The sequence below is a fragment of the Pelmatolapia mariae genome, linkage group LG22 (assembly GCF_036321145.2).
Source record: "Pelmatolapia mariae isolate MD_Pm_ZW linkage group LG22, Pm_UMD_F_2, whole genome shotgun sequence".
Taxonomy (NCBI): domain Eukaryota; kingdom Metazoa; phylum Chordata; class Actinopteri; order Cichliformes; family Cichlidae; genus Pelmatolapia; species Pelmatolapia mariae.
The window spans coordinates 15,868,353-16,439,401 of NC_086245.2; the positions used below are offsets into that span (position 1 = coordinate 15,868,353).

The 571,049-nt window shown below is 39.0% G+C and overlaps 3 protein-coding genes across 7 annotated transcripts; all 3 read left to right on the plus strand.

Annotated features, from left to right (window-relative positions):
- The first annotated feature begins 48,127 nt into the window (after positions 1-48,127).
- On the plus strand, positions 48,128-440,755 carry csmd3b (CUB and Sushi multiple domains 3b). 4 transcript variants are annotated; one of them, XM_065470768.1, is made up of 72 exons: positions 48,128-48,484; positions 132,901-133,123; positions 172,309-172,421; positions 204,398-204,595; positions 254,097-254,304; positions 278,286-278,398; positions 293,257-293,334; positions 297,292-297,379; positions 297,517-297,641; positions 308,344-308,465; positions 317,581-317,684; positions 318,622-318,734; positions 330,462-330,644; positions 330,948-331,274; positions 333,761-333,955; positions 336,331-336,469; positions 336,858-337,045; positions 337,479-337,667; positions 341,829-341,945; positions 342,318-342,533; positions 345,516-345,704; positions 349,774-349,874; positions 350,056-350,124; positions 350,261-350,417; positions 352,159-352,350; positions 354,537-354,663; positions 354,806-355,008; positions 355,334-355,525; positions 355,866-356,004; positions 356,592-356,779; positions 358,652-358,770; positions 358,977-359,052; positions 359,156-359,272; positions 362,585-362,698; positions 362,793-362,888; positions 363,191-363,394; positions 363,720-363,844; positions 364,393-364,489; positions 386,906-387,010; positions 387,088-387,206; positions 387,651-387,720; positions 388,281-388,397; positions 388,612-388,821; positions 390,379-390,567; positions 391,317-391,494; positions 394,585-394,730; positions 398,477-398,557; positions 399,965-400,078; positions 400,205-400,393; positions 400,601-400,759; positions 402,937-403,125; positions 403,844-404,029; positions 404,197-404,391; positions 405,205-405,378; positions 407,135-407,308; positions 414,479-414,664; positions 415,439-415,624; positions 415,931-416,104; positions 420,338-420,520; positions 420,694-420,870; positions 422,509-422,688; positions 424,204-424,377; positions 424,543-424,716; positions 428,823-428,896; positions 429,866-429,977; positions 430,074-430,253; positions 431,525-431,584; positions 432,501-432,659; positions 433,689-433,825; positions 434,324-434,411; positions 434,899-435,034; positions 435,673-440,755. In XM_065470768.1, the coding sequence occupies exons 1-72, from the start codon at positions 48,235-48,237 to the stop codon at positions 435,830-435,832; spliced, it is 10,929 nt and encodes a 3,642-aa protein (XP_065326840.1). In that variant the 5' UTR covers positions 48,128-48,234; the 3' UTR covers positions 435,833-440,755. The 4 variants fall into 4 exon arrangements, with proteins under 4 accessions (XP_065326840.1, XP_065326841.1, XP_065326842.1 ...); XM_065470769.1 differs by having other exon boundaries at positions 414,479-414,652; XM_065470770.1 differs by having other exon boundaries at positions 400,601-400,747.
- Positions 368,876-371,973, plus strand: LOC134637166 (uncharacterized). The gene is made up of 6 exons (XM_065470017.1): positions 368,876-369,007; positions 369,183-369,254; positions 369,637-369,708; positions 370,022-370,102; positions 371,204-371,635; positions 371,893-371,973. Exons 1-6 carry the CDS (start codon positions 368,876-368,878, stop codon positions 371,971-371,973), a joined length of 870 nt encoding a protein of 289 aa, XP_065326089.1.
- On the plus strand, positions 372,467-380,784 carry LOC134637865 (uncharacterized). 2 transcript variants are annotated; one of them, XM_063488407.2, is made up of 5 exons: positions 372,467-378,863; positions 378,975-379,065; positions 379,294-379,766; positions 379,881-379,971; positions 380,351-380,784. In XM_063488407.2, exon 1 carries the CDS (start codon positions 373,124-373,126, stop codon positions 378,659-378,661), a length of 5,538 nt encoding a protein of 1,845 aa, XP_063344477.2. In that variant the 5' UTR covers positions 372,467-373,123; the 3' UTR covers positions 378,662-378,863; positions 378,975-379,065; positions 379,294-379,766; positions 379,881-379,971; positions 380,351-380,784. The 2 variants fall into 2 exon arrangements, with proteins under 2 accessions (XP_063344477.2, XP_063344478.2); XM_063488408.2 differs by having other exon boundaries at positions 378,990-379,065.
- Positions 440,756-571,049: the final 130,294 nt, after the last annotated feature.

Sequence of the window (571,049 nt, forward strand, 5' to 3'; positions counted from 1 at the left end):
CAGCAGGCAGAAATGTTGCACACTGGAGTACATTGCCAAACAATTTGCTTGTCATTTCACAGTCCCCTTTTTTCCCTGCAGTGTGTCACAAATTGCTCAGCGTTGGGTTCAGCTACACCAGATAACACCAGTCAAGCCAGTTTCTCTTTATGTAGTGGAAGGCAGTAGTAGTGTCTGTTGAGTTGTTTGGTATGGTCCTGTTTTTGGTGCCTTTCCCTCATCCACAGCAACTGTTTGCTTAGCTCTTGTCGTGTTGCAAGCTGTGTTTTGTTGTTTTGTATTGGTTGTCTTGCTGACTCATATATAAAGAAACTTTTACCTTTGCCCAGCATCCTTGTCATCTCTGAAATTGGGCACAACCTACACAAAGTTGCAGCATGCTCTTTTTCCAACCAGAGCCCCGTTTCACAGTCGCTCTAATGTTCAAAGCAGACATTCAGTAATGCCAGCAGGCAAAAAGCCAAACCAATGAGTGATTGAGTGAACACTAGCTGAAGCTTGGATGACATCTATAAACAAGAAACCTCATAGTCTCATTACTGGATTCCCAGTGACTTATACTCTTCCTCCTCGACAGCTATAGTTGTCTCCCACATGCTTCTAAGAAGAACTAATCATGCGAGAAGGAGACGAAAAATAAATGACTCCCTCCTGTTCTTTTCCTTTTCCTCAACATAGATAAGAGGCCATCCTCCACCCTCCTTTTTGTGTCTTCAGGGAAGGTTTTACATGCCCTTTGCATAGGAGTTAAATCACTCTGCCTGGTGTAACCGGGATTTATCTGAAGAATTTTGAATATAGCAGGTTTAATTAAAAAAAATGTCTTCACAGGAGCACCAAATTATTGTGACTTAATTGTAGCAATAGAAGAAAAGAGAAGGAGAAATGAAAGAAGCAGGAGCATGAAATATTGAAGTCAGCACACTCACTGCAGTAAATATGCTTAACACTAAAAGTGAAATTACATATTGTTCTAAACTAATTCACTGGTTGTAAATTTTAAAAACTCTTAGCTGGCTAAAACTAATTGGTCTTTTCTTTTTTTAATTTTAGTTTGTGGCGAATTACATTAACTGGCACTGACCATTTAATACAGCAGATATAATAAAACAAGTGTTTTACTCTTTCTAAATGAAAGCTTATGCATTTTTGTCAGCAAGTAGGCTGTTGGAGCCGAAGTAAACCTTTAACAGATGTTAAATGTTGATAATTAAACATATTTGTAGTTTGAATTTAAAGTGATTGTTTTTAGCAGTGGTTATTTTGTGCAAGGAAATGTATGATTCATGGCTAAGAAAAATCTATCTTTAATCTAAAAATCGAAATGCTGTGTTCTATCTATTCTAAAGTGAAATATAAACATTCTTCTTAAAGTAGAAATAGATAGTGCAAATGGAAGAAAAAAAATAATTAGATTTATTTATAACACTGTAAATAAGGTAAATTGGAAACTTGTGGTAAAAACTTCAGAATTGAAATTAAGTTGGCCCAATTTTATTAAAGCTTTTAAAGGTCAAGGCAACATGTATTTGACTGCTTTAATTATAAAAAAGTGTATGCAAGTGTAGGAGTTACTTAAAAAGATAAATACAAATTGAATTTTTAAGTTCATCCAATGTATTCTTTTAATGCAAAAGTAGCATGACATGACATTCAGTGCACTTACTCAGATCAACTATTTGTATTGATTAGAAAAACAGCTCGAGGCTAAAACCTCCTCGTGAACCTTGAGCTTTAAGTAATACTCCTAGAGTACGAATTACTGGCATGCAGGCAGGGAAATCGCTATTTGACCAGCATGCCCTGGTCTTTCCAGAATAATACGGATCAGTGCAGTCATGAGCACAGTCTGATTAGAGTAGCTGTCAAAGGTGTGGTGCACCCATGCTGGAATCACTCCTTAGCCACGTGTATAATGGGCCTAATTTAAGAAGATATCTGTGGTAGGACAAAATATCCGTAGAAGGATAAGCTCTCTTTATAACCTCACTGACATTACTGGAACCAAACTATTTGAGCACATCTGCTACACATATGCACAGGCCAGAAGTTACTGTGCAAATGCCCCAGCTAGCTTCCATCTGTTACTAAATTTACGTCCATCTGCATGACCAGTAGGTATACATCCTCCAGTGCAGATTTTCACAGCATAGACTGTAAACATTTTGTTTGAAGAGTAGGTCACAAACACTTGTAATGTTGTTCACTGACTTGGAAAGTGTATGCCCGGTTCGTGACAATTCCTTTCTACCCTGGCAGAGCTATTATTGATCTACAGTTTAGTATGTATCAACGAAAAAACTGTGATCTTGTCACTGCTTCTGTTTACCCAGCTCTGACTCTCAATCATTTATAGAGCTGGCGTTTATTAAATTGTGCATGGTGTTGTCTGTAAGACTATTACATTACCCTTTTGGTAATGAATCAGTGTCTAGGACTTTCCGCAGGCCAGTTTAACCCGGAGGAAAGGAGTGGTTGTTATTGTGACTGGAACTGTAGATAACTGTTTAAATCATAACAAAAGCTCTTCTTTTGATCAGTCACAAGGCCAGTCAAAGTGTCTGCCCTTTTTGATGAGCATGTCACATTGTTTCCAGCAATGTTGTTTCTTTTCTTTTAAAAGAAAATAAATAAATGAATAAAATAATAAATAAAATCAAACTTGATGATTTTTGCATTGGATGTGCTCACTTTCTCAGCCCATATGCATTAAACCTATCTAAATCTTGATCTTCTTCATCAGTCTGTGTGCATCTAAGTTTACGTAGGTATATGTTATGCAGTGAGAACAAACTTTAGGTAATTGTGATTCCAAAACTGTTCCAGCCCAATTTTAAGCCCCAAATCCTATAGTGTTATGGAAAGCTTCAGTTTACTGCAGCATGGTTTCCTCTCCTTGGGTCTAAGACCAAAAAAAAAGTTGAAGAGGATCTTGTCTCACATTTTGCTCCTCTAACAGAATGATAACCATACACACACTCACATACACAAACACATGCGCATGCACACACCAAAAGCCGAGTTAGAACAATATACTGACAGCAAGACTGTGTCCTCTGTGTGTGTGCGGCACAGCAAGTGTGTGTCTGAGGTATTACTGCAGACATGCTTGGGAGGTTTTCATCTGCTGAAGTCTGTTCCCTAAATCCTGCAGAGAGATAGGGAAGGGGAGAAAACAAGAAGGTGAAGCGGAGAAACCCGACAATAGAGAAAGTGAAGAAGAGAGTGCTGGAGAGAGGTGTTTTTAGTGGAATTAGATTGTTCCTGAGTGTGAGTCAGGCTCTCCGCTTCAGCCTAATGGTGATGGATGGTCCACCACTTTGAGACAATGGGACACACACAAATGTACAGCGCACTGAGACATACACACACTTACAATGCATAGTTTCAAAAACCTGCACGTTTTGGCACTGGGTTGATGGTACTTGATAAGGGTCTTAGCATTGGTTCTTTCTTCAGAATTTCAATACAAATGAGTCAAAATGAAAAAAGTGAAGACATAAAATAAGTCATTTTAGGAAAATTTGATGAAAGGAAAATCCTGGAATTCTGGATAACACCTTAGTGAATTATTAAGGAACAAAACATACTGGCTCAAACTCAATTTGTAATAGTTATTGGATTAGTACAAGAAACGCTGATATTTCAAAAAAGAAAGGGGGGAAAAGTTGAATCTAGTGCTGAAAAACAGTGATAGTGACTGAGGTTAGTGGTAGTCAGTGGGTTTTTCTTAGGAACCACATATATACTGAGGGAGAATGCGAGAGAAAGACCACATACAGGAGTAAAATATTAAAAGTGAAAAGCTCACAAAATATAGAAAAGAAATTCAGATCTATAAATTAACAACAACACAAGTTATACTGAAATAACCCACATCCTCTCTCTAAACCTCACCATAGTTAGCATTAGGAACACGTCAGATGCCAACGTTGCATCACCTAAAGCTAACCTGAATACCAATGGACTGGGAGATTTTCCCCTACGCACTTTGAAATGTGTTTTGTAAGACATAAATGTCTGCAGTTTGTGTTTTCTTTTCTTTTAACCATCAGCATTAATCAATATAGTTGAGTCACAAGGAGTCAGTGTACATATCAGGACATCAGGGAACTGAATATAAATAACACAATACTTCAGGCATCTACATTTACTCTGAAAAACAATGAATAAATGAAAATGTAAAAATACAGTACAAAATACTTTTTTCTGTACTTTTTAATTTTATCATTTAACATTTAAAGAAAAGGGCAAAGATTTCCACTGAAAACAAACAAACAAATAAAACATTATATACTGGCAGAAAATAATGAGGACATTGTAAAAAAAATTTTTACAGTACATAGTCAACGATCAAAGAAATGAAATGTTCAAAAAAATGCAAATAAAGCACACAAATGCTCATATGCTATTTTTTATACCAAGCTGGCTGCACAGGAATCAAGTGATCATCTGGAAATGTTAGTGTACAGTAGAATGAATGAGATATACTAAAAAGCTTCATGCTGCTTTTTAGTATTACTCACAGTATACTATGTGTCACAGACTTTGCTATGTGTCATATACTGTTAATGAGGAGAAATGTTCCACAGCCTGGCTGATAAAGAACCTTTGATTGATGCACTGAAATGACAAGATTTCCACATTGCATGAATAAAAAAAGAGACAGAAATATAATGCTTGCCACTGTTGCCACTGGGAATGGTAATTATAGTATTCAATTACAAAATTATAAAATAGCATGCGTCGTATATTACTGCAGGGAAATGTAAACAGATGTCTGCTAATTGTAATAGCCCACTATGCAGATGATATTCCCTATGCAGATAATTATATTAACTATGTATAACTGTATATAATTTAAATCCTATAGTTCCTATGGCTAAAATTAAATATTATATCAATGGATTATCACAGCGGTTGGGGTAAGACTTTTAAAAATGTTACTTCATGGTAAATAAAACTTTTAGTGTACTTATATTGATGTAGCATTATTTTATCTATCTGTGCATTAAATTGCAGAAGCATTTTTAGGTATGACTGAATCTGAATCTTCTTTTTTTTGCATAAATACGAAATGTTATACTAGGCTTATCCTTTCTCAGTCGATAATTGCACATAACAATAAACCACACTTTCATTCATTTCAATTTCTTTCCAAATGTTTAGTAAAAATATAAACTTCAAAGGGAATTTTGATATTTCATAGAGATCCATTCCTAAAGAATTAATCATTTTTCCACTCCCTGAGGCAAGCGTACGTGAGTAAAGTGACTTGGGTCATATCTCTTTGCTGTCTGCAACGGACATTGTTTAAAAACCTTCAATGTTAGCGTCTCTCTGTAAAGACGTTACATATAGTATGTCACATCACGTCTCAGCCCTTTGACATTGTTCGCTTGTTGGCAAAATGGAAAATAAAGTTCAGGCAAGACCATTAAAGTAAAGACAGTTTTTTTCTAAATGCAGTATTTTGAATTTAAAGTATGACCCTCTTTAGGGACCTTCCCATCCATTTATGTGCATATGTGGAAAGTATGAGGAAATCAGAGCAACAGCAACACCCTCTTACAGAACAGAGCAGTCACAAAGGACAACGGATATGACACTGATTAACTCAGACACAGCATGAACTGAGGAACAGGGGGATGGAGATGGGTTGCAAAACAGCTTACAGATTCTGTAGGCAGGGTAAAGAAACTTCATTAGTGCACATCAAATTATATGAGATTTGCCAGAAGGGAATCAGGTGATGTGGGTTATCTTTTTGTTTTTTATGTAACTTACACATTAGTTACACTGATTATACTGACACAGTCAGTGGTTCTGGTCTTCAGCCTGCACAGTTCTAGTATGCAGCCTGCACTTTCGTGTTGTGATTAGTAGGACCTAATTGCTCCTTTTACTTTCTAATAAAGCCTAAATGGTCATTTTGATGCAGACAGTAGGCTTGGCAGCTGTCTTGAATTTTGGTTGATGTTAAGAACGATAAATAGTCCAGCAAAGGATCTTTCTCACAGTATAAAAAGTTCAAAGTTGTTTTTTGGTGGTTTTTTTTGTTTTTTTGTTATTTAAACTTTTGAGTTTGAGTATTCCTAATGATGGAAAAGCTAGAGTGAAGAATACAAAAAGAGCCCTTACTAGCTTTGAAAGTATTTTGAAAATGTTCCAGTATCATGGCAAAAGCTGAGTTTGTAAGTATATGTTTTCAGTCCTTCAGTCAATTTAGGGCATGACAATCACTTCTTAATCACATTGATCAAAAAGCTTTTGTAGCGCTGGAGTGAGCATCAGAGCAAAAGTGTTGGCAGTTTCAGAGCAAGAAGCTAAAAATGTGGTCACTTCAGGGTATGACAAGGAAGAAACAGAAAAAGGGTGACCATAATCTGAGTCATGTCGCTACTGTGGGAGTGGGAGATTTAAATTACTAGAAGCAGTTGACTTATGGCTGGGCCTCTGTGGTTCTCGAATTAATATTGATTTATTCCATTTTCTTAGGAGGGATCTTTGTAACTAGAGTGATTGAATTTTTTTCAGTAGCATGGAGGTTTGTGAATACGTAAACAGCTCTATAGTCCCTTTTCTTCTTGGTTCTGGGAAACTTGCAGGAAAAGTAACAGTAGCTGATTTTCATCCAAAAGAATCAGGAGACATAACTTTCTGTTCTCAAGAAAGTTCTGTCTCTCTTCTACACGTGATGGAATTTGGAAATTAAATATACTCTATAGAGCTTCACAACCATTTGCACGGTATGTCTTTTCTATGTTTTCTTTTTCTTCCAGGTTTTTCCTACATCCATATGCTGTATATACCCTCTAAGTGTATTCCTTTTTTCCGTCCCACTGTCGCCAAAATGCTTGCTCATAGGGGGTCATATGATTGTTGGGTTTTTCTCTGTATCTATTATTGTATAATCTACTGTACAATATAAAGCGCCTTGAGGCGACTGCTGTTGTGATTTGGCGCTATATAAATAAAAATGAATTGAATTGAATTGAATATGTGTCTGTGTTTTCTCCTTCCCAGCAATAAAGCAGTTCTAGATGACTGTGGATCAATCTCATATCTTCCACAGACGTTAGCGCTGGCTGACGTCCTATCTGACATTATGTTTCTACCTGGCAGTAGATTCAAGAGCTGTCCTGGCTTCTGTAGATGTTGGCTCACATTCACATTTTTTTTTTTTATTGTCATTGCCTAATGTGTCTGTACTGCTATTTTGCAACTACCACATACAGTGTAAAGTTTACTTGGGATTTTTTTCACAAATCAACATAAAGCAACTTTTTCTGTCTCACTCCTGCTAATTTAATCTGCTATTTCTGATGACATGATTTTATCTCAAGTCCACCCCTACATCCCTGTTAAGAAAGCTTTAATCTAAGCGCGCCTCAAGCAGGCCATCCAAGATTTAAAGTAGACTTGTCTCTTTGCTACAGTACCATGTCTAAATAAAGGCACAGCGGTAATACACCCTCCAGCTAAATACAGTCTCTTAAGAGGTTGTCATGTTCAGTACACATTGATTGCTAATTTTACGTCTTCCTCTTATTTGCAGCTTTCCTCTTTTGGCTTCTGTGTGCTGTTTGTCCCCTGATCACTTGTTTATTGATCTAGCCTGACCGTTGGGTCTGCTAAATAGATACTCACTCTGTCACTCACAGAATACGATGCACGTGATATATTAAACACACACACATGCACGCACACACAATGTCCCAGAAACAGATAACATGCACATTGGTCTTTCAATGAGTCATTTTGCCAGGGGCTATGTAATGTGCCACCTGCATGCATGTGTCTTTGTGTTTGTTTGTCTGTTTGTGTATGCGTTGGAGTGTGTAAATGTGTGCGCCCCATGCAAATGTATGTCTGATGATTAATTCCTGTCATTCACACCCATATTCCTCAAACCCTTTCTCTGCATTTGGCTTTTTATCTCCCTCTCTGTCGCTCTCTCTCTATTTCTCTCTATTTCATACTCATTTGCTCTCATCAGTGCTTCAGATTCTCCCTGACATTTTTCCCATAATCCTTCAGTACCAGGAAGTTAAGCCCTACAGGGGCCACGCTGACATTTAGGAACTGCTCGTTAAGCAGTATAGCTCAAATGAGGCCCTTTATAAAGGGAGAGTCACTGTACATTAATGCGTACAGCCACACTTGAAGTTACATATAGAAAGCTGTTTTCATACATAAGCCTTCCACAGTGCATGTGCACACACAAGACAAAGCAAAAACAACTTCAGTATCCATTTATTTGTATTCATTGACCACTGAAACCCTTTTCCTGATAGAAACAACTGAATATGTTAGTCTTTGTATTCATTTGATGCATTTCTTCTACTTCAAAAATGACACATCTACTAACATTTTTATGTCAAGTGCAGAAACCCAAAATTTAGGGATTCATATAAAGCAAAGATAATACCTTGATTAAAAATGGCCAATTCTCCCTTCAGTATCATCTTCACATTCCTCTCTAAGCCTCTCTAAGTACTTAGTTGCTTTATTTTTCAGACCACTCAATCAAAGTCTAGCACTTGTGCATCTCTTTATAGTTGTTTATAAAATGAGAATTGACTCTTCTAATTTCTAAAGCTTTTGAAGCAGGCTTTATTGAGTTGGATTTTCCTTTGCATCCTGCTCTTGTTCTCTGAAACCTTTGTACCCTCTCTCTTTTTGTCAGTCTATTCATTCATCCATCCCTCCGAAATCCCCTCAGCTTTTTAGTTTTACCCTTAAAGCCTTATTAGAGCTCCTCCTGTGTGTATACACGTTCAGCTGTCTGTCTCTCATGCTCTCTATCTTGTCTCCTCTCTTCCCTCATCCCTCACTATCTCCCTTCTATCCTCACACCCCACACCCCCAAAAGCAGCCTCTGGCCATGAAAAGTTTTACAGATGTGAGTTGGCAGACCTTGTGTGGTTGGCTTTCAGTGTGTTTGTGCGCATGTGTGTGTGTGTGTGTGTGTGAGTGTGTGTGTATGTTGGCAGACCTTGAGACCTGTCAGTGTCTCACTGTGTCAAACAAGGGTGCTGGCATCCTGCCGACCCCTCATCTCCCCTCTCTCTCTCTCTCTCTCTCTCTCTCACCCACTCACACACACACACACCACAAATGCACACATACACTAACTTAGAGACAGTTGAGAAATCCCAGTTTAGAAACCTAAACTGGGCACAGATCAGAATGCTGCAAAGTAGTTGCTAACTACCCTGCAGACACTGTCCTATCAGACAGGCAGAGTTGGCCCTAAAAAGCAATTTTGCTGCCTGGCACTTGATTGGATGCACCATGCATGTCTGCCATATCTGCCTGGAATACATGCCAGTTCACCACCAACAAGTTAACTTGTTGGCCATGTTATGCATTTTGGCCTATTTAAATAGCTGCTGCTTTCTAATTTGGCCCGAAAGGTACGTTTCAGTTTGTGGCATTTCCTGTAACCACTGTATGAGTCACAGCTGTTGAGCAACCTAAAGGTTTCAAAATGCTTAGACCAAAGCACATGTTTGAGTGTTTGTGTCTGAAAACCTTTCCACCCACACCTGGGGACTTTTTCTGACTTACTGATCTCGCTTGCATTTTAATTCATGCGCTCAGTGACACACATACTTACTCATAGTTTGCCTGTCGTTCCCGAGGATGCACCAGTAGGTACGGTAATATTCACAGAAAATACCTTCTGTCACCTGCTTTTTCTGTCACAAATAGATACACATCTATATCGATCTCTTCTTTTCAGTTTAGTACATTATTTCATTTCAGTATATACAGTGCTCAACAAATTAATTAAAATATCACCTGGTGTAAGGTTTTTGCACAGCTGCCCCAAATTAACAGTATTGGAAATTGATTCTGCAATGGTTAATCCACCAGTATATGAAAGTTCTTTAATCAAAATTTTATTTTAGGGATAAAATATAACTGTTGCTTTGCATGAATTTTCAAATTAGAAGTAGTCAAACAGATTATTATTTTTGGACTAAGATACCAAATTACAGCTGCTTACTTGAATTCGTAAATAGCTGTAATTTATAAATTGCTAAAGAAAAACTTTTTAGTGGTTGAATATTAAGCTGGATTAATTTCTAACTTTATAGATCAGTCCAGTGTGCTTTAACTTGGATATGAAAAACATTTTAAAAAATTTAACTTTTTAAACCCCAAAAAAGCAATTTTTGTTTAAATTGAATTTACTGGTGATGTTTCAGAGCTTTGTGTTTCACGCTGTTAAGAAATCATACAACAACAAGCAATTCACCCTTTGCATCCTTAGACTTGAACATGTCTTGTATTGGATGTCCACTCTCTTCTTCCTTCTGATATTCTTTCAACTAAGACGTGCTTTTTTCCAACTTTAAATTAAAGTCTAATTTACATGATATTTATTTAAACACACTCATCCCCAAATTCTAAGCTCTTAAAGAAAAAGAAAAAAAAACTACAAATAGGTGGACAGACCTCCATATTTGATTTGTTACCATCCTCGGGGAAACAAGATGAGTGAATGAGTGCATTAGCTTGTGACCCCTTGAGGCCAGGTTTGTCTTCTCCCTAGCCACTTGCATAGAATGCAGAGGTGTTAACAGCTACATCATGAAGCCAGATATATCCATATACTGCTAATAAAATCCTGACAGTCCTTTTTTTAAATACCAAAGAGTATTCACCTTTTCTTAACTAACCGAGATCAAACTTACTGCCTCTTACAATCTGTTAAAAAAATTTAAAAAAAGAAAAGGAAGAAAACAGAGGTAAATGCAATATTTTAAAAAGGAATAGAATAGAGGGCTGTATTGAAGCTGAGATCTAAATTATACAAACTCCTTTAAATGTTTTTTGGAACAATAAGACAGAGAAATCAGGTGTTTCTCGCTGTCATGTGAAGCTCTGCTTTAAATGCCAAGTGAGAAAAGCCACAGGTGGAGACCAAAATGTGCTTTCACAGCTGCTCTAGTGGGGCTTTACTAATATTTGATATGTGGCCCACACCTCACTGCCACAAAGAAAGACGTACTTCATCAACGTTCAATATTATTAACCTTTCCCCCGTTTGATGCATTTCCAGAATTATCTGCCATCTATTTTGGACTCATACGTCTGTACATTACATCAGGCTGTAAGCTGACTGTATTTTGAATTACTGACCTTAATAACTCTGGTGTGCCTCTTCAGTTTTTCAGGTTGTGGATCAAACATTATGTTTCTGTGCATGTAATTAAGCTATGGCTATATGAGGAATAATGTGAAAAATAAGTACTGGAAACCACCAACAGTTTCTGCTACAATGTAACAGTTATATATAGTATAAAGCTGCAGGCTGATGCTTTTGTGAAAAATCTGTTTATGTGAAAATGGTGAATAAATTGTGATAAATGGTAAAGAGTGATGAACTCTTATGTATCTCGGTTAGTAGAAATGGAGCGAACCCTTTGTTGAGCTATACTTTCTGAATTTAGCAGATGTTTTCACTGGCTCTTTTTTAAATATGCCATATACGGTAGAAGTCAAATTCTTCATAGCACCCACTCACACAAACTTTTAACGTCATATGACATCTTGACAGTGATGTGACCTTCCAATATGACACACACAGCTGCCACAGGAAAAATACATTAATAGTCATTAAGTTTCATTTACATCAATTTCTCCTTCTGCTGTTGTGTGCTGGGGTTTTTTTTTTTACTCTTCTTTCTCTCTTGAGCATCTCTTTTCTCAACCCTTTTCTTTGTGTCCCTTAGTTTATCTAAGTCTGTCTTTGCTTTTCTTGATCTGGTTGCAGGCTGGCAGTGGTCCACAACTTAGTTAAGTGGCTGACTTTAACGAAAATGGGCATATACAGAGAAAGAAAGAAACACCAAGAAAGTTGAAGATTAAGAGAAAAAAAACAGATAAAAGCAGAAAGTCATCAATAGAGAACTTCAATCTCAATCTCATCCACTACATTTTAGATAAGGATGGTTGCATGAACCTAACATGCCCTAATACCTGAAAAACAAAACAGATAAAATGTTAGTGTCATATATGTTTTATTTTTAGTTTCCTTTAAGGCTGTGTATATAAATAGTGATGAAGCAAAAAATAGATGTGCAGTCTTAGTTTTGTAACACTCGAACATGCCAGTGCAACAAAACTGGAGTCCTAAGGTGTTATAAACAAGCAGCAACATTAAGAGCTGAAAAATGAAACCAATAAGGAAGTACAAAATGAAAAAAAAATAAAATAAAAAAAACCCTGCAGTTTCTCTAACAGTCATTTGAGACTGGCTTCAAAAGCTAGTCAATCCCCATATGTTAAAATGTTCGACTTTACAGCATGAGAAAGCATGTTTACATCCTGGTACAAACAAGCTGTTTTGCCCTCTATGGATAGTTTGCCTCATCATAACAACTGTGTGTTGGGTTTTTTTTTTCTTTTCTTTCTTTTTTGTTGTTGTTGTTATATAACTTATTTATTTGGAGTTAGGGGCACACTTGATTGACAGGTGTCCAGACACAAACAGCTATAGCCAGTAGGTTTCTGCTGGGATTCCCATCCACTAATTAGAGTCCCCAAACTGGACCTCTCCACAATGGTAGCACACCATGTGTAGAGCATTTTTAATGGACTTATCTTGACAAAATATAATGGCTTGCTGTGTGGCACAGCCCATTCAATAAATCTACTTTGTTAGCCCCAATTACAGATAACATTAAATAAGATAAGATGTGCTGAATTTATGCCAGTTAGGAAATTCCTTAGTTACACTAATTCATTTAAACATGACAAACATCTTACTGTGTCCTACTATATTTTCTGTCTGCCTGCCTGTGTGTCTGTGATCCTCTCTTACCAGTTCAGGAGTTCACACTGCGGACACCTTTTTACAGCAGTTGCTTGTGTTTCATTGTGGACAAAAATTATAAGGGGACAATTTTTAAAAAAAAATAAATCATATAAAAAAGAGCAAAACTGTTTCTCAGGTGCAAGAGCGGTCTTTCAAATGTTTTTTTTTTCCACGAATTTCATGCTGTTCTCATACCTGATCATTTTCAGAGGAATGTTTTTATTTGTTAATCCACTTTACCCTCACCTATGACCAGTGTTGGGTAAGCTACTTTAAATTAGTAACTTAGTTACATTACTAGTTACTTCTATCAAAAGTAACTCAGTTACTTCACGTTACTTGTTACTTTCAAAGTAACTAGTTACTAGGGAAAGTAACTTTGGTTTTACTCAGAATTCTCTTGTTAATGTGTTGCTTCCCTAACTGGATACCCAGCAATGATGCCAGTCTTCTAGCTTGCTCACATGTTAGCACTATCCTGCCACAAGTGCACTGTGCCACCTAATGGCCTGAACCTAAAATGGCAGTGTAGTAGTATGAGAGCAAGTTAATTATGAAATAAATGAAACTAAATTAGAAATTAACAATGTTTGTTTTATGTGTCACTTTTTTATCTGTCTGTTTTAATCTATTTCTGTTGTTTCAATCCTCTATAAATGCAAACACATCATTTTGGGGTTGATGCAGCAGTGTTATAAATCTAATCATTGTACATAGTATCACTACGAAGAAGCAGTGGATCACAAAATAAACAAAACTGGACCATCATCGACTGCCGCCATGATTCTAGCCTACGTCACAGCGTCACGTGCACTTTTTCCGTCCAACACGGAAACTGCTGTCGTGGTGCTTTCGAATGTCATCGGAACTCGGAAATTCTGCCTTCCGAGTAGGAAGAAGTAGGTAACTCCAGACTGCAGATGAGCTCCATATGTGTTTAGTAGTAATTTGTTTTTGTAGAGGGCTAGCAAAACAACCGTTTTCAAGGGCGTCGCCATATTGGAATCCTGACTTCTCTGACGAGGCTAACCAGAACACTCGAGTGTGACATCATTCCCAGGTGAGTGTTCCGATTTCCGAGGTAAGTCGAACGCAACACACGAAGTAACGAATAACGACTAGGGATGGGTACCGGTGTCCGGTGCCATGATGGCACCGGTTCTGACATAAACGGTAGTAACCAGACCGAAAAGCAGCGCACATTTCGGTGCTTTATTTCGGTGCTTTTTTTTTCCTGAGCCAATTCTAGCCAATCATTTTACGTTTCCGAGGATAGTTGGCGGGTCCAGGTACGTAGGTTCTTTTAGAGCAGAGCTACAGATTAAAAATGCCCAAGGCGAAGCGGTCAAAGTCTGGCTGTACTTCACAGCAAAAGATGCAAACTCAGCAGCCTGCAACAAGTGCTTTAAGCTGGTACTGTGATACTGTCAAAGGAGGTAACACCTCAAATCCGATGAAACACCTGGCGACGCATAGCGGTTTTTTTTAAAGCCGAGAAATGCGCTGTGTTTGATAGCTTGCTGTGAGACCTCACACCGGCACATCTACTGCGGGTGTGGTGCCTGTTATCGGACCCGGAGTTAGCAACATCCCCCAAAAACCCGAAGCGTAGAGTCCTGGCCGCTAGCCCTGCCAGTGCAGCAGAAATGATGAGGATGATGATGTCAGCAGCAGCCGTTCTTCTCTGGGTCAGTAGCTTAATGTTGTTCGTGTGTAAATTAATGCATGTAAGGTGAAATAGCAAACACCGTAGTAGTTACATGCGGCTGTCTTCTTGTTTGATGGCAGATACTCCCTTCACCCTGGCCAAAAAGGCAAAATGACCAAAGAAAAAGTGGAAAACAGCTAAACATGAGAGGTTTTTGGACAAAGTTTGTTTTTCCATTGTTTAAGCACTGCTTCCAGCCAAGAGTGATACCATATATGCCCTATAGCTGCAGAAAAGGCTAAAATTGTTATCTTTTTACAAAAAAACAGCTGAACATGAGAGGTTTTTGGACAAAGTTTGTGTTTTTTCCATTGTTTAAGCACTGCTTCCAGCCAAGAGTGATACCATATATGCCCTATAGCTGAAGAAAAGGCTTACATTGTTATCTTTTTACAAAAAAAACCCCCAAAAAAACAGCTGAACATGAGAGGTTTTTGGACCAATTTTGTGTTCTCCATTCTTTAAGCACCGGCACCGTTTCAAAAGTACCGGTTTGGCACCGGTATCGGATAAAACCTAAACGATACCCATCCCTAATAACGACCCTATCTAAATCCCAGTAACGATAAACGCGTTTCTGATTTTGGCATAATAACTAGTTACCGTGCTCGTTACCACAATAATAACGTAGTTACTGTAATGCGTTACTTAATAACGCGTTAGATCCTACACTGCCTATGACTCAGTCAAGCATAAAAAAGGCACCTAACACAAGGGATGAACCAGGTTTGTGTCGACACATAATAGACGACATAGATAAAATAAAAAACATAATAATAAAAATAATGATAATATATGGTGGTAGTTAATTTTAAAGATGTGTATTTTATTTTTCTAAGACAGCCAGATGAATGGATGTCACTTATGTCTTTGTCACAGGGCTTTAAGTTGCTCAACTTTTAATTTCTGTTTGTTAAATATTTTCTGTTTGGCATGCTTATTATTTCTATTTTTTATCTGTATGCATTTGATTTTTAATCTCTGTTAGTTGTAGTTGCTGCTCGTCCTTGATTTTTTTAGTTTCTTTTGAAATTCCACCCATGCCATCCTTCTGTGTCCTGCTTTATTTTGACAGTTATTTGTCTCCTTTGTTTTGTATTTAATTTGGGTTCCTTTTTTCTTGATTAGTTTCAGCTGTTGCTTGTCGTCTTCCTTTGCCCTCAGTGTGTCTTTAAGCATAAATAGTACCAGCCTTGTGTTTTTGTCCTATGTTAGCATGCCATTTAAACTTATCCTGTGGTTAACTTCGTTTTGTTAGCGAGCTTCTGCTGTTAGTTTTCTGTTATGGTTTTCTAATTTACTTCAAATTTCCACTTAATGAAAGGGGGAATTTCTGCTTTTGCATGTTGATCTGCGAGTCCTGTAATTTGGGTCCTTCTTGCCCACATGTGACACTTATTCTGTCAACAGCTATATATATCAGAATGGTCCATTTTATTTGGTTGAATAAAACATTGAACAACACCATGTAGTGATATAAATTCAAATACCGCTGTTTCATAAAAATATTAGGTGACAAGTTTAGAAGAATGAAGGGCACGAAGGTAAAAATGGATACGAAAAATAAACAATGGTGACAAATAGAAACAGATATTGAATGTGAACTTTTAAATCTTAACCACTAAGAAACCTTCAGCCAGTATATAAATCAACTGATATAACTAAAGAAAAACACCACACATACTCCCACACACTGAGATATTTACATAATACAAATCTTAATGTGTGGCCATTAGAAGCAGACAATAAAAGAACTGGAAAAGACGGGAAAGAATGTGACTATGATGGAAATACAATCTCCTTATCTCCTCATTTCCTCTCCCTTCCATCTTTTTACTATCAATTTCCTCTTTTCAGGCTGTTTTCGCTTTGTCTGTCTCACATCTTAAATCCCTTTTCGCTTCTTTTTTTGTCACCCATTTTCTTTCTATTAATCTGTTTCCATCTCATCTCCTTCACCCATAAACCAAACTTCGATTGCCTTTTCAGCATTTTTTTTTCTACTGTATACAAAATAATGATGTTTGTTTGTGTCTAAATCTCTTGCTGGAAAATGGGATTTCAGGTGCTAAAACTCTCTCTGTCTCCACCTTGAGCACAGTTAAAGGGAAGTTTTAAGAACTAGAAAAGCTTGTCTTCTCAAAATAAGAAAGAGAAAATGTTCAACAGATTAAAAGAAGCTACTCTAAATGCCTTTCAAACAAAATTTTGGCAACCGTTTTTTAATGATCACTCAAACTGATTGGTCAGTGACCTCCTGGTAATTCATTTTTCTCTAGGGAAAATTTGTATTCCTGACCTATGGGCAAACACTTGCGGGAGGTTGCTAACTATCTGTAAAATTGTCTGCTTAAGCCCCGTACACACAGGCCTAGAGATTGGTCAGTGTTCCCCTGGCAAGCACAGGCCTCAAGGAAAAAATGCATATACCCATATGCGTGGTTGTTCATTTTGACAGGAAGGTTTTTTGTATAATACCCTCTATGATTCCCCCTCACAACAGGGAACAACCTCCAGCCACAACCCATTGGAGAAAACAGGGAATATTTTCCCCTAGCAACTGTAAGTTGCCAAGTGCGTCACCAACCACTCCCTAGGCTTGTACAACTGAGGGCTTGCACTTTCAGAAGCTTTCACAAGATCATTATTTAACAATCTCATACCTTGTTTTGGAAACATTTTGCTGATCATTGAAGTGTTCTCATTTACTATAAACTCATCTACCCAAAATAATCTCGAGCTTGTTCATGCAACAGAAAAACAATTCAAACCCAATCTCCTGAATGATGAATTAATCTCCTATATTCTACGCTTTCACTTTGAAATTACTCTACATTTGAGACCACATGAGTAAAACTTCATGTAATGCAGTAATAAAATGATAATGTTACAAAATTGACATCAGTGCTCATAGTGTACCTGTTTTACTGTCTGTTTCATTGTTTATATGACAGCAATGGATAAAACAGTGGCTATATAAAGGGGGAGGCTGTGAGTTAGATTTGGATTCATAATATCTCTGAACACCATCCCAGTTGGCAATAGCTACTGCTGATGATGTTTTCGCCTTGGGAGGAGGGTTTGTTGGTAGCTGGCATACTGTGCACCTGCCGGGTTCTCTGGCATAGCATGTCAAGTGAGTGACTGAAGGTCCTTTACTAGACTGATAGCATGTCATGGAGAGGGGTGGAGGTCATTGGCCATTATATCACAGAGTTTTGCTAACATCCTTTCCTCTAACAGTGCCAGTAAGCCCAGGCTCAGAGCTACTGAAGCCTTTTGCAGACCTCCTGTCCCCTGAGTTGATGTTGCCAACCCTGCATATTAGACAATAGCACAAAAAGGACACTGGCTGCAGCAATGTGATAGAAAATGCACAACAATATATTTTAGAAGTTGAAACAAAAGAATGTCCTAAAGGAGATGAGCCTATTTGCTGTTTTAATCTATTTGTTGTATAAATGAAACTCTCTTTCAAACATTCCCACCTTAAACTTTTACACTTTGCTTTTTTGTGCTTTTTTTGTAATTTTAGTCATTTACATAAAATCTCTAAGACAAGTATACACAGTGTCCAGTGAAATTGCTCTCAGCTGGGGGAAGCTTTTTCCCAAAGATATCAATGTGAAGACGGTTGGAAAATCGAGAAATCTTATTTTAAGTCACAATATATGTGCTCCATTTCAAACTCTAATATTAGTTTTATTACCTCGTCTGCCTAAACCCTGCGAGACAGGAGATGAAGTAAATGAAACTCCATGGGTGACACTAATGTCCTTGATGACTCCAGTGTTAAGGTACAGAAACAAATACCTAGTGTTTCACCTTTTACAATAGAAATTTATTTACAGCTAAACTGAACAGTCTTTGTGGTATATGATAGATTTTTTAAAAAAGTAGTTTATGGGAATTGTTAGCATCTTCTATGTCCTCTTTCTTCTTTTTAATGTAACTGTCAGGGATGGTGAGGGTTAAGCCACGCTGACCACAGCAAGCGCAAACGATGGCTTGTTGGGGCACACAACTGGTAGGCAGTGGCTCACTGAGGCCAAGGCTCTGCTTCCCAATTGAAACAAAATTCTGGGTAGACCTTGTGCTGTAGTCTGCCTCAATCCATCTCGTGCACTTCACTGAGCTTAAAGTGCTCTTGGAGGAAGGCTTATGAGGAAAAAAGGAGGTAAGATGGGGAATCCACTGCCTGTCAGTGCATTTTCTTTGTTCATTCATTTATTACATGTAGGATTAAAAAGAAAAAATGGTGTTCATTCAAAAGACATCAAATGGGAATATATGTATTGACCTTGTAGGTTTGACCCGACTGGCCTTGTGTGCTCATAGACATGGGACATGTAGGTTCTCACTGCAATTAGCCAAGGAGTAGAGAGGAGTGAGTGTAAAGTATTAAATCTTAAAATTATGAATAACCAAATGCTTGTTAATAAATCATGAATGCATGTTTTAGTAATTACCTTAAAAATGTTCCTCCCTGGTTTGCATCAGATTCTGCTAATAACTTCAATTGTTTTTTCAAAGAAATAATGTGGATAAATTATTAGAGAGACACTCAAAGTATTTTCATGACATAATTAAATACCATCAGTCATCAATCAATTATAAGAGTAAGGTGCTGTTTAATCAAATGACACGTTTTCATCCTTACAGCAAAGTAAATTAAAATGTCTGGATGACTGTATGTTCACAAGAATCGATTAATCAATCAGTTTATCAATAAGGACATTTACAAATAACACAGGTTGACAGGAGTGCTGCACCAAGTAAAAAATTCAAAATGTATATATGATGAATATATGATGGATGGAATGCAGAATTAAATTAGAATGGCTATGTGGAGGAATGTGATCATCAAAATCAACCTTATCTAGTGATGAAATATCTGCCTTGATCCTATATCAAGGCAGTGTGATACGTGTGGTTTTTGTATGTATCATATGCTTTCACATGCTATTTATAGTGTAGAAGTGCTTTGTACAACTGGGTGGACATCTCACAACCTTCAGGGCACAAATAAATTATTAAATTGTGGAACGGATGGTATGAGAGACAGCCGGTGAAAGTGCAAGAGACAAAAACAGCATAGGAGATGTTTAAGATTGTAGCGAGTCTCAATCTTCAGCAAATTCAGCTATTGGAAGAGATTTGGCTTTTTCAGCAAAAATGAAAGCTACCAGGTTTTTTGTTTGGTTTTTAGTCTACAGCGTTTAGTTTGGACAGATGGTGGTTGCTGCTCACCACAGTCTTTATATAGACTATTTTCACTGTTTTCATGGTTTTTTTATTTGATGTTTTTATCAAACTTTATTTTTATTGTGCATTTCATTGTATGTATATTTTATATTTATAGTGTTTTTAACGATTTTGTGTATTTTGAATTGCATGTACAACCATTTGATCAACCGAAGTTGTTTTTAATGTGCTATAGAAATTAATTTTGACTTCTTGTTTCTCTAAATGAGGTCTCTTCCATACAGCTGTGTTTCATCAAGTTTAGCTCCTGCCTGCTCTTTTCTTTTCCTTTCTTTTCTTTTCTTTTCTTTTCTTTTCTGATTTAAGGTGCTTTAAAAACAGAGATGGAACTGCAGTTATGGTGAAAAAAACAACAGGAAGTACACTCACATTCTTGATGCATGCTCAGTCATCCAGGTAAGGGAATCCCAGAAAGTTAATTCAGTTCATCTGGGCATATTCAGTGGGAGAAACTTGGGTAAGAGCCACTGAAAACGCTACGTACAGACAAACTGAGACAACTTTCTGGGAGACAATCTATTTCAGTTCTGAGGATTTATGCATCAGGCCATAATAATAAAATTATCTGGTCTTACCATTACTTAAATATTGTACAACCGTAGATGAACAACAATATATGAGATATTAAACTGTCATTATTTATTTTTAAAAAACGCTAAGCTAAAAAAGATAAAAATGTCAAAGCACTGCATGGGAAAATTTTCCATTCTTACTGTTTCCATAGAGGGTACATTCCAGCCGGGTGCTGAGTATTAAATGCACTTAGCTGATCATCAACAAGTGTGAGCCCCTCTATATAGCAAAAGTTTTGGCCTTTGCTTGGCATTCTTGCTGCTTTTCAGTCAGGGAAGGGTTATAAGATCCATCATTCTACAGTGAGAAACCACAAACCACAAGACTTCTGGAACAATGTCTTTTGGACGACAAGTGAAGTGGAGATGTTTGGTCATAATGTACAGCGCCATCTTTGCCAAAAAACAAACAGAGCATATCCTTGCCAACTGTCAAGAAAAAGAATCAAGGTGTTGCATTGGCCCAGTCAAAATCTAGACCTTAACCTAGTTGAAATTTTGTAGACCTTAAGATAGTTGTGCATATACAAATCTCTGCAGACATCATTGAACTGAAGCCACTCTTTAAACAAGAGTGGAACAAATTTGTCCACAATGATGTCAGAGACCGATAAAGTCATATAGAAAACAATTACTTCAAGGTATTGCTACTGAGGTGTACTTAGTTTTTCACATACTGCTTCTGCATTTTGGCTCAGTTTTTTGACAATTAAATAGTGTCACATTGTCATATGTCATGTTTTGTTGTTCATCTGACATTATATTGAAATCATTTTTGAAGCTCATGAAGATCAGATAATTTTTTATGTCCTGATTTTTAAAAAAGAAAATCTAGCACAAAGTTACACTCATAAAAATGCACATTCTTGAAAATTAAGCTTTGTTTTAATGATTGCAAAATTAGTAAAATAGTCTTATCCACCTCCCTCCACTCAGGAGAAAATGTTACATTCAACCAGAGCCATGAAGTAACTGCACCAGGAAAGAGCATACTTACTTGTAGGGGGTATCACTGGTCTTTCAACAGTTTTTAAATGTTTAAAAAGTGTAGATGCCATGCCAAACACGTAATTCTTGGACACATGCATAGGTCCCTTGGTTTGACATAATAGCTGATATGCTAGGTCACGTTCAGAAGCCACTCTGAGTATGTGTGTTTGTATGTGAATGTGTGTTTGTGTGCGATAACAAGTAGAGGACATGCAGCCTGGAGCAATGAATTCCAATAGATTTGTACCCAAAGGATACACACATACACACCCCTGAAGCCACACATACACATTATTCAAACCGTCACACAAAACTTTGCAGCTTTTATACAAGCTGGGACCTAAGCAATGTTTTATTCAAAACAATACAGGAGCCTAAAGGAAATGCTAATGACCAACTTGTGGATTTCTTACATCCTTCAAACGCAGAGATGGATTGATTGTTATGTGAGTTTGTAATGTAATGTTTTGTGGAGGGTGGATTCCCACAGATCATTGCATTGCATTATTCAAAACTAAGCCGCAAACACAAATAATGCATAATATTCAGAATCCTTGAGTACAAATCCATGACATTACATGGTAGGGCTTTAGCATTGTTACAATAGTCAGGTTGTGCTATGTTTAAGGACACACCTTTTTTGTTCTTAACCTGTGTCACTCTGCTGCTGTCATCCCTCATAAATATAGTAACAGCAAAATCAAAAACGATCCATCTTAATCTTATCAAATGGAGAGAAAGGCATGTCAGCCAGCATGTCAGTTGACATTTTCCCCAAGTGAAAGAATATTCATTCAGTATTTGGAGTATGATCATTGTTAGCCTCACTTAATGTGAGCTTCCTGACCTCCCTTACAATTCTTTATGTTCTTTTCTGTTTTAATATCTTTTATTAGTCTACAAACATAAAAATGGGAACAGAAACAGACATTTCAGATTGTACTTATGGAGATGTGAAATAAAATGTTGTGGAGAGGAAAAGTTAAAGAGAAATTCTGCTTTTATATTATATATATTATATGCTTAACTGTGCTCTTTTAGCTGTTGTTTTCATGAAGATAATTTGTGCTTTTGAAGATATTTTTGAAAATGATTCGTAGATTGAGGCAATGTTTTAGCATTAAGGTCAGAAGGTCAGTAAAATTACGCTCATGACTGAGGTTAGGTCATGACTGAGTTTAGGCTGGGTTAGGGTTAAGCTTTGTTAGTCAGAGTCAGGGTTGTCACATTACTAGAATTTCAGACTTGATACTGATACTCTGGGGAAAAAAAATGCTCAGTGGCTAGTGGATCTGAGGGCTGACCACAGCAACCTCCCTGAACAGGGTCCAGTAACCATCACAGTGGCAGACATCCAAGAAAGGGTCTCCAATATGAAGAGTTGGACAGCACCAGGCCCCAACATGATTCACGCCTACTGGCTAAAGAAGCTGACTGCACTCCACAAGCGTCTGGCAGCACAAATGAACCAGCTGCTAGTTGACGAGAGACACCCAGAATGGCTGACCGAAGGCTGGACAGTCCTGATCCTCAAGGACCCCCAGAAAGGACCGGTCCCCTCCAACTACCGACCAGTAACCTGCCTCAGCACCACGTTGAAGCTCCTATAAGGCATCTTAGCAGCAAAGATGAACAGGCACATGGCTCAATACATGAGTGGGGCACAGAAAGGGATGGGCAAGAATACCAGAGGTGCAAAACACCAGCTACTGGTAGACCGAACAACCGAGACTGCAAGACCAGACTGACCAACCTGTGCACTGCCTGGATTGATTACAAGAAGGCCTATGACTCAATGCCCCACACCTGGATCCTGGAATGCCTAGAACTATACAAGATCAACAGGACACTAAGAGCCTTCATCAGGAACTCAATAGGGATGTGGCGTACAACACCAGAGGCCAACTTCAAACCCATAGCACAAGTCACCATCAAGTGCAGGATCTACCAAGGAGATGCTCTGTCCCCACTGCTGTTCTGCATAGGCCTGAATCCCCTCAGTGAGATCATTGACAAGACTGGCTACGGATACCGACTACGGAATGGAACAGTTGTCAGCCACCTCTTGTACATGGATGACATCAAGCTGTATGCCAAGAGTGAACAAGACATCGATTCACTGATCCACACCACCAGGGTATACAGCAATGCTATCGGAATGTCATTAGGACTGGATAAGTGTAGTCGGATGGTAACAATTGAACAATGGTCACGATTGAACTACCAGAAGGCAACATTGCAGACATAGAGGACAGCTACAAGTACCTGGGCATCCCACAGGCAAATGGGAATCATGAAGAGGTCGCTAGAAAAGCTGCAACCACCAAGTACCTGCAGAGGATCAGGCAAGTCCTGAGGAGTCAGCTGAACGGTAAGAACAAGATCCGGCCTATCAACACCTACACCCTGCCCGTGATCAGGTACCTGGATGGGATAATAAGCTGGCCAAAGGAGGAGATAGAAGCCACTGATATCAAGACAAGAAAGCTCCTGACCATGCATGGAGGGTTTCACCCCAAGTCCAGCACCCTGAGGCTGTACCCTAAGCGGAAGGAAGGAGGTCAGGGACTAGTGAGTGTCAGCACCACGGTCCAGGATGAGACAACGAACATCCACGAATACTTCACGAAGATGGCCCCAACTGACAGCGTGCTCAGTGAATACCTCAGGCAGCAGAAACCCAAGAAAGAGGAGGAAGGTGAGGAACCATCATGGAAGGACAGGCCCCTGCACGGTATGTACCACCGGCAGATAGCGGAGGTGGCTGATACCCAGAAATCCTACCAGTGGCTGGACAAAGCTGGACTGAAAGACAGCACAGAGGCACTAATCATGGCAGCACAGGAACAAGCTCTGAGCACAAGATCCATAGAGGCTGGGGTCTATCACACCAGGCAAGACCCCAGGTGCAGGCTGTGTAAAGATGCCACTGAGACAATCCAGCACATAACAGCAGGGTGCAAGATGCTAGCAGGGAAGGCATACCTGGAACGCCATAACCAAGTGGCCGGCAGAGTGTACAGGAACATCTGTGGCGAGTATAACCTGGAAGTCCCGAGGTCAAAATGGGAGATGCCTCCAAGGGTGGTGGAGAATGACCCAGCTAAAATCCTGTGGGACTTCCAGATACAGATGGACAAAATGGTGATGGCTAACCAACCGGACATAGTGGTGGTAGACAAACAGAAGAAGACGGCTGTAGTGATCGATGTAGCGGTTCCGAATGACAGCAATATCAGGAAGAAGGAACACGAGAAGCTGGAGAAATACCAAGGGCTCAGAGAAGAGCTCGAGAGGATGTGGAGGGTGAAGGTAACGGTGGTCCCCGTGGTAATCGGAGCACTAGGTGCGGTGACTCCCAAGCTAGGCGAGTGGCTCCAGCAGATCCCGGGAATAACATCGGAGATCTCTGTCCAGAAGAGCGCAGTCCTGGGAACAGCTAAGATACTGCGCAGGACCCTCAAGCTCCCAGGCCTCTGGTAGAGGACCCGAGCTTGAAGGATAAACCGCCCGTAGGGGCGTGCTGGGTGTTTTTTTTTTTATATATATATATATAGACGCCCCCAAGGGTGGTGGAGAATGACCGGGCTAAGATCCTGTGGGACTTCCAGATACAGACGGACAAAATGGTGGTGGCTAACCAACCGGACATAGTGGTGGTGGACAAACAGAAGAAGACGGCCGTAGTGATTGATGTAGCGGTTCCGAATGACAGCAACATCAGAAAGAAGGAACATAAGAAGCTGGAGAAATACCAAGGGCTCAGAGAAGAGCTCGAGAGGATGTGGAGGGTGAAGGTAACGGTGGTCCCCGTGGTAATCGGAGCACTAGGTGCGGTGACTCCCAAGCTAGGCGAGTGGCTCCAGCAGATCCCGGGAACAACATGGGAGATCTCTGTCCAGAAGAGCGCAGTCCTGGGAACAGCTAAGATACTGCGCAGGACCCTCAAGCTCCCAGGCCTCTGGTAGAGGGCCCGAGCTTGAAGGATAAACCGCCCGCAGGGGCGAGATGGGTGTTTTTTTTTTTTTTATACATATATGTATATATATGTATATATATATATATATATATATATACATACATATATATATATATATATCTACAGAAGTCTTTTTCTAAACCACAGCTATCGCCATCTGGTGGCCTTCAGATTAAATGCAGATTTAAGTTTAGTAAGTTGTTTAAGTGTTAATGGAGGCCGGTAAGCAACAGGCCTGTGTGAAGCTAGATGTGGCATTGATGGTATATATGCTGATGCAAATGAGCATCTAATTTGAGACATTTTTAGCAGTGATTAATATCTGCGACCAGTCACAGTTGCTGGCTAGTGAATATACCATAAGGGATTAGGGACCTTGCACACTGCAGAGGCAAGTCTATATCAATAATCTAGTTCAGAATCTAAGGAGTAATCATGTAACATTTCAATTTTCCATCTCTGTGCTGTCTCATTCAGATACTTTCACTCGGATATATATACACCTAGTTAAAAAAGCAAGTAAAAGTGACATTGTTTCTCATCGTCAGGTTGTGATCTTAATGTTTTTATTCCAATTTGCTTGGCCCACAAGCTTGCCGTTAGCGGCGCCTGCAGCTGTGTGCCTTTGATTTGGATGAGACATGATCCTAATGCCAAGAGGCCATTTCAGGCAAAGTGAAATGTATAATTTTTTCATGCCAATAAATGACAAAAATTCTTTCGGTTTCTGCTCCAGACACATTTGGGGTGTCCCACTGCAACCTGCACAAATGACTCTGTGTAAACGTGTGTGCGCTTTTCTTCTCCGTAGTCACTTTCTATTCACTGACAAAGAAAGCATAATAATCTCAAGAGCTACTTGTTCACCACAGCATAGATACATGAATGGCTAATAATGGACCATTATATGAAATTCAGCAGATATTTAATCAAAAATATATATATTAATGAGCTAGAAGATCCATTATACCACACACTGGAAAAACATAAAGCTGATATTTGCTTCTGTAATTTTACATGTTTTTGTTCTCTCTCTTTGTGTGTGGAGACGAACTGAACATCAAACTGCATGCAGTGCTACAAATAAGGGTTATGTAATATTTTATATCTATTCTAGTACATGTGGCCTATCTAAGATGTACCTTAGCCTTTTGCCCTATGACAGCTGGGAAAAGCATTCCCCCCACATCCATGAATTGGATAAAAGGGAAAAAAGGCTGATGAATGGGTGGTTATAGTTCTTCTGCCCATCTGTTTACATGGATGTTGTGTTAAAAAAAAAGAAACTCTGAAAACAGCAATAGGAAGCTATAGTCAATAATATTCCCCGGTGGATCACTTGTCTCTTACACAGGCCTTATAAAAGCTTTCTGCGCACTCTGTGGCAAACATCTGCCACTGATCAGAAACCTCAAGGCACTGTAGTGAAGTTTTTGACCACTGCAGCAAACAAATCTTCACGCCCTTCAGGCTTTGTTTCTTCCAGATCAGTATCAGACACACTTTTTAGTCATCTGTCTGAAGAGAAATGCTTTCTTTTTATGATGCAGTCTGCACCAGCGCTGCGCAGGGTTGAGCTTTACCTCCACCAATCACACATTAGCACAACCTCAACTTCTGTTTTTATTTCATACGTTTTCTTAAGGCTTTTGTTGACTACTTCAGAGTTTTGTATAGCTAATTTATAAAATTAAAAATATTTCAATAGGCCATGGAGAGAGCAAGTGAGCAAACTCAACTGGATGAATATATCACAAATATCACCACTCGTGTACTGGACTGACACTTTGTGATGCGATGCCTTAATCTGTTTAGGTTTTATTTGTGGAAAATAACAGTACAGTAGCATTTTTGAGTTTCCCCTATAAAGGGCTTGGTGTGATTTCCTTATGTGACTGAACTTTCAAAGCATCTTTGAAGTATTCAAGCATGCAATGAGCAATATAAAGCTACATTTGTAAAATTGCCACCTTGAGCAAAATATGCCACAAACACTGGAAGCAGATAATATTTGTTGCAAACTCCAGGCCAAAAGTGAGCACATCTTTTACTAGTGAGAGGAAAGAGGTCATGAATCAGAAGATGGCTGGAGAAAGATCAAGGAGGCAATTTACAACCAATGCCAAAAGCCAGCCTTGAACAGAGATTGGGGTTATGAAAGCTAGCAACTGAACCTTCCAGCTCAGGATTCTATAGCATGTAAGGGTTTTAGCAAAGCAGCATGTGTCACAATTGAGTTCTATTTTGTCAGTTTTTATATATGGCAACTCGTCCGTACAAAGAGACAGTATAAAAAAAATCATTTATTGTGTTAGTCCAACACTCTTTTCATGCAATGAGTAGGTGTTGTACTGTATCTTCGGAATATGTGGGATTCTTGGACAAAACTTACATTTGGAGAAGAATTAGAAGAAAAAGTTATTGGGATTTGTTAGTCAATTCTTCATGCCCTCATAATCTAAGAGATATTTTACTTGTTTAATGTGAGTGACAAGGTTTGTATATTGTGCATATATCTCTAAACCATAAAAATGCCTCAGTAAAAACAACAAAACAAAAGACAACAAAAAGAAGAAAAAAGATGATTAGTTTATCGTAGAATGATGTGGTGTGACAACAAATTAAAATTAGTAAATCTGTCTGAAAATCAAATGTTTTTGGCAGTCTAATTAAAAATAATAGGTAGACTACCAATAATATGCCAAATACGAACATTATTGAATGTTTTACTATATCTACAACTGCTTTAAAGCACTGTTCCTTTTCAATCATTGTCAGACACTTTCTGACATTGCAGTAAGGCTGTCTGGAATATAATAGTCAGTTGCATTGTCTCCGGTGCACCAACCTTTGGCCTGACACATGTGTTGGCAGGTGTAATGCTGCTTTGTTAAATCAGTGCTGCCTCTTTTAGAGGTTTTCTCTGATGGCTTTGCAGTAGAGTACTAGTTTAAAACAGCCAGCTGGTACCATAATTATTATGCTGCCAGATTATTAATAGTATTCACCTATCCCCTCTATAGCATCATGGGAACCAGTCACTTCTATTGTGTTAGAAATTCAACAACAATGAGAATTTTTTTTCTAAATCCAGGAAAGACACATACCCTTTTCTGTTTTTTTTCCACAGTAGAACAGCTGGTATATCTGTGTTCTGTTCATTTTCATGTGCCTTTACCTGGCCATTCATCCTTTTTGCTGTACCACACCTAAACAGTTCTGGTAAGTCATCTAGCGCCCAGAGACCTGTTGGCGACTAGCCAAACCAGTTCCAAGTAGTTCCTGAAAGTAGCTGTCAGTCACTGTGAAATAGCTTGCTAAAGCCTCATTCACCCAGGCCTAGAAATCATACAGTGACCCCCTCTGATAACCACCAGTCAACTCGTAAAAGTGCATATTCTGCAACCAGTTGGCAAGTGGTTGCTGGAGGTTGCTGGCAGTCTCTAGTGTGAAAATGGTCATAAAGAGGTATTTGCTGCTGCACCAAAAACCTTGCTGACATCAAAACTAGTTTGCAACGAAGACACTGACTTGACTGCAAACATTTGCAAACTACTTTCCAAGCGGTAGTCAAACTGACAGTGTGATGTGGAAATGGAGATTGTTCAGCTTCAAAGTAAAAGTCGCACTTTACATTCCAAAACAATTATTTTGTACAATGATTTTAAGATATATATGGGGACTGAGAGGTAGCCAGTTCAAGTAAGCATTGCAGATACAGAATTCTGAACTAGTTGTAATTGATTAAAGTATTTTAGGACAAAAGAGTTGCTGGCATCATTGGGGCAATGATGGCAGCTTGGTATAAAATGTGCATTAGTTTCTCTTTGTAAAAAAAGAAATCCAAGTCAATTTCATGTTTGGTGCCTTGTAGTTAGTATAAGGGAATTTCAACAATCCAGATATTAAGCTATTATTTGCTTTTTAGATATTCTACAAGCTTTCATTTTCAGATGAAGTTCTTTGATTTCTGACCTAGAGAAAAAAAGATGGAGACTGTTGTGTAGATAGAAAAATGAGATAATAGTAAAGCCAATCATTTCCTTTAATTAACAGTGGCACTCTAAATGTAAAGCAGTTCAAATTTAGATGTGTACCAGTTCTGCATTCAAATGACTAGTAGAAAGCCTGCTGTTTATCAGTGTCTACACTTTATCGTATTTATTGCTCCACGTTTAAGGAAAAGAAAGCACCCGATGTAATGACACAGATAATTTGCTCTTATTTCTATATTCTCAGACCCCAAGAAATTTTGTCTTGCTACTATGATGGTTAAAATATGATTTCTCTGATTTGACTAAATTATCCTAACTATAACTGAGAAGTTTTCCTTATTAAATAAGCCTTAAAAGTGGTTCTTGCTGTGCAACACATTACTGCTCTGCTTGCCAGGTAGGATATCTAATATGTGTCCTTAACATTAGCATGCCCTCTAGTTCTGTAGTGAGACATCAAACACTCTTTCTTGCACATTTAGCCATATTTGATTACTATTGGAGGCTGCATTTAACACAGACACATTTTAAATAAGAAGCCTCTCTCGGCATAGATATGTGAGCAAGCACAAAGTTTAAAGAGGGAAAAGAAAGTGAACTAGTAAATCCTTATAGCCTCACCTAAGGGTTACCTCTTTTTTGACATATTCAGGATTGAATTGCTCTGTTCTGTTAAAAACGAACTGCCTGTTTTGCTAAGGTATTTTTTTATTTTAGTTCACACTTTTAGATTAAACCTGTATTTTGTATGTTCTTGACCTTTTTACTTCTATAATAAAAGTTGTCCCTGATTTTAATTTTGACAAAGTATACTGTCATGTATACTGTCATGTTTACCGTTGATGAACTTGAACTGAGTAAGGAGCCTGATATTCAGTGTCTACCTCAAGGACCATTTGACATGATACATGGTTGCTGATAGACAGACAGTGGCTTTTTCTGTGATCAAACCTGTGACCTTTAAGTAATTGGATGGTATCTCAAACCACTAGGTCACCTTGCCCATGCGATTGTCTTACTCATTGAAACTTTAGACCTCTGTCTCGTGCCTTGAGATCTCCTTTGCTAAATAATATGTACTGAACTACAGGATAAAATATCAGTGATAGATTTTTATCTGGTCAGTTTCCTCTTTAGCTTCTTTTGACTTTGACCTTGATATTTAAGGTATTTGCAAACACTGTAGAAGAGTGGCTTAGGGCTTCTCAACCTGGTTCCCAGGAGTGTCGTCACGAACAGACAGAGTTTTAAAATGCACATATCTAAAATTGAACTTAAATTATTATGCATGTGATTATTGTTCTTAATCTTTGGCTGTAGCACAACACTGGCAGGTGGTGACTTCAAAGTTTCAAGAAAATAGACTGTAAACGATGTCTTACAAGATTAAAACAAACAAAAAACAAAAAAACAGGGAAGCAAATCTGAAAAATCTCACTCACTCACACACTAATCTCAGCTTTTACTGTTTAAATATGTCCAAAGTGACTTTAAAGTGACGACCGCAACAAGTCTGCCATATAATTGTCAACAGGTAGAAATGAAGGCCACAATGTTACAAGCCTGATTGGCCATCTTTTTTTTTTTTTTGTTACCTTTTGATAATTAGGCTCTGGCTGCTGAGCTGGGGTCTGCATGCACTCAGCTTTCATTTCTCAACATGACTCTGGGTTTTTAGCTAGATTTGCATTAGCATGCTGTCTGCGCAGATGCTTGTTATAATAATAGTATGCAGTTATTTCTGTCCTGGATCCAGTTTGCATGTTATCATCAGACTTAGGATCTTTTGTGGAAACAGAATAAAAGCCCAGATCCCCAATCCTCAAAAGCTGAAGACCCCTCAGCTAATTTCCTTCTTCATTCACACAAAACAAAATCAACTGATTGTAGTGCAAGACAGACATGTTTTATGTGGGGATTTTTTTTTTTTTTTGCTCCATCCACCTGGTGTGCAAATAAATGAAGAACGTTTGTCATGCAAGTAACAAATTTAAATGTGATGTGAACATTTGATACACTAACTCATTGCATTACTGTGTTAATGAAAAATGCAATGTCATTAATGTGTTAATTTGGAAGTTATTGCACGAAGACATTCTTAAGAATGGGAAACAGAGAGAAAACCCTGAGGTTGAACTTCCACAGGAACTGTAATGAAACTCAAGAGCAGGTCTTAAGTAGTGATGAATTTAAATATGAATTTTTGGTTCAAATCATCAATATATACAGAGGAATTCAAGAGAGTTTCAAAACTGAGTGCCTACAGCATCTCCAAAACACTGTGAAGGATATATCATGTTTAGGGTTCCATTTCAGCCAGTGGTGTTGGGGAGCTTGTCAAAATTAATGAAATTATGTGATAGAAAAACATACAATGGAACACACAATGGAGGCCAATTCAGTGGTGAATTGACAGAAAATGGAACAAAAGACAGCCAATATCTAATAAAGAGCTTTGAATGTCCTTCAAGGAGCCTGGACAACTTTCTTGAAGACTACTTAAAGAAATTACAAAAAAGGGTTGTTTAGAAGACTTCAGGCTATTTTCCTAAGTGTTGGCTCAAAACATTTGCACAACATACTAAAAAACAAAAACCCTAAAAACTAAAAAAAAAAATTAATTAATCAATGTACAGGTCCTTCTCAAAAAATTAGCATATTGTGATAAAGTTCATTATTTCCTGTAATGTACTGATAAACATTAGACTTTCATATATTTTAGATTCATTACACACAACTGAAGTAGTTCAAGCCTTTCATTGTTTTAATATTGATGATTTTGGCATACATAACTCATGAAAACACAAAATTCCTATCTCAAAAAATTAGCATATCATGAAAAGGTTCTCTAAACGAGCTATTAACCTAACCATCTGAATCAATGAATTAACTCTAAACACCTGCAAAAGATTCCTGAGGCTTTTAAAAACTCCCAGCCTGGTTCATTACTCAAAACCGCAATCATGGGTAAGATTGCCGACCTGACTGCTGTCCAGAAGGCCATCATTGATACCCTCAAGCAAGAGGGTAAGACACAGAAAGAAATTTCTGAACGAATAGGCTGTTCCCAGAGTGCTGTATCAAGGCACCTCAGTGGGAAGTCTGTGGGAAGGAAAAAGTGTGGCAGAAAACGCTGCACAACGAGAAGAGGTGACCGGACCCCGAGGAAGATTGTGGAGAAGAACCGATTCCAGACCTTGGGGGACCTGTGGAAGAAGTGGACTGAGTCTGGAGTAGAAACATCCAGAGCCACCGTGTACAGGCGTGTGCAGGAAATGGGCTACAGGTGCCGCATTCCCCAGGTCAAGCCACTTTTGAACCAGAAACAGCGGCAGAAGCGCCTGACCTGGGCTACAGAGAAGCAGCACTGGACTGTTGCTCAGTGGTCCAAAGTACTTTTTTCGGATGAAAGCAACTTTTGCATGTCATTCGGAAATCAAGGTGCCAGAGTCTGGAGGAAGACTGGGGAGAGGGAAATGCCAAAATGCCTGAAGTCCAGTGTCAAGTACCCACAGTCAGTGATGGTCTGGGGTGCCATGTCAGCTGCCGGTGTTGGTCCACTGTGTTTTATCAAGGGCAGGGTCAATGCAGCTAGCTATCAGGAGATTTTGGAGCACTTCATGCTTCCATCTGCTTAAAAGCTTTATGGAGATGAAGATTTCATTTTTCAGCACGACCTGGCACCTGCTCACAGTGCCAAAACCACTGGTAAATGCTTTACTGACCATGGTATTACTGTGCTCAATTGGCCTGTCAACTCTCCTGACTTGAACCCCATAGAGAATCTGTGGGATATTGTGAAGAGAAAGTTGAGAGACGCAAGACCCAACACTCTGGATGAGCTTAAGGCCACTATCGAAGCATCCTGGGCTTCCATAACACCACAGCAGTGCCACAGGCTGATTGCCTCCATGCCACGCCGCATTGAAGCAGTCATTTCTGCAAAAGGATTCCCGAGCAAGTATTGAGTGCATAACTGAACATAATTATTTGAAGGTTGACTTTTTTTGTATTAAAAACACTTTTCTTTTATTGGTCGGATGAAATATGCTAATTTTTTGAGATAGGAATTTTGGGTTTTCATGAGTTATGTATGCCAAAATCATCAATATTAAAACAATGAAAGGCTTGAACTACTTCAGTTGTGTGTAATGAATCTAAAATATATGAAAATCTAATGTTTATCAGTACATTACAGGAAATAATGAACTTTATCACAATATGCTAATTTTTTGAGAAGGACCTGTACATTTTCTGCCCATGGGACAATTCTCCCAATTTTACATAATGGGAGATTATTTTCTGTTGTTGTATTTAGTCTTCCAAGAGAAAAATAGAAATAAAACCTCAATGTCTGGTTTAAATGTTGTGAGATATGTAAGGGTAGAGAAATTCAAACAATGTGTCATTCATATTAGGATCCAGTCCTGTGTGATAAGATGTCAGGCAACCATGCACCAACATAGTTCTACCATCTGGGTCCAGCCAAGACAGCTACAACACCAAAACAGCAAGGCAGTGCTTTTCCTTCTATTCTCTGGTTGAACCTGTCATTCCTACCTAACAGTTTTTTCTGAGTTCATTAAAAGTCCCTTTGACAGCAAGTGAAGAGTTGCAAAGATACAATAGTATATTAAAAAAGCACAGATTAATAAAGATAAATCATTTTGATTCTGCTGAAAATTGGTAATTGCATGGTAATAACTTAGAAATTACCACATTATTATGCTCTTGTTTCCCCTTGTTACCCTCCTATTACCCCTTTATTACTGAGCTGTAATAGAAAGTGCTACCCAGATATTTTTTTATTTCATTTCCATTCAGAAACAACACAAATAGAAATTTGTTTATGAAAGCATTTGTTTACATACAGAAAAAGCAGGGACATTAGATCAGATTCACCAAGTGCTCACCTAAGATGCACAGAGAGACACAGCCTAATGACGAACAATGTTGAAACAACGGAATTATAGTTGCCCTTTACTGCCAAGCATTTGCCAAGTCATTTGTTACATCATAATGAGAAAAAATACCAAGGTAAAAAACATAAAAGCAGAAAAGGAAAGTTGCAATGCTCAAATGAAACATTCTCTATCTTACACTCGGATTCAGTGCAACCGAGTGTAGTTTATGTAGTGTCTGAAAAAAGCTGTTTTAGCTCATCACCCTTGCTTGACCGGCTACCCCGCACAAACATAAGGTTCGAGAAGCATGTGTGTGAGGCTTCTGTGCTTACGGCTGGACTGGCGTACCTGAAATAACTATTGGGAACTGACATACTTAAAGGTGTCCACATGTCTACTTCAAATTATCTAAGAGACATATTAATACCTGCTGTGAAAAGGGACCTTTGTCTCCATCATGACAGCACATGAGCAGACAACCCAACACTGCATCAGACTTTTTTATGGTCTCTCACTGACTTTATTTCTCTTTTGCCTGGCTGTTCCTTTTATGTCTATCACAATGTTACTTCACCACTTCTTCTTTTCTCTCTCTCTCTCCAGATAATTCTCATAAGTCCCTGACTCAGACACTCAAACACAGCATTCATTAATGAAGAACAATTTCAAGCCTGCCATCCTTCAAATGATGATGCATTTTCCAAGAATACAAAACATGGAATAAAATGCAATCTGTGTATATGGAGGTAGATTTCAAAGCATCGCTTCATTAAAGTAAATACCTAAATTTAATTCTTTTAGAAGAATTTTGACTTTGCCTAAAATGACCAGAAATAAACAAAAAGTTTAATATTGTAGCAATTTATGGAGTTCAACTACAAGAGCTACAAATTTTTGTACCTTGAAGCAGTTCTGGGTCAAATTCGATCTGTATTTTTTTTAGATAAATTTTGGTTTCCGCCAGTGTGAATCAAATCAAAGACAATCGTGGTTTTAGGGAATTCTAAAATTGTGAAACTGTACATGCCGTCTCCATGTGCTTTTATTATGGTGGTGTGATAGAGGTCAACGGGAACTTTGACATTGTTATGAGCACTGTCTGGGTTTCCATCACATTTGCCCAGGTTCCCGCAGAGAGACATTTGCTGGTCTTTGAAAGATCATGGGGGAATCTTTGAACTGTGAAAAAGTAAAACAGCAAAGTAGTGATCAAATATGGCACACATAAAGAACAGAGGTCATGTGGAGGTCAGAGGATGTCTTGAGAGATGGTGCCATGACATAGAAACAAGATCTGAAATAGAGTGGCACAGTAGTGGGGTAGTTAACATTGTTTCCTCACAATAAAAACACTCCAATCCCGGCCAGGCCAAATCCTGATTGGAGCCTTTCTGTGTGAGGTTTCCATAAAATCTAGAGTGGGCATCCTCCCACAGTCCCAAGACATACATGTTAGGTTAATTGGTGATGCTAAATGGGCCATGTATGTGAGGCAGGGAAAGTCCTTGAAGTATATAGAACAAAGCACTGTAACAAACATGTCTGTAACACACACAAGGTTTCCTACCACTGTTTTGAATGACTTGTTTGGAATAAACAAGTGTTCTAATTGTTAATTAATAGCGAGTTAATGTTGCTAAATATGAATGGTAGCTATGAGGATTTCTTATGAGAAATCAGGAACTACAGAATGCTGGTGGCATTTTCACTCTCAGTGAAATATGTTTAAATCATTTATGACTGTTTTGTGTTCATGTGTAACATAAATAAGAACACAATCTTGTGTGATAATAAATGTTTTTCTCCAAAAAATGTGTGTTGTAAAATCTAAACATATTCCCTCCTTACTTTCTGAAACATTAATTAAGGATTAATTAGCCAAACTTATTTGGCTAGGCTATTTTGCAATTCCAAATTCAACTGTGGTTCAACATTTGTTATGGACAATTATTATAATTGGTTCATAGACCATGCAGGTATGAAATATGAATTAGTTGAACTTTAACTTTGTGCATCAGTAGTGTCTTACCAAATACATGTAATATGTTCACTGGCCTGATACGCATACTGTACAACTTATACTATGCAAAAGATAACTATAAAACCTTTTTTTCTGAATTATTGGGTCTAAAAAAAAAGAAGAAGAAAAAAACGGGGACCCATCTGGCAAACTCTGTGACTCAATCCACACCCAAGCTGTTGATAAAGTGTTTCCAGTTGTCATTAGCTGCACTTTGATTCTAACTTTCACCATGGCTGTTGCTAGGTAACTTCTTGTCCTTTGCCTGTTGCTCTTTCAAATGCAGGTCATCTCTACATGGTGATGTCCTTGAGATTGTTGCTACATGCTCAGAAAGATAGCTTCTTGGGAGAACAGAATGGATATTTGTTTCCAGTAGCACAATGAGCCTAATTTACAGATCTGCTGCAGGACTCATTCAAGGACGCCAAAGCAAATAAACCTACTGCTGATTAGTTTCCGAGCACCTATAATAATCTTCCTCAGTCTACAGGTAGTTTGATATATATTCATATGTATGGAACTGGGTCAGTTTAAACCATGCTGAGTTTTTCTGTTGAAGCAAAGTATTGTGATCATAAGCCTGTAACATGCACATACATTTGGCTTTTGAGACTGCTGTGAGTCAACAAGCACAAAGTAGACCCAGAGTCCGAATCAGCATTTATTGCCAAGTATGTTCCAAGTAGTTTGGAGCATAACAGTGACATAGAAGGGTAAAACAGTGCATGAGCAAATAATTCAAGAAACAAAAGTTTCCCCCCACCCCCAGAAATGCTGGCCAAAAACACATCTGCATGATTCTAATACATGTCTCTCTCAGTGACCTGTCACCAAGGGTTACACAAAGAAAACTCATATTTCCAGCATAGCCATCTATCTGGGACACGGACAGATGCATCCTCCCCTGAGGGACCAACTTTTACTTAAATACTATAACAAACCAAAGAACTGAGATAGGTCATCACCAAACCAACACAAAGCACCATGCAGTAAGAGCAAAAACAACCAACACTCGTGGCACAGAATGCAAATATACTTCCATTTGCATGAAGAGCAAGGAGAAAAAATGTTTTTCTTCATTTTTTTTGTCATGATTTTGTCTTGAAAGGAGAACTAATTTGGACTCTAGCAGAGGAGCTTTGCATCTCTTGCAGTTCAAAACAATCCATATTTATCTCATAAGCCTTTGAACCCGATTTTGCTTTCTTTTACTCACATCTCAGTTACTTAACCTGAACATGGATGATGTCTCAAACAGCAAAAAGGATTAGTGGAAAATATTGACACTGCATGAAATTATAATCTTTTTTGAACAACACTAAGTCTCTGACCTCTCTTTTTTGGCCAGAATGAAGGTTTATTTGTGTTATTACTGTGATGTGAATACTTTTTCATGACAGCTAATTCTTTATTGTACGTGAATTCTATGATTTTATTTTATTTTTTTAACAAATTCGATCTGACTCAAGTAAATCAGAATCCTTCATTTGAGCATAACAAATCCCTACACCAGGCTGGCTTAATATTTAAAGTAATAAAAACAAAAAAACATGTGAGCAGAAGGGATTTTCTCAACTAATTCTTGGCAAGAAATCGACTCATTTCCCAATACGTTAAGCTATTTCTCTAACTGGCATGCATGTGGCACGTTTTGATTGCTTCCACTGCAGGGGTGTTCCAGAAAACCTACACATTCGCACATTGGCGACATAGATTATCCACTTCATTCCAATCAAGAAAACACTGATGTCCATCTTCTTGTTGTGCTTCAAGTAAATTTCAGATTTATTTTCTTCCATTAGATATGTAATAATATATTCTGCAGAAGCATGACACAGAGTGAAATGTAAAGCACAAGCAGTACATAAACAAAAGTCAGTGAATGCAGCTTAGTAAGACATTTATGGAGACACATAGGGGAGAAGAAGAAGAGGTCACAAACCTAAACGCAGCATGGAACAGGCTGTGCTGGTTCATTATCATAATACTGTGACTGGTCTTGTTTTTCATTAAAAATAATTTGCTTCTCAATAGTTTGAGTAATTCCTCTTAGGTTTGACCTCACCGGGAAAACAGCAGCATCATTTACTCAAATCTGTGTTAAACAAAGGACTCCTTGGACCTTGAGAACAAAAGTACCATAAGAGCACCACATAGGAGATTGGGCTGAATGGATGTGTCAATAAATTTACCTAACTTTTCAATTAACAAAATCACTAATTAATTCCTGTAATTTGGACATATCATTGCACACTGAGTCTTTCTATCCAGTCCTATATATTTAAAAGCTCCTGCAAATTCTGATGCAACTGCAAATCTGCAGCTGAGTCACTTACACCTCTTGTCTAGCTCCAGAACAAGCTCTCTTAACTTATAATGTGTACAGTGCCTGCTTTCAAAATCACTGCAATGTGAAAAATGAAGAATCATTTAATGGAAACTCTCATCAGTAAATCTGAAAATGTAGACTCTTCTATATATGCTTTACACCAATCATCACTGCAAACCCTCAATAAACATGATTACACGCAGCTGAAATACATAAAATCAAAGTTTAATTTGTTTAAAAAATAATAATCATTAAGGAAAATTTGCTTTTTTTTCCTTCTTCTAACAGTTTTTAATTCAATTGAGGGAATTTTTAATGGAGATAAACAGAAAGATTGGATTACTGCATTTTTTTTGACAGGTCTGAAAACCACTGTACTCCACTTTCTCTCTTTTGATGATATTTCTAAATGTGACCTCATTGTTTACTTCATTAGACTGAAAGCTGTAAATTCAATTTTTCTCATCCCAAACACACACAGTTTGCATAGTGACACACGCGCACACTCCCAATTGCTCCTTATTTATCTGGTGTGGCTAGTGACAGCTTCTCGGTTGGTGCTGGATTTACAACTCTAAAATGCCCTGCCTGTGTGTGCAAGTTTCTGTGATTGAGGATGTGGTTGTGTCCTGCTCTGATAGTGTAGAGAGGAAAGACGTAGTGAAAAGAGGGAATGAGATGTAGATAAATAACCACTTCAGAAGATTTCTCCTTTCCTGCAGGCAGTGTGTGAGACTGAAGAAAGGGTAAAGTAGTGTGTGTGTGTGTGTGTGTGTGTGTGTGTGTGTGTGTGTGTGTGAGAGAGAGAGAGAGAGAGACACAGAGAGGTAGATACAGATTGAAAGAGGGAGTATAAAAGCAGGCACTACAATACTTAGATTCAGTCCATCTCACTCAAAATGGCTCCAGACCACAATCTATCACTGCTTTATTAGAGAATACACACAAACACATAGACACACACGGCTCAGTTGAGTGCAGTAGATTTCATCCAAATCACTGCCATCTGAAAGTAATGGGAGCCGGTGGCTGAGGACCATGTCCAGTACACCCCTTAAAAACCAGACGGCATTTCAATATCTTATTTCAGGGCGCAATAATACTAAGAGGATTGCTCTCAGACTCGTTTAAAGTTTTGTTTTATCAGCTGAAAGACTTGAAGATAAATGCTGCTTGACGGAGATGCCAGTGTGCATAAACAGCCGTAAAGTGGGTGTTATCTTTCAGAGCAAAAGAACATTTTTACCATGGGGTAAAATCATAGACTGTATAGAAAAGATGGGCAAAGTGAAAAGTGACGCTCATGTGCCTTAAACCTGCATTCTTTCTAATGGCCAGCAGAAGGCATCTCCCCTGTTTGCAAAAATAAGTCTGATTGCATAGCAGGCTATACGAACATAATATACTTATTATATATAAATATAAAATATTATATTAACAAATAGTTTAATGATGAATTCATGATCTCAGTCACTGTTTTCAAGTCTTACAACCGTAGAAAAAAGTACTTGGATAATAACACAATTTTTCTCACATTGCCTTTGTACATTATTTTACAATTACAACCATTTTTTAAACACAGTCCCTCATTTTCACAGGCTCAGAAGTAATTGGACAGCGTAATAGTCACACAGCACCTGCTCCCTCAGTATTTCATGACAAATTAAGCAGATAAATGATCTGGAGCTGATTCCAAGTGTTCAACTTTAAATTGTTACCCATTCACTGGAAGTCTAAATACGAGGTGTAGAGAGATTGCAATAGAAATGAAGAAAGCCACCATTCGAATAAAAAAAACAAAGTGTGAGTCACGTCTGCTTTCAAAAACTCAAAATTGGGTCAAAAATTATGATCAGAAAGAAGCTATTGAACAGGAAGTGGCTCTGTCCATCTTTTATATCCAGTCTATGTTTAAATTCTATAGGTAGCTTCCTTTTTATGTAAGAATGTACACTGTCTCTAATGTATTGAAAATGCTTGAATGCCTAAACAAAACAATGCTTTTGTGCAGTAGCCATATGTTTTACTCAATTTCTGTTTTCACATCCCAGGATGCCACTTTCCATGTGGGTGGGTGGACAGTTGTGAAATTACCAAAGTCAACTTTTCAAGAATACAAAGAAACTGGGTCGTATTTATATCTATACTCTAGTCACTGGACTTACTCAGCAAACAGCATTATGATAGCCTTCAACTCTGCGTGAACACAATAAACAAAAAATCAGGGTGTCTGTGAAACCTCATACGAACAGTGACTGAATGTTGCACATACGAGGTTTCTGCTAAACACTGACAGTAATACTATTCCTTCCCGCTTACTTTTTTCAATCAGATGGCATCTGTATCTGTCCTCCCAATAACCAGGGGTAACACTCTTGATATTGTCTGCCATGTGTGAAACTAATCAGAGCCAAAACCTGGTGTTTGTATGTGTGTGTGTGTGTGTGTGTGTGTGTGTGTGTGTGTGTGTGTGTGTGTGTGTGTGTGTGTGTGTGTGTGTGTGTGTGTGTGTGTCTGCTTGCAATAGCCACTGGCACCTTGTTGTAAAGTCAATGATGCTGCTTCTTGTTGTACACTGCCCCGTTGCACACAGACAGACACACACACACACACACATTCACACACTCTCATACAATCTGGCTCCCTCCATACACACCCCACGAGCAACATTGCTTGTATACAGGCAGCTGGTGATGAACAAATATTCTCTCTGTTGTGGGGTGTGTGGGCATTATTGCCTGCATAACTGTGCATGTGTGTGTGTGTGTGTGTGTGTGTGTGTGTGTGTGTGTGTGTGTGTGTGTGTGTGTGTGTGTGTGTGTTTGCAAAACGGGAATAACTCGATCGTGTCGACAGCAGCCGCCTTCCCGCCCTCCGGCACTGTGGCTCCTGATTGGATATCTCGTTAGTCAATTACCTCATTAGTGCATGTCCCATTGAGGGATCATGCTCCAGTGACAAAAATAAATAAATAAATAAATAAATCCATCCTTTTCTTTTGCTTGGATGCTTTTCTTCACAAGATTCCTTACATATGGGATTCCTATATCCCACATTTGCAGTTAAGCCGTCTGCTCATTTACTGACATGACCGGTTTTTGCTAGTCCCACAAGGGCTCAAGTCAAATAGTCAGAATGCACATCTGGCAGCATACTGCTCCTAGCACCGGGGCGTCCTGCTGTTCTTGAGCATATCAATTACATTCAGTGAGATTCCTCTCCATATTAAAGACATTTAAATCAAACCTGTCACTGCTACATGACTGTCAGGCTCAGTCTAGTCATTATACAGTTTATCCGTCTCTTGGGTAGGGTCAATGAATAGAAAAGACAAATAAACAAAGATGATTTTTCAACACCTGTGTGAATGTACAGATGAAAGGATCTGGTAATAGGGAACCCGGTGTTGTTTACCGCTCATCTGTTGGCTTTAATACTTTAGTGTTAAAAGGACAATTGATCTTTGAAATAGCAAATTATTGCTGAATCTGTGCTCAGGCTAAAAGAATTTGTATAACCTGACACTTGAAGTTTAGTGATTTTCTGAATCACCATATTGAGTACACTTTTATAGCATATTTCAATTTTACAGCATGGAACAACCATATACCACGCTGACACTTTCCTTTACTGTGAAAATGAGAGACACAAACAGTTAGAATGTAGTCAAAATGCAGAGTTTGGGCCATGTATGTGAGTTTGAAAATGATTATTGCATGAGAACAGAAGGACAGTGGTGTGGTCTCTCCCAGGTTACTAATGAATTGCCTTTTTTTCAGCTTTACTTGCTTCTATGTGCTATTGCTTCAGGATAATTCAGACATGACAAACACAATACAACATAATTTGCATAAAAAGGGCTGTTTAAAAAAAAAAAACCTAGGATGTTCCATTGTCCTATTCACAATTCCCATAATAAGGCCTGTAAACAGAGAAGAAAATTGACAATTGATTTAATCTGATGCCAGCTGTTGGCTTCTGGATCCAAATAGACTGGATGTGTCGCCTCTAATCATCAAAAACAAACTTTGACTGTTTACAACAATAGCAAAGTAATGGATACAAACAAATAGGATTTTGAAATGCAGCAGTGATATATGCCACATCATTTGAACCATTGGTACCACTCTGTAGGAAAGCCTACAGAGATAAATCAGGTTCAGGTCTGTCAACAACGTTGCTTTGAACAAGACAGTGATGCCTCTACCTGCTCGCAATATATAAGCTCTTCTGGATAAAGCTCAGTATGCAGCAGAATAAGTAAAGTATGTAATGTGAATCTTAGTATCTTGGGTTTCTAGGACATGCTGGAATACATTACATCTGTCTGCTGTGTATGTCTACTTTTTGGGGCAATTGCAAAGAACCACTGTGAATAGTGAATTACTCATGAAAGTCTCTCTAGCATTCTCCCCCTCCATGCCCCCCCCCCCCCCCCCCCCTCCCCAACCCATTTTATTCGTTAGCCACAGGACCTCCTTCCATCCCCCTCTTGTCTCCCTGCTTCCCTGGACTTTTTCTGCATTTCTCTAACCTGAGTGTTTTTTACCGTAATTTTTTGTCTTGCCTTCCTGTCTTCTTCCTTTTTGCCTTTTCACCCACTTTCCTTTTCTCATTTCTTCTCCTCTGCTCCTTTTGGCTCTTCTTTTGTTGTACAGCCTTCTTTTACCTCTTTGCATCTTTTAGTGCATTCTTGCCTTCTGCTTCTCTCCTTTTCACACCCCTACATATCTCCCACCTAACACCTTTCCCTCCATTCTCTCCCTTTTTACATCCCACTCTTACTAACATTCTACTCTCCTTTTCTTTATCTACCTTTCTCTCTCTTTCTCTCTCCAGACATGAACCTCACGCATGCCTTATTGATTTCTGAAAGCAACAGACAGCTAATGTAGGGCCCAGAAATTGTGCACACGGAGGATTCAAGACATCCATGCACATGCATATGGACTAGATACGCACGCAGACTCCAAGAAACAGCGGTTTTGCACTGAATATTGAAATGATGCCAAAATGATTAACACAAGTTTTTGTTTGGGAGAAAGCGAGAGAGAAGAAGGGGGAGAGAATGTGCCTGTAGATGGCAGAAGAGTGCTTCAAGGGAGCATTTGGGAGCAGGTTTCACAAACACACACGCACACACACACACACACACACACACACACACATACATTCAGGCATGCAAGCCAGTTCGCTGTCACATATTCCTGCTAACTCTCACATAGGTGCATGTACACAATTTCACCAGTGTTGGATATTCCTCCACCACATAAACGTTTCTTAAAATCATTTCAGAACAGAAAAGCACACATGCCCTGTTTACTCGCCTGTTCGCCGCACACTCAGATGCTGTAAATTACACCAGAGCTGCACTCAAACTGAGAATCAATGATCAGGAAATCAAAAGCACCGTTACTAATTTAATACTATTAATTACCTACTGAGAGAGAATGGCTTGTATTGTTTTTTTCTATTTGTGTGTGTATGTGTTTGTGCCAAACACCAACAGTAGCAGGAATGAATCCCACGTAGATGGGTGGATATACTGCATGATTGCAATGCACAGATATGATCATGGCAGGATTAACTTACAGAAAAGTAGTTTAGATTACAATGAAGGCTGAGTTTGAAGATGGGTGTGGTCTAACACTGTGGTACTGAGTAAGTGGTGACAGAAGTGCACGTCCCACATGCTCGTTTTAACTCCCTATTGACAGACAGGCAGATGTAGTAGTCGTGACTAACATAAACCCATTGCAAGATGGTCTCTACTAATGACATGGGAGTAAAACAGACCAAAAATAATGGCTTTCCAAATGGGGGTAGCATATTAGCACTTGAGCCTCTATATAATAACACTAAATGAACTAAATTTATTGATATTTTATATATTTTAAGAGTAGTGCCATCTAGGAAGTGTAAGTGTTAAATATTGTCTGGCAAAGGATAATTGTTTTTGCAGTTAGATGCTTTGAAAGCCTTTTTGAGCCCTGGATTGGATGTGTGTGCATATCTCAGCTTGGAGTTGTTGCAACTAAGTTTTACTGGATCTAATAACATTTGATTATCAGATAAAGATAAACAACATAAAAAATGAAGATAAGGAAAAGAAAATTTAAGATAAGGAGTATGTCAGAAGACTAACTGACACAAAAGTTAACAGAAAACAGAACTCTGGATTGGAGATTGGGTTTGGTAGCTTTTACTGCTCATATTCAGCAACTTCTAGTGTTGTTTTTCATCGATACTTTATATTGTAAAGGGTGGGGTGATTAACATTTCATTTTTGGTAGTTATCTAAGTAAGTAACCCCATCTACAGTACATACAGCTACGCTCAACCATTCAAAAAACTTCAGCTACAAGCTCAAATTCTGTCAGCTGGTATGGCTTCAAGAGCTAGATCTCACAGAAATCTCAAGTCTGAACACAACTCATTCATAACCTTGAAGGGAAACCATGAGGTAACGGGTGATCAGAGATCAGTTCTGATGCAATTCCTTCCTCTAAAGGGTGAATAAAAAATGGATGTACGTGAAAAATGGATAGCCACAGAGTACACTTGGTCGTTAAAATCAATTTTAGAACAACTTTTACATCAGATGTCATGATTTAATGTAGAATCACTGATGTCAGTATACAATTTTCTGTCTCTTTGTTTGTGTTTTGAATACAAATCAACTTACACAAACTTTTAAGCTGGATAATTGGCTGACAGAATTCATTTAATGAAGCCAGTATCAATTTCCCAACTTGTTTGCACAAATGTTTTGTACATTTGAATATTTGTACCACATTTTAAATGTAGAATTTTTGTTAGTTTGGCATCAACAACAATTTGACTATTGGGATTTGTTACACAGTGAATGTTGACTAACAAGAGTGGACAACAAGCCAACATATACTCTTCTTCTCTTTTTGTGCTGCCTGCAAATTTCAACTGAATAAAGACAAAAAAGTTTAATCCAAGAAATTTTGAGGATTGCTGGAAAGTTGTGATATTAAAAGTGACAACACAAACTGTTTTTTTTTTTTAAAAAAAACACTGCATAATTATCCATTTTCTTCTCCTCGTGCAATTCAGGGTTGCAGATGCCTGTCACAGCTGTCACCACTTAACCAAACACTATGGCTTCGACTACTGGGGCAAGCTGGAGTACCCACTGTGGACACTTGCAAGATCATGCAAATTCCACACAGACATGCTTGGATACCTGGATTCTAACCCAGGACCTTCTTGCTGTGAGTAAGTTGGAAATATTATAATTCCTTATGGAAATAATCAGCTTGGTATCTTGTCTTAAATCAAACCATTACATGAAAGTGAAAAACCCAAAAATGCACAGATGGGAATTTAACCTAACACAGACTAATGGAAATGAACTTTTTGCAGAAATTTAAATTCCCCATTATGTCCAACAGTGGGTTAACAACACTCAATGGGATTAACCTTCCTCTCAGTGAAATGGACAATGCTTGTTAATTGGAAGGTGGAGAAATTGGATTCTTTTAATATAGACAGCAGGCTTAAAGATTATTTGGATTCGGTGTCAATGGAGCAAGCAGCATTGGCTCATCAAGATCTTCATCCACCCACATAGCCTCTTTAAGCCTGCTAAGTATGAACATAAGGCTGTAACAGAAATCATAGAACCATATGTAGACTTTTTTTCTTTTTTGGACATTTCTGATTTTAATCCAGGCTTTAACAGATAAAAGTCATGACACAGTGATGTGTTTTTTCCTATGCCAATTGTTTCCCTTCAACATATAAAAAAGCAAGAAATGAATCTAAATAAATAAATACAAACTCTAAAACTGCACACTGGAGGGACCTGACCTGTTGGGTGTTTAGTCACGGTCATCTCTTTGCCTTGCCTCCATGTTACTTTGTATGTAGTCCATTATTGCTTACCCTTCTTTCCTACCCTTTTTGTTGGGAGGAAAAACAAAAAAAGATACATTTACTGCATAGATATGGTAAGCTAAATGTGCCTGAAGTGGCATGCTATTTATACCCACTCGCAAACTATTATGAGGTTATCATTCTTTGGTAATGACTTAGTGCATTTACACATTTCCCCTGTGGACTTTGTTAATATAAAGTGGAGGCAAGGAGCTCTGCAAATATACCAAAATAGGGCATTGCCTCTAAACATATTCAAGGCATTAGCTTAAAGTCTTTCAGATGCCTTCAAGGGCTCAACAGTGCACTTCAGTCGGCATTAGATACACTCAAATATTTCCGTCTACCATTTACCGCCAAATGCCCACGTTTTCCTCCTTGTATTGATTTTATTTCAAAAGACAAATGAAGTAATTGAGTGATGACTGTTAGTTGATCATTAGTAGGTCCATGTTACTAATTATGAGTTTAATTACCATTTGCTTTAAGATGTACGTTTTGAGTATATTTATTATTTTTTCCCCCGTTTAGAATAAATTTTGACTAGACGTTCAGTTTTGGTAAGAAACCATTCCCTGACACCGGTGTGAACCAATGAACACTGTCCTTTTCACAGAGCTGCAGTGGCAAAGAGTGACACAGAGTCAATTTTAGGCTATTATTTCCGACCAAACGCACGTGAATAGAAGCGGGAGCTTACGATGAGCTCTTGAAAGCAGCATCCCTGTACCAGCGCAGAGGGAAGAGACGCACCAACCAGTACACCAGGAGAGAAGACCACAGCACACCGAGCAGAGGGAACGATGCACGTCTCCTACGGGTTCTGACAAGAGGGATTTTCACTATCCTTTCCTCGTTTGGTTTTCCCAAGAGAACTTAAGGACTGGCTCAACATCACGAGCGAGCTCCGGTTTGACTTGTTTGGTGAGGATAATGAGACGCAGTGACTGTGACGCTTTTTTGAAAAGAAGTCAAATGAATGAGAAGCGGTGAGATCAATTTCTCTTATTTGGGGAGGTAAAGATAATTTTTTCAGCGCAATTGTTTGTGAAGAAAGAACGAAATTAAGAAAGATAGAAAGAAAGAGAAAGGAGGTGCAGAGAAGGGAAAGAAAAAGAAGCTTTGACACACGCACAGAAGAGAGGAAAATTTTCCGAACAGATACCCTATAAAAAATAGATATCCCTGTTCATTTTTGAGATATTCAGCGGTAAAAAAAAAAAAAAGTCAAGGGGATATACATATTTTTTAAAAGACAGAACAAGAGGAGACGCACAGTATACACAAGAGCACAGGAGGAGAGGCATATAAGAAGGGAAAACGCCACAGAGCCTAATATTTTCAGACTGAAGAGGAGATGCAGCTGAGGGGAAGTGTGGATTTGAAGCTCTCCCTCCCTCTCTATCACTTTTCTGCAATGGAACGGGACGGAATAGAGAGATACTGACGACAAGCACCGCTAAAACCTAGCGGAGAGTGGATTTAAAGACAGAGAGGCAACCTGTGCGCCCGTCCCTTCCACCCCTCTGCTTCTCTGGGGTTTTTTTCTCTCCCTCTGTGGATGTTGACTGAATTTATTAGATTTTTTTTCGGATATGAAGGATTAATCTAGTCTATGTTAGAAGGAGGCGGCAAAGAAAACGCACGCGTCTCCCGTTTCTCTCCCCCTCTCTCTTTCTCTCTCTCTCTCCCTCTCTTTCTCTCTCCCTCCGTTTTCTGGATGTGAAGCAGCATGCGGCCCGGTGAGAGCTTAGAGGGCTCGAGCTCGGCTCACGGAAGATGTATTGATGCTAATAATATTACTAATAGCGGCACGGAACGCTGTCTCGCGCACCTCTCGTCGGCTACGAGGAGGATGAAGAGGGTGACGACGAAGAGGAGGATGAGGGGGACGAACGAGAGGATGAGGGACGGAGGAATGACGGCGATGCGCTGTTTTCTGTGGAGTCTCGTTCTCTGCTCGCTCTCATCGCGCGCCCAAGGTAAGGGGATGCGACACCCGCAAACACACAGACACACGCGCGCACACACACAGACAGTTAATAAGCGAACCCACACGCAGTCACACGGTTTGAGTGAGAATGGCCGGTAGTACATTTTTTTTGCTTCTTCTTCTTTTAATTTTTTCTTCTTTTTCTTTACTGATGCAGTCAAGCGCGCGCGCGTTTGTAAAGAGGAAAGTGTGGGTGTGCTTCTGCTAGTGTGCGAGAGGTGTCTGCGTGCGCGCGAGGATGTCTGCGAGGTGTCGGTGCAAGAATGTGAGTGAGAAGGGGTTTTTTTTTGGGGGGGGGGGGGTCGTGCGCGCGTGGATGTATGGTGTGTTGCGGGGCAAAGCAGAGAAATAGGAATTGGCATACAGGTAGGATGAAGGGAAAGAGGGAGAGATGAGTGGAACAGGCAACAGCTTCTCTCCCTCTTTCCTCGTTTTCTGGTTGCTTCAGTTTCCTCTCTCTCTCTCTCTCTCTCTCTCTCTCATCCTTCTCTTCAATACAGCCATTGAGCTGGTAGCCAATAAATATTCTTGCGGTAGCTCTTGGGCTGTGGCAGCGAACGTGAGTTGCTTATACCAAAGTGTGTGCGGGAGTGTGTTTGTCTGTGTGTGTGTGTGTGTGTGTGTGTGTGTGTGTGTGTGTGTGTGTGGGTGGGTGTGCGGGTGTGTGCATGAGTGTGAACGTGAGTTGCTTCTAGTGATGAGGCCCAAGCCTTACACAGCATTTTATTCCCAAACCTCCTCCACCATGACCATTTCTTCTTCTTCTTTTTTTCTTTTTTTTCTGAAACTGCATTTCAGTCAAAAGATGTTATATAATTCTGGTGTCCCCCCCACCACCTCTTTTTCTTTTCTATCTTAGACACTTTCTGTCCTTGTCCTTGCTCTTTCTCTTCCCCCTCCCTCTCTCCTCCTTGTTTCACTTGCTCCCACTCTTTCCTTTCTTGAGTGAAATAAAATGTTAAAATATTCACAGCGTGGCACCCCCTCTCCTGCCTTCTTTGTCTGTCTTTCCCTGCTTTCCATTTTTAGTCCTGTCTTTCTGATCCTTTTCAAAAATGCCGTATGAACGCGCACATGTGAGTGAGCTCACACACCCAGGCAAACGCAGTCACTGCTGCGTCAGGTGAGGCTTTTGTGGTGTTTAGCGTAACCGAGTCTTAATCATCGCATCTAGAGGAAAGGATGGTGTAGAAGAGGGAAGAGATGGATAGAGAAGAAGTAGAGGAAGTAGGGATGTGGGAAGAGGGAAGGTGAGCTGAGTGACAGAGAGAGGGAGAAATAGCACGATAGGAAGAAGACAGAACAAGTTTAGAGACTCGAGCAGGACCAGGTTTCTAACTAAGCCTGCCCCCTCTCTGGGCTTCTGATAACACCCAGCCAAGGTAGATTCATAAGAAAATATGGCTTCATAAGGGGATAGACTAAGCCTGAAAATTGCACAAGAAGGAAAAGGAAACCTCAAAAATCCAGCTCCAGTGGAAGCTACTGAGAACCGTTTGTCATTGTCATTGCAAAGTCTGTATCATCCTCCAGTGCGGGGAGATTGTGTGTAGGCTGACTGAACAGAAATACTATGGATTTCTACAGCGATTAAGCGAATCGACACAGGGACGGTCTAGACGCGCAGTTTTGCACCATCACAGCACGCAGTGTTGTAGTTTAACGCTAAAAAAATAACACCCAGGAAACTCCAGACTTTTTTTGTTGCCGATTTCAAAAAGACTTTTTTTTTGTTATGGTTCACTTTGATGGACAGATGAGAGATTGTGATTTGTAGGGTGCCAACTGAACAAAGGCAAGAAAGGTAGGATTTCCTCAGGCGCAGAAGATCTAATTTTAAACCCTCGGGGGCACAGATCCTGGCACTGATCTCCTCGCAGCTGTCAAGCCTGTGATAGACCTCATAGCAGCAGATATTTTTAAAAATACTTCTTGGGATAGCTGTTTTATTTAAAGCAGTCTAAAGAGTATCTTTAGAGAAATGCTAATTCTTATTAGGATCAATCGAATGTCAAAGGTATAGAAGCTGGCAAAGCAAGCGGGCAAATAAAGCCTTGTTTAAACGTACAGAGGCTGGAATAAAAAGTAAATAAATGTGTAATTAAATGTCCCCTTGATCCATGCTGACATTTTCAGGACCAAGGCTTTAAAAAGAAGCTGGAAAATTAAAAGCAGCCACCAGCCAAACGCTGTTACATTTTGGCTGTGGCTGGCAAATTAGTCTACTCCACCGGCCATTGGCAGGTAACCAATCATTGTATGGACCTGCAATTCTATTCTAAAAAGCAATCTGGAAGGTAAAGTAATGAACAAGGCGGTAATGGATTCACACGCTGCTGTAGCCAGTGGACAAAAACATTAATTTCTCAACTTGCTTAACACATTTGACACAAAGATACAGTGCCATTTCTAGAGAAGTAGCATCTTTTGTCATGATGCGGGACTTTAATTGAGGAGTCGGTGTTCCTCAAAGTCTTTGTGCAATGAAAGGACTTTAAAGAGGTCATTCATGGAGAGAGCTGATGAAAGGTTTCAATACTCCTGATTTCTTTGGACTCTATGTATCTGAGAGGTGATTATAACACTGCTACTCTTTCGTTATGTTTAAAATTAAGTTTTTCTTAACAGTATATCTTGAAAAAATTGCTGTACTCGTACTCTGCGCTTGTTCTCGCCACTTGTCCTTTCCCCATTTCATCTGTTCAGCTCTCCTCCTCCTCCCTGCTGCTCTGCTCTCCTCAGCTCATCTCTACCTCTCCTCTCACCCCTTCTCCTGTCGCCTGCTCCTCTATTTTTCTCTCCTCCGCTCAGCATTTCTTCTGTGCTCTCAGCTCTCCTCTAGGCTCCCTCTCTTCATTTCATCTGTCAGATTTGTCCTGTGGCTCCAGAGGCTTAATTTACTCACCAAACATACTAAATTGCACATGTGCACATGCACGCAAGGAAAAACCCACACACATTTTTCACCGTCTCCCAGACCTAAATGTAATCTGGGCTACATTCAACTTGTCAGAATCAAAACGAGAGCTGTGTCCAACCTCTCAACCTGCATGTGCGCAGCAAATTTGGATTTGAGCTGTTTTTCAGCAGTGCCACCAGAGATATAACCTTAGAGATTTTTTTAATGACACTATAGATCTCATCAGCACCCAATTTAAAGGACCAACGCTGACTAGTTGAATACGACCAATTATCAATTAGACAGTCGGGTCATTGTCTTCCAGTCATCAGTAGGGTGTAGAATTGCAAACTGTTTCTGCTGATAGCTAGACTCAGGCATGTGACCATGCAATTAACCCATAAGGCTAAAAATAGCTAATTTAATTTATATTGATTAGCCATGTAGTACTTTGTTCTTGCAACATGAAGAAATTGAAATTTATCAGTCATCCTCTGGTAGCATCTAGTAATTTAATGCTGGTCATCAGTGTTAAATTGCAAAGGCTCTAAGGCACGGGGAAACGGTCCACCACCCAGGCTTTATAGCTCATCTCTTCATATCAGAGAATGATTGGAGCAGTCCACAACCCTGATGCTGATTATAAGTCATTGATTGATGTTGTCTATTATTATGCCCCAACTGATCATTTATCTGTGTTAGTTAGGGGGCAAAAATCACTTGATATTCTATCTACAATTGATACTGTGTCTTATTGCTGAAACTCACAGAAGGAACTTTTTGTCTCTGCTAGACACATTGTACATTTGGACTATTAGAACACTGTGTTCATAATGAGCCAGAGCAGCATGCTCACACAGCACAGACTTTCTAACACACATTTAATCCTGTGGCTCATGGTTGGTTTCTCAGGGCGGAAGATGTGTCTGTCATAGAGTCAGCCTCTTGATCGTATAAATACTTTTGGCTTGCAGAGACAGAGGAAGGAGAAGATGAGGCGAGGTTCAGTGGTAAGCATGTAAGGCAATTACCAATTTCGGTTTCTTTAACAAAAACCTGGGCTCAGATTTTGGACATTGTCTCACTTCTTATCTCACCCTTTACTACTGTTTAATCTTGATCATTCTCAACCTTTGTGCTGGTGTCTTTTGCATCCTTTACTACTTCTAACCACCTTTTTTTTTAACTGTTGTGCTTATTGTTTCTTCATCTGTTTGAGCCTTACCTATAGAAATATTTCAGTGCCTAGTTTGAAACATGACTAAACGTAAAGCACCAAAGAAGTAAGTGACATGGAGCTTGAAACGTTTCAGTTTTAATAATTAAAACATCCAAAATCCAGTTTTTGTTAACGATCCTGTGGGAATCTAGTTTGACAAAATGAAAAAACAAAATGTGCTCAGTATAGTGTAGACCTCCACCAAGCAGGTAGAGAGTCATTTGTACCCAGTCTACTTTAATGCACTTGTGTGCAGGCTAATAATCCTCACTTGATTTTTTTTATTGCCCTGAAGTGCCAGACGTGCTGTCATTGCCATTTATGCTTGCTTTATTTCATGCCCAGTAACCCTCTTATTTATGTTCTATTAAGTGTTTTTTGCTGATGCCACCTACACCTGAATTTATGTGATTTCTTTCATAGTTAACTCTAAATTTGAAGTAGTTCTCACTTATTAAACGGCGGTAGGACTCCGTACATCTCCTTGGCAGAGGTTTGTGTTCTACTGGGTGCAAAGATGTATAGGTAGTATAAATGTGCAGGTGGTTTTCAAGATCTGCATTTTTCGAACACGTGATTTGCAGCAGCTTTCCATTTATAGTAGTAAGTTAACATTACTAGTGTAAATGTTGGGTTTGCATATTGAGATGTTTGCCAGTCAAACTGAAAGATGAATCCAAATGAGTGTCATTGCTCTTAGATGACTGCTTTTCCGATGCTTTGCCAAGTTTTTTGTGTTAAAGAACGGACTCGTAGTGTCTCCTGGCTGTCCGTCACTGTCGACTATGAAAGAAAATTACTCCATACGTCTGTCTTTTTTGCTGTTGACAGTTGACATAGGTACTTGTACTTTCAGCCACGTCTTGTCAATTCAAAGGTACAGAAAACATGGGAGAGAAAATGACAAAATGCTGACATGCACACTGTGCCTTCAGGGTGTGGAACACTGGCCTTCACCATTTTTAACACCAAAGTATCATAATGTTTTGCTGTTATCGGTATATCATCCAGCTTTAAGGTGCTAAATGTGTTGCGAACATTCTCTTGAGATTTTCTTCATTATGTTATACCTGATGGTGAAACAGGTAGCATTGATTTTCCCAGAAAGCTTATTTTTATAATGCAAGTTACTTTCTCATGAATGTAATCTTGTGATAACTGTCACCCCTAAACCCATGAACATATGTGAGCTTTGTGCACCTTTGATATTTTACCTTTGATAACATTAGAGGGGATTGAACTTTCAGTTAGAGGTATCACTTTTCGCTACTTTTGATGTAAATTGTGCTCTCGCCTGTTCTCTTTCCCCTCCTATTCCTTTACAACCTGCATACTTTTATGTTATCACCATAGCTAAGGCTGTCTAAAAACAGTTTGGCACCCATGTGGATGTAACTCTATTCTGAAGAATTTTGAATTGTAACCAAAAATCATGACCCAATTGAAGTCAAAAAACAAAACAAACAAACTAGATCTGTAGGCAGTATTACATTTAAGTTAAACATTTCTTACATTTTTAATTCAGCAACAGCAAATTTAGTTGTCCCTTTTAGTTAATTTTGTAGCATTTACTGAAAACTATATACTTCCCTGGCTTATGCGTACTTCTGAATAAACCAGTTTAGTGAAACCTACTTTTTGAGTGGTCACCAAGAACATTTTTTCTCTATACTGACTGATCCATATTCAATTGCATTTTTCTCTCCATCCAAACCCTGCCTTTCCTGCTAACCCATTATTCCTTCCTCCTGCATCCTCCTACTGACCTCCACCCATGCTGAATTTGTAATGGCCACCTTTCTTTCATCTCCCACATCTGGCATCTCTCCTCTTACCTCCTTCATCCCCTTTCGTTCTCTTTTCTCTTGTCCATTCATCTTACCTATTCTCTTCTCCTTTTTCCCCCTCCTACCTGAACCTCTGTTCTTTTTGAATTTGTTATAAGTGTTGATTATATTATCTGGGTACGCACATGGTACAGCTGTGTTAATCTCTTGCATTTTTTCCTTCTAGCTGGGAACACGTTTTATTCCCTGCAACACAAATTGCCACCCAAATGTTGTGTTTTCTTTTAATTGCTGGAGCCAAATCTGTTCATGTATTTCAGATCTCTGCCTGGTATGCTTTTAAAAATGTCAGATTGCACATATTGAGCTGTCTCTGCTATCAACAGGCTTGTTAAATTGAAAGAAGTGATAATTTTGCCATGCAAATTGGAATAAAAAGGGAGACTGCACTCTGGTTAGCTGTTCCAGCTATTTTAAGGTCTTGTGGATCCTTAACAGCTTTATATATACAATTCCTGTTTTCCTCCAAGGTCTGTTATGAATACTCATTGACAGAATGGTGACACAAGTGTAACAAGTTCAATCATAATTCACTGTAATTAAACTGAAAGGTATGGCAGCTTCCTATAGAAGTGAATATAATGTTAACAAACCATCAGAACCATCAGAAAAAATAGTCTAGGAAGTGTGTTTTTAATTTACCTGAGAGTTTTACTTTTTTTCAAATTAGAAAAAAAAACTACGATTAAAGGGCAATCAAATTGGAGAAATCTCTGCTTCTCTAATAATTAACGGAGGAGGTTCAGAAGATATGAGATTTCCACACAAACCTGGCACAGACACAAACACTGCAGCCTCTTCATTATTTCAAAGATGACTCGAAGTAGACATGACATGAACATGTTGAGCAGACTAGAGCAGGCACGCATACACACATACACAGGAACTTATAAATACACAAAAAAATATTGGGCACACCGAGATAGCATGTGTTACCCTAAGGGTGTGACTGCAAACACACAAGCGCGCACACGCAGGGACACGCAGGCATAGGAGGTAGACACATGCACACACACACACACACACACACACACACACTCTGATGCGTTACGAGAAAGGCAGATGAGAAATTAACAAAGACAGACAGTCTCAGATCCAGCTGGTGCTCCTTCTTGGTGTGTGTGTGTGTGTGTCTGTGTGATCTGCTTTAATCTATGTAAAGAAACATGCAATATTGGTATGGTAGGAGGACATATTTCGTTAAAGATGGATGCTTGAAGGAACATGGGAAATGGCATTGGAGAAGGATAGACGTGTGGATGCATAAACAGCAAAGTCGGTCAAAGGTTCAGTCCTTGGTGACAGCCAGAGTGTGTCCCTCTCAGACAGTCCTTGAGGAGGAAACTGATTCCCTTAATGACTGTTCTCTCTGTGGAAAGTACATACAATAGCTGACATGAAATTTCAACAAGAAAAAATAGTCAGTTTTGTTTCTGTCTTCACAGATATTGCATCTGCTTTAACTAATTTCCATAGATGGGGAGATTTTAATTTTCTCTGCTAATCACTAATATTGTATCTTTAAAAAAATGGAATACTGTGAAAAAAATTCATGACATGTAAAGTGAAATATTTATTGAGTATAGAAATTCAGTATCTCAAATTATTCGTTTTTTAATATGTTGATATAACCAGTACTGATTGGGACTACTTTCAGCAGTAAAGCACTGCTGAGGTGATATTAAAGCCCAAGTTGCTTTGATAATGGCTTTAAGCTCATTTGTATTTTTGGATTGGGTGTCTCTGATCTTCCTCTTGATGATAGTTGTGGGATTTAGGTCAGACAAGTTGGATGGCCAATCAAACACAGTAATAACATGGTCAGCAAACTATTTGGTAGTCCTTTTGGCACTGTGGGCAGTTGCTAAGTCCTGCTGGAAAAGAAAGTCGGCATCTCCATAAAGCTTGTCAGCAGATGGAAACATGAAGAACTCTAAAGTCTCCCGGTAGAAGGTTTCTGACTTTGGACTTGATACAACACAGTAACCAACTATCACCAACACCAGCCAATGACATGGCACACCAAATCATCACAGGCTGTGGAAACTTCACACTGTACTTCAAACAACTTGGATTCTATTCCTTTCCTCTTTTCTGTCAGACTCTAGGACCTTGATTTCCAAATGAAATGCACAATTTACTTTCATCTGAAAAGAGGACTTCGGGCCACTGAGCAACAGTCCAGTTCTTTTTCTCCTTAGCCCAGGTGAGAAACTTCTGATGTTGTCTCTGCTCAGGAGTGGCTGATATTAGGAATGCAACAGTTGTAGCCCCTTTTCTGCTTTTGATGCACTGACACCTGCCTCAGTATACTCCTTGTGAAGTTCTTCAAGTTCTTGAATCAACTTTTTTGGCAATCATCTCAAGGCTGCAGTCTTCCTTGTTGCTTGTCTACCTTTTCCCATCAATATTTTTCTTTCTAGTCAACCTTCCATTGATATGCTTAGATAATACAATACTCTGTGAATAGCCACCCTTTTCATTAATGACTTTCTGTTGCTAACCCTCATCATCTGGACAAATGCTGAATCAGCAGTCTTGATGTAAGTTGCATGTATTGAAACAAGTTTTATACTGTTTAAACAGTAACTTGCTCAAACTTGAAATGAAATATTCTAATAATTTAAGATACTGGATTTTGATTTTCATGAGCTACAATGAGCTGTTACCAAAAATAAAACAAAAAAAAGTCCTGAAAGGTTTTCACTGTGCATGTAGTGGATATACAATAAATGAACATTTACTTTTTAAAATTAAGTTATTAAAAAAATAACTTTATACGTTGTTGTGTATATTGCTAGAATCTAAAATCTACATCTAATAAACTTTAATTTGACACTGATGTGTAGCCATGCCAACATATTGGTTGTCTTAAGGTTTTAAGGGTAAAGAAAAGACATTTTTGCATGCTCCTGCATTTGTTGTACAGTAGTCATGTTTCATAGGTACCAAAAACATGTAAGCACCGGCTGTTTAAAACACCCCTGTCATAACACATCGCTTACAGTGGTTGTCAGAGGCATTAATCTCGCTGATGGCACTGATTGGCTAATCGTTAGGCTTCCTGGGGCACTTATTAGACTTATGCCATGAAATGTTACTATGTCAATGAGTCAATTTGGTGGAGTGGACACATTTGAATGTCTGGACCCAGGCAACCATAACAATGAAGAACTGAAAAGACACAAGTGGGATGGTTGTTCATTACTGTTTAGAAAGAAGCTCTGCAGTCTTCTTCACAGGCTTGTAGGTTGCTTATCTTCCAGGTAAAAATGATGGGGGCGATCAAGCAAACAGAATCTCTTTTTTTCTGTCAAAGAGCCTTAAAATCTACTAGAAAATCCTTGTAAGAAGATAATAAACTTGAATGCAATTTTGATTAAGAATTTATCATTCATCATATTTTATGGTATATCTTCAGCTGAAGCAGGCCTGTCATAGTAGTTTCATGAGGTCACCAAAGCCTGTGTTTCAACAACATTAAAGTTTTAAATTGTAACCTGACTGGTGCACACACTAATGTTAGCTGTATAACTATTAGCAATTACCCAGCGGCCACATTAGCTGTCTGTTAAATTATCATTAAGGTAGCAGCTAGCAGCTATTGCTAATTAATAAAACAATAATGTAATTTTGGAGCTAGGCAGCAAACGATATCAGTCTTGCTTGTTAATATACAGTGTTAATATAACAGGATAACACAATTATTTGTGTCTAAAAATGTTTCTCTTAAAGTCTCAGGTTAAAGCAGAGAAAAGTCAGCAACTTGGCAGAAACAGTGACAGCCAACTTACAAACTCTGTTTATCAGAAGAGATGGTACCAGATCACCAGAAGCACAGGAAATAAACAGGGCGGTGTCAAATACATGTGCAGAATTGTTCTGTGATATTGAGTATGGTATTGAGTGTTAAATATTTTCTTGAGTATTGGCATTGAGTTTGAAATTCTAGTATCGTGACAAGCCCAGTGTCTAGTTGCTAAGCTTCTCGTTTTGCTCCGGAGGTAAATGGAGCTATTTTTAATAAATGCAAATACAGAAATGTTCAACATAACTTGTTCCAGTTTAGGTGTGAGAAAACTTAACAATTGACTTGGATGTTTACCAATTATCACCTTAACTTAGTGCCTTAAAGAACTTGGTACTAAACAATTACTGCAGTTGTCTTTCTTTTGTTATTCCGACTGTAAAATATGTACAGTCAGATTATAGAACACTCAATCAATTTAATTGATTATTTTTTAAATCAATTTTTAACCCAATAAATATTATTTTAATCTAAATTATTGGTATTAAAAAAGTGAAATTGCAAATTGATGAGTGTACAGCAGACAAAGAAGTCGTCTGTGAACCCAGCTACATTTGTTGCCCTAAATTGGAGCTAATCCAACCCTTCAATATTTCATGCAAGTTTTACATTTATTTCTTTTTTTTAAAGACAGAAAGTGTTGCACTTAGCTTAATTGATTCTGTGGGAAGCATTTGATAATTATCATATAAAAGAATACTTTTATCTTGTATTAAAAATATATAAATGGATACACGTGGGAAATTGGAGACAGAGAATGGAAATGAATGGCTTTTTTCCCATTTAGGCCTGGCATGTGATGACAGTGCTCATAGAAGCAGGCTGTCAGTAAAGATCATACACACAAACCTTATCTAAACAAGTACACAATCTCCCTCCCTCAACACCTCATACTGTTATGCTCATGAAGATTGTGTTTTTAGTATAGAATTATGGTTATTATCTCCTCTGTTCTTAAATAATCCTACAGGATTTTGTATCCTGATGCAACATTGCACAAAATGAGCAAGAAATATAGCTCATGGATTATTATCTTTATTATCATCATTAAGCTGCATTTGCATGCGTTAGCACTATCACCTTATCCTGCAGTCTTTTAAGCTAGGAGTCTCAGACCTCTGCAGGTGATGCATTTCTTCTTGAGTGATGATGTATTTCCTGTCTGAGTCTTGCGCCTTGGGAGCCTTTTTGTACTCTTGTTCATTCTGTCTATGTATGTGTATTTTCCCCTGTGCACAGGAGTCCTTTGTATGTGCGTGTGCATGCATGTTTGTGTGTGTGTGTGTGTGTGTGTGTGTGTGTGTGTGTGTGTGTGTGTGTGTGTGCGCAAACGCAAGTGTGTGCTTGTCGGATTTATTCCCAGAGAAGACTCATTTCCCCAGCAGGCCCTGTCAGGCTGTTTCTGGGCGCACTCGGTTCACAGCTGGAGGCAACTGCTGTCACCTGCTTACCTAACATCTCTCCTCTCCTCTCCTCTCCTCTCCTCTCCTCAGTTTTTTATTACTTACCCTCATGTCAGTCATAATATCAGTGAACTATGCATCCCCATGCAACACTCAGATTCATTGTGGTGCAACTTTTTACAAAGCAGCTAAATTGAAGGTAATTTGGTCCCTTAAAATAGGCAATAAAATTACTCCAAAGAGACTGCAAACCCTAATGTTTGCACTGTGAGTCCAGAAGTTGTATTTTTAGAGCAGTATTTAGTGCAAGCCTATTCTAAAATAGCTTTCTGTAGAGACAGAAACCAAAAAAAGCTTCACTTGCTGCTCATGTGTGTCAATACTCCACAGGGACATACATGAGCCATATATACTGTACATGCATGAAACCTTAACTTCTAAACTTCTGACATCTGTCTAATCAAGAGCAAAATCAGCTAAATTAAGGTGTATGCACAGCGAGCTTTTGTCCAGACAAAAGCTTAGCAGGGTGTTGAAGTGGAGAGCAGTAAATGATTTGAACTTTGACCCTTGCCGTCTGTTTCTTTTTCTTCCTAACCCTACCCCTCTCTCTGTCTCACTGTCTTCCTCCTGCTTTCTTTCAGGGTTACTGGGTCAGACAGAGAACAGATGCTTAACTGCATGACCACAACCAAACCTGACACCGCACCACGCTTACTCCCATTCTGGCACCTGTCTGTGTTAAATGTATGTGACTCCCTGAAAGTTTTTTTTCACCTATGTCTTTGTCCCTTTTTTGAATTTGCAGTCAAACAAATAGGAAGGAAAACTAGTTGGATTAAGCACAGTATAGTGCAATTTGATTGTGCTCACAGGACTTGGTTGTGGTTGGTAAGCTCATGATCTGCTTTAGTGAAAGGAAAAATCATGGGAACTTGAGACACGGTGCATTTATTCACTTTTGCAAAACGATTTTATATTTCTAAACTTAGCAAACAATATAAAACACATATCGTGTCTTGTAGGTTTTATAAATGTGGAACTCCTGTTAGAATTACTTTCCACATAAACATCGATAATTCTTTGTATAATTTCAATTTTTGCATTGGTTTTGGAAAAGACAGGCTCGTGTAACACTACAGCATACAGCAAGTGCTATAGATATTCAATAAGCTAAAAATGTCTTTTTTTCTTTGGCAAGCTTCCTGTGATACACTTTGTTGCTGTTGTATTTGCTGCCAATGTTCCTCTAGATTTTATGTGGTTTTACAAAAAATGAGGATGTAGTTAAGTGCCTCCTTGGCTTGAAAGTCATAGAAAGCAATTTAATCACAATTTTGTTGCTAATAGAAAACAATAACCATAATTTTGGTTGAAACATCATACCTCTCCTTTATCAAAAAGTGTGTTCTTCATAACACATTCGGGTTTCTTTGCACTATGACATTTTTGAGCACATTGTTTTTATACCAATTCTGAAAAAATGCACTGTGTAAAATATAAATATAAATATAAAATATAAAAAAGAATGCAGTCATTTTCAACACTCATAAACTCACATTTTATTCATAACTGAAGACAGAAAATCTATAAAATGTTTAAACTGAGGTATTTTATTATTTTAATGAAAGTTGGAAACACAGCAATAGTTTGCTAGAAACAGCTTCAGGAACATCTGAAAACTAATCAGGTTTATGTGAAAAACATCAATAATTTGAGTATGGATATAAATGTTTTTTGATGTTATGGTTGGTGGAGGTTCACAACTCTGAATCAAGAAATTGTGGAACTAAGGAAAAAATGGTTTCTCAACATGAAACTGCGAGGACTTTGAACATTTCATCATCTACAGTGCATAAAATCATCACAAGATTCTGTGAATCTGAAAATATTTGTGCGCTAGATATAAGGACAAAAATCATTATTGTATGCCCATGATGGTCCTGCAGCACTGCGTTAAAAACCGAGTCTGTCCTGGAAATCACTGGAACCCTTACAGAAATCACAGAATTCACTGTGCCATCAAAAATGCAGGTTAAAGGTCTTTCATTCAAAAAAGAAGCCACATGATCCACAGCCATCTTTCCTGGACCAAAGCTCATTTAAAATGGACTGAGGCAAATGTAAAACTCTTCTGTGACTAGACAAATAAAAATTTGGATTGTTTTTTTTTTGGAAAACATGGAAACTGGATCCTCTGGACTAAAGAGTACATGACCCATCTGTTTTGTTGTCAGTGCTCAGTACAAAATCTTGCCTCTCTGATTGTATGGGTGTGCATTAGTGCCTATGGAATTAGTTACTTGCACATCTGATACTATTCTCCCATCAGACAACATGCTTTGCCTTGTATAATTTAGCATACTGCACCTATTATAACAGCATCTCTTCATAATAGAAAGGTCTGGGTGCTAAACTGGCCAGCATTCAGACTTTTCCTCAACTGAAAACATTTGATGGATCATGACAAGGAAGATCCAGGACTGCTGAACAACTACAATCCTGTATCAGACAAGAGTGGAACATTCTTCTCCAAACAGTCTAACAGCTGGTCTCCTTGCCTCCTAGACGTTTACAGACTGTTTCTAAAAGAAGACAGGATGCTACATGGTGGTAAACATGGTCCCATACCAACTATTTTGAGACATTGCCACTTTTTAGTTAAAGTGGTACATGTTGTATCCTGAACAAAATGTGGATTTTGTAAGATTTGCAAAACACTGCATTATGTCTTTATTTACACTTACATTTGAAGAAACGTGTATGCACAAAAAAGTCTAAAGGTAAATACTGGCAACTACATATTGCAAAATTATTTTATCTATTATGTGCTAATAAATGTTTTAACTTAAGAAAATAATCGAATAATATGGCAACAGATGATATGATTTAATCTTGTTTTAAAGACCCTTCAATGTGGACTTAAGCAATTACTTAACATAACAATATATTTAAAAGATAAAGCAAAACTCACTAGTACTAGTAATTTGGCCTCACAGCAACTCTCTGCCTTTCCATAAAGTCTATCTGAGGTAATTTACTGTATATCTTCCAGCAAACAAAGGAAGGAAAAGGCTATTTTAAGGAGTAGTCTATGTCCAAATGCCTGGTAGAGGTTGAGCTGAAATTAGTTTCTGAGATCAAAAGAAATAGTACGATAAAAGGATAAAAGGGTTTGAAAGATAAAAGGAATTGAGTCACTGGATCAGGATCACACCTTTGTAGAACTGAAATCAACAGAATTAAAATCCATTCGACCACAAGGAACGTTGGACTCCACATATGTCATGGAGGTCAGCGTGTTCAAAAGATGTTTCTCTCTACTTCACACAACTGATCAGGTTCAGTTTCACCAAAATTTCTTTTTTTTCCCCGGCCATGCCACAGAAGTAATCAAAGCCTGACTCCACAAAGGATCTCTGCTCAGTTTTATATCTGAAGTAAAAGTGTTTGCCATGTGTATAGTTTGCCACTTATTTCATGATTTATTTTTCTGTTGAAGTTAACCGAGATAATGGGAAAAGAGGTGATGACACCGGGATACAAAACCAGCTCAAAGGTTGTTGGAATTTCTTTTATGTTCCTTATCTGTTCATTTATTATTTATGAGACTAGGTTGTATGGACTACTTGTTATGCATGCTGGCTGACATCAAGGTTTGGAGGCAACGTTTGCTAAAAGTCAAACGTGAGTAAATCCTGCCTGCATGGGAAACAAGCCAGCTGAGCAGTTTGTTCTGATCTCAAAGCCACTTTAACTGTAAATTAAAGGAGTAAACACACTAAATAAAAGCTCCATTTACTTTTATTTGCAATTTTCAAGCATTTTGCAGTAGATATTGCAGTGTCACAAAATAAAACAAAAGACGCTCTGATTAAGTGTTCAGATACTTAAAATGTAAAGAAAACCATAGAAAAGTTTATTTAATATAATTAATTTGATGCCCTTTGCATGTGCATGTAGTGTTTCACTTAAATGACTGTTCCCTTAAGCCTTCATGCTAGTCTGGTTAAGCCATTAACCTTACTCTGCAGTTCATTTTATGTTTTCAATTATGGTTGAATATACAAGCCAGTTGTTTCACCACATAATGAAATTGAATAGGATTATGGATTATATGGATTACATCCATTAATTTGTTCATTTGTCCTACAGATGTGTGTAAGACATTCTTAATTGGAGTTTGATGAATTTTGGAAGCACGATAGGCCTCACCGTTTAGACAAGCCGATCTAATAGAAAAGCTACGGATCAAACCAAAGTCACATTTGTTACTGGTGCTCTGTCATTTGTAATGGGTGACATTTGGACTGATAACGTGTTTTAGATGCAAAAAGAAATTATTTTTATTCATACAGTGAATAAGAGGTCTGGTCTTGCTATAAAAAGGCAATATGTGGATTTATGTGTTGGCCATGTAGTTCTCACTAATCTGCCCATTATGGTCATGAGGGGCAGTAACTCAAATTAATGATGTAAATATTACCTTGAGAGAGTTCTAAGGATTTGTATAGAGTAGTGCAGTTTCAGATTTTATCATACTTGTGTCTCCTATCATACCGTATTTTCTGCACTAGATATTTTAACATGTTAATATATGTTTAAAACTATAGCTGTTTTATATTTTTTAATTTTTTTTTATTGTGTAAAATGAGTTTTTTAACAGAGTGAAAGAAACAATATAGACACCAAATTGCTGCTCCAGTCTGCATGCCAAATATCCTTGGGCGAGATACTAACCCCAAGCTGCTCTCCGATGCATCCATTGGAGAGTGAATGTGTGTGAATGTTAGATAGAAAGCAGTTACATGGAAAAAGCATAGCAAAAAGTGTGTGTATGACTGCCTTTGAATGGGGGAATTAGTCAAGTTGTGTAAAGCGTCTTAAGTGCTCAGAGTAGAGAAGCGCTACGTAAGAACCCCTCCATTTGCCATTACAGTTGGTTCTGGATTTAAAGGAGTATGAAAATGATACTCGAATGAACGCAATTTAATCATGGCGCACATTAAAAATGTGTTCATTTAACATGTATGTGTTGTGTTTATACTTTTAAATCATTATTTCTTGTTAGTTTTACATAAATGTGTTCATTTGAAATTATAAAGAATGAGTTATTGTATTTAATTTAATTATGTGGAAATGTGTGCCATGGTTAAATTGTGCTAAACCAAGAGAGTTGTTGAAGAAAACATGTGGTTGTACCAAACACTGACTTTCAAGTGTGTTAGAATTATAGAAATTCTGTTTTTGCTCTATGTACTTCCGTCTATATTTGCATGTTTCAATAATATGCTGCACCTATTTCCCATTTTCCTAGAAAAATATAAATGAGGAGTGGCCCCAAAACTTTTGCACAGGCAGTGAGTACCAAATCTAATGAACTTTTTTATGGAGGGTGAGGACTTCCAAAATGAAATAAATAATTAAATCCACCATTAAATAATTAATTAATTTTTATTTTTTGATGTTCAGATGTGTCATACGTGTTAGTTATAACAGCTTTTATTCAATAAAACGAACATTAAAAATATGATGAAGAAAGTGAGACCATTTTCATCAGTAGCAGAATTATCTGGACCGGCATCCTGATGCTGTTTGTGCGTATGCTCCAGAGATGATCAAATTATGTGTTTTAGATTATTATGTTTGTTATTGTTATTATTAATATGTGTTTTAAACAGCAGCTGTCTGTCAAAAGTTTTGGAAGTCGCCTAAAATAACAGTACAGTTTATTATTACCTGGACAATATAATATAAATAACATAATAGAGCCCACATTAAACATATCAGCATATTAAATACACCTTGTATCGCCTTCTTCTGCTCTGCAAAATCTCAGACAAATATTATTAGCAGTTACTAGCAGTCCCTTGAATAGAGAGTACAGGCCATGTCTTCTGCCTATGGAAATTAGACAAAGGGGAAACAGGACAGATGCAAAATCCTGCAGAGATGTTGGTATTCACAGCAAAGGTGACAGGCTCAGGTATTATAAAAGCACTACAACTTCTGAAGTACTGGCTTTTAAAGGATACGGGGCCTCACAGACACTTGCATCACTATTGTCACGTAACTTTGCTCAAGTTTAGTGATTTTTAAGATTATTATAACAGTTAAATTACTAGAGTGAAGAAAAAACCCAGTACATCTTGTTAAAGTTTATTCCTCAGCTGCTTTACTTGGGCTCTACCAACACTGGTGTGCGATGAATCTTGGCACAGGGTGGGCTGGGAAGAATCCACCCAGTGCTTTGTTCATATTCCAGGTAAACCAAATCCTAGAATGCATTTGTGGGCCATGTTTGGAGGAACCTACTTATGATATAATAAACCTTTAAATGCGGCCTTTGAAGGGTGCAAGCCCTGAATTGGAACACAAATTGTGTACCTGGTGTTGAGGACCAGCTACTGAAAGAATAGACTCCAGAACAAAGCAATGGTTTTGACTATGTCAGCGTTAGCCTTGCTGCGTTCGATGGGTGAGGTTAACAGACAGAATAAATTCATAATGCACTGCAGCACAGGAACTGTGGAATAAGTAATTATTAGTGGAATTAGTAATTAATGTGAAAATTCAGTGATGTCAGCAACAATTTTGAGAATGGAATGATCATTTTTTATGAGGAATTTAAAAACTGAGTGAACTTGGTCTTAGAGATGGCATTTTGAAAGGCTGTCTTATTGTCTTGTGGGCCTTGAGCAATAGTGGGAACCAGCTGTCACATTTGGTTTTACAGAGAAGGTGTTTTTTATTGCTTTTGGAAATGTTATGTTGCTGTGGATGTGCGGTCACTCTGCTTAATGCACAATGATGGAGTGTCAAGTGAGCTTGAGCTCTGGACTATCTCTGCTTGAACTGCAAACGTCTGAGAATCTGTTGGCAAACACGACATTTTTTATCATCGTGCTGGACAGGTTACAACACACAGAAAAATGATCGGCCTTAATTTAGTACCTCATAAAAAGTGTAATCTCGTTTAGAATTCTGATTGACAACCATATCCACAGTAGATGAGGCGCAGGTATATCTTCTTCACTATTTCAGAACATGCTATGCATGCTTATTATTCTCCTGGAATACTGAGAATGAAACAGTAAATCACAGGTAGTTTTTCATAAAACCAACTACATTTTTAGTCCTCTATTTTTAGTCCATTAAAGTGAAAGAAGCTCACACATAGCCTTTTTAATGAATGTCTTCCACTGATGTTTTAGTTGATTGAGTGATAATACACTTTTGTTTTTGTTTTGATTGGAAATTGTGTGAAGCCCCACAGAAATAACTCAGAATTTCTGAAATCCGCTCTGAGATTGTTCTATATACAGCACATTCTTACCTATATTGTTCTTACCTACGGTATTTGCTTATTGCTTAGCACAACTATTAAAACCAGATATCACATGAGTACATATGTACACGAAAAGTCTAAATCATGCAAAAGCGGAAATGTAAACATGTTGATTGCAGAGGTACGGGTAGATGAAACTTTAATATCATTTTACAAAAGCTTATAATAATTTTGCGAATGTCATTTTAAGATTTCAGTGAAAAGAAAAGAAGTGAATGGATAGTACTTCCTGTTTGTTGATAGCTGTAGCATTCGCCACTCTTATTTGGTCTGGATTGAAGTAAACTGACTCTTGCCAGTGTGTTGTTGTTTGTGCCCTTGGAGGCAAGAGTTATGAAAAGGAACACCGGGGGAAATAGGTGTAGGAAGTACTTAGTACTGATGTAACTACGGTGGAAACAGTGGGAAGCTGAAATTATAATCGCACCTCCTCTTCACAGCTCAGTGGGCTTTCAGGAACCTGCAAAGATCACATTTAATACACACACATAGACAGAGACTTTTAGAAACTCAAACACCCATGTAGAAAGCAGCTGATAGTCAGTCTGTATAAATACACACACACACACACACACACACACACACACACACACACACACACACACACACACACACACACACACACACACAAACAAACACAAGCACAGAGGTCCTAATAAAGCGATATAACTGTTCAGTTTGTAGACCTTAATCAAGTGTCTTTTGCAGTTTGATTCCATATTGCAAATGGAAGTCAACATGTTATACTTTTTAATGTTATTTAGCATTGCAGAAGGAAATTCATTTTATTTATGCAATAATACAGCTGTTGCCAAAATTTCCTAGACTTCTGTAAGCACATGCATGCATGCATTAAGTCTAATAGTAATTTCTGTCTTCTCACTGTCTGAACCACCATTTGTAACCAAATCATATTTTCAAGGATGTAAAGCCTTGTCCATCCATCAGAAAAATGTAGAAGACAATGGCTAGATCTTTGGCTCTCCAATCAACAACAGACATATGGTTTAAAATCACTGCCATTTACAGTTACAGCCACCTCTAAGTATTTAGTATTTGTTTATGTTTTGTTTTCTGCACTTATTTTCACCAGAAATAGAAACAGTTCTTTTTATCCCAAAGATTTCTTTGGCCCACAGTTTCAGTCTGCTGAGAAGGATCTTCAACATCACTTTCTTTGTGTGGCCGATAAGACTTATGGTGCTGTAATGTCCACACTGTAGGAGGTTCCCTTTCTTACGCAGAGTAATGATGATGGACTGAGTCCAGGATGTCGGCTATTCTCCTATCTGCCAGATTTTATTGCACACAACAGTGAGAATGTTAATCACTGCTTCTCCTCCATTTCTTAAAAGTTCTGCTGGAACATTGCCAAAACCTGCAGTTGTCCCCTTTTACAGCATTCTCATTGGTGTCTCAACTTCTTGTAATATTGGGAAGTCATCTCCTTTTGTGAATTCTTGCCTACCCAGTACTTTTGGATCCCTAGTAATGTGGAAGTTGTAGAACTCTGCACAGTGTTAAATCTACCTTTTCCAGACATCTTCTTACTCTGTCAGTCTCTTCACACTTTGGCCTTCAAGTCACCTTTGACAATTAGGACATCAGCTTGTCTGGTCTGTTGATGATAGCTTAAACTGGGCTATAAAACTTGATCAACATCACAGTCTGACGTTGGGTAGTATGCTTGGATCACCTTGGCTCACACACAGTCAGTCATCATTGTACTGGATTACTAAATACATTTGTTAATGAAAAGATATGTACATTAACCATTAAAATCTGTTGTATTAATTGCGGAAGACCTACATATTGATTCTACTCTAGTTGAAAATGCCTAAAAGCAAAAGAAAAACAAATCTATACAAAAGTTTAGGTTTTCTTTAGGTTTTGTACATTTTAATCATTATTATTTTTTTATTTGGAAAAAATCATGCAGCTTAAATGATTAAAGACTGAAAAATGAACTCAGTAGTACTAGTTGTTACTCTGTCACCCCTAATGTGGTGGGTGCCAAAGACAGAGTTTAGTATTGATTTTCTGTAAAAGTTGAGTGTGTGGCCACTTGTGAATGTGTATGTGCTACATGCGTTTGTGTGAACGTGTGGATATCTGTTTGTGTGTGTCAGTCAGGTGGTTTATCTCAGCTTTGTGAGAGAGGCAGCAAATCTCCCTGTAATTACAATCTGAACAGCCCTGACATTTTACCAAGACTCCCCCAGGTGTGCGCATGAGCTAGTGTCTATGTCTGTGTGTGCATGTGTGTTTGAGTATGTGCTGAAGGCCTTTTGTCTTGTGGGGCTGAAACAGCTGGGTGCTCCTCGCTAATTAACGAGGAACCTCATAATTACTGTTAACTGGCCTACTATAGCTGACAGTGAGTGTGTGTGAGAAAGAGAGAGAGGGAGAGAGACAGAAAGATAGAAACCTTGAGGAGGATCGTTTACATAGGCAAATATTTCTTCAGTGTCAGCTCACTTAAAGAGCTGTCACAGTGTGCTCGAGTAGGAACACGGTGAAAAAATACTAGCTACAAAAATTACTTTCATTAATTCTCTGGATATAAAACTTTAAACTAGTGTGGTGCACAAGGTATTAGCTGAATACTGCTGCCATTCCTGGGATGGTTATCATGACCTTAAGCCCCCTCTTGTTTAAATGTTCTTCTGCCTAAAAGTCTTGCAGCGTTTGCATAAGAAAAATGTTGTACAGTGATTTCCCCTCAAGCACTATAGGAGAGCAGTCATGTTTTTTCAACATCAACATTAGTAAAATATAATCCAGGCTGTATACAGCTATCATTTTCGTTTTAAGTAGACTAACACGGATAGAGTATACAGATATATCCCATATAAATCTGCACAGATACAGTTTCTATCCTAATGAAAATGTGCTTGGTTCTTTGTTCATGTAGCTACCCACAGTTTCCTTTTTTCTGCAGTCTGCTGTTTTAAGAACAGTGAAATGATTGACTGAGAAAATGGGAAATTTAAGAGATTCAATCATGATTGCATCCAATGAGTATTTTTATGATGGTAAACTATCCAGTTAAGTGCAGTTATACAAGTGTGCCTAGAATCAAAATACACTGATATAAAAAAAAAAGGCAAATAGACAAGAGCAGTGGTAGGATAGATAGAAGAAGAAAACAGAGGTGCTTCAAATACAGAGGAAAACCTGTATGAACATAGATTATTGTTGTTACTCCCTCAGTTAAATGTCAGTGCTGCCACATTGTTTTCATCACTCAGAAAATATTGCTAGCTTTCATTGTGTATGTATGTGTGTTTTTATATAAGGTTGTGATGAACATATAATGCCATGTTTTATGTCTCACTGGCTCTATTTGCGTGCTGGAGAAAGAGTTTTAAACGCTACCTTGAAAGGTCAAGTAGATCAGTTAAGACACACACACACACACACACACACACACACACACACACACACACACACACACACACACACACACACACACAGATTACTGACCTGGAAAACGAGAGACCATCTTGCAGTAAGCAAATCTCACATGTGGAAACTCGTATGCATGCACTCATGTAGTTAATATTACAGTATTACATGACTAAGTCTCACTCATGTGTCCTCAGATTGGTTCATCTTGATCTGATCGACACACCTGTCACATTTCAGTGACAGCATATTGCACAGTAATGCAATCTCTTGTTCACAAAAGCAAACTTTTTCTTAAAAGAGTGACATCCTTTTCTTGTCTGACTTTTTCATGAATTTCAAATGACTCTTGGGTTTTCACTGATATAAAATTTATATACTTATATATAGAAAATACATATGTCAAAAGGCTGCATCTTACATAAAGATTTCAGTGCCTAGGTTAACTTAACAGTCATGATCTGCCTGCACATGTGTGGTTTCTGTAAATTGGTGATCAGTGATGTCATGTATGCTGGATATGTCTGTGTTGATTTTTTTTTCCAAATGATTTGCTTGAGGTCTAAGCAGTCGGCTATTGATCTGTGTGTATGTGAGTGTGTGTGTGTGCATAATGGTCATGTCACGCTATGTTGATTTTCATGTCAGACAGCAGCGTTCTCTTCTCACTCCATTACTTCCCATTCTGTTGCTGTTTGTGTATGTATGCTTGTGTGTGTGTCTGTCTGTGGCTGCGATTTCTCGCCCAGAACAGTTCTTGTACTCTTTTTTTTTTTTGGTTGTTTTTGTTCTTCCAGGCTTACAGCTGTTTAATTGTTCCTTTACCCGAGCTTGCAGATATCAACACGCATAAACAGTGAGGTAAATGAAACGCCAAAAATCCTCCTCCACACCATTTTGCAAGCGGACTCTGCACTGTCACAAGAGAGTTGCAGAAACTACCGAATTAAGACGGTTCCAAAACAAAAATGAGCAACCGTGTTCAAAACTTTGCAGTCATGTAAGTAATGACAGATGGAATCTGTCACACTCTGTTGTAGCCATTTAAGCACGTAATGTGGCCTTTTCTTTCTTAAACAACTTAAACTTTATTTGTTAAAACAATTCCCTTAAGAGAAGCCATCTAGGTGAATTCAGGGAAAAGATAAACAGATTCATTCAGACCATAAAAAGGTTACAACAAAAAATATCAAGGTCTGCTTTAACCCTGTGAGGTCAAATGCCTGATTTAGACTTGTCCAGGAAATACATTGTAACTTATGAGATGACTGAAACCCCTTTTAATCCTTCGACATAGCTTTCCACGTATGTGCACCTCCCAAGGAAAGTAAATAAACGTGGGATCAATGCAGCCCTGCTACGTGGCAGGAATAAAAGGAGTTTCCGGCTAAATCACAAGTGAAGTCATTTAAGCCTAAATCAGCCATAAGCCATGCCATGACCAATGAAATGATCACCATTAGTTATGGAAAATCCAACATAGCAACAAACAGCAACAAACTGTGCAGAACAGTTTCCAGTCTTCTGATAATGTGCATAAGTTTCCAAGTACAGTCTTAGTTTTTATTTAGTTTTTGTGTGTGAAATCTCTGCGGTGAGCACGACTGTGCTGTTATGCATGCTGAGCACACTGTAGACTCTGTGGTGGCTGCCACTCACACTCTTTACCGGTCAGCTCACCAGACGTATCTTCTACACCTGCGCATATGGACTGAAATATTGTAAATATGCAGTCTGGAAATGGAGCCAGTGACAGCTTTTGCATAATCATTACACTACATATGCTCATTATGAGTCCTAATCATTATGCAGGCCAAGATCACCATAAAAAAAAAACCCTCAAATGAACAAATAGTGTTCACCTATCAAAGTTGTGCCATACCACTGAATATAGCGATCACGTTTTAAAGTACATCACTCTCCGGCTTATGTTGTCCTGTTTCCAGTGAAAGGTGGTTGTAGGAGCTACTCCGTCACTGCAAAGTAGTAGGACTTGATCTGCTGTCACAGAGTCCAATGAGTTGATCCTCTGCTCATTGTCTCTAAGGATGACATCCCCGGCGCCACCAGTCTCCTACTTTTGTACTTCCAGTGCATTTCAGGAGTTCTTATATGATGAAATGTTGTAATTTACTTTCACGGGAACCTTCTTTCCTTTTGCCAGTCTCGACTACTTTCGCTTCGCTTAGTGACTGACTACACAGAATGCCTTTCAGCAGTCCCTAGACAATAGGAGTGAACTTCTTCTGCTCAGCTGAGCGTTATACCTGTAGGTGGAGAGAGCTGTAGCAACAGACTGAAAGACTTTTTTTTTGTCTCTGGTCAAGACAAAGAGTACCACAGCTTACAACTTACTGTCTCAGCAGAATTACCTTCACATCTGAGAATTTTAATATCAACAGATTAATAGTTCAAGTGCTTCCATTTGTGTGATTGGTGAGCATCAACGAAAACCTAAAATTCTGAAAGGACTGACAACAAAATCTTATGCTAATCCCATGTCTTCAGTGGCTCATATACATTATTCTCACCTCTCTTTATACTTAATTGGAAATGTCAATCTGTAATATATAAGGTGTGGCCAAAAGCTTTTGAGAACAGGTGCATACAGCCTTATGTAATTTGGGTGATTCCACATTCAAGGTCATTGTTTCATTCACCTCTGGACTGTTTTCAGTGTTGCTGCTATTTTTAGATCTCTTCGTGGAAGTCCAGTTTTGTCCCCTTAAATATGAGCCTATGTGATGCGCACTGATTCTCCTCCAGTGTCTCAAAACAGTGCTCCTTCAACTTGATTTTTATTTTTGGTAAATGCAGTGAGCTGGCACACTGGCATGTACCGCAACTTTGATTTTTTCCTCTGAATGTTTTCCATCAGAAGGATATTACATAGAAGTCCACATTGACGTCACGCCCTGGAAAACAGTTCACAGTCTATAATCTGGTAAATCGTGGAAAAAAAATAACACGAATGCTTCAAGTTTGTCTCCTCAAACTGTCGGCTCTTCAGCTGATATAGAACTATATCACAGCTCTAATGCTCAGCAATGATCCGTCACATGCTTTTCATTTAAAAGAAAAGGTGAAGTTTAAGGTCCATGGTAAAAATTTGGTGGCACACACAAGAAGTTGTTGGCACTTCCAAGGAGTGGTTTAAAAATAAGAGCTGTGGAAGCTATCCAGAGATGGCCAAAAAGATGGCCATCCATATGAGATCGGGTAAATTTTACTAAAGTAAGGGTTTTTTTACTGTCATGGTTCTGTTCGTGGTTCAAGAAGTTTTTCATCGCAAGCCATATTAATCTCCAAATTTCTGGCTTCCAATAATCTAGACTCTGTGGACACTGGACTGCTTTTCACTCAGCTTTCTTTCCTTTACTTTCATTTTTTGATACCAGACAAACTGCAAATGCAGTAAAAGCATACCTAGATAAAAGAACACACACTGGAACACTTTCAGTCATGGACTGGCCTCAGAACCTGTACCTCAGCATTATTGATGTGGGATCATTTTGACAAAAGGCATCCAACATCCAAAGAAGAGCTTTGGGATTTAGTTATTTAATTGTACTGTTGACACTGTGGTTCACTTAGCTAGTTAGAATCTAGCATACTATAAAAACTGAGGTGGTCAGCCTTTAGTCAAAGGAAATAAGAATATAGCACATTTAATTGTAAGTGTACAACTTCTGCTTGTTGATTAAATGTAAGTCAAGAAAAAGTAAACTCGCTTAAAATTGATGACGATTGCTTCACAACTTCTTATAATCTGCCTAAAAGCTGCAGCTAAAGTATGGTCATAGACTAAACATCTATTGCTGTCTTCATTCATTGGCTTTCTGACAGCAGTAAAGGGATCCAAAGGACCTATCCTGGTATCTATACAAAAAGCACTGCTAATATATAGTGATCCCTACACTAAGCCCTTTATCGCAGCAATTAGCCGGATGTCTTTTAACGGCCAGAGCAGAAAAGGGCTTTAGAGGGGGCAGTACAGGTGTGAGGGAGCAGCGTGAATGCAGAGAGGATTCCTTAAATTATTCATTTACTGACTGAATGAGTCAGTGGATTACTGAGTGAATGAGCGACATACAAGCTTTTTACCTGCTGGCTGACCAACTGGCTGAGTGTTGCAGTAGAGGACTGGCTGGAAGTAAAACAAAGCAGCTTGCTGATTGTCTAGCTGAATGTGTTTCATGGAGGATGTTTGTGATGCATAAAAGATGGCTTCTTCCTTCTTTGTGTTTCTTTGTGGCGAATTTTATCTCAGTGTTGGCGTGTTTGATGAGGTGTGTGTCTGATATCAAAACAGCTACAAGGGAAGCTGTTTTCCGAGTGAAAGTATCCATAAGTGCTTAGGGAAACATATGCACGTAAATCCAAAAAGTCATTTGGTATACCAGGGGACTATATTTAATCAAGAGACAAACAGTGTTTTCTAAATGTGTGTGTTTCTAAATGTGACAACACATCGCTGTTTCTGTGTGTCTGTGTGTTTTCATTGTTGCAGACACCTGATGTTTAAAGAGCTCTAATGCTCTTTTTCCAATCTGACAACAGCATCAATGTAAATTGTCCTGGGAGACACATACTTATAAACACACATGCACACAAAAAACCCAGCTTGGGGATTTGAAGTGATTTGTTTTCACTCTGCTTCTTGAACACAGGCAGACACACAAACAACCACCCTGAATGAAACACTGGCACTTTAACCGACACACGCACACACACACACAGAGACACAAAAGCACTCGGCGAGTAAGACAAACGGACACGGAGAAAATAGATAACTTTAACTTAAAAGAGAGACACAAAGTGGAAGAAAGCAAGACAGACACAGAGGTGTGTACGTGTGTCATTAAAGCAGCGAGACAGAAGGTTATATTTGTGTGATGGCTGTGAAGCTGCTCAGGAGATACAAACACCAAACACAGCAGATAAGAATGCAGGTTGACTGGTTATCAGTGAGGAGAAAACAATCTGAGGCAAAGAAAGCGAGTGTGTAGTCACTCTGACATCTGAATTTTCCTTCAAGTTCATATTTAGTATTATAAAAAATAAAAAAAATATGGTTTTACGCTGGCCCTCTATTTAATCACTTCCAACGATTCATGTGGAAAACAGGATTAATTAAATAGTCTGATTTGGATGGAAAATGGTTTGTTTTAAACCTAATCCACAGAGATTTCCTTTAGGTATTCCCATATCTCAGACTCCTTTTTAATTCCCTTAATATAGTCTCTTTTTTTGCAATGCCAGTTGCAGTAGCAGGGAAATCATTCAAACTTTCTATAATTTTAGCTTACGGCTGAACATTAAGCAAAAACTGTATATAATTGTGCTTTTAGTTGTTTTTTTAATTTATGTATTATTTTTACTTTATCAGATTATCAGAGAATTATCCTGTAATTTCAAACCTGGAAGTGCCACTTCACCTGGAATGCAAAAGTACAGGAAAACCCACAGTGGTGTTCATTTAGGCCAGGTTACTCTGCACAGCGCCGTGGAGAAAATGACTAAAAAAACTATAAACTACATTTTTTTTCTCCTGTTCTGATGTCTTTACTGAGATGAATCTGTACCCAGCCAAGAATCATGGCTGTCATGGATGATCAGATCAAGAAGACATTCTGGAAAAATACTAACTGTCAAAGAAAATTATTTTAACTACTTCCAAGAGTCTGATAGGAGAGAGTGTGAACTTGTGTGATGGAAAGTCCATGTGTGGGTTGCACATATTACTGCATTTCATGTTTCATTAGAGGCATAGAAAAGGCCTTCAGTAATGAGAGCTCTCTTGCCATCATTGAAAGTCTTATCTCAGAGAAACTTTGTTAACAGCAGCAGTTTGAAAGTCTTTTCTAGTCTTTCCTCTCAAAAAAGCCTTTTTCCTTCAAAAGTATGGCTGTGCCATATCATGTCTTCTGGGATAATATTGATATTTTAAAAATGTTTACGTCATGCAAAACTGTCACAATGCAATAAAATTATGACAATGCACTTACATTAAGAGCGATCAACTTCTGATGATACTTCAAAAGGGAACTACTTTAACAACCCCTGTAAAAATACAACATTTGGCAAAAAAATGCAACCCCCCCCCCCCCCCCCCCAAAAAAAACAAAAAACAAAAAACAAAAAAACAAAACAAAAACCTGTTACCATTAAATATGGAAGCAATAAACCTCACCACTTAAATGAAATTGTGGATGGAAACTACTATTATGGTTACATGGTAGAAAACCAAGGCTTTACCAGCTGGTTAAAAAGCTCGACTCCAGATAAAACTTCCCAGTTAGAAAATATTTTATGTATGTTCTATGACAATGTTACGCAGGTTACTTTTAAAATAAAGTGTTGAGTTTTGTTACACTTAAACTTAAATTTTCCATGGCAAGCACTGCCTAGGCTACTTTTGTGCTCACATTTAATTTATGCTGGGTCACTGTGTATAATGCTGGGTCACTACTTTTGCACTATAATGCTGCTGTTGGCAGCCTGATGCAATATACTACACTGCAAATGAGGTAGTATGTCATATAAATACCCCTCATTCACACACACTTATGAATGTTGCTGCCCGAAAGCTGCAAGCATCAGTAAAACATTTTGTATGTTGTCATAAATATAATTATATACAATTATAATTATAATTTCAAATTGTATTGAAATATTGTGGTATAATTTTAAGGCTATGTCCCTCACCCTTATGCAGAAGCAGGTGTTCATGAAATGTGCTACTGCTTTTGGCTTTGAATTATGAATTCTAATCTCATCTTTGCAGGAGAGGGTCTTGTTACGCAAATGTTAATGTGTTAATGTTTATGCTAGAGCCAAGGAATTCAGGTGTGATCCAACACCAGTTAAAGCACATCAGATATATAAGTATATACAAGTTTGATGCTTGTCAATGCATTGCTTTTCTAAATCGGTTGATGTTATGCAACATGCATGGAATTTTCAATGTCACCTCTAACGGACTTCAAATTAGGAAAAACAAACAGACAAACAAAAAGCTAGCAAGGATCCCTGACACCACTGGCACTCGCACAATTATTCTGGAGCACATACTGATCTAAACTGTACAATGGCTTTCTAGACAACGCAACTTTGAACCCATATTAAACCTTTAAACGTAGCAAAGCTAATGCCAGAGCAACAGCCCCAGGACCATCAAGCAGACTACAGACAAAAAGGCACCATCTGGGTCAGGTTCAGATTCCAGACGGTCTTGCTGTGAGGCAATGGTGAGCTATCCTCTGAGCCACCATGAATAATATGATTTGATCTGTTGTTTAATAATTTAAAGCTGATGGAGGGAGAGAGAGAGAGAGAGACAGCAGTTTGAAATAGAAATAGAGCCTCATATTTAAATGCCACGAAAACAACCTTTAAAATACTGTCACTCTTCTCCCAGCTTTGTTTACCTTTTGACTGATTGGATTGTCTTTAAATCGATTGTCTCATTTGACGCAGGGAACAACAGGAAAGTCTTTTGAGAGTGGTTCTCATTGATTTTGAGGCAGTGTAACCTCTGACTTTGTCAAGTTTCTTACCTCTGGAGTAAAACAGACATCTATTTTGAATGTTGAATCACTGCAAGCCCACTGAATGGTATTATTAAATATTTCAAGAGGGATTATAAATATATCTAAGATTTATGCTGCATAATCTTGAATATTCTAATTAAGCAGAGCCATAAATACACAGTTCATGTTCCTGTTTTTCTCACTGTCCATCTGTCGACTGGACTTTCCAGTTTGTAACTTGACCAAAGTCACTTCAATAACACAAACACGCACACACATACTCACACACAGACTCCCCAGTTACATCTTATGCCTCCTGCAATACACTGATAAGGCCGTCTCTGTCTCACTCTCCATGTCTCTCTGATTTTCTTTGTCTCTCTTGCTTTTCTCTGTCTTTTTCCATTCTGTGCTGTTTTGGTTCATCTGGTTCTCCTATTCTTTGTCTTGTCTTTCCATATTTATATGCCTTGCTTCCCACTATTTTCACCTTCTACTTCAAATCATGCTGGTTATTTGCCAGTTTACTCGGTATCCTGGTCCTTCATTGCTCACAAGAAAACACATTATTACCTGTTAGTATTACATTTATACAAAGTACTGTGCAAAACTCTTGCAGGTTCTCTCCGGGTACTCCGGCTTCCTACCACTGTCCAAAGACATGCAATTAGTGGGGTTAGGTTAATTGGTGATTCTAAATTGTGTGAATGAGAGTGTGAATGGTTGTCTGTCTCTATGTCTTAGCTCTGCGACCTGTCCAGAGTGTACCCAGCCTCTCGCCCTATGGTAGCTGGGATTTGTCAACATATCCTGAACTCTCTTGAAGGACATTCAAAGCTCTTCTTTAAATGTTGGCTGCCTTTTATTCTGTTCTCTGTCAAGGTGATCTCACACTAAATCAATAATGTTTGATCTGGGCTCTGGGGAAGCCAATCCATGAATGATAGCATTCCACTTTGTGTTTTTCTGTCAGGTAGGGTTTGAGGTCATCGTCATATTGAAAAATGAAGTTTCCAGATTGCAGTTTGAATCAAATTCTGACAGCACTTTTCTGCATTCATCAATTTTGGCAAGATATTAACACCACTGGCTGAAACACAGCCCCAAATGATCACAGAGCCCCACCAGATTTTACAGTTGGCTGAGACACTGAATGTAGCTCACTCTTGACCTCCTCTGTACATATTAACAATGATGTGAATCAAGCTTTCAAATTTGGTTTCATCACTTCATAAAACCTGTTAGTTCTAATTTTCAGTCCAGTTCTTGTGTAATTTGGCATGCCTCAGCCGTTTCTTCCTGTTTTCATTCCATTGTACTGAGACAATTGCTGATGAGGCTTTTAATATTAAATATTATTTTATGCTGTCAAACTGTGTTATCTTTTCATAGATTCCATTAAAGAAACTGAAATAAAGGAAGTGTTGTATAACAAAGTACCAAAAGATTCCGTTTAAAATTGCTTTTGCTAAGTTGTCTCTAAGCGTAGAAACAACATCGGCTCAGTCTTTGGGTTAAGTTCATTTTTATGCTTAAATGATTCGCTGGTCAGTGTTAAATGACTTACCAAAAAAACATTCTTCTAAAAAAATGAAATGAGTAGTAGTTTAAAACTTTTGCAAAATACTGTATTTGATGTTTTCCCTGATTTCAGTACGGTGGATGTCTAGAATCCATCCTTTGAAATTGATTTTGACTTGTGGCAGCTTTAAGCTCCATAACAACATATTTCAAAAATTATCTAAGTTATGTTTCTAGTTGAATTCTTTGCTTTATTAGATTTATTAGATTGCTCCAAAGCAAAGCATTTTAATGTATTGTTACACCAAAACTGGAGAATAACAGCAATGTAGCTGATGGTCATACAGTATTCAGAGTATTTAGAAAAGAGAAGAAGAGTCTTCTGAAGATGTAAAGAAAACACTTTTCTTGTACTTTAGAGAAACTATGATAAAGCAAACTATTGCATCAAGATCAAGTTCACATATCAAAGTGTGGATGAATATTTACACTGTGCGTTGTTTTTTTGTCAGAGGTACCATTATTTCCAGACTTTGGTAGTGTCAGCAATTTCAAAATCAGCTTGCAAATAAGGGTTGATTTATCATTTGAAGTAACTTTAGTTCAGTAATATACTGATGTACCATATTTTTAAAGGTTTGGGTAGGGGGTTGGTAAGGTGAGGGTGCAATGGGGAACAGGGAGGGCATGTATACATGCCAGTATACTCCAAACTGTAAGACCATCAACTTTAAAATGTCCATGAGATGGGACTGGGACACTGATAAATACAATATAGGCAACCCTTGTCGCAGTAAATACGACTATAACAATCGATGTATATATATTCAGCTAGATTTCAGACAACTTTGTTTGAAGAAGACAAGTTTGAAAAATTTCATGCATTTCTTTCTCAGCATCCAAGTACAAAAAGCATCATTTACTGAATAACTTGCCTCAAAAATGACTCAATTTATGTTGACTGTGATAATTTCGTCTGTGGGTAGAAAATTGCTGGATCAAATCAAGCCTGCAGCGGGACAATCAGCAGCTTGTCAGTGTGATCACTACCACAATTCAAATGATGCATCTTTCTTACTATGTGAAGATTGTAACTGTTCTAGTTAATCTTGACTGTGTCTCAGCCAAATGTGTACCTCTCCAAACTCCTGAAGATCACTCTACTGATGGCTGAATTTTTGTGCTTTGTGTCTGTTATACTTGAATGACAGAGTTGGTAAGTCTAATCAGTTAGTTTAAATTACTGTAAAGCCACCTGCTGTAGAACAGGGAAAAATTTATGGTTGCATAGTGTGTGTCTTAGAATTCTTGGACAGCACAGCACTCTTTGAAATCCTATTCAGTTTTGTAATATGAGATAAAAACTCATTAGATTGAGAGCAAAATAGCTTATACAAGCAACTGCTAATGGCGCTCTGAAAATGTAATGCTACCATTAAACTGTAGATATACTGGCATCAGTTGTGAAACAAAGAAGCAAAGAAAAATCTCAGATAGATGGAGTTTCAAGGATGAAGATAGTGTACATATTTTAGTAGAGTATCATTTGTTCCACTTGGCTTATTTTAACATAAGGATATGGGGTTGCATTGATACAAATACTGGTATCACATCAGGATCTTATAATAAATATAAAAAAAAACATTAATATTGGAAAATTTCAGAGAAGTGAAATCAGACAGTCATGTAACAACATGTGGGGAAAAGGACTGGATCTAATTTTCTACCTTCTATTTGCAAATGCCATCCACTATAATTTAATTGTTAAAAATGAGAAATAGATTTTCTTTTTTGTTGTATTTTCAGACTATTGATATAAATCTTTGTGAACCAAAGAAAAAAAAAATCCTCCAAGCAAAGAACAGACCAACAGTTACCTATCTAAATGGCTGTGAAACAGATTGAAATTGTCATTGACTAAATTTGAAAATTCATCACACAAATGGCAGAGAAAAACTAGAACATTTAAAGTACATCATCTCATCCATGTCTGCCTTCACTTCACCCACCCTACAGCGCTCCTCAGCTCTGCTCCTCAGGCCTGAAGCCGATCTGATTTGGGTGCTCTGGTCTGGATTTCATTCTTTATTTGCTCAGATGAGTTCTCCACACTATGGACTCTGCTCAGCTCAACCACGATTACCCATTTGGTTGGTTTGCTCTGCACAGCCAGCAACCCACCCAGTTCTCCACACATCACACATGCCCAGCATCCCATTGGTGAACTGTTCAATGCTGCAGTAATTGTTCTTCTTTTAACGGTGCCTTAAATAATATATCAGTCACATTTAGCTACCTCTGTTTCGTGTTATAATTCATATCAAAATACTCAGATACTGTAAACAATAAACGTGACTTGGCAGTCAGGCATGGTGTGAATGCTCAACAAGATTTCTGTGGGACTGATTTGTGATTATAGATATGAGTGCTTGTTTTTTCTTTTTATCCCACACATCCCAAAATTCATTATATGATGAATAAATCCATTTTAAGATGAGTCATGAAATATTAGATGATGGGGTTTTGTTTTAACAGAGTGATATGATTTTTTTAAATGCCTCCCTTTGCAAATAATTATGTAAGGTGAAAAATAACTGCTGATGGGTTGAGCAGTAATGATAAACTGCTATCGCACTCTTGTTTCCCATAGACCACATTGATTACACCGATCATTGTTATGTGAACATCCCAGGTTACATATGTTTGTCTCCATATTATCGCCTGCCTCTGTTCATTCTAGAGAGCCCATTTGGTTTTAACACATGAAGTTTATTCCACTGTCAGTTCTCATTGGCTATTTGTGCTCTTTTAAACGGTAGCGCCAGCCAATAGAGTTTACTCAAGGTTACCATGTCATAGCAGGTGTTTCCTGAAGAGACGGAGTAAATTAAAATGGGCCAGATGACTCAGCAATCCTCAGCAACCTGACGCACACCTACGCGCACATGCTCATGTGTCTTCACACCCACACAAACGATGCACAAAAACAAGACACAGACGCATAAATATTTTCAGCGTGTTACTCTACAAACTTTCAGACATCCTCCCCCTCTTGCTCCTTCTCTTTGTCTCTCTCTCCCACACAAACACACTCGAGTGCACGCACGCGCATACACATACACACGCACACATACACATTTCTTCCTTTTTCCACACACAATATGGCTCATGGCACACAGAACAATGAATAGTGCAATGAGTGGCATGTACAGCTTAACTTGGGCTTTGGTGTGTGCGCGTCTTTGTGTCTGAGCGTATTTGATGTCAGCAGGGTTGATTCACACTCACTTACCCCCCGACAACTGGAATCATACCACCCGCCTCTTGACGAGCTCACATCAATACACACACACACACACACGCACACACACACAAAGCTAATTAGGAGTCTTCATTATTGTTGGATTATGCTGTTCAGCTCCAGAGCTACAGGCTTTTCTTTATGGGTGCAAAGGAGCTAAGGACTCTTAAGTACATTTAGCAGACTGCTAGTTTGACTTAAATAATGGATTTGTGCACAAAACTATCTAATAAAGGAGTGTAGCATTACACACGTTGAATTCTTACCTTAAAATTGATGTTTTGGATGACAAGCTGCGATGTTAGTAGTCTAAGTAAAAGGCAAATGGCTCCATCTGTAGAAAGAGAAATTTGACAGTAATTATGATAGTAGCACTCAAGCCTCCCTTGGGGATGAAAACCACAAACCCTGTGGTTGAGTCAACCTTCCTCCTAAACCACTATACGACGCCCGAACGTCTCTATCCCCAGATGTGTCCTCCAGCTCTTTCCAAGGCAACCTAAAGCATCCCCAAGCCAAATTAGACACAGTATTTGGAATAAGCCCTCCACTGTGTTTTAAGTCCACCTGAGGGAAATAGTCAGGAAGTTATTACCATATCTGGTCCACGTCGTTTCACTACTTTGAATGTTAAAGATCACTAATTTGTCCTAGTTCTCTACCCATGTTCTGAAGTAAGCAGTCATCTGCGAAAGAAAAATTTTTCAGCTATGTCCAAACGTAGCGGTTTTAAAGCATTTTTAAAAAATACTTTATTTACAGCCTCTGCAATCAGTGCTTTTATTTTTTTGTCTAATTTTTTCTGTATGCCCCAAACTTGGACATAACCTACGTAGTATGACCATAATCTAACAGACGAAAGACAACACCGTGAACATATTGAGTTTATATTGAGTGTCCATGTGCTTATATCAAATTGGCACACACTATATGGAAACTGGTGCTACGTGTCACTGCTCAAGGGCACTTTGGTAATACTGGGAACTGAACCTTTTCATTATGTTGGCTCTTCTATCCAATCTGCCACACTCAACTGACGCTCTCATGGCTCTCCTTCCCCTCTTTAAACCACCCTGCTCCACTTTGCTTCTCTCATAAAAATCATGAAGTAAAATGTTTTGCGTTTTATGATGACAGCGTATGTGTGTCTATTTATGTGTGCACACGTGACAGTACATATTAGTGCAGATGTGTTTGCCTCTGCTTGTGGCTGCCTGGCTGTGTATTTGCGTGGGTTTGTTTGTGTGTGTTTTCCAAGTGTATTTTCTTGTGTATGTATTACACTTAGTCACGACTCTTCACTTGGCTGGCTGGTTGCTGCCTCCTTACATCATCAGTCCAAAAGATCTTTAAAACTCTGCAGCTGCTTTTGATTAAAAAGTGCAATCGCATTTAGCGAATATTGGTTACTCCAGATTTTTACTTAGCAAGGGAATTTTTTAAATAAAATTCTTTATAACTTCTTTTTTTCAGGAAAAAAGAAGTTATAATACAGGGACAAAAGGTGGTTAGTTCAATCAGTGTTCCAGCTGTGAACAGCAGGTCGGGCTGGTTTCTATTTATTATTATTTTCCTTCTTTGTATACTCCAGTTCACAACAAGTCTTCTCAAGGCCTTTATATAATAGGGTACAGACGAAACAATATTAAAGAGAGAACCCCGATGATCCAAACATCCCCCAATGGCCTGTATTTGACAACAGTGGGGAGAAAAAAAGCACGCTTACACCAGTAATAATACTTTTTTTAGAATCAGGTTCAGGGAGGGCAGCCATCTGCCTCAATCTGTTGGCAGGTGAGGGCAAAATGAAGAGTAAAGGATGAGCATAGATGATTGCAAACAAAATAACACACAACTCTGGGTAAAATCATGGTAAAAAGGAAGTACACCAGTTATAATTCTAAGATTTTACCAATTAGGACATGATAAAAAAAAATAATGGTTGTTAACATGGTTGTAAAATTAGTTAATTTAACAAAAATTCAGCCAAAATCCAAACGCAATATGTGGAAAACTGAGTACACATTTACTGTTTCCACAGGAATTAGGAAGGTAAGTAGCAGCCAGGTGCTGATAGTAAGTGTGAACACCTCTATGAAAGCAGAGGTTTTACCAGTTTGCTGATCTGTAGCATTCAGGTAGGTGTTGACACAATGCCAAGAATGAAAGATACCAGCAATGATCTTCAAAGAAGCAATTGTTGCTGTCTTTCAATCTAATTCACAAGTGGGACATTCAAGAGCGATCTTCCCAGGAATTGATGTCAAAGCAAATTCGATGCTCATAAAAAAAGCGCTACATCTCAGACTCTACAGACCTCAGTTGTTAAATGTTAGAGTTCATGACAGCACAATTAGAAAGAGACTGAGCAAGTATGGCTTGTTTGGACATTTGCCAGGAGGAAGCCTCTTCTCTCTAAAAAGAACATGGCAGCATAGCTGAGGTTTGCAAAGTTGCATCTGAACCAACCACAAGAGTTCTGGAACAATGTCCTTTGGATAGACAATTCAGAAGTGGAGATGCTGGAATCACATTTGGTGAAAGCCAAATATGATTTGGGCTTATTTTGCAGCCACAAGACCTTAGCATGTTGCAGTCATTGAGTTCACCGTGTCCTCCTCTATATACCAAAGTATGCTAAAATCAAATATGAGGTCATTTGTCTGACAGCTAAAGCTTGGCTGAAACTGGGTCATGCAACAGAAAAATGATCTCAAGCGCAGCAGCAAGTCTACAATAGAACTAAGCCAAACTTTTTGGCTTTATGTTCTGATATGGGAAACCTTAGAGCAGATGACATAGTTTGAACTTTCTGAGTATCGTGACTGCATATTTATTCCAAACTGCCTTCTAAAGGACGTCAGAGCTTTCTAAAATGGCACCGTGTGACTTTTCTTTCCAATATAGAGCTCTCCAAACTAGCCCATTATGCAAAACAGTGTTTTTATGTATGAAGCAGCCATAAAAAGTAAACAGCACCTAGAAAGTCCTGGCTTTATGTAACTGCATGACTAACAGTGCGACAAACTGCAGACAGCTACTTCAGTTTGACAGTGGCTATGATGACGATCAAACTGTGCATGACAGCCATGCTCTACAATGTCCAGCATGACTATGAAGTTACTGGCAAAACCAGCATTAAGGGCAGGGGTAATATCGAGTTTGCTAAAAGTATTAACTTGCTGCAGGGGGCTGCTGTGTATGGTTTTATGTGGGTGTCTTTAACATAAATTCATTGTTGTCATTTCAGTGAGTGAACTGATGAGTAGCTGATTATGCCAGATTCTAAATTGTTTTAATGTTAGAACATCCCCAACTCCCTGCTCAGTACTAATACCAAATGTATGAAGTTTGGAATCCAAGTAACAACACATGTTTGCTTTATTTAGCAACAGCAGCAAACTCATATGGTGTTTTGCTTGTTTATAAAAGACACTGCTCAAAAACTCCATCTGTGATGCTGAGTGAAATGCGTTGCACGGTTTCTTGTATGATGTACTGATCGCTCATTTAGCCGAGGACTTTATAAGGTATAGATGAGTGACTGGCACAGATTAAAATGTCCACATTTGCTTTAAACTTGTGGAGAAATCCAAATAAGCACAGAAAAACATGCAAAAGCTATTTGCTATATGTACATATGACATGTGGAGTGCAGGAGAATATCGAATCCCAAAGTCAACATTACAAATTAAAGCTCTGGAAAAGGAACAAATCATCACCCTGCAAGTATACGTATGCATGTGTGTGTGTGTGTGTGTGTGTGTGTGTCAGTGTTAAAGCCCCAGGTATTAGCTAGCCTAGTTTAAGGTGTCATGTGAACACACACAAACATTGAGATAGCATCATTCCTGAGGGCCAAAGTTGTGCTGACCAGATGAGTTGTTTTCCTTTCATCTAATATGTGTGCATGCCTGAGTTTTAAGTTTTGGTTGTGTCTTGGGGTTTGCAAGTATGATTCTTTTTTTACTCTGTGTGCATGTTTGGTTTGTGGTTGATGGGTCCTATAGGGTCACGGCACTGACTCAGCACTTTAAGAACTTTCAGGAGGACTTTGCACCTTTGTAAAAGTGAGGAGGACAGGTGCTGCTAGGCTTTCTTAAGACGTGACAGGGAAGAGGTATTTCATTTCACAAACAGCACCTAATAAGTGAAAGTGCTCCTCTTCTGTCTTATTTAACTTTAGCTGAACTCGTTTTTCAATAAGCCCTCCTTCACATTTCTGTCTCTTATAATCTGTTGGAAACAGTGAATAATATTTTTTCATTCTCAGAGGCAAGTTTGCTAATGAATGGAGACTGAAGAGTTCTACTAATTTTCCATTTCATTGTAATCAAATTCTTTTTTGCCAGAACGGCAAGAATCAAATGTGCCTTTATTGCCAAGTGCGCGTGATTCCTTAGTTTCAATGCAGCTCCTATTTTTTTGCTGTGAATTTTTTATGAGTCATTAAATTGTAATATTTTCCTAGAAAATGGTGTAGTATTAAAATGATTCCATCTAACTTTATTGTTCTTTTGCTATTCCGAGTTCACTTTAGCTAAGGGAAATGTTTAAAGCTGTTTGTAATGTAGAGCTGTACAGTGAAGTGTTTTTTTGAAATCTTTAAAATTATTTTTAGCACATTTTCTTAAAAAAAAAAAAAAATCAAGGATTTGAAATTTTGATCCATGTCTTTTGTATGTAAGTCCCTGTGTGTGCACAGTATTTGTGTGTATGCGCTGGTGTTTGTGTGTATTTCCCTTTCAGGGTTTTTGAAAACTGCAGCTGTGATGAAAGTAGAAAAGAGATGGAAGAGAAATATTCATCTAGCTCTGTCTCCCACAATCCCTCTGTATGTTTCAGGCCCATTGCCAGCCTTCTTTCTGTCTGTTTCACTATGTTCCCCCTCTTTGTGTCTTCAAGGTAAAAAGCTGCTCCCTCATTATGCATGTTTGTGCATCTGAGCACTAGAGAGAAAGCAAGGAAGGAAGTTTGAGCTTTGGATTTGCAGACCTGCATGCCGTTATGCTTTTTTTTTTTCCACTGTGGTCCTTTACATAATGAAATGCATTTTTATTTATAAAGCAAGTATGTAAGAGTGCAGAGTAAACTTCACCATGACAGATACAAGTGAGGGGTTTACGATGTAATTATGCTCAATAAATAAACCAAAGCAAAAGGAAGGAATAAGAGAAGCAAGCTGTGGGCACTCCTGGCTGAGAGAGACTGGAGAAGACTGGGAGAAAGACAAACAGCGAGCAGATCACAGTGCAGTGTACTCGAGACAGAGGAGGAAAATATGGAGGTACAAAAGGGAGACCACAGTACGGTACACTCATGAGAATGAGACAGTGGGGAAGAAAATGAGGAAGTGAGATGAATTGCTCTGTTTTACACATTTAAACATTAATAATAATCTTCAGGGGGAAAACCATCAAGGTGCTGTCAACATGTCTCAGAGAGTCAAGAGAAGATCTTGCAACATTGCCTTCTGTTTCCATGACTTAGTCTCCAGCGACTCAACAGAGATTCCACACAGGAAATCAAGTTAAACTCAATACCTAGAGGCTAAACGATTGATAATAACGGCTCCGTGTATATTAAAAGCTAGTACCAGTATTCATAGAGGCTCTATTGGAACATTGGCATTGCAAAGAATGGGAGAAGAGGGGATGAGCAAAGAGAAAACATGGTGATGGGATGCTCCCGGGATGTTACACTTGCATTCATTCATATGTATGCTTACATATGCTCACACATCAGGGCACTGACACAATGATTTTTAAGTGAAACAATTCAGGTCATCGGTAAATTATAAATCACTGGCTTTGAATTGCTTGTGTTATCCAAAGATTTGAAGTTGTTTTCTGTTGTGTGATTCCAGTTTCTGTTAGACAACATGGAAATCTTTTATCCCATTATTCTGCATCTCACTTCTGTCCTTTTATACTGCTTTTGAGAATAGACTCTTAATTTTTTTGACACTCTGCTCTCTTACGCCTCCGACATTCTTGCGCAAAACTTTGATCCCACTCCTGTCAGTGTGACTGCACACAGAACATTTTTGGTTGTGCAAGGAGTTTTTTTTTTTAAAGCATCTTTAGTTGTTTGTGAGCTTTTTTTTTAACTTTTGTTTCTCTAGCTCTCTGAATGCTTTCTCATTATCTTCACTTCACAACATTATCATGACCAACCGATATTTTGCTTTTCTTCTAAGCATCTATTTGGCTGCATAACATTTTTCAGTTGTTCCCAGCAGCATTTTTTGCTAGAAATCTACCTTCTACCTTTGAAGAAGCTTTACTGCATTTGCCTCCTTTCCCTCCCCCCTCTTCCCCATGCTGCAAAGTTCCCGTGCACCATCACTGCTCCTTAACTTGTTCTACCCCCTATTGTCATTACCTGTGTCTCTCTCTGCATGACCTCAATTCACAGGCAAGCTCACATCTATTGCCTCTCTGTGTCTCTATCTCTGTCTCTTGCCAGGTGTAGCTGTGCTGAGCTTCAGGCTAATGTGTGTGAGCGGCAGTGTCTGTGTGTGTGTGTGTGTGTGTGCGTGTGTGCTTTATGAAGCATGTTTTTAGTATGTGTGTTTGTTTCTCTCTCCTCCTCTCTGGCCTCAATTTCCTGGCAGCCATTCCTTTTCTTTTTCCTCTCCCTCTTCTTTTTCTCTTTTATTTTCACCACATGCATGTTTCTCTCTCACCAGGTATATTTTGTTTTCAGCTTTAGGCTAATGTATGTGTGCAAGAGACAGCGATAAAGAGAGAGAGTGAGCGAGAGGGAGGGTGCCCTAGTTCTTGCAGTAAAACTGGAGGGGAAATAAAATAAACTGCAATCAAGGCAATAACAGTAAAATCCTTACATCGTAAAGAAATGTAACAAAAATAAAATAAAAACATACCTCGTCTGTGTGTGTGTGCTAAGAGGGTCTCTGTCTGTACTTATGATCTTAATTGTGAAGGAGATGTGGACCACTCCTTCCCTGCTGTCCTTGCTCCTTCAGAAATACTCACTGGCAACTAGCACCCTAGTGATGCAAAAGAAAATGTAAAAAAAAAAGAAGAAAAAGAAAAAAACTGATTGCGTTAATCAAATGATCTCCTTCCTGGTTTTATTTGGCCTAGTATGGGAGGTTCTTGTGCTCAATTTCCCTCCATATCTTAAGAGATTCCCTCGGGCAGACACATCAAACACAGCAAAGACTTGTGAGAAGGGAATGTAATGGAGTCTATTGATGGAAAAGAAAATTAGTACTGAGGCTCCAAGTAAGTCTGTGGAATGGTGCCCCAATGGCTGCAATCATAATTCATTTATTCAGTGTGATATGTAAAAGGGAAATTCCTCATAGGTTATGTTAGACTTGCGGGACAGAAAAAAAATCCACTTGTGATTGGACAGTTTCCAGTCATCAGATGTGTCATTTGGCTTTGACAATTGGATTATGAATCCAGGGATTTTGAAAGATATTTTCATTCAAATTGCGTATGTCCCTTCACATCACATTTTAACACGGCATATATTCCTACTAGAAGACACACACCCAAAGTCACACAACCTAACACCAGGAAACAGACGTTTGAGTGTAATCAGGGAATGCTGCTCATGCTGGACAAACTTCTTTACTTTACTTTTTGACTTTTACTTTTCTGTCGCTGTTTGGTTAGGTTTAAGCACCAAAACTATCTAGTTTGGATTAAGTCAGTCAATTCACAATATTATACAGGTGTTACAACTCACACCAAGCTTGCTTTTCTTGGTAACCACAGTTATGCATTTCTCAACAGTGACAATACTAGCAGAGCACATTTACCCGAAGTCTCATTTAATCTTTTCAGACACAGTGACCTGATGAAGTCTTTCCAACTACATCACACTTGGAAAAAAACTGTTTTAAATTATCCAACCAGCATATGTCGCAAGTTGGGAGTGAGAATGGGTGTCGTAGTGGCACAGTAGTTAGCAATGTCGCTTTGCCAGGTTTAAATATCCTGACCTTTCTTTGTGAAGTTTGCATGTTTTAAGATAAGATAAGATAGAACTTTATTAATCCCTCGGGTGGTTTCCTCTGGGAAATTCGGTTTTTGCTACAGTGGTGTGATTTTCCTTTGGGAACTCTGGATACATGTTATATTAACTGGTTATTCCAAATTGGTTATGAATAAGAGAAGTGTGTAGAATAAAGCACTGTGTGAATACATGGTTAAATATGGCTTGTAGTCTAAAGTGCTCTCAGTAAAGCTCTATATACATCCTGGTACATCACAGCACAGTGTTATGGCTTCCTTTTTTGCTTTCAAAAATATCAAATCAAATCAAATCACTTTTATTGTCACATCACATGTGCAGGTACACTGGTACAGTACATGTGAGTGAAATTCTTGTGTGCGAGCTTCACAAGCAACAGAGTTGTGCAAAATACAATAATGTAAAACAAGCAAAATATAAAAATGGCTAATCTAAAAAGTAATAAATATATGTACAATATATAAAGGTATATACATTACTGAATGTGTATACTAAATATGTTTTTCTACGTGTGTGTGTTTGAGTGTGTATATAGTATGTATATACATGTTTTACAAATGAAATAAAGTAAACAATAAAATAAGATATATAAAATATACAGAGGTTGGTATGTGCAAAACAGTGTATCAAATATCTATACTGAAAATGGCTAAATGTATATCTGACAGTTACTAAGGTAACCACCAAGCATCCATGCTGAAAAAAGGCACTAGCGATGCTAGTAGACAAGGTTTATATTCATGGAGGGTGAAAAAGTAGAATTGGAAGAGAAAAGAAGGAATATACCAAAGATTACGTGACTGAACATATAGCATAAAAATGGTTATCACTACACTAGCTTTAAAGCACAGATGCAAGAATTGCAGCTTTCTTGGCTGTGGCCTGCCAATACCAATTTTTTTCTGTAAATATGCTAGCACAGACAAAACAAAAATCATTATTTTTTAATACAAAATATCATAAATAGAATAAATAATTAAGCTTTAAAGCTCTCTTAATGAATGTTCTCTAAATGAAAGTCTCTAAACAACTGAAAATAAAGTGCTCTGCTGCTCAAAAGAGCTACAGATAATCAAACTAATATGAGCTGCATTTAACTTACCAACCAAAAGCAGGTTCAACAGATTTATATAACAAATCAAATGTCAGTTACTTAATAATTTCCCAATGTGTTTATGAATTCACAATGTAAATTCATGACATAACAAGTTATCCACATTTATTCGTCCATAATTTTCCTCCTAACTGCTTTGGTTCTTTTGTTTATACAGAGTTGTGGCTGGCTCTGAACTATGCATAGCTTTAGCAGCTTTACCTTTGTTGACTCCTTTTAAAAGTTCAACACATTAAATTGGGTGATGGGGGAAGTGTCTGATTAGTTACAAACATTTTCATGATGGTCCCCCAGTGTTTACTTTGATGGGCTTTGTGTCTTCATTCCCAGTTAAGAGCTTCCATGCTAAAGGCATGTTAGCATGTGGTTGTGAGTGTGCATGTGTTAGCATGCAATTTTAAATCTTAAATATACTCAGTATATTTATGCAAGGGTATTTATTTGTAAAAGAACAATCCGTCATCTGTCATTTTTATAAATTTTCATAATTAAGATAAGTATGTAAGATAAGATAAACAGTGTTGGTGACTATGGTTACCAAATAAAGTAATTCACTAAATATTTGTACTCAGGTATTTCATTGGATGGTGGAAAGCAAGGGCCACTGAGATTAATTGGTTTTCCCTTGGCAAGGGGTTAATGCACATTCACCACTGGGCTGACAGGGGGGCATTGTAAATGATGTAACCCAGAGAAATATCAGCAATCTGGGAAAGCTGCTGTCTCTTCCTCCCCCTCTTTCCTATCTTATCATCTTCTTGTTTCTCCCTCCCCTCTGTGCCTCTCAAGGCTCTCAGTCCCTTTTCTCTCCTCCCCATCATTTCCCCCTTCTCTTAGTCCTCATCACATCTGTTTATCCTCAAATACACTCTCTTCTATCATTTTAAACTTATTCTGCTTAGTCGGTCCTTTTTGCATTCATCTTCTTTTGTTCTTTCATCTCTTACTTCATGAAGCTTTTCTATTTCTCACTACTTTCTCCCCTTTCCTTACACGTTGCTTTACTTCTCTCCCTGTCTCTCCTGGAAATGCAGGGGAGAGGTAGAGCGATTGAAGGCAATATGAGATTGAAAAGAGAATAGAAACCTGAAAAGGATGGATTGAAGGGGGGACGGGGCAGTGAAGAAGAGTGGGAGGGAAAAGCAAGGAGACGATCAAAGAAAAAGGAGACTCCAGAGAGAGTTCCTGAATTAAATAGAAGATTAAATTGAATTAATATTGAATTGAGAGATAGAAAGAAGGCGGGAGATTGAAGCAGAGGCAGGTGGATGCTAAGAAACTGGCCCACATAACAACTATCAGAGTAACTAGTTAATAAATATATGTTCCCAGCAAAAGGGTCTACAATGCATTTTGTTTTGTGGGAAGATTAATTTACTTCTCTCAGTTTCGTGCCATAATGACGTGAGAATAAAAATATGCAGCCTGATAAAAACTTTATACACAGAAAATAATGTGTAAGCCATTATAACCTCCTTTCACAGGCACTATTTTCATTCCCAAACAGAAAATCTGCAGATGATGCAAGCCACAAAATTGCCTCAGCATAGTAAGAAAGAAATAGTAATTACCTACTTCGCTACATATAGAGGTGACAGAACTGGGTACTGCTAGCTTATTCACTGAATATGTGTGATTGGAGTCAGAGCTGCCATCCCTAATGGAATCGTATGCTTTGGTTGCTCTAATTAGATAAAAAGTTGATACTTTATGTTGTAAAGTCATTTAAAGATCTTCCTGCTGATGTAGTGAAAGCTCCTTCAATTAATTCAGAAAGAAACTTGTATTTTTTGTATAATTTCATGAAAGCTTTTGATTTATTTTAAATTAGTGTTAAACATGCTTGCATATTTGTAGTAATTGGAACGCCTTGTTTGGAGGATGGTAGTCTTAGGCTGAAAATATTTAACAAATTTAAAATCAATTTTAGGCACTGCATTGTGAGCGTAGTGACTGATTGCTAAAATGCTTTGGCAACTTTTAGGCATTTACTAGCCAAGTTGACACGTCTGCCAGATTTTGGTAGTCTCAATGCTGTGTTAAACTCAAATTTAACCCTGCAGTTTACATGCACAATTTAACTAGACATTGAGGGAACTTGACATAAAATTTGAAGTTTTCCACTATATCCGTGATCTAGGCAATGAACCTGGGCCGAAGTAAAGTCTTCTAATATTTAAAGAGCATCTTAAAGGGAACAGATCTCCGTGACTTGAAAGGAGCTCCCCTCAGCCCTGCAAAGCATTTCAGCATCATTTAGCATTCACCTTAGGATTGCTTTGGTATTTAAGTAGCAGGAAGCAGCTCTTTTAAAAAAAAAAAACAAACTCTTAAGCCCTTAGCCCTCATTTAGCAAAACAGGCAACAACCAATACTTGTCAGGGTCCAAAACCACCATAAGAATATACACAAGAGTACTACTCTAACTTTTGCATGTACAAAACATAGGAAATATGTTTTACTGAGAACTTCAATGCATCAGTTGTAAAGTTAATGAGGGTTTTAAGTCATACGGACAATTTGATGTGAACAGGTTTTGTGGGTAGGTCCAGGAGTGAATAGATTTGATTTTGTTTGAGATTTCATTTTTGAGCAACATAGCCAGTTAACTGCCTGCACAACACATCTGCCAGAGCCGCTAGCAATGACTAATCAGGCCTTTCCAAGGACAATGAACCACATTAGTGGCAGTAGATTTGAGGTTAGAGAAAGAGCTTCATCATCTGGAAGTTCGGTTTTATTGCCAGACTGGTTAGAACAAAGTGAAACTTGTTTATAATGGTTTCTATGTAAAAGGAAACTTCCCCAAGCTGAGTCCTCAACAGCCAACTGAAAAATACCATCTTTTGTACTTAGCATTTCCCAGGAGTGGGCATGTGTAACTTTCAGTGAAAACATTTCCGTACCCTTCAAAGCTTCTTGCAGGGCAATTCCCACAATGTCTTAGTTGTCAATCTCAAAGCGATTTGGAATTTTTAAGTCCTTCACAATCAGCCACGTTGTAAAGTCTTGATTGACAGCAGACAAACCCTTGAGATGTCAACCTGCCTTGAATAATGGTCTTTATTTTCTGCTTGCCTAACTTGCTCCTCTCTTTCACACACAAAAATCAGGCACGTAGCTTCCACTCCATTTTTTTTCTATTTTGCTGTGTATCTAACATAATTGAGCACCTTTCTTTGATCCTGTCTGTGCTCTCTTCTATCCGTTTGTTGTTCATTTCCATCTTTCTCAGCCCCAACTTTCTTGATGACTTTGGGGAGCACCGTTAGCATTGGCCATCAGATAACAATGTCCTTGATCAATATATTCTCGTTGTGCATGAGAGTACACACAAGAATGTGTCTGTGTGCAAGTCAGCCATTTGTCTGCATGCCCTAAAGTGTGTACACAGCCTTTTAAGGCATATCTCTTTAGGATCAGCATGTGGCTGAGCACTGAGCTTTTAATACCCTTGCTAAAGCTATAGGGGCCGACATTCCTCGCCTATCGTCCTCACTCCCTTCCTAATTAAGTTTTTAATACAACTTAAAAACCGTAGAAGGCAACATTACTATTCATAGAAAGAAAGAGGGGAACTAGGTGAAGGAAAGGGGGAGGAAGGAGGAGAGCAGAGAAAAACAAGCAGAGCTGAGAGCTACTGAAAATGAAAAAAGGGTAGAAAATGGAATTACAGAAATAAGAAATGGAAATAAGAAATACTGATTTAAAGGAGAAGAGTATTTTCAAAAAATGCTGACAGTCTTTAAATGCCAAATTAGCTGAGAAAATGTCACAAGGTCTTAAAGGATTGCCTCAATGGAGATATCAGATAGAAATTTTGAATACATTTCACTAAAGCCCAATAACTGACTAACTGGCGAGGCTTTGAAATGTCAGTTTATCACATGGGACATTTATATAAAAAAAAAAAAAAGTATATGGGAAAATTTATTACAGGTATATAATATAATATGTTCCCATGGACTCTGAAATGTAGTTGGAAAACGACACAGCAATTAAAACCATCTTTGCTAGTTAATAATTTTCACATCTGCATCTTTAGTTTAGGCTCTCATTTGTAAACTGAATTATATTGAATTGAACTGCATTGATTTGTGACAGATTGCTATAAAAGATGATTAAAACAGTTAATAAAGCGACCAGCCAACTTAGTACGCAGCATAATAGTGCGCATTGCCCTGCTGAACTTACCGACTAGCCCTAACAAATACCATTGCATCAAACTGCAACAATATTCAGCTATGTATCAAAGTCTCCTCCACATGCCAAGACCTGAGGTTACCCAGCAGAATATTCCCCCTGAGCATTGCCTCTGCTGGCTGTCCAGTCTATCCAGCTGCCATCTCTTCCCCAGTTAAATGAGGCACACATATCTGGTTGTCCACATCGCATTACAGAAAACACAATTCGTCACACCAAACCACCTTCTTCCGCTGCCCTGTGAATTGGTTGTGGATAAAGGTTATGTACTCTATCTGGTCTCTGCTTAGTCCCCATAAGCAGCAAGCTGGGATGCACATGAGTTCTGACATCTTTCTGTCATAGCCAGTGTTTTTTTGAGCAGTTTATGCCACAGTAGTTCTTCTGTGCAGGTGGACCACATAGCCCATTATACGTGCATCAGTGAGTTTCTGGCACCAGTGACCCTGTTGATGGTTCACTGGTTGTAAGTTCTTAGACCATTTTTGGAAGGTACTATCTACTGCATTCTGAGAACATGGCATACAATGATCTGACTTGATGGGCTTTTCATAGTCTCTTGAGTTATATGCCTATTATTCCTGCTACCACCTCATGAACAGAAGAATGGACTGCTCCATTGCTACAAAAACATAGCTTTCCACATCATGTGCCATTTCAAGAAAATGGCTTTTATTTCTTTGACTAGCTATTTGTAGCTTGTGGAAAGTATTGCCTGTGTTTCAGTGACTAAGTGCAATGCAGGGAAGTTATTTTTTGTAAAAAAAAAAAAAAATCATAGTGTAATTAATGGATTTGCTAAAAATTCAAACAGAGGGAAAAGTAGAGAAACTATATTTTGTTTGGCAAACTTGGCAAATGCTTTGATTGAACATTTTACAGACAGTGAGTTTACAGATAGTGCCTCAGGATTTACTTATAGCAACCACAACAAACATCAAACATCACATACATAGATCAAAAAACGTGTTCCACAGTAGGACCTCACCTACAATGCAAGTTAAAACACAGAATAAGAGATAGGGGGTACTATTTTTCTATTAGCTAATTTTTACATCAACAAAGTTGAAGATTAATCACAACTCAAGGCTGTTTGATCAACATATTCAGCAGGTTTTTTGTTTTTTTCTCTCTGAGTGACATCAAAGAATATAAGTGTTTCTTTCTTTGTCTTTGTGTTTGTGGATCTTTGATACACAGTGGTAATCAAAGCCCTATAGAAAACGGATAAAACACCTGATGAAAGTAAAGAAGAAAACAAAGATGTGAGTGAACTTTTGTAAGATTCAGTCACTAAGGAAGAATACTAAATCACAACGTAACCGTGAAATTAGTTTGTAACCCTGTTGGCTAAATCCAAGGCATATTTATTTATAGGCTACCACATATGGCACTATAATATTTACCAATTCAACAAACAAAAAATAGGTATTCTCCAACATATTTATGATAAATTTATCAGATAAAATGGTGGAAATTGCTTTCACAATTATTTTCAATTGACATTTTTTTAAGTACTCTGTGAATTAGGGTTAGATAAAGAAAGACTACATTGCTCTTTGTTATCCCTTTGCCTGGCTGAGCTTTATTTAAAACTTTAAAGACCCTTCCTGCTTTCACAAAAATCAAAACTACATAAAAAGCAAATGTCCTTTGGTCACTTAATTCATTTTTGGAAAGAAAAACTCAAGATTAACAAACAAATAATATTTGTGTCTGTTGGTATACAGTAAATTTCTGGTTTCTCCAGTTTTCTTTGATTCTTTTTTTTACCGCTCATTATGATTATACAGTAAATAATAATGGATGATGAGCAGAGCGGGAAGTAAAATAATTATTATAAGTCATCCTGTTTCCAGCGGTTGTTCATGAACTGACCTTATATTGAATGAGGTTGACAATGAGCATTTGCAGTCTTTTTTCTTGTAATTTTGTTGCTTATTTATGAATTGAACATAATTAGACAGACTTTGGACACGAGTTCCAATGAAAACATTTTCTAGGAAGAGTGCAAATGGCAGGGCTTTGTATCACAACGATGTAGGTGACCAGTTCAGTTCCCATTAAGAAAAAAGTGCCCGGGTATTTGCAAAACCATGCAATTTTTCTCAATTATGACTTTGAAGAGCTCTGAGTTATAAATAAACCCAATTCACTTTTGATTCATACAATAATTTCATATAATCTTAAAATGGAAAGGTACCTGACCTTAAGGTTAAACTTAACTTGGTAGTTAAGCTTACAACTATTGGTAGACAATAGTTGAAACAACATTATGAGACCAATAATTTACTTGCTCTTCTTTCTTCTGGCTCTCCTCTCTGCTCTCTCCTATCTTGTCCCTTTTGTCTTACTTCTCTCTATCACCTTTTCTATCCCTTTGAAGAAGTGAGGCTCCATAATGCTAAAGAGGTAAGTATTATTTCTCAGTTGCAGTGTATAAATAGGAGAAAATAAACTGTAAAAGACTAAACAGAAGAAAGGAGAAGAGAAATAAAAAATTAACATAAACCAGTGACCCTGGCAGGGCCTCCTAGGATGAGGGTGTCTAGTGATAATGGCCGAAACACCCGATGAATCCAAGGTCCACTAGTGCCGATGTGTCCCAAATCTTAATATGATAATCCAGATCAGATGTCTAATCCCAAAAAAAATGGCAGATTAGCTTGGGTAAAAGACCGAAAGCTGAGGCACACAACGATGTGTGCTGCTGGTAAAGTTTCTGGGCTGCCTTTCCTCATAACAGCCATCCTTCAAGATTCTCTCCATTTAAAGCAATGCAATATCATGGACTATAAAATCTAGTCCTTTTACTGAATAAGTAATGCAAATTCAAAACAGTTTTTTAAAACAGTCAAATATTATTACTACTACTGCTAGGCTAGGGATGGGAATCGATAACCGGTTCTTGTAGAAAACTGGTTCCTGTGAACTGGTTGTTCATTTCCTTGGAATTGTAAGTCTGCCTGCCTGTTGATCCCACTTATCGGTTCTTGTACTCGCACTACAATCAGCAGTGTAAAGCTTGGATATGGATATTTATTTTTATTGCACAAAAGAGTGGGATTAATGGTCAAGTGAAAAACTGCATCCAGGACAGAAACAACTGCATTATTCTGCTAACACAACTTTGGTTCTTTGCAAGCATCTGCACAGACAGTATGCTCACGCTAAGCTAGCCAGACAGCTACTAACACTAAGCTAGCCAAGAACCCAGAGGAAAAGCTGACTTAATGCGGACCCCAGCAGCCAGACCCTTAACTTTAACAGGCAACAAGCGGATTAGCAGTCAGGCTGCATCATTCCTTCTACCTCTTCACATTTCTAAAACAGAATCACTGTGGCAATTACGTCAGCTTTGCATTAAGAGAAAGATCTTAGAGTTGTTTGTCCTCATTAGCGATTTGTGTTGGTTTGTGGGGTTGTAGCCTCAGGTTTATATTGTTAAATGGTGATTATGAGACAGTGTGTTTAAGCTATTTCATAGAGTAAAATGAAAGTAATGTAACAGGTAGTATAAGGAGTTACTTTATCTTTGGAGGAATAAAGTAACGTATTGCATTATGTTTAGGAAAAGTGTTCTGTGTAATACATGTAATAATGACTTTGAGTAATGACTCCAACACTGATCACAAAATATGAAGGGAAATACTTCAATAAACATCCACAAACATTTAACCCGCAGCATGCAACTAATTTGCATGAAGGGAATTTCTTTATTGCTGCTTAGGAACGGAGGTTAGTCTCAAAACAGAGCAAATGTGAACCCAGATCGATAAGAGAATCAATAATGGAATCTGAATCACTAATAAACCACTAATAAGAATAATCTAACAGTATTGTACTGTTCACTTATCTACTTTCTTTTTTTTTGTGACTTAGGATCTAAAATCATTGCTGAATAGAGCTGCAAGCTTTGGACAACTCTTAAGACATTGACTTTATACTAACCCTTGACATTTATCTGTAAGAGTGAGTCACAGTAAACACACACACTCACACACACAAACACACACACATGCACACACACTTGGTCTTTTTAAGGCCTTGTGGTCTAATGTGAGCTGTCAGCTCTGGCACATTGTTTTGACTTGTTGGGGATGGTCCTGCAGGGTATAGGAAATTATGTGTGTTTTCTCTTATGTGTAAATATTTGCATGTGTACATATTTTTTTTCCTGGCATATCGCCAATTTTTTCTGTGAAATCCCAGGAAATGATATATGACAAAAACATCTATCTCAGAGTACTCGGGGAGTAACCCCCAAACCAGGCAAGTGGCTCCAGTAGATCCCAAGAATGACATCCTGGAGGAGGAGCAGTACTAGGAAAGATACTGTGCAGGACCCTCAAGGTCCCAGGCTGAGTTTGGACCTGAGCTTTAAGGATACAGACCAACTGTTTGTGTGTGTGTGTGTGTGTGTGTGTGTGTGTGTGTGTGTGTGTGTGTGTGTGTGTCCAGCATCAACTAAAGATTATCTTACCATTTTAATCCAATTTTTTTTCAATAAACATATTTGACATGCCCCCACATACAACCACAATAGTGGGATTTATACAGTGCATACACCCCCACACAAACAGACTCTTGCATGCCTTTAAGGCAGATCATATGAGATTGTTGATGATTGTTTCAGCAAGAACATAAGTCAGTCATTCCTCGCAATCTGCAGAAGAAATGGCACGCACTCTCTCTCTCCCTTTTTTCGAGTATCACATCTTTTACATATTGCATAGTACATGAGCAATCACCTCCTATCAGCATTGTGTTAATTGTGTATTCTGATGAATTAATGTGTAGGTGGAGAAGCCTTAAGTTAGATGTATGCATCTTATAGATGTTGTTACACGTTAATGTTATAATCTTGCAGTGAAATGGTCATTAAGGGCCATTTAAGACTACTTTCAGTTTAATTATTAACAACACTTCATATTTGTAACAATAATCAAGCAAATTAAATTTGAGAATAAAGAAAAATGCATTCGAATGATACAATACATGTAAACCATGCTCCGATATCACAGGGTGTGTATGTGTGTGGGAGTGGTGAGTGGGTTCAACAGACAGTGAGGAAATATGTGTCAAATCTCAAGGAAGGTGGTAAAATCAGTATGTGAAAAGTGCCGGTAAGACACTTCCCCCTCCCAGCCCCCCCAAACAACTACCTTCAATTTGCCCGTAAGCAGAACACTTTACCACCAAACGCTTCAGTGAAAGTTTGCAATGCACACCAATTACAAGTGTGGAAAACTGGTGGTTCTACTGGGCAACCCCCAGGTCTGAATATGTTTAGCCATATTAAAACGAAGCAGGGATTTGCTGTGTAAGGGCACGCGTGTTGAGCCTTATAAGTTTCACTTTAAAAGAAACTGTGAAATTGAGGTCAGAGAATAAAGTGATACCTGGGTGCAAGGAAAAGTTAACAGCTGTGATTTTGATTTTGCCCTTAGAATACATATTGACTTTTAAGATAGAGGTAGAAGTAGAGTCTTTATCTCTTACTGTCACTTCTTTTAGTCTGTCTCTTGCTGTCTCTTTGGTAGTCTCATCATAGCAGACTCACCCTTTGCTATCTCAGCAGCTATCTGTAATGGGCACAACATTCAAAGTGCAGCATTGGTGTTTGTGTCTAGGTGTTAAGTGTCTCGGCATGCCTGGCTGTGTGCGCATGTGTGTCCATGTAAAATGTCTTTTTCATGGCCTCTCTCTCTCTCTTGCCTTCTCTTTCGTCTTCTCTCTCAGCCCTCCAGAGTCGAAGCTTCCTTCCAGTCAATTGAAGCTGTTTTCATGTCTGGCACCCTGCGCTGCTGCAGGCGATGTTCATGTGTGTCTGTATTTGGGGCTAAGGAAGAGTGCATTTTTGTGTGCAAGTTCATGCATTTGTGGGCATAGGCTGCAGCTTCTTTGACAACATGATGCCTAGACAGGATAGGAGGGAAAGACTTTTTAATTTTTATAAATCAACACCAGCACAATTGGTGTGTATATGTGCCAGCAACAGTTAAATTATCCAGTGCAGTATGTTTAGCTTGTTAAGCTGATCATGTGAATCCTTATCTACAGAACATAATTATAGTGTATTACTGTGTATTTAAATAAGCATAATTTAGGGTGTCTGTGGCTCAGGAAATAGAATTGGTCATCTACCAACCAAAAGGTCAAGATAAGAACTCAAAAACTGGTTATGATGTAACGTGTGCAATATAAAAAATGCTGCAATGATAGAATAAAGGGCAATATGAGCCTGTGTGTGAATATGTGAATGTGCCCGTGGTTGATAAGACATGGTAGTAACAGGTTAAAACACAATCAAAGTATCGCATAAACCTAACAGTGCAGATTAGACAAAGATAAGAAGGATTTTTAAGGTTAATATCGATACCTACTATTTTTTTTTCTTTTAGACACCTAAAAATTCGAACAGATTTCCCTGGCATTTGTTATATGTAGTTATTTTTGAGTTCTTACTAAGCTAATATGACCATTCAGTTTCAAAAATGTGTTTTATTGTTACAACTGATTGTTTAAAACCTGATGTGCTCAGGTGTTTGTGGCGTTCAAAAAACATGTGCTGCTAACAGGGAAATTGCAGAGTGCCCCCTAGTAGACCAGCCAAATTGTATGATTTTGGTGGTGTAGGCTAAAGTACAAAATTTGTGTCATCATCCAAAGACTTTTGGACCAAAGTGTTACTCTTAATTCAACTCAATTCAATTCAATTTTATTTATCCAGCGCCAAATCACAACAACAGTCTTCTCAAGATGCTTTATATTGTAAGGTAGACCCTACAATATTACACACGGAGAAAAACCCAACAATCATATGACCCCCTATGAGCAAGCACTTTGGTGACAGTGGGAAGGAAAAACTCCCTTTTAACAGGAAGAAACCTCCAGCAGAGCCAGGCTCAGGAAGGGGCGGCCATCTGCTGCGACCGGTTGGGGTGAGAGATGGAAGACAGGTTAAAGGCATGCTGTGAAAGAGAGCCAGAGATTAATAGAATTAATCAGAATAGAAATTTTACCCAGGCCAGTGTGGCCTCTGGTAGGTAGTGGTTCTGTCACCAATAACACAGGACTGACTGAATATTTATACTGATCGAGTTATTTCTATAACCTAGTTAAACAAGCATATTTTCTACAAAATTAGCTTATCTTACCTTTTTTTGTTGTTCTGTTTAATGTTGTACCTGTGCAGTTGATGTAATATGCATGCACTCATCCTTTATAACCGACCCGCCTTGTGTACATTGTTAAGCAGGCACCAAAGAGTTACCATATTTATGGTGGCCTCAGAGCTTATTTGAAAACAGTTGTCTTCATTAACTTTATTCTCTTAAAAAAATGTTTTGTTCAGCATGTTTAGTGTCAGGAGGTGCAAAAACCAATGTGGTGTAATTCATTAGTATTAGTTTCACTGTGATGCATGAATTTCTTATTATGGAATTATATAATTAATATTGGAATCGATAAAAAAAAGTGTTTTGCTGTTTTATAAACATGTCTCTAAGTGAAGGCCTTAGTAACAGATATTCTAGCACGAGCGCTATTTGAAAGAATTTCATTAGGATTCTTTTTAATGGGGAGTTTTACTTTGTGTAAATGCTGCATTTAATTGCTTCGACTGTAGTGGCTTCAGAGGGGCATTTAGGCATTAAATGAACAACTGAAAATTACAACCAGTCAACAGCTACTCATTTGTGGCAGCGTGTGTGTGTTTTTAATATTATTTTTTTTAATATTAATTCTATTTTGTTTCCTAATTCTAATTTCCTAATGTTGTCTTTCCCATAGCAAACCATTTTGAAACGACTGGGTTGTATGCATTCAGACACAGTTTCCATCCACCTGGTATCCTGTTACCTGTTTTGATTGACTAATATAATTACCTAAGTACTGAATTTTACTCCACTAAGATGTTATAATTAAAATGCTGTTTCAGCAGCTTTTCCTGTACAGGCAGTGTGTCTGGGGCAGGATGCTGGATGTACTCCAGGCAGGTGTTTTCCACACAGGTGTAGTTTGTGACTTAATGAAGTTAATTACATTAATTGGTTAATGAAACAATCAATTATCCCATCATCCCCTCCCACATGCCATTACCTTCATTGCACTTTGCTCGGCCTCTGTCCAAATCCTCCTTGGTTTCAAATGATTTGAATGAATGCATCTGTCTCCTGGATGCATGAATGGATGGATCAATTATTAAATAAAATGAAGGGTAGAATGATGGATGCGTGTAGAGACAGCAATGTTAAACTCTTGGATGGAGAGATGAAGGAATGAAGAGATGAATAAAACAGAGGGAGGGGTTAACTTTTCATGAAAGCCAGAAATCCTGGGCCTGTTCACTGAAATATTCCATGTGCACATCAGCAAGCAGATTTCCTAACCTTTACTCTCTTTTGATGTCACATCTCCCATTCTCTGCCATTTTTAGGTTAATTAAAATGCCCCTGGCTTTGTGAACATCAACTGTAGTGACTCTGAAAATTATCCCACCCTCCACTTCCCAAGATGACTAAAAATGGTTCAAATAGCAGTTTTCTGTCCAAGTTTTTATAGTGAAGCCAACAGAGACATAAAAAACAGAGCACAGCAAGCGTCAAAAAAGCCTGTTTGACCCATAGACCATTAGCCATCCAGTACAGTCACAAGCAGTGTTTTTAATGCTTCAGCTTGGCTTGTATGACGTACACACACACACACACACACACACACACACACACACACACACACACACACACACACACACACACACACACAGAAACACCAATTCATCCATCCTTCTCTGAGTCATATAAACAGCTAATGTCAAACCAAAAATCACACACTCACATTTTATCCTCTTCCTCTCTCTCTTTCTCGACTTTATAGATGCCATACCATCCACAAACACAGAATACATGGATCCTCAGGTACACACAGGGGTTGTAATGTCAGGCACTTTGGTTTATCAGTCACATCAACAACAAGCTTTACAATATGGTAATTACCTATAAGCTTTTTGTATTGCACATCAGTGCTCAGAAAAAAGCGCACACTCTCACTGAGGGTCAAAGAGGAAATTAATCCCTGCATTCATATCGCTCAGATGTTGCCCCTTTAAGAAAAAACCCAACTTCTTTCTTTATGCTTCTGTCAACAAAGTGTCTATACTTTTTTTTATCCACTATATCTCTCTCTCACACACACATGCATATGCGCTGTCTTACACACTGTTTTCTTGCTCTCACTTTCTCTCTTTCTCTAATACCATTATTTGAACCATCAGCCAGAGTGGTGGCATTTACTGGCCCCGATGCTTCCAGACACAGACACACACAAACACGCAAGTGCGCACGCGTACACACACACACACAGTGTCTATCCGGGCAGGCTGCCCACTGCATGCTAAGCTAATGAGATTGGCAAAGTGCCACGTTACCAATATCAGCGGCAACCTTCTTCTTTTACGGAACTCACACACATAAAGGGGGATAGACACACACACACGGAAGACTCACAATCTGAATCAAACATATGCAGAGGCACCGACAGACATAGATGATGATCACAAAAGAAAAGAAACTCAACCAAGGGCGCAAAAGTTATGCCCAGAAAAAGATTTCTGCAGTTAAATATGGAACTGATGGAGATTAAGATGTGAGGGACACAATTAGCTAGCAGACTTTTATGTTGGAGGGATGACAAAAATCAGGATTGCATATATTTTGGCTTTTTCTTTGTTTATGAAATATTATCAAAGAAATTATGCCCCTTCCTCCTCAAACACGCACAATTCCCTGGTTTATATGCCTCTCACTGCTGATAGCTTAAAAAGTTCTAATCTTACCATGAGTTGTAGACTTAGGGTAATCATTTTTCAAATAAATGTCTTTGACTTGCACTGTGAAAAATACCGATGGTTCTTGAAATGTCCTATTCTCCATCCATCCATTTCCTTCCAGCTGAGCTTGTCCCAGCTCTCACAGGGCAAGAAACAGGGTGCACTCTACACAGGTCGGCAGTCTATTGCAGGCCTAACATAAACCGACAACCATTCATCATCACATTCACACCTACAGCCAATTTAGAGTCACCGGTTAACCTAATAAGCCCGTATTTGGACTGTAGCAGGCACAGGAAGAACATGCACACAGACCACACAAAAAAGGGCCCCAGCTGGTGGATGTCATATTCTTTGCCATGCAATTATTACTTAAAAGTGGATCCCTGCAATGTGGAAGGCATTAAATCATTTATGTTACTATCTTCTCATTTTTTCTGCAGCACCTGCCCTTTTGTGTGTGTGTGTGTGTGTGTGTGTGTGTGTGTGTGTGTGTGTGTGTGTGTGTGTGTGTGTGTGTGTGTGTGTGTGTGTGTGTGCGTGTGTGTGCGTGTGTGTGTGTGTACGTGTGTAAGTGCATCCATGCATTTTTCTAGTTTTTGCATACTTCTACCTTCAAAATAGTGGTTAGAAATGTCAGAAAGAATCTGACTGAACTTGGAATATGGTGCTATTGTTGGAACCTCCCGTCCACAAACAACACCAAAAGCAGATAGAAATCACTTTGCATTTGCTTCATTGTGCATGAAAGCACTGCCATGAAATTTTCATGATGTGGTGTCCCAAAAACTATAAAAGTTTAATTCTAAATGATACACTTGTTATGGATACAAAGTGCATTCCAGCTGAGAACAAGAAAACCAATGAGAGAAAACACTGGAAACTTTTTGTCCGTTCATTTGTTGTCTGTATCTTCTAAGGACCCATGTGAAGTGAGTACAGAAGAGGAAAGAGTGCATGGTGGAGAAATGCTTAACTTGGACTCCTGGCAAACAGAGCCACGTCGGTATTATAGCTTAATAAGAGCAAAAAGAATTATTGCTTCAGTTTATAGAATGCTGCCACCCCCAATGTCTTTGAAAAAGCTACCGGGTATGGCGAGCTGTTAAATATTTAGAGCTTCTTTCTGCCAAGATTTTGTCAGTTTTTGTCTTAAATGGAAACATTGTAATTTTGGAAATTGAATTGAAAATCCAATGTTAAATAAGATTGGACCAAAATGTGTATTAATGTAATAAACAGGATTTCAAAGTCAAATTTACAAGGAATCCCGTACTTGTAAAATTGCGTTACTGGCAGAACCAAATTATAAATCGTGTGTGTGTGTGTTTGTGTGTGTGTGTGTGAGGGAGAGAGAGAGAGCTTCAACAGCTTTACCAAGGCTTTTTGCTAGTGTCTGTGATGTCTGTCACTCTTTGGCCAGACTAACAATGCTTTCAGTCAGGCTATTTCTTCAAGTCATTCATCATTTACAGAATAAAATAAATGTTTTACTGGGGTCCTGAAAAAAAGAAACAGTGGAATATTGTTTCATTTGGGCCAAGAGCTGAGTGAAAGTGTACCTGCACTGGAAAATTTGCATAACGTGATTAGAGATACACAAGCACTTCAAGGAAATGTTCAATAGCTTAAGCACACTTTTTATTTATATATAGCCTGGATTAAAGTAAACGTCACATATTAATTACAAATGAGGTGAAATTACCATTGGAAAGTAAAACTAATTGAAAAAGACAAGAAAACAAACAAACAAACAAAAAATATTAAAGATCCTCAACAGGACATGAACCTCCTGCCTTCTTCTTTGGCCTCTGTAGCTCTTCCAGATCCCTCAGGTCATCTGGATCCGGTTTTTTATCAGTTCCCAGAGTCAGAACCAGACACAGAGAAGCTGCATTCAGCTTTTATGCTCCATATATCTGCAACAAACTCCCAGAAAGCCTCAGATCAGCTGAAACACTCAGTTTATTTAAATCCAGGTTGAAGACTCACCTGTTCTCAGCTGCATTTGAATAAAGCACCAAATCCACACTTTTAAGCTTAAATTTCAAAACTTACATTTTAACTACTAATTTTATCTACTGTTCCTTCCCCCTTTTTTTTTCAATTTTAAATCATGCTTTTTATTTGTTTTTGTTTTTTAATGTCTCTGTAAAGCACTTTGAATCACCTTGTTGTTGAATTGTGCTATATAAATAAACTTGCCTTTCAAACAAGGCTGGTTTTTCTTAATCGTTTCTGACAAAATGGCAGCATTTGATGCATTTGGATGAGAACCTATTGGACCAATCAGCAGGAGTTCGGTGCAGTCTGTGTTAAATGTCAACAGGTATAAGATGTTGTGTGACCCTTGCACACTTGACTATTGACCTACGGTCTTTCTCAAACCTTACTCTGATACTCCTGCATGATGTCTTTTATAGTTTCTTGTTTATTGTCTATTACCCCCCCCCCCCCCCCCCCCCCCACACACACACACACACACACACAAACTCAATTCTTCCCCAAGTGTTTGCATCGCTTAGCTTTCTTTGCACTCCTATTGGCAGCCCACCTCTCTGCCAGTTGCTAAGGTTACCAGACAGTAAGGAGGGAGGTAAAGTACGCAAGGAAACTTGGAAGAAGAGAGAGTGATGAGAGACACTATGTATGTGTGTGTGTGTGCGCGCGTGTGTTCTGTGTGTGAACTGAAGAGGGTGATATGGAACTGATGTCACAGCGTGGGCTCATTCTTTCTATTTAGATTAAACAATCATGACAGTTAAGTTTGAGAGTTTGTTACTTTAACTGTTTTAGAAAAGACACTGAGCCATCAACTTTAGTTTAAAAGAATAGAGAGAGTTCACTGTGCCCTGAATAAACTTTAATGCGTTCATTTGCTTAGCTTTTTTAGATTCCTGTCTTTGTGGTTTTTCCTTTCTTGAGCAAACGGTAAAACCGCATCATTAAATAGAAGTCCAGTTGAGTTGTTTTCTTTCTGTATATTGCTGAAAAGTTGCCAAAACAGCATTAGTGGATTTTTTGTAGTGGGCAGTAAAAGAAGTAATACTGCTAACTAGGGGATGGTTGCTGTCCAAGGTCCTGAATTTGTTCTTCACAATCGCTTGATTTGTTCAATTAATTAAGTGTCAAGCAGGATCCCTTTTTTTTGTTATCACGTTTTAGCTTTGGAATTAGAGGAGATAAAACCCACAAATACCTGGCATCTTTGCTCTAAAAGACCTGAATTTATTAGACCACCACCCAATACAGGTTTAAAGCTGTCCTAAATTAACAATATTGGCGATTACCACAGTAATTTTTCTATGTTTCTGTTATGGTTAATCCACTAGCATGCCCAAGCTTGTTAATTGAAATTATATTTTTAATGCTGCAATATCATTATTGTTGAAATCCATGAACTTTCAAATTTTCTGTTTTGCAAAAAAGCAGACAAGAACTGCAAAGCACATGATTTTTTTTTCATTAAGAAGCCAGTTATTGTTACAGTTATTTACTTGCATTTCTCAACAGAACAATTAGTTTCAGTGGTTGAATGCTCTGGTTGATTAATTACTGATTTCTCACAGAAATCCAGTGTGTTGGCTCAAATTTGGGTATAAAAACATGAAGCTTAATTTATTATCTGCCTAATATTTAGCAATATCATTTTTAGTTACAAACAAGGTTTTGACAGATTTCTAAACTATTTGTGTTTTCTTGTTTTTAATGCATTAATGCATTTGTTAAATTTGTTAAGCACTGTAAATGGTGTATTCATTTTCTCTCAGCCAAATATCACCTAATTGTTTTAGCTCTTTCCATGTTTCAATGTACACTATATACAGGTTTGGCATTTGTGTTTCCTTGTTTTTATTTGTATGCAGACAATTCTGTGTTATATAAGCAATGTTTGGTTTGACTCAGGCTCAGCAGAGGAATAGACTTTAGTATACTTCAACCTCAAAACTATCAGCTCAGTGACAGTTATAGAAAAGTCTATCCACAAAGTAGAAAACTCCTTTACTTTAAAACACCTGTTCAATCATTTTAAACATGATGCTCCCCTTACGAGTGAGCCTGTTAAAAATGGCTAAAACGATGTTTTGTTTTGTTTTTAAATTATTGATTATTGAATTAAATTGATAGGGGCTATTTCACACTGAGATCAGTGACTACAAATAGTAAGATAAAGCCTGTGTTTGCAGGGCAGAATAGGTTTAATGAAAGACCGTAATAGGTATGTGAAATCTAGGATCATTTTTAAACCTCCCATTCTTAAAAATGAAGGTATCTTTCCCCCTGATACTACAGTGTGAACCATTCTTAATTGAAGTGCACTGACAAATCCTTGGATTAGCACTTTAAAGCGAGCATGCAACGTCGAAACTTTCCATAGTCCTCAGGTGTTTGGGGCAGCACTGATGTGAATCTTGAGTTCAAAATAACTGAACTGGTTAGCATTGCTCCCTGAATGCATCTATTTTTCCACACCGGAGGGTTTGAAGTAAATACATAATTTCCCAACAGAGATCAATATTGTCGAATACTTCTCTGAGTTCGTAATGAGCTTCCCAAGGCAGAGGTTCCTGAGGTAACTAAATTTGATCCACACCGCTGAATTGTTCATTTTGTGTCACTGCACTCTACTCATTAACCATATCACTGTGACAGCACAGCCCCAGCTGTTGATGGGGTTCAGTCCTGTGAATTAATCATTGCCTGAAACAATCAATTTTAAGTCTCGACTGCTTTTGATCAATCAGAGTTGCAGTGACTTGGTTTACCCATGTACAGTATGTGACTGGTTCTGATGCAGTCTTAACAGATGGCCCCCTCTAATTAAAAGTACTCTTGCTGTCTGGAACCAGAGCTCAGTTCTCATCTCGTTAGCCCAAAGAAGTGATTTATAGAAATGTAGGCTTCAAGTATAAGGTCAGTATGTCAGCTGTTAGAGTACAGTAGGGATGTACTTAAAAAAGATTGGCAGGACTGAATTTGTGCCTCAGAGATCACAGTGAAGATTTCTATGTTAAACCCATAATGGACAAGAACTGATGTATTTTTATGTTTATTACTGAATATTTTTATAGCCTACCTGCTTTATTAGTTTAGATAAAATAATCAGGCAGAAAAAAGAGAGAGAAAATGATAAAATTGGGTTAAATTTGTGCTCAGAGAGCTATTATGACATTCAAACTGAAAGCCGCTTTTTAATTTTTTTTAAACTGTGTTAATCCGAGAAGTCTTCAAAATGTCATAATTGTGCTTCTTTCCAACATGGCAATCCTGCTGGAAATACTTTCACAAATTTGGAAACCTCCAGCATTCTTTTTAGGGCTTTCAGATCGTTGCCAGGTTTGAGCATGAACACCAAATATAAACCCCGAGGGTGGGAAAAAAAAAAAAAAAAGAAATAGATTACGGAAAGCAGTAATGTGGCCTAATTACACTTTTAAATTGCCAAGAAAGATTACTCAGAAATAGACCCAAATATTAGAAGATAATGGAAATGTCTGTCTCAAAAAGCAACTGCTGGAAAGAGGTTGAGGATTACAAAAAAATATTTTCCTCCATATTCCTGGAATCGAGGCAGATTTTAGGTATGGCAGGGATTTATATCTCAGTTAGAGCATCCATGGACCCTGCTGAAGCTCCCTGTAGAGCAACACTGGCTCCTTATTCCTGACTGCTTAGTTTCACTTCAATGCCAGCTTCATATAACACACTGTGGCTGTAGATGTGTATGCCTTTTCTCCTCCCTACAAGACAATCTAAGAAGTAATTGGACAATAGTTACATTACAAAGGATCATGTCTGTCAGAAACACTCTTGTATCATTTGCTGCAGTGTTTTTTAATGGCAGCAGATGTTCACTGTTGTTAGTTTGGCATCAAATGTCTTTGTTAAGTACAAAGTGAAGAGTTTCCTAACCTCAGTCTTCTACCAGTGTTCTGTATGCAAAGATATGTTACTGTCCCTGATTTTTGATGATGTTTGTTGATTTTTTTTATTTTTAGCATTTTTGCAGCTCACTCACATCCATACTCTCCCATTGTTATGTTAACGAGGGCTTTTTAATTTAAATAGATAAAAGCAAATTACATTAGTAGGAGGCACACATTAGTTGTGTTGAATCTTCTGTCATTGTTTATTAATTTGCAGTATTTTATTTTATTCAGATGCAACACGCTGGTTAAAGTGTCAGTCAGATGTCTTATTTCTGTAGTATTTTACAGCATACTTGAATTTGTGAGTTTCTTCTTAAGCTGAACAGTGGGTTCAGGATGTGGAGATGATGCCAACCACAGATAAATGGTTAAAGAAACTCGTCCACAGAGAGTAGATAATGATATGTCCCGAGACACTGTCACGGCACTAGTTGTAATTATACCACACTTATGAGAAGACGTCTAAGCTGTAAGCCCTACAGATGAACTTATTTGGTTGTGATCCTTCGAGTTATAAAATATAAATATTGTGAGCCCACAAAGACATGACATTGGACCAACAACTCAGATACAGTACCTGGCAGTAATGTTCCACTGCAAAAGAACTTGGAATAGTAAAAATAGCATTTTCTTAATTAAAACAAACCAACAAATTTTATCTGAAGTTTTGCTTCAAATGAACGTTGTGGAATAATGACATCATTTAGACTGGTTTGTTATAGGCATTGCCTTCATTTTGCAATTCTGTCAGCCAGCGGGTACAAAATTGCCTGAGGATGGGGGGAAAAAAGACGCTTGCTATGGGACATTTTTTCTGTCAGTGGCACCAGAGAGGGTGATGACATACACTCTTCATTAGTTACACCGTGCTGGTACAGGGTGTAACTAATGAAGTGGCCAGTGAGCACCTCTTTTGTCTACAGAACTGCCTTAATTATTCATGGCACAGATTCAACAAAGTGCTGGAAACATTCCTCAGAGACTTTGTCAATATTGACATGATAGCATCACACAGTTGCTACAGATTTGTCAGCTGCACATCCATATTGACAACCTTCTACTGGATTGAAATCTGCTAACTATGGCTGCAGTCAACTCACTGGCTTGTTCAAGAAACCAGTTGGAGATGACTTGAATTTTATGATATGGTGCGTTATCCTACTGAAAGCAGCAACCATCAGAAGATGTGTACACTGTTCTCAAAAAATAGGTTGGACATAGTCAGCAACAGTACGCAGGTAGCTTGTGGTGTTTAAATGATGCTTTGGGCATTTAAGGGGTCAAAGTGTGTCAAAAATATCTTGTAGACTACCACTAAACCAACACCAGCAGCCTGAAGTCTTGATAAAAGGTGAGACTCATGATTTCATGTTATTTAGACTAAACTCTGATGCAACAGCACTTGAGACTCATCAGAATATGGATATTTTGTCATTTTTGGACCATTCTGAAATGACTATGCGGGAAAATTCCTGTAGATCAGCAGTTTCTGAAATACTCAGACCAGCCCATCTGTCGCCAACACCCATGCCATGTTAAAGGTCACCTTTCTTCAACCTTCTGATGCTTAGTTGACCTTCAGCAATTTCTCTCGACCATGTCTACATGCTTAAATGCATTGAACTGCTGTCATGGAATGATGGTAAGGATTTTTGTCTGTCCATTCATATTTAAAAGAACAATTATCTACATACTTGAATCCTTGTATTTACTTGTTTGCCTAACATCCAAGACATATTGTTACACCATACTGTATGTAACTCTTAATTGAGCATACCCTTAGTTTTTCCAAAGTAGTGTGCATTGTTTCAAGCACAGGATTATTGGTAGTTGCTAGTCTAACTAGCATCTGAACAGTTATTAACTAGAATGGTATTAACTGAAAAGTTAAATTGGATACGGTAAAAAATGAACATATTCTCCAGCCTCCTTCAGTACATATTTTGCTGACTGCAATCAGCGTGTTTGCAAATAAGACTGCACTCACTAATGACACAGCTAGTTATAAGTCTCCTGGCACGTGAGATTGGGAGGTGCCCTGTGAATTTTATGGACACTGCCTGGAAGAAGTGAAGTATGCCCCTCAAATGCTAGTCGACATGCTTTAGCACTTCCAAGTATGCATTAAACATTATGTTGAGCCACTATTCCCTGTCTCCCGATTCTATTAAAATGGCACAATGCACAGGATTTATATTAACTCTAGATTCTACACTACTTTTGCCTCACTTAAATGCATGACAGTTGAAGAATACATTTAGCATCTCTGCAGAATTAAAAGGGAGCTACTCTTTCCTTCCTTCATCTTTTCAACGTATGACTTAAAAGTTTTAGTGGTTGAACGAGATTCCATGTCTTGCCATGGCCGTATTAGACTTTAATATTTTACTAAAGAAATCTGAGGTAGCACATATTGGCAATGGGAACACGGATGCTTTTACTTTAAAGAATGTATTAATGTCTAGACAATGCTATCCTCTGAACATAGCCTAATCGTGCCTATATAAAGGAATTTTTCTGTTTTCTGAAATAAATATTATAGCCTGAAAGATGTCAAATATTACATATTTTGACTAAGTTATGTCTATTGCGTATACTCATACAAGCATTTCTGCTTGTGTGAGTTGAGTTAGCCCACTTAGGTTTTGAAAAACTCTTATAACTGCAATTTGTGTCAATCATTTAAACATCTGAAGAAAAGACTGTAAAAACATATCTAATAAAAGGTCACAGTAAACAGTTTATTATATAACTCTTGTGTTGAGATCAAAACAGATGACACAATTCAATAATCTGATAATATGAAAAAATAGCACAAGGGCATATAATAAGGCACTGTACACTTAAGCACATAAAATACAAGATTGACTTTATGGCTGTTTTAAATTTTTGAAAACTTTTATTTTAGGGTTTCCAGTTCTGGTATTGAACTCTTTTATTGATTGATCCTAAAAAAAGAGAGAAGCTGGGTTGTTACTAACCAATCAGCAAAATCTTAGGGTTGTAAATCTATGTTATCAGAACACCAAAAAATAAAATATATGCCTCCTTAACAATGTCAATAACTCAACAAGCGCTGAAACAGCAGATAGAACAGGTATAAACAGGCAGAAATGTTCTTATTGGCCTCAATCCACAACATGTCCCATGATGCTGGCATCATTAAAAATCAGGAATCATGAAGTTGGTATACTATGTGCTTGCCCCAGGATGGACTATAAAAGATTCTAACTACTACACAACAAAACAAAAACAGGAACAGATGAGTAAAGGCATGTGTGTAGCACTTGTGCCCTGTCACTCCGTACTCTGTTGTTGTATGTGATAATTTGTTTACACATTTACTTTTCTTCTAATGCTCATAATGAGACCTAACTTATTGAATCCTCAGTTAGTTGTCAACAGCCCCCCCACCACCACACACACATTTAATAAAAAAAAAAAAGAAAAAAAAAAAAGAAAAATCACAAGCCCTCATTTTGATAAGAGGTGTTTGCTGAATATTCATGGGAATAAGTCCTTGCTGTGATTTGTGATGCACTTTTGCTGTTGAGAGTTGACTGGGTGAATCCAAATGGTATTGCTTGAAGTAGCAGTCTCATATAAGTCAAGTTTTAGCCTGACTGTACAGCACACCAGCCTTTTAAATGACCTTTCTAACTCATTGTATGTACCTTAAGTTTGTTACATTTAACACTACATTCACACATCAGTCCTGTGTTAAATGTATGCATGAACTTCCTCGCTTATATAACTGATGATTACTCAACTACAAATTGAGCCTCTTTTCACTTAGCAATGCTTTTTTTCACAACAGCATAGTGAGAACGATAAGTATGCGTGTGAATGAGAGTGTGAGGAAAACAGTGTGAATTTAACCCCAGATTGCCAGTCTCAACAACTCCAGCCTTCATGTGAACAGAACTGTGTCAACCCTCTCATTGTCTTGGAGTGAACACTACCCTACTCTGGAGGGTAACTGCAGACATGGGAGGGTCTTCAGAAGCTGGCCCATGTGTTAACTTTATCGTTGTCTTCTATAAGCCTAGCATAAATCTTAGAATATACACCTGTGATACAGGTGACATTCACCGTCTACATTATTGTTTTTTACCAAACTGCACTCAACATATACAACCTCAGGTCCAAAGAAGTCAGGGCACTGTGTAAAATGTTGATAAACACAGAATGCAATCATTCGCAAATCTCAAAAATCCATTATTAGTTTACAATAGAACACAGAAAACATATCAAATGTTTAAACAGAGACATTTCAGTATTTCATGAAAAAAATATTGTCTCATTTTTAATTTTATGGTGGTAAGTTGTTTACCACCCCATTTTCTTTTATCAGCAGTCTGTAACTGTCTGGGAATGGAAGAAACCAGTTGTTGGACTTTTGGGAGAGGGATGTTGTCCCACTCAAGTCTGATATATGATTCTCACTGCCACACAGACCTGGCTCTCTTGGGTCCTGTTGAATTTTTCATTTCATTTCATGTTTTCCCCTTGGTAAAAGATGTGGACTGCAGGCAAGCCAGTACAGCACCCATATTTTTCATTTTGTCACTTACGCTCAGAGATTTCTCCAGATTCTCTGAATCTTTTGATATGTTTGTACTATAGATGATGATACATTCCACAAGAAGTCCTACCATGTCTCAAATTTCCACTATAATTTAGAGTCTAATTACCTCTTGAAATGTCATGAACTGTGTGGCAGGCAGGAATGTAAGACCCAATATGCAGACTCCAGGAGGCAAAGATAAACTCAAAAACTCTCAGCTTTATCGCTGGCAGCGAGGAAATACAAAAATTAACTGGAGATATACATTAAATTAAACAGGTTGCTAAGCAGACAGCACACACAGCAAGAGGTGAGGGAGCTCACAACACAGACCAAGGACAATACAGGGCTTAAATACTCAGAGGGATAATGAGAAGATGGGCAACAGGTGGTAACACAGCCTGGAGAAATCAGAGCTAACGAGACACAGGAAGCAAAGCAGACCATGCTGACAAAGGACAAGGACTATCAAAGTAAAACAAGAAACACACAAACTGAACTCAAGACACGTGAGCTTAACACTAGGGATGGAGGAATGAAAACAGAGACAAGATTCACAAAATACAAGACATTGCTAGACACAGAGGTAAAACATAATCACTAACAGCAAGAAATAAACAACCTAACACTACTCAGAGAACCTAAACTTGGAATATTCCTTTAACCCACTAGACAAAGAAAACTAGAACATAATGAAATAAACAAAATCAAAGAGCCAAAAACACAAAACATTGGGTCGATGACCCAGGCACCCTAACGTGAAGTAACTGCTATCATACATTCATAGTAAAATTACACTGTCAAAAGCTACAGTTGCAGAGCATGTGACACACCAGAAAAACCCTCTGTGTTAGTTGAATTGCATAGAAGAAAATCAGGCTAATGTTTACCTGATAAGGAAGTCATATGCACAGAAACAAAGATGAGAGTAATCATTTTTAATGACTATTTTCCTCATGACCATATGTTTATGTTTGTAACAAATCCCACAAAGAGGGAGGCTGATAGCTGTGTTTCTGACTGAGTTGTGTATTGAACTTGTTTTCGCTATTTGAAGCAAAGTTTGTCAGCAGTTATTCTACTTTTTTTTTCCTTTTTACAAATATATACTTTTAGTTATATGCAGTACAAGATGCTAAGGTATAATATAGGAGGAGTGTGGTTTTGCTATAAGCAGTAAACTTATAATAATTTTCTTGTTTTTTTTGTATGTTTTATATCAAATGTAAAATAAATAAGAATTATATGAGGAAAATAAATAGAATAGTGAGAAATGTTTGACCTGCTGCCATGTTTGCCCATTCTGCTTCGCCTCTCTGTATACTCAAAATTTATGGACAACTGAAAATGAAATCATAATCCTGGGAGTGAATCCCCTAAGTGGCCCCTAAGCCCCTTTCAGACATGCACTCCTTTCCATTATTGTGATGGCATCTGAATGTGCCATCTTCATGTCTGCAAAAGCAAGCTGTTCACACTACACTTTAGTTGATGCTGAAACTGTTGGTTGCTACCAGAGCTACTAGTTTTTCAGCATATGGCTGTGAAAATATTTGAAAAAGGATTTGCAAAAAAGTTGTTATGAAAGTATGAATATCATCCGTAAAGCCATCAGTGTTATGTATTGTATGTCTGAAAATGGCTGTTGTGACTCCAGCAGTAGCTTCATGTTAATTTTTCAGCTGTTGGTGTATGGAAGATGATGGAGGGAAAAAATTCTGTTGATTTATTTTTGAAATGTTTTCAGGAACTTCAGCAACTTTGTATTAAGAAGGAAGTGTGGGAGAGAAGACTGTACTCTTAGTGTGGGTTTGCATTGGCGACCTCATTAGTCACATTGGAGGTGATGACACTTAGCAGACACAAATCAATAGTAAACCCCTAAGACAGCCTTTCATCCCCATTTCTTTCTGTCTCATTAATTCTTTATGCTTTTATCTACCTACCTTTCAGTAAAGGTTTTATGAAAGCCCATAATATGATGTCTGTATGTTTGCATTTCTCTACATGCATGCAGTAGGGTCAATAGAACAGCTGACTGCTGTAATCAGCAGTCAGTAATTTAGATTCTCCAGTAGTACTACCATTTTTCTCCTTCAACTTTTTTTCAGATTTTTAAAACACAGGGACTAACTCAATAAGTACAGTATTAATCTTTACAGGGGCAAAGCCAAGTAGTCATTCAGTGTCTCGCTGCCTTACTCCCTCCCTGCCTCACTGCTCAGAAGCACACACTCAAGGTTGTATTTACCAAAAACTCTTCTTTGCTTAAAATTCTTTCCCTGTTCTCTTTGACCCACTTTCTTAGAAAGCAGTTTTTTCTTAATTTATCAGGGAATGTGAGTGTTTGCGTATTCCCACCACCTCCTGTCCTCACTGCTTACTGTGCCTTTCCCCTTCCCTTACCCCAGAGTGCCAGAGTGTCTCTAAGCTGCTATTTCGCCAGCCGCCATAAAAGTCGGCATGCCTCAGTCAGAAACATACCCTTCAAATATCGTGGCTTATCACTGTGCTTTTGCATAATACTAATGTTCATTTCCAGTGCACAGCTGTAATTTCTTTTCATAGAATACAGTAGAATAGAATAAAACAGAATTGATATTCCTATTCACAGTTGTTACAAATTTTACTTGATTTTACTTTTACTTAGATTCTGATGTTACGAAAAAGAGAGATGACAGTCAAGGAATCATAAATTGAAATAGGTGAATTTGCAAAATAATGGTAGTAGTATAACTTCCAGGCTGAGAAAAAAGCTTTTTAAAAGCTTGTTTAAAGGCAGTGAAAAACGTTTTAAGCTGTTTTTGTGTGTGTGTGTGTGTGGGGGGGGGGGGGGGTTATTGGTCATTCTAAACCATAAATAATATAAAAGATGGCTGTAGCTATCATTACATGACCAATTTGGTCTTTGGGTTCCTGTTTTGAAGCATCACAATGGGTGTTTTCCCCATCGCTATCTTGATGTTTTGAAACCATATGTGATTTGCAAGCAGTGGATTTGACTGTGAAACCTATTATCCTGTGTAACTCTCCTGCCTGACACATAAATTGCCAAATGGAGTTAATGTTTTATTTGGTACACTGGTAACAGAGACCATAAACTGATTGGGAAAGTCCTTACAGAGTTCTAGTGGCGTTTTTCATATAGACTTCTGTAGGAAAAGAACCCACAAGTATTTCCCCCTGATGGCCATTAAAAAGAATGCAGCTTTTTAGGTACTTAACTGGAAGGTTGAAATGGTTTGGGCATGTGCAGAGGAGGTATAGTGCATATATCGCATAAAGGATGCTGAATATGGTGCTGCCAGGCAGGAGGAAAATCACAGAGAAGAGTCATGGATGAGTGAGAGAGTTCATGCAGAGGATGTCAGGGATAGGATGAAATGGAGGCAGAATATCCACTGTAGCGACCCCTAAAAGCACCAGCTGAAAAAAGAAGAGGGTCAGATTTGCTTCTAGAAGGACTTTGACTATATTCAGCATAACATTTTAAGAAAACACCACTGAAAGTTTGTACATTTCCGCTTTCGAAAAAAGTCTGTTGTACAGTCTGTGAGGTAGCATAACATAAGCAGCATGGAAAGTGATAGGGAGACAGCATCTGCAGATTGTTCAAGTTTCTTTTAAGTGTTCTTTATTTTCTGGTGTCGCCTTTCAACCGTTATTTCACAAAACAGAAGAACCTGGCAGTGAAAATCTCACCTGCTTTAAACAGAATTCCATTCACATCTCAACCTCATTAACCTCTACCATTGAGAAAACAGGGTAGACTAAATAACACAGTCTAGACAAAGAAACAGGAATATAATCATTCTTCCACTTAACAAACTCATTCACCCAACTAAACGGTTTGAAAAGTCAATCTCTTCACAAAATCTGACTCAAGAGGTTATTTTAAAGGAAATAAACAATTTTACACAAAAGAAACACCCCTTCATTTGGTTACACCCAATTGACATGCTCAATGACATCATATCCTATAAAAACAGGAAGTACTGGGTGGCCCTTCCCATATACCTGTTTCACATATAGGACCTGCACAAAGGAACACACAATGGTAAGTATAACCAAACCACATAAACAAATGAAAGATTCAAATCAACTAATGATGAAGTGACATTTAGCTTTAAGAACATTTGCACAGATGTAATAAATGGAACCAATGCTACCACAAACAGACCCGGGATAGTATGAGCAGGCAAGGTTACTTGTGCTGTGTTTACATTAAAGCATTATGATTGACTATAAGATAACAGAACACAAAATAACAATATATGCAAGTAACAAATGGTAAATGAATTCAGTCCTAGCTACTTTGTCACACAGTCGCTGGAGCAATTTGAAACAAATGCAACAAATGAATCAGCTCCAGTAGAAGATGTGCAAAAAAACCTGCATGATATTTTCATGTCAGGAGACCTGACACTGATTTATAATTTAAAATTCTTAATGATGATGTTTTCCTGGCATGAGTTTTCACACCAGTGAAAACTGTTTAGCTAATGTAGGAACTACAAAAAGGTGATAGAAGCAATCAAAACCCAACCCTGCATCACTTAACTACTTCAGGACTATGTTGGGGATTTTCAATCCCTCCACTAGTATGTTAAAAACATGCTGTCATTAGCCATCAACATTCAGAAGATGTGGAAGACACCTTAAAGGAACAAGTCAGCTGTGAAGATGCATTTTGACCATGGAAGGCTAATCACATTCCAAATGTAAAAGCATAAAGATGAAAAGGTATTAAGATGAAAGTAACAATGAATTGAGATGGTGTTGGATTATTTATTGCACTTACATATAATCTTCTAGGAGGGCATAAAAGCCCTTCACAGTTCTAAATGGCCTCAACAGTAAATCTGTGTTTCTACAAGTCACCAACAGCATGGAATACTAATGGTTTCCATTCAATTTGAATACATTTGCACTCTACAGAAATCTCATTTGGCCAGTTTTGAGTCTGATAAAGATTGGCTTTCTTGAGCTCAATGTTGTAAAGTAGGCTATAGGATTGCTGAAGATGTCTTGATTGACAGGTGAAGCTTTTTAATACATTCGAGAAATATTCAACATTCATTCTGTATTTTTCTGGTTTATTTCAGATTTTCATTCTGCTTTGATTTTTTTATATATAATAACCATTGCAAAGTGCTTCCTTTATCACTACAAAGGGAGTGATGTAACCATACTTTGTGCTTTTAAACTACAATGGGCGCCCACACACTGCAGCAAGCTGGTTTTAAGTTTTAGTCCAAATAGGTGAGCGGAAATATGTTTTACACTATCTTAGAAAGTCCCTGTTTTGTTGAAAATTTTAACCACCCACAAAGATCAGCGGTATATCGTGGCCTGATCTCGTCTTCTGTCTCATCTTCTGTCCCTTCCACCGCCCTGGCGTCACACCTGCACACAGGCTTTTGCTTAACTCACATCTCACCAGACAGTGCTCATCCTCAAAATAACTCTAGACAACAAAAGCCACATGGGACAGCAGACTTGTTAGGTTTCACACCATTTTACCTTATACCAAGGCAATGATGGAAGGGCTGACCCTGCTGAATAAATCATACCTCAGTTTTCTTCATTTCTTCAGTAACCTATATTGACGATCTTAAAATATGATTTACCGGTAGTTTAGTGCAGCTTTGCCTCACGCTTCCTTACAAACGCTTACAGCAGTTTTACAGGACCTTAGTCTGATAATTTCTGCTGTCATTTAATGTTTAAACCTTGGTTCTGGTTGAAGTTGTTGCTCTAGTGGGGAGACAGTAAAACTGCTCATCTCTGGACTCTTAGTAATTTCTAATACTTGCGTATGTTATGGACAAGTTGGGATAATAAAAATGTCTCCTTTAATATCTTCTGTTTAAAGTAACAGAATGCAGTGTTGTGTAATGAATTTAGTGGTAACAAGCCAGAGTTTTAGATGTTTTTGGATCAGATAGATAATTATAACGACATTATCAAAATTTATCACCAGGAAATAGCTAAACAAATGTGTGCTGACTCTGCAGTCACAGCATTCAAGTGCTGTTTTCCTTTTTTTTTGGAACAGTAGTGATTAAATTATCTTAGGCTGATTATGTCCCCACAGCGCTGTATTATATAAAGAGGTTCTGCCTCCTGAAGTGGCTGCATAAAAGCAGAGTAGCACGCGTATGTATATTTCTCCGTGTACGTCTCCTCTTTACCGCTTCATCATCTCTTTCTTTCTGATTCCCTTAACGCAGCAAGAGTCCCCTCTGTTCTCATCTTTTCTCCATCAGTCCCATTTGTTTACTGTTCTCTCAAATCTTGTCTTTGTCTTTTCCTTTTATGTGTGTCCCTCTGTCTCATTCTTGTTGTTCTCTTTTTCTCTCTCTTTATCTCTATTCCATCGCCCCCCTCCTTCCCCTGACTGACAGTGTTATAAATTGATTTTCAGCCCGGTGTGTTCCTTCTGTCTCTCTCTAGGCATTTCCCTTATTTAGCCTCTACCACTCCAGGGTATAGTCTAGACCGCAGGCCGACTGTCAGTCAGTGGCAGTGTGGAGCAGTCTAATTCTTGGCTGACAAGCATTCCTGACAGCAGGAACCAATGGGACGTTTCAAACATGCTTACTCTCTCTCTGGCTATGTCTCTCTCTGTTGCAATATTTTTTCTTTGCTATCTCTCATTTTCCTCACATTTTCCCTTCCTGTACACTCCACTCTTCATTCTGTCATCGTTTTTTTTTCTCAGTTTATCTACCTTTCTGCCACCGCTCCTTAATTTTCTTCATCTTTCTTTCACTCAATCATCCCAAACCAACACAAGAAAATTACAGATACAATCATTTTCCAGAGCCATGCACAGCTCATTTAAATTAACTAACGTTGGACTCATGCACACATGTGCACACCAATACATGCATTTCATTTTGTCCTCTGGCGCTTTGAGTGCAGTTGTGATCTGAATACTCACCGAATGATTGGTATGTCTGCAAGGATTTTCTTTTTTTTTTTTTTTTTTGGTCAGTTTGCTCCATTGGGAAATCCATTCTTTAATCATAAATGAGTGTGTGTGAGATTAGACGAAGTATCCCTTTAAGCGAATCTGGTACCACAGAGGTCCTGAGAGACATGAAGGGAGAAAGAGAGAGAAAGAGATCAATAAGAAGGAGAAGGAGAGACAGACAAACACAAAGAGGGAGACGGAGCACGGCATAGAGGTGGAAAGGAATTTAAACTTTAAAAAAAAAATTTCTTCAGGGATGGATTTGTGTAATTTCACTGCACTGCTCAGGATATGGCTAATATTTTATTTTACAGGATATGTGCACACCCACACAGATATGTCTCATATGGAGACATTGCTGCCACCCCCTAGCAGGAAATGGGGACGCCCAAAAACCTTAAGGGGGTAGTGCAGATTGCATTCAAATGAAAAATAGGATAATTTCACATTTTCTTCATTTAGCAGTCAGAACCATGTGGAAATAGCTATAGTGATCATAGGGTTCCCTTTGCAAAATGACAAGCCTAGTAATTGATTTCACCCCTTCAGAATCATCAAGCTTATTTCAGGACGTGTAAAGTCAAATTATCTTACTGAATGGCAATGGCAGATTTTTATTAATTTATATATTCAGTTTGACTAATATCATTTCCCTAGCTTCATGATGATGCTTTTCTCACTGACTTTAAAGGCTTAAGGAGTCTTTCAGCCTGCGCTAGTTTTCCGGACCAGGGCGTGTGTGGGTGTTGCTACTGATACTCTTGAGAAAATAAAGTGCGAAGCAGAAGTCTATTTTGCAAGCTCAAAGACGCCACAGTCAAGTGTACAATCATTTGAGGCATTATTTTTCAATTTTGAATGTCTTAGTGACTGCACAAATTTACTCTTCCATCACAAATCATTGCTCAGTGGTACATGGTCCAACCTATTATGAACCTAGAAGTTTTCCACACCACAGATTAATCTTGCAACAACATAAGAGTGTCAACAAAGCTTTTGAGCCTAAAAAACTGAAACAGAATTTCTGCCCAATGCAATTTGGGAAATATCTTTAACATCAGAGGGTGCATGCACGCAGACAATCGTATTCACATTCACTGGCTATTCAGAACAATTTTATTTTTGAAAAGAAATAGAGCACTTTGCTCTCAGACTACTGGCTCAGACTTAAAATCTTTGGTAAAGCGTATAGTTATGGCTGGATCACTTTACCCTAAACACTGCCTTGGTTATGTTGAATAGGACTAGGCTGCTGGGGGCTTCCCGTGATGGTGTGTTTTTTTTTTTTCTTCTTCACCTCTTTTCACTTTCTGTGTGTTTACTTTGCAAACAGTTTGCATTTAATCATTAGTTAAATCAGACCTTCCCAAAGTGTGTGGCCCACCCCCTAGGGGGGGCGCAGAGCCATTGCAGGGGGTGCGCGGTATGAAAAGGGGGGAAAAAACCCCCCAACAATGCTTGGACACTGCTAGCATGGGGCGCCTACACAAACGCAAAGCAGGAGATGAAGCATAGCTGAATATGTTTCCAAACCAACTTCATTCTAAGCCAAAGACTAGAAAATATGGTGAAGCATATCTGCCTTTTGGTTTCACCTGCACAAGTGCCAAGGTAGGTCTCCCCTGCAGAATTGGTGTTCCCTTCGTCAGGAGCACGCGTTGGGCTCTCCAAATCACGGACAAACAGTATCCCACATTAGGGATGGGTATCGATAAGATTTTCACGATTCCGATTCCATTTTCGATTCTGTATAATGATTCAATTCTTTATCGATTCCTTTTTTTAAAAAAAGGAGAACACTAAGGTCGATTAGCTTAGAACTTTGTTTTATATCTTCTCTTTGAACAAGATAGAAATTTAGGAGTAACATGGCCTTACAAACCCAATAGTGAGATCTTAAGAGATCCAGCCTATGGCTCTTCAATGGGGTGTCACAGGGTCCCCAGGGAAAAAATTGTAAATGTAAAATAAAATAAACATTCTTCTGTAGCAATAACAAAGTATAACATAAATTATTCTGTAGCAATTACACAAGAATATCCAGTAATCTCCCTGCCTACAATTAAACACATTCACTTACCGAAAATCGGGGGCATCTGGTCTGACAAATGCCTTTTACCACAAACTTAGTCACTGCTCGGTGACATTCTGGCCTGAAAGGAGACGCTACTGGTAGACTGCAGCGAGAACTGCCAGCATCTGAGCCAGCCAGACTCATGGTCACCTAAATGCACAGTAATGGCAGGTTTTGTAATAAGGCAGATCGCGCTAACATCATATGCACTGTTAGTTGATTATTTACCTGCTGCATTAACGGGAGAGGACGTGCAAACGTTACCGCTGCTGCTGGGTTGAGATTCACGAGTCCGGAGCGGAATTAAAAACACGACATTCATTTAAGGTTATCGCGTGTTTTGTGAGCAAATGCTTTTGCATATTCGTAGTGTTTCTTCCCTTAAATGAAATATCTGCTTTGCAAGTATTGCAAGTTGCCCTGTTGTCATCCGTTCTCGTAAAGTATGACCAAACTTTTTAGCGTTTGAGCCGCCATGTTTCCTGCCAGGTAAATGACGCTCCGCAACGCGGTGACGTCATTCGGGGCGACTGGAATCGATAAGGGAATCGTTTGCAAAAATGGCAAACAATTCCAAGGAATTGAAACAGTGGGAACCGGTTCTCAACAAGAACCGGTTTTCGATACCCATCCCTATCCCACATTCTTGATTTTTAGTTCACAAACACTTGTTGTAATGACTAACTACTCCTGACATTTTGGAGATGTTAGCTCTTTATACAGTAAAGTTACAGTGGGATACAAATAATATCAGGCTGATCCTGCCACAATTTGTTCCCCCTGTCTAAATCATGGGCAAACAGTATCCCACAGTTGTTTATGTTTCCAAACCCATTTTGCACAGAGAGGCATTTTTTGAAAAATGTATTGATAGCAATGTTGAATATTATTACACAGGAAAAAAACAACTACATGTAAAATAATTACACCGTGACGCCTCTGCCTTTCTAAATGGAGGGACAGTAACTGCGTGTGTGTATGTAAGTGTGTAAAACCTGAAGATATACTGTTAATCTGACTATCTGCCATTCTGCAATTTATCTCACGTAAACAATAACGTGGCGCACAGTGTGACGTGAAAAAAGGCACATACCTTTGACGTTGCGTGATGAACTCTGTATTCCTCGTCTACACATAAACGCAAAAAAGGAGTTTTAAAAAATCTCCGTTTTCGGTGATTCGAAACGCCGTTTACGTGTGGACGAAACAGCTGCGTTTTCAAAAATACCCGTGTAGGTGCCGACGTAGCGCAAAAGAGTTAGTAGTTTATTTTCTTACTACCTGTAATTTATTGCAGATTACTTGTATTTGCTTAATTGTTTACCAAATGTTCGAGGTGTGAAATAAACCGCAATGGAGCAAAATATGGGTGTGTGTGGTTGGAGGATGTGTTTGTGTGTGCGTTCGTGTGCGCGGGGGGGGCAAACATTTTCTTGTAAAACAAAGGGGGGCCTAGCAAAAAGGTTTGGGAACCACTGAGTTAAATCATTTAACCCCCCCTGAGAAACGTTCTCCTGGAGGTTTCTTCCTATTAAATGGGAGTTTTTCTTTTCCCCACTGTCGCCAAATACTTTCTCACATGGGGTCGTCTGAATTTTGGGGTCTCTGTGTTATTGTGGGGCTGAGTTGAATTGAACAGAACTGAATTGAATTAGAGTTCTCAAAATATTTGCTGATATGCTATTTAAAGTCCAAAATTTACACTATATCTTTAATTAGCTGTCCATAAAACTGGACTTCTCTAACAATGGTGTGACAAGTGCTGGGGTAAGTCACTTGTTAATCTCATATTTCCTTTTTTTTCCTGGAGTGTATTATCTTAGACATTCAAGATGAGATATTGCTTTGAGAAAAGAGATCAAGCTTATATTGTAGACCAGGGTTCATTAAATCCACTCAATTCACGAAGCAGATTTTCTTCTTTGTCTTTAAGCTTTCTTTATCCAGGGAAGGTTTTGCTGAGCACGCATGCTCTTTTCCAGCTAAACCCTGTTCCTCATTAGCACCAGCACAGATACTCACACCTGGGAGCTACCCAGTCCAGCCACAAATCTTTTACTGTTTGCCAATTAGCATCTCGTTTTAAGTCTTCAGGGGGATATGTGTTCCTTTAAATGAATTCCTACTCAAAATCCCTTTAAGAATTAAACACACCTGGCCTGTATTTGACTATAAGCAAAGTTTGCATGTGCTATATTGTTTGTGGAGGGCAGTGTCACTCCACAGGCATGGTTATATTGGATATAATGACTTTGCACAACAAGTAGGTCCAGTTGTGACACACTTTCAAGGCAAAAAATACACTTCATCTTCACAGTGTTTGCCAAAATCTGACTCAATTCGGTGTGTCTCGCTACTTCTTTTAACCTCCTCTGCTATGGGTCAAAATCAGCCTAATCGTGTGCCAGTTTCGCTCACTGGGTTAAGTAGGCGACCCATACGCCGCAAGGCCACTGCAGAGGCCCGGGTTTCATTCTGCCCCGAGCCATTTCCTTTGTGTCATTCCCCCTGCTTTCTTTCCCTCCTTTCCTGTCTGCTTCACCGACTTATCCAGCAATAAGTCTGCTATAAACAAAAACAAACTTGGCCTGATCTTGCTATGGGAGTACATAAACCCAATATAGTTACTAAAACCAAACAGACAATTAGTCAGATAAGCATAAATGCTACTTCAGGATTTCATTATAGATAATGTGTGTGGTTAACTAGCAAGGTTAGGGTTTGAGAGGACGCTTTATGTGTGCTGTGTGTGAGGGGAGTAGGGGGCAAGAGGGGAGTAGGCTAAGAATTGTGAACAAAGTAAATGGAATAACATGTAAAAGGTTTAAATGGCAAGCATATTCAATAAACTGTGTGAATGATGCATGGATTTGTGTGTTTATCCCTCGGAACTGCCCCGTGCATGTGAAGCTATGTGTTCACGTGTGTGTTCATGTATGCTTGTCTGTCTGTGACCCTATGCCTGCATCTGCGTGCATGTGTGTAGAGGGGCTGTCAGTTTCGGTCTGGTAGTCACCATAATTAGAAGTCTCTCTTTTACCCCTGTCTCCTGCTTGCTTTTCCCTTTCTCTCACTCTCTCTCTCTCCTCCGCTGAGTCTAGCCTTCTTTTCCTTTTACTTCTCCCTTTTCTCTGTTTCGATATTTTCAATTCTTTCTCTACCTCTTTCCTCCTCCTACACTCTCTCGCACCCTCTGAGTGATGAGTTTTAAATCATCCTTTCATTCTTGCGCAGTGATGAACGAGGGGGAAATCTGTCCTTTTCTCTTTGTTTATTCAGCTCTCCATCTCTGTCCCTCTGTCTCTTTTTCGCTCTTTATTCACCCCACCTTGTGTCCTCTGTGTTCTGTATAATGAAGTTGCCTAATCTAGGCAAAGATACCCTTAGATTTGTAAGTACACACAGAATTGTAAGTCATATTTGCATATTGTGATGACTTCACATACTCCAGTTGTACATGCCATTTCCTTTTCCTGTGTGGGAGGCAGTTCGGAGTGTTAGAGGATGAGCCACACCTGAATCATCTCCCCTTGATTGTTGTGTAGAGGGCTGGTTATGTCAGCCTCCCCAGAAAGTAGATTTTTTTAGGGATGCATTGACCACTTCTTTTTAACCGCTTGCATACATTACACTTCCTTGCTTTCGTGCACTCGCCGTGAATGTGGCTCAGGAGGTAGAGCAGGTCACATACTAATCAGGTTGGTGGTTTGATCCCTGTCTGCTCCAGTCTGTGTGCCGAATATCCTTGGGCAAGATGCGAACCCCAAGTTGCTCTCTGATGCATCCATTGGAGTATGTCCGTGTTAGATAGAAAGCACTTACATAGAAAAAGGGTTTGTATGAATGAGTCAATGAGGCAAGTTGTATAAAATGCTTTGAGTGTTAGAGTAGAAAAGCGCTTTATAAGAACCAGTCTATTTACCATTGTAACAATGGAGAAAATTGATCCAAGTTACTTAATTGTTTAGTTTAATAGATTTGCTTGAGAATGAAACATTTTCTTTATTCTCTGCATTGTCTTCACTGTAAGCTGGTTTATGGCACTACAACAAGTCAATTCCTGTTTGATCTACAGGATGTAATGTTCAATTTTGTTTAGAAACAAAAGCAAGATAAGCTACACCAAGCAAATAAGTCTAAAAAACAGACAAATCCAAATTCAAGTACTATCCAAAAGTCATTTGAATCAGTTATCACTTGATTAGACTCAAAGAAATCAAAGACATTTGCTCTTTGTATTTGTGTTCATATCTTTTCCCTTTATGAATTGTGGCTTCTGTTAAACTGCCCTTGGAACATTTCATTGTATGCTGGTTAAGAACCACATGGGCCTTCTAGTTTTGAACTGGGAAAATGGCAGATAAGTATGTTGTTTTCTTGCTGTACCTTGCAAAATCTTCTTTATTGTTGTTGTTTTCTTCTCTTTTCTTCTTCACTCCTTTGACCTCATTAAAAATATGTAGACAGGGTGACCAGCGGCATGTTAGGTTTGTAGGTACGTGTGTTTGTGCACAGGTATCCCCTCATATGGCTTAGCTTGTCCCTCCCGGTTGCCCAACATCTCATCTCTGATTGGTTGTGAAGGGATAGAGATACCAGCCCTTAATTGGAGCCAAGGCTGCCATTGGTGATTACATCTGTCACTGTGATAGCCTTGGAATAGTCTGGGTAAATGAGGGTTGGACAAACACCACACACGCACAGACATCAGCACACACAGATGCGCACACAAACACACACATGCACAGACAGACACACATCATTTTGGTTGGGATGCTGTCTTGGATAATTGGTTCGAAAAGCATCCAGCGGGATCGTCCCTGCTGTCCCTGTGGCCCTGGCTGCCATGGTAAATAACAAGGCTCATAAACATGAAAGTCAGGGGGATGATCATCCTGATTTGAGCTTTGCACTCAGATGAGATTGATGAAAGCCTAGAAGTTTAAAGGACTTTGAACATCCAATAATAGCATTTTTCAGCAAAACACTTTCATTTATAGCTAAAACAGCACAGCAAAGCCAAACAGCTGTGGCATTAAAGGCTCTTGAAAGCTATTTTAAGGCTTTTTTTCTCTTTATTCTGTTCATTTGAATGTTTGCTGATTGTGTATGGTTAAAAAAAACCAACTAACAACACCTTTATAGGTGAATGGGAAAATAAATAAAACAGGCATAAATGTTTAGCAATTTGTAATATTTTTTCTTGGCAAGAGGACACGCATTTATAACAGCAAGCGTCTTTGCTGTAGTGTCCTTCAACAGAATAATGTTAAATCCTTACCAGGTACAATGGTTTCTCCTCTGTGAGCTTACTCTGCAATCTCACCTCCCTGTGAAGTACAAGAAGTGAACAGTTTCTCCATCGGGGATCGATAGAGCATTGCAAACAGTAGCCTGGACCGACTTCAGTCCTGGACACTCCAAGGTTTTCATCTAGCACCTGTAGTGTATTTGATATAAAAGGATCATTAAGATCAAAGGGAGAAGATAATGATACTGATGTGAACTGTAAAGTCCAAGGAGATCAATTACATTTACATTTTATAATTTAGGCATTTAGCAGGTGCTTTAACCCGGAGAGATTTAAAATAAGTACAGCAGCAGGATTAGCTTCACTTCTAATTTATCAGTACATGAACCTTATAAAAGAAAGTGCAAAGGATCACTGTTGCTGTATTAAACTTTTCTTTCAACTTATCGCCATATCATTAGAAAATGTCCGCAGGAAGTACACTTTTCGTAGTTTTACTGTTTTAGTAGAATACCACAAGCAGTACTTAGCAACAACGCGTCATCCTTTATGACTACTTAACTCACGGATTACGACTCTAAACCTGAACTTTAGTAACGTCTAACAAATAGAGTTCTGAATGACTGACCATAGTTTAAGTCTAATAATGCACTAATATCATTCACAATTGCTTGATTATCCAGTGCTTTACTCACAGGGAAAAAAGCATTGGCAAGCAAGAAAAGCATATTTACTGTTGTCACAAAAAATATAGATTTTTTGTTGTAGTTGATGTTAGAAGTTAGTTTTGCACCCGTCCCTCTGGACCCATATTTTGCACCCATATGTTGTGCTGTAGTTGATTTAGATTTCAGCTTTGGACCCCTCCACCCCCCTAAACCCACTTTCTTTGTCTCCTCCTTCTACCAGCCTGCCACCACATAAACAAAGTCATTTAAAGAGCCTATAGGAGCTCATTAAGATCAAGTAGTATTTATCTTCTCCATCCCTGAAGAATTCATTAACTGTTTTTGATGTTACATGGTGCAAGCAAGAGCGTAATCGGTGTCGTTTTTCATTTTCAGTTGTTGTAGATGGATGTCTCAACAAAACAAAGCAAATGGTTATTCTGTACAGCTATAAATTGCCGAGTCATGTTCAAAGGCACTGCCGCTGACTGACACACCCCTTTGCTTGTTGTGCATTTTGACATGTCAGTAATTGATTAGCAGCAAACAAAGGAATTGCCAGCTTTTGATCTTGCAGATGCCCATAGGATGAATCCAGGAGAATGCACCGGTCTCTCATTGATTTCACCTTTTAAGTGAGCTGGAAAGGTTGCTCAGTGGCAACAGAGTTTCCAGTCACTCGGGGGACCCGAGTTCAAGCACCCCATGCTGAATGTGAATACCACTTCCTGGGGTGCTGTTCTGAAGTCCTGCCCCATGCCCTCACTGTGAAAGAGTGCATCACAAACTATAGATAAGCAGTGCTACCCTAGAAGAAGTTCTGGGAAGTACTTACTTCTATGATCTAGGAATAACCTCTTCATATATTTCTATTAATACATAATCATAGCTCAGCATCAAAGACCAGGATATATCAAAACGAAGCTGACCTACTTAATATCACTCATGCTGACTCGTGGCTTCTTAGTTCATTCATTAAAAGCAATGATTTGTATATTTTTTTTCTTTTGACTTTTTAGTGGTCTTACATAAAATAATAATGAATAATTGACCGTCACTTCTGATGGTTGTGTTTAAAAAAGGCAGTAATAAGTACTTATTAGTGTGCGTATGTGTGGTTTTGTGTACAGTATAAATGTGCTATGCAGTTACTACTCTGTCATAATGACAACTGAACCAGCTTTAATACACTGGCAGTTACACACTGATGCTGTTGCAACTGCATGTGCTGAGGAAGACTCACGGCTGCACTTACAATAAATAGTTGTGCGACAGTTACGAAATCCTTTTGTCACAATGTGCAGACATACAGAGGTGTAACTTCTAGCATCATCACTCTTTCATGTTTTAAAATATTGAATAATGAACATTAAACATTTTGAGAGTTCAATTATCTTGATTTATTATAATGTCTTAAGGTCACAACTTCAGTTTGACACCTTTATGTTTTCTCCCTCTAACTGAAGATGTGCTCAAATCTCTTTTCTCTTTCAGGTTTTATCTACACATGCGGGGGTACACTGAAAGGTCGAAATGGCAGTATAGAATCTCCTGGCTTTCCCTATGGCTACCCAAATGGAGCAAACTGCACCTGGGTCATTGTTGGAGAGGAAGGAAGTAGAATCCAGCTCATCTTCCTGTCATTTGCCATAGAAGAAGAATATGACTTCCTGTCGTTGTACGACGGACATCCCCACCCTGCTAACTTCAGGACCAGGTAGGGCAGTTTTTATGTGTTATTCTTTTCAATTTTTCTTTTTTTTTTTTAAGCAAGTGTTCATTTTGTCAGAGGAGACCCAAAACGGTTCAAAAATATGAAAACATTTAAAGCTTCAAACTGTTCTCATCCTATAATCTCATTAAAAATGAAGCATTGAATAAACCAAAAAATGCAGAGATCCATCTCACATTTTGAGTTTTAATATCAATACAAATTGTTTAAGTAAAAGAAAATGTCCTTCTAACAGATACTGACACTACGGATGTTGCCCGAATTCTTTTAAGCAATGTTTATGTGGTGTTAAATGACCTTTGATATCAACAGGGTGATCCACAATTGCTTTGCGACAGCAAAGCAATTGTGGATGCTCAATTACTGCCACTGAGGCTTCCTTTAGTTATTGAATTAGTTTATTGAGCTCTTCTTGCAAGAAACACAATACCCTGAAAGAATCTTGTTTTAGATAAGCTATTAAACTCTACTTGTATGATTTTATCAGTCAATCAGTGGAGCTTAATAGCATCTGTCTGTGACTCTATTCACATTCAACATGTTCCTTTAACCCTGAAATGAATTTTTTTTGTTATTTTATTAATTGTGAAATGTGAAAACACTGTCTGTTTAAATGTTTAAATGTCACTGCAGACTGTACAAAGTGTTTAGGATGTTGGTTCACAAAAAGTAACTCAATTATATAAATGCAAAGTGATTTTTTTTGTGGTTCATTCACACAAAATCATCCATTAAAGATGGACTTATTGTTATAAGCCAGCTAATCAATAACATCTCACGTCCAAATCTGGTGAGTAAAAATAATCAAAGTAATAACAGACAACAAACATTGCAACCAATTTAGTATTGGAAGAAAGACATTGTTTATAGAGCATAGCTGTTATTAACTGTTTTGTTTGATGCTTCACTAAGTTTTCTATGTCTTGGTCACATCAGTTATTCACATTAAATAAACAAGCAAAAATAGAAACCAACTGTGACTCAGAAAGTGAATTTTACTTTATTTTTTTGTGTGGATTTGGTCATCCACATGGGATGATTTTTTTTTTTTCAATGAAGACTATCCAAGCCAAAGCAAGGTAAGCAACTGCACGACAGAAAATTCCCAAGATTTCATTCTTTCTTTGTGTTTTTGTCTTCACTTTGTAGTGGATTTGAAGTTGGCTAAGCTTGGTTTCTAAAAGGCTTATAGTGAAGTCTGATCGAACCACACATCCCCACAGTCCCAACAAAGCAGTTTCTAGTTTTCGTTTAAATCAGATAATCCGTATATCACATAATATAAGGTCTGATGTCACAACCTCGTTTTGCATATCTCATCGGACAAATTACGAACAGAAGCTTCCACTGTTGATAAAAAGATTTCTTTAATTACATCAGGCATGTGTGAGGCAACTACCAACAGTATAGTGCCAGGAGAGAAAATCTGGTTTGGTTCAGTTGAGGAAAAAGGATTTGGGTCATGTAGAAATTAAATGAGTCGCCTTGATACTTGTCATGGGGAATGAACCGTTTTCATTTGCTTCAACAGGCATAATTTCTAATCAGCGAGCTGCACTAATCAACCTTTCTCGGACGTGGCGTTTAGGGCTCAAATTGCCATACAGAGTTAATTAAACAAGAGAGGAAAAGAATGGAACAAAACAGAATAGAATACAAAAGGAAATAAGGTGACTAGGTGATTTTTGCCAGGTTATATAAAATTCTTGTTTCCACAAAGACAAAGAGACTTTCTCCCGATTCCAGTCTAAAGAAATTGGAGCTGGGAGAAAGTCAGAGATGCCCTCTGTGCTCTTATTGGCTGATTAGGATTCTTTGCTTATCTAAGATAACAGAAGATAATGTGTTGTGTGAGTGTTGTGTGAATGCATTCATGTCCATAGGTTTGTCTGTGCTTGTCTGGGTGTGTATGTGTGTAAGTGTGTGTGCGCTCATGCCTGTGGGGAAGATTTATGGCGTGCATAATTCCAGTCGCCTTGCTACGTAAGCCAAACCTGTGGCTTATTCTCATGCAGTCTCTATATCACTCTTTCAAAACTTAAAACAGACATAGACACATAGCAACGAATTGTAATTTCATTGTCAACATAATACAAATTTAAGTGATTAAATACACTGGAGAAGACTGCACGATACGCTGCAAGTCATTTGTTCCCACTCACACACATGCAAATATTTGACCTTGCTCAGTAAAAACATATTTTATGGGGTGGCGCAGTGGTGCAGTAGTTATCACTGTCTCCTCACAGTAAGGTCCTCCAGCTGACTGAGGCCTTTCTGTGTGGCGGTCTCTCCTGGTGCTCTGGCTTCCGTCCATAGACATGCTTGTTAAGTTAATTGGTGATTCTAAATTGGCTGTGAGTGTGAAAGGTTGTCTGTCTCTCTGTGTTAGCCCTGTAATAGACAGCCAACCAGTAAAGGGTGTGTCCTGCCTCTCACCCTGTGACACAGTTTAGGCTCCTGCGACCCTAAATTGGATAGAAAAATATTCGATGAGCTTAGAAAAAGACACATTTCTCTATTCCTTCTTTTTGTTTTTTTCATATTTTTTCCACATCCTTTACAATTTGAGAACTGCAAAAAAAAGGAAAATGCCCTGCACTGCATCTCAGCTATATAGGTGTCACAATTGATACATAAAATATAAGAAGAATTTGTGTTATTGAAAATATGAATATTAAAATATTCCACTTTTTAATAGTTTTTAGCCTAAAAGCAGTTTTTTCAGAAAGTTATTTTGGATTTCATGGTTCAAGCTTGACCTCCGCTGTTGCTGTAAAAGTAATCTTTTTTTTAAAAATGCATTAAAACTGTCACCGTTCTTTTTTTTTTTTTTTTTTTTTTTCAGTTAAAAAGCCTTAAATTCTTGGGTTTCTTTGTGGTAAAGTTGAAATGACATTTTTACATTTTTGTCACCACCTGTCTCACCTTGACTAGTATCTGAAAGTAAAAGCATTTTTTTAAGAGTAAATGTCTGTTCTTTTTAAATAACTATTATTATTGACAACATCAAAGGTGATGCTGTCTATCAACTGGAAATTAAATCTATTTGTGAATTTCTTCTAGAATCACATTAATCAAGGTATAAAAATATTTTTCCCACTGCAAGTTGCCATCAGTGAGTAAAGGTCACCTTCCCTGATTTCTGCATGATAAAAAAAGCCCCAGCGCAACTTTGAAATAACAGTTCCTCTCTGCCCCAGTCGATTATTTATTGACTCTAGCTGGAAGTTAAAATTATTGACTGTGATAAACTAGGTTTTGAACTTTGGGATGGTCTCACCTGCCTGTTCTCTTCTTGATCTTGGTGCAACAAATAGATATGATGAATGGAGTTCATATAAGCCAGGAAACATCTGGGGATCACACACTGTGACTAGCACATTCAAGACATTTTTATGCGATTAGTAACTGGCTCAAATCAGGCTTTCAGGCTGGAATTTCTGCATATCTTATTAAAGAAATTGACAAATGATCCACAGTGTCTTGACAAAGTGAAGTAGTATTATTGCAAAGCAAAACCATTTAGGAAACACAGCAACTCAGCCATAAAGTTACAGACCATGTAAATTTACAGAGTGGGGTCACTGAGTGCTGAGGTGTAGGTGTCACTGTACTTTCGTCCATATAGTCTTTTTCTGGTAGAGAAACTGTGACGTTTTCTAATACACTATGAATCATGTTATTTCTCTGAAAAAAACGTGTGAGGGTTTTGTTGTTTGTTTTCTTTTTTGTTTTTTACATGACTACCTACAACTTCATGGGCAGTCAGTGGAAACAGTACTTTAACATGTTTCTCAGTTTTAGTTGGCCCGTGTTTTGATTTCTTTCAAGGAATGCTGCATGAACAACACAGTACTCCAATTATTCATGCAACATGCAGTTCATGCCAAATACCCTTGGTTTTCAGACTTTCTAGGCCAGATAATCAAATAAACCAAAGTCAAAAGTCTGCTTTACTTAATGCAACTAAGAGCAGTGGGTCATCATCAAGAGCAACATGGGTCATGCTCAACATTCCTTCCAAATGCTTCCCTTTGAATCTGCTCAGCTGAACAATACATTTAAAGCACTGGACAGTGCACAGACAGGGCAGAGCCTTCTGAGCAGTGGCCACCCATGGTGCATGTTGTTAACATCTCTGTCATTGAGGACGTGGGTTAGCACAATATTTGTATACCAGTTTTTCCACTGTGCATAGCTTTGGATACTGGGTCATAAGTTTGAAATGAAATGGCCAGCTTTCTGTGACTGACTTTTTTTTTTTTTTTTTTTTTGTGAATTGAAACCATGGTAAGGTATCAGGTGGCACATAAACTGTTGGAGTAGAAGACGTGACTGGGACTTCAGAGACTTTACCAGCTGTCTGAAAATTAATCATGTGTGAGCGCCAAGAGAGCATCTGAGAGTTTTTGGCCATGCATGGATAGATGGATAAAATACAAGTATTAAATGATGGAAGACACAGTAAGGGGTTTTCTTCACCAGACTTTCAGGATTAAAATGCGAAATTACCAGATTTAGGATTTGATCGCTGTGGTGTGACTACATGTTCCTTACAGTTACTCAGATTTAATGTAAACGTATACATTATACATGAATTCTTCTGTGACTCATTTTTAAATTGTTTGATTTTTTCCCCCTCTTCGTGTTATCCTTTCTTCATCCGAATGTCCAGGCAAAACTGTTGATGTGTGTATATTTTATCTGTAGGATCCTGACAGATGACTTAGTGGCCTTCATTCAACTCGCTTGGACTTTTGTCCTGGTTCAGATACCATGGTAGCTTTACATGTGCAAAATGCAGATACAATTGTGTTTTCCATCGAGTAAGTGCACAGTCATGTTCACAAAATGAAAAAAGAAATGTGGGGTTGTAGCAGGTCACTGCATGAATATTTGATCAGTGCAATCTGTCAGTCTGTCCATTTCATCCTGTGGCTAGATTTGTTATGTGCAAGCAAATCTGTTTTCAAGCCGTTTACTCAAGTAAACTAGGTTTGTGCAGATGCATTTCAACAATAAAAGCCACAGGAGGAAACCTAAACGTAGTATTTGTGATATCAGACAGATTCAGTGGCAGACTATCAGCAACAGCTTGAAAATATTAATAGTCTTTATGGACCTTGAATCTATAACATTTCTGATCAAAGTCACGTATGCGTTACCATTAGTTTTTTGCATTCTCATTCAACCCTTATTACACTGGATTTCAAATTTCTAAAAACACTTGGAAAAATGTTTCACATTTTTAATTTTTAATTGAAAATTTCAAATTGAGAGAAAGAAGACTTTCATTTTGAATTTAGTAAATGTGTAATTTTTCCTCTGGTGGTAATTAATGACCTGGTAACCCAGGTTATTAATTAATGACCTGGTAACCCAGGTTATTAATTAATGACCTGGTAACCCAGGTTACTGACTGTCTTGCTCTGAAATAAAAAACGGGGAGGAGGTTGTGTAATGAGTGTCATTCGTTTTATTATTGATGCCAAATTTTTACTCATTTTCAGTCCAGACCTTGGACTTACTGCTGACCATTTTTAGGAATTTTTGTTTGTTTGATTGTTAAGCCATTTAACACTGACCTATGAATCACTCAAGCATAAAAAAGCCACTTAGCTCAAGGGATGGACCAGTGTTATATCTACACTCAACACACCGCTTACAGTAGCTTCATTTTTCAGCCAGACAATGATCCCACACACATGCCAAATGCAGTAAAACTATACCTGAGTAGAAAAGCACTAAATGGAGCACTAACAGGCCTTAACATTATTAAAGCAATGTGGGATCATCTTGACAGAGAACAGAACAAAAGGCAGCCAACATCCAAAGAAGAGCTTTAAATGTCCTTCAAGAAACCTGGTGAATTATTCCTGAGATTTAAAGAAAATGCAAGGAAGCTTGCCTAAAAGAGTTCAGGCTGTGTTGAAAAATAATTGAATTTTAAGCTACTTAAAACTACAGAAACTCTGTTTTTTCCTTATATATAGTATTTCTCTTATCTTTGCATGTTTAATCTCTGACTCACTTCCACAGTGTGTATTTATCCTGTCTTCCTCCCCTCACCCAGATGGACACTCCTCCCTGAGCCTGGTTCTGCTGGAGGTTTCTTCCTGTTAAAAGGGAGTTTTTCCTTCCCACTGTTGCCTTTATTTGCTCATGTTAGTGTACCTTGGCACATACAAATGCAGACATGCAGCAGATTAACTAGTAGCAGTGCTGTAGCCCAAATACAGAGCACAAAAAAAATGTTTTTATTATGATGGTCATCTGATCACGTAACTCCCAAATATATTTGATCTCATTTCTTGAGCAAGAACTGATGTTGACATTGCAAAATATATACATGAATCTGTGATGTAATGTGACGTATGCTTGGAGCCACATTACCATGACACACACAGAAAAAAAACATTGCTGAATGTCACGAGAGGAAAAGCTTGGATGTGTCTGTTAACTCTATTTTTACCCCTTTTGGGTTGCCATATACTGGCTACTTTATTCCCTGCTTCCTATTCCTACTCTGACCCAGTTTACAGTGGCTTGCAAAAGTATTCGGCCCCCTTGAACTTTTCCACATTTTGTCACATTACAGCCACAAACATGAATCAATTTTATTGGAATTCCACGTGAAAGACCAATACAAAGTGGTGTACACGTGAGAAGTGGAACGAAAATCATACATGATTCCAAACATTTTTTACAAATAAATAACTGAAAAGTGGGGTGTGCGTAATTATTCAGCCCCCTGAGTCAATACTTTGTAGAACCACCTTTTGCTGCAATTACAGTTGCCAGTCTTTTAGGATATGTCTCTACCAGCTTTGCACATCTACAGACTGAAATTCTTGCCCATTCTTCTTTGCAAAACAGCTCCACAACTGCCCTGTGACGGCTTCAGAGGTTGTCTAAGAGAATATTGGGAGCAACAACACCATGAAGTCCAAAGAACACACCAGACAGGTCAGGGATAAAGTTACTGAGAAATTTAAAGCAGGCTTAGGCTACAAAAAGATTTCCCAAGCCTTGAACATCCCACGGAGCACTGTTCAAGCCATCATTCAGAAATGGAAGGAGTATGGCACAACTGTAAACCTACCAAGACAAGGCCGTCCACCTAAACTCACAGGCCGAACAAGGAGAGCGCTGATCAGAAATGCAGCCAAGAGGCCCATGGTGACTCTGGACGAGCTGCAGAGATCTACAGCTCAGGTGGGGGAATCTGTCCATAGGACAACTATTAGTGGTGCACTGCACAAAGTTGGCCTTTATGGAAGAGTGGCAAGAAGAAAGCCATTGTTAACAGAAAACCATAAGAAGTCCCGTTTGCAGTTTGCCACAAGCCATGTGGGGGACACAGCAAACATGTGGAAGAAGGTGCTCTGGTCACATGAGACCAAAATGGAACTTTTTGGCCAAAATGCAAAACGCTATGTGTGGCGATAAACTAACACTGCACATCACTCTGAACACACCATCCCCACTGTCAAATATGGTGGTGGCAGCATCATGCTCTGGGGGTGCTTCTCTTCAGCAGGGACAGGGAAGCTGGTCAGAGTTGATGGGAAGATGGATGGAGCCAAATACAGGGCAATCTTGGAAGAAAACCTCTTGGCGTCTGCAAAAGACTTGAGACTGGGGCGGAGGTTCACCTTCCAGCAGGACAACGACCCTAAACATAAAGCCAGGGCAACAATGGAATGGTTTCAACCAAAACATATCCATGTGTTAGAATGGCCCAGTCAAAGTCCAGATCTAAATCCAATCCAGAATCTGTGGCAAGATCTGAAAACTGCTGTTCACAAACGCTGTCCATCTAATCTGACTGAGCTGGAGCTGTTTTGCAAAGAAGAATGGGCAAGGATTTCAGTCTGTAGATGTGCAAAGCTGGTAGAGACATACCCTAAAAGACTGGCAGCTGGAATTGCAGCAAAAGGTGGTTCTACAAAGTATTGACTCAGGGGGCTGAATAATTACGCACACCCCACTTTGCAGTTATTTATTTGTAAAAAATGTTTGGAATCATGTATGATTTTCGTTCCGCTTCTCACGTGTACACCACTTTGTATTTATCTTTCACGTGGAATTCCAATAACATTGATTCATGTTTGTGGCTGTAATGTGACAAAATGTGGAAAAGTTCAAGGGGGCCGAATACTTTTGCAAGCCACTGTATATCTTCAATCCTTTACAGCACCAATTTTACACCTGGCTAAGTCACACCCACCCACTCCCTACACACACACAGGACACATCCACGGAAACTGAGAGACACATGATCGCTGCCACAAAGTAAATGTACACAGGCAACGTAAATACACAGCCATACAGCAAGACATGCACCTGCTGCACACAGGCGCGGAAGGCAAACAAACACAAAGGCCATGGGAAACAGCAATGTGTGATTGGTGTGAAAATAAACAAATACGGCCTTTGATGTCGGGACAATATTCCTGAGCAAAACCAAGTTCACTTTTTTTGGGGGGGGGAAGACAGCGAGAAGTGTATATGTAGATGCACAGGTGTGTGTGTGTGTGTGTGTGTGTGTGTGTGTGTGCTTTAGCATGTGAGTGAGTGAGAGGTTTTGTGTGAGTGTGAACTGAGGTGTGTTTACCCCTGAGGTAGTGGTATTTCATCTCTTCCTGCATCAGTTCTGCCCTGTAGGGGGTAAGAGGTGTGTGTGTGTGCGTGTGTGTGTGTGTTAGAAGATCCAAATAGCTTTGCTCAGGTTAAAAAGACAGGAAGGAACAGAAAAGGAAGTCTTTTTCTTAGCATGTCTTTTTTTTGCCAAGGTTGTTCTCCCTGCATGCCCTTGTGTATGGCACTTTTTGTTGCCTGAAAATTTGAATTGGTTCATTGTTGCCAGCCTGCTGTTTGACAGAGATTGTTGAGGATTTAAACATGAAAAACTAACTTAAACAAGAACACAGCAGGACCTCTGTATGGTCACTACAGGAGGCTGTAGTGGCAAACATGCAATACTAAAGGGATTTTGTGCAGAAGAAATTCTTCTGTATTCTTCTAAATGAACACATAGGAATAATAGCCACAGTCTCAACAGCGAGAGTCTCTTTAGACAAACCAAAACTTGCAACAAAACAAATAAACCTTTTCAGGAAAACTGTTCCAACTTTTACTGCAGTAAACAACATTTTGGCACTGTGGGTGTCCATCAGGTAGCCAATTTGGGGTAAACGATCACTGCAAGAAAACTTGAGCAAAACTGTTGTGTGACCTTGCTTTGATTTGTGCATAATTGCTGGGCCTTGCACAATGTGCAGGAAAACACTTTTTGGTGTGAGTGCGTTTGTGCTTCATCGAGGGATCCTTTCATTAAAAGTTACACAGATTTCAGAAATCGGAAACATTTCTGTTTGAAGCAATTACATCACTGCATATTTACATCTGTGCCTCTTACTTTTTTGTTAATTTCTCTCATTTATTTTTGCAAAGTATGATTCAAAAAGTTTTTTTTATAGTTTTACATGACAAAATTTACTGTTATACAAAGAAAACTCAGGGAAAGAAGGATGTCCCAAGTCCATTAAAATACACATTAAGCTATACTTTACCTCAACAATCAATATGTTTTTACTTAAAATTGATATAATTCCAAGCATTTCTCATTTTTACTTCATATCAGTGACTGTCTGTCTCTGAACTCCTCTCTTGATATACCTTCACTTCTATCTTTTCTCATTCTCACAATCTGTCTCTGTCTTAAGCCTGCCTTTTATTGAATAGATGTAATTCACTACTTCATCTCTCTTTTACTTAATATCTGTTTCTAAACTGTCCTCTGTGTCTCTCTCTTTTCACAATTCTACTCCACCACTCCCCACCTAATCTGTTTCTCTCTCAATTCTTCCAATAAATGTCATTAATTCGGCACTGATAACCAGCTCTGTTCTTTCAGCTCAGTCTGGCACATATTATAATTAGAATCATTACAGTAACGTTAACAGTGCAATACAATATTCAGGAGTCAAATCCCCTGGTGATTGAGCTCTCTTGAGTCTTTGGAGCTCCTGTTCTTTGTGTCATCCTGTGGACACTGTAGTCTGTTGAGATTATTACACCTGGGGTTGGTGTTAATTGATTCCTCCCCGTCCTTTTCTGAATGGTGTGTTCGGTCTTATTAGAGAAAATAGGTGCGGTTTCATCAGTCATGTGCAATAAAATCTCCATTACAATAACTACATTTAAATACTAACAAGGCTACCTGCCAGTGCTTGATGAGGGCAGTACTTCAGAAACTGCCAGATCAGTGACCTGTGTGCTTATTCACATCTGGTTCTTTTATTGTAGAGCTTATTAAAATCATAATTTAAAACATTAACAAAAACATATCCACCACAACTCTTACCAGAGCCTTTAAATCTTAACGTCCTAAAAGGGTGACCGAACAAATAGAAACGTGGATCGATATGCATACCTGAATGATTGAAATAACCGATAGAATAATGTAAGTGAGTAATGTGTGTCTATTGCATACTTTGTACCAGCTCTCACTGGATGAACTTTACATTTCTATAGCCTGATGTCAGGTTGCCTTTTCTTGACAGTTTGATCAGTTACGTGAAAGAAGAACAATTAGAACTTACAGCCATAAAAAGTCATAGGAGTCTTTAAATACAATCAGCACTTTAAAAACATGTTTGCCTGACAATGCAAATGTGAGTGTTTCAATACTCAGAGCAATGCAAATTTGTTTACTTGGAAGTATTTTTGGAAGCTTTCTCAGCAGTGGCAACACAATAAACGCATTTGTGCAGTATGGTTTTATTGTATGTCTAAATTTTACAGATTTGGCTTATTTTTCTCGTTTTTTCAGCTGCTCCCTTTTACACAAGGGGTGGCCACAGCAGATGGATCCACATGTTTGATTTGGCAGATTTTTAACTCGGATACTCAGCCACTTAAATCCTAAATCTTGTGTCTTAGACCATGGATTTTATGCATGTTAGGCAAATGTGGTAACCACTATACTTTAGAGTGACAGACTTTTTGTCATTATTGCATTAGTTTATTCCATCCATGAGACTGATACTGCCCATGGACAACTCAAACTCAAAATAAATTGATTTTTATTCTGTGTGCTAAACCTGTTGAGCTGTTCAAGGTCCTGGTGAAACCCATTTTGCCTTGGTCATGGTTCAGTCCTCTTAACTTTGTTTGATTTGGATGGCAAACCAATGAGAACCAAGGCTATGAAACAACTCAGCCTGTCTGATAATATTGACTGTCTTGTGTGCTTGAGTGCTTGGTCACACATGTGCGTGCATGTCTTTTCTGTTTATGTGCTCGAGTCTTACTCATGTTTTGGGACTTAGATGTTGGGATGTGTCTTTACCATGGAGAAGGGACAGGGAGTATCATATAGTATCTCATATGGTAAATCAGTTTAGCCTGATAAGGAAGGTACAGTAGTACTTATGGTTAAGGTTAGATTTCCAGGAAATAGATGGAAGTCAGTGTAATGGCTTCAGAATACATGACTGTTTTGTCTGTGCATGTGTGCGTGCCCGTATGTGTGTGTGTGTGTGTGTGTGTGTGTGTGTGTGTGTGTGTGTGTGTGTGTGTGCATGAAGTTCCAGTAATCCCAGTGGCTAAGCTGGTAATCCCCTCAAGCTGCCCATTAGCCCCTTGACACAGACATATACAGACACACACGCCCACAGACACACACAGACAGACTCTACCTCCGGGGTAGTCACCCAGGTGTCAGACAGACTATTCCTCAGGGAGGGATCACTATGATCAGCCACAGAGCTGGCCCACTGCCCCTGGAGAAGGAATGGAGACAGTGGCTGGCAATACATACAGATTAAAGAGAGGGAGACAAAAGGTGAGCAAGAGATGAAGAGAGAGACAGAAAAGGGGATGTCAGAGGGAAATCAGATTTAGATGATTGACAAAGGGAACAAGCAAAGACAAAGAATTAAAAGGAAAAGTTTTTTTTCTGTGTGTTTCTGCTCACTGAACTGGCCTCTGCATCAAATGTTATCTTATCTAGAGATTTTGAAGCTTTGAAATACTCCCCCCTCCGCTATCAGGACAAGAACACCAGATTTCTGTTATGGCTGGATTTTTTTTGTCTTGTGTAGAGCATTTCTTTTCCATTTTTGTGTTTGCCCTGATGTTGTTTCTATCTCTGAAATGACATCAGGTGATCTCTACAGCAACATTTCCTTTGAGTTAGTATCCTCAAACCGGTGGTTCACCTACGCCACAAATGGACTTTTTGAAAAGCATAATGCCTTTGTGGATACACTGTCTTTGCTCTATCAATCCATCTTTTCCTCCCACAGGAGCTTGTGATAATCAGTGTGTGGACACTCATGGCCCTTGGAATCTGTAAAAAGAAACAAACAAAAAAACAACTCACAGTTTTACCTGTGTGCTTGTCATTGATAAAGCAAGACAACTTGTGCATTTCGGGAAACTTTTTTATAGGTATGCGACATATGGTGAGAAAACACTGCCTTGATGGAATCCCATAGCCACCCACCATCTCTTTGGAGTTCAGCACTGAACCATGTGGGCAGGAAGAAGCATGTTTCTCTCATTAAAGCTCTACTATTATGAGTCATTCAGTTTGAACGCTGAACATATCACTAGTCCACGCTGATGTGGGACGACAGAAGAATTGTTCCCTTTAGTATGTCACATAACAGAAACAGTAGGACACAGGAGCTAAGACTCACAAAGCAGGGATGCTGTTTCTGTTTGCACTCCTGTCTCCAACATCATTTCTAGACAAAATCTTAGAAGTGGTGTTCTCACTTGGCTCAGCATTGCCTAATTTGAATTTCCTCTCTGTTTAGTTAGGGCTTCTGTGTCTGTAGTATTTCCTCGTTTCCTTCTTTTAACATACACTAATAAGCCAAAACATTTTGACCGTCTGCCTAATATTTTCCTCCTTGTGTCATAAAAATAGCTCCTACTCGATAATTTGTGGTCACCAGGATACTAGCAGTTTCAATAAAATGAAATATGGATTTTCTAAATTGTATTTCTGTCTGTTACTTCTTAATAAATGGTTATGCATTTTTACGGAATTTTAGTATAAAGGTTCTTTTCTTTATTTTGGATTATTCGTCCTGCACTCACAATCCAATTACATAAACCCATTTCACTACAGCATGGGGTGAATAGTACAACATATAAAACAGTGCTTGGCCCCTAACAGCTTTCCTCTAGAGTAGAGTTATAGTGTTTGTGTGTAGACACTGATTGAGATTTTCTTTATTTAGTCATCCTTAGTCGTCCTGCAACTGGTCTAGTCCAGACACTCAGCTTCAATTGGGGTTTGGTGAAATTACTGAAGACAAAGATGTTTGCAGTTGTTCCATTGAGTTGAGATCTGTGGAATTTGGAGACCAAACCACCGTTTTAAATATTTTGTCAGTTCCTCAGTTTCCTTCCACTGAGGACACTGTGTGCAGTGTGGTAGGACACATTATTCTGTTGAAAGAGGCCATGCTGTGATGCTTAGTGAATTTCACATGAATGCTTAGACTTTGAGTTAGCACTGTTGCTAGGTGCACCCATCACCGCTGACTAGATTGCACCATTACACTTGGCACTGCAGGGGTAGTTGGGGTCCTCTGAGCCAATCATCTGGCCATAATCATTAGACACACATTGATTTCAAGATCTCGCATGCACTACATTTTGAGACAATCATCATAATTCACTGTATAACTACAGTCAGTGGTCTTAATGTTTTGGATCATTAATTTTCATAGCAGGTTCATAAGATGAACAAAAAGGCCTCAAAAAAACCAAGTTGGCAGTCAGTGAATCAAAAAAGCTGTGAACTACTAAAGAAATAACAGAAAAAGCTGCACAGTGCTGACAGGAAAACGACTAAGTTGGAAAACACTAAACAAACCAAATGCACAGGAACTAAGTGGAGAAATAAAAGATCAAACAATGACGTGCGCCACACACACACACACACACACACACACACACACACACACACACACACACACACAGACACACACACACACACAGACAAAGTATAGATAGACTAAATAAAGACAACAACAAGGGCATGAAAAAAGGAAAGAGTAAGAAAGTGGAAATATAAAATCTGCATAAATATCTAACCTTCAAAATCAGGAAGTAACTATAATACTATAACTATAAAAACAACTCACTAAGTCAACGAGGGACACAGAAATAAGGAGACAAAGGAGCAAGCACGGAAAACTCTAGTGCAGAGTATACTGGAAATTAAGAATTGTAACAGAGACCATGAATCCACATAAATACCATAACCGTACTCACATCGCTTTATATCTCTGCTTTTGGTGCACCATTTTCAATTTGGTAAAAAGGAAGCACACCATGTTTCAGTTCTAAGGTAAATAAGGGTAAGGGTAAATGGCTAAGAAGTGTGAAACTAGATTTATTGATCATCAGGGTGACTTCTTCTGTAACATCAGAAATTTTTGCAGTTTTGATGTTGGTCTGGGGTATTTGGCTGTGTGTTGACAAAATGACATGGAGGAGAGACATAAAGCAGTGATCACAGACAGACAGCAGCTGCTGCTGCCCATCAATCTGAGAAGGCTTAGCAAATTCCTGGCAAATTCACAGCAAGATCAGAGATGCCGTGCTCACAGAAGACGAAAGTAACGCAAGAGCTACAACTCAGATTCTATAGGTTTTGTTTAGCATATTAAATGTTAAATTTCATGACATTACAGTTAGATAAACACTGAAAAAGTATGGCTTGTTTGGAAGGAATTACAGTACAAAGCTTCTTCTTTCTAAAATAATGATAGCTACACAGCCTAGGTTTGCAAAGTTGCTTCTGAACAACAATTATGTCCTAATACCTAAAACCTAAGAATTTAAAGAGGTGTTACTTTATTTTCACAATGACTGTATTTTCTGTGTTACAGGAGCAGACTTCTAAGGACCAAATCATTCTTGTGCTACAATAATGAATAAATAGTTATGGAACATTATTCCACCTACTTATACATTGTTTTTTGCACAGGGCTACGTAGCCACTTGAGAGTTTCTATGCTAATAAAAGACCCAAGCAAAGTAAGTAATTTCACTTATAAAGCATTCAGTTGGAAATTAACTTATTAAGCTCTTAGGTGAAATTTGACTTTATCGTTCCTATGATTGAAGCAAATGAGCTAAATACCATAAAGTTAATTACACTGTGCCATAGAAGCCAAACATTTGTTTGGAAAATAGGAATCCAATTATGTTGCAGCAGACACACTGTATATCAGCTGTCCACGACAGCATCACGTTACCTCAGTCTCGGTGTTTGCTGAAAGGTAAACGGTAGTCTCTTTCTCATTTTCTATCCTTGCCATTGTTTCCTTCTGTCATTTCCTTTGATCTTTATGATGTGACATAATAATCAATATCGAACTCAAGCAAAAGCAAAACGCATACAAAGGAAAATCAATCTTTTTTTTTTTTTTTCCCCAAAGAGATTCATTACTTCTTTCCTTGGGGTGTCTGAGTGTCTCAGACTGACCATTTCATAAAGGTGATGATTTTTCTATACATCAATAAGCAGACATGTCCATGGTTGCCTGGTCCCTAAAGCTGCATGTACAGTATCTTTTTAAGTTGATTTAACAGAATACTTATGAAACTGCACCACCTTGGGTACACTTTCCTTTTAATTTGAAGTTATCAGTGTTTCATCAGTTATTCTTTATCAGCAAAAACCCACCCTATGAGCATTTTTTTGCCAGGCCTGCTTCCTTGTTTTGCTTCACTCATTTATGGCACTGACATGTACAGTTAATTTATCTTTTTGATATGTGAGCGAAACACAAATGGATAACGTAACATTGCACTTGCAAGGGAATGGTGAAATTAACACATTAAAATATTAATATATTAATATTAACATTAACATATATAAAACTCAAAGGAATTGGAAAACATAGATATTAATAATTGCTGACCTCCCCCATGGCCATTCATACTACACAAAAATAATTAAGTAGTTAATAAAGAAATGACATGAAAGCTATTCTCTCTTTTAATATCTGTCATAGAAACAGTTAAAGAAAAAAAATCTGTGAATTAAGAAAAACTTTCTGTTTTGTAATTCATCACAGTCTGGACAATGAGCTACAAGAAATTCTGTAATTTTATACATTTATTTCTTAGAATTTGTGCCCAGATTCATGGTTATTCTTTGAGCATCTCTCTCACTCTTTGGTTGTCCTTCATTTGTTACGGCAGCATTTCTTTATCATACAGAAAAACTAATATATACTGTTGAAATTGCACTTGTCTTGTTTTATTTTATATCTCAGGTATTAAATGTGTATTTAAATTTCTTTACTCTGACAGAAAGGGGAGTTTCACTGGTTCTGCTCACGTAAGATCAAAATGGGCTGTAAAGCCCCTTTTCCATTAGTGCCTACTTGGATCGACTCAGCATTTTTCGCCACAGTCTTTTAGGGTTTTCCATTAGGTAATAGTACCTGGTACTGGATACTTTTTTAGTACCTACTTGCCCGGGGTTCCAAGGGATAAAAGCAGGTTTTAAAATGTGATGTCATCAGACTGCAGGCCACCAATTGGCTGGTCAATAGAGTCACTCAATGAGTCATGGGAGCCTGTCACTCACAAAAATCTAAACCACCATTTTTGTTTCCCAAGTCGGACCAAAAGCCACAGATCGAATAGCAGGTATATTGTCGCTTTGATGTCCACCTTTGTTGTATAGCATTCCTGTTGCATATTAATTATGTCATGGGACGCGCAGATGCATTGCTATGATGACAAGCACGCATACAAGGTAGTACTGGGTTGTAATGAAAAACCAGTCGATCCGAGTTGAGTTGTGGCGAGTCGATCTGAGTAGGTACTAATGGAAAAGTGGCCTATGTGGCTTACAATGCAAAATGAGTTCGACATTTCCAGTCAACACTATATGCACTGAAACCAGTTTGACATTTTATTTAGTTCTTTGTTTAATTGCTTGTATGCATACATGGACATGTAGTAGGACATGTTTAAAGCTTACAAATAATGTTCTGGTAATAATTTCAATCTCCACCCCAGAGAGGGGATTGGAGAATAGATGAGAGACAGGCAGATATAAGGATACATAAACGCCCAGACACTGAAAGGCTGAGAACAATGCTTTTCTGTCTGCTCTGCTGCGCTCTCCATTATCCTTCAAGACAGAAATACAAGAATTCAATTAAAAGACCATGTACTGACCTTAACACACACACACACACACATGCGTGAACACACATAGTGTTGATGTATCAATTAATCACTGTCTGTCACCTGACTATTATAGACTATGTATCCTCACTAGGCCATGAGAATTTTATATATATCTACACCGTTTGTGTGTGCGCATGTATGTCCATGTGTGTAAGATGTCCTTCCACTCTATAATGACCATTGTTATTCCCAACCCTTAAAATAATGTTTGCGCCAACAGGCCCTTTAATAGGATTTTTGTGTGTGTGTGTGTGTGTGTTTGTGCGTGTGTGTGTATGTGTGTTCGATTCATTAGTATGCAGTGCTGTTCTGTACTTGCCTTATGTTATTAGGCATTGAAATGAAATGACTGAATATGGCCTGAGTCCTGGGGCTCAAACTAACACAAAAGCTAAACATTAAACTGACACAATCAGAGACACACAAACACATTCACACCGTCAACCCTGAAGACATATGCTCTCAGTGTCTATTTCAATTTCCATCGAAGGCTAAAGTCATTTTATAGTGGATTCTTAAAATTGCTATTTTGACTGAAGAACGTTATTTATTTTCACACTGCTGTGAATTAAAGTCACAGACTCTGGTTGGCCCATTGCTATTGATGTCATGGTCTGCACAGGACCTGAAGACATTCACTGGCTTTGCTCCAGATACCCATTCCACTTTTGTGAGGATAAATTAAATAAACAGTCTCATTTATTTAGCATGCTACACTGAATGCAAATGCTTTTATTCACATTTTATGTTTAATAGATTATACCTATGCCCACATTTATGCTGTAAATCTTAATGAATTTATTAAGCCCTGTAACAGCGATATTTATACTTGTCCAAAACTCTACCAAAACTAATGAGACTGTACGGTTTAGAGCAGCCAAGGGGGATTTTTATGGACAGAAGCTACATTTTCTGATTCACAACCCTTCCGAAAAAGAAAGTGCATTTGGATATTAAAACTAACTGATGACCCATCTGTCACAAGTACTGAGGTGGGAGCTGAGCAAGAAGTTGAGCCAAGTTGTTGATATGTGAAATTTAACATTGCACTCAAAGGTTTGCTGTATCAATTCTGCACTTCAACCTGCAAATTTAGATGGGTCTTGTGTAAGTTAGGCATCTAATTTAGTGTTTCTTTTTCCCTTGTTACTTCTACAACAAAGTTAAGCAACTATTTCTGTATATAAGTAGTACACTATATGAACGAAAGTACTGGGCCACCTACACATTACACCCACAGGAGCTGCTTAACCATGGAAACTCATTCCATTAAACACATAGTTTTTGTGCTGATGTTAATGCCAGAGGAGTTTTGGATCTCTGCTGTTATTGAGTCAGCAAAGTGTTGGTGACTTTTATGCACTATGTGCCCGAGGATTTTTGCAACCTCACTCCTTGCTCTACCTGTTATACAGCTGTTGCAATTTAACCGAAAGCACCTGAATTCAAAGATTAGAAAGATAAGCCCCAATACCTTTGTTGATATGCTATATATTAAAAAGAGAAAAATGGTTGCTCATTGTTGTGGAAGTTTTTCCACTTAAATAAAGCCTGCAGACGAGCGGTGAGCGGTAGCTAACATTCTTTAATCCGGACACACAAAGACAACGGACAACCAAGCTTGTTGGAGAGCCTGCATGTCCGCGGGACAGACGGTCAGCAGAGTTCTCACTGCGCCTAGCATGGCTCTCAGTTTAAATACCTTCTTCAGGAACAAAAGGCAGTACACAGCTGTTTCACACTCCCTTGCTACCTCCCAGAGTCCTTGAAGAGACAAAAGACTCTTCCTGTGGAGTGGTCTGCTCCCCCCCAACTTCCCTCTTACAGTATGGGTGTCAGACATGGCATTATACAATAAAATAATGTGATTAGTACATAAGTGAAAGAAATTCCATTACAATCCCACCCTTTGATTCTTAAATCAAGAATCACATTAATACCGGAATTTCTTTCCTGACATTCTGTATATCACATCAACATTATTGTACACTTAAAGGAGTTTCACACTGTGTATCCTCACTTCACCATTCTCCCACCACCCTTTGTTCATCTTTAATCTTCCCCACAATCTAAGCTCTCACATGTAAATGGCAGCAACAATGATACAGAGGAAAGGTCTTCTCCAGAGTGTCAAAGTACTTTGCATGGCAAAGTGAAACAGTATTAGGTGGTCATTCGGTCATGGCTCCTGGTGTCTGTGCCATTTACAGAGTCATAATTCCAACGCTGATCTCCCTCTGCGCTGTCACTTTTGGAGCTTGGCACGCTCTCTTCATCCCTCGATTTCTGTTCCAACGCGGCTGTAGATTTAAGGCAGAGCACGTCGTACACCTTAGTTGTCTTCCTCAACGTCAACGGCGAAACTCTTTCATTTTATTTTAAGATTTTGCTGTTCAAAATCTCCTCGTGACAATCCTTTGGAAGCCCAGTGGTGCAGCCCACTGTCGTTTGTCTGCTGTCTTGCAGATGGTCCCTGCTTCTTACTGGTCCTGTTGAAGTCTTCTTTTCTGGTCATGGTCTGTATCTGCGTCAATCCTTCCATATCCCTCATGTCACGGTCTCTGCAATTTGAAAATGAAAGCTTCCACGGAAAACCCTTTTTTGCCCTATGTCAGCTTAGCACAATTAAGATAAGATAAGATAAGATAAGATGACCTTTATTAGTCCCACACGTGGGAAATTTGTTGTGTCACAGCAGGAAGTGGACAGTGCAAAAGTTATGAAGGACAATTAGAATAAAATAAAATAAGAATAAATACAGTACACAACTGTACAGAATAGAATAAAAATAGAATACTATATACAGTAGAATAAAATAGAATAAAATATACAATAGGATAAAAATAGAATACAAATGCTATATACAACAGAGTGAAAAATACAACGGTGCCAGAAAGATTATTGCACATTTGTGTTATTGCACATTTGTGGATGTGTGTGTATGATCAGTTAAAGTCTTTGTTGTGGAGTCTGACAGCAGTGGGGAGGAAAGACCTGCGAAATCTCTCCGTCCCACACCGTGGGTGCCGCAGTCTCCCACTGAAGGAGCTGCTCAGTGCTGTCACAGTCTCATGCATGGGGTGGGAGATGTTGTCCAGCAGGGATGACAGCTTAGCCACCATTCTCCTGTCACTCACAACCTCCACTGGGTCCAGAGGGCATCCTAGAACAGAGCTGGCCCTTCGGATCAGCCTGTTCAGTCTCTTCCTGTCCCCAGCAGAGATGCTGCCACCCCAGCAGACCACACCATAAAAGATGGCTGAGGCCACCACAGAGTCATAGAAGGTCTTCAGGAGTGGGCCCTCCACTCCAAACGACCTGAGTCTCCGCAGCAGGTACAGCCTGCTCTGCCCTTTCCTGTAGAGGGCGTCTGAGTTATGAGTCCAGTCCAGTTTGTTGTTCAGATGAACACCAAGGTACCTGTAGCTGTCCACAGTCTCAATGTCCATACCTTGGATGTTCAGTGGTTGCAGTGGAGGATGTTTGTGCCTGCGGAAGTCTACCACCAGCTCCTTGGTTTTACTGGCATTGATCTGGAGGTAGTTCAGCTGGCACCAGTCCACAAAGTCCTGAGTCAGTCCTCTGTACTCCTTGTCGTCCCCATCAGTGATGAGGCCGACTATAGCAGAGTCATCAGAGAACTTCTGCAGGAAGCACTGGGTGGAGTTGTGGGAGAAGTCTGCAGTGTAGATGGTGAAGAGGAACGGAGCCAGAACCGTTCCCTGTGGGGCCCCCGTACTGCAGACGACCCTGTCCGACACACAGCCCTGAGTCCTCACATACTGTGGTCGGTCGGTGAGGTAGTCCAAATTCCAGGTAGTGAGGTGATGGTCCACTCCAGAGTTCTCCAGCTTGTCCTTCAGAACCGAGGGAAGAATAGTGTTGAAGGCACTGGAGAAATCAAAGAACATGATTCTCACAGTGCTTCCAGCGGTCTCCAGGTGAGCGAGGGAGCGATGTAGGAGGTGAATGACGGCATCATCCGCTCCAATGCCAGGCTGGTAGGCAAACTGAAGTGGGTCCAGTGATGAGCTCACAAGGCGCCGAAGCTGAGCCAGGACCAGCCGCTCCAGGGTCTTCATCAGGTGGGATGTCAGAGCCACCGGCCTGTAGCTGTTGAGGTCCTTGGGGCGTGAAGTCTTTGGCACTGGTACAACACAGGAGGTTTTCCAGAGCTGTGGGACTCTTCCTAGCCTCAGGCTCAGGTTGAAGAGGTGCTCAATCACACCACACAGTTGGTCCGCGCAGGACCTGACGACCCTCGAGCTGATGCCATCTGGACCCGCTGCCTTCTTGCCATTAATCCTCCTCAGTTCCCTCCTAACCTGGGTGGTTGAGAGAGACAGTCTGGAGCCTTGTGTTGATTGTGTATTGGATGCTGTTGTTGGGGGTGGGGAGGAGTGAGCAGGGTGAATAGAGGAGGTGTGAAGTGTCTGAGGTGTCAGAGGTGGAACAGCAGCAGTGGGGGTGGTTGAGTCTGCAGCCGATGTTGGAGACTGCCTCATGGCTGAATCAAATCTGTTGAAGAAATGATTCAGTTCATTTGCCCACCTCACATCCCTCCCAGGCAGAGAGTTCTGATGTTTGTGGTCCGAGATGGTTCTGAGGCCTCTCCAGACTTCACCAACGTTATTTTGCTGAAGCTGGTTCTCCATCTTCTGCCTGTAGCTATCCTTCCCATTCCTTATCAGTCCCCTCAACTCTCTCTGCACCCTTTTCAACTCCTCTTTGTCTTTGGATTTGAAGGCCCTCCTCTTCTGCTTGAGGACAGCTTTAATTTCCGGGGTAATCCAAGGTTTGTTGTTGGAGAAACACCGTACAGTCCTGGTAGGTACAGTGTTATCCACACAGAAATTAATATAGTCCGTAATGCATGTAGTAAGGCTGTCGATGTCCTCTCCGTGGTCGTCACAGATCACCTCCCACACAGTCGACTCAAAACAATCCTTAAGAGCCTCCTCGCTCTCCTGCGACCATCTCTGTACTGTGCGGGTGGCTGGTGGCTCCCTGCGCACTAAGGGCTCATACACAGGGACAAGGTGCACCAGGTTGTGATCAGATCTGCCCAGTGGAGGGAGAGGTGATGAACTGTATGCCTCTTCAGCATTGGCATACAGTAAGTCCAGTGTTTTATTGTCTCTGGTTGGGCAGGTCACATACTGGGTGAAGGTGGGCAGTGTGGAGTCCAGTGAGGCATGATTAAAGTCCCCTGATATTATGAGGAGGGCTCTCGGAGATTGTGTTTGCAGTCTGCTGACCACTGAGTGGAGAGTGTCACAGGCTGCATCCGCGTTGGCCGAGGGGGGGACATACGCTGTTATCGCGATAACATGCGAGAATTCCCGGGGCAGGTAGTACGGACGCATGCTAACGGCTAACAGCTCAATGTCTCTGCTGCAGAGTTGTTCTTTTACAGTGATGTGCCCAGGGTTACACCATCTGTCATTCACAAACACTGCCAGTCCCCCTCCTTTCCTCTTACCGCTGTCTCTTGTCCTGTCCGCTCGAAGCAGCTGGAATCCCGGTAGTGTCACACTCGTGTCCGGAGTTAGCGGTGTTAGCCACGACTCCGTTAGCATCATGATGCTACATTGCCGGTACTCCCTCTGTGACCAGGTTAGCGACGTGAGCTCATCCAATTTATTGTGCAAAGACCGTACATTTCCAATAATTACAGAAGGAAGAGATGGTCGATAACGTCTCCTTCTCGGGCGACGGCGCTCCTTCCCAGCACGACACCCCCCGTCTTTTCCTCCTCAGCTCGCTGGGAATGTCGGGTCTGTCCGCCGGCAGTACTGTTGTGGGACGCAGCGCTAACAGCTGATCCTTACTGTAAACAAAGGATCCCTGCTCTGGGTCCCCACACACGGGTGAAAAAAGTAGAAAAAAACTAAGAAAAACGACCAGAACTAGCACAAAACGGTAGAACATGGTTGCAGAGTCTAATTACTAATACGTTAGTTATAGAAAAATTACGAGAAGAAAAGATAAGAAAGAAAGAAACTCGGAATGAGCAGAGCTGCTGTAACAGGCTGCCGCACACGGGGGGCGCCGGAAGTGAAAAAAAAAAAAAAAAAAAGAATTAGACATGCACAATGAAGTTGTGCATTGTCTCTTAAAAATTCCCAGGGATTCTCCCCTGGAGTAGTTTCACTCCAGGCCCTGTCGTACGAAAACATTAGCCAGTGGTGTGTCCTGCTGTAAATCATGTGATTAGATCATATGATTAGCCCTCTGCTGTGGAAAAATAGATGTTAGCGCAGCGCATCTGTATGCACACTTTCTCACAGTGACCTCTGCACTGTAAACAATACAAGGTCATGAATAACACCACTGGTAAATTCAAAGACACAGAAAGTGGCAGTTAAAAGGTTAAGTCAGCACGGCCCAAAAGCCCCTACAACCTGTTGCTGTCACCTTTCTGCTCCTGTAAAAAAGAAACATACGTACATCCACCCTTTTGTCAGGTCAAGGTGGAGGTGCAATCTTGCATACTGGTGTCAAGTCAGTCAAGCTTTTGTCAGTCCAGTCAGTCCCCATTTTTTATTTGCTGACAGTAGAACCTCTCGTGACGCAATAAGTTTCTACTGCCTGCAATGACGTCATTTCAAAAAAAGAAAAAAGAATTTAGACTGGATTACCTGGCGGAATCCTTTTTGGCAGGGACTTGTTTTCTGATTGTCCCAAATAAGTGGCTTTCTCCCGAGCCCATTTAAATTTTTGGAGAAACTCACTTGCGATTGTTCAACATGTTGTGTAGCGCTTCCGATCCCGATATTGCAGGCCTGCTTCAAAAGAGAAAATTGCCAAACAAAAATCTCAGTGCACTGTTAAAATCAAAAAAAAATATGAAGGCCTCATTTTAGAAGTTGTCTAAGCATACTCTCTTAGAATGATAGATCAAAACAAAACTAATTGGCAGTTTCAAAGTGGTACCAAAAGAAAATGCATCAGCCAAGTAAATCCCCAAAACTTTCATCCACCAGTCACACACCTCACACAACAATATTCTATTAGATAATGAGTTTTGTCTTCTCCCATGTGCCCAGATGTGTGTTATGATAAGACCTCCCCCACACATCAGAAACAAGAAACTCAATAATCTATTAGTCCCCACTCATCTGACCCCCCTGCAGCATTCTGTTCACCCCTGCAATGATTCAATCATCCTTCCCCAAAATAATACTAGTTCACTAGTCTATGTATCACTTCTTAACCCACTAAGTGAACCGGACAAGATGATGGTAACAGCAATGCATGCTTAAAATACTATTTGGTCTTCATGAGCTTCATTGTGTGTGTGTTTGTGTTAGTAGGATTAATGCATTTTTCTGTTTGTGTAATTTTTGTGTACCTCTCCTCTTTGCGGTGCTCCAGACACTTTTCAATTCTCCACGCAAGGCAGTCGTTTTTTCTTCCCAGTTTCCTAAACCCAAGTTTCATTTCCCACACTTAAACAGCCTTCCTCCATGTCCTCCCCTGCTCCTTCCACTGTGGTCTCATCTCCTCTCTCCCCCCTTGCAGCAGTCCAGTGAGAGTCAGTTGTCTTTCAGCTTTGTCCTGTGTTGTCCACTGTCTCATCTTGCCATTTTGCTCCAAAGGTGGCAAATGTCCAACTCAGACAGTCTTTTCAAAAGTCCATTCACACACAGTGAAGTTGCAGCTCGTTGGAAATGCACATCCATCCATCCAGTCATGATGATGCCATTTTTCTCCTTGCTGTCGCTGTCTTGCACAGCTGTTGCTGCTGCTGCTGGACCTTTTCTTCACTGCTCAGGACACTGCTGTGAGCTCTTGAGATCCACCTCGTTGTTCTGGAACTGCATTTCTTGTCTTCAGGGAGAGATTCTTGGAGCTTGTGTTCTCAGGGTGACAAAGACATGGAAGTTAAGCTGTAAAACAATTCAGCCAAAACTTGGCTTGAGTGTTTCTAATGGTGTTGACCTATAATTTTTCCCGACTGCTGAACGTGGAAAATTGATCCGGGTCTGCTCTTCACCTGCAAGTGACACACTGAGACATTTTGATCATTGTTCTCACTGCTTAAAACAACACGTCTCCTCTCTCTTGATTCTGAACTCCCCTTTCTTAAAAACCCAGAGAGATTGTAGTTGTTCTACATTGAAAACCACCAAACCCTCTTCCTATTTTATTACTTATTTTCATCAACAATTCTGCTAATTTTTGTGTGTCCACCCTAGGGGAGCTGGTGGTCTGCAGTACCACCCTCTCCCGCTAGTTGGAAACAACTTTTGCACACATTTCTACACTCCTCTCTTTTTTTTCTCTTTTTTTTTCTTGTTTTCCTTGTTTTTGTTCCCCATTTTCAACATTTTTTTTAACCCCATTTTCACTGTTTTTACACACACAATCTTTTCCCACACAACCATTCTCTGCAATCTTACACACCACACATTTACTCAGTTCTTACCATACAGTCACGCATTGAGTTTTGTCCCTGGCCGCCCGGTGGAACGTCTGCCGCAGTCGCCTCTCAAGCCGCTAATCCGGCTCCGCTGACTGCCCCTGGAATCTAGATTCTCTATTACTGCACGAGGCGTCCCCCGTGAGGTTCCTTGCCTTCTACGGACCAAGGAACGAACACCGCCACCCCCAGTCTCCTTCGAAGAAGTTAGGATCTTTTAGAAGACGCTAGAGATGTCACTCCGTGATTCTACACGAAGACTCTCCGTGATTCTACACGAAGACTCCCTCGGAGCTCTTGCCCTGGAAGGTCATAACACACCTTCTTGGGCTCCCCGAAGGCTGCAACACGCTCACCTCCTCGGCCAGACACAAAACTCTCGTGACTTGTTACAAGTTAGCTATCACTCACCCATCTGCAGGAGTCCCCTCAAAGTCGATGGTCTCGGTGGTTGCTGAAACACACGGCTCCGTGACTCCTCCATTTCCTTTGCTTCAACAGCTGGTAGGACAAAGGTACCTTTTTCCTCAGGGGTGATCAGCCCATCCACGGAACCGTTGTTCAGCGACCACACGGACCACCCTGCTCGCAGCACCATTCTGTTGTGGAAGTTTTTCCACTTAAATAAAGCCTGCAGACGAGCGGTGAGCGGTAGCTAACATTCTTTAATCCAGACACACAAAGACAACGGACAACCAAGCTTGTTGGAGAGCCTGCATGTCCGCGAGACAGACGGTCAGCAGAGTTCTCACTGAGCCTAGCATGGCTCTCAGTTTAAATACCTTCTTCAGGAACAAAAGGCAGTACACAGCTGTTTCACACTCCCTTGCTACCTCCCAGAGTCCTTGAAGAGACAAAAGACTCTTCCTGTGGAGTGGTCTGCTCCCCCCCAACTTCCCTCTTACAGTATGGGTGTCAGACATGGCATTATACAATAAAATAATGTGATTAGTACATAAGTGAAAGAAATTCCATTACACTCATATTACAGGTTATTGCTCAAGTCGTACTAATGCAGTAAAAACGCAGCTGGCCCACTGATACATTTATATTTACATACTTACACTTAGTGGACTCACAAGTATAGAAATTTAACCACTGGGTAAACTTTTAACATGATTTTTCAATATGTCTGGAATAAGCTTCAGTATTGTGTGTTTGGTGGTTGAGACATCTCAAAAAGTATAATAAAGCGATACTTATAAGCCACAGCCTACAGTAAAAGACATCCGAAAAACCAGCACGGTGGCCTCATACTTAAACCAAGGTACCTTATGTAGTACTTTAAACTTAAAATGTATTGGAAAAATGAAACACACAAACTCAAGCAGGTTTGCTTTCATTATTATTGCACTTTTTAAATTTGGAATTTTTATAAAAGTTCTTATAATCAACCAAAAAGGGCCAAAAGTCTTCAGGCAAGAAGCTGCTATAACAATGAACCCCTCATCATTAGACACATGTACATCCAAGTGTTTGCCAAGTGTGTGTGTTAATTTTTTTTTTTTTTTATTGTGTGTCCACTGCGTAGGATGACTGTTTGAATTTGTGACACTCTGTGTTGTGTGGCTTTTTGTTGTCTCCAACAAGTGAAAAAGATAGTTATTACCACAGGCAAGGTTATACACCTCAGTACAGACAGACCACACACAAAGGAATACGAGGCTGTTTGTTGCAGTGAAACCTGAAAAATTGCTAAGATAACCATAAGCTGGCCTGTACAATCCAACACTAAAAAAAAAAGCCAAACACATTTTATTATCTCAGTTATTTCCAGCTGAAATGCCTCTTTTGCACTCTCTTTGTGTGGTTTTTTTCCCCCATATCTTCTAACGTGCCAATTTATTTTGTTGTGATTCATTATCAACTAGATCCATATTTGCTTGAAATGACAATTTCATTTAAGACGGAGTGATTTATGTAAGTCTGGGATGGTATGTGTTAACAGCCGCTCATAGATCCTACCTGCCGGATCTTCTTTTCTTTGATATTGCTGTTATGACTGATGAGGCCGAGCTGGTGAGTTTCTGTGTTGACTAAATAACGTGTTAAAGCTATAAATATGACTATTACCGAACTGTGCTGTCGTTAATAGGGTTGCTTTGTTAATGTTGTATGGTTGTTTTATTTTGTGTCTTTCAGTTGATTACCTGGCTTCTGGTAAAGCCACGGTTACTGTACTGGTGTTAGCTTATGCTTGCGCAATAAAACTTGTAAAAGGCAGTAATCAGATGTCCGAGCCTGAGTACGACACAGTTTCATCAGTTAAAACACACCCATACGGTGGGAGTTTACTAAGTTAAAGGTAGTTAGCTTAGTAAAAACCGTACACTCTTTTTAGTTTAGTGTAATTTAAGAATTGTGGATTCACATTGCTGCACAATTATTGTGTTAGTAAGCAAGCTTTGCAATCAAAAGCAGAGCGAGAGGAGATAATAATTTATCTGATAGGATGGCATGATTGTCAAAACTGAATAAAAGTATCTGCATGCGGACCCAACAGTTGCAATAGAAATACAAATATAGATAGCTAAATTTTACCCATTAGCAGCGAGTGAGCTAATGATCTGATATTGTTGCCGATCAGGAATTTTACAGATTTTGTCATTAATGGAACTAAATTTAAGTATTTCATTCTGAAACCAACCAACCTAGCCTCTCCTGTCCCATCTCGTTTTTCCCTACGTGCACCTACATTGAGTAACTATTTTTGATATTCAGCTGCCTTTCCCATGAGTCTTCTGTCCCATTATAGACCTCACTGCAGCAGCGGGTTGGAAGACCGATGCTACCAGAACTTGACTGGAAGGTGGTTCACATACTACACCTTATCAAACTCACTAAGGCTGCATAGCAGAAGAAGGAAGCCATAACACTATTCCATCTGTCTCTACAAGATGTGGGATTGGAGTGGAGTAGACTTACTGGAAAAAAACAGCTCGATGGCATCAAGGCAGCAAACCAGCATCAAAGTGATTGAAGATGTTAATCACCACTTTTACCCTTAAAAACTAAGTTATTATGTTAGGTTACGGTAGTAAAAAGATTCAGCCTAAGTTTATATTTAGTTTAACGTTAGGACTAGCTTGAGTGGTTATGCTTTAAAGTTAGTGGAAATGAATTTACAAGTCCACTGAAGAATGTTATGTACACGTGTTTCCTCTGCCGTCATATTTCTTCTTCTACATTCCCTCTCTCTCTCTCACATCCCATCTCATCCTGTCTTTCCTTTTTGTCTCCCTCCCTCCATATATCTCTCTAACGACTGTCCCTTTAAGGTGCTGTCAGTCATGACACCTCCCCTTTAAATGCCAGCAGACACCTGCAATCTGTCTCTACCTATCTACAAAATACAGGTGTATGCATTTGCAAGCACACAAACTCTTTGTGTGTGTGTGTTAATGTGTGCCCCTTCCATTATGTGCATTCATGTGTTTGTTTGCCCTTTTCTGTGTATGCGAGTCAGGTTTAATGGTAAGCGATGGTGTAGCCAGCAGCCTAAACAAGCTTTAGCTCACGGGGGCAGCACTCACTATCTATCTAGCTGTCTGAAAAAGAGAAAGAATGAGGCAAACAGAGGAAATATTTGTGTGTGTGAGGAGGTGAGAAGTGTGTGTGGTGGGTGGAGCTTTATCATTTAATAGTGGAAGCAGCATCTCCTTTGAAACTTTGTAACACTGCAAGGATGCTGTTTACTGTTAGGGAAAGGACTCGTGAGGGAAACTAAGACTTTTCAGTGTAAGTAATTGTAAGCAATTTCTCTTTAAAAGCCCTTGTTCTTTCTGCTTAGTACTAGGGTGGCAAGTGAATATCCTTTGCATATGTTATCTATTGTATCACGACAGTACTCTACTGGCATTATTTCTAAAAGCAGTTCTTAAACAGAGCCTTAAATTATGCAAGCAAAATGTTTTTCATTTTCCCCCTTTCTCTTAGTTATTTCTGTTTGTCTGTTGGCAAGTTTATGCAAAAACTGCTAGGGTGAATTTGATTAAACTTGCTAGAGAGGTGAAACATGTGCAAAAGAAGAACAAAATAAAAGTGCAGATCACTTTTCTTAAAATTGTGAGATAGGGCCTTGGCAGGAGATTGCACTCGGAGTGCCCTTCCAGTTAAATCAATTTGGAGAAGTAGGAGCACAAAGCCAATAAGAATAAGTTTAAGTTTAAGATGTTGCAATGCTGTTATGAAATTCTAATTATTAGCCAGCCATTCTACACTCAACATGCACGAAATACTGACACTCATAAAAAAATTAAAAAAATTATTAAACAGCTAGAGGAAGCAGATTTCCACTTTACAATTATTATCAGTGTGAGTCTCAGCATGTTTGTCTAGGAACCTCCGGCGCTGACAGGAAGGTTAATCCACTATTCAACCCCAGTCAGAGTGTCTTTCCTTGGGGTGCACACAGAGCGCTGATGGCCCCTGTCACCTCCAAAGACGAGAACCCCCTGCCTCTGCAACACAAAAGGATTTATCATCCCAGGACATCACTGCAATGCTGGAAGAGAATGGAAAGAGTGAATGTTTGCACTGCTGGATGCCAATAAATGTGACAAAGAGAGTCTCACAGATGTGATGAGATACGCATGAGCAGACACATGGAGGTGGCATGACAGAAGATAAAAATGAGAGACTGTACATGCAGGTTTTTGCCTGTTTTTAGCTTTAAGTGATGTGTATTAGTGAGCATGAACATAGACCGTGGGCACAGTACAGCCTGAGGTCCAGAACTACCCTGTGAACCATTGTAAAAGGAGCCATGTTTGGTTTAGTTATGTAATTATTGTCTAGGCTGTCACACAAGGAAAACAGAGAAAATAAATGAATGTTTTTTTGCGTGTATTTGTAAACGGCAATTAGCCAAAGCTTTCTTCATTCAGTGATGCAGGTTTGTACTGCAATGTCATTAAAATTTTAACAGTGACCTTTGGTGAATATTAGACTACTGGCAAATGCTAAGTCAGTTTAAAGTTTGCTTTAAAAGAGAAGTTATCAAAATATTGAAGAGAAAGTCCTTGTTAGTCGGAAAAGGTTAACAAGGTTTATTATTTTTATTCACGGGTTTGCAGATTAACTCAGAGGATACCTTTCTGTATGCTGACAACTCTCTTTCACTGCATCCTTTCTCTTCCCTTTCTCTTTGTGATGAATGGAAACGGTCAAACGTAAACTGACCAGGGGGGACTTTACTATATGCTTTTGTGTGTGTGGTTGTCCATGCGTGAACTTACTTATATGAGGCTAATTTTATTGGCTTGCATAATCAGCCTGCAAATACACAATCAAACAGGTACACCGAAATGCACACACAGTTCAGGGCGGGTAGAGGATGACTGATTTACAAGACACACCAGCAACTATTGACCACATGTACTCTAACCTGAAAAATGGCTGTGTGTGTGTCACAAAGGCAAGTGTTGCTAATCAATCACTCACTACAGACCCTGAACTTTGAACACTAGTAAAAGAAATAAATCTACTAGACATGAAGTGGAAGGGTGGGGAATGATGATGGTGGTGGTGATGGGGGGGGGGTATTACAGATATATTTTTGTGATTTGTTTAGTTTTGCTTTTTGTTTTACAAGAAGAGGCTGATTTTGTCATTTAGGTGACAAGGTTATTCATTTTTCCAAAATAACTTTGTAGGTCGTTCTTTTAAGTCACAACAGCAAATCATACATTTTTATCTCTAGTGTTCAAAAATGTAAGTTTAACAGTAACTTTCTATAAACTAAAATTACAAATTCCCCTCAAATGTGAAAAAAAGATGATAAAAAGCTTGTAATACCAAATCATTAGAGTTCTTAACAATGGATCAGTATGGTCAGCTTTGTACATATTTTCATTTTTTTGTAATTAAACACTGAATTTATTGTAATCTTTCAGTTTATATACATTATTTTACTGTACTGAGCTGCATTTCCTCAGGTTTATCTCATTAAAAGAGCAGAAAAGTGCAGTGCAAAGCATGACAGTGCTTAAAATTAAAACATCCAATAAAATGATATCAACATAAATACATTATTTAAAAAAATATGATATACTGGCACTACTATTAATTAAAATGCAAATATATTTTCAACTTAAAACCTTGATAAATGTTCTAGGTTCAAAATAGCAGAAATAAATATTACAAAAATGTGATGTACTGTCTCCATTTCAGGTTATTGAAAGGTTATTTAAATTCAATGTGTTAATCTCATTAGGGACAGGGATAGCTCAGTAGGGAGAGTGTCTGCCCCATGATCGGAAGGTCAGGGGTTCGATTCCACTGAACGGCTACCCTGAGGTACCCCTGAGCAAGGTACCGTCCCTACACACTGCTCCCCGGGCGCTGCATTGGTGGCTGCCCACTGCTTCACTGGGTGAATGGGTTAAATGCAGAGGAGTAATTTCCCTTCGGGGACTAACACAACACACTTTTTACACTTTACTTTTACTTTTACTTGTATCGTGTCTCACATTCTGATCATTAAAATAATTTGTTTAATGGTTAAAGTTTGTAATTTCTCTCTTTGTTCTTTCAGTTTCCCTCTAACTTTTGTCTTTCTCACATATTTCCTCACTTGTCTTTGTTCCTGCCAGACTCTCTTTTTTCTCCACATAATCAGGCTTTGCAGTCATTCTTTGTGTTCAGTTTTATCTTGTTTAGGTTTTTATTTCTCTTCTGTATTTTTTGTTCCTACCTGTTTCAAATTGTTCCCTAGTATATACCTGTATGCCTATTTGATTAGGCTTTTCTTGTCTCCACAGTTGGCTATAGAAAATATATGTGTAAATAGAATTTAAAAAAAAAAAAAAACTTTCATAAAATAATATACTTTTAATGGACTGAATACGCTTCATAAGTACTAGACCTTTGTGTGCATTTGTGTAAGAGAGCGAGCTTGTGTGATGATCACATAAATATCAACTAAAGCCTGCATGATGAAACAACACTGAAATACAGAAACCGATCTTCAAGGAATAAAGTAAATACGCCCATCAAAAACAATACTGGAGAGGTTTGATTAAAGTCATTTTTCCCCTAAAATCTTGTTCCACTAGTCTGCCCTAAGTATGATCTGATATAGAACCCAGTGTCATTTGGCTGACCGGTCAGGTCTATGACATATACTGTATATATGAATTTGCCTTGGACTTATCAGTCCAGGTTTCCACTGTCCTGTAAACCATTGTGTTTTATTTTCATCCCACTGGGCTCCTCTGCAGGTCTATTTCACTCTTTTTTAGCTTCTGGTTTGATGCTTGGGTTGCCAGAAGGCAAATAAGTGTCTTTGACCCATAAAATTAGGTTACTGATTGGGCGATGTTGTTGTGATGTTTATGCTTAGCTAGTCAGATGAGAATCTGCTGAGATAATGTTGATGTGCCATTGTGTAACAAAAAAAGCATCAAAACAAACTGTAAACATAACTAACACCTCAATCAGTCTTGCACTGTGGTCCGCAAGTGATATTTACCCGCGAGATGATGTACAGCAACCCTTTTTATTATCCCTCAACTGTAACAGGCTGACCGGGTATTGTCATCATCCATGGCAACGTGGACACCCAAGTTTATGAATGCAATAACTCAAGAACAAAGTAATGTAGGAGTTTCAAACTGATACCATACTACTAAAAATCTCAGACAAATTTGAATCTCAGTGCCCTTGAGCTTAAGAACAGAATTCAAGGTCTTTTAAAAAAATTCATATGTATGGGATAACTTGAAAAGAAGGCGACATTTTTAAATTCACATAAGGTGCATCTAGTAGGAGGCTGAGGCGTACCACTGGTTGTTGCTATGTGAATCTCTACCCATGATAGATATCAGATAAGTTATTGATATGATGAATGGTGACATTTACATCATTAATGACTTTATCTCAGAAACAATTTCACACAACACAAAATTTTAGCTGACTATTACTTACTCCATCAAGCCCTTTTTGTTTTAATATTTACAGTTTTTCTTTTCCATTTTCTCTCTTTTCTTCATGGCCGTGATGGTAATTAAACGGGTAACGGGAAGAGGGAGTCTGCCAATCACATTAGCCATACTGCGTTGTTGCTTCTTTTTCAGAAACTAAAGCAAACGTTGTGCGTGTCTGTGTGTGTTTTCTCTTATGCATTGCCCCTTCTGTCTTTGTATTTGTGTGTGACAGCACAGAGAAGGCACTCTGCTGATATTAGCTTCATTCACTCACTTGCTAATGTGATTTCGCTACACACAAAACACACACACTCATGGGCATACACTACTACACATGGCCCCATGGGAATAGACCTTGAGCGCCAGTCGCCCACTGCTCCATCTTTCGTTCAGTTTCTGTAAGAGAATTTTGGTTTTACCTCATAAATCTGAGAACACATAAATGCTGCTGCTGTGCTGTCCCGCATATTGAAAGATACAGCTGAGGACGGGGGGTGGGTGGGTGGAAAACAGGGCAGGGGATGCACCTTCAATAATCTGAGAGCCAGATTTGGTAGTCTGCTTTGTAAGTATGCAGGTCACATTCTCCAGATGGCAAAGCTATTACTTACATGTTTTCAGGTGATTTGGCTTATAGTTTTCTCTGGAACCAGAACTCTCAATTTGTGCTCCATACAATACAGTCCAAAGGTTATGAGCAACCACTGTGTTCTTTAAATTAGGAAGGAGACAGATTGTCTTATATATTTTTTAGGACTCTTGAGCAGTAGTTCTCCAGGCTTTCTGAAGGTCATTCAAAGTGTTTCTTTAGGCTTCTTTTTCACTCATTTTCAGTCTAGCCCTTTTACCTGGTAAATGGACTGGTTCTTATATAGCACTTATCTACTCTTTCTGAGCTTTACACAACTTGCCTCATTCACACAAACACTTTTTCCATGCAAGGGCTTTCTATCTAACATTCATACTCCGATGGCTGCATCAGAGAGCAACTTGGGGTTAGTATCTTGCCCGAGGATATTTGGCATGCAGACTGGAGCAGCCAGGGATCGAACCACCTACCTCCTGAGCTACAGCCACCCCCCCGATTATTTTTGGTTCGCTAAGCCACTTAACACTGACCTATGAATCATTCGAGTATAAGACAGGTACCTAACTCAAGGGATGAATCAGTGTTGTGTCTACACATAACAGTCAACTTGGCAAAGAACCAGTTTTAAATAGTAACTTTCTGCAATTTGTTAGCAGCAGTCTGTTGTATAATTTTCCCCGTTTTTTTTTTTTTTTTTTTTTTTTTTTTTTTTAACTGAATCTGTGAAAAGATATGCTTAAGAAAACAGTCTCTCAGCTATAAATCTATCTATGGCTAAGATGCCGTTCATAAGGATGGGAAACAGCAAGAAAAGGCTGAGGTTTACACAGGTACTGGACTGAAAATCAGTGACAACAGGTCTTTTGGAATGAATAAATAATAAGAAAAAAAGTAATGGCAACTTTAGACTTTGATGTAATTAACATTATATTTTAATATAACAGTCAGGAACAAGACCAAGGCAGTGTTTGTTTGCACTTTCAGCTGTTATGTTTTATCCATCATGTTAAGGAAGAATACAGTAGCCACAGTTAATAAACTTGCGCCAACAACCATCGTGCTCTAAACAGATGCAGTCAATATGCTAACCAAGAGTGATGCATGGATATTCTTTGCTCAGTTACATGTTTCCTAAATTGGCAGATCTGAGAGAATTTTTTCCGCATCACCTTTGCTAATTTTTTCAACTTATTCATAATAATCGACTTTTTAATCATTTTCCTGTTGTGATCTCTTATAACTGTCACATGGCCAAACTCTGTAACTCTCAGCACTATGAGCACTGGTACTGTAAGATGACGCACCAAAGTATCAGCCACATCACAAATGAATAATCTCATATTTTAAAAGCCAGGCTTTTTTTTGTTTTTGTGTGTGTGTTTGTACTGATTTGTATTTATTACCATGACATTTGGTTCAGCTATGGAGTCCAGATATTACTTTTGTCATAAAATAAAATAGAGTACTGGGGGTATATGTGTATTGATGGCTTGTTTCTGCAAGATGTAATGCATTACAAGTAAGATATTAGAAGCCTAGAAATGGGATGGAGGAGGAGGAGTGGTCAGAGATTTTATTTTCTTTGTCTCAAGAGCATATAAAATGTTGTTATTCTTGTAGTGTAGAATTCCTTCTGTAATAGCAGATTGTGTTAAACTGAAATATGGCTTTAAGGTGCTTCATCCAGGGAAACAGTTATTATTCATATTTTTTTTTAAAAAGAAACCACACACACAGATAATGCAAAGGGGGGGCATCTGTGGATTAGGGGGTAGAGCGGGTTGTTAGCTGATCATAAGGCCAGTGGTTCAATTACAGCACCTCTAGTTTCTGTGTGAAAGTGTCCCTGGTCAAGATACTGATCCTCAAATTACCTCCATTAGTGTGTAATGGAGGTAATTTAATGCCAAGAATAAAGCATTGTGTGGATGGATGAATGTGGTTTATAGTGTAAAGTGCACTTTGAGTGACAAGTAACAGTAGAAAAACCATTAAGTGCTGAGCTACTTGGACATTTTGTGCTTAAAAAACAGTTAATTATACAAGATGCTAATTAATCAACTGAATCATATATATTGTTTACTAGAGTGATAAAAAAACAAAACAAATGTCATGTGTGCACTCAGCATGCACTCAGTTTGCTAATGATATGTTGATTGTTGCACAGTAATCCCAAAAAGTTGATTCTGTTCATCTGGACGTAGCGTTTTCAGTGGGAGAAACGTTTCGTCACTTGGAGAAAGACGTCACTCAGATGACATCTAGACTAACAGAATCACGTTACACAGTAATAACTTGATATTACTAAGGTTCCTGTGACTACTGCCTAAACTTTGTGTTTTACGGCTTTTTCCTTTTACAAACTTTGCATGCACACATGCATAAACAGCATTGCGTTTCATTGCTATATTGTTTACAGCGGCATTACAAATAAGTCTGAATGCGAATGTGCAGAAAGCATTTCCTTTTGAGTCCAAACACAGTGACACACTGTGCATCATTATGCACACATCATGCTAATGTTCTTACCACAATAAAAGAAACACTGTAAAGACAGATAAAATGGAGAGGGAAGTGAGGCCAAAAAAGGGCAGTTTAATAATGCTGAGAAGAAAAAAACAAAACAAATAGAAGAAGAACTGAGAGAGAGGAAGACAGAGATTTACTGACTGGAGATGAGATCAGAAAAAGCCCAAAAATAGAAATGAAGCTGAGGCAGAAATGCATAGATGAGAAATAGATTAGGAATGGAGAGGAAGATTAAAGAGATGGTTGGGTACTTTTAAGAAGGTGGCCATTTGCACTTTGAGTGGTTTTGGATTAGAAGCGAGAGAACAAAGAAATAGAAAGGGAGTAAGTCAGTTGAGAAATGAGAATCAACATGTGAGCCTGGACGAGTTAAAACGATTCGGGGGGTGGGGGACGAACAGCAATGGAAAGCAAGCTGACGGAGGAGATGGAAGCTGTGCAGGACAGTCGGATTGAGCAGAAAGAAGTGTAGGGAGAATGATTAGTGAAGAGTGAATTTACAGAAGGGGAACAAATCTGAACTAACAACTGAAAAAAGTGGAGCATTGGGGATTAAAACGGGGGGAAAATGGAGGTGAGATGGAGGTAAAGAAAGATGAGAAGAAAGCAGAGGAGACAGAGACAATGAATAAATATGACAAGGAGGATGTGAGAGGGTAAAAGAAATAGGATAGGGAGATTAAAAGATGAGGTAAAAATAAAAAGCAGACTCATAATGGAGCATAAAAGCAAGATAGGTGGCAGAAGAAGAAAATGAAAGAAGGGCAGAGAGGAAGAATAGATTGAGGGAAGGATTCTAGACTTAACTGTGGTTGTTTTTGCTGATAGAAAGCTTAATAAATTAATATGTGGAGACAGAAAGAAAAACGGGAAGACATATTGAGAAGAAGGATGAGTGCAGGGATGTAGCAGGAGAATACAAAATTAAAGCAAGTCTCTGCGTGGTGTGAATGTTTTAAAAATTTAAAAGCACTTTGTCATAACTGGGGAAGTGTGTTATGCTAAAGTCTCAATACTAGTTAGAGGTCACAGTCAGACATCGTTTCTCTTGTTGCAGTAACATGAAGAAGATTACTCTGAACAGCTCACAGGTACAAAAGTGGCTACACTGAACTTGTCTTCTGTGTTATAGCAGGTGTATTCTGACATGCTTCAAGTGCCGTGTTTATGTGTGCAGAAAGAGTGGGGAAGAACAAAACACAGTTAAGTAATAAGCTGTGTCCTGATTGTTAGGAAGGGGAGAGAGTAAGTGGTAAGTATGGCTAAAGGAAATATAGATACAAAGGAAAGATTATATTTTAAAAAAAAAAAAGAATGTGAAACAAAAGAGAGGGTCTATATCTATATACAAAAGAAGGCCAGGAAAAAGAGATTAGCAGAACTGAAGAGGAAGGGTAACAAAAGAGATTTAGGTGGATAAATGCCACAGAAGGAAGTGGATGGAGGAGATGAGAAACTACATAGGGAGGGGAGTGAAGGCAAAAGGCAAAAAAATATGAGTTTGGTGACTTAATGCTAGAGGAGAGGATGGTATGAGTAGATGTAGGCAAGGGGAAGAGAAGGAGGAGGCGAAGGAAAGAGGAAGGGAGGAAATGGAAGGAAGAATGGTAGCTGCAGGACACGAGAAAAATGTGTCGCAGTGGCAGCAAAGCGGTTTGGCTCTTTTCCCTACCTGAAAAAGCGCTGGCCTTCCATTCCTCCTCTTCGCTTCCTCCCTGTTTATTTCAAGGAATTCTGAGAGCTAAAGGCCCACCTACGAGCGGTAGTGTGTAAGCGTATTTTTCGAGGTCAGACTCAAACATGTTGAGTGCACATTAAAGGGGGCCTTGGCTTCCTACTTGACTCCTTTTTTATTGTTTACTGATCTGCACACACATCCATTTCAGTATTACTAGCTGGCTGACCAGATTTCATAGCACACTTTGATCTGATGCTTTGACTTATTTGAAAGCCCCCATTAAAGTAGATGTTTTTTAGAGGAAAATGGAGAGGGTTTTTGTGCTCTGTCTAAGAAGCTCGATGCCAGGCAGTGGTGTTGGTGAGGACTGAGAAGAGGTTTTATACTGTCTTTACTGTTTTCCATTTGTCTTCTCTGTCACTGTGGTACTGACTTCAGCAAAATGAATTCCTCTTTCTGAATCCTAAAAAACATCTATCAACGTACTTAAACACAGAGTGCATGAAAAGTTTTTTATTACATAAAAGCCATTCATTGCTAAATGGGCAACGGTCAAGGCTGTTAAAAATGTTTTTTCCTCTCTCCTGTAAGCACAAGATGGGTTTTTGTTAATCTTCTGCTGATTTATGTATTCCCTGATATTTTCCTTGTCACTGCAGGTTACTATCACCAAGGCTTTTATTTATTCCACAAAAGCAAGTGGCTTGTTTTTCTCATACTTTAAAATGCCAGTAATGTGTTGATCATGTCAATATATTATCTTCTCTGTTTCTACAGGTTAACAGGTTTCCAGGTTCCACCTCCGGTCACCAGCACAGGAAATGTCTTCTCGTTGAGACTGACCAGTGACTTTGCGGTTTCTGCACATGGCTTCAAACTCAACTATGAAGGTCAGAAAGTGTCTGTGTTTGTTTGCGTGTCTGGCTGGTATGTAAAGCATAAATATGCTATGCTTCACTGCTGACCTTTATATATCTGGTAAATTAATAGCATAAGCCGAGACCCACTCTGAGTACTAAATATCAGGTTAAATTCCATAGGACACATCTCGTTGTGGGTATGTACTGAGGCGTGTAGGAAAGATGGACACTCGCAACAAACACTCGACCTTGAGTGAGCCCTTGTTTTTCAATCAAGAAGTAAATGATGTGGTCCACTGTGTGTTGTCTACCCCAAGCAATCCCTGTTTATTTGTTAGACATAGTGTACTCTTAAAATACCACACGTAAGGTTTTTACGTCCTCGTGTCTTCACTCAGTACATGATTTTAAGTCAGTCGCACTGAGAGCCATCCAGATGCAGAAAGTTTCCAAGAAGGACTGCTATGCCCTGAATTCAATACGAATTTTCTGACTCCCTCCCACTCAGCACAGGAAGAGACTCCCTAGTGGGTGACAAGTTCACACCTTTTTAAAAAAGTTGGCTGTTATGAGAGAGAGGAAAGCATAGATAAACAAAAATGACAAAAATGTGAGCTTACTAAAGAGTATATAATGTAGATGTGGAAGAGCAGAGCCCAGATGTTTGGGCACTAAAATCTTTCTCATACATTTATGTTTTTTAACTTAAACAAAAACAGACAAGTCAATCTGTCCTTGAAACAGTTTTTTTTTTTTTAACATAACCACTTTAATATGGTGGAAGAATTTACCAGTTGAAAAATGCAGCGTTCTGATCATGCTGTGGAGGAGTGGAGTCAAAAGTTGGCCCATCGTGAGGGGAGCTGCTTTTGCCCCCTTCCCTTAGGGCCCAAATAAACACCGTGGTGCCATAGTCATACATAAGGAGAGGTAAAAGTTTGCTTGCTAGTTAAATTTAGCGCTCACTGTGAATCAACACCATATGCTGGGAGCATTAAAGATTTGAGATGAGATTCAGATAAGAAAAACTTTGATGTCCTCAACAATTCAGTGAGTAACAAAGCATAAAGCATCAAACTGAGGCAATCACATTACACTAGGAAAACTAGCAACACTTATTACTTGAGTCTTATTGACTGAATAGTTTCTTGACATGCTAACAGATTGCATGGCAACACTATAGTCTCAATATGTAACCCCAAATGCCCTCTAAAAGATCATCGATGCAAGGTGTCGATTAGGTAGACATAAATTAGACACGAGTCGGTAACATAATCATTTGCAATGTATCAGTTAACAATGCAAAAATACTGTATGCTGTATCAAATTGGTCATGTAAAGCAGAATTTATATAATGGTTCTGTTGCAGAATTAACATGGATTTAATATGGATTAGTATCATGCAGAAAGCACTGTATGTAGTGCTGAAGTTGGGTTTTCAAGAAACAAAAACCAGAGAAGAGAATGTGAGAAGAAGGTGTTTAACATAATTCAAGAACAATTAACATAATTTACAATTAAACCTGTTGTCTTTATCATAATGTGTTTGTTATAGGTGGTGATGGTGCACAACACTTGGGCAAAAATGCAGCTATACCTTTGAATGAGCTTCTTTGTTGTATGTTATACCTCTGCTTTCTTTTCCACCATTTATCACAAAGTGGCTACAAATGTTCAGTGAAAGTAAAATGCCAAAAACATTATATAGAGTGTAAGTTATAGTCATTCACACTACTTTTTAATACTATTTAGTGTGAATATAGCCTCTGAAGAAATGCTGTGCTGTCCTTACAACAGCAAGTCTTACAAATTAGTTCCTGAAATAGTGGTGGTTGTGATTAATGGCAATTTGGATACTATTTCATAGGAACAGGTAAAAATAATAACATGGTTAATGTTGCATGAATTCCATCTATCTGATTCTATGTCTGAATGCTGTCTCCCCAAATCCCTCTGAAACCTGGAGTGTTATTAAAAAAGCACTTTGGTCAGATTAAAATACCTGCTTTTACTTTTTGTTCTATGAAGCTATTTATAAATGACTTGGAATATTTAGGATACTTTCTAATAGTATTCTCAGTGTTACTAAAGATGGGACCTCGTGTAGTCAGACAGACACTGCATTTAGTTCATGCATGAAAAGCATGAAGCAGGTGTGGGCAATGAATTTTAAAATTTGTTGTCCACACCTGGCATAAAGGATTGACATAGGTTTGAAAGTGAAGCCAACACGGAAGTGCCTCAAGCCAGTATTTCTTTAATGGCCACTGAGGGCAATTGCTGCAGTGTCAAAAATAGAAGTCTCTTTGAAAGCGGCCCTCACATTTGGCCTCAGTAAACACTCCCTGGATGCCTTTATGGGCTCAGTCACACATTTAACTCATAGTGAATAAAACACTGATTAATTAGTACGTTTTTGTCGTTATACGTTTCAGAAAGGATGAATATCCAGGATATGCTCATTAGGAGATTGACAAGTTGTTAGTGGGTGACATCACAACAGCAACATCCATATTTGACACCATCTATGGGTTCATATTGTCATATCAACATGCATATGAGCCTACAGAGAGGGGACATTTGTCTTGTTTTTCCCACAAAAAACAAAACAAAAAAACAGCAACTCGGAGAGTAATTTTTAAACACAAGGGCCGCAGCTGGTAAATTTAATTTACAAAAGGACCTGTGAATAATCTGAAAAACAGGAGGTAATTTCAGCTGTTTTATTACTCGAAACAAGGTTAAAAAATGGCCTACATATGTGCTCCAAAATGGATTAAAGTCACTTACTAGAGGGAAAAAAAAGACCCCCCCACCAACTCCATGATTCACCATGCCTCTGTCCAGTAGCCACACAGGCAGTGTTACCTGTAAACCTTTAACTTGTCATTCTAAACTACATGTTTGTGTAAATCTGTACATGCACCTCAAACACCTTATTATGATCATCAAATACCTAGCTCCTTGTCATAAGCTTGACACACCCAAATAATGGCCTGTTTTTATCTAGATCTAACCTTTAGTCCAACCTAAACCACTAACCGAAACTCAAGCCTTAACTCCCAGTCCGCTGGAAAGTACGTCCTGTGGTGGACCACTAGAGGGCTCCACTCACATCCAGTGTTGAGGAAGTGTGTCCCTCTGTTTTGTGGCGCGATATGTTCAGTTGATGTTGGAGACGAATAAAGAAGGAGTGAGAACTGAGAGCACTGTGTCGTTGATGCTTACCTCCACATTGGTGACCCCTGACTCGAGCATGCAACGGGCCGCAGATAACGCAGACTCCGCTATGGAGGCATCAGCGGCCGCCGGACCTCCGCCTCCTGTTGCAGCTACGTTCGCTGTGGCGCTGAAACTGCCGGACTTTTGGCTCCATGACCCCCCGTCGTGGTTCGTACACGTGGAGGCTCAGTTCGCCCTTCGCGGCATCTCGGCTGACGACACGAAGTATCACCATGTGGTGGCCTCGCTCGACCCGCTGGCCACCCGTCGCGCGATGGCGCTCGTCCGGGACCCACCCGCCCAAGGGAAATACGCCGCCCTTAAAGAGCTGCTTCTTCGGCGCTATGCCCTCTCCGACGCTGAACGAGCCAAAAAGCTCCTCAACTTGTCAGGCTTGGGTGGCGGTACCGCGCTCGAGCTCATGGAGAACATGCTATCGTTGCTCGGGCCGGATGACGGGGGATTCCTCTTCGCCCACCTCTTCCTCCGCCAGCTACCGGCCGCCGTGAGAGCTGTCCTCGCAAACTCCCCGCTTCTGCCGGCGAAGGATTATCGCTCCCTGGCTGAAAAAGCGGATCGCATTCTCCTGGCTAGCCGCACTTTCAACGTTCACGCCCTGGCTACGGACTCGCCGGCGGCGCCTTCCACTGCTCCACCTGCCTCCCCTGGAGCATCCGCCCCCTTGCTGACGGCAGGGATTGCTACACGCCGGCACCGCGGAAAGAACATCTGTTTCTACCATCAGCGTTTTGGCGACAGAGCGCGTCGCTGCCTGCCGCCTTGCGCTTTCACGGCCCAGGGAAACGGACCCGCCAGCGCGCCGTAGCAGCCGCGACCGCTGGCGACACAGAAAGGCTGCTCTTCATAGAGGACTCGCGCTCCGGGAGACGTTTTCTCGTGGACTCCGGCTCCCAGAAGAGCCTCCTTCCCCCTACCGCTGCCGACGGACTAGCAGCGAACTGTGGGCCGCAGCTCATGGCAGCTAATGGCTCTCCCATCAAAACGTTTGGGGAAAGGTTGGTGACTGTTTGTTTTCACGGCCGGGATTTCCAGTGGAACTTTGTTGTTGCCGCTAGCTCTGTACCTATTTTAGGTGCTGATTTTCTGTGCGCTCATGGACTGCTTGTCGATGTTGCTAACAGATGTTTAATTGATGCTCTCTCGTTTTCTTCCCTACCGTGTTTTACTCGGGCCGCCGAACCCGTAATTCGGGCTAATGTAGTGACCTCCGGGGATGCTTTTCAGCGTTTGCTTTCAGAGTTTCCATCGCTGTCTGTCCCTGATTTCTCTGGCACGGTAACGAAGCATGGGGTTGAGCATTATATTCCCACGGTCGGGCCCCCGGTGTTCGCGCGCGCGCGTCGCCTCGACCCTGCGAAACTGTCCGTCGCTCGGGAAGAGTTTGCTGCCATGGAGCGCCTTGGCATTGTACAGCGTTCGAACAGTGCATGGGCCTCTCCGCTTCACATGGTGCCCAAATCGGACGGTCAGTGGCGGCCGTGCGGAGATTTCCGCCGTTTAAATAATGCCACGGAGAATGACCGTTACCCCATCCCCCACATTCAGGATTTTTCTGCCAATCTCGCCGGAACGTCGATTTTTTCTAAAATTGACTTGGTGCGGGGTATCACCAAGTTCCCGTGCGCTCCGAAGACGTTCCTAAGACCGCTGTCATTACCCCGTTCGGCTTGTTCGAGTTTTTGCGCGTGCCGTTTGGCCTGAAAGGTGCCGCCCAGACCTTTCAGCGGCTTATGGACTCAGTTTTGCGTGGGCTGCCGTTCGTTTCTGTTTATCTGGACGATATATTGGTGGCCAGCTGCTCGGCGAGCCAGCACGAGTCCCATCTGCGCCAGGTTTTCCAGCGTTTGGCAGCGCACGGCCTGATCATCAACCCTTCCAAGTGCCAGTTTGGGTTGCCTGTTCTGGATTTCCTCGGGCACCGCATTTCCGCTGAAGGTGTGGTTCCGTTGCCCGACAGAGTCCAGGCCGTTTCAGCTTTTCCGCGCCCCACGTCGGTTAAAGCGTTGCAGGAGTTCTTGGGGATGATAAATTTTTACAACTGCTTTCTCCCCAGAGCTGCCCACCTGTTACAGCCACTCTATGCTGCCTTAAAAGGTAAGACAGCCAAAGATCCGGTTGACTGGCTGCCAGAACGCCTCCATGCTTTTTCCGCAGCCAAGTCTGCGCTGGCTGACGCCGCCCTGCTGGCACACCCGCTTCCGTCGGCAGAGATCGCGTTGACCACCGACGCGTCCGACGTGGCAGTGGGTGGGGTGTTGGAACAGCGGGTTTCAGGTCTCTGGCAACCGCTCGCCTTTTTCAGTCGTACGCTACGGGATGCCGAACGCAAGTACAGTGTTTTTGACAGGGAGTTGCTGGCCCTGCACCTCGCGACACGACATTTTCGTTTTTTCCTCGAGGGTCGCAACTTTACTGCATACGTTGACCACAAACCTTTAACGTTTGCGATGTCCAAGGTCTCTGACCCATGGAGCGCACGCCAGCAGCGCCAGTTGGCGGCCATTTCGGAGTTTACCACAGACATTCAGCACGTAGCTGGTAAGTCCAATCACGTCGCTGACTGTCTGTCACGTGTGTTGGTTTCTCCGGTGTATGTCGGCGTCGACTACGCTGCTATGGCCGCCGAGCAACGTGCTGACCCGGACATCCTGGCCCTTCAGTCAACGAAAACGGGCCTCGTGCTGGAGGACACCCCGGTGTGGGACAGCGGTCCGCGCCTTCTTTGCGACGTTTCCACCGGCCGCCCCCGCCCGGTGGTTCCCCTTTCGTGGCGTCGTCGTGTTTTTGACTCGGTGCATGCCCTCTCTCATCCCGGCGTCCGGGCCTCGGTCAAGCTGGTCAGCGCCAGGTTCGTTTGGCCGGGCCTTCGCAAGACTGTGAAAGAATGGGCGGCGGTTTGTATCCCATGCCAACGCTCGAAAATCCACCGGCACACGCAGGCACCCCTCGAACCTTTCCGTATCCCCGGTAGGCGTTTCGATCATGTTCATGTGGACCTGGTTGGTCCCTTGCCGCAGTCACAGGGTTTCACGCACCTTTTGACTGTGGTGGACCGCACGACCAGGTGGCCGGAGGCGGTACCCCTGGCGTCCACGACAGCGGCGACGGTGGCCAGAGCATTTTTGTCGACGTGGGTTTCCCGTTTCGGTCCCCCTGCTGACATTACCTCAGACAGGGGCCCCCAGTTTGTTTCTGAGCTTTGGTCTGCTATGGCTGACGGCCTGGGGGTCAAGGTCCACCGCACCACAGCATACCACCCGCAAGCTAACGGGATGTGCGAACGGTTTCACCGGTCTCTTAAGGCCGCGCTCCGGGCTTCCTTAACAGGTGGCGACTGGGTCGACCGTCTTCCGTGGGTTTTGCTGGGATTGCGTAGCGCGGTTAAAGAAGACCTCGGGGTTTCCCCGGCTGAACTGGTCCTCGGCCAGCCCCTCCGGGTCCCCGGGGAATTCTTGCCTGAGAGCCCTCCCCCATGTTTTGATGCCTCTTTGTTGCCTTTTCGCCCCCCGAGAGACTCATTTCCTGTTCCCGGTCCTGTGCACCACTGCCTGCCTGACACTTTTGTTCCGAGTTCGTTGGACTCTGCTCGTTTCGTTTTCGTCAGGCACGATGCCCATAGGACTCCGCTGCGTCCACCATATGACGGGCCATACAGGGTTCTTAAACCAGGCAGCAAACATTTCATTTTGGACTTTGGCGGTCGGCAGGAGGTTGTCTCTGTTGACAGACTTAAGCCTGCACATGTTATGCAAGAGGATCAGGTGGTCCCGGCCCAGGCCCCTCGCCGCGGCCGCCCACCTGCCACCGGGCTGATGGATTCTGTTTTTTCCCCCAGGAGCGACGCGCAATCAACGGAGTCCGAGTCGCCTGCAGCTTTTTCTGACCGCCAGTGCCAGCCTCGCTTCCGGGCTGGGTTGCCCTCTGTCAGTTCCCCACCCCCCCGGTTCAGCCGTTCCGGCCGTTTGCTTAAGCCCCGGGTCCTGGACTAGTTCTGCTGGGTGTTCGGGGGGGGCATGTGTGGTGGACCACTAGAGGGCTCCACTCACACCCAGTGTTGAGGAAGTGTGTTCCTCTGTTTTGTGGCGCGATATGTTCAGTTGATGTTGGAGACGAATAAAGGAGTGAGAACTGAGAGCACTGTGTCGTTGATGCTTACCTCCACAGTCCCAACATAAAACCATCCAGATGTCCTCCCCACTTTCCAAAAAATATCCTCTTCCAAGGTCTAAACTGGTTCTCACAAATATAGATGGCTAAATGCATGAATATGTTTGTCACAGCTGTTTGCTGTTCAGAAGTATACACTCCTCAACTGCCTATGCTCGTCTTTGTCCATTCTTTTGTGGGCCTTCCGTGATATTCTCTGTGTAGGTACAAAAGCTGATTGGCGTATATCTTATTTATATGTGTGTCTGGTGTGCTGCAAGATGACAATATCACTGATTGCAAAGTGTCTGGATCTAAATCTCCACACATGCTGTGTGCGTGTTTATGTGTGTGCCGGTGCCACTTGTGTGTCGAAGCAGTTGTCCCAGATTTATTCACTGGCACAAATTTTTACTTGCTACTTGGCCCGCGTTCATCCTGCGTGATAGTGTGTTTCTGTGTTGATGTTTATGCGGGCATGTGTGTGTAGCTGTGATACAGAAGGAGTTTGCTCTCAGTGAGAGCATCCATGGGACTTAGCTGAAGAGCCCCTGCTGTTGATACATTCAGATGTTTGACTTGCTCTGTGTGAATAAGGGGGGTTTTAACAGCAGACCACACAGACCACATTGCAATATTAAACTTACTTCTGGTCGCTCTTCCATTGAATTTGAACTTTTTAGACTGTCCACAGCAGACACGTAGGCTGTATATTTATACAGCAAGTAGAAGATTTTCTCTGAAGGAATTATCCACCCAAGTTTGGACAGTTTTTGGCAAGTCATTCACAGTCCATGTAATCCTTCCGCCTAATCTGTTTCTGGAGCTATCACAGAGTTTTGATTTTTGCAGGTACTGACTTTATGCTTACAGAAAAACAATGAGCAAAAAATACCTGCTCATTATCTTATTACAAGCCATGAAAGTGAGTTCATCATGGCAGTATCATCCTGAAGCAGGCACTTCACAGAGGCAGATTTGAATAATTTGGCAGGTGTTTAAAAATAGGCTGTTTGTGAATGCATTTTTGTCAACACTATAGCATGACAGATGCATTTTCAAAACGTTACAGGTGCACAGTTCAGATCAACACGAAGACGAGTTTGAAGATGGTCCCAGAACTCAATGGTTTCACAGCTGATGTGATCCAACAAGACTGTTTTTAGTTGGTTGAAATATTGATTGTTTCCTTCAGGGATTCAAAATGCCTTGGAACTCTTCAATCAGGTGTGCAAGAGAAATTGGAGAATGCATATGATGACAAGAATGTCTGAACTTAACTGCCCTGCCTGTTGCTTCAGTGTATTGTGGATACGTGTGAATGGATAATATTGAATTGATAGATCAGTTAATATACTGTGTAACTGTGTATCTATGACATAAATTGTAATAAAGCAGCATGCATTATGCCCACTTTATAAAGCAAATTGCTGTATAGGACGAATTTTGCGTTCGGCATGGCAAAGGTACAGTAGGGCTGCTTTAGCCTTGGCAGCCTGCCTGCTTGGTGGGGTACACTTTGATGTGATTGTTGGACTCCTTGAACATTTCTTCCTCTTCCTCTGAAGGCTGTCAGGTCATAACTAATTCATGCTTTAGCACATACCATACAGTGTGTATATGTGCGCGTGCAAGACAGAGAGAAAGACAGTGATGTATTATTTAGCATGATGTCGGAGGCAGTTTGATATTGTGCTGATGAGATGGAATCACAGATTATCAGAGCACTTAGACACGCACATACGCAGACTTACACCCTGTTCTTTCCCAGCATGATCAGTGTTGAAATCATTTTATTCCCTCATATTCTTATTTCTCCATCGTCTACTGAGCCACCTTATGCGTTTTCATCCTCTGTCACCCATTTTAATTCCTCTTTTGACCTCTCAAGACCGTGTGGTCTCATATGGGGGCATTAAATCTAGGCTTTTCTGCACCTTAAACCTTATTTTGCTCACTAAAGTATTTTATAGGTTTTTTGTTTGTTTGTTTGTTTTTTTACACAATGGGGACTTTATTGTGTTATTGCATAAAATAAACTCTTGCTAAACTAGTGCTCATACACTTCCATAAATCTTTTGGTACTTTTAAAAAACTTTTTGGTCAAGAATAACAGTTTTTATACTTACAAAAACACATAAAACATATAAATCCTGAATAGTTACAAAAAGATTAAAACTGTATTTTAAACAAGTGCTGGTGTCTTGTGAGGTTAATATATTTAGATTTGTTTTTTGCTTTTCATATTACCTTTCATATTAAGGTAGGGAGAAATTAGTAGGAACAATTGAAACACAAAGGGTAAAAAATATAATACAATAACATAAAATGAAGAATAAATATCAACCCTAAGCAATGAGTTTTATTAAAACATAGAATACAATCCAGCCATACTTTTCTGCTTGTTCTTATCAGGATTATGGGGGGGGCTTTAGCTAGATATATATATCCCCCTTGTGATTTTTGTAAATCTTTCTGATAAATCTTTTTAATCCTTTGATTTGTGGGCCTTTCTATGAAATGATATCATATCATATTTCACCACTAATAAACCTTTGTCATATGCCAAAAAAAAAAAAATTATTATTATTTTGACTGAAAACTCCAAAAGAAAATCTGAGGAAAACTCACCTAACTCTAAACACAGTTCCCTGATGTAATCATTGTTTTGAGAACATGGGATAGAGAGCATGTTTTTTGTCCTAGAACATGCTACTATGCAGCTAATAAGTCAGCAGAGATTTCATTTCACTCCCGTCTTCGCTGACCTCTCTTTACTACTGCTGTTTTCTCCTCAAAGCTTTTGCTTTATCGTGTCTACACTGCTTGTGTTTTAACTTACTAAGATGTAACGTATTTCTTATACCTTCACCTTTTACCTTTACCTCAGAGAGAATAGATACGGTCACGAACTAAAGGGATGATATTCAGTTGGTAATTTACTAACAGGAAAGGCTCTGCTTGGTAATTTAACGTGCACGTTGAATGTGCACCTATGGTGGCAGTCTGGTGAAGAGAGTCATTATAATAGAAACAGCCTTCATTAATCGAGTCTCTGAGTTGGACTTTAAGCCGTATAAAATTAATTTTACATTGCTTTTTGTAGCATTTTTGGATTAAGACAAGTTACATCTCTTCAAGGGATAAAACCAACCAAAAATGCCTGAATGACAAAAGTTTCTATAACCTTTGACTGGCGTTGTTAACTATAGCACCACAATTTTCCAATGCTGGTTTTTATTTGTATTTTTTAAAAACTAAAATATTTACATACCACAAAACATTAAATAGTTCAGAAACATCAGATCATAAAATGATTTTATTTCAGGCAGACTCAGAAAGTTATCCAAGAAGTCCAGTATCAGAGTAATATCAGTTAAACAGCTATATCAGGCTAAATTATTTTGTAAGATGACAATTATTTTTTATTCGAGAAAAGAAGAGAGCCCCCCACCTGGACAGTTGGTGCCAGGTGGTTAGGTACTTTGGGAGCTCTAACTGGCCAGATGTCAGTAGCATCAATGAGCCCATCTGGGCATTTATCCATCAGTTCCACATTGCTACCATAGGTCTGCTGCCAACTGACTGACCCTCTGGTCATGCACTAATTTTCTGGACCTACTGTTCCGTCATCATGACGTATGACCCAGGATTCACATTTTTTTTTAGAAGAAGAGCTTACTAAAGCTTCCTCATTTAGTATGTATTGTTTAGCAAATGCTTGGTGTACATTGCAAGGGTTTGAAAAAGAAACAGATTTTTGTGACAAACTAAAAATGAATGCAGCTTTTTCATATTGACTACTCTGGCTTTTTACTATATGAAATGTGTGACTTTGATTTCAGAGCTGCTAATTGGATTCATTTGTACTGTGTGCTTTTTGATAGCTTCTGACTGTTCAGTGTGACATCGATTTAGGAAAAAAGATTACACTTATTGTGAACAGACTTTTTCACATTTTTAATTACCTTTGAGTGAGTATTTCAGTCAGATCAAAGCCTCAAACTAATAAGTGCAGACACAAATACAAACACTTAATATAAGTGGGAAATAAAATGAATTGGATGAACACATTTTCTAAACTATTTGGATCTTTTTGTTCTATTCTAGACTGACTCCTGTGATTAAAAGTCTGTCATAAATGTGGCTGACTTAACTGTTTAAATTATACAGTTTATACTCACTTATTTGAATGTAAATTACATCCAAAATGCAACATTCAAGAATTTCTATACTTTTAATGTATTAAATGACCTCTATGAGATAATGAGCTTTCAGATAATCAAAGCGTGCAACCCTTTTCTGCAGTTGGAGTGTCTCAACCTATAACGAAAGCACTCATTTTCAACAGTGTTGTACTGTATGGGAATCGTCGTTACATTTGGAGGTACTTGGAGGTAAGTCAGTCAAACTAGACGTGTCCAGTGCTGGCTGCTTTGTCAGTTAATCTAAGTTAGGGTTAACTTTGCTGTCATTGGCTAACATTACCGCAAGAAGTTTGTGCGTCAGATGATCCCTTATGTTTGTAACATTCCCCAAATGTTTTACTTTCATATGACACTCCTTGCAAATTCCACATGTCAAATCAATCTTTTTACCATCCTTGGTAAAAATCCCAAATGTCTCTATTTTTAATTTAAATGTGAATGGAGCTTTTCAGATTTCTTCTTGTCTGTAACTTCCTTCTGCCATTTTACCATTTTATCTAGTACTAAAAAACAATTCAATTTATATTTGCAATTTTTATAATATAATATCGACATTGAGTGTCGCTGGATCAATACAATATTAGTATCGCAATATTATGTTGCATCAATTTTTTCCTCCTTTAGTTATTAGGATGTCAATATTCTCCATTTGTTTACTCAAGATGAATACATTTTTATCACCGGATTTAAAGGGATATATAGTCTCATGCAAGGGGGGAGCGGTGTTGTCCATAATGGGCATAAGCTTGGCTAACATCCTCATCTTGCCTGTCTTGGCCAATCACAGAACTGGTCTTCTTCACCAGTCTATCAAGCCGTTTCTTGTTCTTCTCTGTGCCACCTTCCCAGCAGAAAACAGCTTTAAAAGATAAAACCTCTATCTCTTTCATCTTACTGGTGTTGATGTTGACTTTAGACCATGACGATAAAGTCAGTGATGGCCTTCCCATTTTTCCAGATCATTCCCTTATGAGATGCACATCCAACAATGGCTCTATCATCAGAAAACATCTGGAGGTGACAGTTAGGGGTGTTGAATCTGAAAACCGATATGTAGAGCGGAAGGGTAACGGAGAGAGCACTGTCCTGCGATGGGCCACATTATGCATACCACATTACAGCTTCTTCCTCAGCAGTGTGGGTTGAACTGTACTGAAAGCACTGGAGAAGTCAAAAACAAATGACCCTCACAGACCTTCTCCAGGTGTGACAGTGATTGGTGGAGGAGATAAATGGTGGCATCACCTTTCCCAATAACAGGACAGTAAGCAAAGTGCAGAGGTTCCAGTAGTGTGCTACCAGGGGTTGCAGGTTGTTGATGATTATTCTCATCAGGGTGTTCTTCAGGTTTTAAGTTAGTAGTTAAGACCATAGGTCCGAAGTGTTTAACCTCCCTGAGCTGTACAGAATTTGGCACTGGAACCACACAGGAAGACTTCCACAGGATAAGGACCTTCCCCAGACTAAGGCTCAGATTACAATTGTGCATGACCACCACACACAGAGCTGATCTGCAGAGCCTCTGAGCAGTCTAGATCTGATATCATCTAGGCCTGTTGCTTTTCTGGTCTCAATCTTATTTAGCTCATTCCTCCCTGCATGAAATTTTAGTTAGAACATCATCTAATTGTTTCCCACATTATAATTCAGTGATCAAAAACATCTTTGATTGAGTCACATTTACAAAATGTTTCATCTCCCGCATCAGTAATATCTTAGCATTTATAACTATTTACCATTCACAGCAGTAAGCCCAAGCCAATAACATTCAGTTAGCAGACTGATGAGTCTGATCAGACTGCCGGATGCACTACCACTGAAACCAGATCCTCAGATGCAACCCCTTAAATATGAAATATGAATTTTTGATGATTGTCCAACTTGTGGATAAAGTTCTAGTAAAACCTAAACACTGGAAAGTCACTTCAAATTTTTGTTAAAACCATTTGCATCCATGTTTAGAGGCGCCGGCTTATGGAACATTCTACCATTTGTTCCTCTCAGTCTTTGATCCCTTATCAGCACTTGATTGATTGATTTTGACTCCAGCCTCTTTAACTTGAACATGATCTGAGTGTAGAAGTCAAATACAAGTGTGTGTGTTTGGTTTGTGTTTGAGTGAGAGGGTGAATTAATAGTGTATCTTCCAGAAATGTGATTAGTGTTCATGTTTTTTGGTGTGTGTGTGTGTGTGCGCGCGTGTGCACGCACGCATGCATGCGTATGTGATTGAGGTTCTGGCTGTGGCTGCTCTGATCTTTATCAAAGAGACCTGAGGGGACTGACAATACCCACTCCTCTATCTATCATCCCTCCATCTGCCTGTCTCTTTGCCTTCTCATTTTTTGTCATTCAGTCTTTTGCTCTCTTCATTCATTTTATTTCAATTCAGTTCAACTCAATTCATTGAATCCAGGTCAGGTAATAGCATCATGGAAAGGAGAAGGTGACCCTAGCAGTGGAGGTTGATTGAAGGCGTGACACCTTCACCTATGAATGTGTCAAAAGATGAATGCAGCTTGTAATGTAAAGCCCTTCGAGTGATTGGTAAAATATAAAGTCAGTATATAATTTCCACCTTAGCAATATGTTAAACTTTTTAAACTGTATTTTAATTTACAGATACTTTACAAATACAAAAAAATCCCAGATGTAATTTTTTTATGAAGCAACAGGAGGGGAGCTTGGACTCCTTCTTCTGCACTCCCCTGGAGTGGTTTCCTGTGAACACCTGTGGGGCTTTTTTTTTTGTTATTTTTTTTGTCCTGATGCTGCCAAAGCAGCTCAGACCCATCATTGGTTGGGAGGTTTAGCTTGCCAGATCAACCTCTTCACCCTGCAGAGCACATTGTCCTGCTGGGAGAGTGTGCTTGGTCTGAAACATCCAGACTAGGAGTAAAGGCTATAGACAGCACCTGTCACTGACTTAAATTCTAGCTAATCACAATATGAATAGTCACTACTCAACCATCCTTTTGCCTTTCTTTCATTTTCTTACTCTCTCTCTGCATGTTCTTATATTTTAGTGATTTTCTCCCACAGATCGTGCATGGTTTAACACATATTTAACACACATTGCACACAAGTAAGCATGTGGGTGTGCCCGAATTTGTACACAACTGTGGCTCAGTTCATACATTTAAAATGAGAACCAATATATCAGCTGAGTCCCATGAAAAAAAAAAATGTTTCATAGTCATGTACTGAGGTACGCTGTATTTGTGTGTCTTAGTACATGCATGTGTATATGTGAGTACAATGTACAGTGTAAGTGTCCTACATATTCCCATAGCAGCGAGTTGTTGTTTATACAAGGGGTGACAAAAGGAGTAAGATGAATGAGGACCATGCAACATGTAAGAGTACCAAAAGGCAGAGTGGAAGGAATGGAAAACTGAAATAATGAAACTGAAGAAAAGGGGGAAAAAAACTGGGAGAAAAAATGAGAGAAGAATAAAATGAGAAAAGCAAATATGTACCTTGAGATCGGAAAAAGCGAAATAGAGAGGCTACAGGGAAGGAAGAGGAGCTCAGTCTAACAATGTAATGTGCTCTATGCTTTCTAGGTGAACAGGAGAAATCAATGTTTTCTGTGTGTGTCTTTGTGTTCACCATCTAGAGTGTGCATTCAGCTCCTCACTGTTACAACTTCTGCAAGGTCATCTTCAGTAAAGTGGCATCAGCTGAGACAATCACACATACCCACTTACGTAAACGTACAGTGATGGCAGATGTGGAGACCAGATTGTGTGAAACGAAGTTTAATATATATATATATATATATATATATATATATATATATATGGCTTCTCTTTTATCCATGCCAATGACTACGTGTATTCCAAAGCAGTTGAGAAATTCTTTTGTGACCAATGCCATCCGTATGTTTTGCAACAACAAGGTTGCAAAGGTTTTAATAGAGCTCACTGGTTTTATCTGTCATTAATATATAGATTTATGTAAGAAGTAGTACTCGTCATATCATTGTTAAAATCAAGTGGTATTAGGTCATTATCTTGATTACTGCATGTAATTATATAATGGTATAGTACAAAATAACTTTCAAATCTCTCAGTGTCAAGCCTTCACTGAATTTCCACACAATGTATCAGTTTGATGTCTGGATGATATAATTACATTAAATTGCTGCTAGACATCTCACTTTCAGGAAATATACTGTAGGTTCCTCTAATTATCAAAGTCCAGAAAGTGACAATTTAATGTGATACCTGGATAAAACTAATTCTGTGATGTATTTATATTAAGAAGGTTCCAAGTGTTTTATTGCATAGAAAGGATAGATGTCTATCATCAAAGCTTGTCCACAAACGAGCCATTACTGTGACATCTGATTAATACTATTAAATAAAAGTCTTTCAGCACTTGAATTGGCAAGGAAGAGGTTTCTCACTAAAAGAAGTCCAGCAAATGATATATTGACCTCATATCTGAATTATATTAAACACCTTTATGATGAAAATATATGGAATAGCTGCCAAACCCCTCTGTGCTGGGACAGGATAGAAATTACATCGAATGATATATTGATTTGATATTCAGGTCTGTCAGACAACCACTGGCCACCTGACTAAAATATATCCTGGTACAGAGTTAATATAGGTGTGCAATTCTGTGTGTCTGTGTGTGCGTGTGTGGTTTGATAATAATATGGCCACCTGGCCAATGTCAGTCCATCATTCAGCTTTATATGAGCCAACCAATCAAACGGCCTCCCTTCAGGGTCTCCACCTCGGCCCATCCAATCAGCTCCTTCTGCCAAGCAAGAAGGAATGTCACCTGATTAGCATAACGGCAAAAATGAACAGGGTCATGCTGACAGAGCAGTTCTCGATGCCGTGAGTTAGACAGAACTCAGAGGCAGCATTTACACAAAAAACACATCCCTTAATGCTGTCAGCCAGTTAGGATTTTCACCAAATGTATCACCATCCCAAAAAATGTGATAAGGAACATCAGCAGACTGGTCTCTAACCTCTTTCAGTGGCCTCTCATCAGCAGATTTCATTATTTAAGGGCATTCCACTGGGTTTTTCACTCAATATTTAATCATCCAATTAATTGCTAAAATGACTATCAGCCCTGTATTCTCCAGCCACTGTGCTCTGCTTTTTGTTCAGCAGATTTTGTTATTTAACTACCCCACTGCTTTTAATATCTCAACTACTGTTTCTTAATAAAGTGAACAGCAGTATTACAGTGGAAAGTATAGCAACACAGCACTCCTAGTTTAGTGTGAGAACATCTGCAGCATTGAGTTTTGGCTTTTTCCCCACTAAAACTGATGCCTGAGTATTTGATTCTTTTGGTAATTAGCAGCTTAGGAAAGTCTTTTCAGGGAAAATGTTAACATTAGCAATATAATGGACCTTGTAATAAAGAACACAGGATTGCTGATCAAACCATTTCTACTTATTTGACTACTTGCTGTGAAGTATGGGCCAATTTAGTCAACAAACATTCCTGCTAAAAGCTTTCAAGATAAAATGAAGGGTTAAAAATAGTCGTCAGTATAAGAGAAACTCTGACTTAAAGGTCTTGATCTCATTTCAAACTGATTTCTCTATCAGTATACTGTCAGTATTGAGATTAATACAAATAGATACACTCACTTTCAATTCAATCTCATTTATACAGAACCAAATCACAACAACAGTCACCTCAAGGCACTTTATGTTGTAAGGTAGACCCTACAATAATGCATACAGGGGAAAACCCAACAATCATATGACCCCTTATGAGCAAGCACTTTGGCGACAGTGGGAAGGAAAAACTCCCTTTTAACAGGAAGAAACCTCCGGCAGAACCAGGCTCAGGGAGGGGCTGTCTCCTGCCGTGACTCACCTGCTGCTTTATTAGGTATATCTGTTCAACTGCTTGTTAAAACAAATTGCTGGTTAACGCTAATCAGCCAATCACATGGCAGCCACCCAGTGTATTTAGGCAATGGGGAGAAAAAGTGATTTAAGTGATTTTGAATGTGGTATAGCCACTCGTAGTACAGGGGCTATACCAGTGTACTGCACCTACCAGATTCTGCAGGTGGTGGTCTAATAGTGTGGAGGATATTTTCTTAGCACACTTTGGGCCCTTTACTACCAAATTAGAATTGTTTAGCAGCCTACCTGAGTATTGGTGCTGTATGCCAAGTTTCTCATGGCTGTTTCCTGCAAGATAATGCACAATGTATACAAGCCTGAGATGTGCAGCTGACACATCTGCAGTTACAGTACTGTGTGGTGCTGTCATATCAATATGGACGAACATCACTGAGGAATGTTTCCAGCACCTTTTTGAATCCATGCCATGAAGGATTAAGGTAGCTCTGAAAGGAAAAAGGTGTCCAATTTCATACCAGTAGGTGTATGTAATAAACCAGTCATTTAGTGTACATCTATATATTTATGTTTTTAACTCAATAAAATAAGTCCTTCACTCAGAGACAAAGTTTCTGTCATAGCAGATAGTATCTGTAATAATTTAGGTTCTGTTTTGTGATGAAAATAACTTTTATTCCTTGATTGATTCCTTGGTGATATTGCACACCAGAGACAAATTACGCACACACAAACATGAATATGTTTCCATCATGTACTGGCAGGGAAAATATTTAACTTACACAAGGACCACTTGTTGGGTTGTGTTTGGTGTTAGACGATACTACACAATTGTTAAAAAGACTAGTGACAGAGGAGAGTATTATGGCGAGAAGAGAGATGAAAGGAGAGGAGATTAAAAGGGACAACACTGATGCAGGTTGAAAGAACTTTAATGTTGAGGTGTTGTGAAGTGCACTTCAAAATAAAGGCTGGCACCATACTACACATTCTGATATCACTTCATCGGTAATAGCTTTAAAAGCCAATATGAATGCATCCATTGGTAAGTTTCTGGATCAGGACTTACGTCTGGTGTGTAAACCATTCAATGAAAACTGCATTAGTAGCTTGTCATATAAAAATATGGCTTGTAGTCCATGAATCCATGTTTTTGTGGAGCCTTAGGCAAACATTTTTTTTTCTGCAGGGTACAACCTGTTGATTTTCCCAGAAGCAGTCATTAACAGTAATAGTTTAAATTCAATAACAAGCCAGATGTGTGCCTTGTGGTACCATCGATTTGGTAATAATATGGCTTTTTGTTTGCTCGTTTTCTGGAATTGTGTATTTATGACATTCTTTAAGCTTTTATTGTAACTGCAGAAGAAAAGTGAAAAACTACTTAACATCAAAAGACCACCTCGAAGGGATATACGATGTATGCAGTGTTATTAATGCGTGTGTGTCGTGGGTGGGCTTTGTAGTTCAACTTTTTGGAAGTTACCATTCCACTGAATGTCTGTTAGCATATGAAATTATTACATCATATATCGTATATTGCCATTAGTTCAAATCCTCCACCGACCAGTAAGTTTACTGCGCATTTATCAACCCATATTATGTTGTGTGTATTGTATTGCTGAGCCCACATCATTTTCCAATTGTCTACTTGAAAACAAAAAAAAAATATGGAGGAATGGAGGAAGTCTGTTTAGTTTGAGGCACCAGACCTAATTAAATACTAAAAAATAAAAATATTTTTACAATGTTAACAATAGCAAGTTAGAGCAGAGATATACTTAAAGACACAACCACTATAGAGGTATTCTGAGTCATTTTTAATTAATCACTGATTTCACTACTGGCAGGCTTGTAGGTACAGGAGGGTGACTCCTTGTTGTATCCATGGGAGCTAACAACTCAAAGCAACTTTTCAGTGAGACTGTACACCTACTAAATGATGCACAGTTAAGGTGAGATTTGTTTACATTTGTGCGTGGGTACATGTGTCCTAGTATCTCTCAATCACTTCCAGGGTGTCTTAAGATGTTAAATTTAATATGTTATACTTTAGTAACCACGTCTACTAGATATCACACAAAAGATAGTTAGCTAGGCTGTCTCAACTGAGCAGAAACGCACATACAGATTTGATCAGCACAGGAATGATAATTTCTCACGTACATACACATACAAATTGGTAATATTTGCCTCTGCAGGCAACAGTTTGTGTTTGCTATACCATTTAACAGCATTACCCCTGCATACCTCTAATTTGCTGTCTTCTCACATATTGCTTTTTTGTTTGTGGACAAGTGAAAGGTTTGTCTGACAGAATTAAATATATACTGTCTCAGTGACAAGTGACAACATGGTTAGTGACCCCTGGAGACAGCAAACTTCACTGCATCGCATTTTCATCTAGTAGCACAGCCACCAGAAATATCGCTAACCGGATGATTTCTGAGGATCTTAAATTTAAATCAGATTTCAGAGCAAGAATACCAGTTGATAAATCCAGTGGCAAAAAGTCATTTAGTGTATAGCATGAAGTAGTGCTTACACCGTTAAATCTAAGGCTCTGTCTCAGCTTCAGCTTGTGAAGCTGTACAAAGAGTAGAGGTAGAAGGTGTTGAAGAGGACAGTTTAATATAAAAACAAGCTTATATTGTGGAAATGTGACAGTGGATGTTACTTGGGGCATGAAGGTGTCAGTGTACTAGGCAAGTTGGTTTGAAATGGCAAATTGAGCTGACTGTCTGCTATCTTTATCCCATCAGGGAAGCCACCAGTCCTGTACAGTTCATCAAATACTATCCTCGTCTCTTTTCTTGTCTTTTTTAAAAAATATCAACAAAATGTATTTATATGTATATAAGGCACATAAAAGGGTTTAGTACAAAAAATAATACTGAAAGATGCATATTGAGATTTGCAAAGAAAGAGAAAGCAGTAGTGTCATAAATGCCATAGAGACAAAGGTTGCTGTGGTATTGATCAGTACAAAAAGGCCTTCTGAGATGATCCGCTCTATGTAGTTCCTCCCAATGTTGGCTTTGCATCTATTTTGTTTCTGAAAATCTTCTCTCTCATGCTATCTCTTGTTTTCCTTAATAGATATTGATTTTGTTTTGGGTACATGCTGCAATTTTTTTCTTTGCTTATATTTTGTGCCAATTTGCTTCTTCTGTTCAGATAACAGCTTCTGTTTCTTTACTCTCGCTCTTTTCTCTCTGTCACAATGTTTGAAGTAAACCTATCCTTCCAGATGACACCAGTGCAAGTGCAAATCTCTGTGTGCAAGTGCAGACGTACATGTCTGCGTATGCATGGTGTCACTGTGCAAGTTTAGCAGAGTGACAGTGATGTCAGACACATAATGATTTCCTATTGGCTGGCAGCCCCTGAGGCCTAACGACCCGTTATTGATCTGACCAATTAGCATTCACACCTTTAATTAATACTGAAGCCTGATGTTTGCACACAAGCAAACTCACACACACACACACACACACACAGATGCAGACTTTTAATTAATAGTAAGAAGAGGGGTGGCTGTGAGAAGAGATAAGAGAGGAAGAAAGGAACAGAGGCAGAAGTGAAAGATGAATGTGTGAAACAGAGAAGAAAACTACAGGAAGTAGAAAGCTGATCAGTACTCTTACTAAAATCAGTGCAGGACTCTGACATAAGAGCTAAGGCTAAGACGGAGCTTAATGGTTTACTGGTTTTTAATAATACACACAAGCTTTTCTTCATGCACTGAGAAAATTGTTATTACTTTTGCTTCTCTGTGTTTACTATTTTGAACTGTATCAAGCAACACACAGTCTGTGTAACATACATATTTCTTTTAACTGCAGTGAAGTAAATAATCACTGTGCTGGACACGAAGATAATCCACCAGCTATACTTCTCAGCAAAAAGCATATCAAAGAAATCCCCATAACACACAGTGTGTTCCTTTAGCAATGTATCACCATCATCTACAGTAAGTCACTTCAATAAAAGAAAACGTGTCCGTTTCTTGTGTTGCCTGTATCACTGGACGTTTACTATTTTGTTTGATCAAGTCTGCTCGAGCATATTTGTTCTAGTCTTGAGAAAGTCAGCGTCAGCCCTTTCAGGTCAGATCAAATGATAGCTGATACTGCAGAGTACTGCTTTAGTAAAAGAAAAAAGAAAAAAAAGAAGCAAACGCAAACATACTAGCCCTTGATTATGTTCATTTCCGACGCCCACAGCCTGTTAAAACAGGATAAATTTTGAGGTAACAGGTGTGTGTGTGGCATGTTTTGTTTTTCTTTATATGTATGTGTGTCAGTCTAATGAAGTTCTGTTGGCAGGATGTCTTTAGGGAGATATCTAATGGTTTATTGAACCAAACCTCAGAGAAACATTGATCACAGCATCAAGGAGTTACACCCACATGGATTCAAAATACACACACCAGTCCTTGTATATGCACGTGCGGTGACATGCACGCAAGAGGCCCACACACAAACACTCACACTAGAGTGCACGTGAACGACCACACACACACACACACACACACACACACACACACACACACACACACACACACACACACACACACACACACACACACACACACACCGGTGAAGTGGAGGTAAAGAGCTTATAATTGACATCCCCATGTTTCTTTGTGAGCAGTCAGACTGCTGTCATTATCTGCTCATTCAATTACATACAGGGAAATTGCAAGCCTGGAAAAAAACCTAAGCACATCTTTTCAACTAACATTTTTAGATGGATACTCCATCCACAAAAATGAGGTAATTGTGTTGGACAGGGTTATTGTCTACCCTCAAAATGAATAACTTGTTTTACCCTGCCACATTAAATTGCATCCTCACTTGGATGCGTCTAATTCTGGCATATGGAAATTTGTAGTCAGCTGCAATATATTTCAAAGGAAAACCAGGCTACTCACTATATCTGCTTATTATGAATGCGGGTTCTTCTTAGTAATGTTGATTAAATATTATGTGCAATAATTGCATCTACAGCAGCCCCTTTAGTGATATATATGTGTTATTTACTGAGCAGTATCGTAAAAAGTAGACGAAGAAGGGGGCATTAATTTAAGCCTAACTACTGGAGAAACCAAAGTTTTCACACCGCCACCCGCTCCAGTAATATATCATCATTACTGTGATATTTTAATTGCCAAATAAGCAGGTTATGGTAAATTCTGTAGCAGAACAGCATTTATGCAGGCCAGTATATGCAACATTTATGGTCAGACAGTATACACTGACACTGGCTGCTGGAAGCTACTTCATGATCTCAATGAACACAGATAATTATTGTTCAGCCTGAACATCAAGGCACCACTATCACAACCCTCACAGCAGCTTTTACCTTTAGGGAGAGTGGGGTGTGTGCTTGATTGTTTGTGTTCTGGGGTGTAATAAACCCAGAGAGACATTAGTGGTCTGTTGCTCTGAGTCCATAATGTCTGATCTACACTAGAAGTTACAATCATTAGCAACACAGTTGTGTGTATTAACTGATCTTCACAGCTGCCAGATGAGCTAAAGCTTTGAACAACTGTTAGTTTATCTGAGAGCTCTCCCTTTTTCCCACTTTAACTCTGCCTCACAATCTCTCTGTCTCCCTCTGACATACGCACACACACACACACCTTCTGCTACCACTTAGTCCTTCGCCCCACAATAAATGTTTTCAGAAGTAATCAAACTTGGGCTATTTTACACATTTGTTGTGAAGTGCACTCACACAACCAAAAAGTGAATTTAAAATGAAAAGAAAATCTTAGCTTTTTAAAAAGATCTTACTATTATCTATTGAAGTAATATTTGAGATAGCAGCAGGCCTAGTACATTTATGAAGTCATTATTTGTAGGACGCTTTCAATTGAAAGATGACTATCCTGAACCCTAAGCCCTATATTTCGTCAATTCAGTTCGTAGAGCCATTCATTTTCTTCACTACTTAAGCCATTAGTGTTATGTATTAGATAAGAATTATGTAATGTGATGGGGTTTGAGTACTAGCTGAAATGATTAAAGCGTGACTTGGATTGTATATTTTAGACCATTATTAGGCTGTACAAATAGAATAAAAAAAAGGTTACATTGAAAACATATAGAAAAGAAAAGAGGTAGCATGTGTATCCCCAGGCAGCATGCATTTTGCAATCTTGTCATCTGTTCTATACAATTTGTGAAATGAAGCATAGTGTTGACAGCGCTGGTGCAATAAAGCCCTTAGCACAAATTGTGTGTGTGTGTGTGTGTGTGTGTGTGTGTGTGTGTGTGTGTGTGTGTGTGTGTATTTTTTCCTTATACTGTACACTCAAATTACACAATGTATGTCAGTAAAGCTTTTCAACTTGAATCTTCAAGATCTGATGTGTAACTTAAGTGCTGTCTTGCTTTTTTTAGCGTTGTAACTCATAGTTTGGAAGACCATTGTGGCCATCTCATCACCCAGTTAAAACCAAGCAGTTCATCTTTTAACACACATGACCTGCCTTAAAGCTTGCTAGTGCCCTAGTCTTCTCTATTATATGCAACAGTGACATTACAGAAGACAGTTAAATGATTTGTTAACACATATTTTTTCTTATTCTTACTCTTTATGACATAATATCAACCATGTTAGTTACTAACAATATTAGAACAACTAAGTAATTATCCTGTGTATTGTGTCTGTTTTAATTGTTAGAGTACAATGAAAGAGTATGTAGGGCATCTACTGAAATGTAGCCTTTTTTATTTCATACTTGGCTTATATACTTGCCCTCTGTTTCATTAAGTATATCTGTTCAACTTTTCTATAAAGCAAACAGCTAATCAGTCAACCATATGGCAGCAGCTTAGTGCTTTTAGGCATGTAGGCTTCGTGACATCACCTGCTGAAGTTCAAAACAAACATACTTGGGGAAGAAAGGTGATTCAAGTGACTTTAAATGCAGCGTTGTTGTTGGTGACAGACAGCTTGGTCTTCAGGAGCTGTTGATCTACAGGGATTTTTCATCGCTAGGATTTATAGAGAATGGTCTGAAAAATATTCAGTAAGCAGTGCTTACTCAGTAAGTGAAAGGAAAAAAATGAAATGAAAATGCCTTTTTGATGCCAAGGGTCAGAGGAGAATGGCCAGGCTGCTTGGAGCTGATAGGGAGGTCAGAATAACTCATCCATTTGTTAGTGCCAAGGTGGGCAGAAGTGTAGTTATGAATACACAGCACCTCAGTTTCAATTAAATTCAATTTTGTTTGATTTATACAGCGCAAACAGTAGTCGCCTCAAGGTGCTTTATATTGTAAGGTAAGGATCCTACAATAATACAAAAGAAAAGAAACAACAACCAGATGACCCCCTATGAGCAAGCACTTGGGAACAGTGGGAAGGAAAAACTCTCTCTTAACAGGAAGAAACCTTCAGCAGAACAAGGCTCAGAGTAGATCTGAATCCAGTAGAGCACTTTTGGGATACAATGGAATGGGACATATGCATCATGGATGTGCAGCTGACAAATCTGGAGCAGGTTTGTGCTACTCTGTCATGTATGGACAAAAATCAAGGTGTCACCATCTTGTTGAATTTAAGCCATGAAGGATTAGGAAAGTTCTGAAGGCAAAAACCGGGACTACCTAACAAAATGGCTGATTCGCAGATACAATGGAGATATAAACCAAATTTGCTCTCTATTTTATAAGTATTTGCATGCCAGGCTGGCGTTTGATATCAGTGCACATTCAAACTGCCAAAATGCCAGTTCTGGCTCAGAAAACTCTGTCGGGTACTGAACTGCTCATGTTAGAGAGAAACCACAAATGCAGGTCTCTGGTGTAAAGTCTAATGGGCTACCCATACAAAACATTAAAGAAAATCTTTCTAGCTCTTTCTCAGTTGTATTTTCAATTTTGCTGGATTGCTTTCCAAACATGGCTCTGTCTTAGTCCCTTAGGAGGCAATTAAGCTACCAATGTACTTTTGCAACATGATTAGAACAGACAAATAGTGCCAACATCATCAGGTTGTCAGTTTCACCAAATGCAGAGCTGCGGAGTACTTATGACACTTTCAATATTAAGTGGTCATGTAATCACAACTCAAGTGGATGATTGCTGCAGGACAGGGACGTCATAAAAGACAGCAGCCCCTGAGGCTTTATCTGTTATAATCGATAAAGGTGAAAATGGCCATTACCTTTACACAAACACTGCAGAGCTAGACTCCAGTTCCTATTACTGAGAGGTTTAAAACATATATAATTCTGATTTCTTTTATTAAATTACCAAAATATAAGCGAATATGTGACTAAAAGTAAACAATAATGATAATTAAAAAAAAAAATAATAATCTGCCATAGACTTGCTGGTCAATTTTAAATGGCTGTATCTGTAGATGGCATCGCTTACCACCACACATACTTCTCTGAATGTAAAATGTATGTTTTTATTAAGGTCTAGGTCATCATCAACCCCAAACCCTAAGCCTATTTATTTTGACACCGTCAAATTGCTTTCTTTGTCACCTTATTGCCAAGACTGTGGCGAACAGTTTTAAACAAAAATAAAAATTACATATTTTTATGACATCATTTTAGGGTTAGGGTTATCACCAATGATGAGTTGGACCTGAGAGGGTTCAAACAATCTAGTCTCACAGCTTGTCATTTTGACCAGGAAGTGAATGAATGTGAAAATGAATGGCTCGTTATGTTGCTAGTGGTTCGCCACCGAGAGTCAGTTTGAGGCTGAAAAGGGAATTTGTCTGGAAAAGATCTTAGTCCTACCCCCTGCTGTTCCTCATTTTGGACTGTGGCTGGTAATAGCTGAAGGAGGCCAGAACTGCTGATACTTGTTGTTCCATTTCCATTATCATATATCATGTCAATTCTCTTCTCTGCGCCATCAAAGGCGTTATATAGAAGTAAGTGTGTGTGTGTGTGTGGGGGGAGGGGGGGGGGGGGGGGGGTTACCTTAACTACTCTTTTAAAGCAGTGCCCAGCTGTGAACTTCACTTTAGCTCCTTTTGTTTATCACACGCTGTAAGATTTTATTACAAGGAGCTACATAGCAGTTCCAATGTTCTTCTTTAACTGCTGATTCCTGTCACACACACACACATATACACTGTATAGAAATAAATGTAGTTGATACCTACATATACATATAGTCACATAAACAGAAAAGTTTTCTTCTTGGTGTATAACCACATCAAGGAGAAAACTTTTACCATTCATCCCATCACTCCTTGTATTTGCTCAGCTTCTGCTCAGCACGATTCTTTTAACTGCTTTTTTTTTTTTTTTTTTTTTCATTCTTTTAATGCTTTTATAGAGAAAGGTGTCACATTTTTCAAATGGTGGATATCTCATCTTGGCATTAATCTTTTCATATTAAAAAGCACAAAGCCATGTAGAATAATTTCATATTATCCCATTCGTGATTGTTAAGCTGTCATAGTTAGAATTTCAGAAAATAACTCGAATCCTAGTATGACAGTTACTTGACAGCTCTGCAGCAACTTTCTAACAATACAGGGATTGTTTGGGGGGAAAAGTTCCACTGTCAATGTTATAAATATATGGATGTACTATGTTTGAACAAAATGGGCAAAAACACGTCTGACATTTTTCAACCACAACATTGGAGTATTTCCAAAACTACCACATAACCCCTTAAAGTTTTTGTTTGTACAATCAAGGACGCATTAACAATTTCGATCACATACCTGCTTGCGACTCTGATGCATGCTACCACAAGCAGCATTTTATTTTAGAATCAAGATTATAATCTTTTAATTAATCCAGATAGATGTACATGGAGTACTGTCAAAAGTCTTGAGCGACACGTCATTTCTATATAAAGTGCAGCAATTTATGAAAACATAGTGTGTACACAGCCTGATCTCTATTAAGCAAGGTTTCTTGCAATCTGTTTGAGCTTTAGGAATAGTTCTCCAGGCTTCTTGGAGAACATACAAAGTTCTAAAAGGATGTTTTGGATGTTGGCTGCCTCTTGTTCCATTCTCTGTCAAGATGATCCTACTCTGCTTCAGTAATGTTGAGGTCCAAGCTCTGTCGAGGTCAGTCCATTGAGAGTTTCCCATTGTGCGCTTTTTAAAATTTTTGTCCAGGTACACTTTTATTGCATTGGCACTGTGTTTGGGATAAATGTTGAAAAATGAAGCTGTTGCCAATTAGATGCTTTTCAGATGGTATTACATTAAAATCTAACCGTACGTTTCTGTGTTCATAATTCCATAATTTTGACAAGATCCCCAACACCATTTGCTGAAATACAGCACCGAACCTTGACAGAGCCTCCGCTGTGTTTTACAGATGACTGTATCACTGATGTACCTCTCTACTGGCCTCCTCTGTACATACTGACAATGATTATGTGGATCAAATATACAAAAACGAGGGATGACTCATGATCTTTGCATGCTATTGTAGATTATAAAATAATCTAAAATTGAATGGATAACAAGTGTAGTATAATATGACATAATTTTTTATTTTTTTAATTTTATTTTCAAATCCTCTTCCTTCAGTAGTAAGGGCAGTTTCACAGAAGTGTTATCTTGAAATCTTTTTTCCCCCAACTGGTTTACATCTAATCTGAAATGACATTTAACTCCAGCAATTCTAAACCCATCTCATTTATTTGGTAATGGCAACCTATTGCTGCAGACAGGAAACTGCCAATCACATTTTGCCAAGCTGTATCAGAATGCTAATGTCGGCCTCACGTGCACATGTTACAGAAAATTTGACATGAAGAAAAGGATGTATTCAGAACGTCACCTTGTGCAAAATAAAGGTTTGGAAAATAAATGTGCAAAACATTCACCCTGATCTTTAAAAGTAGTAACAACATGTATATTCTGGGCCTGTTATATAAAACTATTTTCTTATGGTTTTTTTTTATTTATTTAAGATGACTTAATAGTGCCTCTGCTTAGATTAGAGAAATAGATTAAACAGAAAATATGTTTGTTGTGTAAAATGGCAGTATGATTACACTGTCAAGAGAGGCACACTGTATCATACAGTATGGTTTATGATGTACAACTAAGGCTGTAAAGTGGTGTTAACTTATTAGACAAAAAGTGTTTTATGATACAAGTCCTTCACAAGTCTATAAAAAGAGTTGGTCACAGAGATAAATGAATCAAGCTGACAGGCAACTGACTCGGAAGTTGACAGGCGGTAAATCTAAGTGCCCCAGAAGAGACACCTGATTGTTACAGAACTCCCTAAAAACTTTAAATCTTTTTGTGTTAAACATGTTAAAAAGTAACTTCAAAATCCCTTTTTTGGTTTATTTTTTTATTTTTTGCCCTTTATTCTATGTATATGATTTCTTACCGCATATTCTGTTTTGTATTCAAGCATTTTACCTTCTACTGTACTCTGTTCAGGTCTGAAACTCATCTTGTAAAAAAATTACTGCTGACTGAGGTGTAAAACCTCTGAACTCCATGAATCATCCCCCCCCCCCGTCTCTGTGCCTCTGTTTTCCTGTCTTGCTCTCTGTCCCCCTCGCCCACTTCACTGTCCTTCACTCCCCCTCGCCAGTCTTCCAGTCTGCAGTGCCATTTGTCTCACTAAAAAGTCTAAAAGCATGGCAGCATTCTCTCGTGCTTTTTACCCTCTGCTCAGTTCTTTCCTCCCCACCTCTTCCCCTCTTTCTTGTGCTCTCTGTACTTGGACTCGGCTGTAATTGCTTATCTAGGGAGAAATAAAAGCTAGGTAAATGGTTACATGTGTGAGAATGTGTGTGTATGTGTGGTAGAAAGAGAGAAACTGTATAGTCCTTTACATGCAGGCCTTTGAGTGTGTGTGTGTGTGTGTGTGAATGTGTGTGTGTGTGTGTGTATGTATGTGTGACAAATGCAGATAGTTCTACAGATGGCCCATAAAAGCAGCAGCTTGTAATGAAGCAACTGAGACTGAAATCATGGTTATGGTAAACTGGGGAGAGACTGAGATAGCGAAAGAGAGGCTGAGATAGATAAAGAGAGAGAAATGAGAGGAAGAAGAAGTGTGGGTATGAGAGAATAAATAAGAGAGGGCAGGCAGCAATAAACCACGGCGAAGAGCGTGGCATAGCTGCTGGCTACTGAATAAACTAGTGTAATGAAAGTATGTGATGTTCACAATAAACTAGGTAGGAAAGAATGAAAGGAGGAACAGAGAGATGGACATAAGGGTTGATATATTAGTATGGATAAAACAAGGGAGAAATAGAAAGGAGGGAGGTGTTGTCAAAGGTTTTTTGTTGAGGATAAGGTAGTAAGGGAAGAGAAGGGGGGAATCGGTGGATGGAGGTGCAGAGAAGGAGAGGGGTAAAAACACCAGAAGTGGGAATAAAAGCCTAACAAGGCAGCAGAAACAGATGGAGTAAAGAAGCCGGACAGAAAATAGTAATAGTGAAAATGAAAAAGGGGGAAACAGTGCAAAAAGATAGATAAATGGAAAAAGTGATGGAGACACAAGTCAAGCTCCAAGTGGCTAAAATGGGAAACTGTTGGTTAGCATGTGCCCTGGATTGCACTCTGGACCACCAATGTTAATGTTTGTGTTTGTGTGTTTGGATGAGAGTAAATGTGTGCCTGATAGGATGCTCAACAACAACAAACATCCTGACACCAAGTGGGGCCACGCTGACTGGTAAAATCGATAGGCCAACGGGTCGCAACACTAGGCCAACCTGACATCCAATCACAGTACAGCACAGGGGTTCGCCACAGTGATGGATGACCATGGTTGTGTGTGTGTGTGCGCATGTGCGCTAATGTCCAAGTGTGTCTTGTCAGTGTGTGTTTCCCTGTCACTGTGTGTGTGGAGATAAGGAGAATGGCAATTAGAGGTGTGTGTGTCGGGGGGCTGGGCACAAGACTTAATGACATATACACATGCATATACACATTTAAGAGATATGATAATAACAAAAAGAAAGCTGACAGGTTTATTTTAAAGGAAAATGAAAATACAGGTTGATTGTGGCCACATAAAAATTCCAAATATAAATGTTCACATAATCACCCGCACTGTGGCTAAAGGGGAAGGAATGGGATGTAATTGAAAAGGTATGACAGTAAAGTCATTTTATAAATGAATCTATCAGCCGGCCAATTTAAGAGTCATATCATCCGTTCATTTACTGACATTAAATCTTCTCTACCTGCTTTGTGAATAGTAATTACAAATTATTGCAGTTAGTATGACAGAGAGCTCCCTGCAGCTCTACTAGAGCTTTTTACAAACTTATTCTGTATATTTTTGCAGTTCGAGGAGTAAAGTGAAAGATTTCCAGAGTTTCTCGTGACATTTAAAGAATATGTGTTGCTATACCGCCACCTCTCATTTGGGAGCATACTCTTCCTCACCACCACTGTTGATTTCTGTTTTTCTAATCTTTTCTCTCTTCCTTTAACATTTTCCTTTCTTACCTCTTTTGCTCTCCGTGTCTTAGTAGTTTCATAGTTCTATCTATCATGCTGGGCATCCTGCTCCTTTCCCTCTCTGCCCCACCACCCTCACCAATCCACAGTTCCCTCTCGCCCCTATGTGTCTAGTTCCTGCTCCCCCTCCCTAACCCCGCATCTGTCTGAACTGTTTCATAGTTGTATCAATCAAGTTCAAACAATAAGACCAGAGTTGCTCCCTGTGCGCCCATCTACTTCCTGTTTTATGGCTTGTAATACCCCTTCTCCCCCTGTCTCGCTCTCTCACTCCCTCTCGCGCTTGTTTGTGCGTCTGTGTTGGCGGATGTTTATAAGTCTACAATTGTGCATACGTCTTTGGCACAGAACTGCAAATTAATCTAGCGGGAAGAGGGGGGATTGAAAAGAAACTTTTGCATTTCCGCTTTTTCTCCGAGGCTGAATTTTCTCTTCTTTGACTGCAAAGGCAATCCAACTGCCCATTTACAGCCATCACGCTCAGCAGTATGTATTTGTAAAGACCAGTAGGCTCCCAGCTATGTCTGCGCTTGGAGCAATACTCTGGAATAGGCTGTAATGGAGGTATTTAAACTGCATCACCACAATGCAAGTGTCTTGCTTTTCTGACCCCAGAACTGTTTTTAATGACAGACGCAATGGGACCGGGCTGTAACACCATGTCTACACAGAAGACACAGTGTGAGCCACACATTAGCAGAGCAGCAGCAGCTCTGATTCAGTCACAGTATTGAGCTGTGGGTCACCTGTGTTTTGAAAGCCCTCAGAGCACAACACAAAATAAAATAAGCATTGGTGAGACCTTGTGTGTGTAATATACAGGAACACAGACTAGAAGCAGAAGAAACCTGTTTGGATTATGGGGGTAAGCATAACTAAAAGGTTCACCCGGATTGATTGAAATTGATCGTCTGTTTAGTTAGATGTGTGTGTGATCTGACAGACTGAATTTCATGGATCACTATAAAAAAGGGGCTGAGCATATTATCTGAATGATGGCTGAGATAGAAAAATGGATATTTTAATATTTTAATCAAATTAATCCGAAAACAAAACTGATAAAAGCCTTCATCTTTCTCTTTTTCTGTCGTCTTTTGCAGAACTGCACAGTTCATCTTGTGGAAACCCTGGTGTCCCACCCAAAGCGGTGCTAAGTGGTGGAGGAAGATTTGCAGTGGGAGACAGTGTGCGGTACAGCTGTGTCCCTGGTTATGTCTTAGATGGTCATGCGACACTCACATGCATCACCAATGCTGGAAATGCCGCCGTCTGGGACTTTCCCGCTCCCATTTGTCGAGGTACGGACTCCACGTGTTTTTGTGTTGTGCGTGTGCAGGCGCGTGTTTATGTGTGTGCATGACTAGATGTGAAGAGTTTTTGTCCAATTTGAAAATAAATTCAAAATCAACCTCTATTTTTGAGATCTTTACTACTGTACATGTGTCAAATGAGAAAAAAAATGCTGAAAATTTTCAAAAAGACTCAAGCAATCTTCAAGATATCAGAAAGGTTGACCTCTATGTGGAATTTTATGGAAAAAAAAAACTCTTCATATATTTATGTGTACTGTGTTTAAGTGTCCCTGAGAGAAACAGGAAGACAGACAGGCTGCATGTGGGCAGAACAAGGCTTGTGTGCATGCATGTGTGCAGGCACAGAGCGATGCAGGCAAGGGTGTGTAAAGTGCGTGTGTGTCAGATATGTGTGTGGAACAGAAGCAAAAGTTTACTAAAGTTTGGTACTTTCTATTTTTAAAATGTTTTAATTATTGCTGTATGCCACACTGCAGCATTTATGTGAATTTATAGCAGACATGCACAGTTTGCTTTAAACATAAAAAATTAAGGGAACAACTGGAAAAATCTTAGTTTGGAGTTTAGGTGTGATTTTGAATGCAATCCTCTTAGGGTTGATGACTTTGGTTGACTCAAGAAATGACGCAATGCATGTCCAAAAAAGATTTTGAATATTTCCTTTAAGGTCCAATTTATAATTAAACATCTAAGATTGTTTTAAACTTGATCAAATCATATAGGGAGGTAATAATTTCTATTTCTGCCGGGGATTCCAGGAAGAGCATGTTTGGCTACATCTGGCACATTAACATGATCCAGGTTTTTATGTTTCTCAGTGTTCTTTGTCCCTTCTTAAAATGTACAGTGGACACTGTTGCTGTAAATTGTGTAGAATCTGCAGATCCCTAGCTGCTGACAGCTCATTATTTTACTTTGCCAATCAATGTTGTTGAGTCCCAACGGCTCTTGTTGTCCCTCATTTATAAAACTTTGTGTTGAAAGTTCATGGAAAAGGCAACATAGACAGTGGCAGTTTGAAGAACTAAGGCAATAGTATATCTGAGGTACAATTGACAGTTCAAAGATGTTTCCATATATGTGCGTCCTTAGGGGACCTGAATCAAAAGCACTCCGTTTGTGTCATTTATTGCTGGAGTTATCTACTGAGTTCATGTTTGCCGTTGGTCCTAATTAAAAATATCACACACCATCATTGAGGTAGGGGGAATCTGTCACTCATTTTAAAGGACCCAGGCACAGGCATGCCAATACACAGTGAGCATAGCATGAGCTAAATTGGGTGTTATAACTTCTTGTGGTTTATGGTGTTCATGGCTCTATATAAAAATGTTTTTCAAATTTAAAAAGTTATTCAGTCTTTATTTTGATAGGGGACTGAAGCTAAGTTCTGTTATCTATATAATATTTAGATATTGGTTAATTGGGTACATGAATACGTAAGTATAAGTACAAAAGTAAGTATAAGGCCACTTACTTTTGTGAGGGCGTTGCGGTGTGGAAAGAGAACCCAAACGCAGGACTCGCAGGCCTCGCAGGCAGATTGAGGATGTGGATGGAATTTATTATAAATGTAGGATGAACATAACATAAGACGGATGGATAGCCTGAAGTGAACTGAAATGAAAAACTCACACACACAACTGACAATGACAAGACAGTGAACTGAGAGAAACAGGGGCCGTTTATCAATGCCCAAGTACGCGAGTACGTACTCGCGTTCTCGGTGAGTACGTACCCGCCGAGAACGCACGGGAGTACGTACCCGCCGAGAACGCGAGCACGGACTCGTGGGCCGTTTCTCAATTCTCAAGTACGCGAGCACGGACTCGTATTTGTACAGTCGGAACACCAGCGTACGTGATGATGTCACAGGTCCGGAGTTTTTACTGCCGTCCCCTCTTAATTTAACTGTAAGTAACATGTTATGAAGCTTAACTTTAATCACAGCCAAACCGGTTTACTCAGGAACAAATAAAACACTGAAATAAACCAAACATTAACATTTAGATGTGATCTAAGTGACTTATATATCATTGTTAACCTCAGTAGTGAAACCTCTATTAATAAAAATAGTGTACATGTACATACGTGTACATACCTTAATAAAAACAAGCAGGTGAGATGTTAGAACGCTTTTATTTCTATTCTAGTGGACACTCAATACTATAGACAGCTGCTGGGGTTTCTTTAACCTGAGTAGTGAGACGTCCGCGAGCGGTTTGGGGGGGGGGGGTTGGAAACGATGTGCCGGGAGTCTGCTGTTGAGTTTTGGACGAAATGCATTCTGGGATATTTAGCTGTCCCAAGTCTACACCGATGCATGCTCGATAAAACGGGCGGATCGAGAACACATCCGGGACTTTTTCGCGTTCTCTGCGTGATGCGTACTTCGAATTGGAACAGTGCTTGGTCTCCGACTGATGACGTATCACGAGTACACGAGAACGCAAGTACGCACAAGTACGCATATTGATAAACGCCCAGGGTTTAAATACACTGGCTAATGATGATGATAAGAGACAGGTGAGAACACAGCTGAACTGAATCTGGCTAATCACACACAGGAAGTGGAACAGAACATAATGCACACAGACCGAGGCTAACATAATAAAGCAGGAAACGTGAAAACTAAACTGTGACAAAGTAAGAACTGAAAACACTGGGTCAACAACCCAGAAACCCTGACAACGTTTTAATAAAAAATACATTATTTGGAAGTTGAACATCAGGGTAATGTAGGCACGACAGTAACTCACTGCAGTAAAAGTCACTCCACCTTTCATTACTGAGATTAAAATCTATTATTTGTTTATTTTCAAACTCTATATAGGCCCCTATATTTTCAGTGACAGATATAATCCCCATCCAGAAAGACCTGTCATTTTTCAGGGATTTAGCTGCACAGGAGGAGTTATATTTCGCTATATATTTCAAATTTTTTTGCATTCACACAGCCCAACATCATCACACTTTCTCTTTCCTTCACTGTTGAAAGTATGCATTCACTGTGGTACTACTACTAATATTGGTTTTATCCAATCAGATAATATATCTCCAGTTTTCATCAGGCTTCTTTTTTAAAAAAAAAGAAAATGATTACAATTATACAGTTTTTATTTTGATAGACAACTGACAGATATAATCCTCAATCAAGGGCTTATGGCCTGTATTTTCCATATAGTCCAGTCTTAATGTCATGCTTTTTTGATTATTCATGAGAGGAAACATTCAGTTTGTCAACTTAATTATAGGGAGATAATACCATTATAATTATTTGACATTTAAGTCATATTGTACATTGTTGTACCTTACAATGTAGCCTTATGTGTATGGTTAATTTGTCAGAGGAAAGTTATATTTTTAAAAAATTAATGCTTTTGAAATAAATGTCTTTTCAATTGGCAAGAACACCCAGTAGATGCAATCAATGCAGCCAACCCCCTGCGACTGAATTTTAAAAACAATCCAGGAAATGTCAGCATTATCTTACTGTAAAGAACAAATCTGCTCTGTTTTAGTCTAGCTCTGACTTCCTTAGACCAATTACACATTAAAAATTTTAGTCACTGTTAAACATTTAAAGGCTTAGATTTTGGTTTGGTTTTGTGTCCTTTGACTAGTTCAGTTCTGTCTGTTTATGAATCAGTTAGTTGCCTTAGCTTGCCTGTAGTGGTTCAAAGTGCAGCAGAAACACCCTTCACTAGTAGTGCAGGGAAGACATGCCCTCCCATGTTACTGGGTTCAATTCTGCTAATATACAGAGATAATTTTAAGGTTCTTTTGTATTATTTTTTAAGGTGCTCGGAAAACTAGCAGCAGGTGACATCTCTGAAATGATCCATTATTCCACTTTTACATCTATTACTTGTGCTGACTAGTCACTCTTCTCCACTGTTAACATCCAGGAGGGTTTTTTTTACGTTTTTTTCCCCCCCTTTCTAATAATCCTCATAAATATATCAGAGAGAGCATTTTATTTAATGACTTTTTCTTTTTTCTTTTTAGTCTGTGCATTTATGTATGTTTATGTTGCAATTTTATCTACTTATTTACTGCTTTTATTGATATTGTTTCTCTCATTATGCCATTGTTTTATTTGGTCATTGCATTATTTTGACTAGTTTAAGTGTCTTCCAATTATCTGGCTCTGTAAAGCAGTTTTGCTTTCCAGCCTTTGCCACTTTTAAATTAACTGTATAAATAAATTTCACTTTGATATACACAGAGATAGTACAGGGATTTCCCCATAAATACAGCTCTACCATGAACTTAAATTTTTAAAAAGTAAAGTTCATTTCAGTTCATTTCAAGCTGTTTAATCATTGACTCTTTACACCTTCTGTGTTCAATCTAGTCCAATAATACTCATGACTGCCAAGTGACATCGGTGACCTGAACTTCCACAGGCACAAACTTAATTATAAAACTGAACTTTGCTGTTCCACCTGAATGCTTTCTGGTTGTAGATCTGATAAGCAATACAGAGTCAGTCATCCATAAGAAGAAACCATAGGAGAAATCGCTTACACTTCTCATGAAGGACCCAGACATCATCATCCTCCCATGAGAAAGTGGGTAGGTTCACCGTGTTCAGCACAAATAACTATCAGTTCATGGTAAAAGATCTCTTTAGAAATGCAGCCACAATACAAACTAGGTGAGATAAAGGTTGTACCACCATGCACTACAAGGAAAGAAGGCAAGTAGTTACTTAGAAGCACTAAAAGAACAGAAGGTATACCATTATCAAGGTATGGGATTTGTCAGGTTTGGAGCCTGGATCAATCCATGCTATTATATGATATGTAAACATTCTCCAAAAACATAATTAAAAATGTATTTCCTTATATGGCATTGTTGGACAAAGACACAACTTCTGTAGTTTTTACTTTGTACACCGCTACAGTGCATTTTAAGTAATCTGTTAAGATGTCATTGAAGTGTGGGATTTAAGCTTTCAGTGAAGTAATGCCAGTAAAAATCTACAATCTGGTACATCTGATACAGTATACACTGGCCAGCTCAGAAACACCAAAAACCCTGAAAGACCACAGAAGACTACTGAAGTGGATGATCACAGAATTATTTCTATGATTAAGAGAGTTCATTTTCTAACATCTAACCAAGAACACTCTCAACGAGGTAGGTGTATCATTGTCTACATGTCTTTAATTAACTGGCACCTTTATGAATTAATGGAAAGGGTTTAAAAGAAGGTGCTAACTTCTGATTACACTCATGAACAAGAAGGCTAGGTGGCCAGATAACATCTTAAAGAGGCTGCACAATTCTGAAGACAATTCGTTTGGAATATGAAACCAAGATGAGCTTGTACTAGAACGATGGGAAGAAAAAAGCATAGAAAAACAGAGACGCAGGTCAGGATCGGGACATCTACCACATAATAGAGGCAACATTATGGCAGGGGCATGCGTGGCTACAAGTGGAACTGGGTCACTAGTGTTTACTGATGATGATGCTTGATACAGTTGGTGACTGCTAATAGGTGTAGCATGATGAATTCTACTCAGATTAAGCCAAATGGTGCAAAACAGATCTGACAGCAGTTCACTGTCCACATAGATAATGACCGTAAACGTACTACAAAAGCAACCATAAAGTTTCTCAAGGCGAAGAAATTTAATATTCTTCAATCACCAAGTCGGTCACCTGATCTCAAGCCAACATAACATGATGTTTAGCTACTGAAGCTAAGTCAAAACTGAAAACAGAAATATGAACACATATTTTGTTTGTGGGTTCTAGACTTCAGGGACTCATGAAGTAGAAAATGATTTAATAATAATAATAAGTTGATTATGCAGGTATTGTAGGTTTGTGCATTTGCAAAAGTAAACATATTCTTTGAAAAGGGATGATAGGATAGAAAAGTTGAGTTTTATTAAATTTTAATCAACACATATACTGAAGGAATAAAACATTCCTTACAACAGGTTTACATGCTATTTTTTTTTTTTACAGCAGAAACATTTAAGAAACCCATTAAAAAGACTAACAGAGTAATTACCATCAAGTAAAGCAGAAACGAAGCACTGTCAGACTATATTTACACCAGCTACAAGAAACATGCCGCCTTTCCAGCTCTGAGACGATTCATTATAATAAGAACATGGTGGTCTTTAATTACTTTCATAAGATTGCTATTGAATGATTATATGACAATTTAGTTGGCTTCATTCTTAAACTTTTAATGCCCAACGTCTGTATTTATGATATAATGGAAAGAAAATAAATAAATAAACATTTACCATCCGTTTAAGAATGGAGCATTGCAAAGATGTGTCATGTTTGTGCAGTTTTCCAGATTAGCACTGCCTTTGTGCTCTAGCCACCATCAAAGCAAGTCAAATACATCCAACAATGTGCTGAATTGCTGCGCAACATACCTTAGTGCACAGTAAACTATGATTTGAGTCTTGGGGAAGAAGGAAGCATAGACAGGAAGGGAGTGAGAGGGAAGCAGGGGAAATAGTAACTTGTCATTGCTGGATTAGTAATGTCTCTGTCACTCTGTCAGTGAGGCTAAGAGGAGCTAAGCTATTAATATGTTCACACCAAGTTTGAAGCACACAGATACACAACTATACAGCTCTGCTTTTAGCTTATACTTCTCTACCTCTCTCTCTCACACACACACATACATACATGCCTACACCCCCCTGCCAACCCCTCCAAACCACACATCATAGCAGGTCTCACTACCATCTTGTAAACCTTCCCTTTCACTATTGTTGCTATCATTCTGTCACAAATCCCCCCCACACTCTTTCTCTTTCTTTCATTCATCTTCTCTGGTGCATACCTCCACCTCTCCAGACTTTCTTCCACCTGTTCCCACTCACTCTACAGATCATCAATGTCATCTTCAAGCATCATAGTTCACAGAGACGCCAGCTTGACCTCATCTGTCGACCTGTCCATCACCACGATTGCCTTTGCCAATGTATTCCTTTGAATACTTTGCTATGCATTCTCATTTCACCACCAAGTCATCGACCTGGTCGAGATATATATATATATATATATATATATATATATATATATATATATATATATATATATATATATATATATATATATATATATATAACTAAGATTGAGCCCCTGCACAGTACATGCTATCAACAACACACAGAGGAAGTGGTTAATATCAAGAAATACTACCTGTGGCTCGAAAAGACCAGGCTGAACGACAGCTCAGAGGCTCTGATCATGGGAGCATAAAATCAGGCCCTAAGCACCAGATCCATAGAAGCAGGAGTCTACAACTATTGACAGAATCCAAGTTGTAAACTTTGCAAAGGTGCCCCGGAGATAGTCCAGCACATTATAACAAGATGCAATGTGCAAGTTAGGACAGTCTACACTGACAGGTACAACCAAGTGGTTGGCATAGTGTACAGGAACATCTGTGCTGCATATGGATTAGAAGTCCCCAAGTCCCAACAGGTGATACTTACGAAGGCGGTTTAGAACAAGAGGGTTAAGGTCCTTTGGGAATTCAAGTTCCAGACAGACAAACGACATTCAGAAGTCATAAATACTTAAAATAACACCAGATCTCATCCATCCATCTCCTTCCACTGTACTATTAAAGGCTGTAGCCAAACAACAACCACAACAAACTGTAAACACACACTGTAAAGGGTGGGCCATTTATATGGATACACCGTAATAAAATGGGAATGGTTGGTGATATTAAAGTCCTGTTTGTGGCACATTAGTATATGTGAGGGGGCAAACTCCTCAAGATGGGTGGTGACCATGGTGGCCATTTAGAAGTCGGCCATCTTGGATACAACTTTTGTTTTTTCAATAGGAAGAGGGCCATGTGACACATCAAACTTATTGGTAATGTCACAAGAAAAACAATGGTGTGCTTGGTTTCAACGTAACTTTATTCTTTCATGAGTTATTTACAAGTTTCTGACCACTTATAAAATGTGTTCAATGTGCTGCCCATTGTGTTGGATTGTCAATGCAACCCTCTTCTCCCACTCTTCACACATTGATAGCAACACCGCAGGAGAAATGCCAGCACAGGCATCCAGTATCCGTAGTTTCAGGTGCTGCACATCTCGTATCTTCACACCATAGACAATTGCCTTCAGATGACCCCAAAGATAAAAGTCTAAGGGGGTCAGATCGGGAGACCTTGGGGGCCATTCAACTGGCCCATGATGACCAATCCACTTTCCAGGAAACTGTTCCTCTAGGAATGCTCAGACCTGGCACCCATAATGTGGTGGTGCACCATCTTGCTGGAAAAACTCAGGGAACGTGCCAGCTTCAGTGCATAAAGAGCGAAACACATCATCATGTAGCAATTTCAAATATCCAGGGGCCTTGAGGTTTCCATTGATTAAGAATGGACCCACTATCGTTGTACCCCATATACCACACCAAACCATCACTTTTGTTGTTCCAACAGTCTTGTGACATTACCAATAAGTTTGATGTGTCACATGGCCCTCTTCCTATTGAAAAAACAAAAGTTGTATCCAAGATGGCCAACTTCTAAATGGCCACCATGGTCACCACCCATCTTGAGGAGTTTGCCCCCTCACATATACTAATGTGCCACAAACAGGACTTTAATATCACCAACCATTCCCATTTTATTACGGTGTATCCATATAAATGGCCCACCCTGTAGAACAGCATGTAAGGTTATATTCTATGTGTGCTATTGCAAGTGTTGGGGCATTTGAGTTCATATGTGCATTTATGCTTTGTCAGTATGCATGCTTTGTTTGTGTAGAATTATTTAGAGGACAGAAGCATCCATGGGCATCCAAGGCATACACCTTCACACAAACACACACATATACACATGAGCAAAGCTGCCCTTGAGAAAATTTAATCATGATCTCACAGTAAAAAAAAGAAAATGTGTATGAATATTCACGTTTTGGGAGATTGCTTGTCTCTTGTGGGGGTGGTTTAAGTGAAAGATCATCAGTGAGAAGAGGGTACACCTCTATGTTACAAAGATTCTCTGTGGTTAAAATGTGGGAATTTAAGAGAAATTGGTCCTGTGCATGTTTGCCATGATGGTGCAATATCTCCAAGTATAACTTAAACACACATGTACACACACACACACACACAGACACAGAGAGTGAGAGAGAGAGACAGAGAGGGCAAAGCAGAAGGGAAGAGCCAGAAGGAACGGAAGTAGGGGGTTGTTGTTGGAATTGAAAAAGTAATAATGTGACAAAACTTGAAATTAGACTGGCTGAGAAACGGAAATGAAATGAGTGTGTGGGGGGGAGTGTGTTTGTTTGTGAGTGTGTGCAGTCAGCATAACGAGACTTATGCTGCTAGTGCTGCTGCTGCTGCTGTTGCTACAGCTTGTGTCCATGTTTTGTGTTCTAACAGGAGAGCACTGATTACTGGTTGAGCTCATAGTAGTAATTCTGCTGAAGTCTGATCAGGTAGTTGTTCTTCCTTGTGGAGGGAAATAAAAATGAATCTTCACCAAGGAAAATGAATTCAGTGGTTAGGCTTTAGCTTTACTCTGTGCCTCAATGGTGTGTTCAGACACAATCTAAAGGTTATTTATGAGGTTGCACTGGTCCAGGTATTTCATTTTGATGCCTAATGGCAGTCTATACCAGCCTTTAAAGGTCTCTGTATTCTTCCCCAGACCATCACTGACCCACCGCCAAACCAGTTATGCTGAACAATGTTGCAGGCAGCATAACGGCTTCTCCAGACCCTTTCATGTCTATCACATATGCCCAGGGTGAACCTACTCTCATCTGTGAAAAGCACAGGGCACCAGTGGTGGACCTGCCAATTCTGGTATTCTATGGCAAATGCCAATTTGGCTCTCTGATGCTAAGCAATGAGCACAGGGCCCACTAGAGGACTTTCGGCCCTTGGGCCACCCTCATGAAGTCTGTTTCTGATTGTTTGGTCAGAGACTTTCACAATAGTGGACTGTTGGTCATTTTGTAGCTCTAGCAGTGTTTATCCTGCTCCTCCTTGCACAAAGGACCAAATACTGGCCCTGGTGATGGGTTAAGGACCTTCTACAGCCCTGTCCAACTCTCCTAGAGTAACTGTCTCCTATAATATTCCTCTGTACTCCTGAGACTGTGCTGAGGAGGCACAGTAAATCTTCTGGCAATAGAACATGCTGATGTGCCATCCTGGAGGATACCTGTGCAACCTCTCTAAGGTCCAGGTCCAGGTAGGTTCCTACCCTAGACAAATACAAAACTACTGAAAAAACAGTGGCCTAAACCTGTAAAACTACTCCTGTTTTGGGGGCTGTCTTGTTGTTGCACCTCTAGTGCACCTGTTGTTAATTTCATTGATAACAAAGCAGCAAAAAACCTGATTAACAACCCCTTCTGTTACTTAACTGACCAGATCAATACCCCAGTGGTTTAACTGAGATGATGTTATACTCTGTTTAAAAGTGTTTCTTTACTTTCTTTACTTTATGCTGGCAGTGCAACAAAGACTAAACCACACATAATGATATAGTAACGTGTCTGCTGGGTGTATTTTTTCGTTAACATAATGGTTTTCCAGCTGAATTAGAGGTTTAGTGCAGAGCAGCATTTTAAGTGAGAGAAGAAGAACAAACCCTTTAGCTTTTCTTTGACACTGGAGTGTTTTTAATGACAAAAGCTCTGCAAATGAGACTACTGATGATGAGGAATTAGTTTTGTGCCATTCAGGAATCAGATCATTTAAAAGCAGAACTAGAAAATGGCATAGTGATTCAAAGCAAAACAACCTCAACAACCTCCTTTACATACACAAGTAGTTTTTCAGGCCTCATTTCCAATTTGGAAAGCCAGAAGATCTCGACAGTGTGCATTGTCCTGGAAAATATTGTAATATTTTGGCCATGGTTAGAGAAAAAGAAAGACGTGCAGTGACTCCCAAAAGCTGATAGATTCTCAACATATTATTAGTTTAGAGTGTTGCTTTGCGTTGTAGACATGTTGCTCTAACCAGCATTTGAACTGAAATGGTGTTTTACAGGGTTTTTTTGTTTTCTATGGGTTTTTTGGGTCTGTATTTTTAGTCATTTTAGGCATTTTGGTGAAAATTACACAGATTTCTTTGTGGTGTTGTTGTTTTGCTAGATTGATATGGGAATTTTACAGTCATATTTGCAAAAAAAAATAGCCTGTAGTTTCAAAGATAGTGCTCAAGCAACAGCAATCACTGAAGTACTTACTGTGGCCTCAAACTGGACAACAGAAGCACAGGGGAGAAATTTCAATTTGACCCACAGAATCATGGTCTTAAAGCATAAAATGAAACCAATAGATCAAACCAAAAGCATCACATGAAAGCTACAGTCTACTACTCAGCTATAGTTATAAAACCTCTAGATATATTACTGACATAAACAGTCAGCAGAATACCAGGCCTAAAAGACCACGACAAGGACATCAGGTGTGATAACACTGGCCATCATTTAACATGTGTCTGGGAGAGAATGAGGGTTTGCAAGTTAAAAAGAAATCAGCAACATAACATAATTCTTTCTGAAGTTGCTGAAATTCTAGGTGGGTTAGTTTCCATATGTACAGATAGACACAACACCTAGACACAAAATTAGCTAAACAAGTCTCACAATGTTTACTGCACAGATGAATTACAGAATTAAACTCTGCTGAAGTTGGTTGTTTGACTTCCACATAAACTTTCTCTGACTTTCAGTGTGGTGGCTTGTGTCAGAGTGGGACAAAGTGTGACTGCTTCCCACAGTGTGCATCTCAGTGTTTGTGCTATTGAGTGTATACTGTCTGCGTGTGTGCGTGCTTTGCTCAAGGCTTACTAGAATTGTTGTTAAGTGGTTACGCTGTCACAGTAGTACTGCCATCTTCATTACAGTGTTAGCTCCTAGGTAGCATGTTTTTATGCTTTCTCCCTCTTTTTTCGTTTTCTTTCTTTTTCTTGCTCTTTCTCTTCTTATTTAGTTTCTCTTCGTGCCACATAGCAGTCTGACACAAATCCTGAGCTTAGCAATGTGAATTGGCTTTGTTATCCAGCGATGTAATAGATGAAATGCTTTCAAGTACGGTTTATTGTATAGATCGAAGACTTAGACTCGGATTGGTTGGAAATATAACATATCTGTTAAAGGGTAAAAGAAATGTAACTGTATTATATAGATATAGCTGGATAAATAATTGTGTTGATGATTTATTCATTGTTCTAATATTTAAGAAAATTTACTTTTCTCTTAAACCTTTGCTGTTTGTCTTTGTTTCCACCTGTAAAAAATTACATCTCAGACCAAGTTCAAGTGAGTGCTGACAGATTACAGTGTTTACACAGGTAGTTTTCTTCAGCCTAAGACACAGATTTAAATTCACTCGGGCACATTCAGACTCCCCCTTCCAGCACAGAAGCTTCAAGCTGAGCTGTCATATGGATTCAAACATACGCACACACTCACTGAGACGTATTGCATTCTGCACACTGGTGTTTGTGTGTGTATAATTGTGCTACATCTCTATACTGTGGAATATCTAAAAGTTCTAAGACTTTCAAGTTTACTTTGACAAATTTACACTAGAAATGTCGCTTTCCCTAACGAGTTGAACTTCCACAAACTTTAAAGAAAGAACATGTGGTTTTCCCTACTAAGAACCAGTAAAGTGGCAAAAAAAGACATTGTGGTGAACATAACCAATGACAAGGAGAAGGTTTCAGCTGAAAAAGCAATAGTCAAAGTATAAAACCCGATATAATTAAGATAATCAAATCTAATACTAATTCTAGCTCTAATTAGCTCAAATTAAAACCACAGACATGATTAACCTAATCGATAATCTTGTTACATAAGTGGTCTTTTGGGAAACTTTGGATCCTAATATTCATGTTGGTGCTAATTTCACACTCCCGCCCCCACCTCCATGGCAATAGCTCTTTCCAATATCAGAGGCCTCCCCTGTTAGGACAGTGCAGCCTGCCACTCTGCAGACTCTGCTCAGCAACAACTTGAGGAACATGAAAAGAGCTCGAGGCATTCAGCCAGCCTCCTAACTCCCTACATTCCAATTCAAACAAGCATTCCTGGGATGTACTGGATCAGGCCTGATCCACAGAGGCCAAACACTGTGGCCCACAGGGCCCTAAGCATCTGCTGCCAACATATTGTGCCAGACACCACAGGACAGAGGTCCCATGCCCATGCCCCAATAGGTTAGAGCTCTTCTGGCTACATAAGAGAGACTTAGAGAAATTATCAGAGCAATGGTTTCCATGTTACAGCCGGATCAGTGTCTGTTAAGCGTCTGGTCATCATTCTTGTCACTCCAGCTAGTTATTTCAAAGCACACTTATTTATACGTGCATTGAAACATAAATTAGAATTTATGAAGCCAGTTGCATGTTGCATGCTGGAAGGTGAGGCGATATAACACTGAAAATAAATGACTATCCTAGAGGTGGGTATAGATGAGTTTGCATATAAGTCCCAAATTAAAGACATTATCTTTCCAAAAATTAAGAAATCAAATAAAAAAGCAGTGACCAAGAGACAGTATCTGAAGAAATAAAGGCGTATTTAACCTTTTCATGCAGATTCTTTCACACATCCTGACACAGTTTAGTTTTGACTGTGACAACAACTCTAATGGCTAACTAAGCAGGATAAAACAAACCTGGAAAAAATCCTTTGCTCACGATGTTTACATCATTGACTTGGAACATGTTTGTTTCTCCTTCTTCCTGTCTCTCTGTCCCTTTCTTTCACACTCATATACCCATGCACACGCACACACACACACACACACACACACACACACACACACACACCTCTTCCAGCTTCTCCATGGTCTCATTATTATCTTGCTAATGGTTCCCTGTGGATGTAAAGCTCTGCTGATCCAAGCAGCTGGAGACACACTCACTCACACACACACACACACACACACACACACACACACACACACATATATGCCAAACAGACACACATGCCCATTGTATATTGTGCATGCCTAGGTAGAGAGTAAGTTAATCCAGGACCATATGTACCCAGCAGTGCAAAAAATGTGACACATTTAATAATTTAATGCCCTTCCTTACCTCTCACCACACACAAACGCAGATTCATTTTGACCATACTGCTAATCCATCTCTGTGGAAGTACGGGGATTTAATTCTGTAATATGTCCTGTACTGATACTGTATATCCTAAAGTACTGAAACAGCAATTTATAGACTAATAAATTGGCCTAAACTCTGTGGGCATATTTTACATTTAATTTCTTAAAACTTAAGTAGAGTGCCCCATAGCTAGTTTAGGGTTTTTTTTTCTTCAAAAAAAGTTCAGTCAGGACTATTTTAATCAAAAAGAAAAAGTTCATTTCATTTGCAGCCATGGCAGTCTGGTTTTGTTCTCTGGACCTACCCACCCAGCAGCATCCAGACCCCCAATACAGATCAGAGCAGACATCACTGACTACAGAGATGACAATGATTGAATCAGAAACATGAAAAACATGAAAAAGAACATGAAAAGCTTGGAAGTCTGTTGCAAAACACTTTGCAGACACAGCAGGATCTTAAGCACTGAAGGGCATTCATTTCTCAAAATGTATTGCCATTTTCTACATCCCAATATGCAACAATTTCCAAACTTTTTAATTAATTACAGTCGTCCTGGTTATGATACCCACTTAACTACATGTTGTTATTTACAGTTTCTAAAAGTTGCAACTTGAAACCACAAATTGTTCAGGAAAATTCAAGTAATCTCTTTAAAGATTTCTTATGCACTAAGGAAAGGGTTGTTGGAGACACCAAAATGACATGCTTTTACTGTATATAGGAATATAACCAGAATACAACCAGCTGTCTGAGCCAGTTCCTCTTTTGCAAAGAGATGCGTTGCTCCCATCTGTGCAAATTGACTCCAATTGATTGCAGTGCGTTGGCAATCTGTCTCCATTTAAGTTTTTGCAAACCTTCATCATTGGACCACGATTTTTTGGGGACAGGCTGCTTCCCACTATGTGACTCCCATATGCAGTCACCTTGCGATTGAAAGTGGACATCTAGAGATTGAGGGTATTGTACATTTACGATCTCAGAGACCAGTTGGTCACAAAAACTAGTCACCAGTCAGTAAAGATAGATGGATAGATAGCCCGAGATGCAATAAGAAGACATGAATAACACTGACTAATAGGGCTGGGTATCGTCACTGATTTCTAGAATCGATTCGTTTCCGATTCACAAGGTCCCGAATCGATTCGATCCACGATTCGATTCAATTCGATTCGATTCAATTAAATTCGATTTGAATCTGGGAAATTTTGACAGTCAGAAATATTATAATTCAGATCAGTACATTTACATATTTTTGTATCTATAAAAAGGAAGCTGACACACGCAAGACTTTATCAAAGGTGTAAGCGTCACAGCAGACGCCTTTGTGTCAAAGTAGCTGAAGATAAAACACAGAAAAACATGAAGGTGGTTTTCCTGGCCTGGGATTTTATAAAAATATTCTGCAGTACATCAAAAACGAAAGAAAACCATTAATCAGCATATGAACGTTACCTCTGACGTTACAGCGGTTTTATTAGACACACGGCTAAGCGTTTTGCATTTTGCATAATTTTAAAAAGTTTAAATTTGTTCAGTAGCCTGTTGAACGGCAGAAATTAGGTTTTCTTTTCGGAAGTATGTAAAACGAAGAAAAAAAACAGCGGCCGACAGCGCTGTAAACAACAGTAGACTTGTGTGTAACAAGCAAGCGAATAATGCAGAAAACAGATTTTTAGACGGGAAACTGTTCTTGAAATACAGAGAGAGAGAGAGAGCTGTGCATGAAGTGTGATTTTATCGTGGGTGAAGCAAAACAGTAAAAGTCAGAGTGATTTCATGACGATGTTTATGTGAAGCGTAGTTTGGATCTTCTTTTGTTGCTGGTTCGGTCAATATTGTTTGGAGAGAGATAAAACTAACAGCTTTAGAATCAGTGCAAAAAGGGCGTGAACACAAAGCGCGGACCCGCCGAAACATCAGAATCAGTGAGCTGTCGGCTTTCAGCCCCGACCGTGTCCGTGCTGCTGTTGTGCCAGAAAGTGATTGCCGTCCGCGGGAGTGGTCCGTCGGGTGAGAAAGGCGACATCTCACTGATTCTGATCCGCGGGTCGCGCTGTGTGTTTACATCTTTGTGCAGAATCCGTGCCTGCTCTCATTTACTGTCTTAGCTGTTTGGTGGTTGTTGAAATGTTGTGAGGTTTCACCTGAGATTCTGGCGTTTCGGGCAAAATAAATTTATATTAAAAAATCGATTTAGGATTTTAATGAATCGATTTCACGTTATCCAAGCTAGAATCGATTTTAATCGATGAATCGATTATTAAAACCCACCCCTACTGACTAATTTCAAACCTCCCACCTCTGAGTACATGTTTTATTTCACCATCCCAAGCCGTGTTTTCCTCAAAAAAGGTGGTTGCAAAGGATATTTGAGGTTTCTGCAAAATTGCAGGAATTTCCTTAAACATTTATTAGTTAGGTTCTAAGGAAAAATCAGAGAACGACTGAGGCCGCTAATTTTCAACTGCGGCTTTGCGAGGGTATACTGTATAAAACTGCTTGCTTTTGCTTTTTTTATATGCAACGAAATGTTGCCAAACATGTAGTAGACAGACTTACACAAACTTACCAAATGTGTACAGTATGGATATGTACTTTGAATATAAAAGATTTGATCTGAACAATGGATGTGCGAACAATTACTCTAATAACAAACATGCAGCAGAGGAAAACAGCACATTTGTTTTGTGATGGAAGGAGAGTCTTGTTAAAATATAATTTCTGAGTGTGAGGCTGTAAGACTTCATGTCACTTGCGGGGTTCTTTTTAAGTGGGCAGAGTGAAATTTATCGCCTGGAGTGCCATATGTGAGTGTAAAGCAGCATTTTTTTTTTTGGGGGGGGGGGGGGGGGGTTGCAAAAACTGTAATTAGAAAATAAGTGTAAACCAGAAAACATGCATTCAGTTCGCCGGACTTGGTAAGTGAACTGGCTTTAAATGCCACCTGTGGTTACCATTAATCATCACAAGTGCATCACACAGAAAATGTGTTTCCTTCATAAGAGCCCGTTTACAGTTCTTTGCAGAGGAAATGAGATCTACAAATTGCATCTAACTAGGTGAAAACTGTTTAAGGTTTTGCCAAAAGAGTGATTGATTTTAAAAATTGGTTCTGGACGCACGCGGAGCGTTTGGCTCACAGAATTTAATTTAGTTTTTTAGAAGTTCATTTTTGCTCATTTTCAAGACTTTTCACTTCGGGCCAGACATTAAGGCCGATGATTTCTAGAAGCCACAAAATGCAGATTATGAAGAAATATAGACTCTTGGTATATTAACATTTTTATGTTGCAAGTAGTTAAAGGTCTGTTTTATTTATGGCATCATATTTTGACATTTGAAATTATATTCAAAACACTGTTCGCAGCAATAAAACTCTCCCTCTGCACTGCTCTGCTTCTCTCTCACAGATCAATGTACCAGTCTTGTAGTGACACTTGAAGTACTCTTATCTCTCCTCTGCAGACCTACTCAGTTCTTGGTACCTCTCTTCACCCCTCCACTTCTCTCTCTCCCCCCCCCCCTCTTTTTCCTCCCTGCCCCCTTCTTTTTGCTTTGCACAGACTGCATCTCTCCTCTCCCCTTCTATTCCTTTCCTCTGCACTTCCCTCCTCTCATTGATGCTGATGATGGGTGCTACCTAAACTTGGGTTAACAATGACATATGAGCCCTCTCTTGCAGGTCATCTGCAAGTACTCTGCTTTGCTGACATTTTCACAAGCAAGACTGCAGTGAGTGCAGTGTCTCCTTTGCTTTCTGTCACGTACTTTTTCCTCTTTGTGTTTTTAATCTTTCTATTATGCAAGTTCTCTTCCACATACTGTACATGTGACATATTTTGTGTGTTTGATCACTAGTTTTTACATTTGACCACACTTAACTACCCCAACTTAACCTTATCAAAAAAATCACAAAAACCTGCAGCTTCAGCAGAAAACAATTTCACTGACACACTCCTGATTTATTAATACAACCTGGTAATTTATTCATCAGGACGCTCATGTAAGCATCAGTGCTGTAAACATCATATCGCTGTGTGGATATGTAATGTGCAGAAATAACGGGTATTTATTTAACCATAAGGCACTACAGATGCTTTTAGAACAATGACACTCCTGCACAATACCTTAGCTGTAAAAGCATTTAAATTTAGCTGGAGGAAAATTATGTCATTGCCTAAAAGGTACAAAGTAGCTGATCTCTGAACAAATGTGAGCATTATAAAAAAAAACAAAAAAAAACAAAACAAAACATGCAATGGAGAAACATAATTTATGCATGATCAAATATGCCTTCACATTTTCTTCTCAACAAAAGAAATATGCGGGTGCCAGTTTAGCTCACTGGATTGAGAAGGTGACCTAAATGGTGTAAGGATAATGCAGAGGCCTGGATTTGAATCTGCCCTAAAGCCCTTCACTGCGTGTCTTCCCTCTGGTCTTTCTCTGAGCTTTCCTGTGTTCTCTCCACTATATTATCGCAGTAGAGGCTATAAAAGCCCAAAAATTACATTAAAAAGTCTGTGCACCAGTCACAGCAATTATTCACTAATGATCTAAATGTAATACGATCTTGCATTTAGAAATTTAGTCTTCCTAAAGTCCTGTCATGCTTTTCTTCCAGATTTCCCAGTTGCTCTAATAATGAACAGAAGCCAAAGTGTAAAAGTAATGCCAGACTCCAGTGCACATGGCCTGAAATCTCAGCAAAAACAATTATGCCATCCAGTGCAACAGTATCTTACTCCAATACATGAAATATCAGGAGTTGAGCAACCAAACTTGGCCCAGGGGTACATGTGAGATCCATGTAGGATCATAGTGTTGCCTAGCAAACATTTACCAAACACCTTTGGTCTGTTAAAATTGCCTGTTTTTAGCATTTAAGCACCTGCAACACTTTTTAAAAGCATACTGTCATGAATTATGCATCACATAATTCAACTACCTAGCAATCAAGAGGTCAAAAATGACTTGTCTTTAGCATATAAACTTTTTTTCAATTTTTCAAACAGCACAGTAAAATGGACATGTACTAGTAACACTGGTTTACCATTATATTACTTTTTGATAAGAATGTAAGAATGGTTAGCAACAACAGTCAGTGTTTTAGCAAGTAAGGAATAATGAATTTGCAACTTTGAAAGCACTTTTGCTCCACACCTCCAGACAGCTTTGATTTAACAGTCAGTTGTGGTTGCTAGCATGTGAACCCATATAGGAATCTCCTGGATTTTCTTTTACTGTTTTTTTTTCCTCAAAGAAGTTGGCTACAGCAATTGTGAGTATTTTGATCAGCTTCTTCACTGCACCTTCAGTATTGGCTTTGTTTGCTACAGAATATATCTCTTTATTGGCTAAAAGGGTTACGCAACATGCAATTGCTAACATTTCTTTTCAAATTAAAGACAGTTTCATTTGCTTGTTTTGTTTATAATCCCAGATATATTCATACCTAATATTTAGCAGCCAACTACAGACAGTATAAAAGATGGACAAACCTTCCGGGACAGAAAAATCAAGCCAGTGCTGAAGTGACGTAAACCTGTTTTTTCATCTGAAGGCCACCAGTGGGCGATAGCTCTTCGTGGTTCAGTATTTGCAGATTCCCCTATTCGCGGATTTTTCTGTGGAACTTAACTCCAGATTATTCATGGAAAATTTGTCTATACACCAGTTTTTTCATAGAGCACATCTAAAATATTTGCTAATTATTTTCATTTTATTTTCATGACTAAATGCATTTTTTATGATTAAATGGGGAAAATTGCATTGAAAGACAAGGAAGTGTCCGCAAAAAATCCTGAGACCTTCAAGAGAGACCTGTTGTAAGATGACTTTGAAAAGATATTAAAGTGTTTTAGGATGATAATTTAATGTATATTTGGTGTTTCAACTATTAAAATAGGCAGTTATAAACATTTTTAGAGGGGGTCTCAAGTATTTGTGGATTTCAGCTATTTGCAGGCAGGTGTGGTCCTTAACCCTCATGAATACTGGTGGTCGACTGTACAAGTTTTTGGAAAAATGGTTTTCTCTCTTGACCCCTGTAAGTCATGTGGATTGTTTTTTTTGTTTGTTTTTTTTTTTAAAAAAACGGTCTACTTTGCAAATCTCCTCCATATTATGTTTTCTAATAGAAGACTATCCATGTTATGCTCATTGGCTAATGACTTGTTATTGTCACATAAATTTTTTTGGAAACTAAGTAGGACTGCAAATACACTAATTTTGAGGCTTTAAAAAATAATTTAGAAACCAGGGGATGATGATGTAACTATGGCCACCTTTTACATGTTTATGCAGCCAGCAGAACGTTTATGTCAGTTACTCCAATAACTCTAATGTGATTGGTTTAAAATATATATTTATCGTGATGGCTTTTCCCCTGTTAGTCTGCTGACACTATAACAGATACTGCACACTACAAGCAACCAAACACGCATATGCATGTTCATTCAGTCAAGGTGCAAACACACACACAGAAGCAGACACACAAACACAGTGCTGTAGTCAGCAGGGGCTCATTTAGCCACTAAACGATTCAGGATCTTCACATTGTCTAAGTGTGAGTGTGTGGATGTGTGCGTCTGCATGTGCCGTGTGTGAAGGCTTGTGGCAAACAGTGACATAGATTTTCAGGACAGCATGTTTCTCTTCTTGTTTTCAACCCAGTACTGGTTGACTTTCCAACAACCTTATCGTTACCATAGTTCTCTTTAAAGAAAAAACAACGCAAAAACACTCCTTACCAACATCAGCATTTCAGTTTAGCAATCTCAAGAGGACAAAAAGCTATCATAAACTTTTCTCCTGGGGTTTTTAGTGATTTTGTGAAAGTGGTATCAGATTAGACACAATGATTTACCTGTCATATGTTAAGCAATATCATATCAGCAGGATGCAAGAAAAAAATTGCAAGGAAGCCCACCCTGTTAGAAGCTCTCATTTCTTAAACCTACTGGTCTACTAATGTAGCCCTCACCACACAGGCCTTAGAGTCTGGAGCTTGTTATCATCCAAATGATTTTCCACATCTTAGCACACCAACAGTACCTGTGCTTGAATTTTTCACAGCTGTTGCAGTGTTGCAACTGGCTGCAATGGACGAACATACATGGTTATTGATATTTGAATGAATTTCCTTTGTTATAGGGTTCTGCAGTGTCAGTTTGTCCTGTAATCAGGGTATTTGTAGAATTGTTTCATGAAAAAGTAGTCTGTGTTTAGTCTTTTTGGTTTAAAGCGACGCAAATAATGGTAGCTGACATTTTTGGAGTGTGTGGATGTGTCGACCCAAATGCAGGCCCAGGACGTCCAAGTAAGATAAACAAAACTGAAATTTAAACTAGGGAAGGGCTAGGGGCAACCAGGAAAACCAGTTACACAAGGAAACAGAGAAACAGTATGACATTACAACAAACAGAGATAAGCTGAGGGTTTAAATCCATGAGGTACCAAGGGAAAGGGAAACAAGTGGGGAAGCCAACACAGCTGAATCCAAAGGCACAAATAAGAAAAAGATTAAAGCCAATAGAAATAGTTTGACAATAACAAAACTCATAGACACAAGGAAATAAAAAATAACACTATTAACAGAAAACTGAAAGTAATACCAAACTTGAACATAAACTGCTTCTCAAAACCTCAAAGAACAAAAACTCTCAGAAAAACTCAAGCCAGAGGGTCCGACATCCGAGGTCCTCGAGAGTCGCAGTATTTCTGTTCTATAGTAAATGTGTGTTAGGTTATGGATGAACCTGTGTGTATATACTTCAGTGATGGTTAAAGAGAATTAAGATTAGTCATGGCTGCTTTGTAAGATACATAACATACTCATGGCTGCTGTGACAAGCGAAACAGTCTCTTTGCACGGACAATAGGACAATAATCACGGTTGTCACAGTGACACAAAAAAGCTGCTGTTTATACTGGCATTTTCAGAGATTTTATTGTCACGACAGGAGAGATTTGCTGGAGCCATTCAATAATTTAAAAAAAGGACATTTAATGAAATATGGCAAATTCTGCCTATATATTTATATATATTAGTGGTCTTTTTGTAGTATAACATTGATATGAATCTACGATGAACCTAACCGTGAGACAGGAGCGGGTAGAAGAGTCTCTAATCTTTTAGGTAAAGTTTCCCTGATAATTTTAATTGACCCAAGGAAGACAGAAAGGGAGAGAAAGCATGTCAGTAAAACCTGAAAACATGAAAAACAGTAATACAAAAATCTATTTGTCACATTCACATTTTCTCCTCTCAGGCTTTGAAAGTGATCAGAATAGTTTTTTAAGACACTGACACATGATAGCCGTATTTCTTGGCTTTTCATATTTTCTCTCATTTCTGCTATTGTATGACAGTGAAAGATGCTATTAACTCATTCTCAGTAATTATGAATTGGTACAATTCTAGAGAAATTGAAAGGTTTAACTAAGCTTAATTTTCCAGGGGAAAAAGTTGCCTAATATTCTGGACAACTTGTTGTCCTGGTGCATTACTTAATTATAATAATTGTAGGAAGTATTTATTTTCAAACTACATGGAGGTCTGCATTGTAGACGACCAAGCCCTTTTGTGTATGTTTAGTAGTTTGTGTGTGAGACAGAATACAGACCTTCGCTATCAAGCAACATGTAAAGTTCTGGATCTGCTGACCAAATTCCCACTTCTTTCCCCTTCCCCCCCTCTCTCCGTCACTACCCTCCCCATCTTTTTCTTTGTTGCTTTTTTTTTCTCCTTCTGTCTCTTGATACTTTGACAGGTTAATGCTCAGCTAGCATATCTGGCTTATGCGCGCACACACATGCACGCACACAGCCTGAGGTGATGTGTAACAGGGGATTTCAAGGGGGACAGCGGGATAGACAGTTTAATCTGAGAGGGAAGGGCGGTTGGTGAGAAAGCAAGAGGGAGAGGGAGATGCTGACAGATAGGGTGAGCAGAAGAGAGACAAAGGGGGTAAAGGTTATGGTCAGGACATCTTTGTGAGAAACATGGAGGGAGTGGGGAAAAAGAGAAAATGAGTGTCAAGAAGTCAGAAAAAGTTTTGCTTCTGTCGGCATTTTATTTGGAGCGTAATTCACAAATTAGGGTTATGTGGTCATATTGTATAGTCTAAGTACTACAGTGCATCCAGAATGCATTCACTTGTTCCACTTTTTTTTTTTTTTATCTCAACTTTTGATGACAGATAGGGATGAGGAATTGATAAGAATTTAGTGATAAAGATTCCTTGTTGATTCTCTTATCGATTTTCATTGAGTAACCACCATTGCTAAGCAGCAATAAAGAAATTCTATTCATGCAAATTAATTGCATGCTGTGGGTCAAATGTTTGTGTATGTTTGTTAAGGCATTTCCCCTCTGTTGCAATCAGTGTTGGAGTCGTTACTCAACAAGCTCATTATTACACATATGATGCAGAACACCTTTCTTAAAAGTAATGCAGTATGTTACTAAATTCCTCCCGGGAAAAGTAATTTGCTATACTACTTGTTATATTATTGTCATGTTACTTTGTAAAACAGTAGAAACACACTCTTTCGTAATCACCATTACAACAATAATAACAGGCTACAAACCCACACACTGACACAAATCCCTGATGAGGACACGCATCTCTAAGATCTTTCTCTTAGTAAAATAGAAAGCTGACCACACACAGCGAAGATGAAAACCAGCACGAAGAAGCAACAGCCACAGTGATTCTGCTTTAGAAATGTGAACATGTTGAAAGGAAAGCTGTGCCCTGAGTTCTCATCTGCTTGTTAAGTTAAGGGTCTGACTGCTGAGGTCGGCATTGTCTCAGTTTTCACTCTGGATTCCTGGCTAGCTTAGCGTTAGCGTGCTGTCTTTGCAGATGTTTGCAAAGAACCAGCGTAATTCCACCATTTAGCTCGTCCTTTTGTGCAATTAAAAATCAGTGTCCTTATTCATGCTCGAGACTGTCTCACTATTTTCCTCCTCTTATGAGCCAATTGTAGCGTGAGTGCAACAACCGCTAAGCAGAATCGATAGGCAGGCAGACTAACAATTCCAAGGAATTGGACCACTGGGAAACATAGTTTTCTACAAGAACCGGTTCTTGAATATCATCCCTAATGACAGACTGTTTGCTCGAAATTCTCGCAAATGTATTAAATTTAAAATATATATATAATGTATACATACTGTAAATATTCAAAGCCTTGGCATGATAATTTGTTGAAGCATTGCTTGCTTCATTCATCTTATCCTTGATTCTGACTTATCTCTGAAGAACATCCCCACAGCATGATGCTGCCACTACCATGCTTCACTGGAGGGATGGTATTGGCAGAAAACTTTGTTTCTCATGTCATATTTTTGTTTGAACTTTATTAAATTGGCAACAATTTCACACAAACTTTTTTTTTACTTTGTCCTTATGGGGTACTGTGTGTATATTTTTGGGGTGAAAAATTAATTTAACACATTTTGGAATAAGACTGAAAGATGGCAAAACGTGGAATAATTGAAGTGCTGTAAATACTTTCCAAATGTACTCGATGTGGAACCAGGTAAATAATCATGCACTCAGCTTAGAAAGTTAGAAGAATGTTAGGTTTAATATAACGTGCATGCTCTTTGACTGTGAGTATGTCCCTGTCTTTGTTTTTTAAGCCATCTGCTCAGGGGACATCTGGTGGTAAAAGGCCCTTGTACACCAGCCTGCTTTATGTCAGTTTATGATGGATCTGCCCATGCCCAGATTTATTATCTGTGTGTGTGACAATGTGTGAGCGTGTGCACAAAGTTGTGTATAATCTCACAGCTCATCGAGTGTGATGGTAAATACCCAGACAACATAGATCCTATGTGTATATGTGCGTCATTCCGGGGGCATTTGTCTGCGCGTGCATGTCTGCAGGTGTGTTTGTTCACCTGTATTTGTCTGTGCAGATGTGGGTGCGTAGGCTTATCCCAGCTCCCCTTGGGACAGTGCAGTGCTGACTGACAGTTCTATCCGTGGTTGTCATGGTGATGATGATGGATGTGTTTTGGGTTACCACGGAGACCACTGTTTAGGCGGTCTATCTGCATGCATAATATAGTTTTAGCATGAAGAGATGCTGTAGCTGACAGAAAGATAGAGAACAGGCACTGTGGTAACCAGAAATAACTTAACTTTTTGCTCCTTGTAGCTGGTGTAACACATACGCTGTAAACATTTACAATCACAGCTTTCTCAAGGATTACACAATAAATGGGAATAGGGGTTTTTGGGCTGGATGAAGCCTATTTGCAGATAGAGAGATAACATGGGCTGACAGGGAGATGGGCGAGTCGGTGTTAAAAACAGTTCACGTCCTCTGATAAAGATGAAAGAGTTTGTACTATGGAATTATACAACTCTAACTATCCTGCACCTGCAGTGCTGAATTTTTAACACCTTCATCTGCAGAAGTTCTGTCACAAAGTTTTTACTTTTACAGTGAAAGCATAGAAAAAGATCCGACCCTTGGTGGGTTCAGAGGCATGAGATGTGTTGGAATGTGTCCCCCCCCCAAAAAAAAAAACTTACAAGCACTTCTCAGGGCTATGCTTATGGCTTATTAAAAACAGAACCATTGTTCCTTCTCTATCAGATTATTTAAAGTATGAGTGAGGTTCTTTTTTTTTTTAGTTATGGGTACACAGTGTGCATTTGTAGAATATCACAAAAACCTACAAATTATATATATTGTGAGGTGAATGATGTTGTTTCATTATGTTTTGCTCCAAAAGCACTCTTTATTCCCAGCTACACATGTGAATTATCTACTAGTACTAGTACATGACCTCTTGTGGTTATGTGAGTAACTGCATGTAAAATGTGGCTGTGTCACCACAGACTTAGCAGGATTCACCGTGGCATGAGAAAACTGGAGAAAGTTTGGCTCGTAAAGCCGTACTTATTATCCCAAATTTGTGTTCATTTTCTCGCTTCATTGTCGCTCTGCAGAGAGAGCGATAATGGGAACTCAACCACTGCAGGAGCTACGGAAGCACTTCTGTGCTGCCCTCAAAAAAAGTTATTATTATGACTCTATTTGTCGGTCAAAAAGAGCAGGAAGATCCTCTGTGGTTCACTGAGGAGCGGATACACAGAGGGGAAAATGTCAGCGATCAAAAAAGCATGAATAAGAAGCACAGACAATAGCTGCAGTGGGCAGTTTAATTGCTTTTAACATCGTTTCACTTTTCTATAATAAAGCTCTTTGTGTATGTTAACAAGTTCTGTTTTCTCAGGGTCAGACAGAGAAGGCTAAAGAACATGCATTCTTCATTTAAGCAGAAGTATAGATATCCTCTGATTAAGTTGACCTGTTGATGCAACTTCTTTAAAAGAATGTACTAAGAATACAAAAGTCTTTGGATGACATTCAGCCATAGTAGCCCCATTAAAATAACAATAAAATAACATAAATAAATGGGAATGCCAGCTTCATTTCAACCTAAATTCTAACTTTATCAGTGTACTCAGCTCGAACATCTGTTTTGCAAAACAAACGCAGAGGAAAAACAAAGGGAATGAAAAACAAAAGCAAAAAAATAGCTGTATTAGCTGTTGTCTACATTGCAGATGGGTGACTATACCTCCACGAATAAGTAGAAAATGGGTGTAATAAGGGGTTGAAGTGGGGTTTGGTAGGTAGGAGCCCTGAGATTGGTTGTAGCGGTACTGTGTGGGGAGAAAGAAAGTTCATCGAAATATAATCTGATGTTAGATGAGCTGTCATGGATGATTTCCAACAGCTAGACAGCATAAAACTAGTATAAAGATGGAATTCAGGGAGTGAATCTAATCAGTATCATCAGTTTAAATTTAACTTGATGTTTGCTATGTTTTCTTTATGTAACCGATAACATTGTATATTGTTCCAAAAACTACTAAAAAGAAACTCTCTAAAATGAATGAGGACATTATATGTAAGCTTTAAGTTTCCAATTTATCCTTCTCTGTCTTTCTTACATCTCCTGCAGTCTGTGAGTGAAGTTATCTCACACTCTTTCCTCTCCCTGGAAAGTACAGCAGCTGTACATTTTGCTAGCTGACACACACTGTGACATAAACAATTTGTGTGTTTGCTGGTATTTACTGAGCACATAGAAACGTTACATTTGAAATCATATGTCACTTTAAAAATCTCAACCTCAATCTCTTCTGTAGTCTCGGTTATATGTTAAAATACCATGAACAGGACAACTTATGGACAATTTACGATTACCAAAAAAGCGCATTTTAGTCCTTCACTGTAGTGCTATAAATGATGAATAAATTGTTGTGTTTTTGGGGGGGTTTTTTCCTCTGTGATCTCTTCATGTATGTTAAGCACCAGTGATGGATGCACCAATAGGATTGCTTTTTATATGTTATTGTTCCTCCATTTAAGTCAGAATCGGTTTAATATCGGGAAGTCAGGCAATGAATTAAAATAACTACGTCCCTCAAATGTTCTAAACCTAAAGTAACAAGGCTGTTTTGTCGGGTGTAACAGTAAAAACCTACCATAAAAAGAAGCACTGAATTAAAGACCATATATCTGAAAGTTATACATAATATTGTTACGTCTCACCTCCTGGGTCAGGTGCCAAGTTAAAAGACCAACAGCAACTCAAATGTAAGCCCAAGTAGGCAATATCACTGGTTGTTTAATATTTAGACAAAATCAAAGCAATTGTAGATAAAAGTTTAAAAAAATAATCCAAAGTGATCTACATCTAAAAGCAGTTTTTCTAACATAGGATATCAAGCTCCATCTGTTGGTTTAAACGTGGTCTTGTACTACCTTACTGGAGGCTCATTGGCAGTTGACCTATTCTGCCAATTAGGTATGAATGTGCTGCATATAGATCACACAGAAAAATAACACCTAGGGATATGCTACTATGGGGAGCTGTGGCTCTGTGTCAAACTGTCTTTGGGCCAAACACTGAACTGCACATTCATTCTCGAGAATCTTTGTGTGTGGGTAAATGTGGTTTGCAGTGTAAAAAGCACTTTCAGTGGTCGTTAAGACTGTCTATTTACTATACATTCAATATTTTCTTATTTAGTGTACCTTCAAGACAACTACCAGGCACATCAGCATCTGCTTACTATGTGGTCTGTGCAGGTGTTACCAAAAGTATTAAAATGACCAGGCAGCATTTCTGAACCTTTACCATTTTTTTTTTAAAACACAATCAATTCTCCTAGCTGCATTTATGCACAGTTTTCAAGAGATTTGGCAGGTTGGTTGTTTGTAAGTATCTTGGCAATCTTGCCTTAGATCTTGGACTCAGGGTGTTTCAGTTGCTTCAGTCACTTTATGTACATAAATCCCAGATTGACTCCATGATGTCAAAATCGTGGCTCTAGAGGGGGCCATACCATCTGCTGCAAAACTCTGTGTTCTTGTTGTCCCTAAAGATAGAGCTCTGGTTGTATGTTTGGGAGACATATGCATGCAGTATTTTGGACCAATCAGATGCCTTCCCAGTGGTATTCTGTGATGGAGAGGAATTTAAACAACCATAATGCCTGCAACTTTTCTACAGTCCTGTTTATACTCACAAAAATGTGGTAGATATGCACAATCATGCTGTTACACAAAAACACGCATTTGCGTGCCTGTGCAAGAGCATATAAGCATACAGTTACTGCTGTATGTCTCTTAGATATATACACACAACTGCACACTGGGTTCAGGTATTCTATCAGTAGTCAACATGCATGACTGGCTCATTCTCAATCAGGCTGTTCACCTATGCATGACTCTGAGATACACGCCCTCTGTCACACACACATTATTTTCCATACAAATACAGCTGTGTGTTTATAAAACAAAGTCACAATCGCAGCCGCACTCATGCTCGCAGAAATGCAATTTAATGCACACAAATGCTCGCAACTGCCCGTGTTTATGAAAAGGACATCGGATCAAATAATTGCACGCATACAAATAAAACAATGCTACGCAGACGAGGCTAGATGAAACACATGGTTAACACTATCCCGGCCAATGATGAAATATTCCAGCAATCAGTGCTTTCATATCATGCAATAGTGTTAAAAGTCTATCTTTCTGCTCTTTCTTTTGAACAAAACAAAAATATTCTGGTAGATCTTTAAAAAAAACTAGTGATTCATTAGTCGCTGGTAAGTTCAAAACAGCACTCTGGCAGGGAAAGTGTTAAGAATGCTTACATCAGGATTGCCTTGCCACCTGTCTCTGTTTATTCATTTACCTTTTGCTATGTTTTGTTGTAGTGCCAACAATATATATAGCTCTTCTTTATGGCTTGCAACTCCATAAACAGTAAACTGCTTCTCGGTATTTCATAGATTTTATTTTTTAATGCTGTTAATCATGTTTACTAGGTCATTATCTGACCAGATAAACTCCAGTACCGACGTGGATATAGATACAGACAGCAGACGCATGATTCTTTTATATTACATATGAATGGATAATTCTCGGCTACTGAGAAGCTGAGAGCGAGAACACCTGGTGTGAGGCCAGGGGGTATTATAAAGGGGGTCAGGGTAGGGCTGTGCGATATGACCAAAATCTCATATCCCGATATAAGACATCTACCGTGCCGATAACGATATAAATCACAAAATTTAACATTTTCTGTAAATTCTGTGAATCTCGGGCAGCTCGACTTGCGTGAAGTGTTTCCAGCTGGGCGTCGTGTACCTGGAGTCCAGTGTTTTAACCGATGCATGAAACTATACATTTTTAGACATAAGTTGTAACGGCCACCGTTTTCTTTGTGAGTATTTATTACATGGCGTGCTGTGGGGAAAAGCCTGTTCTAACGTTTGAGTCTAAGGTTTATTTTTTAGCACCTGGCGGCTCTATTTTGCTTCTCATCCATAAACAATCTACATACTCTTTCACGTAATTCAGTTTATTTTGAAAAGTCTGAACAGGATCTTGAGCTTTATTGCGAAAGGTTTATGTGGAAAATAAACAAGCGGACACGCCATGGTTTTACCGTCGTTGTTGCTAACGACAACGCATAAAAACAGTCGCTTATCCATCCGTAGTGTGGTTATATTAAATATAAGAGAAAGAGAGAACTTTAAGAAATTAATATAGCCACTACAGTGACCATCAAAACGATGAAAAAATATTGCCATAAACAGTTTATTTTGCAACACCACGAAACAAACAATAGTGTAAAATGAAACGATAGATGTTTTTATATCATCATCAGATATATATCGTTATATCGAACAGCCCTAGGTCAGGGAACCTGTGTCCTTGAAGGAACTGATCTGTGTTAAACAGATGTGGTGGTAGTAGAACTTCTGTAATTCGTCTCAATAGAAGGCACCTTCCATAGTGAGATACTTCACTGTGTTTTCAGAAAACGGGGGTTACGCTAGTAACCAAACATACGGGCAAGTGATTCTTTCTATATAACATAGAATGTCACATATATCGTTGAAATTGAATTAATAGCTGTACTTAACATTTAGCAGTGAATGGCACTAATGCATGCATTGCACCTGAAGTTGCTTATGTATGTGCAGCACTGCAAATGATAGACTGAGTTCATATGCTGACACATATATGTAGCAGTGGGCTATATGCTGGTTATATCAAGTGTCTGTATTCTTTATCTCTCTTACTGGAGGGGTTGAAAACGTGAACTTCCTGAGGCAATGTATGTTTTAAACACAGACAGACATGTTGTGAATAAGATATTAGAAGCATGTTGCATTGCATTTCTCCCAGAGGAGAACTTTAGCCTCATAAATAATTCACAATAACACAGTCTCTCATGAATGCACACTACCCACTAACAGCACAGATGACTTGCCCATGCAGGGTTTTGCGTGCACACACCCACACACACACATACACACACAAACAAAATGCACTTCCTGTATTGATCACTGGTTATTTAAACTGCTTGAAATGTATTGTTCCTGTAAGAGGATGCATTAGTAATCAACGGTTGGAAAAAAGTGGTAGAGACAGAAAACAAAAGGAGGAGTGAGCAGAAAAGGTTGTAAAGTAGAAAGGCAAACTTGCAATATTCGTGTGAGAAACTACACTGATTCAGGGTAAAATTCATGGTCAGAGAAGGCAAAAACAGGGAGGAAAAACAAAACCACGAAAAGTCATGGGAAATCAGAAAAACAAGATGCTTCAGGCAGCTGTAGAAAGAAGGCTTCCAGCACTTTGTTCTCCCTCCTTCCATTAAACATTGAAGAGAGACAGAATGAGACAAAACCACAAGTGAGGAAGATTTCAAAATGGGGTATCAACCAGATACACACATGCACAAATGCATACAGAGGCAGACCTACAATTTCACACACTTAATCCTTGGTTTTCCATTATATATGCTCCTCTTCATTTTTGAATGCTAATGCCGCATTCTGTCACAAATTTTGCAGCTGTGTCAGTTATTTTCGGTAAGTGATATCATTATTCCCTAGACAAAAACTTCCTTCTTAGCAAAGTAAGCACTGGAAGAATGTCCCCAGTTTTAAGGTTTCCTTTAAGCTCTATCCTTGAAAGACATTTCCTCATCTTTCAGTCCTTAAAAGCTCCCTGCCCACATCCATCACTAACACACAGTAACACTCAAATCTCTCTATGTCTCCCAGTAATGTAATCAAAAATTCTTATTCTTATAAATCATTCTCTGTGTCGATCATTTTTCCTCCTTTCCTGACTCTGTCTGCTTAACAGTTTTGTCTTTCTGCACATCTCTACCTCCGTCTTTGGCCATTATCTGTATTCATATTTCTCTATCTTTCTGCTTATCTCACCATTGTTCTCACTAATGCTCTCAACCGTTGTCTTGATCCATCTCTTCTATCCAATATTCATCTATCTTTCTTTCTTTCCATCTCTTTCTCCTGCACCCAGTGCTCATGTCGTGTCTTCTAATTGGTTTTCTTTCCTTCCAGCCAGTCAGTTCTTCATTAAATAATCTGTCATCATCATGGTTATGTCTGCGATCTGTCTTTCCCTCAGCTAACATCTCTCTCTCTCTCTATCTGGCTATCACACTCACCCTCTGCCTCTCACGCCTTTATCGAGACTCATCAGAATTTCATGACAGCTGTTTGATAGATACTACATCTCAAATGTAACTTAATGCATCTATATGGATTTGTCTGTCCTGAAAAAGCTCTATTGTTTCTTCTGTAGTATCTGGTGATGCGGATAGATGAGAATGTTGTTACTCTTTAACTCCATTAGAGAACTCTCCAACTCTCTTATGGCATACTCTGTTCTTATCAGGGCCTCATATTTCTTAAATTGTTTTATTTACATCACTCCAACAGTTGTTTCAGTGTGTTTAAACATACATCCCGCTGTAACACACAAAATCAGTCTGTCTGCCAACTGCTCCTACACGATTAGGAGTTGAGGTTCAGGTCCATTTTAGGCCCCTTGAAGTTCCTACAGGTATCTGTATCAGATATGTCAATGTCATCTTGTTGCAACCACCTACCAATGAGCTCAAGTTACCAATTTCTATCATATATACACCTAAAGCACCTTATCAATGCATTGTATCATTTGAACTTAATGACAGCCACATCAACAATAACAATTTCTAACCACAAAATCTGAATTATGCATGACATATTAAGACTTCATCATGTTCGGTAGCAAGTAAAAACTCAAGACCAGCTTCTGGACCTTTTGGAGAAGAATGTTTCCCCCTTCTTGTCTGATATAAGCTTCCAACTTCTTCATTTCATGATACACCAAATGTTTTTAGTTGGCGAAGGGTCTGGACGGGAGCCAGGTCAGTTCGGTACCCAGACTCTTCTACTTTGAAGCTATGCTGCTGTAATAGATGCAATATGTGGGTTCTTACAAGGCCTTCCCTCAAAAAGATGGGAGCATATGTTGCTTTAACATTTGTCTCCACTGTTCAGCTTTGATGGCGCCTTTTCAGATATGCAAGCTTCCAGTTCCATAAAAACTGATGCACCTCCATAATAACAGAGATCCAAGCTTTTGAACAAGCTCAATCATCCTTCAGCTCTTTTGTCCGCAGGACCGCTGTCCATATTTTCAATAACAAATTTCAAGTTCTATTTTGTCTCACAACAAAAGAGCTTTCCATTTCACTTCAATCACTTTTAAATGAGCTTTGGTCATGAGAACCCTAGTGATGTTATTATATGGCTTTTCTTTATATGTTAGAGCTTTGACTTTCATTTGTGGATGGCACAGTGAATTGTGTCCACAGTGATTTCTGTAAGTGTTCCTCAGCCCATGTAGTGATTTCCATAACAGGTTCATGCCTGTTTTTGATTCGCCGATGCCTAAGGTCCTGAAGATCCCAAGCAACCAATATTGATTTTCATCATTGTCCATTGTGCACAGAGATGTCTTCAGTAATGGAGAATATTTAGATCAAATTATATACCATGTATGTCTTCAGAAATCTTTGTTTTTTTCAAATAGGTGAACCTCTGACCATCTTTTCAGAAACCGTGCCACTCCAAGATGCTCATTGTATAACTAATCATTTTACTGCCCTGTTGCCAGTCAACCTAATTAGTTGTAACATGTTTCTCCAGCTGTTTCTTTTTATTACCACTTACTTTTCCAGCCTTTGGTTGCCCCTGTCCTAATGGTTTTGCCATGAAATTCACTTTCAGTTTCTGTATTTTATTTTGAATAAAATATGTGTGTCAGGCAGTGTGTGACCCAGTGCAGGGCTCAGAAGACCAGGAGTACAACTCAAAAAAATGCCCTATTGCTAAACTCCAACAAACATACGAAGATAAGCTGGACCAGAGAAAAAAAAATCCAAAACAGTAACTATTCACAGAAGAGACATAACTAGAAGGGACAAAGCTAAGAGGGAGGACACAATACAGGGCAAGGGAAGACTGAGACAACATATACACAGAGGATAATGAGGGAACAGGCAACAGGTACAAGGATAGCTGAAACTAATCACAGATAATTAGGTAGGGGAAAGCACAGGCGACAAGAGGTCACCAAAATAAAACAGGAAATGACTAACACTGACTTGGACTAACATACTTGACACAGAGAGTAGGCTGCCTATCTCAGAGACAAGATAGACTTAACACTAAGGACAAAACACAGACAAGACTGAGATAGACTGGACACTGACGGGAATTAACATCATCTTACCAAGAACTACAACCAAAGATAACAGACTTAGAAACACTAAGAAATACAATCATCCCAAGAGGACTAAATATAGGACTTGAACAGAAATTGTACCTTAAATCGAAAAAAATACATCATGAGTCCACAACAAAAACTCCAAACCGTGGGTTAACGACTCATCACATTATTATAAATTTATATAAATCAAATCAAATCATAATGTGTGTATTTGCCGTTTGAGTTTCTTCCTAGTGGTTCTGGTTAAATAAACTGAGTTCCTGAAACTGAATAAAGAGCTTTATGATATGAAACCAAATAAATACATAAATGCATGTAAAAGCTAAACGTTCACAGACAAACCACAGGGATTTCATTCCATTTATACCAGTCAAATATTTACTGAGTGAAAATGTCAAAGCTTAGATGCTAGACTTTTCACTCTCCTCTTGTCTTTGCTTCCTATCTTTGTCTATCTTTATCTCTTCTGATCAGTCTTTGACCTTTCTCTAGTTTCTTCTTTTTCTTTTTCTTTTTGATGAAACACTTGATGTTTCTTGTGTGGAAGGCTTTTTTCACTCTCACAAACACACACACACACACACACACACACACACACACACACACACACACACACACACACACACACACACACACACACACAAACAACTGCAGTCTTTCAAAATCTCACCAATTGGAAATTTATGGTTATATCTTTTTTTTCATTAGTTGGATAGAAAAGGTGAAGTATAAACCATCATGCTGATTGCATGTATCAGATACCATACTGGTTGCTGTAATACAATACAGTATGATAATACTGTGTAACACAGCCTATGGGTTCACAAGCTCAACAAGTGGGAGTTTGAAAAGGCAGGTGAGTGAAGGATAGCTCTCACTAGTCATAATAATTGAACAGAAACAAAAAGAGCTTACATTTTGTGTGGTAGGTCAGTATTTCTGTAATGAGTAAGATCCATTAGCAGTGAACCAAAAAAGGTCAGAAACACATTGAGAATTACTGATGTGATTTACTGGTAGTCCTTACATATGACGAGTGTATGTATTGATTACATAGGGCTAAGTATCAACTAAAGTATCAACTTTAGAGTAGTCCGCTGAGCCTTTATGGATGTAATAGACCTATGAAAGGACATGTTGCAGTCACCTTTTCATTAAAGCCTGTTTAGACTATAGATTGACTGTCAGAAACTATTTGGAAGTGGCCATTTGAGGTTTTGTCTCATAAGCATTTTTGAGAGACTGTCAACACTAGAGACATGTGGCATTTTGCTATCAAATTCTTTGTGACAGTACCTTATTACAGTGACTATAGTTGGTGACAGTAATCTAATAAGTCCTTTTAGAAAGACACATCACTTTTCATAGTTTGTCATTTTTATTTCATTTTATGGTTTTATGTGTTTCATACTTGTATATGTCCTCTCTAATCCATCTATTATCTTAGAGACCATTTTTGTTCACCCACTGAAAGTTTAAGGGTAACCTATAAAGTTATCTTGTATGAATCCAAGCACATTCATGCAAGTGGGTCAATTCTAAATGTGATGCCAGGCAGCTTATTGCCAAACTGCAACCCTTCCTGATATTATTATTTAATTAAGCTGTAATGATTGCATTTGTTTCTACATTGATTGAGCCCACAATAATATGTTTTCATCAATTATAATGTTTTTGATGCAACTTTGGCTAAAGTACTGTACACATTTGCATTATTGTCCTCCTTCTCAGTGCAAAGAAACTTGCATCAAATCTCTCTCTGTGTATCCTATATAAAGCTGAACAACGACACTCGATGACAGCGTTCACGACACTGAATAACAAGTTTTGCGAGAACCTTTTAGCATGACGCTAAAGCAAGAAGCACCCTTGGCTTACCATACATTTTCAGCACGACTGTTAAACTGCTAATCATCAATACATATGAGTCATTTAGTCATAATTAGGCTGTGTATTTAACTGTGTTTAAAAAAAAAAACAATAGATAAAAGAAACTCCCTCACTGGCCTCCTAAAATCAGGAAAGGCTATAAGAGGAAAAAGGGACATGAGGAGGGAAGCGAATATGATTGGAGCGAAGAGACTGAAAAGCCCAAATGTATATCGTCAGGGCTGTGATGCGTTAAATTCTCCATATACAGCTATTTGTTTAAGATGTCAGGAATGACATTTAACACTCACCAACACCTACTCACCAGGGTCTCTCCTGCATACATGGATGAAGGCACATTCAAACAGTCGAGCACATGAACCAGAGACAGGTGAATATAGTCTTCCACACTTTCTAACATGCATAGAAAAACTTTGACATATTCACACTCAATAAAAGAGCGAAAGAAATAGGATGTGAATGATTGAGTGGTAATACCGAATACGTCAAAACTTTAGGAGTTTGTCATTACAGTTAATAATTTATAAACTCTGTTTAATTACCGGATGAGAAAATGGATAAGACGGATTCATCCATCTCAATACTGCTGTGAAGTATCATCCAGTCTCACTCTTTTTGTTCACCCACGCTGTTGTCATTTACTTCAACAAATCTTTAACTTCTGTGACCTTGCATTTTGCTTTTATTCAGACTTCTAAGCTCCCAAAAGTCCTCGTGAAGCGTTCCTCAATAAAACACTGAAATTTAGGCGATCCTGTAATTTATCATTGTCATTTTGTCGGAATATAATTTTAACTTCATCTGCTTGGTTCTTGGAGTGAAAAATGCTCACGTATATTCAGCAAAAGCCAAGTTATGCGATATCATCAATCTGAGGTAGAAGCTAAGTGGGGTAAGTAACAGGGGTCAAAGAGTAACATTTACAGGAGGAGGTAATCACAAAATAATGAGTTAACTTGCTATTTGTTACCAGGACTCCAAATATGATTCAGTAAGTCAGGGTCACACGACCACTGTAAGAATGATAATTATGATAGCAATCTATCTATCAATCTGTGCCGTCTCTCTTTATGTTTCAATCTGTTGATTTACCGTTTTATCACTCTTCTGCCCTAATTGGTCTAAATGTCAGGGTGTTAGTTGAGTGACAGACAGCATCTGTTCTCTGATTTGTGGACAGATGGTGGGAGGAGTTGAAGGTCAGCGTGGTTACTAGTTGTGTGTGTGTGGGTGTGCGACCTAATCGCTGTAACTGTTCATCGAAAATGTAATGCTGCCAAGAAGAGCACAGCAACCAATATGTTTACAACAAGTTTTTAAAGGGTTACAGAAAAATATGACAGACATAAGCGGGTGTAAAAAGGAGTAGTGGAACCCACACATACAAAGGACTGAATCTGAAGTTACTAAAGCCAAGTTACAAAGAGAGCTGCTTGCTATGAGTCATACAAAGCTGAATGTAGACATAAACATAATTTTACCTGAGTGCTTTAACCTCCTAGGACCTGGCGTCCACATATGTGAACATCACATTTTGGGTTGTCTAGACCAAAATACTAAATTTTGCTCTACAGGGGCCTGATATCCTCTTACGAGGACATTATACTGCCTCTGTTTTATCAAAATTTAAAACAAATGTCTTCATATGTGGCACTCATTTTTCTTAGAAACAAAAATCGGATTAAAAAAAAAATCTGGTGATTCTTTGTTTTTACATTGATCGGGTCCCAATATGCCCAAATATCAAAGAGAAATTAAAAATGCATGCCATGGAAGAGTTCGGGTCTTAGGAGGTTAAAGAAACTCCTGCACCTCGTGGTCACAAGCTTCAACTTATACAGAATCAAACAGAATTAAAGCAAGATAAATGTAAATCCCCAAAAACCTCTCCTAGAACATAAGTAAAGAAATGATTCAACATCTTAGTGACCGTCTCAAAAGCAAAGCTGGTGTTTCTATGACACAGTGGTAGATTCTAGGTGTGAGCAGGATAAATTCTCTAAATAAGAAAAAAAAAACAGTCTTTTATCCAGGATGGTTTGCATTTGACAAAAATAAAATGACTTTAGTCCACATGTTTGCTGCATTGCAGAATAGCTGCCAAATAACATGTGGCCAGATGGTGCAAACGCTGTTCTTTTTTTTATGCATCACTTTCCATATGTACTTACAAATCAACGCAAACATAATTTACTCAAAGAGTACATTAAGACAGGCATTGTTCCTGGAAGTTTAAAAGGTTAATATCTAGTTCCTTTGTGCTTCAGTGAACTGAAGGTTACCCTTTAAGAATAATCCCGTATCCTATTACACATGCTGCAATGCTGAAGCATCATCAAAGGCAAATGATGGTCATATTTCTTGTCGAGAGAAAAGAAAATAAGAATAAAACAAAAAGTGCAAACATAGAACATCTGCTCCGTTTGTAGGTAAGCCTGAAAAATAATCAGCTCTGTTATGTGAAATGAACAAATGGTTAAGATCCTGCAACAGGTAAACACAGAAAATCAAACATAAGCAAATTTGTGGCACTGTCCTTGTTAACCTTTTTTGCACTGGAAGTCATATTCCCTTGAGTTGTATCACTTCTACTGAAGCACATATTCAAATAGCACTTAGATAGATTAGATCTACTGAAGAATTATAAAGTTAATCAGCTTGCAGCCATTGTTCATTGTTAAATTTGGCTGTTCCCCAGGTTTCCGCAGAACATTACTTAAAAAGTAGGACGAGAAATTAAAACGTCAGAAGTCACATGTTACATTAATTATAGACTGTCTGCTAAACTAAAGGATTTTAAGAGGTATATGTCAGCGGAATCACTGGATCAGTTGTATCCCAAGCATGTTCAGGCAAGCGAAATTGGGCAGTTAAAGCAGTACAATCAATCTATTTAATCAATAAATGGAGATAAAAAAGCAACTTTCTCACAGAGGATTTGCTAAGTAAGTAATACAGGACTGCAATCAGCAAAGCTTTTGTCTAAAGAAGGCTGTAAGTAAAGGGGCAATGATCTCTAAACCACTTAACCTGGGAGAGGGGGACAAGGCCAGTCATTTGAGGTGGACTGAGACACACTGGCTTTTCTAAGTAGATGAACAATAGTCCTGTTTACTGATTGATCCAAAACATGGTTTGTTGAGGGTGCTAAGGGTGTAAGGAAAAGAGGGAGGAAATGTGATACTGCATCAAACCCACAAATGGTGGTTATAATAATGCCACCTGTACATCCTTCTCACTTTGATGGAGTTTCCTCTACAGACACCTGACCTCAACCTTTTCAAAATACTATTTTTAGACCATCCTTAGCTAATTTAGTTATGTATAGATTATAAAACTGTTTTATCTTTGCAACGGCAATTTGTGATGGATTTAGGTGGAAAACTGAATGTGGGACTTAGTGCTTAAAATAAAGGCAGGAGGCAAGTTGCATTTTATTTGTAGATCCTCGGTAAAAATAGGTTGCATTGGAATGTTTTTTTTTATTATTATTTCCAAATGAGATTGTATGAGTTTAAAGTTGCATTTATGTATTTATTTTCATTGCAAAGCTTATATGCACATTGATGCTGGACTCTATCCAAAAGCTAAGTTGAATTCCGTTCACAATGCCAAAGTTTCCCTTAGTTTGGCAGATGCAATGGCATTGCCTGTGAGGTCTTATTCTTATACATCCATATCCACTTAACGGGCTCTGGCATGACTGAATTGTGAAAGTGACATTGAGACCGCAAGTGAAATTGCGTCCTCTGTATAGTTAGGCAACAGGGCACACAGAGTACAGCTGTGTGATGAAGATCATGTGGTAATGTTTCAGAGCAGAGGCTAATTACTTATACATAACTACCTAACCCTAACCCATTTATGTGGACGTCTTCCTGTATATTTCATGTGTATTCGGTCATTGATAGTAGGTAAGCTTAGGTATGGAAGGTATAGTAGGGGTGGTGAGAGAGAAAGAGGGGTGGCAATATATATTCAACTTTACAGTACAAGGGTGGGGGCAAGAGGTTGATGGATGGGTGGATGGATGTAGATAAGAGAGCAGAAGGGATGGATGGATACAGCCTGAAGACAGAGGGGAAGAGAGGATGATGTAGATGGCCCATAATCCTTAGAGGCTGACAGCACACGGGGTCTTCTGTGATTGAAGTCTGTGTGTGTGTGTGTGTGTGTGTGTGTGTGTAGGTGTGTGTGTGTGTGTGTCTGTGTGTCTGTGTCTGTGCGCAAATCTGATGGTGATAGTGATCTGCCTATCAAAGTGATGCAGGAAAGGAGATGGAGTTATGGGACAGAAGGAAGGAAAGGGGGTGGAGGGGTTGCGGGGGGTGGGGGAGGTGGGACAGACAGTGAAAGGAGAGGAGAGAAAGAGATGAGGCCAGAAAAGCCATTAAACGTAAAATCAATCAGCAGAAAGACAGCGCGAGAGAGTAAGAGATGGAGAGTGAAATGCAAAGAGAGTAAGATCTTAAAGAAAGACAGAGGGAGACAGAGAGGGATAAAGAAGGAATCCTCAGATGACTGCGATATTGATGACAGCACAGTAGGGAAGACGGGATGAACGGATGGGAGAGAGGGAAGCAGGATAAGGAGGCTAAGAACGAGTGATCAAAGCACCCCGGGCCATGTGAGAGAAGGAGCGAGAGAGAGAGTGAGATGGAGAGTTGGGGGGTGAGGGGGATGATGAGGAAGGAGATGGTAGAGTGAGTGGGGATGAATTTGAAAAAGAGAATGAAGTATAAAGTGTGTGTGTGCGTGTGTCGGGGTTGGTGGGTGGGGGGCTTAAGCTGTTTTCACATATGAACTGGAAAATCAGGTTGGGACATTGTCTGAAAATGTCCTTTCTCACAAACCCTTCTGATGTGTTACTGTACTGGTTTGGTCCTCGAAGGACACAGACTGAACACTCGCTAGCTGTAAATTCATCGGACATTACTTGTGCTGTTCTCACATGGACACTATTGGACATCACACTAGAGAGCTAGACGGTTAAAGACTGTTGAATATCTGATCTGACTGCGTTAGACATTTGTGTTCTCACATGCACTGCTGATGTATAATGTCTGGACAAGTTTGGGACTGCAGCGCGTGGGAGAAACAGCTTAAATGAGCGGAGGGCAGTGGAGGACATGCACTGTTTTACTACGAAAAAAAATCTTCATGCAGCAAAGGGAAGAGGAGGGGTGTAGCAAGCGGAGACCAGTAAGGAAGAAAAGAGAGATGGTGTTACAACAACAACCAGAGAGGGAGCGAGAGGCGGAAAGGCAAAGAAAAGGCCAGCACCAACTCACTGATGTGATAAGAAATGAAGGCAACATGGCAAACACTACCTCTCTTTCCCTCTCACACGCTAACACATAAAGCACCCTCTTCCATACACACACGCACACTTTCCCTCCTCCTGTGGGTCAGTGCACTGGGGCATGAGTATGTGTTGTGCCTCCCCAGGTTACTGTCTGAAATAAAAGCGTAGAAGAGATCACAGCAGTGCACACAGACAGCGAAGCAGTCTCTGCCTATAGATTTATTTAGGTTGATCCTCCGTGATGGGATCATAAGACATTTCTTCATGGTTCTTTGTGAATCTCCCACCTGTAGTTTGTCATTTGAAACAAAGTTCACCAGCAAGTGTTAATTAATCAAACATCAGATGTCTAAAAAACACAACAGGCTAAAATATGCACCCAACCATAATCTTGGGGCCTTACTGTTGCACATCACACTACTTGTATTTTACAGTGTTAGCACAGGTTAATGGATTTGATGATTTTATGTGGATATTGTTTCTACCCTCATTTATTTTGGCTTGAATTGGTACTCTGCAGTTTTTTGGAAGTCCATGGGTCTGAATTTTGTAGTGTACACATCACCTAAAACAAAACCAGTGTCATGATTTGCTCGTGATGTGCAAAGTGCATCAAATTAAATACTTATTGCTAATTATTAGCTATATGCAGATCTATTCATGGATGTTGATTCATCCATTTATTTTTCTTTAGGTAAGTGAGCAGCATGGTGGCACAGTCTTAAATGTGTACTTATATGGTGCTTATGTACTTTAGATGAGCACTCAAAACACTTTTTACTACAATCCTCATTTGCACACTCACACACACATTCACTTTTTTTATATACATAAGCCTTTTGTCTAACATTCACACGCACACTAATTGATTGGAGGCAACTCGGGGTTCAGGATCTTGCCCGAGGATACTTCGACATGCAGACTGGAGAACCTGGAGAATTGATCCACTAACCCATACTACCTCCTGAGCCACAGCTGTCCCCACAGTAGTTACTGCTGTTGCCTCACAGCAAGGGGTTCAAATCCAGCCTGGGGTCTTTCTGCGTGGAATGTGCATGTTCACCCATGTCTCTGCGCAGTTTCTCTCCGGGTTCTCCAGCTTCCTGCCACAGTCCAGACATGCAGTTAGATTTGTTGGTGATTCTAAATTGACCATAGGTGTGAAAGTGAGCGTGAATGGCTATTTGTCTATGTTAACCCTGCAACAGACTGATGACCTGTCCAGGGTGTACTCTACCCCTCGCCCCATGACAGCTGGAATAGGCTCCTGTGACCCTGGTTTGGATAAGCAGAAGAAAATGGATGGATAGATAAGATATGATCTGGAAATAACCATAGTTCTTGATATAATAGCTTTAGGCTGACCGTTACAGACAGTTGTTGGTTCAATCTTAACAGCGTTTTTAATTGATATTTAAAAAATAATCATTATCAGTCACTTATACTAATAATGTAATAATCAACCACATTTATTTTTGTGTGTTCAATTGAGCTTATGTGTTGCCTGTAGGTGCAGCAATCTCTGTGTTCCTTCATTATCAGGCAAATATTAAATTAAAAGCTTAACTGATTTACAATCTTGATCAGACTCATTTGTAATAAAATTCTATTTTCGATCTCACTGAAGTTGTGGTCTCAAAATGAAATAATAAAGCTAGTTAGTTTTGAGCATTGTACAGAACAGAGTTGCCTAAACAGAACATATGGCCCTTTATCACTGGTGATTGATGACACAGCCGCTTGTATCATCAACTGGCGCGAAGGTCAAGAACATTTTTTGACAATTTCGCAGCAGTACAATAGAGGCGATGAGTAACTTTTAACTGCAGTAAGCCAAGGCAAATGCAAACGGAGGAGAGACACTCTGGCAGCTAATAATGAGATCCCAAGTGGTGTCTGGTGTAGTCACCCTAAGGTGTTGTTCCAAGGCATCTTTTGTCTTGGTCAGTGTTGGAGGATTGATGTGCTAGATTGCATCACATAATCCTGAAGTACAACCTTTAAGGCTTAACATTCTCAAGAGAGCTGTTTGATGAGGGAAATGGAAACGTTTGATAACGTTTCATGACAAAGTGTTGAGCCTGCAAGTATAGGAAAAAATGTGATTGAATGATGTTAAACTTTTTTTGACCGGGGTATTGAAAGGGATAAATGAATCATTGCAGGTCTTTGAAGAACATTATGTAATTTCTGAAAGTGAAAATAATTATATGCAACCTTTATCTGGGAAGACGTGATAAAGGAGTTTGGGAGTTTTGTGCTTGTTTATAATTAAGGAAATACAGTTTGAGCCAGTGTCTCACTATAATCTGGACAACAGGATTGTTGAGCTACTGTTGGAGCTTAAAGGGAAATAAGGAGAGCAGGCCAAGACATCTCAATGGGTAAAGCAGACTAATGAATCAGGCATTTTTTTTAGTCAATTAAAGGGTTAAAATTAGAAAAACTTACATTAATTATGCTGCATTCCTTTTATACTGCAGCTGAGACAGACCAGGGAGCAGTAGGAGATGTAAGGTTAGGCACGGTAATATTTAACACTGTCACACAGATGTGTCATTATGATTGATCAGGCAGGAGCAAGCAGTATCCAAAATTAGCAGGTGCAACAAGGAAATCTGACTAGTTTCATGCCATGTCTGCTGCACACTAACAGAAGGTAATCAGAGTTGGCTATAGGTATCACACCCTCCCCTGTGAACACGCAACAAATGTCTCTTTTTATTAGAGCAGCTGCTCCTGAAGCGGTCTCTGACCAGGCCTGCCATTACTAGATGACACACAACAGAATTAGTGAGGATCCTAATTGCATCATGTGTCAGCTAAAATGATGGCTTTCATAATGAGTTACAGGCTCCATATTTTCATACAATAATGATAAATTTGTAAAAAGGCTTTTGTCAAAGCATGAAACAGCAAGCTTTGACAATAAACAATATTATATTCATAAAATATACAGTGCTCTGAAAAATGTGTTTGCTCCTCTCTGATTTCTTATTTGTCACACTTACATGTTTCAGATCATCAAAAGAATGATATTAGACAAAGATGTGCAGTTTTTCTATTCAAACCTACCTGGTTCTGTGTGAAAAAGTAATTGTCCTTGGTTGTTCAATCATGAATTAACTGTGATGAGACACATTTTTTGAAAAAACTGAGTCCAGCATCATGAGCCACTCCCAGGTCTGATTACTGCCAGACCTGTTTAATCAAGAAACCACTTAAACAGAAACTGTCTGACAAAGTGAAGTAGCCTAAAAGAGCTCAAAAAGGAACACATAATGCACTATCTAAAGAAACAGATGAGACATCTATCAGTCTGTAAAGGGCTCCAGAGCAATTTCTAAGGCTTTGGGACTCTACTGAATCACACTGAGAGGCATTATTCACAAATGGAGGAAACTGGTGAACCTTCCCAGGAGCGGCCAGCCTTGCAAAATTACTCCAACAGTGAATCAATGGCTCATCCAAGATGTCCCAAAAGACCCCAGAACAACATCTAAAGAACTTTAGGCCTCACTTGCCTCAGTTAAGGTCAGAGTTCACGGTTCAACAATAAGAAAGAGACTCGGCATAAATGGCATCCATGGGAGAGTTGGACCAAAAAGAACACAAAGGGTTGTCTCACATTTGGCAAAAAACATCTCGATGATCTCCAAGACATTTGGAAAAAATATTATGTGAACTGACAGGAAAAAGGTTGAACTTTTTAGAAGTTTTGAGTCCCGTTTCACCTGATGTGAAACTAACACAGCATTTCATAAAACGAACATTATATTAACAGTCAAACATGATGGTGGATGTGTGAAGGTCTGGGGCCGCTTTACTGCCTTAGGACCTGGACAACTTGCTGTAGCTGATTAAACCATTAATTCTCTACCAAAAACTCCTGAAGGAGAATTTGCAGCCATCAGTTTGTGTCCTAAAGCTCAGGCTCACTTGAGTTATGCAGCAAGGCAATGATCTGAAACACATCAGCAACTCTACCTTTGAGTGTTTTAAAATAAACAAAATGAAGGTTTTGAAGTGTCGTACTCAAAATCCAGAATTAAATCAGATCAAGATGGTTTGGTATGACTTTAAACAGTTCGGCCATGCTTGAAAACCCTCCAGTGTGGCTTAATTATAACAATTCTGCAAAGAAGAGTGGGACAAAAATTCTCCACAACAATGTGAAAGACGTATTGCCAGTTACCACAGACGCTTGATTGCAGTTCTTCCAGCCAAGTGTAGCACAACCAGTCATTAGGTTTAAGGGGCAATTACTTTTTTACATTGGGCCAGTTAGGTTTGGATAACCGTTTCCCATCTGAGAAATCATAATTTACAAATTGCAATTTGTATTTACTCTGGTTATCTTTGTTCAATATGAAAATTAGTTGCTTGGATGATCTGAAATGTGAAAATATACAGAAAATGCACCACAGCACTGTATGAAATAACACTGTCTTTTGTTATATGTAGTCAATAATACTATAGTTTTTCGTTCGGATGCTAACTGGCAGACAGCTTCCAGCTCTTTTAAATCACTTTCTTGTCTGTGGTTTGTGAAGTGCTGCAGCAGCAAAACTTTATTTGATGTGAGCTGCTGCCTCCAATCATCACACAGCACACTGCTGGGATGTTTTTCACGGAGTGCTGCAAACTCATCAATTCTAGATTCAGTTTAATTTGTCTGAATCCTGCGTTTTTAACATCTCTATATGGACACATGTTCTTGCAAATAAGATAACTTATGGTTCTGGTTATTGCGTTTGACTCTGTGGAGTTATCAGCTCATGTGCTCTGGAGACTAGCGTTGTTGTTACTGGTCTTAAATTGACTGCTTGTGCACCTTCCTTTACTGTGACTGTGAGTGCCATTTATCTTTGTTTTGACAAGGTGTCGCTTTTAAAAGTGAGTTATAAAGTTTTCGCTATTTCTAGTATACAGGGGTGTGGGATATGTTTTGCAAACTGTAGATGTTTGATGTATCTTACATTGCTTTGGTACTGAAACTAGCCAGCGAGCTACTTCTGGATGCCTAATAATAAGCTCAGGAGATACTAATAAGGGAGGCTGTGCGACTCATACACAGGGGACACAAACAGGAAAATGCTGTTTTGCTATCTTAAAACAATTGTTCTTTAAAATCCACATTTTTATTATTTTTAAGGAAGTCAGACACATCGGACAAATATAGTTGATACATCCTAGTTTAGTAACATTTACTGCATTCATTTAAATCGAGCATTTATATTAAAGCACACAATTTTGTATTCTGCAGATCAATGCAAGCTTTTTTTTTTCCTTTTACAAGTTAATTTCCTTTTGCTCAATAAAACACACATCAGTGCACCTTGAGGATATTCCACCTGTCTGTCAGCCGTCACATCACTAAGCTGGAGGGCTGGTGAAGGTGTGTGCATGGGCGTGCACGTCTGCCTGTATGTGTGCGTGGCTGCAGGTGTGTGTCCACTGGTGCTTGTGGACGCCCTGCTGTTGTCATGATAAACCAGTGACAGCTGTCATCCTGCAAGCAGCTCATTCCCATGGTGTGGACACAGGCACACGCACACACACACACACATACAATCACACAAGCATACGCATACACAAACAGACCACTGTTCATTGCACTCCTGCAAATGTGATGGGGTCTCAGCAGGTCTTGGTTCGGTGTGTTGGGTCATTTACACAAATCTCCTTACCTGTCGAGCTGAGGAATGAGAGTCTGCCTGGATAACTGAATGGTCTGTCTGTCAGTGCCTGCCCTGCCTGCCTGCCTGCCTGCTTGTCTGTCTGTCTGTCTGTCTGTCTATTTGTATGACTGACAGGTTCAAGGGCCTGTGTGAATTGTGTTAAATTAATAAATTGTTAACAAATTAATAATGCATGTCTGTGTTTCATTGTCAGCACATCAGCACCTGTAGTTCGGGACAATGCACAACATTTTTTTTCCATCTCAGCAAATGTGGAACACCGCTTAATGTTTTGACACAGGCACCATTACTAATGACACAGAATCAGTGGAAATGTGTATTATTCCTAACTTCATACTCTGATCTATTAAAAAAAGGAGTCTTGGTCTATTTTAAAATTCATTTTAAACCACTTATTTGATTCATTCTGTTTCTCATTTCCTATCTGGTGCTGTTTGCACCAACACTGCCTAATTCAATCTGATCTCTATTTTTTGTTTGCTTGTTTGTTTCACTATATTTCTGTTTGTCTCTATTTGTTCCTATCTATTTATGTTCCCGTTAGCCTCTTTGTATTTCCTGTCTCTACTCAGTGTTCTGTCCGATTTCTAGTATCTTTTAGTAAAGTTTCTATTCATTTCTATGGGTCACCATCTGTTGCTAGAGTCTGTGAGTCTTTGACCAAAGCTATTCTCTTCACCCATCCTGTGGGTGGAGCGTGGTTTGGTCCCTACCTTATCTCTGTCATCTGTACATGCATCCCCCCGGGGCAGCACTGCCTGGATGAGCCAGAAAAAGCGTGCATGTATACCTGACAGTGCCTGTCTACACTCTTGTAAAGGATATGTCTTTTTCACTATATCAGTGAGTGCAGTTTAAGGGACGCGCATTTGGTATTCCTCTGTCGTGTCTCAAACTGAATTATGTCAACATGGGAATTCCATTTAATTGAGTGTCATCCCAAATTGCACTTGCTGGTGTGTACGAAAACGCATGTCTGCTTTAAGAGTGTGCTACATGCAGTATTGCCTCTTTTATGTATATAACTATAAATTATACAGGTATAATTTATACCATGTTTAAAGTTGGACGCTCTCCGAAAAAAAGGTTCAACATTGTATCTTTTCTCACTGTGATACTGGCAAGGCTCAATTTGCTTTTGATAAATACTGTTTAAAATGCAAAAAATAAGCATTTTCTTTTTAATATCCAGAAATGAATTGGCTATTTAAAACATATGTGTAGATAAAAGTATTTTGAAAAAGTGAATTGAGCACACTCCTCTGAAATAACCTCCCATACAGCCAATGTCCCAGTGACACAACAAGGTCCAATGTAGTATGTTTTTTTCTCACTGAGTGTATCTGTATAAATTATATGTGTATAATTTATGCCGTGTGCACAGCGCAATCCATGTGTCTTTATCTGTTATACAATAATCAGTACTACTGTCAGTTTGACAATGCTCGAAATCAGATGTGATCACCAATTAAAGAAAATCAGGCAAATCGATTTTCACATCTGTTCCATATGTTTTGAACCAAATCAAGGTTTAATTGAAAGATTAACTTTAAAAAAGCCAATTGGGAAACATTTGAATCTAAAGTTCCTAGGTGGTGATTGGAGGAGACGAGAGCGGAGCTCAGGAATTGGAGAAACTGGAAACTTACCCTATTATTGGAGGAGAGGACAGCAGCTCTGGGTGTGACAGGAACTGCAGCCTAACCCTTAAACCCCACTTCTAATTCTAACTGGCTAAAAAAAAGCAATAATTTTCTATGACATGTACAGACTTAAAGGCAGATAACTTATAGTCCATAAAGGGCTGTTCAGAGTATCTACTGTACGTGCTAATTTTCATATCTGAAATGCTATGTGAGAGCTCCATATTTCCAAAATATGGTTTTAACATGACTTTACAGTTGATGTGTCATGAGAAAGTTATCCATCTCTAACAATCAAGACACAGCATAACAATCACACTGTAGAGAAAAGAGTGAACCTGTAAGACTAAAAATTACAGTAACTGAGAAAAATCACTTCTTAGAGGGAGAGAGTTGGGGAGTTGGGCTGGCTGAACTTTAATCTTTAAGAGTGATTAAGAAATAATGTTAGCTATATTGAGAATGAGATCTTAATTGCTAATTTGGTAAACAGACAGAATCTATTATACTAAATTGTCGATTGACTCACCCAGTCTAATATAGCTGTGAAAATTAAAACAATTTATTCCAAAAGCAAGAAATTCAATTTAAAAAAAAAAAAAAAAAAGTCCGCCCCTCGGTCCCTCCTCCTCTCCCTAATCCAGGTTTTCTATTTGTCACTCTGATTTAATTGACAGCTGAGGACACATGTGGGGGCACTGTGAGGGGCGGCAGTGGGGTGGTGACCAGTCCCGGTTACCCCGGCAACTATGGTAACCAAGCCGACTGTACTTGGATCCTATTGGCCGAACCTGGAGACACCATCTCTGTCATCTTTACAGACTTCCAGACAGAGGAAAAGTATGACTACCTGGAAGTGGAGGGATCTGAACCACCAACCATTTGGTGAGTCGTTGTATTTACTTTGCCATGCATATGTTTATGTCCCCATCAAGGTATTGCTGGGAAAAAGAAATGCTGACTTCTTACGTTGCAGTCGTTAATTGCAGAATGAAAACGACCTACAATTTAGTGTTAAATTCGGAGAAAAAGAGATGCATGCAATCAGTCCTGTGATCAAAATGAAAGCAAGCTGTAGATGATCTTATTGCAAAAAATGCCTTTTATGACCAGTAAATGGTGGCTCAAACACTTACCAGTAGAGCTTTATAGAACCTGCAGCTGGCCAGTAAAATAAAGAGTATAGCGGTTACAAGTTCCTGGTATATTTGTTGTCTTGTGTGAAAAGTGGTGCTGGTTAAAAATTGAACTTTTAAAAAAAAAAGATTTGGTTGACATTTGAGATCTGACATTTCTGCAAAAGCAGGTGTAGACACGTAGTTGCTGAGTTTATGGTTCAATTCAACCACACTTGGAGTACGGTAATAAAAAGTTAGAATGGGTAATAAAAATAAGTTAGAACTCAAGTAAGAACAGGTAATAAAAAGAAAACATTATTATAGATATAGAAGTACAGTTTTTATTGCTTGTTTTGGAGGTATAACAGTTTTGACCTGTGACCTGTGTAAGTGTGTGGGCAACAGTTTCATGTACAGTATTTCTGCATGATTCTTGTGTACCTCACAGGAATTAACCGATCTGTGGTAGTTTTATAACCCCATGTTTTCAGATGGTTCACTCATAACAATATTTTATCGCTCTGGCTGTTTATTGATTGTTGTTAAATTGGAGTATTGATCAACCATTGCCTTTGCTGTAACCAATTTGAATCTAATCATGGCTTCGGATTGGAGTGTAGGCATGCCTGTGTTGTTGGAAGGAAGTAATAATAGCCAGCTACCTGCTTTTAGGAAAGTGTAGGTGTATCTAGACAGGTGCTCACTTGTGTGATACTTGGAATTATGTTAAATGAAGTCAAGCTATGCTGGTCGCATTTCACACATATCCCAAATTGTGATAGTCGCTATATATAACTTTTAAGATGGCACATTAAAACAATATTTACATATTTAAAATAAGTGAAAAAATAACCGTTGGATGGTATAACTACGCGTTACAGTAGATTTAAGAATGCATTAAAAGCAAAAGAACGACATACAAATATTAGCCAGTAAAAACTGGCTTTACAAAAGCCAGAAGAAGTGTTCTGCCAGTTTACTTTCTTGTACTATAGAATGAAATATGCATTGATGTACTTATGTTATCATGCCCGATGGCCACAAATTCACAGTGAGGGAAAAAAAAGAACACTAATATTTTCAAATACAATTAAATAATTTGTAACAAATTTTCAGCAAGCATAAAGCCATTTAGGTAATTTGTATCTTGCTTTCACTTTGAACCAGAGGCAAATACAGAACCCTACTGCTGTAAAAACTCACCTTCTTAGGAATATTTACAACCAATATTTATGGCTCAGTTAGCTTGTTGGCCTTTGGGGGAAAATGTGGTGCTGGCTGGTAGTGTGTGATTTAGTCTGACTGCTGTCTTGGCTCATGTAATATATTACTGTTTAGTTATTTACTTGCTGAATTAACTCTGGAGTCACATACAGCATACTAAGGTCACTGTATAGGTTGATTTTCTCATATCATGGGTCTTCTCTGGCAGTCAGGTTGGTCATGCAGTTATAGTTTTCTACTGAGAGGAAAACAGAGACAATCTGGTGTACAGCCTGGAACAAAACTGTTACCAACCTGTCCCGATGCCAATAGAAGCACCTGCTAAACATTTACAGTTGAGGTTTTCTTTGAGGTCAGTGTTTTCTGACAGCCCAATAAGTTTTGATGCATTACATTTAGCACATGTTTAAAAATATCTGTCAGTCCAGTGGATAAATGTATAGCTGAAAACCATGAGGGACTTAGCATGTCGGTTCTAGGTCTGCATTTCAAACAAAGTATCATACATTGCTGTGCAAAGGTCTTGAGGCACCCCTCATTTCTTTATTTTTTGCCTTGAAAATGGGAAACAGGTGCAGCACATTTATTTATTTTATTTATTCTTCAGCACAGCCGGAACTCTCTTAGGCAGCTTTCTTGTAATTTCTTGAAGTAGTCCTCAGGAATAGTTCTCCAAGCTTCTTGGAGGACATTTCAATTCTCTTTGGATGTTGGCGTCTCTGGGGGAGGCCAATTGTGTGTTTTTCTATCCAGTATACTTTTAGTGCATTGGTGATGTGTTTGGGATCATTGTCATGCTAAAAAAAAAAAAAAAAAAAACTATTGCAACCTTTTCTCCCTGGTTTCCTTCCTTATGAATGGCTTCTTGAGAGCCACCCTTCCACTGAGACCGTTTCTGATAAGGCTTCAGTGAACAGTAGATGGATCAACTGAAAGGGCAGATGCATCTCCCAGGATTTTGACATTGCTTTCAGCTTCTGTTCATCTGCTTTAGATTATTTTTTAGGCCTTCCACGTCTTCTTTTGTTCTTTACTTGTGTTCTCTTTTTTAGGACACATTAGATAGAGCAGTGTTTCCTGACCTTTTGGAGCCACGGCACATATTTCACATTAGGAAAAATCACACGGCACACCACCAAACACAAATGTCACAAAAAGCATATTGATCATTTTCCCCCCGCACACCACGCATAGCGAAATTGGCTCGGTTTGTTCCCAGTATACCAGTTTTGCTTTCTTCTGACCACTACTCATGCTAGGGCCTTTATCTGGATCCGAATTTTCTCCAGGACCCAGGTCAGACTGACAACTTTTTCTTTTCAAATATTTATCGATTGCTATTACACGCTGTGTTGTCTCACTCGCAGCATGACTATTATGTAATTTCTTTGTCTTTGTCTTCTTCTGCTTTACTTTCAGTTGGCAACCCATTTAATTAGAGCGGGTAGTTGTACTGCCCTCTAGTGGAAGAAAATGTAATTGTTCTTCCTGTTACTCAGGCCGGTCACTTAGTGTACTAATCAGGTGGAACCAGATAATCTTCCACGGCAAACCTGACCATTTCTCACAGCACACCTATGTGCCGCGGCACACTGGTTGGGAAACGGTGAGATAGACCATGCTGATAAATGCTAATTTTGTGACGAATAGCTCTTTGGGAATCATTTTATTGTTGCAAAAATATTATTTTAAGCCTGTCAATCTGTGTTGTATTTTATTTTCCATAGATTCAGCTCTAGAAATTTTATTGTGTGTTTTGGTGACAGACTGCTAGTAACAAAGAGCCTAAAGATACAGTGAAAATTGTCAGGTACAAGGACTGGAGTGAACATGAGTCAAAAAGCAACCAATGTCCAAAGAAAACCTCTGAAAGACCTTCAAAGAGCACTTAAAAGGCAGGAAAGTATTCCTCTTGGAAGCACAATACAAAGAATTAATTGGTGATTCAAGACTTTTGCAGAATACTATACGTATAAGTCTTCCCGTCTAACATTGATTGCCTCGTGGCTTGACAAAATAACAATTTCACTTTGTCACTTTGCTCTCTTTTTTAAAGTTTAAAGTTATTTTTCCAATAAGTTATTGAGCCCAAACAAATTAGATTTTCCAGTTAGCTTCAATTCAAAGAACAGATACAAATCACATCCATTCATGTGTTTGTGTTTTGTTTTTTGTTTAAGTATCCATGCTGGTTTGCATGTGAGTAGATTATTTTTTCATTGACTGTCTCTGTAGAACAGAGTCCTCTCTGTCCTCATAGAAATTCTTGAAACTTGATATTGACAAAAAGTCACTCTGTCAACAACACTGTTCCCATGCCCCCACTCTGTAAACACTGTCTTATCAGAATGATTATAATTATGGAAGGGAGGAACACATTAAAATAACATTAAAACAGCTGAGCAGGTAGCATGCTTTATATTTGAAGTCAGCAACACCTAAAGGCAATTTATGTTATAAGAGATTTCTGTTTATGCACTGCATTAGGAGTCCAAAGAAGCCGATCTTATCAGAGCATTTGTGGGAACGGATTACACAGACATTCTTTTGAAGTGATCTTGACAATGTGAATGCCATTAGCACCGTTAACATTCAGCAGAAGGAAAATCAGGCCAGCTGTTTCTGGTTAAATTGACAGGAGCCTGTTGACAGTTGTTTTTTCTTTGTAAATGGTGTTTTCCCAAAGCCTATTTGAGGTAAGACATCCAGATTGCAAAACATGCCCAGATGCTTTGTAAAAATAAAAAAAGGCATTACTTTTGCTTGCTTTTGAATTCATACAGCAGTGGTTAAAGCCAGTGACAAAAATTTATTAGATTTTGTTTCTCTGAAGAGGTTTGTATTATCACTCACTGTATTACTGCTATTTGGATCTGAAAGAGTTTCTTTTTTCATGTGTGTATATATATAATGGCATACAGAGAAATCTTAACAAAGAAGCTCTACAGAGAGATTGAGCTTGCTGTTCAACCCCAAGCTGGTAGAGGGAGCTCTTTATTAAACTTGCTGGTGCTACAATGTGCTTCAAGGGTCAATAACAGCATAACAGAACTCACTTATGGTACTGCATTCTTTCTATAAAACAATAACTGTCAGTGACTTTGTACCGTAGTACAAACACAACATTAAAGATAACAGTTAAAAGTAACGTAACCATAAACAATAAAACAAGAACATCTAAACAGCAGCACATGTCCCAAGGCATGATGGGAGAGAACTAGCTGCTCCTCCAACACGCCACAATATATCTATCTATCTATATATATATATATATATATACATACCCGTGTTGAAAAAAAGGTTGCAGTCCCTTTAAGAGCTGACCTATTATATGTAATTGGCTCTTGGAGCTGTTACAAATAGACAGGCTTGGATGGACGTGTCCTATTTTCTAGGACTGTGTTTCTATGTGCACATTTCACATTTGTTTCATAGCTGAAATGCACCTTTTGCTTCCTTTTTCTTCAATTCTTGGAATCACCATTATTGTTATTACCATTGCTTTAAAAAGAAAAAAAAATAGATTTCTAATAATCCAGGCCTATCCTTTTCTTCAATTTGAGTTTTTGTTCAGCTATAGTGCTTTTTTGTTATTATGATACACCGAGTGAATTTAATGTCACATCGTACAACCATAACACAGTTCTATGATGAAACAATTTAAGACTGGTAAATATCCAGAAGCCAAGTTACAGATACATTGGAAGGTGTCTTAACTAATCAGAGTGTCCCTGGGAAGTCCCGGGACTCATAACAGCATTATAGCTTATGTGGAAGGGTGCAAATGAGATCCTTATTATTTACTCTGGGCAAAATAAACAACCAGCTGATTTGACATCAAAGGGAGCGTGCTTTTAAAATAGGTTCAAACAATATTTGGGTATCTAACAGATATCAGTAACAGTGTAGGTGTTTTTGCATCCCTAAACTGGTAAAAAAATTATCATCAAAGTTGGCTTGATAGGTGCTACTTTTTCTCTAGAAGTTATTAAATAAACATTTGGCATGTACAAGCAAAGGCGTAGTTCACTTTAAATGACATCATTAGCAGTGGCAGAATGTAAGCCATTGACTCTTTTGCTGCATGATAGTTCTTATAAATGCCAGCCCTTGACACCTGATTTCCTCAAAAATTGACTCACAACACCAAGTACTAATACACTAATTTCCATAGACAATTTAGGCAAGAAGCTAATAGCTAAAATGCTAATTTTCATTGCAATTAGAACAGAAAGCTAATGGCTAATTTTCCAGTAATAGTGAGCGCTTGGAATAATTTGCTATGTGTTTATCAGTTGCTTTGGGGCTATCAGCAGCGTTTTCACACTCACACCGCCGTACTCAGATACAGCCTACATCCACGTTCATACACACTGTCACTTCTCACACACATTCGCAAACGTGCACATCCACCGAGACCCTCTCCTTTTCAGACACTTGTGTCTAATCAGTATGCAGAGAGGTTTGCTTGTGCCTATGAGAGAAGTATATCACTGCAAACTAAATGCCTGTAATCCTAGCCTAACACTACACAATCTAATACACACTCATACACACAAGCACACACTTATTATTTTTTGTTGTTTCAGAGTCAGTTGCCCTTGAAACCAAGTAGAGCATCTTAAATAGAAGGATCTCTTTCTCTCTCTCTCTGCCTTGCTTCTTCTTTCTCTCTCTGTCTCTCTCTTTCTGTCACTCCATTCTTTCATATCTGTCTACCTGACTACAGAAAATAGCACACTGTTTAGTGCACTTAGGTACACCTACTTGACAGCTCGTCACAAAATCCATGGTAATGGTGGATTCGGCTATTCAAACTCTGTCATTTATCAATTCCCTGCTTGTCTAGAAACACTTTTTAGGGCCACTAAAACTTAATTTTTGTCAGCTTCGAGATGGAGTCGAAACCCTGTTGCCAAGTGCTTGGCGTCATATCACTGCAGGCAGGTTGATTTAACAGACAGTTAATTGTGCTCTGACACCACAGTATGATACAGATATTCTCATACAGCCATTATACAATATGCCTAATATTCATTTTGCAATTCACACACACAGTATACAGATGTACAAAAAACAGCTAAAGCTGCTCCACATCACTATGCAAATTCACAATACTTTCTGTTATAGAAGCTTTCATTTCAGTGTGTGCTTTTTTTTTGAACAGCTAACACTATGACATTAAAAAACAAACTTCAGTTTACAGTCAGCCCTCATAACCCGATGTAACAGTACTGTGTGCCCTATCATCACATCTGAAACAGCAACACATTTAATGGGGCAGTATGCATTCAACATCACAACTGCAAAAGCAGACCTTAGTGATTGTCTGTAAAGTCAGAGCATCTCAGAAGTGCATGATGTGCCCACTAGATTATAGGGGTGTTAGGTGAAAATCACCAAAGTAAACATTGTTTTCTTGTTCTTGTTCTCATTAGTCACTTGTTTTGCCTATATTGGAATACAGTTCATTTTTTCTTTATAACGTTTGAAGTTATACATGTCGTTGTTGCATATTTTAATAGTTAATAGTTGCATATTATAAATATTTAACTTTACATATTTAGATCAACAAGGCCGACATCAGCTTTGCTCGCTGATAACAAAAGCCTTTAAAGCCATATACATCCAAGATCCACACACCATAACTCAGGAGTTTATAACATGCTTGTTATGCTTCTTTGTTGCCTGTGATGACATTTTTTTAATATAACAGAAATAGCTTTTACAGGCTTTACTCTGGCAAATAGGGCCAACCTGCTGACAATGTTTGATTTAATGGAGAGTAACAGCTAAGTACTGTGTGACTGGAACAAGTCCAGGTTAGTCACAGAGATATGAAGCACGTTTCTCCCACATCATCAATCAAAATTTACTCATTCTGTACAGTGGTGAAATTACTCTGTTCTTCTACATGGCTCGGCCTTATATCGTTCTGTCTGTTCGTAGTCATCATAGCACATCACATGTTACAGGAGGGGTCTGCTGTTCTCATAGCATTAGCATTCGTTTGAAATATAGAAAAAGAAGCTCTGTGAGAATGTGTGTGTGTGTGAGTGTGTGTGAGTGTGTGAGTGATGTTATGCTTGCCGAGTGCTAATCAATGCTCCTGGCAGAGAGGATGCTGGGATAGCGGCAGCATCCCGAATCGGAAATGGAACAGTGACCTTGAACACAAACACACACCTTCTCTGTTTTTCTCACACACTCAGCAAACAAACACACATATCAGATCTTTCCAAATATGTATCTAAAGATGCAGGAACACACAAGCATATCAATACAGAGGAACAGCGAGCCATGCTAGTCTGGTTCCAGGTGTTTGAATCAAATTCCCCAAGCCTGTGTTGACAGAGCTCAGTATTTCAGATTAGCCCCGTGCTGTCTGTAATGACTATGACTCCAAAACCAAGATGCATTTGTAATGTGAAAAAAATAACAACAAAACAAAATAAAATCATGGGGGGAAAAAATTAAATAAAAAGTTAAAAAAGAAAATTGGTGCATCTCCATATTGGTTTGGGGGTTTTTTTTCTTGCCCAAAATGATCTGAAATCAAATCAGCAACTTATTTTAAAGAGTCCATTATCAGCCAAATTCATGCACCAAAATTACTCTCTCGGAGAGCTGGTAAACAAGTTCATGATGCAGACTATTTTCCACTGAATCTATTTGCAACAGGGCTTATAGGTTATAGTAGTGACCTTCACACTCTTCCTCTGAGGGCATCAATTTTTAAATCCAATTTCTGGTGGCCCAAAGCATAATTTAGGTCTTCAAGGCTATTGTCTAGGCATGTCAAGGCAAATTCACTCCATTATTAACCCACACCTTTGATGGGCTTTGAAACAAATTACCGAAATCTTTTGGGAAAACACCATCTTATTTGTTGGACCCGCACAGAAGGAGAATAGAGGAGATGCAAATAAAAAAAAACAGAGTAGAGTGAGGGACTTGTCATGGTGTTTTAGTGAGGCGGTGTCAGGTCACGTAGAAGAAGACAAGAAAGGAAAAGAGACAGGAGACAAGAGACGAATTGGTAGAAAAGAGGAGTCAAAAAGGGCAATTGGGGTGACATGAAGAGCCAGGAGAGAAGGAGTGGAGATGAAAGGTAAGAAGGTGAGGTAGAGAGGAGACAAAAGCATAGGTGCAGAATCAGGGACAAGGAGTGGGGAGATGAGAGTTGACAGGAGAAGAGAGGTGGAAAGAAGAATAAGAGGAATGGAGGGGGAGACACAGGAAGATAAAGCCATCAGAGGGGCTCATGGGGGAGGAAAGAGGTTGTAGCCAGAAAGAGATGGACACCAAGCGGGGCTGAGAGAGACAGAAAAGGACAGATGGAGGAAGACGTGTAAAAACTAAATTCATATGACAGTTGCTGCCTGTACATAAAGCCAAATATGATCATGAGAGTAGTGCAATTTAACTAAGGCTAACAAAACAAGAGTCGCTGGTTTCTTTGACTTGGGTCATGTGCAGCAGGTTCACCGTGGGATTAAAATGTGTGTGGAGCTGTGAAATTAATTTCATTATAGGAAGATTGTTCAGAGACGTAAACACCATACGCCGACTAAATCTGTCCATCTGAGTTCTGCCAATCTGTGCAGTGTGCAGACTATATGGAGGCATTAATTTTTAGAGCTGCTGTCTTTTTTTTCATAGTGTCTCAAAATCGGGACAAACTGCAGGACTCTTATATAGTAGCTGGAGAAAAAGCCAGCCAATGAGACATACATTTGCCATTTTGTGAGGGCAGTTTGTGAATTTCTGAAAGTTGACAAGGGAAAACTAATTCAGTCAAGAGACACTATGCAAGATTGCATTAAGATGGATATATTAAGATAAATCTTCCTCTGCTGTGCATGTAAACAGCTTAATCAAATTACTCTTAGAATCAAAGTAAGGTCTATAATTAGATTAGTGTATGATAATTAGATTATCGTGTTTATGCAAACAAAGTCACGTTATACACATTCACGCAGGATTAAAAAACACTCAAAATAGGTCATTTCCTCTCCAGGGCTCTGAGGCATCTTCAACTTTCACACTTTGTTATACAGAACATCATGACAGATCCAAATGTTTCTGTTTGGATTTATTTTATTATTTATAACAAGCATTTTACAGCTATGCTAAAAAGTAATGAAGAAGTAATGGATTGATTTAACAACACATATAACATATATATCTGCTGGGTTGTACTCCCTTTGACCTCAGAATGTCATTAGTTCTTCGTGTCATATATTCAATAATGTACTGGAAAAGTTATTCAGAGATTTTGGTCTATTTTGACATGATAACGTCACACAGTTGCTGCGGATTTGTCAGCTGCTCATCCGTGATGTGAATCCCCCGTTCCACCACATCCCAAACGTGCTCTGTTGGATTGAGATCTACTGACTGTGGAGGCCATTTGAGCACAGTGAACTCACTGTCATGTTCAAGATATAAGTCTGAGATGATTTGAGCGTGATCCATGCTGTAATGTTATTCATGCCAAATTCTGACCCTGATAGCTGAATGTTTCAGCAGAAATTGAGACTTATAAGACCACTCAGCATTCTTCCAACTTTACTGAGCTTTTATGAACTGTAGCTTCAGTTTTCTGGTTTGACCTGAGAGGAGTAGCAGCTGGTGTGGTCTTCTGCTGCTATAGGCCATCTAATTAAAGGTTAGGGTTTTGATTGCCCATTCAGCAATACTCTTCTGGCTACCTTGGTTGTAATGAGTGATTATTGGTGTTGTTTTGTCAGTTGCTTTATATGCAGCTCAGAGAAATGCAGCTGCTGTCCTCTTTCTGCCCTCTTTCTGCCCAATTTGAACCTCAGCAGGTCATCGTGGCAATATCTACATGCCAGGAGCTGCGTGTGACTGGCTTATTAGTTATTTGTGTTAATGAACAGTTGAACGGGTGTACCTAACAAAGTGGCTGGTGAGTGTATTTTTTATATGCAATTGAAGGCATTGTGCGTCATGATAGGTATTAGGTCATAGTAGAAAATTACACAGGGAAAAATTGCAAGCAGTATCAGTAGAGCTTCTAGAGAACTGACAATACTGAAATACAGCATCAAGCACACAGCTACACTGATCCTATATACCGTCCACAGGAGCAACACAAGGTCACATCATATTTGCTGGCCATTAGTTCCTGCTGCCTGGGTTTATAAGCCACCACCACTGGCACAAACTGTACTTTGGGATTCAGGTACTGTTTTACTCACAGAGTCAAGGGAGATTCACTGCTCATATCGCCTGATTAACTAATTGCCACCCACATGGATTACCTACAGTTTGGCACATTTCTCTGTCCATTGGCTGTCTAATATGTTTCTTAAGATTGCTTGGTACAAGTTTAACTTAAACAATGCTTTGGTGTTTTTTTCCCAGTCATCCTTCAGGTATTGCCTATAGCTGGCAGATATTTGAAAATACACTTCTGTGGAGAAACAGCTGAACCCTTCCGATGTTCTTGGTTACTTTTTCATTCAGTTTTTAATATTAAAATATAAAAAATGCACAAAATAGAGTGCTGTGTTTAATTTTTTTAATGCATCTAGCTTCATCTGCCTTTGGTAACTCTAGCAAAGAAAAGGCTAACGTTGCAGCTCACCCTTGTCCTTGAGCGCAGCTTCATTTGCACCACAAAATAAGAAATGAAGTTAGTATTAAAAATTGGTCGGACATTAATTACAACAAACATGTGTCATCAGAACAGGGACAGTTTTTTGTTTTTGTTTTTGTTTTTTTTCAACAATACTAGCCGGTGAATGCCTGACATTTACCATTTCCACAGCAAATAACCTTTTCAGGTATTGTGAAGCCAAACCCAAGGGAGCAGACCAGAGGTCGAGGACCACTGGAGCGTGATGTATAACTGGGCCAGGACACTGCAAATTAATTCTATCATAAATACTTTTTAATTCTACCATCATCAGCACAGTCTGCCAGTCTGTGCTGATTAGAACATATTTATGTCCTTACTTGATTGGTATAACATAAAACCCATCTGCTTAATAATAGCTGTGATTCTTTGGGGCATGGCCACGAGACATCTGTCCTGTTATGCTGTCAGACTATTTGACTCTTTTGGTTTGCAGGAGTTGGGATCCTATATGAATTAGGCTTCTTCTGGATTCTCAATTAGATTGGCATCTCTGGATTTGAAACTTAGGTCAGTGCTTTGAGGTCTTTGTTGAGGTTTTCTAGATGCTCTTGAGTAGTTTCTGTTGTGTTTCAAGACATTATGTGGAAGATTGTTACTATGGAGAGGTGTGATTAGCCCACAGTAATGCTTAATTTTGTAGTTTGCAGTCAAAAAACATCCAGATTAGCGCTGGGTATCGTCACTGATTTCTAGAATCGATTCGATTACGATTCACAAGGTCCCGAATCGATTCAATCCACGATTCGATTCGAATCGGGGAAATTTTGCCTCAGTCAGAAATATTATAATTCTGATCATATATCAGTACATTTCCATTTTTTTATATCTATAAAAAGAAAGCTGACACTTGCGAGACTTTATCAAAAGTGTAAACATCACAGCAGATGCCTTTGTGTCAAAGTAACTGAGGATAAAACACAGAAAAACATGAAGGCGACTTTCCTTGCCTGGGATTTTATAGCAGATAACCTCAAAAATATTCTGCAGCAATGTTCCCTCTAATTTTTCATGTGTCTGAGCGAACACACAAACCTCCTGAGCGACCCCTTGGACCACTGTGAGCGACATTAGACGTGTGCACTGTGGTCACGCCAGCGTCGAATCCATCCAAGTTACATGATTTATTAAAATAATCAAATTACAGCATTTACATTTATGTTAGACTACTTTTAATTAACTGCTTTAGCCCACTTACAATGAAAATTAAAAAAAAAAAAATCTTGTTCATGGCCTGTGTAGTATGTTAACACTATTGGAAGTAAAAATAACTTGAACTCCAATGTTGAAAACACAACTTTCTCAGACCACAGTCTGAGTCTGTGGTCTGGGAGAGAGGCCTGTAACTCTCTGTCTGCAAAATACAGGATATAATGACCAATGTTGGGCAATTAATTATATAGTTACTTCTTCAAAAAAGTAACTGAGTAATGCAAACAACAAAGTTTTTTGCAGCTGTTTACCTAAAAATGCAGCTAAGGCGATTTTTTAAATAAACATTTCAAACTATTTACAGAACAATCAGCTGTTCTGCATCAAATTTGATGCCACACAAATTATTTGTGCTACTCCAAAAAATAATTTCTGTCCACTATGAGATAAAGGAGAACAACAGGTGTTACTCCTGTAACACCTGTAACATTCAGTAGTCGCCTCATTGTTCTGACACACACAACAAAACTATTGACTACACAACACACTAACTACACAAGATTTGCGCTAAACGTTGCAAATCTCTCACATCTCAAAACATCGCCGTCACTCCTAAAACTTCTTCCCGTTTCTTAACAACTAAATGCCATGTTTTGATTGGTCGATATGGTACATTTTTCGACCAATAGGAAAGGGTGGGGTGTTTTGGTTTCGTCTTTGCTCACAGGCTTTCCAGCGTTTTCCTTATAAAACGCCGTTTTTACCGTTTCTCCCCGCAGTAAATATAAACAACGATAGTATTCAGGAAGAAAACCAAACATTGCATTTTTTTTTATCATAAGTCTGGTTTTACGTGGCCTATCAACACAGTTTAAAAACTGGTATAAAGTCCACACTTTTTCCGTCAATTGTTCCGTCTGTCCTGCTCACATCTCCAATGGTTGTACACCTTGTCATTAACGTGGTTTCACTCCACATCAGCCACACCGCTTTGCTAGCTAAAACACCGGTGTCGGCACATATTTACTTTAATTTCAATTCAGGTTAAAATTCTTTTTGTGTGCGCAACACAGATTTTCTCTGCGCAGAGACCGTGCCAACAGTGCGCAATTGTGCACGTGCGCAGCTTAGAGGGAACATTGTTCTGCAGTAGATCAAAAACGAAAGAAAGTCATTAATCAACATCTGAACATTACCTGATGCTGCTGAAGTGAGGCAGAGCAAAGTTACAGAGGTTTTAGAGACACAGCTAAGTGTTTTGCAATTTTGCATAATTTTAAAAAGTTTAAATTTGTTCAGTAGCCTGTTGAACAGCAGAAATGAGGTTTTCTTTTCGGAAGTAAGTAAAAGGGAAAAAACAGCGGCCGACAGCGCTGTAAACAACGGTAGACTTGTGCGTAATAAGTAAGCGAACAATGCAGAAAAAAGATTTTTAGATGCGAAACTGTTCTTGAAGTACAGAGAGCGAGAGACAGCGAGCTCTGCATGAAGTGTGATTTTATCGTGGTGGAAGCAAAACAGCAAAACTAAGAGTGAATTCATGACGATGTTTATGTGAAGCGAAATGTGAAGCGTAGTTTGGATCTTCTTTTGCTGCTGGTTCAGTCAATATTGTTTGGAGAGAGATAAAACCTGCAGCTTCAGAATCTAGCGCAAAATGGGCGTAAACACAAAGCGCGGACCCACCGACGGATCAGAATCAGCGAGCTGTCGGCTTTCAGCCCCGACCGTGTCCGTGCCGTTGGGTGAGAAAGCCTGTGTTTGTGCAGAATCCGTGTACCTGCTCTCATTTACTGTTTTAGCTGTTTGGTGGTTGTTGAAATTTTGTGAGGTTTAACCTGAGATTCTGGCGTTTCGGGCAAAATAAAATTACATTTAAAAATCGATTCAGGATTTTAATTAATCGATTTTACGTTATCCAAGGTAGAATCGATTTGAATCGATAATCAAAACCCACCCCTAATCCAGATGAATGTCATTTCAAGAAGACGTGATCAATGTTATTCATTGCTGCAGCTTGGCGTGTGCATCTGGAAGTGCCGTGCGCTGGATAGTCAGCGGCTGAATAGCCACTAGTAGTTTCAGAGCTAAAATTATAATGAGATAATGACACCAACTCCTTGTCTCTGTCCCCCTTTTTTCTCATTGTGTGTCTCTGCTCTGATTACTGTGGTGTCCTGGAGGCTACACACACACACACACACACACACACACACACGCACACACACACAGAGTTTGAAAAGAGGCAGCAGCCCAAGATTGCAATGGCCTCTGGGAAAAGTCTGGGCTTAAAGAAAGGAGGGAACACACAAAATGACACAAACTCTGGCGAGAACAAGAGGAAGAAAAGAGACGAGGGACAGAAGAGCAGAGGGTAGAAGGAGGGGGATGATAAAGAAATTAATTTTATTTAATTTAATGGGTATTCCGGGCTTTTCATCCATTTCCTTGTTGTCCTTTTAAAATGCCTGGTGGATTCAGTTTTTAAGTTGTAGATACAAGGGCTACATATCCAACATGGTAAGACAAACAGAGGGGGGAAAAAATAGATGAGGTGATCATGTTTTTAAAAAAAACGGCAGACGGCAGTTACACAGAACAAAAAACAACAAAAAACCCCAAATCTTCGATAAGATGCCTCACTCATTTTATTTGGGGTAGGACTGTGTTTGACTGTGTGTTTTAAACCACATCAACAAACAAAAGAAGCTACCTAGATTTGCAGCCTGCTCACCCTGCCAACACAGGCATAAATTACCCGGCAGATGGCATAAACTATTTTACACCCTGCGCTTTACTCTAAACAAATCTCAGCTGTTTGTGCCAACAAAGATATCATTGTTTAGGTAAGATTATATGTAGTTAGCAGTCAGGTGGTTATCAACTGTTATAAGTGGCTCTGTCAGTTGCTAAATATAATTATTTACATAATTTTGAGAAGTACAAAGACATTTGTTTGTGTATTTAGGGGTACTTTTGAGGTGCAGTACATGACGGAAGCGTGTCGACACATGGATACCGGCCCTATATTTGAAAATTTTATAGTCATTAATCTGTTATTACACCACTTTCGGGAAGGCTTTTCACAAGATTTATGAGCCTGGCTGCAAGAAAGTGCTGCTGCTGCTTTTGAGTGCTGACACGTGGCTTGTCATCGATGTTCCGGTTTATCCAAAATGGGCTTGATGGAGCTAAGGTCGGGGCTTTTCCTCAGCTCCAAAGTCGGTGCTGACTGAAGTGGCTCACTCAAATTGGTGGCACAAATTTGGAGCATAATAATTATATGCTGCTGTATTAAAAATCCCTCTATCAGGAGATAAGGGGCATAAACCAAGCAATGAAACCATCCTCAAAAGTGTTCTCAACAAGTGATTTTATCACTTTAACACTCTCGCAGTTTAGCTCCTACTTGCTAAATGGATAAATAATTAAACTAACAGTGGATTTTGCAATATGGTGCAGAGCCACCCACTCTCTTTTTTTTCAGCCCTCCACTCTTTACTTGAACGAGCCAATTTAACAAACACCTTGCTGCTCCGTGAAGTGGGGAGCAAGGAGGAGGAGAAAAATTTAGATGAGATAAAGGAAAGGGAGGGAGAGACAGAGCAGGGTCCTGTTGTGAACACTGATTACTCTCTGCCCACTTGAAATTGATGGAGAGCGACACAGCAGGCGTGCTCACGCAAGCACGAACCCCTACACACCCACACACGCGCATGCACAGAAGCATAAATACACAATGTATATAAACAATCTTGTGCACAACGAGAACTTCTCTGCGTCTGTGCACTGATTGATGATGGCTTCGCCAAAACTGCATCCATCCCCAAATTTCTGCATTATATGTGTGAAAGTGCATTTTCACTCTCCCAGAAAGCTCATATGTATTTGAGATTTCGTGTGTCCTAATTGGGGGAGCCTATTGAGACGGCTAGTCTGCTTAAGTAGCACTCCTCTTCTATCTGATCAATAATCACACTCACATGGGTACAAGCACATATATTATATATGAAAACACAAACTGTATGGCCAATGATCTTTCAATGTGTGTTAGTTACATCACACATTAAGGTGCCAATATATATATATATATATATATATATATATATATATATATAAAACTCAATTCTGTCCCAGAGTAGCTGAAATAAACCCTACAGTGAAAGGTTCCATTAATTAAGGATTAATTTTATTTCAATCTATTAAAATCTTATCTCCATATTAAACTTTATGTGTCAGTACAGTACATCACAACAGGTAGCAACAAAGTAGCTCAACTTATTGCCTGTAACAGTGTATTTGAAAGAAAATGAATAAAAGAAAGGTCTTAGGATTAAATTCTTATGATTCAGCATGGGAAATATGTGCAAATGAAAACAATGTTGCTTTATTTTGCACTTCACACTTTTTTGGGTAGTTTGAAAACAGGTTCACTTAGTGTAGATTAGTAGCTGCAGTTTCCAAAATGAACCTCTGAAGTGCAGAAGTATCCCACTCTTTATTTGATTAAAATGTGTGTTTAACACGGCAGAAAAATAAGTATTTTATATTATTTATAATATTAGTAACAAGTAAGTATTTGTTGTATTTGTATTTTTTATTCGTTTTCTGTTTTATTCTACATTACCCTTATAACCTGCTCTACATAAACTCTTTTTTTTTCATTTGTGATTACCTTTAAATGTGAAGATGAATCATTTTAAATCTAACATCATTCATTTGTGAGCCTGTGGGTTCCTTCTCCCTCTCCTCCCTTCTTCTATTGTTCTCGCTGTCTCCCTCTCTCTCTGACTCACTGTCTTTCTGTCTTTCGGCCATCGATCTTAGCCTCTTTCCGCCCTCTTTCCACCCAGTGCTTCTTTATTTCCTCCCTCTCCCTCTCTTTCATTGCCATACTGTGAGCTGAATAGCTGGTTTGTGTTTTTGTTGAGGAAGGAGGCACAGAGGATGGATGGGACGATGGTAGACCCTGAGATGTAGAGAGGGAGAGATGCTCTTTTGGTCTAGTGTATTTAATCAATTATGTTCTCTCGCTCCCTCTGGTAACTCTCCACTTGATATTTTCTCTCTTGCAGACACACACACACACAAAACTGCATAAGTGGTCACATACTGACTCTTACTATCCCAGTATATTTTTTCTTTTTAAAAAATTTGGACCTACAGTGATTAGAGCTCAAACACAAACATGTGTCCTATTTTTTTAGTATGCCTACTTGATCACTTTCAAAATCAAATATAGTTAGTGCCATATTTTTTGGGTTACATAGTTTTGCTACCACAGTGGATTTTAAATTATACAATCAACCATATACATCAGTTGTCCACTGATGTATATGGAGTGTCCAAGTGGACATGTAAAAAACTCTTTGAAAAGTACATGTTTAAAAAAAATTAAGTTCAAATATTTTTTTTTTCATGCCTAAAGATGAATAAAAATACTTAAGAAAAAAATCCTGATTGAGGTTTTCATAATTCATGAAAGGGTTAACTGTGATTTAATGAATGGAACTAGAGAGGGTTTACAACGAGGTGCAAACCACTCATTACGCTCAAGAACATGATTAGAATTTACTGGAAGACGTAAAAATAGCTTGCACACTTAAACACACCAACAAATTTTTGTGTGACTGCTGATAGAACAGTGCAAATGGATAATGACCCCAACAACTGTATACTGCCAAAGCAACATATACTCTTAAGTTTATCAAGGTAAAGACATGAGATATCAACAAATTATACGCATAATTATATTATGTTTTTGACCAATAATATATAGGACTAATTGTAAAACATGCTGCTACATTTTTGATCTGTTATTGCTTACACAGAAATGTCATACATGAATAAAATACTACTAGCAGGCAGAAGGAGTAATTCTTTTAAGTTACCAATTTTCTTTCACAGAAGACGTGATTTCAGAGCAGAAACAAGGGGCTATCTCACACTTACTCTTTGAGTTTAACATCCAGTGTTTGGAAACATTTGTCACAGTGATCTACGTTCAGACCTTTATACAATAGCGAGTGTGCGGGTTTAGACTTCTCTAACTGTGTTTCTATACATCTGCTGTTTCATAAATGAAAAGATTTGGTGATGCCTTTTGATCTTTATGCAACTTAAAATGTTATCACACTACTACTCTTATGCTTTTGAAAATGGCAGTAGACCTTTGTAACAAGCCTGTATTTATCCTGTGGATTTTACTCCCACATCACTGTCAAATCACTGACTGGGATACCCTGTCAGACCGCGATATTTAAAGAAGATGGTCTATAATAACTCAGGGCTGCTCTGAAGTACTTTTATAGCAGATATCTTGGGAGAACACTTAATAGTCACAGACATAATCCATCTCGATAGATGAATGGTTTAATAATGCATTACAAATTGTCCACATGGGGAAGATCAGATCAGCTAGCTTCTCAGCTGACGTGTTTCATATATTTATTTATTCATGTATTAGGCTTTTGCTACAAGCTATGTCTTAACCTTTAATTATGCATGTAAGTAGTTGGTGAGCACACATGGTCGTTTTTCATTTTTCACATAGTCATGCTCGGGACCTATGGAGCAGCAGTAATGCATCTCAAAAGCACTGGTAGGAGGAGGTGCTTCCTGCTGTTGTGAGGATACAATGACCTTTTTAAGATCCCATTCACTGCTGCAGAAAGAGTTTTTCTAATTATGGCTTAATCTCAGCTTGGAGTTGTTAAGTGACTCTTGAGCATTTGATTAAATGGTTTAATGTCACACACATGGGCTTGCTCTAATTCAATTCCTGTTTTAATATGAAAAAATGAGAATACACACACTGTGCTATGATGTCATGGGAACAAGAGACCGAAAAGCTGTAAACAGCTGTAAACATGAAGAGGACACATAGAGTAGTGTGAAGAGTTCTCATGACCAAATAACCATATTTATTTAATAGATAATAACTAATAATACATACAAGTATTATTTATTAATAATAATAAATAACCTATATGCTGTAATGCTTTCAATAATATTAACTCTCCAACCACTATTAGGATATAAGCTTTAAAGAAGAATTACTGATTAACAAAAAGTCCTAATTTATACTACAGCACATAGGTATCCTCCTCTGGTTTTATGGATAAAAGCTAAAAAAGTCTCATAGTGCACAATTCCACTACAAGATACCACGTCAGGCACCAAAAGTGAGGTTTTGTCTGTAAAATTTAACCCAAGCCACACTTCCTTCCCAAAGCCTAACTAAGTTAACCTACCCATTCAGATTAAAAGACAAATATTTAAACTGATCAGTCTAAATATAAATCTGAGTCTCCTGAGGATCAGGGATATTAGTTGCCACCAATCTTACCACTGCTTAACTGATACTTTATATCTATTTCTAGAAACCTTAATATATGCATGAGTTATGCCAGCACAACTATTTAATGAGGTGGTAACAACCTACTAAGGGCATGTCTGTATGTCTTGTCAGAGATTCTGAAAGGATACCACGAGTAACCATTAGTTGCAGTGGCGGCTCTTAGAGGAGTCGATGTACACACCTCACAAATCTTTGCAGCTGACTAGGATGCATGTACAGTTGCAGAAAAGAATCAAATAAAAGCACGAGTTATACGATTCAGCAAGTGTAAAACAGATGCATCCAAGCAAAGTCCTTACATGCATAGTTTAAATGACGTGCAGTAGTAGCAGGAGTTAGTTTTCCCTGAAGTGAAGTCCATTTAGCTGCGGACATATTAAACATTACTGTCTAAATGTGCTACTAAATGTAAAGTGAGGTTGCATTCGAAAGAAAAAAAAATAAAAATCCATCTACCCACACGATCACACAGGGTCTGGAGACTATCCCACACCTCAGAGGTTACAGTCTGAACAGGCTGCTTTTAACTTGGTCCAAGTGGGTTTAACCTTTAGCTGCTCTTCTAGTCATCTAAGGCCAGACTAAATCAGGGATGTGTGGATCAGAGCTATGTAAGGGTCACACCACATGTTGATGATGAAATCTAAAGACGAGTCGTGGGTTTTGTGATGGTTTTGACTTTTCGGTGAAACATTTGTGTAGGGCTTGATTATCTGGAGGACTGTGACCACTGTTAACAACCTCCTCAGCTCTGTTACTGTATCGTTGTAGCGGCATGCATGAAAATCTGGTACTTCACATGTGGCTTTGTAGACCACTTTTTTGTGTGTATGTGACTAATAGCCGACATCATGGAATCCTACTGATCTAGGGCACAAGGTGACCCTCTCTTTGTTAACACATGCACAGATACACACACACACACACACAAACAGATACACCTTCTAAAACACCTGCTCAGCATTCTTGTGCTCCACTTTTTACCACTGTTATTACAGTGTATTGGCACTGGATAATAGTGCATACAATATAATGCTCCTATCCATGCCTTTGTGCGTGTGTGTGTTGACATTAATGGAGTGCGTCGGTTTCCAGAAGGGGACGAGTGAACATGAGAGAGGACGGTCCACTTCTCTTTAAAGACCATTCGTGTGTGTGTGTGTGTGTGTGTGTGTGTGTGTGTGTGTGTGTACCTGTGTCTTAAATCTAACAGCCAAGGTGATAGTACTAAAAATATCTCAAAAAATGAAAATGCAATGAAAGAAAGACAGCACCTGTTGCTTGACACTACAAGATGAAAGCGCCATAAATCAAAGAACTGGTGCATCGAAGGTGGTTAATTGCCAGCAGAGATTTTATTTGAGGTTTAGATATTTAAAGCCATACAGAAGCAAGGTTGTTTTATTCTGAACTGCAAAAGCAGTCAGTTCCTCTAATGCAGTAGTGACCTAACACACTTCACTTTGCCAACCACAAGAGCCTTCTTCACCTTCTCAACCAATTAAGTGGTCTTATTCTCACCACTCGATGAAAGTGTTGCAAATTGGCTCCTATCTGGTAGCGCTATGTACCCTGAAAGGCTTGATTCAGCTTGCCTAAATGCAAAAAAGCTAATATTTTTAAAAGTGGTTCATTGAAGTCTGACATTTGACGATATAAATTTGCATATACTATGAGTCAGTTAGGTAGACTGTATATAAATCCTAGGAGGGAAAAAAAGACAAATAATTGCCATCATTATAGCAATCAATGTGCAGATAATGTGAACCAGTACAACAGCAACAACTACCAACTTCAGTTTCAGGAAGTGTCGTGATGACTGACTTTTTGAATCACATTCTCACCCTTTATTTATATTTTGCTAAAAAATCGGAAACAGGTGCAATCATTTAATAAAACCTGTACATGCATAGATGGAAACAAAGTGTATTAGGCAAAAACAACATTTGTTCCACTCTAACAAGCAACAAGTCTGTACTTGCTATGCTTGCTTCTACACAGCCTGAACTCTCCTGTTTAAGTTTTCTTACTATTTCTTTAAGCAGTCCTTATGAATAATCCTTCAGGCTTCTTGAAGGACGTTCCAAGCTCTTCTTTGGATGTTGGCTGACTTTATTCCATTTTTTGTCACTGCTTCAATAATGTTGAGGTTCGGGCTCTGCGGAGGCCGGTCCATAACTGATAGCATTTCCATTGTGAGTTTCCTCTAACCAGGCATGCTTTTGCTGCACTGACAGTGTGTTTGGGAAGCTGTTGCCAATCAGACACTTTCAAGATATCGCAGGGCGGGATCAAAATCTGATCTATTCATAATTTCATCCATTTTGACAAGATCACCAACACCACTGTTTGAAATGCAGCCCCAAACCATGACAGAGCCTTCATCGTCTTTCACAGATGGCTGTAGACACTCACTGTTGCCTCACTGACTTCATCTGTACATATGGATGACAGTTTAAAGCGAAAACTTTAAATTTGGATTCATCACTCCATGAGCCACTTGTGATAACTCTGTTGTCTTTGTACATTTTTATACATTTTATACATATTGAATGAACGAAATGAGAACAAATGACGTGTTTTTGAACAGGCTGCTGTTAACGTAGTGCAAAAAATATCATATAAATTGTATATTGAGTTTTTTAAGCTGAATGATGATTTATAGGCCAGTGTTAAGCTGACTTAACGAGCAACATGAAATATTCTTCTGAAAACGGTCAGCTACAAGGACTGAACTGAAAATTAGTGAAAAAGCAGCCAATGTCCAAAGAAAGAAAAGACCTTCAGAAAGCCTGGAGAACTATTGCTCAGGACCACTTATGCAAGAAAATACAAGAACGTCTGCATCCTTGGAAGCAAAATATAAAACATGATTCAAGACTTTCATACATTATATCCACCAGCTACCTCCTGGGAATTAAACAGTGAACAGTTAATTAAGAGCGAGTGAGGTACCCTTAAAATTCTGCAAGAGACTGTGTGTAATTCATTCTGCATCATTACACTCACCATAGGCTTTGTTCTCATTTAATCCAAGACAACAGCAACACATACACGACCTTTATAAACACTGAATGAATTTTAAAATATCTGTGATCCTGTGGAAGTGCAGTCTCAAGCACTGATCCTTCAGTTATTATCTAATTGTTAATTTACTAAAAATGTTTAGTTTTCTAAATTGTTATGTGAAGGTTTTACAGCCTTCTGAAACTATCATCAGTCTGGTTTTGGATCAGCTTTGGGTGTGCAGCAGTGTTTATTTGGAGATCAGAGCTCCATCCTCTCAGTTGAGATTTTCTATTTTGGAGCTGACTGGCCATCCAGCTTCCATTCACTGCAACTGAAGTTGCAGGCTGCATGCATTTTCTGTTCCCTTAATATTATACTAGAAACATAATATTTGGAGTGAAATGCCTCATATTATCGCATTCAACCACTCACAATATAACCACATCTTAAAAGCTTTATTCTTAAGGCAAACGATCTTTCTTTAACAAAATGAGAAGTTGTAAAGCTTTGATGTAGAGTGCCATTTCCAATAATGTGTCATCCGCCCAAGTTTATTGTGTTTAAACTCGTTGAATAGCAACATAACGCTACATTTCCACTAATTGCCATAATCAGTATCAGATAAATGCAGCAAATATATGCATGCATTTACAGAAAAAGAAAAGAAAAGAAAGCTGGTGGAAGCAGCTATTCGTGTTATTGGACTAAACAGAAATCACAGTGATCTCTGTTTCTCAGGTATGCTCTGTTTCCAGGTTTTTACAGGGGACTGTACACAATTACAGGTTCTTTCAGATGAGCGAGTATATAGCTCACTAAGTCCAGCATCAAGCTGATCTGATCTTCTGCATAAGCTGTGTTTGGTGTTAGTGCCTGGAGAATGGGGAGGAGAAGGGCTGTGTTTTCAAATCCGCTCCAACAGTGGACTAGACTTGGCAAATATTAGGTTTCGTACCCTACAGCTGTGGCCAGACATTTGTCCTTTTCTTAAAGCCAAGCACTGGTATTACAGTTATACTGCAGCAAAATATGGGGGCAGAAAGCTAAACCAGGTGAGCATGGTGTTTAACCTATAGCAGGCGTGGCTCAGGTGATAAAGTGGGTTTTCCACTGACCGCAGGCTTAGAGGTTTGATCCTAGTCTACTCCTGTGTAGAGTGCATGCACTGCTAAGCACGTGTCTGCACTTCTTCCCTAAAAAAAAATGACCATTTAAATTTCAGTCATACAATCACTCTGTGTATTATAGGATTAGGTGAAGGCTAAGGTATTATAAATGTGTCTTTGTATGGATCCATGTTTTATTTCATTAAGCATTTTCATTTTGTCTTCCTTTTTAGGTTGTCGGGCACTAACGTCCCTTCTCCTATCGTCAGCAACAAAAACTGGCTTCGGCTGCATTTCGTGACTGATGGCAACCACCGTTACCGTGGCTTCAGCGCACATTATCAAGGTAAGACGGGTGAAATCTGATTATCTTCACGGAGATGATCATTTAAATGCACGCTTGCACGCACGCACACACGCACGCACATGGAGATACAGTATATGCACAGCGTGTTCATTTCTGAAAAATGAAATGGGATGTACAGTGTGTGCATATCTCTGCCTTTAATAACAGCTATTTTCAAGGTTCTGAGTTCGCCTCTTTTGCCTTTTTTTTGGCATTTTTGTGTTTGTGTTTCTCTCTGACAGTTGGTCCCCATCATCCCTCCCTCAGATTCCCTCTAATTACGTTTGTTGACTCCAAACGTCTCGCCTTTTCTCTGTTACATTTTCTCTCACTGTCTCAATCTTACTGCCTTTCTCTCACTCATCCCTGTATAGCTTGCTCTTTTCTGTTTTTTTCCCCTCTTGGGTAACTATTCAAGTTAAGTGCACAGCTAGATTTCTTTGACACAAAATCCCTAACGGGTGGAAAACACTTGGAAATTCATTTGGCATAGTCCATGTCCCCCAACAGTGATAATGAGAGTCGAATGTGTGGAACAACTGCACACATAGGTTGGAGGAGATGGTGTTTTTTCTTTTCTTTTTCTAAATTTAAAATTGCTTTCCTTACTTTCCAGCCCTCTGTTGTAGTCTTGGATTGCTTCTACTACTTTTACAAAAAAAAAAAAAAGGTGTTTTGTGCATTCAGATTGCTAGTCCATTTTCAAAAGAGTCCATTGGACATCGAAAAATACACTGACTTTGGTATTTTATCATTTTTTTTGTGCACATGTGGCACAAGTACAAAGCAATACTTGTTTCAGTTTGGTTTGAATTTAATCCTAATGCATTTCAACCATAATGTTGAGAAACGTAATTATATTTTGTGATATTTACATATTTTATTCTATTTACATGTTTTATATGCAAAGTTTAACTACTTTAAGCTAATCACACGGTGGCATTATAGTTTGTCCGTGCGTCACTGCCCTGATCTGAGTGGGCAGCCAGCACACGCATAAATCTTGGTCATGCTTGACACTGGATTATTACTGACACACTGCCTACTCGCGTCTTTCCTCAGCACAAGTTGAGAACAAGCCCCCAAAATACCAAGCACACTCAGGCAAGAAAAGAGAAGGTGTGAGCCTAACCAAAATGCCAGCTCTCAGGAGTAGCGCTTGCTCCATGTACTAACTGGATCGTGTTTGTAGAGTTTGTTTGTCGAGGAGAAACTGTGTTTACGATCATGCCGCGAGAAGTAACAAAAAAACAATCAGCATGTGTCTGAAATGACACACTCGTACGCACTCAGTGACGCAATGCGAATGTGTTTCACGGAACTTCTTTGTGTCTACCTCGCTCCCCTCCCACTAATTTTGTCACCGTTTTTCCACAGTCAACTGTGTTATTTTTCAGACACACTGATAAACACAGCGGTTTCTCTGAATAGCAGTCCCGGTGACCTTCTGAATGCTTTTGAACGAGTATTTGTCTGTCTTTGGATAATGTAGAGTTTGTTCTGCTCTCCCTGTGCACGCTTCCTGGCATGACGTTTAGCAAAGTGTTTGGAGAGTGGCATAAGCCAGCCCAGTGTAGCACTCTTGGTTAAAAGGTTGTAATGTTACATTAATCAAATCAGCTCAAAGCATGATTAATATAAAGTAGATGCATATCTGTGCATACAGGTGGCTGCTGAATGGATCTTACTGTGTTTTCTTCAAAATTAGTATAGGATTGTAATTCATTTTAGCTTTTAATGCCAAGGGATTGAATAATTTACTACTTTACTTTTGGACATTAAATCTAAGAAAACAAATGTTTTTAAATTTCTGACAACCGCATGAATTTTGTAGTGCAGTGATTCCCAAAGTGTGGGATGGGGCCCCCTGGTGGGCTATAACAGTACTGCAGCTGTGTCGCAGTAATTAAGTAAGTAGTTCAGTTTGAAATAACTCACATCTATTTTAAGTGAGATATTGGTATACATTATTTATTTATATAAAAAATGTAGTAACATTTATAATAGGAGGTGGTTATTTTGTGATATTACACATTACTATTGCTCATTATGAAGTTATTATTACATAACTAGCCATTTATAGCCAACAGCTTGTGTTGTTTGTGTTTATTTTAATGCAATTTTCAAAGAAAATCCATCACTTTCTCTTATGTTTTGATTAGAGTGAAGATTTAATTTAGGATTGAGGGGGCCCCATGGGAGTTTCTGGTTTTTAAGGGGACTGCAGCACCTTTGACTTGAATGGAATGGAATGGCTGATGTAGTGTATTGGTCACTTGCAAGATTTGCAAGACCCAACTAACAGCTGGCCAACTAAACCGAGTAAAGTGAAACTGAATTTTCAATTAATCCGCAATCTGTGGGTATGATGAGCTCATTAAGCTGCATATGACCCCAGATGATACTTTACTGCAAATGTGGCTTGTATTTGAGTTTTAAAATGGTTAAATACTGTGGGACAGAGGTGGGGGCATGTTTGTGATTTTGTACAAACTGTGGGTCATCGTGGTTATCCCCCGACCCCCCACCCCTCCTCTCAGTCAAAAATCCAAACATGGTTAAATGCCAAAAAGTGAAAAGACGATGGTATATTTAAACAGACATTAAGATTTAACTAAAAATTCTTAAATTACAAAAGTATTGTATAACAAGGTATTAAATGGAGTAAGTACAAGTGATTATCACCCCTTTCTTGAATATGTCTCTGTAAAACATCTCTTTTGCCACGTTTCTTCCTGAATCTTCTCTTCTCTTTCCGTTCTTAACCATCGGTTTTCTTTCCATATTACTTGACTGACTGATTGACAACCTGACCACTCCACTTGAGATTTACCTATAATTGGTTTAATTGATCCTAATTAGTTGAAAAGGTTAATCAACATGTTAATGAGGGGTGTCAGTGTGATAAGTGAGTTGATTAATTAGTGGACTTTTTAACAAGATTATGATTGATTGGCTACTCTCTGTCAGCTGCCAGTCATACCCATTACTTTGTTGCTTCTAACATATTAGCAGAAGGACGGGTTGGGTGGCTGAAAATGTTAAGTCACCTAAAGTCACGCAATGTTCCTAAAGCACTGGCAGATTTACTTCACAGGCTGTCTACATGAGGTGGCTTTTCTTTCTTTGAAATAGAGCATAGTATTTCTCCATGTAGAAAGAAATGATAAAGCATTGATCATATTATTTACTTTGTATGTTAAATTTGTTTTGCTGTTCCCTAGAAAATGAAGATAGGCCAATACTGAGAATGCAACATTGCCAAAGGCAACGATTGGCAATGCTACAATAGTGATGACCTCCAGTTGGATTACAGTCTTGTGGAAGCACTTGCAAAAATATTTATGTACATCACTGCAATAATTGATTGTAGATTATCTGATTCAGCAATTTTGTTTTGTTTCTTGTGTAGTGTAGGTTTTTTTCCTGTTTTTTCCTGCATTTATTTTTCTCTGCTGCTGTTAAATTTACTCCTGGGGTGGTTACCAACTCATATTTTTATGCTATTGTATTTTTTGTCTTTTTACTTAACTCTGCAGAGCGTTCCAAATTAGATGTTTTTCAGGTCTACAAAAATCAGCTTTTCTCCTGGAGAATACATTATGAGACCCTTGGGCAGGGTTAGTTTAGTGTAGTGGCAAACACAGGATGAAAGCAGTTCAACATTACACTAAACGACTTAATCAACAAATATGCTTTTGCAGGGTTTTGTTTAGTTTACAAGACACTGCTATGAGACCTCAGAGGTCCTCATTTGCCTCTGGGTGCCGCCAGCCAGTTGGACAGAATGTTTGTGTGTCTGTAAGGTCAGAAACTCTGCTCATAGAAGCATTCTCCTTCTGCTGCGGCCAAATTATGAGGTTCTGAATTAATAATAATCTCCTAATGATTTATATCCAACTTTGCAGAAAAGGGGCAGAAGGGTTAGAGAGGCAGCAACAACAACAGACATTACAAAGGAAGAAAAGAGGAAGTCAGAGAGTGAGGATGGTAAAACAGTAAGGAAATCCAGAGATGTTATTAAAACAAATTGGGAGGTAGAAGAGAAACAGAGCCATGGGGAATCGGAGGTTTAAGGGGAAAAGTCTGGAATTACAGTGGGGCTAAATATCAAATATGTATAAATATTAAAATTAAGAATATTTTATATCATAATGCCATAACTGGCTATTGTAGACCACTTCAGAGGGAGGAAGTACGTGTGAGTGCATGTGTGCTTGATTGTGTGTGTGTGTGTGTGTGTGTGTGGATCGCTTTGTTCATGCTTCTTGGACAATGGAAAAGCCCATTCATAAATTAGTGTATTTAGAGACGCAAAGCCTGCAGCTCCAGTGCATGGCTTAACCAAATGCACCAAGTTAATTACCCATTTAAATGCTTAATTGATGCTTCAGAATGATTCACAGTGGCAAGGTTTTGAAACATGCCATAGGCTTTATTTTGATAGACCTAAATTAAAGGAATGAACCATTTCAATTCACATATCTCACAGAAGAGAGTCTTCGTGTTAAAGGGAAAAATCACTTCTATTAAAATTATTTGCATTTTTTTTTTATTGGTTCTTACTTTAATATATTTTTTTCATTCTCTTTAGTATTTACACATTTACACATTTGGGATATCACTTGCAGTTGTCCTTGTGATGTAGCTCAAAGCAGGAAATACTTGGAAATACTAAATAAAGTACTTTAAGATTTGGGCCTTGGAAAAGCACGAATGAGGTACAACACACGGCATCAACTTCTACCTGTTAGTTCAGCTCACCTGTTCTCGCTTGCAGTCTAAAGACGAGGTAATATCCAACCAAATTTAGTCTAAATTTCTGCTCAGTCATACAGTTATATTCTGTACTGTCAGGAAGAGTTCATAGCTGCATGTGCCTGAGTGAAAACAGCTTATGTCATGGTTTATCTGTGTGCTCCTTACTGTCTCCTTCACAGCTAAATACAAGCACATTAAGTATCCATTAGCATGTTTAATTGAACTTTGGTAATTATTCAGCTATGACAGCGTCCCTGGGTAAATGTGAATGCAATTCACCTGAGGAACAAACTGCATTTAGAGATTTAGTTCCCCTAATAAAGAAAACTAATTTGTGATTTTGGCATTAGTTTTAAACATGCTGTATAATCCGAATGTAGGACTTTTGTACTGTAGAAGACGACACAAAATTTAATGTTTTTTTCCCCATGATGGGAAGTGCATCCAACATCATGTCACATGTCATCTTGGGACTCAAGCTATGTACAGTAAGTGTCTTAATCTGAGTTGTTGGCAGACTAAAGTGTCCAACTTTGATACTTATGGCCTTTGATCCACTGTGTTTGTCCCATTGCTACTGATTTAGATTCAAACCAGCATGATTATAAGGGTCTTGTAGTTGGTCTGTAAATAACTGGTTCTATTTACATTTATGAAATCACAGTATGCAATACACCAATACCCAATGTCCAGAATATGGAAACAGCAAATATTTTACATTTTAGTAATCAAAACTTATTTGTGTTTAATTTACCTTCAAGACAATGGGTGATATGTGAGGTGAAACCATAATAGATGGCGATAATATGGGAGGAGATTTGCTAAATTCTGCAATTACAATTTCAAATCTTAAGACAGTTACAGTGAACAAAGTAATCAAGGTGGAGTTTTTTAAGGAGATTTTAAGTAGCGTTACTATTAAATTGCAGTGTCTCATTTATTCCCCATATATAGCATATTTAATTAATTAAAAAGCAAAAAACAACAATATCTAGAAACTGGCAAAGACAAACATTCACATCCCTGGACATCCCTCCATTGCAGGGGTCTCATAGCCTACTCCCAAACCCCCAGACCTTCTTGCTTAACCAGATTGCTGATGCAGTGCCAACCACTGTGCCAACTCTATGACAACAAAACGCTCAAATTCACACAAGAAATAATAAATAGGAGAACTCTTTTTTTCTTCTTTGAAAATAGACTACTGCTGAGAGGAAGAGTAACCAGGTTTGCATGAGTGACTAAGTCGAAGAAGTTTTCTGAAACCCAGCTGTTCCACTGTTATGTATTGTGACTATGGTTGAACATGCCATCTTCTAGATGTGACTGAGTGCATTACAGTATGTTCTTACCCCCTAGAAATACACCCGAGGCTAAAGCTGAAAATAGGAAGTTCAAAGTCATCTTCCCTGTTAAATAAAAAAAGAACATGAGCAGCTCTTCTCCCTCGAAGCTAGAAACGAGTGGATCAGGTTGTCAATTAAACCCTCAGTTGTCAGTGGCCAAAGAGAAATTGCAACAACCAAACAGCGTTACAGGGAATTTAGGCTTTAAATAGATTAACTTTCAGAATTTTCAGGACCACGTGTTTTGAAGAAAAACATTCACAGTATAATAAGGTAAAAAAAAATGGGGACATCTTGTGAGCCAGATGCCACATATGGTTTCAGTCAACCAGTGAGTCACATTTCTACTCAGCAATGCAGCCACTAAGGTACAGTCAGTCAGCCACAAACAAATGCATCAAATACAAAAATATGGAGCTTATAATAACTGCTTAGTTAAGACAGTGCTCAAAGAGTTTGTCAAAGACAGCAGCTAGTGCTACCTTTTTACGTGTCTGTAGACATAAAGTGTTAGGTCTAACAAGTTCTATATTTAAATAACAATAACGATGACAATGCTGCCCTTTAATTTCTAACATCTACATTTATGAACTAGTGAGGATGTTGTTGTTCTCCAAGTATATACAAATTTAATATATTCCAAGTTTTGTACTTGATTGCAATTTGAAAGAAAAGCTGGGAAAAGTCATGGTGTTAACTTACTGTGAAGCAAATGGTCTTGTCATCTAAAACTTATTACTGCACAATATAATGTAATGAATGAAGAGTGACCAGCAGGGACTAGTTTGGACTGTACCACAGTAACAGGGCTTAGTAACATGATGACTCTCCACTCAGCTAACAGATTAGTCCACTTCATATTTCCTTGCCACTTGGTGAATTTAAGTTAAAAAGTTTTTCCTCTACCCAAATATGAAAAATTTGAGCCCTGTTTCTCGCAAAGTTGTCTTTTTTAAATGTTGCATTTTCTCAGCAGGCTTGCTTACCTTAACCACAGGTGCATGTTTGGTCTGAAGTCGCCTACCTTATTTTAAAGAACATACAGTAGAAGGGCGTTAGTATTTCTGGTGACATTTGTGTATCGAGCCTAGCACATTTGCTAAAATAATTAACTGTAATTACTCAAAACTGTACATCTGCCTAATTTCTGCACAAGTAAAAAAAATATAAGCAAGGGAGTTGACATGGGTGTTGAGGATTTCAGGCCGAAACGGGGCTTAAAATCCAGCTGACAGAGTTATTAACATTGTCCAATAAACCTGTGTGATTAATGTGTTATAATAACAGTCACTCATTGCACACCTCTACATCAACCTTTACATCTTTCATAATTTTATTATACTTTCCTGTTTGTATTCCTGTATGCAGTCTACCAACTCACCATGGCATAGACAAGCCAAGATTTTTTGTTTGGTTTTTTTGCTTCTTTTATTTTTATTTTGTTTTCTTTATTTCTTGCTAATATGCAAAATAGGCACCATAATGACTTTGTGCCATTTCAGCCACTGAGAGGCTAAGCTAGGGGACTGCGCAGTTGGCTCACTCCTAGAAAAACAAATGATCCAGCTTCCAGGTACAGCTGCATTTGATCATTTATTTACATGCTTCAGTAATCCATTCAAACGATTGCCTTGGAGTACCGAGCTACTCCAAGGCAATCTATACAAAGCAAGGGAGTTGACATGCAAGAAAAGGAAAGCAGGCAGCAAAACAGTGCAGACTCCTGACTCACCCACTCTTCATAAACAGGTGAATGTATTTTGTCTTCATTCATTCAAAAGCCATCTGTGTGACAAGTGTGACAGACACATTAAGGAAACGAAGGAAAGTAGGCTACCTATTGTTACTGGCTTTGCAGCCAAAGAAGTTCTGTTTAGTTACTCTATTTTCAGGACATTTACTCTCATTCAACATTTTTATGATTTTATAATTTCATCTTAATAAATTCCAACAGCAGCAAGAACTTATAAAACATTTAAGAGTCCTGGGAGCCCTTCAGTTAGCCCATTGAAACAAATTATTATATTATATTTCCACAATATAGAAACTAGCTAGATTCAAGTAGACTAATTGTCATTCACAAAGTTATCCATATCCAGTTAATCATATTTTTAATATTGTCGGCGGTCAGCCAATCACAAGCCCGTCGGCAAGCCATCGAGTGAATTGAATACTTGCCAGGGTTTAATTTACTATACAAATTTCAGTCTGAACAGTGAGAAGTAATGCCTGACTCTTATTAATGAGCATTAACGTTTTAGAAAGCGAGGGTGGAGGAATCCTGACAATGCTGCAGTATCTCCCGTTTTAAAATATTTTAAACATATAAGAGAATGTGTTCACTATATTAGGAAAATGGGTAGGTACACACAAAACATAAGCGAAGCTAATTATTACTAAAATGGTCTGATTCACGGGGAAGGTGATCTGAGAGTCCATACCATCGTTTCTAAATGTGCTGCATACATGAATTTTCATTTTTCCTGCTAATTTTGCTTTGACATGCTCGCACCTGCCCCAATTCTGAATTTAAGTCTTTTTTCCCCTCTTTTCATCATTGCACATGGTACTTTCTGTTTTGCCAGAATAAAATTGACTATGAGTCCAGGGGTATCACACTGTTAATTGGTGCATTTTCAAATTTTTGTAATGACAGATTCCAAACAATCATAAAAAGGCTTCCAGACAACCTGGCTTTCCATACACTTCTGCCAAAATATGGCTAGGTGTGTTTATTCTCTTTGTTCCTCGAGATGCTCTGTTAGTAATGAGACGAATGAAAATGCCTAACCAAGACTAGAGATATTTGTTGGAGGCAAACCATGATGCCACAATAAAGTCTGTAGAAGGTTAATTTGGTTTAGAAGCTCTAATCAGCTCAAATTCTGAACTTGTGCAGCTTTCAGTAACAGTAAGACCCCTATATTCATGGCAAGACACAAGAGACTACCCCACTTTGTAGTCTGCAGGAAATGTTGTGCCTAAGTTTTGGGGAATTAGTCAGTTTAGCTTGTTTAAGGTATAACGTGAGTAATCCATAAAGATGAATCCTCAAGACATAACGGAGGGAGAGTGTTTGCGTGACTGCTCTCTTTGACCTTCCCTGGTCATGCTGTTTGAATTCTAGGTAGCACCTCTAAATCAATAGGCTGATTCTGCATCCAAAATTTTAATGTTTAGAAAGCATTTTTAACTCCTGCATCAGCATAATGAAAATGTCACACAATCTTCCCGTTTCTGCATTTTACTGAGATTTTATGTCCAACCCCAACCTGTGACAGGTTTTTTTTTAGTACAAAAAATTAAAGAAAGGCTATCCATTTTAGCAGGATCCCTCTTGAATTGAAATGTAATTGTAACCCAGTTCAATTCCAATTAAATCTGAGAAAACTCTGCAAAGGTGCATCTACCATAGTTATTTATTTGGTTTCTTGCGATTAGCCTGTCTGCCCCCTGTCGGCCTGTTAAAGTGAATGAGGAATTTTGAGCTACTCTGCCTCCTCCTGCATGTACTGTGCTGTAGAGAGATTGTGTCTGTGTACTTGCTTAGAAACAGCACCGTAATTCCAATATACTGTGGCAAGGCATACACTTGATTGGCTTTTTGCTTACTGGAAATGTTTAATTTTGTTGTTGGAGCACAAGATGTGCGCTATTTTACCCGCATTTCCCCTCCATTATTTGCTGTTGTTTTATAACTCTTTATGATCCTGTGTTCAGTCTTTCTATATTAAAGCTGTCCCAATCCAATAGGGAAAGTAAGGCCTCAAGCATAGTTGATGTTTAACAAATATTGAAGTGTTACATTATTAATTAAGTATTCGGTTGACATTCTTCTCTGCATGGCTCTGTGCTTTAATGCCTAACCTTACACCTTCAACACCTGGCTGAGAATATGTGTGTCACTGTGTGTGTGCTAAGAGTATAAATGTGCGTCTGGTTTCTGCGTGTGCATGTGTGTGTGTGTGTGGATTCTCGCCATTTCTGTTGTCCTCTGCTCTGTATACAATTCTTTGGATTTACCAGTGTGCATTCCTGTTTGTACAAGTGTCCAGCTTAAGCTGACAGATCTGTCTGTTGTATGACGATGTCTTGTGGCAGTTTGCGCGTCTGCTTAGATTTAAGCATATGTTTGTGTGCACGCCTGTTTGCCCGTTGTCTATGCACGTGTCAGGTACGAGCAATCTGTTTCCTTCCCCACGGCACAGCCCACCAATCACATCCCCCCATCATCTCTCTTCATTACGTATTCATGAGTTTCTGTGTCTGCAGGGCTGTGATTGGCCCTTAATGAACAACTGACGGCATTATCAGTCAACTAGTGCTATGACAACAAAATAAGTCAATCAGTACAAAAGAAACTCCAGTCAACCCGTGGTGCAGAAACATTAGTCAACTCTAGCAGTGAAACAGTATACCCCTCAGGGAGGTTGACATATTTGATATTGTTGACTGCATGGTACCTTTGATATGACTCTTGCAGTGTCTCAAACCTGCTCGTGATCAAGTGCACACATCTTGAAATTCTAAGTGCTCTGCATAATTACAGCCAAGGAAGAGGAGAGCATTTAGCACATGTAAAGCGTACAATTTGGTTTTTGTGTAAATAAATCCCCAAATCCTTTTTCTTGTCAGCCTTAGCTTAAGAACCATTAGTCAAACTGAGTACAGAGACACTGCTGGCCTCAGGGGGATCATATGAGCTCATAAATCTATGAACTACTCCTTAATCATCTTTTATATTATTGTGGGAGCTTGCATTTTACCAGTGCTGGCTTTCATTATTGAGTTGGTGTTCTGCTGTTCCTGTATCAAAAGGGCTGTTAGCACTGGGGTCATTACTGTAAGGCTAGCTAGGAATGTACTTTGTTGAATTAATGTCAGTTGTTTGCGTAGACACACTCTGGTGATGTTATAATATTGCTCATCTGTGGTTACAAAATAGCAATTCTACAGTACTAATAATTATTCACGTCTTCTAATTACGCTCCCTAATTGAGCATATTCAAATTATTATTAACTAGGTGTAGGGAGAAGAATATAATCACCATTACCAACCAACTCTGCCAAATCAATATTTCTATTATTTCCTTGTGCCCAGCTAATACAGGCAAACACGCAGGCCACCTATTTTACTTACTGTGCAATTGCTATTGCTATTAAACATATGAATTCAAAAATGTTCTTCACATATATGAAAATGCAGCACTTAAAAATCTTATAAAGTGCATCATTAAATCTAACAATTTCTAATTACAATAGGTACTACTTCAATCTGTCTTGCACCATAAAGTTTATTTGCTGTGCTTTTCACAAGCGCAAAGCTCTGTACAGCAACACAGAATAACAAAGGGTAATATTATAACTTAAAAATATACTTAATAGCAACACAAATGCAAGATACAGAAAAGAAAACAACAAAGTTTTATTAAAAAAAATATTTTCACTGCTTTTTAAAGGAGTCCTCAGAGTCAGCAAAGCGTAGTTGGAGTTGGAGACTATTCCAAAGCCTTGGCGCTAAAGACTGAAAGGCTCTGCCTACCCGGTCTTTTTTATTTATTAGTCATTTGTACATGTCAGCTACATCACCTATTTGACTTTTTATTCAGTGAGTTTTATTAACCATGGGAACGTTTGAGTAAAGAAACAAGCACAGATACATCTATGTTATAAATCATAGCTTTCAGTCTAGACAACGTTAAACGTTTGCTTTCCCGTGCAGGTACATTAAAATACCTGAGATGAGCATCTAGTCCAAAAGCTGGTAAATTCAATCAAAGTGCTCGATGCCTGTCTGTCTGAATCATTGGCACAGAGACTCTCTCTGCTCCACACTACCAGTTTTAAGAACTACTGTATGAAAAACAAACAGTGTTGTAGGTAACAGACTGGTAATGTTAAAAAAAATGGTGACTCATTGATCTGGATTCTGCACAAGGTAGCTGTAGCTTTTGGTATTTATTTTTGTTGTGCTCAAGGAATAAAAAAAAAGATTTTAACTTGGGTCTGAAAAGCATCAGGCCTACATCACACCCACACAACATGGTTCAGTTGATTTTTTTCCTTCTCTTTTATGTATATGTAGCTTCAGCATCTGATTTATTGCTGTGCAACTTAAGCTGAGCTCTTGGTTGTGCTTTTGCTTGTTGAATATAGTTTTCTTAATATGAAATACTTTACTTCATAAATATGGTTTACATAAATGCATCTGCCCCTTCCATCTGTTGTTTGCAGTAGAGCTGCTGCTTTTAGGCTAGAATATTAACATGGGCGTATTTAACTTTGATACATAGTCACACAGGACAGGTTTTATGATGCATATTAACAGGGCTTGATACACTGAATGAATCTGCACAGGCAAAAACAAATTTGACTTTTAACTATTTTTGGCCCAGACTCCCATATTCGGCTGCCAAACCGAAGAGGATGCATTTCAAGCCTGATTGTAAGACTTTGATCTGTTTTGCAACTTCCCCAGTTGTCAAAAGCAGCACGAGTTTGCCAGTTAATGTTCTTAATTTATGACAATCAGGACATTTTCAAACATCAGTTTTATATGAAGGCAGTAATACCAACTCTGCACTTTTATTGTTTCTTATCCCTTTTGTGTTTTATACTGTTTATATGACTTTTCTACATCAAATAAGCCACCCAATGTCAGAAAAAGTCATTAAATCTTTGATGTCATGTCTGTATGCAGTGGAATGGAAAATGTATTCACTTCACTCTCATCATGGCTTCTTGCTAGCCTCGTTTTAAAATACAGCTGTTGTTCCAGAATATTTATAAAAAATAATGACTTTGAAATATTAGGAAGAGCGGGGGTTTCATGGAAACACTGCTGATTATATTATATAAATAAAAACTATAAAATCTGCTTTTTATCTAAGTGATAACTGCTATTATATCAGATATCAAGCACCCCCACCCCCACCCCCATCTTAAATAGCTATGAATCTGCTGTCAGGAATAATAAATGAAACTCTTTGTGTAGGTGGATTGCTGTGAAGTCAGTGTTTTTGCATTTATGTATGTGCGGTGCACAGAGGCAGCCCTAAGCAGCTCTGAGACATCATTTGCTTGGAGAAGTCTCATTAATGAGAGAATTTATGGCACAAATTGTTCTAAAATGTAAGGGAAAATGGACATTTGTTCGTGATCAGTTTGACATATTGATACATAATTTAAAAGTCTGTCCTCCAGCAACCTCTTGCCAACCAGTTGCCAACTACATACTTTTCTCTAGCAACCAGTGGTTACATGGGGATCCCTGACTGGTCTTAAGGCCTGTGTGTTGCCTGTGTGCTGATGTTTAAGTTAAGCAACTATTTTAAACCATTTCATCTATCCCATATTTTTGTCTGCTGGTGTTTAGACTTAGAGTAATAATCTGTTAATGTGATAACGGCATGAATACAGTATTATTTTTGCCCTGCTTAGAGAATGTATTGACCATATTATCCATATTTTAAGATTAAGTAAGTGCTTAGCATTGATTGTAAATAAGGATTGATATCTCTGACTCTTGGCGTGGATACAACACTATCATTTGGAGCACTTGAAATTGACCTGCTGGTAAGGTAACACAATATTACACCCCTGAAGCATTAATCAGTATAGACAACACAGACATGTATCACTAACGCATGATATGTTCATGTATCTACATAGAGAATAACGTTGGGGTTATTGCTGACATAAAATACACATGATGTAATAGAACTGCTTTTAATATAATAGCAGTGATGTATGTGCGTATGTGTAATCGTTGTACAGTATAGCATTCGGATAATTGTTGAACATTAACTCATTCGCCATTTGTCATCCTTCAGTGGATTAGTCAAGTCTTAATGACAGCAATATCTGTCAGCCGCTCTATCAGACATTCATTAAAGTGATTTGTCACTGTACTTTGTCATTCAGGACAAGATATATTTGTGTTTTCATTATTTATGTTGATAATGTGTTCATTTATTTTAACAAAGTGGAACAGGAAAGAAAAAAAATCACATCTGAAAGTAGTCAAAATTAGATTAGCGTAATGTTTTCATTTTTTTACTATTTTATAAAATCACTTATTAACCCATTAATTTTGCTTCTATACCTTGTAATCATATGTTCTAAACTGTACTAATGCACACACACAACATCGCCAACCTTGCAATCGAATGATGTCACCAGTGTTAGAAAACAGAGCTTATGCCGACAGGGATCCCTCAGTTTGTTCCTTCTTGTCTGGGAGTTACTCTGATTAAAGGAACCATCTATTTTGTAACGTGCCATTATCGGAATGCTTTGATTACAGAGCTGCATCATTGTCCTTTTGATTAAAGCTGCAATTTTCCTTTACCAGCTTTTGTTCAAAATATGATGGGGCTTCCGGCAAAAACAACCTCACTTCTGATGTATGTGTCTGAGTGACAGAGAGAGAGAAAGATTAAGCTTCTTATGAACAAAAAATCCTGAATGGTGCTTTTGTTGAACCCATTTCTCCAACTTTCTTTCCCCTTTCGGCTTCTTGCCTTCTCTGTGCCCCCTTAGCTGTCTGTTTCCACCATTTTTTCAAGTTTACTTTGCATTTGTAACTTTCTTTTCTGCTCTGCTCTTCTCTCTCTCAGTTTTGTGAGGGAGAAGAATCTGCCATTTAAAAGAAAGAAAAAAATCCTTTTTTTAGGTCAAAAAAATTTTCCCCACTTTATCCAATCTGTTCTGATTTTCCTTCTCTTTTCTGTATTCTGTTCTCCTCTGCAGTGAAGCGATCAGTAGATTTTAAATCGCGGGGCGTTAAATTATTCCCTGGCAAAGACTCCAGCAACAAGTTTTCAATATGTGAGTTCACATCTTAATGTCCCTTTGGCTAATGAACTAACTTGCAATGGCTTGGTTAGCTTGGACTGGCTTTTTTATGTTTGTTTTTTAATTTGGTTTTACTTTTGTTAAGTTTGTCTCTTAATAAGGGCTATTATGTTCAACACATTTGTGCTTCTTATTAATAGTAATACAAAATTAATGTTGTCTCTTATCTATTAAAAGACATTTAATTGCAACAATTTACAAAAGCATAATGCTGAAATTGACTGCTGATGTGAAAATGAGATCTTTTTAAACTCACAAATGTGTTGGAAAGCCTTTAAGAGAGCCATGCTTTTGTGTTCTGCTTGACTGCTGCGTGTTTTTGTTGTTTGATATTTTGTATATGCATTTTGGTCATGCTGTCCCACTTCTTCATTGCTTGCTTTGAAATAGTTAATCATTGCTTGTTCTGATAAGTTTAATCATGGTTTGTTTTGGTCTTGCTTTAGGCTCAAGGAATGTGAATCAGCTGTAGTTAATATTGTTTACCGCCCACTCCTGCCTCTTCTTCTCTTCTCTTCTCTTCTCTTCTCTTCTCTTCTCTTCTCTTCTCTTCTCTTCTCTTCTCTTCTCTTCTCTTCTCTCACAGCCTGCAAAGCTTTATAAATGAATCATTGAGGTCTCAAACCCATTGTTGGGTTTATAAAAAATCTCCCAAGACAATTTCATGTATTTCTGCACTATAAAATGTATTATGTCATGAAGTGTGATGACTTATTACCTTTTACATTTGGTAGAAAGGTAAACTGCCATTACATATTTCAGTCTATATCTAGAACCTTTCCAAAATAACAAGGATGCACTCATAATAAGTATAAGAGCTTCTCTGTTAATGTAGTGCACTTTTTGGTGGGCAACCACAGTTCCTTCTGACTTGAAATACCCACATATAAGAATAAGTCACTTTGGAAACTAACACAATAGGCATCCTGAAGGGAACTATGGTTCCTTTGTCATTTCATCCATTGTAATACCAATTTGGCCATATGGATTACATTTTTCTCTACAATTATAACTTTCAACATTCTATGAATATGCACAAAAAGCAGAGCTATTACCAGCAAATAGAGCTCAGTAACTATGTTTCACTTTTCAACATTTAACTTGATACATAGATTTATTTTTTATGTAAGTCCAACTTTCTTTCACACTTCTTTACTATAGCGTCTCTATTCGGTCTTCTCATCTCACATCACACATGTACGCACAGACATTATGCAACTCTTTGACGATTAGTTATCTGTGTGCTATAATGGTGTTGATGGTTATATGCTTTTATGTTTGCCACCTAGTTTAAACACCCCACATGTACTCACAAATATGCAGATGAAGGTTCAAAGTCATGCATTTTTTTGCACACTATAAGGACATGAGAAGATAAGTGCACATAAGTGTTAATACGAGAGCGAGAGACTAATACCGTACGTGCAAATACACCAAGATGATGGTCTTGCTTCTTGTTAATTAGTTTGCATGATTGGTAATTATGAATTTTTAAACATCACTGATTTTTTTTGCTCGTTTTCCTTATTTGCTTGCGTTTATGTGATTGTATGTTTGTGTGTAATTGCCTTAAATACTGTATGAGCTGATGGGGAGGCGATGTTCTGAGCTCGGCACATCGCAGATCCATCAGTTTCCTTGACAGGTTGGAGAGCCATGGTCGAGGTTTGATTCTACACATATGAATGTGTGCTGTATGTTAATTAGTCTGGCTCTGACTGGTTCAGATGCTAATTTGTTCTTCTCTAACTGGTTTAACTCGTCAGTGAAGCATTAAGCCTGTCTGTGTGTCAGTCTGTGCCCATGTACACATGCGTGTGCGCTTAGATGTGGTTCTGTATATGTGCATGTATGTATATGTTTGTGGGTTCACTTTTGTGGGCTTTGTGTGTTTGTCTGTGTGTACACAGAACTGATACTGTAACCAGTCCCTCTGTTGTACTGTTAATAGTCCAGATGGTCAAATTAGCCGCTCCAACAAAGCAACAAAGTATCTACTCTAACAAATCCACACACACAGAGCCGCACACCAACCACCTGCTGGGTTTGTTGATACAGACTACACATGTACATACATGTTAGCCAGATAGCCCAGACAGCCTGGGTGGGAAGGTGTTTATGTGAAAACAGAAATGGGCAGTATTATCACTTGGCCAGTGTTTGTCACACCTAATTGGGTTGTCTGGCTTTTGCGGGGGGGTTAAGATAAGAGAAAAGTTTTGTTTTTGTTTTTTTTTATCAGTTTTCACCAGCAATTGTCTTACAACAAGAGTCAGTGCAGAACACTAAAAAAAACAGAAAGTATCTTAAACAACGCGGTAAGGGAGTTTTAATTCCAAAACAGTGAGACTAGTCAACTTTGTAAGCGTTCTTGAATAAAAAAGCTTGTTTAAATTTCTTGCAAATTCAGGAAATTTTCTTTTTTTTAACCTGTGTTCATTGCAAAGAGCCTTTCTTTAGATGAGGGGAACGCTGACTAATTAGAGCAGCAAAGCCTATACACATATACACACAAGACCACATAAATAAAAAACAAAACCAAAACATGAAAAGTTAAAAAAAGATAATCATTTTGATATTATATTCATCATCCAAATAACTATAATTATATTCTTCCACTCGTAATTTAATCATCCTAATGAAATTAGTAATCAAGAGAACAGTGCCGCACTGTTGTCTACTCGATGCTTTAAAAATAAGCTGATTATTATACCACACTAAACTATTATTCCCTCTAAATTGAATATCAGTCCTTGCATTTGAATATCAAAATACACCACGGGCTGTTTTATTTGCTCTATAGCCGAAATAAATAAGCACACCAGGCTGATTTCTGCCTCTAGTAATATTCTGCTGACACTAGACATTAGGAAAGGATGACAGACTGGGAAGAAGAAGAAGAAAAAAAATGCACTCAAAAATCCTCAGAGGGGCCTAATTCTGTATTCACTGGTCTGAATGAAAAACTGCGAGAAACTCAAGGGTAATTTAAATAAGTTTACCCTCACCCTGATCTCATTAAGGAAATATCCTCTCACGTGGGTCGAAATAGAACATCAATGGAATGCAGCTCATTAAGATACCGTATTACTACTAATACTTTTTGTTTTGTTGCGATGTACCAGAAACAGCTCCATGGCACGTGATGCGTCCCTTATTTTGGGACAAAAAAAGCAGCAGTGTTTCATTAAAAAAAGTAAAACTTTTGCTGCACAAAGAAGAAGGTCTAAACGGTCTGCTTTGAGCTTATTTTATTCATAGATGGGGGCAAAGGGGACAGACTGAAAGACAAAAGGAAAATGATTAAAAAACAGAAAAAAATCAGTACAACAGCAGTTTTGTAATTAAAGAGAGATACTGAGTAAAGATGCATCCTGTCAGATCCACGTTTGTCCTGATGTTGCAGTCTGAAAGTGTTTGTGCAGTCCTGTCTGTTGTCTCTGTTCTACCTCTGTGATGTTTGGAGGGTTACTGTCAAGATTAGCTCGTCTGTGAGAGAATTAAGATCGTGTCTGGAGTGCTGCGTCATCCTTTTCAGCCCACCCCACCATCTAGCCTGTCTGTTAGGCTATCTCCTGGTCGAACCTTTTTTTGTCTTTCACTGCTGATTGTAAAGCGAATGAGTGATAAGACAGGCAGATTTCCGAAGCTAAAACTAAAGGCACCCTCGCATCTGTCATTCCTCTGAATGACAGATGCGAGGGCGCACTGAAGCAGTACCATGTTGATTTGATGGTAAATTTCGAATTACAATGTATTTATGTGAGCATAAAAATGAAAGAGTTTCATAATGTATAGCAGTCAGAAAACTGAACCTTTACTTCAGAGAAAGATTGCTCGTGGAATCCAGCTAACCAAATACTTCTTTACTGTCTGTCTTTATCTAAAGCGTGTGTTCTTGGCTCTCCACCTGTCTGTCTCTCTGTGTAGTAAATGAAGGCGGTGTGAGACAGGCTTCTAATTCCTGCCCAGACCCAGGAGAGCCAGAGAATGGAAAACGCCATGGCAATGACTTCAGGTACAATTTAAAAACACCGGTGGAGTTGCTTTTTAACAGAAATGCACATCTGTACAGAATCTTTGCAGTGTTTTGTGTTTTTCTTACACTATGTTATGTGTGTGTGTGGTTTGTTTGTTTTTTTTCATTTTGCATAGCATTGGGAGTGTGGTGCACTTTAGTTGTGGAGAAGACTATGTTCTACAGGGCAGCAAAAGTATCAGCTGCCAAAGAGTGGCAGAAGTGTTTGCGGCATGGAGTGACCACAGACCTGTCTGCAAAGGTAAGAAATACCTTCCTCGTGTACCAACACCAGCATATACATCATAGGTACACATATAAAAATCTGCTGTAATCACAAATCTGAAATAAGAAACCTGCTAACTGTCCATGGGTGACTCCATGTGCATGTGCAACTGTGGTCAGTGAGTTACCTTGGCTTATCATCAGTTTGAGTTGAACAGGGCTGAGTTTACAGTGGAACGAAAATCCCATTACTGTTTCAAGCCGTTAGCTATAAAATTATGAAACAAAACAAAAGTATAATCCAATGTTTGCAGTGTAGCAACTCAGTAACATGCTACGGCTGTATGCTTTCATCAGGGGAGCTATGATAGTGATTGTTCAGGACCTCAAATGAAGTAAACACAGTAGGGTGTAAACACTCCTCTACACAAGCACCAGATTTACTCTTAATTAAAATAGCACACAAATAAAAAAAACCACAATTACCACTACAATTTATTTTTAGGTGACACAAGTTATGCAATCACTCTGCATATGGTTACATAAGTGACTACAGACTTTAATCATTGACCTGATTGAGAATTTACTATATTTTTTTCTGGATTTTTTTTTTAAACATTTGCTACTGTTATAGATTCATACTTACAACACACACACACACACACACACACACACACACACACACAAAGACGGAAAGAGGGAGACAGAGAGAGAGGGCGTCTGTCATGTTAAATGCCAAAGTCGTTTGTCATGTCTTCCTTCACTTGGCTTCTGTCCGTGGCTGGAGACACATACTTTAACATAAAAACCAATATTCACTGGGCATGGGTCCGTGTGTGTGTGCGGGTGTGCGTGGGCATGCATGTGTGTGTGAGAGTGGAATATTCGAACCTCTAACTAATAATCACTAACATACAGACACAAAAGGAACTAAGAAGTGGGGGCAGAGAAATCGAAAAAGTGGAGAAAGAGGGTAGAGAAAAGCTGGAAAATGTCACATCTACTTTAGGCTGAAATCACAGTCTCGCTGGAATGAAAACTTACTGAATCCAACGTGAGCAGCACGGTGGTTAGCACTGTTGCCGCACAGCAAGAAGGTCCTGAGTTCAATCCCACCATCAGGCCAGGGTCTTTCTGTGTGGAGTTTGCATGTTCTCCCCGTGTTTGCGTGGGTTCCCTCCGGGTACTCCGGCTTCCTCCCACCGTCCAAAGACATGCAGCTTGTGGGGATAGGTTAATTGATCAATCCAAATTGCCCATAGGTGTGAATGCGTGAGTAACTGTGAGCGCGAATGGTTGTCTGTCTCTGTGTGTTAGCCCTGTGACAGACTAGCGACCTGTCAAGGGTGTACCCTGCCTCTCGCCCTATGACAGCTGGGATAGGCTCCAGCACCCCCCGCGACCCTGAAAAGGATAAGCGTAAGCGAATGGATGGATGGATGAATCCAACATAAAAAGCAGCATATAAACAGTTACATTTTGGGCAAAAGGTGAGTTGCACCGTAGCGTTCAGGAGGGATGAGGTGTCTTGCTCAGAGATACCTGAGCAGGACCTCCAGGTGTTAGCCAGCTTTTGGTTGTGGTCTCTTGCTCGCTGGTTAAAGGACACCATCTGACCTCGTGCCTCGACTTTAGCCTCAGGTTTCTCTTGTGAACCAAATACGGGAAATGACCATCATTAAGGTTTTTGTTACTGTGTGAGCACAGATCCTTTTTAAGCAGACAGAATATATCATGTATAACTTGTTGGTTCCCACCAATCAGCCTTATTACCATCTAACCCATTTTTAGAGATATTACAGTGCTAATACCTTTTGATTGGCTCTTTATAATCGTTAATAGCTAACAGGGAGTCATTATCACTAAATACTTTATAATGAGCAATTAAATACAGCTACTGACATTAAGCCAATCAAGCCTTACATTTACCTGCATGTGATGATGGGCTAAAGTCTCCCCAAAGGATGACTGCCAATGACATTTAAGTCACTGGTGTTGTCCCTCAGAGCAGTGAGTGGTTAAAAGGGATGACCTCTATCACTGGGAAACAGAGCCATTCGTCAGCAGGGATATTTGCAGGAAAAGCGTGTGGGCAGAGTGAGACGTTTCCGCAGAGCTGCTGTAACTTCAGAGCAGCAGGTGTGCATTGTTAAAGCTCTGGTGGATATAATACATAGTAAAAAAAAAAAAGAAGAAGAAAAGAAATACAGAAAAAAAACAACTATGAACAACTTTTTGACAAAGCCGTGACAGAGTGCACCATCCTGTTTCGTGGCTGTTGCTAAGTAACTAGTCATTTTTTTGCCAGTTGCTCTTTGTTGTTTTAAGTGTTTCACAATGGAGGGCACTGTTACTCCAACATTGTCCCCACCTATGAGCTGTTTAAAAGCAGTTCTTGCCACCTTATGTTCAGAGGCAAACAATAGGAACAGTTAGTTGATTGTCACCATTCTGTACATTATGTCTGACAAATGTACCTTTAATCACAGGTGATACTGAATGACCCACTACGAGTGCTGATTGTGACTGTAATATTGTTAAAAATGGGTGGCAGAACTTTTTTGTGGCACTACTCCTCCCAGTACTGCTGTGCGTAACTGTTATCCAGCGTGTGTCTCTCCGGCATTGCTGAAGCGGTGAAACGGAAAGGCGTCCATCTTCAAAAGTTCTGTAAATCCGAGAAAACCCACAGTGAGGTTGTTTGAAGGACAATGTGCGTGTAATACGAGAATCACATCTTTCTGACAACAATGCTGAGGCTTATTTTGAGCTATATGCCAGGATCACAAGAAATAAAAACCAGAAAACACTAACCACAATACTCTGCAACTGTAAACATGGTACATATACATTAAAAGCTTGAAATAGGGTATTTTGATGGCTTAGCTGAAAAGCAGGCAGAAGAATGTAGAGACTTCTGCTCCATCTATAAAGCTATTCAAAAAGAATCCCTCACAGACGAAAATCTAATATTGAAATTCTGAACCTTTCTCGCTTGCCTTAAAGGCGAAGGCAGGTTCATCTTGAGCTAATAGACTGAGAGCAGAATCACCTTTTCTGTTGTCTAGAAGTGGTCTGTTACTATCATCATTATTTGATACCTTTTTATTTTCTACCTTTGGCAGACTCTTTTTTTAACAGTCGGTAGCAGTGCAGCAGTAGGTGCTATATCAAAGAATATGGGGATTCTTCGGGCCTGTTACACTGAATACAAGTTCATGTGTGACTGCTTCATTTTGGTTCAGTTTTAGTTCTAGTGGAGATGTTTTCTCCCTGTCTTCACCTCCAACCAGTTGCGGCACATGGCTGCTCCTATCTAAACCTGTTTCTTCCTGAGGTTTCTTCCTCTTAAAAGGGAATTTTTTCTTCCCACTGCTGCCAATGACTTCATAGGTGGACATATGATTGTTGGGGTTTTCTCTGTGTTATTGTAGGGTCTTACCTCACAATACAAAGCACCTTGAGGCAGCTGTTGTTGGTGCTATATAAATTAAAAAGTGGCAAGAGGATCAGGAGGAGGAGCTCGAGTGGGTCTGCATTGTTAATAAAAGGGCTAATATGACAACAGCTGTAGTGATGATGTGTTTTTTAGGTGATGGTTGTCAAGGACAATCGGCTTACTTTATTTTGTGTATCATTTGTTTCTAATCGTAATTGAAATTCTTTATCCTTCGTGGTGAGAAAAAAATTGTTACAATGTTACAACTTCAGTAACATTATACAATGAACAATTTTTTTTATTGCAGCCAATTAAATTGAGGATAGTATGGGCTGGCCACAAAGTCAAGCACAGTCCAGCTGATTACAGCTGATTTCACCGCCTGTGGCATTAGCAAGCCACTTTGCAACCCACATCCACCAGAGCCACTCCTTTCAGTCTTGAATCTGTCTTAATGAGTGTCACATCTGCTCTGTTACGGACCAGGAGATCTTTCTGCTGCTCTCGCTGCATCCAGCTTTGTACATATGTGCATGGAATGGCAAGGAGGTCCCAGAACAGAGCCATCCAGCTAAATATAAACTACTGCAGATGGAAATAACAATCTTGTTTTGACTACAGTGCTCCTAAGTGGACTATATTTCTCTGTAATAAAGTAAACTCTAAACAACTGTGTAAACATGCAATTTGTGTGAGTTACAACTCCAACAGAATATCATCGAAAATTTAGTTCATATTCTGATAAACAAATTAATCTGTTAGGTTACCAACAGTGTTTGAAGAGATTCTCTGAGGTGGTGGAAATTCCAATTAAATTTTATTAAAAAATGCACCAGCCAACCAAAAAATCAGGCTCCAAATATATAAACACCACCCTGCACTGCTCTCCACTTTGGCGCCAGTGCATTCATTTTAAGCCACGCAATTATGAAACAGATGCAGGCGCAAAAATTTGTACTTGATCCCAATGAAAATGGCCCTATGCCTCTGTTTGCACCTCTGCTGGCAAAGGAGAGTTCAACAGGTACGCAAGTAAACATTTGAACCTCACGGAGAAAAGTGTCCCTCTTTAGGTTACTTTATTTCATCGTGTTGAACAAAATGGTGTGAGATAAGGGCCGTGTTTAACTGAACACAGCTCAGATTTGACCTTTACAGCCAACCAGCCAATAGCTAAAGTGGAAACTCATGAATAACATTGAGAGAGGCAATCTGTCAGGAAGCATCAAGCCAGCTGACTTATTAAAGGGTCACTCCTGTCAAACACTTAAATACAGCTAAATGTCTCTTTTGGAACATTATGTGGAAAATAAAGTGGTTGCAGAAATCTGCTCTCAGTATACCAACAGTATAACCACCAGAAAGAGGTTGATAGATATATATTTAAAAAAAAAAAAACAACAACAACTGCAAGATGGACACAGAACAGTAATCAGTTTATTAGATACAAAAGAACAAATACAAAACCAAATAAAAAAAAGTATAAAATAAGCCATCAAACTGCAATGTCCCTCTGTCCACCACTTTATGAGAGAAAGAGAGAGAAAGACTGAGAGAAAGAGGGAGTCAGTCCATGTGGCACCTTGATTAATGGACAGATGGCAAGGCCACTGAGCCAACTCTTTCTCTCTGTCTCTGTGTGTGTGAACTCCAGGGGTGTTCAGTTGATCTGCCTGAATATACTGACTCAATGAAGGGTGCTATATATCAGCTGGATAGACACAGACTCACATGCGCATATGTTGATTTCCAATAATAGAGAAGAAAAGGGGAAAAACCGTAATGCGCAGGCATTGCTCTGTATGTGTGTGTGTTTTTTTCTGTGTGCGTTAGTGTCTGTGTGTCTACCCAATTTTTTGTGTGTGTACCCATTAAAGCTCCAACCAGAACGAGGGCCTGTGGAACACTGCGTTCCAGCTTAATGATGTCATCAATCATTGTCTGTGTCCATTGGTCAATCTATCTGCTCCTGTAGGCAGCCTGTTAAAAGAGACAGTTTGACCATCCTGCAGAAACTTCTGATCTCTAATCTGACACAAACCTGATACAGATACAGCTTTTAAAAAATCGAATTTATACTCAAACTTGATAGATTTCTTAGTTGAGTAAAAACACTCCCAAATTGAAGTTTTTCCCTTTTTTCAATAAGAAAATGGCCCTGATTCTTTCCATGAAAAACAATTGAGAAGTCTGTTTTAGATTACCTGTGTCCTTGGTCAACTATGTCAACAATTAATCAAGTCACATTTATTTTACTAAGAAATTAGCTTTAGTCAGGATGTTTCCTCAGTTATCATAATCTAATTTGTAATCTTTATCTCATTATTAGGAAGAATTGAACTGTCTTGAATCTTTTCAGCTTTTCTTAACATGCTTAGCTCAGTATCAAATACTGGCACTGGTAATTTGGATTTTAGGCCTAGATAACAGTCAATGACCTTGGACAAATGTGTATTGTCCATTTGGTTGGCAAATGGTTGTTGGAGGTTGCTGGCTGCCGATATGTGAAACTGATCGCAAGAGTGCAATGCACCAAAAACTACCATGCCGTTGCTTTGGACACTAACAGATTCCTGCAGTTATGTTTTGTCATGTTTTGCATGGAAGATACCAACTTGTCAGTAAAGATTCGCTAACTACTTGATGAGCATTAGTGAATCCTGAAAAAGTGTTACACGAACCAGTTCACTTTCATAGTAAAAGTTGTGCCTTACCGCTGCAACCAGCATGTTTCAAAATCTCTGTTTCGCACTAGTTATAGTTTTAATGTCTCTCCACAACCATTGGCATGTGTTTACAGACAGGTAGATATCTTTCATGTAAACTACATGCAACCATATAAATCTGCCAGCAACCAAAATAATCACAAGTTTTTCAGTATTACCTCTTTGTGACCACTCTTTGCATTCTTTGCTTGTCGAGATTAAAGGGACCCACAAAGACTGAGAACAGCATCCCAACCTTCACTTAATGACTTGTTAAATGTTTAATGCTGCAGGCAGCTGATGTCATGGGGATACTGTCTTTTTACTGACAACAAGTCTTGAGGCAGCTGCAATAGCTCACAGGTAGAACACAGGTAAGACGCTTGTAAGCAATTTATGATGGACAGTGACTGGTTCCCGAGATCAAAGCTCAGTGTTCTTTGGTACTCCATAGTAAAAAGTTTACTTTAAACTGCCTGTGCACAATATGTAAGCCAAACTAATAGAAATTTAATGGTAAAGGTATAATTGTAAAAAAAAATCTGATTTGATATCTGATTTGGTTGTATTTTTTGTGTGACTTCTCTCTCATCCACTGCTCTTTATGCTGTCTTGCTGAGGCGCAGTGAGGTAGAGGGCCAGGCGGATAATTTGGAACTCTTAAGGGTTAAGTGTCCTTGGTATGCTTCAGCAGGTATAGCAGTATGGATGATTGAAGCTAAGCTTCCACTGTGGGGACGACTCACTAACCACAAAGGCCACCCTGCTGAGAAAGCAGAGTTATAGACCTCGAGTGTAAGGCAAATCAGTCTGGAGGAAGCTCTTTTGAGCCAAAATATTGTGAAGCTAAACAGTATTAAAATTCGAAAACATTCTCAGAGCAATGTTCCCAGTGCTTATGGGGTGCGTCAGTTATGCTCTGAATCCATAAAACAAAACTTTGGAGAGATGTTTGCAAGGGCGTTGGAGCTACACTATAGACTTTGGCAATGTGTTTCTTGCCTGGAACACCATTTAATTTTGGTTCACATCCCAATGGTTTATGTGGGTAAGCGTGTTTGTCTAAGTGTGATAGAGTGAGAGACAGAAAAAGAGAGGGAGAGTCCTGGGGGATTCTGCTTGATCTGAAAATATAAAAACAAAGTGTATATGTTGTTACACACACACACGTGCACACACACACACACTCCGTACTATTCCTGCCTAAAGCATTTACTTAACCACGCTCTTGATTTCAGCAATATGCATTTATCATCACTTTTTTCTTCTTTTTAATTTGATCTGCAGTTCATTATCGCTTCAATGATAGTGTGGCTCTTTTGGCTTTAAACCCTGTATACTGTGTGCCAGCATAAATAATTATGAGAGGAAGAGAAAGCGATACAGAGAAACACAGAGACAGACGTTCAACTTGCACACACTGACAGACATTACAATTGTGCTATTATAAATACATGTCAAATGTCTTCAATCCAGCATACTGTGTGTATGTTAACAGTGGGTCAAATGACAAATATGTTTTCTAAATAATGAAACATTTGAAATTAAAAACCCAGATATCTCTAGAAACCAGTTTTGTAATTTCACGAGGTTTTAGCTACCTTAAGCTCAGACACACTGGCAGGTGATATGGTTTCTGGTTGCCAATAATTTAATTAGATTTCTGATGGCTTGGTAAAACTGTTTTGCATAAAAATATATGAATATGTATAAATAGAAATTTGTATTTAAAATAAAATAATTTTTTCATACCTATATTCTACAAAACTGACTCCAGATCCGAAAGCTAAGATGCCAACCTCATACACACATATGCTGCAATGGTTTCCACCACCCATTTCTCACCTGTGGATCCCAAAACTCTGGGTGCAGACCTACTTCAAAGCAGCCATTCTGGCACAAAATAGCAGGTAAACACAGGTGTTAGTAATTGTAATAACGAAAGGTCATTTGTATTGTGGTACACAGTTTTAATTAATGTCATTAGCAACATCTGTGTTTACCTACTATTCCATGCAAAAATGGCTGCTTTAAAACAGGCTTATCAGATTGATTTTTATGGACTTTCGGTTCTGTCACACAGACTTTACGGCAAAGAAAGAACCATATCTTTCTCAGGTGTTAGGGAAGTACGAGGAAGAGAGCAAACACAGTTAAGATCATCGAAATTCAGGATTGTGTTGATGTGCAAGCGCAGTTAAGTAACAGTTTGCTGAGTTAGTATGTTAAATGTACAGGAATTTTCTTAATTGAGATATTGTGAAGAAATTATTATGTCAAATATCAATTTTAGTTGTTTAAAATATACAGTAAGTGAGTTTTTGTGAGTAACACTATGGGTTTGTTGTTGTAGCGAGTTAAAAATGGGGGGTGGAGGTGTAATTTTAGTTGCTTTAAGCTCAACACTGGAAAATAGTTTTATCTACAACAACATGTAAAATGTATATGATCATCATATGGGTCATATTTCAATTATTTACTAGGAACTTAAAACATGATGAGACCTTTACAAGAGTTTAGTGCAGTAGAAAATATAACAATTGGCTCTGACAAGTAGTACAAAGTAGTATTAAATGGAAATATATATCAGCACAGCGCCCCACTGCTAGGTGAAACGTCCAAAAGACACAGGAAGAGAAAGCAAGAAATATAGGTATGAAAGGTAATGAAGAGACACTGAGAACAAATGATAGAGCATTATGTAAATCATGAGCTACATTCAATGGCTCATAAAGGGACTAAGACATGAAAATAAAAGACCTGGAGAGACAGACCGAGAGAAAGACAGACAGATGCAGGCTGAGAGACAGATGGAGTTCAGCGTAAGTTATGCGATGTTAGCTCCTCTGGTAATTCTGGTGATAAGTCTCTCTGTGCGCTATTGCTATAGCAACATCATGCCCGTTTTGCTGTGGGCACGGTGATGGGCTGGCCATTCGTTCAGGACACGCTGATTGAGCTGTCAGTGCACTCGCAAACACGAACTTACACACAAGTCACGAGACATTCAGATAAATCATTTCTCACGCGCAACCCTAGCGTGCACACACGTTCACAAACACACTTTATCTCTACATATCTATCAGTGTATAAACTGCTGTGAGCTAAACACTAGAGCAGGTCAGCTGAGGATGCTATGAGAATTAGAGAAACACGAAACAACTGGGTATGGTCATGCGGGACTCTTGCAAAGATCTCGTCGACAGTAAGACACAGAAACATAGAAACAGAAAAGAACTATATAAGGTTGTCTCTAAGGGGTGTTGTACTTGTTCTGACACTCTCCTACAGCACTTCACGGTTACAGTCCATTACACACACACAAAAGCACAAAAAGACCCGTAGACAAACATGTTGTGGCTCTTATTCTTTTATTTGTCCCTTTCCTTCATTCTGACCACCGAGTTACAGTTGGGAGTGGGCTTTTGTCTGAGAGTATTTGAAAGTTTCCATTTGTAAGGATCTATATTAACTCAATTATTTTGCAATGCTAGGTGCATTTGTCTCTTGTGCAGTGCGTGTCAATATAAGCTCGGCTGAATACGTACATTTGTCGCCCGCTTCTAAAATGAGACCGTCGCGTTTAAGCGTTGATGCTTATTCTTTTGTTTTAGGGGTTTGTGAGCACGTGTGTGTGTGTGTGTGTTTGTGTTTGTGCGGCTGTTAACTGTACGTATTCTTATGGCCTGCCACTGAACAAACTAATTAAGGAACAAACGGTGCTTCAAACCAACCAGAAAATTACCTCCCAACTCTAACAGGACGACCCAAGGACAGACAAGCAGGTTCTCTATCACATCTAGTCAGAACACAAAGCCTAATAAAGGCTTAGTGGGTTTATCGAACACCTAGCATGTGTCATTTTCAACACTTCACTAAGTGTAACTTCAGCATTAGTGTTCGAGTTTGTAAGGGGTTCCAGCACAGGCACTGACTAAAATAAGTAGTAAATTTCTTTGGCTCAGCAGAGAGAATCTCCACTTTACACTTTCATACCTCTGGTTGACTTTTTTCACCTCTTTTTTTTTAGTTTCTTTTTTTTTTAAGACAGACTGTAATTATAACACCTGTAGTAAAGCGAAGTTGTTGACTTTCAGCAAATTGCAGGTGAATGTATCTGTCACTCAATACTACAGTTCTAGCTAATCCTGTGGTATTTCACACCCAATAGCTTCCAATTAAGCACTGTTATCCAGGGAGATGTTGCTGGCAATATCAATACCATCTATGTGACCTTCTGTTCCTCTTTCTGTACCTGTCTGCACTTGACTCATTTCTTCTTTCCCCTTTCTGCTCTTCTCTTTCCTTTCTGTCACAGTACTTCTTCCTTGCATCTCTCAGCTGTGCTAAATTCACTTTAATTGTTCTCTTCTAAACTTCAGCTGTTACCCACAGTTGTTACACTTTTGCTGCAGGCTGTATCCTGAGTATGTCTGGCTAAACATCACCTAAATGGTTTAATTATAAAGCTAATTGTCACTCTTTTGTTGTGTGGTGACTCAACAGCCTACAATTACTGTTGCTAATACCAATATTAATGCTTCAGTTGCTTTTAAAACAATGACATTATGTTTTGTTTTGTTTTCTCTCCACAGTCAAGACTTGTGGCAGTAATCTTCAGGGGCCATCAGGAACCTTTACATCTCCCAACTTCCCAATTCAATATGAGAACAACGCACAGTGTGTGTGGATAATTACTGCCTCAAATCCCAATAAGGTAAGTCTTCATTTTGAATCTATCGCTGTCAAATTCTCAAATTCAAATTTAGTCTGAAGAGAGATCAATTAATTCCAAAACACATATATCAAAGTGCATCACTGGTAGTACACAAACTCACTTTAACCATAGAGACATATTGCCTGTACATGTAGTTAGAGAAAAAGTAATAAGTAAAATAGTTCCTACTTTCTAATTGTAGAGTTCATTATAAAGCAATTTAAGTCAGCAAGCACACTTGGAATACATTATTATTATGTGAAGAAGCAATACTTAGTATTGATGCTGTTTTTCTCTCTGCATACCCAAGCTAAATTTGGGGAAAACCCAGAGGTTTCAAGTTACAAAAGTGGAACTTGAAACCTCCAGGTTATAGGTTTGGTGTAATGGGGGCTTATGAAATGTTAAACAAGCAACAGCAGCACCAACGCAGCCAGGAGTGAGAAGTGCATGCGAGCTGAAATTCTGCCTTACTGTAAAGAATTAGTGCTATGCAGAAGTATGTGGAGTATTGCAGCCTAACAGCACAGCCCAAGTTTCCTTCCTGAACCAGCTTGAAGGTTTCGCTCCATTTGAATTTCATGCATTCGCTTTAATTTTAATTGATATAAATCAGCAGTTCTTACAAGCATTTACAAAGTTGGTTTAGAAGCATTTTTGCATAATTGAAATGGGTTGATGATAATTCACGTAGGAGGTGTTGTAAATTATATGCCAGTCAAAGCATGTCCGTATTTGATTCTGTGTGATTGGTTAATCCCGCAAAGGGGCAGACGATAGGTTGGAGGTTAGATGGATATCTGCCATTGGCCGCTTTATGTCCCACGAGAAATCTGATTGGTATTCAGACACACATCCTTATTCGACTCGGGGCTCTGTTGTGACCACTCTGTCGTCAATGGCAACACCTGCGTCAGCACAATAGGGACGAACAAACACATACACGCATGCACACACACACTTACATATATAACTGCTCAAACACACACTGCATATTGTTTTTGAGACGGGAACACACACACATACACACACACACACACACACAGTCACTTTGTTGGTGCTCAGAACCTTTCTGTCTCTCTCTCTCTCCCCCCTGCTCTCACACACAGTGCTCTCTGTCACTGCCCAAGGCCTCTGGTTTATGGTCTAAAGCAATACATTCTCTGTTGAAGGCTATACTGTGTAGGTGACAGTTGAAGGCTACAACACTAAGGCCATTTGGACCCTTTGTGTTTCAGGTGTGTGTGTAAATGTGCGACACATGTTAGAGGTGTGAAAATTACTGTATATCTATTGTATGATAAATGATAATGGATATTGCCAAACACGTAAACCTAAATGAAGACGAGATGAAGTAAAGCAGAAAAACATTTTATAGCCCTTTATCTCAAAGGACTTTACAGGCCGTGCCTCGTAATGTATTGTAGTGTTCCACGCCACATCACGTACAAGCCATGCACCATCCTAAATATATATAACGTCTTTTATCCCACTACATCATATATGCTATATGCCATACTGAATCACAGACCACACAGCACCACATGGTACACATGTTTTTTTTATGACACTACATCACACCAGAGGTCTTCAGGGGATTATATATTTATACAGTACGTGCCATGAAGAGACAGACATCCATTCAGAACAAACCCAATGTTTGTGCATCGAGACGTATACCACACAGACCACATTCCTGGTAAAAAAAAAAAAATGTTTTCCTTTTGCCCAAGGAATATTAAACATTATAGGTAAATACTGTATAACAATACTGCATAGCAGAGCAATTTAAATGATTCTAAAGCTGAAGAGCCTTCAAAGTCAGTACAACAGAGTGGGTTAGATCGTAGTACAAACTGCTGGTATCTCATCCCAAAAACAACTTTAAAACATGAACTAAGCCTGAAATTGACTTCCTCATATTGCAGTCTACCAGTTATCCATAGTTTTTGAAATCTAAGGTTTAAACTAGAACCTGTGGTTATATTTCTTTATATATATATTTCTTTATACAACCACAGGTCCTACCTGTCTTTGAATTTGTCTAATACAGTACATACAGTAGAGACTTGTTAGGTCCAGATAGCAAAGCAAGAGAGAAAGAATCGGCCTGGCAAAGACTGACAAATCCTTGTCTGCCCACAACTCTTCTCTCGCCTTCATTTATTTTTCATCTGCCTTGGTGAATTGTGTGGACATGTAAAGCTAATAGGATTCAAATTATTAATATGAAAAAAAAAACTCGGTTGTGGATTAATATCTTGTCAGACTTTTTAAATGCTATCAGATAACTGTCATTGCTTTTCATTGTCACCGCTCTGAAGTATGTTTTGAAAATAAAAACAAAAATAATAGTGTTGGTTAATCTGGCAGATCAATTTCAAAGGCATTTAGATTTTTTTTAAAAAATACAACAAGGTCTAGAAGATTTTTTTTTTTGCCAAATAAAAGCAAATAATGAAAATGTGATTTAAGTGCAGGCTTCAATTTAAGGGTTCTTACAAAATTAGACATTGCCCCCTATTTTCAGAGGCTCAAAATTAATTGGAGAAACTAGCAAAATTTAAAATATAAGGATTATTTTGATACTTGGATTAAAATCCTTTGCAGTCAGTGGCTGTGTGAAGCCTACAGCCGATGAACATCACCAAATGTGATGTTTCCTCCTGTAAGATGCTCTGCTAGACCTTTACTGCAGCAATCTTCCACTGCTGCTTATGGTTTATGGGGCTTGTGGGTCTCTCTGCCTTCAGTTTTGTATTTAAGAACCGAAAAGCATGCTTTATCGGGTTGAGATCAGCCCAAGAGCTTCTGCCTTGAAAGCTCTTGAGTCAGTACTGTGGAACGCTGTCTGGTCCGTTTTGCAGATTTTGGCTGAATCAGAGTAGAGAGTGTAGCATGTATCATTAGCAGCTATGCAAGCCCATACTATAATGTAGCCTCCACCATGTTTGACATGTATTTTTGTGTGGTTTCTGTAATTAGCATTTTCATTCCTTCTCCACCATTTTTTTCTTTTTATAATCATAGATGCAGTTTACAGAGTGATCTTGGTTTCACATGTCTAAAGTTGTTTTTGGGGGGAGGTGGTTTCAGCCCAGGACAGGCTTAGAGAATTCTACAGTCATCGACTTTAGTTGCCTTCTGTGGTCTTTCAGGGATTTGAATGTTGCTGAGTGGGCAGGTGCACTTCTTCTTTGTAGAAATGTACTAGATTGTTAATTTGGCCACTTCTTACATTTTTTTCCTTTGTCTCTGATGGGTTTGTTTGTCTTATTCAACCCAATGTTAGCTCCAAATCTCTTTGGACCTCGTTCGAAGAATTCCAGTGTAAAGCTACAGATACAAGTTCAACTTCAGATCTTTTACCTGCTTAATTTGTCATGGAATAATAATAATAATTATTATTATTATATCATTTGGCCATTAAAGCTGAAAGTCTCTGCTTCAATCACATCTTGACTATTGGATTTAGATATTATAATATAATGTTTTGGTATTTCACAAAAAAAGGGTGTATACTGTATCTCACTGTCAAGAAAGTTGGTAATAATCTACTTTAAACGTTATGTTAAAAAATAAAATAAATAAGTAAAACACACTACCACACTGCCCAGGATATTGATCTGCAATTACTGCAGTCACTTTCTCTAGTTAAGGCTGCGCTCACAGTTGGTGTTGAGCACATTTCAGTTAGTGTTTGTAAGTTCCCGTTGGTTTAGGAATTCACATTCTGCATGCTTCAGATGTTTAGTGACAACAGGAAATTGCAGATCCAGAGAAGCATCTCGTCGAGTAAAAGGTAATTTACCAGTCCAAAAGCAGGCTTACATATGTCGGGCAGGTGGCAGAGGCAAGCACACAGTTGGGAACTGGCAGGTAAACAACAGGTAATGGGCAAAAATGACTGTGACAGAATGGGAGCAGTGATGATCTGGTGTACTGGCAGTAAAAATCTGTTCTCAATTAGGGAGCTGATGTGGCAACGAGGGGCAACTTAGCAAACAGGACAGTAGTAGGTTGATCTCAGTGTGAGGGAAGGCAACAACAGAACCCCAAACTCCTTAAAAGAGAGGCAGTCTGAGACTCACAAGAGCAAGAGGGTGTAGCCAACATAACACGTTCCAAACAAGGGAATAGTCCTGTCTCTACAGCAAGTAGAATATCTCTTTTTTTTTATTACTTCTACACATCTCTGCCTGTTTCAACTTGTACTCTTTCTCTCATTCGTCCTGCCTCTTCCTTCTCTTTGTCTCTTTTTTACACTGCCCACTCTCCTCCTCCTTAACTCCCAGAGGCACTGTCCTCAGAATTACCCAGATTCTTCATTAAAGAGCTCAAGCTGAAACCATCAAATTACTACTGAGAAAGAGAGAATACAGCGAGTGAGGAGGGCACTTGAGGGGAAAAATCTGTTTTTCACTGTTTCCCTCCTATCTCTTTCTCCATTGCGCAAATTCACACAGATTCTCACAGAGGTGCCTTCTCATACTCTGAAGGTAAAGAGACATAGTTTCCAAAGCTCTCCCACTCTTCTTCTCTCCCGATCTTTGCAAGCCCCATTCCCTCCATCCTTCTCCTTCTCTGCCTATACACCACCCTCTCCCTCTCAGGTTAAGTGTTAATGGGGTTCTATAGCTCTCTGATGTTATTGCTTCATTTAGTTTTGGCAGAATGAGCCTTTAGAGCCAATTCATTCTCTCCTGTTCTCATTTAACCTTGGGGATGGTAGGACAGCATGCCCATTACTAGACTTCTCTTCTCTTCTCTTCTCTTCTCTTCTCTTCTCTTCTCTTCTCTTCTCTTCTCTTCTGTATTTTCTCCATCATTTGGTTTCTCCTCCTCCTTGAATTTCCATATCCTTCCAAATGATAGTAGGAAAGAAGTGTTTTGATTTGCTCATATCGCAAATCAAAACACTTCTTTCTTACTATCATGTGGTCATGATGCAGGAGATTGGATAAAACTCTTCACATACTGTAGGTGCTTAGCTATCTTTTAGTCTTTTCACGATAGCTGGACACATACCTAAAACAGAAGCCGTTTACATTATAAAGTGTGTGCTGGGTTTCTGTGGCCCGATTCACATTTGCATGCACAGTCTAATGCATAACACATGGATACAAGATGACTACTGCAGTGCTGCGATGATGAATATTTAGTTAGCACCCCTATGATAAACACAAAGGAAGTGCATGCAAGGGCATTCAATTCAAAGACAGGAAGGAATTGTTTTAGGTAGATTTTCCATTAATAGTGTAGGCATTAAATTCAAAAATGCCCTGCAGGCTTAAAAAAAATCAGACATACACTGAAGCTAGTAGGCAAAGAGAAAAAAACACTCCACTCATTTTCTGTCATTAAAATGGTATGCTTCTGCATCTTCCTGACGGGATGAACAGCATAGCACTTTTAAGGGCTCAGGTTAAAAATGTTAAACATTTATCATAGGAGAACTGTGATTCTAATGCTTTCTATAGTTCAGTAGTTGCATAGCAACAGTAAGGGGCAGGCACAGCCTTTCCCACTAGTTCCTGTTCAGAGTTGGTATCTGGAAAGGATGCACCTGGCAGTCCAAGCTGAAAAAAGTATAAGTAAGGGGCAAAACACTGAGTAGTCTCGGACTTTAACCATCAGTCTTCATCAGCTGCATCCCAGGTCTCATCACAATGGCACGATTTATACTGGAGAAGCACATTCAAGGGGAGCGTGTTGATCAGGGTTTATGGTAATGCTGTCACAGACAATCTTTTATTCCCCAGCCCTGTCAATGCCCGCTTTACATCACCGGCTGAGTCACTCACCAGGTGTTTCACATATTCCTAGTGTAACTATATCTTCAAAGTATCTTAAGATCTTTTATGGTATAAGTAGGGAGGAGCTTCGCTCACCTCATTGTCTCCACGACAACCAAAGGAAGTGCTTTATCAAGCAGAAATCCAATTCTGTCGCCTCATTGGCTAAAGGCCATAGACGGATAGAAGGAAGACATGCAGCAGCCAATTAGAGAGAGATAGAGAGGGCGGTAGAGAGAGAGAGAAAGAGAAAAGCGGGAGAGATAGCTAGTGAAAAAAGAGCGACAGAGAGATGGATGTTTGCATGAACACCAACCAATTAGAAGAGAGGGGAAATATGTGGAGTTTTCAGCTTCATCTATCATAAACACAAACTGAGCACACTAAAAGTAAAAAGGAACACACACATAAACACTGACCCTCACATTCCCACTAATGAGGTTCCAGTCGAAGCCGACTTCAGTGCAGCATTCATAGATGCATAAACGTAAGTGCATGCATGGATTCAGTGCAATGTGCTTATGGCTTAGCTGTTTAATGCTGTGTGAACTGTGCTGATGTGTCATTAGGGCATTCTGTAAAGGACATATACAACAAGACAGAACAACTTTAATGGAACACTCCTTATACAGTACATTTCGGAATGAGGTATTTTCTGAAGCAAAGCTTTGTTACCTACAGCAAACTAAGCAAAAGGCGTTATTTGTAGCATTTCTGCTAATCGATGCCGTTGTTGCCCTCAGCCTTCAAACTTTTTGTATCTGCTTGTTGGCCTGATTCATAGTTATTTCACCTACTTGGGATAGAAGGATTGTTTAAACCCACTCACTATACCAATTATTTGGTAGTATACTCTCATCATTCACTTTTTTTGACTGTAAGCACTATAAAAATTGGAGGCACACACACACAGAAATATAGCGTGAAAGACAATACAGTAATGACAGCTCCCAGCTTACTTCATGAGCTATCAATCTGTGAATGTTGTGTGTGGAGCACTGCAACTACGATTTCATTTTCACTTGTCTCTGGCATGCACTGAACAAGTGAAACCCACTCACTTTGAATTCTCTATGCACATTTGGATGTGTTTCTTTGCTGTGCCTAGTAAGTTTCAAGATTTTTCCTTTTTATCTGAAACCTGCTGTGGAAAGCTTTTGGTAATCTCTGATCATTTAACTCAAAATCAAAATATATCTATAAAGCACTCCCATTATTTTTCCACCATTTGCATTTGATAGACCCGTACTTGTTGCTGTCAAATTAATCGTCTCCAGTGCCCAGTACCACATCGTCTATACTTTCAACACTGCACTAGAATGGCATCCACACATTATTGCAGGTGCAAAAGAAAAAGGAAAAAAAACTTTTCCCATAAAGTTTGTAAGCTCTTGAACAGTGTTTCACTTATGGAAAGTCATTCAGCTATGTCAGCAACCATTTGCGATGTTAAAAGTGCACAACATGACTTTTAAGTATTGTGATCATCATGATTATCCTTGTAAAAGCACGATCTGATGTTGTCTTTCTATAAAATCTGTACAAACAGTCACATAAATGCGGCTGTTACTTCTCAGATTTGCTGCTGTGCTGAGAACCTGCTTTGAGTTCATGAGAATACGGCGATAAGTGTGTGTGAATATGGCGACTGTGTAATCAGAGCAATAGATACAGTAATCTCCACAAAGCCTGTGCCTGTCTGTTTCTGTGTGTCTGTGTACATGCTTTCCAGAGAGATTTTAACAGGTTTGTAGGTAATGCTTTAATCCAATCTGCTGCCTCACATACTGATAAGACTGAGTCAGCACCTTGAGCAGTGGGCAGATTGTTGCTTCATCTTTGTATACACTCTTGCTTATTTCATTTCCGGTGAAATCGGGTGATGGTGCTGTTAGGCTTTCCCAGTTTTTTTTGGTATATTTTGGTATGTCTATATTAGTTGTTGTCAGTCAAAAGATAACTTTACTTGCTTGTGGCAGAAGAAGTAAAGCAAGTATTAAATGGCAAAAAAATGAACCCCATAAACTAAAACAAATCAGGTGACACCAAAGGGCTAGCCACTATTTATGCTCTCTCCCTTTTCATAAATTCGTAGGCTAAAGTTGCATAAAGAATGAACTGTTTCCATTCAGCATGCACAGTAGTGGTGTCATGTTTCTGGTGTTTAAATTGTGTAGTGAAGGGAAAAAGAGAACTGTATTGACGTCTTACCTAAACGTAATAAATATACAGAGTTGTTGAGCGTGCCGATATGCATGCAAATATGCTTAGTGCTAACATACCAGCATACAGGAAAATAAGACCTGCGCGATGCATTTGGTTGCCTTTGAAGTGCTCCAGCAGAATATTCATTCTGGAAATCTGGAAATTCCTCACAAGGAGAGAAAAAGAGCAGGGCTGAGGTTTCAGTCTTCCCCTGAGGGTCAAGTCAGAATTTTAGTTTGAAATATTCCACCACTGTACTTTGCTAGCATCAAAGATGTGCTCATTATTACCCCCATTTCCTCTCTTCCTCTGTCCTCTCCTCTTCCATCTGCCTCCATCTTCTTCATTCTCTCTATCAACCCTCCCCCCATTCTCTCTTCTCTTTTGCCAAATGTGCTTCTCTCTGGTCTTAGATGAAACAGAAAGTGTTGGTTTAATAATTCCTGATCAGAGTTTTGAGCTGTGTGCTGCTACTCACTGCTTCAAGTGTACAGCAGAGGTGTTACTTGCGTCTTCCCTCCTCATCGTGCGATACTGAATGAAATCATGCCTCATTGTGTGATGCATGAATGAATTCTAATGATTCATGTACAGTATGCTCAGGTATAACTCAGAGACAGAGATGACTTTAATGTCATCACAGGTAGTCTTAACATGGTCTTAACAAGTCTTAACATGGCAAGATACAATATGTAACCTTTTGCAGCATGATTTAGCTCACGCTAGTTTTAGGACAGCTACAAAAGTGTAGATTAAAATTTTTAATGCAATTTGTCAAAAAATGCAATTATAACCAGATCAAGATCAAATCCACCATTTTCAAAATGATTGTGGAATTTTTTGAGCCAAAGGTTTTACTGGTATAAAACTGAAATTTTAGGAAACACAGCTCAGTGCGATGACCTCCAAACCGATTCTTGTTTAGCCGGAATCAATAACCACGTTCCTTACTGGGTGCTGAGATTTCTGAACTTTGCTTCTTTTTCTTCTTATTATTGTTGATTAAGTAGCCCTGATTTAAAAAAATAAAGTTATATATTACTGCTTGACTTGTGTTGGAATAATAACTCACATGTATGTGAATATGCTTGTTTTTTCATGCATGTCAACTTTAGGTCATCCAGATCAACTTTGAAGAGTTTGACTTAGAGATTGCCTATGATACTCTAACTATTGGAGATGGAGGGGAGGTAGGAGATCCTACGACTATTCTACAGGTGTAAGTATTATACTATAAACTGACATACTTTTGCACTTGCTTTCGACATATCCAGAGATCAGTGTATATTACAGTACTTTTTTGTAATTTTAAGTGAAGAATGGTTGTCCAGGCTTTCTGAAGCTATCCCTGAAGAAATTACATGAAAGCTTGGCTAAGAGAGTTCAGGCTTTGCAGAGCAATAAAGTTGCTCATGCCAAATATTTGGTTTCTGTTTGTACCTTGTGTACTGCATTCCCATGTATGTTTGCACATGTTTCAATAAATCACTGCACCTAGTTGCCATTTTACTAGTAAAATATAAAAAATGAAGGGTTACTTGAAATCTTTCCACAATATATCTATATTATAAGTAAATATCACTGATATGTAGCGATACAGAGACCAGCTGTGCAAATAAGCAGCAGTGCTCTATGAGAATAATCAATGAGAAAGGTACTTTTTGTCTTTTGCTTTGTCATTTTTTATTCTGGGCTTGATGCAAAGCGTCAGCGTCCACCTAAGTCAGAAATGTCTATCTCTTTGGCATAAAATAATTTGATCATAAAACAGAAATCAGCATTGTCTACCACTGTTCTTGAATTTGTAAAATGTAGTGCCCACAAAGATAACAGTGCCAGACCTTTTACAAAGTGGGTGATTATGGTTCACTTTGTAGATGGCCACTGTTAGCTTTTGATTATAAACGGGACTGGCACTCTGAAAAAAGGTTGCATAGCATTAGAGTCCTCAAAGCAGTTTGCCATACTCAGGCAGGATTCTGCAAAACCAAAGCAAAGCACTGAACTCCAGTGCAGTATGTTCCAGCAATTTGTTCACACTCAGAGAATCACTTGAGAATTTGATTATAGCTATGATTGCAGTGATGAAAATGATACTTTTTTATAGTAGTAATTATGGTGACAGTGATTTAATAGCAGTGCGTTTTGTGCTCCAGCCTATCAGGTAGCTTTGTTCCTGACCTGATAGTCAGCATGACCCACCAGATGTGGCTCCACCTACAGTCAGACGAGAGTGTCGGATCTATCGGCTTTAAAATCAACTATAAAGGTAAGTAATGAGCATGTGTTTGTTTTTGTAGGAGAGAAAAAGAGAAGGAAACTGTGTGAATTAGATGCATTTAAATAACTTGTAAAGACATTTTCAAACTTGTCAGACTATGTGTTTGTATACCAAGGATGAGATGGCAAAAAAACCTCAGTTTTTACCTGTTTATTTTATATTGGTAATGTTGAGCACACCTGCTCCACATCAAACAGTAAAACACAGGGTGGCACCATCTTTAATCACATGTTGTTGCTTACATGAAAAAAAAATATGAAGATGATATCAAGTTGATAAACTAGTAACCATTATAAGTCTGTGGGTTGTACATTTTGCCCTGGCATTGCTCTTTTTATGGCTCAATAACATTTTGCATTGGATATGTTGCATGTAACACAGTGTGACTTTGCAAGTAATTTTGATATCTCATCACTTGCATCGACTCTATCACTGTTAGATATTACCTGTCTATATCTGTCTTATTCTACTTATTTGATATACACATCTAATGTACTTGGATTTTGTTCTTATAGGTTTCCACTTAATTTTAAATGCATTTCATTTTTGCCTTTCTAGGCACTAACTAATGGTTCTTATGTGTTCAGTCTTGACTTGTATGACTGAACAAAGGAATAACAGTTTATTTTGCAATTGAAATTTAAATTCATTGGCAATAAATCATAGAATTTCTCACTAATTCAGTACACCCAGGGGTTTTACTGCTCAGCAGCTTATGTTTTGATAAACTAACAAATACTAATGAGCGGATCTTAAATCAGTCGACAGATGACTTGTGTCTTTGTGGATGGCTTCAAAAGTAGTCTGAGTGCGTCTTAGCTCTCAACATTATCATCCAGGTTTTGAGGGTATTATAGTCTGAGGATGATCCCGATGCTTCAAACATCCCGGGATGATATCAGGTTAGAGTTCTGTGGGAGTTTTGTCTTCATTTTTCACTACGCTGTGCAGTGGAAATTTTATTTCTGTCAAAATTCCAAAAAACTTGAAAAGTTTGGCTTCTTGAGATCTCTCATTGTTAATCCCTTTAAGCAATGACTTATCTTGATCAAACAGAACAACTTTGTAGATGCATTGGTCTGCTTTAAAAATAAATGCTTGTCTAGCAACGCATGACCTTCTTCTTAATATCAGTTAAGAACAAAGTGTTTTTCTGTTCTGTCGAATCAGCTCCTGCCAAACTAAAAATATTAACCTTTCCAAAGTTTCCTGTGTGATGGATGTAGTTTTCATTTGATCACAGTACATGAAACATAGAGAGGGGAGCTTTGCTGCGGAAATGAACTTTGTGTACCTCATTTGGATGTCATCATCTGCGGATTTATTGTCATAATGAGGTCACAGTGCTGAGTCTGGTAATGCAGCAAGTTCCAAAAGGGGTGTGACAATGACACTTGTTTTGATATATCTCTGCCCTTTATGCTCCTTGAGTTTCATTGTGAAGTTCAAATGATATACTGAAAACACAGTGATTAAAAAGACATAACATCAAAATGATTAAAATAGAAAATAATGAAATACTGCAGATTTGTCTTTCTTAAAGTAACTCTGCAAATAACAAATGTATTGGTGGCAATTTTTTAAGCAAATAATACAATGCGCAGGCAATGTTAAAAAGTTTAAAAACTAACTTGAAATCATATCACTTTTATGAAGGACATAAGGTTCCTGTCTCAATGATAATTGTGCATATACCCATTCATTTCTCCTGAGTGATTTCACCATAGAGATCAATAGAAAAGCTAATGGAGAGAGCCACCATCTAAATGCACCCATGCTTATAATATTGCTTCATTGCATTGGCATGAGAGCTGGGTTTTCTTTCTTAATCTGTACCCAGTAGTACACAGCAAGTTTATTCTGCACAATACGTGGAAGACCAATGCAGTGTTGTTAGAGCGTATTCACTGTCAAAAGCCATACATTTGTATTTAGATGTTATAAGGTTTTGTTATTTTCTGTCACAATGAGCTTATCACAGCTATGTTGGCTTTTATGTTCTTTGAAAAGCAATAAGAGACTGTGTGCGCTGTGGGGACCTTACCACCGGTGTAAGGTTTATGCCACTGCTACTCCAAATTAAAAGTCCTCATAATTATCAAAATCATTTTTATGTTTCTGTATTGGCTAATTCACCAGTGTGCACAAGCTCTTTAATCAATTTAGTATTTTTAATGCTAAAATATAATTAATGCTGTTATCCATGAAGTTTCAAATTTACTGTTTTATTAAAAAGCTGAAAAAAATAATGAAGCTCGTTATTATTTCTTTGATTGAGATGCCAAATTACAGTTATTTACTTGCATTCCTTAACACAAAAATTGGTTGTAGTGGTTGAATGTTATGCTTGATTAATTTCAGACTTCTCATTGAAGTCCAGTGTGTGAGCTCAAATTTGGGTATAAAACACAAATTCAGTTTGTTATTTGCCTAATAAATGATATAATTTTTAGTTTGAAGGATTTTTTTTAAATATTTGAGGGTCGTTTTTTCTTTTTTTTGGGGGGGGTCTTTGTTAAACACTATATATGTAGCTATTTAGTCACTTTGTTTGCTTACCAGGGAGTGATGCCAAGTTTACTTTTTATAGTTCAGCTTAAAAAAATAGCATAAATGTACAATTTAAGGAATCCTCAGCATATTATGTAAAAAAGGACTGCTTGCTGCTCAACATCTACTGTACTGTTATTAGACTTTTAAGTGTGCCCCCTTTAATTACATCTACATCATACTTATATAAATGTGTTTGACATTCTTAGATTGTCAAAACCTACAAAAAAGTACTTTAAATATTACTTTTTTTTTTTTTTTTTGCTCAAACCCCGAAACCATGAAAAGTGCCAATTCTCAGTACAAGATAAATGTGTTTGTCTCAGAGTGCCGGCTCCATCACCCACAAGATTTAATATAAAGGTGGGTACTTGCCTGAGATGTATGTGTGTTTTATTTATCTATTTTTATTTTTTGAGGAAGAAAAAAAAAAGGGGCACACTGTGTGTGTGTTTGTAGAGTACATAGACATATCCCGTAGACCTTGGCTATGAAATATAAACATTATCAGTAACTCCAGCCTTTCTGTAAAGCCACACTAACAATGCATGTATGTGGGTGTGGGTTTCTGTTAGTGTGTATGTGTGTGTGTCAGACAGGTCCTCCATCAGTAAGCCAACGAAGCTCTACCAGCAAGTCACTCACCCCTCTCGCTCCTCACATTCTCCCTCTCTTCCCCTTCTCCCTCTGTCTCATTTTTCCTTATTAGCCATCTATCTATCCACCATCCTCTCATTCCCTTCTTTCTGAAATCACAACATTTTCTCTGTCAGTTGTTCTCTAATGCACTGTTGTTTAGTTTCCCTGCTTTTCCTCCTTTCTGCTCTTTTTGCTTCTCCCATTTCCTGTATCAGACACCCCTTCTCTGCTCTGTTGTCTGTCAAATGACCAGCCCTGCATCTTTTTTTCTTTTGCACTCATTCCCTCCCTGTCTGTCTCTGTGTTTCTGCTTTTCTCTTTCTCGTGGTCTCTGCCTGTGTCCCTCTCTTTTTCTTGTCACCATTCATCTATTATTAAAGCCAAGGTCACCGACCTGGGAACACTTTGACTCCACTCCTACTGCAGAGCATACAAATCACACACACGTACAAACTCACACACACAGCTGAGTTCCCATCACTTCACACCACTATTGGACATTGTATTTACTTACATAAACCCCTGGAGACTGACACTAACCATTACTCCAGTTTACTATACTCTAACCTTAAACCAAGTGTTCAACCTAAAATTTTATGATTTACCTAACCTCACCTTGCTTTTTGTGAGTCCTTGCAGCATGACAGTGAGAACGTAGTTATGTCCCCCACATTTAGAAGTTAAGCCTGACTTTACACCAGTCTTTCAGTCAATTATAAACTATGGCATGTCACAGCTATTGACTTTCTAACTTCCAAACAAGCCATGTTTGTTCAGTCTTTTTTTAATTGTTCTCTCACGAACTTTAAGATTTACCATCCTAGGCCTGTAAAGTCTGAGATGCTTTACATTTTTGGCAATTTCTCTGAGTGCTGCACAATCTGACCTTGGGGTGAATTTGCTGGGACATTCACTCCCAAGAAGATTGGCAATTATCTGCAATGTTTTCTACTTCTCAGTAATCTTTCTCATTGTGGAATGATAGACTTCAAATCATTTGGAAATACCCTCATAACCCTTCCTAGTTTGATTGGCAGAAAAAGTTGCTTCTGAAAGATCAATGTGCCTCAAACATTCCTCTTTTCCATTTTGCTCCAGAATACCAAACTGCCAAACTTCAGCTCTTGTAGAGGTTCACATACTTGCTTATGATCAGTTAATTGCGTTATTAATGTCTACACATCCAAGTTGGAGAGAGTTGTGTCTGAAACATATCTGGAATTCATAGTTCGAACATATAAACCTGCTACAGTAATGCTATAAAGTCAGTAAATATGATTATCATACACATTGGAAGCTATTTTTAGAATTCTTTATGTATTCACTTACTATATTCACCTGCAGAAATTGCCAAAAGTATTCAGTCACCCATGCAAATCATTGAATTGAGTTGTTCCAATCACTTCCATGGCCACAGGTGTGTAAAATCAAGCACCTGCTCATGCAGACTGCTTCTACAAACATTTGTGAAAGACTAGGCCGCTCTCAGGAGCTCAATGAATTCCACTGTGGTACCATGATAGGATACCACCTGTGCAACAAGTCCAGTCATGAAATTTCCTCACTACTAACTATTCCAAAGTCAACTGTTAGTGGCTTATAACAAAGTCAAATCAACTGGAAACAACAGCAAGTCAGCCACAAAGCTGTAGGCTAGGTAAAATCACAGAGTGGGAGCAGATGCGCATAGATCTCCAAACTTCACAAGCTCAAGAACATTGCGTAGAGAGCTTCATTGAATGGGTTTCCATGGCCGAGGAGCTGCATCTAAGCTGTACATCATCAAGCACAATGCAAAGCATTGGATTCAGGCTCTTAGTTCCAGTTAAAGGAACTCTTAATGTGGCCTTAATGCTTCAGCATTAAGACATTTTGAACTATTTCATGCTCCCAATTTTGTGGGAACAGTTGGCCCTTTTTCTCTTGCAACATGATTGTATCAGTGCAAAAAGCAAGGTCCATAAAGACATGGATGAGTGAGTTTGGTGTGGAAGAACTTGACTGGCTTGCGCAGAGTCCTGACCTCAACATGACAGAACATCTTTTGATGAATTAGAGCACAGATTGCAAGCCAGGCCTTTTGCCAACATCAGTGTCTAGCCTCAATAATATACCTTTGGAAAAATGGTCAAAAGTTCCCATAAATACAGTCCTACACCTTGTGAAAATCCATGAGTTGAAGATGTTATACCTGCAAAGGGTGGGGCAAAATCACATTAAACCTTAAACTCTATGGATTAAAAATTGAATGTCACTGAAGTTCATTACTTTCGGCAGTGTACTTGCTGTTGTTTAGCGTTGATGATTTTCTTCTTTTTGGTGGATAAGACTGATGAATAAATCATATTGTTTCAACTGTCTGACTAATATTGAAAATATGAATATGTGTTTTTTTCCAAATTGAATTACTACAACACAGAAGAAAAAACTGTACTGAATTTTCTTCTTGGCTTTATGAGATGGAGTTTTTGAATAAAGTCCATCTTTACTATCCAATTGTTTTAGCAAAAACAGCGGAAAAAAACCAAAAAGAAAAGACAGTTTTGGTGTGAGTCTATGGGTATCAGTGTGGGGGAATTAAACTAATAATTTTGGCTGCAAAGCCTTTTAAGATTCTTTGTATGACTGCAGAGGGGCTTCACCATTCAGGCATCACCACCACTTCATCTTAGTTTTGAGCTTTTAAGTACTGAGTGAGATTTGAGAGTACCAGCATTGCTTTCTATAATTTAAACCCACCAGCTGCCAATTGGATTGATGCAGCAGTCAGCACTCCACACAGAGGATACCCTCTGGTCCGCTTTGGAGTACTCGCTGATTCTTACCATTTGAAAAAAGGTATTGGCTCTTGCTTGCCTTCAAATCACTAAAGGAGTGTTTTGATAAGGAATGTGACTATTAAATTGATTACCAGGTGTGTTATGCCTTTGTAATTGCCAGTATTCACTTCTAACAATGAATTCTGAGCCAGGAAAAACTCTGATTTGGACTGTGTATTAATTTTGAGCAAGTAATCTGTATTACCAGTTTTGTCATATAGTATGTGTCCGTAAACACAGTACAGAAATCTGTGTGTATGGATTTTTTTTAATGTATGGTAGCCTTAAAAGAACAAAAAGTGCAAATATTTGAATCATTTTACTGACTTTTTCATACAAACACATCTGAATGGTGATTTTGAGAATTAGTTTCCAGCGATGAGTCATTCCCCCCAGCTCCAGCTTTTTTAAATGCATCATTCTCGCATTATCCCATCATCCTGTGTTATATAATGCCGATCTAGCAGACTTGAGAAGTGCAGCATAAACATCAAGTGCCTGCTTCGTGGCCAGCTGAAAAAAGGGTGAAATGGTGTTAATCTCATGACAAATGTTTTGGTTTTTTTCCCTCTACTGTAGTTAGGTGTTGCCAGGTTTATCGCAGTGCGCTATTAGCTTATCTGCTAATACTGCACAGGAAAGACTAAAAACATCATCTTACACGCTGATATTCCCATACTTGACTTTGAATGTACAGGCTGCTGTTTTTCTGCTCTATTCTGCCTTAAACACGATCCCATCACTGAGCCATAATGTCAGCTGTTACTTTTGAGATTTTATTTTAGCTTTTTCATCTGCTCTTTATGGTTTTTAATATGTGATGTGCTTTATTGGAGGGAAGGGTGTCAAGGTGGATTTTTATGGCACAATGACCCTTGATTCCTCGGATCCTTAATGTATGTGTGTGCTGAGAGAGACAGAGAGACAGCAATGTATGGCTGTCAGTGATGAATTCATCTCTGTCTGTCTTTGTGCTTCCATGCATTTTTAAGTGTGACAGCAGGTTTGTCTAATACACTACTCTTTACCTCTATCTATAATACATTTCCTGTGTTAACCCTGCCATGCTTTGTCTATCATTTGTCCAGTCCTCTTCATGTTTTTCTCTTCAGCTTGGAGCAGTCTGGGGTTTTTTTTCTATGCAACCTGGATAGATGCATGAGAATTGTTTATGGACTAATCAGATTGCACGGTTATTCTAAATGGAGAGTGAGAAAGAGGGAGGGACTTTGCAATGATGTCTGACAGATAAACTGAATTATCTTATGGATATTATTTGCTGGTGGACACAGTATTTCTAAGAATAACAAAAGCCACACTGGATCTTGCAGAGCCTGTGGTATTTCAATTCCACTGTACATAGTTCAGGTATTGAGAAGGACCCTCTTGATCATACCGGATGAAACAGCATTCATTGAGAGCGGCAGAGGGACCATAAAATACAAATTCATGAAATATTTATTCGCAACATAACCAGAAATGTGGTTCAATTTTACAGTCAGTAAGCTGAGTATTGGGGTAGTGAGTCAAAGCTAGATGCATTTTTACTTTTTTCTTTTTTGTAAGCGTATGCGTTCCCGAGGTAACTCGTGAAGGGCAGGGCTTACCTAATCACAACTCTGTAAAGCGTATTTCATTTTCTATTCATGAATTATTGACTCATGTAATCTTCAGTCCAAGCAGTGGCTTTGAAATGCTATATATGCTGATCGTTCCATCCAAATTTACAAGGCATTTAATTGTTTCTCACATTAAGACTTAATAAATTATATATATTTCAAATTAGGCATGGCATTGGGTAACTGAGCAGGCACAATGAGTGAAGAGTTGTTTTGCTCGATGGTGGTTTCAGATGTCAGTTTCCCAGTCCACGGGATTCTCTAAATGCTAAGTTAGAATAAACAGACACAGACTGATTTCGCAATGTTTACTTACAAGATGTAATTTTGGCCCTCGCTGGTCATGAAGTAACTGATTGAGGAGGAGCTCCAGATGGTTTTTAGAGCTCATTAAGCTCTTTGCTTTTACTTTAAACAGAAGCGAGATTTAGAAAACGGTGCTTTAACTTTACTTAAGTATACACTCGGCAGCCTTGGTTTGCACTTCTGGTTTGATTTGATACTGTGTACTTGACGGCTGTTGCGCGTTCACTTTTATTTTAGTTGTTCAGATTTGTTCTTTTAGACGTTGTGGGATGATGTTTCCAGATGGAGAGAAGTAACCTAAACATCTCTAAAGTATTATTGACAAAAATGCCTATGCAATATGTGCAACATGTGTCTCGTTCTGTGGTCTGTATTTTTTTTTCTACATAGATGATTGCAGGAGTCTTTCTGAAGCTCACTGATGATCATTACAAGGTCATGAGGCAGGATGTGGGTGGGTTGCCGAGGCGTTTTTACAGCGGGCTGAAGTGATACATTTCTGCACCATAATGTGTTAAGATCAAAGAATGCACCCCAGTTGTTATTTGTCATCCTGAAGTCCAATTTAGTGAGATTTGCTGGTATTTGAAAGTTACACAATTGAATAGGAAACATTTTGTGCACGTTGTGTAACAAGCGCTGACATAGATTGTGTGTTTTAATGAGAACAGAAAATTGATGTCTTTCTTATACACATCTCCCATCGAATCAATCCTCAAAAGCTCCTCGGTGGCCTGGTTTGGAACCTGAGAGAGGCAGAAAAGAATGTCAGTATTGTGAGTGTAATAAATGAGATCATTTTTATTCAACAGAGCATCCTCGCTGATGTCTACAGTGTGAACAAGTCAATTTGAGCCACTCCCTTTAGGTCACAGAATCAGACAAGTACAAGCTAATTAGACGGGCTGAATTTCTCATTTCTTCTTCACATTGCAAACCTGTTTGAGAGTACTAATAGACTTTCCACTCAATACCTCTTTTTTCCGTTGCTATAAGAGCTGCCTTAGATTATTATTTGTTGTGGTTTAATGGGTTTAATGCTCTTATTTTGTGACCTCTGTTATAGCAGAACAGCGGCAGCCTCCAGTTGAAAGAAACAGTTTGCAGCATATAGCAGAGATTAGACTATGCATATGATACATTACGCATTCATTCATTATTAGCAACAAAGCCTTAAAGCACATTTTACAGTTGTCACAAAAGAGAAACAGCCAATAAAGTTTTTCCCTCAGTCTCATTATCCCTTCCAAAATCTATTACCTTATTCTTTCAGATATGGAATAGGTAGTGTATTTTGCACACTACCCTTTTATGTGTGCCTGTGTGTCTGTACGTGCCTGTATTTACCAAAGAAGATGAAAACCACCTGCTTAATACTGTGTAGGTCATACTTGTCACACCAAAATTACTCTGACCCACAAGGTCATGGATACAGGACCTCTAGGGATGGGTCTCGTGTTCTTACAGAACCTGGGTAACACCTATGGATCTTTTTTATGGTGTTTTGCTGGCTGCAGGCATGTGTTTAGATGGAAGTTACTTGTACAGTTAACATCAACCTACAGTAAATGCCTGGACACAAGGTTTGATCACTGTTATTCACTCTTTTTTTGCCACTGGTTTTATTGTTGTACCTCATCAGGGTATGTATTCTTGTGGACAATATGGTGTGAATTGGAATTTAGCTAAATGTGCAATCCAGACATAATGTAGAAGTTACATATTCACTCACACTCTTAGATACTCTTTGAGGAGTCTAATCCCCTTTGTGAATCTGTCAGCCTTGTTGTTACAAACACAATAGGATTATATATGTGTGTGTGTGTGGATGCATCAGTGTGTATGATGCAAAGGAAGACACTGACTGCATATGGGTGATTGGGTTTGTTTAAGTCTGTGTGTTGCATGCATGTACTGTACTGTGTGTGTGTGTGCGTGTGTGCATGTGAGGAAGAAAAGCAGTAGCAATACAGGAATGTTCCGACAGCGTGCCGCTTTCTCTCCAAAGTAATTTGTTCTCAATTCCTTCGCTATGTGTCTGTGCATCTGTGTGTGTGTGTTCATGTGCAAGCAAGTGTGTTAGGCAGGCTGTGATTGGTTGAGTCTGTGGGTCTCATAAAGACGATGTCATGATGGAAATTAATGCAATACATCACGAACACGCACTCAAGCACGCACACCGAGACACACATTCGCAGCAACAGTGAAACACACAGAAACGCGCACATACTCAAAAAGACACACACACACCTTTGCTTCGTGCCATGGGCCACTCCTGTAAATAATGCTGAAAACAGGAAAGCAGAGCAGGGGATTAAAGGAGAGGAAGGTTGGGAAAATAGAAAGTATGTTTCCTGATATCCCGTATACAACATATTATAAAGAGTTATAGTGACACAGTGGCGCCTTTATGTAGAATCAGAAGAAGGATCTGTCCAACCTTATGGTCAGAGTCAATGTTAAAAAAAAGATGTGTCATGAATACTTGCAAACTCAGGGGAAGGAGGAAACAGAAAGAGAGGGATACAAAATTTGCTCCAGGCTACATGAACTGAGAAGCAGACGCATTTCAGAAATTCGCCTGACTCAGCGAAACAAGAGCCAATCACCTTCAAGTAAGACTAGATTCAGTTGGCAGTGTGTTTCTGTTCAAAATGGATGATGAGCTCTTGTAGCATGACATAGTGTTGCACAACACAGTAAGATAACCACGGAGGATTTGAGACTGATAGCACTGCATGGTTGCACAAATGTTGTTAAGGCCAGACTCTGGGAAGAAACACTCGGTGTGCTGGCTGTCAAAAACAGTTAATTTATAATTTAGCTAAAGTGACAAAACTGAAGTAACAGGTGTAAAGCTGAGTTGCAGATATAAGGTTTACAGTGTCTTGTCACCCTTGAGTTTCTTCATAACACCAAAAACTACTTCAAAAGTACCGTCCACGTGACCCAAGGTGTCCTCTACTGCAGCGGTCCCTAACCTTTTTTGTGCCACGGACCGGTTTATGTCCGACAATATTTTCATTGACTGGCCTTTAAGGTGTCACGGATAAATACAACAAAATAAAACCAGTACCAGTGCCAAAAAAAGATGATTTATTCATAACACACGGGAAAAGACCCAGGGAAACTGAGTTAACAATAAAAACAATTTAAAAATAACGATAAAAAACGATAAAAACCCCGAAAACCATAAATTTCACGCCCAAGCCTCATCTCTCACAGCCCAGTACCAACCGCTGCTCTACTGCTGTCAAATTGTACAGTCATGGGTTACAGGCAAGATCTTGTAAAAAAAACAAATGATGATAGAAGTATTACAAAAGTGATGTAAATAATGCAAATAAGAATCAAGTAATGATTGTAAACAAGTAGCTAGTTTCACTAAATTTTCCCAACACTTAGACCAAGTTTGGCAACCTCTGTGACTGCAGTACTCACAAATTGTCTCCGTAAAGTTGTTTTCTATTGCTGGGCTGTATGTAGTGAGCACTTTATGTCAGTCCTAGCTCTTTCTTCAGTTTTCCTTTGGTATGTGCTACTCTTTTTCTTCTTTTCATGCTGAATGATCAAATTACTTTATGTTTCATCTACTTGGCAGCTGGATTTTTTTGCCATTTTTCATGTTATCTTTTTATCGGTTATCTTTTCAGAGTGACTGAAGTATATAGCATATGATCTTAATGGTTTAGGTTAGGATTCCTGTCAACATGGACTGTTTATAGCTGTCTTTGGGGACCATGCTGCTGTTCATGTCTTCCTTTGAATCTGTGTCATTCCAGAAATAGACAAAGAGAGTTGTGGAGACCCTGGAACTCCTCTCTATGGAATAAGAGAAGGTGACAACTTTTCAAATGGAGGAATCCTGAGATTTGAATGCCAGTTTGGGTTTGAGCTGATTGGAGAAAAAACTATCTCCTGCCAAGACAACAATCAATGGTCTGCAAATATCCCTATATGCATATGTAAGTGTTAAAATGATTTGTAATTGATTTTCAGGTATATGACAGCATTGGATTGAACTAAAAAAAATGTGGCATGTGCACTGCTGTGATGTTGATAAATTTCAGTCTGACCTGTCACTGAGGCGACAGTACAGAGTTTATTATGGCCTGGGGCGCATGATGACCGATGACGCTGTGGAGATGAATATTTAACAGAAAATTTCTCTCCCTGTATGCCTTTCCCCTCCCTCATATGCTTTCTGAAAATTGTCTGTCTCTCTGTCTGTTACTGTCTGTGATTTTGTAATTCTCTTCCTCCCACAGTCCCCTGCATGTCCAACTTCACTGCTCCCTCAGGAACCGTCCTCTCACCGGATTACCCAGAAGGCTATGGGAACAACATGAACTGTGTTTGGCTCATCCAATCAGATCCGGGCTCCAGAATACACTTGGCATTTAATGACTTTGACCTTGAGGCACCTTATGATTCCCTAACAGTGAAAGATGGCGAGACAAATGATGCCACCGTCATTGGGAGGTTCTCTGGAGCTGAGAGTCCCTCCCATCTGACGTCTAATACCAACACACTGAGGCTGGAGTTTCAGGCTGATCACTCTATGTCAGGAAGAGGATTTAATATCACATACAGTAGTATGTATTCCATCCTCTTTTTTTGGCCTAAATCTAGGCAAATGAGCAACTTTGTTTTCTCTGCTAAAAATAGAATTATCATAAAATGCTTTACATGAACAAAATCCAAGTTAAGCTTGAAATCTGAAATTTAGTCTTTTTTTTTTTTTTTAATTTGCAAAGATAGAACCCCAAAAACACTGAAATAAAGGCACTGTTAATTTTGAAGCAATATAGTGTTTTTTATATATATATATATATATATATATATATATATATATATATATATATATATATATATATATATATATATATATATATATGATTGCACTTTACACAGTACTCTGCAGAACTCTTGAGCCACCACTCATTTCATTATATTTTGCTTCCAAGGAGTCAGACTTTCTTGTAAAGTGATCTTTTAAAGTAATCTTGAGCATTAGTTCTCCAGGCTTTCTGAAGGTCTTTCAAGGTTTTCCTTTGGACAATAGGCTGTGTTTCTTTCATTCATTTTCACTCCCGTCCTTGTACTTATCAGAGGAAAGTTACTTGAGACTGACCGATAAATAATTCAAGCATAAAAAAGCACTAACTCAAATGATAAACCGACGTAACGCAAACCTCATGGTTTGGGGCTTCATTTCATCCAGTGATGTTGGGGATCTTATCAAAATTGATGGTATTATGAATGCAGAAAAGCACCATCACCATGCAGTACCATTTGGAAATAATCTGAACACCTGTAACAGCTTCATTTTTTACCATGACAATGATCCCAAATACAATCCCAATGCAGTAAAACAATACCTGGAAAAAAAACAGACAGTGGAACTCTATCAGTCATGGATCAGCCTCCCCAGAGACCTGACCTAAAAATTGTTGAAGCATTGTGGCATCATCTTGACAGAGAACAGAACAATAAGCAGCCAACATCCAAAGAAGAGCCTTGAATGTCCTTCAAGAAGCCTAGAAAACTATTTTGCAGACTACTTAAAGAAATAAGAAGAAAACAGAATTGTGTTGGTGATCATACCAAATTTTGACTTCCAGGCCCATTAGGACTGTACAAACAAGTGTGGTTTTGCTTTATATGCTACATTTGGATGTATGTTTGCACTTTTCAGTAAATCGTTGTACATATTCCCTATTTTCCTAGCAACATAAATGACAGGTGGCTCAAGGCATCTGCAAAGAGCTCCGTGTAAAACTTGGCATAACTTCTAACCAAGATGCTGAAAACCATGTAGTAAATATTTCAGTTTGATTTAGATAAAGCTCTTTTAATTCACTCCCAACTAGAAGTTTCAGTATCGCTGAAGACAACGGGTTATAGAAGAGAGGTCCTGTGATTATTATAGCAGCTAAGAATAGAGGTGTAGGTTGCAGAACAAAGTAGTAGCAAAGGCAAGAGAAGCTTTAAAGGAACAATTTTAGGCAATTTTTTGCTTGTTTGTTGTCAAACATAGACTCAGATGACAAGATAGATACCATTTTCATCTCTGTGCGTCCAGTACATGGAGAGGTCCAGGATGTATTTAGGCTTGAAAGACTTGAAACAAGAGGAAACAGTTAGCCTATTTCCGTCAGAAGTGAAAAAAAATTCATCTTCCAAAAATTCATAACTGGTCTTTTTTTAAACATCATATCGTGCCTCTTTAACCTGCATTAGAATAGACATTAGAATTTTACCCGCAGTTAGAAGCTCCGTCTCCCTTACATTGTTGTCATCTGTGCAAATCTTTGGAACTGATCAAAATCTACGTGATGCGTTGTTGACTAGCTTATAAGACATCAGGATACAGCATGTACACCAAAAAAGATCTTGCCCCCGCTTGCAGTCTTTGAGCTAATTTAGGCAAAACACGTCTGGATACCGGGCAACAGAAATGGAAATTGATATTGATCTTTGCATCAGACTGGGTTTGACGGCAAACATATTTGCCAAAGTGTTCTGTCCACGAGTTTTGTCACACTCTATCTGTGATATCATCTCACATCATTTTGTGTATATGACTTTATTTTTTTTCTATGACTGCGTCTTTAATTCTTTATCAACTAAAAACACTAGACTGCTTCAACTGGCAAAACATGAGCATTCATAGGCTGGACTTTGCACAGGCTTCTAATATGATGAGCTGGACCCTTATAGTTTTATCAGGAGCAGATGCATACAAAGCATCAAACAAACATACTGTATTATGAGCAATGATCATATGTGCAAACAACATGACGGGAGCATAAAACAGACAAGAGATTTTTTTAGATATTTTGCTGGCAAGGACCGAACAGCAGAAGACTTCAAGTAGCAGCATATAGATCTGTATCATCACTTCTGAAATATTTCATCAAAATGATGAGCAAATCATAGCCTGTGAATGGCTGTAAAGTATAGGTCTCATATTCTTTAATAACATTTCTCGTGTGTGTGTCTGTCTCTCTATGTGAAGCGCTAGTCTCCAATATCTCCCTCATCATATCTGTGTCTCCTTGTAACTTTTTTACCGCAGCATTTGGCCATAATGAGTGCCCAGACCCTGGCATTCCCATCAACGCTCGCCGCTTTGGAGATAGCTTCCAGCTTGGCAGCTCCATCTCTGTGGTTTGTGAGGACGGTTTTATCAAAACCCAAGGAACTGAGACCATCTCCTGTCAGTTAGAAAGAGGAAAAGTCATGTGGAGTGGGCCTATTCCTAAATGTGAAGGTAAATATTGGCTGGATTGCTGCTTAAACTATTAACTAGGGAACAATATGCTATCCAAGATCTCATCATTAATGCTGTAAAAACTCTGTGGAGGCAGAAATTATATCCTGTCAGTTCAACAGAAGGAAAAAATATGGAGGTGGCCAGTTAACCTAAACACCCAGGGAAATAACTGTTAATAAACTGCTGCCACACACATAGCTAATAGCTTACCAATATTCTGTCTGTAGTAGTACTTGGCAATTTAAAATCCTCTCTGTGTGGAAGGAGTGCAGCAGAGATGACCGGTAACTCAATGTGAAAGTAAAGACACTGGGCACTATGTGAATGTGTTAAACAGAACTGTGACAAAGTTCTTTAAATGTCAAGTAAAGTCGTGGCGCAGCACTTTGCCTTAAGTTATTTATATTATTCGATTATATTATTACCTTAAAGTAAAGTCGCATAAGTTCACAGTGTAATCAACAGCTTATGTAAAAGTTGTTGAGTACAGAAAAGTAAAATGCGAATTTGACCTGCGATTCTCAAACGGAATGAAGAGATGTTCGCTAGAGCACAAGTGCTTTTGAAATTGCTCCAGTGGTAAATATAATTAGCTCAAGATATTTTCAACACAGCTATTGGTGACAGAGCCTTTGATAGTACAAAGAAGGGTTGTGTTAATTATGCTCCAGGTCATTTAAAGTCCCAAGATCCATTGTATCTAATGTGTGTCTATAACCACTTGGATAGAAAATCCACTTACTTGTATTCAGGAGGTACAGACTAGAACAAATTGACTTGAGACACTTAGTTAAAGTTTAAATAAATTTGGAAAAAAAAGACTGCAGCAGAATGGCTCTAGGCTAATACTACATTGTAATAACTGTTGAGTGATTGTTCATGTTCCTTTTAAGTGTTCGTGTATATTTACATAATATGAATATTTTATGTTAGCCTTGCATCATGTACTGTAGACATATTTCTGAGCACACAATTTATCTTTATTTTTATTAAATATTCAAAGCTGTGGGTTGCTTCATCAGAATCTCTGTCAAGGGCAAGAATCTGAATCTGTTGCATGTTTTTTGGAGTATTTAAATGGTAATTAAACCTACAGTATGCTATGTATATCAAATGCCCATGTCTAGTGTGGAAAATGTTAATCGCACTGACAAGTTAACTTATATGCATAAAACTGTTCTCTTCTCTTTCCCTCATTTGTAATAAATATTTTAGCAGATTTTTCATTTTTCAGCTTGCTGTCAGCCAAAAGCCAACAGTGTTAGTGTCCAGCTGGTGAACATAATAGAACTTTTTTGCAGCTAAAAGAAAAAAGAAGTGTGGAAATCGTGTTTCCTTTTGACCCAAAATTATGAAGTCCACAGAAGTCCACTGTCTTCAAAGTAAACTGTAAAATTCAAGTTATGAGCTTGCTTTTGCACAACTCCAATGTAAAAAAGAAAAACCATAAAAATGTAAATATAAATATAAAAATACTTATTAGTAGCAGGTGGGCCTGATTTGCTAAACTCGACTAAATATACAGTACTGTGCAACACTCACCCATCATTTATTAATTGAATCTAAAAAAAAAAATTAAAGACAACACAACTGACCAGCATAAAATAGCATTTTGGCATCATCGAGATGATTCAAGAGCACTATTAGCTAAAAACTTGGCATAGCATGGTGTACAGTCTGTCCTTAAAAAAACTGAGGAAACTGGACAAGTGGAGGACAAAAACTGAAGTGGCTAAAAATGATCTACATTAGATGATTTAAAGTCATGTCCTGAAGAAATAGGAAATAAAATCCAATAAAGACCTGAAACAGGACTTGAATGACGCATCTGGCCCTTCAGTTGATCTATTTACTGTTCGCGGAGGTGCTTAGGAGTGATGAATCCAATGTTTGTAGTGTCTGATTCAAATTGTCATCAATATGTACCGAGGAGGTCAGATGAAAGTGTCACGCCCACAGTGGAGGCTCTGTCATGGTTTAGGGCTGCATGTCAGTATCAGTCATGGATTGGTCTCCCCAGATCCTGGACCTCAACATTATTCAAGCAGTGTGGGGTTGAATGTCTACTTCTAAATGACTACTGTAAGAAATTACAAGAAAGCTTGACTAAGTCAGTTCAGGTTGTGCTGATGAATGAAGATGGTCATACCAAATATTGACTTTCTAGTTTATTAGAATTGTACACACTCTGTTTTTGCCTTATACAATGGACTTCTATCATTTACATGTTTCAGTGTATTACTGCAAGTGAGCAGAGACTCAAATCTTTTGCACAGTATTGTAATTTCTTTCGTTACACATTAATTTGCACTTGGATACATTGGGTGTCCTGTACTTCTTCTCTCACTTGCCTCTTTATTCTCCCCTCACAGCCCCATGTGGAGGCCACTATTCGGCTCCAAGTGGAGTGATATTATCTCCTGGGTGGCCTGGTTATTACAAAGACTCCCTTAACTGTGAGTGGGTGATTGAAGCAGAACCTGGACGTGCCATCAAAATCACATTTGACAGGTGGGTGGCATACAGTAACTCTTTGATTCTGAATATTAGAAAGAGCTTTGAATGGGTAACAAGCAACAGTGAAGATTTACAAGATTTAAAGTTTATGGAGATTCGCCTACAATATCACATGACTCATAATTCTCTAGGCTATAAATTTTTGACAAAGCTGTCTTTTGACTAGGAAGGCAGGCAATATTTTTGTTCAAATTATATGTTCTCTGGGCTGTGAACCGCTGGTAAAGACGAGATATAGACTGTTGTTTACGAATCGTAAAGTGTATTTATGGTGAAAAAATTGTAAATGGTGTGAAACCTTTAAAGAACTTTTCATTATCTCATCAGTGTTTTTAAATCACAATCAGCTATAATATAATGTCCTGACATTTTATCTTCACAGGTTCCAGACAGAACTGGGTTATGACTTCTTGGAGATCCATGATGGTCCAAACCTCCTGTCTCCTCTGGTTGGCTCCTTCAATGGCACCCAAGTCCCCCAGTTCCTTTTCAGCAGCAGCAACTTTCTTTATCTGCTGTTTACCACTGATAACAGCCGGTCAAATGCTGGCTTCAGAATACTCTATGAAAGTAAGTTAGATGCATACACTATATATGTATGCACATATAGTATTTGCACATGTGCATATGTGTTTATAGCTGCAAATGTTACACAAGTGAATGCTTGTGTAACATTTGCATTCACTTGTGTAACAAGTGAATGCAATTCACTCAGTACTAATGGCGTAGACCGCCAGTATCTTCAAACTCCACCTTCATTTTTATCTGAAGTGTATGTTCAATTTGACAGCAGATGGCATGTAAACACTTGAGAAGGTAAACAAAACCACTTCTGTTGTGGTTCTCACCTCAGTGGCTGTCACCAGGACTACCATGATGATAATCAAATAACAAACAGTCTACCTTGCACTGCATATTTTTGTATTTTTGTTTATGTAATGTAACATTTAATGTTCAAATTTAGGGTGATTTTCGAATCAAACAAAATGACTCTTTTTGTCAGGCGTCACAGTGGACAGCTACTCGTGTCTGGACCCTGGCATCCCTGTCAATGGGATTCGGTACGGACAGGATTTTTCCATCGGATCCACGGTGTCGTTTGGTTGTGACTCTGGTTATAGACTCAGTCATGAGGAGCCGCTAGTGTGCGAGAAGAACCACTGGTGGAGCCACCCCTTACCTACATGTGATGGTAAATATTTCAAAAGAGCTTCTAATTCAGAACGGAGTGTACTGTGGAAAATGTTACACCACATGCAAGTATGTTAAATGTTCTTCTCCATTAGCGTGAAAGCTGATTCTTTGGTCACTCAGAAAAAGAAGATGGTTTCCTTTTATTTGGTATCGATGGTATTGGTATCTTATGTAGAAATGGGCAGCCATTCCCTGCTAGATACACTTAAAGGATAAAATGATTTGCTTTGTTTTATTGTGCATTATTATTATAACAGCACTATATTTTACATCCAATTCAATAATAAGGTTCATTAAATAAAAGGGAAGCATTTGTCTTAATGCTGGACATAGCGTTATATAGACACTGGACAATATGCGCAGTCTGCTCTGTGGTAGCACATTCACTGTGCACAAAGCACAAGGTCAGCTTTGCTGCTGTCCTGGTAAGGATATTTTACAGTATAAGTATCCACTGCTCATGAATGATCAGACAGTCCACCGAAATCATAATCACTTCTATAGACCAAAACATTTTTCAGACAAAAGCAGATTATCTGCCTTATCCATTACAAAAGACACAAAGTGGATGAGGTGTGTGTAAAAGGGGAGAAGTTGAGCCACCATCGCTGGCTGAGTCACAGCACTGGTTGATCACATAGACACACACACACGCAGGAACAATTTGCAGTGAAGGCTGCTGTGGCTGATAGGAGATGATTTGAGGAGAAGATTAGAGATCTGTGGGCAAGTACTGTGCATGTGTACGTGTCTGTGTGCGCACGCATGTGCACTGTGTACGTGCGTGTGCGCTTGTGTGTGTGTGTGCGCGGCGCTTTTATCCATGTGCCTCCTGTCACCTCCTCTCCTGTGTGAACCACGAACACAGGAATGTTTGAGGTAAGGTTGACGAGAGCCTGTGTTGGCTGTCACATCCTCTCTCTTCTCTCTCAAATGAATTGGGAGGGGTGAGGTTGGTGGGGGTGGGGTTAGGTAGGGAGAGTAAAGAAACCTGTCTCTTTCTCTTTCTCGCCCTCTTTCTCAGTGACTGTCTCACTCTTTCTCGTATTCCGATCATGGTGGAGCAGGAGGGGTGGGTGAAGAGAAAGATGCAACACTGCTGCATCGGTTATGCGTTGGCTCGCTTGGTTCGGCTTATTGGCTCATTCACTTGTGAACCACATTTGAATTGCACTGTTCCTGGGACTGGCAGCAGTTTCCTCCTAGGAGGCAGTTTGAGCATACAAACATCAAGCAGGCTGCCTGGAATTTGCAGACTGAATGCCATTAGACGGTGTTTACACAATATGTGCCCATACAAGTGTACGAACTATTTGCTTTTGCAGTTGGTAAGAAATGGGATAGAGTGATGACTGACAACTAGTGCACATTAAATTCAAGCAAGACATCACCAAAGGCAGCCGACTCAGCCTTGAAAGCTTTTCGAGAAACCAAATGTTCATCATACTCTACATTTGAAGAGATGAGGGCAAGTAAGTATATAATGTAATACGAAAGACATAACAGTAATATCACCCCAGCCAGCCGAGCACAATGGCTTAGTTTTTGAAGCAAACATATATGTGCTATTTATACTTGAATAGGACCTATTATGCCCATTTCCAGGTCCGTGTTTTTTATTCTTAGGGTCTATTGGAGTAGTTTTACACGATTCACAGTTCAAATAATTTATTTCAGACAAGACCTTTGTAAAGTCTCTGAGCCTGCGTTACTGATAAAAGCCATTACTGCCCCTCTGCCCTTCTCTTTGAGCCAGCTTTCTTCTAAATGGCTGCTGAAGAAAACAAGAAAAATATTTCTGTATGCATTCACAGTGAGAGCAGTGCATTTGACATGACTGTTATAATCATATCATACCGAGATTAGAAGCAGAAAAAAAACTTTCTTAAACTGAGCATTTTGAGAATTCTGAAGGTAGGCTTTGGGGTCACAGAGGTTACTTGTAAATATGTTAACCTTATTAGCTGAAAGATTTGTTTGATGCAAGTATTCACCATTGCAGACCACTGCAGCATTGCAGTACATACTGTATTTGGCCAGGCATTTGAAGGCAGATCTAAAAGGCAGAGGGCGAAAGAATGAAGTGAATGGGGAAAAAGAAAAATGTGATGCGGTGTTTCAAATTTCTCATACAGGCCAGCCTTCAAAATAAAGAACTTGTGGCAGAAAATGTTAATAATTAATAGCGCTCTATGTGTGTGTGTGAGTGCATGCGTGAATCTATGTGTTTGTTTAGTTTGGAAATATTCTCAACCCTGACTTCTCATTCCTCTTGTTTTCGGTGCTGGTGTTAAAACCACAGTGGTTCAGTGTAAAGTTAGTGATCCCCTGTTGTGATTTGAGCACATTTTCAATTCCTGATATGTTGTAGCGGTTGTAGCCAGAGTCAGCAAGAAAGGAAGCAAAGGAAGGGTTTGTACAGATTTGAGCTGGGGTGTAGTTGTCAGATTTGGTGGTTTTCTGCTCCACACTACAATTCCTGGTAAAATGTCACAGAAATTTCAGCAGAACTTTCAGGATTGACCCTCGGCCTGCTTCTTTTACTCCTTTTTACAGCATTTTATAGTTGCATTGTGAAAGAAAATGACTGTTCGGCCAGGCCAGTGTAAGATGAAGCAAGTAGAGCAACAAAAAATTGAGCACCTGGCAACATACTGTCTGCGTGCATTAGTATGCATAGAGTGAGCTACGGCCATTTCCAATCTTTTCTGGACCTGGTCTGAACTCTGCATCTCGGCACAAGCATGGGTCATAGTGTGGCCATGCTCTGAGATTCTGAATGTTTTAAGTAGTCTCCAGGAAACATTTGTCCTGCTTCACTGCATCGAATACCACTGACTTGAATCACTTGGAATAAAACTCAACCGAAAAAATATTTCAGACAAAGGACATTTTACAGTTCTTGCACACTATTACGCAGCATTAATGTTGTGGAAACGTAACATAAAAATTATTCCAGCCTTGTTTTTCTTCGGCTTATGTCTCAGTTTCCTGACACTGCATTGCAAAGCGACAAAATCTTGCAAATACATTTCAGATTTCTCCTCCACACAGTTATTGTCCAGATGGCCAATGATGTATGTAATATTCAGCAAAACTAGTCTGAACATCTGAACTTGTCTTTGCAAAAAGGCAATGAAACACAGTATGATTGTGAGGTTGTGATTAATACCGCAACAATATCAAGTTAGCCATATGGATCTTGAAGCTGGAGGTTGTTACTGAACAAAATGGCTCATGTGCATTTGCTGTTCTGCTAGAAATAACTATCATTTAGTGCATAAAAACTACAGACACACAAGTGGACCTGCATGTGAGCATGTCGAGGTCCATAGAAAGCCTGTCTGAATCCAGGCTACCAAGAATCCTCCCATATTTATGCAAGAACTGCTACAGTCTGGTGAGCATGCCACTTTTTGTACTATGCAGAGCATTGTGGTCACAGTCACCGTACCTGGCAGACAATCTACAAATTGAAGAGATCACCAAATTTGCATAAATGGCATACAGTTCAACTCACCATTTCTGTAAACAGGAAAAAAAAAACCACATAGCTTTTGTCACTGGTGTTATTCACCTTTTTAAGGAATAACAGTCATCGGTGTCGCTAATCATTGTTAGGCGTTGGTTTGTTTCAAGCACATTAAAATATACCACAAAAACAACAAATGATGCATTATTTATCATTCCAGTGCAGTGTGTGGCAGATTTTACATTATTTATGTCATTATTTTATGTCTGTGCAACAGTGGGAGGAATAAATCTGAAAAATATGACTTCAACATTTAAAGGAAAGTTGTAAGGGAATACACAGTGAAACAGTGTTTTCCTATTCCCCAACGTGTGAAAGCACACACGTTTGGAGCTCACACTGCATGCAGACCTTGCTACCCACTTCTGAGAAAATGTCTCTGTCTCTCTTTCATGCTCCCTCTCTCCCCTTTGCTCCGTCTTCCTCTGCCCCTCTTGCAGCATTTGCGTGTGGGTATGCTTGTGTGTACGTACTATAGAAGTGGTATTAAAGGTCCACAGGGAAACATTATCTGTTTTAGCTATCAACAATCTGATGCTAACCTTCTCTCTGCCTCCATCCCCTGTCTCTGCTCATCTCCCTCCCTCTGCCTCTCTCTCCCCACTCTGTCTCTCTCAATCTATCCAGCTCTATGTGGTGGGGATGTTAGAGGTCCCTGGGGCACCATCCTTAGTCCCGGCTATCCAGACAGCTACCCTTCATCTCTCAACTGTACCTGGACTGTTGAAGTCAGCCACGGGAAAGGCAAGAGACACACATACACAGAGATCCACACTCCTTAATAGAGACAGACAGTGTGAGACAGTACAGCAAGCTCAGTGGTTCAGTTGCTGCTATGCTACATCCACAAACTTACATTGTTTTCTGTGGCTTATAAAATATTCAGGCGCCATATGGAGGCAATTTGGTGAAAGCAATGTCAAAAGTAAAATGTTGCCAAAATAAAGTCAAATAAAATAATGATCCCAAAAATAAATCGTCACCGATTAAAGTTTGAATATGCTGCTGTCCCAGTATAATGACTCATACATATTATAAGTCGAGGTGCATGAACCATCTGATGATAAAGCAAACTTTGTCTGTCTTCTGACTCGTCTCTGCTTGTGTCTCAAACAGGAGTCCAGTTTCAGTTCAGTTCTTTTCACCTGGAGGACCAACATGACTACCTCTTGGTTACGGAGAATGGGAGTTTCCTGCAACCTCTGGCTCGTCTGACCGGCAACGAGTTGCCTAGCAACATCAATGCTGGTCTCTATGGCAACTTCAAAGCCCAGTTGCGATTCATCTCTGACTTTTCCATTTCATATGAGGGCTTCAACATAACTTTCTCGGGTAACTTTCTTGACTGGAGTTTTTCATTTTAATCCAGCGAGTCTACATTCAGTTTTACCCTCAGTTTAGTCACTTCAAGGGTTTCTGTTTGTCTTAATTTGCTCACAGGAACAATGCTGTAATGTTGCAAATGTTGAAATGTTTGAGATTATAAAACATAACTGAATGCAAAACAGTCAAGTAACAGCTTGCTGTGTGAATTGTGCCAGTAAAATAAAATAAAATAGTCAAGCTGGACTTTAGCCAGGTTCACCCTAGAAATTCATACAGACATAAGACACCACTGTGAAATTATGGCTTCTCTTTAAAGAGAAGTGAACAGAGCAACATTTATACCAAAAAAGACAATTACTGCCTCTTAAAATGAATGTTGTAAATTCATTCGCAGCCTTACGCCAGGTTGTAAAGTCACTAAAGAAATGCCATTAAGTTCATTTATGTGGCAACTTATCACAGACTGCTTCTAAATAATAAAAATGGATATTCAGTGTTCATAGGATCGAATTTCTGACATACTCACAGCCACAAAAGCACAAACGTCTTTAGTTTAAAGCTTAAGATTAAGTGTGAGTGCTGGATATTTTATATGTTATGAATGAATGTGATCATTACCTAATTGTAAAGACTGCATGTGCTACTCCAGCCCATGTCAAACATTGTACCATGCTTTGTCTGGCCACAAGTTTAATACTGAGAATAATGAGCCTTCTTTTATCAGTGGTTCAACCCACATAGTACCTTTAAACTACAGACTACATATAAAAGATGGGCATGGTTACCATGACTACATGCAGTAGCTGAGAAGACCCAGTTAATTAGTGCTAAGTAATCTACAAATAAAATCCTACAAAATGATTTACCAAAGAGCACAAACATCTTAGAAAAACTGACGATAAAACGCACATAAAGCCTCGTTATTTATACGCTAATTATTTTTGAATGCTTCACACCAACACCACAGTTAGTAGAGGTATCAAACTCGCATTTATGTCTGGTGTAAAATTCAACATTTTACAATAGGAGTCTTTGGAGTCAAGTGACCTTCAAGGAAATGCAGTTTTATGGCAGTTGCATTGTTGCATTGGCTTCATATCTCACAACCTTGCTTTAAAACCACTGAACCAACTTACTATTTAGTGGCTAGTTCAGATATGCTTTTGCTCCAAAGTGTCGATTTACTTAGCTCTAAAGATCTTGTGAAGAAGAAACAAAACGGGATTCAAACTGAACCTTGCAGATCTCTACAAGTCATAATCATAGAAAAAGAAGCAAGGCTGACCTGGACATGTTCACCCACTGCCTACATAATACATAATTCTCTACAGTGACGAAGCATAATCCATGTATAATCATCTACAACAACAGAATGAAAATTGCCAAAAATAACAGATGTATCAAAAATTCTAAACAACTTCTTTTATAAACTTTGGTTTTAAAAACTGTTTTAGAAATTGGCCTCCAGAATACTTTGGGGGCTGAAAAAGTTTCTTTTTTTTTCTGTTTTCCCACAAGTAGATAAACAGATACATTTTTTTTCGTGCCAGCTTTTTACATCTTAACATTCAGCTGTGTCTTCTGCTGTTATTGACTTTTTTAAAAAATGTGTCTTCTTGGGCCACACGTGAATAACTCTACCAAAGGAACTGGTGTGCTCAACTCTAAATTACTTAAGAGTGCGATAGGTGCTGAGCTACAAAACACAGAATATTATGAATAATACAAAAAACAGTTTTGCTGTACTCTGTTGTTGTTGTTGTTCTGATGTTTTTTTTTAGTTTTCACTATCTAAACTGACATCTTACTCCATGAATTGAGGACTACCTCTGTAATCTTATAAATTACTACAGAAAAAAGCAGATGGCTACACAATATTAATTTGAGAGCAATCCACTATTAAATGATGGTATGTGAGGAAAGGGAAAGAACAAGATGAAGACAGAAGCCCCTCACCTCATCAGAGGTCAGAAACATGCTGTTTTAGCTCTTTTCTCTTTAATGCCACCCTTCAATCATGCTGTCTTCTGATTTGCTGTTGCTCAGTGGCAAAGAGAAGGTTTGAAGAGCAGCTGGGTGGGGCTTTTATGCCCACAGTACCTATAATGATCATATTAGGAACATCCTACATCAATGATATCATACAGAACCAGAAGTAGATAAAAAAAGGATTGGGTCTTGTGCCTAACTGTCCTTTCAGTACCCTCTCACTGACTCTGGAATAAAGGAGCAGTGGCCTGACTACACTGAGTGATATTTTACTGCCACCCAGATGGCATAAGCTGACTCTCAGAGTGTAACACATGGGATGTGTCATGAGAGATTTGACTTGGCAGTGTTAAAATTCTCAACACGCAGTTTCTTTCAGCGGAACACCCTAAAAAACACATCACATCATCAGTCTTAACCAACTGAAAATAGCTTTGAGTCTCTACCTTGCTAAACACAAACTCAACAAGTTCAGCTCAGGGCGTGCTGGAGTCGACTCAGATCGAGAAATTGTGCCCTTCTTTTTCATTCCTGCAGTCATGCAAGGATTATATTTTAATAGACTACATATTCAAGAGTTTCACAAGAATTACTGAATTAATTAAAAGGGCTTGTCCAGTGAGAGGGAGAGTCTTCATGCCCATGAATGTATGCATGCATTCATCCTTTGGCTAATCCGAAATTGTTATTTAAGATTAGCCCAAGATCTTGGCCTCATTGTAAGTATTTACATTATTAGCTTAGCTAATTCTTTCATATTGCTTGCGTAATCACAAATATTATCATGCACTTGTTCCAGAATTCTATAAATAACGTTAACATTTTATGTATTTACATGCAGAAATTATGTCATATCTCCTACAGATAGTATGTGTAATACATGTGTCTGGTTCTGGCTTTTTAGTCAGAAGTAAAGAAAAGTTATTTTACCTTTTGACCTGCTGTCTGTTAGTTTATAGTAATGTGTTCAGCATCATTCAATTCTTTATTTTTCTGCAGAATATACTTTGGAGCCATGTGAGGACCCCGGCATGCCTCGTTTTGGCAGGAGAAATGGCTACAGTTTTGGTGTTGGAGACACTTTGTCTTTTTCCTGTAATATGGGATATCGCCTGGAGGGTTCACCAGAGTTAATCTGTCTGGGAGGCGGGCGAAGAATGTGGAGCTCTCCTTTACCTAGATGTGTCGGTACGTGTTTAATTGTTACTGGTCAGGTGTTGTGGGTGTCTAGTTGTTTGTTTGTGGGTCTCTAGTTGTTTCAAATATCATAAATAAATAAAAGTAAAAACCAAACACACATATATATGTATCTAATACATAAGATCCAGTAATAAAAAAGTAGCAGTGAACAGTTAAGTCCAGTGGTGCTTAAAATAAAACAAAAACAAGTCATGTCTTTATATAGTTTTATAAAATGTCTCAATAATTACATAAATTCAAACTCTCAAACCGATGGAAATAAAATAGAAATAACTAGCAGAACACCCACTGTGAGATCAGGGGAGCAAGGGACCAAGTAACCCTTCCCATAACAGGGTAACTTGTGCCCACCCTGGAGCCAAGCCTAGGGCTTGAAGGGAAGTGCTTGGTGCTTTGGTCTTAACCCTTGGGGCTATGCTGTACCCAGTCTGAAAGATCCATATGACCTTTCTACCCACAAGAGGGGATATAGAGTACTGGAAAGATGAGTCTGACTGCTAGTCAAGCCTCAGGTTCAGGAGTTCATGAAACATCAGTCAGCTCTTTACATTCTTAAGGATATGTGAGAGTTGGCCGAATGTGTCAGAAAGAGCATACAGCCACGTCCCTCATGCTGCCCTGTGGGGAGTGCATCAATAATCAGGGATGTCTGGCTCATTCCTGCAAACTATTCAGTCTCTCTATAGCTGTAGCAAGAGTAGGATTTCCATTGTCAGCTGTAATTCAGCAACCAAATTAACATTTCTACAAGAACCTTACCCAGTCAGAAGCAGCTCAGAGCAGAGCCACTATACCTCATTGAGATGGTTTGGGTGTCTGACTAGGATGACCCATGGGTGAGGCATCCTAAGCTTGGGGTATGTCCCACTGAAAGGATGCCCTGGGGAAGATCTAGAAGGTGATAGAGAGACTGTGTCTCTTAGCTGTCTTGGGAATATCTTAGTGTCCCCCCCAGGACGGATGAGGTCCGGGCAGGACTGATGGATGGATAGATGAAGAAGTAAATAGTGATTACAGTTAAAAAGTAACTCAGCTTCCCTTGATATAATCAATATCATTTATTTCCTTACCCATAAACCAACACAAGTAAGACTGACGGACTGATGAGCTCAGGTCTTTTGAAAAGGTGTTGAATTGTTACACTGATGAAGTCTTGAAGTTGGAATAAACAGAAACACTTACACACTTTGGTCACAGTCAAAGGTTCATGTTTTAGATGACATAGTTAACTAACACACATGAGTAGAATGTGTGGTCTTTGTTCTTCCACCTTTGAAGTGAAAATTATAATTGACCTCTGGCTGTAGCTACAGAAACATCCTTTATGTTCAACTGTTCCAAAAAATATATATTAAACGGTCAGTCCAAACTTAATGGTACTTCAGAGAACAGCGTTTGTATCAGCCAATTTCCAATTAGTGGATGAGCAGAAAATGCCAGAGATATTTCTCCAAGAGTCCCTAGCAGGCTGACATTTATGTCCTGTTCACATTCCTTTATCACCTTTTATAATTTTGAAATTTACTGGAAAGGACATTATCTGAAATAATACAGATTTTTTTTTTTATACCGGAAAAAGTTGTAATTTTTCCCCCGATACTTTAATACTTGTTCAATAAACTGAAGTCATAAAGGTAGACAGAAAACAATATTAAGATATACACACTATATAAAATCTTTGAGACAAGAGATTTGAGACAAACAACTTCGAAGTCAGAACACAGACTGAGAAAGGCTTTTACGATGTGATAAACATGCAATCAGATTTACAGTAGGTTTATGCACCATATTGAACACTAATCCAACTCAGTGTAACTGTAGCACTATGCCAGTAACACACACAGCAAACAAAAAGTAGCATATACTACAATGTGAAGTAAAAGCCCACTGTTTGAATGCATGAAAAAAGGATGGTGGTTTTATTATTAAAATGTATACTCAGAGTGGAACAGATTGCACTAAAAATATGCCTATTCGAATAAAAAGTCCTTCACCTGTGGACTGGAAAATGTGTTTCTACGCAAGGCTGTATAATTTTTTTTAATAATTAATCAATGCACAAATGAGCAATTGGTTTAAAGGGCAAAAAAATAACTTCCTCACTAGGTTTTAAAAACAGAATATACAATAAAAACAAGCAGTTCATATCTTGGATGTCACACATACACATTTTTTGTCAAGGAAAATGCATTTAAATCTAATTTGTTTGGGCTAATAATGGAAGATGAAAGCAATCACACTGATTAAAAAGAAGAAGAAATACCGAAATATCGTGCTTTTTGCCTGCGTCTGTGTTGGTTTTGAGCTATTCTGGGTGTATAAGGAATACTCAGGAGATTGTCTTTGATCAAGGCACTTTCCTCTCAATTGCTACCTTTCCTCCAGAGAATTACTACTGCCTGCTCTTAAATAGATAGGATAAGTCTAATTTAAAGCACAAGTTTATCAGTGGGAATCATTATCATGTACAGTTAACCTCAGGGAATTCAGGCGAGAAGTGTGTAAAGTAAGATTTGATTTGGGTACAGTTAGTAGTATCTACAAGTGACAGCAGTAAAAGCACATAGCGAAAGAGACTACATTTCTGCACTTGCTCATAGAATTAGTTATCTTACACATAATATTTTTGAGAAATTACAAAGAAAGCCAGACCAGTCCAATTCTAGTAAAAAGCAGCAACACTATACGACTTTTTAATTTTAGGCTACGTGTGAGTAGATTTTACTCTCCAATCGAATTTTCAGCTTTGCATGATGTTCTCAGCGCCATTGTACACGGCTTTGGTTCCTTCGTTCTTTCATCAGCGTGACAAGACTTATAATGCAGAAAGGTGGGAGTGATGTTGCGTGCCGCTGTTCTGGGATGTAGTGCAGTTTGCTATATTTAGTTTCTGCGTATTGTGTTGCATTGCTGCATGATGGTACACATCACAGGTGAAGAACGGAGGAAGAAGGAAAGATTAGAGGACCAACAATAGGCTTTTTCTTATGTTTTGGCTATAAAATAACTTTTTCTTGTTTGCTTTTACTAAGCACACAATAGTTAGGGTGGGTTTTTTTGTTATTTTAATTAACTGAGAGATATGCTGTGCAGGCATACAATATAACTTTGGTGGTCTGTTTGTGTGGTTTTATGAGTGGCTCTTTTTAATTCTTTACAGCATTTTTTTTTCCCCCATGAAAGAGTTGGAGAGCTTCCAGAGATGTTTCTTTGCAGTTTGAGAAATCCAATGTTCTTTTGTCTTGTTTTTTTTTTTTTCTACTTTTTTATTATTTTTGGATGCCATCAGAAGCGGGAGGAAAAAATAAAAAGAGGAAACAAGAGATGGAAGAGAATGAAAACTCAGGAGAAGTGGAAAAGGAAAGTTGATTGAAGTAAAGGGGAGCAAAGGAGGCACTATTCATAGAGTAGAGAGAGCGCAAGAGGGAGGAAGTTAAAGAGGAAAGAGAGAGAGGGGGTGAAGAGGTAATTTTCTAAATGGAAACTATAGCGGTGTGATTTATTGACGATATGGCAGCTGTAATACGACCATTACACCAGTGGAGACACAGAGAGGGGGAGAACGTTAGGGAGAGGGAATGAAAAAGAGAGGAAAGGGACATAGAGACAGTACATGGAGGGCACGCGTAAGAAGTGCAAAGAATAGGTAACTTCAGGTGAAGTTTGCAATCTTATCATTCACATTAACTGATATAAGGGGATTTTTTAAAAATTCCTACAGCCTTTAGTTAAAATATTTTTTCATTTATATTAAGAAGAAAGGAATTTGACTGATTATTACTCTGAGCACAGCCTGCGTTCCCCCTAGCTGCACAGAAAATGGGCAAAAACTTTTATCTGGTAGGACCAAACGGCTTTAAAAAGCCACAAGCCTCTTTAGTAAGCTGCAAAACATAGCTTTTGTTTATCATTAAAGCTTTAAATGCAGGTCAATTTGTGGCACAACAAAAGCTTGTTCACATGACCACTCCACATCATTATAAGCCTCTTAAGAATTAAACCAATGTCTCAATATTGTGTATTTTTTAATTGTCTCCTTTCTGTCCTCTGTCTTCAGCGGAGTGTGGTTCTTCAGTCATAAATAATGAAGGGATACTGCTCTCTCCAAACTACCCAATGAACTACGATAACAACCACGAGTGCATCTACAGCATCCAGGTCACAGATCTTAACGTTTCAGAATATACATGACATGAGTTTTTATTGAGAAAAATAATGGTATTGATCATTGCATGTGTTTAAGAGATGTCAAATGTATTACCAGTCTCCAGCCTCTATGAGGGTTTGTCACCTGCTATGTGGGTCATTAGTGCTCATTTTGATTTGATGTTGACCTCAGGTTCAAGCTGGGAAAGGAATCAACATCTCTGCAAGAACCTTTCATCTTGCCCAGGGCGATATACTCAAAGTAAACTCACTCACACATACGCATATGTGGTCATTGCTCTTGCCAGATATCAGTGTCAAACACAGCAAAAATAAATGAATTAAATTAGTTCATGCTGCATGTGATGCATCCGGTGTGCATTTTGCTGTTGTTACAGATTTATGACGGTAAAGACAACACAGCCCATGTTCTCGGAGCATTTACTGGATCATCCATGTTGGGGTTGACGCTCATTTCCACTTCAAACCACCTCTGGTTGGAATTCTACAGCGATGCGGAAAACACAGGAGAAGGATTCAAATTGGTGTACTCAAGTAAGTTAGGAGTGAACACCACTGTTTAGTATAGAGCTAAGGCCTAATCTGTTTCTCCAAGACGTCTTTGAAGATTCATTCAGGAGGTGACAAAAGAACCCAAAAGAACAACATGTAAAAAACTTCAGGTTCCACTTGCCTCAGTTAAGGTCAGAGTTCATGAAATGGGAGTTTTAGAGTGGCATAAGACTTAAGTCAGATTGAGATTCTTTGACATGACCTTAAACAGGCTGTTCATGCTTGTATCTGAATTAAAACAATTCTGCAAAGAGGAGTGGGACAAAGTTTCAAGGCTCACTGCCAGTTATCACAAATGCCTTATTGTACGTGATGCTGCCAAAGGTGATATAACCAGTTATTAACTTATTAGGTTTAGCAGACAATTACATTTTCACACAGGGCCAGGCAGGTTTGGAAATTTGTGCTTAATAAATAAATTAATCATCATCTAAAAAGCACATTTTGTATTGACTCTGCCAGTATCTTTGTCTAATCTTTGATTTTTTTGGATTATCTTGGGCAGATGTAAATACATTTTAGCAGTATGTCTCAAATTATTAACCAGTTAGATGCCTCATGACAACTGCTGATTTCTGATAAATCTAACAGGCTCACTAGAACAGTTTAACTCTAAATGGATGGATCACAGAAGTAAATATGAATTTTTCCACTGAAACGATCAGAAGAAACATGTCACGTTTGATTAACAAAGCTTTCAGCGTAGGACGAAGTGGTAAAGGTGTGTTTTGATGTTCACCAAAGCACACCCACATTTGGCAGTGCCCTCTTAGACGCACAGTTGGAATTCTAATTGTTTAAATGGTGTCATGAAGGGTGATAGCTCAGTATTATTCGCTTTGAAGTTGTGTTGTCTCTGTACTGTGTTGGCGCAGAGGATTGCTTACTTAGACCTTTGCTGTTTTCATACTTTTCCAGGTAAAAGTTATTTTGCCATATAAAACAAAGCACATTAGCAGCAGCAGCAATTTTGAGATTGTAGTACTTTGCCTCTGTTTGTTTAGTGTTACATTTGATATAGAGGCTGTAATTCAATAAAACTCCCGAGATGTGGTCGAATGAATAATGCATGGTGGTTTGCTTCCTTATACATATCTAACAAAGAGAGAACAATTTTAGATGGGAAAACTGTTCACACTTGATGTCAGGATGATGACAAATGTGCTATTGTTGCTCAATAGTAAGTATAGCTTTCCAAATAGCCATTTTTTTAAGGATTTAGACATGCACCTACAGCAGTCTGCCAGGAGATAACTCAAATCCCGGTGCACCTCGTCTTCCAGGTAATGCCGTAGATCAAATCCTGGTTATGGTCTTATAAGGATAAGCTATTTATATACCTATTCATATCTCGCTCTCCAAAACTGCGAACAAATTTTCCGAATATTACCATGGAAACTGAGCTTACACTGACTGTGAAAAACAACATTAAATTGGATAAGGTGTATACACGCTCCAGTATCATTCCTAATAATGGTATGTCTCATGTATCTTTTTCAGTTTTGTTATTAAAACAGGATGAGAGCTTAACAGGATCTGTGATATCAGCATGGTCATAAACAGAATCCTTGAGTGGGCCAGATATTAAGGGAATATTGCTGCACATCTAAGCATCTAAATAAAACTAATTCTGTTTCTCTTGTGGGCCTTGGATTTCCCTTAGTGAGTATTTTAAAAAGTACATACTGTGAAGCTCTTTTGTCTTTTTTATGACTCTTTCTAGGTTTTGAGTTGTCTCATTGTGAAGACCCAGGCGTGCCTCAGTTTGGCTTCAAGGTCAACGACCAAGGTCATTTTTCTGGGAGCAGCATCACATATAGATGTGAGCCTGGTTACACTCTACATGGGGCTTCTACGCTGAAGTGTATGACGGGTGAAAGGAGAGCCTGGGATAACCCTCTGCCTTCTTGTATAGGTACGTCCTTTAGTATCTGAAGCCAATAACACTCTGAAAGAAGGTCTGATGAAAACACACAAACACACACAGAGATTTTTGAAGGCACGCAGAGTCCTGCACAGATGCATTGTGTTTCCGACCTTGAATAACATTCTTTAATAAGCTTGGGAGGGAGAGGTAATTTTATTTCTTAGATTTAAATTGATCTTGTTGCATTTAATGCTGTGTAGTGTGCGTTCCGCAGCACTTACTTGAATAGATTCAGAGTTACGCGATAGCTGAAAAGTGTGTTGGTATCATTTCAATAAAAAATCAGAGCAGAATCTTTCCAGTGAATGAACGTCAATGTAATTATAAAAGTCTTTACGTCTGTGTATTGTGTTCTTTAGCTGGAATGGCTATTTATCTAGAATTCAGCTAACACACACACACACACCTTTAGGTATCAGGAAGCATTATTATACCAGGTTTGTTCTGTAATAGATTAGAAAGTGACTTGCAGCTTTATGCTACATTTGATTGCAGGATGTTAATTCAGTTATCTGGAAGGAAAACAGATGGGGGCCAATTTCCTGTAGAATCACCTTTCTTGATTTTCCCTGGATATCACACGCTGTTGTAGTTTTAAAGTCCCAATGAAAAGCCTATTTATTCGGCATTATACCACCTGGAATCCCTCGGCCCAACTGATGCACTACCTCTTCTGCAGTGGCAGATTTTCTTTCCGTTCCTGGCGGCTGCCCTTATATTCTCCCAGTGCTGTGTTATGTACTCAGACATGCCCCGACATAAAGCACACATAACCTCCACGCTACTCTGGGCACATGAAGGGCTAAGCGACAAACACGCTGTTGAGAATTTCTTCATAAACTCATTTTATTCAATTTGATTTGGCTTTGTTTAAAAGCATTCTGTGGAGGAAACTCCCCACTTAGTATCGACACATTGCTTAATACTCAATTATGCCATCGTCGCCTTTTTAATTCATTTTCCAAGGTTTCAAACTGATGCAAAACGACAGTCCGAAGTATTGATATCGAGAAGTCGACCGTAGTCTTTCACTGGCTATGCAGTTTTGGGCTTCTCTCGCTTGAAAAATAAACACACACTCACATATTTATCAGTGTACTGGAATGTAATACCTAAAACGCTGTGATTTGAATATTATTTGGACTTAATTCGGATATGTTGTTATTCCTTCCAGTTAGCACATGGTTGAATGATTGCATCCTCTAATTAAACCCAAACAAATGTTAGGCTTATTTAAAGTGACAAATAGAATGGCTGCTGTTGCTGCTTTGCATGGGAGCTATAAGCATAACAGCCAGTCCAGTGTTTTAGGACCATTTTTTTCCCTTCACTGCTGCCTCTGAACTTTCTGATTTTGGATTCAGACTAATAAGTCTCCCTCCTTCACACTATCAATAATGAAAGACTCATAAAACTACTGGCTGAAATGCTCTGACTTTATATTTTAACAGTGACACGCTGTGACCTCATCTAACCTCCAGTCTTAATATTATATTTCTTCTTCTTATTACTCACAGGTTTTCCTTCTTTACCCCCTTGGTTCTCTCCTTTTCTCTCCCTCTTTCCCTCTCCCTCTCTCTTTCTCCGTCTTTTCTCCTTCCAAACTCTTAATATCGCTCAGATTACCCGAGATAATATATTCCAGTGATGAAGGGAGGAGAGCCTGAGGGAGGGGGAACATGGAGAGGGAGGAAAAGCAGAGAGGGGATGAAGATTGTGAAAATATATAACCGAGAGAGACAAAGAGAGAAGGGGGAATTATTTTCTGTTATATAATGTGCTGTGATTTCTTTAGGGAGGAATGCAGGATCAGCACTTTGTGTCTTCTTCCTCCTCTTTTCTCCTCTTCTCTTCATCTCCTGCGCGTGATATAGAGTGAGAAAGACAGAGAGACTCAGCGGATAAGAGTTAGCTTCTTTCTTCATCCATTTGTCTCCTTGGTGATCGTTTAATCAGTGGCCTCTGAGGTGCACCTACTGGATCTGATTGCCTTGACAAACAATTGCCACAGACAGATAAATGGTTGGCTTGTCACAGCGCACATACACACACATCAACTGGCCATCGGTTGGGCTGCGGTGATAGGTTTGTAATGTTGTCACAAAGGTGCTAATCAAAGAGATGTTTACAGTTTGTTTTAAAATAAGTGTGTGTGACGTTATGTATCCCTGTAGCGGAGTGTGGGGGTCGTTTTAAGGGTGAGTCGTCAGGGAGGATCCTTTCCCCCGGATACCCTTTCCCATACGACAATAACCTTCGCTGCACCTGGACCATCGAGGTGGACTCGGGAAATATTGTGAGGTACAGATGATCTCATTAAGGCTTTTGATCGATACGTTAAGCATAGTGTAAACTCATGTGTGAAGTGAAATCAGTTTGTATAAAAATGATTTTGATGAACATATTCTTGCTTTAATTAAACTTTATTCTTATTATTTTACAGCCTCCAGTTTCTGGCCTTTGACACTGAAGCCAGCCATGACATGCTGAAGGTTTGGGATGGGCCACCTGAGAATGAAATGTCTTTGGCAGAGCTCAGTGGGTCTCTGCTCCCTGAAGGAATCCACTCGACACTGAACACAGTCACGGTTCAGTTTGAGACTGACTTTTACATCAGCAAGTCTGGATTTGCCATACAGTTTTCTAGTAAGTGATGAAATTAAATCTAACTAGAAAGATATAAAATATAACAGATAGGTTTCATTTAGACTACTGTTGTTGTGTCTGTGCTCTTCAATGGGTAGTTCCATTAATAATAAAGGGAATAAAAAGCTATATAATTATGCTGCTTCAAAGACCTTCACCTAACTGGAACAAAATTAACTTACGTAGGACCCATTAGTTAGTTGAAGTGGTGCTGTTTTTATGCATTGGATTAAAGCATTAGATACCTGGTGTGACACAGTTTTCTGTAATTGCTCCCCTCTTTCTCCTCTATTCCCTGCTTTGTTTCTATCCCCTATCTGTCCAGGCTCAGTAGCTACAGCCTGCAGGGACCCAGGAGTACCGATGAATGGCAGTCGTAGTGGAGATGGCCGTGAGCCGGGGGATTCAGTGTCCTTTCAGTGTGACCCAGGATACGAGCTCCAGGGGGACGACAAAATAACCTGTATACAAGTGGATAACAGATACTACTGGCAGCCCAGCCCACCTGTCTGCATAGGTGAACACTCCAACTTTCATATATTCTATAGGGACGCACAATAAATGTACTGCATATACAGCTGGAGGTATTGTCTCACTCAAGGACACATGTGTCTTTGACTTAAAGGAGAGCTGTATAAAAAAGGGCACGCTTTATTCTATTCACATATTTTCATTCTTCTGCTTTTTAATGAAGCTTTTCATTCAGTAGCAGTTTTCTCCACACTCTGTTGCATGGTACACAAAGGTTTTTTTTTTTTTTATTCTGTATGGTTAAGCTTGAGAGAATATTTAAATGTTATGACATTTCAAGGCTTTGTCAAAATGGATGTCAATCTTGACCTGTGTTCCCACTTTAGCTCCTTGTGGAGGAAATCTAACAGGCTCCAATGGATTTATACTCTCTCCTAACTACCCGCATCCTTACCCTCACTCAAAAGATTGTGACTGGCTCATTGCTGTCAACCCAGACTACGTCCTGTCACTGGCCTTCATCAGGTAACCTACAATGCTACTTTCCAGTTCAGCTCGATTGAGCTTTTTAAAACGTCTTTACTAGACAAACGCTACTGCCGAGTGAAATGTGAAATGGAATGACAGTAGACTAAAAGCCTGTCCAAGCTGAACTGGCTCCATTTGAAGACTGAAAATCTGGATATCCTTTTTTGCTGGCAGTAAGTTCTAATACTAAATTTTCTGGCAATCATTTCAATTTGGACAAAGTGTTGGAGCAACAGACCAAAAGACTCTTTTGTTTTAGCTTGGTGAAAATTACAATTTCTAGGGTATTTTTCCTGCAGGTAAACGAGAGTAAAATGAAATAATCAACCTTGTTTTTGCTTTGTGCAAGATTGAAAACCATGTAAAATTATGACTTTTTTTTCAAGAAGTGGGAACTTCTGCCTTTAAGTGCTTTGAAAATCTATTGAGCTTTCACCGCTTTCAAAAGCCGTGCTTGCTTTGTGGTACGAATCACAAACAAAACAACTCTAAAAACCACTGAATTCATGGTGGATACTTTGGCCTTGAATTTTTGTTGACTTTCTTTCTCTTCCTTGTTTGTCTCTGTCTTCCTCTACCTTTAGTTTCAACATTGAGCCAAACTATGATTTCCTGTACATCTACGACGGTCCGGATAGCAACAGTCCTCTCATTGGTAGCTTCCAGGACAGCAAACTCCCAGAGCGGATAGAGAGCAGTTCAAATACAATGCTTTTAGCGTTCCGTAGTGATGGATCGGTTTCTTACACTGGATTTCACCTGGAATACAAAGGTATAATGGTCTGCTAACAGTACCACATCTCTCATTTAAATTGAATTCTTACTGAATCAGGCAGCACCTAAAACTACACTTTGCATTCTCACAGAGGTCATATTAATAACACAGGCAAATTTTGATAAAGTGTAATAGGCAAAGAAATTTGAAGTATAATCACATTTAAAGAAGAGAAAGGAGTGGATTTTTTTCCTGCAACATTTAATAGATTAAAAGTTTACAATACTGTGCAATAGTCTTGGGTCACCTCTCATTTCTTTGTATTTTACTTTTATTTAGGTAAATCTATGAAAAATGCCAAAGATAACATAGTTTGACAGGCATAAAATAGTATTTTTGCACCAGCTAGGTAATTCTCAAAGGGCTGTTAGATGAAAACTTGACATGTCTTGTAGTGTGTCCTTCAAAATTGAGGAAAGTGGACAAAAGCCTGAAACAGAACCTGAGAGATGCATCTGGCCCTTCAGTCCGTCTCCTACTGGCCAAAGCATGATCAGAAATGGTCTCAGTGGATGGGTGGCTGTCAAGCGTATGTCAGACCTGGACTGAAAATCAGTGGCAACAGGTCTTATTGTGAATTTTTGATTTGCATCATTGTCAATGTGTGTTGACAAGCTAAGAAGAAAGATACAACAGTGAGTGCCTAGAGTCATCTGTAAAACACAGTGGAGGTTCTGTCATGGTTTGGAGCTGCATTTCAGCCATGGGTTGGCCTCCCCAGAGCCCAGACCTCAACAATATTGAAGCAGAGTGGGAAAATCTTGGAGAGAACAAAAGTTAGACAACACCTGCAGAAGGCAGGTGTCTTTCAAGAGTACTATTCCTCAGAACAACTCAAAGAAATTACAAGAAAGCTTCCCTAAGAGAGTTTTGGGGCTGTGTTGAAGAATAGTTGGGGTAACGTCAAAATTTGACTTTCAAGCTTGTTAGAATCGTACAAACCATGTTTCCATGTTTGTATGCTCCAATAAATCCTGCACCAATATCCAATTTTCATAGAAAAATATACAAAAATGGAAGTGGCTTAAGACTTTTGCACACTACAGTACATTTACCTAACTATATACCACTTTTAAATATGGCCACTACATATAGAGTCAGTCTTAAGTTATTATGTTCTTTTCTGTTTTAAGGATGCAAACAAGGAAAGTTGAAACATTTCAACCACTAGTTTTTTTATAGCCATTTTTTTTATTATTGATTGTTGAAAAATAATTTTGAATCTTTAAATCACCTCTGCTTGATGTTGTTTTCTGTCATTTGTGTTTTTCATAAAGAAAGCCATTTAAGAAATTACTCCAAGATTTCCACAGTAAACATAATAGAAACTGATGATGACACAATTTCAGCAGAATATAACGACAATATTTTCTTTTACCTCACACTAAGACCACTCACACTTTGGTGTATATACATGTGTACCATGCTAAATTCAGGATGAAAGAGAATTATTGCTCTCTGCATAAAGTGCCCGTTGAATCAGTGTCTGTTGAAATAGTCTGTCAAGGAGGTGTGAGTTTGATTCATTTGCACAAAAGAGTCAACACTGACTTTGCATGGACTGAGAAATTAAGTCTTAAGTTGATGCGGGTGGCCACTAATCTTTTGGGAGGGGGGCCAAGGCCATAATTTACAAGGTTCATGTAGCACACAAAAGCCGGGGGATGAAGTTATCGTTCTTGCTCCATCTTGGCAAAGACAGCTAAGTCAAACAGACTGTTACAAAGGCCAACGGAATGCCTGCCTCATTTGATTATTGCAAGAGACTTAGTTATTATTAATTTGCCCTATTATTCATGTGTGCCTGTCACTTTTCCTTTGCCTCATGTTCTCTCTAAGTCACACTTTTTTTTCCTTTACTCCATCTAGCCAAGCTGAGGGAATCTTGTTTCGACCCAGGTGTGGTTCTGAATGGGACCAGGCTGGGATCTGATTATAAGCTGGGTTCGACGGTCACCTTCTACTGTGAAGCAGGATATGTACTGCAGGTACAACCACTTGGATGACTGAGAGGCTGACTGAATTTGGGATTTTGGTATTTGAGTAGCTGTTTCTTAGGTTGCTGGATGGATTGCTCATTGGTTTGTTGAATGGCTGGGCGGGTGGAAATTTATCAAACAGGGTGTTGGTTGGCTGGGTAATTAGTTACGTGGACTGGTTTTCCTACAACATTTTCTTTTTTGTCTGTTTACAGGGCTATTCTACTCTGACATGCAGTATGGGTGATGATGGCAGACCTGGATGGAACAGGGCATTACCTAGCTGTCAAGGTAAAAAAAACCCACATATGTCACTCACTCTATTTAAGTAGAATTTACTTGTATGGCATTCATTGTCACTGCTATCTGTTTGTGCACACATCTGAATCTCCAGCCCCGTGCGGAAGTCGTTCTACGGGATCAGAAGGGACTGTTTTATCTCCAAATTTCCCGAGAAACTACACCTCCGGACAGACCTGCATCTACTCTATATCCGTACCAAGAGAGTTTGGTGAGCTCAACAACCTATGCAGTACATCGTAGTACAGACATAAGAATAAGAATAACTTTATTTATCCCGAGGGAAATTCTTTTGTCATGTACATGCTGAAAGCAGCAGGAGAGACAGAGGAACAGATGAATAAGATATACAATATATACAATAAGAATAGTGTACAGTAATGCAGCTGTGTTCAGCTTTGAAAGTTAAACATGTGGCCACAAGTTTCTTTTCAAATAATTATTATATTGCTTTTTTTTACACTGAAAAAAGAGCAGCATTAAATCTTTTCAGATTTATTGCGGGAATCTCGTGGTGCCCTCTGAAAAGCTTCCTCAGTGTTTTGAAAACACGCAGAAACATCAGTTATATTACAAGTGATAAAAAATATGCTTTCTAGCCATTAATTTGTCTCCAGGCCTGAGTTTCATAATTGTAGTGACATTTAGAGATGAGACTGTCACATTTGACTGGTGGTCTCAAAGCCAGACATAAATAAGGATATGAATATTATAGCAGATTCTTCATGTTACAGTGAGGCTGTGCTGAGAGGGTGATCATTAGAGGGGGGGGGGGTTAAAAGGCTTCTGCTGGGAAATAATCTGTAAATAATTCCTTACTGTTGCCACAGCTGTTAAGAGTTTTGTCTGGAATATTAAATATCGGTATATTCATATCACTCAAAATTCAAGCTGAATACAGAATTGCATTTTAATGTATTCTAGTGCGACTCTAATCTACACGTGTCAATGGAGCATCACTGTATTTAACAGCTCTGGAGAGAGCCTGCAAGTGGACACCAAGTTAGATTTGTGTTGTCAAAGTAAGAATGCCATCAATGTGGAGATGGGCAACTTATATTTGTGCCTACAATATCAGTTTACAACATCATAAATGACCAACATTGTTGACTGATTATTAGAACTATTTGCTCATTGAATGTGAATTAAGCTTTAATAAACAATCAGTAATTGGTGGATTATGTCCAATTATGCCCTGTGGTGTTATGAATAAATCTCAGCTCTCCCTAAGGCCATGGATGGTTGATGTCTCATTATATTTGCGCTTTTGGATTTTCGCCTCCGTGTAGAAATCCTGACTGTGAGGAGCTAACATTTGGTTGGTCTGCGTGTTGTATAAGACACACAGAGAGAGCCTTCCCAAAACTCCCACACAGAGTGAAAAGACAGATTGTTTTGTTAAGTTGCAGCGCTGCCCATAATTTTTAAGCAGCTGTCATTCTTGTGTAAAATATCTTGTTTTTAATTACAGCAATTGAATGGTCCAGGCTGGAGGTTGCAGCAGCCCTGCTGTTTGAACTGCCAGGCGATCAGAGATGTAGGAATCGAAAAAAAGTCGGCTGGTTAATGGTCGATGATGTTTCTCCCTTCGTGCAAATGCCTCTTTCAGTTTTACCAGCACGTAGGGAAAACCCGGGGCATATGTCCTGTTGGAGATGCTATACCTCCTGTTGGATGATTACGTGGCAGAGGACACCCACTCAGGCAACTCATCAGTAGGCACGGGAGCTCCACAGGGATCAGCGCCCAGTTTTCTCTCCAACTGATGTTAGGAAGTAAAGAGACCTTTCAAATAAACAGTCAAACATTTAAAATCACCTGATTCTAAATTCAGTGGATCAGTTCTTTGGTGGACTCTAATAACTAGATGGCTGACCCGATCTCTAGGGTGTATATGATTTTACATGCAGAGGCGTTTCTCTAACAGAGAGCGATGAGGTTAACATAGCAAAGGACAACACTGCTGTGATCATTAATTCCTTTGTGTCTGTGAATGTCTGTGACTTTGTGTGGGCTTTTTTATTAGTACCGCTGAGGTGTGTTAGCTATTCCCTGTGTGCCATCATACTTTATGAATTCATGAATCTGTGTGCAAATGTTGACGAATGTGTCCTGTATTTTGAAACAGTTTCAGGTGTGAACTCCTCCGCCTGCTGTGCAGTATGTCAATATCACAGCAAGGAATGAGGGAAACTCTAATCGCTCTGATTTCCTAAAAATCCTTACATAGTGGGCAGCGATGTCTGCAGGCAGGCAGAAACCGTGACAGGCCAATAAAACATGACAAAAAGAGGGTAGTTTACCATATAAAGCTAAACGCTTTCTTAATGATTTGTTTTAATCCCCTTTTTGACTGTGTGAAAAATTCGGTGGCGAATGAAAATCCATCGTTTCTGTCCTGCTTTGCTTGTCAATAAAATAACATGAGAATTTTCATGAAAGCACAGAGGATCGTTTGTGAGCCAGAGCTATGTTTCCGCAAAATGTGACTCAAACCTTAAAGGAGATCCTCAGAGAGAGGCAGCCTTGTATAAATTGACCAGTGACCTTCTTATACCAGCATATCCTTGGCAATGTTCAGATTTAATCCTTAACACCTCAGCCTTTGGGGCCAAAGTGAGAGCAAGGCGGGGTGTGGAGGTGATATATATGTGCATGTGTGCAGTGAGTGGAAGAGAAAGCTCCAAATAGGTGTAATTTATCCCAGAGGACATTTTTTTAGACAGGACATGTGCTTCGAACAATAAAACTACACCTACCAATTTGCATCTTCAGGTTACTAATGATTGGTTTGATGGTACAGTGATCATTCGAGACAGAGCAAATTGTACCTGTTTGAGAAAATACTGAACCTCAGCCCTCCGGGTACTGTCTAATGCTACCTGCCGGTACAGCTGCACTCTGAAATTTAATCTTTTGTTACTGTATGGAAGTATTGGGTGTGTTTCCTTCCTCCTTCCCTACACATCTGTCTTCCAGCGGTAGCATGTCATTAATTGCCAAGTCCCTGCAGGTGTTCTTCTCAAGGAAACGTGATTGGATCAGTTTCAGTAAGCTGTGTGAGTGGCACTTCAGAGTTGACAAGTTACCGCCTTTGTTATATGGCTTTCACTCAAACTTGCAATACAGAAGAAAGGACAGAAAAGCGTCTTGCTCTGCTAGCGTACTTTACCAAATCCAAGTCGGTCTTTGCAAGATTAGCATCTCCCGCTAGCTGACAACACTGATACACTGTTGCCAATTGATGAGGAGAAGGGTGTGGGTGGCGGGGTGGTGGTGTTGACTGCTTCATGATGAAGGCAAGGTAGCGTTTTGACTAATAAGTGTTATATAATTTTGTACCAATAGTTGGCCTCAAATAGAAGGTGACACTGCAGCTTAATAACATTTAAATTAGGTATTACAGGTTAATTTTATCATTGGAAGGTCAGCAGCAGACAGTGGCATGGAATAATAATTTGCTACCATTCAGTTGCGGTTAATTCATCTCTTTCTCTCTTTTCTCCCCCATTTTTACCTCCAGTTCTCTTCGGCCAGTTTGTGTTGTTCCAGACGTCTCTTAATGACGTGGTGGAGATCTATGACGGACCCACTCAACAAAACACGCTCTTGTCTTCTCTCTCTGGGTCACACTCTGGTAAGGATGGTTGATTTTAATTGTGGATAGTTGAACAGATGACAGTCACTCAGCCTCAGCCTCATAACGTGTTGTTGCTTCCACTTCATCCTAGGTGAATCTCTCCCTCTGAGTTCAGGAAACCAGATTACAATAAAGTTCACCACAGTTGGACCAGAAACCGCTAAGGGATTTCATTTTGTCTACCAAGGTCATTATTGATATTATTATTGCCATTTCTATTATAATGATGAGCAATTTTTTATTACTATGCATTTATTACCATGCATTACTGCATTGTTTGCTACTTTTTCAGTTAAACAGAACATTTATATACTAGATTACTAGTACTAACAAATTTATTGTACACATCATCTTGAGTATGCGTTTTCTCGCCCTTTGTTACATTTATTTAAAGAAATTTTAGATATGTTTCCCAAAAGTGTCTAAATATGCAGTGACAGTGATACACTTCAGTTTATTCACTGGGGCACTTTCTGTTTTTTCCTTTAGCTGTACCCCGGACTAGCTCCACCCAGTGCAGTTCAGTCCCCGAGCCACGCTTCGGGAAACGTCTCGGTAATGACTTTGCAGTCGGCGCCTTGGTGCAATTTGAGTGCAACCCCGGTTACACATTGCATGGCTCTACTGCCATTCGCTGTGAGAGTGTACCGGACAACCTGGCGCAATGGAATGACACTTTGCCAACATGTATAGGTAAATATGAATCTGAAAATCAGACACAGGACAGAAGGGTTTGTTTATCTATTTCTGAATGCAGTATTAGCATGATTGCACAGTAGACGCTCATAACTGAAAAACAATTTAAAACAAATACAAACAACTGCAATCCATATGCACTCTAGTTATATATGTTATCCAGATAGGCTCTTTGGTATCTCTTTCTGTAACGGGCATGGTTGCCATGGCTCACTTTCTCTTGCTTTCCTGTAATTTGTCTACAAAGTGTTGTTTTAACCTCTGTTTTTTTCTCTCCTTTCTCCTCTACTATGCTCTGTGCACTCACTCCTCTCTCTCCCAGTTCCCTGTGGGGGCGTATTGACCTCTCGCCGCGGGACTATCCTGTCACCTGGCTACCCAGAGCCATATGACAACAACCAGAATTGTGTTTGGAAGGTCTCTGTCCCAGAAGGAGCTGGAATACAGGTAGTAACTGTCACATGCTGCTTCCTGGCTGACCTATGTATCATTGGCTTAAAAGCTGAGCAGGCAGGATCTCAGGGAAGATAAGATATTATTAGAAGGATGAATGGATGGATGGTTTCTGAGAGAGGGGCCATCCAGAGATAACTAGATAGGATCTAATCATGAAAGATAAGACCTGATTGCATGTAAGCTAAACTGCTATCACGGACAAATACAAAGGCAAAGATGCCTTTTACACAAGGTGCAGTCCCTTGAAATGACAGGCACCTCAAAGTGTTTGTAAATTCCTTTGATTCCTTTCCTTAGAGCCTTTGATTTAAAAGTAGAATGATAATTGTTTTTGAAGCTGCTCCGTCTCAATAGATTGTTTTGTGAAACATTTAGATTAAAAACAGTATGTGTGGGTTTTAATTCTGTCAATTTAAACGTAATAAACTGTTGAACATTGTACCAAATGCAGTTTCATAGCAATCTGGGGAATTTTACTAAAGACAGTTTAAAAAAAATCTAAGAATCACTTCTGTTTTCTTTTTTTTCTCTCTCTCCAGATACAAGTTGTGAGTTTTGCCACTGAGCATAACTGGGACTCTTTGGATTTTTACGACGGTGCTGACAACCATGCACCAAGACTGGGAAGCTACTCTGGTACTTTTTTCCATCATTTTTTTATGGTGTTACTCAAGTAGAACTCTATAGTGCTGGGAATAGTTCAATATTAAATGCACTAGAAGTGACATACTCGAAGAAAATATGGGAATTTAAGATTGCAATAATGTACAAAGTACATGCATGAGAGCCCACAGTTATGCTATTTAGTCTAAAAGGAGTGCAGTCCATCTTGTGTGAGATTTATTGAATTTTTATATATTTAGTGGATAACAATACTGCCTTTTCTAGCACAGTACACCAGTAACCATCAAACAACCTATTTCTGATTCCCAGTTTTGCATCATTGAAGATTTATAGTGGGCTGGGAAATGGTTACTAAGGCATTATATATTAAGGTTTATAGTGCTCTTATGGAAGTAAGTCTGATACCAAGCAATTGAGTTTTCAATTAGAGATTGTTATGCTGTTTATCAAATGCTTCAGATAATTGGAGGAAGCTTTTCATTCCACCGATAACGAAACAATAAGAAGTGGATTGTATTTTAGGCTGATCACAGCCACTCTTGACAGTTAAAGAAATAAAATTTGAAATCTGCTCATGTGGCTCCCTGCAATTTTAGTTAAGCTGGATGCATTTAGCGTCTCAGCAGGAGCTGAGTTACATTCCCAGTAAGGCCTGTGTCAAAATCTCCTTTGAAAGATATGTAAAAAATATCTTTTGCAAAACTAATTGATCCTCTTACAGCCAAATTTCCCGCTAGGAGTAAAGATGATCTGTCAAACTCAGTATTAATGGAATTATTATGTGTGCCTATGCCAAGAGGCACACATATTACTATTCGTCGGATTTATTATGTGTGCCTATGCCAAGAGGCACACATATTACTATTCGTCGGATTTATTATTATTATTATTATTATTATTATTATTCTTCAGTTTCCGCCTGAAATTTTGCAGCGAAACTCGCCCCGCATTTTTGACACAAACTTCATTTATGTTACCTCATTTTGTGCGGCTGGATGTGGAATGATGTGCTATGACTTTTGGTGTTTATGACTATTATAGTTTTTTAAATATTAATATTTTAGTGAAAATTTTCCCGCGCTTCTCTGCCTAACAGTTTTGACAATAGGGTTACATATGTTAGATCATTTTGTGCAGCTGGAGCTGGACTAGTATGGTATGACTTTTGGTGTTCATGACTTTTATAGTTTTTTAAATATTAATATTTTAGTGCAAATTTAGAAAGATTCTTCTTTTGGCGCCATAGAAACAGACTTCATTTGTGGTGTGTTGGCTCCATCTTTTGGTCCCACTGAAACAAATTTCAAACTTCATTTGTGGTGTGTTGGCTCTCTCTAGTGGTATGCCCGGAGTGGTACGGCCTGTCTACCCTTATTTGGATTAACGCAATGACGACACTACGCAATGACGACACTATCGTATCTTCGCCCCTCCTATCCTATCTTTGAAATTGACCGTAAACCTGCTTTTCTAAGACAGCGTGGCTATCTTTTCAGTGGTAACGCGTCATTTCCCCCCTCCTCCGCTTTGGAATTGAACTTACTGGGATTTTCTGAAGTGTTTACTAAGTTCCCCGTAAGCTTTTACAAGGTAAGTGTATCTGCTTCCCTCTGCTTTGAAATGTAGGTTTGAAAGAGATTTTTCCCTGTGTTTGTCGGTGAGCTCTTTGTCTGGATTTCGACACTCTGCTAAAGCTAGCTAGCGGATTTGAGCATAGCTAAGCCTCTTTGGCCCTCGTTTGACATTGACTTTGAAAGGAATTTTCGATGTTTTGACGGTAATATGTACAAAATGACTGTGGTTAAGCGTATCTGCGTCCCTCTGCTTTGCAATGTAGGTTTGAAAGAGATTTTTCCGTGTGTTTGTGGGTGAGCTCTTTGTCTGGATTTCGACACTCTGCTAAAGCTAGCTAGCGGATATTGAGCATAGCTAAGCCTCTTTGGCCCTCGTTTGACATTGACTTTGAAAGGAATTTTCGCTGTTTTGACGGTAATATGTACAAAATGACTGTGGTTAGACGCTAATCAGCTACTTTAAGCGTATCTGCGTCCCTCTGCTTTGAAATGTAGGTTTGAAAGAGATTTTTCCGTGTGTTTGTAGGTGAGCTCTTTGTCTGGATTTCGACACTCTGCTAAAGCTAGCTAGCGGATATTGAGCATAGCTAAGCCTCTTTGGCCCTCGTTTGACATTGACTTTGAAAGGAATTTTCGCTGTTTTGACGGTAATATGTACAAAATGACTGTGGTTAGACGCTAATCAGCTACTTTAAGCGTATCTGCGTCCCTCTGCTTTGAAATGTAGGTTTGAAAGAGATTTTTCCGTGTGTTTGTGGGTGAGCTCATTGTCTGGATTTCGACACTCTGCTAAAGCTAGCTAGCGGATTTGAGCATAGCTAAGCCTCTTTGGCCCTCGTTTGACATTGACTTTGAAAGGAATTTTCGATGTTTTGACGGTAATATGTACAAAATGACTGTGGTTAAGCGTATCTGCGTCCCTCTGCTTTGAAATGTAGGTTTGAAAGAGATTTTTCCGTGTGTTTGTGGGTGAGCTCTTTGTCTGGATTTCGACACTCTGCTAAAGCTAGCTAGCGGATTTGAGCATAGCTAAGCCCCTTTGGCCCTCGTTTGACATTGACTTTGAAAGGAATTTTCGATGTTTTGACGGTAATATGTACAAAATGACTGTGGTTAAGCGTATCTGCGTCCCTCTGCTTTGAAATGTAGGTTTGAAAGAGATTTTTCCGTGTGTTTGTGGGTGAGCTCTTTGTCTGGATTTCGACACTCTGCTAAAGCTAGCTAGCGGATTTGAGCATAGCTAAGCCCCTTTGGCCCTCGTTTGACATTGACTTTGAAAGGAATTTTCGATGTTTTGACGGTAATATGTACAAAATGACTGTGGTTAAGCGTATCTGCGTCCCTCTGCTTTGAAATGTGGGTTTGAAATAGATTTTTCCGTGTGTTTGTGGGTGAGCTCTTTGTCTGGATTTCGACACTCTGCTAAAGCTAGCTAGCGGATTTGAGCATAGCTAAGCCCCTTTGGCCCTCGTTTGACATTGACTTTGAAAGGAATTTTCGATGTTTTGACGGTAATATGTACAAAATGACTGTGGTTAGACGCTAATTGGCTATTTTAAGCGTATCTGCGTCCCTCTGCTTTGAAATGTAGGTTTGAAAGAGATTTTTTCATGTGTATCTGGGCGAGCTCTGTCTATCGCTGGTGTATTTCGTGTATACTCTGCTAAAGCTAGCTAGCCAAAACGTCGGCTGCATCCTTCGGAGGACTCGGCCTTCGCGGTCTACGTGGGGCCGGTCCTTCGACAGCCTTCGTCGCCTGGCTGTGACGTAATCGGCCTTCAAATGCGGCCTCCGGAGGATGCAGCCGACGTTTTGGGACACAGCTTTCGACTTTATTCCAGCGGTATCGTTTGTAATTAAAACTTTTAAGAGGCGACTGTCGCGTCCGAATCAATAGCTTCGTTGTACCCGCGTTTCACTCCTCTCTTTTTCTGTCTTCATAAGGCGTTAACTACAGCAGTCTTTAATACCTCAACTCTTGCTTCTGCCAAGGTAAGTGTCCCCCTTATATTTTCTGTGTGTGTTCAGGTGATATCTAGAAAATAGAGCTGTTGTTTGTAATTAAAACTTTTAAGATTAGATGGTACAGTGTTTTTACTCCCTTCCAAACAGTAAAGTTCCTCTTTGTCTCTCAGTAGGAAATTTAAGCCAGACAGTACAAGGCTACATTTCAGCGTTACAAGCCAATCAGTTTGCTAATTGTTCTGTGAGATTTGTTTGCAAAGTTTAAGGTGTTAAAGCAGGACCTGGCATTCTGCCAGAGCCTCAGCAACAAGACCGCCTCCCAGCAACGAGACTGCCTGTCAGGCTTGCAAGGTACCCAATTTTCCAAATACTCTATAACAAAACTGTTGTGGGCAACAAGACTGTCTCCTAGGTTTGCAAGCCAATCACTTTGCCAAATGTTCTTGTAAGATTTGTTTGAAAAGTTTGAGGTGGTAACTGTGAGCTGTGAACATCTGGGTTTGCTTGCTGTTGGCATTCGACCAGCGTCTCAGCAACAACACTGCCTCTCAACTTTGCAAGGTAATTACTTTCCCAATTACTGTACACCAAAACGAAGTAACTGTCGTGGTCAACAAATCTGCCTCCCAACTTTCAAGGTAATCACTTTCTCAATTACAATATACAAACTGTTATGGAACTTTACTTAACAAAGCCTTAAGACCGGGTAGTGACACTATCAATATGTGTATTTAAACAAAAGAGAGATTTTTTTTGTTCTTGTAGTCATCTTGTCTGTCAATGTATCAGAGGGTTAAAATAACAAATTGCTTGAAATGCCAATAATTAATACTCTGTTTTTATGCTGACATTCTACCAGATGCCGAGAAAAAATAAAAGATCCCAGGCACAAAAGAAGCGCTGGAAACCATTTGACCTGGTCGATCCTGCTGTCCCAATGCTCACTGGCCACAACCAAGATGAGGCAGTCAATAGTTTTCCATCTGACCAGGTAATGAGGATATGGTAGTGATCACAGACAGTTGAACAGTTTTCAAAACACGTTTGAGACGGTTAAGAACACTATGTCACACAACTCGCATAACAGTGCATGGTATACAGAATATTTAAATGAAATGAATGTGTCAGGTTACTTAATGTCTTCTATACCCTTTTTCCTGGGTTAGCAGACGGCACCAGCCGGGTTATCTTTGGAAACACAGGATAGACCCACCTCCTTATGTTCCCCAGGTACCAAGGTAAATATCAAAAAATATTCCTCTATTAAGAAATTACAAGGTATGCCAACCCATAGGGCTGCTCGATTATGGCAAAAGTGATATTCACAATTATTGTCACTGAAATCTAGATCTCCAGTATTTGACAATATTTATTTAACAATAACAATGTATTGAATAATGGCTTTAAAACATGTATGTTTAGTGAACTTTACATTGTTGCTCCGTGGTGCAGCTACGACATTGTAGCAAAGTTTACACTTACCCATACAGTTGACTATTTCTATCTTGTAATGTTACCCAACTGGGATAACAGTTCATGCCATGCATTGCATTGTAAAGTGAAATTAAAGTGTCAGGTCACTTAATGTCTTAACATTATATTCTTTTTTGCCTGGGTTAGCAGACAGCACCAGCCAGCTTGTCCTTGGAAACGGAGAATAGACCCACCTCCTTATGTCCTCCAGGCAGCAAGGTAAATTTAAAACGGTATTCCTCCATTAAGGATTTAGTGGACAGTTACATTACCATTAAATGTTAAAGACATATGGTTACATGTTAACCTTATGCAAACAGTAAGAATTTTGTTGTCTCGCTTCTGTTAGTTTTGTTTAAAGTTACACTAACCTTCAAATTTCTTAGTAGTTAAGCAAACAGCTGGAATTTTTTTTATTGCTTTGTAAGTTTAGTAACCGCTACTGTTTCATGTTTTCTTTAAAGTATCCAGTGTTACACTCTATTTCAAATCTGTTAGTAGGTTTTCTAATTTTGATTAACTGTATTATCAGAGTTCAGAAACTCGTCCACCAGCAAAACGAGTCTGGGCAACCGATGATTTCCACACGGCATCAAATTCTCCACCTAAAAGGGTATGTCCACAAATGTCTCTAACCAATTAGTATACATGTGATGTTTGCTGTATAATCACCGGGATTGATATTTAGTCTTTCACCTTAAGTGTGCTTGCTAACTTGTACTAAATATACTAAAATGTTAGACTAAACATGTACATTTGTCAATTTCTTTCATCAGATTCCTAAAATGCAGACATCTCAACAGCTATTTCTGTCTGTCTGTTTAGCTATTTCTATATCTATTGTTCTGAAATAACTTTTATACCATTTTATACTTAAAGCTTCAGATAAATTGACATCCACAGTGAAAAGCAGTGCAAATAAATACAAACATGATTTTGTGACACTCACTTTTTCTCAAGATGGATGTCAGTGTATTCTGTTTCAATCACATTTAACCTGTAACTGAATTTTGTGTCATTTCTTTACAAAACGTAACACAACTATGAAACGTGTTTTTATGGCACATGTACAGAACCATCTGGTTTAATCTGAAATCAGTGAATGAATTACATCTAATTTAAGAGCATCTGAGATCCTCTTACGATTAATACGTAAACAGGATTTCCTTTGATATATTTGTATTTAGGCTGCAATTTAGTTGATGTTTGAAGGCCCGCAGCAACCTAAAATGTGTTATACTGAAAGAAATTAACTGCTTTGAAAATATGAGGAGCAGAAGGTACAGGTATGACCTTTGTAAAAGGTCATTAAAAAAACAGCACTAAAGCAAATTACAGATATCTAAAATATTTGTCATTTTTACTTCCCACCTCTGCTCTCTCCCACTCTCTCACTCTCTCACTGTTCCTGTCACTGTCTTTCTGCCTGTCTCTTTCTGGCTTATCTGATGCTGCGTATCTTTAGATTATGCTGTAATATGATTGAGGAGTGATGTAATTTGGCTTCATTTGCCTGAATATTGTTTCATTATTTTACCATAGTTAAATGTTAATGTTTTTACTTTACAAGAAAATCTAAATTTATACAACTCTTGCCACTTAAAAATGTCTTACATCATTGTACCAAGAGTTACATATGTTTTTACTCAACGTGAAATGCATATCATTAAATACTAAACAATAACATGTGTCACCTTTACCATTCCTTGATCAGCCTTTCCACAACACAAATGAAGAACTACTGACAGAGGAGCTACAGAGCAATGCAGTTCAGCACTTCTGGTGTGTCAGTGCAACTCATTGTCAAAGTGATAAAAGGTACACAAAATTCTCCCGAAATCATCAGTGCACATGTAATGCCCTCACATTCCTGGCCTACCTTAATGAGGAACACCAGTTCAACACAGCCCGACTTGATAAGGTGCTTGAACAGGGAGATGCACTCTACTGTAGGATTAAAACAAATCTTCAGCAGGAGAGGCGTTATACACAAGATCATCTGACCATGGAGGACCTGCCCAAAGAAGTTCATGCTGACATAAATGTCTACAGTGTGAAAATGGACAACATAAGGTATGGATACCTGAAAGCAGCAGACAAAACCTATCAAAGAAAAGGGTGGTGGTTGCCTCTTGCTAGTCGCCTTGTATGTCTGTCAACAGATGTGAACTATGCTTTGCTCATGGTTTCGCCTCAGTGCATTGCAGTTTTCCGTGACAAATCTGGGAGGTATGGATTATTTGATTCACATTCAAGAAGTGCAGCAGGTTTACCCCAGCCAAATGGAACAGCAGTCATGCTCACTTTCACTCATGTGAATGACCTGATCACCCACCTGCATAATCTTTTTCAAAATCAAGGCAGGTATGCAAGATATGAGTTTGTGCCTGTTTCTTTCAAAAGAGTCAGCACTCACAACGAACAGCCTGCACAGTCAACTCAAGCAACACCAGGAGCAACAGCTACATCATCACCACGAAATGAACCACAAATCACAAATCCCACTGTGCAAGTGCCTCAACTAGAATCAGCCCAAACCTACATGACAATGTTAGAAAGTGCTTTAAACCCACAACAAGACAAAATGGCTTCAAATCAAATTTGTGAACATCAACTTGAAACATCTGTTGATCCAACAAGCAACATCCAAACAGAACAACAAGAAAATCTTGAACTCAATAATGAAAGAGATAAAGTCATAGATAACCCCCCCCAAAAAGCAAGAAATGTGTGCAGATTAAATAAACAACGACGTGGGAAATCTATTCGTCAAGCTCAAAGTCACAAGCAGCATGTAAAAGCTAAAGAAAAATCTTCATCTGAAGACTTGGCAAAGAAGATAAACAAAAAAAGACACGAAAAGGAACGATATGCCTGCTTTCCTGAATTTCGAATGAAAAAATTACAGGCTGTGAAAACTCAATATGCTCAAAACTGTCATCGCCATAAACAAAAGCTGTTATCAGCCAAAGATTATTATGCAAATCCTCATATTCAAGAGAAGATAAAAGCCCACAATGTGAAGAGATACCAAAATGATCCTCATTTTCAACAAAAAAAGAGAGACTACATTATCAGAAGATATACCACAGATGCCAGCTTTCGAACCAGACAGAAACAATATGTGTTCCGAAGATACAACACGGATGCTGACTTTCAAAGCAGACAGAAGCAATATCTGGTCCAAAGGTACAACACGGATGCTGACTTTCAAAGCAGACAGAAGCAATATCTGGTCCAAAGGTACAACACGGATGCTGACTTTCAAAGCAGACAGAAGCAATATCTGGTCCAAAGGTACAACACGGATGCTGACTTTCAAAGCAGACAGAAGCAATATCTGGTCCAAAGGTACAACACGGATGCTGACTTTCAAAGCAGACAGAAGCAATATCTGGTCCAAAGGTACAACACGGATGCCAGCTTTCGAACCAGACAGAAACAATATCTGGTCCAAAGGTACAACACGGATGCTGACTTTCAAAGCAGACAGAAAAAATACATAAGAACAAAATATGCATCGGATCCAAACTACAGGCACAAACAAAAAAAATCAATTCATGCCAGGTATCATAATGACTCACAATTCAGACTGCACCATATACAGCGCTGTGCAGAGTACCAGAGACACAAAATGGCTACCACTGCATCTTTCGCCATTTATAAAAGGTTGCGTGCACAGAGAATAAAGATGAAATACAGACGACTAGTAACACAATTCCAGCAAGGTCCACAGTCTGAAGCACAGCCCCAGCTTGAAGTGAACAGTGTGATGCAAGCAGCCACATTAGCTTTCCGTGAAACAATTAAGTTAGGACCCACCCATGTCTGTACAGTGTGCCACAGAACTCTGTTTCCTAATCAAGTAAAACACTGCAAAAGATCAAAGTATGTTAAAAATACTCACATTGTTGACACCTGCTTGACAGGAAAATTTGTCCATGTTTGTGATAGTGAATGTACAGCTAATTGTACCTTTCCAAAACAAAGAATGCAAGAGTGGATTTGCTACAACTGTGACAGCCACCTACAACGAGGAAAGATCTCTTCCATCGCAGTGGCAAACAATTTAGCACTAGCACCCATTCCAATTGAACTGGGTCAATTAAATGTACTAGAACGACAACTGATTGCTAAAATTCTCCCGTTTGCCAAAATCATTGCATTACCAAAAGGACAGCAAAGAGCCGTACATGGGGCTGTTGTTTGTGTACCGTCGGACGTGGAAACCACAGTAAACTGTCTTCCCAGACCTAGCAATGAAGCCCAGCTCCTGCAGGTACAACTGAAAAGACACATCAGATTCAAAGGATACCAACACTTCTACACTGTGAACATGAAGAATGTGTTAGCAGGCTTATCAAAGCTAAAAGAGATGCATTCAGAATACAAAGATGTGTCTATTGATGATGACGCAACTTTTGCTGATCCCACAAATAATCAGATAATCGAGACGGAACATAACACTGCTCATGCAGATATTCAAGATGCACTGCCCAGAAACTTCGACAACCAAATTGTACCAGAAAGAAGAACCACTGAGGATACAACAGCTGGAATACTTGAGCCATGTCATGATGTAAACGAACTATTGGAGCCTGAACAGTCAAATGGAGAGCCCTTACAAGATACGGAGAAAGAAAAGGAAGAACTTCGCCCTGGTCTTGTTCTAGACACCTGTATGCAACCACCAGATATAGCACAGGACATTTTATCATATGGTGAAGGAATATTTAGCATTGCACCCGCCCAAGGAAATAGACCTGTTGGCTTCTTCTCTATTCCTAAACTTGAAGCCATGGCCTTTCCTGTGCAGTTCCCAACTGGACAGAACACATTAGATGAAGCCAGACAAGTCAAATTGTCCCCAAGCATGTATTTTAATACACGGCTGTTCTCTGCAGATACACGCTTTGCAACTGACCAAAGCTACCTATTCTTTGCACAGTTTGTAACAGAAACACACATGGCTACAAACAGCATGTCCATCCAATTGCGCAAAGGTAAGGCAATCACAAAGGATGGCCGTAGAATTTGTAACAGAATGCTTCAAAATAAAGACGAAGTGGAGAGACTGATAAATAACAAAGATGCAACACGCTTCATGAAACCTCTGAGAGGTACTCCAGCCTATTGGGAAAAGGCACTGAAAGATCTGCATGCTATGGTCAGACAGTTAGGAAAGCCAACTTTTTTCCTGACATTTTCAGCTGCTGAAATGAGATGGCCTGAAGTTGTTGAGGTCATAAAAACTCAACAAGGTGAACAAGTGGATTTTTCACAACTTGACTGGAACACAAAGTGTGAAATTCTCCGAAGCAACCCTGTGACTGTGATGCGATTGTTTGAAAAAAGAGTCGATGCACTAATGACAACACTGATCCTGTCCCCGGCACAGCCCATCGGTGAAGTAGAAGATTACTTTTATCGAGTGGAGTTTCAGGCCAGAGGTAGCCCTCATATCCATTTACTGGTTTGGGTCAAAGATGCACCTAAATTTGGAAGCGACCTTGAAGACCACGTGTACAAATTTATTGACAAGTACATAACATGTAAGATGCCTGACCAAAAAGCCGATCCTGAACTTCACAAAATTGTGTCTGAGGTTCAAGTCCACAGCAGAAATCACTCCAGATCCTGTAAAAAAGGTAATGTGTCATGTAGGTTTGGGTTCCCCAAACTACCCGTAGACCACACAATGATCACTTTCCCAAGCCCAGATGATGACGACGATCACAATGATAAGCGGCATAGCACAAGTAAGGAGAAAGGCACAAATGAAAAACAAAAGCAAAAAAACAGACGAATGGCTCTCGCAAAAAAACAGAAAGAGGCCAAAGAAAAACTCCAGCCATTGAGAGATTTGCTCTGTGACCCAAGTTCCTCGTTTGAAGACTTGTCTGAGCTGCTTCACAAATGCAAATTAACTTATGAACAATACTTGGATTGTGTCTTCAATTTAAGCAATGGCCATGTCATCCTCTTAAAGCGTGAACCTAATGACTGCTGGGTGAATGCATACAATGCAGATCTGCTGAGGGCCTGGAATGCCAACATGGACATCCAATATGTCATTGATGACTACAGCTGCCTGATGTACATGATGTCTTACGTCTCTAAACCTGAATTTGAGATGACACAATTTCTTAATGGAGTCATCCAGGAGGTAAAAAAGTCCAATGTCAATGAAAGAGATGAAATGAAACAGATAATGCAGGCATATGCTAAACACAGAGAAGTCAGTGCCCAGGAATCCGTGGCAAGGACGTGCAGCCTGCCACTAAAAAAGTGTTCACGCAGTGTGGTGTTCATACAGACTGATGATGATGCCCTGAAAATGAGTCTCCCGATGAGCAGGTTGCAAAGCATGGCACCAGATGATGAAAATGTGTGGATGTCTGGATTGCCAGAAAAATATGCAAACAGACCCAGAACACCTGAGTTCGAAAGAATGTGTTTGGCTGAATTTGCTTCAGAGTACAGGATTCTCTACAGCCGTCAAAGAGAGTCAAAAAATGCCATCCTTCTTTTGAATAACATGGGCTATATTCAAAAGAGAACAAGAGGGAAACCTGCAATAATCAGATATCCTCGCTTCTCAGAAAAGAAACAACCAGAAAAGTTTTATAGCAGACTACTAAAACTTTATTTTCCACATCGATCAAATGATGACCTTAAAAACACAGAACACGCCACACCCGAACAGTTCTACAAAAGTGGACGAAAACATGGTTTTGCAGTACGGCCAATTGTTACCTTTAACAAAAAGCGTTATGAAAGCCATGGCAAAACAATGGAAAGGGCACTGGAACAGATTGAGCAACAAGGCCCACTTATCAATGCATGGAACACCTTTGCACCTGAGGTTGAAGTCGATCGTTTAGAGTGTGTGGCCCAACGACAATCCAGACATGACACTGACGAAAATGAAATGGACATTGTTCCAGACTACCAAGTCAGTGGTAGCAGCAGTGGAGCCATGCCAGCAATCATAGCACCAAAGCTGAGCCCAGACTTTGTCAGAAAAATGTACCAAAGTCTGAATGAAACCCAAGCATCCATATTCTACGCAGTGCGTGAGTGGTGTTTCAAACTTGTGTGGGGTCACTGTCCTGAGCAGTTCTTTTATTTTGTCTCTGGAGGAGCTGGCTGTGGAAAATCACATGTTATCAAGTGCATATATGAGGAGGCAACAAAGATTTTGCACCAACTCCCCAGATTCCGTGACCAAGCAGACATGTCCTACCCTGCAGTACTGCTGACTGCATTTACTGGCACTGCAGCTTTTAACATATCCGGGAAAACACTGCACTCTCTGCTAAAACTGCCAAAATCTTTAAAACCGCCGTATCAGGGACTGGGGAATGCACTGGATGAAGTGAGAGCTTCACTTTCAAATGCAGAGATTCTGGTCATTGATGAGATATCTATGGTTTCTAAAGACCTTTTTGCCTACATCCACTGGAGACTTCAGCAGATCAAAGGAAACAAGAAGCCTTTTGGTGGGATGTCTATCCTTGCAGTAGGAGACTTTTACCAGCTGCCACCCCTTGGAAAGGCCAAACCACTCTGTGTGTACGAGGACAATGTCCTTGATCTCTGGAAAGACTATTTCCACATGGTCAACCTGACAGAAATCATGCGACAGAAAGATGATCATTCTTTTGCTGAAGTTCTGAACAGGATAAGAGTGAAGCAAAAAACAGATTCTCTTGAAGCCAATGATAAAGCCTTGCTCACACAGGCTATCCATGACATAAAAGACTGTCCATCTAATGTATTACACATTTATGCTACAAACAAGGAGGTCGACAAACACAATTCAGCAACTGTAACTGCTCTTCATTCTGATATCATAAATATTCAGGCCGAAGACTACAGAAAAGACCCACGAACGGGTGAGATGGTCCTCCTGGCAGATATGATGAAAGGCAACAAAAGAGATTTACCTGATAACATACAAACTGCGCCTGGAGTGCGTGTTATGATTATTAGAAACTTGGATGTTGAAGATGGTGTTGTTAATGGGACATTTGGAACAATCACGAACATTGTGACAACCACACAGGATGGACCAAAAACTGTGAATCTCATTGGACTTACGCTGGACAATCAAAATTCTGGGCAAAAATTTCGCAGAAAAATACAAGGATCCACAGACAACCTCGTATATATTGAGAAATGTGAAGAATCTACAAGTAAAAAAGGAGTTCTTCGCAGGCAATTTCCAATGAAGTTGGCCTTTGCATGTACAGCTCACAAAGTACAAGGCATGACAATGGAGTCAGCAGTAGTATGTTTGAAGCGTGTTTTTGAGCCTGGAATGGCCTATGTTGCACTCAGCCGCACAACCTCACTTAAAGGACTGTACATCACAGACTTTGATGAAAGGAAAATCTATGCTGATCCTGCCATCACAGATGCACTCAAAAATATGAGACATGCATCATTTGAGAATGCAAGACCACTGTTGCAATTCTTAAAATCAGTTGTTCCCACAGTTCCCACGTTGACAATTATCCATCACAATGCACAAGGTCTCCCAACTCACATGGAGGACATGAGATGCCACCATGAACTCAGCCTTGCTGATGTTTTATGCATAACAGAAACTCACTTGTCTGGATCATCAGTTTCTCCCCGTTTCCAGCTGGAACAGTACAACATGGCCACACGCAACAGACACGTCTCTTACACAAACCATACAGACATGGCAAAGGTAAATGGCGGTGGAGTTGCAATGTACTACAAAACAGTTCTTATTGCAGAGTCTCGAAAATACCTGCAAAATGTGACTGACCTTGAATTTGTTGTTATCAAGGTTGAATCGCCAGTCACAGCTTTGATAGCAACTGTATACAGGCCACCAAATTACAGCCACATGAGGTTTTTACCACAAATGCAGTATCTTTTGGACTCATTGGAAATGATGAATTGCCAGCCAATTATTGTTTGTGGAGATTTCAATGAGGACCTTATGAGCACAGGAAAAAAACCCATCCAAGAACTGTTTCAGTCAAGAGGATATGCACAACTTATTACTGCTGCAACTACCGAAAAACACACATTGATTGATCACCTTTACATATCACAGCCATACGCCTGCCTCCAATCAGGTGTTCTGAATACATATCACAGTTATCACAACCCCATTTATTGTGTAATTCACTAACACAAAATGACTGCAAGGTTGTGAGGGATATGGACTTACCAAGTGATCTTAGTGTCTTTGCAACTGAGCACACTCTACCAGCAACACTGACAGCTCACCAGTGGGAGCTGATACATAAGACTGCTCTCATCCATTGAAGAGCTGACCAGAAACGTGAACAGAGAGACTGCAACTGCACCTGATGGGATCCCTGCCATAACAGGTCATTGTATTTTTGTTTCTTACAATATAAAGTAACATTTATTGATATTGTTTGAAACAAACTATAATCTCATTCATTCATTAAGTCATCCATTCATTCATAACTCCTCAGATGTGTTCTGTCCAGTGAAGGCAGTGGAGAAGCCCTACACTGATCTTGAAACTGTGCCACGCTAGTAGAGACCGGCTACAAGGATGGGCAGGTATAGTGAAATTAAAATGCACCATCCAAAGACACCAGTATTAAGCCAATTTCTTTTTTTACTTCATTTTTAATATAGTTTTGGGTCATTTAGTTCTAAAGTTAGATTTGTTTTTTCAATTATTTTTTAGAACTTCATTACTTGCCATTTCGCTAACTGAAGAGCTGCGCTTTGTGATGTCTCTTGTTTTATTGTTTTAAATTGTGTTTTCCTTTTATCTGTTTCTAGCTGTTTTCGTAAAGTCAGCCAACCACTTGCTTCCAAATGACCCTTATCCAGAAGTATCCGTGAGTGCCTCATCAACACAAACTAAAGTGGAGACCTACCTCTCAGAGAAAAACGCACACATAAGAAAAGCTGACCCACTTCAGTACTGGGAAGAACATCCTAATCTGTTTCCCTCTATGGCTGCTGTTGCGATCCCAGTGTGCCCCCTGTAGCTCTGTGGACAGTTTTGGATTGGTTTACATCTCACCCAACCGCTCACAGCAGATGGCTGCACCTCTCTAAGCCTGGTTCTGCTGGAGGTTTCTTCCTGTTAAAAGGGAGTTTTTCTGAACACACTCTACCACCAACAAGGACAGCTCACCAGTGGGAACTGATAGATAAGACTGCTGATGTGCTCTCATCCATTGAAGAGCTGACCAGAAACGTGAACAGAAAGACTGCAACTGCACCTGATGGGATCCCTGCCATAACAGGTCATTTGTATTTTTTTGTTTCTTGCTTTATATTCTAACATTTATTGATATTGTTTGAAACAAACTATAATCTCATCCAATCATTAAGTCATCCATCCATTCATAACTCCTCAGATGTGTTCTGTCCAGTGAAGGCAGTGGAGAAGCCCTACACTGATCTTGAAACTGTGCCACGCTAGTAGAGACCGGCTACAAGGATGGGCAGGTATAGTGAAATTAAAATGCACCTTTTGTTCAACAGGTTTATATATACAGTCAAGTGATCAAAAGACACCAGTATGAAACCCATTTAAACCAACTACATGCTTGGATTGGAACTGTATACAGGCCACCAAATTACAGCCAGGTGTGGTTTTTACCTCACATAGCAACTTACCCCATCCAAAGACACCAGTATTAAGCCAATTTCTTTTTTTACTTCATTTTTAATATAGTTTTGGGTCATTTAGTTCTAAAGTTAGATTTGTTTTTCCAATTATTTTTTAGAACTTCATTACTTGCCATTTCGCTAAGTGAAGAGCTGCGCTTTGTGATGTCTCTTGTTTTATTGTTTTAAATTGTGTTTTCCTTTTATCTGTTTCTAGCTGTTTTCGCAAAGTCAGCCAACCACTTGCTTCCAAATGACCCTTATCCAGAAGTATCCGTGAGTGCCTAATCAACACAAACTAAAGTGGCGACCTACCTCTCAGAGAAAAACGCACACATAAGAAAAGCTGACCCACTTCAGTACTGGGAAGAACATCCTAATCTGTTTCCCTCTATGGCTGCTGTTGCGATCCCAGTGTGCCCCCTGTAGCTCTGTGGACAGTTTTGGATTTGTTTACATCTCACCCCAACCGGTCGCGGCAGATGGCCGCCCCTCCCTGAGCCTGGTTCTGCCGGAGGTTTCTTCCTGTCAAAAGGGAGTTTTTCCTTCCCACTGTCGCCAAAGTGCTTGCTCATAGGGGGTCATATGATTGTTGGGTTTATCTATATACATTAATGCTTGTATGCTTTTCATTTACACTTTTGCCTTACTCTTCAGTTCATAATATAAAGTTACTTGAATGGTTTCCTTTTCCTTTTTTATTTTATATTGCTTTGCTATTTACCACAATCTAAATATCATGTTTAAATGTCATAGATTATTGTAAATGGTATCTGTACAAAATATTGTTTGAATAACATGATACATTTATTAGTCCCACAAGGGGAAATTTCATAATTTGCATATGGTATTTTCCCCTTTCACATTAAAATACCTTTGAAATACAAATTGAATACCGCTTAATGGACTTTTTTCCACCACTTTAAATGACTGAAAACTGTAAAATCTAAATTGTAACTTCTCTTGAACACCTGACACTAAAGCATAATTTATTTTATTTCTTTTATATCTATTAACTTATTTTGTAATCATGTAACTGGAGCATCTTTCTCTCATCTCTGTATGCCGCATATAACAGATCACAATACAGCTTACTTTGCTTTAAGTTGAAAATCAGCTGTATTCCATTTCAATTCAATTTTCTTTATATAGTGCCAAATCACAAGAAAAGTCGCCTCAAGGCGCTTTATATTGTACAGTAGATAGCACAATAATAAATTCCCCTCCTTCTTGTGGTATAAATAGCAAACTATGCTCATGTTGCATCTTGCTCCCTCTAGTGTTATAAATGGCAACCGGCACTAATTGAACCACATTAAAGGCAAACTACACTGATTAGCAGCGGCATAGGCACACTTAAAATTTCTTCTGAAATTTTCGCTTTCTAGTTATTATTATTATTCTTCAGTTTCCGCCTGAAATTTTGCAGCGAATCTCGCCTCGCAGTTTTGAGACAAGATTCATATATGTTACCTCATTTTGTGCGGCTGGATCAGGAATGGTGTGCTATGACTTTTGGTGTTTATGACTCTTATAGTTTTTTTAATATTAATATTTTAGTGAAAATTTTCCCGCGCTCCTCTGCCAAACAGTTTTGACATTAGGGTTACATATGTTACATCATTTTGTGCGGCTGAAGCTGGACTAGTATGGTGTGACTTTTGGTGTTTATGACTTTTATAGTTTTTGAAATATTTAGATTTTAGTGCAAATTTAGGCCAATTCATCTTTTGGCGCCAAATAAACAGACTTCATTTGTGGTGTGTTGGCTCCATCTTTTGGTCCCACTGATACAAATTTCAAACTTCATTTGTGGTGTGTTGGCTCTCTCTAGTGGTATGCCGGGAGTAGTACGGCCTGTCTACCCTTATTTGGATTACCGTAATGATGACAATATCAACGGTGCGCACAGCGTCGCTGCTTTCAGGAGCCATTGGAATTTTTAAGGTTGCGCAAATCATTCAATAGTTACGGTAATGCTTGGTGGAAAACTCAATATCCCACAATTCATAGCACGCCTCTGCCGAGTCAAACAATGGCGGCCATCACTTAGTTTTTATTTTCCTCTTAATACTGTTTCTAGGTCACAAAATAAACTTTTAAGATATTTTCAGGCGAGAATATAGGTGTGTAAACTTCAAATATCTGCTCGTTTTGTCAAAACATCCCATATTAGCGACAATGTTCTGACGATGTCGTTTCTGCTTGAGGCTAGCTGGCTAGTGTGGCTAGCGCGGCTTTGCTAACAAGCTACAGCCGGCCTGGATGACAGTGAGAGCGGCTTACTCTGGTTTCACACCCGGTCCTTCGTAAAGTCTCGTGGTCACAGCTGGACTTATTTTAAATAAATAAATGATTTATTTATTTATTCATTTTAGTAACGGTATAAACAGTGAAAGGTGGTGGATTGGCCAGATGTAAACTTCAAATATCTGCTTGTGTTACCAAGACATCCCATATTAGCTCTGATGGTTTCGGTGCCTGCAAAGAGCTAGACAGCTAGCTAGCTAACTGGCTGTCTTTTTGACTCAGGGTCATAGCTGGACTTATTTTTCGTTTTTATGAGCTGATGAGGGGTTTTTTTTAGTAACGGTACAAACAGTGAAAGGCGGTGGATTGTCCAGATGCTGGTCGATGTGGAAAAAATAACTGAGTTGTTTGGTGGTCGCTGACACGGAGCTACAACCGAGGGCAGCTATCCACCGGTGTGTGTCAGACAGAGCATGCAGGGAACGAGACATAAGAGGCGGCGAGGCGACCGCCGATCGACCGGTGGTAGATCGTGGATCAGGGAAACCGAAGGCAGGAGAAGCAGGCGGCTGCCGGTCAGAGCGTGAGGTGAACTGAATTTCAGGTAAGAAGTTATGAACTGCACTCTATTTGGGTCAGATATAAACCGAGTTTAGGTGTAGTTTATTTTCGTTGTGCTGACTTTTTACAATCAGTTATAATAACTGGTACTGCTAGCACGACGGAGTTTCTATACAGCTGTGTGCGCGCTAAGTTACTGATGTTGAACTTTATGACAGCCTCCCCTGTCATTCTCTCGCCTGTTCAAACTTCAGTCATGAAACTGATCAATGATCGGCTTTTCTCTCTTGTTTGTTTATTGCGCTAAACAACAGCAGCACGTTTAAGCTTGATCAGCTGTTGTTAGAATTCATTTGATTTTAATTTCTAGTATCAGCTGATGTTTGCTGGAGCCACAGCTGTAGAAGCGGCTGGTGGAAACCAGGAGATGACCTTACCGAATCATCAGAGCTGAACTGGTGATGGAGAAACAGGTTTACCTTTTTTTTAGGTGACATGAATGAGTTGAAGGGAAGTTATGAACTGTTTCTGAGAGAAATAAACACCAAGCTCCTTTTTTATTTAGCTGACAGCTGGTAACTGTGCAGGGGCGGATCTAGCAAAGCTTTTGCCAGGGGGCCAGGTAGGGCATCTTACAACCAAAGTTTGTATAATAATACACAAGATTGGCTGTAGACCATTGTTAATCATTCAGAACACTGTGTAAAAATAACAAAAAACAAAAAGTGAATGCAAAAGTGCATAAATATTTATTTTACGTGATTGATGTGTGTGGCGGGGCGTGGTCTGCAGTGCCGCTGCAGGGGAGGTGGACCCACCTGAGCGGCATCTGCAATCACGCCTCTCTGGCGTAGTCTGTGCTCTCTCGGCTGTTTTTTGGGTGTGTGTCAGGCTGTGAGTTGAAAAGCTACAGCCGGCTGTGTGGGTACACCAACCATGTGTGAAAAGTGGTCCATAACGTAATGCTTCAAAGCGTGTTCATGCAAACATTGTCGGGTCTGCCGTGGTACAATGGGACTTCTGCTCATGAAACTATGTGCACAGCGTCTGCAAATCGGGGCTGTACAAAGTCACTTCATCTTTACCCAAAACTGTAAGCTGTCATCTGTGAGGTGCGAGCGGTGTTTGTTTTTACCATAGTTCATGGTGGAGAATGGCTGCTCTGCTAAGTTTTGCTCTCTGTAGCTGTATGAATGGCAAACTACATTGATTACCAGCGGCATAGGCACACTTAAAATTTCTTCTGAAATTTTCGCTTTCTAGTTCATATTTGTTATTGGTCCCAAAATTTACTGCACTGTGTTGTTAGCGAAAACTTTAAGAGAACTTTTCTGCACTAATGATTTTCTTATCTTGTCTAAATGATGATATATGTTTTTCTGCGTCAGTCAAAAGCGACAGTGTTATGTGAGTCATAAATCTGTTTTTGGGGCTTGCAGAACTCCTCTGTATTGGACATTTGTTTTTGGTCTATATCTTTTGACTTATTTGAGCTGCTACTAAGTCCTGATGTGCTAAATAGAGGACACGCTGGGCTTTCCATTGATATCTCATGTGTTTGGGTGGCTTCTTTTAGCTGCAAAGAGGAAGGAAATCACACAAGAAGTTCAATGGGAAAATTCCCTTTTCCTCAGTTCTCAGGAGGATATACAAACTTAATGCTCTCAATATTTGCGTTTTATACAAAATTGTAGATTTTCACTTGTACCTGCCATATAATTATCTGAAACAGTAAGCGGTTCCAATGCAGCTGCTCTACATTGCCTCATGCTACATGCATACCAGAGGAAACTGTGGCTAGAGACTGCAAAACGTCAAATTATTCTGTGTCCAATGAACTTGCGATCTTGTTGCTTTTAAAATGGCTGCTTTAAACACGGGGACCAGATCTGCGACCACTTGCTGTCAGTTGTGTCAAAATGGACAGAAAGACAAGAAAGCGATTAGCTGTGTAAATTATTCGCAGACATCCTGCGTTAAAAACAAATTCCCAGTCACTGCTTACATTCAGGGTCCTGACAGAACCTCATAGTTTCAAAACAGAAATTCAGAAATTGCCCCACAAATAGTGACGCAGTTGCTGGAGGACAGCGATTTAACTGCAGAATGACACAGGTGCACAACAACCCGCATTTTATTCAGTTCATTTCAATTTATATTTACTTATATAGCGCCAAATCACAACAACAGTTGCCTCAAGGCATGTTTTAAGGTAAAGACCCTTCAATAATAAAGAGAAAACAGAGGCAACTCCAATAATCAGATGACCCCTATGAGCAAGTGCTTTGGTGAGAGTGGGAAGGAAAAACTCCCTTTTAACTGGAAGAAACCTTTGGAATAACCAAGCTCAGAGAGAGGCACTGGTTAGAGGTGAGGGGAGGAAGACAAGACAAAGTTAGGGTGTGGAGGAGAGCCAGAGATTAAGAATAACAATGATTAAATCCAGAGTGACATTTATATAGGAACATAAGCAGAATACAACCAGTTAGCACGCAGCTGAGTTGAGACTTCTGTAACAAACAGATAAATGGCATCTGAGTCAGACCACACAGGTTGCGCTCCACCAGATGACCTGTGCAATCAGAAGTGGTCACCAAGTTTTAGATGCAACATTCTCAAACTCTGGGTGGCCGATTCTTTGAAGGAACCACTTGCAAGTGCAAAGAAATGCATTTTCAGTGCAATCCCTGGGCAAGTACCAGTTTTTCCTAGCTGCAAGAAGGTTGCTGTCCTATTTTCACTCTAGTGTGACTAAGCCATAAAATGGAAATTCCCTCCAATTTCCTAGCACCTCATGTTCAACCAAAAAGTCTGTTCAGTTTGGATTTAACCTGTATTCCAGATTTACTTTTTCATATAATTCAGACCACTGCCCAAAGGAGAAGTCATAATCTCCTCAGGAAACCTATACTGCTTTTAGGGAAGCAAAGTCATCTGGGTACCTCCTAGTTGTATTAAATAATCTATGAGAAGACTTGACATCTTTATAGTAAGCTAACTTAGAGATTATATGGCATGCAATTAAAATAACATTATTCTATTTGGATTTCATGTAAAAATATAATTAATGAATAAATCTTTGTAGGGAAAAGATGGACCTTTTTTATTAGGGCTAATTACAACTCTTAATTAATACCATTATCCATCCTCAAATAACTTTGATAGTTAAATCAATGCAGTTAATTATTTTGGCATCAATCAGGAATTATTATTATGGGAAAAAAGCACTTTTTATTTTCTGTCATGATAATGAATGATAATGTAAAAACAACAACAGGGGGGCTGCAGACTATTCAGCAATGTGCTAATTATTTTCCCTCACAACAGGCAACCAATAACATCTACTGACCCGTTTCACTGCTGATCTGTCTCTGTTTCTAAGTCTTTCTGGCACACCTGCCAGCGAGCACAACACAATGCAAATCAAGCCTTTTTTTATTCTGAAGTGGCGATTGCAAAATATAAATCCACAAGTAGCTTATATCAGGAAATGTTGTTACCACTGTTGCATCTTGAAGCGTGCCAAGAAAAATAAATGGCATTTCTGCTAATAAGGAGACTGGAGTATGCTCATATTCCTTTGCATAAAAGATCATCTAATATGTTATTTTGAAGGGCCGTGATTATACTGACGTGCTGTGCCAGCTTTGCTTCAGTATTGCATCCCCATTTTCTTTTTTAACTTTGTACTCTCCCCTGCCACACTAAGTAGGTCAAACCAACATTTGAAAAGTGGTTTCAAATAAAACAGATGTCTCAAATAAAAGTAATTCCCTTCTCCCTCCTTCGAGAGCACTTCACTAACAAAAAAAAAGTAAAAATGTAGGTTTGGGAGGCCTTTGTTGTTTCCTTTGCTGTCAGATAACTAAGATCATGTGCTTTAAAGGCCTTAGTTGAAAAATGAGGAAAAAAATGTGATCATGGCCCTCTGTTCCTCTTCTCCTTTTCTCCCTGCTTTCAGGCACTACTATTCCCCCCCTCCTGAATAGTACATCTAACAACCTCTATCTCAGCTTCAGCTCTGATATTAGTGTCTCAGCTGCTGGATTTCACCTGGAATATACAGGTACATCTATATCTTTAAAGCATTTTTATCAGAGGCATGCGGTATTTCCAAATAATCATGTTATTTTTTCTTATTAGCTATTGGTCTGGAGTCATGTCCAGAACCTCAGACTCCAAACTATGGAATTAGACAAGGAGACAGGTTCATGGTGGGGGATGTTGTGCAATTTTCGTGCGAACAGGGATACTCTCTTCAGGTAAAAAATCCACATGTTGGCAGATAAACATAAATCACACATACTGCTAGTTGTTTAATGCAAACTGATTTCCACATATCATTAAAGCATGTTCAGCTTTGCCACCATTCATTCTTTTTATCCACTGGCTGCATAAACCAAAAAATATTTAAAAGAGTCAAAAGGAAACCCCACTCTCAAGTGGTTTACACAGCTCTTGCTAAACATACAACTCTGATGTGGTTTGCATAACTCCTGAATAATGTATGTCTCTGGTGTGGTCTGCCCAATTTTTGTACAGTATTCTGTCAAGTTCTGCTTAATATACAGATCTGTACTATTAATGTAAATGCACAGTGATTAATGGAAAAAATGTAAAACAGCATGTTTAAATCAGTGCAGTCACTGGCAGGGATTTCTTTTCTCGTTTCTAAGAAAAGATTGTGGTTGCTTTTATCATTTTAGGGCAATGCCCATATAACCTGTATGCCCGGACCTGTTAGGAGATGGAACTATCCTGTACCGCTGTGTATCGGTAGGTGTTTCCTCAACATTACACCCATCCACACACACATACACGTATGCATTCAAGCGTGGACGTGCTGGGAAACATGCAAAACTTCAGAGCTGCAGAAATGATGCAATCAGCCTCCACCGCCTTCACTGGCTCTCTGGAAAATAAGCTGTTTGATCAATTTACTCTCCTGTGATGAGCTGATTATTTGGTATTCTGTGCAGAATACTACTGACCCAAAGCTAAATCAGACCCTGCCATAAACATGCAGAGCGAACCAAAGCGTCAACATGCACAGAGGCAAAGTCTGCACAAACAAACCCTGGACACATTTCAGCTCAAACAACGCTAACATGTTTAGGGTGTGCATTAGTTAAAGTCAACGTTTTATTTAAACTTGCAAAATATCAGGTTATAGATATAAAATCTCGAGTCAGTAGCGGTGTCTTTTGAAAAGAGAAGCATGTCTGCTTCCTCCTGTGAGGTCAGCCTCCTGCTTTTGATGTGCTGCTTTCAACACTGAAACACTTTTCCTTTTTTCCTTCTTTCTGTGTTATTTATGTGTGTGTTTGGGTGTATAGCCCATTGTGGTGGGTCTATGACAGATGTAAGTGGAGTGATTCTAAGTCCTGGTTACCCCGGCAACTACCCCAGTGGATTAGACTGCACATGGACGGTGAACTTACCTGTCGGCTTTGGTAAGAAACACTGTCAACTTTTGAGTAGAGTTTAAAACAAGTGTTTTCTTTGAGTTTGTTTGAGAATCTGTTTTCTCTGTCTGTAGCACTTCTTTCTTGTTTCTCTGTTTGCTTTTGGTTTTGGTGAGCCCTGTTGATGAGATAAAGTGCAAGTATTTTTCAGGAGACTTTATTCGTCTAACGTCATGCGCCGTATTGCTTTTTTCTTTCCCAGGCATCCATCTCCAGTTTTTGAACTTCTCCACAGAAGCAATCCACGATTACTTGGAGATCCGTAGTGGAACACTGGAGACGGGCTCTGTCATTGACCGATTCAGCGGCCCAGTCATGCCCAAACCTCTGTTCAGCACCACCCACCAAACCAGCTTTTTTTTCCACAGTGACTATTCACAGAACAAACCCGGGTTCCACATCACGTATCAAGGTAAACGTTGCTTCTAAAAGCACCTCTCCAACATCTTGTTTACAGCGATCATTTCCTAAGAGAGACAACAAGAGCAGACCGCGACTGTTGCCGATGTGGAAACAACTGTCTCACTGTGACTTGATTTCTCAGGAGCGATTACCGTAACAACAAATTCATCTACTGGGATAAAAATGTTTCTTGACTACAGAAGCAGCTTGCCAAAAAGATTACTGGGTGCATGCAGGTCCTCAATTTGGATTAATTTCAATGACGAGATGAGTTTTATATTTATTCTGTCTGGCACTAAAATGGTTTGAGTAGTCTTATATTTATTATGACAAATCTTGTAGATAGCCTAAATATGTTTCGCCTAATTCCATTAATGTGAAAATTACAGTGGCTGATGAATAATACCTTTTATCTCTTGACAGCAGCACTGCCACTGTGTTTTAAAACGGGGAAAATATGAATACCCTCAATTTAATTTTTCCCATTACCATTATTTCTCCCAGTGTTTGTCTGTCTCAGTGACATGTTTTCCTTCCAAGCCCTGGCTATTGTAGCACCGGCTGCGGACAATTATGCAACAATTATGTTTTAACTTCAAGCTGGTGGATGTGATTTGAGAATATTTTGGCATCATGTTAAAAACGAGAACTATCTTCTTTGATGCAGGATGGCCGCATCTTTCTTTTTTTTTTCCGTGACAATTTTAAATTCTAGCTGAAGATTGCAGATTTTTTTAAGCAAGCCAGAGGAATACAGAGTTACAGTAGTCATTTTTTTCTTTTAAATTAACTTATCCTTTAATTACAAAGTAAAGATCATTTAGCATTTGTCTCCACAAACAGCCTATGAAGCTCATCGCCGTGCAAAAATCACCCTCAGCTCTAAGCTTTATTCCCTCGCGATGCTCACACTGACACGCTTAGGTGGAAATAGTTTAACATGGAGAAAAGTAGTGCTCTCGCCAGTGTCGCTTTCTTGTCTCTCATTAACCAACCAGAATCAAGGAGAGGCGGGACTGATCGTATCGAAGCTGTCAATCATAACAGATGAGACGCTTACCCTGGCTGTCACTGACATGCCTGTTAATAATGACCTGACAGCAAAACAAGTCAGAAAGATGATGAGTATTTTTTAACTAACTCTTTGGACAAGCAGCTTTTAAATAGGATAATTAAGATTTTTTCCTTTTTTTTAACACATTCAGGATACTTTAGGATACTCAGATTACACTATTAAAATGTAATCTGAAATGTATACAATTTACCAGCAACACTAACTGAGAGTAATTCTCCTTTGAGCTTTGTATGGTTGTATGGTTGGATGTATCCTGTTCCACTTTTTTATGTGCTGACCGATGATTCATTATGCAGAGTTAGAAAGGATAGATTTGTTGTATATATTTATTTTGCTTGATTTTAGTTTTTCAACCAACTGACTGTTCACAGTTGAAGCTGCAGTTCATGCTGTGGCTTGTAGTCATGAGTTGCACATTACAGGAGTAAATTAACAAATCGTTTCTGCCTCGTTGCTATTTTTCTTGAATAATTTATGTTATTATCTCTGCAGCCTACCAGCTCCAGAGTTGCCCAGACCCTCGACCGTTTCGAAATGGCATCGTGATTGGCACAGATTTCAGTGTTGGGATGACGGTGTCGTTTGAGTGTCTGCCCGGATACTCTCTGATTGGAGAAGCCTCGCTCACATGTTTGCACGGAATTAGCAGGAACTGGAACCACCCGTTACCACGATGTGAAGGTAAATTACATGATTATTCTGATGCCTACTCATCTTTTTCTTTGATCAAAGGTGATTGATCATTTTAGCTGGATTTCAGTTGAGTCTCCTGCATCTTTTTGCTGTCCTCTCATACAGGCTTACAGGGCACTTAATAATAATGTATCTCCACATAATAAATCATAATGCACGGGTTTACAAATTCCAAAAGAAGTATGAAGAAGTTACTCTATGAATTCTTTTTATAATGAATTCCTTAATTTGTTAGACATACATGTGCTTTCATAAACTTTCACTCTCAAAGATGACTTTTTTGGAGGATATGTGGTGCTATCATAACAATATAGTCTCTTAATGATATAAACACAATATACATATATATAGAGACAGATATTATTACTGTTGTAAAGATTAATAATCTCACTCTCACTATAAATGATCTTACTCTTATTGTTTTGGTGTACTCCACACATGAAAAAAGGCCCAATATTTGTTCTTGACAGTCGTTCTAATTTCAAGATGATAACATTTCATATTAAGCCATATTGTTCTAACATCAGCACAGCTGAGAGTCAGCTGAGCTGTGGGACAGAAATAAAAATGTAATGACAATTTATTAAAGGTGTTAAGGTGTTATCCAGTGGTCATTACATGAGTGATAGAGACATTTTCTTTCACAGCGATCCCGACAATTATTGAAGCTTCACAATGGCAGTTCTAATTTGCGGGTAATTTATTAAGGGCAATTCTGTTAATATTCTCACTTGCAGCACTCTGTGGTGGTAACATCACGTCTTTAAACGGAACCATTTACTCTCCCGGTCATCCTGAGGAATACCCAAATTTCCAGGACTGTGTGTGGAGCGTTCGAGTTCCTCCTGGACATGGGATTTATATCAACTTTACTGTACTGAGCACAGAGCCCATATATGACTACATTACTGTCTGGTAGGTGCTATTTTCTTTTCAATTAGCATGTTTTATATTTGCTCTACTTCTTAACTGACAGTATTCATGCTCATTATGTGCTATTATTATAATGCTATCCCTTCTTCTCTCTGCTTCATTAAAGTGAGTTTAAGTAAGAAATGTTTTATTTGACTGAATAACCATTTAATTTGTACCACATAACTTTCTGTTCACACACACACACACACACACACACTTTCTTTTCTCTCTCTCTCTAGCCGGATGCTACGCTCTTTAAAATCTTTTCAGAGCTAACCACTAATTGGCTAAATTCCTGCAAGGTTACTATGACTGCAGACACCTTGCCATGCATATAAAGTCACTCTGATATAATTTTCTTCTTGTCACGGTTTACCCATTTTTGTTTTTATCCATAGGTCTTTCTCTTCTTTGGCCTGTCCCTTACACTATCTTTAATGCTCGGCCAGCCTTATATGTTATATACAATACATCATTCTCTTCCCAGCTAACCAGCCTTGACTTCTCTCTTCATTATTCTTCTTGAGGAAAACAGCCATTGGCAACACCAGACATTTTGTCAATGCAGGTGCTTAAATGGTGCTTAGATACCACGCTACATAGATATCTGCAGGTACAAGGTGGTAGCAGAACCATAAATAGATTGCATCGTTTATTGCTACGGGTGCCACGATGCTGCCCCTTTCTCCAGAGTCCCTCCACTAAATCCTGTTTCCTATAAATAGACAACAGGGTGCGATGTAGCCTGGCACATAGGCATTTGAGGCAGGGCTGAGCAAAAAGAACACAACAACAGCAGGACAAGACGTGGTTTGCTGCTGATACATTTCCTTGCAAATCGTGTATTTTTAGACCAGCACAGAAGGACCGAATGTCTGGCTTGTTCTTTTGTTATCCTGTCTTTCTATAAGCACTGCCAACCTTCCAGATGTCCAGGTCTGGCTGTTTCTTTAGCCACACGGAAACTGTAAAATTGTTCTAAGAAACTTTCTCTCCTCTTTAGAAAGTCTGAGAACTCTAAACTTTTTAGGTCAGTAGAAAATATAATGAAAATTTAGCTCAGAATTAAATATAAAGGGTATTTTTCCCACAACATTCACCACCTGATATTCCAAGATGCCTTTATTGTCTGTAGAAGTCATGAAATTATAGATATGATTAGCGCCGCGCTTGCCATGCTGTCAAAACTGCTTTTACAGTTCCGTTTTTCCTCAGACTTGAGAAGAAGCCTCACAGGATTGCAACTCTGTCAACTGTTTCTCACTCCAATATCAAATATAACTCGTTAACCTAACTTTCTAGGAATAAATCAAGTTTTCAAGCTCAGTTGGTGATTTGATTTGGCTGTAAAATGTCAGAAAAGCAGGAATAAGACACTACAAAAATGGTATAATTTAGGAATAGAAAAACAGCAGTTCCTTGACTGTAATGTTTAACTGGTTAGCAAAATTGCTGCAGCTTACTAATTCATTTGATTCATTGCTTCACTCCTCAGAGTGCTACAGGATGGTGTATAGCTCAGTTATATCAAGCAAATCTGTAATTTCACACTTACTGCTTTATGGTATTGTCTGGCTTCTACACAAACATGACATTGCAGACCTTCTTCTTTAGCAGCTATCCACTAAAAAAAGCAGCTTGTTTTCTTCAGCAGTTGGTGTGTGATTTGTTTAGCTCTAACCTTTAGTCTATAGTTGTGCGATATCCAGCCTGTCTTTCCCACACCACAACACAGTTGAAGCATGTGCCGCCCACCCACAGCTGATTGTGTGAATTCCATGAATTGGTCGCACAGCGTGTTTCTGATCCTTTGGTCTGTCAAAAAAGTGGACAGACTGAAGCAAAGACGGCACAAGAACGCGGTAAAAACTCCCGATCTTAGTCACGCAATCATAATGCTGGCTCCCCGTAGAGAGCACGGTGTCAGTGGTAGAGGTGTGATTTTCACAGCGGTCTCTTCAGTCCAGAGCCAGCCGACCTGACAGTCGCTTAGTCTGCTAATTGGTCTCAAACTGGGAGGCTTACTACAGCGTTCCACTGCAAAGGTTTCCATATATGTCACAGATGTTTCTATATATTGTGCAACCTTATCTTTAAAGCCTATTCTGTACTGAACGTGTTGCGTTGACATACTAATAAATGTTAGCGAGCGACTGCATCAGCTGTAATCAAGCAGTGGAAGGCAATAAGTGCAACTGCTCTGATGACTCTGAGCCACCCAATGCGAATCAGAGAAGGGGATGATTCCGTTCATAACCTGGCAGGTATAATTAGTCTCTTCCAAAAACACTTAACAGCAGGAAATAATCATTTAATTTAACTTCATGATTATGCTTTTTAATCACAGATAATGAGTCTGCTATTGGTTAGTTCCAGTCTGACAGCTGGTGCTGTCATTAAAGGTGAAATATGTTCACTGAGAGCATGACCTGCCATTTGATGGATAACCTCCTGCCTGCCTTCTCGGGTAATTGTGTGACTTTTCACGAATGCCAGGCCCATATTAGTGGGAACAGTGAAGCCAAGCCTACACCAGGACTAACATTTGTTATTCTTATGATCTGACAACAGTTCAGTCAATATTTATGAACTCATCCTCAAGCAAGAACAAGAGAGCCATAGATTTGTGGGTTGTGGTGTTATCAAGAGCTGTTACTTTGTCAGAGAATTTGAATCTAAATTTCAGAGCATTTTTTATCTAAATGAGCTTTTTGACATTGTGGTTTGTATTGTTTTGAGAAGGAAGATGAGCCCATAGCCATACACAATCGCTGTTGGAGCCAGCACTTTGTCACACAATGTCCATCTGCATTTGCAGTTAATGGAGCAGGTCTCATAAAAAATCGTCAAGTCTCTTCTGTCTTTGTTTCTAGCCTTGGAGCAACCATTTCCTGAACATAAATAGCCATCTAACTGTCACCGATGACTGCAATAACTTATTCAAATTATATCTTAGGTGGACGTTCAAGCCCATTGTTCTATAAAGAAAGATCAAGTCCACTCGTTTATGAGCCTTTAGTCTCTCGCGGTCTTCTTGGTAACACAGGTTTTCTTTATGTTTTGTGTGTTTCATTCTGTTTTTTACCACAGGGATGGTCCAGATCAGTCTTCTCCTCAGATTGGACAGTTCAGCGGAAACACAGCTTTGGAGTCTGTCTATTCAACGTCCAACATCATACTCATCAAATTCCACTCGGACTTCTCTGGAGCCGGCTTTTTTGTCTTAAGTTATCATGGTAAGAGAGAGACCACATTATCACAGAGATAAGGATAATATCAGCCTGCCGTAGAAGAGGAGCATGTCACTTGATTGTCTGCGCAGTTACAGATGATGCTCTCATTAGCGCTTTTCTCTGTAGTTGTCTTTGTTGTCCTGAGGTATGGCAACAGTGTAGCGCAATCATTAGTTCTAGCTCTAATAGTTTTTTGTTGAACTGAACTCTCTTTAACTTCACAGTCAGATCTACTTCCTTTGACTCATTCTGACTCATGGAAATTGATCTTCCTCTCTTTGCCACATCCTATCACAGTGATTCGTCATAATTTTGCTATTAATATTCTTAATGTTATGAACCGAGTTGATAATAGCAACACTGCAGAAACATTCTCTTTGAAATGACTAGATTCGTCATTTTCAAGCTTTCGTCTTTCTGACTTTATCTTTGAGTGCGGACTACTGAGGAGTTTCACTATACCACTATCCCGCCCACTGTTACTACCCAGTTATTTTTAAATGATGCTTAAAAATGACTCAAAAAAATGTTAATACAAAGTTTGTGATGTGTGATTCACTTTGGGGCGACACTGAAAAGCTTTTGAGGTCTCGGCTGCTTGAAGAAGAGATTATTAAACCAGTTGGTAACATTTCCAAATGTGTTAAAAAAAAAAAAAACACTTGGTAATGCTTTATGATAATTTATTTTTAGAATGATCTTACCATAAATAAACAATACGATCTGTATTTTTGTTTGTTTGTCCATGAAACAACCAAACTTCAAGCACAGGTACATCTTTACTTATCTATAGATATTATGACATCATCATGTTGCCTGGCAAAATGACCCCACTTGCTGCTCATTATAAAAGTATACTATTTTAATTTTTCAACATTAACTTCTGTGTTAGAAAACGGTGAATATACTCAAATAATTGTATAAAACTAATGAAGGAAATGGGATTTTAAGGCATAGTTGTGTGTGTATATATATATATATATATATATGTATGTATGTATGTATATATAAAAAGTATGTGTGTGTGTGTGTGTGTGTGTGTGTGTGTGTGTGTGTGTGTGTGATGTAGATATTAGTAAATGCACCATTAACTAATAAATGTCTAATAAAGTAGTGCTAATCTTAATACAGGAATAAGATTGCTTATTAGAGGTTTCACGTAGCCTAATAGGCTTGTTTGTTTGATGCTGTTTACTGTGGTTCTACTAAAGGTAGCACTGCAAGGGATGGAACTTTTTTAGCAACTGAAAAGCTCATTAATCTTGTTTTTGTTAAACTTCCAATTAAATGATGGTTTCCTGTGTTCTGAGACGCTGTCAGATTAAAAGCACGTTGATAGCTTTATCTCTTACATACAGTAGAAAAAAAACAAAGTAAGCAGCAAACCTGCAATTTACTCATGAAAATGTGTGTTGCATTGCTTAAAAAAAAATCAGCTATTGAGTGTTTGCCTTTTGCACCCTGTCAGTAGTAAGAAGTGTTTTGTATCTGTCTTACACCTTAAAAAAACAGTCATTTTCCCTTCACAGACTTTTGGAGTATTTTTCCTGGTCCTCAGCTGCTCTTTCTCCATGCCTGGACTGTCTGTGCCATTTAGGTTTTCATCGCACCTTAATCTTTGTGCTGTGGTCCTTCGGTGCCTCTGTATTTCTTTTTGTTTTCAAATACTGCTGAAAGTGAAAACCACTCCATTCATCTAAAGATTCCTACACATAGCATACTGTATGTCAAAGTACATAAGAAATCATCAAAATGTTTAGAAGCAGGGAAATGCAAAACTCTTTTTTTTATATTACATAAAATTAGCATCTATTGTCTTTTTAAATTTCATTTAATGGGTGAATCTATATTTTTACTGACTAATGTTTCTGGTATGTGTCATTATGTCACAAACGTTAATTCCACAATGGTTTTACTTTAACTAAAAGATGACAGGCTTTTTTAAAGATGACAAAATAATGTTTAAAGAACCTCATGAGCTCTTGACAGCCGTCATAATGAATTGTCATCAAGCTGAAGATGATGCTATTTTTCAAAATAAAACCTAATATTTTGGAATAACAAGAACATCACTACACTGTAAAGATGGCTGCTTATTTTTTTTATGTCAGGATAGTTTGGTTCCTGAAAAACTGCCCTTTTTGGTGTAGTTCTAATTTGACAGCTTCAAATGAGTCACTTTTTTGCACTCGTTTCATCCGTCACAACACAGTTTCTCATTGGTTCTCCCGCATTCTCTCTCACAGATGTACCCACGCCTCTTTTTTCCCCCCCGAAGCCTGTTTCCTACTTCTCAAAAGTTTCTGTTCAGTGCTCTTTAGTGAAAATATGTCAAGTTGTTTTTGAACAGGCTTCCCTTTTTCAGACAGATGACACGTTGTTAATGAATTTTTGTTGGCAGGTTTTAACTGTCAGTTGTCACACTCACACAGGAACAGCACCATCTGATGGATTCAAGTTTACTTTCAATTTCTGCTTTATTGGACGATGAACAGCAAAAAGTGACAGGGAAGATGGATAAAATGGAAAGGGGGTGACATGTATGGCAGTAGTAGTTAGCATTATTTTGTCGCGTCTCTTTTCGAGACAATATTAGAAGAAAACAAGAAAGACAGCGAGAATGAAAGAAAGATGAGAGCAGAGCAGCCTATTTGATCATCTGTACAGGATTTAAATTGTTGGGTAATAATTACCAAAAGAATGGGAACCTTTCATGATTCGCAGCACTGACGTTTTCTTAAGCAGGAACTTGTCACTGTAAAGTATTGTTTTCTTTTGAGTGTCCTTCAGTGACCTGTAAAGAAATTCAGAATGCCCTAGTTTGAATCTGAGACAGCTACTAAAGAGCAAATTTAGTTTGAAATGCCAAATAAACACCAAAAGAAGGATCAATCCACCATTTGAGGATATTCATTGTTCGTCATTGCTTGGATTACATACTTGTTATTCTTCATTTTCATCAGTCAACTCAGTGGAGTGGTTGAATTCAAAGGTGTGGAGCTTCCATACACAGATGAGGGCCACGCACGGGTGAATAGCATCATGAACACGAGGCTGAGAGAGCCAGTGTATGTGACATGCATGTGGAAGTAGCTATAAAAATGGTCTCAGAGCTAAGCGAAATCGATGACTGCTAACAGTGATCCTTTCATCACGCGCAGAAGCAGAGATTGCTGCACACACAAACATAGACATGCACTTGCTCAAACATTTACACACATCCTGGCGCACACTCATAGACCACAGGGCTTTGATATGCATTAGAGCATCAGAAACTATTGGCAGGTCTCATTTTCATAGTCAGTTTCATCTTGACTTACAGCCCTTAGCCCTCTCTCCTTCCCTCTCTTCTTGTCCTCCCTTTTTCCTGTCTGTGTCTGCCTCTATTCTCTAACTTGCTCTCTCTTTTCACTCTCTTTCTCTCTCTCTCTGTGTTAGCAAGTGATCTACAGTCATGCAGTAATATTGATTACAGCCTTCAGCTCAGTGGCTGCGAAGTTAGTTCCTCTTTATGATTCAAGACAGTGCTGTGTCTGTGTAGCTGATCTGTTCTTGATTCCATACTTTGCCCACCATTTGAACTTAAAAAGTTCAGTTAAACCGATGCGACCGAGATTGAATGTCACACTATTCTGTCCTTTCATTGCACTTGGAAAAAAATTTAATTTAAATTTTAACACGGGTTCCTTGAACACATTTTTTATACATCGTCCCTTTTTCTGTCTCCTCTCCGTTTCTGTATCTCCCAGCCTACCAATTAAGGGTTTGCCAGCCTCCTCCAGAAGTTCCCAATGCTGACATGCTGATGGAAGATGGCGAGCTTGAGATAGGTGAGCTGTCTGTCTGCCTGCCATGCTCACAGATGTGTCACTTTGATGGATAAAAAGCACGAATGAAGACTTCAATCAAGGATGATTGGTGTTATATTCTGTATATTCTGTATTCTGTAATTCATTTTATATTGCTTTAAGACATGCTCCAATCCAATCTTATACACTCACTGGCCTCTTCATTAGGTACACCTGTTCAGTTGTGCATTAAGACAAATATCTAATTTGCCAGTCACATTTGCAATAACTAAATGCATTTAGGCATTGAGGCATTAGGACAACCTGCTGGACTTTAAACCAAGCATCAGGATGGCAGATTTTGCAATACAACCACATGTAGGATCTAGAGAAAATATCCAGTGAGGAGCGGTTTGCTTCGTGACAAGGTCTTGGTGATGCCAGAGGTCAGTGAAGTAGGATGGCCGGACTGCTTCAAATTGATAGGAAAACAACAGTAACTCAAATAACTGCTCTTTACTACCAAGGTATCCACAAGAGCATGTCACACAACACATCAAACCTTGAAGCAGATGGGCTACAACAGCAAAAGATCATACCAGGTGCCACTTTTGACAGCTAGGAACAGCAAACTGAGGCTACAGTTCACACAAGCTCACTCAAATTGGACAATAGTAGATTTGAAAAATGTCATCTGATCTGATGGGGTTTTTTTGCTGCAATATTCAGAACAGGGTAAAAAAAATGACGTAAACAAAATAAAAACATGGATCCACCCTGCCTTGATTCAGTGATTTAAGCTGGTGATGGTGTTGTTTTCTTGGATCACAAATCTCAGATCATCTCAAACGGGTTTCTTGAACATGACAATGGGTTCACTGTACTCAAATGGCCTCCACAGTCATCAGAACTCTATCCCGTAGAGCACATTTGGAATGTGCTGGAACAACAATGGATGCCCAGCTGACAAATCTGCAGCAACAGTTTGATGCTATCATGTCAGCATGGACCAAACTCTCTGAGGGATGTTTCCAGCACCTTGTTGAATCTATACCACGAAGAATTAAGAAGGTTCTGAAGACAAAACAAGGTCAAATTCAGTAATAACATACTATAACCAATAAAGTGGCGCGTGGGTGTACTGTGTATACAAATAAAAGTCCTGTACTGAAAATGTGGCTCGAGTAAAAATTGCCCCTGGCATGTGATAATATTTCATGTTTTTATTGTCAATCATCAAGCTGAAGTTTATATGAGTTAGATTTGTAGCAATGTATAACAATTCATCATCTCAACAAGTTGATAACATACTTTCTATTGAAACTTTTAATTCTAAAGTAAAGTCATTAGAGTATATATCAAGCACTCAAATGTACTTAGAGTTTACCACTCTAAGCTATGCTAGCACCAGCTCTGTTTTCTATAGACACACTGATTTTGTGTCTCCAGGCGACATCATCAGGTACAGATGCCATCCTGGATTTTCACTGGTTGGCAGTGAGATTCTTACCTGTCGCTTAGGAGAGAGGCTGCAGATGGATTCACCACCCCCAACATGCCAAGGTCAGTGGATGCCAGTACAAAACCAGTTTAAGTTACTATTTTCAGCTTCACACCGTCAAAACAAACATCAAGCTGTGTAGTCATTCAATATAACAATTGGCTTTGCTATTTATTTTTTACTTACAGTTCAGTGCCCTGCACATGATGTGCGATACGACTCCTCAGGTGTCATCTTAAGCCCTGGCTGGCCAGAAAGCTACCCTAACCTCCAAATGTGTTCGTGGAGTGTTACAGTGGAGAAAGGATACAATGTCACAATAACCTTTGAAAGTTTTCACACCGAGAGAGAGTTTGACGTGTTGGAGATTTTTGATGGTAAAAAACACAGAAATGAACGCAGATTTCAACATCAGAGAGCCACACATCACACTCATAGACACATTTTTGAAAGAATACACACTGCTGTATTAGACCAAATGTCACTGTATTCTCATGTCTCATTCCTTCTATTATTACTGTCTTTCTTTCCCTGTCTCTCTCTCCATTATCCCATCTCTTTCACTTTATCTTAATCCCTGTAAGGTCCCACATCCAACAGCCCCACCTTGGCGACACTTAGCGGTGACCTGCCAACACCCTTCAACCTCACAACCTCTGGCCACCAGTTCCTAGTCCGCTGGTCTTCAGACCATGGCACAAACAAGAAAGGCTTCAAAATTCGCTATGTTGGTGAGTACCAAAGTATGTATCCCAACTTTATTTTACTACTACTTTTAATATAATGCATGGAATAAGGACAACAGCAGACAGAGGCAGACAGAAGAAGCTGTTTGTACAATTTAATTTGCACAATAAATATTTAAAGATGTGAAAGTTTGAGAGCTTATGGGAAGAGTTCATGAAAAAAAATCACAATATCTCGCTGTGCCTTATTTCTTTATCTTTAACATATTTTTCTAGCAAACTTCTGTCTGCCTCCTAAAGCACTTTATTGAAATGCCTTGTAGGTTAGTTCTTAAGTTTTATCTGTGTGAAGACATCTTGATGAGCACAGATGCTGTTTTACAGCAAGCTTTGCATTTAGGCAATCTCGCACCTGGGCCTGCTGAGTAGCTTTAGACTGTTGGGTAATGAGGCTTGAGTGCCTTATTCAAGGACATTTTTGACAGTTAAAGGGGAGGAGACAATTTTACCAGTTTAGTTTGCTTATTCACTCCATATCCTCTAGCCAGGAGGTTGTTTCTTTAACCTTTGAAACACCACTGCACTGTATGATGAATTATGCGCTGAAGAATAACAGGAAAAAAAAAACCCAAACGCGCTCACGCTCGGTAACCTTCTTTGGTGGCGGTGATTAATGTGAGCATCTGCAAGAAATGTTAAACATATGCTGTAAGCCTACTAATACCAGGGTTCAACTTTGGCAATGTTTTTAACTTGGAAAATCAAGCCAGTGCATGACGGTGAGTGTACTTCCTCCTTTGAGAAAACATAATGTACTGAAATTTTAATTACTATGAGAAAATTTTGTCCTCTTGTCAGGTAGTAAAGTAAAATTTTCTCAACATATTATTGTCATTATAAAAAAACGTCCATGTGAGATTAAAATCAGCAGTTTAATGCCATCAATCTTAAAACTAGTACAGGGGAAGAACCATCTGATGAGATATTGTCAACTGGCTGCTTTGCTATATACTGATTAAACTTTCAGTGCTTTTAGAAATAAACTGTGTCAGACAGGCTTAATTAGAAATCACTGTACAAAACTTCCCTGGCACTGATTCTACCCCAAGAAAAAAGGGGGGAACAAAAAACCCTCACAACTCTTAAGTGGTCTCAGACTATTTTGGTTCAAAACCCAACCACACAGATACTGGGGCAGTAGTATACTAGAGGGACATACAAAACAGGCTTATCACTAATACATAAGGCAAGTTAAGATGTTGCTGTGGGGTCCTTGCCCAGTTTGGAGAATTACAGACTATGCACCATGGACCAAAGTCTGGGTAATATTAATATAATATGACCAAGAATAGTATATATATACTGTATATACACTGTATATATATATATATGTATAGATATATATAAAAGATGTGTGAATGATGTAAAGATACTTACTGAAAGTGGAGGTGGAAATGAGCCTAATAGGTCCACTTAAACTTGACAGGTTTTTGGCAGTTGCAGCACGACTCCCTCCAGATGCCATTATTGTCTGTCGTAAAGAATTAATGTTTCCCTTTATTGAGAATATTTAATAAAGTTACCTATAGCGATCAATGACTTTGCGGGCGGTGTGTCCAGTAATGTCTTATGTCCGTTGTAACTCCACTCGCTGGTTGTTCAGTGAGAAGACTCTGCCAAGAGGGATTATGTGTAATTATAATTGACATTCATATAGTTGTCACATGGCTCCTAATTGGGTGAAAAACTTTCTTTTAAGATCGCCTGGAAAGGTATGAGACCTCTTATGAACATGACCATCAATATCTTTAATTAGACTCCTTTCTCTAATTCATGGCTCATTGAGGAAAAGCATCGAGCTCTTCAAACCACAAAGCACGTCTTGTACATGATAATTTTGGAAAAATCAAAGTCCATTAGTCTTCTTTTGCTCGACATCCTGTTGTATTATAAATAAGCAGTGACTCACATTGATACAAGTTTCAGGAAATTATCTCAATCTTTGTAATTTCATAATAGCAGACATGTGAAAATCTCTGCTAGTGGATCTATTATTACTGCTAACCTTTATAATGGTGTATACCTGCATGCGGATATAGTGCAGCACTATCTACTGAAATGAGCTTTACTTCCTTTGTGTTTATTGTGCAGGTTTCTTTGTTGATGACAGTAACCCTCCCGGTCTGTAGCAATTTCAAATCCTTGTTTTTCAAATGTGCTTTTTTCCACTGCAGCTCTGTACTGCTCCACCCCAGACTCCCCACTCCACGGCTCCATCTCCTCACAGAGCGGCGGTCACGTTAACAGCGTGGTGAGGTGGGCTTGCGACCGTGGATACCGTCTCATAGGCAACGCCACAGCAACCTGCCGCCGCACATCACTTGGCTACCATGCGTGGGATTCTCCTGTACCTGCGTGCCAAGGTGTGTTTGTCTCTGTGAGGAAAGTGCGCAGAAATGATAAAAACTGTGCTGAAGAATTTAGTGTCTGGAATAAAAGCATTAGTAAATTCCATTTTTGAAATGGATACACAAAAATAATGCAAAAATCCTGAAATAGTCTATTTGTTTTGACTCTGATCCATACCCATATTACACTGAAACACAGCTATTGCACTTGCACAGTTGCACAGCTAATCATATTTTTTTTACTTTCTTTTTCTCTCGTTTTTGTTTGTATTCTCAGCATTTACTAAACCATATTAAAAAATTGGTGCCATCTTTGTTTCCAGTGATGTTGTAGACAGTATCATCATGCTTCAAACAATAATTGGAAGGCACAGCTCCAAGCTGCCATCAATAGAGAGTCAAATGAAGGATGTATAGCATATTGTGGAGTAATGTCACAGTGCTCTACAAAATGGTGTATTTAAAGCCACGATATGGAAAGTTCTGCAAGATAGATGTTTGGTGAAAATTAATTCGATTATTATTTTTTTATTTTTACTTTAATAACTTAACTAAAGTACATCTTGGAGCTGATTTACAGATATACAAAACATTTGCTGTTTTTTGATTCCCCATAAACATTTCAAAGGTACACATCAAACCTGCCTATATGACAGGCATAACTGTGCATTTGAGTTTTTCTGTGCCTGTGTGCTTGTTGTCATCTTACAAGTGTGCATCCATCCTCCCTTAGCTGTCTCATGCGGGGTACCCAAGGCTCCTATAAACGGCGGCGTTTTAACATCTGACTACTCCGTCGGAACAAGAGTTTCCTATTTTTGTAACGATGGGTACAGACTCTCCAGTAAAGAACTGACGTCAGCCATCTGTCAGCCTGATGGAACATGGAGCAACCACAACAAGATGCCGCGATGTTCTGGTTAGTAACACCCACGTACCGGCGGAATATCAACAAAATGAATGCCAAATCTGAGTAGCATCACAAATGTAAGCATATATGAATATAGCAAACCGACAGAAGAACTGTGTTCTTCATTCAGATTTCATGATGGTTTATTTTTCTCTTCACACCGTCTGACTCTGCAGTTGTAGTATGTCCCAGCATCGGGTCGTTCTCTCTAGAGCATGGCCGCTGGAGGATTGTCAATGGGTCACACTACGAATACAAGACACGTATTGTGTTCACCTGTGATCCGGGATACTACAGGCTAGGCCCCGCCCACATCGAGTGCTTATCCAACGGAGTTTGGAGCTGGAGGAATGAAAGGCCGCACTGTCAGGGTAAGCGACAAGGATAATCAAGGAGGGAAGAAATTTCACAAACTGACCTGTAGCAATGGGTCTGAAAACACCTGAATTCAAACAAGAAGAGGTATGAACCCAGTACTTTAGTCTATATTGGCAGCCTCAAAGCACCGCCTTTGTGAACAGTCTGGATAACAGACTGACGTAAAGCAAGGAAAAATAGACCAGAAAGTTAATGTAACATACAAATAAATGTCATTTTGTAAGTTTAAAGTGGAAACTATGACAACAGTAGCTAGCTTTGTGATAGAAAGTTAGTGAAGGCCAAAACTCGAGTGACGCTTTTGCAGCTTGTTTTGACGATTTTGTTCAAAATTTCTGCCAAGAACAGAGCTGTTTTACAAAGTTTAAATGGATTTAAAATATATTTTAATGTCTTATTTCTACTAATGTGACGACAGTTATTTACAAAGAAAACTTGTATGCTTTGAATTTGTTATCTAACTCAGAAGAGTCACAGTGACATTTCTAAACTGACATCTATTATTTCTTCTGTGGGGATTCTGTGACATTTTGAGTCAATGTCATTTTCCTTTAAAGAATTCTGTGACATTCTGAGATTTGCTATTATTTTCCTTGCCAGGCCTTTCGATGTGTGAGGACGAAAAGGAAAAAAAAAAAGAAGAGAGAAAAACACTATTGGCACCAAATTTACCTGATAAACAGCTTGCCAGCATTGGTAGCATTTCTCACTGAAGCCAATGAGCTCTAGCAGCTACACAAATTAACTTGGTGCTAAACTGGTGCACAACTGCTTTTAAATTGCTTGTGCCTGACCGTGTGTTTCAGTTATCTCCTGCGGTGAGCTGCCATCCCCGCCCAATGGAAAGAAGATTGGTACTCAGACAACATTCGGTGCTACAGCCATTTTTACCTGCGATGCTGGCTTCATGCTGGTGGGGTCAGCTGTCAGAGAGTGCCTGTCATCTGGGCTTTGGAGTGGAACAGAAACACGATGTTTAGGTATGTACCAACAGCTCCAGGAGTGTGCTGAAAGATATACTATAATATAAATTATAGTATATCTAGACACTAATATTCAGCCTTGGGCTTACAGAATACACTACATACATACTCGCACACACAATGAAGCACCTCCAGTAGAGACGGAGCTGCAAAGATGTGATTTTTCAAGTCAGTCTAATGAGAGCAGGTATCGACTGTAGGTATGTGCCTTCCTCCTCATGTGTGGCTGCACAGCTGCTTCTCTCTGACCTCGTCCACCTCACAGGCAAAACTATCAGGAGCAAGCTGCTGCTGTGCACTCACTATAAATTCATTTTGAATTTTCTGTTTTTATATAATCCAGAGAAAAAAAGCCAACCCCGCAGCTTTCTTCTGTCAGCGTGCCAGCCAGAGGTAACAGATGTTACCACACGATGTTGTCACTTCTTCGTGAAACCTCAGTAGAGGCAGCGCTTCCCAGAATACTTCACAGGCTGAGGGGGGATATGAGATGCAATTTATAAAGGAATGGTTCAATGAAACTTAACCTAAACTGATGAGGAGGCATGATTCTGTCAAGAAATAAATAAACCAAGTCCTGAAAAGTGCTATAAACAGCATTTTCCTTCAATGACTTTTCTTATTAGCCTTGATTTGCCTTCACTGTGCATATTTTGCAAATTAAAAATGCACAACTGTAGTTATTTATGCCATTTTTAGTAGTCAAGGCTAAAAAGCAAAAAATGTGAACTTTATTTCCTTCCCATAATCCCCCCCACACCAAAAAACCCACATTTAAGCTGCCTTCTTTTTTAGGTGTGTTGTTGTGTCATACATTACTTGAAATGAAATGATTTTCTGTCTGCTCTTTGCAATTTTGTTTGTAAATTTAAACTGATTTCCTATTTGTCAACACACAGTTTTCAGCAACATAGTCAAGAAAGTAAAACGTGTAACCCGCTTGAATAATGCCCTTTAACCTCTGTAATCTACACCTCAAACAGAATTTGAAATGGCAAGTTATTATCAGGCAGCCCGTTCATTTCTCCTCTGTTCCACTTCCCTGGCTGTGTTTAAATCGTTGGCATTTGCTGACACCAGGGACACGGTGCAGGTTTTATCTACTGTAAAGAACAAAATCAATACTCAATCCAAAATCCCTGAGAGCAGAAAATACACATTCTCTTTTAACTTTGTGAAACGCCTTTTAAAGCATCTTGGGGTAGCTCCGTGCATCAATCAGACCTCTGTGAATGAATCTGATCAAGGAGAAAAGAGGGCCCCACACGCCGCTTGTTAAGTTTTTACCAAGTTTGATTGTTTAAAAGCACAAAGATGCCTTCATTTGAACACTGAAAGTGTTAGAAAGGGCAGTAATACAGTTGTGAAAATGTTGAAGTGGGAACAGAGCAGCTGAGCCTTGATCATAGCGCAGAAACTGATCCAATTTGCTGTGTTTGCTTAGAATCACACAATGAAACTGATTCGGTGTGCAAGCCCTTAAGCCAAGTTGTTATATAACCCCAAGAGACATTTTATGGATGAAATAAAACTGGTATATTAAATTTTTAACTATCTGAATATCTGCAGAACAGCCACCCACTATAGCACCTGCTCACAACAACAATAAGTAAATACAATGCAATAAAAGACAAAAGACACATTTATTGAAACGTTGACAACCAGGAATCAAATTTTAGATACTAAAAGTGCAAATGAATGAAGTTGTTTCAGTGTGTGCAGTCTGACCCCTCCAACAATCTCTCTCTTGCAGCTGGTCACTGTGGAATCCCAGAAGGCATTGTGAACGGCCAGGTTATCGGGGAAAACTTTGGTTACCGTGATACGGTCGTTTATCAGTGTCTCCCTGGGTTCCGACTAATAGGCTCATCAGTCCGTATCTGTCTCCAAGACAACCAGTGGTCTGGACAGCTACCCATCTGCATACGTAAGAAAAACACACGAGCTCACGCTCACCTCTGAAAAAGATTCTGACACGTATTTGTCACGCATACACCAAGGTATTTAGACGTTAGTGGTTACCGTGGTTATTACTTTAACTCCTTATAAAAACCTTTTTTTTCTAGCACCGAGGCATGATCAGGAAAATTATGACAAATTTGGCTGTTTGCTACTACAGATAACAAAAAAAAAAACTGAAGTCAAATAGAAGCAATTTAGAGGAAGGGTTTGATAAAGAGCTCAGCAGTTCATTTAAATTTTGGATGTTTTGCTTGCCTGTGGAGTTGAAGAATCAATATCATACATCTTAGAAATCACTTTGGAGGCATACCAATGAAAAAGGCCTCATGTTTGACAAATTAAGATCTTCTATGTGAGACAACATTTGCAAGGTGTTGCAGTAGAACGCCAAAGCAAAATTGCAAATTGTCTTGGTAAATGTGATGTATGATCTATCTGTTTCTAGATTATGATTGATATTTCTCTTGGGTCATCAATGCAACTGATCAATTTTGATGTCATACCTTAGCGATTCCGTGAAACTGACTGGAAAAGACTGGTTTTAAGAAGTCAGGCAAGGTAGTCCAAAAGGGAAGCAAACACAGGATTTTTATGGGGATGTGTCCCATGTGAAAGTAAAAACTACTGATGACATAATTTTATATCATGATGATCTCATTTTCATTATTATAATTGAACCTACTGTACCCTGGAGAGGTTTCCAGTCCAGACAACCATTTGCACTCAGATTCACACCTATCTTAACCCCACTTCTTGTACCTATGCAGACATTGGGAGAACATGCATTTCCACACAGAAAGACCCTGACCACATGGTGTATTCAGACTCAGGACTCTCTTGTTGTGAGGCAACAGTGCTAACAGCCGGACCACCATGTGGAATTTTATACTCAGACGACCCAATTTTGGATTTTTGTCATACAGATCTTATAAGAATTATATATGAAACATAAACTTACTTACATACACTTTACTGCTTGGGGGTAATGTCAGTACTCCTGGTTAAAAACACCCAAAATGAACAAAATTCTCCATCTTTTCAGAAAGCACTGAAGGCAAACGTATCTCATCATCATAGTTTTTCAGTGTTATTCTTCTGAGCTGCAAACTTATGACAGCATAAAAGGGAAGCTGATGAGTTGCAGTTAAGGACCTGAAGTATTAGTTAACATTAGTTGTGATGATGTGGGAGCAATCCCAATACGGCGAAATCCAGATCACCAAGTAAATCATTCAAATTTTAAGTAAGTGAAATTTGGTCGAATCAGACTTTTCCTTTTTTGAAATATAGTTTGAGATCTTTTTCTTTGTTTTCAGATGAAACACATTTACCTCAAATTTAAGCTCTTTAAATTTGCCCTTAAAGCAGCAGAGCAGAAACGGCTATCACTACTGACAAAAGCTGAACGAGCAAGACTCAGTCAATTGTAAATATCAAAGGAGGTCGGGGGTCTAGATCTGGATATTATCTGATATAGTTCATCGTTTAAAAAACAGCTCCAAACATATCCTTCATGGTTCAGTGAATATTTAAATAAAAACTGTTATGTTGTTATAAAAATTTCAGTAGTGTATTCACGTCATGCAATAGTCTCAAAAAATCTAAAGTTCAGGTCTTTTTTTTAGGCAAAGAATATAAAAGAAATGTTCTGGGGGCCTTGAATGATTAGTGATTCATGAGTCACTGATAAGTGCTAAGTAGAAAAAGTCAAGAGAAAGAAGTAGATTCACTTTTTGGACTTTGTGATTGAGATCTGAAAACGAAAAGTTATACATCAAGGCAGGGTTCCTGCTCATAATTGACAGCGGAAGACGAATAGAGTTAAGAATGAAGCCTTAATGCTGAAAACAACTGTAGGTTTTGTTCAGTGGGAAAGATGAAGAAGAACATTATGCACAGGATTAAACTCACTTTTGTCCTAACTATCAGAGGGAGTCTTATTCTGTAAAGCTTCAGATCCTAAAAAGAAGATAAAAGGAACATTTTTTAATCAGCATATAGCATGAAGTCAGTAAAACTTCAGGGATATTGATCTAGTCAGTTAAGTAGCAGAGGGGCTTGTTAACAATGAGACAACCCCCAAAACAGGAATAGTTTTACAGGTGGAGGCCACTGATATTTTTCCCACCTCTTTTTCCTGACTGTTTTATCACCAGTTTAGCATTTGGATAGGGTCAGTGTGAAGACTACTAACATAAGGCAATACCTAGACCCTACAGAAGCCACACAGGTAATCCAGCTCCTCGAGGATGGCACATTATTACTTGCCATTGCCAGAAGGTTTGCAGTCCCCAGTGGGAGCAGTATCTGCTCCTCTGTGCAGGGAGGAACAGGATGAGCACTGCCAGAGCTACAAAATGACCTCTAGCAGGCCAATGGTGTGGATGTTGCTGACCAAACAGTCAGAAACAGACTTCATGAGGGTGGTCTGAGAGAACGATGTTATCTAGTAGGCCCTGTGCTCAAGGCCCGGCACCATGGAGCCCAGTTGGCAGTTACCACTGGCACCCTATGCTTTTCACAGATGAGAGCAGGTTCACCCTGAGCATATATGACAGACATGAAAGGGTCTGGAGAAGCCCTCGAGAACATTATGCTATTTGGTTGTGGGTCAGTGATGGGGAGGTATGTCTATGAAAAGATGCACAGACCTTTATCTTTCCTGACTGCCAGGTATCGGGTAGAAGTGTCGGGATGAAATCCTCAGACCCACTGTGCTGGTGGAGTGCGTCTCAGGTTCCTCCTGGTGCACGACAATGCATGTCCTCTTGGTCTATGTGGACAGTTCCTGGAGGATGTTTGCCTGACTTAAATTCAACACAACATCTCTGGGACATTATGTTTCAGTCCATCCGAAGGTGCCAGGTTGCACCTCAGACTGTCCAGGAGCTCAGTGGTGCCCCGATGCTGATCTCGGGGGAGATCCTCCAGGACACCTTCCATCATCTCATTAGGAGGCCCAACATTGTCAGGCAAGCCTACAAGAACTTGGGCCCCATACAAACCACTGGGTTTGTAGTGTACTTCACATCATATTTTGACTTTAATTTTTGGGGTGTCTTTAAATTCAGTCATTTGTAGGTTGATAATTTTCATTTCTTTCAAACAAGGTGGCATCCTTTTTTTCCCCAGATATTACCCAGTCTATATCAGTATAGATATCCAGCATTATTTTTTCCCATTGAGATTTGATGTGTTTTCTAAGTGTTCTTTTAATTTATCTGAGCAGTATATTTGTCAACTTAAGAAACTGTACTGTAGTTCCAAACAGTATATGCATGTTTGAGTTAAAGATGGCGTAAAAGCAAAATGAATATTTCAGTAATCATAACCAGCAGTGGCATTACGTCTAACACTGTGTATGAATGCACCACCAAAGTCTCCAGTAGTAGTGTGGATAAGCCAATCTAGTTTTTGTCAGTAAGATCAAATTTTAAAAAGAAATATAGATATTTGGGACTTTTTTTTTATTTTTATTTTTACTACAGCCAGTACATAAATATTGTTTGAGAGCTATCCTCATTTGAAGTATTCACACAATAGACTTGAGTAACTGTGGCTTCTCACCAGAAATCTTATAGGGCCAGAGGATTAAAAATGCTGGTATGCCTTGAATGAGATAAGTAGTTGGGTTTAAGGATAAAACAGAGTGGCCTAACTTGCCCAGGCTACTGTGAAAATCTAAAATTGGTTACTTGCTGTGAGCATAGTGAATGTTTTTAGGCATCACACAGGGCACATTTGAGGTGGTGATGATGAAGCCAATTAAGGGCACCTTTTCCTGAAAGAGGCAGCCCATTTGCTCCCTAAATTAAGACCGTCTTTAAAAAACAGAGGTGGTGTCACAGTGTTGATGATTCGAGAGTAGACGGAGCATTTGTTTTTTCATTATTACTCATAAAACAACAAACAATGTACAAAATAGGGCCTTTATTATATGCTTTTCTTTGCGTTCATCTGTGTCTATGTGGTCCAGATAGTGTCTGTATCATTCTGCATATCTCGGAGTGCTATGCTGTTTTTATTGAGGTTATTCATGCAGGAGTTATTGAGGGAAATCATTTTACAGCCAAATTATACTGTAATTATGGAGATGAGAGGCTCTTGTTTAGAGACACAAAAACAGAATGGTAATGAGACTATGGTGTGTGTGTGTGTGTGTGTGTGTGTGTGTGTGTGTGTGTGTGTGTGTGTGTGTGTGTGTGTGTGTGTGTGTGTGTGTGTGTGTGTGTAGCTGCAGGGCATGCTGATGGTGTCAGATAAATTTGTATCTTAGGCATGCAAACAAACTTCTGATTCTTCCTGATCAAGTGCTTTGCCTCCTGCCTCTCTCGTCTACTCTTGTCTTCATTATTTCTTCTCTCCTCTCCTCACCTTAGCTGTTCTTTCTCCCTGTTGTCTTCTCATCCTATAGTGTCCTCTTACTCTCTGTTCCCTGACTTTCTCCTCCACCATGTTTTACCACCAACTCCTTTTCTTTTACGTCGGTTAGACTCCTCTCCTCTCCAAATAATTTAAAGGTTTGTAGTTTGCGAGGTAGATAAGAGAGTGACTGGCAGTAACACTAAAGTGCCTGTTTACGCAAACATCACATGAACGCCAAGAAGGCTCAGTGAATGAAACAAGATGAACAATTATGATGCACGATTGCAAACAGTGCACACTCAGTTCTGACACAGAAGATGGCGAGACCTAATATCTCCAAAATAATGACCCTAAATTAGGATCCCAGCTTTGCCTTCTCAGTCATCTGACATTTTCATAAATATTTATGAATGACTGTAGGAAAGGCATACATATTTGGCCCAAATCTGCACTTGATGTGGTTTTCGAGCCAGAAATACAAAGCTTCTGATCTTCATGTCTGGTTTAGATTATATCTTTCTGTAGCTTTCATGTCTAAAAGTACATTTTACATGATTGGAGTTTTGCAATTTAATAAGAGAATGACACACAAGTGGTATGAAATGGTTTTGCAGTATAAAGTTATGTATGTGAATGGCATTAGTGGGTAAGCTACAGTTGGGTTGTATTAACTGCACTGCCAGATATGACAATAGAAACATCCTCCTAGCAAACAGAAACAAAGAAATTGCAGCCACACCTTTAAAAGATCTTCTACATGTTAACATTACTGCATCAGTATATACATAAATATATACAGTACTGTGAAGAAGTCTTGAGCCACTCCTCATGTCTCCTAGGCGCCAGAGTTTCTTTCAGCTTTTTAAAGTGGTCTAGAGCAAAAGTGCTCCAGGCCTTGTGAAAGTCTTTCAAAGTTTCTCTTTTTCAGTTTCTCATTTTCAGTCCTGTCATTATGTCTGATGAGTTTTGGATGACAGTTGGTGATTTTGGGCAGGTGGGGTGGGGGTGGGGTGTCTGTTTGTTAAAAGGTGAAGAAAGAAATTTCAAACTTTTGTTTAAATCGTCATCAGTATTTATGGAGTAGGTCAGGAGAAAATTACAGCAGTATCTGTAAACCATGGTTGAGGCTATGTCATGGTTTGGGGTTGTATTTTAGTCAGTGATGTTTGAGAACTTGTCAAAACTGATGTAATTATGAACAATGAAAAACACCGTCAAATTTTGATCCACCATCCAATGTCATCTGAAAAGAGTCTGTTAGCAACAGCTTCATTTTTCAGAAGGGCAATGATCTCATTCTGAAAAAGTGATGAAAGTTTGCCTAAGAGAGTCTAAGGAGCTTGGGGAAAAAAAGCATCTAGACTTCTTTAAGTTTCCTTGAAGACTTTTCATCTCTCATCCGAGAAGCTTTTTCAGTTCTAAGAGCAATTGGTGGAGAGTCCCAGATTTTAAGCCCTATGGGAGTGTCATGGACCCCCTATTGATCCTCTACCTAATCACACGAGCCGAGGTGTGAAAACGGGTGTGGGTCATAATCAGCCAAGGTTTCGGGTGAACCCATTGTGAAACCTAGCCCCACCCTATCGTGTGATGTACTGAGGTCAAATGGCCCAGGATTGGCATTGGGAGTCACTGCACCTAGTGCTCCGATTACCACTGGGACCACTGGTACCTTTACTCTCCACATCTTCTCGAGCTCTTCTCTGAGCCTTTGGTACTTCTCCAGCTTTTGGTGTTCCTTCTTACTGATGTTGCTGTCATTCAGTATCACTATGTCTGTCACTATGGCCGTCTTCCTCTGCCTTTCCATCACTACAAAGTCTGGTTGGTTAGCCATCACCAGTTTATCTGGCTGTATCTGGAAGTCCCACAGGAAATTAGCTCAGTCACCCTAGGGGGGCATCTCCCATTTTGACTTAAGGACTTCCAGGCCATGCTCAGCACAGATGTTGCTATAAACTATGCCGGCTGCTTGGTTATGGTGTTCCATGTATGCCCTGCCTGCTAGCATCTTGCACCCTGCCGTTATGTGCAAGATTGTCTCAGGGGCGTCTTTACACAGCCTGCACCTGGGGTCTTACGTGGTGTGGTAGACCCCAGCCTCTATGGATCTTGAACTTACAGCATGTTCCTGTGCTGCCATGATTAGTGCCCCTGTGCTGTCTTTCAGTTCAGCTTTGTCTACCACTGGTGTAATTTCTGGATGTCAGCCACTTCCTCTATCTGCCTGTGGTACATACTGTGTACATACTGTCCTTCCATGATGGTTCTTCTCCTTCCTCCTCTTTCTTGGGTTTCTGCTGCTTGAGCTATTCACTAAGCATATAGTCGGTTGTGGCCATCTTGCTGATATCCGTCATCTCATTGTGGACAGTGGCTCTGACACTAACTAGTCCTCAGCCTCCTTCTTTTCTCATAGCATACAATGACTCAATGAACAAGATGAAAAATTAACAAAACAGTCATCGGTGTTACTGGCACAGCTGTAAGTACGCTAAATGTGGCTTATCAAGAGTGAAGACAGTCCCAAGCAAATGCACTGACTACTTCTGTTCAATAATTGCTTGCTACAAACTAAATATTTCAGCTATTTTAGTAAATAACACCAAATCATAGATCTCAGCATATGTTTTTTTAAGGATTTAATTATCTCATTGAAAAAAACCTATCATGGGATTACACATCAACATGAAAACAACAGAATGGTGTCACTCTGTAGAAACAAATCTGTTCAAATAAATGTGTTCTTGTCTTACACTTTTCCCCTTAGCGATCAGCTGCGGCCATCCAGGAAGCCCCATATATGGCCGCACGTTGGGAAACGGCTTCAATCTCAACGATGTGGTCAGCTTTGTTTGTAATCGGGGTTATGAAATGGAGGGGCCTGCACGTGCTCAGTGCCAGGCTAACCGCCAATGGAGCCACCCACCCCCAACGTGTAAAGGTGGGGAGAAAAGTTAAGTGTATTCACCCCTAACCTTATTTATCCCCAACCTTTAATACCACCTTAGTCTCTTTCTTTATTTACAGTTAGTGCCTTCTCCAGTAGCAACCATCCTCATTTACCCCCATCATTTGTATCCACCTCAACTCTACCTCTAACTTTGTTCAGCTTAATCTCCTCTATTATTACCATAATAACAGAAAACTTAAATTTCTTGGTAAAAATACATCTTTTTTCCCTTAATTTCGATGAAGTTTTGAGGTAGATTTAGAGCTCAACATATGTCTAACCAGTTCATGGCTCCAGTCTCAAGAATAAAAACTTGATTTCAGTAAGCCATAAATCTCACACCCTGATTGTCCAAATAACAGTCAGAGCAACTCGAATAGCTTCACTCACACGAGTTTGTACACAAGCTATCGGCCTTCTGCCCAGTTTACAGAATGAAGTGCCAATGAATTGGGTAAAATTATAATGCAGCACATTGATAACAAGCCATAACCCTGCTTGAGTTCTGGATCCATTACAGACAAACCTGCCTGACCACCCTCTTGTCCCTTAACATCTACTGCATTAACCCTCCTAAACTCCACCTCTGATATTTTGTTCCTTCTTCACCATGTCCTCCTTGGTCTGCCTTATACTACTCTGCAAAACCGCTTTCCAAATAGGGAAAATGAAGAGGGGGAAGAGATATTGCCCTCTCTGGTTCATGCCAAATAACACATGCTTTTCTGTCTCTGTGTCTGTTTGTGCTTGTGTGTCTCTGTGTGTCTCTGTGTATAGTGGTCAACTGCTCTGATCCAGGTATCCCAGCCAACTCAATCCGGCAGAGCAAAATAGAGCATGGCAACTTTACCTTTGGCACAGTGGTTTTCTATGACTGCAATCCGGGGTATTACCTGTTTGGATCACCTGTATTGACCTGTCAACCTACTGGACAATGGGACAAACCACTACCTGAATGCATAGGTTAGTATCGTTCTCTCTTCCTCACAATCTTTGGAAAGACAGTATTTTAGCAAGACTGGTTTTGGAATTTATTGAAATGATTCTTGCATTTTTTTCATTTTGTTGCTTTTTATATGTTACTCTTAAGATTCCCTTAAAGCCTAGCAAGCAGTGTCATGTCAGCTTTTTAATCCTTAATCCTTGCATATATTTTTAATCTGTCCTTAGTTCTTGACAGAAGTAGCTGCACCTCCTCTCACAGAGCTTTGCTGAGTCAAAATGAGCCATCCATTGTTTTCTTCATTTCTCTCCTCTGTGGCTCTCTAGTCGTAGACTGTGGTCATCCCGGCTCTCCCCCAAACGGTGTGCTGAGCGGAGATAAGTTTACATTTGGTTCAACGGTTCGGTATTCTTGTCTGGGCGGAAGACAGCTGAAAGGAGAATCATCCCGGACTTGTCAGCTCAATGGGATGTGGAGTGCCCCCATGCCATTCTGCTCTGGTAACCATTTTAACCTCTGTTGAATATACAGACTTTAACGTCCATTCTATCAGAAGGACGAATATATAGATAAGAGTTGTAGATGAACATCGAGACGTCTAAACATGCAGACTGAAGTGCAGAGAGCTTCATGCTTTTATATCCAGCAGACACTCTTTCCTGAACCTTTCAGTCAGGGATAATGGAAGGGATGGGTGAACATATGGAAGGAAGGCTTGGCACTAGAAAAGAGTATATCAGTATCTGTCTGTTAAAAGGGCTCCGGAGATTAACTTTACCCCACACTTACAGTCACCTCAGTCGTGGAGTCTTAACCATGTGCATTTCTCTTCTGGTCAACTAACCATGAGCCGGTTTCACTGTGTTTCAGAAATGTTTAACCTGTTTTCATGAGTGATTCTATGATATGATCAATACAGTGTAGTAAAGCAAGTAGGTTCTTAAAGTACATGTTCAAATACTGAAATATTTCAGCTTATTTGTAGTTTTGCATTTTCTCAAGTATTAGCTGTGTTTCCTTTTCTACAGTGAGTGGATTTTATTACAACGTTGTGGAGTGTAGCTGCAACACTCTCATTGTTCTGTAAAGTGCTTTACACAAGCCTTCAGTCCCTGCTGTATTTGCTGTATATGCATATCTCACTACTCACTGGGCTAGACCGTCTCTCCAGACAGAAAGCCTCCTTACCTTCCCTCATGTGTAAACAAACCATCTAAGTTATGTGACACTCAGTTGGCCTGCTGGGGGCATGATTGTGGCTCTCCAGACTGAGAGGCTCCCAGCTGCCGCTTATATAACAAACTGAGTGAAAATGCATTCCAGACGAGTTGACTAAGAATACATTGTTATTTACAGCAATTGCCCAGGGAGACTTGGGGGGTGAGGCAGGGTAATAGTTTAAGAAGCAGTGATTCATGTTTTCACCTGGCAGGTCCATACCAAAGAACTGCAGACATGAGAGTTCAGTCCAACAGCAGCACAGCTTGTTCTGTTATTCTGCCTGATGATAGCTGATGAGATAACGCATATATGAAGTGATGCTGTTTGTGTGAGCGTAGAGCTACTTGAGACTTGGCTCTCTAAGATCTTAGATTTGCAAATTCAATTCACAAGCCGACCTTGCCACTTATCTTGAATATTTATTTATTAGGCCTATGAAATGAAAGACCTTGGCTTTTGCCATGCTGAAAATAACAAGTTGTCATGCCACAGCTTCTAACAAAAGTATTCAAACAGCCTATGGTATTCTAATAATCAGCATGGCAGGAAGAGTTTCAGCCTGCTTGGAATTTATTTATTAACAGTTCAGAGTTGGCTGAATTTGTATAATTGGGTTTCATTCTGAGCCAAACTGTAGTTGTCTACCATCTGCAGAACCTTTAAGCAATACCTGAACATCTTAGGATTTTTACACTTACATCCTCTCAGGCTGAGAGCTAGAGGAGATTTTTTAAACCACTCACAGGTTTGTCCATTAAAAATGAAGCTATAACTGGGAAGGCTGGTGAAACAGCTTTTCTCCCTTCAAAGGTTAAACAAGCCTCTAACCTCCAAAACCTAAAAAACTCAGTTATGAATATGCCCTCTACTGTTTGCTTGATCCAAACAAAAACCTCAAGTAAAAGAAAGGTGTGACTTCACAGGGCACTGAGTGTGCCACTTCAGTAGGTCACAAATAGTCACTTTTACTCTTAAATCCTTTTTCAGATTGAACAAATGAAATACTGAAATGCTGTATTAATTCCTCTTTAAAGGCACTGGATGGATTTCATTACATTTGGCCAGAGCCAGGCCAATGTTTATCCTGTGTATCCGGAGTCCTAATACTAAGGTATTAGCTGAAAGCTGTAAAGAAGAGTGCAAAGCAAAAAAATACATTTCCCAAAATGTTGAGCTATTCCTTAATCTGTGCTTACTGGAAAACTAAGTACCTTCATCCATCCATCCAACAATTCATCCATCCAGCTATCTATCTTCTGCCAGTTATGCAGCGCCAGGTCATGTGGGACCAGACCTCCCTCTCCCTAGGCAACTCCTCCAGGGGAACACCTAGGCTTCCCAAACTAGCCAAGAGTTATAATCTATCCACCGTGTCCTGAGTCTAACCCTGAGCATTCCTCCCAGTAGGACATGCCCAGAATATCTCACCCAAGAGGTGCCCAGCAGCAATCCTAGTCAGATGAACGAACCACACTTTTTGATGTGGAGGAATAGCAGCTCTACTCCGAGTCCCTCCAGAACGACTGAACTTTTCACCCTATATCTAAACGCTTCTTTTGCTCTATTGTATCCGCAGTCTCATTCTTTTGGTCACTATCCAGAGCTTGGTACCATAGGTCAGGAAGGGGATGTAGATTGACTGGTAAACCACAACTGACCAGTATAGCATCCACATGACTGCACATGTGGCCCGTTTCAATCTCCTGCTTCCCTGACTTGTGAACAAGACCTTGAGTGTGCAAGCTACCCTTTTTCCAGCTGTGAACCACGGTCTCAGACTTCGAGGTGCTAGTTCTCCAGCTGCTTTACACTTACCTGCGAACCACTCCAATGTGACCTACCATCTGATGAAGCCAAGAGAACCACAACATCTGCAACAGCAGAGATGGCTCCACCTAGAAATTCTCTTCTTAACCCTTTAAAGCAGGGGTGGGCAACTCCAGGCCTCAAGGGCCGGTGTCCTGCAGGTTTTAGATATCACCCTGTGTCAACATACCTGAATCAAATGATTAGTTCATTACCAGGCCACTGGAGAACTTCAAGACATGTTGAGGAGGTAATTTAGCCATTTAAATCAGATGTGTTGGATCAAGGACACATCTAAAACCTGCAGGAGGCCTGGAGTTGCCCACCCCTGCTTTAAAGGGTAAATTAGGTTGGAGTTTAAAGGGTTAAAGATTATAAAAAGATGAATTTTAATTAAACCTTTTTTGGTTTCATTTGTTCAGGTTAGTAGGGTAAGTTTATGCAGATGTATAAGAGCAGTGATTGACATTTTAAGGTCACCTGAGGGTCTAAGAGAGAAGTTTTCCAGAACCTGTATCCCCCCCCCCAAACAAACAAACAAACAAACAAAAAGAACGTACACACACGTGCACACAGCCTCTGTAAACCTGTACCACATTGGTTGTGAGACCTCACACTTTGGACCCACATCTGTTGGTGTGTGAGTGTCCACTGGAAGTTGTATAGATGGGAGTGCAGTGTCTCTGATGTGTGTACTGTAAATGTAGGAATTCCCTTCTTTTCCCTCCTGTTTTTACATTCTTACCTGCTATTTTGTCAAGTTTCTGAGGCAAATAACAGAGTTATTGAGTAGAATATTATTTATTTACATCTGAGAAACCGAGTTTAAAATCCTAAGGCATTACAAAAGATGTTATATCATCAAATGTTGTGTCTCTGCTACGTGTAAGCTCAATTTAGCAGCAAGCCTCTAGATATTTGTACTATAATACAAACAGAGCCAATGTGAATTGAGGTTATTTTTTTTTTCAGAAGTATGAGTCAAAAACACAAAAACACCGCAGATACTTGTACACTTTGAATTAATTGTCAACAATAAATGTGAATGGAGGCAACAAATTGAAAATGTAATTAGCAATCCAAATCTAACAAACATGAATCAAGTTATGATATTATTCACACTCGCACATAATCCGGTGCAATTTTTAGACCGTTAACAAAATAGGCAGTACTGATCCGAAATGTTTGAGCAGAAATATATTAGTTCAGGCCTTGGTATTTGTGTGATGATGTGAGCTTTTGTGTGTGAAAGTGTGTGTTCCCAGGAGTGTGCTCTGCTTGTCAGACACAATTTGCTGACCAGGCAGCTCTAGAAGGACAGAGCTAGGATCTCTCGCACACACTCACAAAGACAAACACATGCGCCGCTGCCTATTTACTCATCAGCGCACATGCACACACATGTATATGCACAATCTGTATGCACCCCGTTGATATTTAGAAGCAGCCATTGGATATTTCTTTTAAAATCCTTTGTCCAGTTTGCAGTTTTGTTTTCCTCACCCTACAAATAATGAACCAAAGTTGTTTATTTCTCCATTTCTTTGCTTTGATAAGTTGGAGTCATTTTTGAAACAGAGCTCATTATACAGACAGTGTGTACTGACTCAAGGATTAGCATCTTTTATTGTAATCCTTAATTCGGTACAAACCAGTAAGGAACCTGTGAGGGACCTAAGTCTGCATCCTTTTTTGTTTCCATGTAGGTGACACTACTGGTTCGTGTGGTGACCCTGGCATTCCCTCTCATGGTTCAAGAGAACAAACAGATTTCAGGATCCGTTCTAAGGTCTACTTTTCCTGCTCAGAGGGATATGAACTTATAGGTTCTTCAGAGAGGATGTGTTTCCCGAACGGGACCTGGTCGGGCACGCAACCCTTTTGTAAACGTACGGGGATATTTCTAATTGATTTAAATCTACCCTGAAATGGCACCTTGTCAATTATTCAATTATTATGAACCCACACGTGTTTCAGTGTTTCCATTGTCTTAGAGTTGACACTTGCTGAGGTCCACAGGATTTTCTCTGTCTTATTCCTTTTCCATTTCTCTGTCCTGCAGCTGTTCAGTGTGGTAACCCTGGCACTCCCAGTAATGGCAAAGTATTTCGCTTGGATGGAACAACATTTTCTCACTCTGTCATCTACTCGTGCATGGATGGCTATCTGCTCACTGGTCCCACCACCAGGCAGTGTCAAGCCAATGGTACCTGGTCAGGCACACAGCCCAACTGTACCAGTAAGTTATCTGCTTTGATTTGACTAATAGGCTGATACATACATAAGTACTGTTTAGTACATTTGTTGGTGTATTTTCAATATTTTGTCCATGCAATCATGAGGTGACTTTGAAGAGTTTTCAACTGTATGCAATAATTACACTCTATATATGTAATTGGTGTATTAAATCTCTTGCAATACCCTGAAAGTTTGCAACCAATAAATATCACCAAATTCTGGGTGTGAGATTAGAAAGCACAGGCGACGCTGTTTTATGTCCTCTTTTAAATTATTATGCCACAGTATAGGAGTAAAGAAATAAGTCTCAAATCTTTATATTTTTACTGCAGACAACAGAGTGACTTATATAACCTTGATCGTCGTTTACTTGAGTTCATTTGCTTATTGAATCTGTGGGAAAAATCGTAAATAGCCATAAAACGTAACCTTCTGTTCCCATATGAGATAAGCAAAGTCATAGTTGAGCAAGTGGAATGTACTTAACAGATAAGTTGTTTTTTAAGTTTATTTGAATAATTTGTCTTATTTCAATTAAATACTGTGCACTCCAAAAAATGCTTTGGAGGTTTACTTTAAAAAGTTATGTCAAGTGGTTCCACCCAACGGTGGTAAGTAACTTCTAAGAAATTGACTGTTTTACTCTAAAATGTTGAAGACTCAACAAAAAGCCACTGAGTTAATTTGCAAAAAGACAGTATTTTGCTGAAATGTAAAAAATGACTCAAAAAATAGTAAAAAACAATAATGTATTAAAAGAAAATGCCTCTAACATATATCTATATACTGTGTCCAAAAGTACTTCTTGATAATGGGACATCACAGAGAATTCCCAGATTATATTAATGCTTTCCAGTATCCAGATATGCAGTAGCATGAAAAAAAAGCTTAAATCAGAAATGCTATAAATTCTTAGATATCGGTTCCCAGATTGAAAAAGTATATAAGAATACCTGATTTAAAGGAAATGGCTTTTACAGTAGACTACTCCACATCTATTAACAGGCATGACACTATCTGGGGTGGGTTTAGAAGCATTTAAGCTGCCTATTAGACTATGAAGGACAGTGCCTAAAAAGTACAGTCTGGGGAATCCTAATGCTCCTTAAAAGAGTCCCAGGACAACCTCGGCCATTTTTAATATCACTGTTGTTTCATTCATGAGAAGTGAAACCCACACAGAAATGTGATGAGATCACACAGTCTGATCAGGAATTTGCTATCGACTGCAAACCCACCATTTTCAAGAGAAGAAGCCTTATTGGAGATAATTACTTAATGTTAGTCCCTCTACTCTAATATAGCAGTTTTAAAACTAAGATTCCTGAGGCATCATTTTCTGATATTTTCATCTAGATTTAATCTGATCTGTACTTTAGGGCCTGAATATTTTTCACACTTCACCTTCTTTGCGCCCTAACTTACCTTTCCTCTTTCTTTATCTATTAGTTTATTATATCTGTCACCTTTGGTGTCCTCTTTCTTTCACTTTTTATTATTAAATTACCTGTATGGATAGAGTCTAGATTAATGAATAGAAACAAAATTAAATTTACCTTGTGCCATAGTATGACCTATAAAGTCATTTTGATCTCTATCTCATGTTGTCCACTCTAACCCCACTTGTCCGTCTCCATAGTGATAAACTGTGGCGATCCTGGCGTGCCAGCTAATGGCCTTCGTTATGGAGAAGACTTCACTATTGGTCAGAATGTTTCATTCCAGTGCCAACCGGGATATAGAATGGAGGAGGATGGGTCGCCTGTGAGGATGTGCACCCAAAATGGGACTTGGAATGGAAATATGCCAATATGTACAGGTAAATTATAAATTCCAACTCTTAACTCTGTTCAACCCTTAAACAGTACTTATGCTGCTATTACACAGTAGCAAAACAGACCCTTTAAATTGCTCTGTTCCACTTCAGATACTCCCATTACTACACATCCTACTATCTCTGTTCTCTGTCCCATTACTATATATGTACATTTTATATAGTACATGTAGCATATTACTGGCATGTTACAAATACTACATGTTTAATTGTGTCGTGCATAAATATTGTTGAATGTCTCACTGTAAATTTTAATCACATACAAAATACAAATTGGCAAACAAATACACACATGCAGAACCTAATAATATCAATACATAAAGCTAGCTCGCTAGCTAGCATTGGCATTGCTATAAAGGCTAAAGTATATAAAAATTGTTTGGTGGTCCCTTCATTTGTGCTTTGAGTGAACACACTGATGCAATTTAATACATCTTTATGTTGTTTTTATTATTTTATTCTTATTTAAATCCAACAGATTTGTTCATCATTATACGACATATGTTTGTTTAATAGCAGTGGACAGATGCAAAAGTTGTGCTTTACTGTATACCCGCTGTTAGATCTATTTTACTGTCAAACAAATGTTAAAACAGTCATATTGTTGAAGGCCTCAGTTTCTCAGGCCTGGAGACTGGTCAGTAGGTGCTCGGCAACCTGCAGTCAATAAGGAAAAACTTGTATTCCCCGCTGGATGGTGAGTGGTTACTAAATGTTTCAAAGATGATATCTCTCCTTGTAATTGCTTTGGTTGCTAAAAAATTGCAGGGTTTGTAGTTTGTATAGAAGACAATGCCTTTTTCGCAAACACTTGCTATTTACTCACCAAGCTGTAGTTAAACTTGGATAAGTTCCACTCATCAAGTGGTAGTGAAGCTGTAAAAAGTTTTACGCAAAGCAGAAACAGGGATGTTTGCAGTGCAGCACCATATACTAATTTCATGCTAGTGACTGTCAGCCACCACTTGCCAACCAGTCACAGCATAGACTTACATACAGATTACAGTGTAGCAAACAGTGGTTATCAGACAATCACTCACCAGGCCCTAAACAGTATGACTGTTTTATCATTTGTTGATGGTACCATAGACCTGTGGTCAGGCTCTACTGACAGCAGATTTAGCTAACTTTGTAGTTAATGCCTCTAGAAAAAGAAATAACAAATGCAAGCAGTCACATCACTGTCACCTCTAATACAGCTGTTAATGTACACAAGTCTCATACATTTAAACTGAATTGAATGTAAGCAGTTACTGGATGTAACTGGAAGTCTGGGAAGTCCAAGATAAGAAGATGTTTACGTTCACTTTTTACTAAAACTATAAACTTATTTTTAAATCAGTAGTTAATCGACTACTAAAACCAAAAGTCTTATTTTCTCACGTGATTTTACAGTGCAGTCATGTAAACTAAAAAAGAGCATCAACTGCAGCTGTTCTAAACACAACACTTTTCCCGCCTCACTCTCTTTCCTAACCCTTCCCCCCCTTTTTCCCCCAGCTGTGACCTGCTCGGCTCCACCTGCCATCAGTAATGGGGTACTGCAGGGCAATGACTTTGAATGGGGCAGCAGCGTGAGCTATAGTTGTTCACCTGGATATGAGCTCTCATTTCCAGCTGTTCTGACCTGTGTCGCCAATGGCACCTGGAGCGGCATGCTCCCGCAGTGCTTACGTAAGCATCACATTGAACTTTGGTTGTAAGAACACATCAATTACACCAATCACAAATAGAGCAAAATCTACTTTTGTCCTTGAACTTCCAAAACATTGAGCACATTCACCATTTCTAGCACCACAATTGAAATGGGACCTTGTGTGTTTGTCTCTGTGTTTGCAGCCAAATTTTGTGGTGACCCGGGGACTCCAGTAGGTGGTTTCAGAGAGGGACGAAGTTTCATCTATCAATCAGAAGTGTCCTTCAGCTGTGCTCTGCCTCTCATACTGGTCGGCACAGCAACTAGACTTTGTGAAAGCGATGGCACCTGGAGTGGAACGCAGCCGCGCTGTATCGGTAATCCATTCGTATTCACTTGACAACCATACAAAACATTCAGATCATTGAAAAATGGTAATTAGGAAGACATTAGCTCATGAGAAGACATGGTGCTTTTACACAAATGCATTCTAGCTCTGAACTTTTCTAGACATCACTCGGCAGAGCTGTAGAAGGCCCGTTCAGTCAGACAACGAACGGTCTTTAACCTGCCAGCTTCCTCATACAGAGTCTGTGTGACATCCAATTGTGTGCACATGAGAACAGAAAATTTGATAGATTTCACAGCAAGAGAGCGGTCGTCATCTGTGCTACCTCCTCCTGCTCTAACAAGGCAGCTCTCTGGCCAAAAACAAACAGTATTTTCAGTAGTGAGAAGTCAGCGACATGTTTAACTCCTTTTCTGAGCTACATGTGGCAAAGAGTGGCTTCAGGCAATGTCCTGACCTGACATTTCCTGGAATCCATCTGCTCTTGTTAATTATTTTAGTTTAGAGAAATTTATAGGCCTGCTAAACTTCATGCACTTGGCTGATATGTGAACTCTATAACAGGGCGTTAAATATTTACTTTTATGCTCCTTTGATTTTCCATAATAATGTGATCACTCAGTTTTAATTGCCGCAAGGTAGCAAAATGACTTTAGGTCTTGGTTAGAACTGGCTGTTGTTAGATTATAGCCTCTAATTGGCACAATTTTGCTTTTAAATAAAGATCAACCTTATGAATGAGTAAGTAAACAGGGAGGCTAGGAAAACCACTTCTGCTTTAAGGTTTTAATATTTAAACTGAGACTTGGTCTCAGGTCTACAGATAAATGCAATACTGAGACCCATAGAATGCTCTACTCTGTGTTTCTGAATAAATTTACAAGTTCATAAAAAAATCACCAGTGTTACTGTGCCAACTAAGTCTTCAACATGTTTAAAATACAATACCAAGGCCTATAACCTCTGCCAGAAGTTTATATAAGATTTTACTGATTGCTTTTTAACAGTTCCTGACTTCATCATCAATCATTTATCCCCACATGAGCTGGAGTACAGCCTAGCATCCCCAGGCAGGGGTGTCTTACCCACTTCAAAGTCAGGGTTAAAATTAAAAGGCGGTGTTGGTTTAGCCAACAGAGCTTCCAAACTTCTGAGTGAGATTTCTCAAGAGGTCACTCTAGTAAAATGCATATCGTCTTTTTAAATAACATATCAAAGTGTAATATTACAGATTTGTTTTTAATGTGGCCCCTTTGCGGTACATATGTTTCCTTTTTGATTAATAATGATCATTAATACAATGACTTGATGTTACTTTTTTTCATTTGCTGGCTATTCTAGTGTTTGTCTGATAGCCCCCTGCCTAATGATCATGACAGTTAATGACCCATCATTATGAACCTGACAGCCTCATTTTTGTTTACTCATGAGTATGCTGTGCCGAGCAACTGCTGTTCTTTAAAAGTTAGTGTTACATCAACTTATTTGAATAGCAATGAATAGTGACTCATTTGAGACGATCTTAATAAATGGAAGGGCAAGAGTACCTTAAAGGAGAAATTGGATATAAGTGAAAATATTGTTCTTTCCAGTGGACTCTCTCCCAAAGGCCATTTGCAAGCATGCCATGCAAACATATTGCCATATTTTTTCTCTGTTGGACTGTAACAATGAAAACTCATTTATATTGCAAAACTACAGCACTGTGCAAAAGTCTCGAGCCACCTCTCATTTCTTTATATTTTCCTGGAAATGGGTGCAGTGTTTTATTGAAATATTTACAAGAATACTGGGAAGTAAAGTTTATGTGTCAAAACAGAGACTGAACAGTTCTGATAAGCTTGAAAGTCAATATTTGGTATGACCACCTTTTTATTCTTCAACACAACCTGACCTCTCTTAGACAAGCTTCCTTGTCATTTCTTTAAATAGTCTTCAGGAATAGTTTTCCAGGCTTCTTGAAGGACATTCAAAGCTCTTTTTTGGATGTTGGCTGCCTTCTGTTCCAGGACAGAGCATCCACTTTATTCTATAGACATTGTAGACACTCACTATATAAGACCTGTTTTCCACTCATACATCAGCCTTGAGTGTCACCCTTCCACTGAGACCATTTGTGATGAGGCTTCAGTGAACATTAGATGGACCAGCTGAAAGTGCTCTTCAGTTCCGCTCAGGTCTTGGCTGTATTTCTTTTTCTATTTCATAAGGACATGACTTGCAGATGTTGTTCATCTGCTGTAGATTTTTTCCTCAAAAAAAAAAAAAAAAAAAAGTTTCCTCAAACTTTTTAGGAGCACTCTGCACACCATGGAGTGTCCCAAGCTTTTGGCTAATAGCTCTTTGGGAATTAGTTTGTGCAAAAACACTGTTTTATTCCTGTCAAATTGTGTTATCTTTTAAATTTTTCATAGATTCAACCAAAGAAAGTGAAACAAATTATGTGTGTTTTGCGATCGGCTGATCATAACAAAGAGCCTAAAGACACAAGTGGTTCTTTAGTTTTTTGTTACATGTAGACACAGCACTGGTTTATCCCCTTGAGTTAAGAGTCTTTTTATGCTATAACTATCCATGGGTCAGTGTTAAGGGAGTTTAAGTGAGTGACTTCCTTATGCTTTAAAAATTATAAGAAAGTTTTGCTCTGTGGAAGCAAAATCTAAAAATGAGGGGTGGCTTGAGACTTTTGCACAGTATTGTATGCCGTGTGTATTATACTAGACATAAAGTAAACTTTAAAAATCTTGCCTTGGTTTCCTCTCTGTTGGGATAGAACAAGTACAAGTTGAAATATATGAATAAATGATGTAATACTATATATTGCATATATTGAATATCGAATTCCTTGTCTCTGAGATCTGATTGCTAGTGGTCAAAGTTCAATTAGCAACATATTAGATAAAATTCAGAATTTAAAAGTAGGGCTATAAGACCTGTTTTGGAACTTACAGCAAAAGTGCTGGCTCAGAAGTTGAGTTAACACCGGCACATGCTGTAACTTACAGTATTTAGTAAAAGCCTTCAAGAAGCAGACATCCACATCCAACTTCAAACAAACGGCTGCTATCCGGGGATTAAGAAGAAAATGAGAAGGGATATTCAGCACACTTTACAAATGGTCCCTGTGAGTCAATTTACCAGCCCATGCAATGTTTAGAGCAACACTTTGCGTGTCTGATTCAGAGCAGGTGCATGTAATGAATTTTAATAAATGAGAGCTATTGTAAATGCGAGCAAAGACCTTTGCAGCACTCAATAAAGGATACAGCCACTACTTTTACAGCTGATCAAATGGGAAACAGACTATCTGAAAACAACGGGCTGCCTTTAAATTGTTACCCCATCTGATATAAAGACTTCATCTATAACTGCTGGAATAAGAACTAGTTTCAGTTTGCTGCTGCTGCCGCTGAAGGGAGATCTTTCTGTTCTGTATCATAATTGCTTTTGTAGACTGAGACTGTTAAACACACTCAACCACAAAGTGACTCTTGGTGTGTTTTTATGGGCAAAGTGATCTGAAGTGTGTGTGTGTTTTGGTTGATTTATTAGTTTGTGATTTCAGCTGTATGTTAGTGTGTGATGTGTATTACTATGTGACTGAAACAGAATGAGTTTTGACCTAAAGCAGCCTGCTCTTTAAATAAGACAGATGAGGGAAGAAGCGGTTGGCAAACGGAGGTCTGGTGACATGGAAAGACAGAAAAAGAGGGGGAAAGAGCAGTTGTACAGCGAGGTAGAAGAAGACAACAGTGAAAGAGAGGAAGAGGACAGACAGATAGGTACAGGAAGTGAGGGAAGGAGAGAGAGAGAGGTGGAGAGTGAATCTGTCATTTCAGAAGCTGTATTGAATTGAGCTCTGCGTCAGGATGTGCTCTACATGCTGATGACCCTTCCACATGCGCACACACAAACTCACATACGTACACACACACACTTAGAGTGGGCCCTGCTTCGTTTTCTGACAAAGTGCTACTGCCCCCTGCTGTCCTGATGGCATATATAATCCACTGTTACCATGACAACAAAAGGGAGGAAAGGGAACTTGAGAGTGGATGTATAACGCTGCTGCTAATTTGTCTTTCTCCTAGATTTTGTGTGTAATTACTTCCACTCATGTGCTGATCTTTTCAGAACCAACCAAAACCAGCTGTGATAACCCGGGAACACCACGCTACGGCTCCTTGAATCGGACCTATGGTTTCAAGGTAAATCTGCACTCTCAGACTAGTGCCGTATCTGCCTTTCTACCCAAGAAGTGAACCCAGTAACTAATAGCAGCTGTTGCAAATGAAAGAGAGAGAAAAGAACGAAAGGCAGTAGAGGGAGTCAGGAAGAAAATAAAATGTTAAGACATTCAAATGCAGCGCTTTAAGATTCTTATCCACCATGCAATGCCATCAGGGAAGCATCTTGTCAGTCCTAAACCACTTGCAGTATGGTAATGACTCCAGACATACAGCCAGAGTCATAAAGAAGCATATTCAGTGACAACAGGAGCAAGGAGTCCTGCAACAGATGATTTGCCACCCACAGAGTGCTGATCTCTAACAGTGTGGGATGCTTCTGAAACTACTTGAATTCCCAAACCCAAGAACTATAGGAAATCCTCCAAGATTCTTGGAGAACAACCTACTTACCTAGTACCAAATAATTATAGTCATTTCAACCAAATAACTAATAATTCACTGTTAACTTGAAAATAAAAACAATATTTGTTATTTGGCAGGAAGAAAGCAAGTAAGATATTTTATAAGGATTGCTGCCTGCTACCGCACAGGAGGGAAAATATCTAATGGCTGATAAATATTACAGCATTGCCAGGTAGCAAACTTCATTATATGTTTGACTTTTGATTTGTCTCAAATTAAGTCTTGCTGAACGGGGAATGCAAGTTGATTTCATACTTCTAATATTTTAAGGAATACAATGGATGCTTGTGCATTTGCATTGACATGCCGCAACCACATCTAAACATCTATTTTAATGTACTTCATATTAAAATACTGGTCTTTATCCACACGAATTCGCCTGTTGAAATATGAGTAACATTTATCATAGCAGTACAACACTATGATGCTCCGCTGAAGATATTCAGACTCCTCTTTACCAATCAAATCTGTTACAATCTCTTTAATGGCTTCTGTGTGCACTTCTGTCTGTGTCCTTATGCCTAGGTTGGGAGTGTGGTGTCATTTCAGTGCCAGCCTGGTCATTTGATTCAGGGATCTTCCTCCAGAACCTGTCAGCCTGATCTAACATGGAGTGGGACGCAACCCGAGTGCATACGTACGAAACACACTGTTTCAATTTGTCAGCCGCTCACCCTTTCATCCCTTCAGACTCTCACTGAAGTGTAACAATGTATCTGTCTAAACCCCGCAGCCCACGCCTGCAAGCAGCCGGAGAGTCCACTCCATGTGGACGTGGTAGGGATGGATCTTCCTGGGTTTGGCTACACCTTGGTGTACAGCTGTCAGCATGGCTACTTCCTGGCAGGGGGTTCTGAACACAGGGTCTGCAAGAGTGACAGCACTTGGACTGGAAAGATGCCGATATGTCGGGGTAAGTACTTCTGTCCTGCTACAGTCATTTCCATTGTTCACATTTCCTTTAAGTGTATCTTTTTTTGATTATCTTATCTGGAGGATTTTAGCTTAAGTGACCAGATAGCAGTGTTTGAGCATGTTTAGCTCAAGGAGACTTTGTCACTTCACACACACAGGGACAGACAAGCCATCTGGAGTAGGGGGAGATTTCCTGTTGGGTTGATCAGCCTTTGGATTGGTGGTGAGCCTGGTGGTGAGCCTGGTGGTTCAAAGGCAAAACAGATCAAAAATGTCCCATGGTGTTTTGTCCCTTTGCTAGATTTACCAGGCAGGACCATAAAGGTGAAGTCATGCATTAATCCTGCTTTATCAAGCTTAAACTACAACCTTGTGAGCCATCACAGAAGAAATCAAAGAATTGCAATGTAACCATCTCGTACTGTACATAGTTAATATTGTAAAATACTTTGAAGAACAATCCACTGGAGCTTCACAAATTACGTTAGCTTATGTCTAGCAAACAATGCTATAATCATCTCTTCGTATTGTCTCACAAATTATTAAAAATGATGGAAACACTGAACATTTGAGCCAAAAAGTTTAAAGTGCGCTCTTCAAATCTCACAAAAAGGTCAATTTGGGAGGTGCTTTGATTATATAGAAGAAATCAGCATCACCCCTGCTACAAATATGTAGTTGGCACTCCTTAAAATCTTTTACTTGGTATTGACACATGCTCACAGACTGTCTTTTCTGAAACCTTCCACCACGGCTACCACCCAGCTGCCCTGGAGTAGTCTTCAAAATTGGAGCACTTCTTAATCCAATTTAAGGTTCTCGGACAAATAACCTGTTCCTGGCTTGCATGTATTTGTTGCCAACAATAGCTGCATCTTGACGTGATAGTACAAGCTGCTGATGGTGAATAGAAAAAGTGTCTTGAAGCCGGTTTTAAAAGGATCTAATATACACAGCAATTATTGGTCATTGATCATTAACCTTATTTGCATTTCAATCTACAAGTAACCATTAAAGAGGTTTGTCTTGCTCGACCCTTTTTCGGCCCACTTCTCACTCGTCGTTGTGACCAAGAGTGACTGCCGCTGCATTTTAATGTGGTTACTTGTTAGTATGAATTGCACTCTCCCCTGGATAACATGGTTGATTAGGGAGGTTGGCTGCAAACTAAAGCATTTTAAAATATTTCGTGCTGTGCCCCTGCTGCCCTGCTCATGAGTTTTGATATGACATTATCTTCTTTTTCTCTTTCTCTGGCTGTGTGTGTAGCCGGAGAGAAGAAGAAACCTGTGAAGCCAGTAACAGGAACCCCCAGCCCCAAACTAAACGGTCAGTTCTACTACTATCTTTCCTATTCCAGTCTTTTCATTCCTTGTCTATTGTTGACTTATCTATTCCGTTTTAGTCTGGCTTAATCTGTCATTCGATAAATTCAGCTCAGCTCCTTTTCACTCTGCTACGTTCTGCTCCACAGTGCTGCTCTTGTTTTTCTTATGCTCTTGTCGATTTTATTGCACTTTACTGCTTTCTATGGTAGTTCTAAATAATTTATTTTTCCTCACTACACAGAGAAAGGTAAATTAACTACTGTGAAATTCTGCTCTTCTTTATGCTTGTCTTTTTCTGCCATACTGTATGCACTTATCTGCATAAAATGCACACATGCTGAGCAGTTATATACACCAGTTTGCTACAACATTAAAACCACCTGCCTTTCGCCTGGCAAAAAGTTTAACAGAAAGAGTTAATAAAGCAAAGGCAAAGAGCCCAGTAAAAGAAGGCTTAGATCACTCTCTCTATCCAACCACCCGGACGCCCTGCAGAGAGCAATAAAATGTAAGTAGCATAGATAAAGGGATGAACGCAGGGCAAAACGGCAAAGAAGAGAACCAGTTTAGCTAACTGTGTTGAGGTCAACAATACAGCGAAAACTGAAGACAGATCATCACCTTAAGTAGTAACAGCAGACTCCACACAGGTGAGTGGCACTGAGTGGCAGGAACTCAGGACAAGTCACACCCCACAAGGCCAGATTAATGACACACACAAAACTGATTCATGCAAGAGAGAAAGAGAGAGGGAGACAAACAGAGAGAGAAAATGATGAGTCAGCACAGGAGGGCAGACGTACCATCATAGGGGTTAATGCTGTTTAATGCTGATTGGTGCAGGCAGTTGTTCTTGTTTTGTTTTTTAAAGACTGGAGCAGACCGTAATCTAATTCATATTCTCTTCTCTTTTGTAGTTCCAGATGATGTCTTTGCTCCCAACTACATATGGAAGGGTTCCTATAATTACCGTGGGAGGAAGCAGCCTATAACACTGAGCATCACCAGCTTTAACTCCACAACGGGGAGAGTCAATGTTACCCTTAGCAACGGCAACATGGAACTGCTCCTGTCAGGCATGTTACGCTAGGTTTAATTGTTCAGTAATCTACTGAAAGCACTTTGAGTAGATTACCACATAAGTGCTATGACAAGACAGGCCATCGTTGTAATAAAATGTAGCTATAATACTAAATTATGCTGTATTGATCCATTGGCAAAACTGTAAGCAAGCAACCAAACAGAATTGAGAGCACTTTTATTCTTTATTGTTGCTTTTTGTTAATGATTGAAATTAATTTCTTTCTACTATGCTTCTTTGCAATGTTGTTGTACACACACATTCACTAACTCACTCACTCAGACACACAGACAGACACTTACTCACACACATACCTCCCAGGGTCGTACAATAGCGTCAGCAGGGGGTTAAGACCCTATTAAAACACAAATCCTGTTGAAGCTAGAATTGCTTCCTGGAGTAGCAGAGTGCACAAACACCATATCACAAAACCGCGCCGCTATCAGACATTCGTCTTCTGGCTTAAAGGAGCAGCTTTAGATCAATAACAGCTAAAGCTGCACTCACACAGTCACAGAAAGGCCAGTGGCCAGTTACATAAAACTTGCATGTTTTTTTCTGTTTAAGATGTCAAGTTTTCTTTACCCAAGGAATATTTTGAAAGGCAGCAGGGGTTTGGTGTTTTGGGAAATGTGCATACTTTGTATTTTATTTCCAAAAGTGAAGCTGGAAGAATATATCAGTTGGCTATATCTGTATTAGATTGGAGACATGAAAAACAGCCATTGCGCTCACCTTTTTATGAGTTCATGAATTTAATTTCTTCGCTTAACTTCAGTTTCCTGGTTCAAATCATCAATTTTTTTAAATAAATATTTTTCTTTATTTTGCAGCTCCATTCAGTTTGCTGTCTTTTCTTTGTATCCCGATAAAATGTCAGAACTAACGACATGTATTTCGCTGGTGCACCAGACAGACTAGAAACACGAGCTGTAGGATCTAATGAACTATAGAGAGCAAGCCATTAAACCATGTACCACGTGCAAACCAAGTATAAATCACGTGTTTATTCTTTGCCCTCTAGGAGTGTACAAGGCGTCCGAGGCCAGGCTGTTGCTGCTGATGTATCAGGTGAATTATGTGAACCAGGGAAACCAACTAAAAGATTCAGCCATCTCTCCCGCCAAGATTATAGATGATTCCTGGACCATGGATGGATTTGTAAGTCCCAGCCGATAAAATCAACCTAACCATATTCAGTTGAGCTGGATTTACACTGAAGCCATTTGAATTTGTGTAAATATAAGTCAGTAAAATATTTAAACTACACCAGCCATCACAGACTACCTTCTCTGCCAAGGCCAATGTTCTTTTTTTGCAATTTTAAAGACAGCCCTCCAGATCGGAGCCAACATTTAATGTGTCCCTTTCCCTGCCCATGCACCACCTCATCACCAGGTTTCACGACATTCGCTTTGGTAGTTTTTGTGAAATCTTGCCAAGAGAGGAAAAAGAAAATAAACAAACCTCCCTGAAAATACACCTTATACAAAGATTTCAACAAAACCCAAACATCATCTTCGATTCATTTGCTCTGTAGTGTTGACATGAAACCAGAAGATAACCATTCTTTGTCCCTCTGTTTTTCTCTTCACAGTTGTTTTCCTTTCCTCTCCCGCCTAAACAATTTCTCAACCGCTCTTTCTTTTTAATCTACAGGTATCAGCAGAGCCCGATGGCTCTAGTTACGTATTCCAGGGTTCTATTCAGGGAAAAGACTATGGACAGTTTGGACTGCAAAGATTGGGTAATTCTCTTTCGATTTTGCTAACAGCATCAAATAATACTGGCTCCTTTGGAATTCAGCAATGAATGACTACAATTGATAGTAAAATCAGGCAGACTGCTTCAAACTAATTCAGTAAGTAATCTTGGAGCTTCTAGTGACTTTATTGCTGCAACAGGGACAGCAATGCAGTGTATTCTCAACAAGAGGAAAAGCTGCTCTTTAGACTTAAAAGGTCTGAGCTGTGCAAGAAGACTACAAGCTCCCGAATCCAATGTAAGCTGCAAGTCACCTGCAAGATGCTAAGCAGAAAATAATCATTATCTGGTAACGCCCACTTCCAATTACCAGAGCGCCTACCTTAATTATCATAGTTACAACTAATAAAAATGTGCAGTTGGTTATTTGCTGAACAACTCAGCTGAAAGCCTTTTGTTCCAAACCCGCAACAATATTTCTTGTTGTATCAAATCACTTTGATGACAGTGTATTTCCTGGTTTGTCGCAGGTCTGAATATGTCGGAGAGTCAAAACTCGCCACCCCCCCAGCTTGGTACCAACAGCAGCTCCGTGGCTATCGCCATCCTGGTGCCTTTCTTTGCTCTGATCTTTACCGGTTTTGGCTTTTATCTCTACAAACAAAGGTATGTGTTGAAAAAAGTAAACCCGCAAGTATCCCTTTGAAGTGTCATTCAGCTGCATTTCAGCAGCTGAAAGGAATACATTCCTGTCGTTGCATTGTGGTTTCATTTCTGTTTTCCATTAACAGCGTACAAAAAAGTAAAAAGGCATTGTTAACATTTTAAGAAGCTGTCTAATTCGTGATAACAATGCCTTCCTCAATGGTTTGGTTGTTGCGGTGCTCAAAGACAGTTAAGTCACTGTCTGTTGCAAACTGTGCCGCAAAACAACTCTGTTTAGGAGGTGGTAAATTGGATTTTTCAGAGATATGGTTTAAGCACAAATGACTTGTGTTTGCATTGTTAACAGATGCAAATAACTTCTGTTCTGCTGTTAATATCTAAAAAAAAAGGCTTGCTGAAGGAATTAGTTTTGGATGAGCTGATTGGAATCTCACTAGGCTTCCTAAAAAGTACAACACGCTCTCTAATCCTTCTTAAGGCTTGTTTACAATGCTTCTACTCTCAAGACTGCATTCTGTATTGTCCACTGGCTGCTCAGTAATGGTAACATTAATAGGCAATTAGAGCATTTCTGCTTCTCCAATGGTGTATTTATGATTTCTTTATATATGTGGTTTTCTTTGTTGTTTTTTGCACAGAACCACACCAAAAACACAATACACAGGATGCTCAGTCCATGAAAACAACAACGGCCAGGCCGCCTTTGAGAACCCCATGTACAACACCAACGCCAAGGCTGTGGAGGGGAAGGCTGTTAGATTTGATCCAAATCTAAACACCGTATGCACCATGGTTTGAGGATCGACTGACCTTACTTGAATTTAATGACTCAGATATCCAATGGGACCACGGCTGGTAAGAGACGACGAAAGACAAAAGCTCCGTGCTTCGATGCAAACTTCACCATGAACGACATGGTCTGCACACTGATTACAAAAGACCTTCATTCCCAGTCCAGAAACCTAATCTAACCCAGCTCTCCAGCTGAAACCAAAACCCAGCATTGGTTTCCGTCACTGAAAGCATTTTGTATCCGCAAATGAAATTTGAACAAGTATGAACACAAAAGGTCTGCTGCCTTTGATAGAAGCAAGCAGCCAGTGTGAACTCAATGGGAGATGTAACATCAAGAGATGGAAAGGGATACTACTGAATGGAAAACCATACTGGCTATTATCTGTCTCTAACCCCAAGACTCAGCGGGTCATGGATTCTTTATAATTGGATTCCAAACCAGATACATCCATTATACTCTAACCTCTTATTTAACCTCTCTCACTATCTATAATATGAGTACTAATGATTAAGCCATGACCTGCTAGTTGGACATCATGACATGTTATCACAACCCAATGCCAAATTTTGTATGTCACACAAAGTTGTGAAGAGGAGGACCCAGAGTGGGATCTATGATCACTCGTGCCTGGAGAAAGAGAGCGCACATCGTCAGAGCCCAGCTGTAGTTGGAAATCAAAGAGATAATCCACTAAAAAATATTTTTCATATGTAACATGTTGTCAAACTGACTGTATTAAACAGGTCCTTAAATATGGGGAAAAAAAGAACAAACGTAATCACAATGACCACAGATGGGGGAGATGTGACATGAAGATGATGTCATAAAAGACACTGTGATGTTAAGAAAACTGTTTCTATCTATTTGGTTTCAACACTGACAGTACAAAGAAAACACTGTCACCAGCAGACCATCAGTAAACCGGACTAATGCTTTGTGAAGAGGAAACTATGTCTGAAACAACCACGGAATACAACACCCTAACAGCCAGACAGGACAACCTCCTGTCTCCATTACAACCAGAGGCTGGTATTACCAGCCGGTATTTGTCTTTTTTTCTATTGAAATGGGATCTAAGATGGCTAATGTTAGCAGACAGTTGCGAAAGTTGCTTTGAAAAGAGACTAACTCCTAAGCGAAGGATAAGGGCATCCTTGGAGATGGAGCTATAATCCTAACTGAACTGGGATTAGAGCACAGCAAAACTAAAAGGAGTCTAAAGGGGAGCTAGCACTTAGAGAACGGATGAGAGACTGTCTCATCTAAAGGATAAACTGCCTCTTCCCATCCAATGGATAAGAGAGATGGAGACAGGCCCTAACTGAACTGGAAGTAGACTAAGGGAGTCATTAAGAGAAAAAAGAAGATTTTGAAATTGTAACCCAGCCAATCAGAGCCTGTCTAACCTGAAATCATTTACTGGGAGAGGTCAGCCCTCCCTCTACATAATGAATCAGATCAGACAGAATATGAGGTAAGATGTTCCTGATCCTGCGAATTTAAATGGATTTTGACCAGAAAGACACTAAATGGATACAGAGGACTCTGATGGACTAACAAAGAGAAAGACTTTGACAAACAGAGAAAGCTCTGGCACTAAAGCACATTTCATGGGAACACTACCTGTCTGCCCGCTGAGAGATGGACTAGCATAGGGACGGAAAGGTTAGAGAGAGAGAACTGACAGGGTGAATGACAGACACAAACGATGACAGGTACACATACAAAATCTGGAGAGTCAGGTAGAGACAAGTGGTATTAACAGTCATACAATGAGACAGACAGGTTCAAAGAAGATGAGCCTGGTCTCGGACTGTTGCAGGCTCCGTCATCCATGTCTCCACTTCACAGACAGTTTAAACACAGATTTACAGGCTTACAGAAGGACAGACAGGAGGCAGAGACAGACATGAACTGATAGACAGGCTAAAAGAAAGACAACAAGGTTGTAACCCTACAATTGTGGACACTGTTCCACTGTAATTCTGCACTCTGAGAGTGCTTATCTTCTTTCTTTCTTACTGCTGCAGAATCTTCTGATCTGTAAATCTATTGCATATATATATTCGGGAGCATTCACCACCTATATTTTTGTGCTATATATTTACCACAGGGGAGGGGCTAAAGGGTAAAGACAGATTATAGCAGAGTTTTTAGAAAAAAAAAGAAAGAAACATCGGAATAAAAGACATTATAATTATGTGCTATTCACAGAAGTCACAAACAGTATTTTGGTTTCTTTGTAACATTAAGCTGGTTTATTTTAATTCGTTCTGTATGTAAGACCCTCACACATGCACCGTCTTTCCCACTGGGGCAATCATGAGCATCAGTGGTATTGTTGTTGTCGTTACTGTTGAGATGCAAGGTTTGCCAGCAACAATTATGCTTTTTAAATGGTTTTAGTCTACATTTATCACAGGTGGCAGATTTCCAAAACCTGGTAGAGTTTGTACTTGTTTGCCATTTTTCCGACTCCTGCACTGGAGATGTTGGACAATAAAAATATGTAATTATCTCCACTGACACACCGACAACATTTTAAGGGTGAAGCTAAAGACAGAGTAACAGCTGGGGTTTCTAAACTAGCTGGCACAGCGAGGACACAGAATATTGTGAATTAAAACTCTTGCACTTTTAAAAATAGCTGTTTATTTAGTTATGTTTTAAATCTATAATAGATTAGTAGTATACTTCAACAAACCTTTTTGTCATCATGGCAACACAGGAAGTCGAGCTTTTAATGGAGCCCATGTGTTTGATAGACAAACTCTCATCCAGCTCCGTCTCTGGATGTTTTTATCGTCTCTTACAGAACAAGGCCACAACGTACAATTGGGCTGAAGTGCTATTAACAATGAAAACTGATAAAATTGCCCAAAATTGAGTTTTTAAATAGATATATTGATCAAATTTGAGTTACATAACATGTCATATTGTGTTTCTATTATATATTTTATATAAGGAAACGGGACAAACATAAAAGAGATTAACAAATACTTGCAATACTTAGGATCTGTTTTTCAATACATTTCAGAATTATGACAATTTTTAAATAAATTTTATTTAGTTGCAAAACATACACAGTTTAATCTGCAGGAACCAGGACGTTATATCTCACTTGTGGCAGCTAAATGTGTCTGTTGCCACATAAAGTGTGTATAAATTAAAGACTACTTAAAATACATATTATTAGTAGATGTTGTTTGATAGTTGGTGCACCAACAAATAGATGATGCTTTTTGTTAAGCCCAAAACATGGTTTAAGGACAATATATAAGGAAAATATGATTAGGAATAGACAACTTGATGGCCTTCTTGTGAAGTGATGCAGCAAAGCTACTATTAAAAAATATATTCAGTTCACAGCGCACATGGCATCTGAACCCTATGTATGGATTTCTTTCGTGTCTCAGTATCTTACTCAGGACGACTTCAATGTGAATCAGAATCACACCACAGACAGACCTGATCATCTTTAGGTGTGTGATCTTACAATCTATTTTGCCCTTTTTCTAACATCCACATCATGTTAAATTGGTAGACCCTATTTGACTCTTTAGATTTAAAGGTTTGCATTATCTTTGGCACTACAAGTCTCCAACATGAGTGTTGCTCAACAACAGACAGATTTTAATGACACGCATGTCTGTGTTCAGTGAATTTCAAATCTTATAATCTATTTATAATCATGAACTGACCCATTTATCATAATGCTTGACTATTTGAAGCCAACGCTTGTTTTTTTTTTCTTATTTCATGCATATTGCATAAAAGCAGCCATATGATCTCAATTTTATTTATTTATTTATTTTTGTTGTGATTGTTGTTGTTCCAGTGTGATCTGCCACCTTTTGATAAACACTCTGCAACCTTTTCTATATTTTGCCCCTATCTGCCACTGTTGTTGCACTTGATATCAGCCTTTCTAATGATTTCATGTACCATAAATGAACCACTGCTGAGAAATGAGTAGATGTTTGAGTTTTTGTGTGAAACCTTTCAGAGTAAATTAACTATCATGAGGGAAGGGCCTGGTAGTAATCCATATTAATTGGTCTTAACAGGAGGCAGAAATAGAAGTATCAATCAGCATTAGTCATTGTTTTGCAGCTTTGTTGCTCATTGAATAAAAAAGTGTTTGTTTTTGTTGTTTTCTTTTTGAAGAATCTGGTTTTACGAACGAGAGGCTGAATTTTGTTAGTTTTGGGGTCCCGCACATGATGGATAACTAGACTTTTTAATGAGTCTGGGTGCCAGGGTGAACAAAAACATCCACTTTGTTTTAAGAACCCCCGCTGCTGTGACCACAGGCACCAACCACATCCAGCTGACAAGAAAACTCCTTTTAAAGTCGTTACTGATTTAAAGGCAAAGGTAGCTGCGGCTTCCTTGTTTATCCATGCTGTGACTGTGCCGCACTTCATCGCTATCATGACATCGTTTCTTATTACAGGTCGGATTGATTGTTACCGCTCTTGTTGTTGTTGTTGTTGCTTTTGTTGCCGTTTCTTCAGTATGAATCTGACACAGTGCCTACCAAAAACCACGAGACCCTCCCTTTCGCTCTGTCTCATACGCACGCACACACACACACACACACACACACACACACACACACACACACACCTGCTCCAGCGCCCTCTGCTCCCCTCACTCGTCATCAGAGGTCATTTTTTTCTAAGCTTCAGTCTATTTTGCCACAAGCTTTTCCTACTGACTGACTGCAATAAGACCCTTGTGATTTGAAAGACTTAAAGCCGTTCCTGCCTGGGGGACATTGGAAATATTCACCATTTGAGAAAAAAAAAAAGATGAAATATAGAATAAAAAAGTGTTTTGTACAGAAATATATTTTTATGATGAAATAATTTGTAAAATGTATGACTCTATTATGTAAATTTTCAATGCAATGTAAAATTAAAAAAGGCTAATTGCTTTTGTAAAAAAAGAAAGTGTGTTTTCCATTATTGTCTCATTACTTTTAATGACTTTCTGAAAACTGGAAATTGTAACCACTTTGGCTGAGTTATGCCTCGCAAACACCTGAACATATTTCTCTTTATGAGAAAAGCATAAGCAGCGTTGAGGCTACAGCTTAAAATATGTGAGATTAAGTGTTGCAGTGTAAAGTGATGTGGAATTTAAATGTTGCTTTAGGTGCAAATGTGACTTGAAAACTAGTTTTCAAAGTCAGGAAATCCCTTGCAGGGGAAATACAGCAGGCGCAATGTGTACTGAAATGAATATAAATACAGCGTCGCTACAGTATCTCACCTTGAGATGAGCTCCCTAAACTTCTTCCATTCAAGAACTGTGGAAGTTCTTATCACTGGAAATCCAGCACTATTATTTGCTGCTGCACCTTGCTGGAAAAGAAGCAAGAAATAGAGAAGAGGAGACAGCGCAGTTTTCACTGGTCAAAAGGTAGTTAAGCAAAGGCATGCACAAATTTGTTCAGGTATATGCAGTATCAATAGGAAATTAGAAGAGCCACTTCATGTTACTATATAGCAGAGTCTGCATCAGGCCAATATTCCCTTTACAGGTGAAGAAGACCCCGACATACTTAAGCATATTAATTTAAGCCATTGAGTAGAGGATATTTATATCCCATAGTACATTTAAAAAACAGGGGTTGACTCAACGTGCTTTAACATAAATAGACACCCAGAGTGGAAAGCAGTCAAATAAATGTAAACTCGGCTTCTCATGACACTCATCTTTTATCAAGCTGGATGTCAGTGTGTACATTTTTTTTGTTTATTTTTCAAACCAGGGTCCAAATGTTTTCAGTGTAAACTCCAGACTGCCAACCGGTCAGCCATTCTATCACTTGACGCATACTGCTCCGCCTACTTTTTTTTTCTCCCCGATATCCGATCCAGTAATTTAGGTCAGGATCGGACTGATACCATACTGTATATCAGATCGGCCCAAGGGCGTAGATTTGGCATGAACGGAAAGGACGTGTCCCCACCAATATCCAGCGATTATTGAATTGTCCCCACCAATAATTTGATCTCTTCCAGTAAAGAAAAACAAACCCGATAGAAAGAAAAAAACGATCTGTGAACGTGTCATTCACCCAGCGGTGCAGAAAGAGTTAAATTACATTCTCTTCTGGAGTCCTACCTCATGTGACAAATATGGCCAATGTGATTGGCTGTGCCTTTCAGGGAGCTCTGTTTAGTTTTAGCAGCGGCAAGCCTGCGCTGCAAGGACCTGCAAGGAGGAGAGGAGGATGGCAGCAAAAAGGAAGAATCTGGATATAAGAAAGTATTTTTCAAAGAAACCTGTAAGTCACTTAAAGTCAACGTGTTTGCATTAAGACCACGGTAACTACATAAATTGCAAAAAAAGAGAAAAAAAAGTGTGATAAACTACAAAACAATTGAAAATCGTTTTTGTTTTGTTTTTTACACATATTTCTAGTTAGAGAAATTTCAGAGGTATATCTCTCAAAACTATGAATGCAAAAAATTTGCACAAAATAGGAACGCTGGTTTGAGCGCGGAGTCGAGGCCATTTACATGAAAAGGGAAAGACCATCTCTGAATCGAGGAGGGGGCCTAAGGGTACATCTTTCGCCATCTTACAATGCTGTGATTGCAGCCATTCCCCAACTCTCTGTGAATGGTACTCGTGGCCATTGATCAGTGTTCTTTGATCAATGGGTTTTGGTCAGTGGTTGTTGATCAATGGTCATGAGAATTTGCATAATTATGATTAAGGAACTGACCTCCCAGCCCATTGTTCCTTCAGTGGCCTGGTTTCAGTCATTATGCAAATGTACTGTTTATAAGATTTGGGGAAACCTGCAGTCAGCTGAGACTGAAGAAGTCACTTGGATGAGTGACGAAACGTTTCTCCCACAAAACGCTACGTCCAGATGAACAGAATCAACTTTTGGAGATTTACTTTCCTGGATGATTGAGAATTGTTATTGCACATAGCCAAACTCTTATCGAGCTCTGGATATTTTTATTGTCTTCTACAGGACAAGGACAAAGAAAATTGTGTATAAATTAAAAACTACTTCAATCAAATATATTGGACGTGCGTAATTTGTAACATCATAATGACAGATTTGTCCTAGGCAAGGACAGTAAGTAGCTAAATTAGTAACTTGTGTCATGAGACATCAGCAACTCTCCAACAAACCCAAATGCACATTGTAATAGTTGGTCCACCAACAAGTACAGGATGCTTTCTGACAAACACAAAACAGGGTTAAAGCACATTGTATTAAAAAGAAAATATATGAGGAAAAATGTGTCAATCTGTCATGTATAAATAGACAAAATGATGGGCTGCGTTGGACTGGGACTGCTCAGCTCCCAACAACAGGCAATATATCCCATACTTCTGAAGAGCTGATGGTACAATTAGAAAACTGATCATTGTCCTGCTGCCCAGGGTGCCATGTGAAAATTTGGATAAGTTATTGAAAATGCAAAATAAATAAAGTTCAATTTTCATATGTGAATAAAAGGCCAAAGAAAATAAAATTTGTTGGCTACATTTAGTTAAATTTTTCAAAATGTCAGTGTAGATGTGGACAAAACCTTAGCTGGGCAACTCCATCTGTTGATAGTTAAGTAAATTACTGTTGGTCAGATGCGTAATCATCTGTATTGATAATAATCTGTAATGTCTGTCAGCTGTCAGGGAGCTCTACTTCAGCTGAAGATGAGAACGACCTCTACAGCCCTGAAACTGCAACCACCAGCTTTTCGTTTGGTTAAATGTTGCTCTGAGGGAAACTAGTTGTTAAGGAGATGTAACTAAAATAACTAAATGGCTCACAGTCTCTGGTCTAATTCATCCCAAAGGTGTTTTTTTTGGGTTGAGGTCAAGACTCAGGCCAGTTAAGTTCTTCAACACCAAACTCACTCATCCAGGTCTTTATGGACCTTGCTTTATGCACTGGTGTGCAGTCATGTTGCACACCAGTGGGGCCATCCCCAACTGCACAAAGTTGGGAGCATGAAATTGTTCAAAATGTCTTGGTATGCTGAAGCTTTAAGAGTTCCTTTTACTGGACAAGTACTGTTGGTAACTCCTGGCAGCCATCAAACCCAGACTAAGGATGTCAGACGGAGAAGCATGATTCGTCCCTCCAAAGAACATGAGTCAGCTGCTCGGCCATGGAAATGCATTTCATGAAGCTCTCTGTCATTCCCAATCACTTCCACTTTGTTATAATACCACTAAAAGTTGATTGTGGAATATTTAGTATCAAGGAAATGTCACGACTGGACTTTGCACAGGTTGCATCCTATCATGCATCATACCACGCTGGAATTCACTGGAATGCTGGAATTCACTGAGCTCCTGAGAGAGACCCATTCTTTCATAATAGGTCATTTGGAATTTAACGGTTTAATTTTTACGTTTAAGTTCTGCCTCGTCTACAGGCAAACTATGGATCTGAAAAATAGGGCCTGCACATCAGTAACAAACTACATTTTTACTAGTGGCCGCTTGATGCTGCCTGTAAAAGTGAGTAAATCCCATGAGCTCCAACTTTATGGCATTAAAAAAGCATGTTTACAGCCTGGTGTAACAGATGGCTTTTCCTGCAAAAGATAGGTTCTCACGTCTCATAAACTCCATTTGCATTATTTTTTATGGCTCTTCCACCTCGATACCTGACTTAAGAGTGTGGCTGCTTTGATTGGCAGACACTGACACCACTGGTGCTTGGTAGACATCTGAAACAAAATCAAATAAAGAATCCAGGAGGGTGGGATCTACTGTGGTTGAAATTGTACTTTCAGATACAGAAAAATAAAAAAACATAAAAAATAAAATCTACATAGACACTTTTATGTTCTTTTAGCATCCTGTTTTGTATGTTTTTTTTCTGGTTTCTCTCATTCGTATGTTTGTCAGTGCAAACATTGAAGACCGAGATCATCAAATAATTTGTCTGAACAGGTTTCATGTCTTGTGCTGCATGGTGACAGATGAAATGTGTATTTGTAAACTGGCTGTAAACTCCTTATCTTTCCTCATGTTGTGCTTTTCCATGTTATACCCCTCTGACCTGTCTTCCCCATGTGATGTTTGTGTAATGTATGTATGGTCGGATGGGTAAGACGGCGCTGGCACGGCTGGCATCCTTAACCCAATTTCCCTCGCGATGAATAAAGTATAATCAATCAATCAATCAATCAATCAATCAATACTCAATGTTAGCAGAGACGCTTGATTGTGTTGCTGACAGTTTTATACGAGAAATGTGTAGGGTACCATTTGCTTCTTATTGTATTTACCTAATGCATCCACTAGATGGTGCCAGGTGAGCTCTGTAACTTTGTTTTGAACAGTTCTCTATGTCTGTATTTCCTACATCATACCTTACTTCAGCTGATCAGAGACAATGATGCGAAAAGAAGTTAAACTAACTTGAGACAACATCAGCAGGAAACCAATTTTTTATTCAGAAAGTATGGCCTAGATTTTAGACGTTATTATTTTTTTTAAGTTTCCTGAAACCCTTTGATGCAAAAGTTGTTCCAAAGCCTGGATGCAGATCAGAACTCTTCACGTCTGTTAATCAAGTTGCAGCAATCTGGAATTTGTTCAGCTATCTGTGCTCCAAATCTGAGCAAAAGGAAAAAAAATATTTGAAGAACAAAGTAAAAAATAAAGTATGTTTGATGTGTGCAGTTGCCCTTGATTTTCTTCAGCTTCGCTGTGCTGTCGGTAGATGGAGCCAGGTGACCTGTGAAAGTGCCTTCAGCAAAGACTGCCAGCCTTCACAATGTGCTGCCAATACGTCGTCTGTTTATATATTTATAAAATCCAGGAATATGCCGTTAGGTAGTCAGTGCTCTCATGGAATATTAAAAGCACACTTTACACATAATTACACAGAATTAGATGGAAAATTCAAGAATGCTGTTTATCAGTCAAACTGTGGTTTGCTATATCTTAACAAAAATACACAATTTTTCTTCAGGCGTTACAGCATTTATATGTAAATATCCCTCCGGTCACATAAACACACTGTGACTGGAAAAAGCAATCAAATCTTCTCACTTCACATCAGTCCACAGTAGACAAAACAGCAATAAGAGAAATGTAATTACACAAATTAAGATTAGATTTTTTTTAATAATTATTATTATAATTATTATTTTGTTTTAATTTATTTATTTATGCCCGTTTTCTGTACATCCCTGCTAAGCTGGCTGCTTTCAACCAGTAATTGTGATTGCATTTACCATGGAACAGCAGCAGATGGCGCCATCTTACCTCTAAATGCCTCCACAGTCGTATCTGTGGAACAGCTCTGTGTTGGCAGCAATCAGCTGCAGAATAGTGGCACTGATGAATCAACCAAAAAATGTGTGGATGTTGAATTATCTCATAATAAAATAAACCTGTGCCTCATTATGACAAACTTAGTGACAGGTGTCGTGAAAAGAACAAAAAATATGAATGTGTGACTTGTTTGCTGTGAGCTACTAGAATACAGAGGGTGAACATTGAAGAAAAAGGCTCAGCTCGGTTAAAATGTATGCTTTTACATAGCAGGCTAAGGGAATGGGGATGCTTTAAATATGACTGCTGAAGTGTTTCTTGAGGTTTATCACCTTTAAACAGTAATACTGCCCAGTACTGCAAAATATGATGTCATGGTTTGATGTGTGCATTTGCACTGGGTTTTATAGGCTGTGTGTCATCAGTGGATGGAGCTTTGTGACCTTTGGTACTTAATTCTTGTACCCAAGTCAAAAGCATAAAACATATCAGATATGCTGCTTAACTTTACAGATGGACTAATTGTGAGCAGTTCAAACAGTTGCTATATATTTCTTCCTGACACAGATTGCATAAAAGAAATTCCCCCAAAAACTGTCTTTCGCCCTCTTGAAATTCAGTAGCACTTTCCTTTAACACCTTCCTTTTTTAAATACTTTTTAATTATGCCCTCTCTGGCGGAGACGCTGTGTATTACTCTAAGTGGGACAAGCCGAGGCTGCAGGGTCCAGGGGAAAGGATAATGATGCAGTGAAGCTCCTCGAGAAGTCCTTTGGTGTATGAAGCCCTTGTGTACCCATGTGAGTAGAGAGCAGAGAGTGTTGAGAGGGTAATTGGAACAAAGTCAAAGACAGAGATCATAATTTGTCCCTACTGATCCATTAATGAAAGGAAAAGGTTGTTTGGGACCAGGTGCAGATGCAGTTATCTACGTTTAGCATGTTTGATTTTACCCTTTTAATTTATATTATATTTCCTTTTGTTTTCAGCCATCCTGCAGCTTCCCTGTTGGAGATTTGAGATGGGATACAGTTTCATCACTAGGAAAACACATACAGATCATAAGGTAATTCAGTTTGGTGGTGAAGCGTCATAAAGGGTTAACGGAATTTATAGTACTTTTTATAAACAATTCTTAACCTTTGAAAACCACAATTTTTAATAATAATCAAACAAAAATCAGCTTTCATTCTTTTGTCAATCCTCTGCTTTTTATTTTTATTATACTCTCATTTGAAACTGCACTTTCTTCTGATCTCCGGGCTTCCTGCAGTCTTCTGACGCAGAGCTTTCCCTGATTTTCTCCAGCTTTCTGTCTTCGACTCCTCTCAAATCAATCTAGGATTAAGCTTGATTACACGGATACCCCTCTGGGACGCTTTATTTCAATGAATTAGTCGAGTGAATGAACAGAACTGCAACAGAACGGTATTTTGTACCAGCCACATAAATTATGCATAGGCGGCAGATATCAGCTAGCCTTGATCATCTTTTTTTATGGTTTGAATTCATAGTGAGCGAAATTGTTAATTGCCAGCCTTGTCACATATAATCTGGAGTGTGTTTGATATACAGTCAGGATGTGGTCCATATATGTTGCTTATATATTCATGTAGTGATGGAGGTAGTGTGAGTGTAGGAGACCTAGATGAAATGTTTGTATGCTGCTTTAAGATTTACAGTCTGTGATTATTGCCAGAATTATTGTGAACAAACATAAAACGTGCTTTATTTGTATATTTTGTGTCTATCCTTTCTGTTAAACTACACAAGTTTCATGTAAATGCTCTAATTGAAGCTGACCACAGTGATAATGTTCATTATTGTGAACGAGCCCTAATTACTCCTACTTTAACAGGTAAGGACGGAATAAAAGAAATTCTACATTTTTTGCGATTATTAGAAATTATTTCACACATAGATAAACTTCTACACTCTCCCCTGTTATTATTGAATGCATGTGAATCTTAAAATAAGAGTTCAGTGAGTCAGAAGCATAATTTTCCATGCAGCGGTTCTTATTGTGTCTTTCCCAAAAATGGATTAGGAACAGCTAGATAATGGGATATGGGTCCGACACTCACCTGTGTTTTTGTGGCAGCACCATGGGTCAAGTCAGATCTCTGGAAATCTGTAGCTGTTGTGAATAAATCTTTAAGGCTTTAAATCCTGATTCTAATATCCTAAAGATATTAGAAATTTAAGTTATTAACCAAACTCTATATATTCTACGTGGTTGGATGGTTGTTTTTCGAACATATGCTCGGTCACAGCCGTTTCCTTTTCACAAGCACAAGTAAAGATATGTGTTCACCCTACACTGGCTGTATTTACCAATTGATTAGCATGACATGCTCAGCCATGTCCTACATCGAGAGGCTGCAGTGTTAGATTAAAAGCCGGCTAGATCCTCATCAGGGAAAAAAATCAATGGTTGTTGTTAAGGGCGAGTAGCGTCCGACGGGAAGGGTGGGGGATGGAGGATAGTAGAGTCACTTTACATGGTGTGTCCTGGGCTGTTTACACTGTGGCGCCTGCGTGTATTGACCTGGATAGGAAGCCTGGGTAAGGATTAGAAAGAGAATTGTCACTGTGCTTCTCTGGCTTGGGCTTTCTTAGTAGTAATCGCCTCTCGACGGAGCCAAGACTCTCCTGTGTTTGCAAAAATTTCCACACAAGTCATCTACTTCTTGTTTTATATTTATTTAGATTTAGGTTTCGCATTATGTTAATGTTTTCCAGCCAGCCACATGCAGTCAAAATAAACTGCAAAAGATGATGCATTTGCCAAGATGTGTTTGTTTGCGTGTGCACTGTAGTTCAACATGACAAAAAATGAGGACGTTTTAGAAAAGGCCTTTAGAGAAAAAAGAAGTAAAGGGAATAAGTCTGTGTCATATTATTCAAGATTTGGACATCACGTTAAAGACAAATCTTGCAAAATCAAATACAATGAACTCTGATCTGTATGTGGGATAAATGTCTATGAATTAAACAGTAAATCTGAAGAATAGATGTGCAAATAAGGACTGAGCTCTCACCTCTGTTAGACAGAGACTGAGTGGCTCATAACCAAGGTCCAGCACGCCACACTCGAAGCACTGCACACAAGACAACACAGCTAATGATGCCTTTTCCCACCGAGTCCACAAAGTATTTGTAGATTGGTTAAACAAACTCTCATATCTTTAAAAGGATAGAGACGACAATGACAAAAGCTGCATCGTTTCTGTTGAATGTGACTTAAACCTCACATAAAGAATTGTTCTCTGCGGCACCCTGGCATAGACTTTATGTGGCAAGCTAAGGAATGCAGTCGACTGAAGTTGGAACGCACCCTTTGTTTTACCTCCTTAGAGAGAAGCTGAACCAGTCTGCCAGTCCATAGCCAGTGTCTCTGATCTCCATGCTGTTTCACAGAGGTATGCTCAAGACAGCTAGGCAACATCTCCTTGCCTCAGAAAAGTTCAGCTATTTCACCTCACCTCAACTGAAGAGGCTGGCGAATTTCCCACTGTCACAAGTTTCCTTCTTTCTTCTATGGACCATATCTCAGGAAATCCTAGGAGTATTCCTGAAGTATGCCATAGTTCAACTATGCACCCCCAAAAGCAAAAACCTCATTTTCTTTTGCCATTTTTTTTTCATGATATGGCCTATAAAAAAGATATAGACCCTACAATAATACAGAGAAAACCCCAACAATCAGGCGACGCCCTATGAGCAAGTACTTGGCAACAGTGGGAAGGAAAAACTCCCATTTCACAGGAAGAAACCTCCAGCAGGACCAGGCTTAGGGAAGGGTGGCCATCTGCCTCGACCGGTTGGAGTGAGGGGAGGGTGGCAAGACAAAAGACACACTGTGGAACAGAGCCAGAGATGAATTATAAGTCCTGATTAAATGCAGAGTGGTGTAGTCTGTAGTTTGTGAAAGTTTAAGAGTTTGGTAGGTCTCGCTCTTAACAGTCTAGCATCAGTGCACAATGTTTAGGATCTATCAAAATAATGCCTCTGTCTAAAATAAAGCAGAGCTGACTGAAGAGGGAAATGTTTTTGTTATGCATAGTCATAATTTTCAAAAATATGTCAAAAATGTTTTTCTTAAAATATGTATTTTCATGGACTGTAATACAAACTAATGACATATTTAACAGCTCAGCTATGCTCCCCAAAGCAAAAAGCTCCCTTCCTTTTGCCAGTCTTTAGATGTGACAACCAAAAATGCAGATCAATGTTTAAAAAAAAGAAGAAGCATGGACTGTCAACTACAAACTACACCAAAAAAGTCAAAGACCATTACTGTGGGTAGCGCTTTAAGAAAAATAAACAAAAATTATATCCAGTATGTGCTGTAAAAGTAAAGCTAGAATATCACAAGTATTCTGCACCTATCCTCAGTTCTTTGAGTGGTGCTTGATGGTGATTTCTTTAATAAATTTTTTCTCAGTGCTTCTATATAATTATCTTATCTTTTATTTTTCTTTCTTTAATTTTTTGCTTTCTTTTGAGTAGAAGTGGGATTAACGTGTTTGCAGTAAATGTTCATGAAAGTGTTTCCATGACCACGTGAAGAAGAGTACATACCATATCTTAGCCTGTTAGAAGCTGATCTGATCATCTGTGAAGTGCTTTTGGTTTCCCGCCTTAATGTCCCTAAAGTAGGTAAATGCCTTTTGAGCCCTGCCAGACCACAGTGACACCGTTGGCCTGGCATGTGTGAAGACAGACTCTGCCAGCTACAGTGTTTTGAAGAAACAAGTCATGTGCAGTAACTGTACCGTACTGGTCCTGCCTGTCATAATATTGTGTCATTTCAGCCAGTAGAGTCTGCTAGCTTGGAAGCACTAATTAGGTGCTAGCAAAATAAACAGAAAAAAAAAATCAACATTGTTTTGTAGACAATGCTTTACTGTACAGGACTGCAGCTAACCATTGTCTTTATTATCATCGTTATAATTTTTTTTATTGTACATTTGTCTATAAATTTCTCATAATGAAAGGGTGATGCCTTCAAATATCCTGTTCAGTCTAAGAACCACCTGAAACATTACTATCCTGTTCTATGTTAGATGCAAAAGCTTCAAATGCTCTGCCAACATTTGACAGTTTTATTTAAAAATGAATCTGTGCTTATATACGTGGCAATTACTTGTTGTTAAACTAATAACTAAGTAAGTAGTGCCAGTTTTACAAATACTATGATCAGAGGCGTTCAGGAAGTTGGAGAACATATTTTAGAATGATAGCATTAACTTTAAAAAATAAAATGAAAAGTGCAGTTTTCATACAGAAATGTTTCGAGAATGAAGCATCCTGCTATTGCAGTCTGGGTAAAACAAAGACGAACGTACACTTGATGCAGGACCGCAGTTTGCTGTTCATGCTTGAAACATTGCTGTTTAACTGATTTAGGCAGAAAGTAAGCTTTTGAAAATAATACGGTTTTAGCTTTGTTTACTCCACCGATGGCAGCGCAATAAAAGATGTCTGAGATCAGCTGTAGCAGATTTTCTGAGGTATCCTATAAAAAAACAAAAGTACAGCTTGTTTCAGTTCAAAGCCATAATAATTTTAAAAAATCATTTGGTCCTTGGCAGGTTCTACTATTTTTAAATGTAACCTCAGATGATCAATAACACATGACGTTTTACACTGTGTAATGATTTATTTAACAAAGACTAAGCCAAAATTGCATACAAGCTGTAAAAAACTAAAGCCTCAGTATTCAGTAGCTTGTAGAACTACTTTTAGCACCAATAACTTGAAGTAATCATGTATTCTTAACCATGTTGCTTCACTACATTGAGGTTTGCGGGCATTAGTTTATGCCCAGTTTTCTTAAAGCCAGATCACAGCATTTCTGTTAGGTTGAGGTCTGAATTTTGACTGGGAGTCATAACACCTTGATTCCTACTTTTTCAGCCATTCTGTTGCAGATTTGCTGCTGTGCTTTGGTTCCCGTGCATGAAACAATCTAAGTAAAGCTTCACCTGTTAGACAGATCGCCTCACATTTTACTGTACTAGAATACTTTGGTATACAGATGAGTTCATGGTTGATTCAATGCTAGGTGGAAAGATCCTGTGACTACAAAACAACCCCAAATCATCTCCCCTTCACCACCGTGCTTGAGAGTGCTAATATGCCATTTAATATTGCTAAATCTGGCATTCTGCATTATGTCAAAACATCTTCAGTTTGGTCTCATCTGTCCGATGCTCAACAAGTGTTGCTAGGCTAGCTAGATTTCAAAGTCCTTCAGATGCAACTTTGAAATCCTGAGCCATGCTGCCATGTTCTTTTTAGAAAGAAGGCACCTTCTTCTGGCAGCCCTTCCAAATAAGCTTTACTTGTTCAGTCTATTCTTAATTGTGCTCTCATGTACATTCAGTACAATAACCGATGCCTGTAGAACGTGAGATGTAGCTCTCGGGTTATTTTGCAGTTTTTCTGAGCATTGCACGGTCTGACCTTCAGGTGAATTTGCTGGAACGTCCACTCCTGAGAAGATTGGCAGCTGTCCTGTTCTCACTAGTCATTAATCTTTCTCACAATAGAATGATGGACTTCAAATTGTTTGGAAACTGTCTCATAACTCTTCCCACACTGATGAGCAGCAGAAATTGCTTTTCTAACATAATTGCTGATGTCCTTCCTGCTTGGCATTGTGTTGAAACACACCTGAACGCTCCAGACCAGGTAACGGCCAAAACTGCTGCTCTTATAGAGGTGCTCACACTTGTCGAAGATCAGTTAACCAAATTATAAGGTAGTATTTAGGTTTTCACAGGAGTTCTTCTGCACTGTGATTAAGTTTTTATTAAATAAATATTGACACAGTACAGTATCTCACCTGTTGTTATTCATCATTCACAGGTTCTATTTACCCAATTTTAAGATATGGTGAAGAGTAGAAATTTTATTATTATGTACTTATATGTAAATTTCATGTAGATTTTTTTTCTTGCCTTGACTGTGTTTGGACATCAGGTGATGCACCAGTGTTTTATTTTCTGTGAAAATATGTATCTTCTTATTGGCTGTCAAAACAAAAGTTTGAATGCACCTCAATCTTAATCTGAAGTCAGTGGTTTAAAATTATTTTATTATTATTAGTAGTAGTAGTAAGGAATCATAGATCATAAATCCAAAAGAAACTAAAAACATTTTTAGCTGTGCTTCTGGAAAAGAAAGTCAACAAAATGCTTTCACCTTAACTTAAATTGACATTTATTCCAAACTGTATGTGTGAGTTTTAAAACCCCGTGAGTTGTATAGTTGTTATATTGGTTAGTATTTCTCAATTATTGATGTATTGCGGCAAATTTCTTTGTTTGTTTGTTTTTTTGTTTTTTGTTTTTTTTGGGGGGGGGGGGGGGGGGGTTTCTAATTCACAAATAATAGAAAATGACATGGGTGAATGCAGCAGTAACATTTCACCACACTGTTAGGTTTTTAGGGATTTTTTTGTTACCAAAAACCTGACTTACATTAATTATTTACCAACTACCTTTACTATAACTAGAATGATTTTATCCCATTTCATTGTGTTTTAGTCACTGCTGACAAAACAGTGGAAATATTGACTCCTTCCCACTGTGTATTTTGCTCTCTCTTGTACACACTCGCTGTACACACCTCACACTCTCTCGACTGCGTGACTCTCAGCTACTCAAGGACAAAGAGGGAATGACTTCACTGTTTTGCTGGTGTATGTCTTGTGTTTCTGGGGCAACAAGAAGATTATTACTGCAGAAAGAGCTGTGGGTGCTGCTGGTGGTGCCAGATAATTATGCATAAACAAACGAATCTTCAGAAAAGGTGTGCTGCCAAGGCTCTCTGGCCATGTTAGAAGTAAACCAACAGGAAGAAGAAAAAAAAACACAGAGATTTTCATATCGGTTACTGACTGGGAACAGTTTCATATTATCGCATCATACATCCAAACTAATGAATTGGTTGCCTTTTGTATGTTTTCATTTACAAAGCTTTGTACATGGTCACATGCTTTTTCCTTTTTTTTTAAGCCAAAATGGCCTTATTCATTGAAATGTATTTTCTATATAATATTAAAACAATATTAATGACTGACAAAAATCAACACGTGACGTAAAAGTTAAACATTTTTAAGGGTTACTTTTTTTTAAATTTACTGTTCTCAGTATAATATCAGTTAATTGGTTGTAACATATGTAGATATAAAATTAGTTTAAAAAAAAATCAGTGTATTCTACTCCATGACAAAGGGTAGCAGATGAGAATATATGAGTGAATATGATGGGAGCTCTTCAGGGTTGACATTTTGGGCAAAAAAATAAATAATTAATTAAATAAATTCTTCAAATTTCTCTGGCAATTATGGTCGAGCATTTCAACCTGAGAGTGAGCTGATGATGCTGCTGAGCTGCTGTGAAGTGCTTGTTAACAAGTGATTTATGAGTCTGGCTTATTACTGTGAGATTTCATTGATTTGTGGAAAGTTCCTACCCCCCACTTATTGTGTGATTTGCACAGAAGAAGTCCAAAGGTTGGTCAGAACTGATTTACTTAATGTTTAATGAGATTTGTTATAAATCTTGCAGTCACATGCGCATATATAGACATGCTATATGGTCCAAGGGTTGGGATTATGTAGAGGTGCATCTACAAGAGCAGGAAGTGAAGACTTTTGAAACCTTAAAATCATCGCTTCCTTCGAGGTAACTTGCAGTTTGTACCCTCCAATTTCCCCTCACTGACTTCCTGCATTCTTTGTCCTAAAACAAACCCCTTCATCGTAGCATCCAGATAAAGCAAAAGGATAGCTGGAGAAGGACCTGCTGGGGTGTGGGATTGCTTATAGGGAAGCACCCGAGCGCTCGTCTGCTGGATTTGTTTGACTCGGGTAATTGAAAGTGTTTTAAACTATTATAGCAACTGGAGGGCTTGTTTAACTGTCGAGCTGCCAGTCAAGCGGGTGGGCCAAAAGCCCGAGCCCGTCAAGGCCTGTCAGTCAATGGAAACGAGAAGTGTCGGCTTAATGGATTTCTCCACACTGCTCTGTCTGCACGCCCAGCAGAGCTAGGAGAGAGGGAGGGGGGGGAAATCAATGCATTGTCATGTGTGAGTGTTTGAGGCATCAAACGACCAGGTGGATTGGAACTGTATTTGCCTTACGTCGATGTTGAGATGCAATACAGGCAGGAGGTGTTGGTTAGAGTGTGTAAATGCAGTGCCTCTATCACATACACCAGCCTCTGTGTGTGTGTGTGTGTGTGTGTTGCAGCTTCCTAAGAGGACCAGGCTTTCTGAGATAGACAGACGTTCTCTTCTTGTCTCCAGAGGCTTTTGCTGTGATTTGAGGTGTAAGAGGGGTCATATCACCCTCCAAACAAGTTTGCTTTTCATTTTATAGTCTCTCCACAGGTGAAGAAATGCTCTTTTGTCTCTGTTTTTGTTGCCTGTTTTTCTTTTGTATTGTGTGACTATATATAATTTTTAGTCTCCAGTATATGAGAGATTACATATATGACATATAACAAAATTGTGGTTGGGTTAAAAACCACATGGACACAAACTTTTGGGACAAAATTGACAATACTGTTGCGCTTTGTGTAATCATCAAGGAAATAGTTAAATGTTAAGGTGGGCAGGCCTATGTAAATGTGTTTAATGTATGTATATTGGTAAGATATAATGCTAGTGTTTTGTTTTGTTTTCTTTTTCTTTAATCCTTAATTAAAACAATAAAAATGTATTATTCACATGAAAATGAAAATATTCATTATTAAATATGTTATGTAATAATATTTAATAATAAAGATGAAATGGTGGTAATATATATATATATATATATATATATATATATGGATGGATGGATATAATTTTTTTTTTCTCTAGAGAAAAAAAATTATGTAGCGATGTATGATGTCACTAAATATTGGTACTTTAAAGTATTAATAGAGGCCATTTCTGCCTGACACTACACTGAATGATTTTACTCATTAGCAGTGACATCAGGCATAAAGATCTCATATTTAACGACTCCATATTAGGAGAATATTACTCGTGTAATTCCCCAAACTTGCAGTCGAATCTAAACCGGTGTGTGAATGGGTGAAAAAGGATGACCTAGTGGACATCTTTCCTCTTCTGCAAAGCCTGCTGCAAAGCACTGACACCGACTAAAGTTTTGACACACCCACGCAGCTTGCCGCCTTATGAGCACATCAGATGTGCATTCATTTTATTATTTCTAGTCTTGGTCACAGCGAAAGGCTGCCATGGCACGTACCTTTGCTTCATCTCAGTACCACCTAGTGTAATTTATAGCCAGCGGATCCGACTCCAGCGCCATCATTTTTAAACGCCCCTTCTTTTATCTCTACCAAATGATCGTATTAACCACTGCCAAAGACTAACACAATGCAGGAGGAGATGTCTGTGTTGAGCTAAACCAGACTACCTTCTGAAAGGCATCAAATCATTTCACCATGTTGAGAGCGAAAAGTGGTAATTACTTGTAATTGGGGCTTCAAATTCTTCACTCGCTCGTCCCTCTTTTAGTAAATTGGATGATTTCCTTTTTTTTTTTTTTTCTGGAGGGATGATAGATACCTCAGAACCTTTTAGGGGTGGGGGTGGTGGGGTTGGGCAAATTGAAAACAGTTTTTCTTCCATTTGAAATGTGTTACTGCTCATGTTCTTCTTTTTCTGCCGCACTGTCTTGCACTTCCTTTAAGGTCTGATCTGATTAAAAGAGAAACATTGTTATTGTTGTGTTGTATTTTTTCTTGATTACAACTTCTCTCCCCGTCTCTCTCTTTTTCTGCTGTTTTAACCTCCAGATTTTTGCCTGTATGAAAGATTTTTCTTTGTTTTTTGTTTTTTTTTTCTTGAAAATGTCATTACATATAAATGACCTTTTTATGGAGTATATACAGTAACAGTCGCAGTTGTACTGTGTGGTTATGTATAAAGTATTTCATTATATTTACGGTCTCAGCTCTAAGGAGTGCAAAAGTGAGGGGAAATACCAATGGTGGGCCAATAAATCACTGCATTCCTGCAAAAAAGTAAAAAATAGAAATAAAAAACAGCACATAGTCACTTTCTTTAAGCATTCCCTTCTTTTCCATTAAGCATACAAAGAATTCAAGAATTCAGATTTTTTTAATCCCCCTAAAAATCAAACATTTCCTATGAACAAATATACCCAGCAGTGTTTATTTTGCTATGAAAATGACTTTATAATGACTTATTCTTCAGCATTTTTGCGCATTAGTCCTCTGTGGGCTCTTTAAATGACTGAATAAATAATTGCTTTCAGTTGCCATTTGCAGACCATCTTGTAAGACATGATATAATCCTTAAAGTCAATCATAACATTATAATAATGCAATCCCTACATCTTGATGGTAAGACTTAGAAATATGTTTTGTTTTTAATGTCTTACAAAAAGACCAAAAACAATTAAAGATATAGCTCAGAAATGTAGTGGATTGTCAACAGAAACACTTGCAGCACAGATAGTTTAAAATACACAATGCAAGAAATGTACATAAACATTTAAATCATAGGTGAACAAATGCTTTAGCACCTACATAAATCATCAAATTATTTAACATTAATTTAATTATTTAACAGGATTTTGAATAGAATTTTTTTTCTGGTTAGCACACAAATTGATGTGTTGCTCATCTTCATATGTAAAAATAAATAAAATGGGAAAACAGGAAAAGAAAGGAATGTGTGGCAAAATGAAAGCCAGGAGGGACGAGAGCAAAAGATTCGACACAGCGCTGGAGGACTTTTCCTTCTTGTCTCACTAAATCAAGTAGTGGTGTCTCAGCAATATTTAAATTGTGCTGCATGGAGTTGTTGGAGCCGTTGTTACTAGATGTGGGTCCCTGTGTTTCACACACATACACATCGAAAGGACTTGTGAACAACTGACCTTGTGTAATGTTTTTAGATTAAAACGCTGAGGCCGAATAGAGGCAGACAGTGTTCTGCACTGGTGTGAGACTAATAATAAAGAACACAGAGGTTCTGAACTGAGTAATCCAATTTGACCTTGTCTATGAATTGACGGTCCAGTGAATAACATTCCTCTAAGTGAGGCTCTGGCAGAACTCATGACCCACTTTTAGGGTCTCAGCTCACCAGCTGAAAAACACTGCTCAATGACATTCAGATTGGCTGTGGAAAAAAAAAACACTGAAGACGACAGAAGCTTTTTGTTTGAGTGTAACACTAATGCCTTTGAAGTTGAAATACTAACATATCAAATCAACACAAATCAACACCCTTTATGTTCTGCAGGCTGTTCACCCCATGGGTACAAAAACCCTAACTCTATTGGTGTGAATATTAACTCATTATGTCAGTGTTGCTTCACCAACTTTAAAGCGGCATATAATTTAGTTAAACTAAGTAATATTTACAATACCTAATTTTAACAAGCTGGCTCAGAAACAACCTAAGAAGGGTTGAGTTCATGACATGCTATGGCTTGGATGCTAATGCTTACCTAGCTTTATCTGGCTAACATTAGCAATGTTAGCTTGCCAGCTAGCTGGTGTACGAATGGATTTGCTTCTTTTGGGTAACATTTATTGTCTGTATAAAAGAGGGATGTAGCTTTGAGATCAGAAAAATGAAAACAATAAGTGACTGAAAAGCTAAATAGCTGTGGTTTCAAAAAGACTTTCAGTCTCCAGTTTTACAGTTACTGTTTTGTTTTGGTTTTTACCAAGATGGCAACAGTGTAAAAGTTCACGTGGAGCCTTTGGAAAGCTGTGGATAATACCACTGTACCTATGCTCACCTTCACTTGAATTCAGTTCAGTTTAATTATATAGTGCCAAATTACAACAGTCACTACAAGACATTTTATATTGTAATAATACATAGAGAATCCTACCAATCCTTTGACCCCCAATAAAAATGCACTTTGCGACAGTGGGAAGAAAAAACTCTCTTTTATACTACTGATGGTTAAATCAAAATGTAAATGCAAAAATTTTAAAAAAGCATGGTTTCAACTTACTTACCTGTTTGCAGATATTAATAAGCCTGTTAAAAGGCCATCATCAGCTGATATCACGTCCGGAATATGCCCGGCAGGTGGGCACTTTTACCAGTTAGCAGGCTGTTATTGCCTTAATTTATCGCAGTTGGATGAACTAGCTGAATGGGTTGTGTGTTTCAGCTTTCAAAGAACATTTAAGGAAGCAACCAAACTCCACATAACAAGGCTGGGATGGTGCTGGCACTGCACTGACATCACAGTTTACTTTAACAGCTATTTAGTGCTTCTGGTAAAAGGTGTGTTTTTTTTTTTGTTTTGTTTTTTTTAAATCTTCAAGAACGTACCATGTATTTGAGAACATTTACAGTGACACTAGAGGGCAGTGTTCCCTGCTGAGGTTGTTAAGAGATAGTGATGCCATTTTTTCATCTTAAAAGGAATTCCAGAGCTTCTGAAGTAAACTTAATAAATCATAAAGGGGTGTAGCTACAGATGCTGGCTTTATAAGAAAGTGATTTATTGGAAAGTGCTATCTTCTTAAATCTTAATTTTTTAACTTGCACTGTTACCAATGTAAACTTTGGTTATTATTACCCAGTGTACTATCATTTACTATATATTTACCCGGTAAAAAGAAAGGTTTACTCTTTAGATCTCTTTAGATGCTGAGATAATTTCAGGGGAAAGCAAAAACCCACTTGAAAAGAAATTGGATTTTCTCTGTATATCTGATAAACCTTACAGCTTTATGCATATAATTGTCTCTTACTCTCTATATGCCCCCTCACACTGTATGACTATGTGAAGCTCATAGCAGAGGGCCCACTGTGTCCTGCCAGCAGTGAAAACGTCAAAAGGGGCTATTTGGCAGAAGCTTGGGGGGCTAAGCACATAGGCTTGCAGGAGGAATAACACAGAGTGAGGTGTTATTATTACAAGGCTGATTTAGGACTATTATGGAGAAGCTCTTTGGGGGTTTCAGTGCTAACCACCATGATGCATGTACACACGATTGTGCATGTGAGCAGAATGTGTTTCATTTACATATCGACTTCCCTGGCATACATTTGTAAGAAAAAGTGAATTCTCACAACAACATGTGCTGTGTTGTTGTGAGAATTTCCAATCTGATAGTAACATATACACAAACGTATGCACGCGGAGGGCTTGGAGGGAGATAGATTTGAACACTAAGAAGGGAGGGGTGTGAGGTCGTCTCACGGCAAGTAAATCATATGTGACAGAGCCCAAACTCAGCCGAGGTGTGTCTCTTGACACAGTGTGATGGGGCGCGCTCTAATGCATTACTGTCCAGCAAGGCTTTGAGTATGCAGGCGCCTATATGTGTCCGTATGTGCAGGCGAGCGTGTGTGTGTGTATGCATCTGGGCCCTCTTTACTGCGATGTTGTGAGCAGCCAATCATTTCTTCCAGTCTAATTAGCACACATGTAAATTCAGAGTAACTGTGGAGCACATCCAGGGAAAAACCAACTGCAGCACAGCAGCCTGCTCATGATGTGAAGGGGTTACTTTGTGAGTGTGGTTCAAGGATTATACTAGTGTAAGAGAGCTGTCCACCACTAGAAAAGCACGACTCATGGCCAGACCTTTTTGTCGCATGCTTGTGCTCCCCCCCTCCCAACTGCCAGTAACCATTTGACCATCATCACCACTAGCCATCCTGCTCATTTCAGCCTATGATATGTCACCACGAACACACAGATTGTTTAAAGAGTAAATATTAGTTAAATTAATTATGTCCAACAATTGTAATGCCTATTTTACAAATTTGCTATTATTTTACAGATTTGGTATTATTTTCAAATCCTAATCAGACAACAAATTATATTTATTTTAATATAATTAGTATTCTTTTCTATCGGAAACACACACAAACACTCATACTGAGGATATGGTGGGTGCATATCACACCTGATGTAACAAGACATTGTTTCCTCGTTGGCCTGCGGGAAGAAGGACAGGAAAGGATGGAGGGACGCTGGATCGGAGGGGATAACGACAGGAAGAATAAACACATGAATAAATAACAGCAAAAGGCAAACAGAGCCGAGCCATCAGTCCGATTTGGCCAAGGCTTGTCGCTTGCTTGTTCACTCACAGCTGGGAAATTCACGGTAACTTGGTTTGGTTGAGGAAGGGGGGGAGTCTGAAAACTGGACTCACCTCAGTGTCAGTAGGAGCCAAATACATGTGGCACACGTCAGCATTCAGGGTTTTTTTTCCTCCTTGTATTGCACTGCAAGAAGAAAAGGAGGCGCTGGCATGTGTGTGTGTGTGTGTGTGTGTGTGTGTGTGTGTGTGTGTGTGTGTTGGTTCGTATGGTGGATAGTTTTTTAGCTTTGGAGGAGGTCACAAAAGACAAAATTATATAATAACAAGAAGAAACAGCTGTTTTTAAAATGACAAAACAACAAATCGAATATCAATCCATTTTTTCCTAATTTGCTGACATTTCAAAAAATAAGTAAATAAATAAGTTGGTCCTAATAAAAGATTAATCCTATGCTGTAGCCTGAAGTAAAAAACCTTTGAGTACTAAACATTTTATATCCATCAGGCTCTACAGTTCACCCTTAGACTAAAGAACTAGGATTTATAGCTCAAAAGCAGTACATTAATAGTTTCCCTCTGTTAGGACTGATACATCTTTGTCATATGGAAGCAGAGGGGGTGGTTGAGTACATTAGTGAAGCTGAAGCAACACAACACTCATGCTCATAAGTTAGCAGAAGCAGGTTTTTTTTTCCAGGATCTGTCCGACGGTTCAGGCTCTTGTACGTAACTCCCCAAGGAGACTTATAGGGATCTGTTTCTCTGGGCCTATCTGTGTGCAGAAGCAGTAATAAATACACATCTTATATGCATGTGTATGCGTCCGTGTGTGTGTGTCTGCATGGCTGACTCAAAACCGACCCTTTGAAGTGAAGTAACGATGAGGGGAAGTTAATTACGTCCCATTATGCAGGCTGGGCGCGACCATGCACCAGTTAAGGCCATGTTTTTCCCTTTAATTAAGTAGAAAGCCAAGCGCTCGCCTGTCAGGGAGCTGCTAAAAGAGCATTTCAGAGGAAGAAACCCTTGGGGCGCTGATGAGAGGGCGCTAGGACTGGCCACATGTTAATGGTGAGGTGTTAGCATCGTAAACCACGTTATCACTCGCCACTCTCAGTAGTCTTGCAGAAATGTATAAAGGGAACTCTCGGAGATGGTCTCCAGGGGAAAACTAGCAAAGCTCCTTGACTTTGAGAGTTAGTGCTTCGGCACTACAAAGTGTACAGGACCGGGGGAAGTTAAGGAACTTTTTTTAACAGCTTTAAAAAAAAAAAAGTGCCTAAGCGGTAAGTTCTTAATTAGAAAGTCCCTTGGATGGCTTGTAGAAATGTAGCAATTCTAGAGAACTTAAGAAACTTGATTATCATTTCTAGCCACAGATTCTTTTCTGAAGTTTGACACGCAGGTTAAAAATCCCTCTATCAAAGCTGCAGCTCGATGAATTCACAGATGAAGGAAGTAAACAAGTTTCAGTCACAAGTTCATTCATCCATGTTAATATGTAAGATCGTTATTTTGAAAACGGAAAAATCTTTTCAAGCATTTTTATCACTGCGCAAATGTGGATAAAGTTCTTTTTAAGCAAAAATATAAACTTTTAGAAACTCTTGAAACACAAAAAAAAACTTTTAAAACTGATGATTTGGTGTAATATTTTGCTTAAAAGATCAGATTCGAGTGTTAAGTTGAAAAACAATATTTTATCCAAAATAAGATAAAAAAAGAGCTGTGCTATGACTTGTGTATCAAATCAAATATAAGACATTGAAATTGCTCTTTGTATCATTTCCAGCCACTAATGTAAGATTGCTATTTGTATAACATCAATTAGTAACTGATATTAGTATTCATTACAAAATCAATGAAAGATCTTACAACCAGGATGCTCTTCAAACATTCAAATACCCAATAATGAAAAAATGAATAAATAAATTAGCAGCATTTGTTTAATTCATTTTTTGAGGTCTTTAACAAATAAAAATAAAACATGACCTGATGTCAGCCTTAAGTTTGATTATAGAATAATAATTTTGTCATATAGTTGTGAATGAAGCTGCCTTGCAAAAAAGAAATCAAACCCAGATTTGCACTCCTCACAGCTAGCAGTACACACCAACGTCCAGTCTTTGGCAGACAACAACTGAACATCTTGTTTGAGCACTTTGTTGCCACCTCATCGTCTTCACCTGACTTTAACGAGCGTAATTGTTAATATTCACGTGCAGGATTTTTATAATGTTGATTTCTTGATAAATGAGTCGATTGCAAAGAATTAACTTGTCAGTTTCTCCTGGGGTCTGTGACTAAAACTAACACTGCAGTCTCTTTAATTGGTGTGTGTCTGTCTTTTCAGTGTGTTCTCAGTATGGGACAGTGCTGCTGTGTTGCAAGAAAGCATGTTTCCGAGGCAAGCAATTAGATAGAAAGTGACAGCACGAAAGTATGATGATTACTGTTACACAAAAGGCACATTTATCCAATTGAGAGAATAACTGGGATAGATGATTTTTTTTTTTCCCCTACCAGTGCCGTTATTTTGGTCACTTCACTTTATTCGCTTAGCTAATCCTCTCTGACGATTTTCAGTCTTAGACTGCCTCAGCTGTCTCTTTTATTTCCCCTGCCTCAAATATTTTATCTGATACCCATCTATGGTGTCTGAGGTTTCATTACAAGTGTAATACGTCTTGACAATTCTCTGAATAAAGTGTGTATTTTTTTTTCCCTCTCCTCCATCCTTTTCTTGAGGAACGGAGTCGGTACTCTTACCTTAATATTAACTTAATGTTTAATGCAATCAAATCAGCGATGAATATTTTCATTGTGCCTCATCAGTACATAATTATTCCTGTTTAAAATGTTTGACCTGCTGCCGCATATCGTTACATGAATGTTTCCACCAACACCTGAAATTATTTTATAATTCATGCAGTGTTCACGCAAGAAGGTTAATTAACATGAACCACAAGTGCCAGTGTTGCCAAAACACAATGCAGTTGACTACCAAAGGGTGGTGCTAACCACAAACTAAATTAATCTACAGATTTTGAAAGTTAAGATTAAGACACACTTGATACATAATAACAATAAAATATATATTTACTCCCCTTTATGCCCTTGTTATACGTATTGTCTGATAATGACGTACATGGGCTGGCAACACAATTTTACAAATACACACATATGTATAGACATAAGTATGAGAACACACTCTTTCTCACTCACTCCACACATATTGACCAGTCTGGGGGGTCAATGACTGTGCAGATGACAACTGAGTTGTTATTAATGGCCACTGCGTTCCAATACCTCCGTGTCTGTGCTGGGAAAATAGTCTGTAGCCTGCCCGCACTCTTCCCCCACACTGGGCTCCAACTGTCTGGCTCCACTGTGTAAAAAGATCCAGGCTTGTGTCTCTTCTTTATCCTCTCCTAACCTCTTAAGACCAAGGAGAAGGAGAGAAAATCAATAATAAAATAGCTTCTGTAAGTTTCCAACTAGTTGTTACAGAAATGCATTTACAATAAAATGCATTTATCAAATATTCTTTATCTTCAGGTGAAAAGTGCATTTGAAAGGAATCGCATGATTAAGTTACATGCACAATTATTTTCAGGGGGAACCACAGATCCTTTCTCTCAGCAGACACTTTAAAACACTTTACATGAACTCATTCTAGGGTCCTAATATGACAGGCTTTTCTGGGATACTAAGCAAATTTTCTTTTATTGTGATTTTTCTTTAAAGTCAAGATATCTGCTGTGAGGATGGGGGAGAAAAAGGTATATTTTCCCCAATTACTCCCAGTTCAGTAACTTCTATGTTTGGACTAGGATTTTTATCCTGGAAACCTAGTAAATGAATTCAACTAAAGCAAACTATAGCAGAAGAAATCAGGGCAGCATCTGATTGTGTGTCCTGGATAGAAGACGGAGTGTTGAAGTAGCGGAGGAGGAGGAGGGCCTGCAGCTTCTCACACAGTCCGCTTATTGGAGAGCTGTCATGTGTGGCAAAACTCCAACCAGCCATTTTATTCTCTCAGTACTCACAGTACAGCCTCCTTTTCCCTCTTATATCCTGTGGCAATAACCCCTTCATCCGATGATCTGTAACCATTGTGCTGTTTTCCTGTTTTTCCATCTTCTCCTGACTTTTAGGTTGTCTGTGGCCCTGTCACCACCCTGCCTGCCACCCTAGTGTGTCTTCGACCTATTTAATTTCTCTCTTTTTCTTCCCTGAATTAGCATTTGATTAGATTTAACTCCTCATTGCACTTGTTTATTTGATAATATGAACAAATGTACAAAGCAAAGAGACAGGCATTGTTTCCAAATTCGGAAAACTTGATTTTTCATTCTTTTTTTTCTTATCCTGTTTTTTTCCCCCCTAAAACTGAAATTCATTTACTGTTTCCACACTATTGGCAGACACCACTTTTGGCTTCAGGAAAATCACATGAAATATTTCTTCATTATTATCTGACATTTTAAGAAGGAAATTTATGAATTAATTAATCTGACTGAAAGAAAATGACTGGAAGATTAACTGATAAAGGGGGAAAATGTTATCAGTTGTGTTAATCCCATTTTTATAAACATATAAAAACACAATATCAGAGATTTTAACACTCCAGAAACCTCCACTGATATATTACATTTTTCGTTCATACACACATGCACTCAAAATTATACTTAAGTTACAATGCATCTGCTTCTTTGATACAGTATATATCAAATTTGGGGGATGGTAGCCTTTGTTAACCTTCTTGTTCTCTGACTATCCTTTACAGACACTGCATTTATAGTGATCACAATGATAATCCAGTTCGTTTCTCCTTTTTGGCTAACTGGTGTTCCCCCCTTGTCAGATCCTCTTTCCCTCCTTTGCCTCCTGCTCTCACCCCCTTTATTTCTCACTCCATCAGGGTTTATTCTTCCTGACCCTTGTCCTGTTTCCATTTCCCCTTACTCTCTCAATCCTCCATCCTCCTCACTCCCGCTCTCTTTCACCCCCTCTGTCTGTCTCTCTCCGTCTCTGGATGGGTTCCGGCTGCTGAGCTGGTGGGGCTGGTGGCCGGTGTGACGGCTCGGCTGTCTGGTGTCGCGTGCGATCAGGGCGGACGTCGCGCGGCGAGGACGATCGGAGCTGAGCGCCTCCGCCTCACCGCGGGTCACCTTTCACGGGCAATTAGTGTCGGAGCAGAGGCGTGCTTGCCGCTTGTCGGCCCCGCTTATTGTGAAGATCAACGGCAATCAGTCTCCACACTCCACTCTGCTCTCGTTCCCTCGCTCCTTTCACATTTCTGCCTCCAACCCCTCACTCTCTCTTCCCCTTGTCTTTCTTTGTTGCCGCTCTATCTTTCTGAGTTTTCCCCTGATGTGCTTTTGCAGCTCTCCAGCTAATGGCTGCTGTCTGGCAATATGTTATCCGACTGTTCAGCTCCCTCTTCATTACAGAGCTTTTACTTATTTGCCCTTTGTGTTAAAAATTATATAACGCTATGAAGACACTCCACAGCCGAATGCTCATCTCCCCCTCTCTGCTGTTCTTTTTTCTCCAGTGCTGACTTTGCAAGAATTGCTAAGAATTTCTTGATGTTTAACTCGGAAGTAATAAATCTAAGACGAAGGTTTGTTTTCACTGAGTGATCAGGTCAGCATAGCATAGACTGTAGTGAAGCTAGTGTGGAAGTGGCTTAAATCTGCACTCTTTCCAATGGCCATTAGGGGACCACTTCTTTAGTCAGGGTTAACAACAAACTGACTTGGAGGATGACCTCAGTAAACACTTTTTTGGATGCATTAACAGTCTCAATGTCTACTTTGACATTTTCCTAAAAAAAAAAAAAAGATATTTATGTTGTAAACTATAGATTGGAGTCTATGCTATGCTAAGCTGGTGTACCAGGGGTGGCTGTAGCTCAGGAATTGAGTGGGTTGTCTTCTAATCACAAAGTGGTTCAACTGCTGGCTCCTTCAGCCTGTATGTCGCATTCTTGGGGAAAATACTAAACCCCAAGTTGCAGTGGGATTGTGTAAATGTTAGGGTAAAAGTGATTAGGTATAGAAAAAAAAAGCTAATTTTTTAAAGGAAACTTGTGGTTTGTAGTATTGAGATTCTGTGATTTATTTAAAGAGGTCACACGTATGTATGAGATGTATTTTATAAGATGTCATTATTTCAAAATAAGGGGGTTGAACCTAAAAAGACTACAACTGATTTATTTATATCATTCTTTATTTAAAAAAGAAAGAAAGAAAGAAAGAAAGAAAGAAAGAAAGAAAGAAAGAAAGTACTATCAGGGATCTACAAAGTGGTGTGAACTGGGTCACCTGAGATCGACTGCTTTTATCTCCACCTGCTTACCTGGGGGGGATCATGGTATTATCCTCATTTAAATAAAAGTTCTCAGTGAGGAAACACCAGCTCGTCACTTTTGTGATCATTTCCCCCCTTCAGGTGTTACAGTGTTTGATGTCACTAAGAAGTGTTGTAGGGAAAAAAGGGATGTTAATACTATTCTGCGTGCCAAAATAATGTGCATAAGCTGGAAAGCTGTGCAGTGTGTGTGGTCGTGTGTGTGTGAGCAAAGTGCAGCCAGTGGTCTATGGTAGTGCCATAGTGGAGTCCTGCTGCCGTTTTGTGTATTTTCATGCGTGCAACCATAAACTAATTGCACAGAGTTAATTGTAAATTGTGTATATTTTTTTTAAATATTTAATTCCAGTAAAAATTCTCAGTGTAGAAACACCAACTCACCACTTTTGTGATTATTTCTCCCCTTCAGGGGTGTAACACTTGGAGTGCTCACACTGAGTAGGAAAGCACTACATAGGTACCGGTCCATTTGACATTTACATAGTGACTAAGTATGAGTGTGCAGTGTAAGTAAGAAACACCCTTGCTCATTATGTCCAGTGATATGATGAATACAGTCCCAGCACTATGTGCCATACCTGTGAAGGATCATTAACAGTTTCTATAAAATATTGTGCTTATCCTCATTTAAACAAATTTACTATACAATCCATTTAGAAATGCACGATGATGTTATTTGTATAATAAGGTATTACGACTAATATTTGCAATACACAGTTCTATATCACTTTATCACTTTTTACACACAAATAACTGATAATGTTTGCTGCTTATATCTTTTATTAATGAGATGGTTGTTTGATTAGCCATACAACATAGATGCTACCTCAATGATAACTTAACAGATGGCTAATGTTTATATTGGGCAGTTGCTAATAGTTAAATGGCTAACATTAGCCTGTGGCAATTTAATATTAATACTTAAGTTTTGCTGAAAGAAGAGCTTTACTTACCTTTTGAAATTCCTCAAAATATTGTTCAGTGTTAAACTTCAGCTGTCAGTGAGGGGAGGGACTGTGAAGTTGTGTGTGAACTGTAAGAGGCGAAGACAGCACTGTTGGTTTGATGCTGCAGCAAATGATGGCTAATCCACTTGTAAGTTTTAGTATCTATTCATATTTATTTATTTATGTAATACATTTTTGCTGTTTCATTAAGGCCAATAGATTTATTTTTTTGTTTCATATTCAAGTGTTTTTGAATGTATGAAAATAGTTGCATTAGGCTTTTAACCTCCTAAGACTCAAAGTTTTTCATGGCATGTATTTTCAATTTCTCTTTGCTATTTGGGCTGATTGGGACCTGATAAATGTAAAAACAAAGAATCACCTGTTTTGTTTTGTTTTTACCTGATTTTTGTTTCTGAGAAAACTGAGATCCACATGTGAGGACATTCTCTTTAAATTTTGATAGAACAGTGGCAGTATAATGTCCCCGTAAGTGGATATCAGGCCCTGTAGAGCAAAATTTAGTATTTTGGTCTAGACAACCCAAAACGTGATGTCCACATATGTGGACACCAGGTCCTTGGAGGTTAAAGTAAGTTTTCTAAAAAAATTTCTCGTGTCTTCTTTTTCATATTAGATGGTGCCTACGATTTTTTTCGTAATATTTAGTCTGATCATAAGCAAAGAATGCGCTAATTTTTACAGAATGTTTGCTGTCGTGTTTACAAAAATATATAGTCCGGTAGCAACTGTAACTAATTACATTTTTTCTTAATTGTTATTATGTTTATTGTGTCTTCAGGTATAACAATAAAATTGTAAAGAGATTGCATTAATTTTTGACTGGTTTGTGTTGATGAGCATGTTTTGTCTTTTGTTGGTTAGCTGTACTGTGGACTAGCATGTCATGACCATCCATCTGTATGTTACTGCTGTGGGTCACAGCACCTTTCATCCTAATATTTCAACAATGATGCTGTGCTTTACAAAGGTTTGAAATTAGTTGCCTTCTAATCACTCCAACCAGCCCTTAAATTTTATTTGATATATTGATTTTCATTGATTTATTTAAATCATGTTGGTTGCTTGTTGCATGGATGTGACTCAACAGTATTTGTCTGTTCTTGATTGCTGTCAGTTCTCCTCTGTCAGTATGTCGAACTCAACCCAGGATTTAAAAGTGACACGAAATGTTTTTCATAGTGGGGTCTTTGGGAAAAGCTTCAGAGCATTACTACTACAAGAAAGAACAGTCACAGCTCAGCGGGTGTCGCAGGAGTGTGTTGTGTGCAAATGCATGCAGAGCTATCAGCAAAAGTAAATGTGATTCTTAATATACATTGTGTCCTCCATACATACATTATCCTGTGAATTTATAGTGCGTACGCTGTAACATTTCTGTCTACTGAAACGCCCACTTTCTCACATTCAGCTATGAACACAGCAGAGAAAGAAATCAAGCAAAAAGGGCAGTCTCATTTGCATATTAGGGCTTCATTAGATAAAGCTAAGGACAGCAAAGAGTGCATCTTGAGTCGCAGTGATGAATAGCTGCTGCATCACAAAGTCGCCTCAAAGTAGTCTCATCGTAACCCTCATTTGCATCAGTGCCATTTTATATATATATATATATTTAAATATATATTTATTAAGTCTCTTAATGGTGGACACTTATCGTTATTCCAGTGTCCTCATGAGGGACCTCTGCTAGTATTCTGCAATTTAAATAGTCTACATCTGACGGTGTTAGTGAGGCTGTGAAGGAGAGAAAAAAGTTGTGATGAGGACACCAAAAACTTTAATGTGAAGAAAAGGTGTTAATTGCAAGTTGATTAAATGAAGAGCCAATACTGCATAAAGTAGAAGTCTGCATTTCATCACAGGAGATAAAAGGTTTTCCTCTGAATTGTTTCATATACTTACACTTGGGATAAGTATATGAAACAAGGGGCTTGGGATAGCAGGAGTTTTAGGAATCTCAAATGAATGATATAAGGATTAAGGTGAGCGCACTACACAGTATGTGGTATTAATTGAATTTTAATCTCATTCACAATTTTTGCCTTCCTGCAATTAAATGAATGTGATCAACTGATATTGAAAATGCATGTTAGCCAATAAAACACAAAACAAAAGCAAATGAAGGGCACCTAAAATCACCGCTTCTGCATGCACTAATCACAGCGGTCCCTGCCATGCAGGTTTAAGTTTGCTGGATGTAGTCTGGATCAGTAACACTATGTTAAAAATCAAATGTCTGACACTGCAGAAGGTGAAGAGTTTGTTCCTAGAAGTCGATCATCATCTGTTGTTTTGAAATAGAGTCAAATAGAATTGTGTCTACAATGCAGAGCATCTTAACTAACTCGTTCAACCACCGGGAAACACATCACAAATGGAAGTGTAATGAAAACTAAGAAAATAATGGTTCCTCATGTGAATTATCAAATATCACCTTAAAAATCAGCCTGTACAGTGCATCAGTGTGTCCATCAAACTCACACACACTGTAATCACCAACACAGTTGCATTTGGCCAAAAAGAACTATCCAATAAACACAGTGTGTAGTGAAGACCCCGAAAAGCTCAACATACTGGACAAACATCCTTCACACAGTTATTTTTCCAAGGTGCCAATACCTGCACTGTATATGCAAAATGACACAAGGAAATTATAGCGGGATCTCACAGCTGTGGAGTATTTTGTTACAAAGTCACATCTTTCATGCATGTACATGTAATGCAGTGAAAAACCATATTTTGCTTCTATCAAATGCAATAAATAATCTTGATCTCAAAACTGATCAAAACAATCATCATGCTCAGCCTTTACAAATGTAATGTGGTAGAAAAGAATATTGATATTTCAGTATATCAAATTAAGTCTATAATAAAACACGTGCAAAATGTCAATAATTGTTAAAACATAAAGTACAAAGCTCTCTAAATGAGTTCCCCAGCCGCTTTGACTTACTTGTCACTACTACTTCTACTCTACTATCGCTCCTCATGGTGGTGCTTATCAGATGAATGGAGGTTAAATAACCTGAAGTACACTAATTTCAGAAGTTGGAACTCACTGTGTGGGGGGGCGGGCAGTGTCATTGACAGCCTGATGGCAACATTAAGTAAGGATCCTATAGTTGTTATTGATTACAAACCAAAGACTGGATGCTGTCAGCTGTGCTTTGTCTGTTGTTGACTCTGCAAAGCTCAAGATGCTGTGATATTATATCCTATTATAAAAAAGCTCAAAACCACTAACCTACTTCTCCTAATCAAAGCAAACAAAGAATCGGTCCACGAGGCGCACAAGTCCACTTTGAAACACACTGCACAGTTTACTATATTCTTAAATGTAAGCACTGTTGGATGAGCGATATCATTATAGACAGGTGCCTTGTTAAATGATTAAAATGAATTTGCTACAGCTCAAAACAAGAACAGGCCAGTGACAGTTGTTGCTGAAACTGGCAAAACCGTTGCAGTTTTGGACCGCAATACACGTTAAATCACAGAATTCAAAATATAAATCAAAGCTATACAATTACACCTTTAGTAGTCACATTCCTCGGTGAGGCCTAATTAAACCTGATTGAGTTATTCACTCTGTAATCATCAGAGGAGCCTCAATTACCACCTCGATACCCAACCTCTTCTCTGACTCTTTGATGAGAAAACTATTTGCTAAATAGCGAGCACCAGAGAAAGCTTCGACATCATCATAAAGGTGAAATATATCAAAGTCTGCCTCTTTCACAGGTGATCAGTGTTGATGGTAAATAATCCACATTGGGGATTTTTTTTGTTTAAAAAATTCATTTGCTCTCCAGGAAAAAATAAACAGTAAACATACTAAATAAATAATTTTTTTTCCTTTTCCATTCCTCACAGCTCTCTGTTAGCCCCTCTCTTTTATATATATATATATATTTTTTATAAATGGACCCATGGGCAGTTGCATCTCCCAGACCTCATGCCATGCTGCTTTTGAACGCAAACCTGTGCGGATGGGCCTCGAACAGCTGTTTCATCTAGTCATCCAGGGCCTGACGAGATTTGACTGGTCCAGTCCCAAGTGAGTCCTGCATCTCAGCGGCTAGCCATCACCCTCCATAAACACACCGAGCCCAAACAACGTCAGATGTTGGCTTGCATTTAAACGATGGTCGTTCTGTGAAGGGGGGCGGGTGGCAACTGAGGGAGAAATAAACAAACTCAAAAAAATCAAGAGCTCATGAAGTGAAGCTAAAAAAAAAAAATTCTCAAGAGACTTCCTTTTTCCCTTTTTAAAAATCAGATTGCCGGTGATAGGTTAAACTGAATTTGCAGACGCACTGATGCCGTATCACTCTCTTCTCTTTCTGTATTTACGGGTAGACTTTTTTTCTTCCAGCCTTCATTGTTTGATTTAGCAGAGGAAATCTGTTGGGTGGAAATATTTATTATTTAGCACTAATGCATGCTGAACATTAGATGACATAGAGTGACAGTTGGCTTGATCCCATTATTGGCTTCATCCCGTGGTCACATATGCAGCCATGGTTAAAGAAAAGCATACCATCTTGCAATTCTAAGGGTTTGCTTATCAGAATATAAGTAAAACATATATCTAATCCTTACCAGGTTTTATTAGGTAAATATAGCATGAGATGAAAAACAGCATGTGTTGTTGTGGAGGAACACTGTTCTTCACAACATTGCTTCCATTGATTGAGGTTTGCAGGCATTTGTTCATGCACAGCTCTCTTAAGGTCCTGCTCGTTCCTACTTCGACTGGGTCATGACAACACCTTGATTCTTAATTCTTTCATTTATTCTGCATGAGATGAGTTTATAGCTAATATAATAATTGCAAGGTGCTCAGATCCCGTTGCTGCAAAACAAGCCTAGTCATCACCCCTCCACCACTGTGTTTGACAGTTCGTCTGAGGTGTTTGTGCTAATATGCTGAGTTTTGTTTTCTCCAAACACGGTGCTCTGTGGACATTGTTCCAGAAGTCTTGGGGTTTGCTCAGATGCAACATTGCAAAACTAAGCTGTGCTGCCAGGTTTATCTTTTTCTAATTCTACTAATAATGTTGAAACTTTTACATTTTAACAGTTAACATGCTAACTGAAGGCTGTAGAGTCTGAGGTGTAGCTGAGGGTTCATTTATTACTTTAATTTATCTTCATGGATTTCTTCAGCATTTTCTTAGTATTTTGATTCTTTAGTTCTTGAGTTTCGGATTCTATTTGTATTAGAGTTTATTTGATCCTTCAGCTTCTCCCTGCATCTCTGCCCTGGGTTAAATTCACTTGTGTTTTGTTTCTACTTATCCCTTCTTTTACTTTCTCTCACATGCATTTCCTGCAGTTTTACTTCCTGGCTGTTGTTGTTTACCTTCTTAATGTTGTATAATGATGACTTTAACAGCGCTCGCTTCAGGTTTTTTACACATCCACTGCATTTTGGCTGATATGCCCTTTAAATAATTAATAACACAGCGTAAAATTTCATGTTTTATTATTCGTCTTAGGATGTATTTACTGTATTTATTGCATTCTGATATTGAACCCTTAAATTTAAAGATGGTGTACTTTCTTTTTACCTGTTTCTTTCTTTGTTGTATTGTAGTATTGTATTGTAAGTTCATATATTGAGAAACAGTTCATAGCTGAAGTAACCAAAGGTCTGTTTTGTGTTTTTGCCTTATTCACTTAACAGAATATCAAAGGCATAATTTTATTGATGTAAACAGACTAAAATGAGCATAAATGCATTACTATAAAATAATCCTGCTGAATAAAACAATACGAAAGGCTATTTTAGGCAGAATTGCCAAAAGAGCATTTACGTTGTCCTGCTCTACTTCTAAGATAAAAGACAATGGCTGGTTGGCTTAGAGAAACAGTTAGATTGAAAAACTGGTGTTTGCTGCTGCAGTTACATTGACAGCCTTGTTTCTCCTCTAACACATGGAATATAATGGTGGCTGTTGATTTTGCACCTCTTTTTTTATTTTCAAAGGAGAGCACATAGTTGGTTGAACAAGTAAGTAATACCAATACCGGTCTTACTACAAGGACAGTAAAGCACTGCCTTAACACTACCATTCAGCTTTTATTTCAGTATAGCAATACTTAAGGGTGAAGCTAAGCCCGCTTTTGGGACTACCGTGCTCTAAATCTTGAACACCGGCCGTTTTTGAAAAGAGGGGTAAAAAGAAAATTCCCAAGAGCTTGCAAGAAGGAGTTTAATTTCTATTCCCAGGCGCTGATTTATGTGATTTTTGAGGAAGTTTTGCTAAGCAGGCTAATGAGAAGCACAGTGCTGTTGAATGATTTAGTAGGGAGATGGAGCACATACTGAGAGAAAGTCTAGAGACGAATTCTCTTTTTATTCCCTAATTGGTGAGAGGAGGAAGGAGGTAGTTTTGCAATAAGAAAATGACAATTAATAGTGTGTTGCTCACTGTACTGGTGCTGCATGCTTCACAATTAGACACAAAACTGCAGCAGGGAATCATAACATGTCTTTTTAATGGTCTCAAGGATAAAATGTTTATTTTTAAAGAGATAAGCAAACCTTTATTGTCCTCTTCTGACAGGGATGTTCTAAATGGGTACAATAATTTCATATTTTGAATAAGACTAAATGCACTATAATACTGTTGTTTTGTATCATATCAGCACCAATAAGTGGGTGTGCTGCTATCAGTAAAGTGGAGCAGAAGATATCTACAGCACTGGAGGGCTGTTGCACTTTACATTTGGTAAAACCTCATATTTACCACTTATAAATTAATATTTAAGGAGAGCTTGTGGATTTTTACGAGTCTATTTGAAAAATCTGTGGTTCAGTCCAATGAGGCTGTCAGCAGTACTTCAGATCCCCCAGCCCTTTGCCACACCTTTTGCCAACCAGGAAGTAGAAGCCAAACCCCCAGGTAACTCAAACAAAGAAAGATGTATTAATATAACATAAAACAGAATTTTGACCTTGCAGTGTTGATATGTGTGCACTCCATATAAACATTGTAAAGTGTGATTAGACAATAGGTAAAATAGATTTAAAGTAGTGACTGCAAAGTAAACTAAAGTGAAGCAAACTAGTGGTGAGGTGTGGAGCTTAGCATGTGTGGCTTGCCATCACAGTGAAATAGAAACAACATTGCTCTAACAAGGAACTAGCTGGTTTGAAAGTAAATGGATTGCAGCTGGTTGAGGATGGATGCACACCGTCACACTTGGCTTTTACCTGTGTTTCAGTTCTTTGTAACACAGGTTTTTGACTGTGAATAACAGGTAGTTTATTTTTTAACCCTGTTGGCTGTAGCCCAGTTGTTACAACTCCTAAAGTTAGATTGTGCATTTTCAGTTGTGTATTTGAGATGACTCTGCGTTAGTCTCATAGGCAACAAAGGGATGGTTTTGTGGGAAAATCCCAGTAATGCAACAGTTTAAGAAATACTCAGACCAGCCTACCTGGAACCAAAAGCCATGACACATTTAAAGTAATTTAAATCACCTTTCTGCCCTGTTCTGATGCTTGGCTTTAACTTTAGCAGGTCATCTTGACCATGTCTACATACCTAAGTGCACTGAGTTGCTGCCATGTGACTGGTTAAACAAGCATCTGAACAAGTATACCTAATTAAGTGGCCATATTTAGTGTTCTGCTTGTCTTTAATCACTACCGCTGATAGTCTGTTTTTAGTAGAAATTGGGGAAATTATTTCCCAAATATTATCAAGTAGGGTTTTTTGGGCTTCTTTTCATTTTAAATAAATGTTATTTAAATGTCAACCACAACACAGCTAATCAGCAAATGTTAAATCCTAGATCTTAAAGTTTTGTGCGCTCAACTTCTGCATAAAAAATTGATTAGTTACCATCTTAACACGAACAGTTACAAATTCTATTTAGATAAGTCAGTGGGATTTTTTTTTGGGGGGGGGGGTTGATGATGCTAACCAAAAAAGCCACTCATTTGTTACACTGAAGTGTGCTGAAGTGCACATTTTAAAATAAACTAAAAATCAAACCACAAACAGTTACGCGTTTGTTTCCCAATGAAACAAGTATTTGTATCAAATATCCAGAGTCCATGAACAGTTTCTTTTTGTTCAGTTTTGTTACTCAGTAGATGGGGGAAAGTGTGTTTTAGAACACAGCATGACAGAGAACAGGAAATGAAAATATTCTCTGATGGAAAATATTTGATATACATTTTGACAAGCGCACTCAAAGATTAAAGAAATAAAAGGTCCAGTTATTCTGAGGAAAAAAAATAATGAGAAAAAATGGCAACTGAGGTCTTAATGGAAAAATACTGATTAGTGGGGGGGATAAGCAGATAACCTGATTTCTGCCATGTGATGCATACACGGGGAAATCTGACTTGTAGGTGCGTAAGAAGGGATACTCTCAAAACAGGTTTTGATTGTAAGTGGATTTGCTGTTCTTGTAAATACGAACTTTGACCCCTTACAAGTGTAGCGGAAGGAGGATTAGCCTCATGTTTATTCAGCAGGTGTAACAGCCTCTGGGACAAATCACGCTCAAGAACGGCTGTCGCCCCTGGAGACTGAGCGAAACACCTAAGGGTGTGGAGCTAAATATGGAAATTGCAAGACATGCTACAATATGCATATTCACTATTGTACAGTTCTTCATAATAAAAGGAGCTCCTTGTCCACGTTGCAAACTGTACTGTCCGCTATTTACAAATACAGCTGTGCAGATTTGAAGCTATTGATATCTGAGGAATGAGTATAAAAGAATCTCCAACTTGTGTCTTTGTTAAATTTCATGCTTTTGTGTTTTGCCCATATACCCGCAGAGTGACTGAGAGCTATGTCTGTGTTTTGTGCCTGCCTACCACAATGCTCTGTTTGCTCAGGTTTGCTTAACTGCGGCTGAAGTTGTCACTGTTAATGTGGGTTTGTATTCAATCATCCTGTCAGCTTCTGAGAGGTGCGTGAGTGACAGATTTAAGAGGAAGACGAACTGGGGCTAAATTCAAGGAGAGCGATTTCTTTCCAGTCAACGTAAGATCTCAGACAGATGGGTGTTAGCTGCCGAAAGTTAGACAACACCGTCTGGTCCAGTAAACGCATTGACAGTGATCAACAAAGAAGTGTTGTCTTACCTTTTTCTTTTTCTGTTTTTAAAAATCGTCTTCGGTCTCAAAGATCAACTGCTCGCCTCTCTTTTTTTTTTTACTTGCATTCGTCAAATGTTCACTGTCTTTTTTGTGTGTGTCTGTGTAAAGCTGCTGAAGTAAATGAGATTTCCCAAAGAGCTATGTTCGCAGAGAAGCACTCAAAGTGATATTGACATGTTGTCAAGCCAGAGCCTCTCTCTAAGGACATCTTGGGTTGTTGACGGGCCTGAGCTGCGATCATGATTTTTTTCCCCTTCTGCTGTTGAGTAATTTCAGCTTGTCTCCTAGAAATGATTTGATTCTCCTATTTTTAGTCCAAACTCCTATCTTCCTCAGTCAACTCAGTCAGAAGTTGTCTAGAAACACCTGCTATGAGGATCCTTGGAGATCACCTGTCTGCAATCTGGTCAATTGAGGGTTTCTTGATTGAGCTAGAAATGAGAATTATGATATTGGGGTAAAGAGGAAAGTAAGGTGAGACTTGTTGTTGTTTTAAAATCTGACTGGAAGATTGTTGAAAGATTTTGTGCTGTTCAGTGATCTATAAGTGGAGTCCTTGTCTTTCTCCTGTAGGTGGATATCGAGTATCCTCCGTGGATCTGTCTTGGAGAATAGCAAAGCAGACTGAACATGTCCGACAAGGCTTTGAAACGCTAGGCCCAGAAATTAGGTTATCAGTCAAAATGCAGGCAGCAGTTCCTCGAGGAACTCAAGCTGCTACTTAGAATACCTTTGTCATTCAGTCATTCAGTGATGTTCTGGAACATCAGTGGTTGGGATTGCACATTTAATACTACATGTGTCTACTTCTAGTTCTGCTTTTTTCCTTGATGCCTCATGTCAAACACTGGCTGTACCAATATCTAGATGCCATATACTTCTGTTAATCATTATATTCTATTGATCTCTCAACTCATGGTACGTGGAGCTGTTTCGATTGGAGCTGTTGGACACATTTTGGCTTGTGGTGCAGGCAAAGTTAAGTTTTTGCACACAGTAGCTCAATAATTTCACATTTAAACCTGTGCTACGTGGCAGTATTACAGATTAAATTCTTTCCTATGTATTTATCAAGATTGTTCAACCTGAAGGGAAACATGTGTCTCGTTACAAGCTGTCAGCTTCTCAGCTCATGTAAGTGATTCAACCTAACTTTGTCACTGAAAGTTAGGCTGGCAAGGTTGGTAGGACTGATCTGAACCAAAACAATGGACTGAAAGATGCTAACGTGCACCACAGAGCCAAAGGAACAAGTCAGAGTTAAGTGATATCTCCCAGAGGTTTCACCACCACGATGGAGTCATTTAACAAATTTCCTTTCTTTGTTCATGTAAAGATATGACTAGTGGTGATTTTAATCTAAAAGTGATTGTATGTGAAAAAGAGAACATGTTGTTAATTAGTTTTAAATTTATTTTTACGTTATCTCATCTACAAAAATCTACAACCCTTTCGACAGAAGAACATGGCTTCATGGTGTGTGAATCGTCTGATAATGAAATGGGACATTTTTGCAGTATGAAAAAGACATATTGCCATCATGTCGCAGTTACCCTCAGGATGAAGATGCACAGTCAGAGCCCTGCAAGGTTGAATGGTCGAGGTCATCAGGCAGCTGGGTGACATATTGGTCTGATATTTGGCTCTTTGGGCACCTCGTGGGCCTTCACCCCCACATCTACTCATCCCTTCCTGAAGCACATGAGGCCAGACTAGCTCAGATGAGGAGCTCATGGCTGTTGACCATAAAAAGAACATCAGGGCAATGAGGCACAAAGAAAAGAAGGGAAAGTGGAAGAAGAGTGTAGAATACAGAGGTGGATGAAGGTGGGGGAAAAGAGAGGAAATCAAGGGTAAATTGGGTACACCTAAAGATGAAAATGCGAGAGCCTGATGAGAGCAAAGGATAGAATAAGAAGAAGGAAGATAAGTATATGGCACAGGGAGACAGGAGGAGAGAAAGAGAGATTGTGCACTTGGGCCAAATGGGAGCTACACTGCTCCAGCTGTGACCATAAAACAGCAGGTGGATGCCATCATTAGGTGTCGCAGATAAAGCTGTGTGGCTCTGTTGTTGCCAGGCACTCATCCACTCTAGAATCAAGCGTTTGTGCCATGACATAAAACATGACATTGGAAAGAAGAAGAAAAGCCAATTACACAGCTTAAAAACAAAAAGTGCAGTCGAGTACAGGCTATGTATATGCCTTTAGAGCTGAAGACTTTGAGAAATAATTGACTTATTTTTGGCCGCTGTGTCAAAACGGAGCTTGATCTTGCTTCTTCATTGGAAATTACGTTTTCTATTAAAGTAGACTGAACATTTTGGGAGTTTTGTTATAAAACTACTTGAATTAAACAGTGTATGTTGACACCCTGTATCAGTTGCATTGTTTGTGCTTTAATCAAATGGATGAAATTATATTATTTCTTGAAACACCCTTCAGTCGTGTTCCAACTTATCAGCATTTTACAAAACCACTTGATCCTATTTTAATTAGGACTGCTGTAATCTAATTATGTGAAATGTTTGCAAGATGGTGCACCCCACCCACCTTCGTCTGCTCTTGTTTTTTCTTCCATGTAAGATGGTGCAAGAGATTGGAATTTCGCTGGAAGTGTACCTAAGAGCTGTCATCTGGGATGATAGTTTGATGGCAGATGAGAGGTGCCATTGCAGCACCCTCCAGGTGCCCTCAGGGCTAAATGGATGGCTGCAACATGGCACTTTCAGAGGGTGCTTCTTCACTCCGATTTGTCTTCACTAGCTGTGTTTTCCCCGGCATTAGCAGACATGTCTATTTGGAATGCATTAGTCTTTTAAACTTTCTATGTCCCAGCTTTGTACTAACCTCAAAGATACGGCATAGTATTACATAGCATACTGATAGTACATTAAGGCTAATCATTGACCGTAGTTACTGTGTTCAGTATTAGCGGTTTGAAAGTTAATACAATAGCTCCTCATTGTTATTTAGATCGATGACTGACATGCTTGAAATCACTGAGCTCTTAAATCCTTAACGAGAGATGGTTTCCAACTCAACTTCTTTGCTCTTGTTTTTGTTTTTGCTCTCTTTTATGAATACAATATATTCATTCAATTAACTGTTGTAGACAGAAGAAACTTGTTAAATTGAAATATAGTCAATCAGTGCTAACAACCACTCACTGAGAATCGCTGTGATGTGGATGATCTTCCTGATTCTGTTGTTTTGACTGCAGCAGCTCACGATGCATCTTTTGAGTTTTTGATTGGTCTTTCACTGGAGTTCAGTCTTTTTCCCTCAGTGGCCTCAGCGGGGAGCGAAGTGGTGTGTGGAAGCATGTCATCCCCTGATTTCCTTTTAAAAAGCCGACCCTGATGCTTTTAAATACATCATCAAGGCAATGGGCTGTCCAAGTCGGTTACAAGTTAACCAAATAAACACTGACAATGAAATTAATAATGCATATTGTTTGCGAATGCCTCAGCTGGATGATTTGACTGATGTATGCAAAGATGGTAATTTATTGAAAGTAAATTCATGTAATTGTGCAGCGGAACTTGATGAAGCAAAAGAAGGTGTCAGCACGGCTTCCATCATCATCAGAAGAAAGAAATCATTAAAGAGCAAAAACAAATCCAACTTCAAAGGACGGTGCAGAACAAACACTTATTTTATGGATGTGTTTCATTTAGACCAAAGTTCAGAACGGCTGTTATGGTAAATATGTCAGATTTGTTGTTAGTTGTTTGTGGATGTGATAGTTTTGGTTTATTTATTTTTCTCACAGTCCACAGGGATATAAATGCTCACTCTGCACATATCAAAGAAGTCAGTGTAAATTTGATTTGAAGATCAGGGGAAACAAGAGCTAAAATGTAGTTGTCATTGTCGAGACACATTTCTACAACGAGAAGCTCCAGTGGCAAGACAATCACAGCGCCCGACTTGGTTAAGATAGTTTACATCTTCGCTAGTCTCTTTAATAATCATCATGTCAGCAAAATGTGTAAGAATTATGCATTTTGCTTGCTACATTTAAGTAGGACAACTGCCAAACAAATTTCCCACTGTTATGAGTTATTTAAAAGAATAGTTGTAGTGCATTTTAGTGGAGCTTTGGTAATATAATCTGGACCAGATTTGTTGACCCGAGTGACCTGTGCTTGCTAGATTTCATAAGACCGTCTTGATTCCATGAAGATATCCTCAGTATGTGAGCCCGCAGCAGGAGAACAGGCAGACAGTCATGAGTTTACCGGATCCGTATTCTCTTCTAAAGCTTTGGAGCTGTGTTGCAATATGAGAAGGAAAATACATTTAAGTTGTGTCTAGGTCCTGTAATTTAATATACAGGGTGGGCCATTTATATGGATACACCGTAATAAAATAGGAATGGTTGGTGATATTAAAGTCCTGTTTGTGGCACATTAGTATATGTGAGGGGGCAAACTCCTCAAGATGGGTGGTGACCATGGTGGCCATTTAGAAGTCGGCCATCTTGGATACAACTTTTGTTTTTTCAATAGGAAGAGGGCCGTGTGACACATCAAACTTATTGGTAATGTCACAAGAAAAACAATGGTGTGCTTGGTTTCAACGTAACTTTATTCTTTCATGAGTTATTTACAAGTTTCTCTTTGTTCACAGCCATTGACATGTCGAAGAGGTTAACACGTGAGGAGCGGATCAAAATTGTGTTGATATCTGGTGAACGCAGTAACCGGGTCATTGCAGCAGATTTCAATGCAAGACACCCTACGAGACCACCCATCTCCCATGCTACAGTTAGCAAACTGCTTGCTAAGTTTCGTGAAACTGGTTCAGTGTTGGATTTGCCAAAATGTGGACGCAAGAAAACTGTCACATATGAAGAAACATCATTGGCTGTCCTAGCTTCATTCAGCAAGAGCCCACAGCGTAGCACTCGCCGCATGTCACTGGAGAGTGGCATTAGTCGAACATCCCTTTGGCGGATATTAGCTACTCACAAATGGCACCCTTACAAACTCCAGATACTGCAGCATCTCAACGAGGATGACCCAGATCGGCGCACAGAATTTGCAGAATGGGCAAAACAAAAATTGGAACAGGACCCTCAGTTCACGCAGAAGATTTTGTTCAGTGATGAGGCAAACTTTTATGTGAATGGTGAAGTTAACAAATAAAACCACCGCTATTGGTCTGACACTAACCCACATTGGATGGATCCCTCCAAGGCTGTTGGAACAACAAAAGTGATGGTTTGGTGTGGTATATGGGGTACAACGATAGTGGGTCCATTCTTCATCAATGGAAACCTCAAGGCCACTGGATATTTGAAATTGCTACATGATGATGTGTTTCCCTCTTTATGCACTGAAGCTGGCACATTCCCTGAGTTTTTCCAGCAAGATGGTGCACCACCACATTATGGGTGCCAGGTCCGAGCATTCCTAGATGAACAGTTTCCTGGAAAGTGGATTGGTCGCCGTGGGCCAGTTGAATGGCCCCCAAGGTCTCCCGATCTGACCCCCTTAGACTTTTATCTTTGGGGTCATCTGAAGGCAATTGTCTATGGTGTGAAGATACGAGATGTGCAGCACCTGAAACTACGGATACCGGATGCCTGTGCTGGCATTTCTCCTGCGGTGTTGCTATCAGTGTGTGAAGAGTGGGAGAAGAGGGTTGCATTGACAATCCAACACAATGGGCAGCACATTGAACACATTTTATAAGTGGTCAGAAACTTGTAAATAACTCATGAAAGAATAAAGTTACGTTGAAACCAAGCACACCATTGTTTTTCTTGTGACATTACCAATAAGTTTGATGTGTCACATGGCCCTCTTCCTATTGAAAAAACAAAAGTTGTATCCAAGATGGCCGACTTCTAAACGGCCACCATGGTCACCACCCATCTTGAGGAGTTTGCCTCCTCACATATACTAATGTGCCACAAACAGGACTTTAATATCACCAACCATTCCCATTTTATTACGGTGTATCCATATAAATGGCCCACCCTGTACTACCTTTCAAGACAGAATCAGTATGATGGATGAGTTATAACAAGTAGAAGACCAACATTTTTCTCTTCAAAACTGAAACACTGAACTGGGTCCCAAATGGCCAAGCCCAGAGCTTTTGTACATCTAATCCATCTCCGACTGCCATGTTCTTAGGATTTCCTGCTTTATGTACAGTATTTTTCATAATGCTGCAAGCACTATAACAAAATACAGTAAACCGAACATTTTAAAGCCTCAGTCACAGAAGCCTAGGGACCAGTTGGTGACAACCTGGCAGGCTCCAGTCACTAGGGAAAAATGCAGATTCACTGACTGGTTGCCGAGCGGTTGCTGGACCCCAACTGGTCGCCACTCCTTGAGCCTGGTTCTGCCGGCGGTTTCTTCCTGTTAAAAGGGAGTTTTTCCTTCCCACTGTCACCAAAGTGCTTGCTCATAGGGGGTCATATGATTGTTGGGTTTTTCTCCGTATCTATTATTGTAGGGTCTACCTTACAATATAAAGCACCTTATGGCGGCTGTTGTTGTGATTTGGCGCTGTATAAATAACACTGAATTGAATTGGACGTTTTTTCACTGTTGCTAGGTGAAATTAGTCATTAAGAGGCTGTTGCACTAAAAGATTTGCATGGAAGATGGCAATTTGTCTGCAAATATTTGCCAACTACTTGCTGAGTGGTAAAAGTGCCAGCATGAGTAATGTTTGGTTTCATTGTCAAGGTTTTGCTACTGCAACCAGCATATTTCAAAACACGCAACTATTTTTGTGATGGTGAATGCTTCATTTCCGGTTTGTCACAACTCCTCAGTGACAAGTTTGTAGACAAGTCAGCATTTTGCATGCCAATTAAGGAAATTGCAGCAATCTGACACCAGTTTTACAACTGCTAGCAGCCTCTTGGCAGCAAGTGTAACCGTCTTTCCCTTGGTAGTAGCCACAGACGTTTCAATGTTAGTCTGTTAGCAAAATAACCTCAAATTATGAAGATCTTTAGGTTCGGAACAAGATTTTTGGTTATAGAAAGCAACCCATATAAATAACAAAAGCGGACACATTCGATGAACTGCAATTATAAAGCCAATGGCTAACATTAAGAATTATTTAAATTTGTGAACACTCACTGTGGATGAAACAGGAATTTTTATCTGGCAACAGGTAACTGGATAAGTATATTTGTCATGCTATGCTAATTAATTATTTTATAGTTTTTATTAATATTTTGGAAAAAGTACAGAAAAGCCATGTATAACCTGGCTTGCATCCGCCTGTGGTAATAGGCCTTTCTGAGAGCACGTGTTATTTCCTTGAAGGTTATAAATGAGTCTTTAAATATTTGACAGAAATTGAAAAAGAACTGCTTCTACATCAGAATGGCCTACTTTTACAAGGGTCTGTCAGACAGAATTTGACAATTTATGTTGAATATGAATAAAGTATCCCATATGTTCTGGACACATATTATCCGTGCATTATTAAAAGCGATTTTCTGTGTCAGCCATTAATTAAAGCTTGTTAAAACACAATAAAACAATGAGATGTTGGACATGATTAAAGAAACTGTAGTTTGCTGAAATCATATAAAGAGTAATGAGATAAGAGAATAAATTATTGTCAGTCAGTGTCTTTTACATTCTTTGTTGGTACTGGCGAGAGAGCTACTTCTGATTGAAGGAGTCTTTGTTGTAACTAATTTGAATATTTGAATAGTTTGTATATTAAACATTCTGGCATGTAAAAGCTCACGATGGTGCTGTATGACTATGATGTCTGTGTCTGAATGTCGAGGGCACCCTTAACAGACGTATGCTGACGTCTCTCTTTGTTATCCACTATCTCATCATATTCTCCAAGTTACCGTGTTGCAGAATGAAGGGGAACAGGATCAAGGGCTCAAATGCAGAAACACACCTAGCAGACAGTAGCAGTTGACTGATTTTAATTATGACCAAATGAAGCTTATAAGTAGACATGCACAGGATAGTTGGAATACAAAGACAGGAAGAGAGAAAGGTGGGAAACTGAGTTCATTAATAAGTGACCTGAGAAGGCATTAAAATCTGAGGGCGTCTGGTGGGCAGAAAGGGAAAATTACTCACTATGTTTATAGTGCAGCGTAATTTACTAATTAGAACAAAAATAAAGGTTTGGGATACCACAACATCATAGATTTTGCACCAATACCGGTAAAGTTACACAATTTACGATAACAATTTAATGCCATGATAAAAAGAATAAAACAATAGCAACAGAAACAACCCACTCATATACAAAATTATTAACCTACATACATTTAAACTCCATTATTACAAACATCTAATTACATTTAATTTTGAATCACTAACATGGTGGTAAAGGTCTGTTTCATGTAAAATATTAACACTGTATTTTGCTAGCAAGACAGTCTTAAATGTTAGCACGGCAGCCAAGTGGCCTACAAAAGTTACTGTGAGGTATGACATCTGTTACATTATGCTAGCTTAAGCATTGTCGCAATGTTAGCCAATTTTAAAGTATGGACCTGGCTCTCTCACAAAAAAATCAAAAGGTCATGTGTATTAATGGATAACAGCGCAAAGCACTTCCATACTACCTTTCTTATTTAGAAGTTACTGCAGAGCTAACACACCTGATGCACTAGTCACCATCTTCCAAGTGTAGTTTCTCCTTTGCTTGTGGGTTTTCTTCTTTTTCTTTAGCGTCTAAGGACAGAGTAGAACACTTGTAGCTGTATGGATACATATATGCATGTTGCCTACTCTATGGTACTTTAAAAAACAACAACAAAAAACAAACTTTCACATTTTTCCCTCGACATGTATCTTCTCCACAGATGTCGACACGCAGTGCATGTAGGAACACAACTTTTGAATTTTACTGTGCATTTTTTCATTCCAAAAGATTTAAACTACTCCACTTGCTCCTCTAAACTTGAGCTGATATAGCTTTTTAAAAAAACTGCTTTTTGAGCAGTTTGTTTTACAGCTACAAAAAAAACAAAACAAAAAAAGCACTGACAAAAATTTAGAGTTTACCTAATAACACACTATGGAATTACTTGGTTGAATGAGTGGAATTTTCTTGCTTGGAATTTGGATGAACCGGTTTCAAAATCCGAAGCCTGTGCTCCTCGGTCAGATGAAGAATTGGAAAAGGTAGAGTGAAATCTCTCATCAGTTATTCTTCTCTGTCTTTTGGCATATTAATTTGATTTCAAACCGCCAAACATGGTGTCATGGTTTTCTGACAGGGCCTTGGGAGAGAGTTTATCTCATCATTAATTAAGTATCATATTTCCCTACATGCTGCCTGTGCTTAATTAGGAAGAGGGGGTCATTTGGGAGGGCTTATTAACTGGAACAAATTTGTTAAAGGAAGGAGACCGAGACAGATAAAGAGAGGGAGAGAGAGTGAGGGGAGAGGGGCGCCTCTGGGTTCAGTCGTCGCTGACAAGGCTTGGCTTCCGTGATTGATAACTGCACCAGTCACCGCTCGAGTCAAACTGGGAGAGATGAAGGAGTAACTGGGGAAGAAACGGAGGGGAAGAGAGGAAATCTAGGGGGAAGGCAAAGGCAAAGGGGTGGGGGGCTGGGAGGAAATGATTGGAGACATATGCTAGCTCTCAAGCAAGATAGAGTTAGACAGAGAGGAGGGAGATGTAGGACGAAGAGGGAGGGACACTGAGATATGAAAACAAAGAGAGAAACGGAGAGAAGGGGATGCTGGGAGATGAGATTGATTGCAGCGCTGGGCCACGTCACAGAAGCTTTATTTATCGTATCCCAACCTCCCCGCTATTCACCTGGTATTTTTAGAATGCTAGTTGTGATGGAAATTGGAAAAAATGTTAAGTGCACTGTTTGAGCGTGTCGTATTCTCAACTCCAATCGAGTCTATTCTGCATGCGTGCTAAAAGCCAATACGGCAATGGTGTCAGATTCATGGGTGACACTGTTTCCCATTTCCCTAATTCGCTCCGACAGAATGGGTTTGGCCAGGCCAGTAAAACAACAGATGTTTTGCTCAAATGTGACAAGCGGATTGCCAGAAATTCCCAGTGGCGGTGCATGTGTTTGGAGCTGACCTAGCACAAGTTTTAGCAAACTGGGAACAGCGGGGGATGATGAGACTTTTGGGCACAACAGTGGCAGGACATCAAAAATTTAAGCCAAACCAAAAATAGCTGAAGCTTTATTTTATATGGTGTCTTATTGTTGAGTTTCAACAACATACACCTAATTCATGACTCATCCCAGAGTATTCTGTCTCTTAGCTGCTTAATTAGAAACTGTAGGTGGTGCAGTCTACCAGTCTTGGTTTGACGGGAGATGTATGTCGTGCTGAGGGATTGATGCATGGAATATATAAAAGACACAGTAGTTAATGACTGAACCATGATGATGATGGAGTAAAAAAATATTAGTAAGAACAAATCATTGCAATCATTAAAGTGAAACATCTTTGCATTGCACTTTCAGAGACTGTTAGGGCCTTTTTTTTTTCTTTTTTTTTCTCGCCGACCTATCATCCCATGGTTAAGTTGTGGTTGAGCCAGTTTTTACTGTGATCCCACCTTCTTGCATATCTGTGGAGAGTGGTGTGTATGTTTAGCACCACAGTGTCTCATTTGATTCATATTCTATACATGCATAGGAAAATACAACACAGACACCAGAAAATTGCTAGTTGCTCAAATCATGACAAAATGTTTCATATGTAATTCATTATTAGAAAAGAGCAAGCATCCAGTTTCATGTAATTATTCCGCATAGCCCACTTGAATGTCTCTGTTAAATGTTTACAGCATAATTCTTTTTTTGTGACAAAAATTTCACTTTAATGCAGTTTGTAGTTAAAAATGCTACCTTGTGAAAAAGGTCTATTTAGTCCTGTGAAAAACAAAGTACAAGTAAGTAACAGCCAAGTGCTGGGTATTAAAGTTTATCCACTTTTTCTTGTGTACAATATTCAGCTGTTTGTTAACATAATGTCCACACAATTGAAAGGATAGAACGTCCTCATACGAAGGTGAGACTAATGCTCAGAGAAATAAAAAAAGAAAAATACTCCACCCAAAAAACAAGAGCTACAGAAGCTACAGGCCTCAGTTAGTGTGTTAAATGTTAAAATTCATGATGCTACAATGAGGAAAAAGCAAACAGAAAAAGGATGGCTTTTTGTAACAGTTACCATAAGAAACTCTTATCTATAAAAAACATGGCAGCAAATATGCATCTGAAAAAGTCACAAGACAAGTGGAGTCATTTGCCAGAATGTGCAGTGCCATGTTTGGTGAAAACCAACTGTAGCATATCAGCACAAACACCTCGGTCACAGTAATGATGGGATGATGGTTTAGGCTTGCCACAGGGCACTTTTCAGTCAGTAAGTTCAGTTGAAACTATTCAAAAGTCACATGTGAGGCGATCTGCTCGACAGCTAAAGCTTGGCTTAAACTGAAATTTAACAGGACTTTGATCCCCAGCGAATAAAAACCAGGATGGCTGAAAAAGAAAAGAATAACGTTGTTACAAGGTCTAGACCTCAACGTCACTGAAAGCTGTGGCAGGATCTTATAAGAGCGGTGCATAGAGAAGTGCCCAGAATTCCCCCACAGTGCTGTGGATATTTGGTAAAGTCATACATAGCAATTACTAATGATCATTAATTGCTATTGTTATTGATTATTAATGTTATGGTTGATAAAGATGGTTCTATAAGCGAATGAATAATGGGGCGCACTTTGTTTTTCATAGGACAAAGAAACCTATGTAAACTGTCATTTTCACATGACTATTAATGTTGGCGTTCTTAGTATACATTATGTAGCAAAGGGTTTTTTTTCCCCACAAAGGGCTTTTTTTTTTTTTCATTTCATTCATAGGCATGTGTATGAATAGAAACCAGTTGTTCAATGTACTTTTGTCTCCTTTTCAAAAGAAAATAAAGCAAGAAAATCTATGCCAATAACCAGAGCAACACATTCTGGCCTGTTGGAGAAAAACAAACTTTATTGGTCTGAGCAACATTTTCATGTAGCTGTACTGCAAACTTCTGAGAGCCATTAAATGTTGAGTGGACTGTCTTTGAAGGCAGGGGCAAATGCTGCTTCATTGATTGACAGGGTTGGCCTTGCCTTAATAGAACATAATTGGGCAATTTTGAAGGGTCTCTGAGAAATGACCAAATAATAACACATGACTTGTCTTGAGACTTGTTTTCTCAGATAATTGTGCAAAAAGCATCTGGCACACCATTAGTTCCATTTTCACATTAGAATAATAATCCTTTTGAACTAATAAACTCACTCAAATGTCTGTACTTGGGTGGCGAAGGCTGCAAAAAAAGTAAATACTGTATGCTCCACAAAGAAAGTGGGGAGAAAAGGGATTTTAGGGAGGTAGAAGCAAGATAACAAGATGTAGACTTCTTCATTGTGACAAAAATTACATTTTCACCCTTCACACTTCACAAGCGTTTTACCCATCAATTCAAACATGGTTTTTCAAATCACAATAGCAGAATATGCACAAAAAAACTCATTGAAAACACTTGTCATCGTGACTCCTCTCCTTTGGTGTTTCTAAATGTCACAGCATTAATGAAAGTCAATTCTAAGAGATTACACTAAATTAGAATATAGCACAAGACCTAAAAAATCCATCATCATGATGAATCAGTCTTTTCCAGTGTTTTTTCAATTACCAATGCTAATTGAGCTGCAGATGAATTTTCCTGCAAGTGCCGAAGAATGTTCGCTAAAAAAAAAAGTAAAAGAAAAAAGGGTCTTGTGCTTTGCCCTGCCTTCATACCTTTAATGTGTAGAACAATAATGTTTCCCCTGGGGGTTGTTATTGTTTTGGTCTTTGTAGCAATGAGAGATTGCACCAATATCATGTCTCAAATTAAAGGATAATTAAAAAAATGTTCTTTCAAAGTTATTGCCGTCCATAAAACTTTGATTAGGCAAACATTAGCTACATTAGGGCTTAATGGCCATTGCCCCTGTGATTACCGTCAACAATTTTATGTACTGCACAAAGCATATGAGCAAATGAATAATTAAGGATGGAGGGGGAAAAAAGGGAGTTTGAAAGAAGCAATAACACAGCTAATGTTGGGTTGTTTTTTAAGAACAGTGTGTGGTAGGTAAAGTGAAGCGGTGTACTTCAAACAGCCTTGTTCCCAGTAACCGCATGACGGTATCTTATATATATGACTCAAGAAATTGAAAATTTTTCAGCTGTGATTACACACCTAATATTTAACTTAAACATATAACTGCTGTATAATCATATGGGTTATATTTAAAATCACTCAATTTTTTTAAAGTGTAATTTTGCACCTTTTATTGGCGAGGCGAATCCTAAATTTATAAAGGAAAACATATTAGAGCTGAAACGTTACTTTTGCACAAGCTAGAATCCATTCTGGATTTGTTCAAACAGTAGTGCAGAATTCCTGGATATTCATTCGACGGCAATATCAGCAGGCATTTAGTCCCACTTTTGTCCTATTGTTAACTTAAATTATGTTTTTGAAATATTGTCCAGGTGCACTCTAACACTGCAGACAGGGTTTCCTTCCACTTTGCATTGACTTCAAATCAATTTAAGTCGAGGTGATGAGGGACAAATCCACAGTTCTTCTCTCCAAAGTGTTTGTCTTGCAGAGTTATAGTAATCTGTTGGCAAATTTCCCTTTTTTCACTCCGGAAAGGTAATGAACTTCTAACTGGGGAAACAAATTAGCTGAATTTCAATAAAACATTGTTCCTCTGTAGGAGGTACGTATGACTTAAATATTCAGTATTAACATAATTTTTAGGCTTTATATTAGTTAAAGGATTTTCCGCAGTTGAAATGATCTATTAACACTTTCAGAAATAAATGCTACTTGAATCTCTTGAATGTCATTGAATCTCAACATACATACCTGATGCCTGTTTTTCTTCCATCAACCTCTACCAAAGTTTCACCGTTCAAAACAGGTAGAGGCTTAAGTTATCCTGTGTGCCATGCTGTTTATATTTCCAGTAGTATTTATGAGCATTTTAATGGATACAGTACTTACTACTACAATGTTCATGCTGACAGTAGATCTGAGTGAGATGAAGATCAATTACATTTGCTAATTGATCAGTTCTGAAATCAGCGTAAGGTTTTTTTTTTAACCTTTTTTCTAACCTGTCCATAAGAAAAGAAAAAACATATTTTTCTTTAAATTTGTCTTATTTGCAGTAACGCTTTAGTCCCTACAATGCTCAGTTTCCACACAATATTAATTCCAAACTGGAGGGAGATAATCGAGATTTTCTTTGTGCCCACTTCGGAATCCATAAATGATTATGCTTTCATGTTTCTCCGTGATCCTAATAAAGCAACAATGGCCTTCCATATCACCTGAAAAATAAGTCCAAGGACAATGGGCATTGCTTAGGAAAGGCGTGGCTGTCCACTTTGAGAAACGACGGGACCGAACAACCAAGATTAATGGAACTCAGATGGCTTTTAATTAGAGCAGCTGTGGTCATTAATTATCTACCCACAGCACAAATATTTTTATATTTGGGCAAAGTGTTGATTTATTTGATTTTGTTTGCTGCTGGATCTAGATGAATGACTCTTCATTTCAAATTTTGCTAGCGCTAATAGAAAAGGAGAGGGGAAGATGTGTTCCCTAGTTAGTCAGTCTATTTCAAACATAATGTTGATGATGACATGACAGCAGACATGAACATAAAGCACAGTAGTCTGAAATTCAGTAAATAAATCGTGTGACACGTTGTGAATTACACTTCGTGTAAACACTGCATTATGGTTTCCACTGTGTCTACTACTTTAGAAGTACTGGTTTGTTAAAATGTTTATATGATTAACAAGGACACTGTTTTATTAACAGAGATCATAGGTAGAAATTCCTGATGCAGCTTACTACAGCACAAAAGAATTTGTAATATTTTAACATGTAAGCCAACTGTAGTGGCAAAGACTACACAACACTTGAATATCTACATTAGTCATCTGGTTAGACGAGGAGGTATTGATGACAGATCCCATCTGTAATAAACTGAAACTTAACAACTAATGAAAATATGATTGATGAACGAAACGTCATTTTCCCTGTCATGTGGAAAGGTTTATATTTACTCAGTGAGTCCAAATTTTTTCTTTGTAAATATCCAAACGTTGCTTTACTATAGATATGAAACAGTGTGAAAATTCATACGGTCCATCATGGTACTGTTTAAAGTATTGTAACACTAAATAATTTCACCAGGTTTTATGTTAAATCATAAAACACCTTACAAATCTTTGCACTCTTGCAGATGTTTTCATTTAGCCTTAGCGCTTGGCAACCCAACGCTTCAACTTTGCGGGGTGGCTGTAGCTCAGGAGGTAAAGCAGGTCACCTACTGATTGGAAGGTTGGTGGTTCGATTCCTGGCTCCTCCAGTCTGCATGCCAAGTATCCTTGGGCAAGATACTAACCCCAAGTTGCCCTCCGAGTATGAATGTGTGTGTGAATGTGGTTAGACAGTACTAAGTTTAGAGAAAGTGCTTGTGAGAATAGGTGTGACGGGGTGAATGTGGCATCTTGTATAGAGTGCTTTGAGTACTCCAGGAGAGTAGCGCTATATAAGAATCAGTCCATTTACCATTTAACTTTATGTGGTCGACCACTTTGTAGCTGAGATACTGTTATTGTCATTCGCAGTTAATCATGGAGTGTCTAGTAGGGAAGATTTCACAAACGTTTCACAAACTGTCTTGTTGCAAAAGTGAAATCCTATTACAATAACAAGCTTGAATTCAGTCAGATTTTAAAGACGGCTCATTCTTTCACAAATATTTGTAAAGGCAGACTGCATGGCTAGGTGCTTGATGTTATACACCTGTGGCATTGGGACTGAAAACACCTCAATTCAAAGAGTTGTGGCCACAATACATATAGTGAGGTTGATTGAGATACGTGTATGTTACTTCAGTTTATATTATTGCCAAGCTGTTAACAAGACAAATGAACACATCTGATGACCCAGTTGATGAATTAGGTACAAGTTAAGGTCCATTCATAATAAAGCATTCAGTGGTGGTCGTAAAATGATTTTCTCTCTGCTTGTACTGGAGACAGGGTGCACATCTCTGATCAAGGCTCTCTTACAAAAAGCGAAATGCATCCACATTTCAAACTTCAAATGTCAAGCTATCATATAAAAGACACATCTGAAACCTCATATTAAACCTGAACAGAATAACAAATGACATTTAGCGACAGCTATCGTAAACATTTATAAAACTGCCTTGGTGCATACGACAGGTTTCATAACCTGGTAATGATAGGTCCACGTCACTCCTGTGCACACATCATTAAATATGGGTAACACAAGAGGTCGCAGTTTATGGATTTATGTAAAATTAGTAGATTTTATGTATCTGTTTCATTTGGTGACATGATTTGAGATCTTGCTCGGAGGTATTTGTGACGATGACAGATCTGGTTTGCACTTTCAACACAATTGCAAACCTCTGAGACAATAAGTGATTATAATGAACAAATAATCCAAATATTCACCTGAACACGAGTTAGGGAAACACAATGGTGAGAGCAGAAATTAAAATTTAATTATTTACTGCACTCGAGCTTGGGAAGGCAATTAAGTATCTGAACTATGTGGCCAAGGGATATTTACTATTTCTTCAGTGTAGTGTTTTTTTTTTTAGTGTGGCAAGCTTTGATGCTATCACCTCCTTATTACCACTAGCAGTTTCCCACACAGCCTTTCCTGAAGTTAAACATGTGCATTTGTGCGAACACAGAAATGATACATTGTGCAGCGACTGCACTTAACGACAGACTGAAAGGCTGTCATTTTCACTCCTAAATTGTGATTTTTAAATAATGGTATAACCTTTTTGGAATACAAAAGAAAATCTCCTGTTTCACCACATCCCAAAGGCGTTTTGTTGGGTTGAGATCTGGTGTCTGTGGAGGCCACCAATTGTTATATTCAGTAAGGTGATCTGAGCTTTGTTACATGGTGTGTGCATAGCTGGAATCAGCCTGAACCACTGATGGAGCCGTGCTTTCATATTGTTCACAGCTATTGAATATTGCAGGGGCAGCACAGCGGTGAGGTTCTACCTCACTGCAAGAAGCTCGTGAGTTTGACTCCACCATCTGGCCGGGTCTTTTCTGTGTTTGCATAATATGCAGTTAGTTGGGTTAGGTTAATTCAAAATTAAATTACATTTTATTTATATAGCACCAAATCACAACAACAGTCACCTCAAGGCACTTTAAGGTGTGAAGGTATGATAAAGAACCTACAATAATAATTTGCCCGCAGGTGTGAATGTGAGTGTGTCTGTCTCTCTGTGTTAGACCTGCATCAGATTGGTGATTGACCTGGTGTCCCTAATAAAGTGGCGGTGAATGTACGCCCCAGTTCATCGCCGTGAATAAATTCTGATCTGTGTGCAGAGTTGCTGGTAACGCTGAACTAGAACAGACACACAAGACTGGAGACATGTAGTTCTGTTGGTGTGGTAAATGGACTGGTTCTTCTATAGTGCTTTTGTACTCTATCTGAGCACTCAAAGCGCTTGGCTTATTCACACAAGCACTTTTTTCTATGCTCTTTCTATCTGACATTCAGTCACATTTGTGGGGTTGCTCAAAGATATATGGAATGCAAACTGGAGCAGACAGGAATTGAACCACCAACCTGCTGTGGTAACATTTGTTAGTTGCTACAGTATGCACCAAATATCCTGGGATACTGATTTCTGTACTGGATTGTATTGGGATTAATGGCTTAAATGAGCAGTTTCATGTGGTTTAAAGAGCTTTTTTGAATATGCTGTTAGGACCTTGAGCTGTAGTATTTATACCAGGACTCACAGTATAATTCATATTAGGTTCAGGTTGATCAATTAAGGGACATCCCTAGTTTAATGGATACACACAAAGCCATTATCTACGGTGGCCCCTAGAGGCAAAGCACTTGCAAACTCCAAAACACTTGCAAACTCCAAAGCACTTGCAAACTCCAAAGCACTTGCAAACTCCAAAGCACTTGCAAACTCCAAAACACTTGCAAACTCCAAAACACTTGCAAACTCCAAAACACTTGCAAACTCCAAAGCACTTGCAAACTCCAAAGCACTTGCAAACTCCAAAACACTTGCAAACGCCAAAGCACTTGCAAACTCCAAAGCACATGCAAACTCCAAAACATAACGGAAGTGCTCCGGGACGCTAGGGGCGGTGTTGAGCTTTTGTTACCTAGTAACTACACAAGCCATGAAGTACCAATGACCGTCGCGCTTCCCAGGTTGCCTAGCAACCATGATACTAATCACTGGAAACGAGTCATACAACTTTGTTTGACAGAAATGAAGGAGAACATATTTTGTTCATTTGTTTGTTTGTTTCTACAAGAGCTTTGTGTGATTTGATAAGTATCTGAGGCTGAGACCACAGGACAGTAAAACATAATTTTTGGGCTTCATTTCTGTACTGAACAGTCATTTAAGATTAGTTAATAAATAACAATTTGCTAATGTTGTTTATGAGACTAAAGTCATATCACATTGGTAATGTAAATATAATATGGCCAATATAATAGTTATTATATTGATCATTATTAGCTATTGCGGCAGTTAACATGAACTCTGTGTTAAATACTGAGCTTACAGATTCAAGTTGCAGTTATTTATGTCTTATCACCTTAAATCTTCACTCAAAGACAAGTATCTTTGACAGTGCATATATATATATATATATATATATATATATATATATATATATATATAGGTGTATCATATATAAGAGACAAATGTTGGTGCTTCAGTATGTTGGCATTACTAAATTTGGCTCAATGCTTACATATGTGTGTAAAAAGCAAATGTATGAACTGTGATAACTGTTTCTGATAAAATGAAGAGTAGACTGATATATTAAATATTCCTTTATTGGGTGAGAAAATCAGACCATGTCATAACTGCTTTAAGTCATACAGAATAGATATCAGGGCCTTAAACAGGCTGACTTCTGCTAAATGGGTCATATTGGGCAGAAAGTAAACAAACACATAACATCCTTATAGAATATGATGTAACACTATAGATCAACTTACCTCAGAATATATAAAGCATATAAACAATCACAGCAACATGATGCAACAAACACAGCAGTACTACTAATCCAAAATACTCAAAGCTTCACAGAACTGAAACAAACATTTATTTTTAGCTCCATTCTGCTGCTGATACATACTTTAGGTTTCTGAATATTAAACTTGTTGCTGCCTTTCATAGTGTGTAACTTGAAGGCCCTCAGTACTTTCTCCCACACTGAAAACACTGGAATGATAACATTATTTGAAAATTACCTAATAAGACTGATTCAGGACAGACATTAGTGATGTTAAACTTTCCTAGCAGTCCTTCACAAACAGGGAACAGTCTGTCTATTCTCTCCATCTGTCAGCTGCTGCTGGCTCTTCCTCCTCCTCCTCTTCCTCACACACTGCTGAGTTTGTCCTGGTGGATCATCAGGGGTGCAAAGCCTCACAGATGATGTGCAGCAGTGGGTCCCTCAGTCTGTCCTCATTCTGGACACTTGCAGTTGTCACACATGGAAATCAAATGTGTGATAAGCTGCAGGATTCAAACACAAGTGTAACTTAAAAACACATGTTCATACTTTTATTCCACAATCAGAGAGAAAGAAACAGAGAGAGAGTGCAGGACAGACAGACAGGTGACAGTCTCAGGTGTATACACTGCTACAAAACGGCACAGAGAAGGAAGATGTAGCGTTTGTGTTATTACGAGTGCTGAACAAGAAGAGTTCCCAGATGGTACAGTGGACACATGTGTGACTCCTGTGATTAAAGCATCTTTCTTTCACCTTAACGAGTGAACCGTCAGCTCGTTCAAACACACGTTAAAGTCCGTTTGGCTCGACACCACCGAACAGAGGCAGCAATATAACATAGCTAACATTAACAGTGCAGTGGATCCTGCTTGTGCCGTGATATTCAGGACTGCAAACCGAGCAGCATCACTGACTTTCAGCTTGTTGTGTTTGTGGATTTATGACTGACTTTAATTATCCATGAAATCCTCACATTCTCTGTAAGACTAAGGTCGACTAATATTTTTAAGTAAAGGCTTTAAAACCAAGCTAATGTCACATAACTTTCCCAACATGTGGCCAACAGTAATGTTTTAATGTTCTTCATTATAAAAATATTTGCGCATAAATAAGTGACATAATATTCAGCACTTACTTCTGAAAGTTTACTCTTCGGCCGCTCCGCTTCCGCCGTTTTTTCGGCAAAATTATCCACACCACCGCCGCACTATGAAATCTGGGGTATGTTGGGCCATGAAGGCTTCACCGACCCATCCTTAAAATTCAGGGAAATTAAGGACCGCATTTGAGGGCCGCAGTTGGAGCAGCCTTTGAATTAGGACAGCCTTCGTCGTGTCACTGTGACGTAATCGGCCTTAAAATGCGGCCTACAGCCCAAATCCGGTACTTCATGGTTTGTGTAGTTACTAGCTAACAAAAGCTCAACACTGCCCCTAGCGTCCTGGAGCACTTCCGTTGTGTTTTGGGGTTTGCATGTGCTTTTGAGTTTGCAAGTGTTTTGGAGTTTGCAAGTGTTTTGGAGTTTGCATGTGCTTTTGAGTTTGCAAGTGTTTTGGAGTTTGCAAGTGTTTTGGAGTTTGCATGTGCTTTTGAGTTTGCAAGTGTTTTGGAGTTTGCATGTGCTTTTGAGTTTGCAAGTGTTTTGTAGTTTGCATGTGCTTTTGAGTTTGCAAGTGTTTTGGAGTTTGCAAGTGTTTTGTAGTTTGCATGTGCTTTTGAGTTTGCAAGTGTTTTGGAGTTTGCAAGTGCTTTTGAGTTTGCAAGTGTTTTGGAGTTTGCAAGTGTTTTGGAGTTTGTACGTGCTTTGCCTCTAGGGGCCACCGTAATTATCAGTGCTGTGGATCTGTGTGTTTTAATTGTATCTTGCAAAATGTGAACAATGCTGTTCATCAAATAATTCAATTAAACGTAGTCATTGATCTTTTGTTTATAAAGTTTCCTTGTGAAGTATGAGTGCTGGTCAGGTTTTAATGTCCTATTATACACTGAATACCCAAGATTATTAAATACAGGAACTAAGTGGTTTCGTTGTTGTTGTTTTGTTTTTTTACTTCTTTTTTGATGAAACACCAGCAGCAAACAAAACAAAATAAAACCTTATTTACATACAACATTCCCTAAGCCACTGCTTTTCTCATATGTGCAATTAAGGACAAAGCTGCAAGTGTTAATTTGCTTGATGTGCACTTCTCACAAGCAGCAGTGCCAGCTAAAACAAAACACCAGCACCAACCAACAACAACAATAACACCTGCAGGTTTTTATATTAATTCTGGTTAACAAACACATCCTTGAAGAGGGACAGTGTTGTTTTTCCTATCACATTTTTCTTCTCCATTCCCCGTGTTCCTAGATGTAATATGCATATGAACACTGGAGCCTGTCGGATATAGGAGATCAGACGAATCGCGGCGGGGATCAAAGGGAGCTATCTGATCTCATAAAATCATATTAAAACCGGTTGCCTCATTCCAAGACACCACGTATTGATCACAAAGGAGACAAGTCAGGAGTATTTTTTGGTTCTAAATAAAAATCGGGGGCCGATGAGAAGTGAATCAGGAAATGTACGCGTGCTGGGGGTCATTAAAATTGCATGGCGGTCTATGTATTCCACAAACAATTGGGTGCTTAACTCGAGGGCAGAGAAATAAAAACACAAGGAACGCATGTTCATAATTGCTTCTTGTATCCCTCCTTCCCAGCGACACCCTCCTGGGCGCATTCATCCTTCATTGTATTTATTTCCTTTTGTTGACGGCGCCATTTTCAATACATGCACAAGACAATAGGCAGGCAAAGTATCAGTAAAAATAACCCTCCTGTCAAGGTTGCAGAGCCGGTTGCATCTCAGATGCTATGTTGGAACTAGGTGTATAGACTGATTTGATTATACTTCGCAGGCGGCGGCGTTACCCAGTTTGACTAATAAGTACTTTTCAAATCTGCCCCTCTCCTTCCCATTCAGCGGGAGTGCTTCGGTTTCTCTTGGAGTTAACCTTCACACACTATCATTACTGTCACTCTCTGCTGAAACTTCACAGAGCAGCTGATGTGTGCGTGCGGGCCTACACGAGAGTTAAAACTCACTGTTTGTCTTTAATTCCTCTCAATTACAGGTTCCCGTGATGTTGAGCTGCCCGTTTCCACTAACGCAAAAACGAATGCAGGATTTTTCTTTTTCTTTTTTTGAGTTTTTGTTATAAATGTGAAACTATGCCGACAGGTACGTTTTGAAAAGCCTGAATGAGTCAAAGGAATTTGTTTCAATTCAAGTGGCGATCCCAATGATAGCACATACTTTGCGTCACAATTCAATTTTGAGGAAAACATGATAACTTTCCATATAACAAAACGTAATGTTTTAAACCTGTTATCGCTTCCTCCTGCCTCAGCATGTTCTTCCTGGTGTAATATTTAGCTTCCTTCTTCTTTTGTTGGTTTATTCTTCAGTTTTACGCAAATAACAGTACAGATGTAGCAGCAATTGGAGGGCAGAGGTATACGGTGCTGTCCGACATCAAAACAAGTTAATCAATCGGACAATGGTGAAAGGAGAGAGTTACAACAAAATCGATTCACTCTTGTCAATAGTACTTTATCAAGCTTAAATCCTAATTGAAAATATACTGCATTGCAACCTGCTAATATGAGTCAAAGGCCAGGAATATTGGCATAACACATGACAGATGTCCTCTCACACAAAATGCATAAACGTGAAATGAGAGAACAGCGAAAACAATCAGGAATGCAAGACCTGTATATATTGTACCCAACATGTATCCATTTATCCATATAAGACAGTCTGATGTATTTAGTCAAAATAGCCCCATGAAACTGAGGTTAATCCATGTATTTGACTGTGTTCGTCATTTTTGGAAAATAAAATCTGTATTAAATCACTTAACATCTAAAGTTACAAAGTAAGTGACCTTTTTCCTAAATGTAGCAAACTCAGTGTCCTGGATTTTTGCTCTTTCTTGACTTCTGCAGAACTGCCAGGTATACAAAAGTACTTTCATTTTTCTTATGTGGCTCCCTTACTGCTATGCACTGCCTAACAAGTTTGCACCACAATTCCCACATGCACTCTATGTTGGAAAAAAGGCAGAACACATAAAATAAATTCAGCGTCCCAGCTCGTGTAAGTTGGACTCTCTGAGCAGGTGGTAAATCAAAAGGTGGATGAAATAAATGTGTTAAGTCAACGCGGTTTCTTTCAATGAATGTAGAGGACTGGGTTGTAATGTTTGGGGGATGAATGCGATCAGGGTATGATGCTGTATCTAGGGCTGCAGTTTTTCAAAGTGAATTGGACTGGGTAGTAAAAACTCAAAAAAACATTGTGAAATTCATCTAAAGCCCAATGAATGTCAACATTCTAGTGAGTTACAAAAAGAAACTAACAAAGACGTCTTCTTTATTGTTTGAATATCACCCCTAAAAAGAATATAAAGAATATAGATCTTTACATTTCCAGGGTAAGTTTGTGATGTATGAATGCATGACTTTAAATAAATCTAGTTTTTCCACTTTAATAATGACTCTACTTGAAACCAGAGGCAACTTTTGTTGCTGGTGACTGGGGAGTACTTTCTCCCCGTTTTCACCAATTGCTTTCTAACAGGGCATTGTCAGATTGTTGGGTTTGGTTTTCTAATATTGTTGAGATGATTGTTTTGGTGAGCTGGAGCTATAAATAGAACTGAATTGGTCTGGATAGTAGAGAAAGAGCCAGAAGCAAGTATTACCATACTATGCAAAAGAAACAACATATTTAATAATGAGATACAATAATTAAAAAACAGTATTATGAAAACTGAATCTTTTCTTTCAATGTTTATTTCTCGCCTCTTGACTGATGACAGCACAGACTGGACTGGCCTTGATTTCTGACCGTGACTTGAGTTTGTGCAGTTTGTCGCTGAGGGCTGGAGCTCCTGGTTAGCTAAAGTCTAAGATGGAGCTACTAATTGTGCTGACTTGGATAACAAGCGTCTTATTTCCTCACTGAAGTATTATTGAGAACTGCACCCTGCAGGATAGAGATGGCTTTTGTTTATCATGTTACGTGGAAAATTTGATGTAAAATCATGTTTGTCCTTTGTAAATATCTTCACTTATTTATCCTTTTCTTTCTCTTCTTCTATAAAAACACCTTCTTTTCCTCTTTCTTCGTCTTCAGCAGTATCAATCACGTCCTTCTTTCTGCTTTCTTTTTGTCTTTCATTCTCGCTGTCTCTCTGCAGCATTATCCACCCAGTGTGACTTCACCCATCCTGCCCTCTGGTGACACAAGCTGCCCTTGTTAAGTGGCTCCAGTCCCTCTCCTCGTTTACAGGTGAAATCTATTCTCACACACAGGCCTCAAGGGCCCAACTGGACTGTAACAGAATTTCTCCACCCCCGCTGGGCCCCAGCCACAAAGCTGAGAATAAATGGCTAAGGTGCCAGGGCTGGACAGAAAAATCAATGCCTGTTTATACAGACATGACAGTCCCGGCGCCCAAGCAATTCTCATGCTTGCTCCTCTAGACGCTGTGTTATACTGTTTTGTTTTTTTTTACCTTCTCCTCTCTCTCTCATGTGTCATGCTCTTTCCTCTGCTGAGGATAAAATGTGTGCACTCCTGAGAGGACGGAACAGTAGGTGATGCCGCTCTGCTCATTTTGTCCTCAAATTGTTCTCTCCGCATGTTGATGTATTGAATGAGATCAGCTGAATGTTTTTGATAGACTGACTGTCACAAAAACAGTTTCATTGATGTTTCACTGATTAAATACAGAGCACACCGTGGGGTCACATGCTACAGCAGGATACTGTTTCTCAACTGGAGGGTCACAACCCCAAAAGCGTTTTACAGACATGTGGAGACAGGGTTGCACAGTGGACTCGAAAATGTTTAAATGCTTCAGATATTCTTCTTTATTCCTTTTATTTACCCTAATGAGCATAGGTTTCATGACCTTGATCTACCTTAAAAATATTCCTTACTACCTGCTTTTATGCTCCTTTCTCTTTTAGGACAAAGCACAGAGCTGAGGCATTAGGAATGGTGTGCATGTGACTCTCTGTATTCAGATGATGGACACATGAACCACGTTTCGAACTGCTGATCAGACAAAACAAGCCTTTAAACATGACTTCTTATATTTCCTGGCCATTGTGAAGTGTGCTTTCACCATTTGTCTTAATTAATGAATAAAATAAGAATTAATTGTAGCCTAGATTGAGTGCCAATAATGCATCTGTTTTCAAAGAAGAAGAATTATGGCAGGGGTTGTTCATTGATCCAAACATATCGATCTTAGAGTATTTGAAACGTTTTAACTTGCATCATTAATGTGACAAGCCGTGCTTTCTGTCAAGTTGACTCGAACAACGCACTGCCCAGAGAGTCCGGCCTCCTCTCATTCAGTGGGTCACTCACGCAGTGTGCCTGCTTCTCATCACATGTCATGTTACAGCACTGTCTTTATCTTTTATCGAGGACAATTCATACCCCCGGGTGTTGTGGCAATTTTCTTTTCTTTCTTTTTTTTTTTTTTTACCCAATGGCATCAATATTTTTTAAGTTAAAAATTCCAGAGTGGTGACAACGCTAATAGCAGCCATTCTTTATTCTTCATTCCAAAGTGTTCCTTAATACACATTTTTCATCCTTCACTAGTACTTGTTTTTGCTGCTGTTGATCTATTCAGCATTCTTTGCCTTATTCTTTCTTATTGATTTTTTCTGTTGTTTTTTGTGGATGTCTTTGATTATATCTTTGTTCGCTCTCGTGTTGGTGTCTGCGTCTCAACTTTGTATGTGCTGCATGTGGTTTGTGCAGCGGGTTGTGCGACTCTCAGGGGGAGGTAACACATACTTGTAACTCATTCTGATTTATGCCCCCTGTCTAAATAAAAACATAAATCACAGCACCTGCCACAGAAGTCACTCTCACAGTGGTCTAGCTGGTCCAGCTCTGCTCTGGGTTGTGCTGTTTTACCCCGATGACAGAAACACAATTGATTCCCTCATTGCATCAATTTGTCGCCTAATCTGGTGATATGTTGATAAATTTTACTGCTTCGTCAATTAATTTTCCTGAAAAATGGCTCCGGCCGCGGTGGACACATCAGTACTAAGGCGGTGGAAATAACGGTGACAAAATTAAGTGATAAAATTAATTGCCCCCTATCCCGTCTTGTGAAAACATAACTAATGAGGGAGGCAATTATAGTTGCATGTGGTCTCCTTCGGGAAAGATGGAGGGGGTGTTTGAAAAAATACTTCTATGGTAATTAGACAAGTGGGAGCAGAAGGATCTGGGGAAATGGTCATCTGAAATAGAGGGTGACTACAGAAACACAGCGCAGTGGATAGATGTTTGTTTCAGCTCTCTGTCACCGTTGCGAAGGACAAACAAGTGGAAGAACCCTTTCAAATAGGAACATTAGTCAAATCAAGTGATAGTATTAGTAATCCCCCTCCTCTGTGACTAATGACTGTAGAGGCATGCTGGCTTCTCATTGCTTACTATATAAAGCAGAGACTAAAATTATCTCCAGTGTTTCCTCGTCTAATGATTTCTGCTACTGTATGACTTTGATGCGTATAGTTTCTGGTTACTTGACTCTCGTAGAAGTGGCATAAATTAGAGATAGATGTTGTTGTGATTGTTGTCTACAGGAGAAAAGGAGGTTTATTAGGAGGTTACTTCCACGCTGTTATTCCCAGAAGCTGGAGAGGTGTGTTCCATGAAAGGTTCGACATTCACGTCAAGCCTTGTTATTGTACCATCAGCGTTGTGCTTGTTATCAGCAACAGACGCTGTATATGACTGAGATAGGCGATATATTTACACTGGGTTTACATTTAAATTTTCTCTTTCTCTCTCTTTTTATTAAGTTTAGATTTAATATATTTCATTGTCCCATTGGGAATGCAAATCGTAATCTCTGGGGCCCCTTGGTCAGTGAAGAAGATCCTGTAGAGTATAAATAACTGGGCACCTGCAATTATCATGAGCCACAGAGTTTTGTACTCTGACAACTGTTTCCACGTATGATAACCTTTTCTATGGGCTTTATGCAAAGTAAGCAGGGTAGTGCATAATACTAAAAGCACTACTACATATATAGCATTTTTGCACAGTTTAGGAGGGACATTCTTCTGCAACTTCACAGTTCAAAAAAGTCATATTTATCTAGCACTAGTCATTGATGTATCTCCTCAGTTCAAGACTGAAAGGTGAACAGACCCCCAGTCAATCTCCGAGAAAAACCCCTCCATGTCATTGTTTTGGTTGCTAGCAGGTTGCTATGGTGTCCAACAGTTTGCATGGTAGATACTGACATGCCTGGAAACATTTGCGTACTGCTCACCAAGCAGTGGTCGAATTGTGAAAAGTGTGGCACAAACAGAAAAATGCACTGGACTGCATTGCATTAAAGAACAGCTTTTACTTTGCAAGCAAATATTCTTCAGTTTCAGTTTGATCCACACTGTACTCAAGTACAATGGCTGCTGTTTGCAGAGCAGTTGGCATCTATCATGCAAACTACAAAGAACTATGAGAATCTGGAAGTTTCCAAAGGTGTTTTTTTGGTGCAGCGCCCTCTTTACCCAGTTTTACCCAAATTTGCCCAGCAACAACCAGCAACTACTAGCCAACCAGGCTGCCAATACACTTTATTCCCTAATGAGCAGAGGTTGCCAGGGGGTCTCCAGACAGTCTCTAGACTTGTGTGACCGAGGCCTTAGCTCAGTTCCCCTCCCTTTAGCCAACACTCTTATTGGCTATTCTTCTTTAATAAATTAGTTAGGATATCCTTAAAAAATTATATTTAAAAAATTGTAAAAGACCCTTGTGTTTAGACAAGACAAAAACTGAAACCCTTAAGGGATCCTAAAGCCGCATACACATGACTTCAATATTAGTGTCTGATCTGATGGGTGATCGTGGCTCAAGAGTTGGCAGTTCGTCTTGTAATCGGAAGGTTGCCAGTTCGAGCCTCGGCTCCGACAGTCTCGGTCGTTGTGTCCTTGGGCAAGTCACTTCACCCGTTGCCTACTGGTGGTGGTCAGAGGGCCCGGTGGCGCCAGTGTCCGGCAGCCTTGCCTCTGTCAGTGCGCCCCAGGGCAGCTGTGGCTACAATGTAGCTTGCCATCACCTGTGTGTGAATGGGTGAATGACTGAATGTAGTGTAAAGCGCTTTGGAGTCCATAGGGACTAAGTAAAGCACTATACAAATACAGACCATTTACCATCTCATTGTTATAGTGCTGCTAAGGAGCTTTTTGTTGCCAGGTTAGATTAACCAGCTTCTTCGGAGTTTGGTTCTCCTTCATTATTGATACCATTGATATGGTAACGTCCACATTTTGAGGAAGAGACACTGACAAGTGATGCAGTATTTTAAAGTTGATTATTTTTAGTTTTCAGATTGTTGGGGGCCCACTAAGCAAAAAAACCAAAAATGCTCTACACTCAGGGTTAGGGTGTTTTTGTGCAAAGGATCATGATCACTGATATTTATTGGACGTGTAAGGAAAATACAGTCTGAGAGCAATAAAATAACAGTAACCCCATTAATAAAAATTACTTTATTAATCATGTAATTGTGATCATCAGCTGTAATACATTAGTTTGCATGCCTAATTTAGATGTGTAATTTAGATGTGACTAGAGCTTTTTTGAAAACCTAAATATATTAAGTAGGCTGATCATAAAAGTCTGAGCATTTATATTACCATTAGATTCTTAAACTTAAAGCCTGACCTTTAAATGTCGCACTTCCTGTGAAAGTTCTGCTACATTACTTGTAGCAATTTGAGAGGCTTTAAAGAAGTTATCACAGCACACAGGAGAGGCATTAACAAAAGTATATTAGAATGGAGAGTTCATTTTAAAACACTCTTGTGTCTGCAAACAACCTGGAAAGTCACTCTCAAGAGCACAAACATCATTAATACATTCATTAGGACGAGGTTAAGCTATTGAATTTTGAATGCCAGGGATACGCAACCGGGGAGACGCATTAACGTCTAATAATCACTATTTCTAGGTTGCTGGGGTTTTTTTATATCTTTTAAAAAGGTAATGAGATACCTCCATCAAACGAATTCCCCGTGCAAAGGCGCTATTTCTCAAAGGAGCTCGTCATAAGGGTGATTTCCTTAACAGTTGTATCAGCACTTGGGCCACTTAATATCTCAGAGAGGTGATATTCTGATGGGGTTGTTTTTAGCAGCGAAACATGCACAAACAAGACAAGTGTGTCTTGTGTTTGTATGTAAGCTGTATGCATCTTTGCGCTTCGGAGGAGTTAAGAAAAAGGAAGCTGTAATTCAACCAATTAGTAAGTATCTATAGGATGTACGTGGTTGCTCCTTATTTGAGCTTAAACACAACTTTGCATGCATTATTTTATAATATTTATATATTTATATAACATTTTATATGTTTTTTATGAACATGTTGGGTGAAGATTGAACATTATTAAAATAGAAATTGTTATGCATAGAAATGGATGAAAAGTATGTTCACCTGTCCGGATTCATCACCAGCAACTCATGTATTTATAGTCCTTTCTTTCTCCAGTGTCAGTTGTCAGTCTCACTGTCATCCTACCTGTTCACCAACACTCGTTCCATCTTCCTTCACAGCTTGCCTCCTCATGTGTCTGTATTTGTTTGTATATTTTTGCTACCTTTTGGGGTTTTTGCTTTGTTTGCTTGTTGGATTTTCTTCTGTTGGTTTACCAGCTAGTGTTCAATTGTTCTTTATCTCACTAGCTTGTTTTCTGTGTCTTGCTTTTGGGTCTGAAATCCGAAACATGACATTTTTCACAGTTTGTTCTTAAAATTCTGAAATTGGACTTACAATTACATGAAAACATGGAGCCTTACCAGACGCATGCACTCGGTGATTGCTTTATTCATACACTTTTCTGTTAAGAGATTGGAGCCCCTTTTTACCTTCAGCACGGCCTTAATTCTTCATGGCACAGATGAAGCATGATTGATATGTGTTGATATGTTAGCATCACACAGTTGCTGCAGATTTTTTTGGCTGCACATCAATGAAGTGAATCACCTGTTAAAACATCCCAAATCCCCTTAACTGAGTATATTAAACTCATGGTCGTGTTCAAGAAACCAGCTCAGGAAGATTTGAGCGACATGACGCACTAGGCTGTTGGTTGTATTGAGTGGTTATTTGAGTTACTGTCGCCTTCCCATTAGCCCGTACCACATCCATAGAGTCGCTTAAATTAACTTTATTCCCCATTCTGATGCTCCATTTGGTCTCAAATTAAACAGGTGTACCCAGCAACATATCCAGTGAGTATAGGTTTACCCTACTTTGCACTTAGACAGCAGTAGTTTAACAGGTTAGAGAAACGGTCTTTCTCTAAATGACAATGACTCACTTGGTGTGGACAAGTTCTGTCCTTTGATTTGCTACAATATGTGTAAATAAATAGGAAACTTTTTTTAAAAGGCTTTGTATATTTGACCTCGATGAGCAGCTGTGTGTGTGCCTTCTGGCTAAATGGCAAATGGTTCGCTCTCTGAGAGAGAGAAAAAAAATGTGCACGTCGAGAGAGACAAAATTGCAGCAAGTCAACTCTACTAAAGGATTAAACAGAAGCTGCCATTAAGAATAGGTGTCTGTTTAAAATATAAATCACCCGCTTCTAGTTCAAGTTGTTAACTAAATAATTCAGCAAGAGGGATGCATTATCGACTTGATGTAAATGTGATATGAGTGGAAATCAGGATGTGTGACTGAGATGATAATTGATATGATAATGGAGTTAGGAGAAGATGGGACAATGGCAACAAATAATAATGAAAAGCTAAATAAAAGATGGGGTTAAAACTGTTAGTGGAGCCGACTGACACGCTAGAGAAACTTTACTGAGCCAGCCGTGGGGGTGGGGGGTGTGCAAGAAGTAAAACGCAGGAGAAACAGACTGCTCGAGACACTCGGAGTACCAGTGCAATTCACAAGTTGCACAATGGTGAGCAAATGAGAGAATATGTTGAAATACTCCCTCTTGTTGAAGGCCGTCATCTCTCAAATGGAATGAAAGAGACGCCCTTTTACCCTCGGCATCTTAAACATCAGTAATTTTTTGATTTGCGTGCGATTAGGTTCAGAATGGAGGCCAGTATCATTAATGAGATCAAAAACTTGTGCTATCAAACACAGCTGATGTGGCCTTCAACTCTGCCTCAGACATTAGCTCCTCTTTCACTTCCTTTTTTTTCTCCATTCCTTCGGCATGGGAATAAAAGGATGAAAAAGAGGATGGCGTGAACGAGTGTGTGTGGGACTGTGTGTCTGTGTGTGTGAGTGGGGTGCATTAAAACTGCTGAAGTGCAGAGAGCAGCCCCATCTGGAAGATATCGGACCTAAATGAAGTTGTACAAAACCATTCCATTGATAATAAAGCTAATTTTTATGGCTCTGACAAGTATGTAATTATGTGCAGTGGTGCTTTTCAGATTTTATCACAGTCAATAAACTACCACGCTAATTTCATTCCTGTTTTGACATATTTACATGGAAATATTCGATTTGGGGGAATTAGGGGCCTTGAAAGCCGCTGATAGATGGCTTTTAATGATCTGTGACCCTCGGCCTGTGGGCTCATCTGTTTGTCGGCCCGTCGATCTCGCGGGAGATGTGCTTGGTGTTCTGATCTCCTTAGACGGAGTGCCATCTAGACAGTGCCGGCCAATAAGCCCTCAGCGCTGGCCCCCTTTTCTTGTTGGCTGATTTGTCAAGCTTGCTGATCTGGAAAGATTAAGAGGAAATAGTCGTTTAAGTGCTCCTTTTTATCTGTTATTTATACATCATAGATATTATCAGTGGACTTTTTTTTTTTTTTTTTACTGACCAGCCGTACAGTTTGGAACACTTTAATATTTAGTTCACATAAAACTGCTGTGTGAGTTCCCAAACTTAGCCCTTGCACTGAAAAACGCACAGCAACACACAACAACGCATGCACACCGAGGTCAACCCGGTGGACCCCGTGCTCAGCCTAGTGGTGCAGATAAAGTGCAGCTGGCATCACTGGCCAGATTCATTCTGCTGCTACAGGGGTCATCAGGGGTGACGAGGTCCACTTATGGGAGGTGGAAATTGGTGTCAAAAGTGGGAAATTTCTCCCCCCCTCTTCCTGTTGCGGCTGAGCACGTACAGCGTCTCGCAGGAGGGGAGCCAGTGTCATAAAAAGTCCATCAAAAGCACCAGTAATTACCCAGGAAATTGACAGTGAAATTGAAAAAGTTTGTGACCACGAAGGCAACCCATCCCCCACCACCTCCACCCCAAGATTCCTGCGGTGTGACAGCGGCGCTTTCGGTATGGTGATGTGTTGTTTCCGGTACCGACACTGTTCACTACGATAACCTTTATTGTCGCACATCTGATTCATCAGTCACTCCATTCAAAGTTCAAGTGCGGATCCAGCTGTTTGTGAACAGCTGTAACATGGCAAAGAGTTTAAATGACGTCTTTGGAGCGACACTGAATGTCTTTTTTACAAACAACAATTAAAGCACCTAGAAAATGCACCAATCTGAAGAAGGAGACGATAACTTAGATGGTGGTTTCTAAGACCTTAGTCACACAGTCACAGTAGATACAGAGTGCTATATAGCCTATATAGTTTTATCTTTTTTTACCGAGCAACCTAAGCAACAGTGTTGGTTCTCCCTATAGAAGACATCAAAGAAGCTGACGAATCCGGACCTGAAGAGCTGTCATATTCATATTAATTCTTTGTTACTGTTCTCACTTTTCATCCACATTCAAGGGTATAAATGGTGGCATTTAAAAAAAAAAAAGTAAAATCATATTTTAAATTGTTCCTCCAAGGGTTAAATTAATACATTTTTTAAATCTTTGTCTATTGCCAGTTATTTTTGCATGTTTTTGAAAGACACTGAAGACTCTTCAGCATTCATGATAAGGTGACATATGAGAAGACTCAAAGTGCCTCGAGCATTTGACTCAAACCCGATAAAGATGCACAAGACACATAAGTACATTATAATGCAGCTTGTCAATAGTAATGAAATTGTGACATGTTCAAGAACGGCCATGCGCGAGGAGGCCGCATTGTTCCTCTGATTTTAATGCCAATCTCCATAATCAAGATGAAACCACACACTGCCAAAACTGGCATAATACGGGCGCTCGCCGATGAGTGATTGATTGAATATGAAATAATGAGGGTTTTCTGGTGCTCTACTGGTCATCTAAAATTCTGAATACAAATCAAATGGAAATTTTATGCAATGAGATGTATTAATGGGATTCTGGAAGTGTTTTAAGGTCCTAATGTACAGCAATAAGCCGCTTAGGTTGTCTCCGGGAGATGAACAGTTGTTGCTGTTGATAGGCCATTTTAGTGCATTACTGTCAAAATAATGCATGTCTGTCTGCATATATTCCAAGGCTCTATTACCCTTAACTTTGGATAATTACAAGAAGACTGTTTTTTGTGTGCATGGATTTTCCTTTTAAACTAATAAATAATGATTATTGAGTGTACCATTAATGTCACTTAAGCGACTGTGAAAAGCTGTAGGTTTTCCAAACATTGGTTTGATTTGACTGGGTTTTCTTTAGTGTATTTGCAATTAGGTTAAAACAGTTTGTATGTTTTTTAGAAGTTAAATACATGTAGTTATTATAGTTGCGTTGTGAATATTATTTATTGGTTTAGGAAAAAACTGTTTTTATGATTTGATAATAACAGAGAAGTTTTTATTCCTTTTTTTTTTTTTTTAGCAAATGTGCACAAGGAGCAACCAGTACTATGTCTATTAAGGACAACTGGGGCAGAGAGGTTGTAGATGTCATTCTGCTTGATTTATTTATTTCACTGATGTTAAGCGATATTTACAGATTATGGCCTGCAAAATTGCACATTAGAAGCCCAATTAACATTTTTGTAGCCCAGGGCACTGTGGAGTAGATCGCAGCTGGTACCAGAGAGTACTGTCAGTTTCCCATGTTGCAACTGTGCATCGTGCTTCCCATGCAAGGAAAAATTTAACATGGGTAGAAAGGACAAAAGCCCTCATTACATCATTAGCGTCCTGGTTAATCTGTCTGCGTTCATTTAAATCTCGTTTAAGTACCCGTCCAGCAATTAAACTGAGTTTAAATGGAATGACGCTGTTATGATTTTTAAATGGAGCGTCATCTTTTAGCCGCTGTATACCTTTTAGAGGCGTGGCCACTGCTTGGTCTGTAACCTGGGATTAAGATGCAACCTTGGCAACACAAAAAGGACTGGCAATAGATGATGCATTGCATTGTAGAGAAGAATAAAAGAATATAAAGAAATGACTTAAATAAAAATGACAAATTGTTACAAGATGTCAATGCTGAAGAGCTAAACAGCTGTTCTGAATTAGCTAATGTAGTGCTACCACGGGTAGTTTAGAACGAAAAAAGTCCAGGAAGATTTATAATTATTTCAATGTAATGATCCATAGCAAGTCCTGTTTGCTTTATTTTCATTTCTCTTTTAAATCAGTGTTAATCTACTGAATTTTTAATGTAAATAGATGAGCGTGAAAAATGCATCCACGAGTTTGGACACTGCTTCTGTGAAGTAAAGATTGTGTATACTGCAAAGACAGGCAGACAGGTATTGTGATTTCTTAAAAGGTAGAAATTCTGTAAACAGTACGCTGTTCAGCCTTACAAGTTGTGTGCAGGGTGTGATTTCTGAAAAGAATAGCAGGGATATTATATGATAATTATGAACTATTATTGAAAAATTAGGAATATTATTAACTAACCGCAGCTTTTACAAGACTACTATAGCATATTTTTAATTAAATTAATATGCTTAATATTTCCAATCAGAAGTCTGCAGGGGAGCTAATCAAACATAAGAATACAAAAGGTTTAACGGACACGGTTTAACTCTTTCTTCTACTCAGTGCTATTTGACTAACTGTGTCGTGCCTTCAATATTTAATATGAAAATGAGCTCAAAATATTTTTCCTCTACTCTTTTGTGAAGCTGGTTTAGATACAGGTCCTTCTCAAAAAATTAGCATATTGTGATAAAGTTCATTATTTCCTGTAATGTACTGATAAACATTAGACTTTCATATATTTTAGATTCATTACACACAACTGAAGTAGTTCAAGCCTTTCATTGTTTTAATATTGATGATTTTGGCATACGTAACTCATGAAAACCCAAAATTCCTATCTCAAAAAATTAGCATATCATGAAAAGGTTCTCTAAACGAGCTATTAACCTAACCATCTGAATCAACGAATTAACTCTAAACACCTGCAAAAGATTCCTGAGGCTTTTAAAAACTCCCAGCCTGGTTCATTACTCAAAACCACAATCACGGGTAAGACTGCCGACCTGACTGCTGTCCAGAAGGCCATCATTGACACCCTCAAGCAAGAGGGTAAGACACAGAAAGAAATTCCTGAACGAATAGGCTGTTCCCAGAGTGCTGTATCAAGGCACCTCAGTGGGAAGTCTGTGGGAAGGAAAAAGTGTGGCAGAAAACGCTGCACAACGAGAAGAGGTGACCGGACCCTGAGGAAGATTGTGGAGAAGGACCGATTCCAGACCTTGGGGGACCTGCGGAAGAAGTGGACTGAGTCTGGAGTAGAAACATCCAGAGCCACCGTGTACAGGCGTGTGCAGGAAATGGGCTACAGGTGCTGCATTCCCCAGGTCAAGCCACTTTTGAACCAGAAACAGCGGCAGAAGCGCCTGACCTGGGCTACAGAGAAGCAGCACTGGACTGTTGCTCAGTGGTCCAAAGTACTTTTTTTGGATGAAAGCAACGTTTGCATGTCATTCAAGGTGCCAGAGTCTGGAGGAAGACTGGGGAGAGGGAAATGCCAAAATGCCTGAAGTCCAGTGTCAAGTACCCACAGTCAGTGATGGTCTGGGGTGCCATGTCAGCTGCCGGTGTTGGTCCACTGTGTTTTATCAAGGGCAGAGTCAATGCAGCTAGCTATCAGGAGATTTTGGAGCACTTCATGCTTCCATCTGCTGAAAAGCTTTATGGAGATGAAGATTTCATTTTTCAGCACGACCTGGCACCTGCTCACAGTGCCAAAGCCACTGGTAAATGGTTTACTGACCATGGTATTACTGTGCTCAATTGGCCTGCCAACTCTCCTGACCTGAACCCCATAGAGAATCTGTGGGATATTGTGAAGAGAAAGTTGAGAGACGCAAGACCCAACACTCTGGATGAGCTTAAGGCCGCTATCGAAGCATCCTGGGCCTCCATAATGCCTCTGCAGTGCCACAGGCTGATTGCCTCCATGCCACGCCGCATTGAGGCAGTCATTTCTGCAAAAGGATTCCCGACCAAGTATTGAGTGCATAACTGAACATAATTATTTGAAGGTTGACTTTTTTTGTATTAAAAACACTTTTCTTTTATTGGTCGGATGAAATATGCTAATTTTTTGAGACAAGAATTTTGGGTTTTCATGAGTTATGTATGCCAAAATCATCAATATTAAAACAATGAAAGGCTTGAACTACTTCAGTTGTGTGTAATGAATCTAAAATATATGAAAGTCTAATGTTTATCAGTACATTACAGGAAATAATGAACTTTATCACAATATGCTAATTTTTTGAGAAGGACCTGTATAAAACAAGTCTGTCTACAAGCCTGAGTCATGCTGCTTCACTTGACTGCGACATATGTCAAGGAACATTTAAGGGGAAAGACAGTCTCTTGTTTGTTCATGTGACAGACGTTAGTGAACGTTCACTGGTATAGACTTAACAATCTAATCCGAATAATTAATTTGAGCCATACATCATTCCCAATCATGCAGGCGCCTGTTAGTTCATATGAGAGCTCTAAATGTGCTTGAGCGTTGTAGTATACAATAATTACAAGTACAATTTGCTCATCCTTCCTCTGTACATATATTATACTCTGCAAGTGAAAAACTTTTCCTGTACAAATACTGGATTTAAAACTGTCTTTTTTGGGGGGGGTTATCGCAATTTGTGCTCAAATGATTTCCTATCCTCTTCTTGGTTGTAGATGTAGTGCACTTACTTGACCAAAGTAATATTTCAAAGTGGATTTGCTCTTTATGATACTGACGTAGGCTGACTCTTAAATACTCTTTAATGCATGTTTTATGTGGATGACGATTATGGCAATTCCATTTCTGAGGCAGTTGTGTGCCAGTGATCTCAAAGGATGTGTACTCTTCCCATCTTTTCAGACTTTACCTCAGCATGACACTTAAGTACAGATGAACATTTAAAATATTTGACTGTTTTCGGTGTTTTTTTTTCCACCACTACAGATGAGCTATGTAGATTCAGAGCAGGGTGAATATTTTTATTTTACATTAATAATGACATATAGCAGTTACTTGAGTTTTAATTTGACTTATATGACCTCACATGACCCATTTCCCTGAAGTGGGTAAATGGTTAAGAAAATGGAAGAATGGACGGATGTCACAGGATGACTTGTAAAGACAAAAGATCCTAACAACAGGGTTTGAAGACTGGCTTTTAAGACAAATTTAAAGTCATTTTTATTTTTAAATGCCAGGACTGGAATAAAAAAACTACAAGTACATTGTATTTGTATCATAAAATCGAACTTAAAATTTGACCCTTGGAGAACTGTGGAAACGATGTCTGTGTTAAGGAAATTGCTAATTGCCTGTATGTAGCTGTTTTGGAAGATTTGTCATGCTAGAAACACAATGAAGTAAGAGTCACTTTCTCTAGCTCAGCCCCCAGAGCCTGTCCTTAGTGGTGTGTCCAATATTGAGTGTGTCAAGGCGGCATGCTTTGGGATAAGACAAGCTTGAATAACACGGCTGCACACCTATAAGCCAGGCATAAAGTGGGATTTGGCAGGGTTCTGGTATTTGGCAGGTGGGGGAACCCAAGATCTGGTGTAGCGGTGGAGTGTGAGGCGATGAATCACTTAAAATGAAGTCACATAAAAACCAGTATGAGCTCCAGTAGATTTTTCTTTGTGTACAAGCTCTGATCAGCTGACCTGTAATGCTGCTGCTCTAATGTTCACTGCTCTTTGTGGATTTAGCAGAATTGAATTCAAGCTGATATTACAGCAGCTGGTCTACAATCCCTTGACAATATAGTGCTAGTATAAAAGCTAGATTTACTTTTCTACAATCACCTTGAATATAGATTGATATCCATTACTCTTGATATACCCTAACAGCACAAACTCACCAGTTTTACCTGTATTAAATGGAACCCTTTGAACAACACAAAATTATTACACTTCAGTTAATTTTGCAAGATGTTTCACTATTTGGAAAGAAACTTAAGTAGCACATCAAATATATATCCTACATCTGATTGAAAATGTATTTAAAAATCATGTTATAAGTGAGATATAAATTAACAGTTTATTAAATACCACTAAGCAGTCCTTACGCTTAAATATAATCTCTCATCCTCCTTGTCTGTCCTGTCTTTCTTTCAATTATTTTATATATAATTGAAAGAACATTTTTTTCTCCTCCTGAAAACGGCAACAGTAGATTTAGCGACCAACACACAAAAAAATAGTTTGTCATTGTTGATACTTTAGATACTTGAAAAGTTGTATTTGAAATTGTTTTCCATTTTAATAACAATTTCAGGCAAGTTGTTTATGTTAAATCTTTTTCAGTAGCTAGCTAGCTAGCTAGCGAGACGCTAGACACAGTGCTAACTAGCTAGCACTCCAGGATGAGCTTTACATTCGTTCAAAAGGATTTGAATGAAAAAAGGGATGTGTTGAGGATGTAAGAGGGTCCAGGATGTCATTTACTTTTCGCTGACCAAGTATCTCAATGCAGTGAGCTAGAAGCAGAGCCAGTTTGTAGCACATGAAAAATTAGCTGATTTTAAAGTATTAATCTGCCTGTTGGATTTAATTACTCCTTTTTTGAAAGTGCTGAAACATCATTCTGGTTCACTTTAACCTATGCCTATAAGTGTATCTTCAATGCATTTAGGGCTGATTGAATGAACAGAAAACTGCTATAACTTTAATTATGTCACACATTTAAGTTTGGCTACTACTAGAGTCTTAAACTTCTCTCATTTAAGCAAAAACTTAAAGCTCTTTAACAAGATTTGATTGAAAAAAATCTGAAATCAAAAATGAATTATAATGGTAAAAAGATTAACAAGATAGATTCTGCATTAAGCCAAGTATGATTGTGTCCTGTCAAGATAGCACTCGAACGTCCTGCTGAGAAGCAAATGATTTCTGATGGCTATCCGGGCTTTTTCCTCTCTTTAAAGCCCAGATCAAATAGGCTCACTCTTGTCAGCGCCTAAGCGAAAGAGCTTCCCATATGAAATAACGATTGATTGACAGGCAGACATAAGCTGGCTTTTTAATTTCCATGCCTCACTTCAAATTAAACCTCCACCTGGGATAAAAGCATAGGCTATCCTGCATCAAGAACTCCCAAATGATAGGAAATGGAAATTCTGATTAGCAAAGGACTCAGGATTTTCACTCTGCTTGCTTTCCCAATAGTGCTGATGTTTGACATTTTTTTTCCAGGCAGATAAAAAGTGATGACAATTGTCTTTTTAGGGATTTTGTGAGCATTAGTTGAACTGATAAAACACATATGGATTTGAGTGAGGTATTCTATTTGGCGAAGCTGCGATCCTACAATTATGTATCAAAGTATTTTAAGTAAAACTAAAGAACGGCAAAACAAAAAAATACATGCAGTTTTCTAAAATTGCTCAGGTTGTTGTAAGTCCTTCTTTATTTTGATTTCAAAGCGCACAAAATTGTACAAAAACCCCATTTGCATCGCTCTGGTGCAGTGAAGAATAAATTCACATATCACCACTAAACACACATCGCCTTAATATAAACAGCTCTTTGTTGTGTGGGCTTCTGTATGTGTGACAAGACTGAGTAGTCACCAGAGAGTAATAGTAAATGTGCTGCTACTTTTATTGTGTGTTTTTTATGAGACAACATACATTAAACCCGCTGTAGCTGCAGTAAATAAAGTGTGTTGTAAAACTGTGTTCGTGAAAAAGCTTGTAAACATAAACAGCTGCAATGAGGTCAACATCAAAGTAATTGTAATGCTGTATGAGCAATGAAATACAGCTTAATGCTTCAGGACAAAATAGCTTTGCACTGCACCTGCTGCTGTACAGTACCACTTAGAGATGTGTGGTGGCAGTACAACAGAGGAATTACACAGAACCTTAGCAGGCCTTTGGTATTCAGTTCAATACTTAAATCCCTGTTTTCATGATTTAATAGTTACGCAAACATTTACTGTTGAAAGTGGCCCACAAGTTGTGCCTGATGCTTCATATTACTGCAAAGATCACTCACAAAGCAGCACAGAAGAGTGGAGCAAGCAATGAATCATTGTTTCCTTAAACAGTTGAACACTAAAATATGTGACGCAGCAAAGAAAAGCCAGACAAAATATTAATGTCATTGCTTGGCCCTCCGAAAACAGCCCAGCAATGGCACGATCAGGAGCGACCACTTTCCAATGTTTCCAGTGTTTGTTATCTTAACTGCACTCTATGCAAGTATCTCAAAACCTTGTCAGAAAAATTTATTGAACAGTTTTGACCTCTCAGCTTGAGGGCAAAGCACCAGCCACACACAGGGATGTGACCTGGTTAGTCTTGGTGATGCTGGCAACTTATCTGCTTTTAACCTGTGGTTTACTCATTTACAAATGCGCTACAAGTGAGTATTTATCATTAATAAACAACAGCAATTCAAGCAATGGCAACAGTTTGACACATTTAAGTACAATTTATTGGAAAATACATTTTTAATAGATACAATCTCAACAGAAAATCAAAATGTTGGACATTTCTACTTGCTGCGACACATGCTTGTTTTAATTTTGCCGATCAAGTCTTTTGTGGAGAGTTTCCACATATATTCGGTGTCATCGCAAGAAGTAGTGGCCTTTGAATCTAAAAGCAAAAAAATGTAAATAAAAAGTAAATTTGCATTTTTTGTACAGTGTGCAGCATGATCAAACTGCAGGTGACCCTGCATTTCCATTTGTCCTCATAGTGTAAAGTTGATCATATAAATAAAGATGTACAATAAAAAAAAAGAGTAAAATATCTGTGTGACTATTAAGACGTCTGTCTCACTGTTATGTCTTTTTAAAAATATACATCAATTTCCCCTCCTTAAATGGCTCGAACGCATCACTTTAACTGGCTGTATTTTTGGGTATTGATTTATGCGCAACAACACGAGGAGAGAAACTTATCGGAAGAGGCTTTATTTACCAAGCTGTTACCCGACAGTCTGCCCTCTGCAAAGTAGCAGATACTGTAATGTTCAGCTGATGCTAATTGAAGTTTATTGATTAATGTTTTAAAGCTAGATTCCACTTAGCCGTTTGGAAATTTGCCTCAGAAAAAGTTACACATTTGCAGTAAGATCAAGGAATTTAAGCATCTGATTTCCTGCAACTTCCTTAAATTTATTTACAGAGACAGAAATGACAGCCAACTTTGAGGTTCTTTTTACTGATCACGTTTCATTATGTTTGGCAAAGGGGCCTGCGCCATTACCAAGAGTAATATCATAAGTTATAAATGAAGCAAACGGCAAATGGCATAACACATCAACACTCAAGGCTTCACTGCTCATTTAAAGCTGTTTGAGTGTCACTGCACACTACATAGGCCCAGACAGCATTAGACGGAGAGCAAAATGAGCTTGACGTGCACTTCTCTTCCTTCAGCATGACTTCATTTTATACTGTGACTCCAGCTTCGCTGCAACCCAACTCGTGTCAAGCTGTTACAGACCAACTCCACACACATCCTTGCCCGGGTAATCAGTGGAAAAGTTGACTCGGCCCCATCATCAGATGTTTTGTTTCTTTCAAGCATGTTTTAAGGATTAGCACATAAAAGCAAGTGAAGGCCGTGGTCTGTCACGATCACTGTGGGGGGATTTGTGGATCATTATACGAGCTGCTTGCTAACATGAGGCTTCAGGGAAAAAGCTGAGCCCCCCTACCAGGGAACTTCATCAGGGGGCTGAAAAAGTTTTGTCATCTGATGTTTAACATTTTATCGTTAGCAGCCGTCTTTTATCATTAACAGTGTGACTCTTTGGTTCACCCCATTTTGCTTGCCTTGTTTAACTCTTTAGCCTCCCTGCATTGGGGCACACCACTTAACAGTCCCACTTAACTGTTAAGTGGGACAGTTATTTAAACTCATTAAAAGTGAAAATGCAGCAAAAAGGGGGACAGAACAGCAATGTTGTTTTGTTTTTTAAACTCTTTGCAAAATTTTTTATTTCTATATAAAATTGCCCATGAGCCTGCTGATGTCTATAATAGGAATGTTTGGAAAATATTCGGTTTCCAGTCCAAATCTGTACCCATGTTAAAATAGACAGTGCATGTGATGCCACAGCATCTCTGCAGGGTTAAGGTTAGGACTTTTCAATTCCAAAAGATGAATTTTCTTCTTTTTCAGCCATCCATTTGTTGAATTAGTGAGTTTTGGGTCATCATCTCTCTGCCTCACCCAACCCTTTCTATGCTTCAAGTCACGAACTGCAGCCCTGACATCATCCTCTAAAATTTCTTGATACAAGTGTGAATTCATTTTTCATTGCCATGTGTCCTGGCCCAAAGGGCAGAAGACCAGATCATGACGCTCCCTCCTGCACGTTTCACAGTTTACATGAGGTTTCGTGTTGGTATGAGGTGCCTTTTATTCCTAGAAACGTAATGTTCTGGATTTTTGCCAGAGTTCAAATTTTGTTTATCTGTAAAACATATCTCGAAACATGGATAACACATTTCATTAGTCGCAGAGATTTTTGCATGGCTATGCATTTTCCTATATTTGAAGAAGTTTTACTTCCTGTGGACTGATAAATTCCCAGGTCTTTTGCAGTATATCTGATACCTCAAAAGCTGTGTGACCTTTTCTTTCAAATGTGTACCTCAAGCAGCTCACTTTAGTTTCTTGTGTCTGGCCTGAAAAGATAGGTTTGTGTTTAGAAACACTAGTATTATGAAAGCAATGTTTTAATTGGGTAATCTACAATATTTCTGCTCTGCAATGAGGCTGGGTTTTAGGTTGTAATAATGTAACTTTAATTATGTCACATATTTTTCATCATAGAGACAGAAGCATGGAACCACATTCAGAAACATACCTAGTATCTCTGCACTCCTATTAGATATCCTTCGGCACGTCTTACAAGTTGTTAGGGATCAAAGTGCAGAAAGAAATTAGTCCGGGCAGTTTAAAGAAGTATGTTTAAGCAGTATGTACAAAGAGATCTACATTTAACTCCCAGTGATCTAATTAATATGCCATGTAAGCCACTCGGATGATATTACAGAGAGAAAGCGTCACAAAGGCCATAGCTCATTCACACTTCTGTAAGGTGTAAGAATTGAACTTCAGGTGAGCTTTTAATTTGGAAACTAATGTTATCTTCTTTTGACTAGCAGTTCAACATTTTTACAGTGGATTATGTTGGCTCACTGCCCATAGGGCTAACTCCTTAGTTCCCTTCACATCTTAAGTGCTTTTATCTACATATTTTTTTTTAGAGTGAAGACGCAGTGGTTGCATTAATTAAGGTGATTATGCACGTGATGTGATTCATGACCACAGTAGAGTCCGCAAATTTAAATTTTGACTGCTGCACATCTTAAACTTTTAACTGAAAATGAGTCATTAAAAAAATCAGAAGAGCAAACCAGTTGCATTTTCTTTCTCAGGAATTATGATCTGAAGCAGACATTCCTTTCGCTGGCTGGCAAGGAGTCACCTGTAAAGCTTGCCAATCAATGTGACTGACAGTTCTCAAGTTGAAGAGTCTAATTTCTGTATGTTTTTGATTGGTTTGTCAGCTTTTATCTGGGGACCCTATTTGGTTTTTTTTTTTTCCACAATGAAAGGACATGTCTGTCAAGATGACTGACAGGCCTCAGGCCCTGTGTGGAAAAGCAGTGATTCCCAGAAGCTCACTCTGCAACTTTCCACTAGAATAGAGTGAAAATCAAACCCAACCGCATGTCAAATGATGCACAGTTGTTTGCCAAAAGGGGCTGTATGTGAATTTAGGAAAATCTTTCCATAAAGTGTGTGCTTTGAGTAAATCAGAAGGAACAACAGTTGCATTTTTTTTTTTGCTTATACAGTGTTAACCTACAGCATCCCAGTATTTTGTAGCTTTATATTTTTTTAAAGAAGAAATCTTCTGCAGCAACAAAGCAGAACAACATGTAACATGTAAAAGGCAAGGCAAGGCAAGTTTATTTATATAGCACAATTCAACAACAAGGTGATTCAAAGTGCTTTACAGAGACATTAAAAAGCTTAGAGAATGAGTCACATACCTCTTATTCCTTGATCATCTTCTTTAGGGACCCATTACAGTGTTACATTAATTAAATAATATTTCAGGACAATGATAAAATCATTTAATCATCTTTAAATTCATTACTCCATAGCACCATATGAGAAAATGTGTCCTGCTTAATACAAGAAGAGACACCTGTGAATGTGCTGCACATAATATCGGTATGATTTCCCTCACTGTGTATCCAATATTGAAGATGGGGAAAAAATTAATGTGGCAGCATATCGTTTAGCTTCCTACATGGTCAATATGAATTACATTGTCGATGGATTTCCCCACCGTTTTGACTTTTCAGAAAAAGAGCAAATGAGAGATCTAATTAATTGCATTGACATGTTAATAATGTTGAATTAATTAATGAATTAACACACACACGTACACACACTCGCTGACACCAAAGTGCCATAAACAAATATATAATGCCTGCTTTATTGCCTTTCTTGGTTAATGTTACCTCAGTTATAAAGATGTGATGGTTCATTATGTTGAAAGAATCACAGCATTGTGATATAGTTGTTACCGAGGGCAACATATTGTGATATTGCAGCATCACCAGTTAACTCTGTGATTTCTACACCGATTTATTATTCCTGCTAATGTCTTGGCGGTAAACAAAAACATTTGGATCTCCCACCGTTTCCTGTTTTACTCCCTTAAGCCTGTTCCCTGTTGTACCAAGCTCAGCAAAGCTGTTCATTAGTGATCTAGTAGTATCATTAACATAGTGACACTATTGGACCTTGCTGTTAACTTAAAGCGTCCAAGGTGAAATGGTACACAGTGTTCGATTTCAATTAATACGTTGCTCAACTTGAATTGGGAATGCAATTGGAGCGTGCATTAGCGGATAAATTTACTTGGACACCTTGAGACAGATGAGGTGGTCAATGCATTGAATTCCATTGTGTTCTTGGCAAATGTGGCTCTTTGCAGCTCTGCCAGCTGCCATTATTTGTGTAACTTTTGAACTAAGGCTAATATTCTTGCACACGCTGGATCTAAATAGTTAGTTTTACCTTGTTAAGATTAGTCCACATGTGATTAATTATTATGGTTGTTATAAGCCCTGTGGTCACATTTACAAGGGTTAGGGAAGGATTTGTCTTTGCGATTGCAGGAAATGCTATGACTATACCCGACTGTATGAAAAGTAAAAGATGCTCCAAAGTTTAAATTATTGTCTGTTGTCAGTAAATAAAAATTTAAAAAAAACATTTTATTCAGAGCATACTGACAGAGAGTTAAACAAAGTTGCTGCAGTGATGTTAGTTTAGTCTGCACCATGGTTGTTATAGTTAACTAAAACTAAACTAACAACTAAAACTAGATATTTAAAAAAAACAGCCAACTAAAGTAAAAATGAAAACTAAAACCTTATTAGATTTAGTATTTCTTAGACTGGTAAAATCTTCATTACAACTTTTTTGATGAGGCATTGATGAGCATATTTATTGAGACTCTGAATGTCTTCAAGACTGTGACTAAACTGCTTTTAAAACGTTCTGTGTTTTTTTGCAATAGCTGTACTGATTTTACTTGTTTTTTCATATGCCCTCCATACAATATTAATAAAAAAGGACTAAAACTAACAGTGAAAGTAGTAAAAATTAAACTAAAACTAAATGTTTTCAAATGATAAATGCTAAAGTGAAACAAGAAATTCTACAGAAAGGTATTAGAAAATACAAAACTACAATAAAAATTTTCTTTAAATTAATTAAAAACATATTTTTATATAACTTCAAGATGAAGTAATGTAGTATAAGCAATATAATTATGTTGAGTTTCTTGTTTCTTTTGCTTTTCTATACGTACACATTACATCATTAATGATAAATCTCACTTTCAAAGTTTATAATCTACCTGTTTTAAATCCTTGGTCCAGTCTGCTGTCAAATCCAAAGTCTGGAGAATTATTGCTCTTATTTGTGATTCAAACCTGCTTACTAAATGTGTTTAGCGTGCTGAGTTTAACCTTTAATCCATTAATTACACCAAACCAGATTATCTCACTTTTATAGTTTTTTGGTTTCAGTTGGAAACATCATAGCAGTCAGTGTGTGCAATTCACATGCTCTGTATGAGTGAATATAGCGCATGTTCAAAGAAATCTGCCATCTTCGTGCGACTTTGCCACAATATGTGCATGTGTGTGTTCCTTAAGCAGCAGGGGAGGATGTTCTTCCATCTGACCCGCAGCTCCACGGGGCTTTATCTCTGCCGGTGTTCCACATTATTGATAGCTGCAGTGATATTGACAGGCGTTGTGGTGGTAGGAAAGGGAAAATAGGAGTTTGATATGACATATTGTGCCTCTCAGCAGGTCCCATAAATAACTTTGACACATTTTTGTATGCATGGGAAGGCCTCTGATTCAGCCTCCCATAAAAAATAAACTTCTATTATGGAATGTATTTGTCAAGTGGTGCAGTGATGGATGGACTAGTGTTTAGCCCTTGGCAGGTGGATGGGACCCACTACAGCAAGCAACAGCAGAGGTTTGTGGGGAGGATTTGCTAAGGAACTGGTGGTGGGAGGTGGATGGGTGTTGGTGTAATTATTCAGCATGAAAGGGGATCATTTCAGCACCTGCTTTCTCTTTCCCATCAGGTTTTATTGTGACAGGATCTTGTCCTCTTGTACAGTGAGAGGCGAGTGAGAGCAGAAATAGAACTAAGATGACATGTGCAAGATAGTCTTTGGCCCGGAAGAAGTCAGTCTGCGTTATTCAAAATTTAAATCTCTGTTTTGGGACACCGAGTCAGGACTACATAAAGGTCACAGAAATAATTTGAGGTCACAAGACAACTGATGGGAGATGGTAATCATTCACAATTATTACAAAAGCCCTAATCGCAAGTACAGTTATATAACTTGATTACTCGTTAACTTCGGAGACATCATGCATTCGTTGGACGTATTTGCATTACTGAACTTTTCAATATGGTGGGAGATACAGGGTCATGTGGAAGTTAGCCACAGAATGGGTTTATTTCACTATGAAACCCATCTTACAATAAGAAAGAGCCCCAAACACGGGGAAGGTCTGTGGGTGCAGACAGGGGTGGCAAGAGGTGTTGTAGATGGCAGTGACGTGAAGCGCTTCAGTTAAACCATCATGAAAGCCATGGGGAGAACCACGGAGGGCAAACTCCCTGTAGGTACATCTAAAGAAGCCTTTTTAGAACTTTTACTTCCTCTAACTGGATCGTTTTGACCACCGGCTCTCTTTTAATTATTGACATAAATGTGGAGTGAGTTTGAGCTCGAAAGGGATGAAAATCCACTGCAGTAAAGAAAAAAGGCGCATTATGAAAAATACTAAACTAAACGAAATCTATTTTTTGTGCTTCCAATCATTGCAGTTTTCATGCAAAAATAAGTCCTGTAAGATTAATCAGAAATTTCACAGTTGATGAATATAAATCATATTAATATCATGACTAATGTTTAATAGTAGATACCGCTTTGTTTTTAAGATACACAAAGCAGAAAAGTTATGACCCAATGTTGTCAATAAATAAAAATGTCACCTACCTACCCAAAATAAAAGCATGTTTTCATTTTTGCCCGATCTCACAATGTTAAATTATTATATCAAACTCCCCATATTTTTTGCGTATTACTGCAATTAAACTATGCGAATGCATATTATGCGAATCTGCTCGTGTTTTTGCTGCACATTGTAGCAATGTGTTTTTGTTGTCTTCAACAAGACAGTGAAAGGAGAACAACATCCCACATGCCCCCTTAAGCGTTGTTGCTTAGCGTCATTGATTCATTTTTCTGCCTCAGGGCCCCACTGGGCATGTTGGATTTCATTTCATGTCTTCATCTTCCATGGTCGTAAAGACGTCTTGACACAAATGGAAAAAACAGACACGCAGGCACATACACACAAAAATGGGTGTAGCAAATAGGAATCTAATCTCACCAACTAAGAGTTTATTCAAGGCTCCGCAGCCGAGCATTCGTGTAGGGTAGCTCTGCTATTCCTGTTGAAAGTATTTATGCATTAACACCTCTAAATAAATGGGAGTAACCCTTTTTTGATTGCCATCCATCCATCCGCTTGTGCAATTCAGGGTTTGCGGGCGCTGGAGCCTATCTCAGCTATCATAGGGCGAGACTGTCGAGGGACAGATTGTCGATATATCACATGGCTAACAGAAAGAGACAGACGACCATTCACGTCTATGGCCATGAATCACAAATTTTAACCTAATCTTTGAACTGCTGGAGAAAACAGGAGTACTCTGAAAGCACACCCACATGGGGAGAACATGCAAACTCCATACAGAGAAGCCCCAGCTGACTGGTGCTTTCAAACCCAGGACATTCTTGCTGGGAGGCCACAGTGCTAACCACCTAGCACTGTGGATGCTACTGATTATACAAAACATTAGCAAAGTTATTCTTGCTAATTGCTTTCTCTGTTTTCCAGAAACAATAAAAGAAATAAGATGAGTCATTTGCATATTTTAAGGTGATTTTATTGCTTCAAAGGTGCACAGTGTCAGTTGTAGTTGATAAGGTATGTGGGGATGTGGGAGAGTAGCGTACGACAAGCTTGTGAAAACGAGAGCCTTAATGTCTAGTCTAGCGCTACAATAATAGACTGTTTTATTGTCTCTGTATTGATGACATTTGACTTCAGTGCCTACAGCATTACTCGCGTACATCAGGGCAAACTGTCTTTTGAAAGCCTTTATTAAGCAAAGGACTCATTGCTGCTACCTCCACTTACATGCTGAATCAGATCATAAAAAAATCAAAATGGAAAAAAAAAATAAAAAAATCAGGTAAATCTGTGCAGTGGGACTCCTTTTTAAGCAGTCGCCTGTGAACTCGCTGAACCAGAAAGCATGTGATGGAGAACACTTAGACCCTCTCATCCATTTCACATTTGTTCCAATCAATTATTGAAGTAGACAGCCAATTACAAATGAGAGGATTTGAGTGCCCGGCTTTCGTTTCTCCAAAGGCTTGCATTAAATGTCTCCTCGTGGTGAATAATTAGTGCGATTAATTTACTGTTGGGCGCAAGAGGTGTTTTCATCTGTCCGTCGGCAAACGACCGTCCCTTATATGATTTAAAGTATTAAGATGAGCAAAGGAGGGGGGGGGGGTTGTGCTCGTCAGCGTGCTATAACAGGTTGAGATGAAGTTTTAATTGTGTTTTGATCCATGCGATTACATATAGCATTCTAGTTTTTAATCTGCAATTACTCCCTTCTTTGTCCCTCTAATTGGGATGGTTGAGTACCATTGCATGCAAATGAGGGCAGTTATAAAGGAGCTGAGTGTTAAAAAAAATGCATCAAACATCTGATGTTCTTAGACCCTGGCAAAAAAATCAAAGACTTTTTATTATTTTTATTTATTTATTTATTTACCATCTTCCGGTTTGCGATTGATTAAACTTACAGTTTGTTTAATTTGATGGCCAGATTGACAGCAAAGTAATTTATCTGTCTGCACTGAGTGACAGGCCATAATGGACTGACATTTCATGGTGATGCTCCGACTCTGGATAATTTCCAGTTTGCAACTCATCAAGAACACCCACACTATAATGAAAGCTTGAAAAAGGATGTGATGAAACACTAGATTTATTCGCAGTCACAATGAAGCTTAAGAGAGACGCGTCAGCTTTTTAACGTGCCTGGATTTGCATCCCCCCTGGAAAGCCCCCTCTCTTCATTTCTAAATGTGGAGCGAGCTCTCTATAAAAACGCTTTGTCCTTGCTCTCAATTACAATCTGAATTAAAAGAAACAAGTAGAGGACAGAAACTGCAAACTCCTGGGTTAGTGAGCCTCCCACAGGATCGAGGAAAGCACAGGTGCACAAGGTCAGCACCCATTTTCTCTGGAGACTCCCTTAAGGCCAAAAGTGCCTATGATGGAATAGAGTGGCAACAGAACAGACAGGACAACTGCTGTAGGCCCGCGGCACTCAATCATTCTCCCAGTCCAACAATAGAGCTCCATATCACGAGCTCCCAACAGACTGCGAGCCACAATACGTCCACCTGGTAACTTTGGGTTTTAGATTCACTTCTACTCCTTCTGTATGTCTCCAGAGATTGAAGTTGTGTACCCGCTCAATGCTTAGTGTAAACAACCTCACTATTTTAGTTGTATCATCAGCAAGTCATAGGATTTATAAATAAGATGCCTTAAAGCTACATTCCTCACTATATCCCCATCAAAAATCCTTAAAAATCAGTGAAGCTCGAACATGATCTCATTGGGATAGAACACACAACATAAACTTCATCCCAATGTAATTGTGTACTTATGCTAATCAACATTAAAACCACCTGCCTAATATTGTGCAGGTTGCCCTTGTGCTGCCAAAGCAGCTCATCCTTCAGGCTTGGAAAGAGCAGGAGAACTTTTGGGCTCTCCGGTGATGTTTGGCACCAGACTCCTTTGGATCCTGTGGGTAAAGGCTCTCTTGTGTTTTGCTTATTATAGGGAGAGAATGTGTGTTCGCTCAGTGAGACACAAGATACAGAGTTTAGCTTAGCCATTTACCTCAAAACCGTTTAAACAAAGGGTGTAATCCTGCATATTTAAACTTACTGTATCTAAAGCAGCTTGTGGGACTTTATTAAATCAATGGCCCTTAAAAATAATTTATGTATAAATGGTACAATTTGTTTTCCCACCCTTAGGTTGTACCTGGATTTATCGCAAAAGTTCGATAAGCCTGCATCCGTTATAAAAGTCAGAACACAGAGCTGATAACTAATAGGAATTTATCTTTTTGAATAATTAGATAAACACCTCCTAAATCCTTATTTTTCATTTTAATCCTTTACGACGAGATTTGCTGAATAATAGGAATTCAAAGTGTTTACTCACTGTGAACGCAAACGGCGTAGACGTTAGCATTTAGTTACCCTCATGTTTATGCTCACAGGTTAAAGGGATGTGATGTGTGCAGCATATGCAAGGCTTTGCATGCAGATGTGACACCATATGTCTTTATTTGACAGAGGGTTGACGCTCTGTCAGAACCATATCATGCTAATTTGAAAATCTGGTCCCTACATATGCACATAAGCCACGAGCAGAATCAGACATCTCTTTGTGGTGTGTGTGTGTAGTAAGATCTATTGTTTGACCCGCACCGCTATCAAGAGAAACAGGCACACACTCTACATCGACCCTCGACTACTTGTTTTATTCACATCCCTGAATCCACCCCACTAGTATTCCATCATTTTGATTAAAAGACTGATTCTGTACTAAAACTATGCAGAAGTTGGGTGCTCTAGCAGCCAGTGACATTTGAGGATTCATATATTTTCATAAACTTTTAACAATGTCAGTGGGACATGTCTTCAATCTTAGCCTCACAATGGCAAAGGCACTCAATCTTTCTTTAGGTCTCGACAGAACATTTGAATACGAGTGCAGGGTTATTAATGTAACAGTTCACAAGGAAGGCATCGGAAGAGTGTTTCATAGGTACGACTTGACAGACTTCCACACCTGCCAACACTTGGCTTTCAAAATCTGTTGTTTTTTTTTTTAAAGAATTAATAAATTATTTGTTAATCTATTTACTGGGGGGTGGCATGGGGTGTGAGGTGTCAGGGCTTTTTCCCAGTCTAATTATTGTATATTCATCACAATGCTGATGTGTGAAATCAGTTTGATGACAGTGAAGTTCTTTTTTTTCCTTAACTTTTTATAATAACCAACATGAAAGCAGTAAAGTGTGAAATGATTTTAGTGACACTGCTTTGTGTTTTTACTAGGTTAGTTTTTACATCCTTGCACTCTGTAGATGGTGGATGCACATTTGTTCTCCAGCACCTCTTTCCAATCACAGACCATTTGAAACAACTATCATCTCCACCAAAGACAACAACTCTCCATATTCACAACTGAAGAGTTTGTGATCTGTTATTTAATCTTGTGTGTTTTTAAGGTTTTGCTCTTTATATAGTGTCTTTGCAGAAAGGAGAGCTGAAGTTAGATGACCTAATTCAGCATCGAACTAGTGTGTCTGCGCAGAGATTAGCTGCCCACGCCGCTTCGGTTTGGCAACTTACATGATATAAATGAGCACACAGCTTAATCATCATCATTTACAGTGCTGCATGGCCGAAATTCAATCAGTATTGTGATCACAATTTTTTGTAACGATTATTTTTTCATTGTAGTGATAAAAATGTTGTCGGTCCACTTTTACGTATACGTAACACTGGATTCACATCTATGTTTTGTACCATTCCCACTAATGCACAAATATTTGTAGAAAAATAAAATAGGTGCTCCTTAATAAATTAATTTAGGAAAAACTGAAAAGATTTTTAATTGAAAAGTTGCACCAAAATGTGACACAAAATTTAATTCACAGGGGACTGCTTTTACCTTTGCAATGTGCTTCATTTCTGTTAATTAAAATTCATTTGCAGAAAAATATGTTTTTTCAGCTAAATATGAAGTCTTTCACGTTATTCATTGTACCTGCATGATGGATGTGATGAAAACTTTAGCCAAGTACTGAATCACACCCTACTTTTCCCCTGCAATGTCTTGTGTACAGCTCAGGTTTTGTCACTTTCGATAAAAAGTGACAAAACCAGTGTGTTTCTTCAGGCCTTCATTACTCACTGTGTTTATTTTATATTTATCTTTGGCCAAGTGGAATACAATTGTGTTGGCGACTTCAGTGCGTCTTTGTGAACTGCATGCATGCAGTGAGCAGCTGTACAGGCTTGTTTTTAATGGACATCTAAGTTGTTGTTGGATGATTCAGCTTAGCAACCATTGCACTGTTTTTCTTGGCCTGCATGCAATCATTGTATTGCAGTTTGTGATGTGTTTTCAGATGTCTGAATAAGTTAGTTGCATGTGATTTCTTCTTAGTGAACATGTATTAAATCCAAAGTCTAAACAGCGAATGATGAGCCACTTCAAGGGCCAAGTTTTTTACTTTCTGCCATGGCAGACCTTTAATATTTTGTTGTATATCTGTCTTTTAGAATAGAATAATCCTTTAATTGTCCCACAAGGGGAAATTTGGTTGTATTTTAATGTAAGATTATACATCCAGACTAGTCCAGGAAACTTCAAGCTGCGCAATCCAAAATCCACCCTGACAGTTTACATCTACTTTAAGTACAACTGAAAATTTGATGTTCTAGTTTTTGTTTTGTTTTAACTTTTGGCATCCTTTATTCAGACAAAGTGAATGTTTCCACAACTATTTAATGGTTTTGAAACTTGTCCTCTGCCTGTGGTGTAAAACAACGTGTTCAGAAACATTCAAATTCTTGAGAGCTTATGTCTTGATGCATGCTCAATCATCCAGGTAAGTAAATCCTAAAAGGTTGATTCTGTTCATCTGGTCACAGCATTTTCAATGGGAGAAATGTTTCGTTACTCATCCAAGTCACTTCTACAGTCTCAGCTGACTGCAGGTTTCCCCAACCTTATAAACAGTACACTTGCACAACAACTGAAACCAGCCCACTGATTGAACAATAGCTGTTAGGGGACTTGGATGAGTGACAAAACGTTTCTCCCATTGAAAATGCTACGTCTGGATGAACAGAATCAACCTTTTGGGGTCTTGAGAGCTTAGTTAGCAGTTGGCAGAGGTAGCTACTGCTAGCTACAGATATAAACATTACTTTGAAAGCAACTGCTGCCTTTTGAGGCAAGATTGTAGACAAAAGCAATAACAAGAAATTAATCTCATGAAAATATTTAACAGTTTGTAGTAGAAACTATACAATTAGAGTAGAAAAGGTTCTAAATAAGTGTCACGTTTAACCATTGTCAGGGCAAATTTCTATTTCTGTGCTTTGAAGTCAGTCGTAGTAGTAAAGTCCACGCTCGATTGCCGGAAATTGTGGGAGAGGTTGAGTTTAATCAGAATCAGAATACTTTGGGGGAAATTATTTAAATCTAAATGGTGGTATTGATTGTTGAAAGTTTAAATCAGAAAGGCAGAAAAAAAGCAGATGCACCATTTTTTCACATCACATCTCACAAGTACAACTGCTCAACTATTGTGCTCTACTTTGTTTTGCTGGAAATATTTGTGTTTTTCCCCATTTTCTTTTTTTGTTTCCACCTGGACAGTCACATCTTCCTACCTTTGCCCCTCCTATCTCCTTTTTACCCCCCTTCCCTCTCTTTATCCTTGTGTATCACAGCGTTCTTGTCATAAGAATGAATTGAATTTGTCCCCTTCACTACAAACAACAATAGACAGAGTAGGGACCTTCAGGAAAACAAATCACCACCTCCTGTCCCCGTTGGGGATTGAATGTTTGTGAGTCTACTGTCTATGCACGTGTGCATGTGTATTGCTGATGAGGCTGAAGGGGCAGGTGAGGAACAGACCTATGCCAAAGAGGTACCCAGGGTCATTTATTAACATGTCATCCTCACAGTGTCTGTTGAACCAGCAAGAGATCGAGACAAATGATGTTAATAATAATAAGTAGCCCTGCGGTGAAACTAGGAGGTCTGCACTGCTGTCCACGTAGGGCACCTGATGCTTATTATTAAAATTAAAAGGTGATAAGCGTCTGCACTGCTCTATCTAGAAATGCAAAAGGCATCAAAAGCTTAACAATGGGACTCTGGTTCCTACATAAGATGAATGCATTCCTTTTTTTTTATGTTTCTACTTCATTTCAAGGCATGCTATTACTATTATAACTAAGTACCACTGTAGGTTATATGAGTTGTGTCAGATGTTTAAATTAAAGATGGGTACAATTTCAAAAGACAGACTTTGTGACAAAAGCCAAAAATATCACCGATCCATCAGTAGATGCTCTGGCTCATTGGGCGGGATGACTAACTCAGCCCTTAGTGTGACACATCCACATTCAAGGACACTTCTTATATCCTCAATCATGAAAAATGCATTACTCGGGTATCCTGAAATCTCATGTGGGCTTGCCATTTGTTAAACCCATGTCATAGTGTTAAACAATGAGCTATACTAAAAAGGTGGCACCTAAAAAGTTCAGAGTTTCCATCTAGATCCCAGATTTTGGATTCACACACGCACACAGTGCCACTTAATTGTGCATCTTTAGGATTTTTTGATAAGATTGCTCACATTCAGAGTAGTTTAAGTGATATATCACAATAAAACTTTACAGGGCTATGTTCTGTCATGTAGTTTATAACAAAGCTCATCTTATTTTATTGGCACATTCAGAATATTGTAATATAATTTCAGTGTAAATAATCTAGAAATATTGGTATTAGTAAATGCTGTTATTTGACGTGGGAGATTAATTTATAATATGCTATGCTATATTACCTGCACAGTCCAGTAATAACAAAATACAACATAATAAGAGAACAGAAAGTTAAACAGAAATATGTGATTAATGAATGAGACGGAGAAAAAGGCGCATCTCTGTTAGAATGTGCAGCAAGATCCGATTAATAAAATGGGAAAACACTGAAAAGGTTTCAGTACTATTCATATCCACATCTTGTAACATTCACTGGAGTCAGTCATTTTCATGCAGCATTCATAATTTTATCGCACAAAGACATTTGCAAAAGGGAACAAGCTCAAACCTTATTCTCACATAATAGGCCCATTGACAACATAGTAATTCAACCTTAGTGCATGACCACTGGAGGCCTGTTTCAGCTATTCAGACCATGAGAATATTCCTTTTATGACCATGTTTAATTAATTGTGGAGGAAGGGAAGACACAAAGACAAAATGGCTTGGCTTTAATTGGCTTGACCGAACATTTTCATTACAGAGAGGGTATATCTATCTCAGACAGTTTCAAAGACAAAACTTGGTCTTTTCAGGAAATATTGTGCTTTATGGGAGTATGGCAGCGTGGGTGATTTGTAGCTACTTTATGCATAAAAAACAGAAAGATATGAATGGATAAATGCAATATCTTTCATTACCAAGATTTGCGGTAATGGAGGCGATTCTAGTCAGTTAATTTAGCTGTCTGATGTTATATAGTAAAAAAAAGAAAAGTTTTAATTTCAATGTAATCTAGCCTGACAACACAGACACACACATATGGAGGGAGAGCACCTTCTCCTCATGTTTGTCACCATCTTGGTCGTAGACTGTTGTGGGATGGAATCCCATTCTTCAAACAGTATTCGTCACGAGTCAGCCAATGTGGATGTGTTGGTCATCTGGCAAACTGATCCCACAATGTTTAGCGTGGTTGAGGTCAGTCCATCCTCTCCACTCCCAAATTCTGCAGATAGTCTCTGTGAAACCAGACTCTGTGTGGCGAGCGTTGTCATCTTGGAGGATAGTTTTCAGTTCCAGACCAGATTTGTCAAGTTTTTCATTGCTCCAGCCCATATATTCAACTCTGCCTACCTGCCTGCTCAACCTACAAATGCATTTTCCTTTCTAATGTGGAACCATTTAGGGGGAAATAAACAGGCTTTCCAACAGTATAAGATTTATTACAAGAGGCACTGTTACAACAAAGAAATCACTGAACAAACACAAATGTTCTCACTTTTTCTGCTAAGTTTATATACACAGAAACTGCTTTAGGTTTTGGTCACACATTCATAAACGAGCTGAGGGTTTGGTAGCATCACAGCTGCAGATTGGCTGAGCATGACTGAACATAAAGGTGTACTAAAGGTCTCCTCTTAATGAGCTTTGTGACATAGTGTGTTATTCTGCTGGGATCAACCATCATAAGATGGGCACACTGTGGTCATGAACAGGATGGACATGGTCATCAACAAGAGGTAGGAACAACAGCCACACCATTACACCACCACCAGCAACTTGAACCATTGATGCAAGGCATGATGGAGCCATGTTTTCATGTTGTTTATGCCAAATTCTGTTTCCAACTCCTGAATGTTCCAGTAGGAACTTTACACAGCAACCTCTGTAAATCCTTGAGATGGTTATGAGAGAAAATCCCAGTAGATCAGCAGTTTGGGAAATACTCAGACCACTCTGTCTGTCTCCAACAGCCACGTCACAATCAAAATCACTTAAATAACCTTTGTTCTCCATTTCTGTAGGTTATCTTGAGTATGTCCATCCATCCATTTTCATCTGCTTATCCAATTCAGGGTCTCAAGGTCTCCACCCTGGACAGGCCAACAGTCTATCACAGGACTGTGTGTGTATGTAAATGTAGTACATCCATATTAACTGCGATCGCTTTGTTCCATTATGGTCCATATGAATGTAGGTGCTTTAATGTTGTTTTTTGTGCATGTGCTCTAAGCTTTATCAGATATCCGTTTAATTTATTAACTAAAGAAGCTTGGTGAATCTGCATTTCCTGAGGCATTGTGAGTGAATTTAGCATTCCATTAGCTGCTACATTTTACAGCTGTCATTCAGATTTACCTGTGGTTATGAACAAATATGCTGCTGCTATTGTAAGCCTTATCCCAAAGCAATAAACTGTATGTTCATGCAAATTCAGAGGCGTTCAGTGGTGATTATGATAAGTGCAGTAATCTCCTTATCTCATCACAGTCTCTTTGGTTACTGAAATGTGCTATGAAATGCATCAATACACACAGAAATTGAGCAAAACTGCAACTAATGCCACAGTCTTTCTTCCTTATGTTCTCCTTACAGCGTTATGCTGATGGTGTGGAACTACACCAACTACATCAATCACAAAGTTGGAAATCTGCTAAAAGTGCAGTTACTGGTGCAGTTATTTTTCGCAGATGCAAAAGAAATGTGTAAGCCTTGTTTCACACTTGTTTTACCAGCTGGCTGCCGTACCTTTCCATACGGCATCAGATTTGACAAAGACTTGCAGGTCACGTTTCACCAACCGAAGGAGCCCTTTGTTCACAGTCGGTCATTCCCGGTATTGCGTGATGAAGACAACAACAGCAGATCTGCCCGGCAACAAACAGGTCAACATCAATATTTCACAGCATTTCAGTCACAAACTTCATATTTAATAGCCTGTCAGTCAGTGCTAATTACATGGTGAAGTAACTCTGGCCTGTTGTTCCAACAAAAGGTTGTGATACATTCTGTTGTTTGCTAGTAAAGCACAGCAGTGACCCTGATGACCTTGCAATAAATTACACCTTTACTTCAATATGAGCAGATATCTGTTATATCATCTGCGCAAGGACACGGGCTACAATAGCAGCAGAGTGACAGACACAATAAATAACATTTAAGGACTCAACATGTCACCTGTAAATACCCATAAATGCCATTACCTCACTTCATAGCATGTAGCCATAAACGGGTGATGAATAGAGTCTTCCAGTGCATCAGTACAACAGGTTTCTAAGAGCCCATTGATTTTGGATTTGAAAGTGAGCGTTAACGCTGAGCACTTACAGCAACTTGCTGACAGTACAGCAAACACTCCCACAAAAGCTATTAGCACCTTGTTAATGCTTTCAGCGCCTTTTCACATAAGCCAAGGTCACATAGCCTTTTCAGTTTTGTCACGCGTCACAAACAGTCTGAGATTATATAAATAAAAACATATGGAGATGGGTGGGGGGAAAAAAATAGAAAAGTTTTGTGGTTAATTATGCCACATAATTCAATTTTGATTAATAATTAATGTCTCCTTTCCTAACTAAATATCTATAATTAATCAACAAGTCATAGCAAGAGAGTAGGCTAATTGGTTTGAAAACACAAACCTGAATACTTAATTCATAGAGGAGGCTGACATCGCTAATTGCTGGAGTAATCAAAGCTCCACCCTTTGGGATTTGACGAAGAGATTGGTAAATGGGGGTTAGCGTGATCCTTCATAGCATTATCATGACAGCTCCATTTATAACCAGATGAATATCACAGATGACAAATACAGTAAATGGCGAAAGGCTTGCTGCATTAGGCTGTCTGAATGATAAACTCGACTGATTGAACCATTCGAGGGGTTTCACTTAAGACTGACTTGTAGCTGTTTCACACACGCCTCCTAAGTAGCACGCGGTGTAATAACTCAGTCAACGCGAGAGGACCTGTGTCTCGCTGTTAGTGAAAGGGCAAAAAAGATGGCTTTGGAGTTCAAAGCAACACCAGGACGAGACAAACATGTTTGTTGGAAACTCGTCTGCATATAAGGTAAAAATGTAAAGGTATCATTTCAAACGTATAAAAATCAGTTCCATGAAAAGCCTGAAATAAGAACTTCACTGTCAGATCGTTATCAGAAACTATAAACAAGACAACATAACGTGTCAGTTGAAGATCAATTAAAAGAAGCCAAAGGATTGAGATAACATGTTGGCCTTGAATAAGTTCAGAATTTCCTCCACATGTATATAAATGTGTCATACAGTCTGGCAACTCAACTGTTAGGACCACTGAGGTATAATCATACATAATAAATAAATCAATAAAGGAGCGTTTTCCTTCCAGGATTTCCTTTTAACGGACAAATTGTTTATATTAAGTTTTATATTTGTACCAGCTGTAAAAATTTGGGATTGGGCTCAGACCACAGATGGCAAAAATTACAGATGATACAGAATAAAATACAGTATAATGAGTGAATGATGAATAGTTACAAGTCCAGTAGAAATGGTAAGAGGTAAGAAGAAACCCCAACAAGGAGTCTTTGATGATGAAACACACTAGGAATATCTGCTAAACACACTTTTTTATCCAAGTGAAACGTGGTGTAAAACAAGAGCTAGATTTGTCTTGAAAACTTAGAGTTGAAATAACACATGACTCCTGCTAAAGGCTCATTTGCATGGAGTGCGTCTCGCAAAGTTTGAAGACGGGACTGTCATACTCCATTTATGTATTGTTATCACACTAAAATGCTGCTATCTGTTGCACATGACCTCCAATAAGGATACACATGAATGATAACAAAGCTACAAACAAAGAAATGTTGCAGAGTTGAGACTTTAAGTGTGATCTCAGTTTGAGGTGAAAGCTGATTTAGAGCTGCGGCGTGACCTGCAGGATCGCAGATTACCGGTTTGGAAAGTAATGTGTCAAACTTTATCGACAATCTCAGGACTGTTACTTCACAGGAGACCGCTCGTGCCTCGGTTTATTTTTATTGAGCCTGATTTTCTAAGGGCATTGGCGCAGAGATTTTGTGCAAATTCCTGCCACCTCCAACCACCTCTGGCACTGTTAAAATCATCAAACCTAAAAGGCACTGTTGTCTCCTTAACGACTTGTGGCACACCTTTTCTTATGATCCTGATTTGCTTAATTCTAATTTTCAACATCTCACACTATTCTTTTTAGAAAAGGTATTCTTTCTTCATCTGCTGATTTTGTTTAATGTCAATTTCTACTTAAAATGGGCATCTATTTTTGTCACCAGACAAGATTTATTACCACCACACAGGTGACAGCGAACTTGGCTGAAATTAGAATACGTTTTGTCCATGACATGGGCACATCCATGGAGGGGCTGCAACCTTGTAGGCTGTTTCCTGCTCAAGGGAAAGGCACCTGTGAGTGTGTGTGCGTGCTCTGAAGGATACTGTATGCAGACATATATAGTATATAGAAGAAGCGAAAACCCGTAAGAGAAAAAGTCAGAATGTGGAAATGCAGGTGAGCAGGGGAATTAGGGATATTCTTGGGCAGAGTTTAGGGGACACTTCACTGATGTATCTCCACTGGCCTGAATTCACAGTTGGGGTGTTTTATCTGCTTAACGGTGTCACCTTCAGAACCTGGCAAACTAAATTTCCAGTGCAATGTAGCAGTAACATTAATACGCTAGCCTTGCTTGATTTAATGTTCCTGGGTTAGACATACAAATCAGTTCAAAGCAATCTTAAGAATTTCACTACTAAAGTATCTTTTTGTCCTTTGATTAGTAAGTGCTGAAAGGGCTAAAGTGCTAGCATTGCTGAGCTACTAATGCACAAAAACTGGCTGAGAGTTGTCCATCACTGGTCATGATGCCCATAGGTTGCACTTAACATATCATACTAATAGAAGACAAAGTATAGTTGCTGCAAATTGTTTACGAGGTAGTAAAATCTTTCCCTTGAGAAGTGATCTGTAAGAGATAACGGCGATATATTTTGAGGTGACATGCTTTGCATACCTACTCTTTTGCAGCCGAGCCAGGAAATCTTTTCACACTCTTTCACGTTTCCACTCTTTTTACTCCCTCGCAGGTTTCTACAAAATAAAAGCGACAATCTTTGGAGATGTTTCCTCTCTCACCTCCTCCGCAGGGGTCAGATTGCTTTCCTTCACACTGCTCGCGGAGCGCTTCCTGGGGGTCAAGAGGCTTATTTTGTTAATTGATTGTAAGCGTTGTATGACAGCTCCCTTGATACTGGTGAACAAGTCTGACAAAGAGCCTGGTCACCAGCAGCAGTGATTGATCTGTGGGATCGATAGCTAGCGGTTAGTGCAAATACAGAAAAGGTTCACGTTGGCTGCTAATGGTGATGTGTGCGGGTTTCCACCTGGTCTAATTATTTTCGAAGGCACTGACAGCTGGTAATCCTTCGCTGTTTGTCTTTTTTTGTCGCTTATGGGTAAAAAATGGCACTTGGACTCATCAGAGAGATAAAATTTCCCCTAAATTACATAAAAAAAGGTTGTTTGTTCTGGGAAATTGGTTTTGTTAATGCAACTTTTGTCCCCTTCGCAAACCGGTCTGTTTTCAGCTATGCTGTTTACAACCTGTAACCTTCCATCAGGGCTGTGAGAGGAAGTTGATAAAAAGACAATGAAGGAGGATGGTATTACGATGGAATGTAACAACGCCATAGAGTAACCATTAATCTGCTCCCCTTTTTCCCCCCTTCACACTCTACTTATTTGACCATTTCCCCATCACTGCCAACTTCAGGAGCATCAAATTACAAACAAAAAAATCAGCCTTCGTCACAGCTGAGGCTCACACACGCCAAGTTGGCAGGCTTTGGCGGCGGGCATCATTCGAATGTGTCTGCTCTGATATTTCCCCTTTATCTCCCATGACCTGATAATGTGAACCCTCTAATGAAGCTATTGTGTGCCTGTCCAAAGCCATTGTCTTCCAGAGGGAACTTTCTTTTCTCTATTCGACATGTGCTACCCTCACTGATGAGCACACCTGTAATGGCCACATCTCTGGCTTCTGACTTTGTATGCCTTATCATTGTTCTCAGTTTTGGTCAGTCTCCTACTATCTGCACAGGCAATTTATTCTTCTCTTCCGCCTCTTTTTCTCAGTTTATCTTTGTAATTGTGGTTGTTTGATGCCCAAACCTGCTAGGACAAAAAGGTTAGAAACGCTGATTAAAGCGTTAATAGTCAATGTTTACCTAAAAACAGGAAGTTTATCTATTGACACCTTAATTATGCAGTAGATTGTACACACTTGAGATAAGAAATTATCACGAGATACAGCATATTTACAACTAGATCAATTCTAGCATGTTGGTTAGAATTAACTGAAATAAATGTCCTGCCTCTTGCATGCTCTGCCCATATCTACACAAAACTGATTATTTTCAGCAGTGTGACTGAAGCAGACTACTCCCTATTGTTTGCAGTAAGTTACAAAGACTAATTTCAGACAATGGCTGATTGTTCTGACATTATCCAGAGTTCATGTGTGAAAATGGTGAAACAAAGCTTGCATATAATATATTTGGTTGAGATGTCTGTTGTGCTTTAGCCACTCAAAATGCCGGGCTGACTGTGACATACTTTAAACTGGACAGTGTTTTGATCATTGTGATGAAACCAGCTGATTTATTTTTGTCTTCAGAATGTAAAAGAATGTACTTTACCTTCACCGGCGCTCATCTGAGTCGGTGTCTGCGATGCTGTTATCGCACTGCGTACTTTTTGTTACCCTGTTATTGCATACACTGTTACACTATGAGCTGTGTGGAAGGAAAACATATGTGAAGGTGATTTACATTCATGTCTAACACACCTGTCAGAGACTGAACTGAGTGCTCACATTCATGTTTAAATGTCATATTCCACTACATTCCCCCTGACAAAGTCAGAGATATTTCTTCTTTATCCATAAGAAAAATAAAACACAGGAGCCTGGATGAGTATGTGACTGCCTTCTTTCATTTTTCATTTCCTTATGTAAACATTGTTGTGTTAGAGGAATATCATTTTTCTAAGATGCAAGAGTAAATTTTTCTTTCATGCCAAGATTTCCTGAAACTCATACCAAGAGTGACACACTCAGTGTGCTCGCAGACAGTGAGAGCCAAGCAACGAAGACACCTTTGATGAAACAAGCAGAAAAGCCTTTGATGTAGTGTGAGTTTATGAGGCTGATTCCAGCTGCTTTGTGCTCCTCAAGGCCGTCCTCCTACGACTTCTCCCACCAAATTAGAAATGGCACCTGTACACCTCCCTTATTCTTAAACAATCAGCGTTCGCTGTTTTCCTCTTGTTTGTCTGCTGCATTGCCACATAACATATTTGTTCTATTATGTACAGCTCACCGTGGAGGTTGTACAGAATTAAGCAGTGGCAAAAAGAGAACCATGTTAAAAGCAAGTATGGGACAAACATTCGTCCGTCTCTTTTCTTCTGTTTTTTATTCATATTTAGCTTCTGGCTAAATATAAATAATAGTGGGAAATATTCTGGGTCAAATTTGACCTTTATCTTAGCCCAGGAATTCTAGGCCCCCCAAAAATCCCTTATAATAAGTTTCACTATCAAATTTGGTACCACTGATCTATTCAGAATGCATAAATAGCCTGTCTGACTTTGATAAGGGGATGATTAATCCTCAAATAATGCTTCAGAGATCTATAGTGATCAATATTCATTAATATTAGTTGGCACTCAGAACACAAAACATAAAAATGGGTTATTGCTAAACACTCTGTCTATTCAAAGCAGTGGTGGGCAACCTTGCATATGTGGGACTTGCACATGTGTACTCCACACCCACTGAAATGGCAGCTCAGATGCCTTTATTATTTTCAGTGATTTAACAAACAGATAAATAGATAAAAGTCCAATTCAATATAGGACAGCATCAATATTTTTATTTATGTGTGTTTTGGGTCGCTTTAAGAAAACATTCAAAGTATATAAGAGTCAACCACTTACCCACCTCTGGGTGCTGGGTGGATGTGTCGATGACCAGCTGTCACAGTGTGAGAGGCGGGCACACTGTAGACAGACCACTGTCCATCACATGGCCAGTTTAATTATGATATAACTGACCAAGTGGATACATTTAAATTACAGTGATGATACCAAAGTTTAACTAATATGTGTCAACTTAAGCCCTTTTCAGTATTTCATATAGATATGAACTATAATATTTAGCCATTATGGAATGAGAAGCTTTAATTTTTTCATAACATGACATAGTTATTATATTTATATTCAGTGAAATGCTTGTCAAAACAATATTAAACAATAAAAGGTTTAATTTTGGCCCCTAAATATATAAGAGTAAATGCATATAGAACATAAATTTGGCATTCAGTACTTACATAAATGTAGTTTGCATTCGCCACGGATTATATTTTACATCCTTATTAAATGGCAGAACTCTGTGTATTTAATACTGTAATTTTCAAGCATGACAGTGCTGGTGAATATTTCTTAAAAGTATAATTGATATTTCAAAAATGTTCTGTCTAACTTAGTCTATGCTGTTGTTTGTTTGCACAGCAGAACAACATAGTGCATGCAGCGTTGGGGCATTTTATATTTTTCAGGTGTGCCTGCTTATGATGAAGCCACTACAGAAGTCTCATACTATCAGGAAACAGCTGTCCAGCTCTAATCTTTTTATGAGCGATATGCTGTTTTTAATGAAAGCCCTCGCAGCTCTCCACAATCAGCTGGCCATATCAGAGCTTATATTTCATCCTGCTATTGTGATGTCATCACCAGGCGCAGGCATAATACATAATTCCCTGTGTTATGACAAACTGTGTCCTCAGGCCAGAGAGGTATATGAACGCTTTTGGGCCCATGTCAAGTCCATGCCATTTGTGCTGGAACAATCGCTCTCGGCTTGTTGGTTGATCATATGAAATAAGGGCTGGCATCAAACAACAAATAGGTCAGGGCCATTTGAATAAAAAGTGAGGAAGTCAAACGAATGGCTTTGCAGCTTGAGATGCCAGTGGTTCTACCTTACCCTCTCTCTGTCTCACTCTTTTCCTGCGTAAATGCAGTAGACTTCATTCTCAAAGTAGTAAAAAGCAGTGGCATAGTTTTCTTTCACAGATACCCTGAACAGCTTCGGTCAAAATATAAATATATATTGATATGATATTTATATATTACAGTTATATGGAAGTTATATTTTAATTAAACGTTTTTCGTGTCCTTTAATTCGTCAACATATACACCGCTACCATTTTTTGTATTTCTATATTCAAGCCTTTCAGAAGCCTTGCATCAAAGCATCAGTGGAGCTTTGTCTGGAACAACAACATGCTTTTTATTCAGCAGTTATAGTATTTATTTTACTGTATATATCTTTTTTACTGTCAAGGTTTAAGAGACTGGGGAGAAAGTACTTAATTTTGACAGTATGTACCAAAAAATCAAAGTGCTGGACAAATTGAAAATGTGATTAATGCTTTCACTGTAATTATTTGAAGTCGTTTGGGGAACATAAATATACCGAATGGGGTTCATCAAATAAAAATACAGTTGTTATTTTTTTGTATTTGTGAATAACGACTGATCCACTAGCTAAAACCAGTGGCTAACTAGTTTCTCTATCCTATCTCAGGTTCTTCCCGTGGATAGAACCCAGCTTCCCCATCTCAGACTACAGCTGGAGCTCACAGAGACTACAGAGCTGAAGAAAACAGTGAAGTTGGAGTCCACCCATGAGAGGAGAGACAGGTGAATGATACCCAGGACCTCAGCAAGTCTTGGACATATTTCCATACACTACTTTCATATAAAGCACTTTTAATATATATTTCAGTCTGGTCCAGGATAACACTGCATTTAAATAGAGCTATAGTGCTACCATGGCTAAAATAAAATATAATATGATATCATATCATTTAAAAAAAGGCTGATTAAATTATATAACATGATTTTTCCAAACTGACTGCCATCCTAATGCTGAAGATTTGGTTCGTTTGCTAAAGCTCTTTTCACAAGTGGGCAAATTAATGCTGCATATGAAATGCTCACAATTGTGATAAAATAACAAAAATTCCTATTTTAAAAAATGAAATCTATCAAACTCTCAAATTACTGTTTGGAAACCTGAGCATAAACACAGGCTGGTAGTGAATTCAGGGAAGCAGAGTGTTTGCTGTTGTTTGCAGTGAGCCGGCCCCACCCTCCACTGGCTCGCTCTCAGCCCCCAAAATCTTTATCTGCTACATGATGCATGAAAGCGCAGTGCCTTCTCAAACAACTTTACATGACCCCTGACCCCATCTGCACAGATGCAATATGGCCTCGCTGCCACCATCCATTTCGGCCTGTGGAGTAGATTCAATGAATTTTTATTATGCTGCACGTGTATGTCACTCGGTTCGACTCTTTCTTTTGATCCTCATCGCCACCAATGTGTCTTGGAAATACATCACTTGAAGATGTTAGATGTTTGTGCCTTTTGCAAAAAAAAAAAGAAGAAAAAAAAAGAGCTCCAGTTTCACATTCCATCTTTTCATTTGCTGAAATCTGAAGTAAAATCTGCACAGTAGGTAGTACATATTGGTTTTTTTATTTGTTTTCTTACTTCAGATGACAATTCCAGCAGGATTGTGACAGGCAGATTTCCAACCAGGCTTTCTGGCAAACACCAAACTGAAGATAGATTTGAAATTCTGTCCTTTATAAATTTTGGCTATCTCCGTTGAAAATCTGGCATTGTCGTTTATTAAAAGCTTACATGTGTTCAAATTGGTCCTGTCCAACAATTTTTGCCTGTTCTGCTGCTTTCGGGTGCCCGGCGTTGGTTTTTTGAGTTGGACCGATATTTCTCTGTGTTGAGAAACTTTTTTTTTTCCCATGTGAATATTTGCGAATTTAATATATTTCAGGACTGCAACAGTTTGCTTTCTGCATCAGCAGCCTGCAAACTGAAAAATGGTGATTTTATGGGATCGTGCTTAAATGATGGTTTTTAGGGCTGTCACTCAGTCTGCACCACTGAGAAAAGCCTGTATGTTCATCTACCTTATTCAGTGTCTTTTTTTGTTTCCTTCTGAAGCCTCTCAAATTGTCAGTGCCAGGCAACAACTATATGTTCCCCAGAGGGAGCCCAAATATCCAGGGAATCAGGCGTCATTTAGCCTGTAAGAGCCTTTTTCTTTCCCTGACACTCTGTATTGCCTTTTATTTCCCCCCTCTCTTCTACTCTCGCTATCCTCTCTGCCTCCCAGCTGTACAAACATTCAATCTCATTAGGTGGTCTCATTCATTCTTCCCTCAGCCTCCTCACTTTCCAGCCCACTGTTTTTGATGAGTTTTTAATCTTTTGTGCTTTACTGGACGCTGATGTACAGTATACAGCTCTGTCTGTGTTTATTTTCACTGTTTTTTTAATTTTACAAAATCGGCTTGCAATGCATCTATTTTATGAGAAGTCAGAAATCTGAATATAATCTCTGTCCGCTTCTTCACGCCGCGTCTTCAATCGTCTTCCCTCTAATTGCACCATATAACACTTCCTACCTTCCTGACTGTCCTCACCCTCTTCAGCCTTCTCACTAAACTCATATCCATCTCTCTTACTACACTGTCCTCATTTACAGGGATCGAAATCAAAAAAAGACCAACTTTAAGTGTCACCCTGCTTTCTAGCCAGATTTCATAATAAGATTTCAGATTAAGTGCTATAGTAATGGAACACTAGCCCATTTATTTTACAGTGATACTATTTTTTAAGAATTAGAAGTGATGGAGTTGTTGAGTTTGATTTTAGCGGAGTAATGAAACGCTTCTGAGTGAGTGCACTTTCATTTCGAGATCATATTGGACCATTTGCTCCCTTTACAATTCACAGCCACTGTGTTTTGGGAATGAAACCATTTATATCCTTGCTGGTGGGCCCCAAGCAGATACATTGTTTAACTGTCACAGATGACAGGGATAAAGCAGGGATAAGGACATAGTACTATAACATGGTGCCGCTGTGCGTATGTGTGTCATTGTAAGCGTTTATACGGCTCTACTTATGAGAGTGACTGCATAGAGTACTGCAGATAAGACTGTCTTTTTACTGCGCAGTCCCAGAGTTGTACAATAATGCGCACAGGGACAATAAAGATTTAAACAAGCACACTTGCTGTTTGTGCTTCTGTACTCACAGAACACTATGTGCACAAAGACTGAGTGAAGTGAATTAGGGGATTTTTCTTTTAATATATGAACAATAATCTTTCTCAACTCTCCAATACATTTTTTTACAAGAAAAAGGGAGAAAAAGGATTATTATTGTCTGGTAAGTTAAGAGTGAGCAGAGCACAAATAAATGCCATTGCATTGATGTGTGGAGGTAGTTTGAAGAGGATTTAGAGACATTTTAATCGAGAATTCACATCAAATTTACCTTAACTTTCAACGTTTGAAGGGCATAAATGATAGAGTGAGTCATAAGCTACTTGTTTAATTTTCAGGAGGAACTTTGTAGGCTCTTCTCAGCAGATGTCTATGTCTTCATTAGACTTTGTGTCTAATGATGTGCTTTGTCTCTGGGTCTGTGTTTCTACAACACTGTTCCATTATCACTAAAAATAAACTGCTAACATCCAGAAAGGACAATTTGTTTATCATACTATAAAAATGGCGTACTTTATATCCCTGTACATCTTGTTTTATATCAGTGCTTATGTAATACATTCATACATGTCCTTTGTATAAGCGAGTGTGCAAGAGGAAAGCAGCAGCTGCCAGGATGTGATGACTCAATTTCTTGACAACCCTGGCACTGAGCAGCTATTTGGAAAAACTGAAGGAGATACTGGCTGATGAGGAACTGCAACTGCCTATTAATTTGAGCAAGGGGAGGGCGTGTGGGAAGAAGAGGTCGCACAAAAAAAGTCTTTGCTAGCTTCAATGTAGAAATCTAACAGAGATAATATTCTACTGCTCCATTGTTTTTTGTTTTGCTATGGTGTTTTTGGGGGGGGTAATTAAATAAAAGCACCAACACGGTCAAGGCGACCTGCTTAGAATAAGGAAATAAGTACTCTACTTTGAGCATGGCATGACTGAGAATGGTCTGGGTGAAAATTCTTTGTTTGAGGTCAGAGAAGAATGGTCTGACTGCTTTCAGCTGATAGGAAGACAACATTATCTCAAAAAACTACCTGTTACAACCACAGTATGCAGAAAAGCGTCTATGAATGTACAACACTTCGATCCATATGGGCTTCAGCAGCAGAAGAACACACTGGGTGCCACTCACGTCTGCCAAGAATTGGAAACAATTTGTATGGGTTCACCGAAAATTGGACAACAGAAGATTTGAAACACATCGCCTGGTTCAATGAGTCTGTTTCTGCTGTGACTTTCAGATGGTAGCGTCAGAACTTGGTGTAAAGAACAAGCAAGCATGGAGCTGCTGCTTTTATGACATGTGGGGGTGTTTTCATGGCACTCTTTGAGCTTCTTTGAAACAACCAAGCATTGTTTAAATGCCATGGCCTAGTTGAATATTGTTGCTGACCATGACCATGCTTTTTTATACCGATCTTCTGATGGCTGGATAACACATCATTGGCACAAATCATCTCAAACTGGTTCCATGAACATGTCAATGAGTTCCCTGTACTCAAATGGTCTCCACGGTTACCAGATCTCAATCCAATGGGGCACCTTTGCGATGTGGTGAAACGGGGGATTCATATCATGGATTTTCATCCAAGGAATCTGTATCAACTGGGTGATGCTATCATGTCAACATGGACCAAAATCTCTGAGGAATATTTCAGGCACCTTGTCGAATCTATGCCACGAAGAATTAAAGCACTTCTGAAGGCAGAGTCCAACCCAGCACCTGCTAAATATAACTGATAAGGTGAGTGTATGTACATCTACATTATTGACTCCAAGCAAAAAACCTATCATAGACTCCACTGAGAACTGTTTCAAGGTCATTCAGTGGACATAACAGCTTCCTCCATATGTAGCTTATCTTCACCCAATCCCTGTATCACATCTGACAGAGAGAAAATAGCCACGTTCTATGTACAGTACAACACACACTCAGTAATCTAGTCGCTATGAGATATAGATAACCCCAGAAACCACAGGTAACACACAAACAAATCACGAGAAGTTCACTTTATCAGCAGCCAAAGGAGACCTGGCAACCTGTCTCCGTGCTATTGTTAATCGTTCTTTCTCTCTCTCTCCAGCCTCCATCTGTCTTTCCCCCTTTTCTTCCTCCCATGATCTCTCTCGCTCTCCTCCTTCTCCTTCCCACTTACTCCTTCCCTCTCTCACTCCTTCGTTGAAGCCCACAATTTAATAACCTCAAGTGCTGTCAGAGGAGGCATTGAAAAATGGCTTCTATAAAACATAACGGCCTTAATCAGAGTGCGCCGAGGATTCTCCCTGCTGCTGCTGATTCCACCACCCCCTCCCTCCCTCCCCCCCCAATCCCCGCCTCTAATGAATTAATGTTGAAATATGCAGGGGCTCAGTAGTCATTAGATGTGCGCCGTGAGACGTGATTTAAGATGGCTGCCTTTATGTGTCTGCCAGGCAAGATGGAGCGGGACGGGCCCGGCTGGACAGTGATTGTCTTGACTGACTGAGCCAAAAATGCTTAAGATCACCCTTTGTTGAGGGTGATAAGTTACCGCATAAGTGTTTCTCCCAGCCTTTTGTAGGCCCAAATTGTAGGCCCAAATTATGTGATCAAGAAAAAAAAATGGCAAAGGGCTTCAAATTTTTAGGCGTGTTCTTTTTGTGTGAATATGACCGTATATCAAGTGGGAAACAGCGATGTGGGCTGATATGTTGAGGAGATTCATTTTCTTTATCCAGCAGCCAGCCAGATAAAGTATCCTTTATCCAGTTAGTCAGGTCTCTCTTGAAGGAGAGACTTTTAATCTCGGTGAGATTCTTTTTTTTTTTTTTACGTGGATAAATAAAGTAGCACAGTGTGACATGCTTTAGCTATAGCATACAATCCAGTAATTATATGGATTTCCACTCCTCCCTCAGAGCATAGATTAACCCCTTGGATCTGCAATCTTATGGTCCGGTAGTAGCCAGACTGTGATGTTCCTGCTCATAGCTGGGCTAGGCCATTTCTCTTAGCAGAAAAAGCAGGGATGTTACTAAAACAGCTCATCTGTTGACGTGTCCCCAAAAGTCGCAGCCGAATGGAAATCTCATGACCCTGAAACTGAGAAGGCGACGTGGAATTTCAGCCATCATTAAGGTTTTAAGCTACATCTGTGATTTTCCGTCAGTCAAAATCTCTTCTGCGTTTGCAAACTACTTTCAACTTGAAGCTCATGTGTATCAAACTGTAAAGTGAGTGATTTTGTGCTGTTTTGCTTACAAAATCTTAATCAGTGTCATCTGATGCTGTAGGATGAGCTATTTTGGTTGAACACTTGATGCATCAACTTAACAGCTGTCAACTGTGTGGAAAAAAACTATATTTTGAAGGAGGATCAGTAATACAATCCAGAAGCAACAACAAAGGAAATTGCTGCCACAGTAAACTGATTTGATGAAGAGAGAAAGCCACAATAAAACACTTTTGCCACGTTGCCGTTGAAGATTCGGGTCATGAGTGACCACAAGTGACAACTTATGATGATTTTTTTTCAATAAAATAATCTAAACATAACAACAGAACACCAAACCTTGTGAGGGAGAAACATTTCCAGGAGCCACCTCATAATCCCAACACTGATTCAGCAGGTTTAGGCTCAGTGTCGCTCACTGATGTGGACTGAATGTTTTTTCCTTCTCACCAGTTAACGAGCTAGAAAGCCAGCATATAGCTCGTTACACGCTGAGACATGAGTGATTTAATGATGGATTGACGTGCTGTGCAACAGTCAAGTCCAGGTCTAGGATGGACCTTTTGAAGGGAGTTGTGACCTGACATAAACTGACCCCATCTGTGTATGTAGACTCACCGGCCACTTCATACATGTTAAAGACATTAACACAAAAATCTAATAAGCCAGTCACATGGCAGCAACTCATCTAGGCACATAGACGTGGTCAAAATAGTCTCCTGAACTTCAAACCGAGCATGAAAATGAGAAATAAAGTTAATTTAAATGACTGAACATGGCGTGGTTGTTGGTGCCAGGCGTGCTTGTCTGAGTATTTTCAAAACTACTGATCTGCTCTACAACCATCGGAGAGTAGTTAGAAAAGAGAAAATGTGAATGACCTGTAGTTCTGTGAGTAAAAATGCCTCGTTAATGTCGGAGGGTAAGAGGAGAATACCCAGACTGCTTCAAGCTTATAGGAAGACAACAGTAAGTCAAAAAAAACCACTTGTTACAACAAAAATATGCAGAAGAGCGTCTCTGAATGCATATTACATGTCTAACCAGAAGGCCTACAGCAGCAGAGGACCACACTGGGTGCCACTCAGCTGTCAGCTATGAACAGGAAACTGAGGCTACAACTCACCAAAGTTGGACAACAGACAAATCTTACCTGGTGTGATGCGTCATGATTTCTACTGCGACATTCAGTTGATTTATTTCAGGCAGAAAGGGTGTACGCAGCTTATACACCCCTACCTCTCATACATAATATATTTTTAGCCAACCACAAATTCACAATACAACAGAACATAGTATTTCATAATTACTTTAATTTCAAATAAGTTTGATATCAATAAACTTCTTAATTAACATTTAAACGTGATGAAAGTTCCATTTAACTTCAAATCATTACTGTTGTTATTCCATAAATTTACTCACGTAACAGGAAGCAACACATTTTTCTGGCACAACTTCACCTGCTTCCAAGAAGACAAAGATCTGAGACAAAGAACAGCTTCATGCTAATTGGTCAGCTGGTTTATTTGTGAAGGTGTGATTGGTCCACTTGGATTTTTTCTGTTTTTCATTTTGCAATGAAGGCCGCAAGCGTGTTGGTCACTTAATAAAACTGTTCCCTAATACTTTAAGTCTCGCTAAACAGAAAAACATGTTTGTTTTTTTTGTTTTAACATTGAGTTTTGAAAAAGAAATATTCATTCTTAATTAATAGTATTAATAATGTGGAGGATAATTTGACTCTTACGTTGACCCCCTTAGTACCAAATGAGCATCATTTAAATGCCAAAGTCTACCTGAGTATAGTTCCATCCTCTTATGACCACAGTGTACCCATCTTCTGATGACTGCTTCCAGCAAATTTGCAGCAACTGCGTTATGCCATCATGACATTGTTTTCAGCACCTGTTGAATCTGTGCCACGTAAAATTAATGCAGTTCTGAAGGTTAAATGGTGTCTGACCAGCAAGGTGTGTCTAACAGAATATCAGTGGAGTGTATTTGCACTTAATGCAGTTTTAGGATTCATACGACACTGTTCTGTTGACCCTTAGCTAATGTCTGTGAAGGTTCTCAGTCATCCAGGTCATCGTAGTCAAAGGAGCTTGCAAAGAAAAGCGTCTGGACTTCTTTAAGTTGCTTGAAGACGTTTCACCTCTCATCCGAGAAGCTTCTTCAGACCCTTAGCTAACAGTCACTGCACCACAGGCTGCCTGGACCTTGATATGAGAATAAAAGTAGAAATATTTTTTGAGCAATGATTAATTTGATTAATGTAATTAGCATTCTTTCGCAAGTCTTGTGCACTTTGCACACCGTGAAAGCCTGTGTAATTTTACGACTACCTTGCCTAACGAGGTAATGGTAACATACTGATACCGTAACATGTTCTCGAGGAGAAAACTAAAGATGGTTATAGCTGTTAGTCATACACCTCACCGCTGTGCTCCACAGAATTCATGAGAGCCACGATACGTCAAGACAAGCCTTACCATCAAACGCTCTTCAGACAGATATTAAAAAAGGAACATCAAAGTGAAGATGCTGTAACTTTTCTGAGCGTTTTTTTGACAATGTTTCATTACTGCTGGGCAGGTCTATAATCTATTTCCTTTGAGACTTCCTTCTTAAGTCAAGATCACACAATTATGAGAGCTCTCATTCTGACGGCGGGGCGGAAATTAATTAATAAATAAACACTGCATTTTTACATTCATCAACATGCGGTAAGAATAGCTCTAATTATCACAGGTGAATTAACACTTTCATATTTGTGTCAAAAAATTAATTGTATCCCTTAACAGCATTTCCCAGGGGAAGTTAAAGAAGAGAATGGGTAAGGTAAGAAGGGAAAAAAGAAAAACAGTGCGGACCACCAAGAGTGCTAATTGCTGCTTTCAAAGCCTTGCATCAGTGTTACCGTCTTTCTACGAGAGTGTACAGTGTCCCACAGAGAGATGATGTAGGTAGAACCTTGTTACAAATACATAGATGTCAAGTCTTGATCTACAGTACCTGGCAGGGAAGTTCTCTTCATCTTCACTTAACCAGGCAAGCTGACCGAGAGCGAGCTGTATTTAGAGCAGCAGCAGCGACAGGTAACTGTTAAATGGCAGAACTTACGACTGAGTCGTCTGCATGTGTGGCAGGCTTCCCCTAATTTTGGGCAAGTTATAAATCTTAGCTTTGAACATGATTTTGAGTGTGTGTTTATTCACGGGTATATGTATCAGTTATAGCAGAGGCTTCCTGCCCCTGCTCCTTTCACTCGTAATGTAGGGCTAACAAGCATGACAGGGAATACCGAGTCTCTCAGTAACGAGCTTCCTATGGGGAAGAAGAGAACCGATAAGGGTCAGAGACATTGTAAGGGAAAGATTCATCATTTGAATTCTGCAACACCAAAGATAGTGGCTATATAACACGTGCCCCACCTCTGTCCACCAAAAACCAGTTCTCTCCAATGTAACAGCCAAACCAGGAATTTTGACCTTACTCTTTTGTGTCCAAAGAGTTACAAATGAGACTTGGAATTTTGTGTATATTAATTCCTCCACTGAACTTGTTAAAGTTCACTAACATTACAGTGGCAGCAGGACTAAAAGACAGATTTCAGACTATCTGCTTTAGGATCACTCTGGTTCCTGAATTATTTTTGTTGGGAGGGGAAAAAGCTGTATGTAAACTTAAACCTTAATCTTTAACACGATGCTAAAATGATCTGTCACACATTTAGAAAAGTTCATTGTAAACAATACTTCAGTAACTACAGTCCCAATCATTTGTTTCCTCATTAGTCTTTTGATTTTTGCTTTCAGGTTTTCTGAAAATCAGTTTCCAAATCAAAGTGAGATCTGAGTAAGTGTGTAAACAGCAGGTACACAGCTCCAGCTTCACATACTGTAAGTGGGCAGCTCCTCGCTCTCTCTCCTTTAAATCTTTCAGAACATAAAAGACGACTAAAGAAGAAGCCTGAATAACTATTTGACAAAATGCAGCAGACTCACTCACCTCTTAATGTCCCACCTTATGCTGTTTTTTGTGAGTGACAGAATTGCTGAGAGGACATGCCCTATGTGGGTGCTTTTGACCGTTTTCCTTTTTGAGTGTTAATGTCTGAGTGAATATCCGTGTACCTGCGCTGTGACTGAATGACAGAAGGGGTGAGAGTGAGTGAGGGATCACTTCATGCATATAGTCTGCTTGTGTATATGCATGAAGTGTGTACGTGGTCAACCCACTGGTGAATACCACTGCATTAGCTAGGCCATTAGCGCATTTAGCTGTCTGTAATGCCCGAGTGTTAGTGACACGTTTGGGTCCCCCTTCCACTTAGGCACTACTTTTGACAGACAGGACTGACATGCCAGGTGACAGTAATACTACTGTGTGGTAGCGAGCATTTTTCTTGTTGACATAAAATCCCATGAAAAGACCAAAGCCTGTGTAGTGTATTTATACTGTCCGAGAACTGTTAAAAATGAACAAATGAGCCACACAGATTACAAAGCGCATTGGTCCTAGAGCATATTTTAAGCTAATCCCTTATACACCATTCTGTTGCTATAAAAATATTTACTAAAGTGCAACGTTTGCAACTAAAAATAATTCCTAAAAAAGCACTACTGGCTGCTGTTTAGTAAAAATTATTTTAAGTAAAAAACATATTTGTGAGTTATGTTTCCAACAAGAGTAAATGGGAAGTTAAAATGCATTCATACAGTATAGCACTGAGAAACATAAGTAGGCATGATGCGTGAGAAATTACATGCACAAGACTATTAAAAAGTAATAGCTGTCTTCCTGATTTTATCTTTTTTGCATATTTGTCACATTCACGTGTTTGAGATCTTCACACTAATATTATAATTAGACAAAGATAACCCGAGTATGTACAAAATTCTGTTTTTCATTCAGTCAGTCTATCCAAACCTGCCTGGCCCTGTGTGAAAAAGTAATTGTCCTTAAACCGAACTGGTTGTGCCACCCTTGGCAACAAGAGGTGCAATCAAGCGTTTGTGATATTTGGCCCACTCTTCTTTACAAAATTGTCCACACTAACGTTTTCAGTCGTTTTCACAGAGTTGCGCGTCCACATTGAAACGGCCGAAACGCTTACGTTCCAGTCCTGTGAATGTGTGAAACGCAAGAAGATTTGATCTGCCTCATTTCTGTTTGCCACTTATTTACTTTCCGGCTCTTTGAAACGTTGCGGCAAAATGTTGAGGAAAAGGACCGAGTTTTATAAATGGAGTAACAATGAGGTGGAGTTGTTGCTGCGAGTAACACAAAAGTACAAAGTTGCAAAAGCAAGTGAGAATTAAAGAATTTGAAGAAAAGCTATCTGGAGCGTGTACAAACTGATATTAATCTTTAATATGGCTGTCAAAATTCAGAGCAAGCAAAACAACTGTTGTATAATGCCCTCCGCTATCTTAGTGTAATTGGTCACATGACTGCATGCATCATCGTTTTAGAAAGTCTCCGTTTTCGCTGTCCACACTGCGACGCGAGAGTACCGTTTTGAAATGTATGCGTTTTTGAGAGTGTTTCCAAAATGCTGCGTTTTCCTTCAGCGAAAACGCCGTCTCAGTGTGGACGGGAGGCCAAAACGGAGAGAAAACGATCCGTTTTCAAACAAAAACGCATTAGTGTGCACGTAGTCTGAGTCTAAACTTTAACTGTATCCTGCTGCTGTAATGAATCAGTAAATGCCCAAATGTTAGACGTCTGTGTGAAGTACCATACATTGACCTGTGAACAAACAATTTCTTCCTTTTTATGTTTATTAAGCTACCAACTCCAAGGACACACTTTATTTAAGCACATGCTGTAGCTAGATTTAATGCTGCAATCTGATATTCTTAAAGGAAACAGTGGAAACGCACACAACATGGTATAATTAAATGCAGAGGACGCCACCATTAAATGTAATGTTGATAATGGTCATGATAAATGCATGTAGGCCATTTGTGTATATTCACTGTGCATATAAGTATGATAAATTAATTCCCTGGCAAGAGCCAAAGCCTGTGCCACACCACGACACCGACACATCTTGCAACGTCCCCCTTCCCAAGCTGCTTGATTGTTGTTATAACTTCGGGTATAAGGTAAAAAGAAATCTACACCAATGCCTTACTTCATAACACAGAATAGTGAAAAAAATGAAAAAGAAAACTTAATGGAATTAAAAAAGAAGAGGTGACAGAAGACACTGGGCCCAAACTGTAGTCTGCTGTCTAGCCTTTGAGCAGCAATGGTGACGTGCATGTACAGTACATCCCATCCCAGAAACCCAGCTGGATGTTTCTGGGATCTCTGACGTAAAGCTTAGTCAAATCTTGGGCAATGCGGTTAAAAGAAATATCCACACCAAAAGAAGAAAAAGGTGCCTTACTTCACAACAGAATACTTTTTTAAAAGAGAGATAAAAGAGAGGGAGCAGTTGAAAGAACTGTTTCAGAGAAAGTGAGGGCAGGTGTGCACAAGTCTACACAAAGGGGATGCAAGCAAATACTAAAAGTTGAGAAAACAGAGGAAGCTCTAAGCAAACGAAGAGGACACAAACAATAGATTCCTCCAAAAGAACATAAGGAACCCCGCTTTGAAGTAACATCTGAAATCTATCCCATAAACCCATCCACTCCAAAACAATGATATTCAGCTCTTGTTGACACAGAAAGCTGCAGTAAACTGAAAGCAGTTAAAGTTTTAGATAAATAATTAAATTACATAATATAATCTTACAATCACACTGCTGGTCGTCTCATGGCTTGAGTGACTCTGCAGGAAGAAAACTAAATTAATGAATGAAATTAAATATTCGAACTAGTACAGAATACTTAATAGAGAAAGCTGTGTGTAAATGGATAATTGAGATGTTCACCATTAACATGTGACAAAGCCTTAAACAGACAAGTGCATCTACAAGCAGAGAGGACACGAAAAATAAAGTAGCTAAAGATGTCATTTAAAATTGGTTATTTGCTGAATTGTCTTTTATCTGTAGACATAACACTGGTTCATCCGATGAGTTAGGTGGTTTTTTAGGCTTAAATAATGTCTGTGGTTTAACAAAAATAAATAAATTCTTTGTAAATGGTCAGGTATAAGAATAGGACTAAAAAAAATCCAAAGAAAAACATTTTTTAAGACCTTCAGAAAGCTTGGAGAACTTTTGCTCAAGAGTTCTCTGGACTCCTTAAAAATACTGATTGCTGCCATTGCTACACCTCAGAAACTAGATGTACCTAGGGGATAATTTTGAAAATCCTTACTTCCTTCTTAAGTTATTAAAGTCACAAGATGTTCATAGACAGGGATGCACATAAGTGGTCTGCAGGTGCGCATTCGCTGTCAAAATAAAAGACGCGCACCAGATAAGAAGTTGCAATGCGCGTTTGTGTACGTATAAAAGGCCCTGTTTTTGTCCGCTAGAGTGGGATTTTCACGGCATATTCTGCACCACATCTCTGTGCGTTCATCATTTGTTTGAAGCCAGCTCACCTCCTGCAACCACTTTTCCTAGAATACGTGCTTCTTTTGCGGTTCGGACTCCTTCTGACATTTCTTTGGAGGTGGAGGAACACCAAAGTAATTACTTAATGGAGCTTCTTCAACATCTTTAAAAGTTCTAAACAAATGTCTGTCCTCCTCCAGAAAATCTTATGTACGCAAACCTGCGTTGCAACTTCTTATCTGGTGCGCGTCTTTTATTTTGACAGCAAATGCGCACCTGCGGACCACTTATGTGCACCCCTTTTCATAGAGCTTCACATCAACAGAGTTCTCCAGTTATCATGTTCATAAAATCAGGTGTCCACACCACTCACCCAGCCAGGCTTCCAACTCCTTGGAAGCACAATATAAAGAAATCTGGGGTGACTAGATTTTTGCACAGTACTATTTAGTACTTGACTTCTTGTTTTTGTTTACTTGCACTCAGAAATGAAGTGATTAGAATATAGGGGTTAAAGACTTCGTAAAGCAGCTGTTTGTGGCCATAACTCAAGACAAAATTTACACAGGTCTGATGGCATTTTAAGTCTAGACCCGGCTGCGTTTGGGCCATCATTTTATTCGGTCTATTTTAGCGACTTTCACACAGCTGCAAGCTTCATTTGGCCCATTCCAAACAGGCACATTTTGATCAGGCACTGCAGCAGTTTGTTCCCCTCTAATGAGGGAGTCTGAACATCAAACAGGCAATATGTGAAGGTTTCATCTGATCACAACCTGATGATCCATCACTCAAAACAGGATTCATCCCAAGAATCGTGCAAAGAGTAGTGAGAGTGCTGCACGAGAAAACCAGAGCAGATCAGGAGCAAAAAAACCTGAAGTCACCCTCAGTGGGAATTTAATAGTACACTTGGCACATAAACCATGGAAACTGTTTTCTGTGCTTATTGTTATTATTAGCACAGGTTATAGGCATAATAAATTAAATGCTAAATCTAGTTATTTTTAACACATTCATGGCAAGAAGTGGAAAAGTCAGAAGATGCCAAATATGAATACCAGCAACACATAACAACATGCTAGGAGAGTACATACAGTATCTGTGATTTTAAAAATTAAGTCTAAGTTCAGGTGTTACACAAAAAAATATGATCCTTGTAATTCTCCAGCATCTGACCACATGTTCGCAGTGTCACTGTCAGATTAATTCTAAAGTGTAAAGTAAAACCATGTGTAGATGATGTCAAGTGCTCCTCAGTCTTGGTTCAATATACTGCACACTGTCAGTTCACCATAAATGAGGCCATTTGATGAGCTAAGTTTGGACACAAGAGCGTAATGGCTGCATTAAAGAGGAGACTTGGGAGAATGGATGGCCAGACATCAGTCACTTTAATCACCTTTTTCATTATTCAGTGGATGGGTGCCACCTGGTCATACATGAAGGGTGTCAATGGGATCTGGAGTCTGAAGAAGGGTGAGACATACCTAACAGGGAGCCGTGGAGAGTCGGGTACACTGAAACCTTTTTATTTTCAGCAGAAGCAGGAATACGTTTGTTTTGCTGGGCGACTATATGTGCCTTTTTTTTAAAGATAGTAAATACAAGAAAATCATTGGATCTGTGTCAGTGTAACATCATTATGATCAAAATCCAAAGAACCTGAAGCAGAAATCTGTAGCTTCAGTTTCTTTGCTTTATGTGTTTTGGTGACCGGGGTCAACCGTGCAAATTTAAGCCCTAGTTTCTGCAGAAGAGATCTAACTACCCTGGATTTTGTTAAAAATGACCAGCTATGACGTTAAGAGATCATCTGCTTTGTTTTTCTGAAAGGCAGCGCAAGTAAAACTGACTTACGCCCCAGTTTAAACATTTGAATTCTGGCTAAATGTCAGTATGCAAGAAAGGTAACTCATGCCTACAGGATGATCCACACCCTCACATTTCAATGCAGTCCTACCGTCCACTTTTCACAGACACACACCGCAGAGGAGATAAGAGAGAGAATAAGCTGTCAGCAGGCCGAGTTCACCAGTCCCCTCTATATTCTTCACATTACTACAGAGGGAACAATGTGTCTGCGGTGGCAGGTGGCCATAGTTCATAATGTGCTGATGCTGACCAAGTGTCAGTTTGATCCATGGGATCGGTGAGTGGGACGGGGCTGTGGCTCCTGAATCCTTAAGCAAGCAACTGTGTGGTACTCCTATGGGGACGGTCGGAGACATGATACAGATGAGACCGGCAACTATCTGCCTAATGGCAGACAGATACAAGGCAGAGAGAGAGGGAAAGAGGGATGAAGAAGGAGGAAGACAGCATGCAGGACAGATGAAAGGTTGAGTATCACATTTGAAAAAGGCACAAAGGCAGATACTGCACTTGTCGTTCTGTGTTATTTGTCTTCATAGGCTAGTAACCCTAAAACTAATGTACTGTATCCGTCCCACAAACAGCAAATGTCTGCAGCCATTCTGTTTAAGAACAATCGTAGCAGTTGATGTTGTATGTTCGAGTATGTATGTTTGAGGCTGATGCTTTACCTCAATTACCTGCAAGTAATTTTTTGCAAAATCCGGCACAATGGATGGCTAATTTTTCTTAGAGCACTTTACGTCATGTCAACTTTGAGGATATTACTACACACAGGTTGCTAGTTTCCAAAAAGTAAAATAAATGAATGTTTTTAGTGATTCTGAATGGTCTAGTGGTTTAAAACGCTGACCATGCACCCCATGCCTGTCATATAACACACAACCACAGATCGTTGCTAAGTCCGCTACTTAGTAGCTATCTGTGCTATCAGACTAGTAATACTTGAATTTCTTACACAAAAACTGAAGCACAAACCTCTTGGGTTGTCTGTACCACACAACAAATCACATTATTTGTCAGATAATTCCTTTAAAAGACTCCAAAAGGAACCAGCAAGCACAGTCGAGAGGTTCATTTTAGTTGCTTAAATTTCAGGAGGCGGGGCCTAGCAGACAGCTGTCAGCTACAACTCCTTGGTTCAGCATATCAGGCCTGAACATTACCCAAATATATGAGTCATAATACATCTACACATATACCAGTTCTGAGAGGGAGGGGTGTGGACTTATCCCTAGAGAGACAAAGAAACATTTTGTTGCTGTTAAATTCAAAATGTGAATATGTGTGAAGTGATTTGCTTTTAATGTGAGTTTCAAGTTGAAACTCTAGCATGGAGCATTTTTGGGGCTTAATTTTTTGCCCCAGAGGTTGCTGCTAGGTTAAAGCATTGAGTCCAATCTTAAACCATTAAAAGTGATGCAAACAGCTCACACTAGTGCTGAGCAGTGAAAATGAGATCGCTGTTCCCTGGCGGCAAAATATTAATGCCACAAGATTTACACATTTCATATCAATGAGATAAATGATTGCTTTGTTTGTTTGTTTTTTGTATGCAGTTCTTAATGGTCATGTCTAAAGAGCTATAATTTGGATAATAACAATTTATCAACTGGCAATTTGAAGGGAACAAATGACAGTATTGCCACCAGAATATGTGGTTCCCCCGTGACTCACTGACAGAAATGTACTCAGTTTCAACTCATTGCTCAGCTGTCCATCCTGCACCTTTAGTGTTTTCTGAAGACTTAACATAGACAACAAAAATTGTCTAAAATATATTTAATATCTATAAATAAGTAAACTAATTATAAAGCTACTGCTAACTGCTTGTTTCCCATACCAGCCATAGCCAAAATCTGAATGAATGGTTGAGTCAGGAAGGGAATCCTGGGTAAAATCTTTGCCAAATATAATATTATCAACAAAGAGATTTCCATACCAGACCAATCGGGGCCCAGGTTGACAATGACTAACATGTCATTGTCAACCTGGGCCCCGATTGGTCCAGTTTGAGTGGAAACTGAAGCAGCAGAAAAAGAAGCTATAACAACATGAATTAAATTCATTTATTTTAATTAAGGTCTGTTGACTGGGCAGTATGACTGATTAGTGTCTGCAAAAATGACATCCATCAGAATACATTTTTTTAATACGTTTGTATTCTTTTGAATCTATGTGCACAAATCAAATGATATACATGAACACTGTGTCACAGTCTTGTAGAGACCGCAGCAGGTTAGGTGGGGAGATGTACTTTTTAGCGCTGACACAAATAAACTGAACTTGGAAGGGGGGAGAGGACGTAGTTAGGACACAGTTGTTTACACAAACACACACACACACACACACACACACACACCTTAAGGCAACGTCTGCTGTGAGCAATGAGCTGAGTGAGCATGATCAAAGCAACAAAGTACAGCAGAAGAGACACACACATCCACATATCTTGAGCAAAAAAAAAAGAAAAGTGTAACTCACACACACATTGACAGAGCTACTTTATCAGTCCCAGGATCTGACTCAACAGCATTTACATATTCAACAAACTGTCACATCCACAAATGCACACAGGAGCCCTGGGCATTTATTTGAAATAGATTAATATATTAAGTGATGCATGAAGTATGTGCAGAGTGACAATAAATTCATCGTTGAGATGATTCATTGTCATCTAAACAACGCACGTGATAAGCTGTTACTGTGTTTGACTGTGGATCTTATAAAATATGCATGTAAAGCTTGCTTGTGTGATTTTTTTTTTTTCATTCCAATCTCAATTGCTGGTCAATGAACCGGTAATGAACATCAGTGTCTTTAGTTAGTCAGCGCCGGGAAGGTCAGACGATGACGTTGATGGCGATAGATAACGGGAAAGGAGGAGGAAAATCCCACAAACATTTAATTTTTAAAGAATGTCTCTGTACTGTTGTCTGTTTACCCTCCGCAACATCCCTGACCCAGCTCATCGCCTCTCATTGTCGCCACCCTCCACACCCCTCCCGCGCTCTTCTTTCATTTCCAAATGCGCTCTCCCTCGCTCTCCCTCTTTTGGTCCCGCCATGCGATTTATTGCGCAGGGCAGGCAGACAGCAGAGAAACCTCCCTGTATGGAACGATCTGTCATCTCAACATTATCAGCCAAACACACCGCCTTCCATATTGTGCTACAAGGGCTTGGGCAAATTGCTATTTTTATGGGACATGATAAAGGAAATGCTACCTTATGTTCACATTTTTTACTGCCCCGATGTTAGAGCAGGACATGCAATGATTCACTATATTGGAAAGTAGTTTGTGTACTTTGTAAGGTGTGTGTGTGTCGCTGCGTTGGTGGATTGGTGGGTGGGTAGAAAGAGAGAAAATGAGCATTAATATGGCTGTAAAATTGTCAGCCATTAGACAGTTCTATAGTTTGATTGTCGTGTCAGTCATAACAGCAAAGAGGCACACGAGTCTTGCACGGCTGGTTTTAATTAAAGGAAAAATCAAGAGTGATAGATTAATCTCATTTACAAATGGCAGCACTACTGTATTCGGATTGTTTAATCTCAGTTTCAAATAGATCACACGTTTGTATGTGTTTCTTTTTTTGTCTCATCTATTTTGGTCAAGTCCTGGTTGTCGTATATCATACCAAAAGTCAGGATAGGCAAGATAAAGAGAGGGGAAAAAGCAAATCTGAAGGCAACAAGCAAACCTATTACCATGTTCTGTGGGCAAGATGAGTGCATGTTGACTTCATCTGTCTGCTCTTTTTCTCCTCTCTCTTCTCCTTCCCTGTCTTTTCCTCTCCTTCAATCCTTCTCTCCCCGAGCCCTCGGCATGCCTGACAGCCAGCGCTGCACCAAACTGACAGGCCCTCAAACCGTGGCCAAGAAAGCGAGCGTTAATTAAGTCATTGCCGGACTGTAATTTCCTTGAGAAGTAAAAAAATTTCTTCACACGCGAAAAGGTTACCAAGACCTTTTCTGTGTCAAAATTACCATGCGTCATGAATATTAATGCGCTTAATGAAGACAACCTTTGGTTCATCAAGAATGTTCCAGTAGCAGGTGCCAAGCTGATAAACTCACTTGGTGAAGGCTGCCCCCCCACCCCATCTTTTTCACTTTTTTTTCTATTGCTTTCTTCTTTTTGCAGTTTTATGTCAGATCCTTAGAGAGTCAGTTATTTAAATCAACATCTTCCTATCAGAATTTTCTGGCTCACATGAAAACACATACACATTAACACACATATCTTTCTTTTTATTCACTTTCAGGTGTCCTTGGGCTCGTCTCTCTGGCCTGCTGACTTTGGTTGTCAGATTTCCAATACAAAGATTGGTCTCAAAATGTTTATTTTTCAGTCTCAGTTGATTTCACACGTCCTCTTCTTTAGTCAAATGTCTGAGAGTTCAAATAAATTTGATGTTTTCTTTAGCTGCTCAAGTTCAGTCGGGCCTTGTAGCAAGATAATTATACTCCGTCCTTGACATGTTTCAGACTGGCTTTTGCTTTCATCACTAAAGAATGTTAAAATAGTTTAAAACACAAATGAAAATTATTATGAACCCAAATTTCAGTGTAATAAAGGTTCTGTTTTTAGTTTTGCGGTTTTTTTAAGATTGAGTCAGACAAGCTCATGGACGCTTCTTGTCATTAGTATTTTGCTGATGTTCAGTTGTGATCTTACTAAATATTAGATACAAAAAGTATTTAATACTCAAAACTGATGGGACTATAGCACACTTGCTTTGGTAAAAAAGAAATAGATGTATACACTGAGCTAAGCCAAAACGCTAAAAAAAACATTAAAAACGTATTGTTACTTAGCAACTTAGCATTAACTTAGCATATGCTAATGGACCAAGTTACAGACTGGCCAAACAAATATTTTTTTTGCGTTTTTAAGGAGTTATATAAAACTGTTAAACATGTTACTTGCTGAAATGTGCGGTACTTTGTATCATGCGTAACACTGCAAACATGCTGAGGTCACATTAGCTAACCTGGCTAACCTTAGCAGTGCTAGCAACAGCAGCCGTTGTAGAACGTGATTTCATCTAGCTTTGGTATAAAAATTCAGTTTATTCTGACACTATATACAGAAATGTTACCATACACTTTCATAGGACCAGGAGGTTTTTTTTTTTGTTTTTTTTTGCAACCACAGCTATTGCCATCTGGCGGCCTTTACAGAAAGACTGCAGGTTTAAGGCTCTTCTGCATTGACTTTATTCTTTCTGACCTACTAAAAGATGTCGATGTTTTATTTGTCTGTGGTCCAGACCTTAACCCCTCTGAGCATCTTTAGGATGTGCTGGAAAAGCAGTCCAAAATGAACACTGGGAGATTTTGGCGAAACTTAAAGTTTGTGACGCTGCATAAGCTTATCAAAATGATGCCACAGCAAATGCATGCCATCACCACAGCTAAATTGACTCTAATGAAATATTACCTGTGTGTGACGTTTTTCCCCGTCCAGATATATACACATATGAAAAAAGAAACAGTTTCTGTGTTATTTTACTCATGTGTGCTACTAATGAAACTTAAAGGCTATTTGCCAACCAAAATTAAAGATTAAAAAGAAAAAAAAGTACCTTCTAAAAGGTAAAACAAGCTATTGCAAGCAGCTTTCGAGAGTAGTTTGTGGCCTGTGATCAAATAGTCTACTGAGTATAAAACTGCATTTTTGCTATACTTACCATTACCGTCTCATGTTCTGATTTAAAATGGTTATTTGACTCAAATACAGTGATTTGCATGGGTTGTTGATTTTTATTCAAGATACATTCAAGATACATCTTAACACATAACCAGACACATGCACTAGCTCGTGGACAGTGACTTATCACTGGCTTTCAGCATCTGTCATTGCCCACTTTATCACTGAGTTGTGCCTAGTCGCTGTATCAACACACATTTATTCTCGGTGATTTTAAAAATACCAGCGATTTATAAATAGTAATGGCCATGTTGCATCTTACTAAGCAAGAGGAAGTCACCAAGTGTCATCAAGAGAGCGTTTGATCTCTCAGCTCTGTGGATGAGCTGCCCCTGCACTCCTCCTCCTCCTTAGCCACGCCGCTGCCTATTATTTCAGTTGTGTAATTGAGATGCAGAAACATTGACAGAACTCATTTACTCCGATGGAGAACTGTGTAATGTGGAAAGGAACACAGATTATTACATCAACCCGCACACACACAACAGCAGACAGATACACATGGTTGTAAAAGTGAATGTAATTTGGCACCACGTTTGAAGAGCTTCTTAAATTGTTCTGCAAGGATGTGAACTTGTAGTCGTACGTGTAGTGACCAAAGGTGTCAACGCGTTGGGCCACTCCTTCCATGCACAGTTTGAGCTTGTACACAGGTGTTTATTATGAGACTCCCGCATCAGTATGTCTGTTAGCGAGCGGCTATTGAAACGGGATTACATGTTTATCCATCTGGAAATATCAACAGCATCTTTTGAATCTTCTATTTGTCTCTCTTGAACATCCTCTCTCCCCTCTTTCTCTATCAGGATGACAAAGACGGTGGTTCATCCTCTTGAGACAAAGGACCTCAGTCACACACATGTGGACACACACAGACACACACATACACCAGAGCACCGAGGTCTGCTGTCATACACCTCTCATTAATTCCTACCTGTCAGCCGGCTCCCCCTACCGTATCGGCCCCCCGAAAGGTGACAGCTTTCCAATGACTGACAAAGGCTCTTTAGGTGATACAGAAGATCCCTAGCAACCGCTGGCTTCTGTAAAGTGCCCCTCAAATGTCACTTTTGCTGCTCGGAGACGTGCACACTCACACACCCACACACAGTATTTTTAAAACAGAGGCCTGCTCTCAAGTCTTCAACCATCTTTGACATCCCGAGGCTATGGATGTCACAGAGGCCTCAGCTCTTAAAGCTTTTAACATCCGAGAGAGATGGCGTTGTTTGACAGCGCTATTGGTGGATGCCATTGTTGCGTGTCGTTTTCTCCCCAAGTGCATGGGATTTGCTTGTTTTTTCTGTTGTAAGAGGCAGATAAGGAAGAGCGAGAAACAGAACCAAACTTTCCCTCTGTGTCCATTCAGCTGTCATGAGTTGAGTGGCAACAGCGAGCAATATTGGTGTCGGCTCACACTAGCTGGTAAGGGGTCAAGTACAGAGAAATGCTGGCTTCTCGTATTGACGTCATTCAGCTGTCGAGGCTCATTCCATAGAGCAGCAGTGCCTGTTTCCAGCATTGTCTGTATTGCAGAGCTGATGATAGTAGGCTGAGGCATTTGAAATATACGACTATTGTAAAACTTCACACCTGAGACACTCGGAGGTGGGTAAGAATAACTAGTTTTCTCAATGCCCAGCAAGTGAAAACGTGTCATTGTAACAAACAGGGATTCCTTATTTGTCCAACATAATATTCAAAATAGTTTTTGCCTGTTATAGTGATTGTAGTTGAATGGAGATTAATGTACAATACACATGAATGGCTTGTTATGGCTTTCAGAGCGGACAGTGTGTGCAGACTTTCTCTGTGGTCGAGCTTTCTGAAATAAATGTTCTTCTGTAAGACGCTAGAGTAAACCTGGACCCATAAGATTTCCATTACGATTACAGTCTTGTCCATACAGTCATATCTAATATTTGATACCTTAGACAGTTTTAGGTGATCAGTAGCTGGTGTGCTTGCAGTTCTTCCATGGAAGCATCAAATGCTGCCATTTTCTCTGTCAGAGCTGCACACAGGGTGTCCTTTGGAAAAGGTGTCTTCATGAACTAGCTGCTGCAATATTTAGTGATGAGAGGCACCAGTTCTCTTTTAAAGAGCGACTAAGTCTGTGTTAGGAGACAGGAGAGATGATGGTGGAGAACATGGACTTCTGAAAGGAAATGGCATTAATGGTAAGAAACCGTTCTTCTTTTTCCAGTTTGTCCCAACCATTCAGTCCTAAGTCCACTTTGGATGGTGCTTTTGATGTTGAGAAACAGAATTGTATAAGTAACATAAAAGCTCTTTTTGTGAATAAAATATTTCCTTTACTATAAAATAAAGGGAATTTGCCACAATCACATTTTTCCCCTGATTTTTCCAGGTTAGTAGCTTTGTTAAAACTAATGGCTAAAATAACATAGTAAAAATAGCATTTTTGCATTCAGCAAACCATTGCAAATAGTTGCCCTGAGGTTGATCATGCAACACTCTCTTTGTGAGCACACAGGTTGCTTGGTGGGAGGCAACCCGTCTCCAAACAAACAGATTCAACAAATCATCCCATATGGAAAAGATATATATATAAATCTTATAAAGTTTGTATCTGTCTTGTGTGAAACTTGTATGAAAAGCATACAAGAGTGAAAACAGATATAAGATCCCTTGAAAAATTATATAAATGAAACTTGTATGTTTTGGATACTTACTAAAACAATATATGAAAGTAATGAGAAAGTGGCCACTTTCATGAGTAAATCACATAAGCCTTATATGATTCACTATATGAAGTAGGCCACATCTTATGCAAGTCTTTTATAAGTTTTTACTATTTTTTTTCCATATGGGATGATCCAGTTAAGACTGACTGCAGTCATGTTGTCTTTCTCCATTGCCAACATTTTGCAATCACTCTGAGTCAGCATGCGCCAATAAGCTGAACTTGTCTAGGACACCTCTTGACAAAAGGGGACTGAACTCAACTGGTTATATTGTGGTTATTTTTCTATATAAATGTAAGGTTGCTGAGCTCTTATTGCAGTTTACTGTCCTGTAGCAAATGTGTCATTATTTTTGGAAGAATCTTATAGACCTGGTCTCCATCTTTAAAGCAGTGAGAATTCGTTGCACAGGGTCACAATAATTTTGGTTATGCCGATGTCTCCAACCACTTCTCTAGTGTGACTTTAGCACAACACACCCTCCTTAAAAATTTACCTGAAGAGTCACCTTTCTTTACAAAGTATGTTTCACGCTGAGCCTTTGAGAATCTCCTTAATCTCCTTTTTTTTTAATAATCAGTTACTTAGTAAGCAGAATCAATCTGTTTCTAAAATCTACTCAGGAAAGGGATTTGGAAATGACCGTTGCAACAAAGCAATGGAAAGAATCTCTGGAAGCTTCTCACGTTTTCCAACAGTAAAGTCTCTAAAAGGTGAAGATCCAGTGTGTGATACATGCAAACTGACTCCAGCCTCATTCTTTCTGACATTGCCCTGATTTGCCAGTTTTACTGGGATTCAGTATAACCGTCAACTGACTTCTTACAATACCTATCTCATGATAAGGATCGCCGTTTATGTATGCATGTATATCTATAGGTATGTTGTCTCCTCCAGGCGGGTCAGTCTGCATGAAAATGTGCATGAACGTCATCATCCATCTAGCAATTACTAGCTTCGTTTTAAAAAAGAATTTAAATCCCAGTTCTTTTGATTTTTTTTAACGTTTTTTAACGGTTTCCATTTCCATTGTATCACATTTAATGTATGTCACCCATACATCACTTAACGGTCACTGCAACAGAATTTTGTTTGACTCCTCACTAAATACAGAAAGAATAATTTGGAAAAATTAACAACATTATAATATCGCTGGAATTAAGCTGAAAATAACACATTTTTAGCGCAGGGATTGAGTCTCCTAAATTGGCAGATCTCACCATGTTGGACTCGAGTGGTCAAGGGAGTTGATGAGACATCTTAAATTTAAGAAATGAAGATTCACTGTACATGGGTCCTCTGATAAATTTGAGAAATCCTGACTATATAAAAATCAAGCTTTAATGACGACTATCCTGTTTATATGTAAAAGCAAGCTTTTTCGTGACAACGCTTTAAGCCTGCCTTTTTGCAAAATCAAAGTTGCTGTGTTTGTGCAACCTGACTGTATAGAAGGCAGCCTGCAACAGTTCTCCTGTGGATTGATGGTTACTTAAAGATGTTTTTTTTGGAACTTGGACAGGTGGTTTGTTCCCAGGACCAATGACAGAGTGTATGAATTTGCTTTGATTTGCTACTATGACAGGTGTCTCGGGCATATAGAAGTGCCTGCAGAGGCTCATGGGTATAGCAGTATGTAGAACAGTTTGTCACAACAGCTGGCAATAAAAAGTATGAGAAATTTTAAAAAAAATTAAGAAATAAGGGTGCAATAATTAAAAGCAATGACCTGGACATGAACCTACAGTGCTGTTACATGATCAAGTGCACCTGGAATTTAGAGAAAGTATTTTGGAACCAGTGGTTAAGAGTCAAAGAGTGAAAGGCCTGAAAAATATGTGCGTCTCATTTTAGCAATATGGTTCATTAAAGCAAACAACCGAAAACGTGAACTTTACTTTTAAATTGCACTTCTGAATTATACCGATCAATTTAAAAATGGCAAGATTAAAAAAGTCGAACACAAGCAGTAGGGTCACAAAACAGCTGGATCTAAAAGAATTTACTAATGATGTAGATAAGACAAGCATCAGTGTGGCATTCATTGATGAAGTTTAAAACGGGAAATATATGCGAGAGAGTGATCGGGGGAGCGAGCGTGAGCTTATCAAATTAACCAATCTGCCACACTGTGACTCAAATGAAAATCACAACAGGATGCCGGTGCTTAGAGCACCAAAGCCTCGGCTCTGTACACTGTTCAGCGAAACTAAACTGGATGCTTTTGTGTGATTCAGTGTGGAAACCATGACGGTTACGAACTGTGAGAATGGTCTTGTTTGAAATATGCAAGTAACAAGTATACTGGACCAAAGCGTTGACTTATTATTGTGATTTTTTTCAGGTTGAAATTCTTGAATAAATTACTTTGCTCTCATAAAAGTCTTTGCTGGTCTTGAGCAATTTCTCATGTGCTGCGAACCTGAAATTGAACCGATATAAAACTGATTACTTAGGCTTTCCTAGTTCAGTGAAATTTAGCCAATAAAAGCTCATATTTATGGCCTTTGTTGCAATGTGCGTTTGGCCACATCATCAAAGGCTTTTTCTGAGTGTATGTATTATAGTAGCACCAAACTAATCTAGAACGATAGTCATATTCAGCATTTCATATGTTAACTGATATTTAGAGCTTGTTAAACACCTCGCATGACTCTTAAAGCCCGACATTGTCATTCCTCAAGTGGAAATCTTAGCGAGGAATAAATGAGTAAAAGCAGGTGCTGCTAATAAGAAAAAGTGCACCACAAAGCAATTATCACGAGAAATGAAGCAAAATGATTTCACATTCTTATGCGCGCAGCGGATGTCACGAAGGTGGAAATTTACCCCATCAGTAAACCAGATGATTGCATTAGTACAACCGCACAACCACAAAGTGACAAGCGCTCGGAGCAAACAGTCACCTTCTGCACCGACTGAGGTGGATTCATCATGTGGTTGTACGGTTTACAACTGAATACAAATAGTGTGTGCAGGTGCACATTTGTAAGGCTGGTGAGTGTAACTTCATGATGTTTATGCGTTAAAAATCTCTCATGGTGAAAACAAGCTCTTGATATGAAAAGAAATGACAACTTTAGCACCATTTGTTTTTCACAGCGTCTTTAAATACTTTATCGTAACCTTATTCATCTTATATCTGTTCTTTTATCTTTTTCTGTGGTAGTTCTCTGCATAGGAGTCAGCAAAACTGAACTTTGAACCTCGTTACACGACGATCACGGTGATTCTCCCAGTTTTACAATATCCCCCCATCTGTGGCAGCATCACCCTTTAAGCATAAGGGAAAAAAATGTTGAAATATATGGCTCAAGCTTTCCTGCAGAAATTAATTATGTAACCTATTGTAGCATACCTCCAAAGTTCACGGTGCATGAAAAACTTAATATGCATGGCCTTCACCTTTACAGGCTCATAAAACTGTAGAGTTGTGCTTAATTTTTTTTTTTTTACTTATTTTACAGTGTGACAGAAATAATTTATTAAGACCGGCATATGATAATAACACTCTGCTTGGGAGAGATGTTAAAAAGTTGGGTTTGATGTCCACTCGCACAGCCACAGAAAGGTCAATAATACTTTTTAATACGCCTCTAATGATATTCATGTT

Bases quoted from the DNA above. Each gene is read 5' to 3' on its own strand.
- csmd3b (XM_065470768.1), top strand. From the start codon at position 48,235: ATGCGGCCCGGTGAGAGCTTAGAGGGCTCGAGCTCGGCTCACGGAAGA. The intron at 356,005-356,591 runs GTAACCTACAAT...CTCTACCTTTAG, and splicing joins CTGTCACTGGCCTTCATCAG to TTTCAACATTGAGCCAAACT. The intron at 387,207-387,650 runs GTAAAAAATCCA...TTATCATTTTAG, and splicing joins AACAGGGATACTCTCTTCAG to GGCAATGCCCATATAACCTG.
- LOC134637166 (XM_065470017.1), top strand. From the start codon at position 368,876: ATGCCGAGAAAAAATAAAAGATCCCAGGCACAAAAGAAGCGCTGGAAA. The intron at 369,255-369,636 runs GTAAATATCAAA...TGCCTGGGTTAG, and splicing joins TATGTTCCCCAGGTACCAAG to CAGACAGCACCAGCCAGCTT. The intron at 369,709-370,021 runs GTAAATTTAAAA...CTGTATTATCAG, and splicing joins TATGTCCTCCAGGCAGCAAG to AGTTCAGAAACTCGTCCACC.
- LOC134637865 (XM_063488407.2), top strand. From the start codon at position 373,124: ATGGCTACCACTGCATCTTTCGCCATTTATAAAAGGTTGCGTGCACAG.